We start from the raw sequence: 576,716 nt of genomic DNA on the forward strand, positions 1-576,716 counted from the left end.
ATTAAATCAAAGTCCCTATTTTTTCTCCAGATCGCATTGACTTATGACATGTAACATGGACAGACCCCGGTCATCGGTGGTGGGATAGAACTGGACCTCTGGAGTTAAATGCATGAGCCTCTATTGCATGAGCTAAAAGCCGCATGGCCCTTTGGTAAGGCTGTAGAGCAGACTCATTAATCTCTCTCTAAGTGGTCTCGTGCCACTAGATGGGACAGAGCACCACACCTGGGAGGTGTGTGGGTTACATGAACATAGCTAAAGACAGACTGATCACTCACCCAGAAAGATACCTCTACCCAAACTTCCACCATATTAAAAGCAGCTGCTTTTCCCTCCTCCCCACCTTCTCCTGAAGTCATCAAAGACACTCTGTCAATAATGCACTTCTAGGCTCTGGTGTATAGTTGCTTGGTTGGGGTATGGTCATTCTTTGCAGATGCATCCCATTGTAGAAACTACTCCTCTCCTGCTAGTGTTAATATTGACCCTATGAATGTGAACTTCAGGTGAAGAGGGCACTTGTGCAGCCACCCACACAACCTACCTTGTGCTGTTTGGAATGGAAGGATGACGTACAGACCCGAACACTTGGAGGAATGACTTCGAGGGTTGCCAATTCTAGATGCATGTAGGGATTCTGTTGGATGGAAATACAAGGCAAATTAAACAGTGTTTTGACCTGCTGCTTGAAGGGGCTTTGCAGACTGATGTTTTATTAAGAGCTTCTTGGAAGGTTATGTGGAGTTCTAATGTCCAGTACTCTCCCAAACATTAGAGCAGATGGGAAGGTGTTCCAGGAGAGTAAGGACTAGAAGAACCAGGTACCCAGGTACCAGGTCCTACAACATAGGATGTTCACATCACTTAGGGGCTTTTAGGTAAACAAGTTCCATAAACTTTCTATGGGATTTGTACTCTTAAGTCACTTAGCAATTTTGGAAAAATCCTACCCACTGCCAGTGTGGAAGAAATTAGGATCTATTCATTTTTCCCATAGTTTAGATACTGTTAACAATTGTCTAATTTTAATATATTTAATGTTGGTTTCATTTTTATCTGCATATATACATATGTGAGAAGGATGATTGTTTTGGAACTAAGGCATGAGTCTTGGAGCTGGGAGACTGATGTCTGGGCTACACTTCAAATTCAGCTTGCCCTGGCTATGTTGCTCAGAGGTCTGAAGGTGGCTAGGAGTCACAAAAGAATGCTTCTGTCAACCTTGCTAGCACTGCTCAGAGAGGTGGATTACCTACACTCGTGTGCTCAGCCTTATTACACAGGAGGCACAACCGTGGGTGGGCCAAACAGATTCTACATATTGTAATAAGATGTAAAGTCACCTGTATTGATTTATATTTTAAGGTCAGCTTGTTTTGTATATATTTAGATAGGTTGTTTGTATGTACGCTATTGTCTATTTACACACTTGTGTAAACTAAAATGATGTAAACATGATAAAATGCTAATGAATTGGCCATTAGTATATTTTGTTGAAGCAGGCCGCAGGCCTTCTGAAATGCTCTGGTGGACCAGGTACAGCCCTGTAGGTTGGGCACTCCTGACCTACAGTGACAGAAAAACTTCTTCCGTCACAGTAGAAAGCATCTATGCTACTCAGCATATCTACAGTGCTGTATTGTAGCCAAGCCCTAGGAGTTCTTTTCTGGATTCTGCCACATTCCTTTATTGACCTTAAGTCAAGTAACTTAATTTCCCTGTGCTTCAAATGCCTCGTCTGTAAATTGAGGGATGCTCTGTCTCACAGGGGCTATTTCGGTCTTAATTCACTAACATTTATAAAGCCCTTGGTGATCTTCAGATGAAAGATGAAATACACAGTGCAAAGTTATTATACATGATGCTCCTTGGTTTGTTCTGGAACGTAGAAGCTCCACTGTTTGTTTTCCATTGTTCTTAGGCTTTGGTGAGAGCAGATAGAAAACCTTTAATCTTTTTTCCTTCATCCTGTCATTGTGAATGGTTACAGTTAAGTGAAGGAAACAGAGGAGAAAGTGCTACCATAAGTTTGATCGGCCTTAAAACCATGGTAAATTTAAGAGGCCACAAGAATTTTCTACTTTGCTTTGAACTGCTGCAACCCAAAGACCAGTAATGCCAGTGCAAATCTTGAGCAGTGCCACTGACTTGAATGAAGTTGCTCTGTATTTCACTGGCCTGACTTAGATCAGTGGCAGTGTTACAATAACCCTCCATAAAAGCCACTTGTGACTTTCCTTCAGGGAGATGTTAGCGATTAGCAGTAGCATCTTTTCTTAACTGAAGAAGGTAAGTGTGGTGCCTACAGGACAGCTCCCCGTGCTGTTGGAACATCTTTTGTTGTGTTTAAGACTGGGAGCAAGTCTGTGGCTGTGATGATATGAGGGAGGTAATCCAGGGAGAATGCTTCTGAACAGTTTTATAGGTCCATTTGGAACTAGCATGCAAGGAATGGCCAAGGCACAGTGTCCTGCTCTTATTACAGTATGGGGGCAGTAAAATAGGAGGCACCACCAGAAGAAACTGTGTCTGGAAATATACTGGCATCTACCTTGGGAGTTTTGCTCAAGCAGACCTGCCAAGACATATTGGCAACAGAACTCAGAATTGCACCCTGGGCTGGAAGGTCCCTGGGAGTTGCTGTGCTGACCGAGCCAGAGGTATCTCACTGCCAGAAGCAGGCATACAGCAGGTATTGGCAAGCGCCAGTGGGCTAGTTTGCTGGATGCCTGGTAAGTACTGGCAGGATGATCACAGGAGTGTCAGGAAGTTGAAGTGACTGGGACAGGGGTGGCTTTTTATTGACACCTGTAACCCAAACACAGCAGAAGTCCACTGGCGACTTGAAGTAGCAGCAGCAGCTGCAAGAAAAAGCAGAAACCTTTATTCTAAGGTGCTGCTGCTCCCCTTCCAAACACAACCATGAGGAGCTCTGCCTACAAACAGTCCCGACTGAAGGAGAGGACTGATAAAAGGCCCACCTTGGCTGCCTTCAGTTGCTGGGCAGAGGCATAAGATGAGAGAAAATTGCTGATATTGTTTTAGCTTAGATCCAGCAGCACTGCCAGTAGCAAAAATCCACAACGGCTGGAGATGGGACACTAGATGGGAAGGCTCTGAGTTACTATGGAGAATGCTTGTCCAGGTATCTGCCTGGTGAGTCTTGCCACATAAAAATCCTAGCTCTGATCTGGCCACTTGGAAGCAGACTAAGGGGAGGAAATCTCAACAAAGTTCTGTGTGTGAAGTTTTCTACTTAGTTATCCCATCAGGGGCCGGTGTGGTCTCACACTGCAAAACAGGCAGCAGGGAAATTCCAAAGCCCCTGGGATCTGCATTGGCTCCAGATTGGAGAGTGTCCAGAGCCATCTGTGTGGATGTTTGATGTACTCATGGTAGCTATGCCCATAGCAGCTCCTTTTCCCACCTACCTCCACTCCCTGGCAGCGGGTGTTCAGTGTGGGTGTTGTCATGGGAATGAGAAATTTGTCCCTTTTGAGATCCTTGGATGAAACGTGCTTGATAAATATAATGTATCATTAACATCTGTCTGGGACCCAAGTGGTGGTCGATCTTCCATACTCTTGAGGCAGACTTGATAATTCTCCCATTAACTACTGCTCTCACGTCCTTACTGGCATTACCTTTGAGGCCTTCTGCTGCGGCAGTCAAGGAAAAAATGGATGGAATTGATGCCAGTCTGAAGAGAACTATACTGTGACTAGAAACCAAACCAGTCTTCCTCACTGCATTGCAGAGCACTGGTACCCAACTCTGACTATTCATTTGACCTCTCTGTTTTAATTAGGAACCGGAAAACTACCCTGGTCTGCACTATGCAAAACCTTCTCAGATCAAAGTGAACTCTAATTCACATTTATGCTTGTTATAGTCAAAGGATCCGGCAATTAAAATGAGCCTTATATTTGTTTGATATGGTAATGTATAAAAACCATCATGCTGAGGATATCCATGGTTCCTGGGCTAAACATTTACACTTCAAAGGACATAACAGAAAGGTGGTCTGGTTGTTGTCTTTGCAAATGTAAAACTTCAGGAATTGCAATTAGTTGATTGAAGTTCCATGTCTTTACAGAAAAAAATACATAAAAAGTAGTTCAAAACCAAAGAATGGCTAAAAATATGTCTAATAGAAAATGTTCTCTCTCTTATTAAATAATGAAAACACCTGAAAGTGTGCTTTGACCCCAAAATCAACATCAGATGTAAGATGGTTGATGCTGTGTTTATCATGAGTATGTGTTAACCTCATATGATTGATGTCAATATGAATATTCATGTCTTGGGAAAAAAGAGGCAATTTCTAAAATTGAGCCGCCAAAACTGATGATGCTCCACCTATTTCCAAACATCCTCCATCATCTATACTCCCAGTCCAGCTCATTGCTGTAGTGTGTTCGCTAGAGAACTAAAAATCTAAATAAGAAAATCCAAACAAAAACCCGGGAACCCAGGTGTGCACCAAATGATACTACTCGATCCTACTGCCTTGTGTGACATCCTGTCCCTATGCTAAACTGTTCAGATCAGTGACCTGTCTGTGAAGTGCACATTGACTTCATACAAATTAATGTCCTATTGATGCTAATAGTCACTAATCAGAATGGAAAGATGGACAGAGAGCGAGGACAAATGGAGCTAAGGCAGATACTGCAACCTAACATACACAAGTGGTGGGCAAGGGGCAGTCATGAGGTGAACCTGAGGGTAATTGAGTAAAACTGCAATTTATGAGACACGGGATCTTGTCAGTTTCTGCCTGCTCAATTTATACCAATATGGAGACAATCTTGTCTAGAAAGATTCACTGTTGGCGGACTCAGGTGATGCATGATGGTTTCCAAGGAGACCATTTTGAACTTTTCATTGACCAGTCACTGCTCAGATCCCTGAGATCCAGCATGAGCCTGATCGCACCTATGTTTTTGAATGTCCTGAAGTGTCTTGGATAAAAACCCTTCCCTCTTTCTCCCTAGTATAAAACTTTGCTGAAAGTGATTGGATTTCCTGCAGCAGCTCTTCCAAAACAGTCCAACAAGAGCATTCAAGTTTCTCTAAAAACCTGATTTTCTACTTCCGCAGACAATTCTTAGCGCCCAGGTATCCAAGATGACTGGGAGTGGGGGGCTTACCAGGTTTCTAGTCTGCTTCTGAGAGGCAGATTGTGGCAGGCTACTGAGAGTGGCAGGTTGGCTATATGCTTTGGAGCCCTTTGGATTTTGTTGGTTATGGAAATGAATCCTGGAGTATTTTGGCTGCTGCTGTTGGGGCTAAGCACAGCTGTGTAGGGATACAGAACTTCTGTTATGCCAGTTGACATGAAAGACTACTTTCTAAGTAGAACCCTTCCTGTCCTTTTCCTGCCTTGTCGGAGGGGCTCTTCGTGGGATTCTGTTGGAGAAGCAGGCCTCCATCTTTCACCTTCGTCAGTGAGGCCTCCAACTGCTTCCCAAAGTTATTCAGTGTAGACAAGGCCTTGAGGTTTCCTGGGAGCCTCTGGTGGAATCCAGAGGCCTGCAGCTAGGCAGATTTATAGTTGCCCACTCTCGACTCAGTAGCTTTTGATACATAAGATGGTATCAAAGGCCATCTGTGCATAATACCAAGCCAGGTCGACACTCTCACAGAAGCTTCCTAAGCTCTTGCTACTTGTGCTTGGGAAGAAACTGGGCTTGGGGAAAGGCCTTTGTTCAGAGCTCAATTTTATCTATGCATGTGAAAGTCAGAGTCAGCAACATGAAGGGTTTCATCTGTGGACTGGCAGAGACATCAGATGCTCCTTGTTGTGGGACACAGTACCATAATTTCAGACAGTCTTCACTCTGATCACTGCTGTCCAAACTCCTGTGCACAGCACATAAAGCCAGCAGCCTCGTTGGGGAGAGTGAGTTCTTGTTCACTTTCCTCTCACACCAAGCCCAATACACTCTCCTCCTCCTCCCCTGTTACTGAGACATTCAGCCTTCTCTCCTCCTCCAACCTCTCTCCCTGCCTCAGTGACCTCAATCCCTCACTTTCTAACATCCTCTCCTCTCTCTCCTCTTTTGCTTTTCTTCTCAACCTCTCACTCTCCTCAGGTTCTTTCCCATCCATTAACTCAACCTTGATACTCCCCATCCCCTTTGACCTACCATCCAATCTCTCTCCTTTTCATCTCCAAACTCACTAAACATTCCATCTACAACTGCTCTCTGGAGTTCCTTTCCTCCAGCGGCGATGCATGGGGGCTGGTGGGGGAACATACTGGGTCACATGCCCTCTCCAGATTTCTCAGGACACCTCTTGCCAGGATGCCCAACAGCAAGGAGGCAGTGGCTACCCTGGTGGTGGCACTTACGACGTGTCCATGCAATGTGGGGAGGGAGGAAGCAGCAGGGTGACCCTTCCCCCCATCTCCCGCTCCATGGCGCTATTTCTCCTTCCCTCCTGTTGGAGTCTCAGTGCTTCCCACTGCCTGCTTTGCAGACTGCTCACTTAGACGAAGGTTTCTGACCATTAGGGGAGTGAAGTTCTGGAATAGCCTTCCGAGGGAAGTAGTAGGGGCAAAAGACTTTCCTGGCTTTAAGACAAAGCTTGATAAGTATATGGAGGGGATGTTATGATAGGATCGTTAATTTGGGCAATTGATCTTGAATTACCACCAGACAGGTCTGCTCAATGGTCTGCGGGGAGATGTTGCATGCGATGGGTACTGAGTTGCTGCGGAGAATTCCTTCTTGGGTGCTAGCTGGTGACTCTTGCCCACATGCTCAGGGTTTAGCTGATCGCCATATTTGGGATCGGGAAGGAATTTTCCTCCAGGGCGGATTGGCAGCTGCCCTGGAGGTTTTTCGCCTTCCCCTGCAGCGTGGGGCACGGGTCGCTTGCTGGTGGTGTCTCTGCAGCTTGAGGTCTTCAAACCATTTTTGAGGATTTCAATAACTCGGTCCTGGGATAGGGGTTGTTATAAAATTGGATGGGTGGGGTTCTGTGGCCTGCCTTGTGCAGGAGGTCAGACTAGATGATCAGATTGGTCCCTTCTGACCTATGAGTCTATGAGTCTGTGAGTCTATGAGGTGAGTCAGGGGGTGGAGGCAGAGGCAATGCATGGGAAGGTCATGTGCCCCCCACTATCCAGTTACATGCTGCCTCTGCTTTCCTCCAATTCCATTCTTGACCCTCTCCAATCTGGCTTCTTCTGCCCTCTAATCTCCACAGAAACTGCTTGCACTGAAGTCTCTATTGGCCTTTTCCTGGCCAAATCTCAGGGCCTGTACTCCACCTTTATCCTCCTGGACCTATTGATGGCTTTTGACATTTATCAACTTCTCCCTACTTTTTGAAAATTTGGCTCCCGCTGCCTTTCATGGATCTATTCTCATAGCAGTGGCCTTTCTTCCTCTATTATTGCTCTAACCTTGTCTTGTTTCGTGGGGTCAACCACTTCCCCTTCTCTCACTCTGTGGGCATCTCTGCTGGCTCAGTCCTCAAGTCATATTCTCCTCTTCTTCTGTTGCTAATCTTTGCTCCATCAGGGTTTCCAGCCTTTACCATCCACCAGACAACTTCTCCCTTAAACAATCTATGCTTTCTGCCATGCTGCCCCTTATGAATGGGAGAGGCTCCCTGATAAAATTCAAACAGACACTGCCTTATCCTCCTCCAAATCTCTCCATAAGACTCACCTGTGCCATGCTGCCATGGGTAGATAGGTGGCAGGCTTACTCCTTCCTACAAAATTCCTACAATACATGTAACTAATAAACCTGTGCCAATCCTAACCTTATTTTCCTCTGCAGTGGCAATTTACCTGTCATCATAGGATTCCTCTCTCCTCTAAATCCAAGTAGTGACCATCACTCAGCCTGATCCTCAGCCTTCCCTGAAACAAGTGGGATGCTATAAAATCTGTGCAATGCAATGTTGTATAGTTAAGGAAGCAAAAATCAGGAAATGCAAAGGGAATGAACGGCTGCAACCTTAACTCTGCCACTTTTCATGTATTACGATACATTCTTTGAAGTCAGTGATATTGCCTTAGATATTGAAATGCGTCTGTGCTGAGTTAACGCTGTGTTTTCAGCCTTGTCTTGTGCATCGCCTCACTATAGCACTTAATGTAATGTTAAGGCTGAACAGTTAACAGCTTACTGCATTTATTATATGAAGCATCACTGAGTATATTCATACGCCACTTTTACACAAAATATTTTAAAATAAAAAATATTAGCAAAGTCCTGTCTTTTGGTTTATGTTGTAAAGTGATGCAGGTTAAATCTACAAAGCTTAGTCATACGAAGAATTCATTCACCACCACTGGATTTCCTTCAGGGTTTTTACTAACAAAAGTGAACAGAAAATTACAATTTTTTCAAGCAGCAAATATATTACTGTCAGGGAGGAAAACTTTAGGACTAAGAGTGCTTTCCCCCTCCACCCATCCTACAAGTACTTGACTCCAATAAATATAATAATTTAAGGTTTAAAATGTTTTATTTTTACCTTACATGACAGCCATTAAAAACAAGGATTATGAATGTAGGAAACAAGACGACATGGACTGAACTGGTATCTAGATATTAAGACACAGTACTCAGCTGTTTTAACTCAAATACAGAGACCTATCACCGTTTTCATTCCAACAAAGAAAATCAAAGCTAAGCTATTTGTAAAAGATTTTGAAAAGTCTGAGACTGGCACAATCACTCTAATAAATCCTGATAGTCTAGTACATCAGTTCTAAAATGTTACCCAAAACATCTAGCATTCAGACTTCAGGTCGTGTGTTTTAGAAATGCTAATGGAAAAACAGTCCTTCCAACATTCCTTCTACAATCCTGCCAGAATTCAGTAGATTTTTTTTTTATTTTTGAGCAATTTTAGTTTACCATTACAAGCATATAAGATATTGCAACAAACCTAGCTTGCAAAATTTTACTCACCCACTCAACTTGGGCCATGTATGTTGTTTCACAAGGGATCATAAGTAGCTGATGATCATCATTGTTATGGTAAAGGATGAACAGGTAGGTTTTGTGCATGGGCTGGTACATTTTCATGACAATGTAAATGTTAGTATATATAGCATTGTGAAATTAAACGAAAGGGTGCTGAAATGTGTTAAGACTGGGACAGAATTACTGTTATGACATAGGTTCTATTAAGTAGTTATTTTATTATGTGCGGCAAACGCTTCCTGCAAATAAACCAGATTTTTTAAAAAAATACATACATCTTTACTTCCCATTAACAGGCATCTGTCGCATTTCCATTATCTGCTCTTTTTAGTCGAATGCAAGTAAAGCTCATATTTTCCCTGAAAAGCTAGGAGACTCTGATCATAATTCAGCCATGGCTGCCCTGAACAGCCTATAAGCAACAGAAGTAGTAAAGGAATTAGCATGTCAAGATTTCACTTTAGATCACAAAGGTGAAGTGTCGTTTGTAAAAATATGCAGAGGGAGAAAAGTGGATTTTGAGACGATATATTAAGTACCATATTAAACTTCATGGAATTGTCTATAGTTACGACTGTCTGCTATATCAAGGGGAAAGCATTCTTTATTGATTAACAGGAACAACTGAATATGAAGAAACATGAATGAATGTGTCAAATAAAACTGTTTTGCTACGATGGTTGAACTTTAGGAGTTTGGTCCCTTTTGAAGGCCATTGGAATTGCAATTTAGTATTGATGCTTAAATCAAATAGATTTCATCTAAACTGATACTTGTTAAGTCTTTTTTGAAAAACTGATTTTAGTGTGTGTGTTTGTATTTTAACCTGTCTACTGTTTGGACTACCCTCTCAAAAGCTAACCATTGCATTCCTCCCTCTCATTGTCTTGTCATTTTCCCTTTGGCAAATATTAACTTCCACACACTGCTGTTTCTTAAGAAGAACAAGTCACGGACACCTGGCTTTATAAATTTCCTTTGTTCATGGTCTACATCAATGGAATTACAGCTCTGGAGTATGATTTATGGGCTAACCAGCGCTCTTTTGGTGGTAGGCTGGCTGTTTTTTATAGCAATAGCTGAGTAGAAATAGCCTAGTCTGAATAAAAAGTGACTATTGGTTATTTTTAAAATTTTCAGCAAAAACACATATTTGAAATTCAAGGGACATTTCTCACCAGACTGTAAGAGTTTTAAGATAAGGTAAAACTTTGGACCTAAACCATCCTTTCTAATTTTGGAGATATCATTAGTTTTATGAAGATATTTTCTACTGGAATGAGCTAAAGAAATTTTGAAAATGTTATTTTAAAGTATATTTATGTCATAGGTGTATTTTAAGTCTGTTTTCTATAGATATATTACTCATTGATTTAATTCAGTCAAGAATCTACCATATTGTCAATCAACTACAATGATCCAGAAACAATTTCTGGCTATGGAAAGGGCTTAAGTATTAAGCCACATCTTCCTACAAAGCTTCAGTATTTCTGATTGGTAAAAAGCATTTCTCATTGAAATAATACTGAAGTGGAGCACAAGTCCTCTTCCATCTATTTGACTGTTAAGTTAATTAACTCTTCAGGACAAAATGATCATATTTAATCACAAGAGAAAGTATCATTTTTCAAGACAGCTCAATTGGTAGCTCCGGTGGTACAGAAGTATATCTTGGGTCAAGCTTAGGTATGAAATTCTTGAAGTTCTTAGATGCTTCAGTACCAAATACATCTAATACTCGTCTATTCATGACAGCAAACCTGAAATAGAAAAGACTCATGATAAAATGAACACTTTTTCCATTTAATAATAAATAAAATTACTTTAAAGTTAGTCTATCTTGTAATGATGAAATATTGCTCATATCATTGAAATATGGGCTTGAATCTGCACTTCTTATGCCGGCAAAATACCTGTTCAAGTCAATAAGGGAATGTCTTCACTACTGGCCGGATCGGCAGCCAGAGATGGATCCAGCAGAGATCGATTTATCGTGTCTAGTCTAGACACGATAAATTGATCCCTGAGCGTTCTCCTGTTGACTCCTGTACTCCAGCTTGTTGAGAGGTGCTGGCAGAGTCGATGGGGGAGTGACAGCAGTTGACTCACCACAGTAAAGATACCATAGTAAGTCAATCTAAGTATTACATAAGTTAGATCGATTCCCCCCCCCGTCCCGTCCCCCCCAGTGTAGACCAGGCCAAAGAGTTTAGTCAAGCAGAGTAAGAGTTGTAGGATATGATCTTAAGTTTGCAATCAGATCTTTAAAAAAACTTTAACTGCATTTGGATTTCATTGATGAAATTTTTCAACAAGCTGGGTGCTAAAAGCTTTTACAAACAGAAAGTAAGTTTTAAAAATTGTACTGGATGCTAAGGGCAGACAAGCGAGAGAGGTAATCCTAAACAATATATAAAATGGGGACTCAATTAGCATCTTATGTCCTCAGAGAATTGCAAGTTTTTCATTTTGGACAACACGGGTGCCTTTTTATGTTTGAACAATACAAATGCTTATGAAGTGAATCACTTAGCATGTGATTTGTGTTTTATTTAATACATTTTATTACTTCTACCAGGAAAAAAAAAAAAAGCCATTTTCTTGTCCCCAGGATGAGCAAAAGCACACAGTTCTGTCTACGTGTCTCCTGAGTTCCCCTCACAAATTTTAATGCCTTCACAACATTTTCCTATTTTTTAAGATGTTTTCCCTCCCCTGTTGCTGTGAAAGACTCACACAAGCAATAGGAGAAAATGACTTGTCTACACAGCAGAAGAGTCAAAACGGATTCTACACAAAGTGGTATCAAAACACAAAAAGTGAAAAACATGCAGCTTTCTCCCTGTAATCTCTTTCAGTTACAGTAAGCTTAAGGCAAACTAATTCAGGAAGAAGTGTGATTTTCAAATTGACATATTGGCCTTTTGTGCATTTTGCACATTATCAAGTTATCCCTGTCCAGTTTGGTTCTGTTTAGAGAATTATGAGCTTCCATATTTCTTCCCATTTTGGTAAGTCTGCTTTTAGATTGCTTGTCAAGTGATTCATCTTGTGCTGCGTTCTGCTGCATTGTCAGTTTATATTTTTGATTTCCAGGGCAAATACAGAATAAAACAGGATTCAGCTGGACATATAATCATAAACTTTTTTAGATTCTAACTGGTCAAAAAATTTAATAAGAAACATACCTTCCAACAAAAAATATGGTCTTTTTTCAGAAAATAAGCTTTTTGTGAAAAATTGTCAAAATCTTAAAAGTTTTCAAGTTTTTGTGAGAATTCTTAATATGTCTATACATTTTTGTATTGATATGTTTACCAAAATTGTGTTTGAAATCACTGTAAAACATTAGTATGTTTGGAGATGATTTTAAACATGATTTTTGGAAATCTGCACTTTTGGTAAAAGACAATGTTTGACAACTTTGAGCATGATTTTGATTTAAAAAAGATGAAATTACAGGGATAATTTCCTGAAAAACAGATGATGGATCAATTTCAAACCCTGCAAAACAGAATCAGGTCTTAAATTCTGAAACTGCAAAGCTGTTTTTCAACCAAGATGCTCTCCAAAGATCCCAGTTAAACTGCCTCATGTTTAACTAGATACTCACTTTAAAATAACTTACAATTTCTGTAGAATATGAAACTAGGTTCTCTCACAAATTTTGGATCCAAAAGTTTTTGAAGTGTTGAATAAATAAGTCACATTCATATAATTTTGATATATATTCACTACCAATTTTACCTAATACCTCATATAACGCAGACTTCTCCAAGAAGTCTTTGACAGCAAGTTAATTAAAGAACACAGTGCCTGTCTAGCTAAAATGAAATTTGCTACTCAGCATTTCCAACCACCTCAGTTACTTACCTGCCTTTTGTCAGTCGTAATAGGAATTTCCAGTAAGAAGGTCTCAGGGTCTGAACTTCCATCACAGCCTACAATCAGAATATTGATCATAATTTCTCCCATTAAGTAATTAAAACACTCTCAGGCATAGATACTAAGAAAATGAAAGTGACCTACCTTACTCTCTAATGATATGTAGTCACAAGAGAGCCATACTCTTGGGTCTGTGCTAAGTGCAAATGGCTAGTGAGAGAATCATAGCTAAAGTCTCTGACCATCATATCACAGCAGGGTAGCATGTCTGTTCCCCTACATGAAGCCCCAGTCACCTGAGATGCCTCAATCCCCTGAGTTGTAAAGATAGAAAATACACCACTTTATGGGGATGCGAGTGACTAGAGTTGTTTTGGTTAAGCACCAGTGAATAAGAATTGAAGGTAAGTAACTTGATTTATTCTAAAGGAATTGTGTAGAAAATAGATTCTCACTCCTGGAGAATAAAAAGCTCCAGAAATGCATTCAGCCTGAGCAACAGAAGTAGGGTTGGCAGATTCTGACAGCAGCATTCAGATGCAGGATGCAGTAGCAGAAAGTGGCAGGTGACTTGGTCAACACGGCCAGGGCCTTTGCAGTAGACGTGGGAGGTAGATTCAACCAGCACAGCCAGGGCCGGACTGGAGAAGGCGAGGAAAGAGAGGTGGAGTAAACCATGAAGGAAGAGGTGGTTTTGAGGCACTATAGAAAGGCGGTGAAGGAGTAGGTGATTCAGGAGAGGAGAGAGAGGAGACGACTGCAGCTTGCTTCAAGTTGTAAAAATGGAGGTTTCTTTGTTAGTTTCTCTTGATTTTTCAAATCTGCAAAGCTGCAGTTAAAGTGGATTGAGTGTGAAATTTTCCAACTCAGCAGTACACTGTGGTTGAACATTAAGACTTACTGTCTGTCTCCTGGAGCAAAATACTAAGTGAGGTGAAGTCTCTGCCAATCAGTGCATTTTTAATCGTCTTTGGTTAATACATCTTGAGATTTTTTTCCATAGAAGTCAAAACCTGCTTATGATACTCGCATTACATTACAAATGGATAAACAGTTACGGACAGACTAAATTATCTTCCCACCATAACAATACAAAACCAGTGTGACAGACGCAGGAATAGGAGCTAGAGTGTGCTAACTCCTGCTTTATTATGGAATCTGCATTTCAACCCATTCTTTTAATCAAAATTTGAAATAAGTTAAAGGAATTTTGCTTTTTATTTGAAGGCAAAATACTTACCGCCTGAAAGCAGATTGCTGTGGAAATGGCATAGATGATGCTGTCTGCATGAGGAAAATAGGGAACTTTTCCTGCTTCAATGCCTTTGAAGTACATGGTCTAAAAGACAAACAAAACACATGCTGAGTAAATCATACCAAAGGTAAACAGTATGGACTTTGTCGTCAGTTATCGTCCCATTCCTGAAGTACCCTGCCAAATTTGTGACAGCTACTGAAATTCATGTGACTTTTTCTTATGTAAGAGCCGTAACCTGCAAGCTCATGGGCAGTCTGTAATTTACGTATGGACTTTTCACACTGGAGTGAAGTATACATTCAGCGCATGGCAAGACTTACTAAAGGGTTTCCCAACGTTGTTGGCTGCAGACTAGCTGCAAGAGGAAGGTAGAAAAGAGAAACAGTGGAGGTACGGAAAGCTCTGTGAACTCAGATCCATTGCACACTTTACATCTCTGGGCAAAGCAGTCTATTTTCCCTCCTTGCTTTTCCACTGATTCCTGATGCAGTCAGCCATGGGAACAACTCCCCTGTTCCTGTGGCATGCAGCTCACTTGTACTCAATAGAAACACCAGCAGATTTCCATTCCCCTGCACCCAACAAGCAGCATGTAGCCTTCCAGAGAATGGGGGAATGTAATGGGAGAGCCCAAAACAAGGGGAAAGAGAGCAAAAATAAATTAAAATAAAATAACTGGAAAGTTTTAAAAGAGAGAAAATAAAAATTTTGATGAGCAGGAAGAAAGAATAAAGACAAAAACAATAAAGGTAGACACTATAAAGAGCATGGAGAGAAATGCGTAGGGACACTGATCACTCTGTACCAGGGGCTGGTATGAGGGACTCCAATCACTCTGAAGGAGGCTGCAAACAAACCAAGATTGGGAACCAGGGACAATGTAAATAGATGTGTAGTTTTTTCCATCTTCAATGCTATTTGAACATTAACTAGCCTTCAAATACCTCTACAAGGCAAGTCAAGAAACACCACCATGACACTGTACCTCAAAATAGCACCCTGGAACCCCCATATTCACTGTTGTTATATAATTATGAGATGTTTTGTACAAAGTCTGCCTTTGAGGTATCATTTAAGAAGTCTTGATCTGTTGAACATTAATATCTTATTGAGGTGTATGTGCTGTCATTGTATGTGAAGTTATAAAGAATTGCTGTGTGTGTGTTACTGAAATATGTCTTGAACTGGGGAATACCCAGTTGGCATTTCATTAGCAACAAAGGAGCAACTATCATTGCCCAGACAGGCATTGATGGCCCATCAAGAAGAATCCAGTCTCCTAGAGGCTCCTTAGGGAGGGCACATATGCAGTTAGGACTGCCTGACCCCACATCACAGTAAGGATCTTTCTAGTAGCTGGAAGAAAGTATAAAAGAGGTACAATGACATCATCACTTGACCTCTCTCCTCCCCCATATAAACACCTGGAAGATCACCTGGAAGACACAGATTTTGAACTGGGAAGATTGGTCCCAGACTGAGAAGGGAATTTAACCTGTATATTGACAACTGTGAGCTGCCCACAACATCTGTTAGGGCAGGCCTGCACAACTCGTAAAGCGGCGAGGGCCATATTACTCCAAAGAAAACAGCTGAGGGCCAACCCCCCCCGTGCCATCGAAACAACCCCCCAGCGCTGCCCAGCCCCCCCAAAACACAACCCCCCCAGCACCACCCACCCTGCGAAAACAACCCCCCTCAAGCGCCGCCCACCCCGCAGAAACAAACCCTCCTTCCCCAGCACCGCCCCACCGAAACAGCGGTATTGAACCTTGGTAATATGTTATAGTGGGCCCCTAAAGTAGTATAATTAAGGTAAAAGAAAAATGTCTTTTTGCTAGAAATAGAATAAGATATTTCCCGCACTGTGTAATCAATTGCCCTGTTGAATGAACGAGGTGAGACTGAGGAAGGCATCGAAGGCAGACCTCCAGACAGCTGCAACCCTTGGAGAGGGGATGGGAGCCAGACCAGATCAGTAGAACAGGTCAGCCACTGACTCGTAGCTCGTCTCCTCAGCCCCCTATTCCCCGCTCTCATCCTCAGCCCCGCTTCCCCACTGCCAGCTCACCTGCCCCCCCGCTTGCTTCCTCAGCCCCGTCTCCCCTGCCGCCGCCTGCCCGCTTGCCTCCTCAGCCCCCCACCCCCAGCGGCTCACCTGCCCCCCAGCCACTGCCCGTCCGCTCGCCTCCTGAGCCCTCATCCTCCGCTGCCAGCTCACCTGCCCCCCCACCAATGCCCGCCTGCTCACCTCCTCAGCCCCCCACTCCCCCAGCTCACCTGTCCCCCCGCACACCTTCTCAGCCCCCCCTCCGCGGCTCGCATATTCACCCCCCACCACTGCCTGCTGGCTCACCTCCTCAGCCTCTCACCCCCCTGGCCAGTGATGATCTGCCAAAATCCCACTGTGACAGACCCAAACCAGTGGGGTACAGGAGTCTGATAGAGGGCAAATATACTGGTCACTGGATGAGTAGTTTTCTGTTCCCTGAGTGACCAGAGCAGGGGCTGCACTAGAGTAATCAGGAACCTGCTAGAACCAATTAAGGCAGACAGGCTGATTAGATCACCTGCAGCCAATCAAGGCAGGCTAATCAGGGCACCTAGGTTTAAAAAGTAGCTCACTCCAGTCAGGGAGGGGGGAGCCAGGGGAGAGGAAGTGCATGTGAGGAGCTGGGAGAAAGAGGCACAAGGAGCTGAAAGTGAGAGGCTGTGCTGCTGGAGGATTAAGGAGTACAAGCATTATCAGACACCAGGAGGAAGGTCCTGTGGTGAGGATAAAGAAGGTGTTTGGAGGAGGCCATGGGGAAGTAGCCCAGGGAGTTGTAGCTGTCATGTAGCTGTTACAGGAGGCACTATAGACAGCTGCAATCCACAGGGCCCTGGGCTGGAACCCGGAGTAGAGGGCGGGCCTGGGTTCCCCCCAAACCTCCCAACTCCTGATCAGACACAGAAGGAGCTGACCCAGACCTGGGAAGATCACGGAGTTGAGCAAATCTGCCAATAAGCGCAGGACCCACCAAGGTAGAGGAGGAACTCTGTCACACTCACTCGTGGGCTGTATGTTGTGCAGGCCTGTATTAGGGTGAAAGACTGCTTGATTCAAACCTTGCTTAGTCTGTAGAATTCAGATTGTGAGTTTATTCTTATTTCTTATGTAACCAAATTTGATCTTTATGCCTTCTACTTATAATCACTTAAAATCTACCTTTCTGGAGTCAATAAATCTGTTTTATATTTTACCTAAAATGGTGTGCTCTTGGTTGAAGTGCTTGGGGAATCTGAGCTCAGATTACAAAGACTGTTGTGTGTCCATTTCCTTGTGATGAAATGGCAAACTAATTAATGAGCTTGCGCTTTCTAGGGGAGTCTTGAGCAGTGTAAGATGGTATATTTCTGGGGTGCAAGGCTGGAAGCTGGGGTGATTGTGCCTCTCTCTGTATGATTCATGAGTGGCTCAGGGAGCATTCGTGCAGTTTAGTTGGGTGTGGGGCTCCACATGCAGATGGCTGAGTGATTACAGCACCTAGAGGGGTTTGCTGCTTGTTTCTAACACAGCACTGTGAGAGACAGCCCAGGCTGGAGAGTTAAAGGGGCACAGGAGTCCCACAGTTACAGGTTGTACCCTGGGAATCCTGTCACACCCACATTACAAATGTGACTATTGCGGCAGATGGCTGCAATGACTTGTCCAAGTCAACAAAAGAAGTGTAAATGCTGAGATTAGAATGCAGAGGCTCCTGGATTCCATTAAACTGCACTATGTTAATGAGCAGTAGGGAACTTTTAATGTGCACTAGGGCAAGGTTTATTTGGAGCAATTAGTGTGTAACACATTAGTGTGCTTTATTATTCTTTCTCCTCACCCCACAGTATGTATTACACCACCTGCAGATAAACCTTCTGGTTCCCGAGTGCCTAAGGCACTTTTGAAAATGGGATTCTGGCTCCTAAGTCACCTAGATGCTTTTAAATTTTTTTACCCCAAATGTCTATATGACATTGCACAGCATGGATTTGTTTATTTTAAAGGGGTATTTTAGATCTTGGAGAGTGCAGGAGGTAATATCTCTGATACCTGCTTCTTTTTAAAAACAACAAAGCAAACAAAGCAGTAACTAGTCAAATTAAATGGGTATTTTGCTACCCTTAAACAACTCGAAATCACATACTTTCTTTTTGAGAAAACACTGAAAGTTTATTTTCTTGAACACAGCTTAACCTTCCAAGCAGCACACGCCTCTTTGGTCAGTTACCCTTGGTTTGTATAATATGGTAAAAAAAGTAAAAACTGAAATAAACCCATGCAGTATTTTTCTTATTTCATTGCAGCCACAATGTCTCAGAGTGAAGGCCAGAGAAAACCATCAGCAATACAGCATAACATTTTATTTATTATAAATGGAGCCCTGAAGTAAATAGAACTAACACAACAGGGATAACTCTATGGGACTGAGTTGTGTTGACATAGCATTATGTAAATGACTTTTGGTATTTGAGTGTGGACTGTAAGGAACACATAGGACCATGTTACACGTTTCTTTTTGTTTCATATTTGATCTTATTCTTCACATTTTTCTCTCTTTTCTTTAAAGCAAATTCATAGCTTGCAAAGGAGCTGGATTAACAGTGTTAGAGAGAGGAGTCCTGGAGGTCAGTGGAAGGAAGTGGCAATGGTTCAAGGTCTAGGCATAATGGGCAGGCAATGTCAGTTTATCACAGTGGGCCTGCTAGGGGAAGAGCCATGAATAACTCAAGTATCAGATGGGTAGCCGTGTTAGTCTGGATCTGTAAAAGCAGCAAAGAATCCTGTGGCACCTTATAGACTAACAGACGTTTTGGAGCATGAGCTTTCGTGGGTGAATTCATGCTCCAAAACGTCTGTTAGTCTATAAGGTGTCACAGGATTCTTTGCTGCTCTTACATGAAAAACTCATGATTTCATAGAAAAATCACAGTGAAACTTAATAAGACTCCAAAGAGTGATCTCCCCTTTTCTATTCCAACTCAAACATTGTTAAACTGTGAATATAAATGTGGTTGTATGAACAATCCCTGAGTAGTTGTTTGCATAAGCAGTCACTCTTCATTTTTACTTTTTCCCAGCCTAACATAATTTTAATAGCTCATAGAAGTAAAACAGACTTTCAGACCTCAAAAAAAATGCAATGTCACTGGTGGTCACTTTCCAGGTTAGAATTTGATCAATGAAAGCGAACAGGAAAACAATTTCAGCTGCATGCTAAAACCAAAACTATTTTGAGTTACCATAATTCATAATTTAGACTAATGCCAGAATCAGGGAACAGAGGCGGGAAGTCAGCTGTAGATTTTGGCAATAAATCTGAAGGGAAGGACTAGTTCTGACTTATGTTTTTGGTGGAAATTGACAACATGCACATTCTTGGAACTTTCAGATTTGAAATTCTGCAAATGCGACACAGCAGGAGGCTACCAAAAAGGAAATGAGGGGGAAAATATGTGCAGATAAATGGACAAACTGTTAGACTTAGTTCTGGAAAGGAGGGATATGAAGGAAATGAGACCACAGGACTTAGCCATCACTTGGGCACATGTCTGGTATAATAGAGCATTGTTGTACAATCTAACATTACATTTGTACTTTTGGCCAATGCTTGTAACATTTGTTTTCTTCCTCCGCCCTGTTACAATGGCTAAGAAGAAACACACTGGAACTAGCAGGGTACCTTACCTCCACTAGTTTGGAAGACAGGTACATGGAGATAGTAGTGCTTTTGTAAAACATCATAGAAATTCCTGCCAGGGATCCTGCAACAGTTAGAAAACAAAATTATTGGTAAGAACCTCAACTGTTTCCTTGCTATTGCTCAACACCTTTCTGACATTACAAAAACCTGTGACTCTCTCTATTAGCATCTATTATAACCAATGTTCATTAATCTTTCTGTGCTGCATAGGAAAGGGTCTTTTATACTTTTCAGAAAGGACAGACCCCTGTAATTTTGACATTGAGAGCCAAATCTTTAGCCCTGTGACCAGCTCCCTAGCCCCAGACCCCCTACCCCCCACCCTGCCCCAATTGGTCTAGAGCAGAGGTCGGCAACCTTTCAGAAGTGGTGTGCTGAGTCTTCATTTATTCACTCTAATTTAAGGTTTTGCGTGCCAGTAATACATTTTAATGTTTTTAGAAGGTCTCTTTCTATAAGCCTATAATATATAACTAAATTATTGTTGTATGTAAAGTAAATAAGGTTTTTAAAAATGTTTAAGAAGCTTCATTTAAAATTAAATTAAAATGCAGAGGCCCCGGACTGGTGGCCAGGACTAGGGCAGTGAGAGTGCCACTGAAAATCAGCTCGTGTGCCATCTTCGGCACACATACCATAGGTTGCCTACCCCTGGTCTAGAGGATCCATACAGCGGTCGATGTTCTGGACCTGTCTCTACACACCCACGTGCCTGCTGTACAGCAAGTCCCTAGGGAGCAGCACTGTGCACCATGTAGACCGTGCACACTTCATACATACTCACTTCCCACCCCAACACTCCACATGGAACTGCATCAGTTCTATTGCCCAGGGACTTTCTTTGGCTCCAGCGAAAGGGCCAGGTTCTGTCCCTCTTTTTAAATGAACATGCTAACATATACAGAGCAACTTCTATTAGAAACCGGGAAAGATCAAAATAAAAGAGACAACCTTACTCTTATGCCAAATACAAGTATTGCCCTTGAGGCTAAACACAAACAATGCAAGGATAATTTATAAAAGGAAACCTCAGAACAAAAGTTTTGCATTTACATTAAACCACCTAAATGCTGATTTTCATTTCAACACAAACTTCACATTTACTTTCCTGTTCTTAAAGCACTTTGAAATTCCGGAACAGGAATTCGGGACAAACTTCCAAATACATGCTCTCTAGTAGTATTTCACAGTATATGGTGCCTTTCATCCCTAAGTATCCTAAGGCGCTTTACACATGATGGGGTAAATGCTGTTCTGTGTTGTGTGCATTCGCTCTGGGGAGATGAGCACGCACATGAAGTCTAAGTTGAAGTGTGGGAGTAAGGAAGGATACTGGTCTCTTGAGTGCTATGCTGGGAAACTGGTTAATGTGGCCATCAGCACACCATGGTTCCAAGGGTTAGCCTGCTGGGCTCATGTGCAGATGATGGAATGTACTGCACAATCAAAAGGAGTTATATGATATCTATGTGCTGTCCTATGAATGCTATAAAGATGGCCCAATGACCTCCTTTTCCTCCTGCAATGCAGCTCCTAAAGTGTAAAGGCAGAATTTTGCTCTCTATGGGTAGGTTTACATTGCAAGCAAAGGTGTGTTTGTAGCATGGGCAGGTATATCATGCTAGCTGTAATCTGCCTAGCATGGATAAAAACATTAGTACAAACGTGGTGGCATAGGCTTCAGCATGGACTAGCTGCTACCCTACAAACCCTGCAGGGGCCTTGGGTACGTGCTCGGATTGTTTGCCCACACTAAAGTGCAGGCTTCCTTCTCTAAACTACCATTGTTGTCCATTCTAGCTACATTAAAGCTAGCATAGGTATGCCTATCCATGCTACAGTCATGTCTTTTCTTGCTGTGTAGAAATACCCGATGTGGCACTTACACACATACTGGAGGAGAAGGCAGAAGTTATCCGGATAATCAGGCTTGCTGCCTTGGGGGCCAACTTCCAGGGGATGCCGTGCTGCTCAGCCTTTTTTCCTTTTTTGCACTCTACTGACTGACTCGCCGACCGCTTTTTGCACTACTGATTGCCCTGCTCTTTTTACCACCCCCGCCCCCAACCTCTTGGGCGGGGGTGTGGAAAAGGGTGCCAAAAACTAGCCTACCTGTCAAAATGCCTGTGGTCACTCTTGTGGACAATCTATGCACAGCACATTGTACAAGAGAAGGGGGGAATTTGGTTAAAGATACTGGGGGGCAAGTCCCTGTTCTTACAAAGTGTCATGCAATCTTTAATGGCCACACAGGGAACGGAGCACTTTGGGTTTTAAAGGCTTCCTTCATTAGATCTCCTGGGATTCAGGTTATGTCCTTTAGAAGGAAGAAAGTCTGTTTCATACACACACACAGCCACCCACCCCGCATCGGGATTTGAACCTCTAGTTCCAGTAAGTCTAGATGTTTTAGAGCTGCTGCTAGAGACTCAGCCATTCCCTCTGGCTAAGCAACAGTAGCATGTTTACATTTATGCATTTAATCCAACATTTTAAATCTAAAGACAATTTTACTGAGTTGGGCACTATCCACTTCTTCTCATGGACTTACCCGCTATAAGAGCATGAAGTTCATCATCCAGGTTTCGCACCCAGCGCAGGAAGCAACTAGTACCCTGCATTTGTGGGGGAAATACAATAGCCTCAGTTAGTGCTTTATTTAAAATGTTATTAGTTTGGTTACATTACAGTATAATCCAATAATAATTCATAAATATCTATATAAGATATTCATTAAGGATCAACAACTACCTCATTGACTATTGTCCCTACTGCTACTATACCCATTTATGAGACTCGCATCACGGGGGTTCCTGGGTGCACTTTATGTATTTTATATTAACAGCAAACAAAATTTTCTCAACATTTGGAAGCATATACTGTGTGATCAATGAAACTAACCTTAAATTTACTCTGAAGGGAGAGGGGAAAATCCACTTGCTGTCTGTCACTGTCCACATATTTGTAGCAGCTTAATTTGCTGATCAATCCCTCCCCTCCCCCACTCAGTTGTGAGGAGCAAGAGTAGCCAAAGAGGATGGGAAGGGTAGAGGAGGGTGACTTTGGTTGATCTCCACAATGGCCAGAACACCCCCCAATTCCTCATGTGTCCACCCAACAGATCCATGATGTTTTGATAAATCAGGGCTCCCAGTAACCTAAAGAGCAACTTTAAAATTTTGCAAATAGCTAAAAGTCCTAATGGAATTGCAGTGTTGTTGTTGCCATGTTGGTTCCAAAATAGTAGAGACAAGGTGGGTGGGAGCTGCGATTGTCTGAACCTGTGGACGTGGCAGGTAAACAAACCAGCCCGGCCCGCTAGGAGGCTTACCTCAGCAGTCTGTGTGCCAAAGGTTGCCGATCCTTGATCTAGCCTTACCTCTTATACAGCAAGGGCCATTAACTTTCACCTAGTTACCCTTGTATTGAGCCCCCAAATTTGTCTTTGACTGAAGCATAACTTGTGTTTGGCAAAAGTATATCTTCCAAAAAGCATCTGAAGATATCAAGATTTTTTAAGTAGTCCATGATGTGTCCCCACTGCATCTTGTATTCCATTTTTTTGGCTTGCAATAAATGAGTGATTAGAAGGTACTATATAAGACCTGCTTACTTTACATTATGCTTAGTAGGTGAGGTATAGATCTGGTTCTCTGTGACATATCTCAAACCAGAAATAAAAAACAATGTAACCCACATCCAACAAGCCGTCACCCTTAAAGACTAAAAACATCAGGCAGAATATTTCATCCTTTATAAACTCCAGTAAAAGATTTGAGTAGCTGCCATTTTCGTAAACTCTCAACAGCTCATTTGTGCAGTTCCAAAATTTTTAGTCCTGGTAATTAACAATTACTTGTGTCTAATCCTAGTCACTTTAAATGAAAAGTAAAATTCTGTTTTCTTGCTTTGCAGCTGGTAACAGTTGATTACAAAAGTAAGACAGTAATTTGTAGCTTTTGAATACTCACATACTTATGTCTGAATAAGCAACTGAAATATTGTTAATTTGGTTAAGGATAAGAAATTGCTATGGTTACATCAACATTTGAGTATTGCAGCATGCTCTGCATGTGGCTATAGGTTGGGCCCGATTCTCAGCTGGTGTAAGTCAATATAATTCAGTTGACTTCAAGGGATCTGCACTAATCTACATCAGCTGACAATCCAATATATCAGTTCAGAATCTGAAACTGGAGCAGAAGGTGGCTTCCCAAGTGGTGAGTGGAGTGTCCTAGGATTAGCACAAGACACCTTATCCTGCAATTTTTTGCTGGTAGCTTCAAGGTTGTTACAAGCAGGAAGGTGAAAAATTGTTCTCATTAAGTGCTGAGGATAGGATACGAAGCAACGGGCTTACACTGGAGCAAGGGCAGTTTAGGTTAGACATTAGGAAAACTTCCTGTCAGCGTCGTTAAGCACTCTAACAAACTGCCTAGAGAGGTTGTAGAATCTCCATTATTGTCTAACCTGTTCTTAAAACCTCCAAACACTGTCAGGACTGGTCTACTTATTATTTAGTCCTGCCTTGAGTGCAGGGCGTTGGACTAGCTGACCTACTGAGGTTCCTTCCAGTCCTACACTTCTACGATTCTAAGGTAGAATTGAAGATGTTGGGTTTGAGCTAAAAAACCCCAAGTGGCCTGGGAGATGCCTACTTGAAAAAGTGCCCCTTCTCACGGGCAATAGTCTCTGCTGCAGACAATAGAGGTGGCTGAGCTAGAGTCTCCTCCGTGTAACAGAAAGCGCTGCTGACACCATCCGTGATGGTCTTTTCACTTTAGAATTCCCTTCCCTCTAGGTCTGAAATTGCTCAAATCTGCTCACTTTCAGGACATACTGCAAACCTCATCTGTATTCTGAGCACTCGTGGGGAGAATGGCAGAGTAGATCCTGAGCCTGGGCATTGGCTTGACATTTATGATTTGATGACAGTGAGACTTTGTTATGGGCTGAGAGTCTGTACAATGTCAGAATGTTTAAGTAAAGATGGGCCCTTTTTTGTTATTTTTGAAATCAACATAAATAAATTATACTAAGTTTTCAATGTTTTTACACTTACTTTGTATATACTGACAAAAGATCCCAGAAAAGCGCCAAGCTGGAAGTTTTCCTTGTTATAGAATAGAGAAAGCAGCCGGGAAGGTTTTGTAAACAGATGCCTGAACGCTGATGGAATTCGAAGGCAACACTGGATCAGGTAACCAACACTAAACATTCTAATGAAGCCCTGGAGGAAAAGTTAAGAAACAGCAACTTAAAAAAAACAACAAAAACCATGAGCTACACGAGTGCACTAGTAGCTTATTTTTGAAATGCAGCATTTTAAAAGCCCTCTTTGTTGACATTATTTGAAATGTACCCTCCCTTCTTGGAACTTGAAACTAGCTTTTTGAACTAACTTCCCTGTGAAATAACTAAGGAAATAGAATCCTAGACTGCCTAGATTGACTGCCTTTCTTTTAATTTAAATGGAGACTTAAAAGGCCTTAAAGGACACACACTATCTCTACTCCAAAATTCTGTTCCTTGAAACAGTCCTGATGGCTTAATTTCCAGATTATTCTCTCCCCGCCTTCAACCACAGTTGGGTATGGAAAGGAAAGCAATGTGGTGAAGAAAAATACGCCACATACTCAAACATCTGGAAGAAGTGCTGAGGGAGGGAAAAAGTCCATAACAAAACAAAGTCCTTTCAGAAAACGTGTGAATTAGGCAGCGACACTGACTCCTTGGCACATGCCCATGTTCTCTCAACAAACCACCGACCTGGAGGCTTTGCAAAGGAAGTGCAAACCCAGAAGAGATCATGTGCAGAACTGTTAAAAAAGATAAACAGGCTCATATGAAATGTTTCCTACTGCTCCACCCTGAAAGGCTGATATGTCTCAGAGTTTGTTTTGTAAAATGCCAAAACTCAGATTGGGTTGGTTCTTTCATTCTAAATTCTTTTCTTTTTCCGTTTCTTGTAATTTTCTCAAAAGCTTTTTATGCTTATTCTTAGTCCACAGGTGACCATCTCTGAAAAGTCTAAAAAAATCTGTCCGCTCATTTAAAAAAAATCATCCGAGTGTGAGGAAAAAAAGCTTCACCCTTTAAGAAAATTATTTAGAGGCCTCTTTTTTCCTTTTCTTTTAACAGTTTGATAATTTAAGAACAGTTTATTTTAAAGCATAAATCAAGGTATTTATCTCTCTCTCTCTCTCCAAATAGCAGAAAACACTTTTTTGGTTCATTTGAAAGTATCTGAACACCATGGGCTGAACCCTGGTAGTACATTCTTACTGAATTAAGCAGGCCTCTGAGTGGGATGTTCCAATGTTCAAGGTTTCTGTTATTTGGTTGTAAAACCATTGGGCAGAGGATTGGAATTAGCAATCTGTCCAATTCAGAAATTAAAAATCTGTGCATCATACAGGACATTTTAATCCCTCATAAAGAGTCCCAAAGCTTTATTCTGGTTAAACATTGTTCAGCAACACCCATTTCTTGCAACAATAAGATTGCATAACTTGTTACTTGTGAAACTGTTTATGAAACAAAGTAAATGAGGGACAACAGTTAAATAACAATGTTTGGAAGAGGATGGACGGTATTAGTGCATTCTGGAATAAATGCATTGTGTGTTTTACAATGTTGTTAGTGAAGAGGCAGTAGCCAGATGCATGAAATAGCTGCTGTGTCTCCCTCACATTTGGCTTTAAAAGCTAAGTAAATTATGTTCTCTGAGGCTCTTTTATCTCATATTTTCTAAATAGTTTATATCACAGTGAGGTATGATCATATAACAAAAACCTCTATTTCAAAGTTTATGGGCAAGGCAGAATTAAATTTACTCCATGAAACTTAACTCTGAATTTTCTGACTTCTGTATAATTAAAATGTCAAATTTAAGATGAATTTAGATTTTGTAAAATTACAGGAAGTTTTACAACAGTCACAAGCATAGGACAGATGGACTAGACCATGACATTGTATTATGCTATTTCAATCTGCAAACTCTCTAGCACATGAGTAACTCATGATCAGTCCCACTGAAATGTGTGGGTTTGCAGGATGAGGTCCTTAGCTCTCATGTGTAACAAACAGTAGCAAGACCTATAAATACTGAATCTTTATCATTAGTTCAGTGAGCAATCAGGAGACAATTTTACAAATAGTTTATAGCTGATTTGCATTACCTGTAGTCACACAAAAAATTCCGTTTTGTAAATTACAAGCTCATCAGTTATAACTTTTATTCTCCACAGAAAGATATCAGAACACAGGCAAATGAGTGGGGGAAAAGAAAAATATAAACAATACACAAAAGAGGGAAATTAATACACACTGAAATCTCTATATTAACTCTTTCCTTAGGAACCATCTACACTGCAGAAATTTTATGATTTTGATACAAAGAGCCAGAAATAGCAGTGCAATTAAATTACACATCTGCAAAAATCATCTGAGTTCAATTTTTTAAAAAAGATTCTTTAAAAATATCTTGATAGTATTAAAACTCAATTCCAGAAATGTATATATTCAAAATAGAGTTCAGTAATATACCAGAAGTCAGATAAATTGTAGCAATGAATCCAAATAGTATTAAATCTCAATTCCAGAAATGTATATATTCAAAACAGAGTTCAGTAATATACCAGAAGTCAGATAAATTGTAGCAATGAATCCAAATAGTATTAAATCTATCCATTTTTTTATAAATTTGTTTTCAAATTAAATGTAGTATCATTTACAAATTGAACTGTTCAGTATAGTATCCCACATCTCTTGAAACAATAATGAAATAAAATAAAATAAATAATAATTAAACAGATTGTAACCACTGGAGTATTCTCCTAATTTCCTTCTAGTCACCACGATTACGAGGTAAACTGTATTGCTCATCTGCTGTTATCATCAGTATTGGCACACAGAAACTGAAGTTCATCATTTTAGATACACACTGCTGGCTAACATATATCTTCTTTTAAATTACCTGCTGGAATCAAGTGGATCAAAGGAGAAAGGGAAGGATCTTCAAATGCCTTTGTTGGGCTAGACAAACCTTCACAGAAGTCTACAGAGCCAAGACACCCAGATTATTTCAAATTCTAAGTGAAGTTTATGAAAATGACGTGATCCACTAGCCATCTATCAAAGATAAAGATAAAAGGCTACTGCAGGTTATATTAGCTCGCTAATATGTGTCTAAATATGGAGCAGGAAAGAGAAAAAGAGAATATGATGGTAATGTATGTATGACTATGATAATAGGAAGACAAGATGTTCAATGGTAAGGGAAAATATAATACAGAGGAAAACTTTTGGCTGTAAGTAGTTCACCAGAACAATCTCGTATTAAAAATCAATTCAAGAACAGAATTACAAAAACATGCTAGAATTCTGCCAGTAGAGACCTATTTCTGATCTTTTCCAGAGCTGACCTTTCGAGGAGCTCAAGACTAAAAATCAGAAAACTAGCCATACTTAAAAACCTACAGATCTTTAAAAATCCATATGAACCAAAATAGGATATGATTCCACAAACATATTTTTCACTAGTTTTATTAATAAAAACAAAAAATAATGAGATGACAAACCTATGAAAGCAAAGAAATTCAGAGGTCTCTGCCACTTAAACATTAATTCCTCCCATCTGGCTGGATGCATCAGATACTATATTGAGGCCTATGAAAAATGAAAATATGAATCCAAAGGCGTAATGGTGTTCTCTAACACTAGAATAACCTTTTCTTTGAGCTTTGCTTTTCTTCGTTTAAAGTCAGTCTGAATATTAGTTCAACTTAATTTCTGTAAGCAAGTTTTTAGTTTTGTCTGTCTGTTTGTTTTTGGGCAGGGAAGTGAGATGGGAGCTTGGGAAACAGCTAGGTGTATGAGATACTCCGCTATTTCCTTGTTGCTTTTCCCTCTCATCATGCTTTGCATTGGAGTGACCTCTTCTTTAACATCCATTAACACTGCTCCTGGGGTAGGACAAAGGGGGTGCTATGGAGTCACCAGCCCTTACTGGCCCAAGGAACTCGTAATCTGAACTCAGAATCAGTGCACTGAGTTACAGATATACAGTAGTGCTAACCCAATTTCCAGTTCATCCTTATATTTTAATACAAATCACATCCACCACTCAGACCAATGGGAACCTCAGTCACATTTGAAGTACTTTATTCTTTGACGGTGTCAACAAACATGGACAAGGATGATCCAGAGAATATAATGCACTTGGACTTTCAGAAAGGCTTTGACAAGGTCTCACAACAAAGGCTCTTAAGCAAAGGAAGCAGTTATGGAATAGGAGGAAGGTCCTCTCATGGATCAGTAACTAGTTAAAAGATAAGAAACAAAGGATCAGAATAAATAGTCAGTTTTCACAGTGGAGGCAAATAGCAGGGTCTCCCAAGGATCTGTAATGGGACCAGTGCTGTTTAACATAGGCATAAATGATCTGGAAAAAGGGACAAACAGTGAGGTGGAAAAATTTGTAGAGGATACAAAATTACAAAAGATAGTTAAGCTGAGTTACAAAGGGATCTCACAAAACTGGGTGACTGGGCAACACAATGGCAGATTAAATTCAGTGTTGGCAAGTGCAAAGTAATGCCCACTGGAAAACAATCTCAACTATACATACAAAATGATGGGGTCTAAATTAGCTATTACCACTCAAGAAAGAGATCTTGGCGTCATCACGGATAGTTCTCGGAAAATATCTGCTTAAACTAAAAGAATGTTAGGAACCACTAGGAAAGGAATAGATAATAAGACAGAAAATGTCATAATGCCACTATATAAATCCATGGTACACCCACACCTTAAACACTGCATACAGTTCTGGTTGCACCACCTCAAAAAGATATATTAGAATTGGAAATGGTAGCGAGAAGGGCAACAAAAATGATTAGCAGTATGGAACAGCTCCCATGAGGAGAGATTACAAAGACTGAGACTGTTCAGCTCGGAAAAGAGATAATTAAGGAAGGATATGATAAAGGTTTAAACGATAATGAATTGTGTGAGAAAGTGACTAGAGAAGTGTTATTTACCCCATCACATAACACAAGAACCAGGAGTCAACCAATGAAATTAAGAGGCAGCAAATTTAAAACAAACATAAGGAAGTACTTCACACAGTGCACAGTCAACCTGCGGAACTCGTTGCCAGGGAATGTTGTGAAGGCCAAAAGTATAACTGAGTTCAAAAAAGAATCAGATAAATTAATGTAGACTAGGTCCATCAATAGCTAATAGCCAAGATGCTTAGGGATGCAACCCCATGCTCTTGGTGCCCCCCAGTCTCTGACTGCTAGAAGCTGGGACTGAATGACAAGGGATGGATCACTTGAGAAATTGCCCTGTTCTGTTCACTCCCTCTGAAGCATCTGACATGGGCCACTGCTGGAAGCAGGACACTGGACTAAATGGACCATCGGTTTAACCGAGTATGGCTGTTCTTATGTTCGTTAAGCTAAATAAATTGAGCTCCTTGAGTCTATCACTGTAAGGCAGGTTTTCTAATCCTTTAATCATTCTCCTGAGTCTTCTCTGAACCCTCTATAATTTATCAACATCCTTCTTGAATTGTTGATGCTAGAACTGGGCACGGTATTCTAGCAGCAGTCACACCAGTGCCAAATACAGAGGTAAAATAACTTCTCTACTTCTACTCAAAATTCCTCTGTTTATGCATCCAAAGATCACATTAGCCCTTTTGGTCACAGCATTACATTGGGAACTCGTGTTCAGCTGATTCTTCACCCTGACTCCCAAAACTTTTTCAGAGTTACTGCTTCCCACATCCTGGAAGTATGGCCCTACATCCTTTGTTCCTAGATGTGTACATTTACATTTAACTATGAAGGGGTGCAATAGCTAATTATATGTTGTCTTAACTTAGGCCCTGATCATACGAACACTTATGCACATGCTAATGTTACTACTATGTTAAGTTCAACTGAAGACATGGAATTTTACAGAATTTATATATTAGGCACACAACTTTGAAAATTCTGACTAAAATAATAATAAAAAACCAGGTGCTGAGTGGTTCTCTTTTCTCATCCCAAGGTGTAGGGGGAGGTATTTTCTGTTAGTTATTCTAGTTGTGTTGTTTTTATGTCACTTTATCTTTAGTAAAAAAAAAAAAGTTACAATTATCCTGAATATTTTGTAAATATTTTATTACACATTTCCAGATCTATTCCGCAAAACCCTTCACGTCCCACTGACTTCAATGGAACTTCAGCACATACTTAAATACTTTGTTGAATCAGAGGCTACCACTGTCACTGAGTTTTCTGAAATATTGCATAGCTCAAAAAAGCGATAAAATAATATTGAATAAGACACTGAGCTGTATAAATATAAGAAAATAACTATTGTACTATACCTCCTCTAAACCTTTATCTTAATGTAGCGAGCCTTGCCACTAAAAAACCAAAAGAGATAAATTCTAACAGAATGGACTATTTTTAATGGTGGGGAAAAAAGCATCTTAAAGATAAAATATAGCAGAAGCATCCGGAAAAGCTAAACTGCCTAGAAATCAATTTTTGCTTCTCCATAAATAAAAAAATATAGATTATTAAAAAATCAAGATCTGCTGAAGTTTCACTCAAAACTAAGACCACGTAGCAGGTGGTCCCACCTGTGCCAATCTTCTCCACACAGTACTCCTCTGAAAAAATGCACTGTCCACATTATGGAGAGGCTAATTCATGCCACTGGACATAGACAGCTCTCTCTGTCTGCAGCAACTGTGGACAATCTCCCATTACTCCTTAAAATAAATTAATAGACAAGCGAGTCCAAAATCAAACACCACTGTGCCAGACATGCACAGCTGTAAGTGTGCCACTGCTGATCTGTCTGCCCAGCACAGCACATTCCAGGTGCTTTTTTTAGGATAGAGCTGCAAATGGGATCAGTTACGAAGGCCCATGTAATTAAACAAGTTTATTTTTTGCTGATCCATTTTTTTCCATTCACTTTAGGTTCTCAGACTATTGCAATTGTATTTCCAAGTGAAAGAAAGAAAGAATCTTGCTCAGAAGATGGTTTTCACAAACTTATAACTGATTCTTTTTACAATGAAAAAGCATGACCAACAACAGACTTCAGAGGCTAAGACATATGGAATCTGCATTTGCCCATTATAACTTACATATTCTTTTTCTGTATTAAACTTTATACATTTTCACCAGTCTCTGTGAGTGTTTACAAAAAAATGCCAGATTCATACTTACTTTAATGCAATATGAGATGCAATTGTCTTCATAATGTTTACAGCATCTATGTCTTGGACCATGTTTGCATCTGCAAAAGAAACAACAAAATCCATATTAACCAGCAGCTGGCTTTACTGTAATCTACTAGAGATTTTGCAAACTTTCTCTTGTTAAAAATGTATACAATAGTCTCTTGCTATTTCCCCATTATTTATTTTGCATGCCACCTTTTGACAAAGTCCTACATGACATTCTCATAAGCAAACTAGTGAAATGCAGTCTAGATTAAATTACTATCGAGGGGTGCACACCATGTTGAAAGTTTGTTCTCATAGAGTAGTTAGCAATAGTTCGCTGTCAAATTGGGAGGGCATATCTTCTGGGGTCCCATTGGGGTCAGTCTGGGTTTGGTACTAGTTAATATTTACATTAATGATTTGGATAATGGAGAGAAGAGTATGCTTATACATTTGAAGATGATGCAAGCTAGGGGAGACTGCAAGCATTTTGGAGGACAGGATTGGAATTCAAAACAACCTGACAATTTGGAAAATTGGTCTGAAATCAACAAGATGAAATTCAAATAAGACAAGTGCAAAGTACTACACTCAGGAAGGAAAAAATCAAGTGCAAAACTAAAATTGGTGTATAACTGACTAGGGTGATAGTAATGCTGAAAAGGATCTGGGAGTTATAATGTATCACAAACTGACTATAAATCTACAACGTGACACAGCTGTAAAAAGGGCTAATATCAGTCTGGAGTGTATTAATAGGACTACTGTATGTAAGACATGGGGGGTAATTGTCCCACTCTTCTCGGCATTGATAAGGCTTCAGCTAGAGTATTGTGTTCAGTTATGAGCACCACACCTTAGGAAATATGGGGACAAATTGGAGAAAGTCCAAAGAAGAGCAACAGAAATGATAAAAAGGTTTAGAAAACCTGACCTATGAGGAAAGGTTACAACACTGGGTACCTTTACTCTTGAGAACAGAAACCTGAGGGGGGACCTGATAACAGTCTTCACATATGTTAAGGACTGTTATAAAGAGGATGGGGATCAATTGTTCTTCACGTCCACAGAAGGTAACACAAGAAGTAATGGACTTAATCTGTAGCAAGGGAGGTTTAGGTTAGATATTAGATAAAATGTCCTAACTATAAGGGTAGTTAAGCACTGGAAGAGGATTCCAAGGGAGTTTGTGGAATCCCCATCACTGGAATAGGTTGGACAAACACATAGTCAGGGATGGTCTAGGTATAATTGGTCCTGCCTCTGCACAGGAAGTTGAATTACATAACCTCTTGAAGTCCTGTCCTACATTTCTATGATTCAACTGTAAGGCACTGTGTACTTTTATGAAGTCATCAAAGTACTGTACAAATAAAACAGTACTTTATTAGTATTTCAGAAGTACACGTATGTGAATTTTGATCCAATCCTCTTTTCCATGCTAAGCTTGGGTAAATGGGCTATGCCTGTAAATTCTCCACTTTTGCCAATGGGAAGGAATTATGAATCATCCCTCCAAGGCCATAGAGCTGTAGCAGGGCCATTCTGCAGCCTATGATCACTGACACGCTCCCACCCACCCACCCAAATTAGACTGATGCTGCTGTTTTGGCCAGGGATACACTGGCCATACTGCAATCCCTCCCTGAACCATCCTGGGGCCTACTGGAGGGGACTGCAGAGGCCTCTCTCAACCATGATCATTCCAGTGCAGTGTAGTCCAGGTGTTTATGGTACAGATTTTCTGCGGCCCTTACTTGGGATTAGGGTTTGGCTCAAAGCATAAAGTGGAGATGATTTTAGGGAAGATGGGATGTGTGGACTTTACAGTAATTAGACTTGTATGACACAGAATTAAAGGAAAGTCATTTCATACTAGCTCCAAAAATGATATTTTCTTGTAGTCAATTATTTGTGGTTTAATACAAAATAAATCACATAATTTATATACTGTGTCAAATATCCTGGAAGCTTTGAATCATATACTGTAAAGTATATTGGCCATAAATCATCCACAAGGTTAGTTTATGTAGCAAAAATTGTAACGAGAACGTGATCATGTTACAGACATTTAGAATCAATTATATCTGAAAGGAAACATATGGAAGAGAAACTTGAGAAAGTATTAGGATTAAAAATGCAATGGTTTTTGAATGTATGGGAAGAGGGAATCTGGAAATCACAAAGGAAGTATACTCCTCATTTGTTAATCATTTAGCCTTCTAATGTTTAATAAATACATTTTGGCTAGAGGGACACACTGATCATGCCTCACTGTTTTCAGTTAGTTCACATCAGGGGTATTTAAAACAGAATAGGTATGAAAAACAAGAAAGGGACGGGCCTTCTAGCTATCCCTTAGCTCAATGCTGGAGGTAAGTGTTTCTTTCTATCTGAAGGGCTTCCACTCTGAAATAAGAGCTCTTCACCACCCCTTTCACAACACGGAATACTTAGAACATCTGTTTCTCTACTGCCTGTCAGGAACATACCATAAGAAGGACCAAGTCCTAAAAAGGGGGCTGCACACCTTTCTCTCCCATATAAGTAAACAGGAGCTGAGAGTGCTCAACCCACCTACTCTTATTTGTGTGGGTTCACTATAAATGCCTGGAAGGAGGTTTCTGCTGTGCTTGATTTACCATCACCAGAAGTATTACAATGGAGATTTAGCTAGTGCTCCACCTGTAGACTTATACTGCAGTAATGCTGGATTTGGGACATGGAAGGTCAACTGTGTTACCAAATGAAGAAGGGACAGATAGGTGATGAAGCCTTGCTGCCCCACTTCAAAACCTTTATCTATGGGAGAAAACAAGGGGTTTAAGGCTCTCCCAATGTTTTTTGCTGCAGATGAGAGGATGAACTAGAAGCTGACCCAGAACTTCCCTGCCAAAGTGGGGATAGTTGAAGGCTGTTCCTGGACCACTTCACTTCCAATAGGATGAGGAAGCAGTAAGTGAAAACTCGTGAGGATTTTAAGAGCACCCCTGGAACGTTCCTCCAGCATGGGCAGAAGAGCCACAACACTGCCCAAAGTGCATTCCTTTGTGAATGGCAGAACTGTGCTTATCCAAGGCCACTTTGAAAGATCAGTGGTTCAAGTACAGCAATTTAGAAGGCGAAGAGAAACAAATGGAGACAGGCAAATGTTTTGTTTTGTTTTGTTTTAAAATCACCTGCCCATTTCTCTGGAATAATGGATGGCGAGTCATCGGTGCCTGCTTTCAAAAATTTAAAATGGCGTGTTCCTCATATGTCATTCAATATAGGCCTGGCACCACATGTAGCAATTAGTATTATGGTAATGATCAAAGCGACAAAGACGAAGGCCATATTTACAGGGTTGGAGACTCTATCCTGGGAATTCCAGCAGCAACTGCTGCTGGAATACTGCATCCAGTTCTGGTGCCCACAATTCAAGAGGGATGTTGATAAACTGGAGAGGGTTCAGAGAAGAGCCATGGGAATGATTAAAGGATTAGAAACATGTCTTACAGTGACAGACTCAAGGAGCTCAATCTATTTAGCTTCACAAAGAGAGGTGACTTGATTACAGTCTACAAATACAAAGATAGGGAACAAATATTTAACAATGGGCTCTTCAATCCAGCAGAGAAAGGTATAACATGATCCAATGGCTAGAAATTGAAGCTAGACAAATTCAGATTGGAAAAAAGGCGCACATTTTTAATGGTGAGAGTAATTAACCATTGGAACAATTTACCAAGGACGATAGTGAATTCTCCATCACTGATAATTTTTAAATCAGAACTGGATGTTCTTCTATAAGATACGCGCTAGGAATTATTTTGGAGAAGTTCTATGGCCTGTGCTATACTGGACGTCCGACTAAATGATCCCAATGGTCTCTTCTGAACTTAGAATTTATGAAGCAGTAGTCAGTCATTAAGCTCTTCTTAAAGGGAAGGGACAAAAAACCCACAGAGTACACCAAAGCACTCTGGTCAAGGGTCCAATAATTTAGAACTGATTTCGTTTTTATTCCAGTTATCATAATTAAATCTACAATTAAAGTTAAAGTCATTTAGGGTCAAATTTACAAAAGTGCCTGAGTGACTTACAAAATTTAGGCTCCTAAGTGACTTAGGTACTTTTGAAAATGTTACCCTAAGACTCATTTTCAAAAGTGGCTTAGGCACTTAGCAGTCTACATTCCACTGATTTTCAATGGGACTTATTCTCGTAAATGCCTAGGTTAGTTTTGAAAAATTGTTTTGAAATGTTACCCTCAGTAATTTGCATAGTCTAAAAAATTAAATGCATGTTGGAAAGATTGATCAGAAATCAACAAAACAGATTAACTAAATCTAATCTATTTAGAAGCAAAGTACAAAAAAGCTGCAATATTTATGAATAAACACTAAAAAATGGAGAGGGATTCTTCAAACAATTTTATCGAGCACATTGCGGGTGCTTAATAAATAACAAGAAAATCTGAGATTCTTCAAAGCAATCTAAGTGTATTAGGCGCCAGCTCCCACTGAATGTAGACTACAACCACAACATTAATAATAGCAGCAACATATAAATGTTTTGCTATGGCTTCATGACTCTAACAATACAACCTCAAACCCTGTGAAGTATTTGACATACTGTACCCAGGCACTATATGCCACTGAAGTGTTCAGTTAGGTACTAAATATCACCCTAACTGCTCCAAAATTAAAAGAAATATACTATTTGCTTTTATATTACCTAGTTAGTGAATAGTATATCTTAAGTAATAGAACTAATGCTAATAAATAGGTTTCTCTTTGTTTTACTTTGCTTTTAATATAGCTCACCATTTTGTTATTGCTATTACTCAATAAAAGAAATATAAATCTCTTGAACACAAATTAAAAATAGCATGAAACACTGTTGTTAAATATAAATATATGGAGATATACCCATTACATAGAACTGGAAGGGACCCTGAAGGGTCATTGAGTCCAGCTCCCTGCCTTCCCTAGCAGGATCAAGTACTGATTTTGCCCCAGATCCCTAAGTGGCCTCTTCAAGGATTGAACTCACAACCCTGGGTATTTTGTACTCACACTTGGTCCACAAGTTTCTTTGTTAGAGCAATTATGTTCATTCGCCGCGATACTTCTTCCCGGTGCTTTATCTTTCTGTCTATTTTTGAAAATGCCACTTCTGGTGAAAATGAATGTGTGGGAATTTCTTCTTTACCTACAATGAACCTGGAAGGAAAAGGAAAATACAAGGCAATTATATTTCTTACTTTACAAACAAATAAAAAAACAAAGTTTTCAAAAGTGAATTCCACAGAGTAGTGTTAATAATTTTCTGCACCTTTCAGCTCTTCTTTTGAGCACGGCCTGAGGTCCCAGATTTAGGAGGCAGGTAAGTGTCATTATCCTCCTTTTACCAAAAGCAACACAGGATCAGAGAAGTTGCACAAGGAAATGTCTGGCAGAGCTAGGAAGAAAACCCTAATATGACAGATACAAGACTTAACCATGCACTGCGTCGCGTATGGACCTGCTGTGTCTATATGCCTCCTATGGTGCCGGTAAAATGGAGCCACTCCTGTATTCCCACAGTGCTTTGTAAATATAAATATTAACAAACATACAGGACCCAGGACAAGACACAGTAGTAATGGATTTCTGCTTATTCCCAGTAGAATGCTGGGATTTAGGATTCCTGTCTCTGGAAAAGGAAATGTTGAATGCTCCTTTTCTCACACACATCGCCTACCCCCACGCATTAGCACTGTATTCATTTATTGTAATCCCTCTTTTGTAAAATAGTCACACATTTGAAAACTCTCCTTTCCTGCCAATTCTATATTATGGCCTCTCTGAAATATGCAATATGTCTCAAAATACAGGAAGGGTTTACAACAGTACGGTTTCTCTTAAGGAAATTCTGGCCTCCTACAAAGCAGCTTCCAGTATACACATTTCCCCAAAACGGACAATTTGAGCTAAAACTACTGGTTTGTTTTTTTTGAGATACTTACTTAAGTGCAGAGAATGTAAATCCTTTCAAGCCATCTTTGCACCTGAAACAAAAAAATTAGGCTTTTGGTTTTGTGTGACAATCTGCATGCAATGAAAATAAAATCTCAGAGATAAAATATTGATGTAAAGCTGCCCAAGAACAACAACAATTTGGGGATAATGATTTGATTGTTACAAAATCCAATAAAGGAAAATAAGTATGCAACTAATTTACAGCCAACGGGGACACCACAGTTTTTAGCATGAAGCACACCATGGCCTTTGGGAATTTCCTGGGAGACTGTGGACAGAGAACACCCAGAACCTCCTGCATCCAAACTTCTTTGATCAAAACTAATAGGGATATGCAGATCTTTAAAGAAGAGAGATCTAGGCTCTACCCCTGCTGTGACCGTGAGACAAATATTGGCCATGGTCTACAGAAGTAACAATGTGAATTCTTAGGTGGCCACGGATTTGTTAGTTTTACAAAAAATTGTATAACTATCTTGACAAAACATAAAACTACTGAAAGGGATGAGAAGTGTTCTGCACACTTTTTTTTTTAAAACACACTCTGAGTTTGAGAGCCAGTGTCTTCCTTCATATGAGAGCTGAATCCAGTACTCCTTGCTCTGGAAACAACTTCCACTGTAAAAGTCTCAGCATGCCAATTGTATGGCAGTTGCTCTGGTTCTGCAGCCCTTCCCTATGAGTGTATGGGACTACTTTTGTGAATAAGGGTAGCAAGAAAGGGCCTTAGATTTGTAAATGTTGATTGTGGTATAAATGTGTAAGATTTGCTCTAATACTCCAATGTTTTAATTGGCAACTGGAGTTTCAGGAGTTTGATGTTTTCTGAACTGGGTGTGTTGACTGCAATTGGAGCCTGCAGCTGCTACGGATTCTTCCTGGATGACTATCGGCGTACCAGTGTCCTGCTGCTAGGGAAGCAAAGAGCAGCACTTTTTACTCTAGATATTTGTTTTATTTATTTTTTTTTTTAGAGGGCTGTAAATCAGAGGGGAATAGATCATGATGAAAGTGCATCTAGACAGAACATGCAACACATAGAAAAGATGCAATTTTATTCCATCAGTTAAAAAATACATTTTATACTAACAAAAGATAAAATCCTGCCGTCATGATAAGCCAGTTGCCAAGGCTGGGAGAGTAGCAGTGGTTGAGCAGAAAGTCCTTGTGCCATGCTGCCCACGTAGGCCAAGATGCCTCAGGAAACCTTGGGGAACCACCATCTCTAGGACATGTAACTGCTACTCCAAGAAAGGAGCAGGTGTAGAGCATTTAGTGCCTGCTACTGATGGCAGTATGTATATGGGAAAGTGGGGGAATGGAACGGGAAAGTGGCTTGGATTGCTGACCAGGCTTGCCTGGGACTATGTACCACTGGATATATGTTATACAACCCTGCACAGACCATCATTCGGTTGCCCTCCTGCTCTTGGATGTGCTAATGAGGAGGAAAAGGCTTCTCGTGCTGTCTTTTCCCTTTATCCCAGCAAGCCTGAACACAAGATGACAGAATGTCAGCCAAAATGTTTAGATACATTTATCTGAAGAAAGAAATTCACAAATCAACAAAGTCTTTCTTTTTGCTGGCATCGGCATGTGCTCTTGGTGAGATGTCACAACACTAAGTTCCCTTGGGAAATGCTTCTGCTTCACATGAGAAAAGACTCACACACACATTTAAAGGGATTTATTCTCAAGTATGTGCAAAGCTCTCATGAACGGGCAAGCATAATTACACTCAGTATTAGGGAAGCAGAACCAAATATAGTTACTGTTGTAAAAGCTGCTGTGCCCCAAAACATCATATTTTATACACGACCACAGGAGTTCATGATACCTTACAGACAATTAAAAAACCCATTAATACTAACACCTTTAATGTACAGAGCCTTATAGTTGAAGATTTAAAAGTGTTTTATAAACTTAAAAACTCAGAACACACCTGTGGGGAAACAGCAGGTAAGAATAATCATACCATTTTTACAAAGAGAGAAACTGAGACACAAAGAGTTAGGTGCCTTGCATCCAAAATCACATGGCAAATCATTGGAACAGCTTGGAATGGAACCCAGGAGTCCTGACACCCAGCTCTAATAATAATAAATAAACAAATTAAAACCCTCCTGTATCAGGAGTTAGACCCCGATCCTGCAATTGACAGCATGTGGGTGCCTGTGTGAAACCCCACTGACTTCAGGGAGTTCCATACAATCTGCGTGCAGGCGATCAACTAAAATTGGGGCCTTAGTTTCCCATTTTATTTTTTCACGTGGCAGTCTTCTTTGCTCAGAATACAAACAAATAAAATGTGCAATTGAAGTTTAAATACACACACAGTCATTTGGAGAGTTTTATACAAACAGTAAAGCAATTAGAGTGCAACCCGGAAAAGTCATTTTGCCTCAATATTGCAGCTTCAGTTTGCAAATGCTGCAACAATTATTACATCATTACACCAGTAGATGTCCCTAATCAACTGTTACTCAAGCAGAGACAGATCTGGGAGAATTCTTGACCAACATCGTTTCACTAGTAATTTTCTTTTAAACTCGCATCAAAGACGACAATTAATAAATGCGGCACTGATCTTAAAACACTACCAGACATCTAAGTTACTCAAATGCCAAGCACTTACCCTAGGAAACATTAAAAACATTTCTGTACAACCTTTCATAATGCCTATCTTTATTAGCCATCTGTGATAATTAATTCCCACCTAGTTATTAGTTTGTGTGAGAGTCATTATCAGAGTTATGGTATCACTATTATTTACCATTGTATTCATGTGAAAATTTCCAGACAAAATGCACTACCAGTTACATATATGGCTTAATGCAGGGGTTCTCAACCTTTTTCTTTCTGAGGCCCCCCCAACATGCAATAAAAAAACTCTACGGCCCACCTGAGCCACAACAACTAGTTTTCTGCATATAAAAGCAAGGACCGGAATTAGGGGGTAGCAAGCAGTGCAATTGCCCGGGGCCCCCCGTGCCACAGAGGCCCCCAGGAAGCTAAGTTGCTCAGGCTTTGACTTCAGTCCCAGGTGGAAGGGTTCAGGGCCCTGGGCTTCAGCCCATGTGGTGGGACTTCAGCTTTCTGCCCTGGGCCACAGAGTCCCACACTGGCCCTGCTTGGCGAACCCTCTGAAACCTGCTCACGGCCTCCAGGGGGCCCCGGACCGCTGGTTGAGAACCACTGGCCTACCGTATAAGCAATATTACAGATATCATTCTTTTGGAGTTCTATTTACAGCTCAGATTTATTTAGTTTAACAAAATGAAGGTTAAGGGGTGACTTGATTACAGTATATTAGTACCTAGATAGGGAACAAATATTTGACAATGGGCTCTTCAATCTAGCTGTGAAAGGTATAACACGATCCAATGGTTGGGAGTTGAAGCTAGACAAATTCCGATTGGAAATTAGGCATATATTTTTAAGAGAGAGAGTAATTGCCATTGGAACAATTTACCAAAGGTTGTGGTGGACTCTCCATCACTGACAATTTTTAAATCAGGGTATTTTTTTAAAAGATATCTTATAGGAATTATCTTGGTAAAGTTCTATGACCCGTGTTATACAGGAGATCAGACTAGATGATCACAACGGTCCCTTCTGAGCTTGAAATCTGTGAATCATTTCCATGTTCTAAACTGCTAACATACATTCAGCATATGACATCTTTTCTCACAGCCCTGAAAGTCATTGGGCCAGATTCTCAACCCCCCAACTTTGTATAATTTGGGCATCCTGAGCAGCATGAAGGGCCCATACTCTGGCTGCAGCTGGCCAGTTGAGAATTTTCCCTCCAGAAGGGAATTACCCACTGATGCAAAGCCAGGTGAGCCAGCTCCTATGCCAACTGTCTCTTTCTAGTCCAGGGGTACGACAGAAGAAAGAGGGAATGGAGCAGAGCTCTAGGATACTCTAACTTAAGTCAGGACTACATTTGGGTGAGTGTGACAACCCCATAAACAGTCCAGGGATCCTCCAACTTCTTGTGCCCAACAGATCTTGGCACACGGGAGACTCTGGCCCATGTTATCCAAAATATCAGATGATGAAAAATATAACTTGAGGCCACACACACATATACACACACACACACACTCTTTCCCCTAAAGGGAGCTACTCTTGCCACAATCTAGCACAGCTCTCCTGTGCGGAAGCAAAATTCTGTCAGGCTTAACAGTCAAGTCTTGAATCAACTCAAATTTGGTTGAGAGAGTCACGCTTAATCTCCAACCAATGTGTGGGGAAGGGAAGAGGTCTCCTCACCAAGCTGTAGAGCTAAAAGCCAGCTATTATATTTTCAATTTCTTTTATTGACATTCCTTGCTAAGACCTTTCTAAAGGCTCACCCTCTGTGACTGACTGACATGCTCTGCTCAAGAAGTCAGCTGGGGAAAAGAGTTTAATTACTGTTGTTTCACCCACTGTACTTGTCAGGAGAATGTGACACATTTACTGAAAAATCACAATTACTTATGTTATCCTTCAAGGTAAAAGTAAATTAGAAAATTCAACTTTCCCTACACTGAACTTCATTATGGCTGTGTGCTTTGGGAATTAAGCTCACTCTTTTGCAGGAAGAAGTAGTGCCATGGCCTAACAATTTACTGGTTGTGAAAGAATATGCTTAAGAAGGATTAATGTATAAAGTAGGTGTCACCTACCAATTCAAAGACTAAGCCTAGTAGCAAGAGGAGAAAATGCCCAAGTTGTCACATCATGAAGCCATGCCCCACAAACCACAGCCCCTGCAATTTTAAGGAGTAAAAGTTGTCCACTCTTCATTGTGAACTGTACTTCTTGTAATGCATTGTCAACCAACTTCCTATTTTATACACTTTAAATGCAGGTTACACTCTCTCTTGCTTCTGTTGTAACATCTTGCCTTTCCTTGCTTCCTTCCACTGTGTCCTACTAGAACATACAATGTGTCATTTTCTGTGTCTGTCTCCTCTTTTCCTTCTCTCTCCTTCTACCCACTTGCAACTTCTTTTTCTCCTTTCCTTGATAGTATTATTCTAAGCGCTTCCTCTACAGTTTCTCTTTCCTTTCTCCTATTTCTCTCCTGTCATTCTCAATACAATTATTTTTTTTTACCTATCCTATCAATATCTCTTGCACCCACCAGCTCACAATAATTTTTTTTGCCTGTCAGAATCAAATGGATTGGGAAAGAAAGGGTGGATTTTTAATTAATAGCTCTGGAGAAAAATGGTTTCTATATGATCCATGAGACATTGAAGCTCAAGTGGACATAATGGATGTCTGGGCCACCTCCACGATGATTTTGACCCAACGACGTGGGCATGTAAACAGGTATTATTAGCCCAAGTTTAGTTCTGCTGCAAGCCATCTGAGAACTGCTTGTATATTTGATGGCTTTGAAATATGGAGGTGAGGTTCAGTAATGTTAAACTCTCCCATAAGACCTGAAAGAGATACATATTACTCAATGGGATCAAATGGCGTCTCAAATCTATTCATTCCAAGCCAATAATATCTTTACCATAAGCCTCCTTGTATAAAATGAAATATCAGAGATATATGGACAAAGGTACAGCCAACCTCTCTCTCTGGTGAGGCCAAAGCAGCTTTAATAGCTGAGGCCAAAGCAAACTTTAATAGCTCTTTCTGGTGTTCACACCGGGTGAGCAGGCCTTTTAGCTGTTAAGCCAGCATTTCTAACAACAAGCATTGGTAAGCTTTATTAAATCTGCACTGACTCTTCACTGCAACTGAGCTTTGCAACAAGAACCAGATTCATCTCAGATACACCAATGTAAACACAAAGTGACTCCAATAACTTCTATGGAGTTAGTTGCTCCAGATTTACACAGAATGGATCAGAGAATAATTTGCTACAGTGTCTTACCATTAGAGATGGAAACCAAACCTCAAATGTGAACTCACAACCCAAATTTTTGGGTTCTGATTTGAAACCTTGGATCAAAACCCACACATGTGGTTTTGATTCTGTGTGGGCTCTAGAACCATAACAAGCCTATTTTCCTGATCCATTTCCAAATGTAGTCCAAGAGGTTAAAATGTGTAAGTTTTGACATTTGGGGCTCAAATCTTTTGTGAACAGTTTACAACATTTCAGTGACACTTATTCTGAACATGAACTATATCTACTGTTCAGTCAGCAGGTAATATATGTCATCTGAAACCAGATCTGGATTCAAACACTATTTCTTTAGTCCATCTCTACTAATTAGGCAGCTTTAGCAAGAAAGTATTGGAATAATCTATTTTTTCTTTATCAGTTTGGCCTTGTTAATAACAACTACAATTCTCTAATTAAATCATATCATCTCAAAGGGAATATCGTCTCAAAGCTTACACACCCTGCAGAAAGGAATCTTTGATATACATAGGACCAATAGAAAGCATCTATGCTACCCAAAAAAGAACCAGGTAGAGCTGTTGTGATCCTAGCTGGGCAGTCACCATTTTATGAAAAATCAAATTGTAACATAAGTCTTACAGCCATTGAGTGGACATCATACCAAAGCCTCTGGGAGTGGAAGTAAGATTTTTCATTCACCAGCTGCTGTTCACATTAAAGAATTCTTCCCTAATATCAAACCTAAGCCTTTGCTTCCTTCAGACTCCTTCTCCGTGTCCTATCACCTACTACAACTGTGAAAAATTCCCGTCCTTCATTTTTCCATTGCTTCCTATAAAAATCATGACTGGTGTGGAGAAAGTAAATAAGAAAGTGTTATTTATACCTTCTCATAACACAAGAACGAGAGGTCACCAAATGAAATTAATAGGCAGCAGGTTTAATACAAACAAAGGGAAGTATTTCTTCACTAAACGCACAGTCAACCTGTGGAACTCTTTGCTAGAGGATGTTGTGAAGGCCAAGACTATAACAGGGTTAAAAAAAGAACTAGGTAAGTTCATGGAGGATAGGTCCCTCAATGGCTATTAGCCAGGATGGGCAGAGGCTAGGGACACAATCCCTCTTTGCCAGAATCTGGGAATGGGCAACAGGGGATGGATCACTTGATAATTATCTGTTTTGTTCATTCCCTCTGGGGCACCTGGCATTGGCTGCTGTTGGAAGACAGGATACTGGGCTAGATGGACCATTGGTCTGACCTAGTATGGCCATTCTTATGTACCTTCCAGGGAAGGCTGTTTACCAGGAGCTGAAGTGCTCTGGGTACATTGCCTCTGTAGAGGCGCACTGTGGCAGCATAGCCATGAAGAGCTGGTGTGGCGCACACCATTTGCCCACCAGCACTGTAGAGATTGGTTCGGCATAGGAATATAGCCTGAGCTTTATTAACCTTTCCTGCAGTCAGGCAGGTCTAGGTGCAGACATGGTGACAGGGAAAAGGTTGGGTTCCAGAGCTGGACAGTGTGGTGCATCACATCCCCAGAGCTGCTGCACAGGGCCTCTGTGCAGATCGACTATACCAGGATCTCTTGTGGATCCTGAAGGATATGTGAGGTTTGTTGGTGGGCCTTGCAACTCATTCCCCAACCCACCCCCGAATGATGTAGAAGAAACTCAGTAAGCAAATTCCTTCCCTTACCCCTTTTCACCTCCATTTATCATGGAAAGTGCCTAGGGTTGCCAATTTTGGTTGGACATATTCCTGGAGATTTCATCACATGACAATCTTTAAATAAAAACTAATCTTTAATTCCTGGGGACTCCAGGACAATCTTGGGGAGCTGGCAACCCTAAAGGCGATAATCCTTCCCAGTGTGATGGAGAATATTACAAGACTGTTCATACAGCCGTAAAGAATAACCATTCCCAGTTACAGGAGCTGAGCATTTTATAACCATATTCAGAATGAACTGCTTTAAAATGGTTTGGGATCCACGATCCTGGAAAGGAAATCTGCAGGGGCAATTTTATGACAGAGAAAGGCCTTATGAACTATAACCATTTTTCTCCCGCAAGTTTTCTCTGTTGTAAACTATGCATTTAGTTTTTCTTTGCCCAAAGGGCTTATCTACTCAGACCAGTCCTGGGAAAAAAATATGAAGGAAATTATTAAAGATAGTATCAACAAAAGAACCTTGTTTCCCAACTCACTCTTTTTAATGTAAATTATGTCATGTTAGCTGGCATCACCCTATGGGGAAAGGGAAAGTTTGGTGACTTAAAGGAAAATGTAAAAACACGGCAGTAATATAGTCTCAATTCAAAGAAATAAATAGAAAGTACATATATATATTCAAAAACTGAAGTCATGCTCTGAAACCATCTTTAAACACATCTTGAATATTGTTCCAGGTTTCCCCATAGCATGGACAAGGCGTAACTTTTCAAAAATATATTTCAAATTTCAGATTAAAAAACTAACTGCATTGATGTCAAAAGCAGATGATGTGAAACTGTCAAATTTACTTAAAACAGTCAATACTGCAGCATAGGTTGGGTACAAAAGAACAAACTAAGGAAATCATCAAAAAGAACAGGAGTACTCGTGGCACCTTAGAGACTAACAAATTTATTTGAGCAAATTTATTTCGTGGGCTAAAAACCACTTCGTCGGATGCATGCAGTGGAAAATACAGTAGGAAGATATATATATACAGAGAACATGAATAAATGGGTGTTGCCATACCAGCTATAACGAGAGTAATCAGTTAAGGTGGGATATTATCAGCAGGAGAAAAAACACTTTTGTAGTGAAATCTTATTTCATATTTCTTCTCTACATGAAAAGGATGTGGATGCAGGTAGTTAATTATGTAGCATGACTGCAATATAATTGTGTTCACATTTTGGCATATCCATAAGAAACATCTGAGTTCTAGTTACTGCTCCAAAGTTACGCAATTAGATTCCTTCTGAAATGTAGAAATGCTGAGCATGTTTTATCATTTAAATTAAAGCAAAATGTCTTTTAATTGTGCTTGAATTGCAAAATGACCTCCTCTATTGATACCTCAGTCTGGGACAATTCCTTAGGGCTTGTCTTCTCTTCTGCTTTGTCATTGACATAATTATTCCACCTCAATGGGAGGTGAAAGCTATGTTGACAGGAGAGTCAATGTAACTTATGGCGCTCAGGGAGGTGGCTTTTTCAGACCCCTGAGCGACCTACGTTACATCCACTTAAGCAGTAGTGTAGACAAGCCCTTAGATTTGTCACCTAAAAAGAATGGCTCAGGTATGGGAATCTCCCTCACATCCTCTACAGTGAAGAGTGATGGAAAGAATTCATTTAGCTTCTCTGAATGGCCTTGTTTATCTTGAGTGCTCTTTTAGCACCTTGATATTTCAGCGGCCCCACTGTTTGGCAGGCTTTGCTGCTTCTGGTGTACTTAAAAAATGTTTTGCTGTTAGTTTTTGAGTCTCTTGTTAGTTGCTCTTCAAATTCTTTTTTGGCCTGCCTAATTATACGTAACTCTTCTGGGATATAGAGAGCATGGCCCCTTTAAATCTTTGTCCGGAAGGGAGGAAGTGCCGATTGTCCCAGGAAATGCTGGGATTTTTGGGGGGGGAGGGGGGAAGAGGGAAAGGAGAGGGCACGTGTGTCTGGAGCTCCAGACAGAAGTGCTGCAGCAAGCAGGTCCTCATAGAGTGAAGCAGCCGAGAAGATGGATGAAGCCAGGGAGGTGCAGAGCGGCCGAGTGGGGACACCCCAGGACAGGAGCCAGAAGGAGCACCATGCCAGGGAGGAATTGTCAGAGAAGGACAGGCCAGAGCTGGACCCAGTATCACGGCTGCCCAGAGCTGCATGGGGCTGGGAGTACTGGGGCTTGTGACTCTGCATTGGTAATAAGGAGGGAGGCTATAGTTAACTAGGTGGGGAGGTTGTCACTCTGTGTGGGTTTGCAGAGAGCAGCAGAAGAGGGCACCGGAGGAGTTTGTTGGGGAAAGTTTACTGGCACCATGCCGAAGATGACCAGCAGCACCCAAGACTCACCACCAGATTGGAACTTTGCCCAGAACTTCCCAACTCTTAGTGCACACACATTGCTCAGTGTCTGCCCTTTCTTAGTGTGTCTGGGAAGAAAAACAGCCATCAAAGAAACACAAAGGTCTGTATGAGAACTTGAACTCTCAGTAGTTTACAACAGTGGTGGAGTGTGTATTGCATTTGTGACTTACAAGGTGTGACTTACTTTGCTTTTGCCATCTAACATGCTTTTTCAAGAGTTTATGTATTTGTCCAGGAGCACAGCATTCTGTACCAGTGACAAGTCATTTCTCTCCTAGCAAGACAATAGACACACCTCTGGAATTCACATTTTCACTGACCTCCAACTGACCCGTGATTACACAGGGAAAGACAGAAGTTATTTTACCTGGTTCTTTTGTACATAAAAAATGGCTCTGATAGACCTAAAGCACTAACAATTATGTCTGCTGCTCCTATGTTCGTAATTTTATTTCACAGCACAAGTTTCAATTCCATTCCAGAACATAAATACACACAGACCATACCACCTTTAGAGGAAACTGCAAGACATGCCTTCCTGCAAAAGCCTTCCTGCAATAACAGAAGAATGACTGATCTATCAGAGATAAATTCCACATATTCTAGCAATGCTTAAGAAAGAAAGGTGCAGAAGATGCCAATTCTGTGACTTAACCACGAATTTTACTTTAAATTTTTAGCACCAGAAACCAGAGTGATGGACATACTATAAATAGATATTATTACTATTTTATCAAAAGATTTCATTGCATATAGAGCTGATTATTTTTAGGTCTTGTATTGAATGAACACTAGTGGTTCTGAACTTTACACATATGCTTGTCATTCAGTTCCTGAGATTACACATAAGACCCAAGTTTAGGCATTCCTTTACACCAATATACAATGCTAATACAAAAAAGTTAAACTAATGGTCTTTTTACAATCAAATCCTAACCTTTTATCCCATCTCATCTCTACACTAACTTTAATTGCTGTTTGTTTCAACATTTTCATTTCATCACTATTATTTACCATGAAATAACAGCAGCATTCCTGGAGTAAGCTTTTTCAGTTCCAAACTTCCACCATACCAAGCAGCAATCAGATAGCTTAAGGTTAGCATGCAATTCACATTACTCTTGAGTATTTTTGAGTATTTCTTATCACCTTAAATTGGTATATACATTTACAGAGAGGAAATGTAGTTTACTTATTATGATATGATTGGGGGCCACATTTTCCAAAATACCTAAGACCCATTGACTTTAAAAGAATCATAGAATATCAGGGTTGGAAGGGACCTCAGGAGGTCATCTAGTCCAACCCTCTGCTCAAAGCAGGACCAATTCTCAACTAAGTCATCCCAGCCAGGGCTTTGTCAAGCCTGACTTTAAAAACCTCTAAGGAGGGAGATTCCACCACCTCTCTAGTAACCCATTCCAGCGCTTCAGCACCCTCCTAATGAAAAAGTTTTTTCTAATATCCAACCTAAACCTCCCCCACTGCAACTTGAGACCATTACTCCTTGTTCTGTCATCTGCTACCACTGAGAACAGTCTAGATACATCCTCTTTGGAACCCCCTTTCAGGTAGTTGAAAGCAGCTATCAAATCCCCCCTCATTCTTCTCTTCTACAGACTAAATAATCCCACTTCCCGCAGCCTCTCTTCATAAGTCATGTGCTCCAGCCTCCTAATCATTTGTGTTGCCCTCCGCTGGACTCTTCCCAATTTTTTCACATCCTTCTTGTAGTGTGGGGCCCAAAACTGGATACAGTACTCCAGATGAGGCCTCACCAATGCTGAATAGAGGGGAATGATCACGTCCTTCCATCTGCTGGCAATGCTCCTACTTATACAGCGCAAAATGCTGTTAGCCTTCTTGGGAACAAGGGCACACTGTTGGCTCATATACAGCTTCTGGTTCACTGTAACCCCTAGGTCCATTTCTGCAGAACTGCTGCGTAGCCACTGTGTCCCTAGTCTGGAGCAGTGCATAGGATTCTTCCATCCTAAGTGCAGAACTCTGCACTTGTCTTTGTTGAACCTCATCAGATTTCTTTTGGCCCAATTGTCTAATTTGTCTAGGTCTCTCTGTATTCTACCTCTACCCTCCAGCGTATCCACCTCTTCTCCTAGTTTAGTGTCATCTGCAAACTTGCTGAGGGTGCAATCCACACCATCCGCCAGATCATTAATGAAGATATTGAACTTATGTTCCTGAGTGCCTAAGTCATTTTTTAAAATGTTATTCCAGATCAAGTTCTTGAACTGCACTCCATGGACCACCAGTGAACAGGAGAATCTCTGAAGGATTGTGTTTGAGACACAAGAATGGAGGAGACTTGGATGTTAGGAAGGGAAGTTGTACATGAGTGGATCTCAATCTTAGGAAAGAGTCTGCTGAACTGAATGGTTGGAGAACCCTAGATTAGATTTTCCCACTCTCTGGTTTATTTTTATTTTTTAAACAGTTAAATTGGCTGTGGCACTGGTGGAAGGTGCCATAATGAAGATATGTACATTAATGCCTATGACTGCAAATTCTGAAAGATATTTTCGTGTCATCACAGTCTTGGAGCATAAGACTTTGAACAAAGGCACAGCTGGAACTAGTGGGTCCCCCTGGATGAACTTCTGTTCCTTTCAAGTCCAAAACATACATAAATGTGGTTTCTGAACCATAAAGATTGTAATTTCCCCAATTTTGATTTTTAATAATAAAAACATGGGGAAAAGTCAGACTCAGCACTTTAACAGGAACTAAACACTTATGGAATACAATCACAAATAGAAGCCATAGCAACAACCTAGACAAGTATAATAAAAGGAAACAATTTCCTGGGTATATAACATTAAACACTTTGTTATTAATTCATTTAAACTGAATAGCAGAACAAACTATTTATAATAATAATCCTCCAATTCAGAGTTACAGCTGGAAAATTAAACCTTGTGGATATCTGCTGTTCAATTCTGGGGGACCAATAAAACCTTTGTACTTATTTAAAACTTATTTATAATATACTGACACAATAGAAATCTTCTGTATTTACTACCACTACGTAGAAAAAGTAGCAATCAGTGTTGTCAACTCTCATGATTGTATTGTGAGTCTTGCCACAGTCTGTGTTTTCTTAAAGCCTCAGCTCCTGGATTCATAGGGTAACATGCAACTATAAGGTTTCATCAAAAAACAAAATGAACCAAGTTTCTAGCTCTCGTGATCGCAGCGAAAACCATGAAAATGTGAGTTGTGTGTATCCCAAAGGCTCAAAAGCCAGACAGCAGTAAAAAGAACCCCCCAGGTCTTTTTTTTTTAAGTTAGGCCTGGTCTACACTAAGCAACTTATGTTGGTATAACTATGTCACTCGGGTGTGTGGAAAATCCACATCCCTGAGCGATGCAGTTATACCAATCTACCTCCTGGTGTAGACAGCACTACCGCCTCTTGGGGAGGTAGAGTACCTGCACTGAAGGGGGAAGGTCTTCTGTTGACATAGGTAGCATCTTCATTGAAGCGCTACCATGGCATTGCTGTGCCACTGCAATGCTGTACGTGTAGACAAACCCTTAGTTTCATGATATTGGAGGCTTCACTTTTTATTTATGTATTATTTATTTTTTAACACATTTATGGGTTAGAAATACAGAGCCAAATATCTGCTGTATTTTATTTATTCATAGAGCTTTAAAGTAATCTGGAAAAACACTGACCGCTGTGCATGCACAGTTAGGAGCAAGAATAAAATCAGAGGTGAGAGTAATTCACAGATTGGAGGACAATCAGCCCCCTCTTTTCTATGCCTACCTATGAGGATCCTTCACTTCTAAAGAGTGTTATAATGAAAAACTGAAGGTATGATGGTTCTGTGTTGCTCTCCACTGGGGAACACTGAAGTTAAAATAAGCAACCGAGGAAATACATCAATTTCACACTAACATCAGAAAACACCCAATTCAGAGAAACAAACATTTTAAAATAAACTACTTTAAAAACCCGTTACTCTTCCAGCCAGGGCTAGTTATGTGGGAGGTATATGTTTTTGTGGCCCTTTAGAACAATGCCAGAAGGATGAGTCATGTATACACAATTATGTGGTTTTCCAGATCTGGCAGTGCTTCATCAAAATATAAAATCCGTATTCTAGTCAAGTGTCTTTCCTAAAACACATAGTTAATCCAGTATCTAAGTGTCTGACAGGCAAGCCTTGGCTCAAACAAGCCTCTCTTGGCCACTGGCATTTAAAATTGGGAGTGAAGGCTTTTGATTTCAAGCCATGCCTTGTTTTGCCTCTGTCCATTTTTCATTGAAATAAACAGTCACACAGGCTCCAAAGGCAATGTTCCAAGTGGTGTACAATAGAGAAAAAATGGATACACAAATCCATATAGATCCCTTCTGGCCTTAACATTTGTGAAATTATTGCAATACAGATAAGGATAATATATAATATATTAAATGTCCACTGTGCAGGTTAGGATTTTTTAAAAATGAAGCCTGCAGTTCTTCTAAGCTCATATTTAGGCTCCTAAATAAAAGGCCTGATTTTCAAGAGTGCTGAGCACTTGGCCCCAGGTTTCTAAAGATGTTTAGATATTATGACTCCTAAATGCCTAAATCCCTTTTGAGAATGAGATTTAGGCTCCTAAATCAGGTAGGCATTGCAATACTGAGTGCCACAATGCCTAAATACGTGTAAAAATATGGGTTTTAGTAACTCGCATTAATACTTATTTAGGCCTAAATATGGACTGAGAAGCAAAACTTTGCACACCCATTTAAAAAAAAAATCTTGATCCTAGTGTTCTAGGATTTTGAGACTACAGCCACAAATACGTCAGAGTACAAAGGATATTAAAATTATAGTATTTCCACCCCAAAAGGAAGTGATCTGGTAATACAATTTTAAAAGTGCACACATCAACAGGAATAAGATAATCTACCAGGGTGTAGGAATGCTGGGGAGACTTTATCTGGGTGTAGTGTAGCCAGGGAAGGATAAACTTAACACTCACACACTAGATAACAATAACTACTACTAATCCAACTACAAAATGTGCCCCTTTAAAACAACGTGGGTTCCCCTCACTATATTTTCACTATGTTTAACTGCTGTAACATGATACTTGCTGAGATGCAAAGCATATAATGTCAAATAACAGGACACATTGAGTGATCGATTTTGACATGTTAAGGTTAAACATGTAAACTTGCTTGGCAGGGCAAATAACTGGCCCTGACAAACAGGAAGCAATTTATCTGGAAATATTTGCTAACATTATCTGAATGCAGACAAACCACAGAACTGAAGGCTGAGCCAAACCAAGTGCTCTTTTCAGCTCTGCAAGCCAAACAAATAATCCAAGTTGCTGCAGTTGACAATGCATACGTATCACTGCTGTCACACAGAGATGATGCCAAAATATTCTCAGTGACTGCTCATCCTCTGTCAGACAGTTGGAAGCCTTCACTAGCTGGTCTATTTCTAATCACCATATCTTAGGGGAAAAAACAGCTATCACTGTGATATCTTAATACCATACAACAAATATAAGCATGCCCTCAATGGCAATGTCTTCAGTCTCCCTTGTTCCCACTGCACATATTTGGATGTGGGATTTTTCCCTCTCCTGCCTTTCCTCAGTCTCCAATGCTCCCAGCTATGGGCTAGTTTTTAGTAAATGTTGTTACTGTTGAAAGGCACTGTCAAAGGGGTGGTTCTTCCATTTAGACCTGCCCGTTGTCATTGTTTTCTGATACTGCTAAGGTATTGCATAGCCAGGTCCTGCTACTGATAATAATCTGCTCCAAAAAGTCTTCTCCTGGGACCATCTAATTGAAGCATTTCTTGTGCAGCGCAATTATCTTGGAGGACCCTGGTTAGATAGGTGACCTTTCAGGTAGTTGGTTCTAATCTAAGTGTGTGTTATATCAGGACTGGGACCTTAAATTCAATCTGAAAAGGGGGAAGAAAGCCAGCAGAGCTCACAGAATACTGGTGCGATGTGTACACACTTGCTTTGGCTTCAACTTCCTGGAGACAGTCAGATTCATCCCTAATAGAGTTAATGGAGGTGACTGAGATGAAAAACACATCTGAGAGGAAAAGGAATAATTTCCTAACCAGCAGAAGATGGCAAAATACGTTTCTTGCCACTGATGCAATCTCCAGGTCCAAGAACAATGAATATTCCAGGAAGAACCTAGGTCTTGAACTAACTTGGTTACCAGTGGTTGGATGCGTTTAATTTAGGGTATGCTGACTGTTCAGCAAGATCTTTGAATTTCCTGCCACTTCCTCGCTGCATCACCTCTGTCTTCCCTGGGTGAAGACTGAACTTTTCATCCAATAACCTATTTGTTCTAGGCACTGGGATATGTTGGTAATGGCATAAGCTACACCAGTGGAGACGGTCACAGAGCTGCTATCCATGTGTTCTTAACACTGAAGCCCATGGCATTTCATCTCTCTAAATTATCTCATTTTATATAGACACACAGCACAAGGATTCCAGTGTTAACGATAATTGATAGCAGTTCTGTCATCAATAGCAGGTCATTGTCAGCTGCTCTGACACCAGTATAGATATGTGTGTGTGTGTAGAGAGGAGGGGTAGGAGAAAGGCTACAACTAAACCTTTTAGAACCCCCACAGAGAAGCATGTGTCCATCACACTTCTAACCCATTTGATAAAAATAAGCAGAGTCAGCAGGAAATTATTCCATGAACCACTCGCCAGGTACTTTTTATGCAGGCCAGCTACACTTCTTGAACAATGGTGTCAAAGGTTGCTAAGAGGGCAAAAGATTATGAACATTGAACTGTGGTCCCCATCTATCTCCATCAGAGCTAGGAGGGTGATCTCTGTGCCATGATCCACTCTGAAGTATGCTTGTGAGCAGCCCAGGATATCAATGGAGGTCAGGTGGTATTGGAGCCTGATCGCTACCACCTCCTCTATGATTTTGATCAGGGAGTTAAGTTGGAAACAAGACAATAGTTTGCAGTTCGTGTGTGTCAGTGACAACTATTTAAGGATCACTGGAGTTTTGCATGATGCATGGAGGTTTACAGGGAGCCCTCCTCAATGGGGGGTGCCAATGATATTACCAGCGAGCCCAGTCAGGAGAGACACTGGTCTGATTCACGGGTGGTAGGTCAGACAAGTCTCTGGATTTCAGTGTGGTTCATAGGCCCAAAGTCTATCAGGACAGTTGGAACAGACCATGTTCTTGCTCCTAGTGTGGCTTTCACATTCACTGCAAGACCAGCTGTGATTTTGTCAATCCTCTGAAAAGTAAGGCGAGAGCTTCTTGCACCTGGTGTGGCTTGTGTCTGATGGTGGGCATGGGCTTTGCTGATCAATCAGACAGACAGCTCTTTGGTGTGGGACTTGGCAGGTATTACTGCAGGAGAAAACATGGAACTTTTAGCCTCTGTCGCAGCTGCAGCATGTAACTAACGAGGGTCTTGTGTCATTGTTGCCATTTAGATGGGCAGTCTTCATACCACTTCTGTTCTAATTCTGTGCTTCTGGCTATTACTGGGTGTAGTTCATCTGTGAATAATGGTGATCTGTGGGGATGTGGGCATTGTGGAGTTAGCCAACAGTTTAATATGGTACTTGGTTATAGTGTTTAACCAAAAAGTCTATGCCCTGACCTTGCTGTTGAGTGGATTATCCCTCTAGGGGCCTATGGAAGTTTACTGGATCAGGAGTTTTCAGGAACAAACTATTTTCATTGTTTCATAGGCAGCATGAAGGAATATTTCTGTTCTACATAGCAGTGATGGTGTTTATTGAGGCAAATTTGGGCACGGTACTTGCTAACACTATGTTTTAGAAAAGAAGGAAGAAAGCCAGTGGATAGAGGATTTTCCCAATAAAATATTTCTTCAGATCTGGTAGATCTCGCTAGTTGATGTGAGTTTAGTTTGCAGAATTGTACAGGAAAGCACAACAAGCTTGGATTTTTTCCTCTAATGGAGAATACCTCCTCCTTTCTGGCTCCCTAGAGTTCTAAACATATGCTCTACTCAACCGCACCTGATGCTGACTCAAAAGCTAGTCCAGATGCTGCCAAGTCATGCGACCACATGGATAGGATTGTTTAATTTTTAATTATCAGCAAGAGTTGGGCTAAAGTTCCAATCATAAATTCCTGCTCCCTTTTAACAACTTATCAATGGTATGTAAACAATTATGCAGTCCTTCGGCGGCAGACATGGATTCTTGGACCTGCACTATTTCACATGTTTACACTATGGTACAGTTCATTAAAGGAGTCAGTTGTGGAAGGAATTATTGTAGCTTCAGGATTTGGCCTGCAGTAATCTAAAAATAACCTGTGGAACATACGCACAAATTAATTTTAAGTAAACCATGCAGTAAAGTGCCAGCGGGGTGTGTCAGGAGGTGTCTTGTCAGTAAGCATATAGACAAACTACTCATACAGAACCATTTAAGAGAAAGGCATCTCTATTAATGTTTCAGACAAAAGATACTGACAGTTGAAGTATATTTACTGGTAAAACAGAGGAAATAAGGGTTTATGAAATGAGGATCTTTAAATTCAGGACATTTTCAGGTGAAGCATTGATGGCAGCAAGTCATGGATATATTTCTGCACAAGTTTTCTGTCAAAGAATTTTAAGAATAGTGGCTCTTTCACAAGATTTAGGAAATCCAGGGCAGTTGTAAGAACTGAGTGATAAAAACCCTCAAACAATGAAGAACTTAAGTTTTAAAAAATGTGAAGAAGCCGTGTTTTGAAATTTTGTGTCTCAGTCTCAGACACTGAGAATAAGGAAGGGATTCATGGCAAGGATTAGGATGTTACAAATCATATGGGACATATGAATAGGAGTCTGTTTCTATGTATCAATAGAGGTTTTAATTTCTGAATGAGAAGTTTTACTTAGGGCACATTCTTCAGTGAGATATTCTATGGCCTTTCCAGAATGCTCTGGGTTGACAACATACTATAGACTGACTTTACACACCAAATTTTTATCATCTGTTATAAATATTTCAACTTATGCCAGATTTGCACAAGATCTTTTAAGGACTATGCTTTATTATTTTATAAAAGCAGACATGGTGTTTTTTCAGTGGGGGGGGGAGAACAACATTGTTTTTTTTAAATTAAGAATTAAACTAGAAGTAGAGAAAAGTCTCAAACCTTGGTACTATTATGATAAGTTTAACAAGGAGAACATGTGACAATTTTTAGAACATATCAACGACTATTAAATAGTTTAAGGCTGTGAATAGGTATCTTAACCACAATGGTCCTGCCACTCTAGATGCTATCTGAAACCTAGACTTCCCTGCGAAAAAAGCCTCAAACAGCTGGACTTCAGCTTAGATACACAAAATAAATCACTTGTGAGTGAATTCCGCCTCAGCAGCTCTAATCAGGACTCCATGCAAGCAACAAAACAAACAGAACCCAGAAAGAACTTTAACATCCCTGGTAACCAGTGTTTACTAATTGTGCAGTATCAGGAAAATTTCAATAAAAAGCAGAGACTGAATGGGATCGTCTGATAAGTCCACTGCACTCACACACTCCACACAATATTCTTGACCCTTTAGGTCACAGCCTTTGCTCTCAAAGCACTCATGCAATGGAGATAGAGGGGTTTGCCTCATTCAGTTAAATCCTTGTAATTATTTGCTAGGGCACTCAGTAATATGGAATTATACGTATAATACTTTGATGAATTACTCATGCTGTTTCCAAATGAAAAATACAGTAGATACAAATGCTATGTTAAAAATAAAATGCCTAAACTACAAGGTAGCCTCAAAATTCCTATAGAAGACAAAAGGTACAATTTTGTTTCTTTGGGCTTTTATGCTCATTCATGCTCTGTGTAAACAAAGCAGATTAAATAAATGGCCTTTCACTTGCTCTCATACTAGGGAAGTGTTAATAATGTCACTGTCAAAGAACGTAAGAGCTTTACCTAAAGCTAAAGCCGATAACAAAGACAATGAAAACAGCATTGGCTGGTAACTGAACATGAAAGAGAGCATGTTAGCAGAGGATAATGTAGGCAAGAGCTAGCTTATGGACATTCAGATTTCCTTCTCAAATGCCACAGCCATAAGGAGAAAAATTAATTTTCGGCACAACTCAACTGACTTCACATCAGGGATGAATCTGGCCAATTGAGCTGTATACCAATGTTTACTTTGCCTTGTGAATCACAATTCATCCACTTATTTTTACGACTTACATAATAAAATACACAATGCAGCTATAAAAGTTTTCACTGAAGAGAAGAACTGTTTTATTTTTGGATGGTTGTTACCATCTGTATTCACTTTCTGATTTGTAGTTGTTAAATTGGCTATTTTGTATAGTTTTTTTATTTAGACAGCATAAGTTATTATTTTTTAAAAAATAATTTTATCTCTATCTGAAAAGAATTAAACATGGTAGTATGTGACTAATATTTTATGGGGCATTTGCAACAAACTAAAGATAGAGAAAATTAAACATTGATTCACTTAGACTCAAATCCCTTCACCTCTGTGAGTGCATAGGACTTGACACACAAAAAAACCATGATGGGTCCAATGACTGGAGAGTAGGACAATCTTGTGCAGTGGTCTTCTCTTTTTGGGCTCAATCTTTCATATTACTGATCACTGCCATGATCCACTTATGCACAAGCTCAACTTTAATTATTTGAGCATTTCTATTAAAGTAAAAAGGACTATTCATATTATTGAGGTTAAACTCATGTTTAGGTGCTTTGCTGAATCAGGTTCAAGTGCTCAGCACCACAGGACCAAGCCCCCTGTGCACTGTGAATTCTCTCTGTGCATAGTGATTCTTCAGGTGCATGCCAGTCACAAAAATCACTTCTTGAGATATATATGGGATTAGAAAATGTCAGCCAGTTCCTGAAGTAACTAACTAACAGGAAGGTCATTTGTTTATAAAACTATGTAAAAAATATCTACTTGTGATGTTCTCTGATAAAAATATGACCATAATGATCATTGTTGCAACCACTGTTATATATCTAGTCTGGTAAGACTAGGACTAGGACGCCCAAGGAAACTGGTTTTATGACTTCTTTTTAGCCAGTGAGGTGAAACAGAAGTTTAATTTTGTTGCTGGTTTGATATATCCTATCAGGGATTAGCCATCACTCTTGGGTTGTGTTTGCCCTGTTTCTCAGCAGTTTGTCCTTAGTTTGGCATTCTCAGTTGTGACCCACTGAGGCACGGTTACAACTAGTCACGGGACTTCTCATCATCATATTGTTAGCGTGTGCTATAACTTGAGTTTTGTCCCTAACCAGATTCCCATCCGCACACAGAAATCTCTAGATCAAGTTATGGTGCTCTCAGCTGAAGCAAGCTGACCCTTCTAGGGCATGCCTTGAAGTTTAACAGTTTCTAATGCTGAAGCTAGTACTGCAGTGTGGATGCAGCAGCTCACATTATCACAACTCATCAACTAGTAATCCTATCGCTTTTTGCTACTAATCCAATCACTCTGTGTAGCTCTAGTGTTGTTTAACAGTCAGGCCACTTCAACGTGAATTAGGTTAGCTCGAGTGGAGTAACTTGAGTGTGAATCCAGTCCAGTTTAATTCATAGAATGTAATGGGTTATGACTGGTACTGTAAAAGTAGGATTGGAAAAATATTCTCTCTATACGTGTCCCAAAAGTATTCTTTTGGGGATAAAATTTTCCAAGCTTGATCTCCATCTAAAATACTATTATTTATTAATTAATATTGTTGAACAAAATCTGGAGAGCTGATTTTGAATTCAGTGAGAATAATGGCAATGGCACCCCCTGTTAAACACACCCATACCATCTTCGCAATTTAAAGATAATTAAATTATATCCCATTTCACATCAAAAGCCCTGAAATTAGAAACAGTAGTTCCTAGCCTGCATCTCTGCCAGCATATGTTACACTAGCATAGAGACACTTAGGAGGAAAGATAGCTCAGTGGTTTGAGCATTGGCCTGCTAAACCCAGAGTTCTGAGTTCAATCCTTGAGAGAGCCATTTAGGGATCTGGGGCAAAAATCTGTCTAAGGATGGGTCCTGCTCTGATCAGGGGGTTGGACTAGATTAAACAACTGAGGTCACTTCCACCTGATATTCTATAAGTGTAAGGGCTCTCTCTGGGGCAGCTGCTTTCTCAGTAGCTTCTCACATAGATGCAGGATTTAAAAGATCCCAAGCCTCTGTGCCAGGCTAAATTTCAATCTAATGAAGAAACTTTGTATTTATGAATCAAAGTAAAATATTTATTTTTTCTTCTTCCTTTTTAAAAAAAATGTTTGAAGGAATGGCATGGGGCTTGAATATATATGGTATCATGTTTTGATTGTAAAATTCTATTTTTCAGTACAGCTTTTATCTATGAGAATTTGTATTCAAATACCATTTTGTTGCCATCTCCCTAACCAGGCAGCACTTTATGCAAATAGAATTAACTTGTCTCTGGACTCCCTCTTTTGCATTTTATGAAGGAGCTCTTGCACTATTTCTACATATAATGCAAACATGGTAAATGGCTACATTAGACATTCCCATAGCGGGCATGACATTTAAAAGTTGGTAAAACTGTCAAAACAATCCTAAAATGGCATTATATTGAGAAAGACAAAACAAATGTCAAACTATCTCTATTATCTGCAATCTCTTTTGCTATGTGTGGACACAGACAGAATGGGAAATGTCAGAGGGCTGGTTAAAACAGTTTGATTACAGAAACAGGTTTTATAATTAAAATTTATATTTTAAAATGAATGCTGGAAAGGAAAAAATGGCTGCATGTTTAAAATAAAAGATGAGTGCATAGTTCCATGCCTTGAGAATAAGAGGTGAATGCATGTCGTTACTACTTTTGACAGAAGTTACATCTGTTTAAGAACTATTTTAGAATAAAAGAAAAGTGAAAACTCTCTGGATTTTATAAAATCTGTATGTAGTCAGCTATCTTCTGCAAAGCTCCAGTTAACAGAGTGTTTCATAATATGATTTTGAGAATATGCATATAAACTGAAAGACTATGCAATATTTCAAACACTGAGATCCTATAGATGAATTTTCACCCATTTCTTCCCCATGCTTCCTCAGTTCTGTAGGCACAAAATAAATTTAGTTTAAAACCAATTGCAAAGTTTGAAAATAATACTCCCTAGCTGCCTTTTACAAACTATATTGAAAGATTGTCTCTCACCAACAGAAGTTGGTCCAATAAAAAATATATACCTCGCCCACCCTGGTTCTGAAAGATATTTTGAGTACAAAAGTTGACTGTTATAAATTAACACGACACACACTAAATGGATTTAAAATTGGCTTATGGATAGGTCTCAATATGTAATTGTACTAGGAATTGTCATTGAATGGATGTTTTTCCAGTGGCATCCTGCACACATTGGTTCTTAGTCCTACACCAGGGGTCGGAAACCTTTCAGAAGCGGTGTGCCGAGTCTTCATTTATTCACTCTAATTTAAGGTTTCCCATGCCGGTAATACATTTTTACATTTTTTAGAAGGTCTCTCTCTATAAGTCTATATATTATATAACTAAATTAGTGTTGTATTGTAAAATAAACAAGGTTTTCAAATCGTTTAAGAAGCTTCATTTAAAATAAAATTAAAATGTTGATCTTACGCCGCCGGCCCACTCAGCCTGCTGCTGCTCTAGGGTTCTGTTCACCTAGGCAGGCAGTGGGCTGAGCGAGGCCTGCAGCCGGGACCCCAGCTGGCAAGGGTCCATCAGCCAGAACCCCAGACCAGCAGCAAACTGTGCGGGGCCGGCAGCCAGGACCCAGAGGGCTGGGGACAGGCTGGAGTCAGGGCTGGGGACTGGAGATGTCAGGGCGGGGGGGGGGGGGGGGGGCTAAGTATGGGTGGGGTGCCAGAGTCAGGGCTAGGGTTGGGAAGGGGATGAAGGAGTCAAGAAGAGGGCTGGGTGTGTATGAGGGAGGTACAGGGCTCAGGGCACGGGCCTGGGGTTTGTGCTGGTCTCAGGGCAGAGGGCGTGGGGTGTGTGCGTGCGGGGGAGGGGCGGGGGTCAGGGCTCGGGGGAGAGGGTTGGGTGACTGCCCCCCTAAGAACTCCCAAACCCACTTCTCCTTGTCCCCTGACTACCCCCTCCTGGGACCCCTGCCCCCCAGGACCCTACCCCCTATCTAAGCCTCCCTGTTCCTTGTCCCCAGACTGGACCCTACCCCCTAACTGTCCCCTGACTCCCCCTTATCCACACCTCCATCCCCAAACAGATCCCCCAGGACTCCCATGCCGCATCCAACCACTCCCCGCCCCCTGACAGGACCCCCAGAACTCCTGACCCATCCAACCCCCCTCCCATTCCCTGCCTGCCTCAACCCCTCTCCACACCCCTGCCTCTTGACAGGACCCCCAGAACTCCCAACTCATACAACCCCCCCCAGCTCCTTGTCCCCTGACCACCCCCTCCAGAGACTCCCCATCCTAACTGCCCCCACCAGGACCCTCCTTGCTCCCGGTCCCCTGACTACCCTGACCCCTATCCACCTGCTGCCCCCTCACAAACCCCGGGACTCCCATGCCCCATCCAACCCCCCCTGCTCCCTAACTGCCCCCTCCAGAAACCACCGCCTTAGCCACTGCCCCAAGATCCCACCCCCCCAATCCAACCCACCCTGCTCCCTGTCCCCTGAATGCCCCCACCCCTTATCCAACACCCCCAGCCCTGGGCCCTCTACCTGGAGGCTCCACGCAGAGCCAGACACGCTGCCCCGAAGGAGAGCATAGCCCCGCCCCTCAGAGTGCTGCGCGTGGTGGCAGCATGGCTCCAGTTGAGCAGGGAGCGTGTCTGCCTCCCCGCGGAGCCAAATGCTGCCCCGTGGAAGCGCGCAGGGCGGTATGGCTCCAGGAGAGAGGGGAGCGTTTTTGCCTCCCCACGGAGCCAAACGCTGCCCTGCAGGAGCTCACAGCCCCAACCCCCAGAGTGCTGCGCGTGGCAGCAGGCTCCAGGGGAGGGGAGAAGGCGGGGGGAGAGGTCGGCAGCTTGCTGCACTCGGCCTGGCGCTCCGGCCTGGGAGCGCGGACCCCGCGGCTTGCCGTGCCGGGAGAGTGGGGCCATTTGCCCACCCCGTGCGCACGGCTAATGCTTCTGCTCCCTGACCCCGTGGTGGGAGCAGAGGGCAGAGGAGAGCGGGCCGGGCTGGGCAGGATTTTTAATGGCACGCTGGAGTCCTGGCAGGCTCCAGTGTGCCATTAAAAATTGGCTCACGTGCCACAGGTTGCCGACCCCTGTCCTACACTATTTAGCATTTTTATCTATGACCTGGAAGAAAATAAAATCACTGACAGAGTTTCCAGGTGTCACAAAAATTGGAGGAACGGTAAAAATGAAAAGACAGGTTGCTGATACAGAACAATCCGGATTGCTCAGTGAAGAGGGTGCAAGCAAACAATATGCACTTAATATGGCCTTAGAATCTACAAAAAACCTCTCAAACTGAACATGGAAAACGTTCAGCTTTCCTGTGTCATTGCACAAGGGGTTCATTAGTCTTTACTCAATTCTTCCACACCCACTGAACACAATCACAGTAATTTTTCAATCTACTATTTTTAATTTCCACCTCCCTACCCCCACCAAAGATCCTACTCATCATTAAGAATTATGTACAATGTCCCCGTTCTGGCAACTGTCTCTGCATGGATGGACCCCTGTGGAGCACCACTGGCTTCAAGACTAATGGCCCAATTCTTGTAAGTGGCGTGATCAATCTGTGGCCACTATTCCAGTATACAGGCTGGAGATACAGTTGCAAGGACACTGCACTGCAGCCTCATTCTCTGTTCATAGTTTGGAGGGTGCATCCCTAAGCAGAATTATTTCAGCAGCAAACAGTGTTATGCAGGGTTAAATATAATTCTCAGTACAGAACACTGATTCAGATACACGTATTTTTGACTATTTCACCATTCTATAAGCCCCTCAAGTTCTCTTCCTGAGAAATCTCTTTTTTAGAAAGAAAGAAAGAAAGAAAGAAAGAAAGAAAAAAGATATTTTCTCCCTTCACAGATCCACGTTTCGCTGGATAGAACAGACTGATCAAGCTCATCACAAACCTATTTAGATTTAAGAGATATAAAAGATGGTGGCCACCAGGCCCGGGTAGTCTGTACTATATTTAGGAATATATGAATTCACTTCCCCTCAAAGTAAATTGTTTCTTTTTTCAACACAAAAGAAATAACTATCTTTGCAAACAGAAAGGTACGTTAAGTATCTGACAATACTGTTCTTGTATATATCCTATATTCTGAGGTGTATTCCCAATATTAACATATCTCACAGAGATCTGAAATCTCTTTTCCAACTTTAAAGAGTGAATTAAAAACAAACTGCTTCAAGAGTAGCTTTGAGCAAAAGCCTCAGACATTTTAACGCACTCTCTCACCATGCTGGGCTGATGAAGTGCTAGCATGGAGGACCTAGTCATAAAATGATATATTCAGTTAACAATCCAGCCACCTAGATTTTAATCATGCTTTTTTTAAAAGGTCAGGTCTAAATCTATGGAATGAATAGTGAGAGCCATGCATTGTTTCTTTCTGTCAGCAGCGAGCAAGAATTCTGCTGAGAATGTGAGAAGGCTGACATCAGCAGGCCTGAAACTTGCCTCTACTGTCACCTGACGGAAAAGTCAATTGGAGATGAGCGTGCACAGACCTCACAACTTTGGGCCCTACGGTAGCACAACCACAACAATCATGATATTCAGGAACGAGAAAACCAAAGGAAGGACTGTGTGTTACAACAACTGTTGAAGTCAGTGTCCTAATTAGAGTTGTGTGAATAACTAATTTTTTGGTTCAGTTTCAAAAACTGAAAAAATCTCAAAATAATTGTTTCAGGTCAACCCGAAACAAATTTATTTCTGAAGTTTTGAAATGAAATGAAAATAAAAGTTTTAAAAAAAGGTTGTTTTAGATTGAATGAAATGTTTAGCTTGACCCACAATGAAACACTTACTTTCATTTTTAATATCTTATAAAAAATAAAATTGAAGTAAAATTTGAAATGGAATGTTTTGAATTGAAAAGTTTACTTTTTTGGATTTTTTTCTGCTGAAACAATTCAGTAAATTCATTAAATGTTTCAGCTGACCCAAATATGAATTTTTATGGTGAAAAAAAAAGTGTCACTCAGCTTCAGTGCTAATTCATTTTCCTCTGTAAAGCAGAGAACCTTGGGAGATAAAATCAAGTCTAATAAAAATCAAGCCTGTATAATCCTTTAACAATGTCAGTGTTTTAATCTTAATTAAGAGTCCAGAGGGTGTTAATAATACGCTGTAATTAACTCACATCCTCTTCAGCACAAAGTATACACCACTTGGGTACTTTAATTGGTCAAGTCACTATAAACTATACAACAACACTGCCTGTGGGTCTCATTATGTGTTGATTTGTTTTAATTAATTTCTTCTTTATCCTCTCTAATTTACAAATCCTGTACACTGGGACAGTTTAATTAGTGAATGTCTATCAAGTATTCATAGAATGCAAGTTCACAAAAAGTTACTCTGACTTATTCTCCTTTTTTGCTGAATGTTTCGTCTGACTGATTCATCTATTTTTTTCTTATTGAGTCACTTCCTTCACTGAACCAAATAACCTTTCAATTACTATTTTTGTTAATAGTATCCCTTTAGATCAATGAAAATATCATGCAGACTCAGAGAGAGTACAGTACAGTATTTGCATGTGAAGACACTCTAAAAGAATCATTCTGGCAGTCATAGTCACATACAGCTTGAGGGAATACATGACAGGGTTACTTATTAGAATCCATATTTCTTCTTGCAGTAGAACTGCTATGTTACAAAGTATTGTTTTTTAAATTATGAAAAACAATATTATGAAAAATTTAAATTGCTCATGACATATTTATTGTATGCTTGATGGAAATAATAAATAAATAGGAAAAAACCCTGTTTGGCTCACTATATCAAAATCCATTTTTTCCCCTACAGAAATCTGTTAAGTGTCCATACTTATGTATTAGTGATTTATGACTTGTGAGAATTATTGAAAATAAAAATATTTTTATCACTATACAGTGATAAAACAGTAATGCAAAAAGCAGAAAGTAGGGTGTATGCAAGCAGCCATTTCTTAAAGAAATTAATCCCATGAAAAATGTAAGACAGCACTAATATTTTGTCTCTGTGGGAAAAACACTAAAAAAAAAATGTATTAAAATGGGCATTTGAAAAATAAAAAGAACAAAGACAATATTTTGATATAACACTTTGTTATTTATTAAGAACAGTGGGGTGGCTGAAGGAGGAGGAATTCCCACTTGGCTAACAGGTTTGGGGGGAAGCAGTCCCTTTCTGACTGATGAAGACTGCAGTGCGTGACTTGGCTATCAGCACTGGTGTGAAAGAGCAGAGAGATTGCCAATGATTGATGAGCGTGACTTGGATATCGGGGGAGCACCAGAGTAAATTGGAGGATGAATACAGATGTGTCATAATGTGGACTACTGCTGCTGAAAAAAATGACAAGAACTGTGGCACTCCATGTCCTGGTTCTTACAGGGAAAGTGTATATTTTAGTGTAGAGTTTAAAGAGCTTGTCAAAGGGACCAGAGCTTGGGATGAACACACGTGATTGTAGATGTAGTATACATATAAATCAAATCAATCAATATCATGCAGTTGCTTTAGTACAACTAAGTACCCAAATCATTGAGTTCCTTTAAGTCACATTTCCAGCTACAATTGGTACAATATAATAAAGTGGTTTCCACACACTGCTTTAAAAACGATTAGCAGCATTTATAAACATGCATTGTAGAATTGTCTCTCAGATGCAGCATTTCAGTAGTCCCTGTATTGAGCTCTTTGTAGTGTGCAACCAGAGTCCTGCTTGGTACTATGTATATCCACTTTATCCACAGTGATTGCTCCTTCATATTCCCACGCAATCTCTCAGGCTACCAATGCTGAAAAATTTAAATCTCCACATAAAAGGCCCAGATCCTGCAAGTTAGTAACTTATTTTGTTTCCTAATAACTTGGCGCTATTATGGAGTTATTTGCCGACAGCAGTTTCTGGGCACTGGGTAAAATGCTTGATGTTTTTCGTTATGCCTTCTTCTATACTGATAATTTTATGCTCCATCTTAATTCATGTTTCAAATATCTGCACATTCTAACAACTGATCAGTTTTGGGGTCCTAAGGTTACAGATTAAGCTAGTGTGTGATCTGACTTTTAGTTTCTGTCCAAAACCTTTGTTTCTTCTTTTAGTAATTGTTCTCATGGATTCCAGGCGAGGTGAACAAGACCAATTTTTTTTGGCCAGCAGTGTCCGTTGGAGTCATACCTGTGCCCCAGAGGTCCTCTCCCCGCCACCCAATGGCGGAAAGGGCAGAGTTGGCCTGATTATCCCTCAGTTTCTTCTCACTGCCTGTGGCAATGAGGCAGAACACTTGCAACATCCTCCTGCTTCTCTCTGACTCTGCTGTAGTTAGTGTCAGTGATTAGTGTACTTGTGAAATAATTAGCTAATTTTTCCTTTTCCTCTTGGCTTAACAACAAATAATTTTTTTAATATTTTTTGCTAATTTTTATTTATAGACAGAAGAAACTCTTCAGCTGAAGTTCAGAACATTCTGCTCAAAAGCAGGAAAGCCTCAACTAGACTGACTTACAAAGCTAAGTTGAAAAGGTTCTCTGTTTGGTCATCTCGTTACCAACTGTTTCCCCTGACAACACCTATTTTCAGTTATCCTGGACTATTTACTGTTAGTTCTATAAGGGTTCACCTAACAGCAACATCTGCACATCACCTTTCTTTCCAGAACCTCATTGTATTTTCTCACCCTGCAGTGGCTAGAGTCCTTAAGGGCCTTACTCATGTTTCTCCCCCTGTATGTATGCCCCCTCTCTTCTGGTTCCTCAGTATAGTATTAATAGGGTTGATGGGTCCCCCCTACCTTTGAGACTTTAGCAATTTGTTCCATGTAGCATCTATCAATGAAGACTTTTGGAAGTCGTTGCATCAGCTCGTAGAGTATGGAAGATTTAAGCCCTGGGGGCACATACCCTTATAGATAAGGACAATGCCCTATAGCATAAGGACAGGGTCACTCTTGGGCCTCATTCCAAGCACTTACCCAAAGCTGTTTCATGTTCCATATGACCCAATATATTCATGTCTCAGTTTTCTTCCACAAGCTTCATTCAACACCAGGGAAAGCTAAACTTCATGTACTTGATGCACTAAGGGCATTATTGCATTACTTTAACAGACCAAAACAATTCAGCAGCATACCTAGACTGTTTGTGGCCTTAGTTGATTGGATTAAGCATCAGTAATATCCTCACAGAAATTATCAACATGGGTCTCCTACTGTATAATAACAAGTTACACGCTAATCAAGTTAGAGAAACCTAGCCCCATTAGAGCTCATTCCACTAGATGTCAAGCAGATTCTGCTACCTTTTCAAAGAAGAGAAAGTTACTCACCTTGCAGTAACTGAGGTTCTTCGAGATGTGTGTCCCTGTGGGTGCTCCACTCTAGGTGACGGTGCATCCCAGTGCTGTCGATCGGAGATTTTCGGTAGCAGTGCCTGGTTGGGGCACACGCATCCAGATGGTATCTCCCATCTAGTTGGAATCTTCCTGAGTGCGTGCTCCCCACACCCTCCTCAGTTCCTTCTCTACCGTGGAGCATCCGACTAGTACTCCAAAGTAGAGGGGAGGAGGGCGGGGAGTGGAGCACCCACAGGGACTCACATCTTGAAGAACCTCAGTTACTGCAAGGTGAGTAACTTTCTCTTCTTCTTCGAGTGCTGTCCCTGTGGGTGCTCCACTCTAGGTGAATGTGTAGCAGTACCCACTATGGTTGATGGGACTCTGGAGATGCGGCAGGGAGTACTGAAGATAGTACTGTATGGCCTACTATTGCGTCTGCCGAGGTGTCTTGTGTGAGAGCATAGTGTTTTGCAAACGTGTGTTCGGATGACCATGTAGCCGCCTTGCAGATATCAGGAATGGGAACGTTGTGTAAGAAGGCAATGAATGCCGACATGGCTGTAGTGGAATGAGTTCTAATGTTGTCGGGCGGTTGAAGATTCTTCGCCCGGTAACAGGATCTGATGCAGTCAGAGATCCACTTAGATAGACATTGTTTAGAGATAGCTGTGCCCTTTGATCTTTCGGCAATGGAAACGAAGAGTCGTAGAGACGTGCGAAATGGTTTAGTTCGTTCTAAATAAAAGGCAATTGCTCTCCTCACGTCGAAAGTACGCAGGGTTGCATCCTGCGGAGTTTTGTGAGGTTTGGGATAGAAAGTAGGTAAGTATATAGGTTGGTTGAGGTGGAAGGTCGACACCACCTTAGGAAGAAATTCAGGATGTAGTCTCAAAGTGACTTTATCTTTGGAGAAGATTGTGTAGGGAGGGTGGGCCATCAGGGCACTCATTTCACCAACTCTCCTCGCTGATGTTATGGCAACTAGGAAAGCCACCTTCATGGACATATGGAGGTGAGAGGAGGTAGCCAACGGCTCAAATGGAGGTTTCATGAGGGCATGAAGAACAAGGTTAAGATTCCATGTAGCCACTGTTGGGTGAATTTTGGGGTAAAGATTTTGCAGGCCAGAGAAAGCGTTTAATGGTGGGGTGTGTAAAGAGTGAGTACCAATCCAACAGGTCATGGAAGGTGGTAAGCACCGCCGGTGCACTTTGATGGAGTTGAACGAGAGTCCGTCCTGTTTAAGTTTCAGGAAGTAGTCTAGAATGTTAGGGAGGGTCACATTATTGGGTGCTAAATGTTTATGCGAGCACCAAAGAGCGAAACATCTCCACTTCTGAAGGTAGGTTTTATGAGTGGAGTCTCTCCGGCTGTGCAGGAGGACGTACTGGACCTGAACGGAACAGGCTAGTTCATGGGTTTGGAACCATGAAGGAACCAGGCTGTGAAGTGGAGCTTTTAGAGCTGGGGGTGAAGGACTCGTCCGTTGTCCTGGTAAAGGAGGTCTGGCCTGTTGGGGAGAGCCCATAGGTGATGGGAGGACATGCGGAGAAGGTAGGGGTACCACGTCTGTCTTGGCCAAGCCGAGGCAATAAGGATGACCTGGGCCTTGTCGCCCACGATCTTCCGAAGAATCCTGTGTAGTACAGGGATAGGTGGGAAGGCGTACAGGAGGTAGTTGTCCCATGGGATGAGGAATGCATCCCCTAAGGATGCATTCCTGAGTCCCACCCTGGAGCAAAACGGGGGGCATTTTCTGTTTCGAGTCGTGGCGAAGAGGTCTATTGACGGTGTGCCCCAGTGGGAGAAAAGCTGTTGGAGTACTGCGGGGTGCAGTTCCCATTCGTGTTCCGTCGAGAAGTGTCTGCTGAGTGCGTCGGCAGGAGTGTTGTGACAGCCTGGTAGGTAGGAAGCGATGATCTGTATTCGATGTCGTATGCACCAATTCCATAGTCAAATGGCTTCCATGCAGAGGGAATGTGATGGTGCTCCCCCTTGTCTGTTTATGTAATACATACATGCTACGTTGTCTGTTAAGACTCGCAGGTATTTGTTCTTCATGAGGGGAAGAAAGTGAAGGCATGCTCTCCTCACTGCTCTGAGCTCTAAGAGATTTATGTGTAGATGTGTCTCTGATGCAGACCACCGGCCTTGTGCCCTGTGTTCCCCTAGATGCGCTCCCCAGCCAATCAGGGAAGCGTCCGTGGTGAACATGAGCATTGGGGATCGTTGCTGGAAGGAAACCCCTATGCAGAGGTTTTCTGGACTTGTCCACCATTTTAGGGAAGTTACAACGTAAGGTGGAGGAGTTAGCAGCATCCCTAAGGGATGTCTGCTGGGTTTGAAACTGGAGTTGAGCCAACCTTGGAGGCATCTCATATATAGCCTGGCGTGTTGGACAACGAAGGTGGTAGCTGCTATGTGACCAAGGAGCTGTAGGCAGATTCTTGTTTGCATCCTGGAACGAATAGAGAGCGTACATATGAGCTGCGTGATAGCGAGGAATCTGTTGTATGGGAGCGAGGCCCTGCTCTGGGTTGAGTCGAGACGAGACGAGCTCCAGTGAATTCGATCTGTTGCGTGAGTATCAGGGTAGATTTTTGGATGTTTATTTGGAGGTCTAGGCTGTGGAGATGGCGAAGCACGTGGCTTGAAGTGTCTCGCCATAGGAGTCGCCCCTGATGAGGCAATCGTCCAGGTAGGGGAAAAATGTGACCCTGTGTTTGCGTAGGTGAGCCACAACCACGGCTAGGGTCTTGGAAAAAACTCTTGGAGCTGTGGAGAGTACGAAAGGGATAACTCTGTATTGGAAATGATCCTGACCGATTGTGAATCGTAGGAAGCATCTGTGAGCTGGACGTATTGATATATGGAAGTAAGCATCTTGTACGTCGAGGGCTGTGAACCAGTCCCCTTGATCCAATGCAGGTATTATTGCGCCCAATGTGACCATCTTGAATCGTTGTGTCCTCACAAATTTGTTCAGTCGGCATAGGTCTAGTATAGGCCTCCATCCCTGGTTTTCTTCTGCGTTAGAAGGTAATGGGAGTAGAACCCTCTCCCTCGGTGTTGCGTCAGCACAGGTTCCACTGCACCTAGTTGCAGAAGGTGTGCCACTTCTGTGCAAAGTAACTGCTTGTGAGAGGGGTCCCTGAAAAGGGACGGGGAAGGGGAAACGGTAGGAGGGTAGGATATGAACGGGATGGAGTAACCGGTCTGAACTATTTCGAGGACCCAGCGGTCCTGTGTAATCCGCTGCCAAGCATGTTGGAAATACTGGAGGCGGTGGCCAAATGGACAAGTAAGTGGTGGAATCAAGAGGTAGTCGTGCAGACCCTCAACCAAAGCTTCAAAACTGTTGTTTATTGCCTGGTGGCCGGAAGGTGGTGGCTTGATTTTGATTTTGTCTGCGTTTGGGAGGTCTAGAACGATTTCTAGTTATGTCGTACGGTCTGGATTGAGGGCAATAGGATTGATGTGTGCGTGGTCTTTGGTAGGGTTGGTATCGTTGTCTTCTGGGAAGTGATGGGTGAATGCCCAGGGTGCGGAGTGTCGCTCTTGAGTCTTTCATGGTGTGGAGGAGTTCATCACTTTTTTTTCGAGAAGAGTTTTTCCTTATCAAAGGGGAGATCCTCCACTTTGGTCTGGAGCTCTTTAGGAATGCCTGACGCAGAGAGCCAGGAGGATCTGCGCATAACCACAGCAGTTGCAGTGGTACGGGCTGCTGTGTCCGCCGTGTCTAAGGATGCCTGTAGGGCCGTTCTGGAGATCAGTTGTCCCTCAGACAGGATTGATTTGAAGTCTGCTCTTCTGTCCTCTGGGATGTATGAGGCAAATTCAAAAAGCTTATTGTAATAATCAAAATCATAGCTGGCGAGGAGAGCAGAATAGTTTGCAATCTAGAATTGTAGTGTAGAGGATGTATAAACCTTGCGGCCCAGGACATCAAGGCGTCTAAGGTCCTTGTCTTGCGGGGTGGGTCGATATTGTGACTGTTTGGTCCGCTGTGCAACTGCATCAATGCCAAGAGAGTTCGGTGATGGATGAGAAAAAAAGGAAGTCTGCGTCCTTTGCAGGAACATAGTATTTACGTTCAACCTTCTTACAAGTTGGTACTAGGGAAGCTGGGGTTTGCCAGAGAGTGTCAGCAGGCTCCATGAGTGCTTCGTTTATAGGGAGTGCGATTTTTGAGGGCGCAGACGGTTGAAGGATTTTGAGGAGTTTGTGCTGAGTCTCCTGAACCTCTTTCAAGGGGATATCCTGACTAAGTGCAACCCTCCTAAAGAGATCTTGAAATTGTTTGCAGTCGTCCACGGTCTGTGGAGGTGGAGGGAGGATGGCTTCATTTGAGGCTAATGGAGAGTTAGGGTTAGGTGAGTCAGGATATGGTGCGTAGCTCCCAGTCTCAGGAGGGGGCTCAGGCACCCTGGAAGTGGATGGAGCAGGAGATTGAGGCACCGATGGAAGATGATTGCTGGAGGATTCTGCCATGGGTACCACTGCAGCCAAGGCATGGGGTAGGAGAACCCAGGCATCGCTGACGGGGGGGCAACATAGGGAAACTGAGGCTGCTGAGCTTAAGCCATGACTGGAGGTGGTAAAGGTGCCTGTGGAGGAGAAGCAGGAGGGGAGAACTCCGCTTGCTGCTGTAGCTCAAGGTCACCGTCGGTGAAAGCCAGTTCAGGTGGAGAAAGTGGCAGGTCAAGAAAGGAGTCCTCTGTATCTAGGAGCGGAGAATGCGGCTCAGGTGGCACTAAAAGTTCACTTTGAGTGAGAAGCTGTTGCTCCTGCTCCCTTGGCTGAGCTAAGCCTGCTCTCTGCTCTAGCTCTTTAGTCGGCGAGAGTGAGAGAGAGTGTCCTGCTGTGTTTTGCCTAGAGGTGCCCTACAGGGGGTCTGCTGCTGGTGCGCGGGCAGAAGAGTGAATGGGTGCTGACCCTCTTCGCGGTGCCGAGGCTGATCGCGCTGTCGGCACCGCAGCTATTTTCGTTGTTGAGGCAGAGCGCACTGGCGGGACCGCGGCCACTTTTAACGTTGAAACTGACCAGGCTGTAAGTGCTGCGGCAGCACTGGGTGTCGGAGCCGAACGGGCTGCCGGCACTGCGGCCGTTGCCAGTGCCGAGGAGGAACATGGTGCCAGTGCTGTAACCTTCCTTAGTGCTGAAGAGGAGTGAGTTGTCCGCGCCGCAGTCGTTTGCGGAGCTCAGGGGACCGAGTCAGTAAGTGACTTCCCCGCGCGGGAGGTCTGGTCCCTGCCTCTAAGCTCTGTCAGAGCGGTTCCTGAGGCATTAGGAGAGGCTGAAACAGCTGTCTTTCAGGCTGTCAGCACAGGGGGCAGGGATCTCGCCGGAGACTCCCTACCCTTGTTAGAGTTTCGTCTGTGAGACTGTTGAGCTTCTTGCCTCCGCTCCAGGGAGGGTGAAGCAACGCTCCCCACCGGTTCCGATCTGGCTGGGGAGCATGTGGGAGCGGGTTCTACCTTTCCAGTCTCTGACAGTAGCAGGGATTTTTCCATCATGATGATCTTGAGGCACAGATCCCTGTCACGACAAGCTCTTGACTTGAGGCTCGCACAATGGAGGCACTTCGCGGGGATGTGGGTGTCCCCGAGGCACTTCACACAATGAGAGTGGCCATCTGAGCGTGGCATGGAGTCCTGACAGGAGATGCATCTTTTGAAACCTGAAGGTCCTGGCATTATGAGTTAGAGATGAGTGTCTCAATGGGAGACAAGGCTGAGGGTTTTTTGTTTTTTTTTTTTTAAACAAAGTAACTAACTATGTAACTATACTAAAGGAAGGGAAACAACTGGGAAGTAATTAATAATTATTTCTATGTTCTTTGTTACTGTTTCCTATAGATATCAGGAAAGAGAAAGTAGCACTGCCTCGAGTCCCGTCTTCAGCCGAGGACGATTGAGAAGGAACTGAGGAGGGTGTGGGGCACACGCACTCAGAAAGATTCCAACGAGACGGGAGATTCCATCTGGGTGAGTGCACCCCAACCAGGCATTGCTACCGAAAATCTCCGATCGACAGCGCCGGGACACACTGTCACCTAGAGTGGAGGACAGCACTCGAAGAAGAACCATCCCTATTTCTAAAATTTGTAGAGTAGGTCCTTGGAGCTCAGTCCACACATCTACAAGACACTATTCTTTGGTAGAGGCTTCTAGATCAGATGCCTGTTTTGGTAGGGTTGTCCTGTAGTCATTGATTGAGTATGTCTCCTAGTAGCTACTTCCAAGCAGATAGACAACTGCACGTTAGTCACCAAGAGTGGAATCCACGTGGACAATCACTCGAAGAAGGAAGTTCCCCATAGTAACTGAGGTTCTCTAAAATGTGTTGTCCACATAAATTCCGATTCTGTTTGGTTGAAGAAAGGGAGGGAAGGTTGGGTCTGCTCTGTCTTTTATGCCTTCTGGTGTAGGGGATGTGTGGATATCTGGGGTTCAGGCATGGCCCCAGTGGCCACTGCTGGCCAAAAGAATCTGATCATGCATGTCTGGAACATGTGCACCAAGAGTGAAATCCATGCAGCCAATATCGCTTGAAGAACCCCAGTTCATGTAACTCTTCTTCTTGACAACACTTTCCAGCCTAGCCATTTTGGAACACTCTGGAGTAACTAGACCTGGTTTTGGTGGAGTTTTACTCATCCATGATTCTTTCTCAGTTGCCATACCTCCAACTGGTTTAAGCATTGCATGACAAACTTGAAATCCTGGTCAGGTCCTTAATTTAAGTTTTTGGAATCCTTCAATAGTACTTTCTCAGCAGGAATAGATGAATCATTGAGTTGTTCAGTACAGTAATTTCTAAATAAGTTCCTAACCTTAGAAGAACCAATTCAAAATCTGAACAATAAATGAACAAAACCCTGTCTTGCTTATCTTGTAAATCTGCTCTACAATGGTCTTTTCAGTCAGTTTCTGCACAGGGTTTAGCCAGATAACTTCCAGTGACTTTATACTATTTAATCTCAGTTCATTAGTGTATAATTAGGATACTATACACAATTTTATTTTAATATAATCTTGAGATAACTATTACATTAACTCATACACTTATTTTTGTTAATGTGACGAATTGGGGAACCTGTCTGTACAATTCATGTATTCCGTCTGAGAGATTTTGAACTCTCGGTATGTAGCTTTACTAAGCTGCTAACTCCATTTTGCCTTCTTTTGTTGTCTGTCCATCTTCATGCTGGGCTGAAATACCAAAGGCTGGAAGCAAAAGAACAACAAGAGAAGATCGTTGACATTAAATGCTCTTCTATCAAAATGGAATAGCTCTACACTTGCTACCAAGCAGATGAACTGATTTTGCAAGGGAGAGGTTGCCTTTGCAATGAAGTCACCTGGCAGGGGTCTGTGAACACCTGAAGAAGCTAAGCAGGACATCACCTGATAAAAGGAACAAAAAGATGAGGGAGAAACAACCCAGTATGTAGCAGAGAACTCTGCCTATCTTCCTGAACACAGATGATCCCTCAAAGGAAGAATAAACTCGCGAAGAGCATTGTGTTTAGGATGTTCATTGTGTTCTGTATTCTCTTGTGCTATATCTGTTAAGTAAAAGAGCAAGGGGAGTTAGAGTCGTGTGTGAAGCGCCTGTGTGTATTCTAAGCTTCACAACTATAATGCAGCAAACTGAAAAACCACAAGGCTCACTCTGGAGGCAGTGTATGTTTAAGCGATGGGTGAGTCTGAAGGGTCAGCACTGAGCCTAGGGTCTTGGCAGAAGGTCTGCACTTTGGGAATGGGCCTAGGAACCCCAAGAATTGAGCATAGCTGGACTCCGTTCAAGGTGCTGGAGGCTTAAACACCTTGGGAAGTCCCTGAACAGCAGTCTGGGTGGGCCAGTAGTGGGAGCCCAGCAGATCTGTGACAGCCAATTTCACTTTTATAATCTAACTTTAGGAAAGATTGATTTAGAGAGTGGAAAAACCATAGGCAGTAAGAGAGTTCTCCAAAAGAATCATTCACTAGCATTCTGCCTGAACCAGCTTCAGCTGGGTCAGATACAAGCAAGAAAAGAATTAATGCACAAATGGAAATAACCACCATTGCCAACATTTAGAAAGCCCTAAAATAATCCGTTCTACCACTGTGCTGTCAGGGGTTCGCCGCCCTGGCTAAAAAAAAAAAAAGAAGAAAAAGAAGTCTGGGACTGAAATGAAGCCATTTCCTGTTGTTCAGCACAGCACACAGAAACAGTCCAGTGTTCTTCACATATGGAAGAGGTTCCTAGTCTCTGAGGGACTCAGGATTCACTCACTGGCTATCTCACTAATGAGTTTGCCAGACTTCTCTGAACCTGCAAATACAAGGCTGTCAGAGTGAATGGAGTCTGAAAGCATCACATCCAGATGAGTACCTATTGCTACTGAACAGAGATTTCAAGTGTGTTCCTATATGTTTACATACTGGATAATATCATAATGTTGCATGCATTTATATTTTGAATTTCCTGTATCCACGAGGCAGAGAAGTGTGAAACAGTTTCTATATTGCTCTAAGTTTAGGAATAGTTAAAAGAAAATATTTTAGCTGAATTAGCCATTTGCCAGGTGTAGATAAAAAAATTCAGATGTTTGATTTTTCAATTGATTATATTTCCAGAGTTGGTCCTCAAAAATCATGGGTCTCAAAAATGTTCAAAAATGCTCTCTATTTTTCAGTTCTATCTCCCTCCACCTCCAAACACAAACACGTTTGTGGGTGTGAGCACCAGCAGGAGGAAAAATGTCATTTTAGAAACAGGAAAACTTAACTGTAAAACCACAACAACTGACAGAGGAACTCAGATGTAGGACATGAAACTATGATTAACCCTTTTTACAAAACCCTGTAGATGTTAATAGATGATGTCCCTTTGGAGAACCTATAACTGAATTTAGTAAACCTTACTTTTGTACATTTATATATAGAACAGTGCTTGTCATGGATTGGGCCAAAAGAAATCTGGTGAGGTTCAACAAGGACAAGTGCAGTTCTGCACTTAGGATGGAAGAATCCCATGCACTGCTACAGACGAGGGACTGAGTGGCTAGGCAGCAGTTCTACAGAAAAGGACCTAGGAGTTATAGTGGATGAGAAGCTGGATATGAGTTAACAGTGTTCCCTTATTGCCAAGAAGGCTAATGGCATTTTGGGCTGTATAAGTAGGAGCATTGCCAGCAGATGGAGGGACATGATCATTCCCCTCTATTTAACATTGGTGAGGCCTCATCTGGAGTACTATGTCCAGTTCTGGGCCCCACACTACAAGAAGGATGTGGAAAAATTGGAAAGAGTCTAGAGGAGGGCAACAAAAATGATTAAGGGGCTGGAGCACATGACTTATGAAGAGAGGCTGCGGGAAGTGGGATTATTTAGTCTGCAGAAGAGAAGAATGAGGGAGGATTTGATAGCTGCTTTCAATTACCTGAAAGGGGGTTCCAAAGAGGATGTATCTAGACTGTTCTCAGTGGCAGCAGATGACAGAACAAGGAGTAATGGTCTCAAGTTGCAGTGGAGGAGGTTAAAGTTGAATTTTAGGAAAAACCTTTTCACTAGGAGGGTGGTGAAGCACTGGAATGGGTTACCTAGGGAGGTGGTGGAATCTCCTTCCTTAGAGGTTTTTAAGGTCAGGCTTGACAAAGTCCTGGCTGGGATGATTTAGTTGAGGATTGGTCCTGCTTTGAGCAGGGGGTTGGACTAGATGACCTCCTGAGGTCCCTTCCAACCCTGAGATTCAATGTTGCCATCCTAAGATAGTCTTAAATACAATTTAAAAAAATATATAGATATCTAAAAATTGCCATGTGAGTATATATTTCATAACCTCTTACTCAAAGTGTTCAGTAAATGTTAGAGAAAAAAATCTATGGTTTTAAAACAGATAAGAATTTTGTATCTTCTACCTGAGAGGGAAGAAACAAACAAAACAGACATGTAAACATTGAAGAAGGTGTGCAGAGCAGTATAGTCAGGGAGCTCAGCTCCTGGGACGAGTGACAACAACATCAAGTAATTCCCTTCAGTGAAGCGAAAAGGAAGAGGTATTATCATACAAGCGGAAACCAAAACAAATAATTCTTCACATGTGGCTCGGCCTGCGTGGTGGTTGGATATAAAATGCTTGCCTAAATGACACACTAAGGTTTACTATCGTTTACACTATATGACATAACAACTGAATAGGATTCAAGGAACAAGAAACCAAAATTACACTTCATGGCGTGTATTTCAAATAGCACTTCATTCAGTGTATTTTGATGGAATGTATACCAGCCATACTAAGTTCTTAATTCCCACTTTTGCAAGTGTCAACTAAAAAGATGGATATGCACAATAAAGGCTCACTCTGGAGATGATCCAAACTTTTTTATTTGTGAATAAATGGCTTCCAGAAATAAGCTCATAAGTGTTTGTGTATATTAGTATAACTTGGGAAGTAGATCGAAGATTTCAGCTTTTACAAACGGGTATAATGCATCCTTTTTTATGTACCTATTTTAATAAGTGAAAAAAGTTTTAACAGAGGTAGTTTAGAGTGATTATTACATTATCTTGTCAGCTCCGGATAGCTTAATTTAAATGACATTAGTGTTTTGGCAGAAAGATGGCTAAATAGCGGCTTATTTGACAAAATAATATTGATGTATGAACAAATATGGATATCCATGATAAGAATGAGTGTCAACAACTATATTACAACTGAAAGTTGGACGAGCAAGTGCCCTCATACCTTAATGCAGCATAAGAAACAGTCTGAAGAAGCAAAAGTCTGAAAACCAAGCACTACCGAAGTCACCAACCACACATTAGCTTATCTTCCACTGAACCCTCAAATAAAGAGGGTAGAATGGTCCATACCGGATTTTGGAAACTCAACTGCAAAAAAAATCCCTCTCCTCTTCCTCCCAGGTACAATAGGTGAAATCTTGGCTCCATCGATGACAATGGTAAAATATTCCTTGTCCTCAATGGGGCCAGGATTTGAGCCCCTATCCTAACCAACACCTTAAAAATCTCTCAAGACAACAAAAATATTTTGGCATCAAGGTTCTCATAGCATAAATAACCACAGATACAGTGCTTGAAACATGACTGCAGCACTTTTCATTAAATTGTTGGAATTTCTCAGTAAGATCCCCGGCTACATTTTTGGAACCGATTCTACAGTTCCAAGCTCCCCTTCTTTAACTTAACACAGATAGTCTCCTTTTGTTTCAGTGTTGATATTTAACCTCCAAACTTCCAACTACAATCAGCACTGGTTTGTCTGCATTTTGGGAGGTTGAGTTCACTTATATCTATGGAAAAAGTCCCCATTTCTTAATTTACTGTTGAATATCTTTGGGTGAACTGTAGGCTCTATTGTCAGCTACGCTAAGGCCCCTCTTCCAGGCTGCATGATGTAGTTCACAGATCAATAAATGGAGCACATGCAAAAAATCGGATAGTATTGGAATTTCTGATAGTGTTCATGTTTAGGCTTACTGCTATTTTAAATTTGGACTAGTGTTGCTAAAAAGAGTAATTTTAGCTGGCATTATGAGTAGCTCTGGGGATGAATATTAAATTTGGCTACCGCATAAGCAGTAGATAATTTTGAAAATGTCAAAAATGAAAGAGACAAAGTGGGTGAGTTAATATCTTTTTTTTGGAGCAGTTTCTGTTAGTGAAAGAGACAAGCTTTCAAAAGCTTGTCTTTTTCACCAACAGAAGTTGGTCCAATAAAATATATTACCTCACTCACCTTGTGTCTCTCATATCCTTGGATCAACTGGCTACACTCACACTGCAAATAAGAAAAAGAATGAAATATTACAGCTATTCTTGCTGGAAATCATTCTGCTCCCAATATCATTTGAGTTCAGTGTGTTCTATTATATTGTAATACAAAACCTTCGTTTCTATAGTACAGCAAAGAGAGAAGAGAAAAAAAACCCTGTAGATGAGATGGGGGGAGTATGTTGTTCATAAGTATTGCAATTCAGATGTAATGCAAGATGTTCTAAGACTCTAACAGAGGACTATGTACAATACCTAATGTACAAAGCGACAAGAGAAATCTAGGAAAAAAACAAGGCTAGAATTTACTTGATTTTGTGGATAATTCTGACACTGACACATTACACTAACATTCTCTCATAGCAAATACATCTCACAATATACTAAGTAATAAGGATTACTTATATAATTATATAGGTATATAAATAAGTAAAAGACATAGTTCTCGACCAGAGGAGCTTACAGTCTCAGCTAGATGTTAATTACAAGAAACAGTTTGAGCTTGAACCATTTTAGAAAGGGCAATTTGCATCAGACAAAACATTCCAAATTGGTGGTATCCATTCAATTATAGTATTTTGGGGGGAGGAGGGGAGGAAAGAAAACCAAACATTGTAAACACATAATAAAGAAAAAATACTTTGAAGGTACAACTCAAGGTTGTGTCCATTTATGTACAGATATTTTATTACATTTCTATCAGTACTATTAAGGCACATATGCTACAGTGGTTATTACTCCAAAAATTGGATAGATATGAAGCCATTAAATTGGCTGCACACTTTTTGCATTGTAAACATGTATTTGTTTTCTGGTGTTGAACTCCTCACTGGCAAATGTCTTTTCATATTCTTAAATATGAATGATTGTCCTGTGTGCCACAATTGTGTGATTTAGACTGTAAACTCTTTGGGGTAGTGTGACGTTGTGCAGTCTATATGGTTTTATAAAAAATTAATAAGTGAATATAATGTAGCACATATGCTTCATGCAAAAGGTCTCTTGTAAGGTATCATTACAAAGCTTATAATCTACTGAGGGTGCTCATCCTATTTGTATAAATGTGCACTCTTGTATCTGAAACTAGAAATATGAAATATAACTCTGAGGGCCTATGGTAATTATGTAAAGTGTGGACCATTAATGGTGGTTTGGAATCTTGATGACTCCCATTAACTAGGACCATTGTCTTCAAATGGCTTTGTTTTACCTGTAAGTCTTCCCCTATACCTGTGTGCTGGCAAAGGGTAAAGAAGTCTTGCAGTGACATGTGATCATGTCACCTGAACTGGAATCCATCTATAACCTGGTGTCTTTCCATTTAGAAGGAGGGGGTAGGAACTCAGAGAGAGACAAAAGGATTCTCTTTTATATGCAAAAGATATATAAAGGGGTGGAAGAAAACAAAGAGAGAGGAGCCATCATGAAGAATCCCCTAGCTATCACCTGAGCTGGAACAAGAGTTGTACCAGGGAAAGAATTGTGCCCAGGCCTGGAAGGTATCCAGTCTGAGGAAAAAAACTTTCTGAAGTATCTCTGAGGGTGAGATAATATGTATTCAGTTTGATTAGACATATATTTGTGCATTTTATATTATTTTGCTTGGTGGCTTACTTTGTTCTCTCTGTTACTACTGGAACGACTTAACTCCTACTTTCTGTATTTAATAAAATCACTTTTTACTTATTAATTAACTTAGAGTATGTGTTAATCGCTGGGGGAGAAAACAACTGTGCATATCCCTCTATCAGTGTTACAGAGAGAAACAATTTATGAGTTTAGCCTGCATAAGCTTTATTCAGGGTAAAATGGATTTATTTGCATTTAGACCCCATTGGGAGGTGGGTATCTGAGTGCTAAAGACAAGTACATTGCTGTGAGCTGTTTTCAGGTAAACCTGCAGTTTTGGGGCAGGTAATTCAGACCCTGGGTCTGTGCTGGAGCAGACGGGAGTGTCTTGCTCAGCAAGTCAGGGTGCTGGAGTCCTGAGCTGGCAGGGAAAACAAGAGCAAAGGTAGTCTTGGCACATCAGTTGGCAGCTCCAAAGGGGGTTTCTGTGATCCAACCTGTCACAGGCTGTATGCGGCTTTTGGATTGTGAAGTCATATTCAAATCTCTGTCATGCTGCGAAAATATTTTTTAAAATATCATCTTTTTGGTTGTTTTCATATTAATTTGATGTTTAAATTGTCCATCCAGATAAATTATTTTCTGCCAGGAAAACAAAATGTACTCAACTATGTTTGCTTCCTGGAGCTCTAAAAATACAATGTTTTGGAGTCAAGGTTGCCAAACTGCACTAAAAATGGCTTAAATGAACAACAATTACTTTTATGTAATAATTGTCACTTTAGGTGATAGCATGTTAGAATCTTATGAATAAAATATGTTTTCCTGTTGTTTTTAGCCTTTTTCACTTGGGAAACGTATTTTGTTGTGCATATACTGTAGTACAGAAAGTACTGTTCTGTTTACTGCATATCCCATTGTGTGCACATGCACAGCAGTAATAGCAATGCCTGGGAACACAGTATGGCAGCTCTTTGCAAAGCCACATGGCATGCATTTTATACTTTGATTAACTGCTGGTCTTTTGGTTGAAAACTTACCTTTTTTTAGTGAACACTAACACTAGCTATTCTTTGAGTCTAACATGTTTGAATTAGGTCAGTTATTTCTAGTTAACTAACTTTACAATAATAGCAGATCAAACCCTTTACTTACTTTAAAACATTTCTGAAATGGATAGGACAATAAAGTGTTAAAATAGGCTTATTCAAACCTTTGAAGTCCCAATAAACCTAATTGTTGATACAAATAAACTCCTCTTGCATCTTTAATTCAGAATTTTGCAAAATTTTGTTGGCATACCTATCAATGTTATTTTAACATATTTTATGGGGATTTATTATTCTTTCACGCTATAGCAGACGTGACAATGGAAGCTGTTACCAACATTTTATAAATTTTTCTACTCCATTGCTAAACTTATGGATAGATAACCTAGGCCATTTCTTTGAAGCACCAATGCAAAAGATTTTGGGGCACAGCTGAGATCCAAAAGCACGCTTCCCTGGGTACTTCTCTGTGTACTGCTAGCATGCACCCAATACCCACACTGAGTGTCCACCTCTTCTGTTTTTCATTCTGGTGCATTAGACAGCAACCGGTATTTCACTGCTTACCTCACTGTCATTTTTTGTTTTTCTTCCTAAAGAGTAGGAAATTCATGTCTGGGGGAAAGGGAGCATGGAAGGGACAGAAATCATTGCATTTCTTTGGCACCACACATTTACAGAAATCAGCCATGTGCTGTGAATCCCAATGACCCATCCCAAATGGGTGAGAAATGCCCCAGTGATCTTATTCAAAAAGAATAAAACACCTGGTCAAATTCCCTGAGAAGGGGATGAGTATTACTGCCTGTGGACACGTCTCCTTGCCCTTCCCATCCCACTGACAAGAGGGGGTGGCTGTGGAATATTGAGAGGGTGTAACAAACAGGGACGTCTCCTGTATGGAATTTGGCAGCTGAACACAGGCTGAATCAGGCTTACTCTTTCCCCTCCTACATGTTTTCCCTTGCCAGGAGTTTTTTCGGATGCTAGTGCAGGATCATCCAGCATGCTCCTTTTCTGCCCTGCCAGATAGTCCGACCCATGTTTGGCAACAGCACTGAAAGGGGCAGGGAAACAGAGTCACACTACAAGTGTATTTTCTTCTGTGAACTTTTGGATTAACACCGCAAGCCAGTCACCTCTCCACTGCTAAGGGACACAGCATTGTGTTTGTACAACTGCCACAGTGGATACTTCACCCACTTCTGCTTCTCCTGGTTTCTGCAGAGTGCCTCAGCACAGGGAGATCAGACACCAGGGACGGGGAACGGTAATAAACATTTGTAATGGTCACAGGGATAATGCATCACCATGACATTCCTTGCACAACCACATGGCTCCCTTTCTCCCCCAAAACCTCAGCGGGCCTGCACACTGTTAGAAGCGTTAGTGATAATATTCTAGTATTCAGGCCTGTATATTCACCTGAGATAGAATTTTGGGTCTTGTTTGTGCATTTGCCTTTTGATATTTTTACTAATATGTGTAAACAAAAAACGGAAACTGTGTGTGTTACATCTGCCCACAAGCCAAATGGGGTGATAAGAGATGGAGCTAAAATGTTCCTGGGCAGAGTGGGAGTGTAATATGTGAGCGTACACTTGAAGGACAGTACAGCCTCAACTCCTTTAGCGAGATACCATCAAACAAGCAGTTAGGAGGGATAAGGGGGATGGAGAGGGGGAAGGTACAAGAAACACTAAAAGCCAAAGAAATGCCTGTCCCTCACTGAAGCACAATCTCACTCCTTACCCCTCCCAGGGGATACAAAAAAAGGTGGTACCAAAGCCCCCAGACCGTCCAAAATGGAACATGACCATGAATTGCAAGGGGTAGGACTGGGGGGCGTGCACTACAGGTATAATTATGCCTGTTTAAGGAAACATTGCATTGTCTGCACTTTGGACTTCTAGTCTTCTGCTTTCTGTCTGCATAACAAGAACCATGAGGGGTGGGGGTGAATAGAATACTCCTAACACTTTCTTCCGCAAGGCTACTATTGATAAGGGGAAGGAAGATGGATAGGGAGGGGTGGTGTTGGGTTTTTGCACAAATGTCATAAAACTGGTTTTTCCCCACCTAAGCCCTTTCAGGGCCCACCACTCTCTCCCCTCATTTCTGCCCAATCTATGCAGCCCAGGGATCATTGTTGCCAGAATGATGGCTGAAAAATGCACAGACACAGGTGCACAGTGACAGCTCATTAGTAATCTGGTAAAGAGTCCACTATGCTTTACAGTAGTTCATAGGATTTCAATTTAATCATTCATTTTAGAGCTGTTTTTTCCTCAGGGAGCATGTTGGAGTGGGGTAGGCCAGCTTTAGGTATATATATTACTGGAACACGAGAGGATATTTCTGGGGAGTGTGAGGATGTATTGTAACTTACTGGCCTCGGGTTCTCGTTCCTGTAGCAGCTCAGGTCATCCTCAGGACCTCAATGGCAGGCTTCGTCAACTGGGTAGAGATTGGGTCTCCTGGGTGTTGCTCCAGGACTTCCCATGAGAGACCTTGATGCCTGCTCACCCTGCCCCTCATCTGTGTCTCATCACACAAAAGGGGGTTGTGAGATACTTCAGGCTCTGTACTGGTAGCCCTGGAGAACACCCTGTCCTGCTCATCACAGCATGGCACATGCTATGCCCGCTCCTGGAGTGATTGTTGGAGTTCTTCAGCTTCATTATAGGAACCTCGGGTGCTTCATGCATTCCTGGCACTGGGACAGAGTCTGGTGAATGCCCAAGCCTCAGAGAGGTTGATGTTTCTGCCAATCCAGGCAAAGTCATGGAGGACGATGTACTCTGACTACACTTTGATCAACACCCAGGTGTGCTCTAGGGAACAAGCGGCAGCTCTTGGAATATGGTCCATGATTACATGTGGTGATCAATACAGTTCATGGAAGAATTGATCTGAAATGCTTAGTGCAGGATACTACTACCACGAGGGGGGTCAGGGACCGTTAAACCTTTGAGTAAGGGTCAGGCAGCAAAGGGATCAATGCATTGTGGGAATGACACTGGTGGACTATCGATATCCATGACCTGGGTACACGCCCCTTGCCCCTGTTCACATTGCGCTGCAGAACAGGTACAGGGCCATGCCAGAGCATTGGTGTGTACATACCTACACCCCTCATGCACGCTAGCTTTTGTTCCATGCATTCTCCTTCAGGAATGTGAATCAGAGGCACAACAATACACATGTAACAGTGTACAGTTGCAAGTACATAGGCATAGTAAAGGATGAGTCAAGAGACTCAAATTTCAAACACACTGCTTTTTTAAAAAGTCGACGTGCATATAAATACAACAGTGTTTTATCAGTATATGTGAAATACAAGGAAAAACTGATAGCAACTCTTAGTTCCTGGTCGTTATAGCTGAAATACTGTATTTTAAAGGGACTCATTAAACTTACATCACATTTCTGCCTCAAATAGTTTTATCAATTGTTTCAGACACCACGGAAAATTACTATAGTTGAAAGATTTTCAAGAAAAAATATATTTCTCCATTTTTTTAGTGTGTATATTTGGTGGGCATGTGTCAGCATTTTGGTTTCAATATTTCCTTGAAATTGTGCAGTTAGCCCTGTTTGTGTACCTCTTTCATGAAGCGACACAAGAAAGGACAATTGTTTTTGACACAGGAAACTGCAAATGTAAAAGCACAAAAACTGGCAGGGGGAGTTGGGGCAGGTATAGCACCTGAAACTGCCTGCATTTCATTTTTTGTAACTGATTAGCTTTCAAAGTTGGTAATGATCCTTTAAAAAGCAGTATCTCTAGTCAGAAGCTATTGATGAAAGGAAGAGGGCTGCCATTTCTCTTTCTGCAGGAGAACTTGCACTCTTCAAATAAACACATACAAACATATACTAGACACACAGTGTGTGACCATTACCATCGATGTTTGTACTGCATTAAATCACAGCACTATTCCGACTACTCCTTAATGAGCCTCCTCCCTTGTACAATCAATCTTTGTTGCTCCAGTGAACTGCTATTTGTTTTGTTAGCAGCCCTTCCAAACCTCATAAACTTTAGGACTTGTACAGTTTACTATATTTTGGCATATAGTTGACATATCGGCAGAAAAATTATTGCGATTTCCAGCTTGGTTGCTCTTTAAAGGAGTGATGCTTCAGTCTTTACCCAAGAAACACTCCCATTGAAGGCAATGAGAATATTGCATACCTTAGGATCTCAAGTACTAACTTGTAAGCAAACGGAATGTGAAATTTGGACCCACACACCACGCCTTATTCTTGTAAATACTTACACATGTGAGTGGTCCTACTGAGTTCAGTGTCAATAACAGACTTGACAGTGTTCTTAGTTATCTTAGTTCAATTATTCACATACATGTTTGAATGATCAGGGACTAAATGCCTTGATAGGGTTTCACTGATATAATGTAAACTCATTTTTCATTTCAACTTGAACAGAAAAAAACTTTTCCTTAGAATGTTTTGACATGGTGTAGAATTATTCATTACAATTCCAATGTACCTTTTCTAACTATGGCTGCTATTTTAAATTTATTTAATAGATTTCATACACTTTAAGACCAGAAGGGATCAGTACATCACCTAGTCTGACCTCCTGTATATCACGGAGGCATCTCTATATTACCCAGGCATCTCTATATTAAAGTCAAGGACTTTTAGTTAAAACAAAGCATTTTAGTGCTCAGTAAACTACACTGTGTGCCATAGCGGAGAACAGGAGAGACCAAAGTGCTATAAATGTCTAAGGCCCCTGCAATGGCAGGAAATTCATCAGGCTCATTTAGTATTTGCAGTATTTATTTGATTTAGTGATTTAATAATTGATGCAATATTTCTTTAGTTTCTCATTGGGCATTTACATATCCCATCCTCTCCTTCAGATTAAGTGAAATTCTGGCTCCATTTATGTCAGTGGGAGTTTTGTCAGTGACTTTAACAGGGCCAAGATTTTACCCTATGGGTCCAATCCTACTCCTTCTAGAACCAGTAGAGGTAGTGTAATTGACTTCAGCAGGAAGAGGGCCAAGGCCTAAACCATTATTGTATATGAAACTGATCGCATTTTGTTGGTTTGAGACTACAGCTATCCGGACTAAAATTATTAAAAATCCCCAGAAACATTCTCCTAATGTATTTTCTAGTCAATATATCCAATATACAGCAGACAATAAAGTATGTCTAATTATACAGAGTATGAGAAAATATCCCTAAAACCTAAATTTCACAGAACTGGAAACAGCAATATAAAAGTTGCTTTATAAAGTACAGAACATATGCCAGTAGAAATAATCTATGACATGGTCAGCTGTTTGCACAGCATAATTTATATTCTTCTACCAAAATATTAATAAAGTGTAAGCAGAAGGTAGAATGGAGAAGAATGATGTAATTTAACGTTTATAAAATTCCAGCCATTTCAGCCATTTGGCAGGCTTGAAATTATGTGCAGGATACATTGTTTGATACCATGTTTTACACTGACATTTTATCTTAGGGCAAAAAGCCAAATGAAAGACCATAAACATCTACCCACAAAGTAGCTTTTATTTGACTATTCCAGTCAGTAATTAGCTCACAGGAACAGAATTCTAAGTATTTCCAACATCTATAGTTAAAAATATGCACATTACTAAAATGAAACATAAACATCACATGTTCCATGCTATAAAAACTCTCTGAAGACCTATGTTATGGAAACATTACATTAGGAGTATACAAAACCTATACAACTTTTGTACATAAAATATTATGCAGTTGTGTATTTTGGTGCAAAGTTCTGAATGTTTCATATGCACAGGGTTATTTGTTTTTATAGAAATACATTTTACATTTGTTTAAGTTGCCTTCTGCAAAACTGAGGCCCTTGATATCTCTTACTAACATACAGTCAATAGGATTACTTATGTGATTAAGGACTACCGTATGGGGCCTTATGTTTCACGGCTATGATGTCATCCTCAAGAACTACAACTTTTTCCACTGGGGAAAAATCCAGTCCGTTGAATTGTAACAGCCAATCCAACAGAGTCTTGCTGACAAAGCACAAGATTGGGAGTCAAGCATTCCTGAATTCTATTCCTACCACTGCCTGGTCACTTCCTGTGTGTATGTGCTCCCATCTGTTAGACTTGGATAATATGGTATTACAGAAATGTCAAGCATTCCTGAATTCTGTTCCTACCACTGCCTGGTTACTTCCTATGTGTTTGTGCTCCCATCTACTAGAATGGGATAATACGGTATTACAGAGATGTTAGAGACCAATTAGGTAAAGTTACTAAAGACTTTGAAGATACAACCCTTTGTAAATGTGAGGTTATTATTACCCGTTTCAAAACTTCTTAAGGCAACTTTTATTTTATTTTATGTTGAGAGATTTTGGTGCTTCTGATTTAAGTTTATTAAATAAGAAACCAGATATAAATTCTTCAGCTAGGACAAAATTAGGTATCTACTTTTAAAAACAGAACAACACAGCAGCAGCATAAGCAGAAAGGAAACTGTTGAGGAGAGGAATTTAGAGATGGGAAGAAAGGAAAGCAACAGGAATAAGGGTATGGCTACACTTGAAATTTCAAAGCACTGCCGCGGCAGCGCTTTGAAGTGTAAGTGTGGTCGGAGCACCAGCGCCGGGAGAGAGCTCTCCCAGTGCTGCACGTAAACCACATCCCTTACAGGTGTAGCTTGCAGCGCTGGGAGCCGCGCTCCCAGCGCTGCGGCACTGATTACACTGAGGCTTTACAGCGCTGTATCTTGCAGCGCTCAGGGGGGTGTTTTTTTCACATCCCTGAGCGCGAAAGTTGCAGCGCTGTAAAGTGCCAGTGTAGCCAAGCCCTTTGAGCAGCATTCAATCCGTTGCACCTAACACACAAAGTATATGCATAAGAAAGATAAACAACATGCAAAATGCCTTTGGAGGAAGATTAGGGGTGGGAATTAGAGCAGAGTAAAAAGCACCTTTCCCTTTCTTGCATGAATTGCTGGTTGTTCATCTCCTTTTTCTTTTCACAAATGGCTACAATGTGCCCACGCGATTTTATGGGAATAGGTCTTTTGTCCAGCTACCTGGAAGATAAAGTTTGATGCTCATTTATGGGTTCTCTGACAGCAGGTGCAAGAAGGGGGAAAACTTATAGGGGGATGGACAGTGGGGCCAGGTAAGGAAAAGGTCATTGCATAGCCCTTGCTGCGAAATGGAAGAATGTGTGCGTGGGGGTGGGTGGGGAGGGAGAGGTATTTATACCATATGCAGTCACAGAGAGGCCCTTTTTACCAGAACTGGGCTGGCAACACCCACCTATGAACTTTGCAAAAGAACAAGTTCCCTTTTGACCAACTGTCGGCATTATGGTAGTAGCTCCTTTTCCTCAGGGAGTTGGGAAGGAATTCTTCACTTACTGCCATATTGGCCAAGGATTTCACTACAGCTGGTCTGGTATTTATGGAGTCGAGTATAATGCCACAACTTAAACTGTAAACTTGTGGCAGATGTCCAGGGCAGGTATTACTCAATACAGAAAGGATACAGTTATCAGATACAACGGATTAGAAAAGGATTTGAAGGAAAATCTCTCTTATGGGAGTTGAATAAGGAGGCTTGAGGCTCCTAAGTCTCATTATTAGCGAGCTGACCCCCCCTTCCTTTTCCTGGCCCCCTTTAAGGGAGCTGAGGAAGGGAGTTTGAGGCTCCTCCATCTGGATCAGCAGGGAGCTGACCTCCTCCTGTGCACTATATGTTGCTGAGTACTTCCAGATATTATAAGTGAATAAAGCTGCTGCTTGATTAAACGACATCCATGGCTTCCTGTCTTTCTTCCAGCATGGACGGAAAGAGAGAAGATGTTTGAGAACACATCCTCAAGCTTGGACTCCCTTCCTTTCCTCTCTCCCATCCCTGATTCTACTCAAGATAGAATAGAAGGACACTTCAAACCTGGACTGCAATTTTCCTGGCTTAAAAATGAAGTGCCTTGTTATGTAGTATTATAACCAGTCTTATACCACTTCAGAGTCACTAAGCCTCAGGTAGCAATTCCATACCACATTCTAATTTCTAGTAGTAAATTACATACTGCAACAGGAATACAGAAAGGATGGTTTTCTAGTTAAGGCACAGGAGAGGCCCTCAGGAAATCTGGGTTCAATCTCATCTCTCCCAAAGATTTCCTATCTGAACATTAGCAAATCACCTAATCCCTCAGTGACTCAGTTTTCCATCTGTAAAATGAAAACAGTGCTTCAGAGATGTGTGAAAGTATAAATTAATGTTTATGAGATACCTACTATACAGAAAAACATGTAAATAAAAGCAAAAAAATAGTATATACAGAACTGGAAATTTAAAAGAAAATTATTTAGCATCCCTATAGATATAAACTATTGCAATCACTGATGACTACTTGAAGCAAAGCGCACCCAGAATTACTTTTAAAATCATGTAAAAATAAAATACGACTCTGAAACCCTATGAATGGATCTCTTTAGATTCAGGATTAAAGCAGCTGGAAGTCTCCTCTGCACTGTTTCCACTTTGAGACCTTGGTACTTTTACGCCAGGCTCAAAGAGAGAGAAATTTGATCCGTGAAGCTCAATTGCGTTCCCATTATCTGACTTGTAATATCAGCCTTGTTCTGAACAGTGCCTTAGGAGCACCAAACCATAAGGGCAATGTGCCACATTGTTGTTGATCAAATCACTGCAGAAAGCATTCCAGGGCAGCTGGGACACACAGGTCCTCAGCAGCCACAAGCAACTTATTCTCCAGGGCCTGAGAACCAGAAGCTATTTCCTCTCTTTTATTTTGCATGTTAGGATGACAGAAACATGATAAATAGCCAAAGCCCAGTCACATCAATGTACTAGAAAGACAAAAGGGCTTTGTGATTGACAGAGGGAACCTAGAAAAGGGGAGGAGACCCACTTTTTCTTTCTCCAGGGATGGCTCTAAACGGAGATGCCTGAAATTGTAGACATTAAAAGCTTCTCCCATTACTACCAGCTCACCTTGCAGGTAAATACTTTCCTGGTTCACTGAATCACAGTCACATATCTGAAACAGAATCCCCACTGAAAGCTGATAATGGTGGAAAAATGCTGTCTGTTGTACTGCTGTAATTTTTGCATTGCTTGTACATAGGCAGTGTACTTCCTCTCTTGTGTAGTCCCTGCAATTGGATCTAACCAGATGAAAAACAATCCACTAAAGAGAGGACAGAATTTATTGTTATAAGAGGGCAGGTTTCAATAAATTCCAAGTCTCTATCTACCATATGTCTGTAAATGACTGAACAAGGGGAAAAAAGAGTGAATCTAACCTTTAGTTTATAGTTAATGGTTAGTATTTTCTTCAAAAGTGTTAATCTGTGGTGTGGCAAATGCAACGAGCTATCGAGAACTGTTGTGTGATATAGATTTACATACTGGTAAATAAATGTGGCAACGGAATTACCTACTATATCTGTGCCAAGATTCTTCTGTTTGCCTTAATGATAAACACAGTGCACACTAGGACTAAACCTACATTTTAAAACTGCCTATTACTGCCTCAAAAAATAAATTCATGCTAAGCCTAAAAGTGGTTTTGTTGTTGCTATTGAAAGTCATAAACATTTCTCAATCTCGACTTATGGAAGAGTGAAGGGGGGGAAGACTTTTCTTTTACTGTCAGAATATTTTACTGACTTTTGGTGCTCTTGTAACTCAAAAATAGATGTGCCAGTTTAGTTCAAACACAAAATGGATCTTTGGGCTGAATATGAAAAGATTCCATCACAAAGACACTGTTTTGAGTTAGGAGTGATTGAAATTAGATGTTTACACTGGAACCCCTTCTCTCACAGAGGATCAAGAAAGCTTACTACAGCAGTCTTTCTACATATTGTAGGATCAGAAGCTGAACAACTAATTTAATTAGTGGAAATCACAAAACAGATTTACAAGTGGAACAAAGACTTCAGACTATAAAAAGTAGGTTTTTCATCTGGGTCTAATATAAAGGTAATGTATTCTTAGGGAAATGTGGAAGACACTAAATAATAGCTCAAAGATGAGAATACAATGCTATCAAGAAAGGATTCAACTTTCCATCTCAGTGCACAGAAAATCTCTTTTTCAGTGTGAAGGAAATAAAGTGAGAAGTACTTATGAGGATATGCAAAATCTCCTTTAAAAACAACAAAGGTTGTTCAAAGGCTTGGATGTCACTAATGTAGTGTCTTTCTTTTTAAAAGACGCTAAAGGGAGAGAGAGACACTTCAACTCTGGGTATATTGTTTGAGAGTATAATTAAGGCTTATGTTGTATAATACTTAGATAAGTGTAATTGGCAACGTTCAAACAACCACATCTCTGCAAGAGAAAATTGTGTCCCTAACTTGGCGGGGGGGGGGGGGGGGGGGGGGGGGGGAGCTAAAGATGACCTGATACACATAAATTAGATACCTGGATTGTCCAAAATTGCTTTCAAATAAGCTCTTTCAAGAAAGGATTTTATTAAAAACAAGATCACAAAACAGGCATTGTAGTAAATGATACAGTTTTCTCCCAGTTCTAGCCCTTTAACTGTATTTTCTTCCTCATTCTTGCAGGCCTTACTCTTGTTTGATCTTTATTTTTCTACTCTGGATACTATCCTGGTCCCCTTCTTATGCCTCTATCTTCTTTGGTAAAGCAGCATATCTGGTGTCTAAAGCAGATGAATGAGTCAGGAGATTTGGTTGCTGACTGCCAAAGACTCGCTGTATGACATTGGGGTATTTAATTAATCACTGGGACTCAGTTTCCTTATTTATCAAATTTGGATAATGCTTTGAGACAAGGTTCAGGGACACTATCTAGTCTCTGATGAACAAGGAATTAACTCCAGTTCAGCTCCCCTATCCTCTTGGACAAGTGCTCAAGAGAAAGTTTACATAAGTGGCTGCCGGGCAGACAGAAAGGAAAGAATGCCATTGAGAAGATGACTTCCATATCAGGAGAATGGGACTGGTTGAATGTACTCCAGCAGATGAATTTTTATTTTCCTGTTATAAAAACTGCCCTCTACCCTTCAAGAATAAATGTTAGAAAAAAGATCCTATGGACTTTTGCTGCTGAAAAATTACACCAGATTACAAATATTTACTTGTCTACTTAAAGTAGTAACGCTTGCAATATAGAGCATTTTTTCTGATTTTGTTCTCTATTTCACAAATATGTTTTCTAAAATTTCTTAGCAACAATATACTTGTATTTCTTTACATTATATTTGGTGCGGTATGATTGCCAAAAGTCAAAGGAGGTTTAAGAACTAAAACAAATACACAAAAAGAACTTCATTGAAGCTGGTATGCATTTTCTCTGAAGAAACTCTTAATATAATGGGCAATAGGCCATTAAGAATTATGGACAAAGTGACAAAAGTTTCCCTTGAGTTATAATCAAGAAAGTAACCTAAAAACACTTGATCTATTAAGAATAAAACAAGCTTTTAGTATTAGAGAATATTTTATGATTCTAAATGTCTGTATTTAGAAAGTACTCATGAATATACAAAATAATGTAATTTTTGAACCCTTAAACTTAGTATATTTTTGTTCTTCATAATTTATAATTTTTACTATCATACTAGATTCTCATGACAATTTGGAAGGGACCAGAAAAAGTCAAGCTTAAGTTAAATTAAGAGTCATTTGCCAAGAGTTTGATTTAAAAGCATATTTTAAAGTGTGAGAGAAGTGTAATGAGACAATATAGCTGAATGGCGTATATCCAACAGTACATATGCAAATAAGAAGCACACTAGTAGTAGTAAGGTCATATATTTTACACTTCCGATCAAAAATAATTACAGGGATCTTTTGTTCAGAGGGAGAAAAATAAAGTCAGCAAATTTCAACTTTCCTCTCAAATCAAAGGAGAGCTCTGAAACACTTTCCTGAATGAATAAAAAAATACAAACAAGGTATCCCTACCCCTTCACTAACTGGTCAGTATCTCAAAGAAAATTTGCAAAGTCATTGCTGAGTCCTGTACTTTAGAGCAATGAACAGATGAACTTTCAAAAAACAACATAATTTCTATCAAAAGTAAGTGAGAAATTATTCCACAACCTTTTGCACAATCTGTCAGTGTAGGGAACTGTTTCATTATATTAAGTCTAAATGTTCCCTGCCTTAATTTTATCACATTACTTTAGGTAATAACCCACTATATTAGTAAGTATATTTATATTACACCTCTCACTGTAATATCTCAACAGTTCCCTCAAAAGCTAAAAGTTACAAAACAATTTCTTGCTGTACACTGTATGAGCCAAGGCTTTTGTACGAAAAAAGGCATGTGCTCATAATAAGACTAGCAAAATTCACATATGCAGAAAAGGAACAAATTAAGGTTGCAAGGAAATACATATTTCTAACATTTTCTAAATTCCAAATGCTTTACTTTGCAAGTTTAACATTCTTTTAACTAGATTAACTACAGATTTCACTACCTGTACCAGCTATACCTGGGACAATAAAGAGCTAATTCTTGCTCTGAAGAAGTACAAAACTCTCTCTCTCCAGATTATAGACACTACTAGGGAGATCTCTGGGAAACCCAACACAGCTCTGTCAATAAGCCTTTCTACCTGATAATAAAGCTCAATCAACCATAGCTAGGACAGCTATCAAGTCTAGAGTGCTGGACTCAGCTGACAAGAGACAGCTTATCTAAAGAATTTGCAGTTCCCCTGATGATCTTTATATCCTTCTAGCTTACTTTATTATCCTATATCCCAATATATACTACTTTGGTACATGGGAAAGGAAGTGGCGCATACTGTTCAGTGAAACACACACACACACACAAAACAACAGTAAGTAGGTATATAAAACACCATTCCACATCAAACTCCCATTAGGGGGACAAAGAAATGACAAGAAACAGAAAATGTATCATACAATTTTATCCCTGTAAAGCTCCACACTACATGTGCACGGACAGTCCCTCCAATTATTGGAAGCAGTTGTAGTCGGACTGGCTTTTGTACTCATTTTGGTGGCCATGTCCAAAGATGTGGTATTTTGACAACAGGATAAATATACCAAACAATAAGATTACTCGACGCTGTTTTCCCCATTCTACTAAAAATTTTCCATTTAAACTGTGTTCACACTTAATGATGGAAAGAAATGTGATCATTGGAATTTGGGCATGAAATATACTACCTTCCCTTGCTAACTAACCACAAAGGGCAGGAGTGTTAATGCCTATGGAGAAGACACATAAGGATACTGAGAAAGAGCAGGGGCATTCACAGAGGGGACGGACAAGCAGGGGCATGGACCCCCGAATAATCAGTAGGGGCACAGAACTCCTCCATCTCTGGGGCCATAGCGAGAGTGGACAGCTCCTCTGCCCCTGGCTGGAGAGCAAGCTCCTCTGACCTCAGGGTTACAGTGGAGGCACAGAACATGCCCCTCCAAAAGCAGTCAAATTTAAATTCCTGTGCACACCCCTGAGAAAATGTTATAGTACTGTAAAGTTTAAATCTCTTTACAACTGTAAGCAGAGTCAGGATGAGCTCTACCCTGACATCTGGTGGTGAATTGTGGCGAATTATGAAAAAGAACTCCAGGGGCTAGTCTTGTTTGCTTAAGAACACCCACCCTGCCCAGCATGAGCCCACAGCCGCCCAAATGGTCACTTTGGCTGCTGTGTGATCCCCAGTTTCTCTGTTATTGGGGCAGGAACAATAAAGTGTTTTTACCCTGATTATGTGAATCAAGGCCAGTGGAACTGTTTTATGACAGAGGGACTCACCATCAATTAAGTAGCAGTCGCTAGACAAGGGACATGGGTTCCGAAACCCAGTGAATTGAGAGAGGCTAGGGACAGATATTTGTACTTGATGGTATGGCCCCTTTTGAGGGCCTGGAACACCAATTGCACTTCCTTCTCTCTCCACTGTTGAATAGCAGAGCTAATTTTGATTCCATTAAGAGTCTACTTACAGGCTGCTGTGCTGAATTTGCTTTGGGCTAATGGTGCACCAGCACTGGGGCTCCCTTACTATGAGCAGAAATAACTAAAGAGCTAAAAGTATCAGAGGGGTAGCTGTGTTAGTCTGGATCTGTAAAAGCAGCAAAGAGTCCTGTGGCACCTTATAGACTAACAAACGTGTTGGAGCATGAGCTTTTGTGGATGAATACGCACTTCATTGGATGCATATAAAGAGCTAAAATTATTAAGAACTGCGATCACTGAGTGCTGTGTTAACTAGTGGGGGAGCCTGAAGATATATTGCTAAGTGGCTGGCAGAGCGGGGAAGTTTGTGGAACGGTTGGAGCGGGACAGCAAGTGAAGTGGAGCGGAGCAGTTCATGAGATGGCTGGAGCAACTCACTGGATGGCTGGTAGAGTGGAGTGGCTCGTGGTGAAGGCTGCAGCAAAGCCCCATGGAGAGGCAGGGCAGTCGGCTTTGGACCATGTAAGGTGCCCCTTAAAAACCCGCGCGCCCCTCCCCCTCATCTCCACCTAGGCTCGGGGGTGGGGGGACTTTTGAACTCTGGGGCTGCACTGACCAGGGACAGAGACTTTTGGGGTGTTGGACTTTTGGGACTTTGGGGTGATCTTTTGGGTTGTTGGACTTAAAACCCTGAGGGGAAAAGGATACTGCCAAACTTACTTGCGGGTGGGTCTTTTGCTCATGGTTTGTGTTATGAATCCTGTTTGTAGTGTTTCCCCAACATAATGCTGCATTGTTTCCCTCCTTTATTAAAAGGATTTTGCTACACTCAGACTCTGTGCTTGCAAGAGGGGAAGTACTGCCTCTTAAGAGGTGCCCAGGGGGGTAGAATGTAATTGTCCCAGGTCACTGGGTGGGGACTCGAGCCGGTTTTGCATTGCATTATGGAAACGGAACCTCTAGATACTGAACCTGGCCCTTGTTGCTGCCAACTCAGACGGTCAGATGGGTTATACCTCTTTCTGAGAGTCTCCTGGAAGTTCATTGACCTCCTACCCACCTCTTTTCCCCAAACATTATCCTACGCATTATCAGCTGCACTAGAGGAGCATGGTACACAAAAGATACATATTTGTTCTTCTAGAACAAAGTGAGTTACTTACTATTCATTCTTCCTCATAAGATTTTATACTTATTTAATATTGCCTCTTCTGAAGATTTTTCTGAACTGGCTACATAGATAGTGCTTCACTTTTTCACTCAACATTGTCTGGTTTGGAAAGCAATAGGATAAGTGAAAGTAGGTGAGTCAAGTGGGGGTTAACGGCCAGTGGACTATTCTCTATTATTCTCTCAGAATGGGAATCTGGGTTCTACAAGGAGTTTAGTGCCTTGCTACACACTCAGCCAATACACTAGAGGAAAGAGAAAGAAAAAAGGTTTTTATTTTGATGCCAAACCTTATATACAAACAAAAATCAAACCTCAGCTCCATCTCTCAAGAAATACTGCATCTTGAAAATCAGGTTAAAAAAAAGTCAGTTTTCAGCTAAAATTTTCTAATGTTAATTTGCTGTAAATCTAGTTCTGTGAGGTTGCTGGCAGTAGAACTTGCTTCTTTGTGTAGGATTGAAAGTGAAAATGGGACATACAACTACTGTTCATTTGGAAAGTTGACAACAATTACAGGTCAATAAAAATTGAGTGAGAAATGAAACTTATTATTCAAATTTTAGGCATGCTGTGTGGTCCAGTAGGTCAGGCCCATGCAGACCTGGGTTCTATTCCCAGTTCTGCCAATGAAACACTATGATATTGGGTAAATGAGATAAACTGTGGACAATGTTTACCCAACTTCAATACCTAATGATAACTGTGCAAAAGCAATGTGGTCTAGTGGTTAGCATAAAGGATTGGTGTCAGGGAGTGTAGGGTGCAATCCAGACCAGAAAGGAGTTCTGTCACCACTTGTGCTGCAACCCTAGGTGCTTTGCAGCGTCTTGCTGCTGTAGCACCCTGCCTGGGATGCTCACAGCCAGCCTACAAGCATGCAGGTCATACCCTGAGAGTCTGTGTGATACACAACTGAATCACCTGATTGTATGCAGTATTACTGTATTATAAAAAAGTGTATAGGGTGAGCGCTTTTCTGAAAGCTCATGACACACTGGTAATTAACATCATTGTGAAATGTATGTATTACCACTATATGAGGAAATAAGAATGCTTAATGATATGTTTTGAAGTCTGTGGTAAAACAAGTTCCCTCCCAAAGAGGAGAGAAGGCAGCTATCTACCAGCCTCCAATGAAATTAAGCATGGTGTGACCAAAAACAACAGAAACCCCATTTATACCGGAATCAGCAGGCAGATTGGAAGACCATCATGAAGTCATCCTGCCTCTTGAAGCAAGGTCATTGAACATTGGAAGACATAAGCAAGGACAGAGGCCATATATGACATCCATCACTAAACAGACACAAGGGAAAAGAGCTCTTGCAAGCTGAGAAAGATGGGTCCTCCAACTGTGGGGGGCTGAAATTTCTGGGAACTGAATGTAGGTGAGAACCTGTTTAGGACCTTGGAAGACAAAGGAAGGCAGCATCTTGTACTTCTATGGAAGGCCCTGGGAAGAAGAATAACCGGTGAGAGAAACCATCTTGAATAAAGCCTGTACCTTGTTAGCTTAAGATTTAGACTTTTAATTTTTTATTTTTATTTTTTATTTTTATGTTTTCATTTTTATTTGCTTGTAACCCTTTCTAACTTTATTCCTTTTACTTGGCATCACTTCATCTATTTCCTATTGTTAATACATTTGTTTTATTTTTTTACTATAAACCAGCTCAGTGCAGTGTTTGAAGGAAAGGTTGTATTTACCCCAATTAAGTTAATAAACTGTGAATCAACATTATTGTTTCTCGGAGCTGTCCAGGACAGGGCTGGACATTGCAGAGCACATGATTTGGGGACTGTATGGAACAGGGTGTGCGTTGGGGTCATCCTGCTGATTCTAACCAAACCTGGTGAAAGCCAGAATGGGGCTGTGGGATGCAGACAGGCTGCTGGGGTCAGAGTTACTAAACCCGGGTACTCTAGCACACATGCTTAGGGTGTGGCCTGCATGCTTATAGGCTGGCTGTGAGCATCGCAGGCTAGGTGTTACAGCAGCAAAGCACTGTAAGGTACCCTCGATTGCAGGGCAAGTTGTGACACAACCCCTTACAGGTCTGGATTGCCCCCTAGCCCTATGACAACTCAGAGTTAGGAGTTCAAGGTTCTACCCCATTCTGATACAATTCGCTGTGCAATCTTGGGTAGGTATGGGAGGTACCTACAGTATAATGATTAAATTCATTATACAGCATTTTATTTGCAAATAGGATTGGTGGCGGGGAGGTTGTTTTGTTTTTGCTCCCCTCTGCAATTCCATTTTAAATATGATAGAATTAATCAGCTTGGCAAACAGAATACATTTACCACAATCTCTAGCTTTTAATTCTTACATTTAATTTCCTCAAATTCTTCTTTAACATTCTACACAGCAACTCTCATTAACTGCAAAACGAGCACTGCAAATTTCCATAAGGAACAATATTCTACGATTGAGTCAAGTCAAGCATACAAAGACATTAACATTCCTTCATTTCAACTTGATCTGCTTCTGTTTGAAATCTAAAATGCAGTAGTCATTGTTTTTTTTTTCAATTGCTAGTCAGACCAGTAGCACCTAAAAGTTTCCAGAAATCAGACTTCAGCAGAATATTTAAGATTTTATAATTAAAAGTGTAATTACTAAAGAAAAATTGCCTATTACTGATAAGATGATGGGACTTCAGTGACAGGTGATGCAGAATTCAAGCTATGATTTGAGAGGAAAAATAGAATAAGAGACAGAATCATTTGTGATGAATTCATATTAAAACCTCTAGTCCAATTATGATCCTGATTTCTGATGATAAAAAGTGAAATTGAAGACAGCCTAAAAAATAGCTAATTGATGCAATTATACATATACTGAATCTTGCTGTCGTGTTGAGATAATATGATGTCTTTTTACATGACCCTTTGTTCAGAACCAGAGTCGTAGAATACATTGGTGACAGTTGTCATCTCTGCAATTGAATATTAACCTGAATAAAGCAGTCATCACCAGCATCCAATAAAGTAGTTAAAAATCACACAAAACATTAAATACTGCTATGCATTCAGAAACAAACAACTTTTAACCTGGCTCTTAACTTAGTGGTTAAGACAAAATGATAATGTAGTCAAACTAGTTTCAACACTTGATAACTTAATTCCTATTATTCTATAGCAGGATTAGCTTCTTTTTGTCATTTACCACCTATTGTTCTCCTAATTAGCCAAAAACAAGTACTAAAAAAGAGTTTTCACCTTAGTAAGAAAGGTGAGGCACAAGCAATATAAAAATCTAAATAGGTGCAACTCCTCATAGTCCTAGCCTGGTCATATAATAGTAAAAGCAGAATACAATTAAAAGGCACCAAACAGCTCTTCACATGCAGTTGTCTAAATACAAAAGGGAGCTTAATTGATCAAATAAAAGGGACTGAAGATGTGGAGACACCTGACACTTATAAAACAATTAGGGGCACTCTGAAATACCATTTAAAAAATACAGGATATATGTTTCATTGCTAAAGAAAAGCAAATAGCCATAATTTGAGAGCACTGCAGTTACAATAATGAAATGGAATGAGAACTCTGCATGCAAAGGGAGCTTTCTGATTGGTTTTTAGTGAATTTATACAAGATTCAGTAATGCATCTTAACTGAACGGTAAGAGAGGGTAGCTTTACTTCTCAGGTGTCCGTATCTCATTTTAAATAACAATCATAAATATAATAGACAAATGTTTATATACATACTTATATACAGAGTGAGAGAGAGAGAGAGAGAGACTTAGTGCCTTTCATCCTGAGGATGAAAACCCAAATTAATGAAAAGTGCCGTGAGAGGGAACCTCTGTCAACAAGCTTTCATTGAAACAAATCAGCTGAAAGCATTTATATTACTATCTTTGAATCTCTTGAGACGACTGTTAATGGCTTCCCTAGTACAAATTACAGTATGTTATATTAAAATAAAGAATCATATCAGAAACATTGTGTAACTCAATAATCCTGCTTGCAAGAATTTTATGCTTTGTGATCAGGAAATCACAGAAATTTTCTTAAACAGAAAATACTGTTTACTCATACACTATCTGTTTCAAATAAATGTTTAATAAAATAATATGCTTCTTAAATTCTTCCGTACAGAAGACGGTGACTTTATTCTGAATTTTATGTTCAAATCCATTAATCAAATCATTCTACTTCCCTTAATAACTAGTTCCAGCTTGCAAATGCAGCTTTATACTTTACTTCCCAATATTTAGAGCAGATGAATTAAGATATGTCTATTGTGAATCAGTACTATGTAGTCTAAGGATTAATTACCATAGCAACCAGTCTAAGCCTTTGACAATATATCTTCAAACAAATTGCTGGATTTTCTAAAGGTATGTGGATAGGATTTATATTTAGGTGTTTGTTTACTGTGAACAGATTGAAAGTTTTTCATTATGTGGATTTTTTACAAAAGTATACAGTAGTCTAAACAGTTTTACTATTCTCAGCATACACAAAGTTGCAGCTAAATATGGAAAACAAAAATGATACAAAAAACCCCAAGGTATTTAAATTTTATACTCGACATATGTAATAGCAATCCTCCATCTTAATGGCCCCTCCCTCCCTTCCTCTCTCACTCTCTCTCAAAAAAGAGCATAAAGGCTCTGATAATAAAAAGGCCCAGTTTTAATCTATCCAGTTATTCTGGAAAGCTATCCCTCCCACTTCCCCCTTGTATTTTCAGGACTGATTTAAGGTAATGTGGACTCAAAGTTTCATCTAAATCTCTCCTTCAATATCTCTCCCTGTTCCAGACACACTGGAAGTGTTTTCAAACCAAGGACAGCAGAGGAAGAGAAGTGCAGGAAGAAATGGGCATAACATCATAAGAATGGCCATACTGGGTCAAACCTGTGCCTGGGGGCCTATCGTCCAGGTAGGGAAACACCTGAATTTCGTGCTTGTGAAGGAAGGCTGCTATGACTGCCATGCATTTTGTGAAGACCCTCGGGGCCACTGACAGGTTGGAAGGCAGGACTGCGAACTGGAGATGGATGTTGCCCAATACGAATCTGAGGTAACGTCTGTGTTGAGGGATTGTCGCGATATGGAAATATGTGTCCTTCAAGCCTAGGGCGGCATACCAGTCTCCTGGATCCGCAGAGGGAATGATGGAGGACAGGGAGACCATACGGAACTTGTGCTTCTTCACAAACTTGTTCAAAAGCCGGAAGTCCAGAATAGGTCTGAGGCCCCCTTTCGCCTTCAGTATCAGGAAATACTGAGAGTAGAACCTCCTGCCCCTGCGTTCTTGAGGAACTTCCTCCACTGCCCCTACAACAAGGAGGGACTGCACTTCTAATTCAGGAAGTTGCTCGTGAGAGGGGTCCCTGAAGAGGGACAGGGAGGGGGGCTGGTGGAGCGGGAGGGAGGAGAATTGGATAGAATATCCCCTCTCTACCGTGCAAAGCACCCAACTGTCCGATGTGATTCGGGATTAGGCACGATGGAAGGGGGACGAAAAGGTAGGATTGGTAGGATCCAAAGTCCTGACTGGTAGGTCGTCCTCAAATTTGGGGTCTAGGCCCCGACGGAGGCCGTGGCTGGCCAGACGACTGTCCGGAGGGCTGTTGTTGCTTCCTTCTCCTGCCACTTCTGCTCTGCCTACGCGAAGGTTCCGGGCGGTTCCGGGGCTGGTACGGTCGCAGGGCCGGCTGTGGCCTGAATTGCCTGCACTGGGTGGCTGGAGTGTACAGGCCAAGCGAGTGTAAGGTAGCCCTTGAGTCCTTTAGGCTATGGAGCCTCTTGTCCGTTCTCTCAGAAAACAGCGTGGGCCCTCAAAGGGGAGGTCCTGGATGGTCTGCTGGACTTCATGTGGAAGGCCCGAGACCTGAAGCCAGGACTCCCGCCGCATCACCAGCCCAGTGGCCAGCGTGCGGGAGGTTGCATCCATCGTATCCAGAGATGCGCGCAAAATCAGCTTGGAGGGATGCATGCAAAATCAGCTTCCTCTCCTCCACCAGAGCGGAGAATTCCATTTGTGATTCCTGGGAAGGAGTTCAGCAAAGTTGGACAAGGCCGAGCATGTGTTATGGACATACCAGCTCACTATAGCCTGTTGGTTGGCTATACGTAGTTGAAGACTCCCCTGTTGAGTACACCTTTCTACCAAAGAGGTCCAACTTCTTGGCTTCCCTGGTCTTTGGTGTAGACCCTTGAAACCCCTGACACTCCCTTTGATTGGTCGCATCCACAACCAGAGAGTCCAGAGGAGGGTGAGCGTATAGGTGCTCACGGTCCTTGGAGGGTACAAAGTAGCGCCTCTCTGTCCTTTTGGCCGAAGGGGCCAAAGAAGCTGATGTCTGCCAAAGGGTGCGGGATGTGTCAGCTATCATTTTGATCAATGGCAGGGCGACCCTAGATGGGCCCAAGGGAGCAAGGGTGTCCACTACTGAATCTACATCCACTTCGACCTTCTCCGCCTGGATCGCCAGGCTCTGTTCAGCATGTTTAAGTAGCTGCTGAAGCACCTGGTTATCCTCTAGAGCTGGTGCTGCTGAAGTTCCTGCGACCGCCTCATCCAGCGAGGAAGAGGAGGAGATCACTTGCAGGGGAACTTTCTCACTACTCTCAGCCTCTGCAGGGTCCTGTGGCACATGGTACTGTGGTTGCGTGGTGGGTGCGGATGCAGCACAGCGACTGGTACCGGGGTTGACGCTGAACAGCAAGGCGTGCTGTGTGGTGCCTGTGGCGTCGAAAACATGGCTCCCATCGGTGCTGGTGTCTGACTAGGCGATGCCAGATCCTGTTGTGGCACACTCTTGTCGGACGGCGGTGTCGGGGTGGAGGCATTTGCGCCGGAGCCACCAACGTCGAAGAGACCGACACAGACCTGGAGTGCGGACCGAGCAAATGTCCCAGGGTCTGATGGTAAACCCAGGGAGTCAGAATGGCCACTGGAAGGGCAGTTGCCACTGCTGCTGCCATGCTGCCGGGTAAGGTCATTGGCTTGCCTGTGAAGCCGACCTCCTGCTCTTTGATTTACTGGAGCGGAAGGATTCTGTCTCCGACTCCGAGGTTTCCGAATATGAAGACTGAGGAGGGGCAGTACACACTGCCGCCAGTAAGTGGTGCCGCGAGGCCAGGGAACGCTTTCTTTGCACCGTTACTGCCAGAGCGGTGGAGGGCGGGGACTGTGGCATCATCATGGTTGGCTTGCCCCTTGATTGGATCGGGGGTCGGGCCGTCCCTGGCGGCTCTTCCCTCCAGTGCAGGGAGGCCAGCACTGGGAGGCTTAATAAATCTGAGACCACCTCGAACATCTCTGGCATCGATGAGACGTGCACACCCTCACTGAGATCCGGGGACCTAGACCGGTCCAGACTCGACAGCACTCTCACAGGGACAGGAGTCAACAGGACCTTGGGAGGATGTGGCTGTAGCACGGCTTGTCCCACCACACTTTTGGCGCCGCTGGCCTTTGAAGGTCCTGGTGGGGTGATCGGCCCCTCACTGGCCTCTTCTTTTTCGCAGGCACTGGCGATGGTGATCAGTGCCGCATGGAGGCCGATTTTCTATGTTCCGATTCTTTCCAGTGCCGGGACTTAGAGTTCTTAGACTGGGCTTCCTCTCTTGCTAATGGTGCTGGAGCGCTGCACACTGAGGATGAGGTGCTCAGCGCCGGGTTGGCAGGCTCGGGGTTCGAGTGTGGCCGCAAGGCCGCCTCCATCAGGAGCACTCTAAGTCTCTGCTCTCTGTCCTTAAGAGTCCTGGGACGAAACCCCTTACGGATACTGCACTGGTCTCTTTAGTGGCTCTCCCCGAGGCACCTCGAGCAGGGAGAGTGCGGGTCACTCTTTGGCATAAACTTCCTGCAGTCCGCACAGATTTTAAACCCTGGAGACCTAGGCATGCCCCAGGATGGGGTGACAATTATGGTGGGGGGGGGGGAAACCCCCCAACAGCTATTAACTATCTTACAACTAACACTAACTCTAAACTATGAGAAAAAATGAACTATATACACTTAATAGAGACACTGCTAGGCTTGCTGCGAGAGCGAGCAAAGTTCCAGCTAGCTGTCACTGGCGGTAAGAAGAACTGAGGGGGTGGAAGGTCAGCGGATTCCTATATAGGCTGCCATGGAGGCACCACTCCAGGGGTGCACAGACTGACCCTACGGTGCTGCTAGGGGAAAATCTTCCGACTGGCATGCACGCAGCACGAACACACACCTGCTTGGAATGGACATGAACAATCACTCAAAGAAGAATAAATCCAAGTAGAGTTTGTTGGCATCTCAAAATGGGCAGGCAAAGTTTGGGTGTATTAGCATAATCGAAAAAGTGTGAGAGGTATGCTCTGAAGGCCCTGATCTCATGGTCACCTTTAAAGAAATGAGAGAAAAAATGTGGGAGACAACTGAAATAGAAGGAGGTATCAGCAAAAGACTGCATAAGAAATTTTAAAAGGAAGAACTGGGATAGTCAGTAAAATACGCCTTTTCTTTATAAATCTAAAACCTTTTATCCAACCTTGCCATACCATGTTACAGCTGACTTTTTCCCTGCATTTTTTTCTATTCTATACTCTGTTTCAATCTTCTTCTCTCTTCCCTTGTCTCAATTTCCTTTCTTCTTTCCCTCCCATTTCTACTCTCTTCCTCTTTCATTCTTGCTCTTCTTCCTGCCGTTACCCTTTTGTCCCCCTTCAACTTTCCCCAAATTCATGGATTATAAAGTGAAATGGGACCATTTAGTCTGACCTCATTACAGGCTATAGAACTTCCCTGAATTAATTCCTATTTGAACTAGAGTATATCCTGTAGAAAAAATATCCAATCTTAATTTTAAAATAGCTAGTGATGGAGAATCTATCATGATCTTTGGTAAATTGTTCCAATGATTAGTCACCCTCATTATTAAAAATTTGCCCTAATTCCCAGTCTGAATTTATCTAACTTCAACATTCAGTCATTAGATTTTGTTAGATTTTTACCTGCTAGATTGAAGAGCCCATTATTGAATTTCTGTTCCCAATGTAGGCACTTACAAACTAATCAAGTTACCCATTAACCTTCTCTTTTTTAATTTAAATAGATTGAGCTCCTGTAGTCTCACTATGAGGTATGGATTTCAATCCTTTATCATTCTCGTGATTCTTCTCTGAATCTTCTCTAACTTATCAGCATCCTCCTTAAACTGTGGACACCAGAACTGGACATAGAATTCCAGAAGTGTTCACAGTGTGCCAAGCACAGAGCTGTAATAACCTCCCTACTTCTGCTCAAGATTCCCCCATTTATACATCCAAAGCCCTTTTGGCCACAGCATCTCACTGGAAGCTCATGTTCAGCTGATTATGCGCCATGACCCCCTAAGTCTTATTCAGAGTCACTGCTTCCCAAGATAGAGACCCCATCCTATACATATGACTTATATTCTTTGTTCCTAGATGTACAATTTTATATTTGGCCATATTAAAATACATATTACCAAGCGTCCCAGACCCCTTTGTATCCATGATCTGTCCTCTTCATTATCTACCACAATCAACCGAAATCTTTTTTTTTTCCCTTTTCCCAGTTTAAGACTGTAACTCCACTCCCACAGTCCAAGCTACAGCACCCTCTCTGTCAGACTTCCTCTCTTTTCTTGTGGCTGGTGCGTCAGATAAAATGTTTGGACAGTTCAGCAGACTTTGCAGGAGATTGCTTAAAAAGCCTGTTGATGCATCTAACAGACCTAGAAGGCAGCTGAGAAGAGTTGAAAGAAGAGTTGTTGGAGGAAGGGAGGCATTATCGGAGATGCAGGATGGAGTTATGAGCACTGTGAGCTGTCAAGAATGAAGCTGGGGATAGCCACATCACAGACAGAGATGCAAAGATTCAGGGCTGGCACATTATTTGGAGAGGAAGATTTTATATGTAGATGTCCTTTAACAATGGCATATGTCATGGTGGTGTAATTGGGAAGTCAGGAAGATGGGCTAGCACTCCTGCCCCAATATCTGGGAGAAGTGAAAGCCAGACCCAACTATGTTACACACATGAGGAGTTGGGGGAGGGAAGATGGATGAGAACAGGATCTGGAAGAGGGGCTGGAGTAGCTTCCATTTCCACAGTGCATGAGATCAGGTAGGACTCCCTGGTCCACACTGGTCCTTCCCTTCAGCCACCACAGGTTCTGGAGGAGACATTCGGCCTGGGGAGGGGCAAGAACATGTGCACCAGCCAGCGAGGTGGGGGATGGGACAGCACACCAGCACAAGGGCAAGGGACAAGAATGTGTCTGTGCACAGGGCACCAGCCACCAGGAATGCAGTGGGCACCTGCCCTCTAGGGACTGACATAGGAGTGGCTGTAGGAACTAGCAGGATGCCCCTTCCCAGGCTGAGGCCAGCTGCCCTGGCCGCCCCTCACAAAGTTTCAGTAGATCCCCTTGCTTCCCCTCCTATCCTCATACTCCTGCATTCACAGGAAGCTTTCTTCCCCCTATACTATGGTTGCCAACTTGGTAATATTTAAAAACTGGACACTTCAGCAGGAGTGTCAGAACCTCTGTAGTTAAGGACATAGAGGTCAATGGTAATTGGGACGAATTGCAACATGGATTTACTAAAGGTAGATCGTGCCAAACCAATCTGATCTCCTTCTTTGAGAAGGTGACGGATTACTTAGATAAAGGAAATGCGGTAGATCTAATTTACCTCGATTTCAGTAAGGCGTTTGACACGGTTCCACATGGGGAACTGTTAGTTAAATTGGAAAAGATGGGGATGAATATGAAAGTTGTAAGGTGGATAAGGAACTGGTTAAAGGGGAGACTCCAGCGGGTCGTATTGAAGGATGAACTGTCAGGCTGGAAGGAGGTTACTAGTGGAGTCCCTCAAGGATCGGTTTTGGGACCGATCTTATTTAATCTTTTTATTACTGACCTTGGCACAAAGAGCGGGAATGTGCTAATAAAGTTTGCGGATGACACAAAGCTGGGGGGTATTGCTAACACGGAGAAGGACAGGGATACTATTCAGGAAGATCTGGACCACCTTGTAAACTGGAGTAACAGTAATAGGATGAAATACAATAGTGAAAAGTGCAACGTTATGCACTTAGGGATTAATAATAAGAATTTTAGTTATACGTTGGGGACGCATCAGTTGGAAGTGACAGAGGAGGAGAAGGACCTTGGGGTATTGGTTGATAGCAGGATGACTATGAGCCGCCAATCTGATACGGTTGTTAAAAAAGCAAATGCGATTTTAGGATGTATTAGGCGAGGTATTTCCAGCAAGGATAAGGACGTGTTAGTACCGTTATATAAGGCGCTGGTGAGACCCCATCTGGAATATTGTGTGCAGTTCTGGTGTCCCATGTTCAAGAAGGATGAATTCAAACTGGAACAGGTCCAGAGACGGGCTACTAGGATGATCCGAGGAATGGAAAACCTGCCTTATGAAAGGAGACTCAAAGAGCTTGGCTTGTTTAGCCTGGCCAAAAGAAGGCTGCGGGGGGATATGCTTGCTCTATATAAATATATCAGGGGGGTTAACGTTAGGGAGGGAGAGGAATTATTTAAGTTTAGTACTAATGTAGGCATGAGGACGAATGGGTACAAACTGGATATTAGGAAGTTTAGACTTGAAATTAGACAAAGGTTTCTAACCATTAGGGGAGTGAAGTTCTGGAACCGCCTTCCGAGGGAAGTAGTGGGGGCAAAAGACTTATCTGGCTTTAAGACTAAGCTTGATAAGTCTATGGAGGGGATGTTATGAGAGGATAGTTTATTTTGGGTAATTGATCTTGGATTATCACCAGATAAGTCTGCTCAATGGTCTGCGGGGGGATGTTGGATGGGATGGGAACTGAGTTACTGCAGAGAATTCCTTCTTGGGTGCTGGCTCGTGAGTCTTGCCCACATGCTCAGGGCTTAGCTGATCGCCATATTTGGGGTCGGGAAGGAATTTTCCTCCAGGGCGGATTGGCAGGGGCCCTGGAGGTTTTTTGCCTTCCTCTGCAGCGTGGGGCATGGGTCTCTTGCTGGTGGATTCTCTGCAGCTTGAGGTCTTCAAACCAGTTTTGAGGATTTCAATAACTCAGTCCTGGGTTAGGGGTTGTTATAAAAGTGGATGGGTAGGGTTCTGTGGCCTGCCTTGTGCAGGAGGTCAGACTAGATGATCATATTGGTCCCTTCTGACCTATGAGTCTATGCTCCGCCTATTCCCTCCAAATCCCTGCCCTACCTCTTCTCCCTGAGGTTCCACCCCCATCCATGTCTCTTCCCCCCTCTTCCCTGTTGCTCGCTGCTTTTCCCCTTTCACTCCCTCGCCTGGGTCAGGAGGGACTGGCCTGCGGAGCCAGGGCTGGGAGCTGCAGCCACCCGGCTCAGTAAGAAAGCAAGGAACAACATCACAACCTTTAAAAATCAAGTTTGTCCTGCAGCAGTTTTCAGATGATCTGCTCTGATATCCCCATACAGCTTCAGATCCTAAATCCAGGTCTCAGGAAGATATTAATGTACAATTTACTCCTATGTACTACAGCACTGATTGCTTTTCTCTTCATCTGGTGTCTTCAGCCTGCCCTTTTCCTCTCTCCTCTTTCTCAATCCCTGTAACTTGGGGTCAGCTGTACAATGGGAAAAACTGAGGACTTACTCAGGCCTTTTTAATAAGTTACTTTCAAGAGGCCAACATGAGAATTTTAATTAAACCTGTGCATTCAAACTACTTACACTGCATACTTAAATTGCCTTTGTATGTCAGACTTTGCCAAATGGTTTGTAGGAAATTTGTGTGGAACTGCAGCTATTCCCAGTAGATACCCAGTATGTAAAAATATCATAATGTATTCCTTTACAGAAGTGCACATCTTAAGTTATATTATACTGTGCCCAGGCTATTAGTAGAATGATCCAAACCAACTTCTGCTAAAGTCTTAGGAACATGATATATATATTCTCATTTACTTTAGAACAGGAGAGTTTTTCTTCTCCCCAGAAAATTAAAGGTGTGTTTGTCGTGACATCTACAGGTGGCAAATGAGACCTACCAATTCCTAGAGCCTTCAGAAAACCTTTGTTTTCACATTTACTTGTAAATAAACCATGCTAGTAATATTCAGGATTACAACAGTGAAAGGGCAATGACCAGTAATGAACGTGTTGCCCCAAACTCTGAAAAAGAGAAAATGAGTTTTAAGTCTAGCAGGCCAAAGTGAATCACTCTCGAGTGATTTCCTGTTTATACTTGCTTTGAAACAAACCATTTTCTAAACCTCCCCTGCAAACAGAATGATTAATAATGATTCCTGACAAGTTCCCCGAGCAAAATACTTTACTTGTAGCAAAAGAGCCCAGTTACAAAACAAAATGATCAGCCATATTTTAAAAAAATGGGATCCCTCTGAAAAGAGCCAACTTAGACAATTTCAGCCATACAAAAGATGTGATCACTACAAAAGGAGCCAAGGCAGGAAAGAGTTCAAGTAAAAGCATACAGAATTATAGCCACATTTCTCTGCACAGATCCCACATGTAGATTTAGAAGAAGATAACTATTACTCCGAATTGTATCTAGTTTAATTTGGCTGTTTGAATAGCTAACGCCTTACAAACTTGCTCATTTGTAACAAAGATGGTTTGAAATGTAAGTTGTTTCTTAAATTCAGAGCTCATTAAAGGTATTGGACTGATCTCCAGGGCACTGGCGTTTTCATGTTTAGCTACCTGTAAAAAAGGAAGGAATAATGTGAACTACTGACACACATTGCTGGCTTCTAAATTAGCTGTAACCAGCCAGGGGGAAAAAGCCAGGGGATATTTATGGACAGTTCTGTGAAAACATCTACTCAGTGCGCAGTGGTCGTCAAAAGAAAAAAACAGTTTGGCTACATAAAGACTAGTTTAGAAAATAATAATAGAAATATTGTAATGTCATTTTAGAGACAAGCGATATGCTGTCACCTTGAGCACCATGTTCAGGTTTGGTCACTCTTGTCTTGAAAGTGAAACAACAGAAACAGAAGTGGTCTGGAGATTAGCAGAGAAAATGAAGTGGATACATGAAAAGACTTCCATCTGAGCAGAGACTAAAAAGATTGGGATGGCATAGTTTATAGAGGAGCCAGATAAGAAGGGACATGAGAGAGGCATATAAAATGACTGATTACATGAAGATATATGACAGCAACTGATTTAATACACAATAAGGGATTTTCCAACAAATATAAAAGACAAAACTTCAAAAACTGAGAAAAGGAAATACCTTTTTACACAATGCATAATAGATAAGTTTGTGTGGACATACATGAAAATTTCCTTTCTCTGAGTAATAATATCCACAGATCCATTATGTAGGATCCTCAGCCTATTTGCTGCTTTGGAGGAAGACTCAGACATGCCAGACATTGACAGGAAGAGGTTTGGTCCTGCCAGTTTGAGATAAACTTCCACAGCAAATGGTAACTGCCTGATAAAATGGTCTATGTTGAATTCACTGCACAAGTAACTCAAGATAGATATTACATATACTGCAGAGCTTAACAGAAACGTATACATTTATCAGCCAGGTCATGTCAGATCTTTGTTTACAACAGAACAATCACTTTAGGTTGGGCTGGATCTTTGAAATTCATTGTGCTGAGAAAGGAAATTTTCAGGGAGACATGGAAAAAATGTTCTATTCTCATGTAATAGTGACCACATATTCATTACGATGAGATCATAGGGATGAGACCTTACAATGCCTCAAGGGAGAGAGATAACCTTATTAAGATTATATATAGATATTGACTTTTTCTCTTTTACTGGAGGACTACAGATCAGAGCACTTTTGTCCCAAAGGCAGCATCAGCCAAGCTCAACTTAGAGAACAAAGAGCATGTGTGAACTGAACCATGTAGCTGCTTGGAAGGTTCTCTCTTATAAGCATGTGATTTCCATCTTCCTCATCAGGCTGTTATTGCCACAGATAGACAGTTCTGATATTATCAATATAAATAGTTGTTTTTGTCTTGTAGACCCTGGAAAAGACAACCTTAACCAAATGGGATATTCTAGAACTGATGGACAAACCAAAGGCCAAAAACCTGCATTGGAAATGCTGTTGTCCCAAAATAAAGCATAGGTTTTTCCTGTGGGATCAATAAAGGGGGATAGAGAAGACTTTCCCCTATAGACAATGGGAAAATCCTTTATGTGATGAATGTCTGAGTAGATTTGAGTGTCCTCATCTTGGATTAGATATTTTCTGGGAATCTGTTGGAGATATTCCAAGTTGAGCTCCTTCTGGATTTGTCTGTCACCAGGAACAGGAGATTTGTTTGTGACCAGGAATAGCATGCAGTAAAAGTCCCTGGCATCTATTGCCCAACTCTGCACCAGATGACAGATAGTTTGATGACTATTCCCCATGTGATTTGTCTTTTCTTCTTCCTGTGACAGCCCTTGTAGCTCTCTACACAAAGCTGTCATAAACAGATAGTTAAGGGTTAATGTCTCTTTTACCTGTAAAGGGTTAACAAACAGGGAACCAAACACATGATCAGGGGACCAATCAGGAGACAAGATACTTTCAAATCTCGGTGGAGGGAAGCCTTTGTTTGTGTTTTTTTTGGGTTTTGCTTTGTTCTCTCTGGGTCCTGAAAGGGACTGGACGTGCAACCAGGTTTCTTGCCAATCCTCCACAGTCTCTTATATATTCAGAATAGTGAGTAATTTAGTAAGAAAGGCGGTTATAGTCTTTTGATTGTTTCTGTATTTGCAAATGTGTAGTTTGCTGGAAGTATTTTAAATTGTATTTTGCTGGGAGGGAGGCTTCTTTCTAGTTTCTATAAGCTGACAGACCTTGTAACCTTTTACCATCTAAACTGCAGAGATAAACTTTTACCTTTTTTCTTTCTTTTTATTAAAAGCTTTGCTTTAAGACCTGTCTGATTTTTTTTCTCCTAGTTAAGGCTCAAAGGAACTGAGTCTGTGTACACCAGGGAATTGGTGGGGAGAAGGGAAAGAGAGCAGGGGGGAAAAGGGAATTTCCTCTTTGTTTTAGATTCACGGAGTTTGAATCTGGATTGCCTCTGGGTGAAGGGAAAAGGGGAGGGAAGGTATCATTCCTCTCTGTGTGGTGATTCAAGAAGTTTGAATCACGGTGATCTCCTAGTGTACCCAGGGCGGGAAAGATCTGGGAGGAAGAAAGGAGAAGGGGGAATCCCTTTGTTTGGATTCACGGAGCTTGAATCTGTATATCTCTCCAGGAGCCCGGGGAGGGAACACCTGGAGGGGAGGAGGGGGAAGGGAAATGGTTTATTCCCCTTTGTTGTGAGACTCAAGGAATCTGGGTCTTGGGGGTCCCCAGGGAAGGTTTTGGGGGGACCAGAGTGTATCAGGCACTGGAATTCCTGATTGGTGGCAGCTTATCAGATCTAAGCTGGTAATTAAGCTTAGAGGAATTCATGCTGGTACCCCAACTTTTGGACTCTAAGGTTCAGATTGGGGAAATATACCATGACAAAAGCTCCCTCCAGAGGCTCCTGGGAAAAGGAGCTTGGGGGTTGAGAGATTTATCACCGATGGGCGACAGGACACGGTCCTGAGCGAAGGTCCTATTTGGGAGCAGAGGGATTCTGCTGCAGTTATTAGGCTAACAATTTTCTAACTTGCTGCAAACCTGACTCCAGGCCTGCAGATCCAGAGCGTACTCTGAAGTTGACTGCTGCATGGGATTTCCCATTTGGGCTAGGTTAATTGAGAAAAAAGACTGGGAGAGACCCTGGTTCAAGAGAAGAAAAAAAAGATGGGCTTGAGGGCCCATTACTGAATTCACTCTTATCCTCAGAAACAGAACTGAAGCCTACATCCTCCATCTGTAGCCTTATTTGTAGAGGATGGAAATATGGTGCAGCAGTACCCAGATCATGGCTGGAATCATAGCCAACATTTGGGCACCACCTTTCTCTTTTCTTTGAAGGTACTCTGTCTGACCCCTTATTGAATTGTCCTGGCTTCCTGTCTAGCTCCTCTGGGTTGCCCTTCCATTGCAGTCATTTTTGAGGAGGTAGGAAATCTGTTCTGCAGAAAGGGAAAGACATTGTGAACCACACCCCACAGGATTCTCCTCTGAGGGACCTGTGACTGCACAAGGCTCTAACATCTACATCCCTCACTATACATGGTGCAGTGAGGTCACAGCAGATCTTCTGGGTTTATCTTTCATGCCACACTGCAGAAAGGATAGCAGTACTTTCTTGGAAGAATCTTCTGGCCATGGTCTAAGATAGGTTATTGTACCAGTTGGATCACAGTATGGCAATTCATATGTTACTACCGCATGAATAGAGACAGTAAAATGTCCTGATGCTGCCTCATTAGTATGCTTCAATCCTGTCCTGATGCGACTGGGCTACTAGAAGAGAGAAGGTGGTTTTGGTATCCATCCAAGCGACTCTCAAGCGGTGGTATTACAGAATGACACATTCAGTGATGTCTCTAAGCAAGAATTTATTAGAGTATTTCACAGAGAACAAAGGGAATTTTTAAATGGCAACATACAATATATTGCTGTGCTAAATGCCCTACATAAGCTGGTTAATGTGCTATACTAAGTTTTCAATTTACCTTTTAATTTCCCCTTTGAATCACTGGTTCACCACCACAAAAACAAACAAATAATTAGCAACTTTTAAAATAACCAGCATTCAAAACTTTCACAAAATTACCCAGCATTTTAGTTTTTCTTATAAGAATTCCTCTAGACAGGTGTCTAGTATCAACATTACAAGTGAAATCCCCCAGGCTATTCATATGCTGCCATAGCACAACTCAGGAGAGCAGCACATAACAAAACAAAGAGGAGCCTGCCAATTTCAGAACCTTAATGGGTGGTGGATGAGGAAAGGAATGCTTTTTAGAAGCTTTTACAATGATGTTTCCCCCCTCCACAGTATATTCTCAGCCAATATTTGTAAGTGATTGAATGGCTATGTAATTATGAAAAATAAAACAAAACAAAAAACACAGTTGCGAAACTCCAGGACCTCTACCAGAAAATTCTAACACAAAGGTTGTAGTATATGTTATTTTAAGGAACAACTACCCAATTATAGGGATGGAATGACTTTAGGAAACTGATATTTAAAACTCAAGTACTGAAAAGTTACACGTTTTTAATATACATTTCTTACAAACTAAGAAAAAGAACATTTTAAAATGAGTTTCTAATCAAAACCACACACTGCATATTTTTTAAAAGAATACAAATTGATATATAATAATAAAATATGTAAAAACAAATTAAAAAGTAGCTACACTCCAATTAAAAACAGAAACACCAAATAGGGACACTTGCACTCTACAGATATTTTACAATCACTTCTTTTATTGCGATTTTACAGTTACTGAAATGATCAGTATACATGCTGTATATATTAGTTCATATGGTCCTAATATTTACTTATAAAGAATAACAACTATCTTCCTAGCAGTAAACCATTCAGAACAACTGGGATGGAATACAGAGGTTTCGTACCTACAATGGCTGCCTTAGCACAGTTTTCATTAGTTTAAATAAGTTCCACAGCTATTTGTGTGTGTGTGTGTGTGTGTGTGTGTGTGTGTGTGTGTATACACACACACACACACATACATTTTGCACATAGATACACACCTCATAAACTCACTTTTCTTCTAAACTCTTTGGATAATTTGTCTTCATGCACCATTAAGTTTTGGAACTAACAGCAGCAAGTGGCACTAGGACCTATCCAGTAGACTTGCTCCAGGAATATATTAGGTGGTGGTATCTTGAGCTCAGAATTAAATGAGTTAGTGGGCAATTTTCTGTTTCAAGTAATCCTTTAATATTAATAGAAATACTAGTAACATAACATACCTGAAAAAGAACATGAACAGAGCAGCTGTGATGCAGAACAAAAGGACCTATAAGAAGGAGAAAGAACATTATTACATAAGAAAGTTAGACTAACTCTATATCTAAATCTGTTTAGGATCAGGAGAGGCCTCACAGACATTAGAATGTGAAGTTTACCTTCATTTTCCATGTTGAATGGGCCTGATCCAAAGCCTATTGAAGTCAACAGAAATAATCATCTTTTCAGTAGGCTTTTAGTTCAGGCCCTGTATAAATGAATAAATAAAAATATAAAAGCTAGGTCAGGACGGTGCAATGACAAAAACAGCAAAGCAGGCAGAGTTTGAAATAAAGTGAGATTAATTTCCTTCTTGTAAAGTTTTACATAACCAACCATAGGATGAAATGTTCTACAATTCACTCAAATGGAAGGATACCAAGGTTGTATGGAACAGAGATTTAGCTCTGTGGGGGACAGCTGAGCAGAATTTTGTTTTTACTGGTCGGAGAACATCACCTTCAAGACCACCCTAGGAATAGGAATTTGGAACTTTTATCATTTCATTTTTAGTGTTTTCCATTTGGAAATAATACAGAGCACAGTATATACAGTGCAATTATTCAGACATATCTTACAAATACTTACAGGCAACTTTTCCCCTTTTTAAAGTACCCTAATGTAAATATACTGTAGAGCTAAAGGCTAGAAGACTCTATAAGGAAAGATTAAATGAAACTGAAATGGTAACATGAGGGGAGAAAGTGAATGCTTATCATTAAATTATTGTAGGCCTTTCACAAGTGACCTGATAAGTTTGTTTATCGCTCCTCTTAGTTTCTCCATCAGGGCCATTCTAGACGACTCTTTAAGATAGTCAGCACAGGAAGAAAAAATATCTAATTTTCATCTGAGTGTCCACAAAGACAGGAATGTTGACCTTTTAGGATAGCAAAATTCACAGTTATTTTTAGCATTTAATGAACTTTAGTGGGAACACTTGAGATCTGGCATTTAGAACTGTTACCAGTCTTTTCCACATGACAGAGATATGGCTTCCAAACTTTCTTTATGCTAATATAGTATTTTTTTATTTTTAAAGTGCTTTACAAACATTACTTTTACTATTATTCAGACAAATTGGGTTTACGGAGGAATTTATTAGCAAGTTTCCAAACATTTTTCTTTCGTTTCCTTTTAAAGATTGTCAGAAGCAGCACACAATAACCAGGATTGCCTTTTAGACGTTCAAAGCAAAATTCTTTGTCCCTGGAAGTCAATGGCAAAACTCCCATTGGCTGCAACTCGACTAAGATTTCACCACAGAAGAGGGATTTTCTCCCGACTGCTGTCACTGTGAAAGGGCCTGTTGAGTCCCATGTCCAGTCAGGGAAGAATTCCTCCTAGTGTAGGCTTTGGACAAAGCAGCTTACACTGTTCTATGAGGCTCCTGCCACAAGCCCCAGCATTGGGGGTATATCATGGGCACAGGCAGGGTTGCGGTATATGCTGAGGGCAGATCTGCATTACACAGTGCTGTGGGGAACCAGGGCAACATTATCAACCATAGGAAGCTGTAACTTAGGCAGGGCTGCCTACATACTCTGGAGCCCTCACAGGTCCCTGCAATTGCCCACAATTGGGAGGACATAAAAATGGCTTAGTTCCCTGTGCCTCCTAGGGATGCAAGTTTTGTTCTGTGCCTCTGCACCCCACGAACTTCTGGCCTCTTCTGGATTGCAAACTTCTTGTGAGGCACTCAAACACTGCCGATGGCTGCCGTTTAAAATCAAGTAAACTTAGAGAGAATATTATGTTGGGACACAATGTTATCCAAAAGGTACGGACAAATAGCAGGGATTTCAGAAGGAAGCTATGTAGGGTTACCATACGTCCTGTTTTGGCCGGAACAGTCCCTTTTTTAGACATTGTCCTGGCTTCCCCAACTTTTTTGACAAAATTGAGCATTTCTCCTGTTTTCTCTGCGGGATGCAGAGGAGCATGTAGGCGGTGGGGGAGGGGGCGAGTGACAATGCCAGCTTTGCGGTGGAGGGTGGGTGAGGGGGAGCATCTCAGGCTGACCTGCTCTGCATGCAGGGAGGAGGGGGGGCATTGAGAAGCCAAGTGCAAGGGCAGGCGGGTGCTGGTGGGGCTTGGACCATCAGCTCCGTGTGCAGGGGGAAGGGGTTTTTGGAGTGGGAGGGGGATCGCGGGTAGACAGCGGGCAGGTGGGGGGGGCAGCTCAGGCCAGCCCCGGGGTGTCCTATTTTTCCTTTGGGAAAATATGGTCACTCTAGAGCTATTAATATTTTCAAGAAGCAAGAGAAGAGGTTGAAAGAGCTAAATAAGAGGGAGAATAGTGAGTTAGGGTGCTGCATCGAGGTACAAAAGACCTTTTCCGTAATTGGTGTTCTTCAATATGTGTTGCTCATGTCTATTCTACAATAGGCGTGCATGCTTGCCACGTGCACCGGTGCCGGAAGTTTTTTCCCTAGCAGTACCCATAGAGGAGCACCCTGCAATCCCCAGAGTCGCACCGTTATGGTGCAGTATAAGGAGTGCTGCGCACTCCCCCCATCTTCAGTTCTTTCTTGCCAGACAACTCTGACGGAGGGGAAGGAGGGCGGGATGTGGAATAGACATGAGCAACACATCTCGAAGAATACCAGTTATGGAAAAGGTAACTGTCTTTTCTTCTTTGATTGATTGCTCACGTGTATTCCACAATAGGTGATTCCAAGCTATATCTGTAGGAGGTGGGAAGGAGTTCACAAATCCTTGGGACGGAGAATGGCCCTGCCGAGCCCAGTGGCCTCCCTGATCTGAGACACAACTGCATAATGTGAGGTGAATGTGTGAACTGAAGACCATGTGGCAGACCTACAAATGTCCTGAATGGGGACATGGGCCAAAAAGGCAGCCAAGAAGGCCTGCACCCTAGTCGAGTGCACCTTCACAATTGGTGGCGGAGGGATTCCCGCCAGGTGGTAACAGGTACGGATGCACAAGGTGATCCATTTGGAGAACCGATGAATGGAGATCAGCCAACCTTTCATGCACTCGGCCAAGGCGATGAACAGTTCCTAGGACTTTCTGAACAGCTTAATCTGCTCCAAGTAAAAAGCTGGAGCCGTCTCACATTCAGCGTGTGGAGGCGGCGCTCCTCACTGGATGCATGGGGCTTGGGGCAGAGGACCAGCAGAAAAATGTCCTGACCCATGTGATAGGCAGAGACCACCTTCAGGAGGAATGAAGGGTGTGGGCGGAGCTGGACCTTATCTTTGTGAAACACTGTGTATGGAGGCTTGGAGGTCAGGGCCCTGAGTTCTGAGATCTGCCTAGCCGACATAATCGCAACCAGGAAGACTACCTTCCACGAGGTGTGTGACCAGGAGCACAAAGTGGCACAAACAGGGGTCCCGTGAGATGGGCCAACACCAGGTTTAGGTCCCACTGTGGGACTGGGGGCCTAACATAAGGAAATAGACGATCCAAACTCTTAAGGAATTGGCCAGTCATAGCATGGGAAAATACCGTGTGGCCCTGCACCAGCGGCTGAAAGGCCGATATGGCCACCAGTGCACCTTGACCGCCCGGATAAACTCAATGCGTTGTACTGGGACTAACATGGACTTGATGTTGTTCACCAACAGGCCCAAAGTGGTGCACATGGACAGAAGGAGTGCCGCATGATCCAGCACCTGCGAACGGGAGCTGCCCTTGACCAACCAGTTGTCCAGATAGGGAAAGATCTAGACCTCCCCAGCACCTAAGGTAGGCTGCCGCCACCAACATAAACTTCGAGAATACCCTGGGAGCAGTGGACAGGCCAAACAGGAAGACTGTAAATTAGACACATAGACTCATAGACTTTAAGGTCAGAAGGGACCATTATGATCATCTAGTCTGACCTCCTGCACAACGCAGGCAACAGAATCTCATTCACCCACTCCTGTAAAAAAATCCCTAACCTAGGTCTGAGTTATTGAAGTCTTCAAATGGTGGTTTAAAGACCTCAAGGTGCAGAGCATCCTCCAGAAAGTGACCCATGCCCCACCCTGCAAAGGAAGGAGAAAAACCTCCAGGGCCTCTGCCAATCTGCCCTGGAGGAAAATTCCTTCCCAACCCCAAATATGGCAATCAGTTAAACCCTGAGCATGTGGGCAAGACTCACCAGCCAGCACCCAGGAAAGAATTCTCTGTAGTAAGTCAGATCCCACCTCATCTAACATCCCATCACAGATCATTGGCCATATTTACCTGCTAATAATCAAAGATCAATTAATTGCCAAAATTAGGCTAGCTCATCATACCATCCCCTCCATAAACTTATCAAGATTAGTCTTGAAGCCAGATATGTCTTTTGCCCCCACTACTCCCCTTGAAAGGCTGTTCCAGAACTTCAGTCCTCTAATGGTTAGAAACCTTCTTCTAATTTCAAGTCTAAACTTCCTAGTGTCCAGTTTATATCCATTCGTTCTTGTGTCCACATTGGTACTTAACTTAAATAATTCCTCCCCCTCCCTGATATTTATCCCTCTGATATATTTATAAAGAGCAATCATCTCCCCCCTCAGCCTTCTTTTTGTTAGGCTAAACAAGCCAAGCTCTTTCAGTGTCCTTTCATAAGACAGGTTCTCCATTCCTCGGATCATCCTAGTAGCCCTTCTCTATATCTGTTCCAGTTTAAATTCATCCTTCTTAAACACGGGAGACCAGAACTGCACACAGTGTTCCAGATGAGGTCTCACCAGTACCTTGTATAACACGATTAACACCTCCTTATCTTTACTGGAAATACCTAGCCTGATGCATCCCAAGACCACATTAGCTTTTTTAATGGTCATATCACATTGGCAGCTCATAGTCATCCTGTGATCAACCAATACTCCGAGGTCCTTCTCTGATGTGTCCCCAATTTATAACCAAAATTCTTGTTGTTAATCCCTAAATGCATGACCTTGCACTTTTCACTGTTACATTTCATCCTATTACTATTACTTCAGTTTACAAGGTCATCCAGATCTTCCTGTATGATATCCCGGTCCTTCTCTGTATTAGCAATACCTCCCAGCTTTGTGTCATCTGCAAACTTTATTAGCACATTCCCACTTTTTGTGCCAAGGTCAGTAATAAAAAGATTAAACAAGATTGGTCCCAAAACCGATCCCTGAGGAACTCCACTAGTAACCTCCTTCCAGCTTGACAGTTCACCTTTCAGTATGACCCGTTGTAGTCTCCCCTTTAACCAGTTCCTTATCCACCTTTCAATTTTCATATTGATTCCCATCTTTTCAAATTTAACTAATAATTCCACATGTGGAACCATATCAAATGCCTTACTGAAATCGAGGTAAATTGGATCCACTGCATTTCCTTTGTCCAAAAAATCTGTTACCTTCTCAAAGAAGGCGATCAGGTTGGTTTGGCATGATCTACCTTTTGTAAAACCATGTTGGATTTTGTCCCAATTACCACTGACCTCAATGTCCTTAACTACTTTCTCCTTCAAAATTTTTTCCACAACCTTGCATACTATAGATGTCAAACTAACAGGCCTACAGTTACTGGGATCACTCTTTTTTCTTTCTTAAAAAATAGTAACTATGTTAGCAATTCTCCAGTTGTACGGTACAACCCCTGAGTTTACTGGTTCATTAAAAATTCTTGCTAATGGACTTGCAATTTTATGTACCAGTTCCTTTAATATTCTTGGATGAAAATTATCTAGGCCCCCCGATTTAGTCCCATTAAGCTGTTCGAGTTTGGTAGTGTTCCTGTCCCACTGTGAAATGGAGGAAGTGTCTATGCTTCTCGAATATATGAATGTGGAAGTATGCGTCCTGCTGATCGAGGGCGATGTATCAGTCCCCGGGATCCAGGGAGAGGATGATGGAGGCCAGGGAGACCACGTGGAACTTGAGCTTCACCATGTACTGATTCAGGCCTTACAGGTCCAAGATGGGCCTGAGCCTCCCTTTGGCCTTCGGGATAAGGAATAGTGGGAGCAGTACCCCTTGTCTTTGAACTCACTGGGTACTGCTTCCACTGCTCCTAGGCCAAGGAGCCACCCCACCTCCTGCTCGAGCAGAGCCTTGTGTGAGGAGGGACAGGGGCCGGGGGGTGGTGGTGGTTGGGTTGGGAGGAAGTAAACTGGAGGGTGTAGCCCTGGGAGATGGTGTTGAGGACCCATTGGTCCAAGGTCAGCCGTGACCACTCCAGGAGGAAAGCACACAACCAATTGGAGAAGGGAAGCTTTATTGAGGGTGGATCCCAGTGAGAACTGGCAGGGTGCCCCCGAGAGTCCTGTCAAAACTGCCTTTTCCCTACTTGCTTGCCCTTGGAGGACCCAGGATTGGGGGGGGAGGCCGAGACTGCCTTTGTGGGCGCCTCTTATAATGCCACGACTTTGACAGGGTGGCCTGCGTGGGAGTCTACTGTGGCTTGAACTTAGGTTTTCCCAGAGCCGGAACATAGAGACCCAGAGTCTGGAGACTCATGCGGGAGTCTTTCAGGCCATACAGCTTTGTATCCATTTTTTCTGCAAACACAGCTTTGCAGTCGTAATGGGAGGTCCTCCAGGGAGGTCTGCGCCTTACTGGATAGCCCTGAGAGCAGGAGCCATGTCCGCTGCATCTGAAGCTGCCTGCAGGGTTGCCCTGGCAGCCGCTGTTCCCTCCTCCACCAGCACTTTGAATTCCTTCCTGTTGCACTCCTGGAGGGAGTCCTTGAACTTGGGCAGGAAGCCCCACAGATTGAACTCATACCGTCCCAGGAGAGCCTGGTAGTTCACCACCTGTAACTGGAAGCTCAAGGAACAATACATTTTTCTTCCAAATGAGTCCAGCCTCCTTGAATCTTTATTTTTCAGAGTAGGGGCTGGTTGGCCCTGCCGTTCCCTGTGGTTGACCGATTTGACCACCAGGGAGTTAGAAGCAAGGTGGGTGTATAAGTATCCATGGCCCTTGGTGGGTACAAAATACTTGTGTTCCGCTCTCTTAGAGGTGGGGGCCAAGGAGGCTGGGGTTTGGCACAGGGCATTTGAAATTTTCACCACCCGTTCGTGGAGAGGCAAGGCCACCCTGCCGAGGAAGACAATACATTAAAAACAAAGAGTTCAAGGGCTCTTCCATCTCCTCTGCTTGGAGGTGGAGGCTTGACGACAACCTTTTTAAGAGCTTTTGGTGGGCCTTAAAGTCCGCCTGCGGGACAGAGGGGAGAGGGGCCATAATCGCCTCCTCCAGGGAGGGTGAGGAAGCCGGCACAGTACTTTGTGTGTCCACTGGCACTGGAGGGCCCACCACCTGGTCTCTGGGCATGGAGCTGAGGATGTATGTCCCACAAACTCCTTCCTTGGAGGTCAGAAGAGGGAGGCCGATGGTCGTTCTGAGGCCTCTGAGCAAGCCCCCACTGGGGGCTGCGGCGGGGCACCGGTGCCCATTGGTACCACTGGGTCGTCCACAGGGCCACTGCCACTGCACCTGCTGTGGCTCTGGTGGAGCCGGCTGTTAGGCCTGGCTTTCCTGGCTCATGGATGGAAAATTACGAAGGGACGCTGAGCTGACATACAGCCTGCTACTGTCTCTGGACTGGGAGGAGCGGCAGCACCAGAAGCAATGCCGACCACGGGACCACGATCCCGTAAGAACATAAGAACGGCGATACCAAGTTAGACCAAAGGTCCATCCAGCCCTGTATCCTGTCTACCAACAGTGGCCAATGCCAGGTGGCCCAGAGGGAGTGAACCCAACAGGTAATGATCAAGTGATCTCTCTTCTGCCATCCATCTCCATCCTCTGACAAATAGAGGATAGGGACAACATTCCTTAGTCCACCTTGCCAATAGCCATTGATGGACTTAACCTCCATGAATGTATCTAGTTCTCTTTTAAACCCTGTTATAGTCCTAGCCTTCACAACCTCCTCAGGCAAGGAGTTCCACAGGTTGACTGTGCGCTGTGTGAAGAACTTCCTTTTATTTGTTTTAAATCTGTTGCCCATTAATTTCATTTGGTGGCCCCTAGTTCTTACATTATGGGAACAAGTAAATAACTTTTCCTTATTCACTTTCTCCACATCACTGATGATTATATACACCTCTATCATATCCCTCCTTAGTCTCTCCTTTTCCAAGCTGAAAAGTCCTAGTCTCTTTAATCTCTCCTCATATGGGACCCATTCCAAACCCCTAATCATTTTAGTTCCCCTTTTCTGAACTTTTTCTAATGCAAGTATATCTTTTTTGAGATGAGGAGACCACATCCGTATGCAGTATTCAAGATGTGGGCATATCATAGATTTATATAAGGGCAATAAGATATTCCCCGTCTTATTCTCTATCCCTTTTTGAATGATTCCTAACATCCTGTTTGCTTTTTTTGACTGCCGCTGCACACTGCATGGACGTCTTCAGAGAACTATCCACAATGACTCCAAGATCTCTTTCCTGACTAGCTGTAGCTCCCGACATGGACGACCGGTACCATCAGTAACAGCTGCTCTGCGATCAGCTCTGGTGGGCAGACCCACGACGGCGAAACACCAGCGACTGACACCTGGGGCTGCAGAGGTGGTGCCGTGGTGGGGTCCTGGAGCAGCACGACGAACAGGAATGACATTGACATTTGTGCCATGACTGGCTGCAATACCCCTCTGAGATGAGGACCTTTGGCATCATCCGCCTCGGTCCCATCGGTGTTCGCTCCTCAAGGCAGAGTGGTGCCAAGAGTCTCGGTCAGACGGAACCCAACCTGACAGCCTGGTGGGCATCAAGGGCCGCCTGCAGGGTCTTTGGTGTGGAGGGCATCCGGACATCCGGGAAGGCCTGCTCTGAATAGGCCGGGCTATTCTGCTCGACTTGAGTCGAGGTCGGTGGGGATCGAGGCGTGCCCAACATGAGTTTAGCCTCCGTCCTGGGTATACTCTGGTGCTGCGGTGAAGAAGGCCTCTTCCTAGCCTTCTTGGCATGCCCCGTGGACGGGGAGCAATGCCGACTAGTCGATGGCGCCGAAGGGTCACCGCGCATCAACACCGTGGTACTTGGTGCTGACTCGGAGTGGCGCACCAGAACGGGGGTCAGTGCCAACTCCATCAGAATAGCTCGGCGGCTGATGTCCCTTTCTCTCTTGGTCTGAGGCTTAAACGACTTGCAAATCTTGCAGCAATCACTGAGATGGGTTTCCCCCAAATAGCATAAATAGTCCACGTGTGGATCACTCACTGACATAGATCGCCTACAAGTGTCGCACGACTTAAAACCTGGGGCACAGAGCATGACCCGGCCCAGGTGCTCTAGCTAAACTAAACTAACTACAGGTATCATACACTGAACAAACAACCAGTTTTGGGGATGAGCTACAGCAAAGCTGGAGCACAGCAGTTCCGAAGCACCATCGCTGGCGGCATGAAGGAACCGAGTGGGGGGAGCATGCAGTGCCCCTTATACTCTGCCATGGAGGCGTCACTCCAGGGATCACTAGGGCACTCCTCTACTGGTACCGCTGGGTGAAAAACTTCTGGCACTGGTGCACGTGGCAAGCACACACACCTATTGTGGAACACACATGAGCAATCACTCGAAGAACTAGAAGAATGTGATAAAACTTTAAAAGGTGAAAATTAAGCTGAATATCAGGAAATACTGAAATCTACTAAGCTCTGGAAAAGGGAAGTCATGCAGTCCCCACCGCTTGGGACTTCTATCAATTAACCCGGCCAAGATACTGTAAAATGTAAAGTAGCGAGCTATCTTCTAACGAAGGCCTGCACAACTTGTAAAGCGGCGAGGGCTACATTACTCCAAAGAAAACAGCTGAGGGCCGAACTCCCCCGACCCCGCGGAAACACCCCCCACCAGCACCTCCCGGCCCCACGAAAACACCCTGCTCCAGCACTGCCAAGCCCTGCAGAAACAAACACTCCTTCCCCAGCGCCGCCCCACCAAAACAGCTGTGTGCCAAAAAGGAAAGTTGGGGGTGGGGAGGTGATACATGATTTTAAATCAACCAGGGGCTCCCAGCTGAAGAGGTGGCTGGGAGCCCTCAGGGGCAAATTAAAGGGCCGGGGCTGGGGCAGGGATTTAAAGGGCCCAGAGCTCCTGCCGCTGAGGGGAGCCCGAGCCTTTAAATCCCAGTCCCAGCCCATCCGCTGGAGCCGTGGCCGGGATTCAAAGGGCTCTGGGCTGCCCGCAGCGGCGGGGAGCCTTGAGCCCTTTAAATCTCAGCCGCGGCCGGGAATCTCTGTGGGCAGCCCAGAGCCCTTTGATTCCCAGCCGCGGCTGAGATTTAAAGGTCTCTGGGCTCTCCATGGCTGCAGGCAGCCCAGAGCCTTTGACTCCCAGCCGCGGCTGAGATTTAAAGGGCTCTGGGTTCCCTGCCGCTGCGGGCAGCCCAGAGCCCTTTGACTCCCAGCCGCAGCTGGGATTTAAAGGGCTCTGGGCTGCCCGCAGAGCGTCCTGTGCAGGGGATTTAGAATCCCCCCATGGGCCGCACAGTGAGGCCGTATATTGTGCAGGCCTGTTCTAACGTATTAGTCTTCTTCTCTAATTTGCATTATTACTCTGCTTGGGTTGTGTTCTTAAATAAAGAATTTGTACTACATCTCAAGTCACGCTGTCGGTAAAACAATGTGGTAAAATGAGGAGGATTTGTTTCAGTTTTGTAACTAGCCTGCTCAAACCAGAAGCATACTTACATTTATGACTAAAGTACTTCATTTCTGCAGTTAATGAAACTACTGTTGCCCATATAAACACTGCACTTCTGGTAAGTACCTGCTTCTTCCCTCAGCATATTTTCACTGCTACCTTTCGGCATAGTCCCATACAGAATTTCCATCCACATGTGCTGTCTCAGTTGTAGCTCAGCATGCTGGCAAAAGTTAATTTTTTGTTTTAGCAGCAGTGGTGATATTGGCAGCAGTTCAGTTTGTTACAAGGTCAGTTTGATCTCAAACAGCCAACCAGGGAGCATGTCATTAGATAAAGTCTGTTGTTCAGATGTATTGTCTAGAAGTACTCTGCTGATTTTGGATTAAAATATCATTGTTGTTTATCACCTACATTGTCTGAGAACATTTTTAGTCTATATGCACCATTTCACTGACGATTTATACTGAAATTCTGTGGTGAAATTACTTCAAATAAATGTATAGTCCCCTTTATGAAAATCTGCTTCCAGTTCACCTCCACGTCGTATTCTGCTCTAATCTAATCTTTACAATTTTGCTAGCTTCATAAAGTAAACTCTTCTCTCATTACCATACTCACCTTGGGAAATAAGCACAAAGTGACATAAAAGAGATTAAATTACAAAACACCTTAATATAAAGCAGTTGGGAGCCAAAATAAAACTCCTTAATTCACAAGAAATATTGTAATACTTAGGTAATTGAAATCAATATCCAATTTATTATGCAACCAAGCTATAACCTGATGGGTCAAATCTTTCCCCCATTCATTTGAAATATAATTACAAAGAGAAGCCTTCTTTCGAAGGCTAAACTTCTGTGCAAAGTAGTTTATGATGCAAATACCAGAACGGACATATGTAGACAGGGAAATGTACAGTAAGAACTTCCTCCAATTTTACAGAAATAGTTTGCATTAATCAGTTGGCAGCAGACTTACAGTAAGGAGGAAATCCTGGCCTTATTGAAATTGGTGGCAAAACTCCCACTGACTACAATAGGGACAGATTTCACACTAAATCTTAAATATGCTGTTAATTAGGAGGACATCATCAACTCAAAAATCACACTGTGTGAAAACATATCTACTACTGTTTTTAGTAACATGGGAAGATTACCACAAGGAATTGGAGGAAAAAAATGTCTGTTTGTTTACTTTGTGTTTAATTGATTTCACTGATCCTGATCCTAATGAAGTTATTCACACAAGTAAATATGATACAGCCTAAGGGTTATAAAGTCAGGCCCTTAGTTTCACTTGTTTGTGAGCACTGGGGGACAGAAAATTATTTTTTAAAACAGGAAACGTAAAAAAACCCTGAAATTGACAAGGGAACTATAGTAGGACAGGCATCCCCTGAAACTACTTTTAATTATTTCTTTTAAAAAAAAAGCTGACTAGATTTCAAGTTCATTGTGTCCTATTCATGTGTTTTATCTCTGCACATGCACTTAGAAATGTTTGATAAACACATTTTATAAATGTTAGATTACATTTTTTACATAAGCTAATTGTATTTTAAAGGTTTCCTTCATTTTGTGAACAAACAAAACAAGGAAACAGTTGTGAGACTGCAAAATGAGCTATGCCCACACACAAAGATGCCTGAAGTAACCTCTAAATCACAAGGGAAAAAAATTGGTTTTAGAATATTATTTAAAATAACAAACACCTCTCTGGATACTATTTTTAAGGGAAAGATGTGGGAATTAAATCAAAACACATGGCATCCCCAAATAAAATGGACAAAAAACCCTTCCAATTTACACAGTTTGGTTATGACCAGAGTCATAGATTGCCTAGGATTCAGCAGCAAGAGCAAATCCATGTTCATATATCTGCAGCTACCACCACATTAATAATTTCAACTGGAGTGATTCAGGGCTATAAACGTTAACCAATGTTTTATGCCTGAGCAATTGGAATGTTTACAGTAAGATGACAAAGTCTCACACATAAGGTAACCCCAAGGGAGACATTTTACAGAATGTATCCTTCATTTCCTATTACTGCCATACATTTTATTAATCCTCTTGTTATTCTGCAGCTTGTGTGTTTACACAGAAGTAGTTTTGCTTCCTGACAAAATTAATGTTTTTAAACATTAATACTTTCTCATAAGAGTCTAAAAAAATAAATAGCAAAAATTGTTCCCTTCATAATTTAAGCCTTTGTTAAATGAAAAAGGAAAAGGATAATGCAGTGCTCCAACAAAACAAAAGCCCTTTGTGGATTTAAAATTGAACATTCATACAATCTATGAAGTGAAAAGCATGAAATGTTTAATTACCTAAGAGGTAAAAATATGTATAATATTTTCTATATTAATATTCTCTCAAAAATGCAGACAAAGAATGAAGATATATAACCAAATAATCACATATATCAATCAAGTCCATTGGCTCCCAGGTTGAATTTGTAGGGCTAGTGATTAGAAAACTATAGTTTTTCTTGTAAACAGAGCACATAGGATGTGCAGTGAAGAAGGTAACTCCATGTCTTTTACGGGACTTTTTCCCCCAGTATAAAAACACATAATATATCCATTTAAGAAGTGAGTATTTTGACTCATAATTAATCTATTTTATCATTAAGATTTGTGACGACTAAGAGGAAATAGCAAAGTATTGCTTTACTCTTGATTGAAATTGTAAAAGGCTTTGCCTACCGAAACCATTCACTTTTCCTATTTACCATCTGTAGTCAATATAACTGACTTAAATAACTGGGCCTAAAATACTTAGGCAAATGGACAATGGGGAAGTAATCCAATGACAAAATAAAGATAATAAACCAGTCTGATGAAAATTTACTGGGCAATGAGATAAGGGTTCTCACGAGAGGGTGAAGTGAGAAAGAAAGTAGACAGAAAAATGTGAGGATAACCATTCAACAACCAAAAAAGTGTTGTCCCATAGTGAGATTTTCAGCAGGAAATATAAAATGATTTCCTGAAGCAAGACTCACGGAATTCACACAAGAATAATATTTCAAGCAAAACCTTACTAATCCTACAATAATTGTTGTAATTTCCACAAGGGTGTTATGAAATTGCAAATGGGAAAGGAAGTGGATCAATAAGACTGTCTCTATTAAGATGTGGTCAAAAATACAAAAAAAGGGAACCACTGGACTGGGGTAAAGAAAAGAGGATGGAACCATCACATAAATAACATTACAAAAGAGTCTTCTCAATATATTATTAATTTTGTGACAACAGCAATACAATTGGGTTTCTGTTCACTTTAAATTGTAAGACTGGCTCTGTAATTTGTAACGAGACACTTCACCTGCAGATAGCTATCATATTCCAGTTTATTTCTAAAAACAGAGAAAGTGAGGGACAACATAAGTGTCACACACACACATTACTAATTTTCTTTTAATTTTACTTTGTTGGCAGAGATCAAACACTAAACAGTAGTGTGTTACAATTGCAGTTACTGCAAGAACTCCACAAATTCCCATATAAAATAAGTGCCAGACTAATTTGTTTCTGGAAAGGAACTGGCATTTATCGTGGATCACAAATTGAATGAGAGTAAACAATAAGGTGCAGCTGCAAAAAAGGCTGATATTCTGGGATGTATTAAGAGGTGTGTCGTATGTATGATACAGGAGGTAAAACTGTCCCGCTCTCCTCAACACTGGTGAAGCCTCCGCTGGAGTACTGTGTCCAATACTGGGCATCATGCTTTAAGAAAGACGTGGACAAACTGTAGAAAGGGAACAGGAGAGCAACAAAAATGATTAAAAGTTTAGAAAACCTGACCTATGAGGAAAGATTAAAAAAAAACTGGGCATGTTTAGTCTTGAGAAAAGAAGACTGATGGTGACCTGATAACATTCAAATATGGCTTTTATAAAGAGAATGATGGACAGTTGTTTAGATAGATAGAACACATTGTAATGGGCTTAATCTGCAACACATGAGATGTAGGTTACTGTGACAGAACGGACTAGGTCTGGAGGCCTCACAGCTCCACCTCACTCCACTCCAGAAAAGAGCAGAAAAGCAGTCCTCCAGGCAGCCTAGTGTGACTGCAGAAGAAGCAGCCAATCATAGGGGCTTCTGGAGTTGCCAGGAGGGCCATATAAAAACAAATAGCAGAGACAGATCACTCAGTTGCTTCCTGGAGCTGGAAGAGCGAGACCCGGGTTCCTGGCTGGTTGGCAAAGCAGCAGGATGACAGACAGATCAGTGCAAGCAGATCTGAGCCCGGGAGGACTGCTGAAGACAGGGGGGAGCCAGGCAGCAGTTTCTGGCTGGCTGAGGAGACCAAGCAAGGACTGACCCCAGAACCTAGCCAGACCAAGTGAGGGTACCACAATAGGCTCTGTTAGTGTGTTTAAAGACTGAGCCCGGGAGAGAGACTGTCAAACAAGACATACCAATGGAGGGCTATACAATGGGCCCTGTGGGACTGTTATAGAGGATAGTGTCTCCAGGGAGGAAGCCTTGGTGGACTGGGGTTTGTTCTGTTCCATCCACAGACTCTTTGACTTGTCTGGAGAGCTGAGTCACTGAAGACCAGTGATCCCTCTAATTTTCCCCACACATTTGCGAAATGAATTTTGTTATGTGCACCAGTATGGAGATGACGCGTGACACATATCAAAATTCATATGGTGAGGGTGGGGGTGGGGCCGAGTGATTTGGAGTGTGGCAGGGGACTTAGGGCTTCGGCAGAGGGATGAGAGGGCTCCAGCTGGGGGTGCAGGCTCTGAGATGGGGCTTGGCATGAGAAGCTCAGGGTTGGGGCAGAGGGTTGGGTTACTAGGGGTGAGGGCTCTCATTGGTGGGGTGGGCTTTAGGGTGGAGCCGGGGATGGTTTGGGGTGCAGGCTACTCTGGGGCTACAGCAAAAAGAGAGGACTCCCTCCAGCAGCACCTGGGCTGGGGTGGAGGAGGGGAAAGGCACCTCTCCCCACCACAGTAGCTCAAGGGCTGGGGCCACAGAATAGGCACCCCTCCCTTGGATGCAGCAGGCCTGGGCCAGGGCTGGGTTTGGGCTGCCGCTGCCCCTTCCCCGGCTGCGGCAGGTCCGTGCCTGAGTTGGGGTCAGGGGAAAGGCGCCTCCCCTGGCCATGGCAGGTCCCGGCTGTGCGGATTCCCTGAGCGCCTGCGCGGCACTTAATGGGCTGCTGCGCGGCTGTGCAGCTTACAAGGAACTTAGCTGAAGACCTGCCGAAGAAACCATCAAACAGAGGGGGTTCTCACGAAAGGCAAGTGCCAATCCCTTTACAGCTAGATATTAAGAAAAACTTTAAGTAAAAGAATAGTTAAGCAGAGGAACAGGCTTCCAAGGAATGTTGGGGAATCCCCCTCATTGGAGGTTTTTAAGAAAAGGTTGGACAAACACCTGCTCAGGATGGTCTAGGTATATTTGATCTTGCCTCGGCACAGGAGGCTGGACTAGATGACCTCTCGATGTTCCTTTCAGCCCTACATTTATGTTAATTTTATAAATTAAAGACCACTCAGAGTCAGATGCAGGACCATAGTAGCACCACTAGAAGTAAAAGGAGGGGCAGCGGGTAGACACAAAAATTACTGTAACCCTCATTCAACAAATATGACCTTTCAAAATCTCCTGCCTTATTTTCAGACAATCTTCAGGACCAGAAAAACAGAAGATTACCTGAATTAATCAGAAGAAGCACATGCAATATGTACTTTGCAGCCAGCATTCTCAATAACTACAAAACAACAAATATATTAAAGCAAAATTCAAATTTCAAAATTAACAGCAATTGAAAAGAGAAAAATTCTAAATATATAAATAATATAATTCTGTATTTTGAGTGAATTAAAGATGAAAAATAGTATCCCGCGGGCCAGAAGTCTACTCCAGGTTTTTTCCTTGCATGGTCCATCCCCCACTTGATTTATGTTACAGGGTCAATAAGCTGAGCTTGGCAACATATAGACCTTGATGTTTTCCAGCTGTAGAAACAGATGAATCAAGAAGACAGTCTAAATGTTTGTAGAAAGAGTGATATACCCTGTGCCACTGCTTTTAAAACTAACATTTACACTATATTTTTATTTAAATGTCTTTAATGAGATGCAAGTAAACTACATAAAAAAGAACACTGTTACATCGTAGGTCAGTAAATTTGATGTGTAAATGTTTTATAGGTTTTGAAAGTCACTTACTCTATCACATTACATTTTATAAAAGGAATAAAGTTGCTGACAATGCATAGGGGGCAGATTTTCAGAAGTGCTCAGTGCTCACAATCGACATCAGACTTCAAAGGAGCTCAGCTCGCGTTTAAACACTGAAATGAAATAGCCAGATTTTCAAGTGTTCAGCATTCAGCAGCTCCCAACTGCAGTTATTGAGCACATTTGACATACAGCTGTGGAAAACCTGGCAGCTATGGTTGGGGTAGATAGGCGTTAGGTTGTGTAGGAGTGCTGGGCTGTCTGCAGGTCCTTGGGTCAGTAGATGCTAAGGTCTCTGAAGGGTGCTGCGGTTGCTGGGAAGAGTAGATGGGTGTTTTGGGGGTTTACTGGATGCTATTTGAGAAGAGTCAGAGTGGCTGGGTGCCACCTGCTTGTCTTGGGCACTTTTTCTTGTTTGGATCCAGCAGGATGAGTAACTACAGGGGAAACAGAAGGCCTGTCACATGTGATTCTTCGCATGAATGTATTATTTATAATAATGTAAGTAGTGTCTTTTATCCTGGAAGATCCCAGAATGCTTAAAAGAACTATGATCTTGATACAGAGCTGTAACAGCATCCTCTGCTAGCCCCTCTTCCTGAGGCCCTTTGCTGCCCCAATAAAGCACAGAGAGGCTTCTCTTGCTGCAACACTGGAGGCTTTATTTACACAAGTTCCCACCACCAGTGATACTATTTAGAAAGCTTGCAGGCCTGACAATCTCCTCTCCTACACAGAGTCTGCCCCCAGCCTGGAGACTGACCTTCCCCTGGCCATTCTCCCTTCTTCTGGCTGCCAGCCAGCCTTTATAGCTCTTGAAGCCTCAGGCCCATAGGTGCAGCCAGTTCTAAAGGCCAGGCACCAGACTTCTCCCCAGCTCCAATCTATTTTCCTTGATGGGGGCTGGCTGAGCAGAGACTAATTAGGTGCCTTTGCATCAGCACCCTGCTATAAGAGCCCACTGATGTCAGTGTGAGTCCCTCCTCTGACTTCAGTAAGCTTTGCATCAGGCCCTACATGTGCATACGCCAGTGAAAAGCAGCCAGCTGTGCAGTGAAAGACAGCCAATCATCACTCTGCAATAGTATGGAGAAAGAAATTTTTGGCCACTGACATAGGTTAAAAAAAGTACCGTGCAGCCTTCAACATTCGTGCATAGAAGACAATTCTCTGTTTTAAATCTTCATCTGAAAGATCCTCACACAGTGAAGTGCATGGTACACTATACATACTGAGTCAGCTGTGTTGCTGAGTATCCACTCAATAACCCCTCTCTGTCATTTCTGAGAGGGATTTATGTGTCAGCAGAGAAAAAAAAGGGAGGTTACGATACGAGCTAAGAAGCAGTAAATGTACATGAAAGCATGCGGGACAAGGCCTCTGGTTTACAGATACAGAAACTAGAATGAGCCACTGAATTAAACTTCAAACTTAGAAAAATACTTAACTATTTCTCTTCCACCCCCTTTCTCCATCCCTCCTTTTCACCACACACTTTTTGGTTTCTCCACTCTCCAATAGCAGATGCATAGTCTCTGCAGGTCACCTACCCTCTGCTGACCCAGGAAATGTATTACAGTAATTACAGGTCTGTCTTATCTTACGCTGGGGTTACGTTCCGCAGTCAGTGCATAAAGCGAAAATCACGCATAGTCAAAATTATATTGAGTATAATGGCAGGCAGAATCACCCGCACTACAGAAATAGTATTTAAATTGTTATTTTTCTCTTTTTTGTTCTTTTTTTCGCCAACCGCGTAAAGCTGAAATCGTGCATGTTAAATGCGCCTAAGATGCGACAGATCTGTAGCAAGGAAGTGATTTCCAGAATCCTGATCAAGTAGAGTCACCTTAAAAAAGGTATTAAAAAAAGCAAGATATTACAGCACACTTTCTTTTGATCATGTTGTGATTTTTGAAAAAGTTAAGAAGTCGTCTTGTTCACATATCTGTATTTGTACATCCAAGTATTTGTGGGCTTAGAAAAACAAAAAATACTGGAAAAGAGTAAGCTTACTGATTTCTAAACTCAGAGTTGATATAACCAATGGCCCCATAGTTCTGACCTATGAAAAAGCTCCTGTGGGGCAGGTAAAAAAAATATGAGGTTTTAAATTTTCTTCACATAGTCTGTTTGGGAGAAGTTCTCCCACCACTATCTACCTTCCTCATGTCATGAAACAGGACATGGAGCTGGCCCACATACTCTATAGTAGGGGTAGTCAATAGGCAGACCACAGGCCAAATCCAGCTCACCAGACGCTTTTGAAAGGTCAAAATCTTTTTATTTACTTACTATTTTTTTTTATTACCGTATATACTCATTCATAAGGCGAATATTTTTTGGTAAAAAAGTGACGCATCAAAGAGCGGGGGTCAGCTTCTAAATGGGTCTACACCAAAATTTGATGATTTTAAACTCTATGGAATCATTGAATTGAATATCTAATACACTGTCATATTGTTTACCTGGAGCGTCTGGAGGCCTGGAGCCCCTCAGCTCCCTATGGGCCACTTCCTGCAGCTCCCATTGTCTGGGAACGGCTAACAGCGGCAACAGGGAGTTGAAGGGCTCCATGCCTCCAGACGCGCCAAAACATCCCAATCTGCCAGTGGCTTACCCTGATAGGCTGGGAGCCAAACTCTTCCAACCCCTGAAATATAGGGTCAGCTTACGAAAGGGTCATACAGTTTTTGCTATTTTTACCTATCCATTTCAGGGGGTTGGCTTATAAACGAACAGGCTAATGAACGCATATATACAGTACTTTCTCTGGAGTCTGGACCTTGACTATGCCTTGACCAAGAAATCTGGACCTTGGCAAAAAATAATTGACTACCCCTTCCCTATAGATTTCAGCTCTGTGAAAACTATGCTCCCAATGTGCCATTCTGAAGATGTACTGACCAGGCTTCCCCCATGAGCAGCAATCCTAGCGATCCACACCTCAATGCAGGGAAATCAGAAAGTTAATGTAGCCTCAGGCTGCATTAAATCTTCTGTGGGGATCTCTTCAAGGTGCTCTCTGGGCCTGCTCCCAGCCTCCATATTCCAAATCTTACCCAGCTATTTTTGGGTCCTTTCTCATTCAGGGATCCCCAGAGAGATCTCGTGGGGAACAGGCTAAGAGAGGGACTCCCTGGAGGCTGCTGACTCCTCTGACACTTTCAGCATAGGAGTATGAATGGTCATGGGAGCAGGAACTGGGGGCTGGAGCAAAGCAGAATAAGTCTACTAACTAGAAAGGCAATACAGATAGTTATAATCTATACAGAAGAGAAAAAAACAGACAAATAGGTGATACTAAGGCCTTGTCTACAATACACAGTTTTGTCAACAAAAGTCAGTTCTCATTGACAAATCAGTGCAGGGCAGAGCACTATATTGCTCCTCCTGCTGATTTTACTCTCCTGCTATGCTGACATAATAAAACCACCTTGATGAGTGGCCAAGAGCTTTTTGTGACAAGTCAGGGAGTGCCAGTGCAGACACTGCACTTGCTTATGTCATCTTAAGTGGCCTCCAGGAGCTGTCACACGACGTCCATCAAGATAGTTGTGGTCAGCAGTTTCAGTTCCGCTGCCCTGCAACCAGGTACACAGTCCTGCCCGTCTCTCCCTTTAAGCCCTAGGAAATATTAAATTTCACTTTCTGTTTTCTCAGTGTGGAGAATTCACATAGCATCTCATAGATTCACAGATTCATAGATTTCTAGGGTCAGAAGGGACCAATGTGATCATCTAGTCCGATCCCCTGCACAAAGCAGGCCACAGAACCCTACTCATCCACTTCTATAACAAACCCCTAACCTATGCCTGAGTTACTGAAGTCTTCAAATTGTGGTTTGAAGACCTCAAGCTGCAGAGAATCCACCAGCAAGTGACCCATGCCCCACGCTGCAGGGGAAGGCGAAAAACCTCCAGGGCCTCTGCCAATCTGCCCTGGAGGAAAATTCCCTCCCGACCCCAAATATGGCGATCAGCTAAACCCTGAGCACGTGGGCAAGACTCACCAGCCACCACTCAGAAAAGAATTCTCTGCAGTAACTCAGATCCCATCCCATCCAACATCCCATCACCAACCACTGGGCATACTTATCTGGCGATAATCAAAGATCAATTGCCAAAATTAGGCTCGCTCATCATACTATCCCTTCCATAAACTTATCAAGCTTAATCTTAAAGCCAGATATGTCTTTTGCCCCCACTACTCCCCTTGGAAGGCTGTTCCAGAACTTCACTCCTCTTTTTAATGGTTAGAAACCTTCCTCTAATTTCAAGTCTAAACTTCCTAGTGTCCAGTTTATATCCATTCGTTCTTGTATCGGTACTAAGCTTAAATAATTCCTCTCCCTCCCTAATATTAATCCATCTGATATATTTATAAAGAGCAAGCATATCCTCCCTCAGCCTTCTTTTGGCTAGACTAAACAAGCCAAGCTCTTTGAGTCTCCTTTCATATGACAGGTTTTCCATTCCTTGGATCATCCTAGTAGCCCGTCTCTGAACCTGTTCCAGTTTGAATTCATCCTTCTTAAACATGGGAGACCAGAACTGCACACAGTATTCCAGGTGGGGTCTCACCAGCGCCTTATATAACGGTACTAATACCTCCTTATCTTTGCTGGAAATACCTCGCCTGATGCATCCTAAAACCGCATTAGCTTTTTTCACGGCCGTCTCCCCAGCTGACCATGCTGGCTTTCTGCAGCAAAGCAGGACCAATCCTCAACTAAATCATCCCAGCCAGGGCTTTGTCAAGTCTGATATCAAAAACCTCTAAGGAAGAAGATTCCACCACCTCCCTAGGTAACCCATTCTAGTGCTTCACCACCCTCCTAGTGAAAAAGTTTTTCCTAATATCCAACCTAAACCTCCCCCTCTGCAACTTGAAACCATTACTCTTTGTTTCGTCATCTGGTACCACTGAGAACAATCTAGATCCATCCTAGTTGAATGTAGCTATCAAATCCCTCCTCCACTGGACTCTTTCCAATTTTTTCACATCCTTCTTGTAGTGTGGGGCCCAAAACTGGACACACTACTCCAGATGAGGCCTCACCAATGTCGAATAGAGGGGAATGACCATGTCCCTCCATCTGCTGGCAATGCTCTTACTTATACAGCCCAAAAAGCCATTAGCCTTCTTGGCAACAAGGGCACACTGTCGACTCATATCCAGCTTCTCATCCACTGTAAACCCCACGTCCTTTTCTGCAGAACTGTTGCCTAGCCACTCAGTCCCTAGTCTGTAGCAGTGCATAGGATTCTCCCACCCTAGGTGATAGGGATAGCTACCCACAGTGCACTGCTCTCTGATGCACCAACTGTGGATGTGCTCTGCCACCACAAAGAGCCTTGTGTGAACATGCACAAGCGATGTAATTTATCAGTTTCTGATTGTCAACATAACTTAAGTCGACAACTCTGTAGTGTAGACATGGCCTAAATGACAAGTAATTACAGTGTCAGAGCTACGATTCAACACTGAAGAGCATGAAATACAGTGAACAGAAGTATCATCTTTGTTTCAACTGTTGGTGCATCATAACACCTCTTTTCAAGTGTGGGCCTGATATGTAAAACCACCATCTACTTAACCAACCTCTTGGTTCCTTGTGTAAGAGGTATAGCTATATATCTAGTAAAAAAAGCAAATTTTACTACTCAGCCACCCAACAGCAGCTTCATTAGCATAACGAAGGGTCCTAAGGCCACCACCAAATCTAGTCAGTTGACACTTGTTGATAAAATGTGCCATTGACTGACAGAAGCCATATTGACAAGGTGGGTCATCACACAGACCCCATGCCTACAGGTTGGCTGTGCATATTCCTTGGTCAGTTTGGAACCTCTTCAGCAGAGTCCAAAGGTGACGTGGCAGATCAAATCCAGGTCAGATCAGCAACAAGGAAACTATTCCAAATGTCTTTAGCTGACCAGTCACCATGAGTTGAGACTACAGTTGATACCTCGATGTAAGTCAGGGGTAGGCAACCTATGGCATGCATGCCAAAGGCAGCACACGAGCTGATTTTCAGTGGCACTCACACTGCCCAGGTCCTGGCCACTGGTCCAGGGGGCTCTGCATTTTAATTTAATTTTAAATGAAGCTTCTTAAACATTTTAAAAACTTTATTTACTTTTCATACAACAATAGTTTAGTTATATATTATAGACTTATAGAAAGAGACCTTCTAAAAACATTAAAATGTATTACTGGCACGCGAAAACTTAAAATTAATTAGAGTGAATAAATGAAGGCTCAGCACACCACTTTTGAAAGGTTGCTGACCCCTGATTTAAGTCATGCTCTGAGGTGACAGGAAATGTCTCTGTATAGTGGAAGATCTGGATTGGAACAGAGCTTTTCCACCAGTCTGGCTGTAGACTCTCTGCAGTGAATGTGTGGAGGGGCCATCTTGCTCAGAACTGGTAGCCATAGATAGGCTAGGAGTGGGGTACAGCTATGGGAACCATGGATTCCATTCTGCTGAAGCATCACCATGTTGTCAGCTACATTCTGACTGCAGACATTTTAATGCTGGAAACCTTGAGAGAGAAATAACACTGCTGACATCCAGATCTCAGTGATGTCCTATGCTGGCAGTTAAAATTATTAAAGTTTTTACAGTAACTAATATGACTAACATATTTTCAGTATATTGCTTAGTAACACACTAAATACCAATATGCTGTTTACTCTCCTAGTTGTTACTATTGTTCTATTATTTCATTTATTCTTATTTGTTGCAATGTTTCAGTGATTAATACCTTTCAAGTGTAATTTCAGAGATTTAGTGAAATGGTCACAAATATTTACTCTTGAAATACTGGATTTACACCAAAAAGCAAATTCATTTTTAAAAATGCTTAAAGTAATCCACCAGGTCATTGTAGCCATTGAGGAATAGAATTTTCTGCTATTTCCTCTGCTGATAATGATTATAATCACTCCTTTGTTGCTGTACACTATGACAGACCCAGACCAGTGGGGTGCAGAAGTCCGATCCTATTGGCATCCAGGAGGCAGACGGGCAAAGCCCGCCCACTCCTAAAGGACCTCCCCCCGGCCTAAGGGGAGGAACCACAGGTCCGTGACACCAAATGATTTCGTGGGACAACTAATGAAAAAACAGGATTGGGAGTGAGGTCATAGGGATAAACGAAGGGAACCTAATGGGGACACCGACTAGAGAACCCCAGACAACGCCCACTGCTCCTCGAAGGCGTCAAGGGAGCCAGTGGATGCCAGCCAGAGGAACTCTTCCCGGATGCGTGAACGGACGGAGGAATAAAAATAGGTCCCACAGTCGCAGGAAATCCAGTCGGCCAACCTACTCTCCTCTCCTCTGGTTTTATAGATGGCTAGTTTGGCCAGGGCCAAGAGGAGGTTGATAAGGAGATCCCGCGACTTTGTGGGGCCATGGATGGGGAGTGCATAGATAAAAAAGTGAGGGGGAAAGTGCAACCAAAAACACAGTAAGATATTCAAGAGGAGCCAGAAAAGGGCTGCAATCTGGAGCACTCTAAATAAATGTGCGCCAGGGTCTCTGTCATGCCGCAAAAGGGCATGTGTTGGGGACAGGGGTGAACCGCGCCAAGTACATGCCCGTGCTCACGGCCCCGTGAAGGAACCGCCAACTGACATTCCCGGCAGGCCTCGGGTCCAGGGTAGAGTATAAGCTGGCCCACCGAGGCTTCTCACCCTCGAGAGGTGGCAGGAGGTCCCGCTATTTGGTATCAGGGCGGGACGCAAGGATGAGGTAGTGAAGAGTGTGGAGCACAAGCGTGTACAGATGTTTCCTTGGCGCGGTCTGGAACAGAACCGGCTGCAGATCGTGCACTGAAAGGGCGAGGGGGCTAATTGGGTCCACGGGGTAGGGGCCTGATAAAAATGTCCACGGGGCCAGGGGTGGAGGGTGGGCGGGGAATGCTCGCACAGTGCTCAGGAGATACCCATGATCCACTCTGTCGAATGCCTTCTCCTGATCCAGGGACAAGAGAGTGAACGACAGATCATCCCTACACCCTAATTCCAGAAGGTCCCGGACCAGATACAAGTTATCAAAGATGGTGCGGCCCGGGACGGTGTAGGTCTGGTCTGGATGGACCACATCCGCCAGCATGGACCCTAGCCACATCGAGATGGCCTTCGCAACGATTTTGTAGTCCGTGCTGAGGAGCGAGAAGGGACGCCAATTCCGTAAGTCGCGGAGGTCCCTCCTCTTCGGCAATAAGGTGAACACGGCTCGCCTGCACGAGAGAGGGAGGACCCCGCTCTGCAAAGACTCGGCCCAGACGGTGACCAGGTCTGGGCCGAGGACGTTCCAGAACACACGGTAGAACTCCACGGTCAGCCCGTCCATGACCGGAGATGTATTGGTGGACATGCGATGGAGGGCTTCCGAGAACTCGGCCAGAGTGAGAGGCAGCTCTAGGCGGTCCCGGTCACCCATGCTGACCGTCGGGTCCATCCCAGAGCACTCTGCAAGCGTTAGGATCGGTCGGATCCGGGGAGAAAAGAGTCGTGTAGAAGGCCCTGGCCCTCTCGCACATCTCCGCCGGATCCGTGAGGGGGGTGCTGTCCTCCGCCAGAAAGAAGGTGACGTGCTTCTTGGCCCCCCTCCTTTTCTCCAGGGCGTAGAAGAAGCGGGAGCCGCGATCCATCTTCCGAAGGAGGTGGATGCGGGATCGAACAAAAGCACCCCAGGCCCGATGGTCTTCAAGGGCCCGGAGCTCCTCACGTTTCTCCCGGCACGCTCCACAGAGGGATGGATCCTCAGGGCTGGCAGCCAGATGCCTCTCCAGCTCCGAGACCTCCTGCTCCAACTGCCCTATCACCGCATCCCTCTGTCGGCTGGTGCCCCTGGTGTAGTCACGGCAGAAGAGCCGGGCATGCACCTTCCCCAGATCCCACCACCGCCGCGCCGAGGAAAAGGCGCGCCTCTGCCCTTGCCAGGCCAGCCAGAACTCCCGGAAGGATGCCAGAAGCCCGCATCCTCCAGCAAACTATTATTAAAGTGAAAATAGGCCGGCCCCAGCCTCTCCGTGCAAAGAGAGGCCGTCATGGTGGCGATCCGAAAAGGGGGCTGGCCGAACGCTGGAGGAGTGGGCTCGTGAAAGGTGGAAACGCGACAGGTAAATACAGTCCAGCTGGGAGTGGCGCGACCGATGGGCCTCCACCCGGACGAACGTGAACGTCGAGACGTCGTCTGGGTGGTGGGCGCGCCGGACGTTCACCAGGGAGTGGCGTTCGACGATCTCCCGGAGGACGTCTGCGGCGGCCGGGCACTGCTCGGTCCCCGAGCGGTCCCGTTCCTCGAGGGTGGTGTTAAAGTCCCCTCCCAGGACCAGGCACTCACGAGGATCCAGGGAGCGGAGGAAGGCAGACGCCTGCTGATAAAAATGCAACCTCTCCGGGCCAGATGTCGGGGTGTAAACGTTGACGAGATTAACCACAAGCCCCTCCATGCGGACCCGGAGGTGCAGCAGGCGACCCGGCACAGCCTCGGCGACCCCCAGCACCTCGGGCCGTAGATCGGGGGAGAATAGGGTCGCCATTCCAGCCACGCAAACCGAGAGGTGGCTAAAGTAGGCCCTGTCCCCGCACTCCAGCCGCCAGCTAGCTTCAGCGGCCGGATCCGTATGGGTCTCCTGCAGGAAAACCACAGAGTACCCCCCATCCAGGAGGTAGGAGAGCACCTGGCTCCTGCGGAGACCCATCCTACAGCCCCGGGTGTTTAAAGCGCCAGGAGGAGGGCTGGGGGGGATCCTCGCCGGCAGACACGCCCACGGCCTCCGGTAGGCCGTGCAGTAATCCGTGACCCACCCCGTAGGTGAGTAAAGAGTCACGGAAGAGGCGGACCCACCAGTAGGCCGCGGCGGCCTGCTTCCCGGTCCTCTTACCCTTCCCCATGAGGGCCCTTGCGGCCCGGAGGATCTGATGGAAATCCCACCACCACCGGAGCGCAAGCTGGACTTTGTTACGTGAGCCATGGACGTCCTCAAGGAACTCCCGCAGCTCCTCCCTCAGCGCATTTGGGGGTGGGGTCACTGATAGATGACTGTCTCCCAGTGGGGCCCCCATCACAGCCCCGTGGCCCACCAAGGCAGGCAGGCAGGGGGAAGACCCCTGACGTGGGGTCCGATGGGCTGACGCCACACGGCCTACCCCGCTCCCTGGTTCAACAGGGGGCGGCGTAAGGAAAACAGCAGCCCCCAATGGGTCGGGACAAGGAAAAACTCCTAATATTGCTCCCTGGGGAGTATCCCCAGGGGCAGCACTGGCAGCATGGGAGGTGGAGGGGACAAGGACAGGGCTGACATCAGGAATAGAGTAGGGGACAGGAGTAGGGCGGAGATCAGGAAGGGAACCGGGGACGGGGGCAGAAGTTGGATCCTGAGCCTCAATAGTCGGGCCACTGGGAGGTGGTCCCTCCTGGTTAGGATCAGAGATCTGGGGAGTGGGAAGGAGACCCCCAGCAATGCTGGGCTCAGCCACTATGGTTTGGACGGTAGCCCTGGCATCAGGAGATGGGTGGTCATCAAGGGCATCCCTGCCCAGGAAGGAGGCTGGGTGCTCCACACCCAAGAGGGACACCCCCTGGGAACCGGGTCTCGGCAGCGGGGCACTGGCTGTCCCCTCAATGGGCTCAGCGGCCATCAGCAAGATGCCACCTGCAGCTGGGCTGATGGAAGATTCCAGGGGACCCTCAGAGGCGGGAGCAGAAGCAGCGGTTATGCGAAGGGAACACTGGGACAAGGGGACCGGGGTGAGCTCGCCCAGATGAGGCCTGCCGGCAGAGGGTCATCCTCCCCCTGCGTGACCGGGGTCAGACCCAGGGCCTCAATTTCCTCGTAGATGGAAGGAAGATCACCGTCCACCACTCCAGGGTTCTCCCTGCCAGCACCCGAGGCGATGTCCACTTCGGTGCTCGCAGGGGCTTCAGATGGTAAGGGGGCGAGAGGGGCTCCCTCGGGTGCTTCCACAGGGAGGGACCCTGGAGGAGGGGCGGTGTCACTTTCCAGTGCTGCCACGGCATCCCCAGCCGGCACCACACAATGGGAGTCGTCAGGGGGCAAGGCGGAAGGCTCGGCATTGGCACCCCCCTTCCGAAGCTGAAGGATGTAACAAGGCTCAAGTCTTCCGCTTGCCCCGCTTCCCCTGCACTAAGGACCAGCCCTCCATGGCATCATCCGGGGGCTGGCTAACAGAGGTCGGGTCGGGGGGCAAGGGCAATGGCTCAGGGACTCGGGGAGGCAGTGGTGGGACAGCAGAAACCGGGGAGGATTCCCCCTGGGACAAGCCCTCTCTCACGCCCGGCGGTATCTCCGCCGCACCCTCCTCCACAGAGGTGGACCAAGGAGGAGGAGGAGCGGCAGCTTCCGGTGCCGGGCAGCCAGGGGGACCGGTGATGACAGGGCCGGCACCTTGCCGGGGCTCGGGGGTCCCGGACCCTTCTCTGTGCTGGGCCAAGGGGCAGTCCCTCTGGACGTGCCTCATCGCCCAGCAGAGGTAGCACCGGGCCTCCTCCATTGAATAATGCACCCGGTAGTGGGCTCCCTGGTAGGGGCCCAGAAAGGACCCCTCGAGCGCCTCCCCGCCATGCGCCGCCGGCGGCAGTTGAAGCTGCACTTGCCGGTGGAACAAGAGGACTTGATGGAGGGCGGGGTCCTTGCAGCCAAAGGGGAGAGGGCTTATGACAGAGATGGGGCACCCCAGGGCAGAAAGGGCGGGCAACAGGGCGGCATTGGGCAGAAAGGGAGGTACGGAGGTCAGGACCAAGCGGACCCCCAGGTCTTCCAACGGCTCCAGGGGGACAAACGCCCCTCACTGCCAGGCCTGTCTCTTCCACCTCCTGGGCGGCGGCCTCCAATGCCAGGAAGAAGACCACCCTCCTGTACATTTTGGAGGCCGCAGGTCCCACCACCCTCGCCAACGCCCACACGTAGGTCTCCACGTGGGGCGAGGTGGGCACCAGGAGGCAACGGATGCCGTGTTTCCTGGTCAAGGTGGGAAAGGGGCCCTGGCCGCTGTAGATGGTAGTGGAAGCGGCGGTCAGAGGAGCGGCGGCAGGCGGGGGGGCCGCTGCTACCTGGGCGTACGCCCTGGGGGCCAGGGGAGGGACACCCGCGGAGCTGGTGGAGGGAATAGCGGGGAGGGATGCCGCAGCCGTTAGTGGAGCCGCGGCAGTGGGGGCAGTCTCTGTCATGAAGGGCCTGGCCTTTCTAGCAGGGCCCTTACCCTTCTTCCTACCCCGACCTTTCCCACCGGCTGGGGGGGCTCCCTCCGAATTGGGAGGGACGAGGGATGTGGCAGCAGCGGAAGTCTCCGAGCTACTCGCCGCCGCCGGTGCCCCAGCAGGGGCGGTGGTAGGTGGATCGGCAGCGGCGGTCGAGGTAGAGGCTTGGGCAGTGGACACGGGGGCAGGTGGAGGAGGGGCGGTGGGAGTATCGCGAGGGGTCTCCCCCACCGCGTCCCCCGCCATGACGAGAGCGGGGAGGGGGACAAACTGCGAGGGGAGGGGAAGGATAGGAGGTAACCATCCCTCCCCACTAGGCTGCAGGCATGGGAGGAGGGTGCTAGAAAGAGAAGACTAAAGGGGCGTGGGGAGCAACCAAGGACCTAGGGGTGGGAGGGTGTCAGGTCACCGACTCAGAGGGTAATTCCGGCTCCTCTAGCTGCACTAGGGGATCAGGGGGATAACGGCATAGGGGGGTGCAGTGAACAAGGGCAAACTCAAACGGGGGAAGGGCACAAGCGCATGGGAGGGGGCGTGGGCGCATGAGGGGAGGGACCAATCAGTGCTGGGGGATCACAGGATGGGGAGTGGGAAAAGGGTGAGCTAGGAACGGGGTGGAGGGACCATGGGGACAGCTGCAGGGCTGGGGCAGGACAATGAGGGCTACAGAAGGAAACAGGTGGGGCAGACAAATATGGCATAGGAAAGGGGTCAGCCCAGGCGAGCAGCTCAGTCCCAGAGGCAGAAGGTCGAAGCAGAAGGAAAACAGCCTGTGGAGGGGATAACAATGGTGGTGGGGGCGAAGGGGGACACGGATGGACCGGGGGCAGGCTCCACGCCACACCCCCAGTGTCCCAACAGAGCACAGTTCGAAAAAGAGCACAGTTCGAAAAAGACTCAGTCCAGAAATGCCCCCTCCACAGTGGTCTTCATGCAGTCTCCCAGCAGCGGGCAGTCCTCTTCTCCTTCTCCTCTGTCTCCTCGGAGCACCAACAGCTCCCCAGTAACAGCCACAGTAGCCCCAGCAGCTCCAGGTGGTGGTGGTCTGGTGTCCAGGCAGGAGGGACCCCGCTCAGATGGTGTCCTCAGCAACAAGAGCTGGGATCCCTCATTCCTCTCCTCTCTGGGAAGCAGGCCGGGAGCTGCCCCCCCCCACCCCCGCAAGGGGCTGTAGGTGGAGTAACAGCAGCAACCGAGGGGGGAAGGGGATCTACCACCCAGCCATCAAGCAGATAGCAGAGAAAGATGGTGGGTAGTGGTGTCTAGCCCAGCGGGAGAGCAGCAACAGCAGCGAGGTCCCAGCACCCAGCAGGAACAGCAGCAGCAGCCCTCTCCCTCCTTCCTCTACAGTAGAGCAGTAGAAGAGAGACCTACTGGCCACAGGAGAAGCAAGTTTCTGTTCCCTGAGTGACCAGAGCAGGGGCTGCACTAGAGTAATCAGGAACCTGCTAGAACCAATTAAGGCAGATAGGCTGATTAGATCACCTGCAGCCAATCAAGGCAGGCTAATCAGGGCACCTGGGTTTAAAAAGGAGCTCACTCCAGTCAGGTGAGAAGGAGCCAGAGGAGAGGAAATGCATGTGAAGAGCTGGGAGAAAGAGGCACCAGGTATTGAGAGTGAGAGGGTGTGCTGCTGGAGGACTAAGGAGTACAAGCATTATCAGACACCAGGAGGAAGGTCTTGTGGTGAGGATAAAGAAGGTGTTTGGAGGAGGCCATGGGAAAGTAGCCCAGGGAGTTGTAGCTATCATGCAGCTGTTACAAGAGGCACTATAGACAGCTGCAATCCACAGGGCCCTGGGCTGGAACCTGGAGCAGAGGGCAGGCCCGAGTTCCCCTCAAACCTCCCAACTCCTGATCAGACACAGGAGAAGTTGATCCAGACTATGGGGAAGATCACTGAGGTGAGCAGATCTGCCAATAAGCGCATGACCCACCAAGGTAGAGGAGGAACTTTGTCACAACACCTACATTTTCGGAGCGCTTTCTAGAACTCTTGTTTAACTCTTACAAGTAATTTTAACATTTTACCTTAAAGAATGTTGTTGTTTTAATAACAATGATTCTTTCTTGCTACACGTAAAGTTTCCTAAACTCTCTCCCAGATGCATAAAAAGCACCAAAGCCATTTTCAAGAGGGGGTCTAGAAGATCCTTTTCCACTTGTATTGCTTGCCCTTCTTTCCCTTTCTTGGTGTGAAGAATTGGTCTCTTCTGGTATTAAATGCTAGCATAAATACCTTAGTTCTTAGCAATTGGATGATTAGACACACTGGCTCTGTAGTCACAAAAGAAGGCTCCTTTGGTTAAAAAAAACAACACATTCTGGTTTAGTCAGGAGGTGAAGGTAGGAATAAAGAATGAAAAAAAACCTCATACACAATGTATAACAAATGGAAGAATGGGGAAACTCTTAGCAATGAGTAAAAATTGGCAGTTAGGAAATGCAGATAATTGATAAGGGAAACTAAAAAGTATCAGTGAAAAACTCTATGGCCACTAGGGCTAGGGACAATAAGAAGGAATTTATTAAATATATCTGGAACAAACAAAAATCACAGCAATAGCATAGGTCTGATACTAGATAAGCATAGTAAAATTGTCAATCGGGATGAAGAAAAGGCCTACGTTTTCAACAAATATCTATTCTCTGGAAAGAAGCAAAATGATGTAGTCATGTCTTACAGTGATAATGAAATATTTTCTATCATTAACTATGCAGGATGTTAAACAGCAACTATGAAAGTTAAACATGTTTAAATCAATGGGACTAGATAACCTGCACCCAAGAGGAGCTCACTATATTATTAATGGTGATTTTTAACTAATCTCAGAACACCAGGGAAATTCCAGATGGTGAGAGAGAGCCAATGTTGTGCCAATATTTTAAAGGGATGAACAGAATGACCCAGGACACTATAGGCTGGTTAGCCTGACAACAATTCCTGGTAAAATTATGGCCAGTCTGTGGGTTTGTCTACACACAAAAATTATACTGTTTCAATGATATAGGATATGATAAAAGTGGTATACACCTTCCTCACCCCCCAGTGTGGATGTAGTTATTGATATAAAGATGCTTTATACTGGTACAGCTATTACCATATGGGAAGGGGAATAAGCTATACTAGTTTAAAGCACCTTTTTACCAGTGTCCACACTAGGGATCATACTGGTACAATTATTTCAGTTAATAAAACAACACATCCCTAACTGAAGTAGTTATACTAGTTGTGACATATGTGAGATATATCATCTCATTGAAAGATGACAGGGCCAGAAAGAGTTAAAGACTGAGCTGACCTATGGCCGAACTTTGGAAACTGGTTAGGAAGATATGTAAATGAATAGAGCTTAGTAAATGCAAGTCTACACAGTTAGAGGTAGAAAGGTAGGTGTTTGCTCAGGTCTTGTGATGTAAGCAAACAAGTCCTGTCTATTGCTGTAGCTTTGATTTAAAGATCAAAAAAGGAACATTAACATTTAGGAAGATACTTGAGTGAAATAGTATCATTGTCTATATGTCTCTTTGAAGGTTCTAGTAACCTGTATCTGAACTGTTTAATGGATAAATTACCCTGTGCTAATTGCCAGGATGTTTGGGAGAAGGAGAGTTAAGCCTATTGTTTTCTCAAGCCAAAAGGCTGCTGGAAATGTATAAGAACCCTGTGACACATCCTGCTTCATCTCAGATCTGCTTTGGGTTTCAAGAGGGGGAAACCTTAAGCCTTAAGGATTGAGTCCCCAGTCACTGACTGGAGTCCCCCTGAATATGGACATTGGACTATACCCTATGGACTATTTCTAGAAGGACTTTTGGCAACTACAAGCTCATCTCTACTATGTAACTGAACCTCAAGAATTGAATTCAAGTCTGTATGTATATTGATCTTTTAACCAACTCTCTCTCTGTCTCTCTTCTTTTTAAATAAATTTTAGCTTGGTTAATAAGAATTGACTAATAGTGCGTATTTTGGGTAAGATTTAAGTTATAATTGGACCTGGGTATGTGGCTGATCCTTTGGGACTGGAAGAACCTTTTCTTTTATATGATGAGATAAGATTTTCAGTAATCATCAGCATATCTGATGTGTGTGTCTGGACTGAGGCCTGAGGGTGGGCACTTTAAGAGAACTGTGGTGTTTGAACTTCCAAGTAATCAGTGAGTTACTATAGAAGCTGTTCTGTGCTGGCTTGGTAAATTTAAGTATTGGAATAAACACCAGTTTCTGGGGTTTGTCTGCCCCATTCTGTTTGCAGTTCACCCTAATTGAGCCAGTCACACTAGTACAGAAAACTGTGTGCAGACCAAGCCTGATATGGAACACAATCAGTAAATAATTAACTGATGGTAGCATAATTAATACCAATCAATATGGCTTTATGGAAAATAGGTCTCAAACAAACTTGGTATCATTTTTGGTGAGATCACCAGTTTGGTTGATAAAAATATATAATATAGTCTCTGGTATATAACACAGAATTCTGTATGATACTTTACATAGGACCACATGATATTCTGGTTTAAAAAAAACAGCACTGTAAAAAAAAATCAGTGTAACCTTTATGTAATAAATTACAATTGTTCAACTGACAGATCTCAAAAAAGGAACTTTAAGAGGGAATCATCATCCAAGGAAAGTATTTCTAGTGGGGTTCCCCCAGGACTCTTTTCTCGACCCAATACTATCTATCACTGCTGGTAAAATTTGCAGATGAGACAAAAATTGGTGGAGTAGTAAACAATGAGGGGGAACAAGCTTGTTATACAGATGGACCTGGATCACTTGGGAAGGTGAAATCGTTTGAACAACACATTTTTAACACAAAGTCTACATTTAGAAACAAAGAATATAGGTCACACTTCAAAGACAGGGGACTGTATCTGTATCTGAAAAAGAGTTTGGGGTAATGATGTATACCCAATTGAACATAAGCTTCCAATGTGATTCTGTAGGTCAACTGTGATCCTCGGATGTATAAGCAAGGAATATCTAGTAGGAGTAAGGAAGTGGTATTACCTCTGTATGCAGCATTAGGGAGACTAATGCTAGAATAATGCAGATAGTTCTGGTCTCCACACCTTAAGAAGGATGTTGATAAACTGGAAAGGGTTCAGGAAAGAGCCACAAGAATGATTCACACTCTGGAATCATTTTACGGTGAGGAAAGAAGTTCAGTCTATTTAGTTTATCGAAGAGAAGCTTAAGAGGTGAGTTGATCACATTTTACGAGTATGAAGTACTTACATGGGAAAGATCACTCTTTAACATTGAAGAAAATGGCATAACAATGGCTGGAAGCTGAAGCTATGCAAAGTGAGGCTAGAAATAAGGTGACATTTTTTCTAATAGTGAAAGTAATTAACCACTGGGCCTCATCACCAATTCATCTAGGGATGTGGTGCATTCTCCATCACTTTATGTAGTCAAGACTAGATGTCTTTCTAAAAGATATGCTATAGCTCAGCAGCAGTTATATGCTTAAAGCAGGATGAAGTTCTCTGGCCAGGGTTATGGAGGATGTCATATTAGATAATCCTAATGATTCCTTCTGGCCTTAAAATCTATAAGAATATGGCTACTGTCTTGCTCTTTAAAATGAAAGTATTAGAATTAAAAACAAACAAACAAAAAGATTTCCAAGGCTTTAAAGTTCTCTCATCGCGTCCTTTTAGAAAGCTGTCAAGATTTTAGTGTCCTAATATAACGACATATAATTCTCAGTAATTTCAATATGAGTTGTGTACGCACATCTAAGGACTAAATACAGCTCTAGTATTCCAGTTACTCAAAAGTCATGTGGTATCTTCTTTTATTAAATTTATTCTAAAAGTTCTGAACTAATTCTACGATAGTCATGTCTCATTTTACCAGTGACTATTGTTATGCCTTTTATTTTTCTCTGAACTTCACCTTTAATTCCTAAGAATTCTGTCTGCAGAGATAACGGCTATTTAGTTCTCAGATTTGCCAGTCTTTTACATAAACACATTCACACTCTTACACAGAAACTTTATCTTCGTTCTTTGTTTGCCTTAAATCTAAAATAAAAGTAATTTTAGACTGAAAGCAGGTGTTTGTTCTTCGTGTAAAGAAATATAACTATCCATTGATAAATCCATAGTTCACTTTCCTCAAACTCATATTTGTAGTAATCCCAAACTGTGTGCGCCAACAGACATACCTTTTATTGTAAGGTGGAAACATAATATTAAACTGTTGTGGTATTTCAAGTCACATAACACTTTTCCTTCTGTCTACAGTAAATCCTATTACAATGTAAGTCTACAAACACCTGGTTGTATTTTCATAATTGAAATCCATGGTGCTTTAGGATAGTTTTTGAACTATTAAAAGTTTTGTTATAAGCTCCTGTCATGATCTTAGAAAATCTGCATCTTTATCACTTTTTAGGTTAAAAATAAGTAAATTGTAAAGCAATGAGGCATTACTACTGCTTCTGAATTGACATGCTTTATGAGAATGAAGAAACCAATTTGTCAGATGCTGGTTGGGCGCTGGGCCAATTTAGTTACACCTACACCACTGCAGCTGTTGGAGACTCTTGAACTTTTTCTGCCAGTAAGCCCCAAGCAATCTGTAGACAGATAAGATCAAAAGGAATAGTAATATGTGATATTAAACAAGAGATTATGTAGATTCATGTTAAAGCAGTGTTGTTTGATCATAATGAAATGATCAAAACTCACAAATGTATAACAAAAATCAAGCCAAAATGGAGAGCATCTGTCAGCATTAGAAGAAAAAGAAAAACGAAATCCTCAGATTTTCCGGTTCACTAACTTCATATAAACATAGCACTGTAGTTAAGCACTTCCGTAATCATTCATTTGTATTCTCAAAAATACACTTACCAATTTTTAACTGGATTTTTTCTAATGCACATGAAAAGGTGCAGTAGAATTACCCCAAACCACTTCTTTCTAGTTTTACCATTTCACACAAGTTCCTTTATAGTCTTTTCTGAACAAAGCTTGAGAGAACACAGTACAAAATAGTGCTCAAGTGAAACACTAACTGCCACATTATCTTTATACTTCCTTTACATCATCATTCTGTTTATCTAAAAAACAGAGAGGGATCACTAGTGTATAATGCTCCATAATTACAAGATATACAGTCAGCTGAAAGTATCAGAGGGGTAGCCATGTTAGTCTGGATCTGTAAAAGCAGCAAAGAGTCCTGTGGCATCCGACGAAGTGGGTATTCACCCACGAAAGCTCATGCTCCAATATGTCTGTTAGTCTATAAGGTGCCACAGGACTCTTTGCTGCTTTTAGTCAGTTGAAAGTCCATCATATGATGGGTCATTTGTAGTAACTTGAAAGAGGAGTATTTGTGGCACCTTAGAGACTAAAATTTATTTAGGCATAAGCTTTCGTGGGCTAAAACCCTTCATCGGATGCAGGCAGTGCAAAATAGAGTAGGAAGATATATATACACACAGAGAACATGAAAAAACGGGTGTTGCCATACCAACTATAACAATACTAATCAATTAAGGTGGGCTATTATCAGCAGGAGAAAAAAAAACTTTTGTAGTGATAATCAGGATGGCCCATTTCCAACAGTTGACAAGAAGGTGTGAGTAACAGCAGGGGAAAAATTAGCATGGGGAAATAGTTTCTATTTTGTGTAATGAACCATCCACTCTGAGTCTTTATTCAAGCCTAAATTAATGGTATCCAGTTTGCAAATTAATTCCAATTCTGCAGTTTCTCGGAGTCTGTTTCTGAAGTGTTTTTGTTGGAGAATTGCAACTTCTCCACATATACATTTATATTTCAGCACTGAAACTGTTTGGAGCTGTCACATGTTTTTGTACCTTTCCAAATTAAAAACTACTGATTCTGGTTCATAGTAATTAAAGGAAGATACTTTCCATCCATTTTTGCTAAAAGGAGGAAAATGGCAAGAGGAATCAACAGAAAATACCATTTAATAAAACTTATTTGCTTCCTCCTGCATCTTTGCTAAGGAAACTCAATCAGGCTGAGCTGCTCAAGATAACAATTACTTTCCTTCAACAAAATTTTCAAAACCTCAGTCACTTCAGACCAGCTGGGAAAACCAAGGCCACTCATTTATCTTAGCTGTATAGCACATCAAAATAAGTCATCAGAAATCTGTGACAGATTTGATCTCACACAAAACTAGTGTAGAGAGTTGCATGTACATGTGCAAAGTAAAAGATTATAAGCAGGGCAGAGGGACGCTATCCATCATTAAGGAGAGTTCTGTTTCACTGTTAATGAGTTATTCCTGCAGAGTAGGACGACTAAGTCATAATGCCCCATTTCAGTACTCATTGAATTCAACGAGAATCTTTCCACTGACTTCAGTAGGGCTTTGGAGCAGACTCTAGGATGGGAGTGTATATCAAAGCACTACATTTGCATGCTGGGGATTACATTTATACTCACATCTTTGTAGACATGCATTTTCCCATATCATCCCTTTTTCATCCTGAAGTTTTAAGAGGAAGAGTGTAGAAGCACAATGGGATAGAGATTTAATTCTGTTCAAAGGGGAGGACAAAGCTTAGCTCTTGCTTACCCGTATTCGTACACAAGGATTTTTCTGCTTACTTTTGCAGTAGAGCACAAGCATGAAGGAACCAGCTAAATAAAGTTCTTAAATTATGCTAAAACTGTACTGTGATACATTGTCATAAATTCAAGTAACAAAACCCCTTTTTATAAATTACTATTTCTGTTGAAATAATAAACTCGGAATTATGATTTTTTAAAAGTCACTTGGAAAGAAAAACAGTGAAAAAATGAATAACCTTTTTAATGAGCACTTAAAATAAACTGCATGACAAGTGGACACTACCAGAAAATGTCTCTATATATCCACAGATATACATTAAATGTGACACTACCACATTTTCAGTTCATTTCCCATTTCCCTGAAAGAGCTCATCTTTAACCCCCACCCCCAACTATGACTATAATACTCTCTGGTTGGTCGGCTGTTTTTGTTTTTTAGGTGTGGAGTGGCTTGTTTAGTCTTCCCTAAGAGCAAACAGTATGGCTGCAGTGATGATGCCTTGTTAAAGACTTCCTGGACGGCGGTGAACTTCAGTGATTTTCTGAACCCTAGTTTGTCTGCACTATATTTTAAAAACAAGTCTATGAACACTCATTAAGAACATTAATAGACACATTAAAGTAATATAATTATAGTTTAATTCTACTTCTACGGAAAATGTGTAAAGTTATTCTTATGGTGAACATATTTTTCAATAACTATACAGAAAATGTAATTTTTTCAAGCAAAAGAAGTTTTCCCACAAGTTTTTGTAAGTCCAAAACTAATCATGCTACAGAAAAAACTCTACTACTTTGAAGGGTTTCTTGCAGTTCATGGACTGATATTTTTTCAAATAAAATTCTACAAAGCACAGACTATAGAAAATCCTCTCTAAGACATTTCCAAAACACTCTCATAAATCAATGTAAAAGTCAGCTTAGCTATGTCTAAATACCAGTGTTGTCTCTGCCCAAGAAACTGGAATGAGATGAACAAGCAGTATCTCAGCATGGCAGAACAACTCAATAACTTCATGCTGTGAAGATGATTAGGAGTGAAGTGGAGTCATATGGTCACATGTAATCCTTCACAATGCTCAGGCACTTGGAAACTGAAATGGTTCAACTTTATCTTTCAGATTTAAGTAGTCATGCACTCACAATAAACAGGGCTAATTGGGGTGGAGGTTGATGTACAAATGTGCTATATTTAACTAAGTTTCACAAGGGTCAAAGAATGGATAAAAACCCCTGTGTATTGAAAACAATAAAATGCAGCAAAAATGAGGGGAACATTAACTTGCCAAAAATGTCACGTGAAAACATTGGTTTAAACCTCCACAAAATTAATGCAGTTAATGTTTTAATAGAAAAAGCCCTTGAGGAGAACAGATGGTTCCTGATACATATTGTTTATGAATGCCATGAGACTTAAAACTGTTCTATACATACGTTCTTTCCTTCTAACCATGTTATGATTCATACTGTAGTGATATTGGTATAAACTATATTTCCTAAAGTAAGATCTGGGCTTTAACTGACAAAAAATGCATAGAGCCCCATTGTGTGAATACAATGAATTGAAATTAAGCATTCTGAACTTAAAACAAATATGAGTTTTTTACAGGTTCATTAAATAAACAAATCTGCATGCCAGGTGACTTCTCTGACCAACGATAAATTAGCACAAGGCAGGGAAGAAAGTGTAAGAGCATATGATGGTTAAGAATAAGGAAGTTCTCCTTTAAGTAATCTGAAGTAAAAACCACAGTCTTCTTTCATTGCAGTAATAAAGGGTTTAGCATAAGTGCCTTTAAATTAGATCAGCACAATAATAAATGAGGTTATAATTCCATTAAGTGGTCTATATGGCATCATTAACCACAAGAATGGGGCTCAAGTGATTTAGAATGTAAGGATTTACAATTATGAAAAGCACCTGATGTTGCAAACGTTTACATCCATGAATAGCTTTACTCATGGGATACTCCCATTGATGTCCACGTGACTAAAGTTACTCACATGCTTAAGTGTTCACAGTATCAGGCACGTACCATTCTGGTGTTATTCAAATGGCTTTCATATATTAGATAGACAGATAGATAAGATGGGCTCCATAGTTAAGGTTGAGTTTCTTTTGCATTTAAAGGAGGGATTCGACCCCATTGTTTTGCAGGGAAAATATAGTATATCTTCCCCAAATGTATAGTACTTTAATTTAATGAGCCTAGAATGAATTTTCTGAGAAATGAGTAATCATGAAGGGATAAAATCTGGTGTCTAAACATCAGTGTAATCTAATCTGGTACCACAATAACTAAAATCCCCTCTTCATTATTGTATCATTACTGCATGACAGAGTTATGATTATCTGGGTGCAACTGATCATTTAAAAATCATTAACAAGCTAAAATACTTAAATGAAAAATGCATGTTTTGTTTTGCAATAATTGCTAACAATAATGTTTCAGTATGTGTATATTTAAACATTTTAGAAAATATAAGAATTATACACTATAATGCACTATGCAATATTTCTGAAAAGAATGACAACCATGAACCCATGCACACACAAACTTTCAGTGGCAAAAGGTCATGCACATTTTGGCAGCAGGCACAACCATAGCCTCAGTTATATTCAAAACATTGCCTAGAACAGCTCTTAAAAATATACAGTGTAGGAGGAGAAAATCTTTCCACTTCTCTTTACATTCAGGATGTTATGAGGGAGCAAAAGATGTCTCAAATACTTGAAATGAAAGCCAGTTAAATAAGCAAATATTCTAATTACTGCTGTCTACCACTGCTATCTCTTGTCTTCTAAATATCTCTCTAAAATATGCATACAACACAAGAATATAAACAAGCTGTCAAAGTTCTGATATTTTAAAAACCCATCTAATATGTTAGATTTCATACATTCTAAGAAATCCAAAAGTGGCAAAACACTGAAACATTTAAACCTCTACAGACCATGCTCATGAAAATCACAGAGAGTTTTATGCCAGTTAAAGTATGCAGGATCAGACAGTCTCTGGAAAGAAAATCATAAAATATATACTGATCCAAACTTTACTCCTTCAAATACTGCTACACCTCACTTCTTTTTTTATGATAGTCACAAAAATTAGCTGATTGAATTTGCACAGCAAGTGAATCAAGCACTGTCAAGTTATATTGGTGCACACCCTTATCAGCGTAACAGAGCACACAAGAGCCCATGAGTGTTTACAACTCTGAGGAACAAATGAGGATTATGCGGTTGAGAATTATTCAAATTAAGATACTTTAAAGGTATAATTAATTAGTGATATATATTTAAACAATGTTACAAAAGTATGTTACAGCAATACTAGTAGACTTCTGAATATTAAATCCATATGTAATCCTGAAATTTAAATCTGGTTACTTCTCCTACAAATATTGCAAATGCAGTGAATACTAAACCAACAATAAATTCTCTTAGCATTCTTTGCGTGTCTCTCTTATTAGAATTATAATCATGCCTCCTTAGTTCATGCTATGGATTATCTTCCGGAATTTAATCTACACCATGGGATTTTTGTTTTCGCTATTTTGTTCAGGAGGTCATATTCACTGAACAATTACAAGGTCTGATATTACCCTGTTATGCAAAAAAAAGAAAAAAAAACCTGATACTTCTCCTTAAGGCACATGTACTAAACTAGTATATCCAGAATTAACACTATGTAAAGAGGTGTCAAGAAAGTAACTATCAAATTTCTGTATTGTATCCAGCAACAGAGCACTTATCCCAACAGGTACTGTGAAAATTATGAATAGTCATGGGGTGAGGTAAACTTCTATTATGTATTAGAAAACTAGTTAAGGAACAGAAAAAATAGTAGGAATTTTCAGCACTTAAGTATACTTTACAATATCACATAGTAGGCCCACTGTTATTTTAATCTATTTATTAATGATTTGAAAGAGCAGTGAGATGATGTTTGTGGGTGACAAAATGTTTTAGGGAAGTCAAGATTAGAGAGTATTAGGAAGAACTTCAGAAGAAACTAATAGAACTGGGTATCTGGACAGCAGATTAATTTAAATGCAGACAAATTCAAAATAACAGCATTATACATCTTCACCATGAATATAGTCATCCAAACTTAAAAAAAAAAAAAACCCTCAAAACAGCGGGACTAAAAAAGGGATTTGTAGATACTCAGTTTGATTTGATTTCTATAAACATTGATTTGACTGAGGTATACAAGAAAAAAAGCTACGTTTGAACGCATTAGCTAGAGTTTTCAAGGTGTAACTGGAAATTGGGTTACTGTTCTTCTGCAGACTCTAGCTCAACGCTTCCACAGGAGCCTACCCACTCCCTGCAGTTTCAACCTAGACTGTCCTCACTCAGTCCTTTTATGAGGCCCAGATGTCCTTTAAAACATCAGCTGATCCCTTTAGCATTGAGAATTTCTGTAACAATATCCAGCTTCCTCCTGAGGTTTGTAAATACTAAGATCTGTACATTTGCAGGAGGCTGCAGCTTCTTGCTCTGTACAACTTTCTCTCCTGTTTCCTGTTGCTCTCTCCCCCTTTATTAGGCCAGTTACCTTCCCTTCAGACCATCTGGGAAGCAAGTTATTAGTCCAGGTGCACTGGACTCTGCTCCTCCTTTAAAGGGCCAATCAACCTGTGACAGCTCTTTAAAAACACAAGAATGGCCGTACTGGGTCAGACCAATGGTCCATCTAGCCCAGTAACATGTCATATGACAGTGGACAGTGCCAGAAGCTTCAGAGCGAGTGATCAGAATAACACAATTATCATATAATCCATCCCGTCATTCAGTCCCAGATTCTGGCAGGCAGAGGCTTAGTGATACCAGGAGCATGGGGTTGCGTCCCTGACCATCTTCACTAATAGCTACTGATGAACATATTCTCCATTAACATTTTTAATTCTTTTTTTAACTCATTACTTTTGGAGGTTACTTAAACAGATTTCACTATATTTTTCATTCTCATTTTCCTAGTAAAAGGTAAGTATTAATCTAATAAAGGAGATTATTTACCTGTAATTATGTTTCTCTGAAGGTATTACATAGGATTACCATTCCTGGATCTCAAGTAACCAGCATAGGATGGGGTACCTTGTCTCACCCTGAGAATTCAAGGCCTAAAAGTGAGAATACCATAGGTATGGTATCTTTCTTTTAGTATACACCAGTGAACAACTCTTATAATTCACAAGGTAGCCCAATTAATGCTGTCAGAGCAGCCTTAACTTCTGAATGCCTGATTACTATGCTAAACACTACTACTATTACTATATAGACACTACTTTTTAAATTAAGTTTCCTATTTCTCTGTCTCTGTATATAATCAATTCCCTCCCCCAAAAATTAACCACGTAAAGATTGTTTGACCATATTTCCTTGTAACAAAACAATTTAAAACAAGGAAGCTATGGCAATATTCATAACTATGGAAAAATAGTATCTGATCATGTAATTAAACACTGCATCATATGACAAACACACAAGGAGCAGAATTAAGATTACTTTACATTTTGGCATTTCCTAGTTTGTTTTGCTTTGGAAATATAGAGCAAAATCCTAGTCCCACTGAAGTCAATTGGCGTTTTGTCAAAATGTCACCCATAATGTTTTTAATGTACTTTTTTTTTGTATTGAATATAAATTTTAATCCATGCTTCAGTTGTAAATGTCATCCCAATCTTAACTAGAGAGACTCTGATGCCCTTCCTTAATATTTATTAAAACTATGTATCATTTGAAGTTTTAAATCCACTTGTTACTTTAGTTAAATATACTTGCTAAAATGATCAAGAATTAAAGTACTCAATTTAAGTTATTTTTCGGTTTAAGAGATAACAATCACATTGAAATGAATTGGATAATTCACATCTGGCGGATATTTATTTAGACCATCTGCAGACTCAGGAAGGCAACATTTAATAAATGTATACTAATTTCTGGTTTTCAAGGTCTTCCTCCTCCACCCCCACCCCCCCCCAAAAAAAACAAAACACACACACAAACCCACCCAATAACCATGAAGGCTAGATATATAACTTTAGTTTAAATGAAAATTTAGATTTTGAAGCCTCTATTTGATGATAAATATACTCAACAACAATATATATGAACAAAAACATTCACGGACAATTATTTTGACTTGGACAAAAATGATAATCATGGTAAAATTAAAAATTAAGAAATTGATAAACTGATGCATGTATATTTTTATGGTTAAACTAACTTATGTCATATATTTTTACGATACAGAATTGAATTAATTTTCAAATCTCAGAGAAATCAGACGTATATCCTGCTTTCCGTACAAATCTTAATTCAACCTTAACTATGGTTAACAACCTTAAATATCTTCATCAACAATTTAGATGTTGGCATAGAAAGTACACTTATTAAGTTTGCGGATGATACCAAACTGGGAGGGATTGCAACTGCTTTGGAGGACAGGGTCAAAATTCAAAATGATCTGGACAAATTGGAGAAATGGTCTGAGGTAAACAGGATGAAGTTCAATAAAGATAAATGCAAAGTGCTCCACCTAGGAAGGAACAATCAGTTTCACACATACAGAATGGGAAGAGACTGTCTAGGAAGGAGCATGGCAGAAAGAGATCTAGGGGTCATAGTAGACCACAAGCTTAATATGAGTCAACAGTGTGATACTGTTGCAAAAAAAGCAAACATGATTCTGGGATGCATTTACAGGTATGTTGTAAACAAGACACGAGAAGTCATTCTTCCGCTTTACTCTGCGCTGGTTAGGCCTCAACTGGGTATTGTGTCCAGTTCTGGGCACCGCATTTCAAGAAAGATGTGGAGAAATTGGAGAGGGTCCAGAGAAGAGCAACAAGAATGATTAAAGGTCTTGAGAACATGACCTATGAAGGAAGGCTGAAGGAATTGGGTTTGTTTAGTTTGGAAAAGAGAAGACTGAGAGGGGACATGATAGCAGTTTTCAGGTATCTAAAAGGGTGTCATCAGGAGGAGGGAGAAAACTTGTTCACCTTAGCCTCCAATGATAGAACAAGAAGCAATGGGCTTAAACTGCAGCAAGGGAGATTTAGGTTGGACATTAGGAAAAAGTTCCTAACTGTCAGGGTAGTTAAACACTGGAATAGATTGCCTAGGGAAGTTGTGGAATCTCCATCTCTGGAGATATTTAAGAGTAGGTTAGATAAATGTCTATTAGGGATGGTCTAGACAGTATTTGGTCCTGCCATGAGGGCAGGGGACTGGACTCGATGACCTCTCGAGGTCCCTTCCAGTCCTAGAGTCTATGAGTCTATGGTGTCCCAATATACCGTAATCAGAGAGAGAGGGCTCGTCCAGACTGGGGCGGGGGGAAATCGATCTTAGATACGCAACTTCAGCTACGTGAATAACGTAGCTGAAGTCGAATATCTAAGATCGAATTACTCACCCGTCCAGACGGTGCGGGATCGATGTCCGCGGCTCTCCGTGTCGATTCCGGAACTCCGTTGGGGTTGGTGGAGTTCCAGAATCGATATAAGCGCGCTCAGGGATCGATATATCGCGTCTAGATTAGACGCGATATATCGATCCCTGCGCAATCAATTTTAACCAGCCGATACGGCGGGGTAGTCTGGACGTACGCAGAGAGAGAGAAAGAGAGCTACACATACAAAGTGGGAAATGTATCTACATCTTGGTTAGAAGGGATATTCACCCAGCTGCTTTCACCTCTTCATTGACTGCTGGAATTTGCATGTGTTCTAGTAGTAGATTTCAAAGAATATCTGTTCAGATAAATCAAGCATCAGATGGATGTTTAGCCACAGTGAAAGAGTTTTAATGGAATACCCAATGCATCAATCCACAGCTGGTTAACCGAAAATGCAGTAGACTAACAGTACAGCAGAGAGAGAGAATGTAATAAGCTAGCATGTAAATGATAGTTAACTTGAATCAGATCATTAATTCTGCAAAATATAGAGATGGTAAGAATATATGTTTATTTTGACCTGGATTGTTTACCTTTATTATCCAGTACATTTAAAATATACAAAATGACAGTTAGGGTTTCTTTATATTTTCAGATTTTTTTATATTTGCTCTATGTTTGGTACAGCACTGGAAAGAAATGTTTAAGCAGTTGAAAGTGGCAAGTCATAACATAAACACAATGAGTGTGACTGTCCATAAGAGCGTAGCATGTATTAATATGCAAAACCACCACAGAGGTTTCATGAAAAAGAAGTTAATTTGTCAGGCTGAAATTCTTCATTAATAAACAGAAGGTATATTTTTAATAGAGAGTTGAATGACGCAGAAATGTATTCACATTCAGAAATAAAGATAAGGCTCCCATCCTGCAAAGATTTATGCATGTGATTAACTTTCAGCATGTAAAAAGTCCCCAAAATCTTTGCAGGATCAGGGTCCAATCGTTTTACAGAAATGTTTTCAAAGTTAACAGTAAAAAAGAAGGGTGGGGGAGGGGAATGGAAATCACACTGATCAGAAGACTTGCAGATAATGTGTAATATGACCTCTCTTCAATCAAATCCAACTTCTTCCTTGGTGTCTTTAAGAAGAGAGGTAATATTTTAAAAAAGTTATTCCCACATCTGGATCTTCCAATGTGCCTATATTATCAGATTGTAAACTCTTCAGGACAGGGCTTGTCTTTATTGCTTGTGTATATACAGTGCCAACCGCATTACTGGTGCTAACCAAATAAGATAACTTATAAAATGCAACAGCTGCAGCTTCTAACCTTGTCTTGTAATTTGGTCTTTAAAAACACCATGATATTTTTATTTACTTAATTTTAAAACCATGTAACTTGATTTTATATCTATACAGTATCTCAGTAACGGAATTATACAATATTTCATATGTATGAGAGAAAAGAAAGTGATTTCTTTTTCTTCATCTGTCAATATGCTGACCAGTACTATACTTTAATTTTATGCAGGAATGCATATTGAATTTCTCTTAACAGCATGCATAAAAAGTAGTTTAATACTGGTTTAATGTGTTTCTTGTAAAAATATCTATGAGTAAGTCAGATTGTTCAATCATACCATGAACTACATGCTGTTGTTTTGGAGTGTTTGTTATGTTTTTTAAAGTAACAGATTCTTGAGAACATTTGAGGAATGGGGGGAGAAAGGCATGGTAAGCAAAAATCTAAAATGCCTCTCTCATTTCCCATGATGGGAGCCTCCATAATGTACAGCTGACATTAGCTGTCATCATATGATAAAATTAACCCCTCAGGATAATAAGGTCTATTAACAAATAACATTTTATACTCACTGACTACGGCAGAAGAGATACATAATCAAAAGAACTATTCAGAATAGGGTGAAAGCAAAGATCACATTATGTGTTGAATGAAAAATGTATGTATATACTATATATTCATTGGATTTGCTCACGAGCATGTAAAGTAAAACTTCCTTGTATGGTAAGGATACTTCCATGTACTATGAAAATAAGAAAGTAAAAACCACTCCCAAATAGTCAGAATTTCAAATCATATTGGAAAAAATATTTTAAAAAGCTTTAAGGTGTATTTTATAACTACGAAGTAAAAAAAAAAAAAAAAACCCACTCAAACCTCAAGAACTCATGTACAAACTGTGCCCTGGTCCAAACTGATGTGCCTAGATTTTACAAAGTGTCCCTGCCTGCAGGTATATGGGATCTTGGGGAGCAATTACCACACAGCTGAGGTTCCAATTAATTTCTTTATTAAAGGAAAAAAAAGGAAGTGGTGGGAATTTAATAATGAAATACGATGGGATGGGGTGTATAGGGTGTTTACAATAGACAACGATGGGGGGGTTCTTCTTATTGAACAGTGTAGGGAGTTCTAATAGTGGGCTACAGCAAGTGGGGTTCAGCACAATGGGATACAGTACAGTCAATAAGCAACTCTAGATACAGTGTGGAAATGCAAAGCGTACCCAAAAGAAATGCAAAATAAAATGGTAGCTTCTATATGAGTTAATAGCTAGATACACAATGTAACACAGTGGCATCAATGTAAATACAAAGTATATCAGAAAAGTGGAGGCAACCAATGGGGTGTTATAATTACAAGTAAAATGTGAGTTACAGTACAACAATACAATATCAATATAAAATCTGGGTCAAGAAACAGGAGGGGGGGGTGAGTGGTTAGTGGTATGCAGACAAGCGGCTGGAAGCAGCAAGAGACTCTGAAGCCCTGCAGGGTAGGGACAACGGAGCAGTGTGATGGTGATCTTCGGTAGGGGAGGGGCAGCGGAGAAGTGTAAAGAAGGGCTAGAGAGAGGTTTAAGCAACAAGCGGACACCAAAAACAAAGGTTAAAAAAACAGCAAAGGGTTTGGGAAGTTTCACCGGGGGAGAAGCAGCAAAGGGTTTGGGAAGTTTGGAGGGTGATGCAGACGCTGGGGGGGGGAAGCAGCAAGGAGTTGGGAAGTTCGGAGGGAGTGCAGATGCGGGGGAAAAAGCAGCAAAGGGTTAGGGAAGTTATACAGGGGGAGAAGCAGCAAGGGGTTTGGGAAGTTCGGAGGGAGTGCAGATGCGGAGAAAAAGCAGCAAAGGGTTATAACAGGGAGACACAGAGGAGCACACAGAAGGGGAGATTGGAGCGGGGGAAAAACAGACACGGGAAAGTTCAGGGAGAGATCGGGACAGCAGGAAAGCGAATTTAAGCAGCAAAAAACCTTATCTATCTTAACCAATGACTAGGCAAAACAACAAATATCACAATTCTAAGCAAAGCTATAACAAGCAACTATACGGAGCAACAAAACAGTAAACTATAACAAGGCAGTTGAAACTTACAACCTCTACAGTCTTAACAAACTATGACTTATTAAACTAAAAAAAAACAAGACCTATGGTGCACCTTATGCTATGGGGAGGTTACAGAGGGCAGAGTGGTATGTGTCCAGGACCCAGCTCCCAAGGAAGCCAAGGGATGGTGGCTACAGCGGTGGATACAGCTGAAAGCAGAGAGCCCCAAGGCAAAGCCCACAGGAGCAGAGCTTAGCAGCAGCACAAACTTATTTTTAGCGGCAAAGAGCCCTGGAGTTTAAGAGAGGTTTTAAGACACAGACCAAGGTTTAGCTTGAGTCTGTGTGCTGGGGAAACAGAGCCAGCAGCTAAAATAATAAAATAAAAGTATTGAAAGTTTTACAGAGGGATTCTTACCAGTCCCCAAGGCAGCAGCAAAGGCAGAAGCAGCAGCAACATCAGAAGAGGCAAGGAGGGTTCAGTATAGTCTCAATGATCAGGAGATCTCTCAGGTAGCAATTCGTTCTTCGTGGGTGGGGGCGTTCAAAAAACGGGGGTATGCTCAAAAATAAAACGAGAGCGGAGAAAGGACCCCCCAGAACCCCTGGCTGATCAGACCAGGCAGCAATGCAGGAACCTTTCTGAGGTGTGTTTCAAAAATGTCTGGTTTTAAAAGCCAAACTTGGGCAGTTTCCCGCCAGTAATCCTGATAGGCTCCCTCTGTCACAGGGGAGGGGGCACAGGGAAAAAACTGAAGGTAAGCCCAGAGACATGCCTGGACATAGTCCTGTGCAATAGGTGACTCAAGAGCACATGAGGCCTATGACTCATGCCCAGGATCTTAAAAACACATTAGGTCTTGCAGCTCTGGACATTGCCTACCCTACACCAAGCCCAGGCTCAACGAGGTGATAACAGGACTAACCCTTTGAACAGGGCAGTGCTCCCACTTAGCACGCAGCACAAGTGGCCATCCCTTTGAGAAGGGCAATGGCTCTTGTTAAACAACTTAAGGGGCCCTCCCTTTGAGAAGGGCAGTGGCCCTGGTAAACAACTTAACAGCCAGGGAAGGGCGGCCACAGGAGAAAAGAAAACAAAATGGAGTCTGGGGACAGCTGTAAGAAACAAAATGGAATAGGGGATAGCTGTAACAGACACAAAGGAAAATAATATAAATAAATATAGCACCTTTCATTGTAAATTATTCTTATGTGCTTTACAAAACATATATAGTCCAGTTGGGAGGGAAATGAATTCTGAAAGCAACCACTTGGGGGGTAAGAGGTCAGAAGAAAAGGGGAAATTTGGACTAAAATAGTACAACAAACTGCTGCTGTTACAGAAATCTTTCAGGTCCACACACAGAAAGCAGAATCTCTTTTGGTAAGGCTTCATTAAAAAGACAAACATAGTAAACTGTATTTAGCAATCACTATTTCAATGTAATTTGTATCTGTGATTTCTGAAGTATTTTTGTTAGTTTAAAACAAGACTTCTGAGAATATACAAAAAATCAGCAGGATTAATCAATCTTTATTGAAGTTTATCAATATGCAATATTTATGATATTGACAATTAACTATTACCAATCCACTATGTGACTTAGCAAAGTAATATAACCTATCAGAGCCTTAATTTCCCCGAACTATCAGACTTAAGGTTTACAAGAGTCTTTGAGATTCTTAGAGGAAGGGTAAATAATACTAAAAGTATAGTAGTACTTTCTGGTTTAACACTGATATTGAGAAGAGAGAGAAAAATGAAGCCTTCATCTATGTCTTATTGACTCAGTAACCGATATATTGGTCGTTTTAAATAATAAAACATAAGTTTAAGGGCAACTCACATTTTAAAGGGTAGGTATATACTTTCAGTGTAGAAAAAAAACAATTTACATATTTATTAGAACTTAATACCCATGTGTTCTCTACAGGTAGGAGAAAAATGAAAACTAGCCACCCTATTATACAACTGCTGTAGTAGTACCTAGTTCAATTCACTGAGTATAGTTACAAAACAGAGGCCTGATTCTGCACCCTTTGCTCCCATATGTGATGGATGCAGGATCAAAATCTTGCACTTCAGCAGAGGACACTGACAGTTACATAGAGAAGCTAGCCAATGTTTCATTCCTTTTGTTAGTACAATTCTCAGCACAGAGCAGTTAAAATATTATTACAACAAGAAAGTTAACCTGCAACCAGATTATGATATGACAAAATGCTATGTCTTTTTGTTGACTCCTCCTAAATGTTGGCCATAGAAGTATTTAGAGGTTGGCATAGAGATTTCTAGAACTGTTTATATAACAGAAAAAACAATTCTCAAAAAGTCACTTAGTATAAGGGTCACAATATTATCATAATCTTTACTGTATCTATATACATGGTTATCGATTTTTAAGTGATCGGTTTTCAGAGCTGATCTTTATCAGATATTTAGGAAAAAGCATCCGATGAAGTGGGTATTCACCCACGAAAGCTCATGCTCCAAAACGTCTGTTAGTCTATAAGGTGCCACAGGATTCTTTGCTGCTTTTACAGATCCAGACTAACACGGCTACCCCTCTGATACTTAGGAAAAATTAGCAATTATGGAGACCAAATTCCTGCCCAGTTTACAATCTAAACAGAGCTTTCAAGATTGAAAACCATTAAACAAAATAGAAATAAAAATCTAAACCTGCTGAAGTCCACTTTTCTACTTCATAAATGGGGATGGGAATTTTAGTATCATATGTTATGCAATTAAATTAATTACAAGTTGGTTGCCTAAGAAAAGCCAGGATAATCCATTGGTTTCACATGCAGATTACACCCATTTTTAAGAACATAATGATGCTCATACAAATCACCTAGTTAGGAATTTGAAAGAGTACCCTTGTAAATGTACAGAGCTATGTATGAAGGTCACAGCCTTCTGCATTTATGACTTATCACACTATTAATCATGCAGCTGCATTTGGTTAGCTCTTGACATGATTACATGTCTCACCAAAGTCAGTACAAGGTGGTTTCAAACCTCTTGATCTTCCTTAACACACCTATGCAGGCATATCATGCTGCTTGAACACTATCACATGTATAATACATAAACTATTATTTGTTAATAACAAATAATCAACACAAATAAGAATTTATTTGTAATAAAAATACAATACTGGTTGTCATCAGAGAAGGCTCCCAATTTAAAACAAAAAACTCCTCATCTGACTAGAGACAGTAGACATCCTGACAGGGCTATTTTAACAGATAGGAAATATGAACACTCATAGTGGGTGTCTATTTGGGTACTGCTGTAAGGGCAGAATGAGGCTCAAGGTCGAGCTCTATGATCTTGAGGGGCTAGAATAAGTATTGTTGCCCTGAGGAAGTATTCTCTCCTTGTCTTGAATACGCTGAACATATGATACTAAAGGGGACCTGATCTTTTTGCTTGGATACTTATACACCCACATTAAGGCCCTTCTGGAGGAACTCAAGGCTATGTTTCACTTGTTTAACATGATAGTTAAACTACGGACTTTGCACCAACCTCTTTGCTGTCTTCCTTTTATGGTCCATGACAGCAATAATCACTTCATCCAAGTATTAATTTTGAACCTTTCAAGTGTTGGATAGAGAACTGATTTTTGCAATAGTAGATCTGCTCTGAGACACAGACACTGGAAGATCCGATGAGAGGTTAATCAGGCCTGAGAGGCATAACCTCTTCATTCAAAAAGACAAACAGTGTAATGACTGCTCTCTCCTTCCCAAATTTTGTATGGTGCTGGGTGAGCAATGGAACTTGGAAAGTAAAGACACTGGTCAGCTCTGAGAGAGGTAGTTCACCACCTTCCATCCCAGATCTCAGCACACAGACAGCCTGCAGGACACTTTATTGCTGTTTTTAGATGCAAAGAGGTTTGTCACCAAGTCACTAAAACTGATTTACAATAAGTGAGATTACTTCTGGGTGCAGGTTCCACTCTGCTTAATCCAACTTCTGCCATCTAACTCTGTGTTCAGCTCCCCCTTTATGGGCAATGCAGCCAGAGAGGAAACTTTGCTCTCCCTAGGAAAGCAGAAATAGATTCTGTTATCCCTGGAAGGAACAGCGCTCCATGACCTCAACGAATCACTATGTTCCAGCTAGTGGATGCTGCGCTCTCTCTCTCTTTCTAATACCCATTCTCCATCACCTCCAGCTAGCACACGGTTCACTAACCACAGTATCACAGAAATGTAGTGCTGGGAGGAATCTTGAGAGTCACCTAATCTATCCCCCAGAACTGAGGCAGGACCTAGACCATCTCTCACAGGTATTTGTCTAACCCAGTCTTAAAAATCTCCTACGGAAACCTATTCCAGTGCTTAATTATCCTTATAGTTAGTTTTTTTCCTAATATCCAACCTAAATCTCCCTTGCTGCAGATTAAGCCTATTACTTCTTGTCATATCTTCGGTGGACATGGAGAACAACTGATCACCGTCCTCTTTATAACAGCCCTTAACATACTCTATCCTGGGGGCACAGATGAACTTTTGGAGGGGAACAGTGGGGTTCAGGCCAGCCGACATGGAGGGGGCATGGAGGGAGCATCTCCCTGCCCCTAGCTCTGCTCTGGTCTCGGTCCCACCTCCTGGCCCCATCCCCAGCCTTGGTGTGACTCTGCTCCCGGCCCTGTCCCTACCCCCAGCCTCGGCCACTGGCCGTGGCTCCATTTCTGGCCCCGCTACTGGCACCAGACCCACCCCCAGCTGCATTCCCAGCCCTCTTACCCCTGTCCATGTCACCCCCCCCCACCTCCTGGTCCTGGCTCCAGGGGGGCAGATGGGGTAAGGGGGGCACGACCCTCAAAAGTTTGGGGACCACTGTCTTAACATATTTGAAGACTGTCTTCAGGTCTCCCTTCAGCCTTCTTTTCTCAAGACTAAGCATGCTCAGGTGTTTTTTTTTGTTTTTTTTTTTTTACCTTTTCTCATAGGTCAGGTTTCCTAAACCTTTTATCATTTTTGTTGCTCTCATCTCTCTCCAATTTGTCCATATCTTTCCTACAGTGCGGTGCCCAGAATTGGACACAGTATTCCCGCTGAGGAGTGGTGCACAGAGAGGGACCAGTACCTCTAGATTTTTTGCAAATTGATCCCATTGTTGCCCATGTTCAATTTGTGATCGACTATAACCTCTGAAGTGTTTTCAGAAGTACTACCACGTAGTTAATTATTCCCCACTTTGTAGCTGTGCATTTGATTTTTCCTTCCTAACTGTAGTGCTTTGCATTTGTCTTTAATGAGGTTCATCTTGCTGAATTCAGATCAATTTTCCAATTTGTCTCAATCATTTTGAATTCTAATCCTGTACTCTAAAGTCCTTGTAATCCTTCGCAGCTCGGCGTCATCTGCAAATTTTATAAGTATACTCTCCACTCCATTATCCAAATCCTTGATGAAAATACTGAATAGTACTAGACCCAGGACAGACAGCGGCAGGACTTCACTAGATATGTTTCCCTCTCCCCAATTTGACAACAAACTATTGAAAAGTACTCTTTGAGTATGGTCTTTCAATCTGTTTTGCATGTACCTTTCAGTAAAATTCATCTAGCCCACATTTCCCTAGTGTGCTCATGATAATATCATAAAGGACCGTGTCAAAAGTCTTACTAAAATCAAGATACATCACATCTACAGCCCCTCCTTCTTTTGCCAACCCTCACCACTCACTAGGCCAGCATCCTGTCAAAGCATGATTTGATCCTGACAAATCCATGCTGGCTATTACTTATAACCCTATTATCCTCTTGGTGCTTACAAACAGATTGTTTAATAACTTGTTGCAGTTTCCAGGTCACTGTCCAAAAAAGTCTGATTCTTTTTATTCATCGGGGAGGGAAGGAAAATATACAATGGGAACTTGATCTCTGCCAACCTGTGTGATATGGTGGGATGTGGAAGAAGTAACAGGAATTAGTGGATAGGTGTCATAAAAACTCCGGTTCACTGGCACATGCCTGCGTATGGGCTCAACATTCCCAATAAGATACATTAAGAACTGTATATTTTTGTTTCTGTGATACCACTTGTTTTCTTTTACAGCCTCTTCATCTTCTGTTAACATTCTTCCGAGATGAAACCTTGTACCTGATAGTATTCATCCTCAGCCCATGTCTGTGTTAGACTTCCGCAGCACTATATGTTTGTTCATCACGCTCCAGAAGTTGTAGTACTGTTTTCCCTATACAGAATCTGATCAGAAAAATTGTACAGGAAAAGATGAGTGAATTTACATCTTTCGTAAAGTCAATATTAATACAGCATGGGAGCACCTGTCACATCAAATGGTAATGATCAAAGTTGGACCACAACCAGAAGAAACGTGGCTGGGCAGAAGGAGGAGGAGGAGTCTCAACCCCCTGAAAAAGAGGAGTCATCAAAAAGACAATGTTTCATATATTAATCTGGTTGAAACAAAGGCAAGGATTTGCATGCAGGTTTTGTAATCCTTCCACACAGGGCTGATGAAGGGGGGTGCGGCCAGTACAAATTACCAGGGCCTGGCGGTTCGGAAGGGGTCCAGGGCCCGGCTTCCCTGGCTTCGTCGGCCCTCTTTAGCCAGTCCGCCCTTGCTTGGGGGCCCGAAAAAAATTTTTCACCAGGGCCCGAACCCGCTCTCAATGGCCCTGTTTCCACAGATCTATTTATCTGTTGTGCTATCTGAGAGCAAAACGTGTCTGTTTAGAAATTCCTTTGCAGTCTGTGTGTGTTTCTTGATTATGATGTCACTAAGTTCCCAAATGGGGAAACATTAAACTAAAGGGTCCACATAGCGTCAGTAGAATTCTGAGTGCATGCAAAAACTACTGGGGAAGCTTGGAAGAGCCAGCACTAGCTTCTGGACCAAGCAGGGCAATTGGACTTCAGAGTCTTTACTGCCACAAGGTGTGTCAGACACAAGGTCTATACCCAGAGAGCATATCTAGAGGCCCAGAAACATTGCCTAAATTCTGCCCAGCCCCAGCAAGTTGAGAGCTTGAGACCCCCAGGGTTTGGGTCCAGTAGAGCAGCCCATAGAGTGTCTACCAAGAGGAGCTCATCACATGTCGCACACATTTTTGTACTTGGTATAGAGTAAGAAAATGTCAATCGTTGTTTTGTTTTGGATATATATTTTACTATTTGATTCTCTCAGTCTGATTCAGACAGCAGGCCTTCCTCTTCTGAGGAGAAAGAATTCCCTTTTGTGTTTGCATGCGCATGCACACATACAAATAAGAAATTTGAAATAAAGTTTGGAATTTTCCCTAGAAAAGGTCTGCAGCAGGCAGGCAGGCCTGGCTGAGCCTCTTGCTGCCAAGGAGGCACATACAAAGGGAGAACTCCTTTGTTGCCACACCTCCAAACTGCAAGCATTGTAATGGATCTGTGAATCTCAGCATGATGAAGAATCACATTTTTGTCACCATTCTGGGATAGGCTTTCATAGTGAAATAACGTACGTAAATTCAGTTACTAGCACACTTGATCTCACTAATATATGCTCTGATTTAAACCATACATGCATCAAGTATTGTGTTGTTCTTATGGCTCCTTTCTTTGGAAACTGATTGTTGGCAATGGCATTAGACTGCTGATTGTGTTTGGTTTTAGAAGTTAATGTATCACTTTTTAAAAACACTTCATCAAAGTGTTCAAACATTTGGAAATGTTAATTATTTGATTTTGATTCATAGGTAAAAATTTATAACTTCCTCATGTTTTCATCAAATATCGGTGTTCACAGACTCAACCTCTGTACAACAGAATACAAGGAAACTCAAGATGCACTATAGTTAAATAACAAAATCATCAATATATTAAAATAAAGAGAATCTTAAAGTCACATGTTTATGCACTCACAATTCTTATAATACTATAGTTAAATTTGAGTGCAAAACCTTAACTCTACTGCCTTGTGAATATGCATTACAGTATGGTCATTAATTACATGATCACATTATTTCTCAAAGAATCCAGTGTCAAACTTTTCTATAAGACACATGTTGCAAATTACAGTAATCTGTACTGCTCTGTGGATGCCATGAAAACTACATATACCAAAAGCACGCAGTACTCTGCACTAAAAACTTACAGATGAAGTATAACAAAAGAATAACGGTAAAAATATCCTGAGGATCATAATGAAAACAACACTACCTGTGGTGTTTCAGTAATAGGATTTATTTTAAATATATTGTTACTGTTTAATACAATTAAATATTTTGCACCTGGAACTATTTTGATGTTAGCTCATGGAAAAACACAGGTTTCAACTTGATTGCTTAATTTTACTTGTTATGTATTAATAAATTTCAGATCAAGGGTATAAATTATGTACTTTTTTTTCATTAAAGAAACAATTGAACTGCATTTTAAATAAGTACATCTTTCCTCTAAAGATATCATGTTGACTAAATTCCTAATCTTGGATTAATGCTTCCAATGTGAAGTAGATAGGAACACCTGAAGTACTTGAACATTTTTGTCTCTGTAAGACACTAGCAGGCACTCTTTCTGTTCCTAACATTGCATTAAAATAGTTCTGCACTTAATTAGCTACTAAATGTTGATAAAGTCTTCATGTCTCTCTCATTAGCCTGACTGGTGCTCTACCTCCTAAGAACAATTTACACATGAAAGACCTGATCCATTTGGTCTTCGATAAAGAACAAAATTTTTAGTCGAGTGTAATAACCTAATAAGAGGTCTACTGATAATGAGAATAATTGTAGGAAAAATAGCTTTAAGCTGAAACCTCTTAACACACTGAACTGTAAATAGAGGACCTTTTTTGTTAAAGAAGTTGATATAACAGTAAGATCTTCAAATACAACATCAAACAGCTCAAGCACTTTTCTTTCTGACTACATTTACTTTCCTTTTGAACTGTCTCATTAAGGATCACTGAGAGGTAAACACAGACTTGGAGCTTTATCTAGAGAAAGATTAAAGGACTCCACACAACATCATTCACTTTGAAAACCCAAATACCTCCTAAGATGATTCTCTGTCTTGTGGTGCAGCAGTACCTGTAGACTTAGATATTGCACATGTCCTATTTGCATAGTGACAAGTGCTGTAAAGTCCTATTTGATAAATGATACAAACCGTTAGAAGTAACTGAAGCACAGTGAACAGACAGACAAAATGGTGAGCAAGATGATTATAAAATGTTAGTTGCATGAAACTGGTTAATGTTTTCAGAATTACGGATCTTTTTGCAATTCAAATGCCATTGTTTAATTCAATATTTGCTGAAGTGTGGGGTACAAACAGGTCTTTTAATTGTTCCACAGAATCATAGCCTTCTTTTTTTTTTTTTTAATGAAGTCCCTAGCTGTTACAATTACAAAGAAAATCTTGCAAATGTGACCTAAGTGTGATTGGTTTTAACCTCTCCTCACAATCTTGTTTCCCTAGATATGGTGTTATCTTTTAGATTCAGAGGAGACAGCCACCCTGCATGGACTTGCAGGCCCTTATTAATGGATAAGTGAAACAGGACATCAACTAGTATTAGACTGAAAAAAAAAACACTATTTAAAATCTAATCCTACCAATAACATTACACACACAAACAGGAATATGAACCAAACCATGGAAATTTTATTCTATACAAATGGTGGAACCCTGCTGAAAATGGCCCTGCTCCTTTCAGTCAGCCTTCAGTGTCAGAATCCCTTTTCCTCTCCGAACTTAGTCTGTGGAAAAGTGTCTGAGGAAGAAACTCATGGCTTATCTACACAGCACTAGCAAAGCACACCATAGGGGAACGATTTGTAAAGCACTCTAACTACCCCATGTAGATCCTGCTGGCTCACTCAAACAGTACTGCAATGGCATGTTCTATGTATCCTTTGGAGCATATCAGCAGGGTCTGCAGGGGGCAGTTACAGCACAGCTTGTTAGTGTGTTTTACAAGCCATATCCCATTAGTGCACTGTGCCAAGCCATGTAGACAAGCCTTCAGTCTTTCAGGTGTCTTGTGGCCCTGGCCAAATCTATCTCAATCCCTTTCTATTATTCTGATGCCAATTACAAATCCAAAATGGCTACCCAGCCTTAAGTCTCTCTTCCAGACCATCCCCTTCCAGACTAAGAGTATATCTACACTATAGCAGCTGAACCAGCACAGCTACAGCTGTGCCATTTTAGCATCATACTGCAGATGCTTCGTATGCTGACAAAAGGTGTTTTTCCGTTAATGCAATTAATCCACCTCTCCAAGAAGTAGCAGCTAGGTTGACAGAGAAATTCTTAGGTGTGGCTACAGTGGCAGTTAGGTTGACCCAACTAAATCGAGCAGAGCCCTGAGCAATGTAGCTTGGTCAATTTTTCGGTGCAGACCAGGCTTAAGTCTTGGAAAAGCACTTCTCCAGAAAGTTCAAAGAAACCCCATTGATGGATCATCCTGAAAGAACAAACTCTGTTAACGGCTGATGGAATGATGTCTGCTCGAGTTTACAGAGCCTGAAACAATACCTATGAGATGTGAACTACCCTGTTTGTTTCAATGGGTGCTAACTCAGATACCAATTATAACAATTTCAATGTCAACATTGTTAACAACAGTATTTCATGGCTGACCAAAGCATGGCTATGTCTACACTACAGAGACTATGCCTGCATAGCCCCTAGTATACCAACAGTGTATGCCCAACAGGAGCATTTCTGCTGGTGTAGGAATACCACCTCCTGGAATGGCATTAGCGATGCCAACTGTGGGATCTGTTGGCTTAGCTATGTCACTAGGTTGTGTGGTTTTTTCACCCCTATTTACATAGCTATGGTGCTATACGTTTTTAAGTGCAGACGAAGCCTAAGAAAGTATACTATGAAAATTTACTTTAAGTGACTGCTTATTTTGGGTAACTATAAACATTCATCAGTGTATTATCTCAAGAAAATGCCTGTTATAAAAAGCATAAGAATACATACATTCTTTTCCACACCATGATTATTCAAAGCCTGACAATATATAGTATATTTTGCCGTTTGGGGCCTCCAGTGCTTTGAATTGGAATTTCCTGAATGTAACTGAAAGTGCATGATTCCTGGAGCGACAGCATTTGCTGTTAACATCAGGAAATTCTCAACAGCACCGTAAATATTTTAACTCTGATGCCGGAAGATGAGCTTTGTAGTAATCAAAAAATATTACAATTTAAAATCTCAAATTTTACAACAGCTCAGCACAAGGAGGGGGGGGCAAAGTAAAAGGGTCTGGGGGGGACCAATACCCATGACACCCTGCATCTCCCCACACACAAGGAGGGGTATGAGCATCTGGACAGTGAGGAAAAGCCAGCACCCATGGGTGAGTGGGGAGCCGAAGAGGTTATAGGTATAATTGTAAAATAATTAGGTCACAAACACTCTCATACCACAGATTCAACATATCAAGGCTGTTTTTTTATTGGAAATGAACATGCACACTGTTGATCTTTCATGACTAAATTTTACTAATATATCAGCAGTAAATGAAAACTGAATCATATATGAATACATCTTTTAGGCCAAAATAATAACAATGAAAATTCTCTTCACATTTCATGGAACAGTTCTGATTTTTTTGAAACTGAATAATGTAATAGCTATACTATACTATCAAATGTAATTGTTATAACTGGTTTTACTTTTCCTCCATTTTTTATTTTTAACTTGAAATTAAAAAAAATAATTCCTTTTATTAGAATTTAAAGGGAGTTTTTTCCTTCATATTACTCTGGATTTTAGAAGACATTACTGATTATCAAAACTCCAGACTCACTTCTGTAAAAGATATACCTGCAATGCAATAAAGCCAGAGACTTGGCTTTGCTAACAATAAGTTTTCACAGGTTGACTAACCTTTTTGTGCTGTACTTAGATAGAATGATGACAGAATTTTTGGCAAAGCTGAGATTTCACATTTTTTATACTGTTAAATATGAAAACAAGAAACTATACAAAATGCCATGGTTAATTAACCTATCATAATAGCTGGTTCACAAATTCAGGTCCAGAAAACTCAAGAACTAAAATAACGTTGATGAAAATTTCAGCACAGTAATTGAAGTTAAACTCTGTCTTTCATCAGTGAGCAGGAAGCTCTAAATAAATCAGCAGTTTTTGCACAATTATATTTCCTGTGAGCTCTCAAAAGGCTTTCCTGTAAAATTCAGCCCAAGTTCACATCCTCTTCTGCCAGGTTACATAAAATAACAGTATCAGGCGCATACATAAGAGTCTATTCTACAAGACCCTGGCATGCAAGAATGATTAGGTCAAATGAAAACAAACAATGGACTTCAGTGACTTCACTACTGAAACAAAATATTCTATTATTCCTTTAGCATGTAGCTCTAGCAAAGAAATCAAATCTAAAAAGTTAATTTGTGGGGAATTTAGACATACTTGATCTCACGCTAACTATGGGCCTGATTCTCTAAACCCATATTCAGACATGAAGCCCTCATTCTTTGAGGCCTCAGTTGCACCGGAAGACCCAAAGACTACATTGCAGTGGGATCGCAAAGAGCTACTGAATTAACACGAAGAATTATTAGCTATATTAGCCCCGCATTTCAGAGCATCCCAGCCAACACTACTATGGCCTTTATGCTTTGTTTCCAGGGGCTCCTCATCCGATTGTGCTTTTCCTTCCTCCCTCTCCACAACTTTTGCTCATAAGAGCAAAATAAAGCTTTTATGACTTGCAACAGGCTTATTCAAAGCTGGAGGTGGAGAAGATATGTTCCCACTCTGCTACTCTAAACATTTTTCTACCTTGTATATCTTTGGTATATCATTCTCTTCCAATATGAGATTGCTGAATTATCCTCTACTGCCTCCTGAAGGAGACAGAGTTCCCCCTCAGCACACACGCAGGCATAAACATGGTTTATTTGGGCAAATCTACACTTAAAATGCAGCATCGACGCAGCTGCACTGATACAGCTATAGCACTTAAGTGAAGACGCTCCTACACCAATGGGAGAGCTTAGTTGGCGTAGTTAATGCAGCTCCTCAAGAAGTAATAGCTATATCAATGGGAGAAGTGTCAGCACAGTGCTGTCTACACAGGAGGTTAGGCTGATATAACTGTGATGCTCTGGGGGGGGGGGTGTAGATTTCATCAGTTATACTGACACAGGTCTTTAGTGTAGACCTGGTCTTAGTTTTCCTAACGTTTCCACCTAGAAGCACTTTTTTTTGTTGAATCTACAAAATAAAATATTTTGTCTTCCTAACGTGGGCTCTCAGCAGCAATTAACTACCAATAAAAGTCCCAAGCTGTACCAATTTCCTCTTCACACTATCAAACTGAAGTGGTAGTTAAACAGAAACAGTTTTGTTAACCTAACTCCACTGGAAACACTGAAAGAAAACATCTGTCAAATGGAAAGGGACAAAGCCTGTAAGAAAACTCCCCATCAACACCACCACTCCTATCCCAGTTCTTTTCAGGAAGTATTTAAACAATGGCGAATAAGAAAAAAGAAAAATTACATGATAATTCTAATCTGAATTTAAGGACAAATTCTGAATTATGTCCATCCTTGCAGCTTGTGCTCCTAGAATCACTGACCTCCATACATAGAGGAAACAGGAAACATCATGTGGCCTTCTCAAATTTTTTATTATTTTCTTTAGCAAGGTATAACCTGACCTCATGTGGACCTTAATGTTTACGGGCCAAAGGGAATAATTACAAAAGGGGGGGGGAGGGGAGAGTGGAGGAGACAAAACCAGAACAGGATAGGCAAGGCAGCACGCTATCCCAATGCAGCTAAAAATCAGATTGCTAGATCAGATTACACATATTCAAGTTAACAAACGTCATCATTTTAAATCAGCGTAAAACACAGACCAATACTTTTAGCTATCACATTACAGGAAAAAAAACTGGTAGAAACACCACCCTTTTACACACCAAGTTATCTTTTTACCTGGACCATATGCTTATTTCATAACATTTGCAATATAATAGAATATTTGGCTTGGAACACAAAGTAAATTTAATAGGTTATTTTAATTTTGGTGCACTAATGGCTTTTACTTTGAACAACTGTATTCCTTTAAAGCTCCATTTAATGCACTCCTGATCATTCATATTTGGCTGTATGAACATATCTCCAAAGTGATCAATAAGAATGACACAATAAAAATAAGATTATTTTTCATTCCACTTGGAATCAGAGCTCAATTTCTAGGCACAATATTTAAAAAGAACAAAACTCAGAGGTATCAGAGAAAACCTTAAAATAAAGTACAAAATGAGGACAATGCAGGAATTTGGCATTTACACTTTGTAGAAAAGAAGAATTAAACATTCAGCCAATGCATAAAGGTCTGTTAGGAAGAGAGCGGGGATCAGCTAGGGCAGAACAAGAAAGAGTAAATTTCAGTACAGGGTCTGAAAATGCCAATTCTCACCCACTGTGGTAAGCAGTCAGCTTTCCTTGGTAAGCACCCCAAACTCCTGTAGAGTCCAAGCACTGATTTTTAAAATAGACATGTCTAGACTTTAGACTTGTGAAGATAACCTTCCAAATGATAACCAATGACAAACCAATGAAGTGCTGTCTTCTCGAGTCTGCAGACAGATTTAAGGTGCAGCAGAGCAAAACTTGAGTCTTGTAAATTCTCTAGGACTATGCTATTCTGAACCTGTGGAAACGGTGAAACTGACAATTAGGTCCATTTCACTCCCCTGCTTGAGAAAGTTGACAGCAGCAGCATTGCCAGAAACTGGGGCTGTTCACTGGGGAAGATGACTCAAAATGGATTGGATAGAGTAGCAGACATACACTCCTCAGGGGCAGCTCCAGGCCCCAGCACACCAAGCACGTGCTTGGGGCGGCAAGCCGCAGGGGGTGCTCTGCCAGCGCCGCGAGGGCGGCAGGCAGGCTGCCTTCGGCGGCTTGCCTGTGGAGGGTCTGCTAGTCCCATGGCTTCGGTGGACCTCCCACAGGCGTGCCTGCGGAGGGTCCGCTGGTCCCGCGGCTTCGGTGGACCTCCCACAGGCGTGCCTGTGGAGGGCCTGCTGGTCCCGCGGCTTAAGAGGACCTCCTGCAGGCACGCCTGCAAGAGGTCCTCCAAAGCCGCGGGACCAGCGGACCCTCCACAGGCAAACCGCCGGAGGCAGCCTGCCTGCCGTGCTTGGGGCGGCAAAATCCCTAGAGCCGCCCCTGACACTCCTCATAGCAAATATAAAGCAACGGGAGGATAGCCAGGAGGCTCTGGATTACACGGGTAACTGAGAGAAGACCCATCCTTCCAGCAGTCAGCGGAGGAATTTTTGTGGGGAAGGGGCTTCATATTCATTGGACACTTACTAGCCAGAGTGATAGAAAAGATGAAGCCCTGAAACAGAGTCAAGGGGCAGCTTCCTGGTATTAATCTCAGCACCCTCCACGATCCCAGCAGCTGAGAGTGAGTTGGTATCTCACCTAGGATTCACCCACAGTTTATTGATTTTGAACACACCATAATCAATCTACCTTAAGAGAGAAAAAGTATAGTGAAGCCAGGAAGGGAAAGAATGTGTAACAAAAGCAAGGGATGTAGTGAGTTTCATTTTTAAAAGAATATTTACACAAGAAGTTGGCTGCCAATGTTAGAATTAAATACTGCATTCAATTATTCAGTACATGATAGGACTACACTATGAGCTAGGGTTGTGATTCCTGGTTCAAGTAGACAGTCACACTAGCTGTTGTCGAGGTAGGGCACTAAAAATAGTGCTGTTGCGGTAGCACGGGTAGCAGCAAGTGGCAGGACAAGCTAGCTGTGACAAATACATATCCAAAAGGTTCATGTGGGTCAGTACTTGGCTGCTATGTTATTTTTACACGCTAGCTTGATGAGAGAAAGCGCAAGTATGACTACATGAGCTGAAATCACATGCCCAGCTCCGAGACATACCTTTGGTTTAATCTTCTAAACTGTAAGCAACATGGCCTTGGAGGATGGTGACAAAGGTCCATGAGGTTGAGTAAAACTTTTCAAGCCCTGCTTCAATGTAATCAAGTAAATTTAAGTTAATTAAAAGAGGAAAATTTACTACTATAAAAACAGTTAGACAATGGGAAATTGTGGAACTTTCATAGTTGGAGCTGCTGAATTCTGGCCTAGTCATCCCTTTACTAACAGTGATGTAGGAATAATTAAATCTGTCTTGCACAATGAAGGGGGATAAAGTAGTACACACATTAGAGACTCCTTTCAAACCTAATGGTAACAGAATGTTCTGGATTTTGTACAAAACAGCATTTTATTTTTTTTTTTAAGTCTCTTGGTAAAACCTACAAAACTAAGAAAACTGAGGTAAAGCTTCCACAGTATCCTAATGTTGGTCTCTGCATATAATTATTACAGCGTGCAAGATACGTTATCAGGTGGTACCTGAACATTTGGCAATGTTACACATCATTTGGAAAGTATCTATTTCACTAATAGTATGGTCAAACTTTTGGGAAACACTTTCCGCAGAAACTGCCCATGATTGTGGCATATTCCAAGAGAATAATGTCTAATGTCATCTTAAAGGGAACTAATACACATTTGTAAAAGAAAAAAAAGTTGAGAAGCCCACATGAATCTGGTTCTCAGAGTTTTACCATTAAGTTCAAGTAGGTCCAAACTATGCAACAGCAGAAATATTGAACATATGCAATATTATTAAAGGTGACTTGCAAAGGAAAAAAAAATTGGTTTTGTGTGTTCCCCCCATTAGGTACAGTAACTCCTCACTTAAAGTTGTCCTGGTTAATGTTGTTTCATTGTTAAGTTGCTGATCAATTAGAGAACATGCTTGTTTAAAGTTCTACAATGCTCCCTTATAACGCAGTTTGGCAGCCGCCTGCTTCGTCCACTGCTTGCAGGAAGAGCAGCCCGTTGCAGCTAGCTGGTGGGGGCTTGGAACCAGAGTGGACTGGCAGCCCCCCTATCAGCTCCCCATTCCTGGCAGCTGCCCAGCAGGCTATCAATTGCCAGCAGTTCAGATGTCCCTCCCTCCACTGCCATGTGCTCCTCCTGCCCTCTGCCTTGGAGCTGTAGCCCGGAGCCTCCTGCTTGTTGTGCCGGGGGGGGAGGGTTGAGTCAGGCAGAGGGGGGCTAATGCCAGGGTGTCTCCCTCCCTCCTGCACCCCGCTTACCCCGTCTTCCATAGAGCAGGGGGGGACACAACAGGGCCCAGGACAGAGGAACTTCCTGGCAGCAGCTGCCATCTCAACTTGCTGATCTACTTAAAAAGGCAGTGTACTTAGAGTGGGTTCAGCATACTTAAAGGAGCAACACGCATCTCTCTCTCTCACACACTCACACACACACACAGAGTTTGTGTCTCTGTCTGCCATGCTGTCTCCCCTCCCTCCATTCATGCTGCCTTGTAGAGTGTGAGGCTACATTAACAACAACGAGTTAACCCTTGAGGGCTCAGCCAATTGCTAGTTCATCATTCAGCAGTAAGGCATTCCCTGGGAAATATCCCACCCTCTGACTTCACACCTCAACCGAGCTTCACAATCATCATCGCTGTGCACCAGAATTAAATTGTTTGTTTAAAACTTATACTGTGTGTGTGTGTATGTGTGTGTGTGTGTACACACACACACACATACACACACACACACTATATAAAGTCTTTTGTCTGGTGAAAAAATTTCCCTGGAACCTAACCCCCCCACCCCCATTTACATTAATTCTTATGGGAAAATTGGATTCGCTTAACATCGTTTCGCTTAAAGTCACATTTTTCAGGAACACAACTACAAAGTTAAGCAAGGAGTTATTGTATTCTTTACCTTAGAAATGACAGGTATCATGTGTCACCAATCTGCTGAAATCATACTTCACAAATCTATTATGTTTGGGGAGAGTCAATATGGCTTTTGTAAACGGAAACCTGCCCCATTAATCCATTAGAATTCTTTCAGGGTGTCATCAAGTGTGTGGACAAGAGTGAATAAGTTGATATAGTTTATTTGAGAGAGACAAGGTAGGTGAGGTTTTATCTTTGACTGCACCAACTTCTTTTGGTGGAAGGTACAAGCTTTTGACCTATACAGAGTTCTTCTGTGTACTTAGACTTTCAGAAAGCCTTTGACAAAGTCCGTTACCAAAGGCTTTTAGAAAAATAAGCAGTCACATGTTAAGAGGGAAGGTCCTCTCACTGATCAGTAACTTGTTAAAAGACAGAAAACAAAGAGTTGGAACAAATGGCCAGTTTTCAGAATGGAGAGAGAGGTAAATAGCAGAATCCCTCAAGGATCTGTACTGTGACCTGTGCTGTTCAACACAGTCATACATTGTCTGGAAAAGGCAGTGAGCAGGGAAGTGTCAAAATTTGCAATGTTACTCAAGATATGAATTAAGATCAATGCTTACTGTGAAGAGTTACAAAGAGATCTCACAAAACTGTGTGACAAAATGGCAGATGAAATTCAATATTCATAAATGTAAAAAGTAAAGTAATGAACTTTGGAAAAATCTCAACCATTCATACAAAATGATGGGGTCTAAATTAACTTTTATCACTCAAGAGAGATCTTGGAGTCATTGTGGATAATTCTCTGAAAACATCCACTCAATGTGCAATGGCAGTCATAAGAACCTAACAATGTTAGGAACCATTAGAAAAGGGATCGGTAATACAATAGAAAATAAAATAATGCCACTAAATAAATCCATCGTACGCCCACACCCTGAATACTGGGTGCAGTTCTGGTTGTCCCATTTCAAAAACGGATATATCAGAATTGGAAAAGGTGCAGGGAAGAGCAATAAAAATGATTAGGGATATGGAACAATTTCCATATGAGGAGAGATTAAAAAGACTGGAACTGTTCATCTTAGAAAAGAGACATCTAAGAGGGCGTATGACAGAAGTCTATAAAATCATTAATTGTATGGAGAAAGCAAATACAGAATTTACTCCTTGCATAACACAAGAATAGGGGTCACCTAATGAAATTAATAGGCAGCAGATATAAAACAAACATAACCAAGTCCTTCTTCATACAACGCACAGTCAACCTATGAAACTTTTTTCCAGGGGATGTTGTGAAGGCCAAAAGCATAACTGGATTCTAAAAAGAATTAGATAAGTTCATGGAGAATACGTCCATCAATGGCTATTAGCAAAGAGGCTCAGGCACACAGGCCCATGCTCCAAGTGTCCTTAAACTTTTAACTGCCAGAAGCTGGGACTGGACGATAGGGGATGGATCACTCAAACTGCCCTGTTCTGTTCTGTTCACTCCCTCTGAAGCATCTGACACTGGCCAGTGTTGGAAAGCAGGAAAAAAGGCACATCATTGGTCTGACCTGGTATGGCCATTCTTCTTCCTCTTACTCCTTTTTTAAAAAAGGTCTTTCCATAGACAATTTACACTGAGAGACTTCTCACATCTCAACTGAATCTTTAGCCAGAAGAGTTGTTCTTCAACTTTTTTTAAAGGCATTTGTATTAAGTAAGTGTTAAACAGTTTTTAAAAGTTTAAAATAAATCTGAATAAAAATCGTGTCCCTCAATTAATCAGTTTCCTTGATATTCCAGGATGTTATAAACCTGCCAATTCTCTATTCACCCAAAAGATCTTCTGAAAAAAACAAGGAAGACCTAAATTTCTACTGAGAAGAATAAGCAGAATACGAAATAAACTTCAAAAAAACACTTCAAACTTTCTTTATATATCATAAATAAGCCCACAAAAAGGTGGCACAAACCATTTCTCTCTCCTTAGTAACAGCAGCTATTCCTGAAGTTTGGAAAGTAGCAAAAATTAAGTCTATTTTCTAAAAAGAAGCCAAGGAAATTTCATGCCATTGAGTTTCACACTGTTTCTGGAGATACTGATTAAGAGTACAATTAAGGAGCAAGTACTGTATAACTTTGATAGGTGCGATCTATAAGCATAGTCTTTGAAAGGCGAATTCATATTCCTCTAGTTCCTAAGAATCTTTTCAGAAATTTAATATAATGATAGACAAGCAAGTCTAGGCAGAGAATTTACTTGAATTTTCAAAAGGCCTTGGATAAAACTCCTTAAAAGAGGTTAAGGAAATTACTGTAAACACAATCTAAGGTATTGTCTGCAATTGGAAATTTACCAAAATAGGTATTCCAGAATAGTTATTTTCATACAAACCCGTATGTGGACACTTATTCTGGAATAAGAGTGCATTTTTCCAATTTAGCTTCTCTGGAATAGCTATTTCAGTAAATATGTAAGCATAGACAAGCTCTTAGACTTGGGGTTGGACTGGAGACCTTTGAATATCTAGCTGGTGAATAAATGATATGAGCACTTCTGCAGGAGGCAATCTTCCTTTAAATTCTGAACACCAGTCTGGCGTTAAGAGGTACTGTGCTGTTCTACTGCTGTCTTTTGGATGAGATGAAAAATAGAGGTCCTAGGCATCTGTAGTTATTAAAGAACCCCTGGTGTTCTCTGCAAAAAAGGGAAATAATTTGGTTCCTAGCCAAATTATAACCTGAATAATTACATTCCGCTGACCTAAAATTCCCCCGGAACTTTCAGTTGGATACTATTCTTCTTGTTTTAAATTTTTGTATAGTATTACTGAGAAAGGTTAAACAGATGCTACATTTCATTCCAGAGGTGCCTATACCAGTATGGATAAAATGACCGCAACTGACATTTTCCCATAGCGCACATACCTCTTGATAAATGATTCCAGTAAGTCACAAAGAATTCCCTTAGCACTATGCTAAATCATATACCTACTCTGGGCTTAAAATTGTCAGTCTCTTCCCACTGCGAAACAATGTAATAGTTGTGTTATAGTAAGATATAATATTAAAATGTTATTACATTAACACTTATCTCACCACATCTCCTAATACAGCATGAAAAATTATTAAAAACAAAATTATAATTACAAATACTTTAAAGTTCATTTTAGCTTAAGTTACCCTTTTAAAGGCGTATTCACTTACTGATTGGTTCACAAAATTGGTCATTAGTGATTTGTCTTGCAGTTGGTGCAAATTAGAAATATTTTACTGTATTGTAAAAGTTTTACGATCAGTTTGAAACCAAAATGAATATAGTAAGACTCCATTAGGCTAATGAGGGTTATTTATCATACTGGAATATTTTGTGTGCCTAATTCATCAGTTTTAATACTCATCATAAAATTGCCTGAATTACCTCCGCACATTAAAATAAAACTATGAAAACACTTTTAGCTGAAGCAGTAATATGCTTGGCTTTCCAATCTTCTATTTAAATATGTTAACCATTGTGAACCTCACTGCTCCAACAGTCCTAACAACTGTGGGTTCCCACACAAAGTAATTTTCATTGGTAGATTAATTTATTGCCATACAAAAGTAATAGAAAATTCTTAACACAGTAAGACAATTGCATAATGTGTAGTTAACTGTGGGAACCATATGCTGGCGGATTAGACTCATCTAACACCTTACATCCCAATGATTTATTGATAATCACATGCCTCACTGTACTGTATTCTTCATCAGCTGTCATTTTAAATGGTTTTCAGTGTTGTTGGTTGGTCCCAGGATATTAGAAAGACATGGTAGGTGAGGTTACAACTTTTACTGGACTAATTTGTGTTGGTGAGACAAGCTTACAGGCTTACACAGAGCTCTTCTTCAGGTCTGGGAAAGGTACTAAGAGTGCTACAGCTAACTACAAATGGAACGGATACGGAGTTAACACATGTTGCAAGAGACCATGCAAGGTAAAGTGGACCAACAATACTCTACAGTCATTGGACAAAGGAGGGTTAATAGGTTACAGATTGTTGTAATAAGCCATAAATCCAGTTTTTTCTTAAGTTCATGATTTTTGGTGTCTAGTAGAGTTATTAATTTAAGTTCCCAGGCATGTTTTTTGAAGATATGCAAGATATGATGTCTGAGAGGTTAGATTTGGCATGAAAAATGTTGGCCCATGGGTGATATGGTGGTTTTATCTTATCATTTTTCTGTGAGAGCTGTTTCTAAGGCACTTAGCACACCAGATGCAGTACACCACATGCTGTGATAGACATGTTTAGGGCCCATAGATTTTGAAAGGTATGTTGTGCAGGGAATTGATAATCGTAGCAGTGGAGATATGGCTTCAGGTTTTGCATCTGGTATGGCAGGGGCTGGTGCACTTTTGAATTGGTGTGTCCTGGTCTTTGAGGAGTTTGCTTCTAATGAGTTTGGAGGGTTGTTTAAAGGCCAGAAGAGGGGATTCAGGAAAAATTTATTGCACGATGTGGTCCCCATTGAATACAGGCTGTAATTGTTTAATGATACCTTGCATGGGTTCCAGTGTGAGGTGGTAGGTGACAACTAGGAGTGTGCAGTCAGAGAGTTCCCCCCACACCCTCGTATTGAAGCAGGCTCGCTTGAGATATTTAGGAGCCCCATTTTAAGATGTGATTTACTCCTCTGGTCGAGTGTGCTTGTTTGGTGAAGATAGTTTTAAGTTTCTTAGGGTGCGTATCCTGGACTTTCTCCTCAGAGCATATTCTGTGGCACCTGAGTGCCTGGCTGTATATAACAGATTTCTTGGTGTGTTTGGGTAGTTGCTGGATCTGTGGTCATACGTGGGTTTCTTGTATACTGTTGTCTGTAGGGTTTCATTGCTGAAGCTGATTGTGGTATCCAGAAAGTAGATGTTGATATGGGAGTATTCTAGAGAGAGTTTGATGGATGGGTTGGGGTTGAAGTTGTGATGGAAATATATGAGCATCTTTAGGTCATCTGTCCAGAGGATGAAAATATCAATATATCTCAGGCATATCATTGTTTTTATAGTGCTTTTGTCCAGAAACTCTTTCTCAAAGTGTCCTGTGAAGAGATTAGCATATTGGAGAGCCATCCTAGTACCTATGGCTGTTCCCACGGCTTGGACACAGTGTTTGTTACTGAATGTAAAATTGTTATGGGTGAGGATGAGATGGATGACCTTGGCAATGTGTTTGGGACGGATATCTGACTGTTGTCCCTTGTCTTGTAGATATTTGAGGCAGACAGCAATTCCGTCATTGCAAGGAATGTTGGTGTATAGGGAAAGGACATCACTGTTGGCAAGAATGGTGTTTTGAGGGAGGTTGTTAATATTGTGGACTTTCTGGATTCAGTTGGTTGTGTCCTGGATGAAACTGGCCACTTTGTGTGATGAGTGGTTCGAGGATAGTTTCTATGAGTTCTGATATTCCTTCGGCATGCTCAGATCTGATGGGTCTTCCAGGTTTCCCTAGTTTGTGTATATTGGGGAGCATGTAGAAGGTCCCTGAGGTATGTTCATATTAGATGATGATATAGAGTTTCTCTTGGAGTTGTTTAGGCATGGATTTGATGACACCTTTAAATTCCTAGGCGAATTATGACGTGGGGGTCTTCTTCTAGTTCTGTATAGTAGGTGGTGTCAGAGTGTTGTAGGTTGGCCTCCTTGATGTAATCATCACAGTTGAAGACTATGATGGCATCCCCTTGGTCTCCTGGTTTGCTCACTATCTGGTGGTTGGATTTCTGGGACAGTATAGCAGTCTTCTCAATAGTGGAGAGATTGTGGTGGATGTGATGTTTGTTAAGGATTTCAGAGTCTTTTTTTTTTCTGAAGCAATCAATATAATGATCAAGTGTATGGTTTCGTCCACTTTGGGGTGTCCAGTCAAGTGATTCTTTTTTCTTATGACTCTCAGTAGGGTTGTGGTAGTTGTGGGAGGTGGTATCTTTCTTGTGAAAGAATTCTTTGGGGCAAAGTCAGTAAAATAATTCTTCTTGTTGTCCACATGTTAATATGGTATCAGGTTCTGTGCTGGATCAGACATTCAGTCCCTTGGACTTTCAAGTTGCTGTTTTCAATTTGGAATGAAACAAAAGAACCAGCCTAAGACTCTGAGTTGATATGAAAAATGTAAGGAATTGATAATGATCAATCTTTTCCATTCACACTAATCATTCAACCTCTAGTTCCCCTGCATATGTCTGGAAAGAAAATGAGGATGCTCTTTTAGCTCTGATAAGAAATTCCTGTATTAGTCAGACTCAGGGCTTATCTAAACAGGGGGTTAACTCACAGCTTTTTGGTGCCCATCATGTAACATGCAGTACACAAGCTACAATGTGCACACGGAATAGTGTACCCATTGTCAAGGCACATCATTGTGTATACATGGCAGTGTTTTGCTACAAACTAAGGGAAAGGAGTTCTCAGAGGGTATCCCATGATCCTTTGCTTCACTGATGAGCAACATGCATAGCAGAATCGAGGCTAGCCCGATCTGTTTTTAAACTCCCATGATTAACCTGGTTCCATCCTGTATTTCCTTCATGGGAAGGCTATGCCATTTCTGAATAGCTATTGGCCGACATGGACCAAACAGTGCTCCACACTGCTATGCTGGCAACCTTGAATATGCAGTGGCTGCTTGAACTGTATTGCAGCACTCAAAGCCAGATGAAGTTGCCTGCCGCACTCCCAAGCATGGGGAGATTGACCTTTGGGGTCATTGTCATGCAGGTATGTGATGCCAAGAAAAAGATAATGTTGCACTGGATTATAAAACTTGATGATGCTCAGGAGGTTATCAATTGCTTTGCACACATTAAGTCCTGTGACAGGTTGTACCGGGCCCTTTGAGGCCCCCTGCCAGAAGCCTTGCGGTCCTATCACATCTGCCCCAGAAAATGAGCATGAAGGTGGGTCACCCAAGCCTGCCTAGAGAGGATGCAGGGAAGCAACCAATCAGAATGCAGCAGGCCCAGTTAAAAGCCACTGCAAAGCATGAGCAGATCAGTTGCTGGCTGGGACCAGAATGGTGAGGAAGGAGAGGAATTGAGATCTTCAGCCATGAGGTAAGGGTGAAGAGGAAGAGACCAAGTGGGAAGTGGCCCAGGGAATTGCAGCAGCAACTATTACAGGAAGTAGCACATGGCTGCTATTTATAGGATCCCTGGATCGGGATAGTTGCCAGGCCTAGGTCCCTCCACTGGCTACTGGTAGGGTGGCCAAAACCCAAGAAGAGGACAAGGCTTGTTTAGAGACCCAAGTGAGAGGAAGGACTTAAAGGGTCTGCAGGCAGAAAGTCCTGGGGCCACTGCTCTATACCAGGGCAGACACAGACTTAAAGCTACCCCAGAAGGGAGTGAGGACTGGGCCCAGAGACAGAGAGAAAGATGGTAACAAGAGCACAGGACAGATCCTGTTGGGCCGTTTTTCTGGGAAGGGGTTCCTTCATGTGTTGAGACTGTGTGTGACTTGGCCAAAGGGGTGAGCCACTGAATACCTGCCTGATGAAGGAGAAAGCCGACAGGGGGGCACTACGAGCACAGAGAGTGCGTGTTCACACCCAACTGATAGGAGGCATTCACGAGAGGTGAGTGCACCCTGTCACAAGTCCCCAAACTGTACTGAGGCAACTGATGGGACTCATGTGCCTATTACTGTCATTCCTCCACTTGATCAAAGTTTAGAATTCATAAACAGAAAAGGTGTTACAAGGGCTTGACCACCAGTGTGGCAGGATTAAGGACATAAATGCCCACTGGTCTGGAAGGGTCCACAATGCAAAGATCTTTCAGATATAAGGTCTCTTTAAATTAACAGAGGAAGGACAATGTGGCCCCAGGAACTGTATGAACATTAGTGGGGTGGACATTACTCTGGCTACCCTGAGAGACCTGGTTCAGCCTCTGCTTCCTCAGTTAATGAAGCTATTCACAGGCTGCTTGGATACTGTTTAACTACTGCCTTGTAGTTGCAGAGGGGTAGTGGAGACACCATTTGGCCGTTTGAAAGGGAGCTGTAGCTGTTTGTGGAATAAATTGGAAGCAGCAGGGGTGGGGAGGAATCAAAGATTATAGCAGAATGTTGTATTTTGTACAATACTTGTGAGAGTAAGGGAGAAAGTCTTAGCAAAGGGTTCAAGGCTGAAGTGCAGAGACTTCCTCAGGAGCATGAGTAGGTAGCAAGATGTCCAGTACAAAATGCAAACAGCTGGGACAACATTGTCAGTGATGTCTATTGCTCTTATTTGGAGTCTCTGGCTTGAAATTGTGCAGTTGTATATCTAGCTGCTAACCCAGGGAAGAGCAGTTGGAAGTGCTTTGTGCAGTTCAGTGTTATCTATAAACAGTAGAAGAGCAACACTGTGGCAATCCTTATTGTATCTTTTGTCTTTGCCTGCCTGTGTTTGTAAAACCTTATGAATTAGTAGAAACTATTATTTTATGTGTAAAAAGAATTGTCGACTCCTTATGAATAAAATTTTAAACGTTTTTACTGTTAAACAATCCATTATGTCCACAGAGACAAACCTTCAACTGAAATGAAAATGAAACTGCTTTTAATTATGAAATAATATATTAAAAACTGGCTAACCACAAAGAACAGCATGCATTGTCGTTATCTACCCCACAGAGTGAGAACACTAACAAAGCTTCTTTTCCTGTAACCACTGTTTCAATAAACTTTTGCATTTCACACAAAAGAATGTTTTCCTTATTCAACTCTCCCATAGTTGAGGTAGAGTAGAGGCCACAGCTGCTGGGGCAAACAGGATAGGAGGGGTTAGCACTCTCCATGTAGGCGAGCTGAGGAAAGGAGAAAGGAAGACAGGTACATAGGTATGTGTCTTATGTGGCATGGGCTTGAAAACAGTCTGTAATCAGGGCTTTAGTATGAGATGGAGTAGCCACCATTTTAGAAAAGTGTAGGGGGGAACAAATAGACAGCCTGGGCCGATGGAGGGAGCAGGAGATGGAGGTGGGGACCTCAGACACGGAATGGCTTTTAGCTCACATCTACCTACAATGGCTGTGACCACAGGGCAGCCAAAACAGAAGCTAGCATGGCAAAATAGTATAATAAATTAAAACTTAGATAGTAAGTTATTTTAAAAAATTACATGCCAAGGTTCCTGCCATAGTCCCTGTCTGAGTTGCTGCCTGGAACTGGGGTTGACTGCAACAGGGCAGGAACTGAACTTGCCGTCTACCTGTCCAGCATCAGGGTCTTGAGTCCTGAAGAGAGCCTGTCTTCTTGGAAAAATCTCTTTACTGGCTTCTTCATTCTCATCTTCCAAGGAGTCTTGCTCTTCTTGCTGGACATCCTTGAGGAAAGCATGCGGGTGTAGAGAAGGCAGCCAGCAGGCTCCACACGCTTCCTGAGTGGGTAGTCATGTGGTTATACAAAATCCTGTCCAACTCCTCAAAAAATTGATAGGTTACATGTCCGCTTTCAGATTTTTTTCCCTGTTGACCCTCATTTTAACGTAGGTGCTACTGAGCTGTTTGCGCTTTATGCAGCACTGTTCAGCATCCCGGTTGTGGCCCCTTGCAGATCTGCTTCACAATGTCCATAAAAAGGTTTTTATTCCGATAGCTGGCCACAAGAACTCCCTGCATCTACTCTTCTCCCCAGATGGCGATGAGATTCAGGATCTCAGTGCAGCTCCAAGTGGCTGCTCAAGGCATGTGGTAGGGCTTCTGGAATATTATTTCAGCTACTGTGATAAATTGGAATCCAGCAGTGAATGGACAAAATCTGACTGTGCACCTTGTAAAGAGAGGAGGGAAGACCTAGTCAACTTGACCGCAGAACAAGGGATGGCACTACAGGTCAGTAAGAGTCACCCACAAAGCAGTGTAGGATAGTCATTGGAAGACTGCCAAAGTAATTCACAGCAGCATTGCATGCACACGAACAATAGGTTGGACTAACTTGCTTAGTGGAAAACTTAGTTTAGCTTGAAAGATGACTCCAAGGTTGGCAATAAATGCAGAGTCAAGTGTTTTCAGACTAGATTAATTTGATTTAGTCTAGCTTAAACTCTCTGTGTAGACAAGCTCTCAGTTAGTGAAGGATTACATTAAGAATGCTCTCCGTTTTAGAGAGGAAAAAAAAGGAAGAGGTTTCTTAGCAGTAACTGTTGTTCTTCAAGGGATGAGTCTATTTTCACACTCTTGGGACTCAATGTACCTCTGACACAGCGTTCCAGTACCTTCTGGAAAGTAATTTTAGCCCACTGGGGCTAAAATGAACCCCACCTCACCTCACCACAAATATACTGAGTCCAAGGGCTACAAAAGGGTAATATGAGCCGTAATCTCTCCAGTTTCTTTCTCCTGAACTTCAGAGTCCAAGGAGACATAGACAACTCTGAAGGAAAGGAGAAAGATATAGGGAATATGCAGAGATATCCCTTGAAGAATTACAGATACTGGTAAATAACCTCTTCATGTGCCTGTGCTTATTGCCACTCAAGGGAGACCAGCAAATAATGCAGCTTTGATGGATGGTAGACAGAAGAATTCTCAATTGAACAATGATTATAGAACTGTCCTGTCAAACACTGCGTAAGAATGAGAAGTGCAGTCCAACATATATACAGTAGAACCCCATTTATCCAACCCTCCATTATCTGGCTCTTCGTATTAACTGAACCACCAGTGTACACAGGCTCAGAAGTGGGCGATCTCTCCTGTGGCTGCTAGACATGCTGCAGCCTCTCACTTACCCATTCTCTGGATAATCCAAATTTTTGATTAACCTACCTGGCCCCAGTACCATTTAGATCGGATAAATGAGGTTCTGCTGTATTGAACTCCCAAGTAGCTATCGTACAAATCTCTGCAATAGATATGTTTTTAAGCAGACCATGGAGGCAGCCTCAAACATAGTTAGGGCTGCAGATTTGTCATGGCACTTTGTAATAAAAAAAAAAATCATGGCATGGTCATGGTAAATTTAGTAAAAGTCACAGTTTTTGTGATTTTTGATAAACAATGTGGATGCAAAAGAGGAGAGACCTGAGAGAGGTAGGGTGGAGAGAACTTGCCCCATACTCACTCCTGCTCTGTGAGGCTGGGCACCCCACTCTTGGTGTTGCAACCTGGCACACAGGGTCACAGCTCCACTCAGTTTTGGCCTGCCCAGCCCTCCATCATGACCGGGGCAGAGGGTGGGGCAGCTGGGTCAAATCTGAGTGAGTGGAAATGCAACCTGGTATATAGGTCACAGCACCACTCCAACTGGGCCCTAAAGTGCTTTGCTGAATAAGGGTGAACTTAAGCATGTGCTCAAATGTTTTTTCTGAATTTGGGTCTTAGACCCCAAACCTGCAAACACATATATAAATGTTTAATTTTACTAATGTGAATATTCCCATTAACAGGTGTGTAGGTGTTAGCAGGATCGAGGTCTTATGACACCACTCTCTCAGTTCTGCTCAGCAGATCTCAACCGCAATATTGCCTTCTACCTGAAACTGGAAATTCCCATAGAGGTAAATGAGAGATGTGCACCTAGGGAGACCGTTGTAACAGAGTTAAGATCCAACAACAGGGAAATTGTAAGGGGAAATGCTCTGTAAGAAAAACAAAATGATCTCAGCAGGCAAAAATAAAAGTTAATTTCTCCCTCATTACTCTTCCTCTCATTTGCCATTCTTCAGCTTTGTACAACATCTTTTTTTAAAGCCCAGACAAAATGCCCTAATAGAAGATGAAGGGGTGTATAGAACATACATTTCTAATTCTGAATAATTAATGAAAAGCCATCCCCTATTACTACAATCAAAGCTTCCATATAGGAAAATGTAAACCGATTGATACCATATGTCTTCCTGAATTGTTATTCCAGATGTATTCCTTGGAGTCACAAAATACAAGTTCCTGTTTCCTTTAAACAACATATTCCTAAAAAAGGCAAATGAACTCATTTTTTTTTCTGCAGTAGAAACTAGCTTGTTAAAAGTGCTAAAAGAATTATTGAAAGTTTGTACATCAGAACTCTCATTAAATTTCTTCCTTAATAAAATCTGTGGAAGTTAACTATTGCAAATTTGCATTAATTAAATATTGACACACAAAATTGTGAAAAAGCTCAATGACACTAACTTTAGCATTATATGATTGATGTTTCTATGTCCACAAGTAGCAAACTCTCTCTTTATCATGCATTTGAAGAGTAATAAAAAAAGATTCATTCTTCATTAGCACAAAAGTAGAAGTAGTTTGATTTTATCAAGCAAATTGGATGGAATATTGAGTATGTCTGAAGATGTTTTTTTTTAAATTAAAAATAACATGCTTACTTGACTTCACTTTGACATTAAGTTCAAACTACGAAACAAAATGATGCATAAGTTCTTTTTGAGAGAATATTTGAGTTACTGAATGTTAACAGTGCTAACTGAAGTCCTCCAGTTAGCCACAATTCAGATATAGTGAAGGCAACTCAGTGGTAGCTTTCCCACATTGCCCTGCCAATGACCTCAACCTTGTTTGGCCATTTTCTCTGAGGGCGAGAAGTAATTAAGTTTCTTTGCTAATCAGTCTTGACCCTGTCCTGGGCATAGACATCAGTTAAGCTTAATTGTATGTGGTGTTGTGAACAGTAGCCCATTAGGCAGTCTGCTGAGACCAGTAAACTCATTTCTGTAACATCTTCAGGGGACCTGATTTAAGTTCCTATAACTGAAAGAGCATTATTTTATTAATTCAATCACCTCTGGAATACGTTTATTTTTCTTGTAGCAAATTGCACATAAAAAAACAGCTTTACTTGGGTGTATCTACATAATTACAAAAATCATTATTAAAAGAAAGTTACTTAGGATGCAAAGTAAAAGTACTTGAAAGTTAGGAAATACCAGAATTAATGCTGCCCAGGCATTTTTTTCTAGTATGCACATGCACACCCTCTGACATTAAGTGCAGACAGTTTATCAATATGGACTGCATATTTTGAACCTGTGTCCATCAACAAGGAATTAGTGTCCAGAAAACTATAACTGACAGGTACAGATTGGTTTCATGGTACACAGTAGGAAAACTGCACCAACACAGTTCGTTCATGCTGACATTCCTGCTGCTGGTAGATCAGTTCCTCAGCCATCATTACTATCTCATACTCCGACACAATAGTTGAAGAGGAACATTTTGTATCTTTACAAACCAAGAATGAGAGAAACCAATTTAATTCTGCACAAATGTAAGAATGTACTGGTGCAGACAGTGATACATAGCCAGATGTGTGCCCACAGAAACAGCAACTGTTTGCAGAACCTACAATTTATTACATAAGAAGACTGAGCCACAGCATTTAAGCTACCTTCCCACTAAAGCAGCTTGTTTTAAACTTATATAGGTGTTTAAATGTTTGAGGCCCAACTGTTCCTTGAAGCAAGATAAATCTTCACTGGGGGGCGAGGGCACACAACTTTACGTTTGGGCTCTCAGAGTTTCCCTGGAATTCTTCTGTCAAGCAACCAAGGTTTGCCTCGCTACAGAACTGACCAGAGGTTCCTATTCTCTAAACCTACAGAGCTCTTTTAATCCATAGGACACTGTTGACAAGCCTCTCTCAGCCCCCTACACAGCACTCATCGCTCTTTCTTAAATAAATAAATGAACAAATAACAACTTGTAGGAGGACATAGTGCAGTAGTTCTCAACCTATTTATCATTGTGGGCCACATCTGCAGCTCTCTTTGTGTTACATGGGCCACATCCACACACTATACATACACTGTATGGCCCTGAGGATGTCACATGGGCTGTAGCTGTGTGCTGATTGGGCTACAAGAGGTTGAACCTCTGATAAAATGAATAAAATGATATTCACAGTCTATTAACTTATCTGCAAAAGGTCTGGAATTTTGGAACTTTGATGCTACTTATCTGGCCACTCCTGGGACACCCATCTTCATCAGTAGGTCTTGCAATCACACAGTTGGGAAAAGGATGCAGCACCTTCCACAGACCCAGGATCCACTGGATCCCATACTTCTCCATTCACAGGAGGATACTGGAACCCTTGATACCTAATCAATATTAATATAAATAGCCTACCTTATTGTAACATACTCTGATTTTGGACTTTTTAAAAGTAACCTTTATATAAAGAATATTTAAATACTACCTTTTAGTAAAATATTACAACTTATCGAAGCATTCAGAATAACAACATTTACCATTACTTTAAAGTTGAAGTTTTGTAACTGGATGTACCTGGTATATAACTACAAAACATAAGACAGAGTTTGAAAGATGTCCGTTAGAGCTCCTTACACAGTCAATGCTGTAAAAATGTCTTTTCCTACCATCTATTCTATCTATAACTCTTGTTTAAATCTCTCCTGTTCCTGCTTTTCACCTGTTTAAATCATGTATCCACCTATCATCTAAAATTACTGGTTAATGAGGGAAGCCATCCTAAACATTAAGCATTAATTTGCATTATTATTTTGTATATTTAATCCCAAATTTTTAATTTCAAATGGGAAACTATATAGTGTATGCCCTCTAGTCATAGACAATAAAGGAGAGGATACATACATTTCAATGTTGCATTTAAAGTTATGAAACCTGTTTACATACAGTCACATTTTAAGTTTATGAAAATGACACTGAGAATTTTTGGACTATAAGTGGTTTATGATGATAAATCTACTGGAGGCCTGATGCAAGAACCAGAACCACAGATCAAACCTGACTTGGGACAAATGAGAGGGAAAGAAAATAAATATACTTAGGGTATGTCTATACTACAAAATTAGGTCGATTTGATAGAAGTCGATTTTTAGAAATCGATTTTATAAAGTCCATTGCATATGTCCACACTAAATGCATTAAGTCAGCAGAGTGCATCCTCACTACAGTGGCTAGCATCAACTTACGGAGCATTGCATTGTGGTAGCTATCCCACAGTTCCCGCAGTCTCCACCACCCACTGGAATTCTGGGTTAAGGTCCCACTGCCTGATGGTGCAAAAACATTGTCACAGATGGTTTTGGGTACATCATCAGTTGCCCCTCCCTCCGTGAAAGCAACGGCAGATAATCATTTCGCGCCTTTTTTCCTGGGTTACTTGTGCAGATGCCATACCACGGCAAGCATGGAGCCCGCTCAGCTCACTGTTACCGCTGCTGTTGTGTGCAAGTCTACTGTGGGGGCTGCTGTGATGCAAGTAGCCAATGCAATCATTGATGTTCTGTTATCAAGGGTAGTGACTCTGGGAAATGTGCGGGCCTTTTTAGATTTTAGGTGCATCATATTCCTGCCCTTTGTCGCTGGTAAAGAAGTCTTGCAGCCATGCAATCCAGCCCAGTCGGCATTATAACACCCCATAGAACTTCTGTGGTTGACACATGTAACAGCTCCAGGGCTCTTGCTCTTCTGTCTTAGCAACTTGCCCTACCCGGACTTCCAAGCATTCGACATAGAAGTTCCTGCAGCAACTGGCATTGCTACACAGCAGCAGCTCCTTGCCTTTGGAGCAGATGGTGCACTAGGACTGCTAACCATCCTCATCGGACATGTAGCTTGGCCAGGGGTTCTGGGAACATCTTCTCGGCCCAGCTCCTAGCAACCTCCAGGGCATGGTGTACGGCTCCACGCTTCCGCTGCAACTCTGCTCTCCTGTTTGGGGGATCCGTTCAAGAAGCCTGGGCAGTAGTAAGGAGCAGTTCAACTATAGGCTGAGCAAGTGCAGAATGGTGGTAGAATGTGCCTTTGAATGTTTAAAAGCTTGCTGGCACTGTTGGTCAGACCTCAGTGCAACCAACATTCCCATTGTTATTGCTGCTTGCTGTGTGCTCCATAATATCTGTGAGAGTAAGGGGGAGATGTTTATGGTGGGGTGGGAGGTTGAGGCAAATCACCTGGCGTCCGATTTTGAGCAGCCAGACACCAGGGCTATTAGAAGATCACAGCAAGGTGCACTGTGCATCAGAGAGGCTTTGAAAACCAGTTTCATGACTGGCCAGTCTTCGTGTGACAGTTGTGTGTGTTTCTCCTTGATGCAAACCTGCCCCCTTTGTTAATTTTAATTCCCTGTAAGCCACCCTCCCCCTTCAAAATAAAGTAACCATTGCTTTGAAACCATGCCTTCTTTTTTATTAATTTAAAAAAAATTAGATAATGGACAAGGTAGCCTGGGTGGGGTGGGGAGGAGGGAAAGACAAGGCCACACCGCTTATTGCAGCCACACTAAAAATCAAACTGTTTGAATGACAGTCTTCTGTTGCTTTGACCATCCTCTGGAGTGGAGTGGCTGGGTGCCCGGAGCCTCCCCCGCCGCATTCTTGGGCGTCTGGGTGAGACGGCTATGGAACATGGGGAGGAGGGTAGTCAGTTATACATGGATGCAGTGGAGAATCTGTGCTCTTGTTGGCTTTCCTGCAGCTCCAACAGACACTTCATCATGTCCATTTGCTCCCTCAACAGATGCTTCATCATGTCTGTTTGCTCCCCCATTAGCCTCAACATCGCATCCTGCCTCTGCTCTTCGTGCTCACTTAATTCTTTCCTGGCCTCTGCCACTGAATGCCTCCATGCATTAAGCTGTGCCCTATCAGTGTGGGAGGACTGCATGAGCTCGGAAAACAAGTCATGGTGAGTGTGTTTCTTTTACCTTCTAATCTGTGATAACCTCAGGGACGGAGATGATAGGGAGAGTGTAGAAACATTCTACACTCTACGATTCTGGGGGGACTGCATGGTCACCTGTACTGCCAAGTTCGTCATGCTGACCAAACAGGAAATGAAATTCAAAAGTTTCCAGGACTTTTCCTGTGTACCTGGCTAGCGCATCAGAGTTCAAAGTGCTGTCCAGAATGGTCACGATGGAGCACTCTGGGATAGCTCCCAGAGGCCAATACCGTCGATTTGCATCTGCACTACCCCAAATTCCACCCAGCAAAGTCGATTTTAGCGCTACTCCTCTCGTTGGGGAGGAGTACAGAAGTCAATTTTAAGAGCCCTTTAGGTCAACAGAATGGGGATGGTTGTGTGGACACAGTCATTTTTAAATCGACCTAACATGGCTAAATTTGACCTAACCCCATAGTGTAGACCAGACCTCAGATAGGTACAGGTACAGTGTTTTCCTCTTATTCCTCTGGTCTCTTGATACAGAGTAAAAAACTTTGATGACAAGTCCAAAACTGTTCTTGGCTCTTCAGGTACTTGAGACCATCTTAGAATCTCTGTTGTCAGACTTTGATTTGTCTCATCAATAGGACTTTGAAAAAAGCCAGTTCTAAATCTGCCATGAAAGTTGCAAGAACTTTCTTTACAAGCATCAACTGGAGTAGAACGTCTCAGGTTTTATGGACCAAAAAATAAGCTACCAGCAGACAGAGAAAATGCCCTTCACGCAAACACCTAAAACATCACGTATTTGTATGGGATAGGGGTTAATTACAAAGAAGGCCATTTTTTGAATGCCCTTCTTTGAACCTAGTCTTTTCTGGATTCAGAGTCCATTATGATCGCAGAAAACAAACTAATTCAGTTGAGGTAAGAGAGGCAGCTCCTGTGATATCAAGATCACATAAATCTCAAAAACTATTTTATGGAAAGAGAAGCCTTGACAGCACTATTCTAAGTATTAGTTGTAACAAACTAGCTCCTAACTAGGGAGGAAATGTCCCCAGGCAATAGTTGGCAAACAATGGAATCTGAGGGTATATGTACATTGCAATTAAAAACCTTCAGCTTGCTCATGCCAGCTGACTCGGGCTCACAGGGCTCAGCCTAAGGGGCTGGTTAATGGCAGGGTTGACATTCAGGCTCGAGCTGGAGTCTGGGCTCTAGAGCGCTACAAAATAGAGAACCTGGGCTTCAGCCCAAGCCCAAATGTCTATGCCACAATTAAACACCCCCATAAGCCTAAGGGTGTCCAGTTGCAATGTAGACATACTCTGAAGGACCACAGGGAGTTCCAACTTGTAGCTTCAGTGGGTAGAAGAAACTGAGGGTGTGCCTTCACTTCCTTTTATAAACTAGTCAGAGCATTCCATGGCTCATGACAAAGGCCATGCAGCCCGTAATAGTCAAAATATTCCACAGGGTTCTGTGCTTTGGTGCAAGGTGAAGTCACATTCCCAGGGGGACCTAATAACAATAGTTAAAGGAGCAAGTACAGAAACAAACTTAGAGGTACCAAAAATGACAAACCTAGACAATTATGTAGCTATTAATGAAACTGATTAAAAATCAATATTTTTTGTATTATACTTTAACACAGGCAAGTCAAACATTCAGCCCTCAAAATTAAATTGTGGCCCTCAATTGACATTATTGTGTTAGTTAATGTTCAAAACATGATACCTGATTAATTTATTTAACGTACATTGAACATAAGGAAAAAATTGAAGATACTGGAACAAATGCCAGATATGGGAGAGACTCACCTTACACTAGCCCAGTGGTGTCCAAACTTTTCCTGTCTCATCTCCCCTTATTAAAAATGAAATCTTCCCATGCCTCCCTCCGCCCCCATGCCCATTACTGCACAGCCAAGATTTCCTAAACAGCAGAGCTTGGGCTGAAGGTGGAGCTGGGGATAGAGGCAGAGCTGGCCTGGGGGCGGAGAGTGAATGAGGGCAGAGCTGCACTGGGAGCGGAGCAGGAGGCGGAGCAAAGCTGCAGCTGGGGGCAGAGCAGGGGATGGAATGGAGCTGCAGCTGGGAGTGAAGCTGCAGCTGGGGGCAGAGCTGAGCTGGGGCCAGAACAGGGGGTGGAATGGAGCTACAGCTGAAGACGGAGCTGATCTTGGGGAAGAGTGGCACTCATTCCCCATCTCCTGTGTGGGCTGGCCAGGCCCCACAGCATGCCTCCCCAAACATTCCTCAAAGCCCCCCAAGGCCCTATGGAATGTGTCCCAAGAATAACAGCTGCTTCTTCCATGGTAAGCTGGAAGCCTGAAGGCATCCAGTAAGCACAGTTTCAGTAAGTGAGACAGGTGAGAAACTATATGAAGCAGTCAGTCTTAGCGAGAATGTTGCATGGAAAGTAAGGGTAAGTGGGTTCCCTGACCCAAAATATGCCCATACATACAATGTTCAGTATCACATTGATTACTACATTAAGAATGTACGTGAAGTGTTATCTCAAAAGGTAAAACAACAGAAACACTGATTTTACTACTGCAAACAGTGATTGAGCTGGAGTTCATAAATTGCCTAGAAGAGGCTCAACTGGATTGGAAAGTGCTGGCTCAAGGATGTTGAACATGGGGTCCCTGGGTTCAATCACTATCTCTGCCTGCAACACCATGTTGCAGGCAATCCTGGTGGGCCCTGTGATCAACTGGAGGAGGGCCTGAAGTTGAAGCCCTTGCCACCGGCTCATCAGGGGATCAAGATGAGGAGGCCAGAGGCGGAATGGGGTCCTTCTGGCCCTCCAGTTCCCTGACCTCCACCTGATCAGAGTCTGGGGCCTCAGTGATGACCGTAGCTGTGTTGGCAGTAGCCTAGCCTTGCAATGGGTCTTGCCTCAGAGTCGTCTCAGTGGTGATGTGGGCTGGTGATGGGGCTTGTGCCAAAGTTGCCTAAGATTCCTAGGGCATAGACTGATTCTTGGCTGTCTGGGGTGATCGGAGGCCACTGAGCGAGAGCCCCTAGAGAAGGACCCCTAGGCCTGATGGTAAGCCCGGGGGTCCAAAAGAGCCATTGTACTGGAGGCTGCCACTGTCAGCTGTGACAGGAATAGAGTCACCATCTGAGTCTAACGAGACAGATCTCGACCATGACCACCATGGGGGAGCCAAAGGGTACTGTGCCGGGGACCGGTGCAGAGCTGATGATGCGGGGGACCAGTGTCGAGGCGCCCGTGCCAGGAATTCATCGTTGGGGACTGGTGCCGGGAATCTGGTACCAGGAACCAGTGCCGGTTCTCTCCAGGAGCCAGAGATGGTGCCGCAGCATGCTCAGTGCTGGAGAAGGGAAGTGATTTCTCGCTACTGTCGGGGAACCCCACATGGAATCTGGTGCTGGAGCACGGTGCCTTGGCAACAGCGATCTGGAGAGGTGCCTCGGTGAATGGTTCTAGGCAGGAAAGGGTGACTGCTGCATCAGGGCTGGCTTGCCTCTTGATGGCACTGGTTGCAGTGGTGCCGGAGGCTTTCCTCTGACCGTCCGGAACTGAGGAGCCGTCATAGCAATTAAATCTCTAGTGATTTCAAAAAGCGCCCGGGATGGGGGGTAGCTCTAACTCTTCCACCTGGCACTGACCCTCTGGGAAGCCGCTAGGCGCCGGACTCGATGGCCCCATCAAAGGAGCCAAAGTCAATGGCTCCAGGTGCTCCTTCAAGGAATGCACGGGTGCACCGCCTGCCGGTCCCACTGTTTTCAGCACCAGGGAGCATTCCCTGTCTGTTTTTCTATGCTGCTTGCATGGCACTGGGTGCAAGCGGTGCCAGCTTGTCTCCTCGGCATGCGGTGCCAGAAAGCACCGGTGCCTAGAGTCCTTCCTCAACACCTTGTCATGTACAGATACCAGAGCACCCCATATGGATGCGCTCATGGGTCTAGGGACAGAAGCGCATTCCATGAGCAACTGTTTAAGTTTGAAATCTCGCTCCTTTTTTGTTCTAGGGCAGAAAGCCCTCCAGATCTTGCACCCTTTTGTCTGGTGTGCCTCCCCCAGATACTTCAGACACGTGGGGGTTGCTCGTTGGCATCAGCTTACTGCAGGTTCTGCAGGGTACAAAGCCTTGGACACGTGGCATGTTCCAGGGAGGAGACTGGGGATTGGGGAAACCCTGTTCCCAAACCTCACTATATACACTGCTAAGAATAACAACTAAACTCAAATAAACTAACTACGCTAAAAAAAGAATGCTAAGGGAAGCACTTGCTAGGTAAGCCATCAATATTACAATGACCATCACTGGCCGTAAGAAAGATCTTAAAGGAATATTACCAGAAAGAAGACTCTACAATATTACACAAGTTCAATACAAACTAATTGACACCACGAAAGTCTCCGATATTACAATGAAGAAACTACTGTCTCAAACTTGCACAAAGGAGGAGTTAACCATGCACCTTGTAGGAAAATGCTCCAGAATGAGAAGAACTGTGTTATTGAGTAGTGTAATGGAGCTGCTGCCTTCACACTGTTCAGTGGAGTTTTTTTGTAGCTGCCAGGAGGAAGATGACATTAAGATTACTCTGGGTTTTTGTATAAGGCACATATGTTCTAGTGGTCTCTCGGAGACACTCCCCCAGACTTCTGCAAAATTCTGTTTTTGTGCCGGCTGCTGGAGAACAGAATTGCTGTATATCCCTAAGAGATGTGTTCCTACCACCTGGATCATTAAAAGCCAGTGAACTGTCAGTTGTCCACGCCCTTTCAGGATGTGACCTACTGGTAGTTTGGCTGGGAAGACCAAATTATCTTTTTGGAAGACACTTTCTTCACTCTGAAGATGCACAGAGACAGTCACTGATGAAGTTATAGATGCACTGGAGGTGTTCATATACTGAGTTTACCACTGGAAGACCAACATTACGATGCTTGCAGAGCTAAGATGGTGGATGTTTTCCAAGAAGCAGACATACTGAGAAAAATTGCCATCAACAAGGGGTGTATTTGTATTTGTTATCAAGAGGACAAATTACAAAGCAATAGAATGAATGGCTCTGGGATAACTGAGCATATTCAAAACTGCCCTCTCCTATAGGACATGGAGGGGTCTTTGATGATGGACTGATCATATCACTTATGTGTTACCACACACTCCTGAATCAATCCTTCAGCTAATCAAATGCTTGTGAGCAAAGACCAGATGCTTACCACCTTGCAAATATTTGGCCAGCAGCCTGCCTTGTCTAGAGATATGCAAGTGCAGCATAGATGAGGATCAAGTGTGACAATGCGTCTAGCAGCGGTGCCCTAGACAGAGATGACACTGATGACAAGTTTGATGAACAAATATTTTCAGTACTACATGTCAAGACTAACTTCTCCAGGACTACAGATGACTGTCTTTTTTATGTAAGCAATGCATCCTTGTGTGAAAGTATAATAAAATTATGCTTAAACATTTTCTTGAATATATAGCTACCTAATTGTTTTAGGTTTGTCATGTTTGGTACCATTGTGTTTGTGGCAGAAAGGGCTTTTGAATGATACCCAACTCGACCCACAATGAAACTGTATTATCAAAATTTCTACCAATCATAGAACCTGGAGCTGAGAGTCTGGGATGGGGGTCAGGGGAGCGAGACCTCACTGCAATGACGCAGAGGGCGACACCATTGAAATTATGATTCTGTAGATTCTTATGACTCAAATGTCAACTCCCTTACCCTTCTAGCATTAACTTGCCTATAGAATTACACATGCTCTCAGACTAAGTACTATTGGGTAACACCTTTCTGCCTAAAGCTATAGTCCTGCTAATGCAAACAAAATCTACTCTGAAGATTATCTTGTTTCTGGTAGAATGACAGACTTTGAGAGTTGCCAGACCCTACCCCTGGAGGTCTAACCTATCTCATCTAGCCCTAGCTGACCTATGACCTTCCTTCAAAAGGATGAAACAGGCAACAATGAAATAACAGTTAGCTTCAGCAAGAAAAAACTCAGTTCTTTATAAGCCTTCAGAGAATAAAAGGAGTTTATCCTTATAGTTTTTAGGTTTAAAACAAAAGGGCAGTAAATTCATCCCTTACTCTTGGTAAGAATTCCTTGTGTCACTGAACTCCAATTTACTAATCAAGATACCTCAGTGGCAACTAAGGGTGCTATTCTGCAGCAATTCCACACAGGAAGCCACTCTGGAATCAGATTCTCCTAATTGAGTTGTTTCAACGGAGAAATAAAAACCGTACAAAACTGCTTTTAAGGGCTAAAAATGGAAAAATTAAAAAGGTTATACACAAGATATTTAATTTTAGGGGAAATCAACTTGTGTCTAAGAGATCAGCCCCTGTACAGTCACAAATTACGAAGAGATTCTGCTTTCATCCTTATCCCCATGGAATGTTCATCCACATCACAAAATCACCACATGGCAGCATCAAATTCAAAATTGGCTTTCTCTGAAAGTACAGAATATGACACACTCCTATATTTACTTGAAGACAAAATTGAAGAGTGAAACCAACATTGCTCGCCATTTTTAACTACATTTTTCAGAGGAATGGACAATTAATATACGTTCGAAAGCTTGTTCGAAGCTGGTCTAATAAAAGATATTACTTTGTCCACTTGTCTCTTTAATAGAATATCTGTTTTGAGCTGTTGACTCTTAGTTGCTCCTTTTCTTCAATTTTAATTTTATTTCTATAGTTTTAAACTAAATTCTACCCTCAGACACACTTCACTAACAATTGTGTGCCTCTATCTGTGGCCACAATTTTGGTAGTTGTGCATCATGATATCATTTGTTTCAGAGCAGGTGTTTCTATATATTCAAGTGATAGTCATTTACTAAACGTGTTTTATTTTCAATGAGAATTCAAATAATTACAATTTTTCCTTATAAACTATTGCAACAAAGCAAAGTTAATTCACAAACTTATGCCCCAATTCTACATTCCTTACACACCCAAAATTTCCTTTGAAGTTGGCACAAACTATACTGGGAACTGAATAGATTTTCTGGTTTCCATTAGATTATTCTATACATTTATTGTTGTTTTATATTCTATTGTCACATATGGTTTTGGCTATGCCAAAGAATAATAAATTCTAGAACATACTAGCAAAGTGAAAATTTCAAGGAGGAGAAGATAATTTTTAAAAGTTCAGGTAAAAGTATTTCTCTGCTGACTTCTTCCCAGAATCTCTTCAGTAGAGGCAACTAGCAAATACACCTGAGTTTAACTCAATTTTTACTTAACCTTTGCATTTAATCTTTACAGATCAAGGGGCAGATACTAACACGCCATTTTGTAATAAAATTTAGAGAAAGGACTCTACCTAGTCACAACCTTGTATTCATGTAGATTCCTCCCTAAAACTCACTTCTGTAATGCCTGCAGTATATTCCCTCATTCTTTACCTACTTTTTTAACTTAAAAAAAAAAATAACAGAACCACAAAGAGGTGCATATGCATAAGAAGTCACCATTCTCCCCTACTGCTCATGGTCTCCAATTATATCAAGTCTACCAGTCAAATAATAAACAATTTGGAGTGAGCTAACTATTTTTATAGAAATCAGGAAATCTTTGGACACTATGAAATAAATAACTTCAGCTAAAATGTGTATTAACAAAACAGGCAGAAAAGTTCTCAACACTCAGCTGAGGCTTCAGAACCAATTCATTGTCCTCCTTCATGGCTGAAACTGACTATTCAACCATTTAAAATGGATGATCCAAGAGAGATTGAGACCAAAGATCCAATAGTAGTGGCAACTGACAGCTTTCTTGTATTTGACAACCAGTCTTCTTAGCTCAAAAGAGGCACTCAGTCATTTGTACACTGGAGTAGTGGAGCTTAGGAATTATTGTTAATGACAGAGGCATCAGAGGACACATACATTGAGCAGTAAAGATAGCTTTGGAAGATAAATGTTCTGCTCCCCTCCTCCCCAAGGAAAGCACACTTACATTTTTTAATAGGCAATTAAATAATTTGAGCACTTTATCCCCAGAAAACTATTATAATCTGCCTCTGCAATACAAGCTTTTAATTTTCAGTAACATACCATTTCCTGACAGGATTTATTCTGATCTTCCTGACAAAGTTGACAATGCATACAGAGCTTCTGTAAGTAAGTTACCTTTGCATTGTTATTCATTCTGATTTAGCAAAGAAATCTTCCAGCTACAAACCATATTTAGACATACCTCTGACGTATAACAATCCTAAAGCTTAAAGATGAACAGCAGAGTAGTTTTATTTTTATGTTTTTGTATTTCCCCTTTACGACGATGTATGAAGGACAGCCTCAATGTTTTTATTGTTTCCTGCCCTTCTCGTGCCCCAAAAAAGGCTCTTCTAAAAGCATTCCTTTGGGGGACTCTCCATCTGCATGTGTATGTGCAAGCTCCCAAGCTGGTATCAGAATTTACAAGAGTTTCAGAACACTAGTCTGAGATGCTTATACTGAAATAAAATCCTTTAAGAGCAAAATAAAAATGAAGGCACAGATCTGCAGCCTAGATCCATGCATGGAGGTGACCTTCCCTATAAGAAAGAGGGACTCCATTGTGTTTGTAGGCAAATATCTTTCTTTGTACTTCTGCACAGAAACTCCCTTGTTTGAGAGGGGGGAAAAGAAGGTGGATATGCACCCTGAAACACACAGATTAAGCATTTAGTTTATAAGATTTATGTAAATACAAGAAAACATCATCCCCATAAATTAACAGGACAGCAACAAAGCATTCAGACAAAAAGGACAGAAACCAGAGATGTCAGAGCAATCCGTGAGAGCAGAACTTTTGAACCCCTGATAATAATGACATCTTTGTGATATGAAAGCAAAGGGGTTAGGGGATCAGATGTCTGGTATCACATCACCATTTGCTCTATAATGTGCCTGTAAGTGATTAGGCCTGGCATGCCCTTGAGCTGAAATCATAGGAAACAAAATGTGCCCAAAACAACATTAATTAAATCAGAATCAGCTTTAGAAGACTCTCATTGATTTTTCAATCTAAAATGGTGCAGTTTATGAAGCCTTCTGGCACGTATTCATGCACCACAGACATCACATTTCAAGTTTAACAAAACATGAACAGAAGAATCATTATGCTACAAAAGTTAAATAAGATGGTACAATAATTCTATAGCATTTAGAATAAATTCCTCTGTACAGAAAAGATGCCTTACTATTGAAAGGAACTCTTCTAATACATTGTTCTTTTTATGGTACACAAGCTAAAAATATTTTATTAGTGATTTGTATTTAATGGTTTCTCTTATATGGGTTTCGAGGCAGGCAGTTAAACTGGAATGAAGATTTTACTAAAAGCTGTTAATGTAAACAGAAGGGAGTACTATTGTACCTTTAATTGAATTATATAGTTTAATTGATCTACGGTTCTATGTCCCATTCTGCTGAGAGACATGGAGGAAGGTGGGGGAAAAAACAGTGGAAAGGACCTTGAATCTGCAAAGCCACTCCAGCCTTGCCTTTTTCTTCTCTTTAATTAGCACCATGTGATTGGGGTTCCATCGTTCTACGGTGAGGTAGAGAAAAAAAGTATGCACAACGTTCTCTCCAGTTGGAAAACTTTAACCTAATAACCCTTCTGAGAGTTATAATAATCTGGAATCTAACCCCAATAGCATGGAATTTCTCAATATTAATGCATAGATGATTGTTAGCAAAGCGAGACTCACCAGTGCGGCACCTTCTGCTGGTTTCCTGGGAATTAGCTCTCCAGCATACAGAACGCCTCTTACTGACCGGTATCTCGCCTGACACTGGCCCCCATGTCCCTCCTGGACCCTGGTGCCCTTTACCTTCTGGTGCTGCCCCAGCAGTACCCCATCATGCTCTGAGGAACCCCCTAGAGCTTCCCACGCTTCCAGGGGAACCCCCAACCCTCTCACCCACTTTGCCTCAGTGGCTACTGCCAGTCGTCATCTAGTCCCCGCTCACTGGGGCAAACTGCAGTCTGTAAACTACTCATCACTGGCAAGGGGGTTTGGACCGGCTGCCTTTCCCTGCAGCCCAGTACCTCTCTTTAGGCCTTGCACAAGGCCTGCAGCCTGGGGAGTTACCAGGCTGGAGCTGCCCAGCTCCTCTTGCCTTTCTCCAGCACTTCTCTACCTCTGCTACCCTGCTCCCAGGCAGCCAGGTCCTTCTCTCTCCACAGCTAGAGAGGCTGACTTAGCTCCTGGCTCACAGCTCTTTTATAGGGCCATCTGTGACCTGACTGGGGCGTGGCCCCAGCTGTGGCTGCTTCCCCAATCAGCCTAGCCTTTCACAGGAGCAGGGTAACTGCCCTGTATACTAAAATTGGAACAATACAGAGAAGATTAGCATGGCCCCTGCGCAAGGATGACACGCAAATTCGTGAAGCGTTCCATACAATGATAAAAATGCGTAGAGTAGAAATTCAAAATGTATTAGACACTGGTGAACTTTTGGAGGAAGTAAGAGTCTTTATGAAGGAACTAGCTCCATCCAGACGGCTGGCACAGAAAATTAACAAAGTTTGGGGGAAGTTAGATAAAGCAGCGGAAGAGGGAAACCTGAAACTTCTATGGGGCCTTCTGGTAGGGCAAAGAGATCTGCTAGAAGTGTCTGCAATACTAAGGTATTTATCTAGTATAGGATAAAGATGCTATTTACGGATGTATTGGAGCAAGGACAGGTTGAAATCACAAAGGTAAATTAAGGAAAAGTAGCAAAATGTCAGAAAAGAAAGTTAATAAAATTGAGACCATAGCTAAGTTATGCATGTACATACACAAACACACACAAATATATGAAGTTTAAAAGTAAAAACATGTGAACTAAACTGTTTGACCATGGACGCGTAAGATAACGGGCATTACAGAAATATGATGGAAACACAAAAATAAACGAGATATTACAATAGATAGCTAGGCTACACTGAATGGATAGATTAACATTACAGATGTGGGAAAGCAGCTTTATATGAAAGAGATGTCATTTTATCTAATTAGTTACATTTTTTTCAGTAGAGAAGACCATACAGTGAAATCTGTATGAGTACAAATCCCTGTCATAAGCATACACAAATAGACTAGAAAATTGTACTACCGGCCTCCTGATCAGGACATGGATATTGAGCGCACTACAACAGCGAAATCAAAGAGGAAATTAAGCAATAATGGGTGACTTCAACTACACACATATACACTAGCCAAATGTCACAACGGGACAAGATGCAAAGAAATTTCTCAACAACTTTAACTATTGCTTTTTGGAACAACTAGTTTTAGAGCACACAATAGTGAGGAGGAGACATTATTTTTGACTTAGTCCCACTGTAAGTAACACATAAAAGTTGATTCAAGGGGTAATTATCGGTGAGACATGAAGTAAAAGTGACAAAATATAATTAAATTCAGTATCACAGGAGAAGCCATTGCACCTACAATTGGATTGGTAAAACTATCTTTGGGAATGCGAATTCTTATTTTAAAAAGGGGTTGGGGGAAAGTTAGTCAAAAAGACCCTAAAGGCAAAAGTAAGGTAACAAAAATCCTTGAATGTCGCTTGGAGGTTATTTACACATACCGTAGCTGAGTCACAGAGGACATGCATATCCCTAAATAAAAAAGAGGCATGAAAAAAGAAAATAAACAGTACAGTTAAAAGGGAAGGTACAAGAGTTGAGCCAACTGAAAGCCAGCCTTGGGGAAGCCAAATGAAAAGAGCATAAAACTATTGCAGGGAAAATGTAAAATGGAAACTAGCAGTGCTACGAGGGAAATCAAAAAACAAAACAGCCAGGCATCAAAATAATTTTTAAGGCATATACAAGCAAGAAATCCATAAGAATCTGAGGTCCACTGAAATATAGGGGTTAAATGAGCAAGTAAAGAAAGTAAAGATATTGCACAGAAACTGACTGATTTCTTTCAGCGGACTTCATTACAGAGTGTATTGGAAAAATACCTACCCTAGTTTTTCTCATTCAAAAGGTACAAAGGATGAATTACTGTTGAAGACTGAGGTGACAAGTGGAAGTGCTGGAAAAAAAATAATAAATTAAAGCGCAGGAAGTCCCCAAGACCAGATGGTATACAGTCTAGAACTAAGAAGGAGCTTACAAATTTAGTAGCTGAGCTACCAGTAAAAATACACAATCTCTTATTACAAACAGATACAATAGTGGAGGGTTGAAGGTTAGAAAATGTTATGCTGGTCTTTAAAAAGGTGCTGAGATGATTCTGGGAATTACAGATCAATAAACCTTATTTCAGTACCAGGTATTGTGCAGGTACAACTGTCCTCCTGTACACTATCAATTATGGGATTGGAGCCAAGGATTAGAAACTAGCTTCGAGACACATGCAATTGTTCTGGAAAATAAAGTTTTAGTGATTTATTAATGACCAACATTTACTTGCTGCTGTTGTATCCATTAATGTACCAAAACTGAGAAAAACATACTTCTTCGGCTCTTTACAGTAGACGATGTTATTGAAATATCCATCATCCATGACACTCTTCTATCAAATGCAACCTAGTATCTTTGAACACATGGAATCAATAGCAAATATGGTTTTGATTTTCAAGTAAAGGACACTCTACTGAACAACCAAGGCTGGACAATGATTAAGTCACAAAAATACAAGGTCTATCCATGTGGAAATAATTGCTTTCCTAGCTCTATTGCTCTCCAATTAGGATCATAGCAAATAGAAGTTATCTTAAGAAACTTTCCAATTTTTTGAAAAACAAAACCCAGATGTTCTGTGGCTATCCCAGTATTGTTTGTTTTGTTTCAGTACAAAATTATAGCACATTTATTTTTGTACTCAAATTAAAAGCAGAATTAGTATTACAAAGGAAATGGAGGCCATGCTGAAGATAGCCATCTGTGGATGAAATAGCAAATATGGAGCAGTTATAGACAAGGCCACCAATGCTTCAGTGATGTGTTCTGATGTTACATTCCTGTTGTTCGACAGAGAGATGCACTGGTCTCAATGAGATAAGCATCTCCTTGACTGGCGGTAGAAGAAAAATTATCAAAGGCATAGTAAAAAATCTTATTAAAAAAAGAGACAAACATTTTACTTCATGCTCATTTCAATTATTTAGTGAAGGCAAGTATCTGGGAGATTGTTAAAGATTAATATAGGTATTTCAAATGCTAAATTAGATCTCATCATTCTAACAGGATCCCGATAGCTTACTCCTTTTATTCAGTATTTCCCTAAGAAAACGACTTTGACAAGTGTCATACAAGTTTCCAAGTGAATTTTCCTTTTTTTTTTTTTTTAAATAAAATCAAGAAGTCAAATTTTCTCCCTCATGCATTGTTCCTCAAAATTCCTGAAGGAAGTCTGAAAATCCCTCTTTATTCTTCCCTCTGTACTCTCTCAGAGCCCCATGTCATGCACACCATCACTCCAAACAATCACAACTCAATATCAAAGTCTATCAAAGCTGTGATAAATGAAGGGGAGAGGAGAGGTGTCATAAACAGATAGCTAAGGGTTAATGTCTCTTTCACCTGAAGCACCTGACCAGAGGACCAATCAGGAAACCGGATTTTTTCAACTTTGGGTGGAGGGAATTGAGTGTCTAAGGTCTTTGTTTTCCGTCTGCCTGGCTGCCTGCTTTCTCTGAGCTTTGGAGAAGTAGTTCTACTTTCTAGTCTTCTGTTTCCAAGTGTAAGGACAAAGAGATCAGATAGTAAGTTATATGGTTTCTTTTCTTTGGTATTTGCATGAATATAAGTGCTGGAGTGCTTTGATTTGTATTCTTTTTGAATAAGGCTGTTTATTCAATATTCTTTTAAGCAATTGACCCTGTGTTGTATCATCTAATACAGAGAGAACATTTGTACTTATTTTTCTTTCTTTTTATATAAAGCTTTCTTTTAAGACCTGTTGGAGTTTTTCTTTACTTCAGGGAAATTGAGTCTGTACTCACCAGGGAATTGGTGGGAGGAAGGAATCGGGGAGATCTGTGTGTTGGATTGCTAGCCTGATGTTGCATTCCCTCTGGGGGAATAGGAAAGTACTTTTTGTTTCCAGGATTGGGAACAGAGAGGGAGATTCACTCTGTTTGGATTCACAGAGCTGGTGTCTGTGTATCTCTCCAGGAGCACCTGGAGGGGGGAAGGGAAAAAGGATTATTTCCCTTTGTTGTGAGACTCAAGGGATTTGGGTCTTGGGGTCCCCAGGGAAGGTTTTTCAGAGGGACCAGAGTGCCCCAAAACACTCTAATTTTTTGGGTGGTGGCAGCAGGTACCAGGTCCAAGCTGGTAACTAAGCTTGGAGGTCTTCATGCTAACCCCCAGATTTTGGACGCTAAGGTCCAAATCTGGGACTAAGGTTATTACATGAGTGGCAGCTGGTGGGAGATAGACAGAACCCAGAAGCCAGTAGAAATATTATATTTTTCTTTTCTCTGCTAAGGGCTTTTTAGCAGAGAGAAGCAGTTGGTTTTAAAAGGGAACCAGAGAGAATTTTTTTTTCTGCTCTCTCTCGCAGTTTGTGGCTTGCATGTTAAGCGAGAAGCCATTAAGAACCTGTTAAGGGTCTTTTGTCATGCAATAGCCCTCCCATTAGGAGGCAAGACCAGCACTTATAGGCATGCAAATAAAGTGGTTTTTCTGGTTTCCCTTCATTGAACATTAGCTAGAGAGAGAAAAGGACAAAAAACACTGTTGCTAGGCAGACTTCAGGAGGCAACAGAGAACCTGCAGTTCAGAAGATAAACACCGGAGGGCACCCCAACACAAGAAAACAGGAATCATGACTTCTAAGGCAAAAATTGAGGCCCAAGAGCAAGTCAGAGAAGCTGAACACAGGCGACAACTGGAAATAAAACAAACAGAGATGGAAATAAGAGAAAGAGAAAGAGAGGCGGCCCACCGCCGAGAAATGGAAAAACAACAAAAAGAAAATGAAGAGAAGGAAAAACAGAGAAAACATGAACTGGAGTTGGCAAAAGCTGGGCTGCATGTGCCAGCCAACCCTAACAACCCGGCGCCAAATATTGCTCCACAGCACAGGAAATTTCCCACCTACAAGGCAGGTGATGACACCGAGGCCTTCTTGGAAAATTTTGAAAGAGCCTGTCTTGGGTACAGCATTCCCGAAGACCAGTACATGGTAGAATTGAGGTCACAGCTCAGTGGACCTTTAGCAGAGGTGGCAGCTGAAATGCCTAAGCACCAAATGAATGACTATAAACTTTTTCAAACCAAGGCCAGATACAGGATGGGGATAACCCCAGATCATGCCCGTCGGCGTTTCAGAAACCAAAAGTGGAAACCAGAGGAGTCATTTCCCAAACACGCCTACTACATTGCAAAAAACTATGAGGCCTGGCTAACAGGAAACAACATTCAAACCTTGGAAGAACTGAACCTCCTCATACAAATGGAGCAGTTCTTGGATGGTGTTCCTGAAGACATCACACGGTACATACAAGATGGAAACCCCAAGAATATCGCTGAGGCGGGGGAGATTGGAGCCAAATGGATGGAACTGGCAGAAAGCAAGAAAGCTACTGTCAAGGGGAACGATTACCCCAGGGGGCACACAGACCATAAACCCTACAACCGAGGACAGCCAAAGACCCCACATACCACCCAAGTAAAGCCACAGATACCCTACCCTTCAACCTCACCAGTCTCCAGTAACTCACCTCGGCCCAGTGACCCATCAGATGGAAGATGCTTTAAGTGTAATGAACTGGGACATATCAAGGCCAACTGTCCCAAGAACACCATGCGAGTGCAATTCATTACTCCACCATCACACCAAAGATCCCCAGGCCCGGATGCCTCTCAAATACCCTTGGAGCGAAGGGAAAATTTGAGAGTGGGCAGAAAGAAGGTTACTGCGTGGAGAGACACGGGGGCACAAGTGTCAGCTATCCACCAATCCTTCGTTGACCCCAAATTCATCAACCCAAAGGCCAAAGTTACAATTTACCCCTTCATGTCACAAGCTGTAGACTTGCCTACAGCTCAACTGCCTGTCCAGTACAAAGGCTGGTCAGGAATGTGGACTTTTGCAGTCTATGACAATTATCCTATCCCCATGCTACTGGGGGAAGACTTGGCCAACCAGGTGAGGCGGGCCAAGAGAGTGGGAATGGTTACACGTAGCCAAACCAGGCAAGCTTCCAGACCCATTCCTGTTCCTGAACCGTCCACAGAGGCCCCGTCTGTGTTACCAGAGACCCAGACAGAGGTAGTGGACCAGGATTCCATGCCTACCACTGAAACAGCCACAGCATCTCCAGCCCCAGGCCCGGAACTGGAACAGCAACCAGCACCAACAAGTGCAACTACATCTTCAAACTCAACGCCAGAGGGCGCCAGCGAGCCAAAACTGGCAGAAGCCACAGACAGCCATACCCAAAAGGCTCAGCCAGAGCCTGAAATACCCTCAGGTGCACCAGCGGAGAGCGGTTCACCAGCAACGGAAACAACCCCATCACCTACATCGCTTCCAGAGGGACCAAGCCCAAGTCCACAGTCTGAGGAAGAACTGGTGACCCCAGACTCAAGGGAACAGTTCCAGACTGAGCAGGAAGCGGATGACAGCCTTCAGAAAGCTTGGGCGGCGGCACGGAGCACCCCACCGCCTCTCAGCTCTTCTAATCGATCCCGGTTTGTTATAGACCAAGGACTTTTATACAAGGAAATTCTTTCTGGTGGACACCGGGAAGAATGGCAGCCGCAAAAACAGTTGGTGGTTCCAACTAAGTACCGGGGGAAGCTCTTAAGCTTAGCCCATGATCATCCCAGTGGCCATGCTGGGGTGAACAGAACCAAGGACCGGTTGGGGAAGTCCTTCCACTGGGAGGGGATGGGCAAGGACGTTGCCAAGTATGTCCGGTCTTGTGAGGTATGCCAAAGAGTGGGAAAGCCTCAAGACCAGGTCAAGGCCCCTCTCCAGCCACTCCCCATAATTGAGGTCCCATTTCAGCGAGTAGCTGTGGATATTCTGGGCCCTTTCCCAAAAAAGACGCCCAGAGGAAAGCAGTACGTACTGACTTTAGTGGACTTTGCTACCCGATGGCCAGAAGCAGTAGCTCTAGGCAACACCAGGGCTAACACTGTGTGCCTGGCCCTAACAGACATCTTTGCCAGGGTAGGTTGGCCCTGCGACATCCTTACAGATTCAGGGTCTAATTTCCTGGCAGGGACCATGGAAAAACTGTGGAAAACTCATGGGGTGAATCACTTGGTTGCCACCCCATACCACCATCAAACCAATGGCCTGGTGGAAAGGTTCAATGGAACTTTGGGGGCCATGATACGAAAATTCATCAACGAATTCTCCAATAATTGGGACCTAGTGTTGCAGCAGTTGCTGTTTGCCTACAGGGCTGTACCACATCCCAGTTTAGGGTTTTCACCATTTGAACTTGTGTATGGTCACGAGGTTAAGGGACCATTACAGTTGGTGAAGCAGCAATGGGAGGGGTTTACGCCTTCTCCAGGAACTAACATTCTGGACTTTGTAAGCAACCTACAAAGCACCCTCCGACACTCTTTAGCCCTTGCTAGAGAGAACCTAAAGGATGCTCAAGAAGAGCAAAAGGCCTGGTATGACAGACATGCCAGAGATCGGTCCTTCAAGGTAGGAGACCAGGTTATGGTCTTGAAGGCGCAACAGGCCCATAAGATGGAAGCATCATGGGAAGGGCCATTCACGGTCCAAGAGCGCCTGGGAGCTGTAAACTACCTCATAGCCTTTCCCAATTCCTCACTAAAGCCTAAAGTGTACCATGTTAATTCTCTCAAGCCTTTCTATTCCAGAGATTTACAGGTTTGTCAGTTTACAGTCCAGGGAGATGATGCTGAGTGGCCTGACGGTGTCTACTACGACGGGAAAAAAGACGGTGGCGTGGAAGAGGTGAACCTCTCAACCACCCTGGAACGTCTGCAGCGGCAACAAATCAAGGAGCTGTGCACTAGCTTCGCCCCATTGTTCTCAGCCACCCCAGGACGGACTGAACGGGCATACCACTCCATTGATACAGGTAATGCTCACCCAATCAGAACCCCACCCTACCGAGTGTCTCCTCATGCCCAAGCCGCTATAGAACGGGAGATCCAGAACATGCTACAGATGGGTATAATCCGCTCATCTACCAGTGCATGGGCATCTCCAGTGGTTCTGGTACCCAAACCAGATGGGGAAATACGCTTTTGCGTGGACTACCGTAAGCTAAATGCTGTAACTCGTCCGGACAACTATCCAATGCCACGTACCGATGAGCTATTGGAAAAGTTGGGACGTGCCCAGTTCATCTCTACAATAGACTTAACCAAGGGGTACTGGCAAGTACCACTAGATGAACCTGCCAAGGAGAGGTCAGCATTCGTCACCCATGCGGGGGTGTATGAATTCAATGTCCTTCCTTTCGGCCTTCGAAATGCACCCGCCACCTTCCAGAGGCTGGTAGATGGTCTACTAGCTGGACTGGGAGAATTTGCAGTTGCCTACCTCGATGATGTGGCCATTTTTTCAGACTCCTGGCCCGAACACCTACTACACCTGGAAAAGGTCTTTGAGCGCATCAGGCAGGCCGGACTAACTGTTAAGGCCAAAAAGTGTCAAATAGGCCAAAACAGAGTGACTTACCTGGGGCACCAGGTGGGTCGAGGAACCATAAACCCCCTACAGGCCAAGGTGGATGCTATCCAAAAGTGGCCTGTCCCACGGTCCAAGAAGCAGGTCCAATCCTTCTTAGGCTTGGCCGGATACTACAGGCGATTTGTACCACACTACAGCCAAATCGCTGCCCCACTGACCGACCTGACCAAAAAGACCCAGCCAAATGCAGTTAAGTGGACTGATGAGTGTCAAAAGGCCTTTACCCAACTTAAGGCAACGCTCATGTCGGACCCTGTGCTCAGGGCCCCGGACTTTGACAAGCCATTCCTAGTAACCACGGATGCATCTGAGCGTGGTATAGGAGCAGTGCTCATGCAGGAAGCAACAGATCACAACTTCCATCCTGTCGTGTTTCTCAGCAAGAAACTGTCTGAGAGGGAAAGTCACTGGTCAGTCAGTGAAAAGGAATGCTATGCCATTGTGTACGCCCTGGAAAAGCTACGCCCATATGTTTGGGGACGGCGGTTCCAACTACAAACTGACCATGCTGCACTAAAGTGGCTTCATACTGCCAAGGGGAACAACAAAAAACTTCTTCGTTGGAGTTTAGCTCTCCAAGATTTTGATTTTGAAATTCAACACATCACAGGAGCTTCTAACAAAGTAGCTGATGCACTCTCCCGTGAGAGTTTCCCAGAATTCAGTAGTTAAAAAGTGTTCTTAAAATGTAGAAGTCTGTTAGTTATATACTTAGGAGTATATGTAAAGGTGTATGTGTTGTATTAATCTGTTTATTTTCAAGTTCTAGAAGGAAATCGCCGCCAGTGAGCTTCCCCACTGTCTGCAATTTGGGGGGCGTGTCATAAACAGATAGCTAAGGGTTAATGTCTCTTTCACCTGAAGCACCTGACCAGAGGACCAATCAGGAAACCGGATTTTTTCAACTTTGGGTGGAGGGAATTGAGTGTCTAAGGTCTTTGTTTTCCGTCTGCCTGGCTGCCTGCTTTCTCTGAGCTTTGGAGAAGTAGTTCTACTTTCTAGTCTTCTGTTTCCAAGTGTAAGGACAAAGAGATCAGATAGTAAGTTATATGGTTTCTTTTCTTTGGTATTTGCATGAATATAAGTGCTGGAGTGCTTTGATTTGTATTCTTTTTGAATAAGGCTGTTTATTCAATATTCTTTTAAGCAATTGACCCTGTGTTGTATCATCTAATACAGAGAGAACATTTGTACTTATTTTTCTTTCTTTTTATATAAAGCTTTCTTTTAAGACCTGTTGGAGTTTTTCTTTACTTCAGGGAAATTGAGTCTGTACTCACCAGGGAGTTGGTGGGAGGAAGGAATCGGGGAGATCTGTGTGTTGGATTGCTAGCCTGATGTTGCATTCCCTCTGGGGGAATAGGAAAGTACTTTTTGTTTCCAGGATTGGGAACAGAGAGGGAGATTCACTCTGTTTGGATTCACAGAGCTGGTGTCTGTGTATCTCTCCAGGAGCACCTGGAGGGGGGAAGGGAAAAAGGATTATTTCCCTTTGTTGTGAGACTCAAGGGATTTGGGTCTTGGGGTCCCCAGGGAAGGTTTTTCAGAGGGACCAGAGTGCCCCAAAACACTCTAATTTTTTGGGTGGTGGCAGCAGGTACCAGGTCCAAGCTGGTAACTAAGCTTGGAGGTCTTCATGCTAACCCCCAGATTTTGGACGCTAAGGTCCAAATCTGGGACTAAGGTTATTACAAGAGGTAGCTCCCTTTTTTGGATACCCAGCTAGCCAGTTAGCTATAAAATCCCGGTTAGTACTTGTTCTCTACTTGCTTTACCTGTAAAGGGTTAAAAAGTCCACATGTAAAAGGAAGGGAGTGGTCACTTGACCAAAAGAGCCAATGGAAAGGCTAGAACTTTTTAAAATTGAAACAATGACTCCCCTTTTCTCTGTCTGTCTGCTGTTCTCTCAGAAAGCAGTGACAGGGCTGGAACAATGCTGTAAAACCTTGCGCCAGATATAAAAAAAAATCCAATTGTAACTAAAAACTACTTATTTGAAACCCCAGATACGTAAGTAGATCAGGAAATGTTTAGGAAGACACGATTAGTTTTCTCTCTTTTATTTCTTTATGGCTTGTGGATTTCTCTGTGCTAACCCCAGGTGTTTTTGTTTTGCTTGTAACCTTTAAGCTGGACCTGAAGAGAGCGATCTTGATGCTTATTTTTTGTAATTTTTTTTTTAATCTAGCAAAAAGCCTAAGTTCCAAATGTATTTTCTTCCTTTTTGTTTGTAATAAAATTTACCCTTTTTTTTTTTTTTAAATAACCCCAGGCTTGGATTTTTGTGTCCTAAGAGGTTTGTGCATATTGTTTAATTAGCTGGTCGCAACAGCTAATTTCCTTTATTTTCTTTCTCAGCTTTTCCCTGGGAAGGAGGGGGTGAAAGTGTTTGAGGATACCCCACAGGAAGGAATTCCCAAGTGCACCTTCCTGGGTTCCAAAAGGGGAGGAGTGTGTACTTGTGTAGTGGAAGCATCTACCCATCCAAAGTCAGAGAGAAGCTGTAACCTTGAGAGTTTTGTGAGATCCTTTTGTAGCTCTTTGCAGTCTGCCTGGGACTTATCTATCTTGAGTAGTTTTGTATCATCCTCAAATTTTGCCACCTCACCATTTACCCCTTTTTCCAGATCATTTATGAATACGTTGAATAGGACTGGCTCCGGTACAGACTGCGAAATTAAATGCTACAGTGTTCGGCTGCTGTGGTGTTTTCCCCACCACAGGGATGTTAAATTTAATTATATTATGGTCACTATTACCAAGTAGTCCCGCTATATTCACCTCTTGGACCAGATCTGAGCACTATTTAGGACTAAATCAAGAACTGCCTCTCCTCTTGTGAGTTCCAGGACTACTGGCTCCAAGAAGCACTCATTTAAAGTATCAAGAAACTTTACCTCTGTACCCCGTCCTGAGGTGACATGTACCCAGTCAATATGGGGATAGTAGAAATCCCCCATTATTATTATTATTATTATAAACTCTCTAATCTCCCGGAGCATTTCACAGTCATTAACACCATCCTGGTCAGGTGGTCGGTAATATATCCCTACTGCTATATTCTTATTATTAAAGCATGGAATTACTATCCACAGAGATTCTGTGGTACAGTTTGGTTCATTTAAGATTTTTACTTAATTTGATTATATGCATTCTTTCACACATAGTACCATTCACCCACCAGCATGACCAGTTCTGTCCTTCAGTATATTTTGTATCCTGGTATTACTGTGTCCCATTGATTATCCTCATTCCACCAAGTTTCTGTGATGCCTGTTATAGCAATATCCTAATTTAATGAGGCACTCTAGTTCACCCATCTTATTATTTAGACTTCTAGCATTTGTAGTAAGTACTTAAAAAACTTGTCACTTTTCAGCTGTCTGCCATTACATAATGTAATTGAATGGGGCTTTTTCATTTCATTGTTTCTGATCTGACTCTGCCTGTATTTTATCATCTTCCATCCTCTGCTACTCACTAGAACATAGAGAATCTCCATTAACAGATCCTCCCCAAAGGATGTCTCTGTTCAAACCATGTGCTCCTCCACACCTGTCGGCTTTCCCCCAGCCCATAGATTAAAAACTGCTCTACGACCTTTTTAATTTTAAGTGCCAGCCATCTGGTTCCATTTTAGTTTAGGTGGAGCCCATCCTTCCTGTTTAGGCTCCCTCTTCCCCAAAAGTTTCCCCAATTCCTAACAAATCTGAACCACTCCTCTCTACACCATCATCTCATCCATGCATTGAGATCGTACAGTTCTGCCCGTATACCTGGCCCTGCACATGGAACTGGAAGCATTTCAGAGAATGCTACCATGGAGGTCCTGGACTTCAATCTCTTACCGAGCAGCCTAATTTTGGCCTCCACGACCTTCTTCCCTATGTCATTGGTACCTACATGTACCAAGACCACAGGATCCTCTCCAGCACTACACATAACCTATCTAGATGTCTCGAGAGAACTGAAACCTTCGCACCAGGCAGGCAAGTCACCATGTGGTTCTTCCGGTCATCACAAACCCAGCTATCTGTGTTTCTAATGATCAAATCACTTATAACTAGTATCTGTCTCTTCCAATAACTGGAGTTCCCTCCCTCTGGGAGAGGTATCCTTAGTGCGAGGGGATACCACGACATCATCTGGAAGGAGAGTCCCAACTATGGGATTATTTCTCTTTGCTCCAGTTGGATGTTCTCCTTCCCTGAGACTTTCATCATCCTCCACAGCACAGAGGCTGTCGGACTGGGGGTGGGACCATTCTACTGTGTTCCAGAAAGTCTCATCTATGTACCTCTCTGTCTCTCTTAGCTCCTCCGGTTCAGCCGCTCTGGTCTGCAAAGCGCATACACAGTCTCTGAGGGCCAGGATATCTTTGAACTGAATGCACTCATACGCCACCTGCCCATAGGGCAGGTAATCATACATGTTGCATTGGGTGCAATAAACTGGATAGCCCCCACTCTGTTGCTGGATTTCTGCCTGCGTTATCTTTGTCCTTCTGCAGCTCATTCCCTTGTTGTTGATTTGTTTTTATCAGGAGATGTTTTTGGCTTTAAGTTTAAAGAATGTTAAGTATATCTAGCACCCTCTCACACGACCCTGTAAACTCCCTCACAAAACTCCCCTGTTCACTGCTCCTGTTCACTAGCTCCTCTGGTCGCTTAGGAGCAGGCTTTTTAAAGTCCTGGTCTTCCTGACCCCTGGTTACGGGTTGATGGGTGCTAAAGGGCTTAGGAATCAAAGCCTCATTAAGAAGCTCTCAGCCTTACCTAGCAGGCCACTAGGCTCAGAACATGGTCCCCAAAACAAACAGATCACACAATATATTTCAGTCAAGCAGCAAGCACACCACAGACACAAACACACACACACTACAAACAACAAACTTACTCCATGGGTCGCTCCTCCTTCACCTTCTGAGGTATCATTTGAAAACTCATAACTTGCTGATCAGTAATATCATGGTAAAATGCACATAGCAACATTATGTGTACAGTTATGAACATAAGCTCAAATCGTGACTGAAGTGTGTTTTCCAAATAAGTCTGGAGAATGGCTAAACCAGTTTCTCAAAGACAAACGGCAAGCTAACACCCCAGCTAGCTGTCAACAAAGCTGATTGGCCATTTAATAGGTGATGGTCTTTTATTGGCAAGAAAGGGGAGTAGGGAAGAAAGAGATTTGCATCTCCACCAGATCCCCTCTTGGTTCTCAGCTAGAAATGCTTTTCAAAGAAGGACTGAAAGTATAAAAAGGAGGGGCAAACTCCCCAAAGGCCCCTCTTCCCCCTCTCATCTCATTCTCTGCACTTGAGAAGACAAAGGCAACAGCCGTTGGACTCTAAAGAGTTTGGTCAGTAATGCTGTTCAAAGCATGTGCTAAGAAACATTGCTTTAAATCTAATATAGTTTGTCAAGTTAGGCACTCAAAAGCATTTTAGCTTTATTTTTCTTGTAACCATTTCTGATTCTTATGCCTCATTACTTGTAGTCAGTCAAAAATCTATGTTTTTGCAGTTAATAAACTTGTTTTGTTCTTTTACCTAATCCAGTATATTTAAATTAAAGTGTCTGGGTAACACTATTTAAGGTACTGTATATTATTCCCTTAAAGGAATAACGGATTTAATAATCTGACCTGTCCAGGAGAGGGCTGGACAGTACAAGACATGCATTTTGGGGGGCGAATCTGTGACTGGGAGTGTGTGGGGATCACTCGGCAGAGGTAACCAACGCTGGTAAAAGCCAAAATGTAACCAACGGACCTTCAGAATGTGTCTGCCATGCTGGAAATAGCGACAAGTCCTGTGGCACCTTATAGACTAACAGACGTATTGGAGCATAAGCTTTCGTGGGCGAAGACCCACTTGCGTCTGATGAAATGGGTCTTCACCCCCGAAAGCTTATGCTCCAATACATCTGTTAGTCTATAAGGAGCCACAGGACTCTGTCGCTTTTTACAGATCCAGACTAACGTGACTATATCCCTGATACTTGACACCATGCTGGAAATAGTGGCCCTGGTGGGAGCTACTTCAGCAAGGCTTTGTAACCTAAGTTTGCGGGGCAGAGTGACACTGTCCTCCACTGCTATGGATTGCACCCCAGGATGTCACAGTATTTATTCCTCATTTTCATCTTTAGAGAAAAAAAGACAGTCTTTTGGTTAAGGCACTGTACTAGCTCTCAGAAGATAGGGGTTCACTTCCCAGTTCTAGCATAGACTTCTTGTAGAACTTTGGTCGTATCATTTAATCTCTTTGTGCCCCAAATGGGGATGACAATACTTATTTTCTCCCAGCCCGTATCTGTCTCACCTGTTTAGTCTGTAAGCTCTTTGGAGCTGGAAGCATCTCTTATTAGATTTGTACAGCACTTAGCACAATGGGCCCCAGACTGGACATATAACAATATATTTATAATGATAAATCTGTGAAAAATGCTGGCTCAGTTCTTTGTATAGAAAAGCCAGGCCCTGACTCTGCAAACCCTTAAGTATGTGCTTAACTTATGCCATCACTGCAGCAATGTAGCTACATAGGTCTATTATTATTGCAATGTTCTCCATTAAATTTCTTATAGCAATAAATTGTCAGGAAAGCATCTACCATGGAGTGAGCACATCAATTCAATAATGGAATAAAATAATTACTTTCCTTACATTTGTATATTTAATTACAATTTTAATAATGTAAATGCACCAAAGATAAAAATTATTGTATATTTGTATAACTGATAAAAATAAATTATTTAAATTTATAGTATATTGCATTTAGTTTGCTTTATTCACAAACAAAAGCTTTTGAAATTCTCTTGTTAAAATAGAGACAAGGTGGGTGAGAGAATATCTTCTATAGGACTAACTTTAACCAAAGTGGTAAAATATTTATTTACATTGTAAAACAGTTTCTTTCTGAATTCAAAGCTGTTTATAGTATGCAAAACATAAGAATTAATGGAATCGATCTTCAGTGAACAGATAAAAAGGATGAAATTTCCAAAAAGTATAAAGAGAGTTAAGCACCCAACTCTAACTGGCTTTCAGTGGGAATATAAATCTCTTATGCACTTTTTAAAACCCCATCCAAAATGTCTTATGTATGGATTTATAAAAAGACTTACGAATGAAAAATGGCTAAAATCCAAACCTATCATGCAGAAAGAGATAAGCAGCTAGTGAGGTCTGAATCAAAGAACATTTTAATAGACTCTTGAAATCTTCAAGAGACATTCAAAACCTGTATTTTTAAACACATGCTAATGTTTCAATGTTTTATCTTTCATCATTCAATATAATCTCATCTGAATTCAAACTGAAAAGTTTTACTTGGGTTTGCCACAGGAAAGTATTTGCAGTTTAACTTCCATGACCACATAATAAATATGCTTGCATAACAAAATATATATGTTTCATTAACAAACATGTGCTTCTATATGATTCAAACTGGTGGCAGTTCTAAGGGTTTTGCTTCACTTTCCACTTCCTATCTGAAAGGAACTGATGTTTTTTTCAACATACTTTGCGATTTACTATTGTTAAGCTTTTCTGTGTTTTTGTAATAGTCATTTATTTCTCATTATCTGCAAACTTTCTAAAAATATAAATAATACACAAACAATAATTAAAACAACAACCTACAACACAGAAGACAGACTGATTCATTTACCCAGGTCAAGGTGTGATGCAGTCACCTGGGCACTAGGTTAAGAACCACACACTCTTCCGTGCTAATCTTGGATTTGACCAAGACCTTTTGCAGTCTTGGGCAGGTCCCTTAACCTCTATCTGTTATGTCTGTTTCAATCTCTAAAATGGAGATAACAATACTTAGCTATGAATCTCGTAGCAATGTCCTGATGATTAACTGTTTGACATTGCACTTTGAAGATGAAAAGCATAATTTAAGTGGTAAGTATTATTTTAGCATTCAAGGAAGGAATATTTGCCTTTCAAGAAACAATAGATACATTTTATTTAGTAGACAGCTTTCTCCTAGGAAACTTTCCAAACTAGCACCTAAAATGTCCATCAATGTAGTCTATGACTCTATTGTAGTCTCATAATATATTAACACTTAACAATAAAAAGAAATAAAATTAAATTACAATAATGGCAAGAACTAATGCACAGCTGGGATACAATATAGCAAAGGTTTCAGAGTAGCAGCTGTGTTAGTCTGTATCCGCAAGAAGAACAAGAGTACTTGTGGCACCTTAGAGACTAAAATTTATTTCAGCATGAGCTTTCGTGAGCTACAGCTCACTTCTTCAGTGCATCTGAAGAAGTGAGCTGTAGCTCACGAAAGCTCATGCTGAAATAAATTTGCTAATATAGCAATGCATTCCAAGTGGAGTTACCATAATATCATCACTGCTCAATGACACATTATCTGTGATAATAATCTAACTCAAACCACTTTAGTATTAAGAAGGTTTTAATATAAAAGAGTTGACGTTTGCATTGTGATAAACAATACATGGACACTGGGTCTGCTTTCCATATAATACAATTTAAACTAGATAAAACATAGCCTCTGTACATTATGTGTATCAGGAGACTTGACAAGTTTCACAAAAGCATTGTAGGTGAATTCATATAGATGGGAAGGGTATTTCTGCATTTTAGAGCATTTGAACTTAAAATGTTTAGCTGAAATTAACAACCAGTGTAACAAGAACACATACGTCAAGATTCATTCTCATCAAATCCTTGTGCCTTCTGCCACCCAGCCCACTCTTAAAATAAATGAAATGTTGCCTCTCTCCTGGATAAGGGACACAGATGTTAACAAAAGCCATTACACTGATAATAGCTGGTGGACTTACCCTATCTTCCACCAGAGCTGTTTGGTCTAGCACACATTCCCATCTCTGCCTAGCACACATTCCCCAAAACAGACATTAACAGAAAATTCTATGACAAGAATAATATGCTGAATCGTGAAGTTAATTATATTTTCGGCTTTTGTTACCTCTCCTTGATACTATTAATATTTTTGGCATTAAGTCACAGTACAGTTCTTAACACTATCTACTTCATTTGGATAAATGACACTTGGCAGTATCATTTCCAACTTTCATGCCAAAACCTCAACAGGAATTTTGTAATCCATATATAAATAGCAAAATGATACAGCATTACAATATAAATTTCCGATTTCTTCAAAAGGTAATAAAGAAAAGGCTTAAAAGTTCTGCATCCATACAGAGGAGATGGCTGAGAAGATGAATTCCCTGATACAGAGAAAGGCTGCAAGCAGGAAGTGAGAGAGAAGGTTTCCCCCAAATATTCAACATTACAAATTTCAAATCTATCTGGTCTTGGAAACTGACCAGACTTGGACCAGTTAATGATTTCTTCTTTGGTTTGATATTTCTTCTTTGGTCTCAGTCTTGCCTTTCCAAGAAACAACTAGACCTTCCTGGATTTTTACTGCCAACTTAGCACTTCTCATACTGAACATGGTCAATTAGAGCTTGAGTTCAAGCTTTAATTTCCTCTGTTTTGGCTCACCATGAGCACTTTCTTTTGGGCACCATTCAAGTGTCCAGTTTTTTCTTGGAAGAAATAACTGTGTTTTTATAGGACTAGACAGTTTTGCTCCTTTTGGGAAATTCATTCTATTTTACTGATGTCACTTCTGATTTTCAGGCTCAGATAGCTGTAACTACACAATGGAAACTTGTATCCAAACATCTTGTTTGATTCACCAAACTTAAGTATTCAGATTTTAACATGATAATATATTCAAGGAAAAAAACCTCATGCACTCACCTTTCCTTCTTCCCCTGCATCCTTTCTACTTAATAATGCTGATCTAATTATGTCAGTGTCTACACTATAGCTTTGCTCCCACCAGTGTAAGTGCCCTACTACACAAACACACTAACTCCACCTCCACGAGAGGCGTAGGCTTATGTCTGTGTAGTCAGGGCAACTACAGGGGAGCACGGGGCAATTTACATCAGCTGTTGGCTGTCTTGTCCATTTCATGGACAAGAAAGCCAGGCAGCTGGAGCTCCTCTGGAGAGCTGGGCAGCTGGACCCTTCTCCCAGCTGAGAGAGAGGTGAGAATGAACCCTGGTCCTGACCAGGACCCGGGTGAGAAGCCCAGGTGGCTGGACCCAGCTCATAGTGAGGGGAGCTAAGGAAAGATGATTGGACAGCTAGACTCCGCTCCCAGCTGGGAATGTTGGCTGTCTTGTCAATTTCACCCTGAGAGCTGTGAAATTGACAAGGCATCCCAGCTCCTGGTGGGGAGCATGTGGGACAACGGGGAGAAGCCGGACAAGCTGCACCCCACTCCCCAGGAGTGAGAAGCAGGGAAGAGAGAAGCCCCGGATGGCTTCCCCCTACTCCTGGCAGGAACAGGAGGCAAGAAGCCCCCCGGTGGCTCTCTCTCCCCTTCTCCCCACACTCTTGGCTGGGAAGGAGGAGTGGAGGTGGGGGAGGGCAGGAGCCTGTGGTGCTGCTGGTCTCCTAGCAGGGAGCTTCCAACAGAGCTGAGAAAACAGGCTCTCAGCTCCCCTACACTGCCCCACTTGAGTCTGCAGAAGTGCTCCTGGTGAGGATGCGCACCACCAACCAAAGGAGAGTAGTATGGACATGCACCACCGCAATCACTGCAGTGGCTGTATTTACCTTTCTAGTATAGACATACCGAGTCTCCTAAGCAAATACTTTAATGTTACACCACTCAGTGCTGTAATTTAGGTAAGTAAAAGTTCTCCCATCTTTATGCTGTATTGAAGTGTTTCATTGTATTTTTATCTGGATTCACTACTACTTTTACTTATTATACTAGTTACTGGCGTAGTCCATAAATATCACATTCAGTATAATTAGTGCTCTGCATTTTCAGTTTTTACTGATTTTCACTAATTACTAATTAATTTTAAAAATTAGGGTTTTTTTAATTAAAGGAGTTCCATTTTTACTGATTTACACCCATTTATCAATACACTCAATACTTTTTCAGGTACTTATTTTTGTTAACGTTAACGCTTTACACAGTTATGTGCTGCAGCTCTGAGACTGAAGCAGTTCCACAGTGTAAAAAATACACTGTGGAGGTCAGAAAAATCAACCAATGTTGACTGAGCTATGATTGACTCACAACGGGAGGCTGCCCGCCTATTTCTTTGTGTCTGTTTAGTGGGGCGCTGAATTTAAACAATCAAGTATGGACAGATAAGATAAAAATTTAAACGTGGGGTGAAAACACAAATCTGTGTCTAAATACCAACAATAAAATCAGTGCTTAGAAATTATCAAGAAAAGGAAAGACAGGAGTGAAGAGAATCAATTGTGCTTCAAGTACTGCACCACTGAAGTCAGTGTTCGTGCTGACAGAACAAAGGAGCACGTAGAAAGCAAGCAACACAAGAAACTTGAAGAAAGTGAGCTTTTGGATAAACAGTCAATATCAGGAGCATTCACCAGGGCTTTAATGAAAGAGGACACAGCACAATTGTGTCAATGAATTTGTGTGTGCTCTTTGTTTTGCCAGACAACCACTGTTAATTGCAGAGGGGCCTATTGATGACTTTGTGCGACAATACCATCCCACAGCAAAAATGTTTACTAATGCAGAAAACCCCACTCATAAGTATCGGAAAGAAAATGATGCTTTAGTATCTAAACTGATGCAACTAATTGATGGAAATGTGTTGTCTCGTCTCTATTTTTGATGAGTCTCCTGATACTTTGGAGCATCCAATTCTTGGCCTTTTGTTTTTGTTTTTTTATTTCAAATCAAGTAAACTCGCATTATTTTGTGCTGATGTGACATTCATCCTCTCTACTGGCTGCCATTTTCTCAACACAGCAATAATTGACACGTTTGAGATGTACCAACTAACAAAATTCTGCTTTCTACTGGCTAAGTTCACATGGGAAATTAAAATCAATCACAAACCAGATCTGCTATGTATTACCTGTCCTGCTCATCTGATTAACACTGAGCTGTCAGCAGCTACTGTTACAGAAGAAATGAAAGACGTGAAATTCTGCATCACTGGATTCCAGGCCATTTTAAAGCATGTGAACACGTTCAAGGCTTTGATTTGCACAGTGAGAGATAATTGTAGAGCCAATACTGATTAGCTACCCCAGTTGTGGCACATCAGTGGAAGTAAACAAAGCATGGACTGTGCCAATGTGTCTCCTAGAGATCATCCTGAGTTTGTTGGTTCTAAAGCAGAAACTCAGAAGAGGCTGACAAATAACCAAAATGACTTCCAGATTCTGCACACTAAAGGTAATGTTCATTGTTAAAACTTAGAATCACTGTGTGACGCACAGAGTACATTGGCGTTTTCTTCGACTACTGCTAATACGTTGCTAATACAGACTTTACCTTATTCTAACAACCAAAATCTCAGCTAAATTGAGCAGAAAAGCTGCAGGACAAACATATGGTGAGAAAACCCAACTGTTTCTGAAAATCCAATAAACCAAGAAAGCATTCAAAAATCTTCAATACAATGCTCAGCGAAAAATTGAAAATGCCAGTGGCCCGTAATCTGAACCCTGAAGAGTTTGGTGCATATAGAAAATGCCTAAATGTAACTGGTCCCCTGGAACTGAATTTTCACTCAGTCAATTAATGCTCACCCTTAAAAATATTGGGTACATTCATACTTAAATTACACGTTCCCTGTCTCTGGTCTTTGACATGGTGGATTTATTCGTCCGTCAAATAAAGGAAGATCAAGCAAAGTCACATAGATAAGAGGAAGCACAGTGGTTATTCACATATATTTGCCTGCATTGATTAGGGCTGACATTTAATTTCCATCACAAACTCAGGCATATCAGAGGCTTTCTCCACCAAGGAAGAGACATAGGCAACTTGGAATCTAGGCAATTTCATAAACTGTGTTTAAAGCATTTTAAGGTACTATATCTGCCTCAACTCCCATTGCCAGGATTTGAGGGTTTAGAATCACATTCTTTTATTATTTACAAACATTTTTCTCTTTCCAGTTTTGTGAAAGATAGTCACAAAAAACAGAGGAAACAAGGAAAGTGGCTTTTCACAAAAAGGACTGTCAACAGCTCTAAATAAACTGGAAAAAATATTTTTCTTCTAATCTTAGTTATAGTCAATTTAGGTATTACAAGCGGCAATAATAGATCAAACCTTTTTAGTGTGATATATAAATTGACAGTATGTGTATTCAATTCACAGTCCCTGTCCTAGCATAAATGTCTATGAGACATCAACGCTTTGAAGGGTCTGACAATAGAAGAAGTTGTTGCTGGGAAGTTGGGAAGCAGGAACAATTTCAATTCAAACAGAAGGATACTAAAACCATATAGGAACAATAATCTTATTCATAAAGCACAGAATAAGCAGATAGTTCTAAAAAAACCAAACGTTCAGAACTGGAAGAGCAGCAAAAGCCAAATACCCATCAATACAGACTTCCTGGCTGCCCACTGTAATGTCTGTACTACTAGCTTTCCATAGGCCACGTCCAGACTAGGAATTAAAATCGATTTTAGATACGCAACTTCAGCTACGTGAATAACGTAGCTGAAGTCGAATTTCTAAAATCGAGGTACTCACCAGTCTGGACGGCGCGGCATCGATGTCCGCGGCTCTCCGTGTCGATTCCGGAACTCCGTTCGGATTGATGGAGTTCCGGAATCGATGTAAGCGCGCTCGGGGATCGATACACCGCGTCCAGACTAGACGCGATATATCGATCCCCGAGCAATCGATTTTAACCCGCCGATGCCGCGGGTTAGTCTGGACGAGGGCATAGAGTAATTGTAAGAAAAAGTAAATGGCTCAAAAGAGCTCCTGCTCCACATTGGTCTATGATCTGTGAATGTAACATTGCAATAGGACTTTTTTGTTTTAAATCAACAAGGTAAAAATAGCAAAGAATCCTGTGGCACCTTATAGACTAACAGAAGTTTTGGAACATGAGCTTTCATGGATGAATACCCACTTCGTCAGATGCATGTAGTGAAGGTAAAAATAGTAGTATCAGAGGAAGTGATTTAGGACTGACATTCATATTACCAACATAATGCTCATAAAAAGATAATTGTTTGCATTAGTCCACTTTTTAAAAGTGCAAGATTTAGTTAGTAACTCTTTAAAAAGCAAAATGAATTCTCCACAATCCACATGGATCATTTCAAGCAAACCACATTTCTACTATACTAGTATTAGTGCAACATTCATTCTAACACATATAACTAAGTACACCCAAAAGAACAGCCTAGTGTACTGTGCTCTGTGCTATCATAAGAAACACCCAGAGATTATGTCTCTCAAGACACCTTCTTCGAAGAGGTGGAGAGAAGCTGGAAGTGTTGCATATATTCCATACATAGCATCCTGCTGGAGAGTGCATCATATTTCCCACCCTGCACTTCAAGATGGAGGTGTAATTTCCAGATCAAGGAAGCATGCCCGCATTAGCTCTGATCAAGCTAGCGTGCTAAAAATAGAAGTGTAGCAGGGGTAGCATGAGAGTCTAGCTGCTAGAGAGATCACTTGATCATTGCCTGTTATGTTCACTCACTCTGGGGCACCTGGCATTGGCCACTGTCAGTAGACAGATACTGGGCTAGATGGACCTTTGGTCTGACCCTGTACGGCCGTTCTTATGCCCTGAGAACAATCCCATCTCAGATGCTAGGTATATACTCGGGTAGCGAGCCTCTCCTCTTGCACATGCTGCTACAGCTACACTTCTACTTCTAGCACATAAGCTTGACCAGAGGTAGCCCAGATATGTCCTTTGAGCTGGAAATTACACCTCTATCCCAAAGTGTAGACACACCCATAGTGACTAGTTGCGGAGAAGGTGAAGAGCAGTATAGAAAAAGCATAATGGACCCCATGTTCAGCACTGCTATAGCAAGATCAGATCTCAAGATAAAGAAACTGGGCCAGGGGAAAGCAGACACCTTTGTTCCGATGCACTGGTACTCCACTCCACTTAAATAGGGCGAAATTAAGGTAATTTCAATAGCACAGAAAGAGAATATATGCTATAATATGATTGACAATGTACAGCAAGTGCTGGGTCAACTAGACAAACATTTTGCATTTAAAATCAACACACAATATGATGAAATCAGGTAGCCATAACAATACACTTGAGTCTTCTAGAGTAATGACCCAAAAATACTACAACTCACAATAGTTTCAATATGTAGTTTGGACCATTACTGAAGAATACCAAAACTGAGTATAGTATTTTCCATGGAATTGAGAGCTACTTAATCAGCAGAATGCAAATAATAGTGTCTCCATGTATGTCAACCCAAAAGATAAACAAAAAAACCATCACATACAGACACAAGCAGATATGAACAATATAACTTTAATTAATGATTGTCAAGTACTTTGGACATGTAATTAACCTTGATAATATTCCTGTGAAGTAGTAAAGAAACAAAGACAAAAATATGAAGTGGCTTGCCTGCAAACACCCATCCGCAGAACCAGAAACTTCTAAAAGCCAACCCCATGTTAATTTCTCAAGACCCTGCTCCCTCCTCAGAACGTTCAGTAAAGAACCATCAGGGCTAAGTATCCTCCAGTGAGTCACCTAGATTACAGCGCTGCATCATGATTCAGTGTAAAATGAAATATAAAGAACATCTCTTTCCCCAATGCACAGGATCTGGGCTGTCTACTCATTTGCAACAAACTGTAAAGCAGACAGACACATTATCTACAAGACTATCAACTGTCCAGGTATCTGAATATACAGTCTAAGAATTTACAAAATATTAAATTAAAAATAAATAAAACTTTACACCATATATGCAAAAACCAGACACTCAATCTTACTTCTCCATGCCTTAAAGGTGTAATTGCTCCTCTTGCTACCCCCATTCGAAAAAGGGTTTCCGTGGCCTGCATATAAAAATAAAAAATTGTTATTCTGAAAACACAATATAGTAATGATGACTATTATTGTTCAGCTATTAAGCTTAACTTACATTTTAGTCATAAGTGTATTAACTGTTTTACTACTCAACCATTTAAATAAGAATATTCAGAAAAAAATCCTACATGGTAACCTTCTTTCAAGGGCTATCAAGCAAAAGAGACACTCCGGAACACATCTTTAGACTGAAATCCCTGCAAATGTGCCATTTTATTCACGTTGTCAGGGTTATCAAAGTTTCAGTTTTAGTAATATGAGTATAAAGTAATGAAGAAGCTTTGAAGGCCACACCATGGGATGAAACCAGTCCTTTATAGCATCTGAGCCCTTATTAGCTCCTTGGTAGTAGTGACATCACAAAATGGGGACTTATAGTAGAGAAGCCAAGGAGCACAATTTTGGGCTGAAGAAATGGTTACTCACCCTGTGCAGAAGCTGTGGTTCTTTGAGATGTGTTCCCATATGGGAGTTCCACTTGATATGCACTAGTGCTCACCTATGCCCTGGTCAGAGATTTCTCAAAGCAGTGTCCATTCATCCTGCACATGTGTGTTAATCCTGTGCCCTGTCCCATTGTCATATAGTGCTATGTGGTCAAACTGCCCCCAGTTCCTTCTCTACCATAAAGCCTCATGGCAGAAAACTCCGAAGCAGAAGGGGAAGAGGGCATGTAGTTGAGCACCCAAAAGGACACATCTCGAAGAACCATAGCTACTGCACAGAGTGAGTCACCATTTCTTCTTCCTCAAGTAGTTCCTTATAAGTGCTTCACGCTAGATGAGTACTGAGCAGTACCCGTTAAGGTAGAGGGAGCTTCAGACTTCAATCCAGTACAGCAGAAAGTATAGCTGAGCTGCACCCTGTATCAGAGGTGGAGTTGTGAGTTATTGCATAGTATTCAGAGAATGCATGTATAGAAGCCCATGCAGTGGCTTTATAGATTTGGATGATCAGTATGTTTTTGAGGAAGACCACGAAAGTGACAACAGACCTTACAGAATGGATACATATGAGTAAGGGCAGCTCAATGTTATGAGACAAGTAACAGGAGTTAATGCAGTCTGACAACTGTAAGTCTCTGGTTAGAGATTACCAACCCCTTTGAGCTGTCTGCTATCAAGACGAATAACTTGTCAACTTTTCTGAAGGGTTTCCTTCTATCTTGATAGAAGGCCAGAGCTCTCCCGACATTCAGGATATGCAGCAGCGCATCCTGGGGATTCAGATGTGGTTTTGGATAGGAGATAGGCAATGAATGGGCTGATTGAGATGGAATTCAGAAGAGATCTTAGGTAAGAACATGGGGTGGGGCCAGAGCATGACCTTGTATTTAAAAAAACACCGTGAAGGGGGGAGGAGGGTATGCCATCAGGGTCCCTATTTCACCAACCCCTTGCACCAACATGATGACTATCAGCAATACTGTCTTCATTGATAATGGAGCAATTAGCAAGTAGCCAGAGGTTCAATGGGTAGTCTTGTGAGGCATTTAAGGACCAGGTTGAGGTCTTATATTGGGGAAGGACGTTGGACCAGTATATAGAAGTTCCCCAGCCCTCGGAGGAATCTGGCTGGTGTCGGGTTGGGTAAAGATGGAATAACCCTCTATTGGGGGTTGAAAAGCCATGAGGACCGCCCGGTGGACGGCAGACTAGAGGTTTTCGGAGGCAAGGTAGTCTAGTATATCTGGAAGCGATGCGGTTATCGGTGAAAGTGGTCTGTTGTCACACCAACTGGCAAAACGCATCCATTTTGAGAATACGTGTAGCGAGTAGACTGTTTCCTGCTGTGTAATAGAACTCTTTTTATATCCTCTGAGCAGGTTATCTCCATTATCGGGAGCCATCGACTAACCATGGTTTGAGACAAAGCATTGCAAGATTGGGGTGAAAAATTCTTCCTGCCTTCTTGCAACAGGAGATAGGGAGCAGTGCAGAGAGTGATCTGTGGGTATACAGACAGATGTATCAGATAAGGATACTACATTTGCATGGACCAGGTCAGGCCTATTAAGATGACCCTGTCCTCCTCTATTTTGAGCATAACTTTGCCTATTGGGAGTGGGTGGGGGTGTCGGTTGAAAAGCATTAGGAGGGTTGACGACCACTGAAGGTGATAAGCATCCCCTAAGGATTGGTGACACAGAAGTGGGTACATTTCTTGTTTGGCTCCATGGCAAACAAATCTATCTGGGGGGTACCCCATTGGTGAAATATGTGATGTAATATGTTGGCATCTATTTCCCACTCAGGGTCTTGAAAGAAGTGTCTGCAGAGCACCTCCGTAATCACATTCTGAATGTCCGGGAGATAGGAAGCTGTGATAGTAAAGTGATTCTGTATACACCACTTCCAGAGTCTGACGCCTTAGTGCAAAGGGAATGGGATCTTGCTTCTCCCTAGTTGTTGAAGTAAAACATTAATGCTATATTGTCAGTCATTATATATATGTGTTCATCCTTGATTAGTCATAGGAATTGGAGACAGGTGTATCTGATACGCTGAGCTCCAGGAGATTGATATGCAGCATCATCTCTGGCAACATCACTTGCCTTGGACCGTACTAGTGTCTAGATGTGCGTCCCACTTTAGCAGAGAGGCATCCATCGTTGCAATGACCATTGTGGGAGGATATGTGAATGGAACTTCTGGAACTTCCACCAGCTGAGGGATTGTTTCATGAAGATGGGTATGGAATAAAGCATATCTAGACTGTGTCTAGCGGGTGAAAAATGGTTCTGAACCATCTTTGGAGGCAGCGCATTTGAAGTCTGGAATGTTCCGTCATGAAGGCGATGGCCGAAATGCGCCCTAGTAATTGAATGCAGTTCCCGACCATGGTTTGTGGGCTGAGCTGAACCATGTATGCTATGTAGAAATGAGCCACAAACCTGTGCCAAGGAAGGTAGGCTGTCTCTGTTATTGAACTAAGATGTGTCCCTATAAACTCCAGGGTCTGTACTAGGGCCAAGATGGATTTTTGTATGTTCAATAGCAGGCCCAACTGGCAGAAGAGGCCTGGGGACTTGGAAGTTGCCCGAGACATCAGCTCCAGGCAGCAGCCTGTTAGCAACCAATCCTCCAGGTAAGGCAATACTAAAATACCTTTTCTGCAGAGCTGTGCTGCTGCACCTAGGAGCAGAGAGATTCTTCTAAAAGAATCTCAGGGTGGATGATAGGCCAAAGGGGAGCACACAATATTGGAAGTGGTCCAGGCCAACAATCAAATGGGCGAATCATCTGTGGGATCAGTGGATAGTGATGTGGAAATACACATCTTCAGGGTCAAGGGCTGAAAACCAATTTCCTTGCTCTAGTGAGGGAATTAAAGCTGTGCATCACAATTTTGAATTTCTGCACATTCACATAGGCGTTGAGCAGTCTCAAGTCTAGGATAGTTCTCCAACCTCCACTCTTTTTAGTATCAGGAAATAACCTGAATAAAACCCCTTCTCTCTTTGCTGCATGGGGGTTGTTCTATAACTCCCAAATGCAAAAAAGCACCTATTTCTTGATGAAGCATGCTCTCGTGAGAGGGGTCCCTGAAGCGGGACAAGGAAAGGAGGTTCATTTGTGGAACTGAAGTAAAGTGGATTGTGTAACCTGTGGAGACTATCTCCAAGACCAACTTGTCTGTAGTGATCAACTCCCAGGCTCACTTGCAGTGTGAAGGCGGGTGCCGGTGGAAGGATGGCTGGTGAATTGGTGCAATGGAAGAGGATGAGGATTAACACATCAAAATTGCTGCTTGAAGGTAGATGGGTGAGAGGCAGGAGGCTGAGAAGTGGATGGTTTCCTTCTCTGAAACCTCTGTCTTCTTTGGTATGGTTCATATACCCTCTGGGAGGGAAGGAATTTGATGGGCCAAGACTCTGAGGTATCTGAGATTTGCTTAGCTTTCTCTTGAATGTAGGGGTGTAAATACCAAGAGAATGCAAAATCGCTCTAGAATCCTTCAGTGTTCATACAGACTCATGTGTAGTATCTGTGAACAACTTAGATCCATCAAAAGAAAGATCCTTAACCATGGTCTGAACCTCCTTTGGGAAACCGGAGAGCTGGAACAAGGAGGCTCTTCCTATTACCATTGCTATGGTGATCGAATGAGTGGTGGTGTCACCAGAGTTGAGGGAGGCTTGCAAGATTGTCCTGGCCAGCAGCTGGCCCTCCACGACAATTGCTTGAAACTTCTCCCTCTGTTCCATCAGTATGTAGTCGATGAAGGAGGTTAATTTGAAGTAGCTGACATGGTTATACCTTGCCATCAAAGTCTGATAAGTGATAGTGCTACTTTCTTCCTAGTAGATCAAAGCGCCTGTGGTCTTTATCATGTTAATTCACTGCATCCACTATCAAGGAATTAGGTGAGGGATGGGAAAATAAAAACTCTGAGTGCTTTGCTGGGACATAACACTCCTTGTCTGCTCTTATCCATGTCAGTGGAATAGAAGCTGGAGTGTGCCAAATGATCTTTGCTGGATCTAAAAGAGCCTCATTGACAAGTAAGGCTAAACGGGCTGATACAGGTGAGTGAAGGATATTGAGAAGCTTATAAAGGAGACTCTGTAAACTCCTTGAGTGGAATCTGCAAGGAGTCTGCTACTCTCTTGATTATTTAAAATCATCTGCCAGGGAAAGGGTAGCAGGCTTAACTACATCCAGAGATGAAGAGAAGATGTTGTCTGCAGACAAAACCTCTTAAGCAGCTCTAGACTTTTGCGCCTCAAAAGATTCCTCGAGGGTCAAATCTTCTGGGGGAGAGCAGGTGATGCTGGTTGTTCCTCTCTATAGGTGGTAGCACTGGATGCTTTGGAGATTTGTTGGCAATAAGTCACCCAAGGGTTCCAATACAGCAAAGGAGGAGGCACCAAAGGGTGCTCATACTGGCGAGGTATTGGTGGTAATTGTGGGCCATGAGCAGTGGTAACTTCACCAGAAGCCTCTGGGAAGGAACTTTTGAAGGAGTAGGGAGAGCAACCCTGAACTAAAACGTGTGAGACTGAGGCGCGGTCCTCAACAGAATCTTCTTCCTCAAGTTCATTGAAGAACGGTGCAGCGTCTCAGGAGATCTGAGATGCAATAATTGGTACCAGGCAAACCTCAGGAGATCAGGATGTCCTCGGTACCGAGAGCACATCGGAGCCTAGGAGCAGAGAGTCAGGAGTCTCAGATACAACCAGGTCCCAGAGAAAATGGAACTCTTGCTGTACCATGAGGGGCACTGGTACCAAGGCTGATGACTCAAATAAAAGCAATTACTGATCATAGAAAAAACTAACACTAACTTAGTGCTAACTATGAGTAAAGAGAATTAGAGTTGAGATCTCAAAAGAACAACTGCTAGAGCTCTGTCTCAGCCTGAGGCACTTGGGAAGGAACTAGGGGTGCTTCATCTGTGCAGTGTTATATGACAATGGGACAGGGCACAAGACTGATTAACATGCATGCACAGGTTGAAGGGACACTGCTATGAGAAATCCCTGATCACGGGCATAGGAGGCGCTAATGGACTTAGAGTGGAGCACCCGTAGGGATACTACTACTAGAAGAATTTTTTTTTTTTTAAGATTAGTTTTTGTTTGTGATGATTATCTCCTCCTTTGCTCGGTTAGTAGGGACAATTAACACATATATCTGAAATAACTGGAGCTTACCGACTTTTCAGAAAGTGAATGAACAGCATGGCGTTGCCTGTGTACCTTATTAGAAGAGGAAAATCATGCAAGTGAAACATCTTGGAAAAGCGTTTAGCACTAGTTAATATTTCTAGTCACGTGCCTGCAGGCTGGTGGCTTTTGTAGAAAGAAAAGAAACAGGAAGCACCTCACTCGTGTGCCACGTCCTTACACTTATATCTGGGATGTGATCAGATATGAGAATAAATTTACTCCTTGCAAATGTGGACTCACACTTGAACATCATCTTCTATAATTTATCTGTTCTGAAATGAAGTAGTATGCCTTTCATATAATTTAGGGTAGTGGGCTTTTATTTAAACTGTCTATAATGAATGTAGCCTTTTCAATAGAAAATGGATCTGTTCATGAACATAAAAAGTCTATGTTTAAGGGCAGACTATATATATACACACAGAGAGAGAAAGAGAGTTTAGCAAGCTACTGTTTAGAAGACAAAAACATGGATAAACTATAAAATATATTCAGAACATGAAAAGTAATTAAGCAAAAATAGTTAGTATCTCAGCTCTCTTTATTTCTAATTTGGTGACTTTACATAGTAATGCACAGCGATTGGTACTGTAAGTAGCTCGATGCTGAAACAACTACCAGATCTGCTGTTTTCTTACTGCTGTGTTTCAGGATATCCACTACATAAATTCAAGTAAAAGACAACAGTATCTCATAAGTTTGACGTACTTTTTTACATGGCATAAATTCAGAATAATCTACTATTCTTCTTACATATATATACATATACACACACAATAGCTTACTATATACATATTTATTTTCATTTTATTTAAAGAAGCAGAAGCAGATCTATGGAAGAGCTTTCATTTGTGTTGTACTGTCTTTTCTCCTTGTAAATGAATGCAACAGCTCCAGAACACTGGACTTCAGAATTTATTAGCTCATTTCCACCCACAACAATCCATAGCAAATCCAAAATCTGATCATTCTTCTTCATCCTCTCAGAGAATAAAGGAGTGAGAGAACCCCACACAACCTTTTGTATGCCGCAGAATTGGTTTCTTTCATCAGCTCTTGCCACCAACACTTTTAAGGATGTTTCAGTCAAATAGAGCATTCTGTCAATACAGCTAAGCTTCCTTTGTTTCTATTGAAAACCACTGGTGTGTGTGACTTCCCTTTCACCTCTGCTAGTATGAGCTCTCTTTTAATACACTTGTACTCGCACAGCTAAGACCAGATGTCAAAGCCATGCAGAAACAAGGAGCAAATTCACAGCATTTGCAAATCTGGCACCATAGATGTCTTGACAGGAGCACCACTCTTCATGTGCTGAGTGTCACTAAGAAGATTAACACTACTATCATAGTTTCCGACCCAGATAGCGGTGGGGGAAATGAGGCCACCTATAGCTATTCACTAATTGACAATGACATGGTCACTGGGATAATGATAGGGTTTTTTCCTATGTAAAACCCAAAGAAGGCAATAAGAAGCTGTGTATTTAATAGGGTAACAATTAGACAAAAGACAAAGGGTTGATAAATGTTTGAGGGTAAGGGGGTAGGCGTTCACATAATATACTGATTTTGCTAAATTAAAGTTAGTATCTCATCCATTCAGTCATAGCTATGCAACAATTGTGTTTGGAGATTACACAATAGTGGTCCCCAAAAGTTCTCTCTCACCACTCCTCCCCCCAGCTCCTGTCCCTCTTCTTCGCTACCACCTCTCCACAGAGCCAGGGGTGGGCCTGCAACTCTGGGAAGGGGGGACGTGGACAGGGATAACGAGTCAGAGGCTCGGGCCACAGCTGTGGGCAGGGCCAGGAGCCGAGCCTTGGCCAAGGGCCAGGACCGACAGCCGGGACCAGCAGATGGGGTCGGGGCCAGGAGCAGATGTGAGTGGCACTCCCTCCCCACCCCTGTAGGGGCAGGCTTGGTCCCAGCTATGTCCCTCCCCCGCCCTCAAAAAAAGCTTCTCCATGTCTTCCGGGGGGTGTGGGGCACGCCCCACAGTTTGGGGACCTCTGTGCTATAATAACTGGATGTCTTAAATGAAAGAAAACAAAAACAAACCTTTCACTTCTCATTAAGTGATTTCATAATTCTTTATAAATTTTAAATATCACCACACTGACTCTGCAAAGCAGAAGACAGAATTTATCAGGATACTAAAGTTACCACGCATCAACAAGTAAGAACATCTCATACATTTTAAATGAAAAGTTATGGCTAAAAAACACTGCGAATGAAATGAGACATCCAAATACTTCAAATCTTTAAAATGTATTTTCAAATATAGTATAGGTTGATAGAATCTTATTAAGGTTGCCCAACACTTCCATTATAAGACCTTGTTTTCAGTTGCCTATAACTTTGCCAAACTTTAAACATTTGAACTTACAGTTTCCATGCAATGTCTCCCCCTGAGGCTGCTTTTTTAAATAAATAAATACACACATAAATTTATTAAATATCAGTAACAACTGTCCAGCTGCTTCCAAGAACCATGTTAAGGAAAAAATATGCTTTTTCCATGTTAAACAAATTCTGGTAACTTTTTCTTTCAGAAACTCTAGCAACCCCATTCTTTGGAAGAGGGGCTTGAAATTTGGCAGGGGGTAGCCTTTTTAAAAAAAAAAAAATAAAAAATTTGACTTCTGCTATCCTCATGAAAAACCACACAAATATGGGTTTTGAATAACTTCAGTTCACATATGCTCAGTAGAGACTGCTAGAGCTTCGCTGCTTAAATTCCCAAATATTCCATCTGCACTGGGCATGCTCCAGGACAGCTCTGAGCAGAGCTTTCCCTTCCAATTGCAGTTCTTGGTTGCCCCAGGCTATGCCAGGACCAGACACCAGAACTCAGAGCAGGAAGCTTGTCTCTCCTGTGCTCTCAATGATTCCTTACTACTGATACCCAGGTGGGAAGCTGTCTGAATAGCCTGCAGAAGGGACAAAAGTCTGGAAGGGAGAAGAGACAGGGACAGAAGCAGTGGGGGAACTGGGATTGGGAGTTGCAGGGGAGACTAGGAAAAGCTAAGCAAGAAGCTGATAAGGGGAACTGAGATTGAGAGTTATAACGGAGATGCCAAGGCTAGCAGGCATGAGGACTAGGAATTGTAGTGGACACTGAGACTGGATGGCCAAGGAGACTGGGAATGCGCTACATGAGGAAAATTGGACTCAAATGAAGAGTCAATGGTGTGGAAGAGAGAGGACTGGTGAGAAGGGAAATGGCAGAAGGAATAAAGCCTCAGGAAAAAACAAGCAGAAGAGTGCACCCACTGAAGCATATTTCTTTCTAGAGCCTGTAGTGGAACGCAAGATTTCTGAGTCTCACCATTTTTCTGCTGTGAGCAAATTTCTGTGAAACCCACTGGCAAAGTGTCCCAACCACCTCTTGTGCTGGTCCACACACAAGATAACCTACTACTGCTATCTCTTACAAACTCAAGTGGCAAAGGTCAGTGCAGTATATTTAAAAGCACCAAACCTACTAATGAACCATGTAGTTGTCACTATGATGCAACATGATGTAATTTTTTTTAATTTTCAGTTGATTTTTTTAAAAAAAGACGGTTACTCACCTTTGTAACTGTTGTTCTTCGAGATGTGTTGCTCATATCCATTCCAGTTAGGTGTGTGCGCCGCGCGTGCACATTCGTCGGAAAACTTTTACCCTAGCAACTCAGTGGGCCGGCAGGTCGCCCCCTAGAGTGGCGCTGTCATGGTGCTCGATATATACCCCTGCCGGCCCACCCGCTCCTCAGTTCCTTCTTGCCGGCTACTCCGACAGTGGGGAAGGAGGGCGGGTGTGGAATGGATATGAGCAACACATCTCGAAGAACAACAGTTACAAAGGTGAGTAACCGTCTTTTCTTCTTCGAGTGATTGCTCATATCCATTCCAGTTAGGTGAATCTCAAGCCTTACGTAAGCGGTGGGGTCGGAGTGAAATGTGGCAGAATGAAAACTGCTGAGCCAGAGGCTACAGCATCTCTTGAATGTTGAACCAGGGCATACTGCAAAGCAAAGGTATGGACCGAGGACCAATGGAGCTGCGCGACAGATCTCGTGGGTAGGAACACGAGCCAGCAAGGCGGCAGATGAAGCCTGAGCCCTGGTAGAATGCACGGATGTGGCTTGGGGAAATATGAGCCAAATCATAACAAGTGCGGATGTACGCCATCACCCAAGATGAGATCCTCTGAGAGGAAAACAAGCAAGCCTTCCCTTTGGTCTGCTACCGTAACAGAGCTGGGGCACCTTACGAAACGGTTCTGTCAGCGCAATATAAATGCGAGCACTCTACAGATGTCCAGGGAGTGCAATTGTTGCGCCCATTGCGTTGAACTCTGGGTAACATGAAAGGCCGAAACCACCTTAGGGAGGAAAGCCGGGTGTGGTCATAACTGCACCTTGTCTTTGTGAAACCTAGTGTACGGCGGAACCACCGTAAGAGCTCTGAGCTCGGAGACTCGTCTGGCCGATGTAACAGCTACGAGGAAAGTTGTCGTCCAAGACAGGTATAGCAGAGGGCCGGTCGCGAACGGCTCGAATGGGGGAGACATAAGTCTGGTTAAAACTAGGTTGAGGTCCCAGGTTGGGGCTGGGCGGCGCACCCGAGGGTGCAAGCGCTCCAAGCCCTTGAGGGACCTCGAACCCATACAGTGTGACAACACGGAACGTCCACCTTAGCCTGGCTGGAAGGTAGAGATGGCTGCCAAGTGTACCCGCAGCGATGATACCGCCAGGTCCTGCCGCTGAAGGCCAGAGGCAGGCCAAATAGAGGGGATCGAGACCTCAGTAGGAGCAAGATCGAGCGTATTGCACCTGTAGAAGAAACGCGTCCACTCGGACAGGTACGTTGACCAGGTGGAAGGCTTCGTGACACCCCGGCTCAGTTACGCAGCAGCCACACCGTGAGGCGAAGAGGCTGCAGGTCCGGGTGACGAAGCCTGTCGTGGCCCTGAGTGATGAGGTCTGGGTGGGGTGGCAGGGTAATTGGGTTGGTTATTGACAGGCCGAGCAACGTGGTATATCAGTGCTGCCTGGACCACGCTGGAGTGATCATGATGATGCGCGCTCTGCCCCTGCGGAGTTTGAGTAGGATCTAATGAACCAGTGGGAACAGTGGGAAGGCATAAAGGAGTTGGCCTTTCCACGGCATCAGGAATGCGTCCAAGATTGATCCCAAGGAGAGACCTTGGAAGGAGCAGAACATCTGGCATTTTCTGCTCTCGCGGTGAGCGAACAGGTCTATGTGAGGAAAAATTTCCACTTAGAGGGCACCATACCGGGTCTTCTACCTCTGGGACCTCCTCCACCTCAGGTTGTCAGGGGGCGTATTAGAATCGTGGTCCTGAGCATAAGATCTGCGCATGTGGGATGACACGGATGCGTGTCTGGATGGCCATGGAGGTACTAAAAAAAGGCATGGGCAGAGTCTCTGACTCTATCTGACCTTGCCCAACTCGGCACCGGGGACCGGCACCGGTACCTGGAACGAGATCCAGACCTGCAACCAGAACGGTGCCGGGAGGTCGACCGAGATCTCGAGGCTCGGGGAGAGGCTACGGGAGTCACGGTACCTGTCTCGGTGCCAGGAGTCAGAATGGTGCCGATAGTAGCGGGTCGGCGAACGGGATACCGACCGGTGCGGCGAGTGCGACCAGTACCGATGAGGAAAACAGCACCGGGACTGCAAGTGGTGTCGGGCGTGCCGACAGGACCTGGAGCGTCTCCGGGACCGTGATCATGAACGGTGCCGCTCTGCTGTGCTGACAGAGGACGGTCATATGAAGAGACTGTATTACCCGCACCGGCGGTGCCGGGGTCAGGCAGCATCGACTCTGTCATGGCAATGAGATCCCTCGCCGTTGGTAATGTCTCCGGCGTGGAGGGAACAGCAGGCTCAACCACAGTGCATACTGGGGAGCTGTCAGGCACTGGATTCGACGGCCCTTGTGGGACCGAGATCGACGGTGCCGACGTTGTTGGTGCCTCAGCAGGTGTCGGTGCCAGGCGATCCGACTTAGACGAGCTCTCTGGCTGCGGTGCAGTTGGCACGGAAGCAGCAGGAGCAGTAAGCTCAACCACGGCGCGTGCCGGGGAGCCGTCAGGCACCGGATTCAATGACCCTGTGGGACTGGAATCGACGGTGCCGATGTCTTCGGTGCCTCTGCAGGTGTCGGTGCCGGGCGATCCGACTTAGATGAGCTCTCTGGCTGTGGTGCAGTTGGCACGGAAGCAGCAGGAGCAGTAAGCTCAACCACGGTGCGTGCCGGGCAGCTGTCAGGCACCGGATTCGACGGCCCTTGTGGGACCGGGATCGACGGTGCCGACATCGTCGGTGCCTCAGCAGGTGTCGGTGCCGGGCGATCCGACTTAGACGAGCTCTCTGGCTGCGGTGCCGTTGGCATGGAAGCAGCAGGAGCAGGGGGCTCAACCACGGCGTGTGCCGGGGAGCTGTCAGGCACCGGATTCGACGGCCCTTGTGGGACCGGGATCGACGGTGCCGATGTCATCGGTGCCTCTGCAGGTGTCGGTGCCGGGCGATCCGACTTAGACGAGCTCTCTGGCTGTGATGCGGGTGGCACGGAAGCAGCAGGAGCAGGGGGCTCAACCACGGTGCGTGCCGGGGAGCCGTCAGGCACCAGCGGGAATTGTAGGCTCTCTCGACCTCGGAGGAAGGGAGCGGTGCCGAGTCGACTTCGGTGCCGGCGACGGCTGGTGCCGAAAGGCCTTGGTAGTACCGGCGGGGTCCGGTGCCGAGGAGGCGCTTCTGCCAGCCGCTTGATCATCGCTCGGTGCCAAAGGTGGAGGGGTAAGTGAAAGTCCCGCTCCTTCTTGTTCTCGGCTTAAAAGCCTTGCAAATGGGGCACTAAGCTGTCAAGTGTGATTCCCTGAGGCACTTCAAACAGGAGTCATGTGGATCTCCCGTCGGCATCGGCTTCTGGCATGCCGAGCCCATTTTAAAACCTGGTGAGCCGTGCATGGGCTCTGGCACCGGGTGCAGGGAAGGGGCTACTTCCTGAACCCCGCTAACTATTACTAAACTAACTATGTTAGCAAAGAAAAAACGTATAACTATACAAATATATATATAAAAGGATTATAACGTAACTATATACGACAACTACGAGTAGCTAGGGAAGTGGAGGTCAGCTAAGCCACGCTCCACTGTTCCAACGACCGACACGGGCGGTAAGAAGGAACTGAGGAGCGGGTGGGCCGGCAGGGGTATATATCGAGCACCATGACGGCGCCACTCTAGGGGGCGACCTGCCGGCCCACTGAGTTGCTAGGGTAAAAGTTTTCCGACGAATGTGCACGCGCGGCGCACACACCTAACTGGAATGGATATGAGCAATCACTCGAAGAAGAACCTAATAAATTACATATCAAAATCTACATTAAAAGAACATTATTAAGGCTGCAAAGTCAAGTGCTCAAAAGTTAGGAAACCCCCCTTCTGCTTTTGCATTATGATACAGTCTTTAATTACAGGATCACAGTCACATTTCCACAGAACCCATGCATCATTCAGTACACAGGGTGGACCTGCTCTGGAGATGAATCAGGGTTGTGTATTGAACAAGACTTGTTTACAGAACCCTTGCCTCATTCGTTGCAGAAGTTGGAAGGTGTGTAGTGAATGAGGCAGGAGATGGCAGGAAGAGAAATTTTGGTCTCATGCTTAAACGAGGGGAATTGAATTTTATCCCTGCCCCTGCCACAGAATTCCTATATGATGCTAGGCAAGTCACTTAGACCCAGCTTTTCACAGATGGTCACAAATTCCGTGTTCCTCATTCTCTGGGTGCCTGACTGGACTCACTGTCAATGGGAGCTGTGCTTTGAACATATAATATGCTACATAATGCTATGTAGTCTGAAAAATCAGGAATTAGGTGTCTCAATTTGCGCATTCAAAATTATGAATATTTTTACCTTAATCTTTCTCAGCCTCAATCCCCATGTGTTCCCACTATCAACATACATCATGACCTCTTCCAAAATACAGGCCACAAAAATTCACCCAATAATTCCTACAGTGAAGGGAATTATTCCTCCATAGTATATAATGTTCACTGTTGGCATGAGTAATTTGCGGCTGAAATAGAGCACGTCTTTTAAAAAGGAATATATTTCAGAAAACTTCTCAATATAAATAAAATACTGATACCAAAAACACATTTAAATAGTTTCTGACAAAGTTGTCAGCAAAGCTGTCAGCAGGTGGACAACAGAAAACTCCTCATTCTTCAATCCCCTATCAATCTATGTTTTCTTTTCTATTAAGTTATAAATCAGCAAACAATTTTTAAGATCAGGAAAATAAATGCTTATAAATGTCAGGAGCTATAATTTCCTAAATCTTCTGTAATTTCCCCCAAAGAAAGAAATCTATTACTCCACATAATAGCTTGGAAAATCACAATATACCATAGTTCCATACATGTCCAAGTTGAGACAGGTAGATCTGAGTCGTCAGCACAGAGGTGGTAGTTGAATTTGTGTTTGCAGGTAAGATTGCCCAGACATAAGGTATAGAAGGGACAAGAGAAGAGGACCAAAGGCAGAGCTCTATGGAACCCCCACAAAATGTTGGAAAGAAGATAAGGAGGATCCTTTGCAGGACATATTGAAAGAGCAATTGGAAAGGAAGGAGAAGAACCAGGAAAGGAGAGTCACAGAAGCCAACACTAGAACAAGGTTTAGAGAAGAGAAGAGAAGAGAAGAGAAGAGAAGAGAACTGAACCACAGCCACCGCCATCACAGCAGAAGCGAGAAAGAGGAAGAATGGAAATCCCATTGTGCTTTCTGGTATATTCCAGGATGAAGGAGTAAACACAGAGGCCACATTCAGGTAATCATTTCTTTTATATGTGGGATCTGCCATACTGAAACAGATCAGAGATCTGTATATTACTGGCAATTATCTGCTTCAGAAAAAAATTATGTAACTATGCAATACGACATGATAGGTGAGGTTTCTTTGTGACCCATGCTGGTGATTAGTCTGCGGTGAGATTCATACTGACGGCCCTTGTAAATTTTTATCCTAGATTGTATATTTGCAAATGCTGCTCCTATTCACGTGAGTACTTAATTAATTTTTAATCTCTCCCCCCAAATAAGAAGAAAGAGAAAAGGATCAGTCATTATCCTCTAATATTTCAATAGGTTAAATTACCACAGTATGAAGTAATTTTTCCCTAGTTAAAAAAGCTTATTGGCTTGTCTGCCATATTAACTAGGAAAAAATGTATTATTGATCAATGATGTTTGAGGACAGATACTAGTGCAGGGATCCCCAACACGGTGCCCGTGAGTGCCATGGCACCCGCCGAGGCATCTATGTGCGCCCACGTACTGGCCGGCGGACAAGCATCCGCCGAAATGCCACCGATGAGCAGCATCATCAGGAGGCATTACCGCCAAAATGCTGCCGAAAAGTGACGTCACTAAGAGGCATCGCTGCTGAAATGCCGCTGATTTCTGGTGGCATTTCGGCGGCGACACCTCTTGACTTTGCCGCTTCTCAGGGCATTTCGGCAGATGCTTGTCTGCTGGCCACGGTCCTCAGTGGCTCATTGTTTGACGCCCGCCACTCCGAAAAGGTTGGGGACCACTGTACTAGTGTATTGTGACGGCAATGGTTGAGAACAGATGCATGCTATATTATATTATCATCATATCTTACTGCTAGTCAAAGGAAGCATTTTACTAAACATAAAAGACCAGTACAGTCTAATGGTTGAATTAAAATATTTTACTTAGATAGTATATTTTTGCTTAATTCTAAGTTGTTCATTTCACTACAATACCGAATATCAATATTCATGCCACAATGTGTTCTGCTACTATGCATTTCCATTAAAAAAAAGTATTCTTTCAAATGGCACGACCTAAACATAAGGGTGAAACTTGGCTAATCTTAAATCCTTTAAACACAAATAGAACAGAATCCTGGATATAGCAAACACTCCATTTTAACAGACGTTAAGAACACGATTTTTTTTTTAGCCAAAGAATTCATCAGATAAACAAGAAGTATGCAGAGTGCTGCTCCCCCATAAATGAATCTCTGTCGTTCAACCATGTACCACTTTATACAATCATTTCTAAAACTTCATTATTTCAGCATGAGATTTCTGGAGGAAACATTCTGCATGTTAGGCATTATGTCAAGATTTGTTTTTCCACATAAAACAGTTTTATAATGTCTACTAGTCTCTCTTGTACACACTTCAATATCCTCATATAAAAAAACAGTAGCTAATATATCATCATAAACAAATTAATATATATCCTTATTTTGAATTTTAAAAGAAAGACACCAACATTATAACTTTTTAATCCTGATTTGTAATATTCAACATATTTCTCAATAAAGACTTTTTTGAATGAGCACCAAATTAGATCATATTTTCCACACGGATAACAGAAATTGCCATATTGTTCTTTCCAATTAAACTGAAGTCTTTATTAAATTACCCTGCTTTTTACAGATGAAAAAAGATGCAAATCTATGCCAGGATGTGCAATTGTAACTACGATGTACAATTAATGGTGTTAAAAACATTTCAATCCAAGTGGTCTAAGGATAACCAATGAAAACAGGAAGTCTTGGAAATGATAAAACTATTGCTTACAAAACATTTTAAGAGAAATAATAAAGTGGAAATACAGATAAACCTTTAAAATGTCCCTAGTACTGTACTGCTAAAGTTTGGTGTTTAATTAGTTAGAGCATTTGGGGACTGTAGAAAGTTATGATCTGTTTTCATTCCGTTCATTGGAAGTATGCCTTAAGCTCCATACATTTCATTATTTAAGCAGTGGTTTTAGGAATACTGTAAATATACTTCTGTTCAGAGATATGGGTTAGTGAGATATCTAAGGATTTAAATTATCAGCAGATGGTTTGAATGGCTTCAATGTGACTTAAGCCAAATGAGCAGTTACTGAATCCAGAAGAAAAGTGTATATGTTTTTAGAAATGTATGTTCTGTCATGTTAAATCTGATGCAATATGAAAGTGCATGATACTATGTTTTGTTATACCTGTAACATCATGCCAATGAATATGAGAAATGCATGATTTTTCATATAATTTTTCTATCACATGCATCATGAATCAAACAAAAGATGAAAATGAAATTGATAGAAGATGAACTAAAAGTAGCATCCATCAACATGAAAATCTATGAAAATCTGCTTCTAGTTCTAGTCTTTAAAAAAGAAATATGTAAAAAATATGCGGATAAGGGAAGTTCATAAGGATTCAGGAATCTTCTGCGGTTTCAATCTACCTTTGAAGGCCTACCCTTGGAGACAGATTTATGAAAGTTATGCACAGTGATTTAGTGATTTTACTGAAATGTAAGAAAGTGAAATTTGTCACTGCCCGTGCAGATTACATCCATTTCATTCTTACACCACAAAATATTGTGTAATTCATCCTAAGCTTGAAGATCTTGGATTCTATAGACATGCCCTGGTCTGTAGAATGGGGAAAGCTTTCATCTTTCAAAAACCTCAAAGAACCCACAAAATTATACATTATGAAAATGTTTACATACAAATCTGTTTCAGTTTCCTTATGATATAAAATTTTAAATAGGACATATTTCAAAGCTAATTTCTATTCTTGTATGTCCTGGATATGCTACTCCTGAGAACATTCTCTGCCAAAAAATTAAAAATTCTGCACACAATATTTTAAAATTATGCACATTTTATTTATCAAATAAATGTGGGGGCTTCAGCATGGCAGTGGGGAGCACAAGCCACTAGCTGCACAGAGGTGGGAGATCACTGTGCAGCTCCCTCCCCTTCCCCCCACGAGACACAAACTCAGCAGTGAGGCTGCATCCAAACTTGACTCAGCACAAGGGCTGGGCCTGCCCCAGAAACACCCCAGGACCCTACCCCTGTGTGGGCAGGCTCAGCAAGGCAGGATCCAAGTGTGGAGAGGCTTAGTGTGTGGGGATCCAGGTGTGGGTTGAGAGGGTTCTGTGTGGGGCAATCTGGGTACGGGTAGCTCAGTGGGGGATCTGGGTGCAGGTGGAATCTGGATGCACAGGGGCTTGTTGGGAGGTTCTGGTGCAATGGTAATAGGACTCTGCAGGGGAGTCCAGGTGATGGTGGTTGGGGTTCAGAAGGGGGGGGTCTAAGTATGGAGGGGGATATAGCTCAGCGGATGGTCTGGGTGTGGAGGGCTTAGTGGGGGGTGCAGATGCTGGGCGAGTGGGTCTCAGTGGGGTGGGGATCCAGATGCAGCTCGTTGTGGCTCGGTGGAGTGGTGACCCAGATGCGGGTGACTCATTTGATTGGTCCAAGTGCAGGGGGAGTGGGGCTCTGAGTGCAGTGGGTGAGGCTCGGCAAGTTTGGGTATGAGGGGGTCTGGCTGCATGTTGAGCAGATGAGGGTGCAGCTCCCTGTACAGGGATCCCTCACCATAGAGCTGAGGAGCGATGGGTGCAGGAATTGGGGGGATGGGGAGTTTGCAGAGGTTCCTGCAGCCGGGACAGAAATCTGGGGGTGGGTGTAACCCAGCCCCAAATGTAATGCAGGGGAAGAGGAAGTCCTAACCTTCCCAGCCCATCCGGGACTAGCAGCTGAGCCCAACGCAGGGTAGAAAGCCATCAGCCAGGTATTCCCCGGTCCCGCCTCCTTCCCCACAGTGATTTATCTCTCTGCTGGTTGCCCTGAGCACCAAAAACATATTGCTGGGGAGGGTCACATGATCACTGTTGTGGCTTCCCTTTGCTTCCCCATCAGAAAGTCATTTTTCTGTGGGGAAGCAAAAAAAGCTGCGGAGGACAAAAATTCTGCACATGCACCGTGGCACAGAATTCCCCCAGAAGTAATAATATGCACATGACAGACATTTGAGCAGATATGGGCAGTCTAACTGACGCTATAAATAATATTTTACAATATGCCTTTGTTTATAAATACATTTTGTTTCTATCCATCCACATATGTCTTTTATAAGGTGCCGGCACTGTAGTATCTGACAGCCTCATAAATTCACTAAAGCAAATGCAAGGAGATCTCCACAGCTCTCTCCCCTTCCATCCTATAGACAGAGGAAAGTTGGTGTTTGGATATTTTTCTATAAATGTATTATCTTGTTGAAGTTTCCTCCTGAATAGTTTCTGAAAAAAATCCAGCAAATTTTATAATTATGTGATTTTTCCCCAAAATCCCAATTATAATGCAACCTTTTTCCATCTTCACCTTATTTTCAAGACAGATGACAGATCTGTACCTAATAAAAGCACATGTTATAATATACTCTAATGCAAAGTAGTTTCACTACTGTTGCTGATGCAATTATTGTTGCACTAAAAGTGGATTTATTTTATTTTTTTAGATTTGTATAATGAATCTTGATTATGACAATAACAATTTAAGATGAACTGATGCTTTATAAAGAATAAAACTTATTACTAAAAATTATTCCATAATAGAGGGAAAGGAAAGAGACATTCATAGATTTTTACAGCCAGATGGAACCATTATCTTCATCTAATTTAACTAGATGACAGGTCAGTTGCTTTTCCTCCAGTACTTCCTGCACTGAGTGCAATAACTTGTGGTAGAACAAGATCATATCTTTAGAAAGAAATGCAATCTTGATGTCAAGCAGAGTAAGATGGTCAGGTGATAGACAATCTACCACACTCTTTAGTTAGCTTTTCAACTGTTAGGTTACACTTATTGTTAAAAATTTGCACTATATTTACAGTTTGAATTTTTCTAGCTTCGACAATGGAATTAGTTATGCCTTTGTCTAATACATTAAAAAGCCTTCTGCTATTTAAGATACTCATCATATTTAGGCACCTAGGGCCAGACATTTAAATGTATTAAGACACCTGGTGGGGTTTTTAAAAGCATCTGAGCACCTAAGACCCACTGAAAGCATTGAGTTTTGAAACTTTTTTTTGAAAATCCCACTACATGCCTTAATATCTTTTAAAATCTGGTACTTACAAAATGATTAAGACACCCTTTACTATTGCCTTCTATAACCTAAATCAATTGACATTTTTAGTCTCATTGTAAAGCACATTTTACAGACCTCATATCATCAGTCTTGTAGCTCTTTTCTGAATATTACAATTTTTCAACACCTTTTGTAAAGTGTGGACACCAGATAGAAGGTACAGTGTTCTAATACAATGCACAGAAGTAACATCTTGCCTCTCCTTCCTCCAGTAACACAAACTGCATGGTACTGCATTGTTACATTTAATCCAATCTGTGTATCACAGTTGGCCAGAGATACCATATAGGGCTTCCTGTTGTCACCACGTAACACTGTACTCACAGCCCTAAAATTCCCACTGAATCTATTACGTGATTAAAAACAAAAGAATGGCATACTGGATGAGACCAATGGTATCCTGCCTTCCAGCAGAGGCTGATGCTAGATGCTTCTGAGGGAATGAACAGGCATGGCAATTATTGAGTGATCCACTGCTTGTTGTCCAGTCCCAGGATCTAGCAGTCAGAGGTTATGGGATACCCAGAGCACGGAGTTGCATCCTTGACAATCTTGGCTACCAGCCACTGATGAACCTATCATGCATGAACTTATCTTTTTTTTTTTTTAAACCCAGTTAAACTTTTGGTCTTCAAAACATCCCCTGGCAATGAGTTCCACATGTTGGTTGCATGAAGAAATATTTCCTTATATTTGCTTTAAACTTGCTGCCTATTAATTTCATCAGGTGACCTCCAGTTCCTGTTATGTGAAGGAGTAAATAACATTTCCTTATTCACTTTCTCCACATCATTCATGATTTTATAGACATCTAACACAGTAGTTCTCAACCAGGGGAGACCAGGGACTGGTTTCAGGGGGTCCACCAAACATTAGACTTGCTAGGGCCCAGGGCAGAAAGCCAAAGTCTCGCCACACGGGACTGCACTCCGGGACCCCAAGCCCCGTCACCCAGGGTTGAAGCCTGAGCAACTTAGCCTCACAATGCCCCCTGTGGCATGGGGCCCCAGACAATTGCCCTGTTTGCTACCCCTTAATGCTGGTCCTGGCTTTTATATGCAGAAACAGTTGTTGTGGCATAGCTGGGACATGGAATTTTTATGGCATGTTAAGGGGGCCTCAGAAAGCAAAAGGTTCAGAACCTCTGCTCTAACATATCCCCCCTTAGTCATCCTTTTTCCAACCTGAACAGTGTGAGTCTTTTTAATCTCTCCTCATATGAAAGCTATTCCAAACCCCTAATCATTTTTGTTGCCCTTCTCTGCATCCCTTCCAATTCTAATATGTCTATTAGACAAAAACTGAATAGACTATTCAAGGTGTGGGTGCATCATGGATTTATACATTAGCATTATGATATTTTATCTATCCTTTCTAACAGTTCCTAACACTGTTAGCTTTTTTTGACTGCTACGAGAAATTGATCAGATGTTTGCAGAGAACTATTCACAATGACTCCAAAATCTCTCTCTTGAATTGTAATAGCTAATTTAGACCCCATCATTTTGCATGTATACTTGGGATTATGTTTTCCAATGTGCATTACTTAGCTTTTATCAACACTGAACTTCATCTGCTATTTTGTTGCCCAGTCCCTCAGTTTTGTGAAACCCCTTTGCAACAATTTGTAGTTAGCTTTGCTCTTAACTATCTTGAGTAAGGCCTGGCCCAGACTACGCTGTTAAACCGATTTTAACAGCGTTAAATCGATTTAACACTGCACCTGTCCACACTACACTGCTCTTTATATCGATTTAAAGGGCTCTTTAAATCGATTTCTGTACGCCTACAAAACGAGAGGAGTAACGCTAAAATCGATATTACTATATCGATTTAGGGTTAGTGTGGACGCAAATCGATGTTATTGGCCTCATTCTTTTACAGTAGCTACCCACAGTGCACCACTCCAGAAATCGACGCTAGCCTCAGACCACGGACGCACACCACCGAATTAATGTGCCTAGTGTGGACACGCACAATCGACTTTATAATATCTGTTTTATAAAATCGGTTTAAGCTAATTCGAATTTATCCTGTAGTGCAGACGTACCCTAATACTGTATCATCTGCAAATTTTGCCAACTCCCTGTTTACCGTTTTTTCCAGATCATTTATGAATATGTTGAACAGCATAGCTGCCAGTGCAGATCCTTGAGAGATCCTGCTATATACCTCTCTCCACCAAGACAACTGACCAGATACTCCTACCCTTTGTTTCCTGTCTTGTTACTGATACATGAGAGGACTTTCCCTCTTATCCCATGACTGCTTACTTTACTTGAGTGCCTTTGGTGAGGTGCCCTCTTTCTATAAGTCCAAGTACACTATACCCACTATACCCCTTGTCCATATGTTTGATATTATCCCCAAATAATTGTAATAAATTGGTGAGGAATGATTTCCCTTTACAAAAGCAGTATTGACTCTACCCCAATATCCTGTGTTTATCTATAGGTCTGTCATAAACGGATAGTTGAGTTAATACAACAGAAGTACTTCATGTCTCTTTTGCCTGTAAAATCAGGAGACAGGATACTTTCAAATCTTGAGGGAGGGAAGTTTTTGTGTGTGCTGTTAGTTTTTGGTTGTTGTTCTCTCTGGGTTCTGAGAGTGACCAGACGTGCAACCAGGTTTCTCTCCAATCTCCCTGATACAGGTTCTTATAGATTCAAAATAGTAAGTACTAGGTGATAAGGCGAGTTAGGCTTATGTTTGTTTTCTTTATTTGCAAATGTGTATTTGGCTGGAAGGAGTTCAAATTTGTATTTTGCTGAAAGGATTTTAATTTGTACTTGTATACTTAGGCTGGGAGGGTCTATATTCCCAGTGTCTATAGCTGAAAGACCTTGTAACATATTCCATCTTAAATTTACAAAGATAATTTTTATGTTTTTTCTTTCTTTAATTAAAAGCTTTTCTTGTTTAAAAACCTGATTGTGTTTTTATTCTGGTGAGACCCCAGGGGACTGGGTCTGGATCCACCAGGGAATTGGTGGGGAGAAAGGAGGGAAGGGGAAGAGAGAGGTTAATTTCTCTCTGTGTTAGGATTACTTTCTCTCTCAGGGAGAGTCTGGGAGGGGGAGAGAGAAGGAGGGGGGGAAGGTGAATTTTCCTCTCTGTTTTAAGATTCAAGGAGTTTGAATCACAGTGATCTTCCAGGGTAACCCAGGGAGGGGAAGCCTGGGAGAGGCAATGGTGAGGGAACGGGTTTACTTCCCTTGTGTTAAGATCCAGAGGGACTGGGTCTTGGGGGTCCCTGGGCAAGGTTTGGGGGGACCAGAGTGTACCAGGCACTGGAATTCCTGGTTGGTGGCAGCGCTACAAGTACTAAGCTAGTAATTGAGCTTAGAGGAATTCATGCTGGTACCCCATCTTTTGGACGCTAAGGTTCAGAGTGGGGAATTTTACCATGACAATGTCTGATAACTTTGTTCGTTATTATGGGTTTAAGCAATTTGCTTGGTATTGAAATTAGACTTAATGGCCTGTAATTACCAGAAGTTTTTTTAAAAAATTGTCCTTACATTAACTATCCTCCAGTACAGAGGCTGATTTAAGCAATAGATACTTAGCAGAGTTAGCAGTTCTGCAATTTCATATCTGAGTCCCTTCAGAACTCTTGGGTGAATACCCTCTGGTCAGGGTGGCTTATTACTGTTTAATTTATCAATCACCTTCTATGACAAGATAACTGGCTCTGTGGATGAGGGGAAAGCAGTGGACATGTTATTCCTTGACTTTAGCAAAGCTTTTGATACAGTCTCCCACAGTATTCTTCACAGCAAGTTAAAGTAGTATGGGCTGGATGAATGGACTATAAGTGGACAGAAAGCTGGCTAGATCATTGGGATCAACGGGTAGTGATCAATGGCTCGATGTCTAGTTGGCAGCTGGTATCAAGTGGAGTGCCCCAAGGGTCGGTCCTGGGGCCAGTTTTGATCAATATCTTCGTTAATGATCTGGAGGATAGCACGGATTGCACCCTCAGCAAGTTTGGAGATGACACTAAACTGGGAGGAGTGATAGATACGCTGGAGGGTAAGGATAGGATACAGAGGGACATAGACAAATTAGAGGATTGAGCCAAAAGAAATCTGATGAGGTTCAACAAGGACAAGTGCAGAGTCCTGCACTTAGGACGGAAGAATCCCATCCACTGCTACAGATGAGGGACTGAGTGGCTAGGCAGCAGTTCTGCAGAAAATGACCTACGGGTTACAGTGGACGAGAAGCTGGATATGAGTCAACAGTGAGTCAACAGTGTTGCCAAGAAGGCTAATAGCATTTTGGGCTGTATAAGTAGGATCACTGCTAGCAGATGGAGGGATCATTCCCCTCTGTTCGACACTGGAGAGGCTTCATCTGGAGTACTGTGTCCAGTTTTGGGCCCCATACTACAAGAAGTACGTGGAAAAATTGGAAAGAGCCCAGCAGAGAGCAACAAAAATGATTAGGGGGCTGGAGCACATGATTTATGAGGAGAGGCTGAGGGAACTGGGATTATTTAGTCTGCAGAAGAGAAGAATGAGGAGGGATTTGATAGCTGCTTTCAAGTACCTGAAAGGGAGTTCCAAAGAGGATGTATTGAGACTGTTCTCAGTGCTACCAGATGACAGAACAAGGAGTAATGGTCTCAAGTTGCAGTGGGGGAGGTTTAGGTTGGATATTAGGGGGAAAAAAATTCACTAGAAGGGTGGTGAAGCACTGGAATGGATTACCTAGGGAGGTGGTGGAATCTTCTTCCTTAGAGGCTTTTACGGTCAGGCTTGACAAAGCCCTGGCTGGGATGATTTAGTTGGGGACTGGTCCTGCTTTAAGCAGGGGGTTGGACTAGATTACCTCCTGAAGTCCCTTCCAACCCTGATATTCTATGATTCTATGAATTTGTTTCAAAACCTCCTTTAACGATACCTCAATCTGAAACAGCTCCTCTGCTCTGTCACTCAAAGAATGGCTCAGATGTAAGAATCACCCTCACATCCTCTGCAGTGAAGACCTACACAAAAAATTCGTTTAGCTTTTCTTCAACGGCCTTGTCTTTCCTGAGTGCTTCTTTCATACTTCAATTGTCCAGTGGCTCCACTGATTGGCTGGAAGTCTTTGCAAATTTTTGAAAAGTACGTAAGAACTAGAGTTAGTTTCTGTGGCTTTTGCTAGTTGTGCTTCAAATTCTTTTTTGGCTTACCTAATTACACTTCTAACTTGATTTGCAAGAGCTTACATTCTTTTCTTGGTAGGATTTGACTTCCAATTTTTAAAGGATACTTTTTTTCCCCTTTAACCACCTATTACACTCTGTTAAGACATGGTGGAGTTTTTTGGTCTTTTTACTTTTATTTTTAAAATTTGGGGTATACGTTTAATTTGAGCCTCTACTTTGGTGGTTTTAAAAAGTTCCAATGCATCTTGTGGGCAGCTCACTCTTGTGACTGATCCCTTTAATTTCTGTTTAACAAGTTTCCTCATTTCTTGTAGTTCCCTTTTTGAAGTTACATGCCACTATGGTGGGCTTCTTTGGTATTTCCCCTCCCCCACCACACAAGAATGTTAAATGTAAGTACATTATTGTCACTATTACCAAGTGGTTCAGCTACATTCACATCTTGTATCTGATCCTCTGCATCACTTTGGACTAAATCAAGAATTGTCTTTCCCATTTTGAGTTCCAGGAGTAGCTGCTCCAAGATGTAATCATTAATGGTGTCTAGAAATTTTATCTTTGCATCCCATCCTGAGGTGACATGTTCCTGTCATTGTGGACATAGTTAACATTCCCCATTATTATTGGGTTTCCTGTTTTTGTTGCCTCTTTAATTTCCCTGAGCATTTCACAATCATAGTCACCATCCAGGTCACGGGGCAGTAATATATCCCTGCTGCTACATTCTAATTATTCCAAGCATAGGATTTTTAGCCATATTTTAAGGTACAGTTTTATTCATTTAAGATTCTTTCTGTATTTGACTCTATGCTTTCTTTCATCTGTAGCGCCACTCCCCCACCAACATGACCTACTCTGCCATTCCTATAGATTTTGTATCCTGGCATTACCATTTCCCATTGATTACCACCATTCCACCAAGTTTCTGTGATCCCTATTAATATCCTCATTTAATACCAGACACTCAAGTTCACCCATCTCAGTATTTAGACTTGTCAATATTTAGTTTTCTGCCTTCATGCAATGTAATTGAATGGAACTCTTTCATTGGACTATTTCTCTTCAGCTCCTACCTGCACTTTATCAACTTTTACCATCTCCTCTTTATTAGGCAATAGAGTATCCTTTCAAAATTATCCTCCGTAAAGGGATGTGCCTGTCCAAACCATGTGTGCCTCTGTACCTGTCAGCTTTCCCCTAAACCTTAGTTTAAAAACTAAGACAGCTATGGAGCTGGAAAGGACATTTTTCTGAAAACAATTCAAAATATTCAAATAATTCAAGGTAGGCAAGATAATATCCTGGGACCAACATGGCTACAACAACACTGCAAAATATTAACTAATTTTTGACAACCAAGCCATGAGGCTGAGATGTTGGGACTGAATGTGTTCCACCAGAGGACTTTGCTCTAGACCAGGGGTCGGCAAGCAATGGCATGAGAGCCAATTTTTAATGGCACGCTGGAGCCTGCCGGGACTCCAGCATGCCATTAAAAATTCTGTCCAGCCTGGTCCGCTGTCCTCTGCCGTCTGCTCCACCGAAGGAGCAGGGAGCAGAAGGATAGTCATGCGCACAGGGTGGGCAAATGCCCCCCCCCCAGCACTGCAAACCGTAGGGCTCGCTCCCAGGCCGAGTGCAGCAAGCTGCCGGCCCCTCCCCCGCCTTCTCCCCTCTCCTGGAGTCATGCCGCCGCGTGCAGCACTCTGTGGGTTGGGGCTGCGCACTCCTGCAGGGCAGCGTTTGGCTCCGCGGGGAGGCAGAAACACTCCCCGCCCAACCAGAACTCTGCCGCCACGGCACGCAATGCTCTGAGGGGCAGGGCTGTGTGCTCCCATGGAGCGGCGTATCTAGCTCTCTGTGGAGCTTCACGGCAAGGGGCCCAGGGCTGGGCGGCTTGGATAAGGGGTGGGGGCAGTCAGGGGACAGGGAGCAGGGTGGGTTGGATAGGGGGTGGGATCCCGGGGGATGATGGTTAGGGGTGGGGGTCTCTGCAGGGGGCAGTCAGGGAGCAGGAAGGGTTGGATGGGGCATGGGAGTCCCAGGGTTTTTGAGGGGGCAGGGGACAGGGAGCAAGAAGGGTACTGGGGGGGCAGTTAATGTGGGGGGGTCTCTGGAGGAGGTGGTCAGGGGACATGGAACTGGGGGGGTTGTATGAGTTGGGAGTTCTGGGGGCCCTGTCAGGAGACAGGGGTGTGGAGAGGGGTTGGGACAGTCTGGGAGCAGGGCGGGATTGGATAGGCATGGGAGTCCCGGGGGTCTGGCTGGGGACGGGGGTATGGATAAGGGTCAGAGTAATCAGGGGACAGGTAGCAGGTAGGGTCCAGTCCGGGGACAAAGAACAGGGAGGCTTAGATGGGGGTGGGGTCCTGGGGGGCAGTTGTCCCAGGAAGGGGTAGTTAGGGGACAAGGAGCAGGGGGGTTGGGAGTTCTTGGGGGGTAGTCACCCATCCCTCTCCCCTGAGCCCTGACCCCTCACACACCACACCCCCTGCCCTGAGCCCCCCACACACCTCAGCCCCTGCCCTGAGCCCTGTACCTCCCTCATACACACCCAGCCTTCTGCTTGACTCCATCTCGCCCCCCCACAACCCCAGCCCTGACTCCAGCCCTCTGCCCCAAGCTCTCTGGGTCCCGGCCGCCGGCCCCGCACAGCCTGCTGCTGGTCTGGGGTTCTGGCTGACGGACCCTTGCCAGCCAGGGTCCCAGCCACAGGCCTCACTCAGCCCACTGCCAGCCTAGGTGAACAGAACCCCAGACCAGCAGCAGGCTAGGCAGGCTGGCAGTGTAAGTTCAACATTTTAATTTCATTTTGAATGAAGCTTCTTAAACATTCTGAAAACTTGTTTATTTTACAATACAACACTAGTTTAGTTATGTAATATAGAGACTTATAGAGACAGACCTTCTAAAAAACATTAAAATGTATTACCGGCACATGAAACCTTAAATTAGAGTGAATAAACAAAGACTCAGAATACCGCTTCTGAAAGATTGCCGATCCCTACTCTAGACGTAGTTAACAGAATAAAGAAGTTCCACATATATTTGCCATGCAGTAGAAAATCAAGATAAACAAGTATATAACAATTAAAGTGAAAGCAAATTTTATCTTGAAATAACTTGCTTGGAGAAAAATTAAACTTTGATTTGACTCAGCCACCAAGATATGACCTAATCTACCTTCTCCAATCCTCAACAGCCACAGAAACCCACCAGCATCTCTCAGACTTGGGAACAACTATCTGCAGCAGCAAACTTTCACAGAGTTAGGAGCCTCCACCTATCGTGTCCTGCTAAGATGAATGAATGAAATGTAATGACTGTTGATAGGGAGGTGAGGAGAGGACACTTATAGATGGGATAGAGGTTCTCTCAATAAACCTTATGTAGGTTGCGTACCAGTGGATACTCCACTATAGGATGGGAATTATAATTCTTAAAGTGAGGTAGAGAGTAAGGAAAGAAAATGTATTGATGCATTTAAATCAAAGGATAGATGATTTGAAATGGTTAGAAAAATAGTATAGAAAAGGACAAAAAAAAGAGGTAAGATGTGTGCGGTTGTGACATCCTACTTCCTACAAGCCGCAAAATTTAGGGAAAAGGTGGTATGGCTGGAGCAGTCATAAACCCTAGCTATTACCAACAACCAGAACAACCCTGTTGGAGTCTTGGGCAACTGGGCATAAATTAAAGAAGACCCGAAACTGCTCTTACTTATGATAGACCAACCCAGTCCTTGCCCAGCCCCAAGATCACTACACAGAAAGAAAGAGTTTAGACCAGTGAGTAGACGCACACAGACAGACTAAGGTCAGAAGGGACCATCATGAACATCTAGTCTGACCTCTCCCACATTGAAGGCCACAGAACTTCACCCACTCACTCCTATAATAGACCCAAAACCTCTGACTGAGTTATTGGAGTCTTTAAATCATGATTTGAGGACTTTAAGTTACAGAGAATCCTCTATTTACACTAGTTTAAACCTGCAAGTGACCTGTGCCCTTGGGTGCAGAGGAAGGCAAAAAAAACCCAGGGTCTCTGCCAATCTGAGCCAGGGGAAAATTCCTTCCCAACCCCAAATATGGCAATCAGTGAGACCCAGCAAGACCCAATAGCCACACACCTGGGAAAGAATTCTCGGTAGTCAATAAGATCCCTGCCCATCTAGTGTCCCATCACTGCTGCTGGAGATATTTGCTACTAGCAGTCACAAATCAGCTACATCCCATTGTAGGCAGTCCTTCCTTGGAACATTCATGTTTAGCTGCGCAGCACAAACAGAATGGCTTTGCAGTCTACAACAGCTACATACACCCATTCAGTGCAATTTCTTCTGGTACCTACAACGTCTTTCAACTTGTCAAACAAAATGTGCTTTCTCAGGCTGTCTCCCATCATCTAATCCATTCTGCTTCTGCATAATAATTTACAGAGATTACTGCTCGATAACATACAGTAAGGCTACTCTAGATGAAGTGGTACAATATTTACAAATGTTCTCCTTGGAGTAATGAGTATCCCAAAGAAACACTGACTTAAATCTCTCATTAGAAACAATTGGCTCCTGACTTCCAAACACAATTAGGAAATCTAATCAAGCTAGTTTACACCTTTGCCAAGCATAACCTCTGGAAAGAAAAAGGACAGATAGCAAAGATGAAACCTGAATGATATATAAAATATGCTTTGCAGTCCAATACTGCTATTCAAGTAAGGCTCTCAAATCCCTGTATAAACTCCAAGCAAGTCCACAGTCCTGTGAATCCTGTAAGTTTACAGCTGCAGAATTTGCAGCAGAATTTACTCCTTACTACAAAATGTTGCTAAGGAATCTCAACTTTCATGTATTTGTTTTTTTATATTTCTGCAGCCTTTATGACTGCACAGATAAACTTAACGAGTGAATCAGTAGTAAAGTGATGTAGCGATGTCAGCCTGAGTTGCAGAGAGCATGAAACATTAGCATCGAGAGGTATGAACTCAGGAATTCTGCAGATGCAGTATCTGGTATTTTTCCAAGATGCCCCAGAATGTCACATTTTTATCACAGAACTCAATATTCGGGCATCACCACTGGCTGTGGCTAACATTTAATTTTGTCTCCTGACCCTGTGAGGACCTTCCTGTAGCTCAGTCTAGTTCTCCAGGTTTCTCCACAAGGAAGTTAATTGGATGACAGTGCATGTTTCCCATCATGGTCCCTGGAGCCAAGCAGCAGAGGGTCAGGAAGCAAGGGAGAGGGCCAAAAAGTAAGCTAGTGATCTGAGCTACCTGGAGAACAACACAACAGCCAAGGCCCAGAGAGCCAGAATAACAAGACATTCTAGCTGAGTACAAACTCCTGTTGCCTCCACATAAATAGGGAGGAGGGAAGTGCTTAGCATGGGCTACCTGGACACCACCACACAAGGGGTTGTGGACAGGAAAAAGACACTGAAGTCTGCTAAAAACAACCTCCCCTTCCCTGGAGCACACTAGGGAAAAAGAAGTTCAAAGCCAGCCCTCCTGGAGAACATCACCAAAAAACTGTCAGAAATAATTACTGATGAATGAGTTTATATGGCAGTGACAGAAAGGAGGGGGATGATAATGAAGGAGACTCACACAGGTACATTAAAGCTGCAGCAGAGTTTAACGGTCTTGCTGTGGAATTAGGTTCCCACTGTGTCATGGATTATGTGGGGCCCAGAACCCCTGTGATATAATATATTGTTGGGTTCACTTTATAGACAAGTAGACTGAGGCACACACAAAAATTAAGTGATTTGACCACAGTCTCTCAGTGAGAGAGTGGCACAGCTGAGAACAAAATCCAAGATTCCAACACTTAGTCTTCTGTTCTAATGCACGGAAAATGTCAAAGATTTGAAATTTTAATGACATGGGCAAATTATTCTAATAGTCTTGGACCATATAATATGGATATGTATAAGTTTCACCATCACCAAAAAAATTAATCAGAGCTGCAAATTTAGAAGTCTATATACCATACTGCTAAGCATGTATCTAGAATTTCTGAATAATTTAAAGGAACAGTAAATGATGGCATTAACATGCTTTCATTGACCAGAATTTTTTGCTATAGTGAATGTTAAGTGGATTCAATTCGACACATTTAGTATAATGCTTTACAAGATTTATGTTTAATGTGTTTCACAACTACGGTACCTTTTCTTGAGATGATTACCTCATCATTTACGTTTCCCAAAGGAAAAAGCAGTTTTAAATAGGAGACCTCAATATTTATAAATCAAATAAAAATCTCCCCTCTAAACTGGTTAGTTTCTATGTATTGTAATTTATTACACACATTTATAAATAAAACTAATACAAACCTAATTAAAATATTTTCAAACAAGTGATTTATCATCAGTGTTGTGAACAATAAGTATTACTGACTACATCTAGTTTGGGTCAGATATTCAATTCATTTACCAACTGTATTGTTTAAACTTGTGTATGCAATACAATTATTCTGCACTAATTAGAAACAGAATACATAGAACTAACCTACTTTGTGTTCAGTGCAGCTTATAAAATGCCTCCCTTCTGTCTAGACTAGTTTAACAGATGTCTGACTAGCGTTGTACGTTAAAGGATGAATTTATTTCTGAGGTAAACTGACAAAACTCATTGGTGTCATATTTAGATATGGGGTATCATATCCAATTATGCACTTGAAATCAAATGTTGGCATACAATTAAAGATCAAAATAGATAATCACTAACAAAGGTCACAAGATCTACTTTGTATGTATTACAGGGAGAGTGATAACTAACACTACTTTAACACTGCCTAACACTTCCCATTATTAAAAAACAAAATGGACAATTTTTGAAGAGCGCTAACACCTCCTTGGATTGGATCCATTCTTTGAGATATGGCAGGAGCACAACCCGAGGGTCTGGCCCTTTTGCTGGCCTCATGAAAATCATTTTTATTTCACCAAGTTATAAGCTGTGGAAAATACTCATAAGCAGTTTGTATATTCAGAAGAGGTTGCTAAGGGCTCACATACCAAGTCACTCCACCTTCCACTGGCAATGATCATTCTCTCCCACGCACCTTGCTTTTCAAGCAAGCCATACAGAACTGAATTTCTAGATGGGGCGGACACAAAGAATGATCCTCCTCTTCCTAATACTCTTTGGCTTACAAAAAGGTGAACTGAAAACAGTTACAATTGTATGGAGAATTCGGTTTTTTCTTCTCTTTTTCAAAAGCACATCAAATTACATACAAAACCTCTCTTAAAAGAATGTCATTAAAGGTTGAAAAGTCAAGCATTCAATCCCTTTGTGAACATGCATCATCATCAGGGCCACAGAGACACTGAGATTCTACAGCGCTGGAATTCACTCTTCGCAGTATAACTGTATTCCAGAACCTCAGCTTTTGTTTTGTGTGTGTGCGCGTACACACACACATTTTATATATACATATAGATTATATTTCTAGAATCATGGTTGCAGAGACAATCTTGAAAATATGGACTGAATTGAATGTGAACCAATGCAGTGCAGTGCAGTGAAGTATGCCTGAGTCACCAGGGAGCCTAAAACAATATCTTGGAGATGTGTAAACAGCACGTTTCATCTCCATCATGGCACAGAAAATTATGTGGCTGCAGAAAGTGGAATTTTTCTAAGATGCCACAATTCTCCATTTTGTAGTATATATGCTCTGCCATTTTGTTTTATACCTCCTTGGTGAAGCTGCCTGACCAGGCAAACAGGTGTTGGAGAACAAGACCTGATAACCAGTCTTCAGGCAAAGTGTGAGTGGCTTCAACAGTTTATGTGGTTGGAGGGGCTGCATGAAACCAGACCAGCAGCCAGAGCTTGGAAAGCTTAAAATAAAGCTGGCTACAAGCTCCTCCATTCCTGACATACATAGGCTAAAAGGAGGTTATGTGCCAGGCGAAATGGACAACATTGCAATAGCCAAGATCACTGGCATAAGCAGCCTGCAGAACATACTGGAAAAAAAAAAGTCACTGGAAGTAATCATTGCCTAATTTTATGAGTATTTTCAACTATAAACCATTGCTCTCTATGTGCTCTCTGCGCCTGCAGATGGGGCAGCACGCAGCACAGCCACAGGTCTGCGTAGGAGTCGGGGGGGGGGGGGGGGACACGTTGCTGCTTCCAGGAGTCACTTAAGGTAAGCCGGAGCCTGCACCCCTGAGCCACCCTCCCCTCCCAACCCCCACTTCCTAACCCTCTGCCCTAGTTCTGATCCCCATCTCGCCCTCCTATTTACTTCAGAGCATTTCTCCACAAGGTTTTTTAATTACAGTATCAATGACCCAGTATGGATTTCTACAGAGAGACGGGTGATCCAGTAGGGCTTTTGCTTATATTTCAGAAATATGACATTACAACAGCTCAATATTTTTGGCAGTTCCTCAAATGAGGCATCCAAAATTACTAGCCTTCTGCTATTTTCAAAATCATACAGCTTTTGAAGAACAGGACGAAGGCAAGATAAGTATATTGTACCAAAATGTAGAAACTGATATTGCTACTAGTTGGTAAAAATACATAATTTGTATACTTCCAACAAAGAAAGGAGTATTGAAGAGTATTATTCCACTATTAGTATATGTGGTTTGATATTGGCCTTCTCATTTCTGCCGTGTTTTAAGTAACTAAGAATTTTATTATTAAACATCATAACATGACAAGTACAGGAAACAGATAAAAGTAGAATGCAACCCACATTAAGACACTGCCAGATAGTATAGATCATTGTTTAAATCTTTCAAAAATAGTTACTCAGGCTTTTTTAAAAAAAATAAAAAAAGAATTATTTTATTAAATTATTTTGGATCAGATCTAAGCATTAGTCCTGCAAACATTTATGTACATGTTTAACTTTACTCCCATAAGTACATTAAGGACATGAGTGCATATTTGTGGGTTTGTGGTCTTAGTTTTATTTGTATTTAAATACAACCCAAACAATGAACTTGCTCCTCTAAGCAGTAGCAGTGGAACCTATGCTGACAAAGGGACTAATATCTGAAAGCTGTTTAGAAGTACTCTGAACCTTAGGATCTTTGGAACTTGTCAACCAGACTGTGATACTTGCCTTTTTTAAATAATTAAAATTAATCAAGAATGTTACTTTTATTTTTAAGGAAGTACTCATTAGCAAAATGTCAGAACATATAACCCAGAAATTCCACATCTGTGGAACAAGGTAGGTCACACTTACAAGATGAGGGACTATATACTAGAATGCAGTAACACTGAAAAAGGCTTTGGTATCATAATAGATAGCTCATTGAACATGAGCTCCCAGAGCTTTGCAGCAGCTAAGGGCAAACATGATCTTTGAAGTATAAAGAGTGAAATATCAAGTAGGAGTAGGAAGATGATATTTCCGAATGTGGATTTTATAGTGAGCATATTACTGGAATACCTTGTTAACACTTGAAAGAGAATGTTGAAAAAACTGAAAAGGGTTCAGAAAAGAGCTACAAGAATGATCTGAGGTCTTGAAAAATCTGCTGTATAGTGAGAGTATATCCAAGACAAGACTAACAGGTGACTTGACAAATCAATGCTGACTGTTACTTATCACCTTATTATCTTCTACGTGTTTGCAAACTGACTGCTTAATTATTTGCTCCATTATCTTCTGGAATACTGAAGTTAAGCTGTAATTACTTGGGTTGTCCTTACTCACCTTTTTATAGATTGGCACTATATTTGCCCTCTTCCAGTCCTCTGGAATCTCTCCCATCTTCCATGAGTTTTCGAAGAGAATCGCTAATGGCTCAGATACCGCCTCAGTCAACTACTTGAGTATTCTACGATGTATTTCCACAGGTTCTGCCAACTTGAAGATATCTAATTTGTCTAATTTTTAACTTGTTCTTTCCCTGTTTTAGCCTCAGATCCTACCTCATTTTCATGGGCATTCACTTTGTTAGACATCCAATCATTACTAGCCTTTTTGGTGAAAACAAACAAGAAAGTCATGTCGCACTTCCTCCATTTTCACATCTTCTGTTGTTGTCTTTTCCCCCTCTTTGAGTAATAGACCTACCCTGTATCCTTGGTCTTACTCTTGCTTCTAATGTACTTGTGGAATGTTTTCTTGTTACACTTTATGTCTTTAGCTAGTTTAATCTCATTTCATACCTTGGTCTATCTAATTTTATCCTTACATGATTGTGGGGGGTTTATATATTCATCCTTCGTAATCTGACCTAGTTTCTTTTTGTACAACTTTTCTTTGAGTTTCAGATCATTGAAGATCTCCTGGTTAAGCCAGCGTGGTCTCTTGCCAAACTTCGTATCTTTCCACTGCAATGGGATAGTTTGCTCTTGTGTCTTTAATAGTGTCACTTTAAAAAACTGCCAACTCTCCGTTTTTCCCCTTAGACTTGCTTCCCATGGAATCTTACCTACCAATCCTACCTACCAACTGCCTGAGAGTGAATTTCAAGAAGGTGGACTTTAGCACAATCTTTATTCTGCTGTTTTCTCTCCTACCAACCCTTAGAATCATGAACTACACCATTTCATGATCACTTTCATGGAAACTGCCTTCCACTTTCAAATTCTCAACCAATTCTTCTCTATTTGTCAAAATCAAATCTAGAACAGCCTCACCCCTAGTAGCTTTCTCCGCCTTCTGAGATAAAAAATTGTCTACAATTCATTTCAAGAACTTGTTGGATAATCTGGCCCTGCCATATTATTTTTCCAATAGATGTCTGGATAGTTGAAGTCCCTCATCATCACCAAGTCCTGTGCCTTGGATGATTTCATTAATAGTTTAAAAAAAAGTCTCATTCACCTCTTCTTCCTGGTTAGGTGGTCTAAATGATCTCTACTGACCTTAAAATCTTTGGACAAAAAAATGAACTCCCCTACCCAAACGTGCTGTACAAATACATTCTACTCCAGAATATTAGACACTTCTGCAAAAGCAGATTCCGTTATCCCAAAGAAGTAGTAGTGTTTTGAGCTTTATTTTTAATTATTTTGAACCCTACCATTGTAGAATTTTTCAGCTGTTCGTGTGCCCCAGGCTTTCACTCCATGAAATACCACACATGAGAGTCATTGCAGATGATGCTCATAAACAGGAAGGTCACATTATTGCTTCCAAAATGCCAGTGCCACAGAAAAATGGAGACATGAATCTTGATTAGACTCCAGAGGTTGTGGAGTCTGTATGGCTGGCACCCATGGAGGCAGTAACTGAATGAACTGGAACTCTTTGTGTTTTATAGCAACTGAGTAAAATTTCAGAAACTGGTACTCCTTCATTTGCACTAATTAAACACAATGCAAAACATTATCCTCAGATACCAAACTACAAGTTTTAACAACCTTATAAAAAGGGCAGCAATATAGAATTCTTTGTTTTATTAAAGGCAAAAGGAACCAGCCTACCTTGACACTAGACAAAAAAGCAGAACTGGAAAACTTCCAAAACTGCTCAATAAGTGTGATTTTACTGGCCTGAGACTTTTACTAAATATATTGTAAATGAACTTACACTTGCTAGGTGGATGCCAGAACACAACTGTATCACTGTCTTACGTTTATAATGTGTTTCAATTCTTCATTTTTTGTCTGAGTTTCAGAGTTTCCTGCACTAGTTTACTTCAGCCACTGACATTTATTTGCACCATAAATTACCCCAATGCAGTTTAGCACTTATACATAAATTTTACAAACACAACACATACAGTACACAGGCTTTAGTGATTAAAACCATGCTTCCACAAATGTAATATTTCCTTTACCTTTTTTCACTACCAATAATTCTGGAAAATGCAGAGACTGTCTCTTTTCACAAATATGAACATTAACTCTGCAACTCCTCTATTAAACCTATGCAGGGACTTTTGGAGGCAAGGGAAAGGAGAAGGGGCTCCTTTCAAAAACAAATGGCATGTTTAGTTATACACTCATGAATGTGGTCCTTTCATTTAGGAAAAATTTCAAAAGGGTGTTAAGAAATTACAGCAGCACCTCTCTAGTCTCTAGTGTTCAGGGTCTGACATTGTTTCTAATAAAAACTGTTTAGTTAGTTATAACTTTGCCATAAAAACTAATTTAGGAATGAAAAATTGACATAAGAGGTTTAAGTCCAGGAAACTTTTAAAATGGTGTTTAATTGTTTCTTATAGGAGTGCATAAAATTGAGTTATTTGTTTAAGGTTCTTTTTAAACTCTATGGTAACTTAACAGGTTTGTAGTTTGCATTGTGATTTTAATGTTTATCTTTAAGTTTGCTTCTTTGGTTTTTGTTTTGTTTTAAGAAAATGTATTTAAAGTTTTGGTAAATACAATCATGATAGTAAAAATGCATACAACAGAGTTATATGCAAAAAGATAAATCATAAAAGTATATTACTCAAGAATATTAAAGAGGATAAAGAGCTGGACATAAGTAGTACTATTAGCAATAAGCTATAGATACTTTACTTATGTAACATGTACAACTAGCAATCTAAACAAATTTCTCTAGGACATTTTTTATTTGTTTTAATATACAAACAGTATGCCATCCAAAAACATGTTTATAGTCTCTGCTTAAGAACTCTGTCAACACAGGACCTTATTTTCACAATGCAGTGACATGGCAAAGTCTACAAGAGTTTCTTGTATCCAAAGGAATGAAAACCGAGTTCTCAGCCCAAGTCTGAACATTTTGTCAGTCCAGTATAAGAATGTTGATTGGTTGTTTGCTATGCAAAAATAGGGAGTCGAGGTTTGTATTACAGAAAACTGGAAGTATCATAATTTTATTTTGAAAAAAAGTCCTGTCTTGATATTGTTTCTCATGGCAAATCACAAGGCAACATTTATAAAGCCATTTAACGTTTAACCAATTTAAAAAAACTCCTAATTCCCTGTACTGGTCATGTATAGCATCAGATTTGTTAAAATAAATAAAAAATCTTGTGACCAAAATTAGTAAAATACTGACTTTTCATGAAAGAAAGCTCAATGTATTGAATTTTATCATTCAACTCAATAAATCAGCACCCACCTTCTGAAAAATCTGAAGGAGCCCTAAGATGGGCATCAAAAAATTGAAGCAGCTAAAGTCACTAATCAATTCTGAAAATCACATTTGATAGACTCATTTAAAAGATCTGCAACTAGGGCTTTGTCTACCTTATTTATTTAAAAATTCCTTAATGTAAGAGTCTGTTAATACAATTAGACTTACGAGAAAATATTCTAATCAGTTATAGCAGGCTATGTTGCTTAAACAGCTATGTAATCTCATCATAGACATTGAATTTGTCATGGCATCTTTGTGACCAATTTAAACAACACAGCAGCACTTATACTGCCGTAAAATCTTATAGAATCGATAATTTACAAAAGCAGTGCAGTAACTACTAGTGTTTGTTTTCACAGTGGTTTCTGGTAAACCAATCACTAGGATTAAAACTACTACAACATACAGAGACTTTATATCAGTCTTACTGAGGAGGCTCAAGTTCAATAAGAACAGAAATAAATTTGTCATAATACAATTTCAATTTTCAAATATCTGGAGCCAATTAACTTTGGGAAGTTTTAAAAGGGCCACCCAGTAATAAAAACAAAATAATTTGTGTCTGCTGTCTTATTTGTGATAATTTTTTTATTGCTACCTCAGTTTCAGATGTCATTATAATGACTTCCACATTCTGATTAAAACGTGAATTGAAGCCATATGTAAAAGATGCTCATTCCCATTAAGATCAGCAGAAATGCTCTTATTTTCAACTTGTTATACAGTAAAGTTTATGAAGCCTAAGAGTAATGCAATTTCATTTCTGACGATTATTAGCAGGCAGAGTTTTTAATGCCACTGTTATCAAAATAATTTAACTCCAGTTTCACATGACCCATATGGGGAAACTGTCTGTGACCGTGTAATTAAATCAGCATCCTAATGCATACGCACAAGAGAATTGAGGTTGAATAGATAACTTAACTTTTGAATGCTTTCATTTTTAACAATAATATTCTTAACAGATTTTTCCATTAAATATGCATCTCTATAGGTAGATCTCACCTTAAATCACCACCATTCTCTCCCATCCCCTACTGAATGCTATCAGTGCCACTAGCCAGTCAAAAGCAGTGGAAGGCGAGGGGGGAGGGCAGGATTCAGAGGTACACCTGCTACTCCTGGGGGAATTCTGCACCAAAAAAATTTAAAATTCTCTAAAATTCTGCATGCTTTATTTGTCAAAATAACACAATATAATTAATCCACTTTCAATTATTTTGCTAATTTATTTCAAAATTCCTGTCAGCAAGTATGTCTGTAACAACACAGAAAACAAAAAAGATTCAGGAAATGTTTTTTTGACAAACAGATTAATTACTAGGCACATTAATACAGAACTTTTGAGTAACAATTCATTTAAACTACAATACAGAAACGAATTTCCTGCATCCGTCAGAAGTAGTGCTAAGGCTTTGGGGAGTTAGAGGTAACGGAGGAGCTGAGGAAGAGGGAAGTAATTGCTGGGCATGAATTCTGCCTGCGAGCAGAGCTTTGGGCCAGTGTACACACACACACTTTTCCTTATTTGACCCATCGTATACCTTCTTAAGATAGAAAATTATTGAGGGCCTGGACAACAAAGTGACAGAGCCTTTCATCTGTATGTAATCAGTTTGTATAAAGCCCAGATCATTAGGGACTGAAAGTTGTTCCTATCAAAAGGATGTTTTATGACATTTATAGGAGATGTTTACATCTGTACCAGCTCCCAGCTCTCAAACTCACCATAATACTTTATACTAACTCGCAGTCTCAGCAGGGAGGCAGAGGCATTGTCTAGAGACAATTACTTAATAACCCAGAGGTAGTCTTCCTCTGGATCAAGGCTGAAGCATACTGGCAGGGCCATGTGGGTAAAGAGTTTGCCCTGCTGCAGAAAAATTATTCACCAGGGCTTTCAAACTCACTCTTTAAATAAGCAACAAACCCTCAACAAAACAAATTTTAACCTTAAGGATAGGATTATATGCAAATTATAAACCACAATTTGCACAAAACGTCACATGGAGCTGCATAAACCATAGCAGTTATGGAAAACATGCTTTTGGATCTAAATCCCTCTGATGTAAGTTGATGTAAATAGTGCTGACGATAGCCAATGTAATAAAGAAAGTGTCAATATGAAGGTTCCAGACATAAAGCGTGGAGTGAAAGAAAGTGTCAGACAACTGAGGAAGAACTGAAGACAGGACAAGAGATGGCAGCCCCGATGGAAATGAGGGAGCTGGTGTGTGAAACTAATAAGAATCAGGAACATGAGAATGGCCATAGTGGATCAGACCAAAGGTCCATCAAGCCCAGTATCCTGTCCTCTGACAGTGGCCAATGGCAGGTGCCCCAAAGGGAATGAACAGATAGGTTATCATCAAGTGATCCATGCCCTGTCACCCAATCCCAGCTTCTGGCAAACAGAGGCCAGGGACATCATTCCTGCCCATCCTGGCTAATAGGTCCATCAATGGCTATCTTCCATGAATCTATTTAGTTCCCTTTTGAACCCAGTTATAGTATTAGCCTTCACAACACCCTCTGACAAGAAATTCCAGAGGTTGACAGTGCATTGCATGAAAAAAAATACTTTCTTGTGTTTGTTTTAAACTTGCTACCTATTAATTTCATTTGGTGGCCCCTTGTTCTTGTATTATGAGAAGGAGTAAATAACATTTACTTTCTCTATACCACTCATGATTTTACAGACCTCTATCATATCCCCCCTTAGTCGCCTCTTTTCCAAGATGAAAAGTCCCAGTCTTCTTAATCTCTCTGCATACAGAAGCCGTTCCATACCCCTAATAATTTTTGTTGCCCTTTTCCGAACCTTTTCCAATTCCAATATCTCTTTTTTTGAAATGGGGCGACCACATCTGCACGCAGTATTCAAGATGTGAGCATACCACGGATTTATATAGAGGCAATATGATATTTTCTGTCTTATTATCCATCCCTTTCTTGATGATTCCCAACATTCAGTTCACTTTTTTGACTGCCGCTGGACACTGAGTGGATGATTTCAGAGAACTATCCACAACCCCAAGATCTCTTTCTTGAGTGGTAACAGCTAATTTAGACTCCATCATTGCATATGTATAGTTAGGACTATGTTTTCCAATGTGCATTACTTTGCATTTATCAACATTAAATTTCATCTGCCATTTTGTTGCCCAGTCACTCAGTTTTGTGAGATCCTTTTGTAGCTTTTCACAGTCTGCCTGGGACTTAACTATCTTGAGTAGTTTAGTAGCATCTGCAAATTTGTCCACATCAGTGTTTACCCTTTTATCCAGATCATTTATGAATATGTTAAATAGGACTGGGCCCAGTACAGATCCCTGGAGGACACCACTATTTACTTCTCTCCATTCTGAAAACTGACAATTTATTCCTACCCTTTAACCAGCTACTAATCCATGAGTAAACCTTCTCTCTTATCTCATGACTGTTTATTCTGCCTAAGAGGCTTTGGTGAGGGACCTTGTCAAAGGCTTTCTGAAAATCTAAATACACTATATCCACTGGATCTCCTTTGTCCATATGCTCATTCACCCCCTCAAGGAATTCTAGTAGATTGGTGAGGCATGATTTCCCTTTATAAAAACCATGTTAACTATTTCCCAACACACTATGTTCATCTGTGTCTGACAATTTTGTTCTTTATGATAGTTTTAACCAATTTGCCCAGTACTGAAGTGAGACTTACTGGCCTGTAGTTGCCAGGGTCACCTCTGGAGCCCTTTTAAAAAATTGGTGTCACATTAGCTATCCTCCAGTCATTTGGTACAGAAGCTGATTTAAATGATAGGTTACAGATGACAGTTAGTAGTCCTGCAATTTCACATTTGAGTTCCTTCAGAACTCTTGGGTGAATACCATCAGGTCCTGGAGACTTATTACTGTTTAGTTTATCAATTTGTTCCAAAACCTCCTCTAATGACACCTCAATTTGGGACAGTTCCTCAGATCTGTCACTCAAAAAGAATGGTTCAGGTTTGGGAATCTCCCTCACATCCTCAACAGTGAAGACTAATGCAAAGAATTCAGTTAGTTTCTCCGCAATAGCCTTATCGTCTTTGAGTGCTCCTTTAGCATCTCGATTGTCTAGCAGCCCCACTGGTTATTTAGCAGGCTTTCTGCTTCTGATGTATTTAAAAAAAAATTGCTATTACTTTTGGAGTCTTGGCTAGCTGTTCTTCAAATTCTTTTTTTGATCTAATTATATTTTTACACTTCATTTGCCAGAGTTCATGCTCTTTTCTATTTTCCTCATTAGGATTTATCTTCCAATTTTAAAAGGATGCCTTTTTGCCTCTCACTGCTTCTTTTACTTTGCTGTTTAACCACAATGGCTCTTTTTTGGTTCTCTTACCATGTTTTTTAAATTGGAGTGAATAGGTAAGAGAGAGATTTGCGAAGAGCCAGTTAAGTTTGGGAGGTATACCAAAGAATCATCTAACTAACCTTCCTCAAAATCCTTAGGCCACCCCTGTGCATACTTGTATGATTACAGTGAATCACAGTGAGGAGGGGGGTAGCAATTCAAAGGATAAATATAATTTTGCAGTCATACCTAAAAATGCTAAGTGGGCTCTTGTATCAAGCTGTCAAGGAAATAAAGTCAGACAAAACAAATCACTCTGACTTGTTCAGTTAAAGAGGTACAGTACAGAGTCTTGATGAACCAATATAGACAACTTATTTATCACCACTAAAAAATAACTTAGTTTGAACCACAGACTGCATCAGATTTCCCCACACACTTAGGTTGTACATTGTATGTTTTCCTGCATTACTGTAGTGTCTGCCAAATATCCAACTATAACTTTTTGAAATTTCAGCTGATCAAGAACTAGTTCAGTAATGAGTTTCGACAGACTCAAGATTTGCAGTAGCAGTGGAACACAAATCATTAAAAAACCTTAGCATATCAGATGACTTCATACACAACAAAATCCCTCAAACTTTGATAAGCCAGAATGAGAGCTGCTGATAACGTTTACAATAATTTAGTAGTCTACGATGATATTGATATTTAAAAATAAGAACAATTCATAAGGAAATCAGATTTTCAAGGTGAAAAAAAATGAAGAAACTTGCCCCAGGGAAGGAGAAGTTCACAGGGTGAGTAGAGGTGTACACAGGAGAATCCAGCTACTGAGAAGGGGAAAGGAAAGACTGTACATTACTCCCTCACCTCACATTTTCTATGCTTTTTCTCTCTTTATTTTTTTTAAACTTTTCCTGTCTTTCCTTTCTACTTCTTTCTCCTTGTCTTTGCTTGAATCTTCTCCCTTCTTTTTAATTCCCTCCCTAGCTCTCACCCTCATATTTGCTCTCTGTGCCACACATTCTAGGTCCCTAATCAGGGACAGAGCACAGAGATCACAATCCTTTCTCTTCCCTTTCATTCTTTTGATTCCCTCTAACACAATCCCATGCTCACACGAGCTGCAGAAGAGGAAGCAAACACATGGATCCCAGCCCCAACCTGGATCAGTAATCACCGACATATAGCGGCCATGGCAGCTGCACTGTTTGTAGTCTAACCACCCATAGCAGTGCCCAGGGTCTCAGACTCCACATGCATCTAACTCTGTGGAAGAGGCCTGTCAGTCGGTGCTCCATGGGACACTTTATGGGGGACAGGGTGACACTGTATGACAGACTTGAGTTTTGTCAATTTCACCATCTTTGCTGGCTGAAAGTTTCATCAGAGGCACAGTCTGTTGGGATTTACAAAGCCACAGCAAAACAGATTTCTTCAAAATCAGGAGAAACAACATTTGTAAACAAAGAATGCTCCCAGGTCCCATAGACATACTGTTGCCCTATTTATTTGTAAAAACAAAGGCTATCATGTCTATTCATACGAATGGGTAATGTGATGAGATTATGGAGAACAAAATTAGGGTTGGTTTGGTTTGTTTTGAGGCCATGAAGAGGGAGAGAAGTGGGACAAAGTTAATAATATCTTGGAGGAGATGGCTTGGAGAAAAATGTTTCACAGGCCTAGCAAAAAAATGCTAAGGCTGGCCCCTTGCTGGTGAGATGGGAGCACAGAAAGGTGTTAGAAATCTAATACATGGACTTTATGTATAGCAGATTAAAAAAGTATCTGTTGCATGAAAAACAGTCTGAATGAATTTGCAGTAAGAATATATTGTCTGCAATGCAAGTAAGAGTTTCATTGAGTATTTTATTATTATGGTAGATACTACAGAAACTGAACATGTGTTTATGACTTCTCTAACTATAACAGCTTTTGATATTGGACTTTAAAATTTGTTCTCAACATTGCTGAAAATAGTAGTTCAAGGCCATGAGATGCTACAAAAATCAGCATTATGTCTAGTTTTATTTTATTAGCAAAAAGATCTTTGATGAGAATATTGTTATACTGTGGCATCTGAGATGAGTCTTAAATAATGAAACAAATCAAACAGAATCATGAACTATAATCAAATAAATAGCTTGCAAACAGGCAATTTTTCATGCAATTCAGCAAAGCAGATACCAAGGTAATGTGAATACAGATAAGGAAGTGAAAGCAGTGGTTATCAAACAGTGGTCCAAATAACATCACTGGTCTAAAAACTGAATTTTGAACTTAAAATAGTGCAGAATGGTTCATTAAATGTCTCTCACCTACAAATTGATACACAGAATGAAAGCATGGCAAACCACTGCTTTTAATTTATTATATTATAAATACTCTGACCCCTTGCATCGTTATTGCCTAAGATCATTTGGCTCAGGAAATGCAGTAAACCTTAGATAATTGATCTTCTGTACATTGTAAGTGTGATTATGGCCCTTCCCAGCCCTCCAGCAATGCCTATAGTTAATGCTGCCGAACATTTTTCATTATAAGCTAATTTTCAATTGGCTGTAATTTATCCAAATGTTAACTGTTCTGAGTTGAAGTTCTCCATGATAGGTCTGTGCCTCGGGCTGATTCACACACCCCACACATGGAAACACCTCTATGTGATATGATGCTAGCTGGCACAGAGACTGAGATTAATACAGTTCAGCCAAAAGATATTCTGGATTCAGGGTTTGTAATGAATTTATTTTCAGGAAAAAAAATTACTGAATAGCATAGCTAGTTCCATGTACATTCTTTGGTTCTATGTATCATACCTTCAGGATTTAATTTAATAAACTGGTTGGCTAAATTTGGGCCACTAATTTACCATACTTTGCATTATCAAACAATGCCCATATTCAAGTTTAGTATGTCTGTTTCAACAAATAATGCTTTATATTGTACATGAGAGTTGTGACTCAGAACTCAAGGAGCTAGTTTGTACAGATTAATGTGCTCAAGAACTGGTTCAGTTCCCTACAACTGTAATTAAGCTAAGAATCAGAGACATGGCAAACATCAAGTTTTCGAAGTAAAAGCAAGAGGATTATTCTTCTGGGCAAAAGTGCACTTCAGAGTGCATTTCCGCAGAACTTAGTCATTGAAGTGAGTTACGCATTTTTATAAAGGAGAAATGATCAATCTGTACAGCAACTTCAGGAGCATTAAAAACATCTTTAATGGTAGTAGGTCTTTATATAGAAAAAATATTTTAACTATTTATGGTAGAAAATATAAGGCCTTTAAAATATTCAGATCTAAAAAAATATACTTGTTATCTACAGCTTTTTATGAACAACAACATTTGGGGAAAGAAATACTCACACGTAAGATAGTGCATATTATAGTTTTATAAAATGGATAAGAGAAATATTATGCATATTCGTTGTCATCATCATCATATTCGTTGTCATCAGTCTCTCTACCCCATTAGGTAAGCCTGCATTGAAAATTTTCACCAAGCATGCACATTGAAAACTTTCCACATCAACACTTTGGTATGCAAAACCTTCAAAATGACAACGATAAAGGTATTACACAGCAGAGCTTTGACTCTGAAGATTTTATAAGGACACTTATAACAGGGTTCAATCATTAGTTATTTTATTTATTTAACCATCTTGTTCATGAGTTTCTCTACACTTATATAAACACATTTTAACCTTTTCATTTTGAAGTGAGGGGAGTCAAAAATTAGATTTTTTTTTCAAATTTTCAAAGGTAATAAGGGGATAATTTTTAAATAGCTGTAAATTCATAACCTTTTAATGCAATTTGAAGTTTACTGGAAGAAATCTACCACACTACTAACACTTCTTACTGAAACTGAGATACATATATTTATTTCTGTAACCTAAATCAGGGCTTGTCTACATAGGGAAATTAATTTGGATTAAGACAGGGTGTGAATTTAAAGGGGAATATCTATTCCTGATAAACTTCATGTGTAGACACTTAACTTAATCCTGGAATAAGAGTGTTATTCCAAATTAGTTTAATCCTGCAATAAAAGCATCTACACAAGAAGCTAATCAGGAATAATCTCCCAAACAAACCCCTTAAAGTTGGAATGGAAAAATTAAAAACTCTTTCCCTGTCAGCTCATTAATGCAGCAAACACTTTTTAGGTGGAAATCAACTTGTTAACACTGTACTTCAAAAAAACAAGCACAAAATAAAAACCCTCTAAATGAACAGCATTCTAAACCCACTGCTTGACCATTCTTTTTCCCTGGGAACAAGTCCAGGTTCCACATTCCCTTCTAGTTGCTAGCTTCTCAATTCTGTGTGATGTCTCTCAGATCCTCAAGAAAAGTGAAAGGAATTGCCTATGCAGTAGCCACTGAGCCACTCTACTGCTGACTGGCTGCTGAAAGATTCTTCAACTCTGGATAAACTCTGCACATAGTCACATTGATCAAATCATGCTCCATTTAAAATACTGGACGCAGAAGTTCCTGCTGTGGCCTCCGTGCACTGTGGAGCATAGAGGTGAGCAGAGCAGGGCCAGTGGATTCAAGATTACTTGGCTCCTCTGAACAAACCCCATGAAGCAGGGCATGGAGACCACTGCAGTACTGAGGCTTCACTAGTGTTTAAAAAGGGTCTGGAGCTCTTCATCCCACACCCATCAGATAGGGATGATTCCAATCCCATTCACCTCCACCCATATTTTCCCGTACAAAACCAGTGTACTCAGGCTGTCTTCTGGGACCAGGATTTGATAGTTAAGAGATGAAAGAACAGCACTTGTGAATTGTGAAATTATACTTGTGAATGGATTTCAAATAAAGTTGTACTGAGCAAGAAAAATAGTTAGTTTTACATAAGGAACAAAAACATTTTTATCTCGATCTTCAATCTTACCACCAGTTAGTAAAGGTGTTGAATATTTTAAGAGAATCATGATTAAAATATTTTTTTGTTGCAGCTAAAATGGTCAAATATGTCTTTTTCCAAATGTTTTCCCTGTAAGAGCTCAGCTTTAGAGTAAGGAGTTTACCTTTCACTTTTCCAACACCAATACTGCTTACAAATTGGACTGTCTCCCATCAAGACTGACATTTACAAGCTGCAATAGAGGTTGTCCTCCTCCACTTTTCTAACCTTACTAAAGGCATAAGGAGCATATCACAGAAACAAGATTCCACATGCTCCACCTTCTCCCCCGGAATGCCAAATCAATGACTGTTTACACAATTAAAACTTGGTCTCAGCACTGTTTATAGTCTACAGCTCTTGTAATAGCGTTGTGTAAAGAACTTTTAAAAACCCCAAATGCTAACATTTGCCAATTCACACAAACTGATGGCTACACACCAACACATCCATTATATATGATTATAAACATAAGGGAAATTACTTGGTTATTTACAGAATCAAAAATACCTCTGAAAACATTTTACACACCAGCCTATGGGCCCCATTATATAGAGCAGAAAATACATCTCCCTCCCAGTGCATACCCAAAAGTGTGCATACAGTTATAACAAAAGATGACCAGGTTATAGTTTTATGTACATGGACATTATGCACCACAAAGCATTAAAAGAAAGTCAGAAACAGAAAGGAGCTGGCTGTTTTGTGATATTTTTCCAAAGAAACTTCCTGCTTTTTACTTTAACTTCTAATCTAAACTTTTTCACAAAGAACGAATACCTAACACTACACAATTTTTAAACTAGCTTGCTATGTTTTCTTCCTGTAACATTAACAGTGGCGCTAATTATTATACATCAGATCTCCAGTTTGAAAACAATGATCAATACCCTATGACTGGCCTTAAGAAAAATATTTCAGAGCAGAATTAGCAGTATTATATATTCATATATGAAGGAGGTTAAATGTTTGAAGTGTTCTATTTCAACTAGTGCATTTTTAAATACAAAAGATAAAGTAATACTATATTTTTAAGTGTTCACTTATGATTCATATTCCTCCCATAAGACCGACCCACGGTAGTTACATTACTACATGATGTAACTTTAAACCCATTTGAAAACATTCAGAATAAATAAAGAACTTCAAACAGAGAACTACATTTTCTCCTTAGGATCTTCATTTTTAAAAAACAATATTGTATAAAATTTGTCCAGAATATATTCTGCATAGTGCTTAGCTGTATGTCCCAGATATCATAACAACAGGAAACACATAGGACTGATCCTATAAATTAAGTCAGTGTGAGCGCAGATGTAATACACAGCATACCTGGAGAGACTTCAACAGAACTGCCAAAACTGTAAAAGATAAAGCATAAATCCAAACCTCCACATGTTACTAGAAGCTTTTTTTATAATAGGAAGGCAGTGTAGATTAGTAGCTAAGTCAGATGTCAAAATCTCTGGTTTCTATTTCCAGTTCTGTCACTAACTCATTGCAAGACTTTAGCACAGGCCCAAATTTTCACATATCGCATCTAAATTTTGGATGCTTCTGTCCAAGATACAATAATTCAATTCAAACCTTTTCCTTATGTACTAAGGACTCTCTTTCTGGTGATTATTTCTTTAGAGAGGGCTCAGAAAATTCAAACAGTAATGTGCTCTATGCCTTATTCTATGATTTGTCAACAGTATAAGGTGGTGTTGAAATTAAATTCCAACCTTTCACTATTATTAATTTTGTGTACTACAGCAGTATCTACGAACTCCCATCAAGGTTCAGGGCCCTGTTGTGCTCAGCAGTTGTAGAAGCATGTAACAAAGAAGACCATCCCTGGCCCAGAGAGATCACAATCTACATGATAGCCAGGATACAATAAGTGGATGAAACAAACCAGAGAATGGAGGTAATAAAATCAATAAAGTTTAGCTCAAGTCATAGCTCACACCTTGCCTAACCAAGACCTGACTGGAGTGATTGGCAGGCATCACGGCAGAAGTAGATCTCGAGGTGGGTGTAAACAGAGGATGAGGTTGCATCTTCATAAATTTTGATGAGGAGATGGTCTCATCAACATGGAGTGTCATGGGGGAAAAGTGCAGAGTTGCTTGAGAGAGAAGCAGATAAGAAGGCAGTTAAGACTCCCAACACTGACAAAGTAAAGAGACAACCTATGTCCTGAAGGCTGGATTTCCAGCTAAGGAGTTCAAAAATCATAAGACCCTCAAATTCTTAAGACTTTTTAAAAAAAATCTTGAAATTGAGCCAAAGTAAAAATTGTTTTTTGGTGTGTCTTCTGATTTTTCAATCTTCCCTGCACAACTGCTAAGGCCAGTGTGTGCGAGAATTACATTGCTAACTCTTGCAAATTTATAGTAAGGTGACTTTGACCCCTCTGCAGGAGCTGCCACTAGAGCACTGGTTCTCAGCCAGAGGTATGCATACCCCTGAGGGTACACAGAGGTCTTCCAGAGAGGTGCATCAACTCATCTAATATACACCTCTACCGTGATATAATGCTGTCCTTGGGAGCCAAAAATCTTACCGCGTTATAGGTGAAACCGTGTTATATTGAACTTGCTTTGATCCACCTGAGTGAGCAGCACCGCCCCGCCAGAGCACTGCTTTACTGTGTTATATTCAAATTTGTGTTATATCAGGTGGCGTTATATCGAGGTATGGTGTATTTCCCTAGAACAGGCTACATAAGAAGCATTAGCAAAGTTGGTACAAACTAAAATTTCATGCAGACAATGACTTCTTTATACTGATTTATATACTATAACTGAAATGTAAGTACAATATTTATATTCAAATTGACTTATTTTATAATTATATGGTAAAAATGAGAAAGTAAGAAATTTTTCAGTAGCAGTGTGCTGTGAAAATGTTGTATGTTTAGGCCTGATTTTTGTAAGCAAGTAGTTTTTAAGTGAGGTGAAACTTGGGGATACGCAAGATAAATCAGACTCCTGAAAGGGGCGCAATAGTTTGAAAAGGTTGAGAGCCATTGCAATAGAGGATCCAATCAAAACTGGAGTCCCCATTGTGCTAGGCACTATATAAGTACATAGTAATAAACAGTCTTCACCTTGGAGAGCTTCCAATCTAGTGCAAAGCATGGTGGTGAGTGTGCGACATGGGAGCTGGACTCACAAGGGGCCACCAAATATCCATTAGATGGGAACAATTTTTAAACCCTGCTTAGCTAGGCAGAACTGAAACTAGTCATTTAAAGTCAAAAGGCTCTATAGCTCATAGGCAACACTCTGAGGCATCCACCTTTGAGACTTGCTATCTAAAAAAAGAAAAATACACTAACTCTTCAATTAACATTGTAGTTATATTCCTGAAAAATGGGACTTTAAGCGAAACAATGTTAAGCAAATTCAATTTCCCCATAAGAATTAATGTAAATGGGGTGGGGTAGGCGCCAGGGAAATTTTTTTCACCAGAGAAAAGACTCTACATATATTATATATACACACACACACACACACACACAATAAGTTTTAAACAAATAAATTAATACTGTATACAGCAATGATGACTGTGAAGCGTTGTTGAGGTGCTGGAGTCAGAGCGTGGAATATTTCCCAGGGAATGCCTTAGTGCTGAATGATGAACAAGCACTCAGCTGAGCCCTCAAAGGTTAACACATTGTTGTTAATGTAGGCTCCCACTCTACAAGGCAGCACAAACAGAGGGAGGGTAGACAGCATGGCAGACAGAGAGACACACCTTATGTATGAGAGAGAGATGTGCGTTCCCCCTTTCAGTACATTGAACCCACTAAGTACATTGCCTTTTTAAGTAGATCAGCAAGTTGAGACAGCAGCTGCTGCTAGCAAGCCTGTCGTGTCCCCCTCTCCCCCGCTCTATGGAAATTGGGTAAGTGGGGGGCAGAAGCAGGGGGACACCCTGACATTAGCACCCCTCTTTCCCTTCCCCCCTGCACAGTAAGCAGGAGGCTCCCAGAAGCAGCTCCAAGGCAGAGGGCAGGAGCAGCACATGACAGTGTGGGGAGGGACACCTGAACTGCCGGCAATTGATAGCCTGCTGGGTGGCTACCGCACAGGGAACTTAGGGGAGTGGGGAGCTAATAGGGGGGCTGCTGGTCCACCCTGGTTCCAAGTCCCTATGAGCCAGCTGCAATGGGCTGCTCTTTCTGCAAGTGGTGGACAAACCAGGCGGCTGCCAAACAACGTTATAAGGGAGCACTGCACAACTTTAAATGAGCATGTCCTCTAATTGATCAGGAAAGTAACAACAAAACAACGTTAACCAGGACGACTTTAAGTGAGGAGTTACTGTACAGTAAAACCTACTTTAGAGACCACCGCTGAAGAGAGACCACCTACTCACAAGTGACATGGGGAAAAGCAATGGACATGTTATTCCTTGACTTTAGAAAAGTTTTTGATACGGTCTCCCACATTATTCTTGAATAAAGAGTATGGGCTGGATGAATGGACTATAAGGTGGCTAGAAAGCTGGCTAGATCATCGGGTAGTGATCAACGGTTCCATGTCTAGTTGGCAGCCGGTATCAAGCAGAGTGCCCCCAGGATTGGTCCTGGGGCCGGTTTTGTTCAATATCTTCATTAATGATCTAGAGGATGGCGTGGATTGCACCCTCAGGAAGCTTGCAGATGATGCTAAACTGGGAGAAGTAGTAGATACACTGGAGAGTAGGGATAGGATACAGAAGGACCTAGACAAATTAGAGGATTGGGCCAAAAGAAATCTGATGAAGTTGAATAAGTGCAAAGTCCTGCACTTAGGACGGAAGAATCCCATGCACTGCTACAGGCTAAGGACCAAGGGGCTAGGCAGCATTTCTGCAGAAAAGGACCTAGGGATTAACAGTGAATGAGAAGCTGGATATGAGATCATTGTCACCAAGACGGTTAACAGCATTTTTGTATGTATAAGTAGGAGTATTGCCAGCAGATCGAGGGACATGATCATTCCCCTCTATTCAGCATTGGTGAGGCCTCATCTGGAGTACTGTGTCCAGTTTTGGGCCCCACATTACAAGAAGGCTGTGGAAAAATTGGAAAGAGTCCAGCGGAGGGCTACAAAAGTGATGAGGGGGCTGGAGCACGAATTATGAAGAGAGGCTGAGGGAATTGGAATTGTTTAGTCGGCAGAAGAGAAGAACGAAGAGGGATTTGATAGCTGCTTTCAACTACCTGAAATGGGGTTCTAAAAAGGATGGATCTAGAGTGTTCTCAGTGGTACCTGATGACATAACAAAGAGCAATGGTCTCAAGTTGCAGTCGGGGAGGTTTAGGCTGGATTTTAGGAAAAACTTTTTCACTCAGAGTGCTGAAGCGCTGGAATGGGTTACCTAGGGAGGTGGTGGAATCTCCTTCCTTAGAAGTTTTTAAGCTCAGGCATGACAAAGCCCTAGCTGGGATGATTTAGTTGGAGATTGGCCCAGCTTTGAGCAGGGGATGACCTCAGATGACCTCCTGAGGTCCCTTCCAACCCTGATAGTCTATGATTCTATGACTACTTGCAGAGGCCACAGGACAACACTATTGTCTGGTATGCAAACCTCTGAAGAGAGGCCAAGCGGTCACTTTTGGCAGGTTTTACTGCAGTTTGTTTTTAAAGGGACAGTTCCTCTTGACCAAATCAGGAGAGGAAGGCTAGTTAGGGTGTGCTAGCCGAGGACTTGGGTTCAAGTCCATTTTGCATCAGACTTTCTTTTAAAAAACGAAGCAGTTGTGTGACAATATGCTTACCTATCAAATAATTTACAAAGCCCAAACACTTAGCAGTTATGTCATCAATCTTACACTTACTATGTAATAAGCCTCCACACATTCTTATCATATTCAAAGAAAAATTTCAGAATACAATTATCTGAACTCTGATAATATATATACTATTCCTTATCAGCAGTCACAAGATAGAAGCACATTATAAAATGCTTCAAAAAAAAATCAGACATGTATACACCAAATGACACACACTGATCAGCCTCATATACAAGTCCACAGATATACAATTTTAACATTATTAAATTATATATATATATTGTTCTCAATACACAGCAATAATAAAGTAATTCCCTAGAAATACTCTACTGCCAGTAGAAAACATTAACTGATATTTCCCACTTATACTAGCTTAGATAGTGTAATAAAGCTAACAATACATTAAAACAAAAATAATCCATGGTTCACTTTTACAGCTATTGAACTTTGAGAGAAGAATTTCCACGTTCTTGATAAGACCAACATGTTTTGATTTATTAGGTAGCCAGTGTGATACTGATATTCTTCATTATTTGCTTCCTTACATTTAAGTGTTTGTGTTTTACACAAGTGATAGTTTCACTTATAAAACTGAACTACTTTTTGAAATAAAGGTGTTGGGGTTTTTTTGAGGTTGTCTCCACCCACTCTGACTCCCATTTTCTAAATAAGAAAAGCCTCAGTTTCAAGACTAAGGGGGAAATTTATCAGAACACTAGTATAGAGGCTGGTTTACCTCTATGCATGGCTTATAGGGCTGAGACCTCTGTCAGGGAGCACTTGCTTGAGGTAAGAAAACACGCATTTTATTTTCCCTACTCCACAGAAGTGAAAACAAATATCCTTAGATATATGTGTTGAACCATAACCCCCAAGTGGTCCTTCTCTGAAGCTCTACTTAGAAAAAACTTGGTTTTATTTATCACAAGGAACTTCACTACTGACTCAACAGCCAACACCGTTGCTGGTTACAATGATGCACGAATTAAACACTTATGGAAAACACCCTCATGCATGTTTTCTAAGAAGTGCTATTCCTTATTATGGTCTTTCAAGTAGACAGATAAGGAAGTCTTCTACCATTTTAAGAATCACTTCTGAGTCTGTCCTCATACGGCACTCAAACATGAAATTAAAAGTACAAAAAGGCTAATAGCACAATGGAGTTGTTAAATTGGAATGATGTAATAAATTCCTGCAACCATTAATTCTTTGAAATATCTACGTAAGAAGTCTGAAAGGTACCTTAGAAAAGTCAGCTCATAATATTCAACCTACAACTAACAAAAAGATTCCAATTACACAAAGGAAGGGAACTTGCAACACAAGAATACCTGTACAAAAGTGAGTGAAGAACTGAGAGAATCAGATTAGATAGCATATGCTAATAACGAACATCTCAAATGAATATCAGCACTCTGGTATAACCACCACAATAGGGACTCAATCCTGTGAAGACTTACACATCTGCTTAACATTTTGCACCATGAGTAAACCCACTAACGTCAATGGGACTACTCACAGTTCTTAAAATTAAGATAGCACATAAACCCTTGCAGGATGAGGGCCTAAATTTTCAGGATTACCTTGAGTTACGGACAAGGGGTTTTCCAAGATGTAGCTCAGTAGAAGCAGCCAAGACTTCTCATTGCACAGAAGGGTTTTATTGCATAACATTATGCAACTGAGTTAAATATACAGCTATATCTAACCGGAAGTTTTAGTAGCCTACCCAAAGAACTCACGAGACAACCGGTGCAAGATCATGATAAAACTCTAGAACTTCAAGAGTCCAGCCACCAGAGCCAAAAAATATGAAATATGCATGGACAACTGAATCATCTTCTGAACTCACACATTTTAAAAGACCAAAGCAACATTACAAAAAAGCAATTACAGATGCAATTAACACAGCTATCTAGGCTGATAATCAGATTTCTTTACCTACTATATTTAAATAAATTTTAGAATCAAAAGAACAAGAAAGAGGGGAAAAAACTAAGATTGTCAGCTAAGAGATCACATGAGAATAACCCTGAAAGTGCTTTTTGCTAAACCTCCATTTTGAATGGCAGTGTTTTGTAGGCATCGTAGCAAAGGTAAGTTAAGGAAGGATGTGAAGGCGACGTATTTAGATAACTAGAAAGAATTATTTATATCTAATAAATATGAATAGTGCTGAAAATCAGCAGATTCAGTAATGTTAAACTCCTAACAATGAGCTTTAGAGAGAATGGGTTCCACAACCTTAACTGGAAGTATCAATCACCATTATGCTTTCTGAAGGATGTGAAGAAAACTTCAGAATTAGAAGGGAGTCTATAATTTATAACTGAACTGTCTTCACAACATGTGCAAATACACAACATTCTTAGGTGTCTAAACAAGTGAGTCCAAACAGTCAGCTGGAGAAGCATCAATTTACATTTCCCCCACTGAAATGTCAGACATATGAAGTCACTGAACTAAAACAAAAAAGAGAAAATGTACATCTTAAAGAAAAATTTGGAATAAGCCAAAATAATAGACTAAATAGACTTAAGCTTGTTTTACAAAAATTGGTGGAAATGGTTGAGTTGCAGTCCAGGATTATTCCTACAGAAATAAACTTTCTAGGTGGGCAATAAAGATGCTACTTAGGGAGAGTAAAGGAGAGATTTCTGATTATAAGCTTTTGGGAAGATAAACACTGTAAATGGTGTTTTAATGAACCAATCAGGTAACAGCTGATAAATGCATTGGAAACACTCATTCTGGGGAGGGGTTTAGTGGACAGAAAGAATAGCAACTCATGAGTGAGCTAGGAAAGGTTTAGCTGTGGACATTTCACTTTGTATTTTTAATGTGTTTAAGAACAAAATTCCATGCATGTTTTGTTCCATTTAGGTTCTTCTATTGGGCTCACCAGATCTGAGCACCTAGAGCTTGGATACTTGCATTTTAAATGAAATACACGCTGAAAAATACGGCTACCCACCTTTTAGTAACTGTTGTTCTTCGAGCTGTGCTGTTCATGTCCATTCCAAGCAGCTGTGTGCGTGCGGCGTGCACGCCAGCCAGAAGATTTTCCCCTAGCAGCATCTGTAGGGTCGGCCCCGACACCCCCTGGAGTGGCGCCACTACGGTGCCCTATAAAGGGGCCCGTCGACCCTTTACCTCCTCAGTTCCTTTTTGCCGGCACTCCGACAGAGGGGCAGGAGGGTGGGTATTGGAATGGACATGAACAACACATCTCAAAGAACAACAGTTACTAAAAGGTGGGTAACCGTTTTTTCTTCTTCGAGTGGTTGTTCATGTCCATTCCAAGCAGGTGACTCACAAGCCTGAACCTAGGTGGTGGGGTCGGAGTTCACTGCTGACTGGAGTACTGCACGACCAAAGTGTGCATCATCCCTAGCCTGGTGCATGATGGCACAGTGCAACGTGAATGTGTGGATGGAGGACCACGTGGCCGCTCTACAGATCTCCTGAGTCGGGATCTGAGCCAGGTGTTGACCCATAGCTTTCATTTTATTTTCAGCTAGAGGAGGCCTGCGCCCTAGTGGATGAGCCGTGACCGGAGGGACAGGGGTCTTAGCTATGCGGTAGCAATCCCGGATACAGGTCGTGATCCATGAAGAGATCCACTGAGAGGAGACCGGGAGCCCTTTCATCCTATTCGCCACCGCGATGAAGAGCTGATTCGAGCATCTGAACGGCTTGGTACGATCGATGTAAAAGGCTACGGCCCTGCGGACATCCAGGGAATGTAACCTCTGCTCCTCACTGGAAGAGTGAGGTTTCGGATAAAAACACCAGGAAAAAGATATCCTGTCCCACGTGGAACTGTGAGACAACCTTGGGGAGGAAGGCCGGTGTTATACCAATTATATTAGACCAATAAAAACTAGCAGGATCTTATTAAAGAGGACAAAACAAAGATGCCACATTTATTATAACAATTTGATTTATGACTAATAACTAATATCTTAATTCTTATACACACACACTCACTATACCTAATACCTATACACACACACACACACTCACATTATACCTAATACCTACACATACACACACACACACACACACACACACAGTCAGGTGTCCTGCAGCTGCTGCATAGTTACCAGTCCTGAAGATACCTTAAGTTCATGGCTTGATTTTGCAGCTTGGGTTCGCAGCTTGTGGCGGCTAACTGGCCAGGAAAGCCCGGCACAAGGCCGAGCTGGATCTCTGTTGGGCAGGCACCGATGTTCTTCCATGTTGGCAGCAGAATGTTACCCAGAGTCTCTCATCTCACCCTTCTTTTTTATAGGCTTTTAGTTTGGATTCAAAGTCTATAGGTCTTGCTGTGTCATGCTGCCTCTGAGTTTAGATTGATCACCCATCAATTGCAGGCGTGACTTTCAGCCTTGAACCTGGCTTTGATCTTCCTTCTGTTGTCCTTTTCTTTTTAGGATGGATGCTTCTTACTTTGTTTAGGGCTGTTGTCTAGGTCTTCAGCCGTTGGTATTTGAACTTTATCTCATCAGGACAGGCTGGGGCTGGAGGTTGATTCCGTCATTCATACATACCTCATTCACACATCTAAACTAAACTAATAAGATTACAGCAGGGTTTGCAAAAATGAAGGTTGGAGGAAGCTTTTACAAAACGGAGTGAGTGTTTTAAAATGGGGTTTGAATTACAATATGGAACAGAAGTTACAGTGTAGGCAAGTGTAGTGAATGGTGAACAGAAGTTACATTAATAAAGTGAACAATTAAAAACAATTTCATTTATCAGTTCTACACCGGGTGAGGTCTAAGTTGGACCTTGTCCTTACAAAAAACAGTGTACGGGGGCTTGGATGTTAACACTCTGAGCTCCGACACCCTCCTGGCTGAGGTGATCGCCACCAGGAAAGCGGTCTTATATGACAAGTACAACAGGGAGCACGAAGCCAGGGGCTCAAAGGGAGGTCCCGAGAGGACGGAGAAGACCAGATTCAGGTCCCAGGCAGGAGCTGGCTGACGAACATGCGGAAATAGCCTGTCCATACCCTTGAGGAAATGCTCAACCAGCGGGTTCGCAAACACCGAGGTACTCCCCTCTCCTAGGTGGAAAGCCAAGATGGCCGCCAAGTGAACACAAATCGAGGCGAGTGAGAGGTCCAGTTGTCTGAGGTGGAGCAAATAGTCTAGGATAGTAGTGATAGGGACCCCCAGAGGATTGTGACCTCACTGACCTGACCATATGGAGAAGCGCTTCCATTTGGCCAGGTAGGTGGCCCTGGTTGAGGGTTTCCTACTACAGAGCAGCACTTGTCTGACCTGCTGGGAGCACTGCATCTCCACCGGGTTCAGCCATGGAGTATCCAGGTTGTGAGGTGGAGAGATTCCAGGTTCGGGTGGCGGAGGGAGCCCCGGTCCTGCGTGATCAGGTCCGGGAGCAGGGGCAGCATCAAGGGCGCCTGAACAGACATGTGCAGGAGTGACATGTACCAATGTTGGCGTGGCCACGCCGGAGCTATCAGGATTACCCGTGCGTGGTCCCTGCGAATCTTCTCCAATTCCCCTGATACACAGGATGATTTTGGAAAGGCGTAGAGCAGACCGACTCCCCAAGACTGGAGGAAGGCGTCCAACAGAAACCCCCGACTGCAGCCCAGGAGGAAGCAAAATCGTCAGCACTTTCTGTTTTCCCTTGAGGTGAACAAGTCTAACTGGGGAAAGCCCCAGAGCTGGAAGATTGAGCGTACCACGTCCCGTCGGAGGAACCACTCGTGACCCCAAAACGAGCGGCTGAGGGTGTCCACCAGGCCGTTCTGCTCCCCTAGAAGGTAGAATGCTGTCAGGTGGGTAGCATTGTGGACACAGAAATCCCACAATGCGAGGCTTCCCTGCACAGGGGAGAGGAGCATGCACCCCCGTTTGTTGATATAAAAGACTGTCGATGTATTGTCCGAGAGGACTGAAACACAAGTCCAGGATGGGTCTCAGGCCCCCTTTGGCCTTCAGTATTAAGAAATACTGGGAGTAGAAGCCTTTGCCCCTGAGCTCCCGAGGGACTTCCTCTACCGCCACTGCCTCCATGAGGGACTTCACTTCTTGAATTAGAAGTTGCTCGTGAGATGGGTCCCTGAAGAGGGACGGGGAGTGGGGCTGGTGGGCGGAAAACTGGATAGAATATCCCCTCTCTACCGTGCGGAGCACCCAGCTGTCCGACGTGATTCGGGACCAGGCACGGTAGAAGGGGGACAGACGTGACCCAAAGGTAGGGGTAGAAGAATCCAGAGTCTCGATAGGTAGGTGGCCCTCAACCGTACCATCAAATAAGGGGCCTAGGCCCTGATGGCAGTCTCGATTGACCGGACGCCTGGCCAGAGGGGTGGCGTTGGTGACGCCTCCTGCCATTTCTGCCCCGCCTGCGCCCCAGCTCCTGGCGAGTCTAAGGCTGGTAGGGGCGTGGGGCCGTCTGCGGCCTAAACTGCCTGCGCTGGGTCGCAGGGGTATGCAAGTCCAGCGAGCGAAGCATGGCCCTCGAGTCCTTTAGGCTATGCAGACGCTTGTCTGTCTTTTCTCGAAGGGGAAGTCTTGAATGGTGTGCTGGACCTCATAGGGAAGGCCCGAGACCTGGAGCCAGGCTCCCCGCCTCATGACCAGGCCCATGGCCAGGGTGCACGAGACTGAGACCGCCACCTCTAGGGCAGCCTGGAGAGAGGCTTGGGAGATCAGTTTCCCCTCCTCCACCAGGGCCGAAAACTCTGACCTCAAGTCCTGGGGAAGGAGCTCCGTAAACTTTGACATGGCTGAACATGTGTTATGACCATATCGGCTTACGATTGCCTGTTGGTTGGCAATACGGAGTTGTAGACCTGCCGTGGAGTACACTTTTCTACCAAAGAGGTCGAGTCTTTTAGCGTCCCTACTCTTTGGTGTTGATCCCTGAAACCCTTGACGCTGTCATTGGTTAGCTGCACCCACCACCAGGGGTGGAGTTCGGGGGGTGGGTGTACAAGTGTTCATGCCCTTTAGAGGGGATGAAGTACCGCCACTCCGTTCTCTTGGCAGTAGGGGCCAGTGAGGATGGCGTTTGCCATAGGGTGCGGGACGCATCTGCTATGGTTTTGAAAAATGGGAGAGCCACCCTGAATGGCCCTGAGGGAGCCAGGATGTCTAATACCGGATCCATATCCACCTCGATTTCCTCAGCCTGGATTGCAAGGCTCTGAGCTGCTCGTTGGAGTAGTTGTTGGAGGATCCAAGCATCCTCCAATGCTGCTACAGCAGCCATGCCCGAGACCGCTTCGTCTGGGGAGGAAGACGAGAAAATTACTTGGATCGGCCCTTCCTCAGGTGCATGCAACTCTTCGGGGTCTTGCGGCACACGGTACTGTGGTTGCGGGGCTAGTTCCAGTTCTAAATGCGGCACCACGACCAGTATCGGGGTCGCCAGTGAACGGCTTGGCGTATCTGGCGGTGCCTGTTGAGCCCGAACTGTAGCCGCGGCTGGTGCCACTGCCCGGCTAGAGGGTGCTGAATTTGAATATGGCACACCCCTGCCGGCGACGGTGCCAGTGAAGGAGGCGGCTGTGCCGGGGCCACCGACGCCAAGGAGATCGAGGCTGACCTTGATCGAGGACCGAACGCCTGGCCTACTGACTGGTGGTAGGCCCAGTGGGTCCAAAAAGGCCACTGCGAGGGCTGATGCCATTGCTGCTGCCACTGTGGGTAACAGTGGTGACTCACCCATGACACCGATCTCCTGCTCCGCGACCAGCTGGAGCGGTAGGAGTCTGCCTCTGAATCTGCAGTTTCAGAGTAACAGGACCTTGGGGGAGCAGCACCCAGTGCCGTTGGAGAGCGATGCTGAGGCGGTGGGGAGCCTCTTATATGGTCCAGTGCCGCCTTAGCGGCACGGGGCAGGGAGGGAGGCGACAGCATGGCCGGTTTGCCCCTCGATTGTACTGGGGGACGGGCCATGGTAGGAAACTCCCTACTACGGTGTGGGGAGGCCAGCGCCAGGAGTCCCATCAAGTCCGAGGTCGCCTCAAATGCCTCCAGTGTCGAAGGGAGGCGCAATTCTCCGCTGAGGTCTCGGATCTAGGCTGGTCCAGACTCAACAGCTCTCTTTGCAGTACGGGAGTCGACGGAACAGATGAGGGCTGTAGCCCAGCCTGTCCGCTTGCACTTGCAGACGGCGTCGGCCTCTGGGGGTCCTGGTGGGGTGACCGTTCCCTCACCGGCTTCCTCTTCTTAGCGGGCACCGGAGACAGTGAGCGGTGCCGCACTGAGGCCAACTTCCTATGACCCGACTCCATCCGGTGCCGGGTTTCAGATGACTTGGGCTGGGCCCTAAGTCCTGATGCTAGTGCCGGGGCGCTTCGCAGCGAGGAAGACGTGCTGGGCACCGCCTCGGCCAGTTCCAGGTCCGAGGGTGGCTGCAGGGCAGCCTCCATCAGGAGAAGTCTAAGTCTTTGAGCTCTGTCTTTGAGAGTTCTCGGGCGGAAGCCCCTGCAGATAGAGCACTGGTCCTTTTGGTGGCTCTCTCCGAGGCACCTCAAACAAGCAGAGTGCGGGTCACTCTTAGGCATGAATTTCCCACAGTCCTTGCAGAGTTTAAACCCGGAGGACCCTGGCATGCCCCAACGGGCGACAAAAACGTGGGGGGGAATCCCCTAACTACCAAGACTATATACAAATGACTAAGTAAACTAACTACATACACTACACGAGGATAGGACACTGCTAACTTACTATGCGCAAGAGAAGTTCCAGCTAGCCGTCACTGGCGGTAAGAGGGGGTGGAGGGTTGGTGGGCCCCTTTATAGGGCGCCGTAGTGGCGTCACTCCAGGGGGCGCCAGGACCGATTCTATGGACGCTGCTAGGGGAAAATCTTCCGGCTGGCGCACACGCGGGGCGCACACACCTGCTTGGAATGGACATGAACAACCACTCGAAGAAGAATAAATTAACATTACTAATTAAATAACATTACAACCAGAAATTTCACAGGAAGCCACCGCGTAAAGGTTCATGGCTGAAAAAGAGCCCCCACAAACCAAAGTGAAGAAAAATGCTGGAGGGAGAGATTTTGTTTTGGCTAAATAAGTACTTACCATAGTGCTTTTCATTTTCAAACAACATTAATAAATCCCCCTAACACCGCTTTGGGGACAAGTATTATGTTTTGTACCTTACACCGAGAGTAACAGGCAGAGAATTTAAATTACTTCAATCACAGCATATCAGCATCACTGTTTGTATTAGCATTTAGGACTCTGTGAATCCCAGCTCTGCACTCAGATGATTCTTGCTCTCAAATTAAAATATAGATTTCTAAATTATGGGACCACAATTGATTATCCTGATTTAGGATTTTAGTGATGATATTCTGAATTTTTCTTTAGGAAGAATATCAGAGCTCATGATTCAATAATATATCTTACCCTCCTTACACTTCTTACCAAGGAAAATGTTTGTCTCGCCTCCAGAAACCAACAAAATGAACGTCCTGTTATCTAATCTCTTCATTTACATCATTTTAGCCAAAAGTCACTAAATATGGACTCCTTACTTCAAGAAAGTCAATAATGAGAAAAAAATTCTATGCAATTGTTGAGTTCACCAAAATACACTAGTCAAATAATATGTTCTTGATGTTGAAGTCTCAGAGATATAAAACATTACTTTCTTGGTCTACAACCTTGCAATTTTACTGAACTTGAAGATTTTATAAGTCATATAAAATGTCAATATGTCTATTCTCTTAGATAGCAACGATAAAGTACATCACTGCAGTTCTGAGAGCTATGGCAATGGCTGTGGGCAAAGAAACACAGAGCAGGACTGAGGATGCTCAGGAAATTCAGCACTTCAGAAGTTGGTAATAACTGGGTTTTTTCGAAAGGAAAAATAATGCATCAAGTGCAAACCCACTGCACTGCGACCACATTGAAGCCTACTGGTGACTACTCTGGGAGCATAGACTCATTACCAGAACTCAGTATTGAAAGGGACACTGATTCCCTGTCAGTTATAATCATGCCTCGAGTAAGCATCCCAGACAGCAGATTCAACTGATCACTTTCAAACCGTCAGTATTCAGAGGAAGGTACAGAATATTCAAAGAAATCTAGTACACATACAGAATTGTTGAGACTGACAAGGGACAATCTTCAAATTCCAAAACTAGAGCTTCAACAGAACAAGAAAAATTGTGTGATCCAAAAGATACCAGCCAACCATCCGATCTTTAGAGACCCAAAACATTAACACCAATCTGACAAATGATTAAAACCCATGCCATGGGAACAGTAATGGTTATAAACTGCCATCAAATCAAAATGGTAGCATTTTACACCCACTTTTAGTAGTATAAGTAACTATATAAGGTGCTAGGCAACAGTGAATCAGCCCCATTATATTAAATCCAGAGAGGAAAAGGAGAACAGGGAAAAACGCTTTTTACTATTTCCTTTTCATTTAAGCCTTTAATATTATAGAAAACAGAGGTATTCTCTTCTTTTCAGCCAGACATCATTTGTGCATTACCAAAAAGCTCTTTCTTTTGACCCCACAATGTTTTAATGTATATATCTCAGAACACCATTGTCACGTAGTGATAATAGTACTATCACTATTTTATAGGTGGGAACTGAGGGTACGTCTACACTACAGGATTATTCCGATTTCACATAAATTGGTTTTGTAAAACAGATTGTATAAAGTCGAATGCACAAGGCCACACAAAGCACAATAATTCGGTGGTGTGCGTCCATGTACCGACGCTAGCATCGATTTCTGGAGCGTTGCATCTGGGTAGCTATCCCGTAGCTATCCCATAGTTCCTGCAGTTGCCCTTGCCCATTGGAATTCTGGGTTGAGATCCCAATGCATGATAGTGCAAAAACAGTGTCGCGGGTGATTCTGGGTAAATGTCATCACTCATTCCTTCCTCCGTGAAAGCAATGGCAGACAATCATTTCGCGCCCTTTTTCCCTGGATTGCCCTGGCAAACGCCATAGCATGGCAACCATGGAACCCATTTTGCCTTTTCTCACTGTCACCGTATGTGTACTGGATAACGCTGACAGAGGCAGTACTGCAGCACTACACAGCAGCCTTCATTTGCCTTTGCAAGGTAGCAGAGACGGTTACCAGTTGTTCTGTACCGTCTGCTGTGCCATTGTAAATTGGCGATGAGATGACGGTTATCAGTCGTTCTATACCGTCTGCTGCTGTCATGGGTGCTCCTGGCTGACCTTCGCTGAGGTCGGCCGGGGGCGCAAAGACAAAAATTGGAATGACCCCTCGGGTCATTCCATCCTTATATTGTATCTAAAAATAGAGACAGTCCTGCCTAGAATATGGGGCAAGTGTACTAGAGAACCAGTGTATCAGAGAACCAGAGAGCACAGCCGCTCCGTGTCAGATCCCACAGAAATGATGAGCTGCATGCCATTCTAGGGGGTGTCCCTGCAACAACCCCACCCGTTGCTTCCCTCCTCCCCCAACCCTTCTGGGCTACCATTGCAGGGTCCTCCCATTTGTGTGATGAAGTAATAAAGAATGCAGGAATAAGAAACATGGAGTTTTTAGTGAGATAAAATGAGGGGGAGGCAGCCTCCAGCTGCTATGATAGTCCAGGCAGGACATTAAACGGTGGAGGGGAGAGGAGCGCAGCATCCCGCTGCTATGATAGTCCAGGCAGTACAGAATCTTTTCTTTACACATGAAAGCGGGGGGTGGGGGTGGCTGATGGAGTTCAGCTCCCAGTTGCTATGATGAGGACGGTTACCAGCCATTCTGTACCATCTGCCGGGAATAACTGGGAGTCATTCCTATTTTTACCCAGGTGCCCCCAGCTGACCTCACCTGAGGACAGCCAGGAGCACTCACGGGCTGATGAAGAGGACGGCTACCAGTCCAACTGCACTGTACCGTCTGCCACCGGTGAAGGGAGGGAAAGGGAGAGGATGCTGCTGTTCATTGCCCGAGCACCGTGTCTACCAGCAGCATGCAGTAGACATACGGTGACATTGAAAAAAGTCAAGAAACGATTTTTTTCCCTTTTCTTTAACGGGGGGGGGGGAGGGGGAGTAAATTGACGAGATATACCCTGAACCACCCTGGACAATGTGTTTGACCCTACAGGCATTGGGAGCTCAGCCAAGAATGCAAATACTTTTCGGAGACTGCGGGGACTGTGGGATAGCTGGAGTCCTCAGTACCCCCTCCCTTCCTCCATGAGCGTCCATTTGATTTTCCGTTATGCTTTGGCTTTCCGTTACGCTTGTCACACAGCACTGTGCTGTGGACTCTGTATCATAGCCTGGAGATTTTTTTCAAATGCTTTGGCATTTCGTCTTCTGTAACGGAGCTCTGATAGAACGGATTTGTCTCCGCATACAGCAATCAGATCCAGTATCTCCCGTACGGTCCATGCTGGTGCTCTTTTTGGATTTGGGACTGCATCGCCACACGTGCTGATCAGAGCTCCACGCTGGGAAAACAGGAAATGAAATTCAAAAGTTTGCGGGGCTTTTCCTGTCTACCTGGACAGTGCATCCGAGTTCAGATTGCTTTCCAGAGCAGTCACAGTGGTGTACTGTGGGATACTGCCCGGAGGCCAATACTGTCGATCTGCGGCCACACTAACCCTAATCTAATCTGGTAATACCAATTTCAGCGCTACTCCTCTCATCGGGGAGGAGTACAGAAACCGGTTTAAAGAGCCCTTTATATCGATATAAAGGGCCTCAGTGTGTGGACGGGTGTAGCGTTAAATCGGTTTAACGCTGCTAAATTCGGTATAAACACGTAGTGTAGACCAGGCCTGAGGCACAAAGAGGCTAAGTGACTTGACCAAGATCACACAGGAAGACTGTGGTAGAGCAAAGACTTCAACTCAGGTCTCTCAAGTGCTAGGTTAGTAATCTAACAACTGCACTATCCTTCCTTTCTATATAACCAGAACTTTGCTTTACACAATCACTGTTCACAGTCACACTCTAATTAGAATTGTTGTCTACATTAGAGCTAGCCGCCGAAGATATTTTCACAATGTGAATAATAACTTTCCTTTTATCTGTGTTATTCACGGGATTCTCAATAGTTAGTTTCTAAAAAAAAAAAAAAAAAAAAGCACATAATTTTCCTTGGAAATTAATATTTTTCTAGTGTAAAACTAAGTATTCAATATCTGATTCATTACTAAGGAAAAGCTTTGTCTGGATAATCACTTTCAAGTATTAATTATAGTTCATATTGATATATTTGTTAGTTACCAAATGCCAAATCTTTCCTTATTTGCTCATTATGGGGAAAAATAAATGTAAATGGATTAAATAAATTTCAAACTAAAATACTGTAGTATCAAGCTTTTAAAGAGTTACACAGGAAAGTTCAAAATGGCAAAGCAGCCTTGCATAAAAGGCAAGAGACAATGTATTAAATGTTTTCCCTGGCTCCTGCCAAGCTTCCTGCGCTGAAGTGATAGATGAGGTTTCCTGGGGCTAACATGCCAAAAGCAATTAGCCATGTCAATCGGCAAGAATGCCAGCTGCCGGGATCTAACTTTATTACAGTATGATTTAAAAGTGAAGACATCAGCAATGCTTCAGTATCACATGGCTCCTAATTTTAAAACTTGCCTTTAAAAGATTTACTGTGGTGGTAATGACAATGACCTTAAGTTTCAGAATTCTATCAATTATCTCTAATACGATTATGTTAAGCATTCGGTTAATCAAATTAGTTCATATTATATCCCACTCAAAAGAAAATAAGATTTTAATCTATTTCTCCTTTAATATGAGTTTTATGTCATTTTTATACTTAAGAATAGCAGTTTATTTCAATGCCAGTTTTTTTGCTCAACACTCTATTCCACAAAACACGATATGCGTAAAGTACATAACTACCCCCATTTAGGGCACCTAATTTTGAATTCCAAAATATAATTTTTGGAAAGTGTCTTGAGTCTTTATCTACTAATGTAAAACATGCTTGGTCTCTCATTACTTTAAACCATCTGCATCTGATTTTTGAGCAAGGAGTTTGGAAATGTTGATCATACAATACGTTTTCTTGCAAAGTCACAACAGTAAACTTCAGCGACTCAGCCAAAAGGAATGGAGATACATTTTTCTCCGTTTACTTATCTGTGGTGCAGCTCTGTGAAACAAGTATTATTGTTGTACAGTAAGAGGCTCTGCTTCTTTTGACTTCCCAAATTATGAATAATTTCATCATCCCCTTGAGAAAAATTCTATTCTACTACCTTCCTTTTGCTAGGCACCCTACTAGTCTAATCCTACTTAAACAAACTGTCCTCTTACCAAAAACTTTTTTTTTTTTTTTTAAACACGCTTCTCTAGCAACCCTTCCATCTTCTCTACGGTCAGCAATAGTACTGTTCTTCTTGGACGTTTCTGTACTACTAAGCATTCTCAGAGCAGTTGATACAAGTACACTAGAATGGGGTAGGTCAAAAACACCTTCCTTCTTCCTGTAACCAAGTAACACTTTCCTACTTCTGATCCCTGCTCAAAACTCCCTTTTTGACCAACTTTTCATCATTAATCCTCTACTTGGTGCTTTCAACTTCTGCTCTGGCTCCTGACCAAAAAATACATTATATAAAATAGTTACAATAAAAACACACTACAACCACAAACATCCTCAACACCCACAAACACCCTTTCCACCACACACACAATAAAGAAGCACTGTAACAATTAAGAAATGTAATAAAGAGAAAGTTACTTACCTTATGTAACTGAAGGTTCTTCAAGATCTGTGGTCTCTATCTGTATTTCACTGTTGTAAGGATGTACACCATGCACCTAAAGCTGGAGAATTTTGAAAGAGGTATTCATTGGTGCACACACGGGCCCTGTCTCACTTTGTGCCTCCAACCAAGAAGATAAAGGGTGAGGAGGATCAATTGCTTCTCCAGTTCCTTCTCCACTGTGAATCTGAGAAGATCTGAAGCAGAGGGGAAGGAGGGCAGGAAATGTACTACAGATAGGACTACCCATATCCAAGAAACTCCAATTACTATAAGGCAAGTAACTTCCTCTTTTTTTTTGAGGGCTGGGCTCTATGTGTACTCCACTGTTGACAAGCAGTACTCAAAACAGGGAGAGCATGCAAGGGCTTTGATGGCAGAACTGAATGAAGGACTGCTGTTCCAAAGAGATGCATCAGAGGAGTCCTGTACCAAAGCAAAGAGTCTAGCAAACGTGTTAACTATGCTTCACATAGCTGCCTTACAAATATCAAGTAGAGGCACTTCTTCAACCTACGCAATAGGTGTCGCTTGTGCTCTTGTAAAATGAGCTCTCACCATATGAGGAGGGGGAAGATTAAACAGCTGATGGAGCAAATTACAGGCCAAGATCCATTTCAAGATTCTTTGAAAGGATATAGCCTGACCCTTTCTGATCTGGCAACAAATAGTCTAGGGGCTTTTCCTGACTGTTTTCATTCTCTGCAGGTAAAAGGCTAAGGCTCACCAAACATCAAGGGAAGAGAGCCTCCTTTCTCTGGAGGATGCATGCAGTTTTGGGAAGCACTCAGGTAACCCTTCCCTTACTAGTGAAGAGGAACCCACTCTATATATCCTTGCAATAAGAGAGATTCCACTTCCTGTAAGAATGACCCCCTGAGAAGGGGTGGGGAAAGGAATGCAAACTATATCATAGAGCCAGAATGGATGACTGAGCATCTATTTGCCCATTGTTACGGCACCTTGAGTATTGAAAAAGAGTGCTCGATGACACACACACACCCCAAAGGGTGTATGGGATTTGGAAGGTGTTGGACTCAGTGTTTTGCACCTCTCGGGCTCCCATCAAAAAAAGTATTTAATCACAGGATCAGAGTGGAATGAGGATCCACTGCAGAAGGTGTAGGGAAGTAAGTCTTCTGAGCTCTCTGCTTCTCATGGGATGGCTCAAAAGGTCTCTGGTGGAAGAAATATTGAGCCATCAGTCTAGGCTTATACTGTTGCCGATGGAATTTTCTCTTCAGGGCAAGTATATATATTCTCTTATGGAATTATGCACTAGAGCATAGTGTGTAGAAAAGGTGTGTAATGAACTTCTCCTGGCTACCTTGCATATGTCTGCATGGGGCATGTTGTGGAATGCGGCGGCAGCTGTTGCCTGGACTATCACAGAATGGGCCCATACCCCTTCAAGTAAGGATCATCCCAATAACTGATAGCAGCATGTAATGCACCCTGAGACGTACTTGGAGACTCTCTGAATGGCAATGGCTTGCCGTTTGACTCTCTCCACTATGGCTAGTATATTTCCACAATGACTTTGTCTGCTCAAGATAAAATGCCAACACCCTGCAAACATCTAATGAAAGAAGCCTTCTTTCCTCATTAGAATCTTGAGGGAAAAGGTAGGTAAATGTATGGGATAACTGAGGTAGAATTGGAAAACCATTTTAGGTAGGAATTTGAAGATTTATTTGAAGAGACTTTATGAGGAAATGGCTTGACCTTAGCACTTTCCTCCAAAGGCAACATACTGTCTGGGTGACCTACAGAACTGATTCCTCCTATTCAGGTAATAAGATAAAGCACTCAGAACATCCAGTGCACAGAGCTTTGAAGACTCGTGCAGAAACTGTCACTTGCAACTTCATACTGCACCTCCTTGGTTGATAGATTGACTTCAGCCACTCCTGAAAGGGTCTGAGGCAAAGTCTGGCATGTGATGGTATGAAAATGCATGAAGCCACATGACCGAGTAACCAGACACAGACTTTCACTGAGGTAACAGGATGAGCCTGAATATCTGAATAGTACAAAATCTGTTGAGGAATAAAGGCTCTTGCCATTCTTAAATTGAGGACTGTTCCAATTAACTCTGTCAGTTGGGTAGGAGTTGGAATTAATTTGCTGTGACAGACTCTCTTCCTCGCTTGGCCTCAAGATAAAAAAACTAAGTTCATTTCCTCTGATTTGAAGACCCTTTGGCAGTGGAGAAGCCAAACAGAGGCACTCTAAATTAACAATGTGCGCCTGCCACCAAAAAAAATGAGATGTAGCTAATAGGAAGTATCTGACACATGAAAATATGCAGTAAGTTGAAAGTTATCAACTAATTCATGGTATCTAGGGAAGGAATTTTGGAAATAAGAATTACCAACTGTAACTTGATGCAAAAAATAAATTTGTTGTGATGCCTGACACTAGGATAGTTCACCACCACTGCTTCTTTGGAATCAGGAAGTACAGGAAATAGAATTCTCTGCACTTGATCACTCATTCTGTTGCACTCAGGTGAATCAGAAGACTCTACCTCCTGTTGAAGTGGACATCTGTGAGAAGGGTTTCTTAAGAGGGACAGTGTTGAGGATAGGGAAGAAGCAGGGACTGAAACTAGAGGACAGCCTTTCTGAATGACGTCAAAGAGCACAGGATTTCTACTACACACATTTCCGGAAAAATGAAAGGCAGGTACCAAAAAGAGAGAAGATATCCTTACAGATTAGTCCAAAGCACTCAACTGCAGCATCAAATTTTCTGATTTTGGCTAAATGCAGGCTGAAATATCAATTGAAGAAGCAAAACTATTCCTTTGTGATAACATGGCCTCTTTCTGAAAAATTCTGTAAGTTTCTGATTATAGAAATAAGAACAGGAAGCTAGGCGACACTAAGGTTGCTCTGCCTGGCTGCCATGAGTAGTAGTCGGAATTGCCCAACCCTTTATGCTTGGGGGAAAGGGCACAAAGGCATGCAGGATGCATGTACAAACCCAGCACACACTTCTGGATAACAAATTACAACTCTGGTGCATGCACACAAGAAGTGGGATCCATGTGGATGGACCTTAAGTTATGCTCCATCGCAGATAAAACATTACATTCAATACATAAATAATCACACAGCAGAAATTGTCTATGGCAATGTTTCCTAATACATTTAAACCACAGGAGATTATTTTGGAAACATTACAACACTGTAAGAAAATGTTGGCCAGAACGCGAACAGTAATGAGAAATTATTTTTCCTCATAGTATTTATAAAATGTTACCATTATAAATAACGTGAGAAAAACATAGCCAAAAATTTAGTTATGTAAGAAAAAAACCACACATTTTCTCAGGGGGACTTTGGTACTGCTGAAAAAAGATGGTTACTCACCTTTGTAACTGTTGTTCTTCGAGATGTGCTGCTCATATCCATTCCAGTTAGGTGTGCGGGCGCCGCGTGCACGTTCGTCAGAGATTTTTACCCTAGCAACACTCGGTGGGCTGGCAGGGCGCCCCCTGGAGTGGCGCCACTATGGTGCTGGATATATACCGCTGCCGGCCCCTCCGCTCCTCAGTTCCTTCTTGCCGGCTACTCCGACAGTGGGGAAGGAGGGCAGGTGTGGAATGGATATGAGCAACACATCTCGAACAACAGTTACAAAGGTGAGTAACTGTCTTTTCTTCTTCGAGTGCTTGCTTATATCCATTCCAGTTAGGTGATTCCCAAGCCTTACCTAGGCGGTGGGGTCGGAGCGAGACGTTGCGGAACGTAAGACCGCTGAGCCAAAGGCAGCATCGTCTCTAGACTGCTCAACCAGTGCATAGTGGGATGCAAAAGTATGGACGGAAGACCAGGCAGCTGCGCGACATATTTCCTGGATGGGAACGTGGGCCAGGAAAGTGGCAGACGAGGCTTGAGCCCGAGTAGAGTGGGCGGTGAGATGGCCAGTCGGAACGCGGGCCAAGTTGTAGCATGTCCGGATACAGGACGTCACCCAGGATGAGAGCCTCTGGGAAGAGATAGGCATGCCTTTCATGCGCTCCACGACCACTACAAATAGCTGAGGCGAGTGTCTGAAAGGTTTGGTCCTCTGGATGTAAAAGGTGAGGGCCCGGCAGACATCCAGGGTATGTAGCTGTTGTTCCCGGCGCGATGCGTGCGGCTTCGGGAAGAAGACTGGTAGAAAAATGTCTTGATTAACGTGGAAGGCAGAGACCACCTTGGGAAGGAAAGCCGGGTGCGGTCGCAGCTGTACCTTGTCCTTGTGGAATATTGTATACGGGGGATCTACCATCAAAGCACGAAGCTCCGATACTCATCTGGCCGAGGTGATAGCGACAAGGAAGGCTGTCTTCCAAGATAGGTACAGCAGCGAGCATGTGGCTAACGGCTCAAAGGGAGGCCCGTGAGCTTAGCTAATACAAGGTTGAGATCCCAGGTAGGGGAAGGGCACTTAACCTGAGGGTAGAGCCGCTCCAAGCCCTTAAGGAATCTGGAAACTATAGGGTGAGAGAAGGTCGAACTGCTAGATTCCCCAGGATGGAAGGTGGAAATCGCGGCCTGATGCACCCTTATCGAAGAGAGCGCCAGGCCCTGCTCCTTGAGGTACCATAAGTAGTCCAAGATAATGGGGACTGATACCCCTTCGGGAATAAAGTTATGCTGGGCGCACCAATGGAAGAAGCGCTTCTACTTGGTGAGATACATTGCCCGTGTGGAAGGCTTTCTGCTTCCCAGTAGGACCTGTTGCACCGGGGTGGAACAGAGCAATTCGGATTGGTTTAACCAGACAGCAGCCATGCTGTCAGGTGGAGGGACTGCAGGTCTGGGTGGTGAAGTCTGCCGAAATCCTGTGTTATGAGGTCCGGGCAGAGTGGCAGAGGTATCAGGTCCGCTAGAGATAGGTAGAGCAGCATGGTGTACCAGTGCTGCCTCGGCCACGCCGGAGCGATCAGGATTAGCCGGGTCCTGTCCCTGTGGAGCTTGAGCAGGACTCTGTGGACTAGGGGAAAGGGCGGAAAGGCATAAAGTAGACGACCTTCCCAGGAAATTAGGAACACGTCCGAGAGGGAGCCTGGGGAGTGACACTGCAGGGAGCAGAACACCTGGCATTTCCTGTTCTCTCGGGAGGCAAAGAGGTCTATCTTGGGAAAGCCCCACTTCCGGAATACTGAAAGGAGGATGTCCGGACGGATGGACCACTCGTGGGACAGGAAGGACCTGCTCAGGTGACCTGCGAGAGAGTTCCAGACTCCTGGGAGAAAGAAGGCTACCAGGTCTATCGAGTGGGTTATGCAGAAGTCCCACAGTCGCATCGGCTCTTGACAAAGGGAGGAAGATCGCGTCCCTCCCTGCTTGTTTATGTAATACATGGCCGTTGTGTTGTCTGTGAATACAGCAACACAATGGCCCTGTAGGTGATGCTGGAAGGTCTGGCACACCAGTCGGACCACTCTCAGTTCGCGGACATTGATGTGAAGCGCCAGCTCCTGAAAGGACCAACGGCCTTGGGTGCGAAGGTGCCCTAAGTGAGCGCCCCAGCTGAGAGAGGAAGCGTCTGTTGTCAGGGACACAGAGGGCTGCGACGGATGGAACGGATGACTGGCACACACCAGGGAGGGCGTCAGCCACCAGTCGAGGGAGCCCAGAACACTTGGTGGAACCGTGATTATCATGTCTATGGCATCCCTGCGTGGACAATAGACTGAGGCGAGCCAAGTCTGAAGAGGACACATGCGCAGTCTCGCGTGCTTCGTAACGAAGGTGCACGCAGCCATGTGACTGAGGAGGCTGAGGCAGGTGCGGACAGAGGCTGTTGGGAAGCTTTGTAGTCGTTGTATAAGGGAGACTATAGCCTGAAATCGCGGTGGGGGCAAGCTGGCCGTTGCAAGATTGGAGTCTAGCATGGCCCCTATGAATTCTGTCCTCTGCGTAGGTAGCAGAATGGATTTGTCCAGATTGATTATCAGGCCTAGACGGGTGAATAGGGCCTTGATGACGTTTACATGAGCGGTGACCTGAGCCTCAGAGGTCCCTCGAATAAACCAGTCGTAGAGGTATGGGAAGACATATATTCGACGGCGGCGGAGGGAGGCAGCGACTACCACCATACACTTCATGAATACCTGAGGGGCCAAGGAGAGGCCAAAGAGAAGGACCGCAAATTGGTAATGTTGATGATTCACCACAAAGCGTAGGTACCGTCTGTGCAGAGGGTAAATCGCGATGTGGAAATATGCGCCCCTCATGTCGAGAGCAGTGTACCAATCTATGGGATCCAGGGAAGGGATGATGGTTCCCAGGGATACCATGCGGAACTTGAACTTTCTCATGAATTCGTTCAGTCCTCACAGGTCCAGGATAGGCCGGAGGCCCCCTTTTGCCTTGGGAATTAGGAAATATCTGGAATAGAGCCCCTTGCCCCTTAATTCCTCCGGAACCTCCTCTATAGCTCCCATCGCAAGGAGCCTCAAAACCTCCTGCAGAAGGAGTTGCTCGTGAGAGGGGTCCCTGAAGAGGGATGAGGAGGGAGGGTGGGAAAGTGGGGTTGAAACAAACTGAAGACAGCAGCCACACTCCACCGTGCGAGGACCCAACGGTCCGAAGTTAGCTGGGACCACACAGGGAGGAATGCGGCAAGGCGGTTGGCGAACTGAAAAGGATCCTGGGAGGTTATTGGTACAGTGCTCTCAGGTGCACCCTCAAAAGTTTGGCTTCGGTCCCACCGGTGGCTTGGTGGGACCGGAATTGTTACCCCCCTGAGGTCCAGACTGTCATCTGCGAGAGGTATGACCTCGCCTTCTGGTGAAGTCTTGCCTTGGCCAAGGCGGGGGGTAGGGGCGCTGAGGTTGCGACCGGAAAGATCGTCTTTGAGTCTGCGGCGTATGCATTCCCAGCGAACGCATAATTACGTGATTGTCCTTCAGATTCTGTAGCCGAGGGTCCGTCTTCTGGGAGAAGAGGCCCTTGCCATCAAAAGGTAGGTCCTGTATAGTGTACTGAAGTTCAGGTGGCAGGCCTGACACTTGCAGCCACGATATACGCCGCATGGCAATTCCAGAGGCGACGGTTCTAGCTGCTGAATCGGCGGCATCCAGCGAGGCCTGGAGGGAGGTCCACGCAACTTTCTTCCCTTCCTCCAGAAGAGCTGTGAATTCCTGGCGGGAGTCCTGCAGGACGAGCTCTGCAAACTTCCCTACTGCCTCCTAGGTGTTGTAGCTGTACCTACTCAGGAGGGCTTGCTGGTTCGCCACCCTGAGTTGGAGGCCTCCTGCGGAACAGATCTTTCTCCCCAACAAATCCATTCGCCTGGCCTCCCTTGATTTAGGAGCAGGGGCTTGCTGGCCATGGCGCTCCCGTTCATTAACGGACTGTACAACCAATGAACAAGGAGGAGGGTGTATATACAGGTACTCGTACCCTTTGGAGGGTACCATGTATTTACGTTCAACCCCTCTGCTGTGGGTGGTACGGATGCCGGGGATTGCCAGATGGTATCCGCTCTAGCCTGGATGAAGGGGAGGGCCACCCTGGTTGGAGCCTCCGCCAACAGTATACTGACAACCGGGTCGTCGACCTCAGGAACTTCCTCTACGGGCAGGCTGATATTGAGGGCGACGTGGCGCAGAAGGTCCTGGTGTGACCCGAGGTCGACTGGGGGCGGTCCAGATGTAGACGTCCCCGCCACCACTTCATCCGGGGAAGAAGAGGATGAAACCCCGGGGACAAGCGGGTCTTGGATCAACTCCTGGTCTTGGGGGATGTACTGAGGCGGTGGATCTTGTGGGTCTAGTAATGTGGGCTGGAGATTCCTCCGTACCCGCCGGGGGAGGTCTGCTCACTGTGGTCTCTGGCGCCCGATGTTCGGAAGGACCGGAGTGTGTGGTGCCGGGAGGTCGATCGGTGCTGGAATCGCCGTGCCGAGATCGGTTGCGAGAGGTATGGTGCCGCGAGTGGTGCCGAGATCTGGAGCGGTGCCGACAGTATCTGGACGGCGACCGGGACCTCGAACGGTGCCGCGAGTACGACCGGTACCTCGATGGGGAACGGTACCGGGACTGCGAGCGGCCGTGGGACCAGGATCGATGACGGGACCAGGAGTGCCTGTGGGACCTGGATGGGACCGGCGGCGTTCAGTGGTACCAGGCGAAGAAGGTCTCATGAGGGCCGGCTTGCCTATGGACTGAAGAACCCGCAATGGCGGAGCCAGGGGTTGAGGCAGCTCAGGCTCCGTCAAAGCAATCAAGTCCCATGCCGTGGAGAACATCTCCGGAGTGGAGGGCACAATAAGCTCAACCACGGCGTGTGCCGGGGAGCTGGTAAGCACCGGACTCGATGGCTCTTGCGAGGCCGGAATCAACGGTGCGGAGGACGTCGGTGCCGCGGCAGTTGATGGTGCCGGGCGGTCCGACTTGGTTAAGCGCTCAGACTGCGGTGTAGATATAGGAGCCGCAGGAGGCTTGTGCTTCTTGCTCCGTGGTGAGAGTGAATGGTGCTGGGTAGGAGCTTGGGCTGGTGATGGTTGATGTCGAGGAGCCTTCACTGGTGGCGTGCGCTCCGGTGCCGAAGAGGAACTTGTTCCCGGTGCCGCTGGCGGTGCCGAAGACTGGGGAGTTAACGCTGCCTCCATCAGAAGTTGTTTTAGGCGAATCTCCCGCACTTTTTTAGTCCGGGGCTTGAACGCCTTACAGATGCGGCACTTGTCCGTAAGATGGGATTCACCCAAGCACTTAAGACAGGAGTCGTGAGAGTCTCCTGTGGGCATCGGCCTAAGACAGACCGAGCACGGTTTGAAGCCCAGTGAACCGGGTATGGCCCCGGTACCGGGCGAGGGGAAGGGGCTAACCCCTGATCCCTCTTAACTAAACACTAACTATACTTGAAGAAATCGAACTACATACATGATTACAATAGAAACGAGCGAATCGCAAGGGAGGTGGAGATCAGCTAAGCTGCGCTCCACTGTTCCAATGAGCGACACGGGCGGTAAGAAGGAACTGAGGAGCAGAGGGGCCGGCAGGGGTATATATCCGGCACCACAGCAGCGCCACTCCAGGGGGCGCCCTGCCAGCCCACCGAGTGTTGCTAGGGTAAAAATCTCCAACGAACGTGCACGCAGCGCGCACACACCTAACTGGAATGGATATGAGCAAGCACTCGAAGAACTTCAATATATATTAGTAAACCTAAATAAATTTTTCTTTCTGTTGTTTTGACCTTGCACTGCCTTCACTCCTGGACTTCAATGGGAATACTGCCGAAGTAGAAGCAAAGGATCAGGTGCCATGTTTTCTAAATGCCAAATAAGTGTATTCAAGAGAAAAAGACCTCCTACCTTATTCATATATTCTCATTCTCTCTCTCTTTCATAGGATGCATGCCTTTCTACTAACATATGCTTTTACAACATTATACCAAATATGCAGCTTATCTTTGCTGCTTAAGTATACATACATCTTAAATTAGCCCAATTTTTTGTAAAATATTGGAAAATCTGAAGATTTAGGAATATTTCAATGTGCTGGGGCAGCGCTACTCAAAAATTTTAAGGACCTAGAAAGAAGTATGTAACTATATTAAAATTTACTTTTCTGGTACACCCTGAGGAACTTCTTGTTAATCCAGGCTTCAGGAGTCTGGCACACAGTTAGACCAAATATTTCATGTGTCAAAGTCTTAGGAATGCAACTGACTGTCCTTCTTTTTCACTGAGTGATTGAAATGGCCATAATTTCAAATGAACACACACTCGGTCCACTTAGGCAATCAAAGAACAATGCATTTGCTTGTACTTTCAGAGTATGTTAAACGGTAACCACTCACTGTCCCTTGTTTTTTATGACATATAGAAAGCTGTGGAACATTTATTAGAAGGTATCTGTTTAATCTCTTCTGTTTTATGTATTTCATTTTAATAAGATAAATATTTTAGAAGTAGCTTTAACTGTTGTTTAAGTGATTTGAATAAAAAGAGCTGTATAGACATAGATGGCTTGTTGTCTCAAGGGAATGGTTACAAGTTAAACAGCTGCTCATTGGTGAGCTGAATTCAGCCCAGTATCAACCGAGAATTCTCTCTGGGACATCTACTGGACGCCTGTTGTATTATGAAACATTTGAGCCCGAAGATGTGTGTCAAATATGTTAACTCTGTAACTGTCCAACATTAAACAGTTTTAAGCAAGGTTCAGGGTTTGGTATACAGAGACCTGAACCTGCTTAGTACCATGGCAAATACATCATTATTTTTGTTTAATCTTTTATTGAAGATATAGAAAAGAAGAGGGAAAAACAGTTAAAGTGCTTGAAGTATTAAATAAGGCTTACATTTCAACAATCCACTGCTCCCTTTCCCTTTAGCTGTTTTTCAAAGGACACTGCCTTTATCTGCTAGTCACTTAAATTATAATAGCTATCCTTTTTGGGGAAAAGAGTAGAAGCTAACTGAAAATGGGCTGGAGCTATTTTTGCTCAAGTCCAATCCTACTTCCTAGAAAACAAGACAAACAGATAAGTAGGAACAAAAAAGAAATTCAAAGATAGAAAATACAGTTTCTGTATCTAGTGTTGAATCTCACTTGCAACCTTGCTGCCAGAAAAGCACAGGCACAGCACATGGTCTTAAAGGCCACTTTGAAACCTGGCAAAACTTGCACCAGTGTCAGGTTGTTTAGGGAATGTCTTTTTGGTCACAGGTTTCCAAGTGATAGCCGTGTTAGTCTGTATCAGCAAGAACAACGAGGAGTCCTTGTGGCACCTTAAAGACTTGGTCACAGGCTCACCAGCAGTGTGGGCTAGCTAAGCCAGACATTTATTAGACAGAAGGAAAAGAGAACAAATAAGGTCGGGAAGAAAAAGAAAACACAGAGACGAAGACAGGACAAAGTCTCACATCTGAATTCAGCCAGAACCAGCAGAGGTGATGGTGTTATTTGTGTCCCTCTCTCTGGCCCCATCTGGTCAGGACATCTCTGAGAATCCAGGACAGCAAAGACCCAATGTCATGGTGGATCCCATGGTCCCAGGAGACAAAGGTGGCAACCATGAGTGTAATACTCCTGATAATGGTTGTTGGCAGACAGCTGCTTCTTAATTTCCCTCCTTCCCTCCCCCGAAAGTCTTCTCTTTTAAAAAGAAGTGATTGGTGGAACAACTCATCGCCTCATTTTGTCCTCCAATTACACCTCTTTCTGAAATGCCAATTCTGGTTCATTGTTTTCTGGTCACGCACTTCTCATCTATCAGGCTTAATATTAACACAGTCACTGAATTATAGCAATAGGCCTTTTTGTTTGGACTAATTTAGTCGGTCTCCCTTTTGCACCTTTTCGCATCAACATTTATTGTTATAGATACTGTGTATTTTTATGAACTTTCATTCACTTCCTACAAATGAGCTCACAATTTGGGTAAATTTGTAGATTCAGTTATCACAACATGCCCCACCATCAGCACTTCAGTTTGGAGAAAGAAAGCTCGAACTATTCATCTTTCCTCGTAACTATTCTCCAGTTTATTACTGACAACTCCACTATCCTTTCCATCACCCAGACTCTCAGCCTCAATTGCATTTTTGTCTACATTATCTTCCAGCATATGGTGTAATGCTAAATTACTTCTTCCACTTCAATTTCACCAAAATTCATCCTTTATCTCCAACACTTGTCCATGCCATGCTCCACCGGGATAGCAATAGACTCCTTTCTGACCCTCCATAGGTCTCACCTCTCTTCCATTGTTTGTCCAAAATGCCAATGCTAAATTAATTTTCCTCTTCTGTCATATCAACCCCCTTTACATAGCTTCCTGTCTCTTATCACATCAAATTCAAGTTTCACATCCTCATTCCCTTTTCTTCCTACTGCTCCAGTCATATCCTCTCATTCTCTAAATCATGACTTCCCTGACACTGCTACCTATTGACTGGAATAGTCTTCTGCTTGTCTAAGAGTCTCCTCTTTACTGTCAATGAAATTTCTTCCAGGTGTCTTATTTCCCTCATTTTCCACACATTGCACTGTGTTACATCTTCTTTGTCTGGTCGTATTAACTAATACTGAAACCTCATGGTATTTAACCTGTGGCCCTTTAGGGTGACTTAAGACATTTGATTTAATTATAAAATTCAAAATGTGTTCTCTGAGCCACCACTTCCGCAACTGACTCCAGAAGCTTCCCCTGTAATCCAGGGGGGCACCTCTGATGTTAGCCAGGAGTGCTCTAAGCAGCTGTTGTCTCTTCCCAGCTGCACCTGCTCAGAAGCTCCCTGTTGGCCTCTTCTTGCATCAAAGAGGAGCAAGGAAAGTAATACTGGTTGCCCCAATGCCTGACTTACAGGACTGCGCAAGGCCCCAGGAAAAACAGGAAGGAGCTTGATTGGCACTGCTTAAGCCCAGGAGAGAGCCTAGCAAGGGATGACTTCCCTCTAACAGCCATACCTCTCAACCCCCACACTCTGAAATGAGGGACAATGACTCTCAAAATGAGGAAAAATGAGGGATGGAACACTGAGGGACATTGCACTGCAGCATTACAAGCCTGGGCCCCAATCCTGCAATGCCGTGTGCCCATGCAGAATGTCCCTGTGGATCATCTGACAGGAATGAGATCTTAGCACTTCAGTGATCACTGCCCTTTCAGGGGTTCCAGTGTCCAGGTCTGTGTCACTGGAATCTTCCCCTGGGGTTTTACTGTTTCCTCCATTCCTACAATCTCTGCAGAGCAATGATACCCACAGCGCACTTAATAACTCTGTCCCTAGTCAGGGACAGGACACCTCCTCATTGCCTTGCAGACTCAGGGAAATATCTCATGTGGCTGAGCTGCACATGCACAGCCCTATCAGGCATGAGACTGCAGAATCATCCCATCACCCAAAAATCAGAGTCAGACCCAGGATATCCAGCACTATGTAGGACACTAGAGAGGTAGGCTCCCACCCAACCACCAAAGGCGACCCAGGAGAAGGAAAAAAGGATAGCTTGGGGGCTGCTCTAACTTGTGCGTTGGCAACAGCATCTCAGCAGCACACTCCAAACTCTCCCCCCGAAGGAAGGATTGCAGGGAGGGAGGCATAGGAGCCAGCACAGCGTTCTCTATTCCCCTCATGCTGGAGGAAGTCAGAGCTAGAACATGTAGATGTTCCTTCCCAGGCAACACAAAGGGAGTGCAACAGGGCTAAGAATCAGCTCTTAAATATTTATTGTTGCCCTTTGAAACTAACCACTGCAAGTAAGGTCAGGAGGAAACACTGTGAAACCCACTGCCCTAGTGAAATCCACCTCAGTCCACCTCTGCTCAACATTGTGGTTTTTTTGAATGACAATCATTTGCCCCATATTGATCTTTATTCATTAACATTCATATCGTGGTAATGCCTAGAGCCCCACCAGCTCAGGACCCCATTGTACTACATGCAGTACGATCAGAATATACTGAGACCTGGCTCATATAGCACATTTCCTCAGTAGATCTCAAGGCACTTCATAATCTCTCATATATTTATCTTCACAACATCTCCTGAGGTAGGGAAGAATTATTATCCCCCATTTTACTAATGTGGAACTAAGGTCACACAGGAAGTCTATGGCAGAGCACGCAATTGAACCCTGGTCCTCAAAGCCCTACGTGAGTGCCCTAACCACTGAATCAACCCTGCCCAAAACAGCCTACAGTCTTTTTCCTCTGATGGCTTTTCACCCTCGTGTTTGTTCATCACAATCCCTCAATTTTCTTTTAATTAATTTTAAAGAGGGTGTTTTAAATAGTGTTTTAATGTTGTTTCAGAAGTTACAAAAGGAAGTGTGTCAGAATCTGTTCCATAATAAAAACATTGTAACTCAGATAAGTTTCTACCCCATGCAAATAACGGTGTCAGAATTTGGCTGATCCAACTTTGTGGGCGGGGTTAGTGGACAGCTGCAAGAAGATCGCTTCAAAAATAAATGTATTAATTATTGCTTTCTTTGTCTACATTGTTTAGGGTAGAGAATGTGCCTTACTCTTTAAGGCATATGTTTTTGAAGCTAGGTAAATGATAAATGGGTAAGCAATGATTGAAGGGGGAAACGTTTACACAATATCATGGAGTCCTTAAGGGTTAGAGTCTGATGCTCTCCTATGTTCATACACTTCTGATCAGTCTTATTTTTAATCAGGAAGGCATAATCTAGTGGTCTGACAAACCCAGGAATCTTAAGATCTAATAATGGATCGGCAACTGACTCAAATCCATGATACTCTGATCTGTGTCCTATACAAATCTGTTTCTTAGCCTCCCCGTTTCTAAAATTGGGATAAACTTGTCTACATCACAGGCATCATCTGAGATTTAGTTAATTTTTGTAGAGCACTTTAAAAATAAAAGTTTATTAGGAGTACAGCACCATATAATAAGCGCACAGGATACTTCAAAAAAAAAATTAGAGGTTCCCAACTCAAGGCGTTTACAGACTAAATTTCAGATAAGATACACAGAGGTGATATATGGGATAAAGGAGGAAAGAAGGACAAAGTCAAAGTTGTTTAATTTATGTGCTTTTTATAGTTATATTGATTGAGCAGTGGGTGCTAGCTAACCCACTTCTTTTGGTTAGCTTTCCAATGTTAAGCATAGCTGTGTGTTTTATAGAAAGTGTGTATTTCCCCAATAGTCAATATATCAAGTTGGTCCTAAGCAAGAGTAGTCTTTTACTTATCTTGACATTCTATGCCTTTGTCTTTAATACAGAACATTCCTTCTACAAGTGCTAAGTTTGTTTTTCCTTCTCACCACCTTAAATTAATTTGAAGATACACGGTCTTCTACTTAACAGCAATTTCTACTAATGCTGAATGTTTTCCTAGTTCACAATACATTATGACATAACTTTTTGAAATCTAACAGCCATGTGTCTTATTTATTGGCCTCCCTTATCTATTAATATTTTCTACCTTTTCAGCCAAAAACAACTTTGGTGATTATGTTTCATTTTCCACCTCTTGTTGGAATCTTGGGGTTCCCTTTGATCTCAAATTATCCTTAGAGGATCAATTGCAATACTTCATTTACTATCTTAGAAATTTCTTGACTTCAACATGTGCAATCCAAAATAGAACTGGAAAGGCTTGTACATGTCTGGGTGGCCTCCAGGACCAACCACTTTGTAACACACTCTTCCTTGGTATTACAGAAATGTTGATTCATATATTGCAACTGGTTCAAGGTTCTGAATCCCACATTCTCAGCAACTTTAGATCTAACCATATTACTTGACTTGTAAAATCTTTGCACTGATTTACAATGAGATTGTTGATTTTAGATTCTGAAGATCAAAAATAAAATTCTACAGAATCTTGTCCTCTGCTTATTTCTAATTCTTAGTTACTTCCAAAAACCCAGTAACAAAAATACAGTTCCTATAGTTAGAAAACAGAGCTCATGATCTTGTCTGTTAAACTAGACTGGTAATTGCTGAAGTCAAGATGATTAAAGATTAAATAGTCGATTTTTTCCTCCCTTGAAATAACTTATTTTTCAAGCTGGCATTCTATGTTAGTATAAAGGTGCAGCTAGTTAGTTTAGCTCATCACTGAACTACTCCTAACTTGCCAGGATCCTTGACCAAATATTTCTAGCAATCACTAGGCTTACTAAATATGCCTCTTCTTACTAGAGTGAGCATGAGGCTAGGAAGCAGGAGTTCTGTTCCAACCTCTTTCATTGGCCTTAACAATTTGCTGCATTTCACTATCCTAATTGTTAAACATCACATCAATCACCCTAAGGAGGTAGATAAATATCATTACACTCATTTTGTAGATTAGGTTTGTTCTCTGAACACAGACAGCCCAGTTCTGCCAATGGGATTATATTCAGAGTTGCATCTGGATATCAATTATAGAAATGGTCTCAGAATTCAGGAGACTTAAAGTGGCTGTCAAAACACACTGCAGCAGTAGGTAAAGTAATTGTTATAGCACTACCTATCTCTTGTTTCTAAAACTGGGCAAATTTATCTATGTAGCAATGTACAAAAATCTCTATAAAGTAAAACAAAACTGACAGCTCAGACCTAAATACTGATTTTAGCAAGTCTGAAGCACAATTTATATAAATACTTCATCCATAAAACATCTGCATAGGATAAACATAACAGTCCTATGAGAAAAAATGATTATTGTTCCCATTGTATTAATCACATCAGAAAAATGTAATGAATTAACAAAATTTGCAATGTCTTTATTCATTTTTTTAATATTGCTCTGACCAAAGTGCAAGAAAGCTCAATATATAATTTCCCATTTTACTTCTGCTAAACAAATTGTACTGCTTAGTAATTCACTTAAGATACATCATGTTTAACTTCTCAAACCTAAGTGTTGTCATTAAATATTAAACTTTACACGTATTCTGAATAGGATATTCTTTCAATCCTAAAGATAAATGTATTAAGACTGTAAACTAATGAAGATTCAAATCACCAGACATGTAGAGGTGTTTGTAGAATAGCAAAGCAACTCAACCAAGAAAACACTAATCATATTATATGTACATATACATACATACCTACACATTATACATATACATCACAGTTAAACAGAGTTGATCAAGCAGGGCCCCTGTTATTCTGATTTTACTATTGTTCAAAGTACATCCAGTTTTGTGATTAGAATTCTCAATTCCAAACCATCACATTCTAGAGAAGGCTCAGGATTCCAAATAGTCTCCATTAAATGTTGTTGCGCTAATTGACTTCTCTGTGGTATCCTTCTCAGATATCTTTGTGGTATAGAGCTGAAAAACTAATGTGACACAGACCAAATGCTACATTTTATTTAAAGGAATGTTTGACCAATAATTCAAAAAAATCATTAGGTTATTCCTATGATTTTTTTAAACAAGTCTTTTGAACTCCTGTACTGAAAAGTGCTTTCCAAATGGATAACATCTCCAATTAATTATTACCAATCTTATAATCTACACTTCCTCTGCAAGATGCTTGAGAAAATTGCTTTTACTCAATTAGGGAAGAAAAATGTTAAATCTTGCAAGATTAGATTACTTTTATTCGGAAGCCAAAGCTCTGTTAGCTTATGTAGTTAAAGGTCTGTGACAATTCTATTAAAAATCCCAGGTAAAACAAGGTTAATGTTCACTTTTCAAATTCCAGAGGAAACTTGGCAGGCAACCTATCCTATTTTCTTTAATGTAGGATGGGAACATTCCTAGTGGATCACATATTTTAAAGCATATATATTGTATTACACAAAAGGGAAAGTTATTTCTGTAACTGGAGCTTCTTCAAGATGTGTTGTCTCTATCTTTATTTCACACGTGGGTGTGCATGCATACCATGCGCCTGAATCTGGAAGTTTTTTCCAAGCAATGTCCATTGATCAGCACATGTGCGGAACATCTTCTCATGCTCCTTACCAAGGCTACAAGGAGCAGTACGGGTCGACCCCACTCCAGTTCCTCCTCTTGCCACACTGAGGTCAAGTCCGAACCAGAGGGGAAGGATGACGGATAGTGGAATACAGATAGGGACCACACATCTCGAAGAAACTTCAGTTACAGTAAGTAACCTCCTCATGTTCAGCAGATTATTCTCCACCACCCCAAAAAAAAATTCAGTCACTGCCTCCAAGGATAAAAGTTCCCCGTTACATAAGGAGGGCATACATTGTTTGTTCCTAGATATATACTTTTATATTTAATCATATTAAAACGCATACTGTTTGCTTGCGCCCAGTTAACCAAGTGATCTAGATCGCTGTAAATCAGTGACTTGTCCTTTTCATTATTTACCAATTCCCCAATTTTTGTGTCGTCTTCAGTCTTTAGAGATGATTTATTGTTCTCTTCCAGGTCATGGATAAAAATATTAAATAGCATAGGGCCAAAAACCAATCCAGGTGGGATCACACTGAAACACACTGACTTGATGATTCCCTATTTACATTTAATCTACTTATTGTCTTCCATGTCAATTTTATATAGTTTTAGTTTTTTATCAAAATGTCATCTGGTACCAAGTCAAACGCATTAAAGAATTATAAGTATATTACATCAGCAACATTACCTTTATCATCCAAATTTATAAACTCATCAAAAAATACACCAAATACACCAAATATACAGGACCTATTTTCCATATACCCATGATGATTTGCACTAATTACAATACACTCATTTAATTCTTTATTAGTTGAATCCCACATCAGTCACCTCATTTTCTGGCAGGGACTGATGTCAGGCTGACAGGCCTATAATGACCCACGTCATCCCTTTTATCCTTTTTAAAAACTGGCACGTTAGCTTCCTTCCAGTCCTCGAACTTTCCTTGTGGTCCAAAATTTAGCTCCTCAGCTAGTGCTTTTAAAACTCTAGGATGCACATGATCTGGACCAGCTGATTTTAAAATGTCTAATTTTAGTAGCTTCTTTTTATCATCCTTCAGGAGATACTAGGGGAATGAAAGGTGTAATTACCATATGATGAGACTGCATCATCTGTGTTCCTCCAAATACAGAACAGAAATATTTATTGAACACTTCTGCCTTTTCAGCATTATTATTCATAATTCTACCATTTCAATCTAGTAATGGACCAATACCATCATCAGGATTTATTTTGTTCCTACCACATTTAAAAAACTCCTTTTACTTTCTTGTCAATTTTCTACATTTCCTGTATTCTGACTAATATCCATTTCTATCAGCTTCCCTTTTCTTATGCAGACATATACACTAATCACAGTTGCCTTCACTTCCCCTTTAAAACAAGTCAGTTTTCTAACCAACACGGCCTTAATGAACCAGAAACTGATGCCACACTTTGTTCCACTTATAGACCAACTTCACTTGCTAACAATGATATCAAAATATTGGCATATTGGCAAAAGTTTTGGCAAGAAGACTAGAGAAATTATGAGGCCTATCATACACCCAAAAGAAGCTGGGTTTGTCAGAGGCCATTATGGCTCTGATAAGCTTTCACTGCCATATTTGGGGGACTTCAACTATCCAGATATATGTTGGGAAAATAACACCGCGGGGCACAGACTATCCAATAAGTTCCTGGACTGCATTGCAGACAACTTTTTATTACAGAAAGTTGAAAAAGCTACTAGGGGGGAAGCTGTTCTAGACTTGATTTTAACAAATAGGGAGGAACTTGTTGAGAATTTGAAAGTAGAAGGAAGCTTGGGTGAAAGTGATCATGAAATCATAGAATTTGCAATTCTAAGGAAGGGTAGAAGGGAGTACAGCAGAATAGAGACAATGGATTTCAGGAAGGCGGATTTTGGTAAGCTCAGAGAGCTGATAGGCAAGGTCCCATGGGAATTAAGACTGAGGGGAAAAACAACTGAGGAAAGTTGGCAGTTTTTCAAAGGGACGCTATTAAGGGCCCAAAAGCAAGTTATTCCGATGGTTAGGAAAGATAGAAAATGTGGCAAAAGACCACCTTGGCTTACCCTTGAGATCTTGCATGACTTACAAAATAAAAAGGCGTCATATAAAAAATGGAAACTAGGTCAGATCACGAAGGATGAATATAGGCAAATAACACAGGAATGCAGAGGCAAGATTAGAAAAGCAAAGGCACAAAATGAACTCAATCTAGCTATGGGAATAAAGGGAAACAAGACGACTTTTTAGCAATACATTAGAAGCAAGAGGAAGACTAAGGACAGGGTAGGCCCACTGCTCAATGAGGAAGGGCAAACAGTAACAGGAGACTTGGAAATGGCAGAGATGCTTAATGACTTCTTTGTTTCGGTCTTCACTGAGAAGTCTGAAGGAATGTCTAGTATAGTGAATGCTTACGGGAAGAGGGTAGGTTTAGAAGAGAAAATAAAAAAAGAGCAAGTAAAAAATCACTTAGAAAAGTTAGATGCCTGCAAGTCACCAGGGCCTGATGAAATGCATCCTAGAATACTCAAGGAGTTAATAGAAGAGGTATCTGAGCCTCTAGCTATTATCTTTGGGAAATCATGGGAGACGGGGGAGATTCCAGAAGACTGGAAGGGGGCGAATATAGTGCCCATCTATAAAAAGGGAAATAAAAACAACCCAGGAAACTACAGACCAGTTAGTTTAACTTCTGTGCCAGGGAAGATAATGGAGCAGGTAATTAAAGAAATCATCTGCAAACACTTGGAAGGTGGTAAGGTGATAGGGAATAGCCAGCATGGATTTGTAAAGAACAAATCGTGTCAAACTAATCTGATAGCGTTCTTTGATAGGATAACGAGCCTTGTGGATAAGGGAGAAGCGGTGGATGTGATATACCTAGACTTTAGTAAGGCATTTGATACGGTCTCGCATGATATTCTTATAGATAAACTAGGAAAGTACAATTTAGATGGGGCTACTATAAGGTGGGTGCATAACTGGCTGGATAACCGTACTCAGAGAGTACTTGTTAATGGCTCCCAATCCTGCTGGAAAGGTATAACAAGTGGGGTTCCGCAGGGGTCTGTTTTGGGACCGGTTCTGTTCAATATCTTCATCAACGATTTAGATGTTGGCATAGAAAGTACGCTTATTAAGTTTGCGGACGATACCAAACTGGGAGGGATTGCAACTGCTTTGGAGGACATGGTCAAAATTCAAAATGATCTGGACAAATTGGAGAAATGGTCTGAGGTAAACAGGATGAAGTTCAATAAAGATAAATGCAAAGTGCTCCACTTAGGAAGGAACAATCAGTTTCACACATACAGAATGGGAAGAGACTGTCTAGGAAGGAGTATGGCAGAAAGAGATCTAGGGGTCATAGTGGACCACAAGCTTAATGTGAGTCAACAGTGTGATACTGTTGCAAAAAAAGCAAACATGATTCTGGGATGCATTAACAGGTGTGTTGTAAACAAGACACGAGAAGTCATTCTTCCGCTTTACTCTGTGCTGGTTAGGCCTCAACTGGAGTATTGTGTCCAGTTCTGGGCACCGCATTTCAAGAAAGATGTGGAGAAATTGGAGAGGGTCCAGAGAAGAGCAACAAGAATGATTAAAGGTCTTGAGAACTTGACCTATGAAGGAAGGCTGAAGGAATTGGGTTTGTTTAGTTTGGAAAAGAGAAGACTGAGAGGGGACATGATAGCAGTTTTCAGGTATCTAAAAGGGTGTCATCAGGAGGAGGGAGAGAACTTGTTCACCTTAGCCTCCAATGATAGAACAAGAAGCAATGGGCTTCAACTGCAGCAAGGGAGATTTAGGTTGGACATTAGGAAAAAGTTCCTAACTGTCAGGGTAGTTAAACACTGGAATAGATTGCCTAGGGAAGTTGTGGAATCTCCATCTCTGGAGATATTTAAGAGTAGGTTAGATAAATGTCTATTAGGGATGGTCTAGACAGTATTTGGTCCTGCCATGAGGGCAGGGGACTGGACTCGATGACCTCTCGAGGTCCCTTCCAGCCCTAGAGTCTATGAGTCTATATTAACAGTTTGTCAAATATGATGAACCCCAGTCATTCTAGCCTTAGACAAAGAAAAGGATTTTGAAAGGTGGGCTGGAGATTGGTTCAAATCCAAACATTGTGCTATATAAATCCTATGTTTAGTTTCTGGATCCAACTGCTATATTCTAGCCCAGCCTCTCACATCATGGCCAACAATGTGGTCTCGGATAACCAGGTCTTCAGGGACACAGTTGTCGATGCATGAAAGACTGGGCTATCCTAGCTACAAGTTACCAGTTACATCCTCAGTTTTGTGGACAATTGCCTATATGGGGCAACCCAGATTTACAAATTAGGAACAAACCTATTATTTGGAAGGAATGATGGAGGAGAGGCATCATACAGACTTTCCAATTAATCAACAGTGAGGGCTTTGTCCCTTTTCTAATGCCAGAGCAGTACTATGAACTGCCACCCTCAGCTGAGTGGCAGCACTTACAACGAAGACATTTACTACTACATCAATTTGACATGGACACCAGGACTGCCAGAGGCCCCAGAACTACCGAGGAACTTTAGAAATATTTCATAAACTCTTCAGGCCCCGACTCTACATGTATGATTTACTAATGAAGAGGAACTCCACTAGTCTAGAGTTCTTTGTGAAAGCACTAGAAGAGGATTTACCACCACTCTTAAAAGCATCTCAATGGTAAAACATACTATGTTATGTTTAAAATGCCTCTTTGAATCAGACTATGCTTGATAAAACAAAAGATTTTATTTAAAGTGGACTGGACACTACAGATGCTGCACAAGATAAAAGTTTTATCTTCTGATGTTTGTTAGTGCTGTAATAAAATAAAGCTAAACTATGGGCCTGTCCAACAGTCAGGCAGCTTTGGAAAAAGGTGACAAGCGTTAAAATGGTGCTTGACTTCAGCAGCCAGGTATATGCTGCAAATTATATTTTAGGGTATTTACCCACTAAGCTGGGTTTAACTCCACCACAGAGACTTTGGTTCTTGAGGGAGGCAATGATCATCAAGTGATTTTACAAAGATGTAAGAACACAGTGGTTTTCAGACCTGTCTGAATGAGCTGCCAAAGAAAGAATAATTTACCGCAGCTGAGATCAATTATATGAATTCAAAGATATATGGCCCCCATTTCTAGATACATTTGGATGAAAAAGAATCAACATTCAGGCTGCTTGAAGAATGTCAGACGTTAATTCTTTTTTTCTTTCTATTCATAAATGTCTTCTATTTTATTACTGCAAGTCTCCACCACCACGTTATGTCTACATAGCTTTGTCTCGTATTTGTACACTTTTGAGAAGTTTGTAAAACAAATTTTATTGGAGAGCCTGCAAGTTTACAGTATTCAGGAACATATACAAACTGTAAATCATTATAATCTTAACACTTTTTTGTTATTTTTCCTTCACAAAAATCAATTTAAAAAAATCACACACAAAAGAAAAACCAAGGCTGAATATTGCTTGTGGAATAACCACATCATTCTGAATAATATGAACATGAGACATTTAAAAGTAAAATTACTATAACATTTACTTTTCAATGCACCACTTACATAAACTGAACACACATATCATTGTTTTTTTACAGAGGGTATGGATTATACAGCAATTTTAATATCAAGATTACCATGTGGTAAAATATGTGTATTCAGGCATAACACATAATATAAATCAATTAACTAAAAATACAATTTAAATGCAAGGGAATTTGAGGGACTAGACTCTAATCAAACACGAAGTTCTTTACATGTCTTTACAATTAAATTGCTGCTGATATGGTACATAGGATGAGAAACTGTCTTAGGGCCAAGGTAGAAGAGAATCTAAGCACCATATAGTGAAATACGTTTCAATCTTCACTCTGAAATTATTTGCTTTTGTCAAACTTTTGGCATTAAGATAATTTTAGTTATCTGAAAATTAAAAAATTTCAAGGTTTAAAAAGACAATTAACAAATTATTAAAATTAATTTACAATGTGCACTTCCAATACCATATATATTTTTATTCTTGGAAGAAAGGATTACTTACCAAATTAGCCATGTAGATTGTAAGCAGACCTCTCCTATAAACAGAAATGATCAGATTAGTGAGTAAGACACACCAATGTTAAATCACCCCTCATGTTGAAACAAATTACAATTTAATATCACAACGTAAGAAAAACAGAAAGTTTTCCTACAGTCTCTAGAAGATAGCTTAAGTTTACTTATGTAGGTTTCAAGCATTATCCATGGCAGAAAAAATACAAGAAGAATCTCCACAGAAACCATGGGAGAAACCATGCCAGTAACACTGTGCTCAAAAACATTGCTCCAAAGCAGTTCAGTGACAATTGCTTCTAATTCTTAGTGATTACTCAATGATCAAATAAAATTTTAACAAAATCTACAACTGATTTCTTGGCCTAATTCAGTGGTTCCCAACCTTTTCTGGTTGAGGATCAAACACATCCCAGCAATGTCTCCTCAGACCAGGCCCTTGTATAGTTGCTACCATTTTCTCTTCTGCCATTTTCTGCCTGTTTTCAGTGTTTTGTCCTTTTAAAAACTTTTTTTCCACTTGAATTTTAAGAGTGTTTGCTCCTGCTTTATAGCTCACTGTTCTCCATGCTGCAGATGGTTACAAGCCATTTGAGATAGGGACATATGCTGGCAAGTCCATAGGTCTGAACATATATGCTCATTGCTCTTCAGTTGAATGCCACTGCAGCAGAGGACAGAAGCTTGTGTTTCTGGGCTGTTACCCATATCTGCAGCCTTGTACATGTGAGCTAATCCTATGACACGTTGCATCAGAGATCACTGTGGGAGCAAGAACAGAAGTTTCCTTTTAAGGAGCCACCCCATTAGCCTACCAGTCACAAAAGCACATTTGCACTGTGAAAGGGCAGATACAGAGTTATCTAATTTTCACTAACCCCACTGTTCATATGTTCCTATGCCTTGGCGAATGCTAGTTTTTAATCAGTGTTGCCAACTCTTGTGATTTTATCACAAGTCTTGCAATATTTTCTGTTTTCAGTGACGCTCCTGCTGTTAGAATCTAAATATTGCATTAGAATCTCAGTCTCTGAAAGAAAAGAAAAAGATCAGTATACATGCACAGTAGAGTCTTCATAGATTCTGGCAGCTAAATTTGCCAAATATTTGCACTAAGCTTTCTCCAGCTCAGGACTGCAGTTCCCGGCCAATGGGAGCTGCAAAGCCAGCGCTTGGGGCGGGGGAAGCATGCGGGGCCTCCTGGCCGCCCCTACACATAGGAGCCGGGGAGGGGAGGGAACATGCCGCTGCTTCCAGGAGCTGCAGGGAGCTTGCCTTAACCCCGGCTGTGCAGCCAATTGGACTTTTAACAACTCAGTCAGCGGTGCTGACTAGAGCCACCAGGATCCGTTTTTGACGGGGCAATCCAGTCAAAAACCAGACACCTGGAAACCCTAGCCTCAACAGGGACAGGGCTACGAGCCCTGCACCAAAGACTATCAGCAGCTAGAATAGGTGGATGGAAGATATGTTTTGACATTTATGTTAATAAACCAGACTCCAAAAATGCGAGTGTTTATTGAGAAAACACTGAATGTAAAGTCTGATTAACTAGGACAGAATTGGATATTGAGGCTGTGGCAAAGCCAAAGCCAGACTGGGTAAACTCTGCTACAAGCATCCTTATGCATATTCATAAGAATACAGTCCTTCTGTAAACTGATTACATATTTTTTTTCCTTCCACAAGATGCTTGCCTCATACTGTACATAGAATGATGATACTCTGTAAATAAACCATTAGTGAATTTGGCTGTTGTCTGTATCATCATCAACTACACAGCATCCAGGTCAAATAAGTACCTGGAAAAAGTGGAAGAAACCCATGAGTAAACCCCTGAGAACACTCGAAAGTGTTTCTGATAACATATGGAATCCCTCTCATTAAGATGTAATAGCTAAAAAGAACTCATTGATACACTCAAGCACTTCACTGTCTAAGGGAAAAGAAGTGGACCCCCTTACTCCTGGAAATATTGACGCACCTTCTTTTCAGAGCCTGAGGATACCTTGGGGAAAGCTTCTCTCTATTTTGCTTTAGCTTGGCAGACTGGATTTATATTCCATAGCATCAAAGACCATGCTACAAACACCAACTTATCCCACTACTACTTTGGGGAACATCTCTACCACAGAAGATAAGCTTCTCTCTCCTTTGGACAATTTAAATGACTAGTTTTGTTACAGCTCCAGAAATTGCTTCAGAGTTGTCTCATTTCATTGAAGTGTTGAAGATTCCTCTGTGACGGTACTGAAAATGCTGAAGGCATCCACTAGAAAACAGTACTGTAAGAGGCACAGTTGAGGTGTTCCCACCTCCTGCTTTCAGCCTTCACTGTGTTGAGACACACATGGTAGCCAGATACTGTTACAGAGGTTGCCCTAAATCTTGCCGTAAGGCACAAATCAAATGGAAAAGGCAGGAGAAGCAGCACTCAACAGCAGAAAAATCCTGGCTGGCAATTGGTCATTATCCTGCCTGGCAGAGCAAATGAGGAGGAACCCAGACCTTGCAAAATTGCAAACTGAGCCACATATTATTTTGTTAAGAGAATAAACTATAGAAATTGTATTCTGCTCTTCCCTCTGCTGGATCCCAAATGACAAAATAAATACTTTTTGAACATTATGCTGGTGTGGTTTTGTATTTAAGACAAGCATAAAAGAACCTATCAAAACAACTTTATATATCTCATTTTTATAAACAGATTATATATATGGTTACATACATACACATATTGAGGATGACTGTGTGCAGACATACCTTACGTGGTGACATCCATGTAATAATCAAAGAGCTGTGTGATCATTCTCACAATTATATGACAGAGTTTATTAATACACCAACTTTTTAAAAAATCATTTCTGATGTGCACAAATTTAGATTGTTCATGTCTTACGCTATATATAACTCTTCTAGGAAAGTGTGCCTCAACCACTTCATAAATGCAATGGCAACTGAAAACTATTAAACAATAGAAAGCTTATCTCTCAATGAGTACTCAAGAACATATTTGATTTAATATATTGCATTCACCACAATGAATCCGTATCATTTAGGCACCCTATTTGACATATTCAAAACAAGCATTCTTTCTGCAAAATACCCATTTATTTTTTTAAATATGTAATCTTGGTAATTTGTTATTAACAGAGATCCCCAATTTGGATAGCTGCTACCATAATTTTCTCAAAAACAAAGTATGATTATCCAGATCAAAGTCCTTCTGAGAAATAAAAGATTTACTGCCACTTAATTTCCTGTGAATCCTGCTGATTTTAGAAGTTCCTCTTTCTTCACTGAATAATATAGAAATAAAACAAGCTCAGGAAAAACAAGGTTAACTTCATGGTATGTAGCACCTGAGTAAATAAGGTTTTCTATCTCGTAGAACAGGTTTTTAATACCCTTTAAACAATTCTGTACCTGAAACCATTTATACTCACATTTGTAAAGTTATTATTGCAAAATGACAGTTGTCTATCCAACATCAACAATAGCAATGACTCCCATCCTCAAAACAAACTACTGACACCAATCTTGTAGTTACAGCACTGGACGGGGAGCCAGAAGAAACTCTTCCATTGACTGGACAAAAAAAAAAAAATGGGCAAGCCACTTAGCCTCTTTCTGTCTTCATGTGGATGTGGAAAAATTGGAAAGAGTCCAGCGGAGGGCAACAAAAATGATTAGAGGCTGGAGCATATGACTTATGAGGAGAAGCTGAGGGAACTGGGATTGTTTAGTCTGCAGAAGAGAAGAATGAGGGGGGGATTTGATAGCTGCTTTCAACTACCTGAAAGCGGGTTTCCAAAGAGGATGGATCTAGACTGTTCTCAGTGGTACCTGATGACAGAACAAGGAGTAATGGTCTCAAGTTGCAGTAGGGGAGGTTTAGGTTGGATATTAGGAAAAACTTTTTCACTCAGAGAGTGGTGAAGCACTGGAATGGGTTATCTAGGGAGGTGGTGGAATCTCCTTCCTCCTTAGAGGTTTTTAAGGTCAGGCTTGATAAAGCCCTGGCTGGGATGATTTAGTTGGGAACTGGTCCTGCTTTGAGCAGGGGGTTGGACTAGATGACCTCCTGAGGTCCCTTCCAACCCTGATATTCTATGATTCCATGATTCCAAGACCAGAAAGCGCCATTGTGATCATCTAGTCTGACATCTGTGTAACACAGGCCACAGAACTTCCCCAAAATAATTCTTAGGGAATTTCTTTTACCAATCCAATCCTGATATTAAAATTATCAGCCATGGAGAATAGACCACAATCCTCGGTAAAACTGTTCAAATAATTAATTACTGTCACCACTATAAATTTATGCCTTATTTCCAACCTGAATTTGTGTAGCTTCAAATTCCATCCATTGATCATGTTATTCTTTTTCTGCTAGACTGAAGAACTCATTATTGAATATTCGTTCCCCATGTAGATACTCAGACTGTAATCAAGTCACCCCTTAACATTCTCTTAAATAAACTAAACAGATTGAGCTCCATGAGTCTATCATGTTTTCTAACCCTTTAGTCATTCTCGTGGCTCTTCTCAGAACCCTCTCCAATTTATCAATATCTTTCTTGAATTGTAGGCATCACAACTGGACGCAGTATTCCAGCAGCAATCGCATCAGTGCCAAATAAAAAGGTAATATAACCTCTCTATCCCTACTTGAGATTCTCCTGTTCATGCATCCAAGGATTGCATTGGCTCTTTTTGGTCATAGCATCATACCGGGAGCTCATATTCAGCGGATTTTCAACCATCACCCTCAAATCTTTTTCAAAGTCACTACAATACAGTCCTCCATTCTGTAAGTATTGCCTACATTCTTTGTTTCTAGATATATACTTTCACATTTAATCATATTAAAAAAGAGTTTGCTTGTGTCCAATTTATCAAGTGATTCAGATTCCTCTTCAATATTTACTATTCTTGCAACTTTTCCATCATCTGCAATTATCAGTAAAACTTCTACATTTTCTTCCAGGTGATTGATAACAAGGTGAACAGTGTAGGGCCAAGACTCAACCTCTACAGGGCCCCACTGGAAACAAACCTAATCCAATGATGAATCTCCATTTACAATTACATTTTGAGACCTATCAGTTAGCCAATTTTTAATCCATTTGTGTGCCATGCTAATTTTATGTCATTCTACTTTTAATCATAATATTATGCAGTACCAAGTGAAACACCTTACAGAATTCTAAATGTATGTCAACACTATTACCTTTACCAACCAAACTTGTAATAATTATATTACCCTCCTTTAATTCTTTATTAATCTAATCTTATGTTAGACGCTCCATTATTTTACCAGACTGATCAGCCTATAGCTATTGAGGTTATCCCATTATCCTTTTTAAAAACTGGCACTTTTTCTAGTCTTCTGGAACCTTCCCAATATTCCAAGATTTACTGAAAATAAACATTAACGCTCAGCAACCTCCTCTTTTAAAATTCTTGGATGCAAGTTATCTGGACCTGCTGATTTTAAAATGTCTAATTTTAGTAGCTTTTTAACATTCTCCAGATACCAGGGAAATGGAAAGAGTCATCACTATGTGATGACATTCTAAAATCTGTTTTTCCCTGACTACTAAACAAAAATACTTAAACACTTCTATCTCTTCTGCATTCTTATTGATAAGTCTATCATTTGCATCTAGTAATGGGCCAATACCATCATCAGGATTATTTTTGTTCCTAATATATTTTTGAAACATCTTATTGTACTTAAGTCTGTTGGCCATACATTTCTCATTGTGTCCCTTTGCTAGGGATCTCAGAGACTTGGTAGGATAATATGCATGACTGGAATATTGGTATAGAAGGGTACAGCTTTCTCAGAAAGGAAAGGCAGGGGGGAAAGGGAGGAGATGTTGCCTCATATATTAAAAATGTATACACTTGATTGAAGTTGGGAAGAAAATGGGAGACAGACTTATAGAAAGTTTCTGGGAAAGGATAAAAAGGGTTAAAAAACAAGGGTTATGGCATGGGAGGGGTCTACTAGAGACCACCTAACCAGGAAGAAGAGATAGATGAGGCTTTTTTTAAACAACTAACAAAATCACCCAAAGCAAGGATTTGGTGGGGTGATGGGGGACTTCAACTACCCACACATATGTTGAGAAAATAATACAGCAGGGCACAGACTATCCAACAAGTTCTTGGAATGTATTGGAGACAATTTTTAGTTCAGAAAGTGGAGAAAGCTAGTACGAGAGAGGCTGTTCTAGATTTGATTTTGACAAATAGGGAGGAACTGGTTGAGAATTTGAAAGTGGAAGGCAGCTTAGTTGAAAATGATGATGAAATGGTAGATTCTAAGGTACGGTATGAGGGAAAACAGCACAATAAAGATAATGGATTTCAAGAAGGCAGACCTTAGCAAACTCTGGGAGTTGCTAGTGTGACAAAGTTCCTCCTCTACCTTGGTGGGTCCTGTGCTTATTGGCAGATATGCTCACCTCCGCGATCTTCCCCACAGTCTGGATCAACTCCTCCTGTGTCTGATCAGGAGTTGGGAGGTTTGGGGGGAACCTGGGCCCGCCCTCTACTCCAATGTCTAGCCCAGGGCCCTGTGGATTGCAGCTGTCTATAGTGCCTCTTGTAACAGCTGCATGACAGCTACAACTTCCTGGGCTACTTCCCCATGGCCTCCTCCAAACACCTTCTTTATCCTCACCACAGGACCTTCCTCCTGGTATCTGATAACGCTTGTACTTCTTAGTCCTCCAGCAGCACATCCTCTCACTCTCAGCTCCTTGTGCCTCTGGCTCCCAGCTCCTCACACGCACTTCCTCTCCTCTGGCTCCTCCTCTCCCTGACTGGAGTGAACTCCTTTTTAAACCCAGGTGCCCTGATTAGCCTGCCTTGATTGGCTGCAGGTGTTCTAATCAGCTTGTCTGCCTTAATTGATTCTAGCAGGCTCCTGATTTCTCTAGTGCAGCCCCTGCTCTTGTCACTCAGGGAACAGAAAACTACTCACCCAGTGACCAGTATATTTGCCATCTACCAGACTCCTGTACCCCACTGGCCTGGGTCTGTCACAGTAGGTAAGATCACATAGGAAGCAAGTCTTAGGGGAAAAACAGCTCAAGAGAGCTGGCAATTTTTCAAAGAGACATTACTAAAGGCACAAGAGCAAACTATCCCACTTTGCAGGAAAGAGAGGAAGGAAGGAGACAACCCTGGTTTAACCATGAGATCTTCAAAGAGTCATAAAAGAGTGATACAAGAAGTGGAAACTAGGTCAAATTACAGAGGATGAATATAAACAAATAAAACAAGTATTTAGGGACAAAATTAGGAAGGCCAAGGCACAAAATGAGATTAAGCTAGCTAGAGACAAAGGGTAACAAGAAAAACATTCTACAAATACATTAGGAACAAGAGGAAGATCAAGGACAGGGTAGGTCCGTTACTCAATGGGGAGCAGGGGAGAACAGAAAATGTGGAAATAGCAGAAACGCTAAATGACTTTTTTGTTTCAATTTTCTCCAAAAAGGATAGTAGCGATTGGATGTCTAACAGTGAATGCCAGTGAAAATGAGATAGGATCAGAAGCTAAAATAGGAAAAGAACAAATTAAAAATTACCTAGACAAGTCAGATATTTTCAAGTCACCAGAGCCTGATGAAATACATCTTAGAATACTCAAGGAGCTGACTGAGGAGATATCTAAGTCATTGGTGATTATCTTCGAAAAGTCATGGAAGAAAGGTGAGATTCCAAAGGACTGAAAAAGGGCAAATATAGTGCCATCTATACAGAGGGAAACAAGGAAAACCTGGGAAATTACAGACCAGTCAGCTTAATTTCATTAGCCAGAAAGATAATTGCACAAATAATTAAAGCAATTAATTTGCGAACTCCTAGAGCAAACTTTTTGGCCCAAGGGCCACATCTGGGTATAGAAATTGTATGGTGGGCCATGAATGCTCATGAAATTGGGGTTGGAAGTGTGGGAGGGGGTGAGAGCTCTGGTTGGGGGTGCGGGCCCTGGGGTGGAGCTGGAAATGAGAGGTTTGAGGTGTAGGAGTTTGCTCCAGGCTGGGACCGATGGGTTCGGAGGGCGGGAAGAGAATCAGGGCTGGGGCAGGGTTCCTGGCCAATGGGAGCTGCAAGGTTGGCGCTTGGGGTGGGGGCAGCATGTGGAGCCCCCTGGCTGCCCCTTAACGTAGGAGTCGAAGGGAGGACATGCCGCTGCTTCTGGGAGCCGTGCGGAGCAGCCCCCAATTCTGTTCCCTGGCTAGAGCACTGGAGCAGGGCAAGTGCCAGACTCTGCTCCCCAGCTGGAGCTCGAGGGCCAGATTAAAACGCCTGGTGGGCCACATCTCGGTGGGCCATAGTTTGCCCACCCCTGACCTAGAGGATAGTAAGGTGATACGTAACAGTCTGCACGGATTTGTCGAGAACAAATCATGTCAAATCAACCTAATAGCTTTCTTTGAGAGGTAACAAGCCTTGTGGGTGGGGGGAAAAGCAGAAGATGTAGTATACCTTGAGTTTATGTTATTGATACTGTCTCGCATGGCCTTCTCATAAACAAACTAGGGCAATACAATGGAACTACTAAAAGATGGGTGCATAACTGGTTGGAAAACCGTTCCGAGAGAGTAGTTATCAGTGATTCACAGTCAATCTGGAAGGGCATGTCGACTGGGATCATTCAGAGATTGGTTCTGGGTCCAGTTCTTCATCAGTGACTTAGATAATGGCATAGAGACTAGACTTATAAAGTCTGTGGATGATACCAAGCTGGGAGGGGTTGCAAGTGCTTCGGAGGATAGGATTAAAATTCGAAATAATCTGGACAAACTGGAGAAATGGTCTGAAGTAAATAGGATGAAATTCAATAAGGACAAATGCGAAGTACTCCGCTTAGGAAGGAACAATCAGTTGCACACTTACAAAATGGGAAATAAGTGCCTAGGATGGAGTACTGCAGAAAGGGATCTGGAGGTTACAGCAGATCGCAAGCTAAAGGTGAGTCAATAGTGTAACACTCTTGCAAAAAAAAACAAAAAAAGCAAACATCATTCTGGGATGCATTAGCAGGAGTGCTGTAAGCAAGATATGAGAAGTAATTCTTCCACTCTACTCCATGCTGATTAGGCCTCAACTGGAGTAATGTGTCCAGTTCTGGGTGCTAATTTCAGGAAAGATGTGGACAAATTGGGCAAAGTCCAGAGAAGAGCAGCAAAAATGATTAAAGGTCTAGAAAACATGACTTATGAGGGAAGATTGAAAAAAGTAGGTTTGTTTAGTCTGGAGAAGAGAAGACTGAAAGGGGACATGATAACAGTTTTCAAGTACATACAAGTTGTTATAAGCAGGAGGAAGAAAAATTGTTCTCCTTAGCCTTTGCGGATAGGACAAGAAGCAAAGGGGATTACATTACAGCAAGGGTGATTTAGGTTGGACATTAGGAAAAATTTCCTGTCAGGGTGGTAAAGCACTGGAATAAATTGCCAAGGGAGGATGTGGAATCTCCATCGTTGGCGATTTTTAAGAGTATGTTAGACAAACACCTGTTAGGGATGGTCTAGATATTACTTAGTCCTGCCATGAGTACAGGGGACTGGACTAGATGACTACTCAAGGTCCACTGCAGTTCTATGATTCCCTTATGAATTTTTGACAATTTCTAACTTCTGATTTATATTCATTACTATAACCTTTCCCATTCTTCCATTTATTTATATATGTATTTTATAGCTGTCTTCACTTCTCCTCTAAACCAGATCTGTTTTACAAATTTAATTAATGCATTATTTTTTTTAACAAGTATCATCAGCATTAAAGCATGTCCTCTGGAATGGTGGCCGAAGCATGAAGGGGCATACAAATGTTTAGCACATCTGGCATGTAAATACCTTGCAACGCAGGCTACAAAAGTCCCATGCAAACACCTGTTCTCACTTTCTGGTGACACTGTAAATAAGAAGTGGGCAGGCATTATCTCTTGTAAATGTACACAAACTTGTTTGTCTTAGCAACTGGTTGAACGAGAAGTAGGACTGAGTGCGGGGAGGGATAGCTCAGTGGTTTGAGCACTGGCCTGCTAAACCCAGTGTTGTGAATTTAATCTTGAGGGGGCCATTTAGGGATGTGAGGCAAAAATCTGTCTGGGGATTGGTCCTGCTTTCAGCAGGGGGTTGAACTAGATGATCTCCTGAGGTCCCTTCCAACCTTGACATTCTATGATTTGACTTGTAGGCTCCAGAGTTTTGCATTGTTTTCATTTTGAATGCAGTTATGTAACAAACAAACAAAAAAAAATCTACACTGGTAAATTGCACTTTCACGATAAAGAGATTGCACTACAGTACTTGTATGAGGTTAATTGAAAAATACTGTTTCTTTCGTTTACATATATTTGCACTATTAAAATGACAATCAAAAATAATATAAAGCAAGCAGTGTACACTTTGTATTCTGTGTTGTAATTAAAACCAATATAGTTGAAAATGTAGAAAAACACACAAAAATATTTAATACGTTTCAATTGGTATTCTATTGTTTAACAATGTGATTAAAACTGCTATTAATCACAATAAATCTTTTTAATCACAATTAATTTTTTTTTAGTTTATAGCGAGTTAACTGTGATTAATCGACAGCCCTAGTTATAATAATGAATTTTAACATTCCAACAGCGCAAATCATTCCACCTTGTTTCAGTAGTACCAACTAGATCAAATTTTTGCTCATAAATGAGCAATTACAATTCCTTTTGTTCGTCATCCAGGCTCCTGGGATTGGCATAGAGGCCTCAGATTCATCACCTGCGAAATGGAACTGTAGGTACCTTATTTCACAAGACCACTGTGAGGCTCCATTAACTAATAAATGCAAAGTGCATCGATATGGAAGATACAGCGCATAAGTACGAAACTATTTTTATTTACATTAACATCAAGTTAAAAATTGCCCTTTTTGTTTTTAAATCAGTGTATGAATCTGCTCCAAGATACTTCAGAGACTGTGTCTCTCTGTAATCATCTCTCTCCTTCCACTGGTCAACTGACAGATTTAGAGACTCATGGCCATAATATTGAAGCACATCTTACACCTATTAAATAATTTACAGGCATATTGTAAAGTTCTCTCTCCATTTCAAGATGGGGAATTAAAACAGAAAAGTATCAACCTTCAATCTCCAGAGTACTAGTCTGCACCTTCAACGGAAAACCTCACTTACCATAGGCTTCCTCTTTCACCCTCCACACAATCTCACTGTTGGTGTAAGTCATTTCTTCTGCAGCACCTGCCATCTAGAACAGTCTTCTGTCTGTCTGTCTGCTCAACTCTCCATTTTCAACTCTAATCTAAAAACATCTCCTCTTTAGCCCAAGTCTTTTTATTTGTCCTGCTCTGTTTTTAGGGTTTTTTAACTTTTTATTTCTAATTTCAAAACTGTTTTGAGATACAGATTTTATAAAAGTGACTATATAAAACAAGATTATCGTGCATCAAAGGATTTCCAACAACTGAATCTCAATCAACTCCTCTGATAATGTTACACCTATGTTCATTGAGAAAACATGCAAAAAGCTGCTCTGAAAAAACTAAACTCTAGTATCTGCCTTATGAGACTTGCAAGAGACTATTTTTAATATGGTGATTTAGATGTAGGGGCAGGGAAAGGTACCACCTACCCTCTCCACACCTAACCAAAACATTGTCTCAATGATTAAGTGCTCAGACTTCCCAGCGAGAAGTCTACATCAAAATGGTTCCATTTCTCTTTCCAGCTATACTTGATCAAATCACAACTTCTCTGTGTCTCAGTTTTCTCATCCGTAAAATACAGATAATACTTATCTCGCCCAACTTTAAAAAAGATTTCATTAGATGACTGAGATCCCTTGGTGGGAAATGCTATAGAGATGCTCTGCATTGCACATTCACTACTAAAAACAACAACATATCATTTATCTCTGTCCACACCTTCAAAGTCTCTGGTTTGGCTTCCCACATCACTATGAACTTAATTGATACAACAGTTCCCAAACTGTGGTTCATGGACCACAAGTGGTCTTCAGAAAGCTGCCTTGTCATACAATACTGCCTCGCTCCTCATTACCTGCTGATACATCACACTGAAGACAGCTAAAATACATTAAAAAACTTTCATTCAATTATTTTTTACATATACCAGTATATTATGTTATTGTGAATGGGAGGGACGGTTATCCGTAAGATCTATTAGAATGTGGTTTGACAATGTCTGCACTGACAAAAAGGCACACAATGACTTATAAAGAGACATGATAATACTATATATGTTTTCTGGGGTCAAGAAATGACTAGATGATAAAGTTTTATTCAAGTTTCAACTAAAAATTCCCTTAAGGACTACTATGCACTTTTAATTAATTTGTGCTATTTCCCAGAAAGAATTTTAAATTATAGCAGCACTGTCCTGATTCCCAGGAATTTTAACCTAAGCATGCAAATATTGTGAGATTCTACAAAACAGAATCTACCTATTAGATTTTTGTTGTAATTTTTGCATAGGATATGTTACTATTGCAACAATAATTAAGACAGAATGTTCAGGTAGCCAACATGTCCAGTTACTTGATTTAATCAATTAATTAATTAATACTTGAACAAAATGAACTAATATTATAGAGAAAAACAAAATTCATTATAAGAATGTTTGCATTTTTAGTTCTTTAACACATAGTAAAATAAAAAAAAATACTCAAACACTGAAATTTTAGCTGAAGAAAAATATAAGAAATAATATGCAAAAGTAAACTATTAAACTTACAAAATCGACAGACGTAATATTATAAATATATCTTTAAAAACATTTTAAATAAAAGTAATTTACATTAGATTGTAGCCTTCTACAAGATAGCAGATCATTGTTTTAGCAAGTTATTAAAAAAGGATTTTGCTTTTAAAAAGGTTTTAAAGCACCTGAAGAGATTTTAAAAGAATTTATATTTACAGAAAGATCACAAGAAGAGGAAAGTGTGTGACTGTATGTTCCAAATTTCCAATTTGTTTTAAAACTTTCAGCTCTTCCACCTGGACTCTGATCACTGAGCTATGCACTCATGCTACTGTTTATATCAAGCTAAAAATAGACAAAAATCCAAGGACATAAAATTAATATTAATGAATATTAAAATTATTCAACTCAACGATGCTGTACGTGTCTGTCCACAAAAATCCATCCATAAAAGTGCTCTGAAAGTGATTATACATGTAACAGAATAAAGAGACACTAATTTTTAACAGTCCTCCTAAGGATGAATTGCAAATTATAAAGATCTCCAGCTAAACCGCTGTGATCACAGCTCATCACAATATGCATTTTTTTTTAATCACCCTTGGAAACATCAGGACCTTGATGGTATCCAGCATGGTATGATTAATGCACAGGAAGACGCTGCCATCATGCACTATGCCTAGAGGCCATGATAGACAAACGCAACTATTCTAAAAGAGTGATGTCTGTGTATATTTACAGTTGCACACAAATACATTATACTGTACCTTGTGTATATATAAACATAGCAATGTTTATATATAAACAACATGGGCCTGACCATGCAAGACATGGAATAGCCTGATCTCCGACTAAAGTCAATGGATCAAGCCTCTTATTTAAGTTTAGAATGCTTATAACATTATAAAAATTAAAGTTTCACCAAAAATGACCACATATAAGGCTGATAAGGATAAAATGAGACTACTAGCAGTGTTTTGGGAAGGGTTATTAGGAGGGGATTAGCCAAAGACAAAGGAAGGGAAGGGAGAAAAGGGAGGGACAGAGGGAGTGGAGCAGAGCATGAAGGATAGGTGGTCTGAAGTTGAGAAGAGATTGTGAGTGGAGGGGGGGGGGGGGAGGGATTGGTGCAAAACTGCCAGTATGCACTGGGGAAAACTGTAGAAAGCAACCTGATGTCATCAATATTAGCACCTGCTGCAACTGCTTCTGCTTCTCCACCAAAGAGAGTTTCCCTTCCCCACACCCTTGCAGCAGATATGGGATTAAGGGGGCTTTCAGCCAGGAGGTGGGGCAGGGGCTATTCCCCACACAGTGATAATTGGAGTCTAGCAAGCTTATCCCAATTGTGAGCTCAACTGTTGGAAAGTGAGTGAAAGTTTATACAAGTTACAATAACCTATAACAACGAATATTGAGGAAAAGGTACAAAACGGAGATGGACTGGATTAGTCTAAACAAAAAGGGCTACTGATACAATCCAAGGACTGTGTTAAAGACTGATGAAGAAGAATAATTTGAAATTAATGAATCAAAATTGGTGTGTGGACAAATTTAGGCCTAATTGATGAACAAAATAATAAGGGAATGACCTATTCTACCAATCCTCTCCATCCTTCCTTTGGGCTTCTCGGAAAGTGATTTCGGGGATCTAAAGGGTAGACCAGACCCCTGAGGGACTCCTTGGCGAAAGATGACAGGGCTCTGCTTCATCCAAGGGAGACTGTCCTTTCTTAGTGAGTTTCGATCATTGGGATGTCTAGACCAACACACTGTTGAGGATGCCTGACTATCATCGCTGGACAAGCGAAGACCTCAGGCTCATACAAGAGATCCTCTCTGTCTTCCCTTTCCTCTTGCACTCCTTTCCATCCCCCATTATTTTCTTCCTATTCTGCATTGCACCACCCCACCCTGTTCTGTTCAAGCGTATTGAAAGAAAAACTTCAAAGAAAAACAAGCCACCGACACAAAAAAGAAACCATCTAAACCCTTCCCACCTCAGAATCTTTGTCCTGAAAACCAGAAGATCAGCCTGGTTCCATAGGTCCCCATGCCATCCACCATTCACAAATCCTGTGAACTAGCATTTCAGATGTGTCATCCTGTGCCTCAATATAGGGCAAACAGCTCTGCCATAGGTAGTATAAACCCATGTGTTAACAACTGCCAGAGTCTCAGAGAAAACACACAGCAAATGTCTGTCCTTTCTTATGGAGACAGATACTGAGTCATCTGGTGTCTGAAAAAGTCCATAAGTCAGGCTGCGCACACGCAGGCTCCTGTTTTGAAGCTAACAAATCCCAAAATGTATACATTAAAAGAGCATAATAATATAAAGTACTCCATTTGTCTCCTCTGACCCAGAGCAGGCCGCCCAGGGAAAACTTTCAGATACTATGTACTTCCCTCATAGGTTACCTGTAACATACAATTACAATGAAATACCTGCCACCATACACCCCTCTACTTGAAGGGAACTCTTATTTTGAAGGTGCAACAATGCCCCTCTGACACAAACTTCTGGACAATTCAGTATTGCTAAATGACATTCTGAAAAATATTCCTTAAGCACCTAATAGATTCAGAGATTCTAAGGCCAGAAGGAAATATAGTAATCCTCTAAGCATCTAGTCTGATCTCCTGTAGAACAGGCCACAGACGTACTTCCCCAAAGCAATTCTTAGATCGTACCTTATGGGAAAATGTCCAACCTTGATTTAAAAATTGCCATGGATAAAGAATCTACTGTAACTCTTGGTAAACTGTTTCCTCACTGTCACAAATGTATGCCTGATTTCCGACTAGCTTAAACTTCCAGCCACTGAATTCTGTTATACCTTTCTCTGCTAGATTGAAGACCCCATTATTACATATTTGTTTACTCACGTAGATACTTACAGACTGTCACCAAGTTACCCCTTAGCCTCCTCTTTGTTAAAATAGTCAGATTGAGCTCCTTGAGTCTATCACTCTAAAGTATGTTTTCTAATCTTTTAATCATTCTCTTAGCTCTTCTCTGAACTATCCAATTTATCAACATCCTTCTTGGATTCCAGGCACCAGAACTGGACACAGTATTCCAGTAGCCATCTCATCAGTGACAAATAGAGGTAAAATATCTTCTCTGCTCCTACTCCCCCTGTTTATACATCCAAGGATCGCAAGAGATCTTTTGCCCACAGCATCACACTGCAAGCTCATGTTCTGCTGATTATCCACCTCAATTCCCTTCTGGTATAACACTCCCAAACTTTAAGCCAATACACTGCAATGCTGTTGCCCGAATTTGCCAATTGGAAAAGCATCTTAAAGCAAGTTATATGCTAGAAGGAGCCTACTGAGCTTTTGCAGGAAAAGAACAGCTTTTTCAGAGGCTGTACCCCCTTTTTCCCCACCAGTTACTCCATTTCTGCCTTGTGACATTTCCCAGTAATACTGGAAAATGAGTGGCCATCCTCTGCCTCCAAGCATGTGAACTTTATAGCTCCCCTCCAGGTACCATCTGCCTGGAAGCACAAACCCCAGTTACCATATGAACAAGGCTCATAATGTCTGCTAATAGCGCCACAAGCTACTCCAGTCTGTGCACAGTAACTTTTGCATAAATCTCCGGATTCATCCACCACCAAAGCCAAACAACTTACTGGAGGAATGAAGTTTCCTGAGCCTGATGCCATCTTGGCAGAAAAAGGAAATGAGATTTCGCTTTCCCGCTCTCTCTCTGACATAATTCCGAGACCATTGCACTACGTGGCATTAGCACAATGATGTGAAATGGACCATCCAGCTCCACCAAGCCTGAGACGGACCAGTGAAAGAGAAATCCAACTATACAAGCCAAGTGACAACCCGGGCCAGGGAAGCAAGTCAGAACAACAGCTGTTGTGGCCAGCCTGCCAGCCCAGAGCATATACCACCTATGACTGGCACTATGATATTTACAGTTTGATTATCTATCCTTTTCCTAACACTGCCTAACATTCTGTTAGCTTTTTTGTCTGCTACTGCACAATGAGCAGATGTTTTCAGATCTCTTTCTTGAGTGGTAATAGCGAATTCAGACTCCATCATTTTGTAGGTACAACAAGGATTATGTTTTCCAATGGGCATTTACTTTGCACTTAACACTGAATTTCATCTGCCATTAGTCACTCAGTCTTGTGAGTTCCCTTTGTAACTCTTTGAAGTCAGCTTTGGACTAAGTAATTTTGTATCACCTGCAGTTTTTGCTACTTCACCGTTTACCCCTTTTTCCAGATCATTTATGAATATGTTGAAGAGCACATGTTCCTGTACAGATCCTTGGGCAATTCAGTTATTCCCTCTTTCGATTGTGAAAACAGACCATTTATTCCTACCCTTTGTTTCCTGTCTTTTAACTGTACTGACCTATGAGAAGACCTTCCCTTTTATCCTGTGACTGCTTACTTTGCTTAAGACCCTTTGGTGTGGGACCTTGTCAAAGGCTTTCTGAAAGTCCAGATGCACTAGATCCACTGGATTATCCTTGTCCACATACTTGATCTCATCTTGAAAGAATTCTAATAAGATTGGTGAGGCACGATTTCCCACTATAAAAGTCGTGCTGACACTTCACCAACATATTGTGTTCATCTGTGTGTCTGATAATTGTGTTCTTTCCTATAGCTTCAACCAATTTGCCTGGTATTGAAGTTAGGCTTACTAGCCTGAAATCGCCAGGATCACCTCTGGAGCTTTTTTTAAAAAATCTGTGCTACATTAGCTATCCTCCAGTCTGATTAAAGCAATGGTTACTTACCACAGTTAGCAGTGCTACATGTTTCAAACCTACTTATCTTTCACAATCTTCCTGTTTATTCATGAACACCCAATTGTTTTACAGAAAGTATATACCTGATGAAATATTAAATCAAAAAAGTAAGCTTTAAAGTTTAAAAATATCACTTGATTAAACTTCTTTATGTCTGAGATAACTTATTTCACTTCAGTTTATCAACTGTGTGATGCTGGCAGACCAAATACCAGCTCATGCCAAGGCCCCAGACCTCACAGAACACTTACAAATGCATAGCTGGAAACCAGCCTTCTTTTCCTGTGTGTTAGCATTACCAAAATAAATATTAGATGTTAAGTAGATAAGAATGCATTTATTATTTTATAAAATACTTGTAGGATGCTGCATATATTGTTTTCATTTAAACTATACTGCATGTTGTAAAGTGATAGCAAGTATTTGCACTGTAAAGCTTTGTCACTATGTAACTCAAACAGGGAAAAAGCATTGTGTAATGCAAATGATGGTCTCTAACAACATGATGTTAAATCCTGTTCATTAAACGTAAATGAGCCATTGTGCAAGATCAAATATCGAAGATTACTACGGGAATTCCCTCCCCATCCCCCCGCCCAATGAAGAAGAGACCTATGTGGGAACTGTTAATGTGAGCTCGGTTTCTGAGAGAAGCTATAAATATAGACACAAGGAAAAATTCTTCATCTCTTCTCTGTTTAGATTCTTACAAGGCAGAAAACTGAACAAGAAGGTGAAGCTTTCCAGAGTTATTCTGAGTAGCCCTAAAGGACTTTTTTGGGAAACTGGAAGAACAGTACATCTCTGCTACCATTTTATACTCCTCTTTACATACATTTGTACCAGCTTTAACCTCTCAATAACTCATTTCTTTTTCTCAGCTAATAAACTAGTCAGCTAGTTTTGGCTACCAGGGTTGTCTTTGGTGTGAGGATCTGGGATCCAAATTGAGCTGAGTGAGAGACTGGTCTCTTGCAACTGGGTGTACTGAATACTTTGTGATTTTTGGTACAAGTGACCATTTATCACAAAGGCTAGCTTGCCTTGGTGGCAAAATAGACTGGAGTGTCTAAGGGGACTGTCTGTAACTCCGTTATAAGACTACTGTAGTACTTTGGGAGTTCACATTTGGTACTGGGTTGGTGAAATCTAATTACAGAACATACTATCAGTTGGGGTGTCTGCCCAGAGGATGGCACTCTCAGTCGTCAGCCACTCTAGGCGGTGTGACAAATTCTATTTAAATTTCCAACGAATGGGAGCACCTCAATGTATTTAATCTGACTTACAAAAACCAACAGCAAATGCTCATCTCAGGCTTTGATTACCCTTCCTTGGTACCAGGAAACTTTTGATACAAAGATAATAGTAATGGAAAACTTACTCAATCTATGCCAAGTCCTGCTTTGACAGTGGTTAAAATGACATTGCCTTCAATGACAGTACAATCAGACCTTCAATGTCTACATGTTAATACACTGTTTTTGTAACAATTTGTTAGAGAATATTCTGTTGTCTAACTTGAGACCCTCTGAAAATTCAAAGCACAGCCTTACTCTTACAAGAAGTATTTTTTGTACCAGCTGAATAAGCTTCAGGCATGAGATTGATGGAATATTATCTTCTGCAGTATTCTTGTAGCCATGTTGGTCTCAGGATAGGAGAGAGACAAGATGGGTGAGATAATATCTTTTTTTGGACCATCTTCAGTTGGTGGAAGACAGAGACTATTATCTAACAAAATATCACTGTTACTCCCTTGAAGCCGAAACTGAAATCTGTTTTCATATCAATTGTCCTTGTCCTTTATCTTGTTTGATACCGGTTTGATAATTCTGATTTTTCATTAATTCTACACTGTTGGATTGTATTTTTAAAAAACAGCTTTAAAATACTTATTTTAAAAGCGCATATAAATAATCATATGGACTTCACAATATAAGAACAAGAACAGGTGAAGAACTGTATCAACTTGGTAACAGGAGAACATACCTTTCCCCCTGCACGTGGGATAGGCTGATAAGATGTGCTTATAATGAAGACAAGTTTATCTTAATTAATTATATCTGTTTAATTCATCCTGAAGCATCTTAGGGTATTTAAATCTATATAAACAACCAAAATGTGGCAGGTATTTTAACAGTGCAGAGCAGCAGCACCACAAAACAATTTTAGAACAGAAAGTAAAAAAGTATCCTATTCAACTGAATAACTTTCTTTCCCTGGATGGCTGCAGAATAGCTGTTGAGCTGTTACATTTTCCTAAACCCATTGCCACTCATGGTGCTCCTTCACCTTTCCTGTAATAGCTCTTTTTATCTCCCAATCTTGCTCTCATCTTGGGGCCTTATTTTATATCATTCCTATGGCTGGAACAGCCTCTCACACTGTGCATCCAGCACTCTTCTCTCCTTTAAATGCATTTCTTTCATGAAACTTCTGTTGTTCTCACCAATGATATTTCCACATTCTCCTAAGTTTGCAACATTGTCTTCTACATTGCTTGATTACAAACCAGATTACACACCCTTCAGGCCAGAGAATCTGTCTTAAAGAAACACTAAACTTAAAATCTAATCAATTGGAAAAAATAGTTAGCTAGAATTATTTTATTTTACCTATCTTGCATTCTTCTATCATATTTTCATTTTTTAAAGTTGCTCTTGAAAGATGCGTACAGACAGTAGAAACAGGCTACACAAAACGAAACAGTGAGGTACATACAAGTGTACACAAACTGAATAAACATCTCTTCCAGTTAGAATAATTCTTGCTATTAATTGTAACAATAATTGATCAAACATTTTCAAAATGAAGCGTGATTTAAGGTAACTGTGACCCTGTATATGTTTTGTAAAATATACACACATACACACACACAAAACACTCTTAAGGCTAATTATCATCACGTATGAAATAAAGGAAACCTACTCTCAGAGCACAGTTTCTCTTTGGTGGATTCTGTTTCTCCACATACAGCTTCCACAAAAGTGAAGCAACCAAAGGAGAAGCTATCAACCAATTCCAAGATTTCAGAAAAAAAATCATCTTTTTTAAGAGTGATACTCAGGTTTTTTTTTAATCTGTAGTTGAATTTAGTACTGATCAAGACACAAGAATTTATAGCACTGTTAAACAAAACCTATTTGCTATATATCTCTGTAATTACACCTCAGTCTTAAACTGCAAAATTCTTATTATTCTAGTCTTGGATTTCTCCTGAGCAAAAACTGCCAATCACGTCAGACTGAGTAGTGGTTCTGAGACGTGCACAAATGAGTACTAAAATTAGACAACCCAACTTATTTTCTCTTATGACCTATGTCAGGATTTGAACTACATATGGCTTTAATATACTGTAGTTTACCATCCTGGAGAATATATATTCGGCAATTTTCCCATGAACTCAGGCTTGTATTCTACAGGGACAAATAGAAGTATTTATTAGCTGAAACACTGTTGGATATTGTAACACAACTACCACCTTGGTTTAATTAGTTAAGCATTGTGTGGATTCTTTATAAATATGAAACCTACAAATAAAAGTCCAATCAAGAAATTCAAAATTACAACAAAAATAGGGGGAAGAAGAGAACTTAATTTTGTTCCTGCTTCATTTTGGTTCATTGAAAACAAATGGTATGCAGCTTGAGGAAAAAAAAGAGCAAAAGAAAAAGAAAGGAGAAGTTCACTTTGGCTTTAGTATCTGAACACAAGCTAAGAACCTAATATAATAGCCTATAATAGCTCCCCAGACAGGATTTATGGTCTCCAAAAAGAGGAAGAGCTTCTCCCCCACTGTAAAACAGCCCACTTAATAATCTGTAAAACTAAATCAAAGATTGCTCAAAACATAATCAAATCAAGAGATAATGATTTTTTTCTTCCCTGCAGCAGACTGACAACACAAACAGAGAAACTTACATTCTAGATACAAAACTGTGTTTTGTTCTCCAAAATACAAGAAACACTAAAGTTGATGTTTAGGTTATAGTTAATCCCACACCCAACAATTTCCTAACAGTGGAATCCAACAGTGAAACACTAGTACAAAATTTCATCGAAAACCAGCAACAGATAAGTTTTCAAAATACTACAGAGAATATAAAACACAGACATAAGCAGTGAGTTTTAAACCTACAAGAAACCAAACAAATTTGCTACTTTTTCAACTTTTAAACACCTAACAACAGCAAGCTTTTCATGTGCAAAAAAAATATTACTAATCAAATATCATCTTGTCATCATATACATTATAGGGATCCATCACCAACTTTTTTTTTTTTTAATTGTCATTTTCAATGTCAAAAGTTTGGATTGTAAGCTAAGGTAACAGAAAAACAGACAACACTCCATAGGCCTTGTCCACACTACTGGGGCTTAGGTTGACTTACCAGTGTCTTCACTGCGCTGCATTGACAGGAGACACTCTCCAGTCGACTTACCTTACTCTTCTTGGGGAGCTAGAGTACCAGAGTCAACCAGAGAGCGCTCTGCTGTCAATTTAACAGGTCTTCACCAGTGCTCCCTCTAATTTTTCCCACCCATATGGAGAATGAATTTTGTTATGTGCACCAATATGGAGATGATATGAGACATGGGTTTGGGCCAGGGTAGAGGGGCCCTGGCAGAGTTGGGGGAGAGGCACCACGGCTGCAGCAGGCTGGGGCTTGGGAAAGGGTGCCCCTCCCCTGGCAGGTCCCCAGGCGGATTCCCTGAGCACCTGCGCAGAGCTAAATAGGCAGCTGCATGGCCACACAGTTTACAGAGAATTTAGGTCTTCACTAGACCCGTCAAATCAACACCCACTGCATCGATTGCAGCAGCGTCAATCTCCTGGTAGTGAAGACAAGCCCATAGTGTAGGACAACAGGAAATGGATCTAAAAATCAAAGCAAATACATTTCCTCATTCTGTTAAGGTTAAATGTCAATCAAAATGATTACTTTTTTCTTTTTGAGCTATTCAGAATTTGTTGCTCTGTAAAGAAAGAGAAGTGAACTTGGATATGATGTTTCATTATTTTGGCTATATGTCTGAGAAAAATGTACAAGAGAGAACCAGATGGATAGAGGCCACACAGAAAAAGATATTTACAGTAATTCACTCCAGTTAAATTAGCATCAATAATTCTTGCTGATTTTTCAACCGGTGCACTACTAGCTAAGATCTACAGTTCAGAAATTTAACTGTTTCATAGTCTTACATAAGTTTCCCTTCATCATTTTTCCCTAATGTCCAGTGAGCCAAAACAGAGTCAAAAGACTGGCCTAAAAAAGGGAAACTAAAACATCTAAAACTGAGTATCTGGTGACGTCACAAGATTCAGAACCTCATTGGCAGGTTTTTATAAAATGAATGACTAGTAATTTCCAAAAGATTAGCACATTAATCAAGTTTCAGTAATAGAAATTAAATGAAAGACATGTAGTAATTTTAAATGAGGTGTCTTAACATTATATTCTATAGAATACCTTCAGTATGCCTACCTTCTTTAACAGTCAGATAGTCAGCACAGTTACTATGCTTTTTTTTTTAAAATACTAGCACCCTAATATACAGGGGAGGGTTAATTATTCTTAAAATCTTTAAGGTTGGTACTGTTTCATTATCTTCTGTTTGTATATGTTTGGAGTTAATTTTTTTATAATAGGTATCTACAGGGTGTATAGTTATATTTGTTTTACTGACTGTATGAATTTGTTTCCTTTATAAGAAAATAGTTTAAACAAAACACTATTGTGTTTAACACATTAAGGCCAAAAATGTAATAAAAAATTGCTTCTCTTTTTTTCAATAAAAAGAGGAAAGGGACATTAGCATGACTATTCAATACTTATTTTTAATATCATTTGATAATTATCTTCAATGGAATGTAACTCCATGAACGCATTTTTAATTTAAAAAAGGGAGATGAACTTATTCTTTTAGTATGAAAAGATGGGGTGCTCCCTTGTGTACTGTTTATTTCTAATACATAAAAATGGCAACACTAGGGCAGAACAATAGTCCATCTAACTGAGTGTCCAGCAGTGACCAATGCCAGGTGCTTCAGAGAGAATGAAAAGAACAGGCAATCACTGAGTAATCCATCCCTAGTCATCCACTCCCAGTTTCTGGCAATCAGGGGCTAGGGACACCAAGAGCATGAGGTTGCATCCCTGACCATCTTGGCTAATAGCCATTGATGGACCTATCTTCCATTAACTTATCCAATTCTTTTTTTAAACCATTTATACTTTTGGCCTTCACAACATTCCCTGGTAATGAGTTCCACAGATTGACTGTGCACTGTGTGAAGAAGTACTTCCTTACTTTTGTTTTAAACTTGCTGCCTATCAATTTCATTGGGTGACCACTGGTTCTTGTGTTATGTGAAGGAGTGAATAACGCTTCCCTAGTCACCTCCACAACAGTCAAGGTTTCATAAATCTCTATCATATTCCCTCTGTTGTCTCTTTTCCAATCTTTTTAATCTTTCCTTATATGGAAGCTGTTCCATACCCTTAACCAGTTTCGTGGCCCTTCTCTGCAGCTTTTCCAATTCTAATATCTCTTTTTTGAGATGAGTAGTATTCAAGGTCTGGGTGTACCATGGATTTATATAGTGGCATTATGATATTTTCAATCTTATTATTTCTCTCTTTCCTAATGGTTTCTAACATTGTTAGCTTTTTTGACTGCCACTGCACATTTGGCAAATGTTTTCAGAGAATAATCCACAATGTCTCCAAGATCTCTTTCTTGAGTGGTAACAACTAACTTAGATCCCATCATTTTGTAGGTACAATTGGGATTATGTTTTCCAATGGGCATTACTTTGCACTTATCAACACTGAATTTCACCATTACTTACCCAGTCACCCTGCTTTGTGCAGGAGGTCAGACTAGATGATCATATTGGTCCCTTCTGACCCTAAACTCTATGAGTCTATGAGTTTTGTGAGTTCCCTTTGTAACTCTTTGCAGTCAGCTTTGGACTTAACTATCCTGAGTAATTTGGTATCACCTGCAAATACAAACAAATTTTGAAAGAGATATTAAACATCATGCTTCAAGGTTTAAACTAATCTCTGTTAGGGACTGTAAAGAAATCTAATGTCGGGAAACATTATTACACATCTGCCTAATGTTAGGTTTCTTCACTTTTCCTCTGAAACAGTTCATACTGACCACTATAGGAGACAGAAAGCTGGACTAGGTAGACCATGTGTGAACCAATACATCAATTCCTGTGTTCCTATATTGAGAATATCTTGGCCGCTATTCCTTACCACCTTAGTTACCAGTGTCAAACAGGGGTTTGTAGGCTTTTTCACATGGTGCTATTCACTTTGGGATGTCCTTGTGCTCCAAAAGACTGGCTAATCCAATACCAGAAACCTGGTTAGGTAGTCTCATCTACAAAGACCTACTGCTTTGTTACAACCCAATTACAGCCTGCTAATCAAAATTGTTACATAAAGATGGTCAAAATCCAGTTAGGAAACAATATTAGTCATTTTGAATATGGAGTAAACCAAGTTACTATTTGCACAATCAGCATACACTTTACAAAACATATCCCAATCAAGTTTTACTAGCGCACTCAGTGGCAACTTCTCAGTTTGAAAATCAACTTCACACTTTATTTGCAGTCATTTCAACTGTAAAGCCCATTTAAAAAAAAATGTAGCAATATTTTTACAAAGCAAAAAGTATAGCTTTTCTCCACTACTCTCATGTTTAGATGGCTAAATCATTTTTACATTTTTGTCTACAAAGTTAGTTTCCAAACACTGTGACTGAAAAAAAGGGTATTAGAATGGAAACATTATGCAACCTTAACTATAATGGCAGTAACTGCATCTGCTCCATCACCACATGCAAGGTTTTGGGGACTGAACAGTTGGACCTAAATTTTGCAGCGCTCTGATGTCAGACACTGGAAATTCTAGAAACCTGGATGCTCAACACCTGGGACACTTACTTAGGAGCCTAAATATGGGGTCTAAGTGTAGGCAACCAGGTTTGGCCTTAGCGTCTCACCCTTTCCCGAGGTATAACCTCAAAAGTCTTACTGCGAGAGCGGGTTTCAAGATGCATCCCAAGGTTCACTGGAATCATAGGGAGTGGCAGGAGGAAGAGGCTCTGTGGAGGGTAGGGTAAAGCATATAGTGCGGTAAGGAAGCTCTTCCTTTCCTCTAAGATCTGTTGACACTCAAGGCCTCCTGCCAGCCACACTTCCCGCTACTTCTTGTAGAAGTTACAAGACAGACAGTTCCACTCCTTCAGACAGTAAGAAGTTTACAGGATGTGAAGCAAACTCCTACACACTAGTCTTTGCAGAAGAGGAATTCTGATCCGAAGGACTGATGGAAAGTCACAGTAGTAGCATTGGTCACCAGTGGAGCAAGGGTTTATTCCACCTAATCTCCTAAATACTACTTAATTAGGAGCTCCTTCTTGTGGGCTTCCTCAGAGTTGCAACAGGACTCCCAGTAGGACCATTATTTTAAAAACCAAATGAAATTCACAACAAATAACTTTGTTTCAAGCTATTTTCAGACTTACATAGATAACATGGCTCACTATACATGCAACAGTATATAAGAATGCATGTTGTACTTGTTGAAAATTGAGAAACCTAAATCATTGTTGTTTTTGTTTTTTTTTTTAAAGGAGCTGTTTCTTTTTCTGTTGCGATTCCACTTGGAATTTAATGTAAAATATTCTGTTAACTTTTCATTGAAAATGCCTTCCTATTACACCTGATGTATTTGTTAATTTAGAAATACAACAGCTAACAAAAATGTGAAATGATAATACCGAAGGTTACAAACTATATGCAGCTATGCATTAAAACAGTGTAGTGTAAGTCTGCATCCTCCTAGATTACACAATCCAATTGTGTTATTCAGATCATATTCAGATGTCTTTGTGTGATGGGGTACCCAAACCCCACACTGAGCAATAAACTATTCTGGGCTCAGTCAGTTCTGCCCCATCACACCTGTGAGAGAGGACAGATTTGGAGGAGCTTAAAAGGGGAGAACACAATACCGTGGGTGGCAGACCAGAATGGACGGCAAACCTCCATTCTCAGCTCCTGAGAAAGGGGGCTGGCTGAAGGCAAGAGCTTCTCATATGACCAGTGCCTGATGGCCACTCCCAAGCAAGAAGGGAGGGCCCAATACTGATCCACTTTTATGGTACATTCATACTTAAACCACTACAACAGCACAGCTGGTGGCATAGTTGGATTTCTCACACCCCAGAGACACAGCTATGCCAATGCAAGTTCCCAGCGTAGACCAGCCCTAAGTGGCTATTCTTTTGCATTAGCCTGTGAGTCTAGCCCCACAGCCAACCAGAAGCCCTCTGAAAAACAGAGCCTTACCACACCCAAGGGACAAATCATTCGTATTCATTTCTTTTTGCGGAAAATGCAGAGACTGTCCTGATGTGATGGAACACCTGAATGCCATAGGCCAGAGGTCAAGTGAGTGCGAAGGCCCTTGTGACACTTATGTAGAATAAAAAAAGAAATAAAGTGTTAGATTTGGATGACAGACTGTCTGCAAGGAATTCATATCACTCAGTTAGAACAGAAAAAACAAACAAGCATTTCATTAGGACAGATTCTGGCAAAGAGAGAGTAACATGATTAACATGTACGCTTTGCAAGCTATCTGAGAAAGTTAAAGTAATTCTTCATATACACCTCCTACCACTAAAATACCGAATTTGCCTCTAGAATTAATTGAAAAAAGACTGTTACTCACCTTTGTAACTGTCATTCTTCGAGATGTGTTGCTCATATCCATTCCAATTAGGTGTGTGTGCGCGCCGCGTGCATGTCTGTCGGAAGATTTTTACCCTAGCAACACTTGGTGGGTCGGCTGGGCGCCCCCTGGCGTGGCGCCGCTATAACACAGAATATATAGCCCTGCCGACTGTCCGCTCCTCAGTTCCTTCTTGCCGGCTACTCCGACAGTAGAGAAGGAGGGCAGGTTTTGGAATGGATATGAGCAACACATCTCGAAGAACAACAGTTACAAAGGTGAGTAACCGTCTTTTCTTCTTCGAGTGCTTGCTCATATCCATTCCAATTAGGTGAATCCCAAGCCTTACCTAGGCGGTGGGGTCGGAGTGAGATACTGCAGCATGCAGAACAGCAGAGCCGAAGGCTGCGTCCTCTCTGGATTGTTGCACCAGGGCATAATGAGAAGTGAAGGTATGTACTGAAGACCACGTAGCTGCTCAACATACCTCCTGGATGGGTACTCGAGCTAGAAAGGCGGCCGATGAGGCCTGAGCCCTGGTAGAATGAGCGGTAATATGTCCCGGAGAGACAAGAGCTAGATCATAGCAAGTACGGATGCATGCCGTTACCCATGACGAAATTCTCTGAGAAGAGACGGGTAGGCTTTTCATCCGATCTGCCACTGCCACAAAAAGTTGGGGCGTTTTGTGGAAGGGTCTCGTTCGGTCAATGTAGAAGGCGAGCGGCCTACGGACGTCGAGGGAATGCAACTGCTGTTCTCTACAAGATGTATGCGGTTTGGGAAAGAAGACTGGGAGGAATATGTCCTGGTTGAGATGGAAGGCCGAGACTACTTTAGAGAGGAACGCCAGATGTGGATGTAACTGCACCTTGTCTTTGTGGAATACCGTGTATGGTGGGTCCATCATCAGAGCCCGAAGCTCAGAGACTCTCCTAGCTGATGTGATGGCCACAAGGAAGGCTGTTTTCCATGACAAATACACGAGCGAGCAGGTTGCCAATGGCTCGAATGGAGGAGTCGTAAGTCTCGTCAGGACCAAGTTGAGGTCCCAGGAAGGGGCGGGGCATCGCACTAGGGGGTATAGATGCTCCAAACCTTTGAGGAACCTCGAGACTATAGGGTGGGAGAAGACGGAGTAAGTACTTTCTCCTGGGTGGAAAGTAGAAATAGCTGCCAAGTGCATTCGCAATGATGAGATAGTGAGGCCTTGCTGTTTAAGATATCAGAGGTAGTCCAAAATAGTGGGAATAGGCGTGGGTGTTACATTTAGTGTTTGACACCAGCAAGAAAATCACTTCCACTTGGCCAAGTACGTAGACCGGGTGGAATGTTTCCTGCTACCCAGGAGTACTTCTTGCACTGGGGCAGAGCAACGTAACTCCGACTGGGTTAACCATGCAGGAGCCACGCTGTGAGATGGAGGGATTGCAGGTCCGGGTGGTGAAGCCTGCCGTGGTCTTGTGTTATAAGATCCTGATGCGGGGGCAGAGGGATCGGGTTGGCTATCGAGTGGTCCAGCAACGTGGTGTACCAGTGCTGTCGGGGCCACGCAGGGGTGATCAGGATCAGGTGAGCCCTGTCCCTGTGGAGCTTGAAGAGAACTCTGTGCACCAGTGGGAAGGGTGGGAAGGCATCCAGCAGCTGGTTCTTCCATGAGATTAGGAAGGCGTCCGATATCGAGCCCAGGGTGAGACTTTGGAAGGAGCAGAACTTCTGGCACTTCCTGTTGTTGCGGGAAGCGAAGAGGTCTATGTGGGGAAAGCCTCACTTCTGGAAGATGGAATGCAGAATGTCTGGGCGAAGCGACCACTCGTGAGACCGAAAAGATCTGCTGAGATAGTCTGCCAGGGTGTTCCGGACTCCTGGGAGGAACGATGCTACAAGGTCTATTGAGTGGGCTATGCAAAATTCCCACAATTGGATCGCCTCCTGACAAAGGGGGGAGGATCGAGTCCCTCTCTGCTTGTTTACGTAGTGCATGGCCGTTGTGTTGTCGGTAAGCACTGAAACACAACGACCTTGCAGATGTTGTAGGAAAGTCTGGCACGCCAGGCGGACTGCTCTCAGCTCCCGGACATTTATGTGCAACGCTAGCTCTTGAGATGACCAGAGGCCTTGCGTGCGACGATGGTCTAGATAAGCCCCCCAGCCGAGAGACGACGCGTCCATCGTTAGGGACACCGAGGACTGCCTCGGATGGAACGGCAGTCCTGCACAAACCAGGGAGGGTGTTAGCCACCAGTTGAGGGAGTCTAAGATGCTCTGAGGAATGGTGACCACCATGTCTATGGTATCTCTGCCTGGACGGTACACTGAGGCGAGCCAGGTTTGAAGGGGACGCATGCGTAGTTTTGCGTGCTTGGTTACAAAGGTACATGCGGCCATGTGACCGAGGAGGCTCAGACAGGTGCGAGCCGAGGTTGTCAGAAAGGTTTGGAGGCTTTTTATAACAAAGACTAGTGCCTGAAACCGGGGCGGAGGCAGGCAGGCTTTTGCAAGTTTGGAGTCTAGAATGGTCCCAATGAATTCTATTCTTTGAGTGGGCACGAGAGTAGACTTCTCTGATTGATCATCAGGCCCAGTCTCTCGAATAGGTCCATGATGATGGCTACGTGCCAGGTGACCTGGGCCTCGGAGGTCCCTCGAATAAACCAGTCGTCTAGGTAAGGAAACACATGTATTCGCCGATGATGGAGGAAGGTGGCCAGTACTGCTATGCACTTTGTACAGAGAATAAACTATATACACAATAAGTACTAGAACGAGCGAAAATCTAGGGAGGTGGAGATCAGCTAAGCTGCGCTCCACTGTTCCAACGACCGACACGGGCGGTAAGAAGGAACTGAGGAGCGGATAGGTTGGCAGGAGTATATATTCGGTGCCATAGTGGCACCATGGCAGGGGGCGCCCAGTCGACCCACCGAGTGTTGCTAGGGTAAAAATCTTCCAACGGACATGCACGCGCCGCGCACACACCTAATTGGAATGGATATGAGCAAGCACTCGAAGAAGAATGTACAAATAATGTCTTTACATGCTACGAATGAGATTAAAATTTTACTTTTAAGATTCTTACTGAAAATTATATACATTTGTTGTTATTAAGTATAATGTTTAAGTGCAAGCCAATTTAAAGTAACAACTTAAACTACATACCAAATCTGAAATCCTCATGATCCCATGTTATATAAAATAAATGTAATTACACAAATCTGACTTAGTTTTGCAACTATTCCCAAGGCAATTTTTGTCTATTGTCAACTGAACCTTAGATCAACAGAATAAAGTGTGTCACACAGCCATAGTGATAAGCTAGAAATACAGTAGTTTACAGATAAAACAGCCTGTACTACTTACACTGATCAATACGTAAACAGAAGCACAAGCCTTTCATTAAAGTTAGTGGCTTAGTATAAAGATTACTGAAAGAGGGTATATACTTTGAAAGGTAAGAGTAACAGAGGCTTATAAACATAGGACACACTACTCATGAATTTCTATACTCCTATTGTCAAGTAAGAGGATCTTATCTAATGAACCGACATTGCACATGGGAGAAGAATAAAACAAAAATACAGAAGCTACCAATTATCAAATACAGAAAGTATGAGTCAATTATATTTAGTCACAGACAATACATCTCCCTCTAAAACAACATAAAGGTTCACATATTTTAGACATATATGTTAATACGTCGAAAGACTCCTCTCTCTGGTATTTGAGCGTTAATCTACATATTCAAGACCTTTATAAAAAGTGCCTCTGATCAAAAGCTACATGAACTAACATACACATAAATGTATAAAGCACAAAAAGGCTTCTGTAGTTCTTCATTCTGAGCACATTTTGACTGTCAGCTACTTTTACAAATGCAGTATTTGGTTTACATCTTGCTAGTATCACAGTATCTCTTTATGACCTCCAAATCACATCCCTTTCCTTTGACGCTGGGCTGTTTCATAATCCCAGTATAACTTTAATGACAGCTGCAGTCCATAAGGCATTTTGAACACTAATCATGATACTTTGCTGTCACTTATAAGATGCATTAACCAATGTGTTTGTTTGCATCCATACTATCTTCTACATTATTTACTGTAAACTTTTCCATAGTGACCTGTCATTCTGTAAATCAGATATGGAAGCTATAAGAAAACCAAGCTAAAGCAGCTGTATTAAACCTGAAGTAAAAAGAGTCAAAGAAGCTGACTGTTGACACTTCTTAGCTGATCTTCATAAAGCAACATTGCTTCTCTGCTTACTCATTCCTTCCTTCATTCTAATTACATAGCTTGCATAATCTCCAGTCATATCACTCCCCATTCGCCCATTCTATGTCTCAAGAAATCTTGACCCCATATGGAAACATTTTTCCCCACTGAAATTAATGGAGATGACTTCATTAATTTTACTTCTAAGAACACTGGAAACATATGAAGGCAATTTGACCAAACTTTTATTTCAGGGAATTACATGGAGCAAAAACACATGCAACCTTTACATCACTGCCCCAGAAAATTGTAAATGTGAACAAATTTGGATGGGAATTTACTAGGATATTGAAGTAATATATCCTCTTGGGGGGGGGGAGGGGTAGAGAAGAGCTAGCTCGGTGGTTTGAGCATTAGTCTACTAAACCTAGCATTGTGAGTTCAATCCTTGAGGGGGCCACTTAAGGATCTGGGGCAAAATCAGTACTTGGCCCTGCTAGTGAAGGCAGGGGGCTGGACTCAATGACCTTTCAGGGTCCCTTCCAGCTCTATGAGATAGGTATATCTCCATATTTTAAAAGTGCAGTATTATCACAAATGCACAGAATTCAAGAGTTCAACTTACTATATTCTCCATTAATTTATTTTAAAATGTTCATGTTAGAAAGAAATCAGAATTCTTTCCCTTCAAATAATGTGTGTGGTAGCTTCCTTACTCGTTTCTAAATTATGCATGAAGATAGAGTATCTGTAGATTAAAAAAAAGTTAGGACAAGTAAACCTCTTTTGGGGGTTGGTTTGTACAGAGCCGAGCTCCAAAGGGCTACTCATTTGAATCAGATATGTGAAGCTCTCCTCAGTAAGTTTTAGGAACAGAAAATGCTAAAGGACTGAATGCAACTATATTTTTTGTTTAACAATTTTTTTTTTAAAACTCCCAGACTAAAACTGCTATTCAGCCTTGGAAATCTGACTTCCCATCCTCTTATGTCTGGCTATGCAGTACACGCACTAATTTGAATTCAATATATGAGAAAAGCAAACCCCAGAGTGAAGAACTTTAGAGTTCCAAATATCAGAAGGGTAGAGAACAAGTCTTCAATTTTATGTTTGTTTCACAATGTGCAATACCAATACCGGATATCATGGTACAGGATATTTTGTTTATTTTTATTGTTTTGCTTCATTTGGTATTGAGATGTGTTTTAATTCAAGCTCCATTTGGCAAATACAGAGCAGGGATGTTGCAGCAAGGGAAAAATTAGAAGTACATAATTCCTGTACAAGATTATATTTTGGAAATGTGTATTAATTTGTAAGAGAGGCATGATTCTGACTTAAATAAAAAGCTAAATATAAAAGATGAAGCAGTAGGCTCCCGAGAGAGTGGGTACTGTATACAGGATTGTAAAGTACATGGTTAAACAAAACAAAGACAAATATAGATAATGGCCAGGACCAAATTAAGGCAATCTAAGGCCCTAGGCTCAACACATAATGGGGCTTCAGGGAGTACAATTATGTACACTTTGAAAATGAAGTTGAAACGCTTGCATCTGAAGTACTAAAAGAGAAGAAGTCAGAGAGGCACATCAAGAGTGGTATGGTCAAAGAGGCAGAACGGGTTTAAGTATCACTACAGTTGAAACGGATAGGAATTGAGGTATAAAGAAATTAAGGAGACTAGTTTTTAGCTCCAGAGTAAAGTTTTTGAAAACACATGAAACTCATTGGAACACGGGGACTTTTCAAAGTCCAACCTAAGTGTCATGGCCAGAATCATATAGGAAACCTATGATAAAGCCAAGAACTAGACCAGGATCCCCTGAGTCCCTGTCCAGAGCTTTAACCTAAAGGCCATGCTTCCTCTTGATCATGAGCCTTAAACAAGCAAGGAAGCGTTAAATCCTTTTACAAGTCTAATCGTAAGTCATAATGTAACCTGCCTCAATTCTGATGCATTACCTTTTTTTAATAAGTCATCCTCTACCACAATGTCAATAAAGTAACTTGCTTGGCTTAAGAACAGAGGTGGTAAAAAAAATTCTGACAGAATAGTTTTCCCTGTCAGACAATGCTTATAAGAACTGTTCTGTAGGAATAAGTCTATTCTGTAAAATTTTCCAGTGGAAGCCAGGCAGGCAGGCCATCCACCTGACCAGAGCCTCAGTACCTACCTGGTGGGCTGCCTGACTTCCTGGAATCCCCAACTCCCAAGTTCCTAGGGCTGCCTGCCTCCATGCAATTCCTGGTTCACCTACAACCCACACGGCAGGCTGACAGAACTACCCAGGATTCTCAGGCTACCCAGGGACCATTTTCACAAGTATTTTCTGCTACGTGATAAACTGGTCATCAAATATACTTGCAGAAATAAAGCATGGATAACAAAGACCAAAAGAATAACTCAAATAATGAAACTGTTCTCTTTCCATTCTAGAGTAACAATCAAATATACAGACCAAAATTTGAATGAGGAATTGCTTTATTAAGTAGTATTTTTTTAGACTAGTGATGTATAAGCTTAATTACACCCTAGTATCATTTAAAATGGTTAACGCATAAAACCCCTGGAGAAAAGGAAGTATTTTATGGAATTACGATTTCAAGTACAAGTACACTGTATTGCCACGAATATGAAGCTGTAATAAAATGAAACCCACATAAAGCTACATTTATATTAAATCCAGAAAAGCCACCGAAATATTACATTACTTATGTGCATACATAAGCACATATTACAGTACCTCTTGCCATTAATTATGCTACTGAATTTAAATTGATATCTGCTGTATGCTCCAAGAGACTAATGTGTTTACTACCTTAGTCACTAATCTCTATTCCATAAATGTCTGTTTTCTTCTTATATGGCTGATATTTTCAGAAAAACATATACAAAAATGGACCCAGTTACTGCAATTCCACATGCAATTGTGACAAATGTGCATGCAAATGAACAATTAATGTCCTAATTGTCAACTGAATGGAAATTAGTTAATTTGTACATCCACACGGCTACACTCAGCTCTAAAAATGTAATAATATTCTGCATTCAGAGAGTCTACAGAATTCTAATAGAAAAAATTATCCATATTTAGTAGTCACTTTTCTAAATAATATAATACTTTTACTTATTCTAAAGTATTTTCAAGAATTTTAAATCTATAAACGCACTACTACATATACTACGCATGTAATACACAATTATATGTTTTTACAATATACCAACAGTGCATCTCTCATAACAATTTTAAAATGTAGATGTTTTCATAGATTCCAAGGCCAAAATGTATCATTGTGATAATCTAGTCATGGGGTTCTCAAACTGGGGGTCAGGACCCCTCAGGGGGTCACAAGCTTATTACATGGGGGGGTCGCAAGCTGTCAGCCTCCTCAGCCTCCTCCCCTCAAACCCTGCTTTTCCTCCAGCATTTATAATGGTGTTAAATATAAAATAATCTGTTTTTCATTGGGGGGGGTCACACTCAGAGGCTTGCTATGTGAAAGGGTCAGAGGGGTAGCCGTGTTAGTCTGGATCTGTAAAAGCAGCAAAGAATCGGTGGTTCTCAAATTTTTGTACTGGTGACCCCTTTCACATAAAAGCAGCAAAGAAACCTGTGGCACCTTATAGACTAACAGACGTTTTGGAGTATGAGCTTTCGTAGGAGAATACCCACTTTTTCAGATGCATGTAGTGGAAATTTCAAGGGGCAGGTATATATATGCAAGCAAGCTAGATTTAACGAGGTTAGTTCAATCAGGGAGGATGAGGCCCTGTTCTAGCAGTTGAGGTGTGAAAACCAAGGGAGGAGAAACTGGTTTTGTAGTTGGCAAGCCATTCACAGTCTTTGTTAAATCCTGAGCTGATGGTGTCAAATTTGCAGATGAACTGACACAAATCAGATATTAGGAATGGCAATATACAAAAACCTGTAGGAGAACACTTCAGCCTCCCTGGCCACACTATAGCAGACCTTAAGGTGGCCATCCTGCAGCAAAAAAACTTCAGGACCAGACTTCAAAGAGAAACTGCTGAGCTTCAGTTCATTTGCAAATTTGACACCATCAGCTCAGGATTAAACAAAGACTGTGAATGCCTTGCCAACTACAAAAACAGTTTCTCCTCCCTTGGTTTTCACACCTCAGCTGTTAGAATAGGTCCTCATCCTCTCTGATTGAACTAACCTCGTTATCTCTAGCTTGCTTGCATATACATACCTGCCCCTGGAAATTTCCACTACATGCATCTGATGAAGTGGGTATTCAACCACGAAAGTTCATGCTCCAAAACGTCTGTTAGTCTATAAGGTGCCACAGGATTCTTTGCTGCTTTTATGTGAAAGGGGTCACCAGTACAAAAATCTGAGAACCACCGATCTAGACTGACCTTTAGTATAACACAAATTACAGAACTTCAACATAATTTCTATAGCACACACTTTAGAAAAACATGAAATTTTGCTTTCAAAATTGTCAGTGATAGAGCATCCACTATGACCCTCGGCAAACTGTTCCAATGGTTAATCACTCTCACTGTCAAAATATTATGCCTGATTTCCAGTCTGAATTGGTCTAACTTCAATTTACAGACCTTGGACCATGTTATACCTGTCGTTACTAGATGAAGAGCCCATTATTAAATATTTGTTCCCTGTGTAGGTATTTGCAGACTGTAATCAAGTCACCGTTTACCCTTCTCTTTAATAAGCTAAACTGAGCTTCTTGAGATGGTCTATCACTAGAAGGCAGGTTTTCCAATCCTTTAATCATTCTCGTGGCTCTTCTCTGAACCCTCCCCAAGTTTTCAATATCCTTCTTCACTTGTGGGCACCAGAACTGGACACAGTATTCCATCAGTAGTTGCATAATTGCCAAATACAGAGGTAATATAATCACTAGGGCAGCATCATAATGGGAGCTCATGTTCAGCTGATTATCCAAATCTTTTTTCAGAGTCACTGGTTCTCAGGACAGAGCCCGCCATCCTGTTAAGTATGGCCTACATTCTTTGTTCCTCGATGTACACATTTACACGTAGTCATATCAAAACTCATACTGTTTGCTTGAATATAGTTTAACAAGCAATCCAGAGCGCTGTGAATCAGCGACCTGTCCTCTTCATTATTTACAACTCCCCCAATTTTTGTGTGATGTGCAAACTTTAATCTGTGATGATTTTTCTTTCCCTTCCATGTCACTGATAAAAACGCATACAGCCAAAAACAGAACTCTGTGGGACCCCACTAGATAGAGGCACCCCAACTTGATGCTTCCTCATTTACAATCACATTTTGAGACCTATCAATAGCCACCTTTTAATCAGTTTAATGTGCCATATTAATTTTATACTATTCTAGTTTTTAATCAGAATGTCATGTAGTGTCAAGTCACATGCCTTACAGAAGTCTAAATATATTATGTCAACAATATTACCGTTATCAACCTAACTTGTAATCCTGTCAAAAAAAGTTAAGTTAGTTTCACAGGAGCTATTTTCCATAAACTCATGGTGATTTGCATTAATTATATTACTGTATTTTAATTTTTTATTAACCAAGTTCCGTATCAGCCATTCCATAATCTTTCCCAGAATCCATGTCAGACTAGCAGGCCTATAATTATCCATGTAATTCCGTTTACCCTTTTTTAAATATTAGCACAATCTTAGCTTTCTTCAGTCTTCTGGAACTTCCACAATGTTCCATGAAAATTAGTATTAACAATCTAGTCAGCTCCTCAGCCAGCTCTTTGAAAACTCTTGGATGCAAGTTATCCAGGCCTGCTGATTTTAAAAGGTCTAACTTTAGAAGTTGCTGCTTAACATCCTCTTCAGATACTAGTACAGGGGTAGGCAACCTATGGCATGTGTGCCAAAGGCGGCATGCGAGTTGATTTTCAGTGGCACTCACACTGCCCGGATCCTGGCCACTGGTCCAAGGGCTCTGCATTTTAATTTAATTTTAAATGAAGCTTCTTAAACATTTTAAAAATCTTATTTACTTTACATACAACAGTTTAGTTATATATTATAGACTTATAGAAAGAGACCTTCTAAAAACGCTAAAATGTATTACTGGCAAGGGAAACGTTGCTGACCCCTGTACTAGTAGAATGGAAAGAGTGTTAACATATGATGAGACTACATCTACCAGTCTCCCCTCAGGTATGTGCATATCTCTCATTGATGTTAATGGGACTCAAAGTAGACTACAGCCTTGAATTACTTGGAAAAGTTAAGGGAGTTGGCCAAATTTTTGTTTCTTGTGTCTTTACAGATGGGCATAGCTTTTACTAAAAACACTTAACAGTGTGCACATACCGACACTATGTGCATGCTGGAGATATCACTTTCCTGCTTCTGAATTTAAAGGGTAATATTAAATATATGAATTCATAAAATCATTAACAATAAAATATGCACGTCTGACATAATACAGAAAAAAATCTTGTTTTGTAACACCCTTGCTAAAATCTACATATCATCTCCCCCTCAATTATCAAATAGTAAAAGACTGTTACCCCCCTTTTGTAACCGTGGTTCTTTCGAGATGTGTTGCTCATGTAGATTCCATGTTAGGTATGTGCAAGGCGGCCGGAGATTTTTCCCTTAGTGGTATCCATAGGGCCAGCTCTGGCACCCCCTTAAGCCCCACGCTCGTGCGCAGGTATATGAGGCACTGCCGGCCTTGCACCACCTTAGTTCCTTCTTGTCATCAACTCCAACAGTGGGGAAAAAAGGGGGGTCATGGAATGGACATGAGCAACATATATTGAAGAACAACAGTTATGAAATATAGGTAACTTTCTTTTTCAAGTGCTTGCTCATGTCGATTCCACGTTAGATGACACACAAGCAGTATCCCTGGAAGTGGGCGCAGAGTTCACGGTCATGCTTCTTGCAACACTGCTCTACTGAAGGTGGCATCATCCCAGGCCTGCTGGGTGATGCTGTAATGAGATGGTGTAATGAGCTGAAGACCATGTGGCGGCTCTACAGATATCCTGGATCGGTACCTACATGAGGAAGGCCACTGACGAAGCTTGTACTGTGGTGGAATGGGCAGTTACGATGGCCAGTGGCAACACCTGTGCTTGTTCACAGCAGAACTTTACACAGGTGATTATCCACAAGTAGATTCTATGAGAGGACACTGGCAAACCAACAGGATCTGCTGAACTTGCTCCGAGCAGGCTTGCTCCTCCATGTTCAGAGAATAGAAGCCATGACATCAGATGCAGTGATGCTAGGTTCAGATGGAGCGGATGGCCCTGGTTCTGTAAGAGCAAGTGTGGTCAGAAAGGGAGCTCTAGAGGGACTGTCACCAAGAGGTCCAAAAGTGTGCTGTGCTGGTGTGGCCACGCCAAAGCTATCAGGATTACCTTTGCTTTGGCCTTCTTGACCTTCAGTAGGACCTTGTGAACCAGGGATATCGGCGGGAAGGCATAGAGCAGTGCTCCCATCCAAGGGAGCAGGAAAGTGTTGGACAAAGAGCCTCTGGCAAGCCTGCAAAACTACTGACATTAACTGTTCTGACTGGACATGAATAGGTCCACCTGGGGAGTCCCCCACTTTCGGAAGATCACATTGACGACTTCTGAGTGGAGTCAGGGCCGGTGCAAGGATATTTTGCGCCCTAGGCGTAACTTCCACCTTGCGCCCTCTGCCCCCACCCCTCCCCCCAGAGCATTGCTTATTATAAACTTTCAAAAATGAATACTGCATAATGTGGCATTGTTCATTAGAATTAATACATATTCGGCTTGAAAAATTATTAATTTCATTATTTAGCCTACATATTTAATGAAAATAATTGAATAACCTGACAGGGCGTGGGGCTGGCTGGCTCTGGGCAGGGCAGGGGATGCGAAGCTGGTTGGCGATGGGGTGTGGGATTGGCTGGAGACAGGGGGTGCGGGACTGGCTGCGTGCAGGGCAGGGGGTGTGGGGCTGGCTGCAGGCAGGGCAGGGGGTGCAGCAGGGGCTGGATGGAGACAGGTGGTGTGGGGCTGGCTATGGACAGGGCAAGGAGTGCAGCAGGGGCTGGCTGCATGCAGGGCAGGGAGTGAGGGGCTGGCTGTGGGCAGGGCAGGGGGTGTGGGGTGGCTGGAGACAGGAGGTGTGGGGCTGGCTGTGGGCAGGGCAGGAGGTGTGGGGCTGGCTGCAGGCAGGGCTAGGGGGTGCAGCAGGGGCTGGCTGCGGGCAGGGCAGGGAGTGCGGGGCTGGTTGAGGCAGGGAAGGGGGTGCGGGGCTGGCTGGATACAGGGGTGTGGGGCTGGCTGGATACAGGGCAGGGGGTGTGAGGCTGGCTGTGGGCAGGGCAGGGGGTGCAGCAGGGGTGGCTGCGAGTAGGGCAGGGGATGAGGGGTTGGCTGCAGTCAGGACAGGGGGTTCAGCTGCCATGGATGGAGCTGGAGCACAAAGAGCAGCTGCAGAAGGAAGAGCTATTGGACAGAAGCTTCTGTGAGGAACCAGCTCTGTCCCATGGAGAAGTACCACTGCGAGATCTGCATTTTAAATAGCAGTGGGGACGCCCCTGCAGCCCCTTGCCCTCTCAGCCTCCTGGGCACTGGTTCTCTGAGGCTCACTCCCTAGGGGCTCAGCCCTGCTCCTCTTGCCCTCAGTCCCTCATTAGGCCTGGGTGCCTGTAAAGCATGCAGCATATCTTTGTACTGTGTTAATGACTCCTGAACTGGTGGGGGCTATGCCTAATTGCTGCCACTATCTCTTTCTTTGCTGGGCAATTAGATGACAATTAACTTGGAATAGCCCAGAGGGGTCAGAGTAGAGAAGGAGGGAGGAGAGACTTTTAGGTTTCAGTTCTGTGCAAAGCCGGTTAACTTTTCTTTTCAGCTGCCTATAAACAAACCTAGTAGAGAAAAGAGTTTCTTCCCCATATCCCCTCCCCCAAAAAATCGGTTATATTTTAATGAATCCAGAAGCAAAATAATTCTGTAATCAAAAAGACAAGTTTCCTGCTTTCCCTTCCACAAAGATCTATTTCCAACCCAGATAACTTATTATTTATTATCTGTAGTAACTATGTTCTCACGTTTGAATGACACACTGTAGTGGTGCCGGAGTTCTTTGGAAATCCCTCAGCTCTTTTGCGGTGTTGGGAGTGAATGCTAGACCCTTAGTTAATTACTTTTACCTTACTTCACGTGCCCATCTTTTGGTCATTAATTTTTTAAGTTAAATTAGATTTTCAAAACCCAGCTTCAAAATGATGTTCATGCCGACAATTGCAATTTAATTGTCCAAACGGGAAAATCGATGCCTTGAAATTATGGGATCTAATTTTAAAATTGTATTAAAAATGTGGCATTATTAAGGGGAAATATTTTAAAAGGTTTTACCAGCATCCCCATTACTGTTGCCCAGGATTCTGCTTCAAGCAGTAACACAGTAGGGAGAAGGCAATGGACAGATTAGCGTTCAGTGGTACTTCAAACAAAAAGACATTTAGTCTTAAATTATCTCGTTGACGCCTAATTGACTATCTAATAGCATGCATCAAGTACATCAAAACTTCGCTGAATAAGCTTGTTAGCATTTCTAAGGGGGACACTGAATATTCCAAACAGTGATAAGTGGTGCCTGCAGGCGGTCCACCGGAGCCGCCCGAGCAGCCGACCGTCCGCAGGCGACTGCGGCAGCTCAGACTCCCTCTCTGTCCCAGCAGCAGCAGCTGCTCAACCATTTAAAAAAAAATTTGAGGGCGCTTTTTGGCGCCCTCAAATCTCAGCGCCCTAGGCAACCGCCTAGTCTGCCTAAATGGTTGCACCGGCCCTGAGTGGAGTGGCAAGAAGAGAAGGACTTGTCGAGAAGATCCGCCAGTGCACTTCGGGTGCCCGGGAGGTGCGAGGCCTTGAGATGAATGGCATCTCGAGCAGTCGTGAGCAGGTGGGCTTGGACATGTGCGATGAGGTCCAACATAGCTCAGAATTAGGACTCTGGCAGGTAGGCTCTGGCCCGGGTGGAGTCGAGTACTGCTCCTATAAACTCTATCCTTTGAACAGGGATCAGAGTTGATTTTTGTTTGTTGATAAGCAGGCCCAGTTCCTGACAGGTAGCGTTCATCAAAGAAAAGCCATGCTGAACTTGGGCTCGTGACCTGCCTCTGACAAGCCAGTCATGGAGGCATGGATAGATTTTAATGATTCGACACTTCAGGTAAGCGGCCAACATGGCCATGCACTTCATGAAGACCCTTGGAGCAGATGATAGGCCAAAGGACAGTGCTCTGAATTGGTAGTGGCGCTGCCCCACCACAAAACAGAGGAATCTCCTGTGGCCATGGAAGATAGAAATATGGAAGTAGACATCTTTTAAGTCAGAAGTGGGAAAACTGCAGGGACCCTCCTGCATGGCCCTTGAGCGGCCCTGTCCCCCACTCTCTTTCAGCCTCAGCTCGCCGTGCTGCCCATGCTCTGGCAGCAGGGCTGCAAGCTCTGTCAGGCAGCATGGCTGCGAGAGATGGTGGCCTGCCCCGGTGCTCTAGACTGTGCAGTGGTGTGGCTGGCTCCAGCTGGGTGGCACAACTACCGGTCCTGGTGCTTTTAGCAGCATGGTAAGGGGTAGGGGAGTTAGATAGTGGATGGGGTCCCAAGAATGGGCGGTCAGGGACAAGGAATGGGGGGGGGAGTGAGTCGGGAGTTCTGAGGGGGATGGTCATGAGGTGGGAAGTGGGAGAGGTTGGATGGGGGCAGGGGCCAGGTTGTTTCGGGAGGCACAGCCTTCTCTAGCCGGCCCTCCACACAGTTTCGGAACCCCGATGAGGGCAAAATGTTTGCCCACCCCTGCTTTAAGTCCATGGCAGCGTACCAGTCTCCTGGATCTAGACAGGAAATGATGGAGGCCAGGGAGACCATGCCGAACTTCAACTTCTTGGGGTATCTGTGGAGGTGATGCAGGTCTAGAATATGTCTGAGGCCCCCTTTGGCCTTCAGAACTATGAAGTGACAGGAATACAATCTTTTCCCCCTCACATCTTGAGGAACCTCCTCTATGGCCCCAGACATAGGAGAGATTCCACTTCCTGGACAAGGAGATGCTCATAAGGGTCCCTGAAGAGGGATGCAGAAGGGGCATGGGAGGGAGCAATGGAGGAAAACTGCAGAGTGTAGTCAACTGCTATGGTGTTGAGCACTCAATGATCTGAGGTGACCCTGGCCCATGCAGCGAGGAAGGGAAATAGATGGTTCAGAAACAAACAGGAGGATGGATCCTGGGACAAGACTGGAACTCCATGCTCAGGCACACCCTCAAATTGCCTGCCGAGGGCCACCTGGGTAGCATACAGGACCCAACTGGGCAGCTGAGGGGGACAAAGTGGGTCAGCGGCATTTAAAGCCTCTGTCTTTTTTCTTGTAGAAGCTCTGCCGCTGTGGACCTGAGAATATAGATGATGGAGGCATCCGAAAGTGCTTCCAAGAGGCCTGTGGTGTGTACAGGGCCAAGGAGCTACCCCCTGACCCCCTCCCCTGCTGTCCCCTCTCCCCCGCAGCCTCAGCTTGCTCGCTCCGCCACCGGTGCAATGCTCTGGGTGGCAGGGCTGTGAGCTCCTGGGGCAGTGCAGCTGCAGAGCCTGGCCTGACTCGATGTGCTGTGCTCCATGGTGGTGGCAGCGGTGTGTCCTGGCTCCAGGCTAGCGCCGCCAGCCACCGGTGCTCCAGGCAGTGCAGTGAGGGGGCAGGGAGCACGGGTGGTTGGATAGAGGGCATGGGAGTTCGGGGTGGTGATGTGGATATGGGGAGGGGTGGTTGAGGGGGAACAGAGGGTTGAATCAGGGCAGGGGTCCCGGGTGGGGCAGTCAGGAGGGGGGGGGCAGCAGGGGGCAGCTGGGGACAGGAAGGAGGAGTGGTTGGATGGGGCAGGGGTCCCGGGGGGCTGTCAGGAATGAGAGGAGGGGTTGGATGGGGCAGCAGAGGTCCAGAGGCAGTCAGGGGACAGGGAGCGGGAGATATGGATGAGGCAGGGGTCCCAGAGGGGCCATCAGGGAACGGGAGGGGTGGATGGGGCAGATAGGAGGTGGGGGCCAGGCCACGACCTCCCCCCCAACTGGCCATCCATACAATTTACGAAACCTGATTCAGCCCTCGAGCCAAAAAGTTTGCCCACCCCTGATCTAAGTAACTGTCCATTAAATGACTGAATGCTAGTAATGAGATTGTCACTAACTCCTGGCATAAATGTAGAATTATTTCTATATGTTGATTTTCTGGAGGAAGAGCACATGTGCATTTAATTTACATTTCAGATTTTTAAATTTTAACACTGTCCACAAGTTCTGCTATATGCTTATAGCCGTGCCGATCCCGAGGTATTAGAGAGACCAGGTGGGTGAGCGGACCAATAAAAGATATTACCTCACCCACCTGGTCTCTCTAGGTTCTGCTATGCAGTATAGCTGTACTTGTCAGTTCCGGGATATTACAGAGACAAGATGGGTGAGGTAATATCTTTTATTGGGCCAACTTTTGTTGGTGAGAAAGATAAGCTTTCAAGCTTCACAGAGCTCTTCTTCAGGTCAGAAGAGCTCTGCGTGGCTTGAAAGCTTGTCTCTCTCACCAACAGACGTTGGCCCAATAAAAGACCTTATCTCTCTAGGTTCCGATATGACAGTTTTCACAGGTGAGATAACTGTACTAATATATTACAAGATATTAAGATATATACAGATACATCATTATATGGATCTTGATCTACAGAAAAATAGTAGAATATTGCACATCAATTGGAGCTTGTTTGCAAGTATTAATTAGCTCAAAAGCTGTATCTGATTGCTTTAATTACTACATAGCTGTTTATCATGTCAACTACCATGCCAATTTCTCGTTACCCTACAAACCTACAGCCAAAGCAAGCTTGTGATAGTAGTTTTATATGGACCAGCAAGATACTTCATACTCAATTAAATTAAACATTTTTTTAAACTTTCTCTTTTCCTGCCTTTTCCTAAGGTTTCTATGGTACAAGAGTCTCTCCTAGCATACAAAAACATCACCACTCAACATCAGCAGTCTGATTTACAAGCATTTTGTTCCTGAATTCAGAGCCTGACAGGGATGCTGTGCAAGCAAATGCCTGTGAGTAACCTAAAATAGGGTATCCACTTGGGAAGAGATTAAGTTTTGTGCTCCTGCCAGCTGCTAACTAAAATTTAAAGGGCCAGCAACATGTTTGTAAACTAAACACAAAACAAGTAGTTTCTATGTTTCCCTGTTTTCTTCAATAGACTTTCTTTTTTAAATCTAAAAAGGAGATACTTTCTGGCAGCTACAACTGTCACCAAAAGTTTGATTTTCCAGACGTTTATAAAAGTTAAATGTAAAATATATGGCTTTTTACCTGCGAAAAAGAGTGTACAAATAAATACATCTACAATTAGATAGACGTATTTCAGTGCATTACTTTAATTACAATTTGTCAGAAGTATGAGCTTCTAACAAAAATATTTGGCATTAAAATAGCAACTGTTTTCATAAATTATGAACTCCAACTACCTTTCTGATACTGTTTATCAACTTTTATTTTTTTTAATTAACACTACTATTTCACACTGTTCTGAGGTGTCCATCACAAGAGTGGGTACTTTTACACAAATTTATATAAAACAAAGACAGCCGGCAGCACCTCACTATGCTTCTCCTGCATAGCATATTTTATTTACTTGTTTTAGCATTATCATAAAGTATGTGAATATTTTGTCTTTCCAGTGCTAGTTTTATGCTAATCCTTTGCTAAGAGATGTTAACTATTTCCTATATATCAATGCAGTGGTGACAAATTCCCTTTAAGAAAACAGTATTTTTCATTTTTCTGATGCTCCTGGACAGAAACTTATACGACCCACGTAACTGTAGTATGAGTTCCTCTCTCAGAAGCTCAGTTCCCAAAATTAGACTGTCTTATACACTCTATATGTTTCATTTAACAAAAACCCAATGTCAAAAGTCATTCTACAGCTAACTGGCCATGGTCAAGGGGTTTGGGTTCTGCTCTCTACGAACATAACCTTCCAGGAATTCTTATTCCATTACAAAACTACACAGCTATGCTATAAGTACTTTTGTCACCTTTCATGTACATCTTTAAAACACAGTCAGGCTCACAGCAATTCATATTGTTTTCTCCTTTCATTTTTCTCTCTCTCGTTCCCCCTCTCCCTCAAACCTTGGGTGCAAATGGCATGAAGAAAACAACTGATAATAAAAACTAATGCTTTTTTGCATTAGTACGAAGTGTGAGACAATCCTAATTTGCAGTCACTGAGTTTTACTGAGTCATTTGCCTCATTTTACTAATTTGTTTATTTTTAATTTGCAAGTTTTTCCAACTTCTTCCACTGTTGCACTAAATCCTAAATTATTTGAGAGTGTGATCGATTTCTGTCCTTTGTTCATATATATTTGGAGAGCTAGAAGCAATTCATAAACATACTACTATCCTGATTTTGACACTTAATGTTTTAAGTACTTTTCTGAGTTTGACCTTACACTAAAAAAAATAAATAAATACATTGCCAAGCATGTAGTAAAAAAATCAAGTTGGCATTTGTCCCTGGCAGGACTGCAGAAAATCTACTTGCTTATATCATGGAATGAAACACTGAAGCCAACAGGAGTGCTGGAATCTAAGCAGCTAGCTTAAGCAAAACCTTGCCAAAGTGAACCCACCCTCTGGGAAGTAACTCCAGAAGGGGAAATATCAGGCAGTCAGATTCCAAGACTTACCACAGAAGTAACTCACTCACTTATGAAACAAAAGTAAAATACAATCAGATAGTAATGTTACTGTTTAATATTGTTTCCCCTCCATGTTAAATGCCACTCTTAAAAATGTACTCTTCTTTCTAAAACCTTTTGATTACATTCAAGAACCATTTTCAGATACAGAAACACATCTTGACTACACTACATTAGAATGAATGCTAAACACCTGAGACACTGATCAAACAGAGCTTGATCCAATTTTTCAACAGAATAACCATAAGAGGCATGTCAAATAGAATTTTTGAAATTAGCTCATTTCAAGAAATTCAAATATTTTAACAGTCCAGCCTTTAAATAGCATGGAGATTTAAAAAAAAAATTAAAGTTTTATATAGGTAGTTTTGCTCATATTTATACAGAAGCTTTTAGCAAGGTTGTAGGCGGCCCTATAGCAAAGGAAACCAAAAAAATAATACATTTTCAAGCCTGCACCACTTCCCTTCAACTCTCTGTATGTGCTTTCTGCTAAGCTTTTTCTTTTATTTGTGTACTTCTGCCCAAGCCACTACAACTGTTGCAACTGTCATTTCTCATTCCCCTCTCCCACTGCACCATACCTTTATGGATGCTGGGGGAGCATCTTAAAATGAAGACCACCCATCTGGCTGCTCCTCACTACCCTGCTCTAGCTACTCCTTAAGTACCAGGGAGCAGTTTCAGCTAAGTAGGAAATGGAGGCAGCCAGAGGAAAGGACTTCACCCCCCAGGACATCTGCATGAGTCCCAGGAGCAACAGGAGCTAGTTGATGAGGACGGACAATATGGTGAGGAGATCAAGCTAGGAAACAGAGCCAATAATGGGGGTGAAATGTGGGTCAGACAGCCTGAGGATGAAATAGTGGATGCGCGTTTTGCAACTAATCTCAGGTGAAAGGACCTCTTGGACTTACTGCATGCAGTTCTTCCATATATGCATGATAGCTGAAAGTGCTCTTCCTCCTCCCATCCTTGTCTTTTGAATGTATGGTAATCTATGCTTTGGACATCCAGTGCTGAAAGAGGTGCAGCATGCTTTACTAGGGCATGAGCCTGAAAGCCAACCAGAAACTACCACTGGTTTATGCAGTGGTCTGCCTTCTCAGTAGAGCAAACCATTCAAAGTTAGTCGGGCCAATACTTGGTGTAAGCTATCTATCAATATGAGGGACATTTCAAGGTCCTAGTCTTTACCCTTAAGGCCCCAGATGGCGCAGAGTCTGAATGACCACCTTTTACTATGCAGCCAGGCAGATAAAAGAGAAACTCAGATTTAAAAAAACTTACTGAGGCAGGATGTACTCACAGGATGGCCCTGGGTTGTGGAATTTGCTGCTGCCACAGTGAGACTGATAGAGCCTTGCCACTTTTGAAACACACAGCAAGATATCCCTTTCTGTAAGTTTTTCCATCAAGACAGAGAAACAGAACCAACTGTGGTTTCAAGGAAATGTACTCTAGTTCTGAATCCTCTCAGCATAAAATGTAAAGGGTTTCTGTTCCTCACCTGAGTGATTTACTGTCACCTTAAAATTTTACATAACTAACATCCGGATACTACAGTGATTAGTGCCTCTGAAGTAATAATAATAATAATAATATCATTAGCAATAAAAGCTAACTATAGAATTATTAGTAAAAGCATACAAGATTTCCATGCATCTTAAAGCAGAATTTTAGTGGGGTATATTAATCTCAAGATGCAGATTACTCTATTGACATGAAGACATACTCTTTTTAGTTTGTAACTGACTAAATGTCAGCATTATTCATAAAGAAACAAAATCAAACAGCTATCTTGATTCACTTACTGTATCTATAAGCAATAGCTGTGTCCAGTTTCACTATCAGTCCACGAACTAAACCAAAAAAATTGCACTATATATTTTTACAAAGTCTATACTTTCCTTCCTGTTGTTTCTTAATCTGCTGTGTGGGGTTAATAAATATATACTATTTCAATTGAACTACTTTTTTTTCAGCTTGGATCCAAAGGACTTTTACAAATGGCAGCGATTTGAACTTCCTCATATTAGTTAAACCACAGGAATAGGTATAAAAATAAAAATGTATAACATGAAATGTACCTGCTTTTCCTTTCGATGAGAATGGCCACATAGGAAGCTGGTAAAGCAGCTCCGAAGCCCGGAGTCCAAAAGTAGAATTTTCCAAGTATCCTCCTGAAAACGTAATTTTATATCTATTATATTACATGCTAAAGCATCAAGAAAGATAATGTATGTTGCATGAGTTATGCTCAACATAAGACTGTATTATGTCCATTTGCCACCAACAGATACACACTGCACTCTTTAAATTAGTCCATATTGCAGACACCAATAGTAATACTTTTACACTTACACAATTCTTTTCAATGAAAATCTCCAGACACTTCATAAACATTAAGTCCCAAAATATCACTTAGGTACATCAGTACTGCACCCATTTCATTCAAAGGGCTTTTATTGAAGCAGACAGTACCTTAGCTACCAAGTGATATTTATGAAAAGTTAAAGAATTATGTAGAACTACACAAAAATTTTGACTACTGCTGTCTCTTCTGAAGGCAGGATAGCCTCCTCAGAAAGATTCAGAGGTGTAGGAAATGGATGCAAGGCTATAAAATGAACCAGAAGACGGTTCAAATAAGTACACTTCACAACATGTCCTGAAGACAGATAGGGAAACTGATGCTGAGAAGTTAAGCAACTTCTCTAAGGTCACCTGATAAGTCAATGTAAGAGCTAAAAATAGAATCCAGATTTTATTAAACTCAAGAATTGCAAACCTCCCATTGACTTCTATGGGACCAGGATCTCACCCCAGGAGTCCACAACTTCAGGAATAATACAAATAAAAAAAAATCTTATAAATTCAGGGCACATTAATAAAACAAAATCATCCTGAAAATAGATTTATTACACAAAATAATGACTAGCTGGAAGGAATTAATTTTTTGGACAAAGATTAAATTTGTTACTGTGGGAAAAAAGGAAGAAGAACATACACATTTGCTAAGGATTTGGCTACACTTGCAGCTGTACAGCGCTGGGAGTTAAAGCTGTCTTCGTACAGCTGTGTAGCGAAAGCGCTGCAGTGTGGCCACACTGACAGCTACCAGCCCTGCAGTGTGGCCACATTTGCAGCAGTGTTGGGAGTGGTGCATTATGGGCAGCTATCCCAGCATTCAAGTGGCTGCAATGTGCTTTTTAAAAGAGGGGGGAGGAGTGGAGTGTGACAGGGAGCGTGGGGGAGACAGAGAGAGTGGATTTTTGGAGCTGACACTGTGTCAGCTCCCTGTCTTGCAAGTTCTAAGGACCTGAAGATACACAGCCCCAACTTTCAATCATTCGACCCCTTCCCCCACCCCTCTCTCATTCACTAAATGCAAATAGCCTTCTGACCAGATAAGCAGCTGCTCCAAAACGGAACCACCCCCCCTCCAGTCTGCTTCTCTCCTCAAGCAAACACTAGCTGTGGACATTCATCCGCCTCTGCTCGAGCAAACAGTAGCTGTGTTTGTTTTTTAGATAAGCAGCTCCGGGAGCCCCGATTTCACAACAAAACAAAGAGAGGCATCACAACAAAACAAAGAGTGTTATCTTCACTTAAAAAGCATTACGGGAAGGTTCCGGAGGTCAGCTGCAGCGTAGTAAGATTAATCACTGTTTACACTGGCACCCCAGCACGGCAAGAGCAGCGCTATAGTCGTTATTCCCCAGGCTGAGGTGGAGTACAACCAGCGCTGTAGCCAGGGAGATACAGCGCTGTATGTGCCTTGCCAGTGTGGATGGGGAGTAAGTTATAGCGCTGTAAAGCTACCACCAGCACTGTAACTCTCAAGTGTAGCCAAGCCCTAAATGAAAATTACAGTAGCAGCCCAATTGTCTAGTCAGTTATTAAAAACTTGATTCTGAACTCTTGCATATCCAGCCTACTTAGAACGGACTGTGGAGGCAATAAACCATCTCCAAGGAATGGGGGTACTTGTGAAGTGGAAAGATTGCGCAGAGTGCTTTAACAAGCAATAGCAGCTGATTCATCAGCACAATCTCATTTGAGATTCTATCCTCATAAAACAGGGCAAGTAACATGATAAATTCATATGGGGCAATGAAAAGAGATGAAATTACATATGAGAAATGGCAACACATAATAAAGAACTAGTGAAATTAGAAACACCATTTGGACCAGCTCAATTTTATCCTTGTCTTAGGAAGGGCAAAGGACTTGCCTCATTCAGTCTTTGCCCTCAATATGCCATGAAAACGATACAAACAATTACAACCAGTTTATGTTCAAAAGTGAGAAGAGTCAGTGAATCAGCAACGAATCATGTAACGGTAATTATACACACTAGACATTCCCACGGCTGCAGAAAGATAATTTCACTGGACAATGCCAAATGCTGCACCAGCTAAAAGTTCATTATTACAGGAATCTGTTGTTTTGGCACAGTTTTGAATCATTCTACTACTACTTACATTTTCAATTTGATAATAAGATTTAAAAGACAGCAATATACATTTTACATAGCGCAACTGTCTGCAAATTCAAACGCCAAAAGCACTTCTCACCAGGAAGAATCTAAAAATATAGACAGAAATAATGTTTTGGATTACAAGGTTACTGTTGTGTCGTCTAGTAGTTAGAACAGGGAATTGGGAGTTAGAAATCTAGGTTCTCTTTTCCCTCCTGTCATTGATTCATTATGCGACCTTTCCCAAAGTTTAAGGCTTGTCTACACACAAACATGCAATAATTTAGTTAACTGAGAAAAATCCGTATGTAGACACACTTCTATTGGTCTAAACTAGTTTAACTTGCTCCTGTAAACAAAACCAATACAAGCCAAGTTTAAACCATTATAAAAGCGTCTACATGGGGCTGGCACTGGCACAACTAAATCTGTTTACAATCACACCTTTAGGTAACGAATCCAAGTGTGTAAACCACAAGTAATATTTTCTAATGCACTCAAGTGACTTAAGAGCCTGAAACTGCTAAGCGCCCACATTACTTTTGAAAATTGGACTTAGGTGCTTTTCAAAAATTTACCCAAACTGTGTCCCCCAGTTATCTCATACTTAGAATACTTACACACTTTTTAAACCACTTTAACATCGTTGGATAAAGGGTGCCATATAGGTACAAAGTATTAACAATTATAATGGCAAGGTATTTATTTGAAATTTTGCTTCCCTGAAGATATCTTCTTCCAAGGGTCTCAGTTCTGGTTCTTCCACTCCCTAGTATGAGGAAGGTAGAATTCTCAAGGGCAGCAGAAAGATGTCTGAGCACAAGCTAGACACCTTACTGACTGTTACCCAGGATGCACTGTGCTTAACTCAATCCTTGGAACCTTCCACTCAATTCCAATAGAGCAGAAAGTGAAATAGCCCCAGAAAAAGTCAGTCATTAAAACTAACAATGACTGGGGGGGGGGGAGGGCGGGGAGGACTAGCAGCTCAAAAAAAAATTAAAAACAGATGTAAAATACAATGCCAGCTCAAACAGATTCTGTTCCAACCTCAAAGAGAGATAAATGGATGATTTATAATCCTGAAAGGTGAAAACTTCAGAGAAGCAAAATTACAAGGGAAGCGTTGGTTCATATCAATTCCTATCAGGTGATTACCAAGCGCAAATTTTGGAGGCGGGGTTGGAGCTTAGATATTCACTGACTGTAGCACTGCTCTACCAAAGGCTGTGTTGTCTCTTCCCTGCTGGGTGATAGCATAATGTGATGTAAAATTATGTACAGAGGACCACATCACCATTCTGCATAACTGCGCCAGAAACGCTGCAGAAGAATTCTGTGCACTGTGAATGGTGGGCCAGGCACCTCTGCCAGGTTATAACATTCTCAGATGCAGAACGCGATCCATGACAAAATTCGTTGAGAGGAGACTGGAAGCCCTTTCATCCTATCTGCCATGGCCATGAACAGTTGGATTGACAGTTTTGTTATCCTGATGTAAAAGGCTAGCACTCTGCGAACGTCCAATGAGTGAAGCCTCTCTCCCTGCCACCTGAGTGCAGCTTAGGATAGAACACAGCAAGGAAAATGACCTGGTTGATGTGGAACTGGTAGCCAACACTCAGGAGGAAAGCTGGATGTGGCCTGAGCTGAATTTTGTCCTTACAGAACACCATGTATGGGGATTCTGACATTAAGGCCTTGAGCTCAGACACCCTCCGGCTGAAGTTATCACTACCAGAAATGCCACCTAATACAAGAGGTAGAGCACAGAGCAAGAAGCCAGTGGTTCGAAGGGCAGCCCAGTCAGTTTGGAAATAACAGACTAACATCCCAGGCTGGGAACAATTGTCAGACATGTGGACATAGTCTGTTGAGACTTTTCAGGAAACGGCTGATCATGGGGTTGGCAAAGATCAACCGACCCTCTCCACCTGGATGGAAGGCAGAAATAGCAGTCAAGTGAACCCTTATTGACAACATGGACAGCCTCTGCTGCTTAAGATGGAGAAGTTAGTCCAGTATAAGTGATACAGACGTGAGCATTGGAGACGGCCGGTGCTGCGCCAACCAGATCTAAAATCTCTTCCTTTGGCCAGGTAGGTAGCCCTGGTGGAGGATTTCCTACAGCCAAGAAGGACTTGTCTTACTGGGTCCGAGCAAGAGAGCTCCATCAGTTTTAGTCATGGAGCTTCCATGCCGTGAGGTGCAACAACTTGAGGCTCAGGTGCTGGAGATGGCCATGATCCTGAGTTAAGTCTGGGAAAAGTGACAAACTGACCAGGGCTTCCATGGATATTTGCAGGAGAGATGTGTGCCAGTGCTGGCAGAGCCAGGCTGGAGCTATCAGTACCACAGAAGCTTCTTCCCTCCGTATCTTGAGGAGCACCTTGTGAACAAGAGGAATGGGTGGGAATGCTTATAGGAGATGGCTTCCCCAGGGGAGGAAGAACATATGCGTGATGGAGCCTAGGCTGTGATTAAGGAAGGATCAAAACTGCTGGCACTTCCTGTTGTGATGTGTGGTGAACAGGTCTATCTGGGGAAAGATGCAGTTCTCGATATCTGGGTGTAGTGACCACTCATGGCTGTGGAATGACCTGCTGAGATAGTCTGCCAATTCGTTTTGTACTCCCGGAAGATACGATGCTTGTAGGTGTATCGAATGCTCTACACAAAAGTCCCACAGCCTAAGTTCCCTGTAAGCTGTGCAGCTGCCCAGCAGGCTATCGAGTGCCGTGTAATTCAGGTGTCCCTCCCCACACTGCCATGTGCTGCTCCTGCCTTCTGCCTTGGAGCTGTTTCCGGGACCCTCCCACTTGCTGTGCAGAGTGTGTGTGTGGGGGGTGCTAATGTCAGAGTCACACCCCATCTGCACAGGGAGGGAGGGGGACACATGACAGGGCTCAAGATGGAGGGAGCTTGCTGGCAGCTGCTGCTGTGCCTGAATTTGCTAAGCTACTTAAAAGGGGAGCTTACTTAAAGTGGGGTCAGTACTTAAAGGGGCAACATGCCTCTGTCTCTCTTTCTCACACACACACTCTTTCATACTCACCTCCCAACACATACTTGTGTTGTTGTTGTTGCTGTTAGTTCTTGATACTTCTTTCAAAGTGTGTTATTTAAGTTTTTTTGACTGGTCTATTCATTTCATAATTTTTATTTCTATCTTATGCTTAAATTTAATTCTTTGAGTAGTGAGTTCTAAAATGCCTAACCTGTCTTGGCTGTAGTAATTATCCCTATGGTAACTTTTAAAAAATGTATATTATATCTAGGTTTCTGGTTTCTACTGGTGGTGCACATCGGCACATTACCTCTATATGGTGCACATAAAATTCATTCCGCACGTGGATGGAAAAAAAGACGGTTACTCACCTTTGTAACTGCTGTTCTTCGAGATGTGTTGCTCATATCCATTCCAATTAGGTGTGCGCGCGACGCGTGCACATTCGTCGGAAGGTTTTTACCCTAGCAACACTCAGTGGGTCAGCTGGATCGCCCCCTAGAGTGGCGCCGCCATGGCACCGGATACATACCCTTGCCGACTCAATGGCCCTTCAGTTCCTTCTTGCCGGCTACTCCGACAGAGGGGAAGGAGGGCAGGTTTGGAATGGATATGAGCAACACATCTCGAAAAACAACAGTTACAAAGATGAGTAACCGTCTTTTCTTCTTCAAGTGCTTGCTCACATCGATTCCAATTAGTTGATTCCCAAGCCTTACCTAGGCGGTGAGGTTGGAGTGAAATGTTGCAGAATGCAGAACTGCTGAGCCAAAGGCTGCATCATCTCTGGACTGTTGAACCAGAGCGTAATGTGCAGCAAAGGTGTGGACGGAGGACCAGATAGCTGTGCGACATATCTCCTGGCTGGGTACATGAGCCAGGAAGGCGGCAGATGAAGCCTGAGACCTGGTAGAATGTGCGGTGAGGTGGCTCAAGGGGACATGAGCCAAGTCATAACAAATACGGATGCACACCGCCACCCAAGATGAGATCCTCTGGGAGGAGACAAGTAGGTCCTTCATTCGGTCTGCCACGGCGATGAAGAGTTGGGGCGTTTTGGGGTTTTGTCCACTCGATATAAAATGCAAGTGCTCTACGGACGTCTAGGGAGTGCAATTGTTGTTCCCATCGTGATGAGTGTGACTTCAAGAAGAAGACCGGAAGGAAGATATCCTGGTTGATATGAAAGGCCAATACCACTTTACGGAGGAAAGCCGGGTGTGGTCGCAACTGCACCTTGTCCTTGTGAAACACAGTATACGGTGGGTCCACCGTGAGAGTCCTAAGCTCAGAGACTCGTCTGGCAGATGTAATGGCTACGAGGAAAACTGTCTTCCAGGACAAGTATAGTAGCAAGCAGGTTCGAAAGGGACAGACATAAGTCTGGTTAGAACCAGGTTGGGGTCCCAGATTGGGGCGGGACGGCGTACTTGGGGGTATGGGCGGTCCAAGCCCTTGAGGAACCTAGAAACCATAGGGTGTGAGAACACAGAGCGGCCACTTTCCCCTGGGTGGAAGGTAGAGATGGCCGCCAAGTGCACCCTCAGTGATGATACCGCTAGGCCCTATTGTTTGAGAGACCAGAGGTAGTCCAAGATGGTGGGGATCGAGACCTCGGTGGGAGTAACATTATGCGTTTCGCACCAGCAGAAGAAATGCTTCCACTTGGCCAGATACGTTGACCAAGTGGAAGGTTTCCTGCTACCCTGGAGTACTTGTTGTACTGAGCCAGAGCAACGTAACTCGGACTGGCTTAACCACGCAGCAGCCATGCTGTGAGGTGAAGGGACTGTAGGTCTGGGTGGTGAAGTCTGCCGTGGTCCTGAGTTATGAGGTCTGAGCGAAGAGGCAGGGTAATTGGATTGGCTATCGACAGGTTGAGCAGCATGGCGTACCAGTGCTGCCTGGGCCACGCTGGAGCAATCATGATCAAGCGAGCTCTGTCCCTGCGGAGCTTTATCAGGACCCAGTGAACTAGCTGGAACGGTGGAAAGGTGTAAAGCAGTTGGCTCGATCACGGCATCAGGAAAGCATCCGAGATTGAGACTGGGGAGAGGCCTTGGAAGGAGCAGAACATCTGGCATTTCCTGTTCTCATGGGAAGTGAAGAGGTCTATACAGGGAAAGCTCCACTTCCGGAAAACAGAATGAATAATGTCTGCACGAATCGACCACTCGTGAGACAGGAAGGATCTGCTGAATCGATCCACCAGAGTGTTCCAAACCCCTGGGAGAAAAAAGACGCTACTAGGTCTATCGAGTGGGCTATACAGAAGTCCCAAAGCTGGACGGCTCCCTGACAAAGGGGGGAGGACCGTGTCCCTCCCTGCTTGTTTATGTAATACATGGCCGTTGTGCTGTCTGTGAACACTGAAATACAATGGCCTTGCAAATGCTGTTGAAACGCCTGGCATGCAAGGTGGACTGCTCTCAGCTCTTGGACGTTGATGTGCAAGGCCAGCTCCTGAGATGACCAAAGGCCTTGAATGCGAAGATGGCCGAGGTGAGCACCCCAGCTGAGAGATGACGCATCCGTCGTCAGGGACATAGAAGGCTGAAGTGGATGGAACGGCATCCCTGCACACACCAGGGAAGACGTCAACCACCAGTCGAGGGAGCCTAGGATGCTCGGGGGAATCGTGACTATCATGTCAATGGTGTCTCTGCCCAGGTGGTATACCGAGGTGAGCCAAGATTGGAGGGGACGGAGGCATAGCCTGGCGTGTTTGGTCACGAACGTGCAGGCAGCCATATGACCCAGGAGACTGAGACAAGTGCGAGCCGAAGTTGTCGGGAAGTTCTGTAGGCCCCAGATAATTGTTACCATCTCCTGAAACCAAGGCTGTGGTAAGCAGGCTCTGGTGAGATTGGAGTCCAGGATGGCCCCAATGAAGTCTATCCTTTGTGTGGGAACCAGAGTGGATTTCTCTGTATTGATCATCAGGCCTAGACTCATGAATAGGTCCTCGACAATGTCCACACAATGGGTGACTTGTGCCTCGGAGGTCCCTCGAATGAGCCAATCGTCAAGATACAGAAAAACGTGTATCCAACGGCAGCGGAGGGAGGCGGCGACTACAGCCATGTACTTTGAGAATACTCTTGGGGCTCTAGAGAGGCTGAACGGAAGGACCATAAACTGGAAATGTTGACGGTTGGCTACAAACCGGAGGTGGTATCTGTGTGGAGGATAGATGGCGATGTGAAAATACGCGTCCTTCATATTGAGGGCGGCATACCAGTCTCCAGGATCCAAGGATGGGATGATGGTCTCCAGGGATACCATACGAAACTTCAACTTTATCATGAACTTGTTGAGTTCTCGCAGGTCCAGGATAGGTCTGAGACCTCCCTTCATCTTGGGGATTAGGAAATAGCGCGAGTAGAACCCCTTGCCCCTTTCGTCCTTTGGTACCTCCTATATAGCTCCCACGGCAAGGAGCGTCCGCACCTCTTGTAAGAGGAGTTGCTCGAGAGGGGTCTCTGAAGAGGGACGAGGATGGAGGGTGGGAAGGGGGGCGCGAAATAAACTGGAGGTGGTACCCAAGTTCCACCGTGCGTAGGACCCAACGATCCGAAGTTAGCTGGGACCACACAGGAAGGAAAAAGGAGAGGTGGTTGTAAAAGGGAGGGAAAGGATCCTGGAAAGTCACTGGTATGCCATCCTCGGGCGTAACTTCAAAAGTTTGGTTTTGGCCCCGTAGGTGGCTTGGAGGGGCCCTGATTTTGGCCCCCTTGAGTTCCTGACTGCCATCTACGACCGGCTCAACCACGCCTTCTGCCAAAGTCCTGCCTGTGTCTAGGCGGAGGGTAAGGGCGGTGAGGCTGGGGGCGGAAAGGCCAGCGTTGAGTCACCGGTGTGTGCATGCTGACAGAGCACATAATGACCCTGTTGTCCTTCAGGCTTTGCAGCCCAGGGTCAGTCTTTTCAGAAAAGAGGCCTCGACTGTCAAAGAGCAAGTCCTGTATGGTATGCTGTAGTTCCGGCGGGAGGCCTGACACCTGAAGTCATGAAATGCGTCTCATGGCAACTCCCGAGGCCAGAGTCCTGGCTGCAGAGTCTGCTGCATCCAATGAGGCCTGGAGGGAAGTCCTCACCACTTTCTTTCTCTCCTCCAAGAGGGCAGCAAACTCTTGACAGGAGTCTTGAGGGACTAACTCCGTGAACCTGTCCACCGTCGCCCAGGTGCTGTAGTTGTAGCGGCTAAGTAGGGCTTGCTGGTTTGCCCCGGAGTTGGAGGGCCCCTGCAGAGTATACCTTACGGCCAAGTAAGTCCATGCACCTAGCCTCCTTCAATTTTGGAGCCGGAGCTTGCTGGCCATAGCGTTCCCTCTCATTGACAGACTGTACGACAAGGGAGCAAGGAGGAGGATGGACGTACAGGTACTGGTACCCCTTAGAGGGCACCATGTACTTGCGCTCAACTCCCCTGGCAGTGGGTGGAATAGAGGCTGGAGACTGCCAGATGGTATCAGCATTGACCTGGATCGTCTGGATGAATGGTAAGGCCACTCTTGTGGGGGCGTCAGCCGACAGAATATTCACTACCGGGTCCTCTATCTCCGGCACCTCCTCTACCTGGAGATTCATATTGAGTGCCACACGTCTCAGGAGGTCCTGATGGGCCCTCAGGTCAATTGGAGGAGGGTCCGTGGAGGATGTCCCCACCACCGCCTCATCAGGAGAGGAGGAAGAGGAAAGGCCAAGGACAAGCGGGTCCTGTGTGGACTCTTGCTCTTGGACGACCTCTGGCTCCAGTGGAATCTGAGAGTCTGGTGCCCGAACAGGCGCTTCCTCCATACCAGTATGAGGAGGGCGGCTGATAGTTGCCTCCGGCACCCGGTACTCCAATGGAGCAGAGCAAGATGAGACTGGAGGTACACTGATGGAGGCCTTGATCTTGGGCCTGGGTCTCCTCGAAGATTCTGGCGGGCACATCGGAGTCACCATCCTATGCATAGGAACTGTCCGCATGAGAGGACACCGATGCGTGTCGGGATGGCCAAGGAGGAGCTGAAAACCCCTGGGAAGAGTCTCCCTCTATGATTGATCTCGCTCTGTGCGGCACTGGGGATCAGTACCAGGAGCCATATCGGTACCAGGAACAAGATCAGGACCTACAACTGGAGCAGTGCCAGGAGGTCAACCAGGATCTCGAAGCTCGGCGTCTGGAGTGGCTACAAGAGTCACGGTGCCTGGGGCAGTGCCGGGATCTGGATCTGTGCCGAGAGTACCGGGCCGGCGAACGGGACGCTGATCGGTGCCGTGAGTGTGACCTGTGAGGAGAAGGGGATTGGCGTTGAGACCGGGATCAGCGATGCGACCGAGAACGCTGGCGGGATCGCGATCGTAAGCGGTGCCGCTCTGCGGTGCCAACAGAGGGTGGTCTCATCAAGGCCGGCTTGCCTACCGATTGTATGACCCGCACTGGCGGTGCTGGGGGTTGAGGCAGGGCAGACTCTGTCATCGCGATCAGCTCCCTCGCCATGGAAAATGTCTCCGGCATGGAGGGAATAGTGAGCTCAACCACAGCTCTCGCCAGGGAGCTTTCAGGTACCGGACTCAATGGCCCTTTCGGGACCAGAATCGACGGTGCCAATGTTGTCGGTGCCGCGGCAGGTGTAGGTGTCGGGTGGTCCGATCTAGCCGGGTGCTCTGGCTGCGGTGTAGGTGGCATGGAAGCAGCGTGAGTCTATCTCTTCACCCGCGGGGAGAGAGAACGGTGCCAAGCAGACATCGGTGCCGGTGATGGTCGGTGCCAAGAGGCCTTAGCAGTACCGGTGCGATCTGGTGCCGAAGAAGCGCTTCTGCCCGAGAATTGACCAGCGCTCAGTGCTGAGGATGGAGGAGTAAGAGCTGCCTCCATCAGGAGCTGTTTGAGATGAAAGTCCCGCTCCTTTTTCATCCTCAACTTGAAGGCCTTGCAAATCTGGCACTTATCAGCGAGGTGGGATTCCCCGAGGCACTTAAGGGAGGAGTTCGGGGAATCTCCTGTTGGCATCAGCTTGTGACAGGCCGAGCACGGTTTAAAACCCGGTGAACCAGGCATGGGCCCCGGCACAGGATGCGGGGAAGGGGCTAATCCCCGAACCCTTCTTAACTATATACAGTAACAATGTTATAAAAACGAATAAGAATTAACTGCAACTATAGAAATTTCAACTATATACACAAGAATAACGAGAGAACTATGAGTAGCTAGGGAAGTGGAGATCAGCTAAGCCGTACTCCACTGTTCCAACAATCAACATGGGCGGTAAGAAGGAACTGAAGGGCCGTTGGGTCGGCAGGGGTATATATACAGCGCTATGGCGGCGCCACTCTAGGGTGTGACCCAGCCGATCCACCGAGTGTTGCTAGGGTAAAAATCTTCCGACGAATGTGCACGCAGCGCGGGCACACCTAATTGGAATCGATATGAGCAAGCACTCGAAAAAGAATTAGAGGGAACACTGCCCCAGGATGAGGGCTTCCTGGCACAGGGGAGAGGAACGTGCATCCCCGTTTGTTGATATAAAATATTGCCGCGGTGCTGTCCGTCAGAACTGATACATATCCTCCTGTCAAGTGGGCTCGGAAAGTCTGGCATGCTAGGCCAATCGCCTTAAGTCCTGAGGTCTCCCAGATGTGCTCCCCAGCTCAAGACTGATGCATCCCTCACCAGTGAGAGGGCTGGCTGAGGACTGGTGAAGGGGATCCCCCGCGCACACTACCTGCGGGTTGAGCCACCACAGGAGGGAATCAGTGACCAGGTGAGGCAGAGTCATGACCCTGTCCAAACTGTCCTGAACTGGCCGATACACCGAAGCTAGCCATGACTGGAAAGGACAGAGTCTGAGCCTGGCGTGTTGCACCACATAAGTACAAGCAGCCATGTGTGCCAGGAGCTTCAGGCAATTTCTTGCTGTGGTGATGGGGAACTGTCTGAGACTTCGAATGATATCACCCAGGGCCCAGAACCTCACTTCCGGGAGATATGCCCTGGCCTGGGTCGAGCCCAGTACCCCCCCTATAAATTCTATCCACTGAACCAGATCCAACAGCGATCCTTTTGATGTCTCTCCCCTAGACACTTCAGACACAAAGTGTGCGTATTGCTTCTGGGCATACACTTGCGGCAGGTTTTGAAACCCAGAGAACGTGGCATGCCCCGGTGCTGAGAGAGCGCAGGAGGGGAAACCTCCCCTCCCTGCAAAGGAAACTTAACTAATCTTAACTAATTTGAACTAACACTAAACTAACAGTAACTACTAATGAAATAACTTTATACACTGCCAATGCGCTTGCCAAGACAAGAGCAAGACAGTTCCAGCTAACAGACAGAAAACAAGATGGGAAAACCTTTCATTTGGTCATTTTCTTATTCTAATAAAAGTGTGGCTGCTTTTCAAAGAAGTCACAATAGGAAGCATATCGGAATAATTCTACAAATAAAAAGGAAAAAATGAAGATACTATATAGCAAGTCATTCTCAAATATTTAGCATAGTGTATACCAACCTTAAAATGCAAAAACAAGCAATATACAAGCTCCCATTCGCAGTCAGAAAGGAAGTTGACTGCAAAATCTCAGGTAGCAGTTTATGCAGATAATAGTCAAGCTTTCGTTTCCTGAGAACTGCTGCAATCTGGAGGAGAAAAAAAAAGAGGCACACTTTAATTTAACTAACTTTTTTACATTGAAAAGAAAAAGAGGACTACTGTGCAGGGAGATGTTCATGTAAACAATAAATCAAAGCCTCTTAATTTACTGACATACTGTACTTCTATGAAGCAACAAAGAGTACTGTGGCACTGTAAAGACTAACAGATGTATTGGAGCATAAACTTTTGTGGGTGAATGCCCAGTTCATCAGGGAGGAGAAACTGATTTTAGAGTTGGCTAGCCATTCACAGTCTTTGTTTAATCCTGATCTGATGGTGTCAAATTTGCAAATGAACTGAAGCTCAGCAGTTTCTCTTTGAAGTCTGGTCTTGAAGTTTTTTTGCTGTAAGACGGCTACCTTTGCATCTGCTATTGTGTGGCCAGGGAGGTTGAAGTGTTCTCCTACAGGTTTTTGTATATTGCCATTCCTAATATCTGACTTGTGTCCATTTATCCTTTTACATAGAGACTGTCCAGTCTGGCTGACATACATAGCAGGGGGGCATTGCTGGCACATGATGGCGTATATAACATTGGTGGACGTGCAGATGAATGAAGCAGTAATGTTGTAGCTGATCTGGTTTCCTGAGAAAACTACAATGCATTGGTGATCTCCCAGAAAACACTATCCTAGCCACCATGGATGCGGACGCTCTCTACACAAACATCCCACACACAGATGGAATACAAGCTGTCAGGAACAGTATCCCCGACGATGACACAGCACAACTTGTTGCTGAGCTCTGTGACTTTATCTTCACGCACAATTATTTCAAATTTGGTGACAATATATACCTCCAGACCAGTGGCACCGCCATGGGCACCTGCATGGCCCCATAATATGCCAACATTTTTATGGCTGACCTGGAACAACGCTTCCTCAGCTCTTGTCCACTCACGCCCTTTCTCTACCTACGCTACATTGACGACATCTTCATCATCTGGACCCTTGGGAAGGAGACTTTGGAAGAACTCTACCACGATTTCAACAGCTTCCACCTCACCATCAACCTCAGCCTGGACCAATCTACACGGGAGGTCCACTTCCTAGACATCACAGTACAAATAAGTGATGGTCATGTTAATACCACCCTATACCGAAAACCCACCGACTACTATGCCTACCTTCATGCCTCCAGCTTACACCCCAGACACACCACACAATCCACTGTCTACAGCCAAGCGCTGAGGTATAACCGCATTTGGTCCAACTCCTCAGACAGAGACCAACACCAAGAAGATCTTCACCAAGCATTCTCAAAACTACGATACCCGCACGAGGAAATAAGGAAACAAATCAACAGAGCCAGATGTGTACCCAGAAGCCTCCTGTTACAAGATAAGCCCAAAGAAAAAAACCAACAGAACACCACTGGCCATCACCTTCAGTCCTCAATTTAAACCTCTCCAATGCATCATCAGTGATCTATAACCCACCCTGGACAATAATCCTTCACTTTCACAGACCTTGGGAGGCAGGCCAGTCCTTGCCCACAGACAACCCACCAGCCTTAAGCATATTCTCACCAGCAACCACACACCACACCATAACAACTCTTACTCAGGAACCAATATATGCAACAAATCTCGATATCAACTCTGCCCACATATCTACACCAGCGACACCATCACAGGACCTAACCAGATCAGCCACAACATAACTGGTTCATTCACCTGCACGTCCACCAATGTTATATACGCCATCGTGTGCCAGCAATGTCCCTCTGCTACATACGTCAGACAACTGGACAGTCCCTACGTAAAAGAATAAATGGACACAAGTTAGATATTAGGAATGGCAATATACAAAAACTTGTAGGAGAACACTTCAACCTCCCTGGCCACACTATAGCAGACCTTAAGGTGGCCATCCTGCAGCAGGCCATCCTGCAGCAAAAAAAACTTCAGAACCAGACTTCAAAGAGAAACTGCTGAGCTTCAGTTCTTTTGCAAATTTGACACCATCAGATCAGGATTAAACAAAAAGACTGTGAATGGCTAGCCAACTACAAAATCAGTTTCTCCTCCCTTAATTATCACACTTCAACTGCTAGAAAAGGGCTTCATCTTCTCTGATTGAACTAACCTCATTATCTCCAGACTGATTCTTGCCTGCATATTTATATCTGCCTCTGGAAATTTCTATTACATATGTCTGACGAAGTGGGCATTCACCCACGAAAGCTTATGCTCCAATACATCTGTTAGTCTTTAAGGTGCCACAGGACTCTTTGTTGCTTTTTACAGATCCAGACTAACCTGGCTACCCCTCTGATACTTTTACGAAGAATACCATGCAGATTTCCTCTGAACTTGGGCAGCTCTGAGGATACCAGGAAACGCAGAGACAATCCCAAATTATGACCATAAGAAGAATTTTATTACCTTGCTGACCACAAGAGTGGGAGAAAGCTAGCTGTTTTAAGCTGATGTTCCAAGATATGGAAATGAATACAGGTTAAAACATCCCTAAGAAGTCCAAGCATAAGCCTTATGCAGAACCCCCATAAAATAATGAAATATTTCTGTAAATTTTAACTTCAAAGACCCTACTTTTTTTTTTTTTTTTTTACCTTAAAGGACAAGTCTTCCTAAAAAATATTCCCTATGAGGTCAGAGATCAGAAAGAGCAAGCTTAGAATAACCATATCATTTATACAAAGCATCTCTTATTAGTAAGTCCTCTCTTGCAAAAAAAAAAAAAAAAATCACACAATAAGTGTCAGCCAACAGATAGACTAGAGATAGACAACAAATATGCCTAGAGGTCAATTTAATTTCTGCTTGTATGTTTTATAAGAAGGGTGAGATTACTTGCGAGAAAAGCATATAGCTTTTCAGATTCAGTCTGTCAACTAGGACTTACAGGTAGGAAAAAGCTCAAATAATTGTTCTCAATTTCCATGAAGTTAGTATAGTGGTGAAGGACAAAGATATATTCACTTAGCATTTCCTATTCAGATTTCCACTACTGCCTTTCATTCTTTCCTCCACTTCTCTTCCTCTCATCTGAGTGGACTAGGGACCAATCCTAGTTCAAATCAGCAAGTGACCCATGCCCAACACTACAGAAGGCAAAAAAAACCAGGGTCTCTACCAATCTGACCAGGTGAAAATTCCCTCCCAACCCCAAATATGACAATCAGTGAGATGCTGACACACTCAGCATCTCACTAAGACCCACCAGCCAGAAACTTGAGAAAGAATTCACTGTAGTCACTCAGAGCCCTCCCCCATCTAGAGTTCCATCTCAGACAACTGAAGATGCAGTAGAACTTCAGAGTTACGAACACCAGAGTTACAAACTGACCAGTCAACCACACACCTCATTTGGATCCCTAAGTATGCACTCAGGCAGCAGCAGAGACAACAAAAGCAAATGCAGTACAGTACTGTGTTAAATATAAACTACTAAAAAAAAATAAAGGGGAAGTTTAAAAAAGATTTGACAAGGTAAGGAAACTTTCATTTAAATTAAGGTGGCTAAAAGCAGCATTTTTCTTCTGCATAGTAAAATTTCAAAGTTGTATTAAGTTAATGTTCAGTTGTAAGTTTTTGAAAGAACAGTAAGGCATTTGACACAGTCTCGCATGATATCCTTATCGATAAACTAGGCAAATACAATTTAGATGGGGCTACTATAAGGTGGGTGCATAACTGGCTGGATAACCGTACTCAGAGAGTAGTTATTAATGGCTCCCAATCCTGCTGGAAAGGTATAACAAGTGGGGTTCCGCAGGGGTCTGTTTTGGGACCGGCTCTGTTCAATATCTTCATCAACGACTTAAGTGTACTTTCCATGCCAACATGTATTAAGTTTGCAGACGATACCAAACTGGGAGGGATTGCAACTGCTTTGGAGGACAGGGTCAAAATTCAAAATGATCTGGACAAATTGGAGAAATGGTCTGAGGTAAATAGGATGAAGTTCAATAAAGATAAATGCAAAATGCTCCACTTAGGAAGGAACAATCAGTTTCACACATACAGAATGGGAAGAGACTGTGTAGGAAGGAGTATGGCAGAAAGAGATTCAGGGGTCATAGTGGACCACAAGCTAAATATGAGTCAACAGTGTGATATTGTTGCAAAATAAGCAAACGTGATTCTGGGATGCATTAACACGTGTGTTGTAAACAAGACATGAGAAGTCATTCTTCCGCTCTACTCTGCACTGGTCAGGCCTCAACTGGAGTATTGTGTCCAGTTCTGGGCATTTCAAGAAAGATGTGGAGAAACTGGAGAGGGTCCAGAGAAGAGCAACAAGAATGATTAAAGGTCTTGAGAACATGACCTATGAAGGAAGGCTGAAAGAAATGGGTTTAGTTAGTTTGGAAAAGAGAAGACTGAGAGGGGACATGACAGCAGATTTCAGGTATCTAAAAGGGTGTCATCAGGAGGAGGGAGAGAACTTGTTCACCTTAGCCTCTAATGACAGAACAAGCAGCAATGGGCTTAAACTGCAGCAAGGGAGATTTAGGTTGGACATTAGGAAAAAGTTCCTAACTGTCAGGGTAGTTAAACACTGGAATAAATTGCCTAGGGAGGTTGTGGAATCGCCATCTCTGGAGATATTTAAAAGTAGGTTAGATAAATGTCTATCAGGGATGGTCTAGACAGTATTTGGTCCTGCCAGGAGGGCAGGGGACTGGACTCTATAACCTCTCGAGGTCCCTTCCAGTCCTAGAGTCTATGAATCTATGAATCTATGAACAGTATCGACATTCTATCAATGTTTTGTCAAGAGTTACAAACAACCTCCATTCCCAAGGTGTTCATAACTCTGAGGTGCTACTGTATTTACTACTAGCAGTTGGAGAGGGACCACATACCATTGTAGGCAACCTCATCGTACCATCCCCTCCATAAACCTATCAAGCTCAGCCCTGAACCCAGTTGGATTTTTTGTCCACACTACTCCCCTTGGGAGGCCATTCCAGAACTTCATTCCTCTGATGGTTAGAAAACTTCACCTAATTTCAAATCTAGGCTTTTGATGGCCAATTTATATCGATTTGCTCTTGTGTCAATATTGGCCCTCAACTTAAATAATACCTTTCCTTCCCTGCCATGTATTCCTCTGAGGTATTTATAGGGAGTAATCATATCTCCTCTCAGCCTCTGTTTGGTTAACCAAGGCTAAGCAAGCCAAGTTCCTTAAGTCTACTGTCTTTAAGTAAGTTCTCCATCCCTCTGAGCATACTAGTAGTCCTTGTCTCCACCTGTTGCTGTTTGAATTCATCTTTCTTCAACATGAGAGACCAGAACTGTATATAGTATTCTAGATGAGTGCACCAGTGCATAGTACAAGGGTAATGATACTTCCTTATCTCTACAGGAAATACCTTGCCTGATGCATCCTAAGATTGCATTAACCTTTTTCAGGGCCATCTCATTGATGGTTCACAGACATCCTGTAATTGACCAGTACACCTACGTCTTTTTCCTTCTCTGTCACTTGTAACTGATGTGTCTCCAGTTCATAGCAAAAAATTTATCGTTAGTCCCAAAAGGCATGACCTTGCAATTTGCACTACTAAATTTCATCCCTCTTCTGAGGAAGTGGGTATTCACCCACGAAAGCTCATGCTCCAAAACGTCTGTTAGTCTATAAGGTGCCACAGGATTCTTTGCTGCTTTTACAGATCCAGACTAACACGGCTACCCCTCTGATACTTGATCCCTCTTCTATTACTCCATTTGTCATAGTCATTCAAAACTTCTTTATGATAGTTAAGTCCTCCTTCGCACTGGTTACATCTCCCAACTTTGTGTCATCTACAAATTTTATTAGCATACTCCCCCTTTCTGTGACAAGGTCATTAATGAAAAATGTTAAATCGGTGTGCACCATTCTTCTTTCCCTGTTCCTGAAGAACCTGTCAATGGGGGCTCCTCTGGATTACAGGAGATTAGGCAAGTGAGCCAGCTGGATTCCACTTTATTCTCCCTCTCCATCCCCCAAATTCTGCAGGGGAAAGCATCACTAAAATCGATACTGCCAGAAGAGAAGGAAGAAAACCCCTTTCAGGGCACTCTGGAGGCAGCTGCACGTAAGGGCAGCTCCTGACACACAGCTATTGCAGGAACTATGTTGTCCAAAGGGCAGCAGGAGATAATAGAATCAAGCTTCAAGATAGATCTAGCATTAAAAGCTGAAACCTCAAGCAGGGAGTTTGTTTTAGCAAACCAGCTTGTAAGCAAAGTATGGGTAGAAAACGCTAAACTGAAAATTATTGTGTTTTCCCCCGTTACAGATTATTTCTGAGTAAGATGATAGCAAGTATTATCCCCACTTTACATATGCAGGAACTGAGGCAGAGATATGTGACTTGCTCATAGCCATAATTACAGTCTCTGAAGTCACTGACTCCCAAGCCCATGTGTAGGCTACAGTTTGAGCATGAAAAATCTATTCCCCACTGGGAAGTTGGAAGTTTCCTCCAGCAAGCGAGATGGAGGGAAGAGGAGCTCTGACCAATTTATTCCAAAGATAACATAAATTTTGAAAGTTTTTAGTACTTATGTTTATAAAGATACGTTTCTAAAAGCAAATCAATATAGTGCTGTCTTCCCGAGTATGGAGAAAGAACATTCCAACACTACTGATGCTGTCCTCCCAAACACCAATAGAGTAAAACTTACTGGACTGAACAATTATACTGCTGCAATGCAAAACATGTGGTCACACTGGCATTCCTCCAGAAAGTTATGAGCAGAGGTGGCACTGGAGCTTATTCAAGGAGGAAAACAGCCAAAAAAATCACAGACTAGTGGGGGAGTAGCAAAATCTCCACTGCCTCAAGATTAACAGTCAAGAGCTCAGAAGATTTGGGGAAAGGAGGATGAGAAAAATCTCATTTCCATCAACCAGATAGCGCACTTGGACTTAAAATGTAATCAGACACGTCCTAGTTTATACTGGAGCAAGGCCTTAGCAGGCTCCTAGTAGGAATCCCAGTATCTTCTCCATTCTCAGCAGCAAGGTTGGGAAAGGATGGCTCATGTCCTGGCCCTTCTACTGATTAGTGTCAAAACTCGTGCTCTGTGGAAAAAGAAATGCACTCTGGGGCACAACTTTCTTTCCCACTTCACATCCACCTGGCACTGGTCCTTTATTTCCCAGTTGGCTGTACCTTGTTTTTCTGCTCATCATTCCTAATTACCATGTTTCTTTTTCGAGTGCTTGCTCACATCCATTCTATTGTAGGTGTATGTGCTTGCCACGTGCATCAGGACTGGAAGCATTTCCCTCAGTGGTATATGTAGGGGACCATGTCTGGTGCCCTCTGGAGTAGCATGCATATGCACCGGTATAAAGGGCACTGGCTCCCACCTCCCTCGGTTCCTTCTTATTGCTAGTGACAATGCTGGAATGTCTCCTTGCCTCAGCAGCCTCCATGTGCTATGTCAACAGGCAAGGAGCAGCTCATTCATCGGCTCTGTGCCAGGAGGCCCTCCGTCTGTGGGACTTCTGCATTCAGCATGCAATCCACCTAGCAGCCTTTCACCTTCCCAGCATTCAGAACATGCTGGTGGATCATCTCAGCAGGTCCTCCTTCTCTCATCACAAGTGGTCCCTTCCCTCAGAGGCTGTCAGAATGCTCTTCCAGAAGTGGGGAGCTCCCAAGGTAGACCTGTTCGCCACCAGATGGAACAGAAAATGTCATCAGTTCTACTCTCTGCAAGGCCTTGGCAGAAGCTTACTTTCCAATGCCTGCCATGCTCAGGAGACCTGATGTATGCCTTTCCACCAATTCCACTCATCAGCGAAGTCCTCTTAAAAATCAAGAGGTAAAAGGCATGGTTCACTCCGATCACCCCAGCATGACTTTGCCAGCATTGGTTCGGCATGCTCCTGGACCTGGCCATAGCAGCCCCATGGCTACTTCCCAGCCGCCCAGAGCTACTCTCGAAGGATCACAGTCAGCTTCTGCATCTGAACCTTGCCTCTCTCCACCTCACAGCTTGGATACTGTACGGCTGAATCCAAAGGAACAAGCCTACTCTACTCAGGTACAGCAGATTCTCTTGAAGAACAGAAAGCCCTCCACCAAATAAATGTATCTGGCAAAGTGGAAGCATTTCTCCTGTTGGGTGTCAGAGCAGAGTATCTCCCCCACCCAGTCATCTCTGCAGTCCATTCTGGATTACCTGCTTCACTTAAAGCACCAAAGCCTTCTCTTCTCTTCAATCAGTGTGCACCTGGCAGCCATATCAGCCTTCCATCCTCGCATCCACGGAAGATGGGTATTCTCGCATGAGATGACGATCAGGTTCCTGAAAGGCCTTGAAAGACTCTTTCCGCCAATCCAGGACCCAGTTCCCCAATGGGACCTCAACCTGGTCCTCTCCAGGCTCATGAGTCCACCCTTTGAGCCTATGGCTTCTTGTTCCCTTTCCCAGGTGTCATGGAAGGTCGCATTCCTTGTAGCTATTACCCTGGCGAGATGAGTCTCCGAGATTAAAACCCTCACTTTGGAGCCCCAGTACACAGTATTCTACAAGGACTAGATCCAGCTGCAGCCCCATCCGGACTTCCTGCCAAAAGTGGTGTCGCACTTCCATGTCAACCAGGATATCTTCCTCCCAGTGTTCTGTCCAAAGCCTCACACAACCAATGAGGAGAGGCATCTGCACACTCTAGGTGTGAGGCATGCCCTGGCTTTCTACCTAGAACACACCTATCCCTTCCGCAGATAGACTCAGCTCTTTATTGCGACGGCTGACAGGATGAAGGGCCATCCAGTGTCCTCTCAGAGGATTTAGAATTGTATCACCACCTGCATCCGTACTCATTACAAGCTGGCACAGGCTGTGCCTCCACCGATAGCGAAGGTTCACTCTACCAGGGCTCAGGTGTCTTCAGCTGCCTTCCCTGCACATGTCCCTATCCTGGGCATCTGCAGGGCCACAACGTGGTCTTCGATACATACGTTCACAGTGTATTATGCCACCACTCAGTAAGCCAGAGATGACACTGGATTTGGCAAAGCAGTGTTGCAATCGACACGTCCATGAATTCCTACCTGCCTCCAGAAGTACTTCTTGGGAGTCACCTACAATGGAATGGACATGAGCAAGCACATAAAGAAGAAAAGATGGTTACTAGCCTTTTGTAACTGTTGTTCTTTGAGATATGTTGCTCCTGCCCATTCCATGATCCACCCTCCTTCCCCTCTGTCAGAGTTCTGGCAAGAACTAACTGAGGGAGAGGGGAGCTAGTGGCACCTCTTATACCAGGCATACATGCGCCACTCCAGAGGGCGCCAGAGCCTACGGATACCACTGAAGAAAAAACTTACAGCACAAGTATATGTGGTGAGCACACACACCTACAATGGAATGGACAGGAGCCACACATCTCAAAGAGCAACAGTTACAAAAGGTTAGTAATTGTCTTTTCTCCTTTCTATCCTTTAGACCACTCGTACGGCCCCCATGTCTGATCTTACCCTGATCTTTTCAAATCTACCATCCTGAGGTATGCAGGTGCTCCACCTTTCTGATAAGCATGCATGTACAGGTGCATCCCATTGCTTTCACACACAAGTATTTCCAGTGTTCAGCTGTAATGTTCAGGAAGAAATTATTGCCTCTCTCTCCTACACACAGCAGGAGTGGTAGAGGAAATGCTGAAAGATCGGTACTTCTTTTCTTCTGTACACCTTGTTGGACTCAGGACGATCAATTAGGAGCTTGTAGCTGTGGGTAGAATGGAGATGGGGTGCACAAGAGGCTGAATGGTGGCCTAATTGATAGGGCAGTGGGCTGGTACTCAGCAGACTTGTATTCAATTCCCAACTCAGACCTGCCATGTCACCCTCAGCGATTTGCTTGAATTACCCTGCGCCTCTGTTCCCCAACTGTAAAATGGTGAGAGAACTTCCCTATCTCACAAGAGTGTTGTGAGGATAAAATCCATTAATAATTCTGAGCTCCTTAGATATTAAGGTGATAAGGGAAATATACATATTAGATAGGAGAGGTTGAAGAATCAACATAGATAAGGAGTCTTGCTTGCTGGAGGGAGAAGAGTGTTCAGTATATTGTGAGCAGCATTGAGAAGAGCTGCAGAGCATGTGAGAGCTGAGCTTCTTAGCAGTCAGATAGTTTGTTAACATAATTGTAGGTAGAGAAAGAGGTTATTGACATTTGCTGACCTTGTTATTTGAATCTTAAATCCTCGGCAGTGCACAAAGCTCCACAGAGCAGGAAAATTTAAACTGTGAGGGCAGCAGAATCCAAGGCTTCTCTCTCTCTCTTCTGAGGTCTGTGTTTTCTTCATCAGTTTCCAGGAAAGCCTCCTAGATATCTTGGAACTCTGTCAGATTAAGTAATAAATGCTATCTTTTTCTCTGTGCATAGATACTAATCCTTAATTTTGGGCACAAGTGGATTTTGTCAACAGTGATTAAATAAATCCTTAATACGTAACTGTAAACATATCCAGCCTGGATATCCTTTCCCCATAGGAAACAGATCTGTTGCCTGAAGGTGTCATTTCTTATTTTTTTTGCGGGGGGGGGGGGGGGGGGGGGTAAATGTACTTTAATTTCGGCATTGCACATAAATGGATATTTAAATTGGGTGTTGAATGGTTTGTTTGCCAAAGTGAATAATTAATGCTTTCTGATCAAGCAGATCTAACTTGAAGAGGCTGGAAACTCTCTGCATATTTGTAGACTCAACCTAAACAATTCTCTTCTATAGGGCTCTGCTAGGAAATACTGTCTGAGTATGAAAGAGTATTCTTTATATCCAGCTTCTGAAAATTCTGTTCTATGTAGCTTCTTATACAGCCCTCATCAACAGTCTCTGAGTGAGTCCCTGTCATGCATTAGGTGGTGATAACACAATTTCTACATCTAGTGTGTTAGGTCTCTTCTCACACCCCTGAAATATAGGGGTAGAAGGTCTAAGTTTCCAGCAGCTTTCTGTACTGTATAACATTTTCAAAATTCTTATTTAATAAGAAAACATTTAAACTATTAACTTTGATTATTCATTAAAAAAAATTTGCTAATTAGGTATTGCTCCTTAAAGAACTACTAGCATACTAAGTCTGAAGTTTTAAACAAGTCAGAGATACCAAGTGAAAACAAGAGATTATTAATGGAAACTACTTTGCAATCTTAATTATAGATTTCATAGTATTATATTTTGACCCTCAAACCTGAAAAATTAAACATGGCACTACAGTCCATTATATCGGAACACCAACACTTTGTAGAAAAGTATTTCTGCCACTTTTCTTTCAAAAATGCTCACAGATTTAATCTTCTTAAAAATATCTCTAGTCTTGCAAAGTTGTCATAAAAATGTACTACTCCAGGACGTAAATATCTATTCATTCACCCTCTATTATGGGGAACAAGAGTAATTCAAACACTAACAGTATTTTATTCACTCTTCAAAATAGAACTATTTGCTCTGCGCAAGCAGATTTTTGCAAGATAGACTAGCTCAATCAATACACTTCGATAGGAAATAAACACAATAATTAGAAAATGTTTTCAACACAATAACTATGCATTCTTATGAAATAGCATTTAAAGACATGGGGTCAAAATTATAAAGGTAGTTAGTGACCTAAAGATGTAGACAAATGCTTAGTGGGGTTTCCAAAAGTGCCTGAGCTAGGCACCTTTGTAAATCTGGCCAATTGTCACTACATTCAGTTATTGTTTCAACAGAAACTGTTGTTCATCCCTTCCCTTTGCACACCTGCAGTATATAGACTATTACATTTATTTCTATATAGGTAGAAAATGTAGCCAAATTATTGTTCCCAAGCCAAACCACAACTTTGAATTTCCTAGAAGTTTAGCATTTACATTTGCAATTAAAACTTACAAAGTTTAACTGAATTTTCCTGCAATTTAAAACTGTGTTCTAAATTCAGCATATTATTGAACATTCATACTATGGCAGCATCCATAGGCATCATGGCATCCATAGGCATCAGGTCAGGGCCCCATTGTGCGAGATACTAGACAAAGATCTAGCACATTATATGAGAGATTCATATGATGCAACGTTTTAGATATGTGCATGCTACTAGATGCAATATTCTTTTTAACTGACTAATCACAATTTGTCTCACTATAGAATAAATGCCCTCATTAGTATGTTTTGTAAAGTTTTATTTCAGTGTATCGATATTCAGATATATGCATGGCTGCACATAAGCGGGGCCAGCCCACAACATTCTGGAACCTGAGGTGGGGAGCTCAAGTGTCACCCCCATTCCCCCTCACTTGGGCCAAAACTTTGAAAGGTCCCAATTCTACCTTCTTCCTGTTCTACTCCTCTCATCGTACTGCTCTGCTTTTGCCTTGTTCAAAAATTTTAAGTAACACTTACATTTGCTCTTCAGGCGTTTGAAAGTTAACTTTTCTTGTATGCATTGTAAACGCTGGCATTTTTATCTCTTTGAATAATCAAAGTGGTGCTTTCTGTGCCTTCTTGGTTGCAAAGATTTGAACGGCTTCCTGCTGAAGGTCCACAGTCTGGCCAGCTCATGCTCTGTTGAAATGGTTGCAAGGCCGACCAACCTCTGCTGTGTCCTTGTGGAGCGTAGATGTGTTTTTATTAACTTCAGCTTAGAGAAGCTGCATTCTTCACTGGCAACTGTTATAGGAAGTGTTAAGAAGTATGCGCAGAGCAACAAAAGCTCTGGAAAGAGGGTGGTCATCTTATTTGCACACATATATTCCAGAACAGCCTTTGAAGTTGATCCTGCTGAAATGCATCTTGAAAGGGTTTTCAGTTCATTACCTAAATCACTTGCATCAATACCACGCATGTCAACACTGTCTCTAGTGCCCTGCATTGCTCGTGCAAGTCTTCTTCAGGGATAGTGAGGAGTTTTGGAATATCATACAACATCCCAAATATACTGCTGTGTTCCTTGAGCTGCGTGAAACATTCTTCAGCTAACTGTACTGCACAATCTAGCACTTGGTTAAAGAATTCAACTTTGAATTGTTGTTTGGGGTCTCTTATGGGATTATCCCATGCCCTGTAATCAAAATGTCTTCTTCTTTGGTGACTCTTGTATTCTTGAATGGGTGGGAAAATAGCTTCAGTGCAAAGTTCCTCTGTCAACTTCTGTGCACTCTTCAGAATGTTTTGAAATCCCTCATCTGACCAGTAAGACAGTAGGTATGTCTTTGCTTTGTCCAGTTGTTCCATTGCTCCAGATATATCAAGGTCAACACCTTGGAGTCTCTTGCTAACAACATTTACTTCAAAGAGTATGTCATGCCACAACACTAAGCCACACAGAAATTTGAAGTTATGTATGTTTCTGGTGATTCCATTTCCCTCTGCCACTGTTCTCCCATGAACAGTTGCTGTCATAGCATTATCCTCCATAACGGCAACTATGGCATCATCTATCTTCCCAATTTGGTGTCTGATAGGCTTTATCACCTCCACTCGACTTTCCCATTGTGTGACACTCAGTGGTTTCAGTATCAGAGAGAATGTTCCCAGATGTTGCTTCAAAATTTGCCATCGATGAATTGATGCAGATAAAAATACATAGATGCTTTCAATTGCATTAAAAAATTCAGCAGCCTCACTAGAAGCTGATGCTGCATCACTGACCACCAAGTTCAATGAATGAGAACTGCCTGGGACAAAAAAAGCTCGAGGGTTTAAACTCTCGGATCCGTATCTGCACTCCTCTGTTCTTTCCTCTCATGTTGGCACCATTATCGTAGCCCTGACCTCTCATGTCAGCTATCGCAATTCCCGTATCTTCCAGCTTTTTAAGAAGCACATTTGTCATACCAGTTCCTGTAGTATCATCAATGTCAATACATTCTAGAAAATGCTCTCTGACAGTCACCATTGCAGGGACATTTTCACTAGGTTCTGCTGTTGTTACAAAATGCACCAATCAAGTCATTTCTTCCATATGGCTGATGTCAGGTGTGCGGTCCAGAATAACAGAGTAATATCTTGCTGACTTCAGATCTGCCACAATCTTCTGTTTGAGTTTTGTTACCAGTAACTGTATGATCTCATTTTGAATTGTAGTGGTGTGTTTACATTTCTTGGGTGGTGACTCTTCTTAGATGCTCCTGGAGTATAGCATCAAACTCAGCCATTGGCTACAAAATATTAAGGAAGTTTCCATTGTTTGGCACATAAAGCTGATCTGAAGTGCCACACAGTGCTAGGTTTTGGGTAGCAAGCATTCTCACAATGGCAATGAGTCTTTTCAGAACATTTTGCCAGTAAAGAGATTCTGAGGCAATCTTCTCTTGATGCTGATCATCTATGGTGGCCTTTAACCTTAGTCTCATCTGGAAGAGTTTGCAACAAAAATAGCATGCAGCACTCTGGGTTTTTGAGCACATAAGCCATGGCCTCTCCACTCTGTCACCATTGCGGATTTCAAACCAGTAATGTGTTGGATGGAAACTTCTATTTTCATTGTCTTTGGGGAACATGAAGTTTTTCACTTGCTGTGGCCCATGCAGTACAAAGAAGTCCCTCAGGCTACTGCTCAAGTGGGTCCACAGTCCTAGATCATCTAGACTTAAGGAACGAAACTCAGCAGCAGCTGTTTCTTGCGCCTCCACCACACTTTTCTCTGATCTACACTTTTCTTCAGGAATGTGCATGGTTATATCCATTTGAGATGGAGATACGGACACTGCAGTAGCTGCCAGGTCACCTGCATTCTAACTGGAAGATCAGACATCTCCTCACCACTCATCCTCACTGGGGCCAGAAGGCTCACCATGAACATTTGTGTCTGTGTATCTCAGGAGAGCTCCTTCCGGCTTACATAGAAAAGCTTCCTTTGCTTGCTTTCTTTTTCTGAACGTTGCCCCAGAGGAGTGTTTTCTTCTTTCACTCATGACTGCTGTTCTGTGCCAGTTATAGTGGCTCTCAACACTCAGCTGAAGGGGACAAATAAGCAGGCTGGTAGCAGGGCCTAAGTGAGGGAAGATATTGCGTCTTAAGAGCCTAACTGCCTCCTAATACTTCAGTTGACTGCCTGTTCTCCTCAAGTGGGTTCAGGGAAGCAGCAGGAAACAGGAAGCTCCCTAAGAAGCTGGTGTGAATCAGTCCAGGCTCCTGGGGGTGCCAGACAAGTACATAAGAGGCTCCTCCTCTTCTCTGTCCCTGCAGCTCCTGCTTTCTCTTATTACCTTTCACATTTTCTCCTGCCTGCCTGTTATGTCTCTTGTGCCCTCCTTCCTCCAACACAGCACTCTACCATCTCTGTGCATCTAGAGCAGAGAGAATATATATGCACCAGCAGCAGACCCGATTTCCTACACTCTGGTGGCACCCCCGCACAGTCTGGAACCTGAGGTGGCCGCCTCAGTTCGCCTCACAGTAAAGCCAGCCATGCTATAATCTATTTTGCAACCAGTTGTTTCTCAAACCTTAGCAAGTCATAGGTCTTACAGAGAACTATGAGTTAACATAAGTACAAAGATTTCAAATGAATAAATTGATATTTTAGTTATCCAAGAGAAAATTACTCTAAAAAAAGGTGAAGAAAACAAAACACAGATTTTTATCATCTATGGCCATGTAACTCATAAAAAAGACATAATGAAATGTATTAAACATTTATTAAAAATAATTTGTGCTGAAAGGGCTTTGAATAGAAGTGGCTGCTCAATAGCCACAGCAGCACTATGATTAGTAACTATCCAAAAAATGAACCATCAATTCAATCTAAAATTTAGAAACTTACAGCAATGCAAAGTTCACTTCTTTCCTCAAGTGCAAATGCACAGAGATGACTGTCTCTCCTGAAGGTTTCTTAAAAATCATAAGTTATGATCATAAGCAATGGGTTTTACCAGCCAGGACAGACAAACATGTTAAGCCCTGTCACCATTAAGAAACTGACATTTTAACCTCTTCACAAGGCAGCATGGTTCCAATGTGCAGCTTTGGGGACTAAAAAGTTAACTCAACAAAAATGGAAAAACCAATCCCCACCAAATATTGATGCCTGGCTCAGTGACATAGCTGACCTCACAGCTAACAACTGGCATTCCACACAAGAGGAACGCCTGAAAAATTCAAAGCAATCTGAGATGACTTTCTAGAGGTCTATGATTAATGTAGACGCTAAAGGTATATGTCTCCTCCTCTCCTCTCCCTTTAACCTAACCTTGTTTATTTACTTTGTGTCTTATGATGAATCTGATATTTTTATATATCTGTTGTTTTGGAAAATTCAACAAAAAATTATAAATATAAAAAAAGGAAACAGATATTTTAACTTCAGGTGTCAAGCATGGCTCTTTCTATGAGCAAAGATGAAAATGCATCTGCCAATCACAGACGGGGTCAACTGAGTTCAGCATCCATTTAAGAAAGTATAGTCCTACCACAGTTCTAAACACTGGCTAACCACGCTTTCTTACAACAGTTGCTGAACATAAGTTGCTCTATCTACGCCAACAGGACCACAGCATTAAACACTGAGGGGAAGAAAACTGTATTTGCATCACTAGAAACAGCTGATTTTTAAAGGTAAAATTAGCCTTAAATACTTAGCTATGTGTATCATAAGCATTAAGAATATAAGGATGGCCATACTGGGTCAGACCAAAGGTCTATCTATCCCAGTACCCTGTCTTCCTGTCACAGTGGCCAATGCCAAGTGCCCCAGAGGGAATGAACAGAACAGTTAATCATCAAATGATCCATCCCCTGTGGCCTTTCCCAGATTCTGGCAAACAGATGCTAGGGACACCATCCCTTCCCATCCTGGCTAATACCCATTGATGGACCTACCTTCCATTTATTTATCTAGTTTTTTTAACCATGTTATAGTCTTGGCCTTCACAACATCCCCTGGCAAGGAGTTTCACAGATTGACAGTGCATTGTGTGAAAAAAATACTTCCTTTTGTTTTAAACCTGCTGCCTAATAATTTCATTTGGTGACCCATAGTTCTTGTGTTATGAGGAGTAAATAACACTTCCTTATTTCCTTTCTTCACACCTGTCATAATTTTATTAACCTCAATCATATACCCCCATTAGTCATCTCTTTTCCAAGCTGAAAAGTCCCAGTCTTATTAATCTCTGCTCATACGGCAGCTATTCCATACCCCTAGTCATTTTTGTTGCCCTTTTCTAAACCTTTTCCAAGTCCAATATATCTTTTTTGAGATGGTGCGACCACATCTGCACTCAATATTCAAGATGTGGACATACCATGGATTTATATAGAGGCAACATGATATTTTCTGTCTTCTTATCCCTTTCTTAACGATTCCCGACATTCTATTCACTTTTTTGACTGATGCTGCACATTGAGTGGACGTTTTCAGAGAACTATCCACAGTGACTCCAAGATCTCTTTCTTGAGTGGTAACAGGTAATTTAGTCCCCATCATTTGATATGTATAGTTGGGATTATGCTTTCCAATGTGCATTACTTTGCATTTATCAACACTGAATTTCATCTGCCATTTTGTTGCTCAGTCACTCAGTTTTGAGAGACCCTTTTGTAGCTCTTTGCAGTCTGCCTGGGACTTAACTATCTTGAGTAGTTTTGTATTACTGCATTATGCAAATCCTGCTAATTTCTGATGCATCTGACACTTGTTCAGTTTTAGAAAAATTCAACCCATGGCCAACTGGAGCATAATAGACGAAGAGGTAAAGAACCTCAGACATTTCCTGTCCTTTATTTGATCCTTCAACTGAGAATGTTCCTTCATCCCTCTCCTTTCAAATTTCTTTACAAAACTTTGCAAAAACTGAAAAATTTTTGTGAAGCAGGCCAGACTGACCTGAATGTTTTTATGTTACTGATGCATGTAAGTATGTCAGTACCACTCAGACAAGACTTAACACTGACTTCACTGAAGGCCTCATGCTGTGCAGGAATTTGTATCAACAATTCATATATCCTCAGCATGTGCAAACTATTTGCACAAAAATAAGTAATTCAGAGGTCATGATGGCTTGATGATAATGTTAGAGGCCTTTTCAGCAACCTATGATCTATATTCCTGCTTGTCTCAAATCATGGGAAGACCACCACATGGTATTATGGATTTCGATAGAGAAGAACAAGAGACTTACAAAACAATTGGCAAGAATCAAGTGACACAGTAATTCCTTAGAGAGCCTCACTGACTTTCAGTGGATGCAACTTCCATCTCAGAGTCTAAACTCAGCTCCTGGGAGGACTCTTGAATAGAGTGTCCTTCAGCTCAGTGAGATTTCTTGGCTCATTCATCTGTGAAATAGTCACAGATGATTTCCTCATTAAAATCACATCTTCTGGGTTATAAATTACCCGTAACGATGTTTTCACCTTCTCCCACCCCTCCCCTCCTATACAGGTCAACAAATCTTCATGCTGATGAATTTTGTAAGCGTATATGCTGCTTCCTTTTAAATTAGCGAATGAAGAGCTTTTCCATTATTGGCTAAAAGGCTACATTAAAAGACTGTCCAACTGAAAGTTAGTCAATTTCAAATTATGATTTAGAAGCTTCAGGTATTACAGCTACCCCAAACCCTCTTGCCAATTATTACAAGAATACTGACATTTTCCGTTTGTTTTTTTTTGTTTGTTTTTTTTAAAGTGCCACCCTTTGTTAATGCATGAAAGGCCCATACAAATGAGAATAAATTAACTGAACTATACAAGGAACAGTAAAACTGAGTACTATTAAAAACAACAAAAGAAAGTGAAAAGACGAGGAAATTTTCTTCCTCTAGTTAAAAGTGTCTCTTGTAACACTTATAGGTAACATTTTCAGACTGAATTGTGATTTTCAAGTTGTTGAGGCCCATTTAGAAAACTGACTGCGGATATGTAAGATGAATAAAAGTAATCCCATTAGACAATTTAATAACCCATGAAAAGAAAAAATTATAACAATTATGAATAAGTTATCATGCTAACAAACAGCTTATAACCACTGAACTGTGAAAGCCAAAAAAAAAAAAAAAAGGTGTCTTTTGAATAATCTAACAGTTACACCACCACTCACTTGGTATCGAAAAAACATGTTTATTTCTTGCAATGGCTGACAATGTTTATAAAAAGTCTTATATCAATCACTGTTAACATTCGACACAGTGATAAAAACATGTGCATGCACGTGCACACAGACCTCTTTTCCTGGCCACAGTACAACCAGCAACCATGACTACAAATGTATTTATTATAATAATAATAATAGTAATAATGACAGTTTTTCCTGCCCAGACACTAGCACAATATCTGATTACTGAGGACATGGAATGTTTTCATTATTACATTAATGTCATGGGTAGAGACAACACAGTTTGAACAAATATAAATCAGAGAAATTCTGCTAGAACAAATGTGTTTAACATATACTTTTAGCTACCATGGTTCTGATCCCAGTGCAGACAGGGACAAGCATTTGGTTATACCAGAGGTTCTCAAACTGGGAGTTGGGACCCCTCAGGGGGTCGCAAGGTTATTACATGGGGGGTCACAAGCTGTCAGCCTCCACCCCAAACCCAACTTTGCCTCCAGCATTTATAATGGTGTTAAATATATAAAAAAGTGTTTTTAATGTATAAGGGAGGTCACACTCAGAGGCTTGCTGTGTGAAAGGGGTCACCAAAACAAAAGTCAGAGAACCCCTGGGCTAAACTGTCAAAGGTTTTTTCACTCTGTCCTCAAAGTAAAAGTTCCCAACTGACTAAATGTTACTGGAAGTCAATGGGTGTTGAACATATAAATAAAGGATAAAACTCAGCACCGTGAAGGTTCCTCTGGTTGCATTTTGAAGAGAAGGAACAGACAAATGTATCACGTTGAAAATTTTTGAATGAATCATACATTTTAGAATTGTACTTCAACAAAAGCAAGTAAATGTAAATAGTCTCTAGTAATGCCTTAATTGACATTAAAGCAGGCTGCATAAAAATATACAGCTACAGCTAAACCCTCATCTCCCATGCACAGCACATGCGACATCCTACGAAAATGTGCTACTGGGCATGCATCTGCAAGTTAATTTTTCAAGATACGACATTCAGGTTGAAATGGGGCTTAAATTAGAGTGGACATGCCTCTTATAGTGTAATTAGGGTTCAAAGGTTAATATTTATTAGGAGTAAAAATTGTATTTAAATTGTTGTTTAAAAATTTTTGCCTTGATTTTCATTAAGAATTTCACTACAACCTTCTGAAACACCACCAGCAAGTAAGGAAGACCTTTAGGGCCTGCAGGATCCCTACCGAACGTCTACAAATTTTGCCACCATCAGTGTACAATTAATACATTTTTTCACATTTTATCAGATTAAACCTAAAAATAGCAACAGAATAATTATTTTCATGTTTCAAAGGTGAACAAAAACAAACCACCTTGTAATTTGGCAACAAGCCACTAAATGAAATGTTCAAGCAGTATCATCTCCAGGATTATAGACAGAACAGATTATCACACATGGACAGGATTTACTATAGACTATACAACATGCACAGCCTTTACCAACACATAGGTGTACAGGATCCTTGCCCTGGGGTCCTTAGAACAGAAATCACACAAGCAATTAAGGAGCAAACAGTGCCAAAAAAGAGATCAGCACTGGAATATTAAATAGAAATAGTGAACTCTAAAGAAGGATTTGAAAGGGAAGGTTCTGACTGCATCAGATGAAGTGGGCTGTCACAAGCACAGGGTATAGTAGGAAATGACATGAAGTCAAGAACAGAAGAGAAAGACAAAAGGAGCACTAATGTCAGGGAATAATGCATAAAAGAGAAAATTGAAAAGAATCGGACTGGGACTCAGAAGCCTGGGTTCAAATCCTGGCTCTGTTACAGACTCGCAGCGTATCCTCGACAACTTTCAATCTCTGAGCCTCAACTCCCTATATGTTGGGCCTACCAACTTCAAGGCCATGAAAAATGTGTCATGGACCATAAAATATGTCCTTCCTCATGAAATCCAGTCTCCTTCATGATGCTGGGAGCGCCCCAGCTGGGCTGGAGAGGGACAGGACTTGTTCTTCCCCTGCAAGGCCAGTCTCGGTATGGAGATCAGACCCACCTTCGGAGGCAGTGCAGAAGCAAAGGTGGTACACCCAGGGCTTCTACACTGCAGCAGCCCTAGAGCTTCCTGCAGCTGGGGAAAGTACCTGGAGGGGATCTGATCTCCTCACTGAGAACAGCTGTGCTGGGGAAGAGCAAGTCCTGACCCTCCCCAGCCTGGCCAGGACTGGGCTCGAGGCTTCCATGCCATGGCTTCTGCCGGGGCTTCCACCCTGCGGCTCCTGCTAGGACTCTCACCTCCACGGCCCCTGCCAGGTCTCGAGGCACTCGGGCTCGGGGCTTCTGCTCCCGTGGCTCCTGCTGGGGCTCAGGGCTTCTGTCCCCTGGCTCCTGCCGGGTCTTGGGATGCCTGGTCTCAGGGCTTCTGCCCCGCGGCTCCTGCTGAGGTTCAGGGCACCCGTCCCCCCCGCCCCCCAGCTCCTGCCGGGGCTCAGAACATCCAGGTTCAAGGCTTCCATGTTCGTGGAGTCTGCGGGGGCTCAGGGCACCCATTTTTCAAGACCCTGTGGGCCTATGTGTTAATCCACCACTGGCTGGTGCTCCCAGCAGCACGGGGGAAATCGGACCCACTTCCACCTCTGGAAGCCTCCTCCGGCTGCAGGAAGCTCCGCGGTGAAGTGAAGGTGGCAATCCCGTGACCCCCCCGACAACCGTTTTGCAGTCCTCCCACAGCCCCCTTTTTGGGTCAGGACCCATGATTACAACACAACAAAATTTCAGATGTAAACACCTGAAAATGTGAAATTGACTAGTTTTCAAATCCCATGGCCATTAAATTAACCAAATTGGACCATGAATTGGAAAGGGCTCTACCTATATGTAAAATGGAGGTAATACTACTCCCTTCCATTGTCAGTATTATCTAAGGGCTAGTCTACATCTGAAAGTTTTACCAATATAACTGTTTCAGTTGGACACAATATTTTTTAACAGAAATAGTTATACTGGTAAAAGCCCTCATATAGACACAGTTTACACTGGAAGAAATACTACACCAAAAATCTGCATACAGTATTTTATATTTTGTCAATAAATACATGTGGAGGCTCCAGCAAGGCAGTGGGGAGCACAAGCCATTAGCTGCACAGAGGTGGGAGATCACTCTGCAGCCCCTCCACCCCATCCCCACCCCAGGACATGGACTCAGCAGTGAGGCTGCACCCATCCATGACACAGCACAAGGGCCAGGCCTGCTCAAGAAATACCCTGGGGCCCCACCCCTCCAAGATAGGTGCAACAATATAGCAAGCGAGAGGGAGTCTCTTACACACACCCAGACCTTGCCCCCGATCCAGGTGTGAGGCAGGCAGGTTCAGCATGACAGGATCCAAGTGTGGAGGGGCCTATTGTGCGGGGGATTCAGGTGTGAGGTGAGAGAGTTCTATGTGGGACAATCTGGGGGCAGGCGGCTCAGTGTGGGATTTGCATGCATGGGAAATGGGACTCTGAGATGGGGGGGGAAGGCCAGGCAAAGGTGGCTGGGGCTGAGAGAGGAAGGGGCTGGATGTGGGGGACTCAGCAGGGAGTCTGGCTGCTGGGAGAGTGGGGCCCAGTGCGGGTCTGAGTGCCAGTAGTAGGAGCTCAGTGGGGTGGGAGTCTGGATGTGGGGAACTCGTCGTTGTTATCCAGGTGGAGGGAGATGGGGATCATTGGGGTGGGAGCTGAGTGCAGGAGGCTCAGAGGGGGTGGTCCAGGTGGAAGTCTGGATGCAAGGGGGGTCTGGGTGCGGGGAGGACAAGGCTCAGCAGGGTAGGAGTCCAGGGGGCTCGGCAGCAGTTATCTGTATGAGGGGGGTCAGGCAGATGGGGGAACAGCTCCTCATACAGGGACCCCTCCCCACACAGCAGAGGAGCAATGGGGGCAGGAAGCAGAGGGGGGCCCCACATGGATGCAACACTTTCTGCAGCCAGGGGAGGCTTCTGAGGATAGATCTGACTGGCCCACAACTCCTCCTTGCAGGGGAAGAAGAAATCCCATCCTCCCCTGTCCCCAGCCCAGCCAGGGCTAGCAGCTGAGTCTGATGCAGGCTAGGAGTCACCAGCCAGGGCACACCCAGCCCCTCTCCCCCACTACACACACTGTAATTTACCTCTCCACCAGCTGCTCCAGGCCCATGCTACTAGAGAGGGGCGTGTGACTGCTCTTGCAGCTTCCCTTTGCTTCAGGAAAGCATTTTTCTGCCAGAATGCAAAGAAATCTGTGGGGGACATGAATTTTGCATGCACACAGTGGTGCAGCATTCCCCCAGCATAACAGTTATACAGATACTAGTGACTTACCAGTAAAGTTTATTCCCCTTTCCTTACATCAATAGCTATACTGGTATAAAGTATAACTGTGTTCACATCAGGAAGATTGTACCATTCTAACTATACTCCATATAGTTAAAATAGTACAATTTTCTAGTGTAGGCAAGGCTTAATTAGATTGTAAGTTTGGGAATGTGATAATCAATTATTTGTTAATTTTTGAAAACTAGCAAATTACAATATGATCACCTGATAATAAGACTAAAAATCAGAATAAAATATTTTATATTACTGTAAAATTATCTTCAGATGGAAAATTATAGCACTTATAAACGGCTAAGAGCTTGAGTTCAAGGCAATTTTTTTAAACATTTTTCAGAAAAGCAGTGACCCACCAAAGATTTTCTGCACATAGTGAGCACAGTTAAAAATAGTATTTGTGGCAGTTTCAGAACCCAGTGTCAGAGACTGTAAGCTAGTTGCCAAATTACATAATACTGCTTTAAGAATGAGAGAGACAAAGAGTAACATATACACAACCATTGTTTCAATATAAAATTTATTTTTGAATCAGAATGGTCTAGTGTTCACATGAGGGGATTAGAAGAAGAGGTTACTCACCCTGTGCAGTAATAGTGGTTCTTCAAGATCTGTCCCCCTATGGATGATCCACTTCAGTTCCTTCCTACGGTGCTCCACTTCAGGGGAGTATGCACCCCATGCACCTTTGATCAGAGATTTTATGTAGCAGTCCCTGTTCGGCCCACACATGCACACTATCCAGCCTTGTGCTCTGCACTGTGGCTATATAGAACTGTACAGACAAACTGCCCTCAACTCCTTCTCTACCGCAAAGCTCCATAACAGAGAACTCCAAAGCTGAGGGGATGAAAGACAGGTGGTGGAGCACAATGGGGGGGGTGGGGGGTGGTCACATCTCGAAGAACCACAGCTACTGCACAGAGCGAGTAATTTCTTTTTCAACTAGTGTCCCTATGAGTGCTTCACTTCAGTACCAAGCTGTACCCTCTAAGGAGCGGAGGGCTTCGGAGTAGAGTCCAAAATTGAAGACAGCACAGTAGAGCCTAGCATAGCATCAAAAGCTGAGTCATGAGTTACTGCATAATGTTCAGAAAAGGGATGGATGGAGGTCCAAGTTGTGGCTCTACATCAGGGGTCGGCAACCTTTCAGCAGTGGTGTGCCGAGTCTTCATTTATTCACTATAATTTAAGGTTTCCCGTGCCAGTAATATCATTTTAACGTTTTTAGAAGGTCTCTTTCTATAAATCCATAATATATAACTAAGCTATTGTTGTATGTAAAGTAAATAGGGTTTTTAAAATGTTTAAGAAGCTTCATTTAAAATTAAATTAAAATGCAGAGCCCCTGGACCGGTGGCCAGGACCTAGACAGTGTGAGTGACGCTGAAAATCAGCTCGCATGCCACCTTTGGCACTCATGCCATAGGTTGCCTACCCCTGCTCTACATATTTCAGTAATGGGAACATTTTTAGGAATGGTTATCAAAGTAAAGAAAGGGTTACTACTCTGGAAGGAGGTTGAAGATCATGAGACTGACAGATAATGAAGTCAGATATCTATCTAGAAAGTCTTTGCTTGGAAACTGGAGATCCCTTAGATCTGTCTGCAATAGACATAAAACAATCCGGGAAATTTTCTAAATGGCTTGGCTTAGTCCTGCCCAGGTAAAAGGCTTAAGCCCTTCTGACACTGAGTGTGTGCAATATTAAATCTTCCTTATTCAGATGTTGTTTAGGGAAGAAAAGTGGAAGATGAATAAGCAGGTTAATGTGAAAATCAGAGGACACTTTTAGTAAGAATTTGGGGTGTAGTCATAATGTGACCTTGTCTCTGAAAAATACCATAAAAGAAAGACATGCGATCAGAGCCCTAATCTCCTCAACTCTTCCAGCAGAAGTAATGGCTACCAGAAGGCCAACAATAAGTCAAGGAGGGAGCAGGTTGCCACAGGTTCAACGGGGGCTCTTGTAAGGCATCTAAGCACCAAATTGAGGTCCCAAATCAGGGAAGGATGTTTGACTTGTGCAAAATGATTCCTCACTGTGACACTTTGTATCTTGGGGGAACACTCTGCATCCCCATGTTCATCCTTATAATATGATTGTGTGGTATTCAACGTAAAATTTGTCATGTTGGGTGTCTTCTGAAAGCTCATTATGCACTGAGCATTGTTGTTATAGTAATGTTATAGTTACGTTATAGGTTGTAATTTCATGTATATGGTTATGAGGCTGAAAATGTATCCTCATGGCTTAAAACAAGCTCAGGGCAAAACTCTCCAGGAACAGAGGGGCAATTCACTTCTCACCAGGGCACGTACGGGACAAACCCAGCCCAGTCTCACAGGAACAAAGGACGCTGGCCTAGGCAGCAACAAAAAATCTGTTAGACTCTCAAGGAAGTCACTCCCCTTCCCTTGGTCCGCTTGGGACTATTTTGAAGAAATGCTCACCTGACTCTGAAAGGGGGGAAGAGGGGGTGAGCAAAGCCAAGAGGGAAAAAAGAACATGACAAAGGGGAGAGATATTTGCCATGCTCTTCCTCTCTCTCTCACCTCCATTTAGAGACACCACTACCAAACAACTGAAGCACTGATCAAAGGGGAGAGCCTGGCTCAAGGGCAACCAGCCAGCCTGTGGTGAGAAGCATCTAAATTTGTAAGGGCATGGAAAGTGTTACGGTCAGCTTAGAATGTGTTTTGCTTTTATTTCATTTAACCAAATCTGACTTCTTGTGCTTTGACTTATAATCACTTAAAATCTATCTATTGTAGTTAATTTGTTTGTTTATTCTACCTGAAGCAGTGTGTTTGGTTTGAAGTGTATTGAAGACTCCCCTTGGGATAACAAGCCTGGTACATATCAATTTCTTTGTTAAATTGACGAACTCATATAAGCTTGCAGCGTCCAGCGGGCATAAATGGACACTGAAAGATGGAGGTTCCTAGGGTTGTGTCTGGGACTGGAGATATTGACTAGTGTCATTCAGTTGCACAATCCAAGCAGCGGCTGGCCAAAAGTGTTCACTGGGAGCAGTTTACATGCCAGAGACTGTGCATGAAGAGTCCGAGTGGGGGTTCTCACAGCAGAGCAGGGTAAGGCTGGCTCCCAGAGTCGAAGATTGGAGCAACCTAGCAGATCACTAGTCCAGATAACACCAGGGGAACGTCACACGCACCCCTTGAGAAACCTTTTCACTGGATGGCCGAATATCCAAAAACCTTCCACCAGAGAATGGAACATCATAACTTCTGTCAAAAGTACCCTAATCGAATTCAGAAACAACCCTGTCTTCTTTCAATTCCAGGATGTAGTCTAGTATATATGACAGCGAAGATGACCCTGGTGGAAACTGTCACATCAGTAGCTGAATCTCATCCACTTTTGTAGGTAAGTATTATGAGTAAACTGCTTCCTATTATGCAACAATACTCTGGTTACCTCCTCAGAACAGACTGAGTCTAATCCCGTGAGCCATTGATCAGCCATGTTTGAGGCGAAGAACTTCCAGGTTGGACTGAAGAATTTGACAGGCATCCTGAGAGAGAAGATGAGGAACATCTGCAGGGTGATCGGTTGACAAACAGCCAACTAGATGAGAAAAGTAAACCATGTCTGTCTTGGCCACATTAGGACCACCAGAATAACCCTGGCCTTATCTTTCCTTACCTTGATCAGCACTTTGGATATTAGAAGAATTGGAGGAAAATGCATACAGCAAACCCAACGTCTAATGAAAGAGACAGACATCTCCCAAGGAGTGGCAACTCAGTCCATCTCTCAAGAACTGGAAGCATTTCTCGTTTCTGGCCATGGCGAACAGGTTTACCTGCAGGATGCCCTACCACCATAATATGTGGTGGAGCATGATGGGATCTATTTCCCATTAGTGGTCCTGAGCAAAAGTGTCTGTGAGGGTATCCATGATGTTTGGAATGCCCAGAAGGGAAACTGCTGTGATTTCATATGCACCAATTCCAGAGTCTCATCACTTCAGCATAGAGGAAGGGTGATCTTGCTCCATTAATGATTTATATAAAACATACATGACATGTTATCTGTCATGATCTTCATGTATTTGCCCCTGATCAACAGCATAAAATGAAAACAGGCATTCCTGAATGCCCAGAGTTCCAGCAAGATGATGTGTAGAGTGGGCTCAGAAGAAGATCACCTATCTTGAGCAGTAAGTGTGTCTAGATGAGCTCCTCATCCGAACAGGGATGCATTTGTTATTACTATCGTCAGAGATGGTTGAGCAAACGAGACTCCTGTGCAAACACTGTGAGGGGACTTTTTCACAACCATGGGCATCAAGAGTAGTTTGTACAAGCTGTGTTTGCTTGGTGAATAAACAGTTATGAGTCACTTGTGTGAGGTAGCACATAAGCAGCTACCCCTTTCCCCCGTCCCCATGTGTCCCTGTATCTCTACTTCCATTCAGCCCTTGCCCCAGTCTGTGACACCCCTCCTAGCAGTCTCATGTGCCCCACGCTGTACATCCCCCCCATATCCTGTGCCTCCTGACCTGGCACAACAGGCAGGGTGCTGTGAAAAAGGCAGCCTCCTCTCTTCCCTATCCACAGCTGGGATTGCCCGGGAGCCAGTGCTCTCTGTTCTGGCACCACAGCAGCCTCTGGCGAAAGGCGTAAGTGCAGCACCTTTCCGGCAGAATGTATTTTCTGCAGGGGAAAAATTCTATATGTCACATGAATTCTGTGTGTGCACAGTGGTGCAGAATTCCCCCAGGAGAAAGGGTTCTTAAAACTGAACTTCTCAAAATTACAGTAGGCACCGTGCATAAGTTGTTCTATGATGCACCACATGCAAAGTGATATCCAATGCATTGAAGGCACCAGAATGTGAACAGACGGCAACTACAATAGAATCTCAGAGCTACAGACACCTCAGAAATGGAGGTTGTTTGTAACCCTGAAATGTTCGTAACTCTAATCAAGATGTTGCGGGATGCTCCTCAGGGTGGACTGCTCAGAGAGAGGGCCCACCTCTATGCCTGCGAACTTCAGTGTCTTCATCTCCTACCTGTAAGTGGCTGCCCAGTGAGTGGGATGTTCACAGGCAGCTGGTTCTAACCCCCTGGCTGCAAGGGTGATGAGTGAGGCACTGTGGTGTCAGTGGGTACGCAGTGCAGGCTGTGGCCTTTAAAACTGAGCTGTTCCTCCAGAGCGCAACATCCAGGCAGGAGCTTGGGCTCCCGCTCCAGCAGCAACACTTGAGGCCAGGTTCCTGCAGGAACTCAGGAAGTTTCTTTTCTGGAGGGGGCGAGGGACTGCACCCGTGGCTTACAGAAAAGCTGCAGACCCCAACACTGTTCCTACTCTGCCTGCTCAGGGGCCCACAGCTGTGCCTGTGAAACTCAGTGTCTTCACCTCCAACCTGTAAGTGACTGCCCCCCATGTGGCAAGTAGGGGGTGGGTTAGGGACAGGCATCCCAGATGTGCCTACCTTTAAGATGCAATACAGGCACGGTAAAGTATTTGCTACTTTGGGGTGGAGGTGGGGGGGGAAGAGAGGTGGTGTCTGCTACTGTCTGATTGCTTACTTATGGTTCCACATGGTGTCCAGTTGACCAGTCAGTCCGTAACTCTGGTAGCTTGTATCTTTGAGGTTCTACTGTACTTCTTCACATAGTTTCATAATATGATTGTTTTCCCTCCAATCAGAAAAAAATGGTTCATAAAAATTATCACTGATAATACTGGTATTCAAAAAAGTCTAGATTCTACTGTACTGTCACATGGAACAGAAGGCAAAGTTACAAAGCAGTTAATGCCTGTTTGTAACCTTCCTCATCCTCTGGCCTCAAACTACCTCCAGATGTCACATCTCCTTGCCCATGAACTCTTTCTTCCTCCCTGCTTTAGTCCTTAATAGGATCATTCTGAAAAAAAGGTTTCAGCTTTGCCCATTGGAGCCCTGTCTACACTAGAAAGTTTTGCTGCCAACAACATAGCTCAGCAATCGGTGCACCAGAGCTAGCACTGAAAATGATACAAAGTTGCCCAAACCTCAAAGACTGTTTATGAAATCACAGTAAAGATCGTTTGTTCTTGTCTACACTTGTAGTAATGCTATACATGGTTTGGTCCTGTCTACACTTCTGCACTGGTTCAGCAGCACCCTCCTGCAGATATTCACTACAAGTAACAAGAAAATTTCTGCCTGTTGAAGAGTTTAGGTCATTAAAAACTTGACAACAATTAGGCAACTGGTGTGCGGAGACCACAGCCTATCACACTGAGCAAAACTGTCTCATTGTTTCCTTGTATTCCCCTGCCAGTATGTCTGCTCTTGTCTTACACTTAGATTGTAAGCTCATTGGGGCACGATCTGTCTTTTTGTTCTGTCTGTACAGAGTCTAGCACTATGGCATCCTAGTTGTGACTGGGGCTCCTAGGCACTACAATGATACAAATAATAAGTTATCCATCATTAGTGCTTTCTCCTTCTCCTCTAACACAAGACTATTTTGTAATTATACTTTTTATTCAGACATTTTGCAAAGTGCTTTCTAAATGTATATTTATCTACATACACCATGAAAAACAATTATTTCTACCCCCACAGTAATTCAGCCACCTCTGGGATGAAACACAGAAGGTGTTTACCAACAGTTTAGAAGAGGAAGTGAAGAATACTTTAGCTAAATGAAATTGCAAGATTAAATTCTGTCTACCATAATCAATTATGTAAATGAAATTTTAATCATGACACTAGCTAACACTACTGCTTTTGAAGAAATGCACCACAAAAATTTCAAATGTTCACACAGAGCAATCAGAATTTTTTTTTTTTAAGTCTGTCATTCAGGAGACCTATATACAGCAAAAACAGCAAAGAATCCTGCGGCACCTTATAGACTAACAGACGTTTTGGAGCATGAGCTTTCGTGGGTGAATACCCACTTCGTCGGATGCATGGCCACCCACGAAAGCTCATGCTCCAAAACGTCTGTTAGTCTATAAGGTGCCACAGGATTCTTTGCTGGTTTTACAGATCCAGACTAACACGGCTACCCCTCTGATACTACATACCGCAAGTGGACAAAAGTTCATGATATCCACACTAAAAAACTGAAGGGTTAAAATAGACCTTCCTATAATCTGAACCTATAGCTCCAGAGGCCTACATGTTTCAAACCTGATACTTCAACTACCTAAGGTCCTCCTTTCCAGCTTTACATTTTTTAAGTGAAGGAGTCTAAAAAAATCATTTTCTCCTCAGTCTGTTTGCATTCTTAGGAAGTAGGCCAACTATTAACGACTCAAAATACAAAAATACACTTTCATATTCTGTTCTCGCTTTCCATTTTTAATTACTAAATCTTATTTATTTACTGGGCCTCATTTACACTGGACTTTTGTGAGTCATGTTATTTGGTCATATTTTCTTGGGCACTCAGGAGGCCTTTAGTCATGAGCATCTTTAAATTAAAACATTATAATAAAACTTATTCCAGCCTTTTTAGCACTACTGTCAACTAACCATTTTGCACTTTTTCCTATAACACCTTCCTTCTGAAGATAGCAAAGTGAATGACAAGTATTAAAGAACAAAGCCTTACAATGACGCTGGTAACAGAGGTATAATAGAATACTGGGAGTCAAAGACACCAGCCATCTACTGTTGCCTCTTCCATTATATCACATTCTGTTTCCAGTATTCAAACAAGAGTTCTGTATTCAACAGACACGCTCCTGACCATCAGCAATACCTTACAAGCAAATACTAAATACTCTTAAATGTTACAGTTCAGATGCTTTATAGGAACAGCTAAATTAGAATTACATTTTTAAAAGATAACATGTCTACATAGCACTGGCAGCACTTGTACATATGGCTAGCACCATTTCAAACACTAACAGAGTTAGGGTGACCAGATGTCCCGATTTTACAGGGACAGTCCTGATTTTGGGGGCTTTTTCTTATATAGGCACCTATTACCCCCCACCCCATCCCGATTTTTTACACTTGCTATCTGGTCACTCTAAACAGAGTACGAAGAGTAGGACCAGCACAGACAGGTCTGTGATGTTTCAACAAACTGGAGCATGGTTTTAATAGCATTAGCAGTAATGGATCGATATCTAGTCTCCTGAAAGCATTATTTTTGGGCTGCTCTTTCATAGCTATCCCTGGCTTTTGAGATAGTCATTGCCCACAAGAAAAATCAAAATGTGCCCACTCAGGATTATTATTGGGAAATCGGGAAAGGATCGCAGATCCAGCAGTCAATGAGTTCACCAGCATTCAACAGTGTCTGTCTGCTCAGAGATTCCTTAGCTGCTCAAGTCAGTGGAAAAATAGAGCATCTAAAAAATGCCCACTATTTTGGGGACAGTTCGGTACCTCCTTTAAGTTGTCTCTGGTTAGCCAATCTGTCAACAGAAAGTCAGTTGCTGTAGCTGTTTCTACTCTAAGATTGTTGCCTTGTTTATACTTGACACTCTTTGGAGCTCTGAGGTTTGGTATCATTACATCTGCTGCAAAAAAAAAAAACTCTAGACTTTTCTAAGTAATAATTTAAACTTTTACAGAATTTTTTTAGTATCTCAAAGTGTTTTACAAGTATTAATTATCATGCCTCATGCCACTAATTCCACAAGTTTGGTCTCATGTGGATTAGTATACCCATATTATATATGGGAAAATTGAGGCACACAAAGGTGAAATGATTTACTCAAGGTCACAGTGGCAGGCTGAATAGAAGACTCAAAAAACCTGATTCCACAGATCACTGTTGACCAATAGACACACTATTATATTCTCTTACATCCACTCACGTTTTTCTTAAGCCCAACTGAAATCAAGACAGGATATCCAAACACACTTAGAAAACAACAGTTTAGGACAAATACTGAACTAAGTTTTTAAAATGACTACTTCTTTCCACAGAAAAGGATATACTATTGAGTAAATTTAATATTCAAATTATAAATGACAAATTCACATAATTCAGTTTACTTATTCACAAATTCAATCTACTCCACTTTCTGATGTATAATATGCTTCTGCTATAAAAACGTGAGGCAAATTAAAATACCTTTATTTTATCCTGGTTTCATTAAATGAAAGAATATCTCTAGTTGGGGGAGAAACCTCTATAGCGCCAGTAAACTTGGCAGGTCAAGGATTTAATGAAAACTGTGCGGCAAGAAAGGAGACTACACCACTACCTCAATATAACACCACCCGATAAAACACAAATTTGGATATCACGTGGTAAAGCAGTGTTCCCGGGGGGAGGAGGGGCACTCCAGTGGATCAAAGCAAGCTCAATATAACACGGTTTCACCTATAATGCGGTAAGATTTTTTAGCTCCCAAGGACAGCGTTATATCAAGGTAGAGGTGTATTTAGCTTTAAACATCACCTTTCATGTTCAAGTTATCTAGAAACAGTTTACAAAGTAGCAAGTTAAATACATGTGATCCACTAAGGTGTAAGCAAACTGAGCCGCTATTCAGCACTCAGCAGTTCACAGTTTTGGATATTTGGATCCATTGCTGTGACAAAGAGAAAGGATTTAGAATCTTACTCAGTATAACAGCATTTATTCATTACTCTTCAAAAAAAGGTTCCGTGAGATCTTTAGCTTGCAGTTATGTAACGTTTGATCCAAGAGGTGCATGCTTCTTAATATTATACTTCTGATTAGGGCTTGTCTACGCTACAGATTTTTTTCTACTGATGCAGTTGGCCCAAAAATACCAAATGTAAACAAGCCCTGTGTTTTATAGGTTTCCTTGAAAAGGGTAAAAGGTGATATTCTGATTTTGCAACTGGCCTTGTATTTGAAGAAAAACATAACTTTTCATATTTAATTTTTTTTTCTTAGCTAAAAATTTTAAACCACATCACTAAAATTAGCAAAGAGTCCTGTGGCACCTTATAGACTAACAGACGTTTTGGAGCATGAGCTTTCGTTGGTGAATACTCACTTCATCGGATACATATCCGACGAAGTGGGTATTCACCCACGAAAGCTCATGCTCCAAAACGTCTGTTAGGCCACGTCCAGACTAGGGTATTAAAATCGATTTTAGATACGCAACTTCAGCTACGTGAATAACGTAGCTGAAGTCGAATTTCTAAAATCGAGGTACTCACCCGTCGAGACGGCACGGCATCGATGTCCGCGGCTCTCCGTGTCAATTCCGGAACTCCGTTCGGGTTGATGGAGTTCCGAAATCGATGTAAGCGCGCTTGGGGATCGATACATCGCGTCCAGACTAGACGCGATATATCGGTCCCCGAGCAATCGATTTTAACCCGCCGATGTCGTGGGTTAGTCTGGACGTGGGCTTAGTCTGGATCTGTAAAAGCAGCAAAGAGTCCTGTGGCACCTTATAGACTAACACGGCTACCCCTCTGATACTCATCACTAAAATTATTATTTATGTAGCTTTCAAATTGTAGATATAATTGAAGAGAAAAATTCTGCCTCACTCAAACTGAGTGGAAGTAAGCAAAAAATACCAGTGAATGTAGAGCTCCTCTTGGCTTGTAGGTTTAGTCACACTCTGACTACCAAAGGTCTGACCTTGAAAGGAGCTGATTCAGAATTCCTATTGACTTCACTGAAAACTGTGATGCATTAGACACATCAAATTCACGCACGACTAGCATGTGTATTGGTAAATGGTTTCCTTTGGGTACTCTGCAGACGGTTTGAGCAGCCAGCTTTAGAGGGGGGTTGCAGTGCAGGACGGGTTATGGGGTGCTGGCTCTGAGAAGGGGCTCAGGGCTGAGGGTTTAGGAGGGGGGTCAGGGTGCAGGCACAGGGCTCGTGGTTGGAGTGCAGCCTTGCACCAGGCAGCACTTATCTCCAGCGGCTCCTGGTTGCTAGTGTAGTGTGGCTGCCACTAAGGCAGGCTCCCTGCCAACTCTAGCCCCACGCCGCTCTAAGAAGAGGCCAATGTGCCCCTGCGGCCCCTGGAGGGGGGGTGCAGCATATGGCTCTGCACGCTGTCCCTCTCTGCAAGCACTGCCCCCGCAGCTCCCATTGGCCACAGCTACCCGTTCCCGGCCAATGGGACCTGCGGGGGCAGTACTTGCAGGCAGCAGCAGCACATGGCAGGAGATCCCTGGCCCCCCACCCTGAGGGCCACCATCTTAGCGGCAGCTCCACTGTGCAGCCAGATTGCGATCGACCAGTTGGTGACCACTGATCTAGGGCTTCAAGTGGTAGTTGGGCCCGCCAAAAGTTGTATGAGTTGCCATTTTGCTATGCACAAGTTGCACTGGAGCCCATGTTTGGTGGAATTTTCGAAGACAATCATTCAAATTTAACAGGTGCTCAAAGCTGAGCAAAAGCACCCTGTAGATGTAAATTGTTCTTTTTATTTATGATGGAGGTCTGGACATGCAGTATAAAAGCAGTCTATTTTCAAATCCCTTTGTAGAGTGGCCAGATCCACAGGACTGGGAACAAGGAGAAGTTTTGGGGAAGATGGCACAGGGAATGAGGGGGACAAGAGGAAGACAACTATTCCGATCCAAAAACAAACACCATAATTACAGAAATGAGGTCCCTCAATGATGAGTTACTAAACAAACATTTAAAAACCCTTCCTACCAATACAGAGAAGACACTTTGTATTCTGGATGTAAATTGGGTAAATAACGCAGGGAGCAATGGCAGGCCATAGGAATCATAGCAAGGATTGGATAAGCATCTCAGAAGCTATTTGTGCCTACATGAGCTTCTAAATGTATGTGTCAGGAAGACCCACTGAGAATTACCAAGTAAACAGACAACAAAGTAAGGACATTACAATTAAAAGTACTATTTATTTTGAAAAACTGCAGTTTAGGGGCAGTTACTTTTAATACTTAATGTTTATCCAGCATCTTTTTGTTCTGTGTTTGTCCAAGGCCTCATGCAACAGGGTGCTGCTCCACGATTAGAGCTCCTAGACACTACAATAATGCAAATAACAGACACCAACAAGGCTCATCATAACAACAGAGTTATATGAATATTGATAGCTTTACTTATATAGCTGATTTTAGGTATACTGACTGTCAAATATACTCCTTAAATGATGCTGTCAATTTACTGTAGGTCAATGGCAAAGGTTTTCCAAAATTAACTGAAGCAAAGCTAAAGACAGTTGGAACACTAAGCTTGCAGGCTTATTTTTACCTGAAGTACATTTAAGCATTTTACATGGGTGTGTAAAAAAATATCAGGACTGCTTAACAATATAAAAAGACTGTTTTGGGCCAACATTTCACTTACAAATAATTTAAATCAAATGCTGGCTACATTTAATTGGCTCAGTCAGTCTCCATAATTGACAGAGAGGTGGGCAAAGATTTCAGAAGTGTAAGCTGTAGATGTTACAAATTGGGACTATGGCTCACAACGGTCCTCAAATGTGTTCATTTCCGTACCACTGGCCTCTGGCCAGTCACTCTCTCCTTGTCTGTTCACTCTAATTTACTCCCACACAACTTTTGGAAGATTAAATGTTAAGTTAGGTAAGCGGAGATAACTAATTAACTTGTGGCACCAGAGAAGCAGACAAACAGAGACAATTACATGCTTGGCAGAGAACAAGGCCAGGCATGTAAATTTCTACTGCTGTGAAGAGGACGTGGCCTAAAGCAGCACTGGAAACAGCACTTTACCCACTGATGAAATTAAGAATATGAAACAGAAGCTGTAAACACATAGAACAGGAGGAACTTAAAGTTAGAATACATAAAATGTAGAATTTGATTTTTCTTCACAGAATTTGGATTTTTTATACTCATTGCTGTGAGTTGTTCAAACAAAGATCCAGGTCCTGCAAACACCTCACACATGCGCTTCACTTTACTCACAAGTGGTACACCCCACTGAAGCTAATGAGATCATTCACATGGGTAAAGTTAAGCATGGTAAACAAAAATAACAAGGTTGTGTAAAGACTGGTGTGCGAATTTCTCTCTATGGAACAACAAACTTTAACTCAGAAGCAAGCCTGTTACCATTTTCATTCAATGAGTGCTGTTACAATTCAGGGTTCAGATGTGCCATAAGTCTTACTCATTTTGTATTCTCCTTAAGATCTTCAAGATTCCCTCTCTTGTAAGAAAGGATTAAAATACTTTGTGCAATCCTATCTTTAAGCTGGTATTTTCAAAGGAACCTAAGTGGGTTAGGTGCCCAACATCCATTAAATGGGTGCCTAATCTATTTGCTCTCCTTTGACAATCCATGCTTAACACATTGTCAGCCTGACTATCCTCTTAATTTTAAAAATGCAGTTTCCACTGATTCCAGTGGGAGCTGCACAGATGCTATTGACAGAATGATCAACACCCTAAATTTTCTCTTTTAACCTGTCACCACTTGAAACAGCATACAAATCTTGTAAATTTCAATCTCTCTCCTGCCAAATGAAATATCACTATTCACCTAGTCAAATTAGGAAAATATCTCATCAGGCCTCACAAGCTACTGCTGGGAAGGTGAAGATACATCTTGCGTAACATATTTTATACACACACACACACACACACACACACACTCTTCTGCACATGTTCCCCAGGATCAGGGTCGGCTCTACAGTTTTCGCCACCCCAAGCAGTGCACCAAATTCCCTGTGCCTTTAGGGCGGCAGGCGCATTTCCGCGGCAGCGGCAATTCGGCTGCAGCTTCTATGTTTAGCTGAAGCCGGCCCTGACAGCTAAACATAGAAGCTGCTCCTGAATTGCCACCACCACGGAAATGCGCCTGCCGCCCTAAGAGTACATGGACTGCCCCCGCCGTCTGCGGCGGCAATTCGGCGGGCTGCTTGGGGACAAAACAACAGGGACTGCCGCCCCTTACGGAATGCCGCCCCAAGCACCAGCTTGGAATGCTGGTGCCTGGAGCTAACCCTGCCCAGGATACAGAGGCCTGTAAATTACATAGTTCAAGGTAGGATATGTATACTTAAAATGAGGAATACAAACTTTTGATGGAAGCAAAGGAGAGGTAAGCAAGAGGCAAGCATGTAACTTCCTGAGGAAAAAAAATGTACTTAGAAAGAAACAGCTAATACCTCCCAAAGTGGAGGAAAGGTGGGAGAGAATATCTCCAGTCAAGCAGGGAGGACATATCCCAGATACCCCAAAGACGTACAGGGTGCAGAGAAAGGGAGGCAGGATGCTCATCCCAGATGCATTCCAAAATAAGGAGTAACATACCTTAATCTTACAAGAGAATTCATCCCAGAAGCCTCCCTATCTAACAAGACCCCTACACATATAGTTTCCTCTTTGGGGAAGGAGTATCTCAAGCACTGGGAATGGTGCCCAATTTCCCCAAAGTCACCCCATGCCCAACACCCTTACCTCACCCAGATAGGTATCCCCTCACAAGACAGAGATACCACCATTGTTCTCTACCTACTCCCTATAGGATCTCCTGATCCTCTCTCCTAGTAAAGGATGCTGTAATCCCCAGTGCCCTGCATCCATGTTCCCCTCACTGTCCCTGAAAGTCAAGGCCTTTCTTCCTCCCTCCTCCTCCTCCTCCAACAGAACTCACCCTGGTGACCTCCTCCTGTCCCAGTGGCCCTCCCATCTCCCCTGTCCCATTCAGGGCTCACCAGACACAGGATGCTTTGTCCCCTTCTGCCTCCACCCCTTGTCCTGATCCTCTCCACCCTACTCAATGTCATCCCCCTAATTCCTGCCATGGGCCTGCCCAACCTCCCCCCACAGCCCCTGCCCATCTCCTCCCCTACCCCCCACATTCTCCACACACACACAGACCCTGCCCACCCCCCACATTCTCCCCCCCACAGCCCCTGCCCACCCCCCATATTCTCCATACACACACACAGCCCCTGCCCATCCCCCACATTCTCCATACATACACACAGCCCCTGCCCCCCCGCATTCTCCCCCCACAGTCCCTGCCCATCCCCATTTTCTACACACACACACAGCTGCTGCCCATCACCCACATTCTCCCCCCTCAGCCCCTGCCCATCCCCATATTCTCCATACACACACACAGCCCCTGCCCATCCCCCACATTCTCCATACATACACACAGCCCCTGCCCATCCCCCACATTCTCCCCCCCCACAGCCCCTGCCCATCCCCATTTTCTACACACACACACAGCCCCTGCCCATCCCCCACATTCTCCATACATACACACAGCCCCTGCCCATCCCCCACATTCTCCCCCCCACAGCCCCTGCCCATCCCCATATTCTCCATACATACACACAGCCCCTGCCCATCCCCCACATTCTCCATACATACACACAGCCCCTGCCCCCCCGCATTCTCCCCCCCACAGCCCCTGCCCATCCCCATTTTCTCCACACACACACACACAGCCCCTGCCCATCCCCCACATTCTCCCCCCCACAGCCCCTGCCCATCCCCCGGTCCCGGCCCTCCCCCGGGGCCGGGCTCACCAGGTAGAGGGTGCCGTAGATGCGCAGGGACTCGGCCAGCGCCCCGTGGGTGATGTGCAGGAAGGCCCGGCCGCAGTGCGGGTGCCAGGTGTGCCCGATCTCATAGCAGTTGTGGGGGATGGACTTGCTCAGCGCCGCCATCTTGCCGCTCTCCTGCGACCGCCGGGGAGGGGGCGCCGCGGCACCACGAACGCGGGGGAAAGGTCGCGCGGGCAGCTCGCGCGTCCGGGGTTACTCGCGGCCAAACCCGCCCCCAGCGCGGCTCGCGTGAGGGCTGCGGCCAATCAGCGCGTCCCGCGCCCGGGCCGGATGAGCAGAACGCGACTCAGCCCTTGTGTTCCCCGGGGCTGGCAGCCACCCGGCCTGCCCCGGCGGGAGGTGGAGCCAGGGGGGCAGCGAGCCCCGCATGGGTGCGTGCTCTGTGAATGCGGGCCGGATGGGGAGCTCCGTGCACGGGCGGGGTGGAGCGGGCCGGATGGGGAGCTCCGTGCATGGCAGGGGTGGAGCGGGCCGGATGGGGAGCTCCGTGCATGGCAGGGGTGGAGCGGGCTGGATGGGGAGCTCCGTGCATGGCAGGGGTGGAGCGGGCTGGATGGGGAGCTCCGTGCATGGGAGGGTGGAGCGGTCTGGATGGGGAGCTCCGTGCATGGCAGGGGTGGAGTGGGCTGGATGGGGAGCTCCGTGCATGGGAGGGTGGAGCGGTCTGGATGGGGAGCTCCGTGCATGGCAGGGGTGGAGCGGGCCGGATGGGGAGCTCCGTGCATGGCAGGGGTGGAGCGGTCTGGATGGGGAGCTCCGTGCATGGGAGGGTGGAGCGGTCTGGATGGGGAGATCCGTGCATGGGAGGGGTGGAGTGGACAGGGCTGGATGGGGAACTCCGTGCATGGCAGGGGTGGAGTGAACAGGGCCGGATGGGGAGCTCTGGGCCTGGGGCGGGGGGTGGGGGAGGTGGAGCGGGCTGGATGGGGAACTCCGTGCATGGCAGGGGTGGAGTGAACAGGGCTGGATGGGGAGCTCCGTGCATGGGAGGGGTGGAGTGAACAGGGCTGGATGGGGAGCTCTGGGCCTGGGGCAGGGGGGTGGGGGAGGTGGAGCGGGCTGGATGGGGAACTCCGTGCATGGCAGGGGTGGAGTGAACAGGGCCGGATGGGGAGCTCTGGGCCTGGGGCGGGGGGTGGGGGAGGTGGAGCGGGCTGGATGGGGAACTCCGTGCATGGCAGGGGTGGAGTGAACAGGGCCGGATGGGGAGCTCTGGGCCTGGGGCGGGGGGTGGGGGAGGTGGAGCGGGCTGGATGGGGAACTCCGTGCATGGGAGGGGTGGAGTGAACAGGGCTGGATGGGGAGCTCTGGGCCTGGGGCAGGGGGGTGGAGCGGGCTGGATGGGGAGCTCGGGGCCAGGGGCGGAGGAGGTGGAGCAGGCTGGATGAGGAGGTGGAGCTAGTATAACTTGTGTCACTCAGAACTGTGGAAGAAAACCCATCCTCTAAGTGACTTATGTTACACCAAGAAAAGCATCAACATGGACCGTGCTATACTGCCGCTTGTAAGCTCGCTAGTGGAGACATGCTTCATACCGAATTAACCCCGAGTACCGACTGTTATGTTGGTGGGTCTACTTCTTCTGTCAACATAGCTGCCATAAGGAAAGTGTGGGTTTGGGTGGTATCCACAAAGGGATCTCCCCTTTAAGAAATGCTACACTGTATGTAAAGTGATGGAAGCTCTCTGCTGAGGTCAGAGAAGCCAATTTTCAAGACTACAGGCTCCATGGTATTCCTGCCCAAATCTGTCATGTGGAGCAGTGTCCCTCTAGAAAGCAAAGTTGCTGGCGATGCCCCATTGACCTATATTTCTCACTTTAAACATAGCATTTTGCTATACCCCACTACTTGCTTAAGTCCTGGAGACAGTCTTCTGCTGCCATTTTATGGTCTCTGTCACTTCCTCTCCATTATTAATGATGAAGAGTACTCCAGCTTTTCCACCTTGATGTACTGGTTCCAGTTCTGTACTCAATATTTAATTGTTTTCTGATCCTAACCAATTATTCTGCTTTGTTTAGTTGCTTGTTTTGGGATTCCCTCCCACCCCACCCTGTAAGAAGACTGAGAGCTATCTTCTGTCCTGCAGCAGGTGTGGTCACATGAGTCTCCCTCAGCCTTCTCCTGAATCTGTAACAGGACTGTTTGTGGTCAGTGGGAGTCTCTCTCTCTGGTCCTTGCCACCAGCAATATCCTGCCATTGTCAATGTTTTTTTACTAATAAAGTGGGAGATCAAGTCTCAAAAACACTTATCACTAACAAGGCTGCAGATTACCAAAGTGCTGTGCAAACATCAGCTAATTAGGCTCTCCACCTTTGGAGATCAAAGTTTTCTCTGAGGTGTCAGCCGAAGGACATTCTATTTAACAATAATTTTGCTTATGCTGCTATGTTTTATATTTTCCATATACCTCGCCCTTTTTTTACAAAAAAAAAAAAAAGATAATATCAGTAGTGATAAAAGCAGTACCTTTCAAGTTTAGGGTTTTATCTGCCAAATCCTGAATTTGGAGTAATTAAGAATCCAGAGGCAAGTTAGAGAATAGTTCAGTGTAATAAGAACCTAACAAGCCAGAGAACTGCCTACCTCCGGAGGCTCACCAGCAAGGTATCAAATGTCAACACTCAGCCAATGAAACATTAAGAAGCATTACATCATCGGAACAAACTCTTTGGCTGATCCCAACCTTGGCTTCAGCAGCTCTTTCAGACTTCTGTGGACTGGACCTAAGTTTCCTCTGCATACAAGGCTCATAGCTCACATTCATTATATTAATGACTCCTGTCCACCTCTCTGAACTAAGTTTAAACATGGTAGCATTTGAAGGATATAAATGCTTCTCTTGGACAAGAGGCGTATTCTTAAAGAGCTCCATCCCCAGTATCTCTCTTTAAATCAGATATCCTGATTTCCTCAGCTCATCCATGATCCTGAACTCTGTCCTTCATATCTTCCCTCTCTGCAAATCAGCCTGTCACCACTTATGCAATTTTCCCCATGTCCTATCCAACTGTGATTTCATTCACATCCCTATCCAAGCCTTCATCTTCTTCTCCAGTAACTATTGCAGCTCCTTTATATCTGGCCTTCAAATCCCGCCTGTGCAGTGGTGTGGGGAACACATTCTTCACTTTGCCCCCTACCCCGTGCAAAAATCAAATCAGAAGAAGGCCACAGCAGGAGCTGGACAGAAAACAGGCCCCAGGGTGAGATAGGAAGAAAACCTCCCTTTCCATAAAATAACCCAAGGGATCAGTAAAATTTCAATACCCCCATCAAAGTATAGAGTTGGGACAGTTCCAGAGAGAGAAAATAACTCCTTTATCCCATAGTCAACTTCCAGGCCCTTCTTAGGGAGACGTGGAATCTCATTTAGCAGGTTGCGAGCAGTTTTTACAGTCCCAAATAATTCCTGCAAATTATCCATTTATCTGGCACCAACCTCCCACCATCTCTTCCAGCACGTTTCCTATTGCAAGAGCTGTTGACTTGGTAGCACCTACCATCAAGAAAAAACATCTTCCTTTCTGCCTATTTTTTTAATATTCAGAGAGCACCAACAGAGTGCATGTAATCACACCTGGGAGAGTAGTTGCACCACACCATCATGAATGGGAAGGGAAGTGGTCTGCAAGGCAGCTGTGGGCCATGCCAGAAAAGTTTGAGAATTACAGTACCCTATTTAATTTAATACTAATGGTTTGTTTTACCCTTCCCCATGATTTTTCATTGTCAATGAACTGTAGGATGTTGTACTGAAAACACAGAACCACGTTATAGATGGCCGGATATTTTGGCCCATGGATAGGGAAGGGCCAAGACTTTTGGTATCAGGAAGGTGTAGGAGGCATTTTGGGTTTGTGGAATAAGCTGGATGTTAAAGTGCTCAGCAGTGAAATACTATACAATGTTGATACTGAAATTTGCATATTCTGCTTTCAAAGTTAATAGAGGCGACTGGGTCAGTTCATGCTACTCAGAGCTATTGACAATGGCTGTTTTCAGATTCAAGGGCTTGTCTACATGGGAAGCTTACACCGGTATAAGCTAAGGCCAGGTCTACACTCATAGTGTTTAGCCAATATAATTGTGGTTGGAAGTGTGAAAAACATCACATACACCCAAACCAGCATAGCTCAGCCAGCAAACCCCTCTATGTAAAGGCAACTTATACCAGCAAAAGAGTTCTTTTGTCAGTATAATTTGTGTCATTTGGGGATGTGGCTTAACTAGACCAGCAGATATAAGCTGTTTCTCCATTAGAAAAGCCATTGTAATGTAGACTACCCAGACACTACAGATTTCTGCCGGCAAAGCTGTGTCAGTTAGGGGAGTGAAGAGGTGTGATCTGTGACTGACACAGCAGTGCCAGAAGTAGTCCCTAGTGTGGATGCAATTATACCAGCAAAGCAGCATTTTTACTAGTTGTGTTGCTGTATGATTGAAATATGACCATTTATATCGTTGGATTTGCCACTGTTAGACTGTTGCAATGTATTTCGTACAAAGTGTGTCATGTAAGGTATCAATGGAAAAGTTATGTTTGGCTAAATAAGATTATCCTGTTTTAAATCCATGTACCCTCACTGTATCTGAAGTTATTTACATCTGGTCTAGCCAGCCCATTCAAGCTGGATGTCCCATTAAGGACACTTCACTCTAACAATGGGCCATGGAAAAAATTCATTCCACCCAGATAGCTCTTCCTATGGACGCCTCTGCGTGGATATGGGTAATGGCTGCCCCCCTGTGAGTCATCAAGCCATGGCGGACATGTGATATGCTTGTGTGACCCCATACCCCATCTTGTACCAGTAACTTTCCACAAATTAGGCTGTGAGCTTTGTTTGAAACTGTAAATTTCCAGGCACATGGCTCCATCTTGCCTCTCTACTGCCCTAATTTTCTGGACTGTGGATTTACAGCTAAAAGGAGCATATTGAACTATGGACTGAGGACCTTCCAGTCTTTCGGAAGTTACCAGAGAGACTTTACAAGCCAGTAGTCTATAACATCACTGCTACAAACGTGATATAAGGACATTGCAATTATTGTATGTATATGAACTATTAACTCTCTTCTTTCTTTTCTTTTCTTTTATTAATAAATCTTCAGATTTTAATTACTAAAGGATTGGCATCAGTGTGATTATTGGGTAAGATCTGAGTTAGATATTGGTCCGGCCCAGTGGCTGATCTCTTGAGATTGGAAGGATCCTATATGTGATGAAATTGGTTTTCAGTAACCACTCATCATAGAGTCTAGTGTCTGGGTGGGAAGACAAAGGCTGGAATGCCTAAGGAGACTGCATTTTTTTACTTCTTGTTAATCAGTGTGGTGAGACAGAAGTTTATTTTTGCTACTGGCTTGGTATAATCTAATGATAGACTAACCACATGACTGGGATGAATCTGCCCTATTTTTCAGCAGTTTGTCCTGAATCTGGCATTCTCAGCTGTGACCCACTGAGGCATGGTGACACTGATACAGCTTGTTTCGCTCGTGGGGGTCGATTCACTATACTAGTACAAACCACAGCTTTGCAGGCGTGTTTGCATCCAAACTCGGAGCACTTTGCCAGTATAGTACACTGGTATTCCTAAAAGGTATAGTAGTGTAGATATGGCCTAAGGTGTCCATTTTAACCAGTATAGGGATATAACCTCCTATCATAACCTAGTCCCAGATTTGGACCTTAGCGTCCAAAATGTGGGGGTTAGCATGAAAACCTCCAAGCTTAGTTACCAGCTTGGACCTGGTAAAGCTGCCACCACCCAAAAAATTAGAGTGTTTTGGGGCACTCTGGTCCCCCCAAAACCTTCCCTGGGGACCCCAAGACCCAAATCCCTTGAGTCTCACAACAAAGGGAAATAAACCTTTTCCCTTCCCCCCTCCAGGTGTTCCTGGAGAGAGACACAGAAGTAAACTCCGTGGATCTAAACAGAGGGATTCCACCCTCTTTATTTCCAGTCCTGGAAACACAAGCACTTCCCTCTTCACCCAGAGGGAATGCAAAGTCAGGCTAGTAAATCTAATGCACACAGATTTCCCCCGACTTCTTCCTCCCACCAATTCCCTGGTGAGCTGCAGACTCAATTCCCTGGAGTTCCCCACTAAAGAAAAACTCCAACAGGTCTTAAAAGAAAGCTTTATATAAAAAGAAAGAAAAATACATAAAAAATGGTCTCTCTGTATCAAGGTGACAAATACAGGGTCATTTGCTTAAAAGAATATTGAATAAACAGCCTTATTCAAAAAGAATACAATTCAAAGCACTCCAGCAACTATATCCATGTAAATACAAAAGAAAACAATAGAAACCTTACTATATGGTACTTACAACTTGGAAATAGAAGATTAGAAAGCAGGAAACAGAAATCACTTCTCATAGCTGAGAGAGTACAGGCAGAAAACCCAAGAACAAAGGACCCACACACAAACTTCCCTCCACCCAGATCCGAAAAAGTCCTGTTTCCTGATTGGTCCTCTGGTCAGGTGTTTCAGATCACTTCTTTCCAGGTGAAAGAGACGTTAACCCTTAGCTATCTGTTTATGACACCTCCTTTATGGACACTCTCATTCAAGTATAAGAGGACCTTTTTCAGTTTATCTTATGTCATTTGAGGGAGAGAGGGGAGTTAAGCTAAATTGAAAAAAATAAGACTGGAATAAGACTGTTTGTACAATGGTCTATACTGGTTTAAATATAATGATATAAGTGGTAAAATTTTCCTGTATAGACAAGCCCCCAGGAACACAGCACTGCATTGATCTGTACTCTTCACATTCACAAACAAAAGAGCTAGGAACTTCAGATTTGGGTGGTTTTGTTAGTGAAATGGTTGAGCACAGTTCTGAGACTAAGGGTGGGTTCTGTGGCAAATTGATCAGCTACAGAATTGTGGCGTACATTGGGTCCTGTTTATATCATATTCTTAATAGGACAAAGACTAAACAAACTGTAGTTGTGTTGCACAGCTCTCTTCCAGCTGGGCTGGCAATTTGAAGAGACTCTCTAGTAGTTTTCTTTCCCTGACAGGGCAGGTGGCTGTGTGGGGGAAGTTAAGACTCTCTCTTGAGCCTGTAACAGTTGGGCTGGTAGTGTGAAGGATTCTGCATGCCTCTTCAGTGTCTGGAGCTGAGGCTGTGAAGTTTTCTGGCTAGGAGCTCTGGAGGCAATAGTACTCTAGCTAATTGAATCAAAATTAGATGAGGAAAGAGAGGAATGAGATAATCCAAAAGAAGAACTGAATTTAGCATGAGGTTTTGAATTCCAAATGTATGGGGGCCTGGGAGTCCTTCCATGGAAACATTTTTAAATGTTGAATCAATCTGGAAGTATTTTAAGTAAGAAGAAATATGACACCCTTGCCTCTTTTCTCTTGCAATGCTTTCAAACTTGGGGTCTTTTCTGTTTTGTATTTGTTTTTCTACCTTGGATTAGGTGATTTAGGTCTTCCCAATTATACATGCTCAGTTCAGAGCCTGAATTGGCTCTTCTGGGGGTAGCTCCTCTTGCCTTTAACTGATGAGAGATGCTGGTTTTAGCAGAATGGTTTCTCAATCTTATCTTCCCTTTCTGTCTGTTTCCTCTTCTCCAGTTCTTCTGTTATCATCTCTGTTTGTTTCTCCTTTTATGATGTTCTCTCCCCAACTCCAGTGTCTTTCCACTTACCCTTTAAAATGCTTGGAGATCCTGACATGAAAGATTGTATGAGTGCTATGCGTATGGTTTGGGGCCAAATTCATCCCTGATGTTACTCCACTGAAGTAATTTGATATATGCATGTGTGTGTGTGTATACACATGTGTAAAATAGGGCAGACTCACCCTAATCTTGTGGTTAGTCTATCATTAGATTATACCAGGCCAGTAGCAAAAATAAACTTCTGTCTCACCACATTGGTTAACAAGAAGTAAAAAAATGCAGTCTCCTTAGGCATTCCAGCCTTTGTCTCCCCACCCAGACACTGGACACTATGATGAGTGGTTATTGAAAACCAATTTCATCACATATAGGATCCTTCCAATCTCAAGAGATCAGTCACTTAGCCAGGTCAATATATAACTCAGCACTTACTTATAATCACACTGCTGCTAATCTTCAGTAAGCAACAAACTAATAAAAAAAGAAAAGATGTCTTAGTCTTGTCCTGAAAGATGGTAAAGACATAATCTGTAGAATGAGGGGAGAGCATTCCAGAGGAGAGCTGCAGGCCCTCAAAAGAGAAGGCCTGGAATTCCATCCTATCTATGTACATACCTAGGGACAGTCAACTTCACCTACCTGTTTCTTGTCAGGACCACAGTACATTATTGTGACAGCTATGTAGGAAACAAATAGCAAGCTGATAATAAAGGAAACCATTTCTGTTTGCACCTATCCTGATAGTCTCTAATGCTTGGGAAGTCAGTGGAAGTTAACTGAACTGTGTTTTTACAGATTTTTCTCCAGGGAAATAGGGACTCCTTAAGATAGAAATTTCAGCCTTCACCCTGAAATCCCTCTAGTCTAGATTATGTGTGTAAACCTGTTCACATTATTTGAGCATCTTTTCTTGGTTGCTTGCAATTGTGCATGTTACTCGTTCATTTTTTAGTAGGGAATGATCTCAAAATACCCTTGTGTCTGCTTATATTTAAAAGGTAAGGGAATTAACTGGAACGTTTCCCGTTTTCCAGATGTAATATTTTCCATAAATACGGGGTGAACTGTGGGATAATATCATGTGAACATTTTGAGTCACACAGTAATATCCTGCAGTTTGTAGAAACCTGGATTTTTTCCAAAAATAAATTTGTAGTCTTTCTTACAGGGATACTGTATTTAATAACAAGAAAACAGAGTCATAGCGCTAGCCACACTTACCAAGACATGATATTGGGTCAGTTTTATACCTGCTGTAATTCTATTGGCTTCAATAAAGTTGCACACAACTGAATCTGACCTATTAAGATTATGTGCTATTGGTCCAGTAGCTAGTATCTTTCTCTTAATCACTTGGCTAGATTGAACCATAAAGTCGTTAATTAACAATGAAGTTCAACCTTGGATAAATAGTAAAGGACAGTGTGATGTATGCCATCACAAGAGAAGCCTGGGGCAGGAATTGTGACCTAGAGTGTCACAACTTCTCCTTTGACCCTTTCTTCCGCCAAAGGAAGTAGTTTACTGCAGCCATGAAAAGGATGCAGGTTACTTCCTCCCTTGTACTAGCTAAGCTCTGCTGGATACTCTACTCGACCCACCTGCTTGGTGGGGCAGTGTCCTTGCCATATTTGATACTCCCTCCCTCTGGCCAATACTCTGTCTTTGCTTTATTCAGATACCTCCTAAAAACCCACTTCTACAGCATCACCTACTAAAGATGAACTTGTTCTATGATGGAAAGAAGTGTACCACCAAGATGCATGTCCAATCTGCCAAATCTGAATAACCTCATAATCGTATCTGTGGTGCCATGTCCTTCTTCCATACTCGCCTTTCCTCTATTTGTTTTATGAAGTTAATCATTTAGAGCCAGATGGTGACCTGCCATGCACGTCCCCAACACTCTTTGATTCCCGTGCACTGGCGGGTAGTAGCTCAGGTGGCGACAGTAGTCATCATGCGGCCACAACATTCATCCTCTCACCATCCATAATGTGAGTGGGAAGGACAGAGCTTCAGCTCCATCCACAACCTGCTGATCAGCACAGCTGCATAGTCATGCCAGGGGACATAGGCTGTGCCAGGTGTACTCCCCAAAGCAGGGGAGAGAGAACCAGCAGAGGGAATCTTTGAGTCACAATTTGTTTCCCAGTCTGCTTTTGCGGCAGTGCTACAACTTCTTTCTTTGATTCCTGACCACCAGCTCAGCAGCGACAGTGGGGCCAAGTGAAGTCTTTGGACCACTTTCTGTCTTGTACCAGCTTCACAAGCATTGTTCATCTTTAAACCTTTTTGTTCTATGTCCTCCTTCACCATGTCTACTCAGTGCCTCCTCAGTATACTTTTCGGGTCCATTTTTTACACAGATCCACAACACAGCAGTCTTTTAATCTTCTGCAACAGCACAATTTCTTGCCCAAGATGTTTTCTTTAATTTTTAATTTTTTTCTGCAATCTTGATGCTCTCAATATTCCCCTCAGCTAGTTCATTTCTGTACTTCATTGGCTTTCCTCATACTCCAACACTCCAACCCATACAGTAGTATCAGCACAGCAGTTGTCTCAAATGTCTTTAGCTTTCCAGATATTGCAGGGTTTTCCAAATGCAGTAGCAGCTAACAGGATTCTTCTTATGTCATATCTTCGCAGTTCACATTCTTTGACACTAGTCTTCCAATGTACATGCAGTTTTCCACTTGTTCTAGTTCTTTGTCACTAACTTTGATCTTTACCTCTTCCTCTTGTCTTCCAGTTGCCATAATTTATGTCCTGTCCCTACTGATCTTCAGTCCAAATTTTTTGTTTTCCCAGACTCTCTTCCTTGTCAGTTGTTCTCTGTACATGCTCCTTGGGCAATGCTATAAGGTCAATATCATCTGTGTCTGAGGGTACGTCTACTCTACAAAATTAGGTTGATTTTATAGAAGTCAGTCTTTAGAAATAGATTTTATACAGTTGACTGTGTACGTCCCCACTAAGCATATTAAGTCAGCAGCGTGCGTCCTCAGTACCGTGGCTGGCATCAACTCACAGAGCGGTGCACTGTGGGTAGCTATCTCACATTTCCCACAGTCTCCGCTGCCTATTAGAATTCTGGGTTAAGCTCCCAATGCCTGATGGGGCAAAAATATTGTCGCGGATGGTTTGGGGTACATGTTGTCAGTCTCCTCTCCCTCCTTCCCTCAGTGAAAGCAACGGCAGACAATCTTTTCATGCCTTTTTTCCTGGGTTACCCGTGCAGATGCCATAGCATGGCAAGGATGGAGCCCTGTAGTGTAGTTGGAATCCCACCTTGTGGGGGGTATTGAGTCCAGGGTGATGAAAAAGTCCTGGCTGCCAGGGAGAACAGATTCACCGCTTGCCTGCTGTGCATTCTCCTCCTCCTCCTCCTCTTCCTCATCCACAAAATCCTCCCTGTTACGTGAGACTCCTCCCTTGCAGGTGTTCACAGACAGTGGTGTGGTAGTGATAAGGTCACCCTCTAGAATGCCATGCAGCTAATCATAGAAGCGGCATGTATGGGACTCTGACCCAGAGCGACCATTCTCCTCCTTTGTCTCGGTAGGCTTTCCTGAGCTCCTAAACTTTCACGTGGCACTGCTGTGTGTGTCCCTGTTGTAGCCCCTGTCCACCATGCCTTGTGCGATTTTGACATATATATTAGCATTTCTTCTTTTTGATCGAAGTTTGGCTTGCACAGATTCTTCTCCGATCCAGTGTGTCCCTTTCGGTCCATGCTGGAGCTCATTTGTGGTTCTGGAGGGACTGCGGGGTCACCTATGCTGCTGAGCTTGCCACGCTGACCAAACAGGAAATTCTGGCTAGTGCATCGGAGTTCAAAGTGCTGTCCAGAGCAGTCACACTGGAGCACTCTAGAATAGCTCCCGGAGTCCAATATGGTCGAATTTCATCTTCACGTCCCCAAATTTGACCCAGCAAGGTTGATTTTAGCACTACTCCCCTCGCCGGGGAGGAGTACAGAAGTCGGTTTTAAGAGCCCTTTAGGTCGACAGAACAGGGTTGGTTATGTAGATGCATTCATTTTAAAATCAACCTAACGCAACTATATTCGACCTAACCCTGTAGTGTAGACCAGGGCTAAAGTTATTCTCTGTCCTCCCATACAACATCACTCATCTCATTTCACCTCTTGATGCTACCGTCAGTACTGCTACCAGTACCAAATTGAACAAATCTGGTGATATCATGCATCCTTGTCTCAATTCTGTGGTTGTCCATCGGCTTCTTGTCTGCTCTCACCAACTTGCGGTAGCCATTCTCTATCAGCTTAATCAGTTGGTTGGGGATGCCAGATATTTTCAAGACATTCCACAACCCTTTTGCCAAATGCTATCACAAACCAGGTTGATGTCTACAAAGTTATTGTAACAGGTTTGGTAGTGTTCTATGTACTTCTCTAATATGTCTTATCACAAATAACTGATCTATTGTACTTCCATCCTGTTCCTCTGCAAGCACCACTTCCATGTACCTCTTCATTTTCCTAGCACAACATGTTGCCCCAAACATAGGGCTCATAGCAAAGCTGTGATTGAGCCCTTAAACTGTAACCTCATAGCACCTAGACTCTTCTGTATCTGTTACCTGTTAAGTGCCTAGCCCACTTGTAGCAGCTGTAAAATAATAATAACTTTCAGAATGCAAGATCTAGGCCTAATGCTGGACCAGAAGAAGGCCAGCTGAGGGACAAAGACAAGCAGTCATGAAAAAGAGGTAAAGTATTTACACCACGGGAAATAAAAGCTAAGATTTTTTTTTTCATGGGTGCCTAAAGTTAGTCTCTTAAATCTGTATTCAGGTACTTTAAAGTGCTGAGCACCCATTTGAAGTTCATTTCAGCTGGTGGGTGTTCAGCACCTTAGAAAAATAAGGCTGCTGATTTAGGGTTAAATTGTCAAAAGGACCTAGTGATTCAGTGCCTTAACTTTAGCACGTCCAATTAGACATTACAATGACTTTGTACTCAACTCGCACACAGTCCGTAAAGAGGCCTGATCTTAAGAAAGTACCAAGCATGTATCCTTTGAGTGTAAATGAAGCAAAAATCAAGGAAAGAAGTGGAAACAGCCTGGCAAAAACTCTCACTAGAACTGCTTCTAACTGTATCCACCTTCAATGAATAAAAATTCCTTTTTCAACGCCCATGGCTCCTCCGCGTGGAACATTTCTTCACTGTGTGCTTAGCATTGATGCAGCATTTTAAATTTCAAATGACTTTCAGCAGTCAGCCAGGTTCTGATCTTATTTACACAAGTAAATATGGACTTCAGCAGTCACAACTGGTGTAACTGACATCAGAAGGGTTTTGAAGCCTTAAGAGAGTTAAGTGCCCAAATCCCATTCAATGTGAGTTGGGCACCTTAATTCTCTTGTTTGAATCCCATCCTTGAAGTATTAGGTTACCTTGTCAATTCCCTTTGCTGAAACAGGATTGTCCCCTGTAGTATATTTTCTAGTGCTTTGCCTATTTTTAAATATAACTGAAATGCATCATGGACTGGGACTGTAAGCATGAAGCATGAGCTCCTGGGTTCTAATTCTTGGTTTGCCATAAACTTGGTTAGTGGACTTAGCCAAGCCCCTTAGCCCAATTGTGCCTGTATAAAACAGGAATAACAATGCTTATCTCACAGGCATGTCCCATAGATTAGTTAGTTAAATGTTTGTCCAGCTCTTTGTATATGTTAAGTGCTATGAATTATTGTTATTAAACAACTTAGGTGACTGGGCTTCCATCACTCTCTGAGAGAGGGTATTTCATAGTCTAACAGATCTCACTGTCAGGTGGGTTTTCCTGATATTTGATGTAAATTTTCCTGACATTTTTATAGCATTTTTCAGCCAAAGAACCCAAAGCATTCTGTAAACTTCACAAACTAGGGAATGAAATGAACAGAAAACATGCTGCTTTGGCCATCATTCCAGGGTGTATGGAAGGGGTATGGAGGGGACATGGTATCACTTTTCCACCACCATCCTCTGCCACCTCCTTCCATGGAAGCCCCTCCATGCATATTCAGTGTATTTGGCACTCTCTTTTATTTGATAAGGGAGAGGAGCAGTGGGATTGTTTTATGTATATTCTTGCTCTGCTTTATCGAAATCCCATGAAGGAGACTTTTGATCCAGGAATCAGTGCTATCTGTAGAACAAAGTCCTGATATCTGTGGGTCTGTGGTTCATGGGTCTTGTACAGTGAAGCCGCATTCCCCCAGTGAGATGATTCAATGGAAGTTCAAGGATATCGATTCAGTTCTGAGTCAGAAAGTGACTTCTCGGAGGCAGGACTGTCTTTTACTGAATCACCAATACCACTTCCAGCAGTCCCTCCTGCAAACCTCTTCTCATATACTTTACTTGACGTGACAGAGGAGTACTCGCTGGACTCATGATTTTGAATCCTGGCAAGCCTGGCTCATTCTTTCCTAATTCTGAGGTAGATACAGTGAGTTCGATGCTGCATGTGAGCCTTTCAGAAAAGACCTTAAAACTGAAGTCCTGTCAGATTTGCAAGGAAGGAGTTCTTAAGTGGAGGGGGTTGCCCTGTTTTTATGGTCAAAATCTCCCTTAGTCCCCACTTCTGTGCTGCACTTAGAGATTAGCTGCATTTTAGTGGCACAGGGAATGATTCCAGTATGTATTTCAAGACTAATTCTCCCTTGCTTTGCCCTGTCAGCTTCAAAAGAAGAGAGACCTTTGTACCCTGGCATATTCCATAGGTGATTGCTCCATATGTGGAATTATTGCATGTTCCCCCTCTGTTCAACTGTGCAGTGATTTCATCCTCTCATACAGTATCATTGCCCGTTGTAGCCTGCAAATTCCATCTTTGGCTAATAAGAGGCTTTGTCGCTTGATCTGTACGTTTTGGTTGAAACCCAGATTTCTTTGTTTTTGTATTCACATTTTTCACAAGCTTAAAAAAAATGTGGGGTCAAAATAATCACCTGAACATCTCGCATTATTTCGACCACCCAGGAACTGAAGTACCATGGTAATACCAGTTCTCATGTTATTTTGGCCCCATGAAAGACTCCCCAAGGAATTAAAAATGCCTCTGAACAATACAAAGGTAAATACTAGAATTCACATACACATTTACTATTTTCTAACCTCCTGTATAGGTCTAACGGTTATTAGAGGAATTGTCAGGCTACAACTATAAATGATACTGTTTCAAAATGAGAGATGATTCTACACTCAATTGTGTCTGATGCAGCAATAATATTATCTTACAATTGTGCATTTCCTGACAAAATGCTTTACGTTACGAGGACGCCAGAGTGATGAGCACTAGATCAAAAGCTAAAATACAGACAGATGGCAGATTATAGGCCTGATTCTTTACAGAATTGCACCTCGTGTAATTAGCTGTTTGTGCTAGGTGAGCACAAAGTCATCATAAAATAACTCCCCAAGGTACCCACCCTATCAAGCATCAGACCCTCTCTGCTAGATTGTTTTTAAAAGGGGGAAGGGGTAATAGAAAATGTTTATTGGTTTTATATATTTTTTTAATTGGGGGGGGGAGAGGGGGTTTATTAATTTTTTGTGCTCTGCTTTAAGCCCCAGGCTGGTGGTGGGCAGAGCAAAGACCAGTCAGTTACCTCTTTGTCTGCTCTTGTACCTGTCCTGAATGGGCAATTAGGGTACCAGACAAAGATGAAAGCAGCTGAATACCTCCTCACCTGCTCTGGAACCTGTCTTGAATGGGAGTGGAGGCACTAAGCAAAGTTGCTCTTGGCAGCAAGTTGAGGCCAATACTCTGAACTGTCAGAGGTAGACAGGCATGTCTGAATGGCTGACAGAATTAGCACAGCTGCAGCTCCTGTACTTCCTTTCTGTCCTAGCACCAATAACTGTTCAAAACAAACTGTTTTAGCCAGATTCTTTTACCAGACTTGTCTGGAGCTAGGGCAGTTACAAGGCATGTGGAATGCTTGTGACACATTCAGAGCACTTTTGTGAACACAGAGGGATACACATGGGACTACAAAGTGTTACCACCAACATTTCAAGTGCTTGAACGAGTTTTGCAAAGGCCAAAAGTCTCTAGCACAGAAAGGCCTTCAGTGGGTGTAACAGTGACCTTAAGATTAATTTACCAATTTCAATGCAAATTATATGTTGCCCCAAAACTGGTCAAACCAGTCCTATGCAGAACCTAGCATCAAGTCTAAGGTTTTGTCTTCACACAAAAATTCTGCCATTTTTATATTTTATATTATACCAGAAAATTTAAGTTGCTCAGCCCCCTAGCATGGACTGAGTGATATTGGTATAAGGCACTGTTGTGGAAAATCGACCACACTGTTGAATTTAGATCAGACAGCCCAAGGTTCTTTTATTTCATACAAGCATATATGCAGGGAGAGACAGCATAGACTCCACGCAAGAGGCTGGCTGCTCTACATATTACAAATTTTACCAAGCTTATAAAGGTTAAAAACGCAAAACGTAGCACGCTGGTTATACATGTTATTTGCCTTATTTGGAATATAATGTTGATGATAAGCAAGCTGACCAATTAATTCTCCATCTATGGCTTTTCCTGTTATTGTCTTTGCCAGTCAAGTCTGCGATTTGACCGTTCTAGCACCTTTTCTGTAGTCCTGACAGCAAGCTCAGCTGTTGTAACTTAACAGATATTCTGGTTCCCCTTTATCCAATTCTAGTTCCTCTTTTTGGGGCCCTGACCACATCTTTCTGCCTCAGCATGCCCTTTGTACAGAAAAACACGTTTAGCAAAAGTTAAAACTCTTGCTCTTAGCTAAAGGCTTTTGGGCCTACTCTTACTCTATTCTCAGCAAAAAGCCTGGGGCCTTGGGTAAGGTAGGGTCAAGGAGGGGGGAGTGTTTCCCTATCAGCACCTTATACCACCACAGCTTTTTCTATAGGAGAAGGGGAGTAATCTATATGGAAATAAGGCATCTTTGTACCGGTAGAACTGCATCCACACATGGGGCCGTGCCAGTATAACTATATTAGTAAAAGACCACACCCCTAACTGAAATGGTTGTACCAGTTCCCAAAGATCAGGCCTTAAAATGTCAGACAATGGCCATCCAGGGACACATGGGGTCATTAAAGAAAATGATAAAGAATCCAGACCAGAGGGGAAGAATACAGTTTGGCCACGTCTGACATTGAAAGACTGTGTTTGAAATGGCCCATAGGTGAATGAACTGTATCTGTGAAAATTGGACCATCCTACTGCCTATGTAATTGCCTAATTCTCATTTACATCACTCTAGAACTTTAAAGGGGCTTTAATAATTTATACTTGCTTTAGGACTACCTTGTACTGTCATAGATCATCAAGCTCATAGAATGTCAGGGTTGGAAGGGACCTCAGGAGGCCATCTAGTCCAACTCACTGCTCAAAGCAGGACCAATCCCCAGACACATTTTTACCCCAGTTCCTTAGATGGCCCCCTCAAGGATTGAGCTCACAACCCTGGGTTTAGGAGGCCAATGCTCAAACCACTGAGCTATCCCTCCCTCCAGATGTTGTCAGGCCACTGTAAATAGGCTTTTATGTAAATGAGAATCAGGCCTCTAGTTTCCATCAGCAAGGGATACAGTTTAACACTACATCAAGTTGCCTTTTTGCGTATTCACAAAATCTACAAAGGGAGTGTGGGTATAGCTCACCCAAGCTCTGGGCAAAGGCAGGACATTCTTTCCAGGAGAGTGAAAGTCACCTGTCTGTGATATTAAAAAACGAGGTTACTTTCTGCCATGGTTGGCATGTTGTTATAGACTGTAATGTAACTAAGCAGAACATGCTAGTTCACATGCTTTTTTTGTGGGGAGAAAATAGTCTATTTAAAGATTCACTGACATGTTCTGACTGTTTTGTGCTGCTCCAGTGACACAAAGCAACCATAAACCTTGAGTAACTGGCCAGTTAAACCAGTTTACATCTGCTTTGCGTCAATGGAGCAGTGCAAAGCAACTGGGATCGGTGAATCTGGCCTCTAATCTATCATTTATGGCAGGGTTTATCTGTAGCCCAACTTGATCGTCAAAGGCCGTGTCTACGCTAGGAGTGCTTTGCTGTATAACTATACTGGCATTCTGTACCAGCAACATGCTCCTAGTGAGAATGCAGCTTATACAGGAAAATCTCCTGGTATAGCTTATTCCACCACCAACCACCCCATCTCATCCCCCAGACAAAACAAGCTATACCAGTAAAAGCAGAGCTTTGCCAATGTAACTGACTACACGAGGGGCTTCTGCTGGCACAGTTAGAGATTACAGCTCCTCACACCCCTGACTGACAGAGCTATGCCAGCAGATGTCTGTAAAATAGACATGCCAAAGTCTAATAATTTGTTTAAAAGATGATAAGTGATTTCCATAAGTAATGGATTTAGAGGGAAAGCAGTGTCTAATGCTTTCAAAGAAAGTATGACTTCTCTCTTTGTGCCATAGGTGAGCTGAGTGACAGCTGAATTTCTGGTCATGAGTTAAAAGAAGGCTACGCTGAAATGCCACAGAGGGACTTGCAAGTACAACGTGTGCAAAGAGGGACAAATGCACAGGAAGTAAGCAGTGAAACTCTTATGTAATCAAAGAAAAAGGGGAAACAGGAAGATCCAGTTGGAAAAGGAACTTTGGAAAAAGGAAATCTGTGCAAATTTGCAAAATGACATGTGACCTGTAAGAGAAATGTATCTCAATTTCTCTTTCCAATGTCAAAGTTAAATAACATCCTGAGCATGCTCTATTATTTCCAAACTTCCAGACCAATTTGTGATTGCAAAACAAAAGTTTTTCAATCCAGGCAAAATGTACATTCCTCCAAGACTGCACACTGTACATACCAAATTTGAAGTTATAAAACCAAGCTGGTTTTGAGTTATCAGAATGTAATAAAGCCCCTGAACAATTTTCTTAGGTGAAAAATATTTATTGTTTCCAAAAAAATAATAATTTTCTGAGCTAAAATCAAGCCTGGGAAATTTCAACCCAAAAGGTTCATCCTTGAAAAAGTTATAAGCAAATGAAAATATCAGTTTAGAATGAAAGTGATATTATGTAGATCAGTATTTCTCCATAGTTCAGGCTGAAATTTGCTCCCCATTAAGTCAGGTTTTTAAATCGTAATCCACTAATTTTCCCAAACAGGAACAGATCTTCTTTAAATTTGACATATTGCATCTCCTTACAGCGTAGAGGTTTCCTGGCAAATATGATAAAAATCAGACAGCAAGTTTTAGAATTCTAATGTTTTCCCAATGAATTTTTTTTAAGATGTCCTAATGCTTTTTGGCTAATCAGATCTCAATAGTGGCTTGGCCTAGACAGCCCATATTTGTTTTTCTGGTCTTGCTGAGGATATGGACTTTTTCATATCTTGAGGTGGGAGACTGGGCAGCAATTGAAAGGAGATAAAAGTTGTTTTTAAGTGTACAAGAGCAAATATAAACTGACCTCACTCCAGCTACCAAGCTGAGTCAGAGGTGAACAGCAGACCATGGTAATGTGATGAGGCAGGAACTGGGGTTAGGAGACTACTGGGGGACCACAGAACCATGAATGGTAGTATGGGGCACATTATGGGGTAGGACAGTGTTGGAGCATGAAGACAGAGAAAACACATAGAATGAGGGAAAGAAGAAGTGGGTTCAGGTAACCAGGAGAAGTACATAGGATGTATCTACAGAGGACCTGGGCAGATAGCCTAATTTTTGGTAATTAATTTGGCAAGTGATCTATGATTATCAGCAGGTAAGTATGCCCAGTGGTCTGTGATGGGATATTAGATGGGGTGGGATCTGAGTTACTACAGAGAATTCTTTCCTGGGTGCTGGCTGGTGAGTCTTGCCCACATGCTCAGGGTTTAACTGATCGCCATATTTGGAGTCAGGAAGGAATTTTTCTCCAGGGAAGATTGGCACAGGCCCTGGAGGTTTTTTGCCTTCCTCTGCAGCATGGGGCACGGGTCACTTGCTGAAGGATTCTCTGCAGCTTGAGGTCTTCAAACCACAATTTGAGGACTTCAATAACTCAGACGTAGGTAAGGGGTTTGTTACAGGAGTGGATGGGTAAGATTCTGTGGCCTGCATTGTGCAGGAGGTCAGACTAGATGATCATAATGGTCCCTTCTGACCTTAAAGTCTGTGAGTCTAGGAGATAGAGATGGGGACGAGGTAAGGGGGAGTGGGTATAGTTTCCAATGTAGATAAAAGCTCCCAGTTTTCTACTCCACCCACCATTCACTACTCCTATATCCCAGACAGGAAAAAAATCCCACCGTCACGCGCACATACACGGACTTGCTACCTGGGGGAGAGGCACCTTTCTCTGGTAAGGCTTATAAGATGTGTCTCAGCAGGTTTCCACTCCTGCAGATCTGAGATGCTGAAGCCAGTTTCAACTTCTGTAGCTCATTTTAAAAAATACCCATGGAAATTTGTTTTAAAATGTTAATTAAGATAAAAGTTAATGTCTAAAGTCTAGTTGAGTCCAGCTAATGAACAGTTAAGGGATCCAGCAAATTTACCATGATTTTATAACCTTCCATCATTCATTGCTACCCGCAGAGTTTACACTATCCATCCGAACTCGGCTGAATTATTTAACATTTATATTGCAGTGGCACCCAGAGGCCCCAGTCAGAATTGGGGCACTACTGAATGAGACAGTGTACAAGCATATAATCAAAGACTCTCCCTGCCACAAGGAATTTATAGTGTAAGAAGACAAGTGACGTGCAGAAGGATGAGGGGAGAGTGAAGAAGTCAAACTTAGCATTGCCTCATAATATTTTTAAAAGTACACCCAAAGATCAAATCACTGGGGGCTACATTCTCTTAGCCTTGGTCACACTGAGCAGCACCATTCTTCGTGAGCATTCCCATGGATTTCAGCGGGAGCCCTCCTGGGAAAATGTACTGTTTGACATGAGTAAAGGGAGCTGGCCCTAGGAGATTATTGGAAATTATTCCCTTGATTGAGAAATGGGATTTTATAATCTCCTAGCATGAAATTCACTTCTGTGTAGAGGGCCTGGACAAGGCCTGTGCACCACTTATATCTCACAAATAGACACTCATCCCTGGGGGAAATAAAACATACCAAGGAATATGCACAGCCCTGACCTCTCTTCTGTGGGAGTGTGGGACAGTAATTGCATTCAGCAGAGAAGCAGATTATTTCCGCTTGTAACGCTCCAATTTGGAGTCCTGCAGGAAATGCAGTAACTCACCTGCATTTCCATCACACATTCTTCAGGTCTGCCAAAAAGTATCTATCATATGGAAAGGCACTGAATCACTCTCTCCATCAAAGTTTGCCTACTGGACTTCCATGCAGAAAGCACCATACCAACCTATCCTAGAAAAATGTATTCTCAGAGCTTACCTTAGCCAAAAAAATCCTGCTGAGACAGTGTAAAAATGTAAACAGGTTTCAGAGTGGTAGCTGTGTTAGTCTGTATCAGCAAAAACAATGAGGAGTCCTTGTGGCGCCTTAGAGACTAACAAATGTATTTGGGCATAAGCTTTTGTGGGCTAAAACCCACTTCAGATGTATGGAGTGAAAAATATAGTAAGCAATATATATATTACAGCACGTGAAAAGATGGGAGTTGCCTTACCAAGTGGGGATCAGTGCTAATAAGGTCAATTTAATTAATTAGCACCGATGCCCCATTTGGTAAGGCAACTCCCATCTTTTCACGTGCTGTAATATATGAGTCTATGAGATTCCTAGGTACCATAGGTTCAAATCCTATAAGAACCTAAGCAACCTATCTTCCTTCTGAGACAGATAAAGTGAGTGTAATACAGTAAGTCTTCTGGAACAGAACTAAAAACCAGAGGCTCTTTGTTACCATCAAAGTTCCCGTGACAGTTTCTGTAAGATAAAAGTTTGTCCATATAAAAATGTCCCTTTCTCCTCCTCCTTCTTCTATGCAGTATACAGTGCACCAGTTGGTTGCCGCCATCTTGCCCATAGTAGCTGCATCACAGTAATATTGTACATAATAAATAAAAGGCACAATCCTCCTCCCACTGAAGTCAATGTCAAAACTCCCATTGATTTTAATTTAAGAACATAAGAATGGCCATATTGGGTCAGACCAATGGTCCATCTAGCCCATTATCCTGTCTTCCGACAGTCGCCAGATGCTTCAGAGGGAATGAACAAAACGGGGCAATTATCGAGTGATCCATCATCCCCTGTTGTCCAGTCCCAATTTGAATTGGGCACCTTGCTCTCATTTCTGCCTTTGAAAATCTCCCCCAACATTCTTTGGAGTGGAATCTCATACTATGTGTATTACACCACAACACTTACCTCAGTGGGGCCTGAATCTCAGTTTATTATTAATCATTATTATTAGCAAAGGAAAATGCAAAGTGACCGATGGCTAAGTGCAACTGACATTCAAGTTATCTACAAAATGATTATGAGTTTGCCTATCAAAAAGATGCACAGAATGGAATATCCACATTAGCGATAGGGCCCCGTCCTGTAGTTCTTATGGAGACCAAACTGCTTTTGACTTCTAGGTGTCACTGAAGCTGCAGATTGCTGCAGTCCCATGTCAGTACACAGGGAATTGCATATGTAAATCCCAACACACAAGGGCTAGTTTGCCACTTCGTTGCATCTGTTGTACGCTGGTGCGACTTCAGTGAAATCACTGGAGTATGCTCAGGGTCAGATGAGTGTGAGTGGAAGCCCACAGAGTTCAGAATACACACTTAAGTAACTATTAATTTTTAAAAAATATATATTTTTCTCCTGACTAAATAATAATGCCCATCACTGACCTATCATGTAGCAATTACCTGATATAATAATGTTGATATGTACAGTGCCTTTCATTCAGAAAGATTCCAAAATGATTTTAAAATTTTATCAAACAAAATCAATATTTTCATTTTGGAACAAACTTGTGGCCACTTGGGACATAACAGGTGTCATTTTTCTGCACACCATGACCATTCAGAATTTCATAGGGAGAGAATTCAAATGGTTTGCTCCAGGGGCCCACTCCAACCTTTACAGAAGCCAATGGAAAATTCAGTAGGGTTTGGATCAGTCCCAGGATTACAGGGCTCTTCCCACTTGAGCGATTCAAACAGTTCGATATATCAATATCACTGATCTTCCTGAGTAGAAGCCCAAGTTTGTTAGATGTGCCACAGACAGGTAAGCACATAACATTCCTTGTGATTAATACTTGGCAGCTCAAGTCAACCATCCTTGCCTTTTCCTACTTTGATCTATTTAAAGAAGCTATTATGAATGTGCTTTTCATAGTGTTATTTTAGCATTTAACATATGCATGAGGTTCAGAGTAGGATAATTACCATCTTTTCCAACTGAGATCACTAGTATGATCTGCCTTTGCCTTTCCCATTGCTTTTGTTTTGAAAACTAACTCCCATCATCTAAGACTTTCTAGGACCAATCCTATTCAAATTATTCATAAATGATCTGGAGAAAGGGGTAAACAGTGAGGTGGCAAAGTTTACAGATGATACTAAACTGCTCAAGATAGTTAAGACCAAAGCAGACTGTGAAGAACTTCAAAAAGAGCTCACAAAACTAAGTGATTGGGCAACAAAATGGCAAATGAAATTTAATGTGGATAAATTTAAAGTAATGCACATTGGAAAAAGTAACCCCAACTATACATACAATATGATAGGGGCTAATTTAGCTACAACAAGTCAGGAAAAAGATCCTGGAGTCATCATGGATAGTTCTCCGAAGATGTCCACGCAGTGTGCAGAGGCAATCAAAAAAGCAAACAGGATGTTAGGAATCATTAAAAAGGGGATAGAGAATAAGAATGAGAATATGTTATTGCCGTTATATAAATCCATGGTACGCCCACACCTTGAATACTGCGTACAGATGTGGTCTCCTCATCTCAAAAAAGATATTCTAGCACTAGAAAAGGTTCAGAAAAGGGCAACTAAAATGATTAGGGGTTTGGAGAGGGTCCCATATGAGGAAAGATTAAAAAGGCTAGGACTCTTCAACTTGCAAAAGAGGAGACTAAGGGGGGATATGATAGAGGTATATAAAATCATGAGTGATGTGGAGAAAGTGGATAAGGAAAAGTTATTTACTTATTCCCATAATACAAGAACTAGGGGTTACCAAATGAAATTAATAGGTAGCAGGTATAAAACAAATAAAAGGAAGTTCTTCACGCAGCGCACAGTCAACTTGTGGAACTCCTTACCTGAGGAGGTTGTGAAGGCTAGGACTATAACAGCATTTAAAGAGAACTGGATAAATTCATGGTGGTTAAGTCCATAAATGGCTATTAGCCAGGATGGGTAAGGAATGGTGTCCCTAACTTCTGTTTGTCAGAGTATGGAGTTGGATGGCAGGAGAGAGATCACTTGATCAATGCCTGTTAGCTTCACTCCCTCTGGGGCACCTGGCATTGGCCGCTGTCGGTAGACAGGATACTGGGCTAGATGGACCTTTGATCTGACCCGGTACGGCCGTTCTTATGTTCTTAAGCAAACACAGCAATGCAGCAATGTCTAACATTTATTTTATGTTATAAAGGTAAAAAAAAATAACAATGGTAATCCCTTTTCTGAAAATATATTCTTGTTCATTGTGACTTTAAACATTCTGCTTCTTCCCTAAGTCAATTAACCAGTTCCATGATGGGCAGTAAGTTTTGCTGTGAAACCCACTGAAGATATAATAGCTGAATTATTTCAGAGGCATTAGGCAAGTGGCCTTCTATGGAGGCAGCAGGTGCTGCTTCAGCACCTAACTGTGGCAGAAGACTGCACATTACAAAGGATTTGCTGTACTGGGGCTAAGATTCATAGATTTTAAGGACAGAAAAGAGAACCATGATCCTCCAGTTTGATTTCCTGCATAAGACCAGCCAAAATACCTGACTCCATGTGACAATATTTTGCCTATGACTGCTATGCCTATGACTGCTTCATTTCATGGAGTTTTAGTGTACATGTCCAGTTTCTTGTGTCTGATTTAGATCGCAAGCACTTTGGATCATGGACTGTATCTTCTCTATGTTTGTAAAGCACCCTGGGCATTCATAGTATTATAAAAATAATTAAGAAAAATAGTAAAATTTAGTTACAGCAGACAACACTGGTGGTTAAAAATGGGACCTAGAAAAGCTGAGTTCAATTCCTAGCTTTGGCTTGGTCACCCTGCACCACAGCTCCCCATCTCTATAAAGGATATGATAATAATACTACTGCTTCCTCCCAGGGATGTTGTGAGGCTACATTTCTTGATATTTGTAGCTAGGGCTGAGCTATTATGGTGATGGGGGCCAAGTCCCTAGATTGATAAAAGTCTAGTTAAGATGCTACTTATCTTGTTAGATGCGAACATTTTAATGACCACTCATACTCAAACATTCTCACTAGCAGTCATGTTTATTGGACTTTGGATGGAGACCAGGAAGGCAGCAGTAATAACATCCTGAATCCAACCAAGCTGCTGCAGGAAACCTGGCAGTGGCCATACCTGGACCTTTGTTGTGATTGACATTCTCATCCATCATCCACAACCCTGCAGAGGAGGAAAAGAGGCAACTAACATCTGCTTCAGTAGATTAACTGGTCTCCACTGACTAGTGTGACTGGGAGACTTAAGAGAGAGTGGAGCATCTTTGGGAGCAAGGTATATATTTAGAAACTTATACATATGTTCACATCAAAATACTGTATATACACACACAGTAATAGGGCTCTTAAATCCAGATTTACAAACAGTTCCAAAGAGTTGTACAAACTTCAGTTAATTGATGACACATTTTTTAAAAGAGAAAACCAGAACTCAGGAGAGATGCAAAGCAGTGCTTGGAGGTCTCAAATCTGAGCCCATTTCTCTATTCATGCCTTAATTTTTGACACGATGCTTTATACACAATCACAGAAGTCAGAGATAGAAAAGACCTACTAGATCATCCAGTCCATCCCACTCAAAAGTGGGGATTATATTTAATTTATTTATTTATCTTATTTAGGTTTATACAGATGCCAACAAGGGCACCTACCCATATATTCTAGGTGCCCTTGACATAACAGTACAACAAAATTAATACCCAAACATAACTAAATGCAGCCATACAATTTAGCTCACTGCCAGCAACCCAAGATAATGGAAAAGCCCCAAACCCCTGACCACCCCCCAACACAGATACTTTTCATAGACACAGGGAAAGAAGATGAGCAGTGCTGTGTGTTCTGAAGGTCATCAAACTGAACCTATTTTTTTGGATCAAGGAGAAAGTGAATTCTTAAGCTATGGGGCCCTCCCATAGGCACTATGCCAGCAACTTGCTCTTATCAATACCAGCGGGGATTTAACTTGAGCACCTCTGTGGTGGTTGGGCAAAGGGAGAAATGTGAGCTTTTACAGGTCAAATTAAACACCTTAAGTGTCAACTACAAACCAAGAAGGAACCAGTGCAAATCACAGAACTTGTTGAATATACTCGTTGAAGACCCTCCATTAACAAATGAGCTGTCACATTCTGCATATGAAGCCTTGTTCTTTATTACTGTGTATACTGATGAAGAGATGGCTAAAGATTTTCAGCATCCAAAATGAGTCTATTTTTAACTTTTTTATGTTATGGTACTGGTGGTGGTGGGATTCCCCTCCCCCCAGTCCATTTTTCAGTAAACAAATTTCAATAACCATTTGGAAAATGTTTTTAAAGTTTTTGATAAAAAATCAGAAAAAATATCCAAAAACCCACCACATTTTTCACATACACAAACTTGTCTGGCAACGTTGACAATTTTTTGCAAACAAAAAACTGTGTTAGAAAAAAAGGCATTTTTCAATAATAGCAACAAACCTGTAGTTTGACAAATATTAACCAGATCTGCTCAAAATGTAGGATTAGGGCACTGACGGCAAGAAGTGCTCAACAAATTGCATTATAGTGAGGGATGATTATAATTTTTTCTTGTGAATAATGCCTCGGCTTGAAATTATTATTAATTATTATTACCAGTATTGCCATAGTGCCAAGGAGCCCTGGTTATGGACCAGGACCCCATTGTGCTTGGCACTGTACAAACACAAAGACTGTCCTCCCTCAAAGAGTTTATAATTTGGGGGCTGCACTGCAGTACACTACAAAGTTAGTCCAGCTTCATTATATCACTCAGGGCTGTGAAAAATTTCACACCCCGTGCGACATAATTAAAACAACCAAAGCCTCCCTGCAGACACTGCTAGGTCATTGGGAGAATTCTTCTTTCAAACTTAACTAGCGTACTGCCCCTCGGAGAGGTGGATTTATTACAGCAACAGAAGACCCCTTCCATCTCCGTAGTAAGCTTCTGCACTTCAGCAGCAGAGCTGCAGCTGTGCCACTGTAGCATTTCTAGTGTAGACATCACCTGACTAAGCTCCTTCCTTCCATCTTTAACACAAATCCTGCTGTTACTGAATATGCCCAACCACCAGGCTAATGTGCACCTTCACTTTCATATGTAGGCTCTACTTGCAGCATCCCACTGATTTGGGCGAGAGAAGAAGAAAGCAGTTTCTTGGACAGGTTGCTGGTATCATTCTGATGTTACCATCTTGGAGAGGGAGAGAAACAAAAAGCTCAAGTCACATGGCTATTTCCTACTGGATTGACTTTGACATTTGAGTGCATATGACCACTTTGTGCTGCCCTATATCTTATCAGGCACTTATGCCACTGTGATTAGCAGGAGCCACTTGCTACCCAGGTGGTAGACTGTCTTATCTTGGAAGTGGTAGTGTGTAGAGCCTGGGTAGGATGGGACCCCTGGGGAATGGAAAAGTGTGAATGAGGGTTCCCCAGCAGCCAACCAGTGAGCCGTTTCCCAGTATGTCTGGGTGGGGGCTAAGAGTCAGAAGGGGTGCAGGAAGGTGCTTCTTAGGAAGGGAGTTTGGGGCATTGCACAGGGGGTGCTCAAGGGTTCCCAATGGGGGGTTGCTCGCTGACTCAAGGGTGGAGAGGAGGGAAATTTTTTCCTAGGAGTTCTGGGGATAAGTTGGGGCAGGAAGGTTCCCAACGGGGCAATGCTGGATGAGTCAGAGGAGAGGATGCAAGACAGAGGGGCATTTTCCAGAGGTGCTGGGGGGTAGGATGGTTCCCATTGTGGTGGGAGGTGGGGCATTGCCCAGGGGTGCTGGGGGGAGGTGGGTGATTTTCTAGGAGTGATAGGGGAGTTAGGAGGATACCCACTGTGGGGGAAGTAGATCATTGCCCCAGAGTCTGGGGAAAGGGTTCCAAGGAGGGTCTGAGAGGGGACATTGGGCATTCCCCCCGGGGTGTGGGGGAAGGGCTCCTGGAGGGGGTTGGGGGTGAAATTGCCTCGCAGTGAGGCGGGATGTTTCCTGGAGAGAAATTGCGCTGGGGTGCGGCGGGAGGGTTTGGGGTGGGGTGGGTAGAGGGGCATTGCTCGAGGGTGCGGCTGGAGAGCTGGGGGGGACTGGGGGAGCATTACCCGGGGGTGCGGGGGGGAGGGCTCCCCCGAGGGATATTGCCCCGGGGCGGGGCAGGGCCCATTGTCGAGGGGGCGGGGGGAAGGTTGGGGGGTCAGGGACATTGCCGCAGGGTGCGGGGGAGGACTCCCCGGAGAGACATTGCCCTGGGAGGGTTCCCTCCCTGGGAGTCGGGGCGGGGGGTATTATTCCAGGATGTGGCAGGAGGATTCTGGGGCGGGGAGGCGGAGTTCCCGGGAAGGATCGGGAGGCATTGCCGGGAGTGCAGTGGGAGGGCTCCCCAGAGGGACATTGCCCCAGGGTGCAGGGGGAATGTTCCCGGGAGGGATCGGGGGGGCATTGCCTGGGGGTGCGGCGGGAAGTTTCCCCGGAGGGACAGTGCCCGGGGTGCTGGGGGAATGTTCCCAGGAGATGTGTGGCGGGTGTTGCCCAGGGGTGCGGCGGGGGTTCCCAAGGGGTATCGGGGGTCATTGCCCGGGGGTGCGGCGCGGGTTCCCGGGGGGCATTGCCCCGGGCTGCAGGGGGAATGTTCCCGGGAGGGATCGGGGGTCATTGCCCGGGGGTGCGGCGGTGGTTCCCGAGGGGGATCGGAGGCACTGACCGGACGTGCGGCGGGGGGTCCCGGGAGGGATCTGGGGGCATTGCCCGGGGAGTCTCGGGGGGGAATCGGGGGCACTGCCCGGGGGTGTGGCGGGTATCCCCGGGAGGCATTGCCCCGGGGTACGAGGCGGGTTCCCAGGGGGGATCGGGGATATTGCCCGTGGATGCGGCGGGAAGGCCCCCCCGGAGGGACACAGCCCGGGCCGAGGGCTCCCCGGACTCTGGGAGGGCAGTCGGGGCTGCTGCTCCGCCCGCCGTCCGTGGGTCGCTCCGTGGGCGGGGCGGTCCCTCCCCTGGGCAGTGTCTCCGCCGGCCCTTTAACCGCCGGGCGCCCCGCCCCGCCCCCGCGCTGTCCGGCCGGGCCGTGTCCGCAGAGCGGCCGCGCCGAGCCCGTCTGGCCGGGGGCAGCGCCCGGGCGGTGCAGGGGGGGCGGGCGGGCAGCGTGGGGCTGGGCCCGGGCCATGGGGCTGCGGGGCCGGGGCCGCCGCCTGCTGCTGCTGCTGCTGCTGCTGGGGCTGCTGCCCGGCGCGGCGCGCGGCTTCGGGGAGGACGAGGAGCGGCGCTGCGATGCCATCCGCATCGCCATGTGCCAGAACCTGGGCTACAACGTCACCAAGATGCCCAACCTGGTGGGGCACGAGCTGCAGGCGGACGCGGAGCTGCAGCTCACCACCTTCACCCCGCTCATCCAGTACGGCTGCTCCAGCCAGCTGCAGGTGGGTGCCCGGGCCCCCTCCCCGAGCGAGTCCGGCTGGGCGGGGGGCTCGGGGGGTGCCAGCCGCCGCCGAGCGCGGGTGTCTCTGCCCCGGTCCCCGCCTTGGCAAGCCCGGCACGAGTGACATTCAGCAGCGGCGCTCGCGCCGAGGATCTCATCTCTGCAGCGGCCAGAAGATCCCTCCGGTGGAGCAAACCCGGCCGGAAAGGGGAGATTGCAGGGAAAGTGCTACAGTTATGCTGCCAGCTGCACCCCCGAAATGTTGTAAATTCCCCCCAATGACACCCCCACCCCAATTTATTTCCCAACCTCATCTGGTCCTCAGGTGCTAAAAACTAATGGTTTCTAGCGTGGAAAGAGGCAGTTTCGCTTCCAGCAGTAGGGACTATCCCGAATCCCTCCCGTTTTACTTCTTGCATTTGTTCTGCGAACTTCCCACTGACTCCAAGTTTCAATCTGTTGCATTTCTTGCCTTTGTTTTGTAAATCTACTTCAACCTAGTTTCTCTGTTGCCTGCTGCCGATTTGGGAGCAGTCGTAGGCGGGTTTCAGGTTATTTCTCAACCCAAGTTTCTAGGATAGAATAGCGTGAAAATATCTGCTGGTGTAAACAAAAGTTTTAAAATAAACTATTAAAAGAGTTAAACAAGGATACATCTGGGAAACTTCCAGCTGCAAAGTGGCTCAAGATTAGCTGTCTCCTCTGGGTGTGAATCTACAGAAAAAAAGATACAATAAGGTTACAATAGCATTTAATCTCTCAGGGTTTACAGTTGCTGAGAAACTGAAGTAAAATACACAAGGAGCCGTTCCCAGTCCTCTTTCTGGAGTAACCTACACACAAAGTCAGAAGCCAGGAGAAGAAGCCAAACTTTTCCTTCGATTGGCATGCTGTACTTGTCTGTATTCCCTTTGGTAGCCCAGGAATTTGGACTAACGTTAAGACCAAAGAGAACGCCCTAAATCAGGGTTAATAAATTGGCTGATCTCTCTGTATGGATTTGAAAATGTCATTTAGCCTAATATTAAAAAAATGACTTTCACAGATCAAGGCGTGTGAACTGACTTCTTAAAAAAAAATATTTATCCTTGAACACCATGAAAGTACAGAGTATACTAAACAGATAGACAGCTTCAAGGACATGACTTTCCAGTTCAGATGCTTGCACATAAAGCCCTTCACTTACAACCATAGATGACACTGTTATGTGTAAGGAGCTGGTGAACCAATGTGCATCCAGAAGTAATGGACAGAGGTGTGTGTGTATGTGTGTGAGAGAGAGAGAGAGAGAGCGATTGAGAGAGAGAGAGAGACTTGTCATTGTAAAAAAAAACTAAGGGACATAGCATAAAATTGTTGTAAGAGAACCCCCTCCAGTAACTTCACTGTAGGAGTTGCTCTCCCATATTAATGGCAAGATCCCTGTCCTAACCCATGACTTAGATGTTGTTGAATAACCAACTTAGGGTACTTCTTCAGATTGTTATATCCAAACTAATAATTGCTTAGCATTTTTTTTTAAATGCTAAGTTTTTACACACAGGTCTGTTTGCTTTGTATGTACCAGAATTATAAGAGTCAAGTACTGAGAAAATTACAGTATCCTAACTTCAGTATAAGAAAAAATATGATTTACACAAAGACCATATTCAACCGTGAATGTTGTTAATTAAAAGAGCTATTAATATTGTAACTGTTTTGTTTCAAGTTTTAAATATCTCTATGCAGTCTTGAAAACTAAGGTCTATATATTTGTGTTTAAGTTTAAATTACTTATTCAGTTTGTGTTTTGCCCCCTTAAATTTGAGGCTTAGATCATGGGCTAAGGTCTGTTTGCCTTGTGTGAATTTGGCCCATTGACTTCAACAAGGCTAAGTCTAGTGAGTAAAGTGATCAGGATTTGGCCTCAAAACACTTTTTGAACTGAGAACAAGGGCTGGGGTGTTTACAATTTTTTCCCCTTGGTTTCTTTACTGCATGCTGCTCCTTGCTTCCTTAGGCAAAGTACTGAACAGTACTGTTAAAGAGAATAGTGAGGGAACTTGCTATATAGTCTACCATTTTTATCTTCTTTTAAGCACAAATTTGACTATTGTTTTTCTCTTCCAGTTCTTCCTTTGTTCAGTCTATGTTCCAATGTGCACAGAGAAGATTAACATCCCAATAGGTCCCTGCGGTGGCATGTGCCTTTCCGTCAAAAGAAGATGTGAACCTGTTCTGAAAGAATTTGGATTTGCCTGGCCAGACAGTCTAAACTGCAGTAAATTTCCACCCCAGAATGACCACAACCACATGTGTATGGAGGGTCCAGGGGATGAAGAGGTTCCCCTTCACAGCAAGACATCCTTGCAGCCAGGAGAAGAGTGTCACACAATGGGATCTAATTCAGAGCAGTATATCTGGGTAAAAAGAAGCCTGAGCTGTGTCCTTAAGTGTGGCTATGATGCTGGTCTCTATAGCAGATCAGCTAAGGAATTCACTGATATCTGGATGGCCGTGTGGGCTAGTCTGTGCTTCATATCAACAGCCTTCACAGTCCTGACCTTCCTGATTGATTCATCCAGATTTTCCTACCCAGAGCGCCCCATCATATTTCTGAGCATGTGCTACAATATTTATAGCATTGCTTATATCGTGAGGCTGACTGTAGGCCGGGAAAGGATATCCTGTGATTTTGAAGAGGCAGCAGAACCTGTTCTTATCCAAGAAGGTCTTAAGAACACAGGATGTGCTATAATTTTCTTACTGATGTATTTTTTTGGGATGGCTAGCTCCATCTGGTGGGTGATTCTGACATTAACATGGTTTCTAGCAGCAGGACTCAAATGGGGCCATGAGGCTATAGAAATGCACAGCTCCTATTTTCATATTGCAGCCTGGGCTATCCCTGCAGTGAAGACCATCGTCATCTTGATTATGAGACTAGTAGATGCAGATGAGCTCACTGGTCTGTGTTATGTTGGCAACCAGAACCTAGATGCACTCACTGGCTTTGTTGTTGCTCCGCTTTTCACCTACTTGGTTATTGGAACTTTATTCATAGCAGCAGGCTTAGTGGCCTTATTTAAAATCAGGTCTAATCTTCAAAAAGATGGGACTAAAACTGACAAGCTGGAAAGACTGATGGTCAAAATTGGTGTCTTTTCAGTGCTATACACTGTCCCAGCTACATGTGTAATTGCATGTTACTTCTATGAAATCTCCAACTGGGCTATCTTCCGCTATTCAGCTGATGATTCCAATATGGCAGTGGAGATGCTCAAAAATTTCATGTCTCTGCTGGTGGGTATTACATCTGGCATGTGGATTTGGTCAGCCAAGACTCTGCACACGTGGCAGAAGTGCTCTAACAGACTAGTGAACTCAGGGAAAGTGAAACGAGAGAAGAGAGTGGACGGTTGGGTGAAGCCTGGGAAAGGGAATGAGACTGTGGTGTAAACTAAACCTCTGTGCTGACTTCTCTCCCAAGAAGGACTTGTGTATAAACACTTGCAGTCGAAATGTTGCTGGGAAGGTGTGGGGAGGTAAAGTACAAAATCTGTCTCTGAAAAGAAGCCTTAAAGAATAAGCAATAATTTCAAAAACAAAATAACCATAAACCGCCCTGCCTAAAATACAAAAGCCCAGGGAGGCTGGAACACTGTGAAAAATCTGAACATTTTGTCACATTTTTGTAAAGCAGGTTGCAATGTATTAATGTCATTAGAAGCCACAGGGTCTTGCATCTAGTTACTTGCATTGCCGATTTTCCTGAATCATGTTAAAGTGCATAGAGGATGAGGGTCAAGTTCTGGGCTGATTTAGGGTCCAATCCTGTGAGGGGCGGGTGCTCTCAGCTTTAATTGACAGCATCACTCCCTCTGAACTCAGTGAACTTAAGGCAGGGGTCCCCAATGGGGTGCCCGTGGGTGCCACGACGTCTTAAGTGTGCCTGCATACTGGCCGGCGGACAAGCATCCGCCAAAATGCCGCTATCAAGCTGTGTCATCCAGAGGCATTGCTGCCATAATGCCACCGATTTTCGACAGTACTTCATCGGTGATGCCTCTGGATGACGCTACTTGTCGGCAGCATTTCAGTGGCGACGCCTATTGACGTTGCCACTTGGTGGAATTTCAGCTGATGCTCGTCTGCCGCCACGGTCCTCTGTGGCTTGTCGTCTGACGCCCACCAGACGAAAAAGGTTGGGGACCACTGTCTTAAGGGATGTGGTCAGCGCCTTTTAGGATTGGACTCATAGCTGGTACAGCCTGTTGCCTTCATCGGTGTTGCATGGTGCATAATTCAGCCAAGGATTAGGTCCTCATGTAAATGCCAGCTAAGTTTTCCAGGTATCAAAACAACTCAAACAGTGAATTTGTAGGATTCAGTTAGGTGTTAGGATGGATTGCTGTATACCTCAGCTGACAACCTGATACTAATCTCTATATCGGCACACTCTTTGCTGTCTAAAACATCAGTACTTTGTTTGAGGTGTTTAGAAGCTTCACTCAGTACCTTTATCAGAAGTAGATTAACTTGGAGACTGAAGCATAACAGCATATATAGTTTCCATTTATCTCCCCCCCACACTTTTCCCTGCCCCCTTTTGTCCTTTTTTGATAACCTAGCTATTTCCAGACTCTGACTGCCTTATTCCTCTGCGTTAATAACAGGTTTTTTCTTTTAATAGCTCTCCTTCTTACTGCAATATACAGCTGAGGGAAAGTGAATGAAGGCTCACTTTGGACAAACTCTTTATTCAGCAGAACATGTAGTTTTTCTCTAAGTAAACTTATCTGGCTCTCCCCAGAGACCTATTGCATTAAGCAATTAAGACTTAATATATTTCACTCTCTGTGATTACATCTATGCAGACGCCAGTCTGGGAGAAGTGAAATGTTAAGTTCCTTGGCAACTTCATGTTCACACAGATCAGTTGTATAATTGTGTGTGTCAATTAAAAATAAAAGTACATTCTCCAACCATGACATAGCAGTACAGCTGACTGGCTCAAACTGATGGTCACTGAGAGTGACTTAAAGAAAAATATGTAAGAATGTTATCAGACTTCAGCAACAATGGAGACATTTTCCTTTTTGAAAAGGGCTCGATGGAGAAGAAATCCAACTTCTTCTTGGTGAGTAATTACGTTTTGTAGTTAGTGGCAAGTTTCCTTGCCCTTGGCCTGTCGCGTTCATAGGGAGCACAAGACTATGAATGCCACAGTCCTGCTTGATTAACAGGAAGTATAATGTAAACATAAATAAAGAGCAGCATTTAAATGCTGCCCTTGAAGGGCCCACCAGTATCTTCACCGATATGCCCTAAAATCTTGCTTCATCTTCAGTATATGCGGGCCTGATCTAGTGAGGTGCTGAGTGCCTTCAATTCCTGTGGACTTAAGTGGCAGCTGAGGGTATTGTGGTCTTTTGTAGGATGAGGCAGACCTGAAAGGGGTCCCCCCTCTATCTCTCAAACTGTGCATGCATTGTGTCTGTGCTGAAATATGTGCTTAAAAACAAAACAACCTCATATCTGTCTGCACAGTGGGGATCAGTCACTAGCAGAGCAAGTGACAACTTGACTCATTCTACCCACAGCACACCATTATGTACTAGCTGAGTGTTCCAAATCCAATCCTCTCTCAAGTCTCTTCTGTTGGACAGTAATGCCTGTTGGATCTATGTATTCTGGTCTGGAAACAGAATTCTGCAAGAATGAAAGATGTGTATGCTGGGCTTCACCAAAATGCTCGATCTATTTACGATTGGATTAAGGATGCCAGATCAGATGCTGGTTTCAAATTCTGAAGGATGAAGGAGAGAAAGTGAGTGGGCCAAATTCATCCAGGCGTCCCTCCAGTGAAGTCACGGGTTAACGACCCTAGGTGATTCATACAACTGAACTTCATGCTATTTGATGTGATTGACCTATGCATTTTTATCCTTGTCATCCCAGAATGTATGGTTAAGGGGGTGACCGTTCCTGTTGTAATTGAATTTCAGAGCATGATTAAGTGAATCTCTTACTAGAATGGTAGCACTGGTGATTAGTGACATCTGAAAGTGAGTCAGGTGAGGATGGTGTTTCCTTACAGTGCAGGATGAAGGGAAGATAAATCCATGAAAATTGTGAGGCACTCCAATACTATGGAGATAGCAGTCACATAGCGGTCAGTTGTCCCTTGGAGGCATTGTGCCTGCCTGAATTCTCTTGCAGTTATGTCCCAGAGCTCAATGAATTTATTCCTGATTCACCTCAAGGTAATGAGGCAGAGCATCTGCCCCAGGACCGCAGACACCCCTCTGAAAAGGCACAACTTAACTATGTGCCTTTACCTTGCTGTTGTTCTTGTTCAGGCATTTGTGATTGGAAAAGCCACTCTACATCAGTGGTTCCCAAACTGGGGTTCGCAAAATGTTACAGGGGGATTTTGGGGGAAAAAAATTCCGTAATGGTGGATAGAGCTGTCTCTGGACTTCCAAGAGCTAAGCAGATCAAAGCAAGTGTATCTATCAGACCAAGGAGATTTAAACTTCAAGACTCCTTATAAGAAATGGAAAAGGAGGTGGATTTTTTTTTTTTTTTGCTATTTTTAAAATTAAATAGGCAGCTTGTACTGGTTTTTTAAATTATTATGAAGAACAAGTTTAAGCTTTGTTGTGACGTGCATTTTTTGCCTGGACTGCTCAAGACCTGAATGCTTGTGTAGGAGGAACTCTTTGAGTTGGCTTCTTAAATACCTTCATGCTGTTTCACATCTGATACTCCGTGATGAAACATAGGAGCCTTGTCTTATAACAGGCTTATTCAAAGTGATACAAGCTATGAAAGTGAGATCTTGGAAGAGTGTTCCCATTTTCATAATGTAATAAAAATACTGTAATGATAAATAATAAATAAGAAATAGTGTGTAATAAGCTTGTCATAAAACACATTTTATAGTTCCAAGATCACTGCTTTTTTAATTTATACTCAGATACAAGAGAAAATCCCTGGAAATATTCATTTTTAGTAGGGGGGTCACTAAAATGTCAAGTCTCGTGAAAGGGGTTCACAGGTTGTTAAAGTTTGGGAACCACTAGATCAAGTCTGAAGCACAGCAGTTATGAAGACTGAATATCTGCAACTCAGTTTCTCTCATTTCAACATAGTTATGAATTTAAAGCCAAAAAATGTGTGACTAATCCTGCCTTGAAAATGCAGTTGCTGTGGCTATAGAGCTCAAAACTTTACAACAGTTAGTTTTCTGCACAAACCCTTCTCTTCCTTTCTCTCTCAAGCCAGTGCCACCTGCAGTTGGTGTTTTGGGCTGACATACAGGCTTCTGAAATGTTTGACAGACAGGTACCAGCTAAACTACTTATGATAGAGCTTCAGAAAGAGAAACTAACTTGTCAAAGGCAAGGGACACTGATAATTTTTTAGATGTACAGAAAGTATATCTGCATTGATGTATGTACTGTAAATTTCTAATTTATCACTGTACAAAAAACTTTGCTATTTAATTTTTGTATCAAAATAAAATTTTGTTAACCTCTGTGAATAAATAATGGATTCTTACTGTGTCTTGATTTTTTTTTTTTTTTTTTTTTTTTGGTAAGTTTCCTTTCAGAATCCTCCTGTTGTAAACACAAAGTATTGTGGGTTTTTTGCGGGCCCTCTCCTCCCACTCCTTCCTTTCTAAGTGAAGTGTCACACCAAGCTCAGGGCAGATTGTCAAGAAGCAGGGCAGGGACCTGAAATTGGTGGTGTGTTCTATCATTCGATTTCACCAACCCAGTAACAAGTGTGAACTCTTGAAGCACTATAACAGTGTTACCTTGGAGTCTCAGACAGTCCCCTTGGGCACTACAGTTTATCTTGCCACCCAGACAAGCTGGACTTAGTGATAGCTGGTTGCTATACACCAAAGATCACAAAAGATGTAGGTTGCTTCTGGTCCCAAGAGACCAGTCACTTAACCTATGTCAATTTGTATCTCAGATCTCACCCCAAAGACAATGGTTGTAGCCAATCCTGTAGCAAACTGACTAAGGATTCATTAACTAAGAAAAGAAATGAGTTATTACAAGATTAAAGCAAGCAAACATATACACTGATTTTACAGTCTATGGTTTTAAAAGGTGACTACTGTAGTAATCTCTCAGCACTGTATGCCTTTTAGGGATCACCCAGGTTGGCCCCGAGGTTTCCTGCTTCTGTTTCATAGCTCCAACCCTGTGAGAATCCAAACAGCTAGAAAGATGAAAATTCTCTTGTTCCCTATCTTTATTTCCTTCTTGCAGAGTTCAAGCTGATGGAAAGAGCCCTCTTGCATGTAACCTCTTTGTGAGCGTGAAGGGGCAATTGACAAAGCATTTGCATTGTGATGTCTCATAATGGCCCATTTAGTTTTAATAGCCTTCTTGATGAGCAGGAGACAATCCCTTCCGACAGGCTGACAGTTTCAGGGCAAACTTTTTTTTTTTTTTTGGTTATAAAGTAAAAACTTAAATATTGCCTTACAGTATGTGATAAAGATATGTGAGATTATTTTATGCAGTAATTTACAAGCATTTCACATTGTTATGAGATCAATATCCATTTTAAGCATACTAACATGCAAGTGAAACAGACTGGCTTCCAGCACCTGGTTTGCCAGTGTTCCACAGAAGACTGAAATGCTTAGCTTAAACGAGTGAGAACTTTGGCCTCAGACCTACATTTGGGCCCAAGCTGCAACCTTTGATGGAAAGAGTGCTCCCAGCTGTCATTAGTGGACAACAGATAAAACTCAAGACATGTTTCAGCTTCTTGGGCAGCCTTATTCCAGGAAGCCCTAAGTCTGAGTGAGAGAGAACGTTTCCAAAGGGGGTGCTTGGATTCCACAGCCCAACGCACTGGTGAGGCAGTAGGACTGAGCTGTAGCTTTTCTGCAGAGCATCCAGGCTTGCCTGAATGGATAGAGACAAATATCTTCACATGCCGAGATGTATGGCACAGCTCTAAAATGATCATGGAGCAACCTACTGCAGGTCTATTTACTACTGCTCTGTTAGTGACTTTAGGAGAAAAAACAAGCAATGCAAGGCCTGATCCTGCTATTTTTGCTCGAGTAAGGCTCCCCTCTGCTTCAAGTATGGAAGGATTGGTTTTAAAATGTGGAATGCATTCAGAACTTAGAATTAAGGTAGATAATTTCAGCAAAATCATTTTATCTGCTAAGGTCCATAGGTGGCGAGTTATATGGGCCCATGGTGCCTGTGCTCCACCAATGTTTAGGAATCTGGGCCTGGCTCTACCAATGTTTGGCTTACTGTGCTTTGGGGGTCCCTGTGCTTGTAGGGGCACAGGGTCCAGGGGAGCCTGGGGAGCTAGCAGTGAGCAACCCAGCCCCAGCCCACCTCTGCTCTGCCCCCTCCCTGCCCCCATTCCACCCCTTCCTCAAAGTCCCCACCCTGCCTCTTTCCAGCTTCCACCCCCTCCCCTGAGCAATGCCAGCGGCTGGCGGGGTGGGCTGGGGCTGGGTCACTCGCTGCTGGCACCAGGCCCCTTGCTAATCCTCCAGGCTGCCCTGGACTCCATGTCCCCCTAAAGCACAGGGCTCCTCAAAGCACGGAGCCTGGGGCAATTGCAGGGCTCTGCTTGGACCCATTCTGGGCACCACCAAAAATTATACAAACCTGGCACCCATGCTAACGGCAGGTCACTCAGTATTGCTGGTGGCTTTTGTGAGGGCCAAATTCTGTTCTTAGTAATCCCTCTGTAAATATATTGGCTAGTATAAAATTATTCCAGTGCAATTGAAAGTCCTTTTTTTTTTTTTTTTTACTCCATATATGTTCATCAGTTAAGAATTGTAGTTTTCTGTTACCCAACTTGTCTGTTAGTCTTTTCACCAGCCAGTTTGACATCAAAATTACAGCTTATGGTATAATTATTTTACAACTGACAAATTGTTTACATTCGTAGGAGTGCACAGGCTTACTTAGATTAGCATAATCTTACTTACATACTTAACTAAATCACAAGATAGAGCTGATAGTAATCAGCTCTTATAAAGGAGACAATAGGAGCTGTGTACTACTCTTTAGAGATTTATGATGGATCAAATACCCTTATACAAGGCACTGGTGAGACCTCATCTGGAATACTGTGTGCAGTTCTGGTCTCCCATGTTTAAGAAGGATGAATTCAAGCTGGAACAGGTACAGAGAAGGGCTACTAGGATGATCCGAGGAATGGAAAACCTGTCTTATGAAAGGAAACTCAAAGAGCTCGACTTGGTTAGCCTAAGCAAAAGAAGGCTGAGGGGAGATATGATTGCTCTTTATAAATATATCAGAGGGACAAATACCAGGGAGCGAGAGGAATTATTTAAGCTCAGTACCAATGTGGACACAAGAGCAAATGGATATAAACTGGACACTAGGAAGTTTAGACTTGAAATTAGAGGAAGGTTTCTAACCATCAGAGGAGTGAAGTTCTGGAACAGCCTTCCAACAGAAGCAGTGGGGGCAAAAGACATATCTGGCTTCAAGACTGAAAGCTTGATAAGATTATGGAGGGGGTGGTATAATGAGATTGGTCTTTGACTATTAGCAGTAAATATGCCCAATGGCCTGTGATGGGATGTTAGATGGGATGGGATCTGAGTTACTATAGAGAATTCTTTCCTGGGTGTCTGGCTGGTGAGTCTTGCCCACATGCTCAGGGTTTAGCTGATCGCCATATTTGGGGTCGGGAAGGAATTTTCCTCCAGGGCACATTGGCAGATACCCTGGGGGGTTTTCTCCTTCCTTTGCAGGGTGGGGCACGGGTCACTTGCTGGAAGATTCTCTGCACCTTGAAGTCTTTAAATCATGATTTGAGGACTTCAATGGCTCAGACACAAGTTTGATACAGGAGTGGGTGGGTGAGATTCTGTGGCCTGCGTTGTGCGGGAGGTCAGACTAGATGATCACAATGGTCCCTTCTGACCTTAAAGTCTATGAGTCTAAGTTTTCAAAAACAGCATTGGAATCTAGGTACCCAAAACAGGATTTACTCACACATTGGGGAGCGCTGCATCCAAGTCAACCAATGCTTAATTGCTTAATGTAGGTGCTTTTGAATGCTATTGTGGACTCAAAGTTGAATACCAGAAGTAGGAAGGTCCAGATCCTCCAAAGTATTTAGGCTCCTAACTTGCACTGGAATTAATGAAAGTTCGGAGCTTTAAATGCCTATGTGAATAGATGCTGGAACTAGAGGTGCTGGGGGTGCTGCCACACCCCCTGGTTTGAAGTGGTTTCCATTATATACAGGATTTACAGTTTGGATCAATGGCTCTCAGCACCCCTACTATAAAAATTGTTCCAGTACCTCTGCCTATGTGCCCAAAAGTAGGGGCCACTTTCAAGAGCTGACCCGATATGACAAATCAGTCTCGCTTTTTCTAAAGATGGGTCATAATTTGATATGAGGCCACTTACCTCATACAGAACCTAAAGTGAACTTTCCACTGGTCCTTGTCAGATTTTTTAACTGAGAAATTAACAGCACAGTTGCCTAAAGTTCTCTGGCCACAGAACAGAGCCAGCACTGGTAGGGACAATGTGAGTTAATTCAAACTAGCATGCCTCAATCCTGACCGGGGGGGGGGATACAAGAGTGCGGGAGAGACTAGCTCAGTCTGCATTAACCTATAATCCATGTCCTCTGCTGAGCCAGCAAGCTCATAGTAACTATGGGGATAGATGTTGTGAGGTGGACACTCTTACTAGTAAGAACAAAACTATGTTCACGCAGCTTTCAGCGACTTTTAGCTGCAACATAGGCTAGCTTTGAACTGGTGACCTAGAAATGAAAGCCACAGACGTTGCCCCTCTAGAGCATTCCAGTATTCCCTGCTTGTCAGTGCTCTAGTCAACAAATCTACACAAAGGGGTTTATACAAGACATCAAAATAACATGCCTAGAGCTCGTAGCACTGGATTTAATCTAGGAGAGTTCAGTTACACGTTGTCAAAGTTTAGGGAGTTAGAGCACTGTAGTACAGAACATCTCATCCTTGCAAAACTCCACTCAAACTCTGTCATAGGTGCAGTGGGTGGTCCTGATTTGCAGCTACGTAAGACCACTTTGTACTTCTCCACCAAAAGAAGTGTAAGAGATCATTCCCGTGCAGAGGGCTCTTCTGGTCGTGTAAAACTGGTACACTAGATCCTACACCACTACTGCTTCCTCCAGCTGCCAGAGGGAGCGTGGCTAGGGGTTCCTCTGCACCCCAGCAAACTCCAGCTGCTGTAACAGCCTTTGGTGGTTAACAGCCAGCTATTTTGGTTTAAGCTTGGGGTTGGGACCAGCCCAGTGCATAGTCAACCTAGGAGTGAGGGAGTGAAAAGGTGGCTTAAAGGGTAAACACAGTTAAAGAGATCTAATCTGGCAAGGTAACTTAAGGAATCACTGCTCTTCCATCTTCCTAGGTTATTTATAGTTTGTCCGTCACCCTGGAATCTGGGTGTCTGTTCTTACGGGTTTACGTTAACAGAACAAACATACAAATTAAATTCCAGACTAAACTCTTGTTATAGTGCAAGGTTTATCTTTGTTTATAACTTCAGATTTGTTTCTTGGCCTATTTGCCTGACAGCAGTCTAGCAGTAAAAAAGCCAACTTATACAGCTACATTTCAGAGGCGGTGTCTGTCTTCATTTTTCATTTTCTAAATCAGTAGGTTAGAACATCCAAACACCAGTAAATGAACTCACTGTTCGCAGATATGCCAGTAAACGGGCCTTCCTTTTGTATTAACATCAGTATTTAGCTAATGTCCTGACTGCTTCTCCTATTTCCTGAGCTTACTCTGAAGAAAGAAAAACATCCGGCTGGAAAAGTAAATGCAAATAATTGGAAAATCTGCCTCTCTAAAGTACTAGTAAGGAGTGATAAATACTCGTAAGATGCTTATTGCAGGCTACATGCAGACGCGGTCAATATTAAATATTGTAGACTGATCAGGTAACTGTAAATGTTCTAAAGCATATTCTGAAGTGATCTAGGTAACAGGCATGCCGTCAGTGCTATTTTTACTCAAGAGCTTAAAAATTATTACAAATAAAGATCCACTCAAAAGTAGAATTTTTTACAGCCAACGTAACTTTCTGCTTGAAAACAAGGGATGAATGCCATCTAGTGGTAGCATTGGGATAGGGGTTCTCACAACAAAGTTTTTGGTGGCCTCAGCGTGCGGCCACCAACTCTTGCTGGTGGCCACTCTGACAATTTTTCCTAAAATACTTAATCAACTTTAGGAAAAACAAATAAATACGCACATATACAGGTTCAAATCATTGTCATTTATTTTTATTGGTGGTTTTTTTGTAGCCTCAATAATAAAAATAATGTACGGCTGTCTCTATTCTTTTCTGGACCTAAGCAAAATAGAAACAAACAATGTGCTTTGCATGTTCTTTTCTTTCATTGTTGTTATTGTTCCTTTTGCTTTTTGTTTGCTTTTTTTTTTTTTAGACTTGCTAGTTAGTAAGTCTGCTGCTGTGAAAAGTGGTATCTGCATGTGTTCTATCACTTTGCACAGCAGCAGATTTGCTAGTTAGCAGGGAGGCTGCAAAAAGTGAAACTAAAAAACATACAAATATCGCTTTTCACAACAGACCTACTGAGCCCTGGCAAGCTGAGGGACAAATTAAGCACTGGATGGGGAGGTGGGGAGGCAGTGGGGCCCAGATGCAATGGGGTGAGTGGGGATGGGTGAGGGAAGAGGTCCAGGGAGGCAGTGGGGACTGAGGGCGATGGGGTGTTGGTGAACCTGGGGCCAGAGCCCAGGGACTGGAGCTCTGCAGCCACATGGCTAAAGCCTGGGGCCGGAGGATGCAGTGAGGACCAGGAGCAATGGGAGGTGGAGAGCCTGGGGCCAGCACCTGCTGCCACATGACTGGGGGCCAGGGCCAGAGCCCATGGCCCCGGGGCCAGATCCCGAAACCCTGTGGGCGGGAAATGGAGCCCACTGCCTGCCACTTCAAGGCTGAAGCCAGAAGCCCAAACCCCAGCACTCCCGGGAAGGTGGGGAACTCACAACAGCTGCCTGCTTCTCTGGTGTTTGTGGCTCCAGAGGGGGCAGAACCCAACCCCTGCTGCTGGCCCTGGGGAGGGGCCACTGCTTTGTGCCTCCCCTACATTCACTCCCCAGGAGGCTGTCGCTGCACGAAAAGCTCCTGGTGGCTGTATGCAGCCACGCTGGCCGCTTTTGAGAAACACTGCATTGGGCAGATTATCTTTCATTCCACGCTACCGGCAATCCACCTACGTGACCCCCATTCATGCTGGAAGTGTACACAAATTTCAAGGACAGTATGTAGGACATCCTTTGGGAAAATGTGGCAAAAGACCACCTTGGCTTAACCACGAGATCTTGCGTGACCTACAAAATAAAAAGGCGTCATATAAAAAATGGAAACTAGGTCAGATTACAAAGGATGAATATAGGCAAATAACACAGGAATGCAGAGGCAAGATTAGAAAGGCAAAGGCACAAAATGAACTCAAACTAGCTATGGGAATAAAGGGAAACAAGAAGACTTTTTATCAATACATTAGAAGCAAGAGGAAGACCAAGGACAGGGTAGGCCCACTGCTCAGTGAGGAGGGGGAAACAGTAACGGGAGACTTGGAAATGGCAGAGATGCTTAATGACTTCTTTGTTTCGGTCTTCACTGAGAAGTCTGAAGGAATGTCTAATATAGTGAATGCTTACGGGAAGAGGGTAAGTTTAGAAGAGAAAATAAAAAAAGAGCAAGTAAAAAATCACTTAGAAAAGTTAGATGCCTGCAAGTCACCAGGGCCTGATGAAATGCATCCTAGAATACTCAAGGAGTTAATAGAAGAGGTATCTGAGCCTCTAGCTATTATCTTTGGGAAATCATGGGAGACGGGGGAGATTCCAGAAGACTGGAAGGGGGCGAATATAGTGCCCATCTATAAAAAGGGAAATAAAAACAACCCAGGAAACTACAGACCAGTTAGTTTAACTTCTGTGCCAGGGAAGATAATGGAGCAGGTAATTAAAGAAATCATCTGCAAACACTTGGAAGGTGGTAAGGTGATAGAGAATAGCCAGCATGGATTTCTAAAGAACAAATCGTGTCAAACTAATCTGATAGCGTTCTTTGATAGGATAATGAGCCTTGTGGATAAGGGAGAAGCAGTGGATGTGATATACCTAGACTTTAGTAAGGCATTTGATATGCTCTCGCATGATATTCTTACAGATAAACTAGGAAAGTACAATTTAGATGGGGCTACTATAAGGTGGGTGCATAACTGGCTGGATAACCGTACTCAGAGAGTAGTTGTTAATGGCTCCCAATCCTGCTGGAAAGGTATAACAAGTGGGGTTCCGCAGGGGTCTGTTTTGGGACCGGTTCTGTTCAACATCTTCATCAACGATTTAGATGTTGGCATAGAAAGTACGCTTCTTAAGTTTGCGGACGATACCAAACTGGGAGGGATTGCAACTGCTTTGGAGGACAAGGTCAAAATTCAAAATGATCTGGACAAATTGGAGAAGTGGTCTGAGGTAAACAGGATGAAGTTTAATAAAGACAAATGCAAAGTGCTCCACTTAGGAAGGAACAATCAGTTTCACACATACAGAATGGGAAGAGACTGTCTAGGAAGGAGTATGGCAGAAAGAGATCTAGGGGTCATAGTGGACCACAAGCTTAATATGAGTCAACAGTGTGATACTGTTGCAAAAAAAGCAAACATGATTCTGGGATGCATTAACAGGTGTGTTGTAAACAAGACACGAGAAGTCATTCTTCCACTTTACTCTGTGCTGGTCAGGCTTCAGCTGGAGTATTGTGTCCAGTTCTGGGCACCGCATTTCAAGAAAGATGTGGAGAAATTGGAGAGGGTCCAGAGAAGAGCAACAAGAATGATTAAAGGTCTTGAGAACATGACCTATGAAGGAAGGCTGAAGGAATTGGGTTTGTTTAGTTTGGAAAAGAGAAGACTGAGAGGGGACATGATAGCAGTTTTCAGGTATCTAAAAGGGTGTCATCAGGAGGAGGGAGAAAACTTGTTCACCTTAGCCTCCAATGATAGAACAAGAAGCAATGGGCTTAAACTGCAGCAAGGGCGATTTAGGTTGGACATTAGGAAAAAGTTCCTAACTGTCAGGGTAGTTAAACACTGGAATAGATTGCCTAGGGAAGTTGTGGAATCTCCATCTCTGGAGATATTTAAGAGTAGGTTAGATAAATGTCTATTAGGGATGGTCTAAACAGTATTTGGTCCTGCCATCAGGGCAGGGGACTGGACTCGATGACCTCTCGAGGTCCCTTCCAGTCCTAGAGTCTATGAGTCTATGAATGGGAAAAGTTGGTTATTCTTGTCACTATTACAGTGGGTATGGCACCAGGCTGGTAATTAAAACCCAAGGTCCTTCCCTAGCCATTCACACAAGTGAAACAGGATGCTTTTTTGAGGATACGTGTTAGGAAGGACACCTACCATCTCTTTGTTCAAGTAGTGACAACAGGAGGCACTCCTACCTGCTGCCTCCTCCAGGGAGGTCCAAAGCCTAGGTGTTCGAGTGCCTGGACTAAAGCCTAATAGTTACCCAGGAATATCCCTAACCTAGCTATTGGTGACAGGAAATCAGTGCAGCTGCACAGGTGCTTACCCCTTGCCAAAGAGTACATAAATCGAAAGGGGTACTTCTCAATGTTATTGCAAGTGCTGGTGGATCAGAGAGGCTGTTTCACCAACATCAACGTGGGATGTTCGGGAAAAGTGCGTGATGCGTGCATCTTTAGGAACTCTGGTCTGTTCAGAAAGCTGTAAGCAGGAAGTTTCTTTCCAGACTGCAAAATAACGATTGGTGATGTTGAAATGCCAATCGTGATCCTGGGAGACCCAGCCTATACCTTGCTCCCACGGCTCATGAAGCCGTACACCGGCAGCCCGGACAATACTAAGGAGCAGTTCAACCACAGGTTGAGTACGTGCAGAATGGTGGGGTGGAATGTGCCTTTGGATATTTAAAAGCCCACTGGCGTAGTTTGCTTACTAGGTTAGACCTCAGTGAAAGCAATACCCCCATTGTTGTTGCTGTGTGCTCCATAATATCTGTGAAACAAAGGAAGAAAAGTTTCCGGCAGGGTGGGAGGAGGAGGCAGATCACCTGGCAGCCAATTTTGAACAGCCAGACACCAGGACAATAAGAGCACATCGAGGCATGCTGTGTCTCCACGAGGCTTTGAAAACTAGTTTAATCAATGACCCACAGTAATGTGACACTTATGTGGTGGCCAAAATAAGGCAGCCCTTCCCTGAAACTTTCTGCAAAGGATTGCAGAGTACCTCCATGAAAAGTTCCTAGAGATCTCAAGGGAGGATTCCCAGGCCATCCCCAGGCACATAACAGTCTTTTTCAGAGAGCATCCTCTGAGTAGCTGGAGTGGCAACCGATAATTTCTATCCCAATTTTTTTATTCAGATCCAACATTAAAAATAATAGCATGTAACCCCTACAGTCTGATTGAAAATGTGCACTCACCAGAGGTGCCTTCCCCAGCATAGACTCATAGACTTTAAGGTCAGAAGGGACCATTATGATCATCTAGTCTAAATGCATTTTAGTAGCAGTGACTGAGCAGCATGACCTCGCACTTTTCATTATTCAATTTCATCCTATTACTATTACTCCAATTTACAAGGTCATCCAGATCTTCCTGTATGATATCCCAGTCCTTGTCTGTGTTAGCAATACCTCCTAGTTTTGTGTCATCTGCAAACTTTATTAGAACATTCCTGCTTTTTGTGCCAAGGTCAGTAATAAAAAGGTTAAATAAGATTGGCCCCAAAACTGATCCCTGAGGAACTCCACTAGTAACCTCCTTCCAGCCTGACAGTTCACCTTTCAGTACGACCCGTTGTAGTCTCCCCTTTAACCAGTTCCTTATCCACCTTTCAATTTTCATATTGACCCCCATCTTTTCCAATTTAACTAATAATTCCCCATGTGGAACCGTGTCAAATGCCTTACTGAAATCAAGGTAAATTAGATCCACTGCATTTCCTCTGTCTAGAAAATCTGTTATCTTCTCAAAGGAGGAGATCAGGTTGGTTTGGCACGATCTACCTTTTGTTGGCACGATCTATCTTTTGCATCACGCTCCGCTGACAATTGGTCCTGTAAGGGGATGGGCTCCAGGGTTAAAAAAAGTTCTTGGCTGTCAGGGAGAATGGATCCTCCGCTTGCCTACCTCATATTCTCCTCCTCAACAATGTCCTCTTCGTTGTTGCCTGAGGTCACCCAGGGTTTCTGGGAGGTATCAACGGACTGTTTTGAGGTAGTGCAGGGGGTCGCCGCCTAGAATCGCATGCAGCTCGTCAAAGAAGCGGCATGTCTGTGGCTCAGAACCAGAACAACTGTTCGCCTCCCTTGTCTTCTGATACGCTTGGCAAAGCTCCTTTATTTTCATGTGGCACTGCTGCATGTCCCTGGTGTAGCCCTTCTCCCCCATTCCCCGCACGATCTTGGCATAGATGTCAGCGTTTCTTCTGCTGGATTGGAGCTCTGCCTGCACAGAGTCTTTTCCCTAGACATCAGTAAGATCCACCACCTCCTGGGCGCTCCATGCTGGAGTGCGTTTGCAGCCTTGAGTATCCATTGTCAGCTGTGCTATCGAACGCTCCACGCCAATCAAACAGGAAATGGAAATTCAAAAGTTCCCAGGGCTTTAACGGGGGTTGGGGGAGCTGTTTCCTGTGTACCTGGCTGAAGTGAAGTGGAAAGTGCTCTCCAGAGTGGTCACAGCGGAGCACTATGGGATACCTTCTGGAGGCCAATTCATTCAAATTACACAGCACAGTGTCTGCATTATCCCCATGTCGACATGTGGATGTCGACTGAAGCATTACGCCTCTTGCGGAGGTCGAGTACAGAAGTTGACTTTACAAGCCCTTTAGGCTGGCGGAAGGGACTTGGTTGTGTAGAGAAACACATTATTAACTAGACCTAACGCGGCTTACGTTGACCTAACTTTGTAGTGTAGACCAAGCCTTCAAACAAGAAGCTGATTTTTTTAAACCACCAACATAAAATCTTGGGTTAGAATCAGACAGTCAAGCTGCATCTTCTAGGCTCACATGTTTCATCAGCTGCAGAACAGATGTGCACAGTCATATCTGTGTAACCATCCTGCCTTTAGCAGGTGTAGTGGAGGGCAGAATCTGGAGACAAGGGAATTGCTCTTGGTGAAGAATGAGCCATAAAATCATCCAGTACAGCTCTGGTGGTCCCGCAGGGTTGACAAGAGAGGACAGTGATATAGACACCCTTTTGCCAGTGAAGTGTGTAGCTATAATGCTAAATCCTCACAGGGAGTGGATCCATTCAATCAGAAGGGCCCATTTTCACAGTTTACTCATTAAGTGGCAGTTGGAGAGGGCACTGCACTGGGAGTCAAGAGACCTGGATTGTATTTGTGGCTTTACTGCTGGCCTCGTATATGACCTTGGGCAAGTCACTTCCTCTTTCTGTGCCTGTTTCCCTTCCCACCCTTTGTCTGTCTTGTCTGAATAGATCGGAAGCTCTTCATGCAGGGACTAACTCTCTTACTATGTGAACAGTGGCTAGCCCAGGGGAGCTCTGTCACTCAGCAATCTACCGCCTGTGAACTGTGAATCACAGACTGACACCATGAAGGGGAAAGCAGAAGAGACAGACTCTGGAACACTGAAAATATACAAGAAAAATATGCTGTTAATTTTAGGTCCCATAGGAACTGAAATAAAGTACAAAGATTTCCACAGTAATGTCAAACCAATATAGCTTCCAGCTCGAGTAATGTTTCTGGCCTGGCTGGGTCTGAGTGTGTTTCTTGGCACTCCCTCTGACAGCCCCTTGAGGGGACGGCTCCTCCCAGATGGTGTCAGGACTGACTTGGAGAGGGAGTTCAGGGATGGGAGTGTGCGCTTCCTGCCTCAGGAGCAAGCAGAACTGGTGGTGTCAGCAGCACAAGGGGACCCTCTCTTCCAATAATAAACGTGTGTGGTCCTGTCGTTCGCTGAACTCGTGCAGGTGTCTTCACCCCGGGGACTCCGACTGCTGGGCTAACCCACCCATATGTAGAGCATGAGGTCCTCGGCAGTAAAACTTCCCAGAGTCAGAACAAGCTTTTGTCTAAACTACACCAAACTCTGTCCAGGGGGGCTGGCTTGTGCTGGCTGTCCCAGGCTAAATTCAGTCTTTCAAAACTGGACTTGACCTCAGTCTAAGCTGGGGGAAGCTTATAGTCTCTTAGCTCCCATGCCCATCACGAACTAAACTCCAATCAATCAGTGTTCAGTCTCAGTGACAGGCCAATCAGCTGGAGCCTCGGGAGGTACTGCAATATTGTAATTAATACAATGCCTCTCTTTACTGATGGTCACTATAATCCTTCTGCCAGGTGCCAATGGCAGAAGTAAGGGCTGGGTTCAATCTGTTTTGGGATTCTTTTCTGAAAAATAAAACAACCCTGGGTCTGGGAAATTAACATAAGTTCTCATCTCTGCAGGTGGTTCTTCCCCATTCAAAAGCACTCAGAGCCCTCTGGGAATGCAGAACCACAACTAGCATTTTATTGGCGGGAAAGGGAAAAACAGTTAAAAGCAACATGAAATTCCTCTGTGTGTGTATACCCAAGAAATGGAACCACTCAAATCAGTGCCCCAGGAACTTAGTGAACTCTACAGCCCCAAATAATAATGGTCTGACATACTGAGGCCAAAACTCTTAGCCCAACCCCACTCATCCACCTAAACTCGGTGGCAATCAAGGGGTGGCTCTCCTCTTCCAGCCCACCACAGTCCAGAGAGAGCCACTCCAATGTACAGCTAGTCCAGTTCTGTGATACCAGCTCTACTTCTGTTGGCCTGGCAGGCCAGAGCACTGACAGGTCAGCTCTGCACCGCTACTACCAATTCAGTCAGGCCTCAAGACAAAGGCTTCTCACATGGACCATTCTCGCAGATTCACTCTAGGAATAGAATCTATGTATGAGTTTTGTTACCAACCAAAAATCTGCTACCTGTAAATGTAACCCACACACCTCCTGGGTGTGGTGTTCTTTCTGATCTAGTGGCACCAAGACCACTTAGAGAGAGATTAATGAGCCTCTGCAGCCTTAGCTAACAGCCAGTCATCTTTTAGCTCATGTGGTAGAGGCTTATGCACTAAGCTCCAGAGGTCCCAGGTTCCATCCCACCCACCAATGACCCTGGTTGGTCAGCATTACATAAACTCATTGTGACCCTCAGTCACTCCAGGGCATATCCCACACAATTCCTCTCCCTTTCATGAATACATTAATAGCAAAATCACTTACACAATCAACACAAACAAACTCCAGCCACAGAAACAAAAATGCTTAGTAGATGGAATTATGGGTAAGCAACAATATAATTCATATAAATGAAGCTGGCCAGAACTGGCTTTTCATCTTCTCTCCTACAGAGAAAACAGAGAATTCCATCTCTTTAAGTCTTCTAGCCCTGGGACTTGTATTATCATGGTAGGTCCTCAACTTAAAGGGCTGTAGGTAGGTGGGAGAAGACAGAAAATCAGAGTGAGTTTGAGAAGCAATTGAAAAGGGAAAAGCAGGCAGGGAAGAGAAGCCCCAGACTAAGGCCTGGGTCCTTTAGCTGGTGATATAGGAGCAGGAAGGAAATAGGCTAAAATATTCAGACCCAGATTTTTAGCTAAGGTTCAACTCAGCCTCTCTTTTTGGGGTACGAAGTTGTGCCTGCAAAAGGGAAGCCACTTCTCTGAAAAGCAAGCCCTTCCTCCACTTGCCTTTTTGTTCCCTCTCACCCCCTGCTTTGTTTTACTCAGCTGCATTTACCATTTTTGTCTTTCATCTACAGAAAGCTTTTGAAATTACATATGTAATTTAGATGCACTGAAAGTCAAAAGGAGAATCTACATCAAAATATTTTTAAAGTGCTGTCTGAGGTCTTAAAAGGGATCCCAAAACTCTCAGGAGTAGAGGAATCTTTTATACTCTTAGACAGGTAAAGAAATTAAACTACAAAGAGAATAGATACCACACATCTATCCTGGATTCTTAAATAGAGGCAACATTTTTTAGTGGTTTAAGCCTAGGACTTGCCTGGAACTCAATAGTCTCAGCTCTGACACTGACTCACCCTGTGATCTTGAGCAAGTCACTTTGGCTCTGATTCAGAAAAGCATTTAAGCACTGCTTAATTTTCAGCCTAGTTAAGACTTCAGTGGGATTTAAACATATGTGTACTTTGCCGATTAGGGCCTTAACTTCTCAGTTTTCCTATCTGGAAAATAAAGATAATGACATATACTTATCTACCATTCTGTTACATCAACATAAATCCAGAGTAACTATTGGCTCACATTTAGTCGGATTACTAGGGGTAGCTTTGATAAGCAATCTGCCATATCAACAATGTTGCATGTTTTAGTGTATCCCCAAACATTTCTACCTCCAAATCTTTTTGAAAAATGGCTTTTTTTATTCAGCAGTATAACTTATACATCTGAAATATTTCTTCAGCCGAGGAACAGTTCCCATCTCTTGTCACATGAAGGCAGTTACAGACAGCCGCTTGTAGTTTTGTAAAGAAGTTTGTTTTGCTGTTATGTTGAGTTCATACTTTCCTTTGCCATAGTTTTCATAACACCTGCTTTTGATTCAGACAAGTTCTTTTTCATTCTTATTTTCTTGCTGCTCTTTGCAGGATTTAAAAAAAAAAAACTGTTGGCCTACATTTTTAGAAGTGACTAGTAATTTCAGGTACCCAACCTATGATGCTTTAAAGGGACTTGATTTTCAGAAATTGCTGATCACTCACACTCTGAAAATCAGGCCCCTTTAAAACGTCTCAAGTTGGGTCTCCAAAATCACTAGTCACTTTGAAATTGGAGGCCTATGGCTTTAATTTTTTCTTTGACATTTGGGAGCTGTCTCAGTTGGGGATTACTCAGTCTCTGACCATCTCATGACTTCCGAATCATACACTCCACATATTTCCCTCACTCATTCCTACACCTACTCAGACCTTGTAAATGTTTCACTACTTTAACTTAGAGTCTACCACATATTCACCAAGGTTTGTGACCTATTAATTGTAGTCAGTCATCTCTCCATGCATAATTTGACTCCCCACCCCTTCATCACATACCCACAGCCTGTAAATGATTTATCCAATTCTTCAGAACACTGACTGTATCTGCCCAGTCAGTATCTAACACACTAACAATGTTGCTCCTTTTTAGTATTTCCAGATTTTCTAACAAATTTTGTTCAGATCTCTCTTGCTCTCAGGAACATTTTCATTTAATTTTCTGAACATCCTGAACACTGCAGATTATTGACCATATTTGGAAAGCTCTAGGCATGTAACCATGTTAAGTGCAAGTGCCCTTATTAGCTCTACAGATGTGCAGTTACTTCACAAGTGCACAGGCAAAATAATCCCATCCATAAATTAGGCATTCAGCTGCATTTTGCACATGCAGTTGCATGTCTATAGTTTTGGAAAACGTGGCCCTATATCTTTGCCTTTGAAACCTCTGAAAAGACGTAACTACTCAGCCCTCATCACTGCAGTATTTTAGTAGCAGTGGCTGAGCAGCATCTCCTACATCACTCTGCCAGTGCGCCTCAGTCTTGACCTGCAGGGGGCACCCTTTGGAGCCAGAGAGCTCAAACTCTGTGCCACTACCACTTTTGAATTATTGGGCGAAGTTGCCAGAAAGGATGCCAATGAGTGCCACTCGTGATACCACTTTCTGATACAAACACCCATCTCTTAGGAACTGGACGGAGACCGCCCACTCATTTTCATGGAACATTTAACCGCTTTCCAATGATACAGATTACATCTGACTGTCGGCAAATTACTGCAACATTAGGAATGAGTCACTTGAAGGTTAACAGTCGACCAGAAATTTAAACTCTGATAAACAAGCTGCTCCAGACCTGTTTGTAAAAGCTCCTGGATTTATTGACAGTTTCCCCTTGGGCCTGGAATAAACAGCAACTCTGAAATACTGCCACTGTTATTATGGCATTACAAAGCTTCTGGTAGACTTGGAAGAAGCACAGGAGATAAGGAAATAACTGAACTTCACAGCTATACCCTTAGCAAATGTTTAGAAAAAGATCATTGGCATAATCTGATTCTAAACACTAGTTTCCTGACTCATCGTGTGCGTGTGAGAGAGACAGGCAGGTATTTATTTGCACATACATAGATAGATACTTTCTTCAGACACAACATTTCAAAACCAAATCTCACAAACAAAGTTGCCAACTTTCTACTTGCACAAAACCAAACACCCTTGCCCTGCCCCTCCCCTTCTCTGAGGCCCTGCCCTGAGCACTCCATCCTCCCCATCCCTCTGTCGCTCACTCTCTCCACCCTTACTCACTTGCTCATTTTCACTGGGCTGGCTCAGGGGACTGGGGTATGGGAGCGGATGAGGGCTCCGGCTGGGGGTGCAGGCTCTGGGGTGGGGCCATAAATGAGGAGTTCAGCATGCAGGAGGGGGCTCCAGGCTGGGGCAGTGGGTTGGGATGAGAGAGGGGGTCAGATATCTGGCTGGGGGTGCAATCTCTGGGGTGGGGCCAGGGATGAGGGGTTTGGCATGCAGGAGGGTGATCCAGTCTGGAGGGGTGGAGTTGAGGGGTTTGGAATATGGGAGAAAGCTCTGGGCTGAGGCAGGGGGTTGAGGTGTGGGAGGAGGTACAGGGCCTGGGGCTGGGGGTGTGGGTTCCATGGTAGGTCCAGAAATGAGGGACTCAGGTGTAGGAGGGGGCTCCAGGCTGGGGCGGGGGGGGTAAGGGCTTCGGCTGGGGGTGAGGGCTCTGGAGTGGGGATGAGGGGTTTGGGTTGCAGGAGGGTGCTTGGGGCTGGGACTGAGGGGTTCAGAAGTGGGAGGGGGATCTATGGGGGGAATGAGGGCTCTGGGATGGGGCTAGGGATGAGGAGTTTGGGGTGCAGGAGGGTGCTCTGGGCTGGGATTGAGAGGTTCAGAGCATGGGAGGGGGATCAGCAATGGGGCAGGGGCATGAGGGAGGCTTAGGGGTGCAGGGTCTGCATGGCGCAGAGCTTAGCAGGGATCCTGCCAGCTCTGCTGCATGGTGCTGTCAACTGAACAGTCAACAGCCCGGTTGAAAACCAGACACCTGGTCACTCTAGGTCTGCAATTCCCCACAGCTGTCTGGGCTACCTGGGCCGCTCTTATCTGGGACAGGCTCCAGCTTCTGGCCTGGCTGGTGGGTGGGGTCTCAAGGGAAGAGGAGGGGTAGGGGGCCGGGCCCATGGTAAAAAGTGGATGGGTCAGGCTCATCCACATTCAAAAGTGGGAGGGTCACGGCCCCTTGGCCCCCTCTTGCCCCCATTCTGGTGCCCCTAACTGAAGAGCCTAATTCCCACTGATTTAAAAGTGAGTTATATGCCTAAAGTCCCTTTGTGGATCTGAGTCTTAGTCTCTCTGTGCCTTGGTTCCTCAACTCTAAAATGGGACTAGCAGCACTTCCTTAACTCACACAGTTGTTGTGAGGATAAATATAGTAAAATATTGTGAGATGCTCAGATAGTACAGACGTGGGGGCCATCTTAGTCACAGATTGTTCATCAAACAAAAGGGTGCCTGGAACTTTAACGTCTTTAAAGGTCATTTGGTGGAAATACAGCGTGAATCTAGACAACATGAACTTTTCTTTTAGATTTAGTGGAGGCCAAGAGCAAATGGGAGAGATTCCTTGAGACTGTATGCTTGAGCTACTTAAAGTGGACTCGGATACTGTGAACCTATGCCCCCTGCCATGGCTGTAGTAAACGCAAACATAGCAAAACACCGTTAAAATAAAGTGGAATTAAAGTCCCAAATTACTTCAGGGAAATAATACATTTAGCCTCTAGATGTCACTGTTGTTCCACAAAGGTAAGGGAGCCATAGCCAATAGGAAGGAGAAATGGCCAGGGGAGTACTTGACAAAGAACTAAGTCAGATCAGGCCTGCTAGATCTGTAGATGGAAGGCAAAACCTGTGTGTGGCTTTGACTTTTCCTGTATGAAAAGAGGAGGGGAGATTAGTCATCTCCACAGCACTGTTCCTAGACCCTGCTGACTACAGGGAAAGGGTGGAAGAGACTGGGTTGCTGGTACTAAGGGCACGTGTATCATGCCCCTGCAATTCCACATGGAATGGGCCAAAGAGTTAACAGAGTCTGAATATTCCCCAGAGCCTTGTTCTTCCATACTGAGGGACCCTTTTTAGGGCGCTCCTAGGGACAGCAACAAGCAGGTGAGTCCCTGGCAATGTGGAATCTGAACCTGCAGAATCATCTCCTTATGTAGGTACCTTGCAAACTCTCTGGGACAGGGATTGACAGTTCATGTTTGTTGGTACAGAACCTAGCAGAAGGGGGCCCCACCCCAATCCTGATTGAGGTCTTTAGATGCTACCATAAAGCAACAACAAGTAGGCCTTCTTAGCTCTGCTTATACATGAAAGCAAAACCAGCAGCTATTTTGCTTTTCCCTTATTTGCAGCTGGATTAAAAGGTAGGTGTTTCAAAGAATCTGGGTTGCTTTCACTCCCATCCTACCCTACCCTACCCTGAGCTATAGCCTGATCTCTGCCTCATTCATCACCATGTATTCACACAGGTGTGTGGCTGGAGATTTTATACACTAACATTATGCGTGTGAGAGAGGGGTCCCTTTAATTGTTTACTCTTTCTCTCAGGAACCTGCCTCCCCTACTAACAGGCATCCTTGTAGTTCTTATAGCTTGCTTTAGCAGGGGTGTGTGTCCGTCCGTCCATGCAGCCTTCTCTGTTCACATCAGAGATCAGTTCTATCTCATTCAGGCAGATTTCTTGAGTTGACTGCAATGCTGATGTATCGACATGTGGGTTTATGTTCACTCCTATAGGAATGAGAAGGGGGGAGTCATGTTGGGTCATGCTGTTCCCATTGTGGCCTATGTAAAATTGAGAAAGTTTCTTAGGGTATATTTTCAAGACTGCATGTCAGAAGTGCGTAACGACTCCTCTTAGCATTAACTAATGTTCATAGGGGCTGCGTGGCTCATTGCTTTGAAAGAGTGCTCCCACAGCACATGGCAGCACAGTGGTTAAAGCATGTCAGTCTCAATACAGGAGGACAAAGCCATCCTTGGCCTAGCTCCATTAACTCTGATGAGTTACGTTGTGCGGGAATTCAGCCTATATTGTCTAACAAACAAATTTTGTCACTGAAAATAATAATTATCACAGTGGCAGATAGCCTGGTGGAAGCTTGTTATCCCTGATATGCCTGGAGAATCACCCACTCCCATTTGTTTTATAATATTAGAGTTCTAAGTACACTCATTTATCACACATATACTCAGCCCATTGCTGTCAGCAGAGGGGACTGGCAATAGGAGGCTGGGGGGAAGGACGACTCGCTTTATAAGCTCTAAGGAGTGGTTGGTATGTGAGCACATGGGCATTTTAATGGTTTTCATTTTTCTAATTACATTCTAAGGATGGCAGCTTTGTGATGGGAAAGATCAGTTTTATTTCATGCCGACTAATTGAATTGGCTATTATGGCCTATGGGTACACAGCAATAGGCTTTCAGCGTACTGGGGATAGGAGCCCCTGAACAACAAAGGGAAGCCAAAGCTTCTATAAGACAAGCACAGGCTGTGCTCAGACTCACTAGTGGTTCATGCAGTCATTGATCTTAAGTATCAGAGGGTAGCCGTGTTAGTCTGGATCTGTAAAAGCAGCAAAGAATCCTGTGGCACCTTATAGACTAACAGACGTTTTGGAGCATGAGCTTTCGTGGGTGAATACCCACTTCCTCAGATGCATGTAATGGAAATATCCAGGGGCAGGTATATATATGTGTGCTAGCAAGCAAGCTAGAGATAACGAGGTCAGTTCAATCAGGGAGGATGAGGCCCTGTTCTAGCAGTTGAGGTGTGAAAACCAAGAGAGGAGAAACTGGTTCTGTAATTGGCAAGCCATTCACAGTCTTTGTTCAATCCTGAGCTGATGGTGTCAAATTTGCAGATGAACTGAAGCTCAGCAGTTTCTCTTTGAAGTCTGGTCCTGAAGTTTTTTTGCTGCAGGATGGCCACCTTAAGGTCTGCTATAGTGTGGCCAGGGAGGTTGAAGTGCTCTCCTACAGGTTTTTGTATATTGCCATTCCTAATGTCTGATTTGTGTCCATTTATCCTTTTCCGTAGAGACTGTCCAGTTTGGCCGATGTACATAGCAGAGGGGCATTGCTGGCATATGATGGCGTATATTACATTGGTGGATGTGCAGGTGAATGAACCAGTGATGGTGTGGCTGATCTGGTTAGGTCCTGTGATGGTGTCGCTGGTGTAGATATGTGGGCAGAGTTGGCATCGAGGTTTGTTGCATGGACTGGTTCCTGAGCTAGAGTTATTGTGGTGTGGTGTGCAGTTACTGGTGAGAATATGTTTCAGGTTGGCAGGTTGTCTGTGGGCAAGGATTGGCCTGCCACCCAAGGCCTGTGAAAGTGTGGGATCATTGTCCAGGATGGGTTGTAGATCCTTGATGATGCGTTGGAGGGGTTTTAGCTGGGGGCTGTATGTGATGGCCAGTGGAGTCCTGTTGGTTTCTCTCTTGGGTTTGTCTTGCAGTAGGAGGCTTCTGGGTACACGTCTGGCTCTGTTGATCTGTTTCCTTATTTCCTCGTGTGGGTATTGTAGTTTTGAGAATGCTTGGTGGAGATTTTGTAGGTGTTGGTCTCTGTCTGAGGGGTCAGAGCAGATGCGGTTGTACCTCAGTGCTTGGCTGTAGACAATGGATCGTGTGATGTGCCCGGGATGGAAGCTGGAGGCATGAAGGTAGGCATAGCGGTTGGTGGGTTTTCGATATAGGGTGGTGTTAATGTGACCATCACTTATTTGCACCGTGGTGTCAAGAAAGTGGACCTCCCGTGTAGATTGGTCCAGGCTGAGGTTGATGGTGGGGTGGAAGCTGTTGAAATCATGGTGGAATTTTTCCAGAGTCTCCTTCCCATGGGTCCAGATGATGAAGATGTCATCAATGTAGCGTAGATAGAGAAGGGGTGTGAGTGGACGAGAGCTGAGGAAGCGTTGTTCCAGGTCGGCCATGAAGATATTGGCATATTGTGGGGCCATGCGGGTGCCCATAGCAGTGCCACTGATCTGGAGATATATATTGTCATCAAATTTGAAATAGTTGTGTGTGAGGATAAAGGCACAGAGCTCAGCAGCCAGTTGTGCTGTGGCATCATCAGGGATAGTGTTCCTGACAGCTTGTATTCCATCTGTGTGTGGGATGTTTGTGTAGAGAGCCTCTACATCCATGGTGGCTAGGATGGTGTTTTCTGGGAGGTCACCAATGCACTGTAGTTTCCTCAGGAAATCAGTGGTGTCACGGAGATAGCTGGGAGTGCTGGTGGCATAGGGTCTGAGTAGAGAGTCCATATATCCAGACAGTCCTTCAGTGAGAGTGCCAATGCCCGAGATGATGGGGCGTCCAGGATTTCCGGGTTTGTGGATCTTGGGTAGTAGATAGAATAACCCTGGTCGGGGCTCTAGGGGTATGTTGATTTCTTCTGGTGTTAGTGTAGGGAGTGTCCTGAGTAGATGCTGTAGTTTCTTAGTGTATTCCTCAGTGGGATCTGAGGGAAGTGGCCTGTAGAATTTGGTATTGGAGAGTTGTCTGGCTGCCTCCTTTTGATAGTCAGACCTGTTCATGATGACAACGGCACCTCCTTTATCAGCCTCTTTGATGATAATGTCAGGGTGGTTTCTGAGGCTGTGGATGGCATTGCGTTCTGCACGACTTAGGTTGTGAGGCAAGCGATGTTGTTGTTCCACGATTTCTGCCTGTGCACGCCGGCGGAAGCATTCAATGTATAGGTCCAGGCTGTCATTTCGACCCTCAGGAGGAGTCCATGTGGAGTTCTTTTTCTTGTGCTGTTGGTGGGAGGGCACTCGTGTATCAGTGCACTGTTCAGTGTTGTCCTGGAAGTATTCTTTGAGTCGGAGACGGCGAAAGTAGGCTTCCAGATCGCCACAGAACTGTATCATGTTGGTGGGGGTGGCAGGGCAGAAAGAGAATCCCCGAGATAGGACAGACTTTTCTTCTGGGCTGAGTGTGTAGTTGGATAGATTGACGATATTGCTGGGTGGGTTAGGGGTACCACTGTTGTGGCCCCATGTGGCAGGTAGGAGTTTAGACAGCTTACAGTCCTTTTTCCTTTGAAGAGAGGTGAAGTGAGTAATGTAGATCTCCTGTCTTATTCTAGTGAAGTCCGTTTGTATAGAAGTTTGGTTATTAATGAGAGTCTCCAGGTTGGAGAGCTCTTTTTTGATGTTTTCCTGTTTGCTTTTGCTGAAGGTGCCACAGGATTCTTTGCTGCTTTCATTGATCTTAGACTGTTAAAAGGCACCTGGGTTGGTGGGGCGGGACCAGGACCGGCTCTAGGCACAATTCCAGGACCGGCTCTAGGCACAATTCCAGGGGCAGCATTCCAGCCATTCCTTTTTTTTTTTTGCTTGGGCAGTTGCGCTTTCGGCGCTTGGGGTGGCAAAACTAGAGCTGGCCCTGGAAGGGACGAGAGGTTGATACTGTGGTAAAGGCACTGGACTGAGATCTAGGAAAATGGTTCTGGATTCAATTCTGTCACAGGGTCCACTCACCATTAGGGACGCCTCACTCTGGTCCCTGTAGGGTTAGAACCTTCCAGGTGCTGCACCTTCCTCTGGCAATCTCCCCATCTGCCTTCTTCTCTCAGCCTGCAGCCCCTCTCGCCAGGGCTGCCCAGAGGATTGGGGGGGGCCTGGGACAAAGCAATTTCAGGGGCCCCTTCCATAAAAAAAAGTTGCAATACTATAGAATACTATGTTCTTGTGGGGGCCCCTGTGGGGCCAGGGACAAATTGCCCCACTTGCCCCCCCCGGGCGGCCCTGCCTCTTGCTCCAGGAACTAGAGCTTCCTCTTCACAACTTGGCCCTCCGGCCGGGTCACTATGTTCCTCCCCTTCCAGGGTATCGAAGTCTCTCGGGGCAATCTGTTCCCAGCAGTCCGCTCTCCACTCTCTGGTCTGTGACACTTCTCCAGTGGCTGCCTTCTACTTCAGGTTTCAGCTCAGAGGCCCTCTCTTCAGCAGCCAAGGTCTGCCCTATCTCATACCTTGCTGCTTTTCCCAGGAGCCTTTCCGGCTCTCTCTGCACTCTGATTTTGCCAGGTGCACAACTCCCTCCTCCCGGTGTAACTGAAGGCTACTTGCCTCTATATCCCCAAACACACCTCCCTTCCCCCAGGGAGGGACTATGGCCTATATCCTTATGGCCACATTCTGCTCTCAGCTCCTGGGCTTTATACAGGCCCCATCTGTTCCTGTCCAGCTGAGCCTCATCTAAATATCCCTGCTCCTTGGCTCCTCCTCCAGGTGCACTCTGGGCCGTTATTTGGCACACCTGGCCACCTTAACCCCTTCAGGCCTTGTGTGGGTGGACACCTCATCACAAATTCCCACTTGTGCCACAGACTTCCTGAGCAGCCTTGGTCCAGTCACTTAAGCTCAGATCTTTAGTGGGAGTTAGGCACTGAAATAGCTTTCAGGCTGGGTCTCTGTACCTCAATTTCCCCATCAGTAAAACTGGTATAGCACTTCCTTTCTCCCTCCCTTTGTCTATTTATGGTAAGCTCATGGAGGGACAGTCTCTTACTTTGTGTCTATATGGTGCCTAGCACAATGGGGCTCCAATCTCAATTAGGGCCTCTAAGCACTACCACAATATAATAATGGGGGGGGAGGGGGTTACCGTACATATGGGTTTTCCTGGACACTGCCTCTTTTTTGATCCTCCATCCTCTGTCCGGGTGGATTTTTCAAATAAGGGGCAATGTTCTGTATTTTTGCGGAGCAGATGTTGCAGCTCCAAAAGAGCCCTGACTGGTCTGCTTCCTGATTGGTCCCTCCCCTGTATCTGCATCTGATTGGTCCCTCACAGCTGCTGGATCCTGCCTATCCAGGCCCCGCCTCCCAGCTTGGGGAGAGGGAGAGCCCATTGAGCATCTCAGGGAGACACTAATTGACAGCTGTGTCCCATGGCTGTGACAACCATCCTGCCACTGTGACGGAGGCAACACTGCTCTCCCACCTCAAGAGTGAGGCCCCAGGTACCCCCTCCAACAGCTCCCAGCATACACACACACACTTCCAGCACCCCCTAAATACCTCTTCCCAGTACACAACCCCTCCAGCAACCCCATATATCCCCCAGTACACACACACCCTCCAACACCCTAAACTGTACCTTCCCTCCCGTTCCCCTCCTCTTCTGCCCCTCCAGCTGTGTCCTCCTTTTGGGAACCTGAAACATGGTAACCCTAATAATAGTGGAGCGGTATGATGAGCTCCAATGACTTCTCTAGGAGCTGAGAATCCTTGGTGCTTGGGTGGCAATCTTTCAGGGCTCTTCAGCAGAACTAAGAGATTTTGCAAATATCAGGTAAGCACTGGCAGGAAGGTGCATTGGTTCTGCCAGTTAAAGTGATGCGAGAGGTGAGCAGAGCACCAGCAGAGCGAGGTACACCCTGATTGTCCCTTGGTTTACCAGAAGCCTGCTATGAAATCATGCAGAGAGGATGCATTCTGGAATCAGACTGTTTAGACAAGGCATGCTTTACAGCAAATGGTGAGCCTGAATTGTGCTATATAAACACACTTGTCTTCAGTTGGTTTTACTTGCAGTTTATCCTTGTCTTACTGCATTTGTTTTACTTGTTCATGTAAAACTAATTTTTTCAAAAAGTTTGTAAATAAAGCTGTGCAATCTGGTGGCGTGTCTCATACACCTGGCTCTAGGATAACCTACTGGGATTTTCTGGATGCATGATCTCAGTAGGAGGACTTGGTAAACTCTGACAAGTTTGTTCATTTTCTGATCATGGAATTTAAACAGCACATCCATACAGCAAGGAAGATTAATTTTTGAAGTTCAGAAGGCAGCTGGTCGTAATGCTAAGCAAACACAGATTGAAGTTCAGCATACAAGAGATGTTCTAGCTCTCAGTATGGCATTGCGCTTTGAGGTGGGCAACTAGTTTTCTGGTGCATTTTTATCATGAGCAGTCTGGAGCTTCTGTAGTGTACACACAACCTGTCAAATCTGTATGATAAAGATCAGCACACAGGATTATTAAAGACAAACAACAGTTGTTAGAGGGCTTTCGCTCAGCCCTCCCACTTCCCTGGTTCTTGTCATGCAGACAGCAAGCAGCAAAAGACCAGAAGTCTGAAGCGCAGACAATGCGATGTTTATTGAGGTTAGTTTCCAAGCAAGCATATTCTGAAATCCTTCACACCAGTCGGGCTTATCTCTATACACCAAGAGAGCCTGTTCCCCAGTGTCCCTCTTCCCAGCTCTGACGCCACAGAGCTTTTACCCTCTGTCCCTCCTCCCAGCTCTGATACCACAGAGCCTTGCCTGTGTCCCTATTGCCAGTTCCCTGTTCCCTGTCCCCCCTTTAGCAAGTATGATTCCAATTTCCCTTCCACTTCCTGTTTGACCCCAGTTTATATAGTAATATTCTCAGCTATACTTTAACCAATCATTTTACTGAAATGTAACTAACCAATCCTAACATATTGTAACACAATTCTCTAACCAATTATATCCCACTGCCCTAATTAACTTACACTTAGCAAAATTAATTATACAGCAGACAGAAACAATTAGAGAACCAGACAGATTAACAATAGAAAAGTGGGGCCATGGAGATAAAGATAAAACAAAACAGAAATGAGGGTTTCACAACCACAACTATTGATAAGTGATTTCTTGCCAGACAGGATGCTATCAAACTACATTTTCTTTAACCATCTTAAGATCCATATCTTTATCTGGTGGTGATGGGCACTATCAGGACTAGTATCAGAGGGGTAGCCGTGTTAGTCTGGATCTGTAAAAGCAGCAAAGAATCCTGTGGCACCTTATAGACTAACAGACGTTTTGGAGCATGAGCTTTCGTGGGTGAATACCCACTTCCTCAGATGCATGTACAGGCCATTATACATCCATGCATCTGAGGAAGTGGGCATTCACCCACGAAAGCTCATGCTCCAAAACGTCTGTTAGTCTATAAGGTGCCACAGGATTCTTTGCTACTATCAGGACTGGATCATTTCCTAACAGCCAGTAGCACCTTATTTCAATGTGACTGGTTAGGAATGTGAGGATGTGACTACGCTTCCCAGCTTTAAGCCGATTCCCCCGATTCCCCGGAATCTGGCCCAGTGCCTAAGGCGTCTTTTTAATTTTTAATTTTTTTTTTTTACTCACCCAGTGGTGGGGGAGGTCTGCTCCGGGTCTTTGGTGGCATTTTGGTGGTGGGCGGTCCGCTCTGGGGCTTCTGCGGCATTTCGACGGTGAGGGGGGTTCCGCTCCGGGGCTTTGACGGCATTTTAGTGGTGATGGTGGTAGGCAGTCCGCTCTGGGGCTTCGGCGGCATTTCGGTGGTGAGGGGTGTGTGTGTTCCGCTCTGGGGCTTCGGTGGCATTTTGGCAGCGGGGGGTCCTTTGGTGCGGCAGAAGACCCATAGCAGACCCCCCACCATTGTAGTGCCGCCGAAGCCCTGGACCGCCGCTGGGTATTCAGATCGGGCCCTGGCCTTCATAAAAGCCAGCCCTGCTTCCCAGCTTATGACTGCCCCTGCTGCTTTGCCAAAGGCCTTAGCCTAAGAACAAGGCCCTCATACTGTCCTAGTGAGAGACAGCCCATACACAGGCGGACTGTGATTTTGATTCTTTTTTTTATACCCCTGTACCTAGCTAAGTGATAAAAATACACCGAAGTTCTAAAACTATAGGCCTTTACAGGCAGGCCTGAATATCTATATTCTAACAAACGCCATTTGCTCAAAGGCTCAAGAACCTTCACCTTCAAATCCACAGCAGGGAACACAAATGGAGATGTATAATGGCCTGTTCTTGATTCCAGTGCTTTAAAGATTTCAGCTGTACATTTCTGTTAACACCACTGAGCAGATTTAGCAGATCATGGTTCAGGATGAACTGTACCTTGTGCCTGTTCTCCTCCCCACAGTGCACCTCATGCTTAGACTGGGTCCTCAGGTCACAGCACCCTATTAACCATCCATGTGCCCTCTGCAGATCCAGCTGGGTCTTGGCTTACCTTTGGGAACCAGTGACAGATAAAAAGGTGCAGTGACATAGAACAGCCTCTTCAAAGCAAAGTTTTATTTGTCTGTCCACATGAACGTGGCAAATGGAGAGGGGAAGGACTAAAACAATCAGAGGCCTAGCTACATTATTTTACCGAACACAATCTGGCTGGTCCTGCAGTATTTCATGAGCTGCGAATCTGGACAAGAATCTGTGCTGCCTTCCCTGCTGTGTGCCATGGAAAGAAGCAATCCATGATTCACGTTGGCATTCACGGAGCAGCTGCACACAATGGACCATTGCTATTGGGCTCAAGAAACACGTACCAAGTGGTGGGATCGGATTTTGATGCAGGTATGGGATGACAAGCAGTGTCTGCAGAATTTTCGGATGCACAAAACCACCTTCCGGGAACTCTGTGCAGAGCTTGCCCCAGCCTTGCGGTGCAAGAACATCAAAACAGGTGCCCTCGTGGTAGAAAAGTGAGTGGCGATTGCTGTGTGGAAGCTGGGAACTCTAGACTGCTACAGGTCAGTCGCGAATCAGTTTGGAGTTGCGAAGTACACCCTGGGGGTTGCGGTGATGCAAGTGTGCAGGACCATTAGTCACCTCCTGCTGACTCTGGGCAATGTGTGGGAAATAGTGAATGGCTTTGCGGCAATGGAATTCACTAACGGCATATCCCAATTTTGGCCCCAGACCATCTTATGACAGAGTACATCAATAGAAAGGGCTACTTCTTTATGGCATTGCAGGCACTGGTGGATCACCAGGGTTGTTTCACTGACATCAACGTAGGGTGGTCAGGGAAGGTGCATGATACACGCATCTTCAGGAACACTGGCCTGTATAGAAAGCTACATGCAGGGACTTTCTTTCCAGACCAGAAGATTCCAATAGGGGATGTTGAAATGCCTCTAGTGATCTTGGGAGACCCAGCCTTCCCCTTACTCCTGTGGCTCATGAAGCCTTACACCAGAAACCTTGACAGCAGCAAGGAGCATTTCAACAACAAGCTCAGCAGGTGAAGAATGACCATAGAATGTGCATTTGGCAGATTAAAAGGTCATGGTGCTGCCTTTTTGGCAGGTTAGACCTCAGTGAGGAAAATATTCCCATGGTCATAGCAGCCCACTCAGTGCCGGATTTACAATGCTGCACTTGTACTGCGTCCCGAGACCTGTCAGCCCACTGGCTTCCCACTGCCCATCACTTGCTCATCAAGCCGAGGGCTCCTCTCCACCCCCTGCTCCCACCCCCTGCTCCTCTCTGCTCTCTGACTGGACCCCAATGCACCTCTGGCTCCAGGCAGTCTCTGTTTCCCACCAACTGTGGGACCTTGACTGTCTCCCCAGAGCTGAGCTGCCTTGGACTGGTGCAGAAGCCTGTCCAGTCCCAGCCAGGTGGAGGGGGATTACAATGTGGGAGCTTGGCTGGGCCCCTCCAGTCAAGGAGGACCTGAGGGAGGGGCAGGCCTTAGCCTGGCTGATTGCACCACTCCCGAGGGACTGGAGTGATTCTCTGCCCTGGGACCATCTCTGGTTGCGCTGCTGGCTCACCCTGGCAGACAGTCACCTCCCAGCAGGGCCAGTGTGGCCGGGCGGCAGGGAGCGGGGAGTGGGTCTCTGGGGGGTGCTGTGCTGTGAGGTGGCAGGGAAGATCCGTGTGTGTTGGGGCACTAGAGAATGGAGGTTCTGTGGGGGGTGCTGAGCAATTGTGGTGGGCAGGGCCATCTTTAGGCATATGCAGCATACGCAGCTACATCCCACCACCAGGAGAGTAAATAAGAGCGGGTTGGCTCCCGCACACCCAGCGCATGTTGCAGTCTCCTTAGGCGGGGCCAGCGGGGCACATTCTGCATGAGGGAGAGGGTACAGGGGTCTCTGCGGGGAACTGTGACTCTCCACTGCTGTGAGGCAGGCTGGGCGGCTCAGTATCCTTTGGTGCCTCATCCCTCCCCCCCACCCCGTGATGTGAGCCCAGGCTGCCGCAGTGTCTGCTGTGAAGCTCAGTGTATGTCAGCATTGGGTGGGGGTTCTTCTGGGGGTCCGTGGGTAGGGGTGGTGACTGCGCCCCAAGTTGGGCATAGGGGCACCAGTTTAATAATACTGCATAAGGCCCCAGAAATCCTAAGGATGGCCCTGGTGGTCGGGCTGTGGGCAGGGAGGTGCTGGGCAAGGGTGGTGTTATGCAAGGTGTTGGGCATTTGTGGGGGGGCGTTTGGGGAGGTGCGGGGCATAGCAGGTACAGGGGGACTCTGGCCACAGGGAATCGGGGCAGGGAGGGTGTTCCAGTGTTGGCCAGGGGTGCTGTGTGGCACAGCATGGGCCTGCCCCCGAGGGGAAGGGACATGCTGGCAGCACAGAGCCAGGCGGGCCACTGTGCATCTGTCAACTGCCGGCTTGTAAATAGTGCCCTTGCCATGCCATGCCCATTGCCTCTGGCTGGCCCCTAGCTCTGGTGACTGACCTCCCCACGCCATGCTCCATTGCTTCCATGGGGGCCACAAATATGTTAGGCGCGGCGCCCACAAAAGGTTAATCCAGCCCTGATTAGCATTTGTGAAGCCAAGGGAGAAAAGTTTCTACAGGTGTGGAGCAATGCGGTGGATCGCCTCGCGGCTGATTTTGAGCAGCCAGACACCAGGGCTATTAGAGGGGCTCATCAGGAGGGTGGGGAGACTATTCGAATCAGGGAGGCTTTGAAGCAGCATTTTGACAATAAGCCCCAGTAATGTGTCTTTCTGTAATGAAGTGAGCCAGACATTGTTTACTTGCCAGATTGAATGACCCCTCTAATGATTCCTGCCTGAGAGTTAACTGTACTCTGCAAATGCACCAATTATCTCTGTGTATTAATTTCTGTTGCAAACACCTTGTGTAGGACACAAATAATGAATCACTGTATTTGTACTACTACATTTCTTTTACACAGCAATACACAGATTAACATTTCTTGCAAGAGACATGACAGTGAGCAGAACTCGCTGAAGTGAGGATCTCACAGCTGAGCTGTGTGTAAGTCCAGCTGACATTATGGAAAATGCCCCTAGAGGTGGAGTGCAAGAGGTACTGCGATGGGCCAGGAACGTGAGAGGAATGTGTTTGGGGACTTTGGGGAAGGCAAGGGAGGCAATTCTGCATGGGCTGCAGGGGGAGTCGAGTACGTAAAGTTGCTCACACCCCCTCCCCAATTTCACCCCTTCCCCAAATCCCTGGCCCGCCTCCTCCCATAGGTGCGCTGCGCTTCCCTCCTTCCACCTCCCTCTGCGCGAAGGCACTGGGAGGGAGGGAGAAGCAAGTAGCGGAGCACTTGGAGGAGGCAGAGCAGAGGTAGCTGGGGCCCGCGGGCACGGGGAGTAACCCAAGGGGGCTGGGAACTGCTCCCTGCTCCAGCTCACCTCCGCTCCACCGCTGCCATCCCCCGAGAATGCTGCAACTCCTCTTCTCCCGGCTCCGTCCCAGGCTTGCCGCGCGAAAGCGCTGGGAAGGAGGGAGGGAGAAGCGAGTAGCGGTGTGCTCAGGGGATAGTGGAGGTGACCTGGGGCCATTGGGTGTGGGGTGTAACTCTTCGGGGGGGGCAGGGAACCGCTCCCTGCCCCAGCTCACCATCACTCCACCCCCGCCATCCCCCGAGCGCGCCAAATCTCCTCCCTCCCTCCCAGGCTTGCTGCAGGGGAGTAGAGGTGAGCTGGTATGGGGAGGGGACGGGGGTGGCAATTTTTTGAGGGCCTAGGGGTGGCAAATTTGTTAATCTTCCACTGGGTCTGGATGCTTTCAAAATTGGATCACTACAAGCACCTATGGACACTATTCTGAATACAGGCACCATTTTCTGCAGGTGGGGGTGATCGATGCTGAAATCACACTACTGATGGTTACTGAAGAGGCCAGGGTGCATCTTCTGCATGCATGCGGCTTCAGACTAGGTCCTTATGCTGCTCACCTGTGTGCTGCTTTGGTTCCTCCAGAAGTAATTGCCGATTGGCACAGCAATATTTCCTACAGCAGGGGAAGAAACAAAACAGCTCTGCCCAGGAACCTTCGGCAGGGGATTGCAGAGTGTCTGCAGGAAAGTTTTCTAGAGATCTCTATGGAGGATTCCCAGGAGATCTCGGTGTGCATTAACAAACTTTTCCACAGGGCCCCCACTGCATAGCAGCACAGGGAAAGAGACGCAGATGCAAACAGTACCTAGTGGTGTTAATTTCACACCCTTTTCCCCCATGCACCATGTAACAAAATAAAGGACCCCTCTGCCGCATGTAAATGTGCACTATCAAAGCAAAATGAGTACTTACCAGAACTCGCCTCTCCTGCTTCATGCACGCCAGAGCCAGACTTATGAGACTGGCTAGATCCCTCTGGAATCAAAAAGAGGTCCTGGCTTGCCTCACTACCAGACGAGCCTGTCATCTGTCCCACATCCTCCTCCAACTTTACCTCCTCATCCACCACTTTGTCCTCAGGGTTGGCTCTGCTGGCCACTGCATTAAGTCCTTTTAAAGTATCCATCGGACTCTTGGCGGTGGAGGTGGGTTTGCCACTGAGGATGGTGTTCAGCTCCTTGTAGAAGTGGTATGTTTTCGGCGCCGCACCAGAGCGACGGTTGGTCTCCCTTAGCTTTTAGTACACCTGTCTCAGCTCTTTGATCTGAGCACGGCACTGCTGAGTGTCCCTTTCGTGCCCCTTCTCATCCATGCCACAAGCATTCTGCTCGTATGTGTCAAAGTTCCAGTGCCTGGTTCGGAGCTGTGATTGCACAGCCTCCTCCCCTACAGACTCAACAGATCCATCAACTACAGTGTACTCCATGTGGGTGCACGTTTGCTGCAGAAAGCCGGCATGGTCAGCTGGGAACAATGTGAGCTGTCCACGCCGAATAAAGAGGAAGTGGAATTTCAAAAATTCCCCAGGGCTTTAAAGGGGGAGGGAGACATGCCTGTGTATCTGGCTACAGGGCAGCAGAGTAGAAACTGCTGACCAGAGTGTTCAGGATGGACATTGTCGGACACCTCCTGGAGGCCACTTAGGGTGACATAAGGAAGCACAGTGTCTGCTCTAACTTTGTCGCAAAGAGCTCTATGCTGCTTGTTGAGGTGGTTTTGTTATGTCGGCGTAGCAGGAGGGTTAAGTCGGCGGGAGGAGCATTGTTGTGTGTACAGCTCCACTGGTTTCTCAATGAAACCTGACTTTTGTTGACAAAACCGTGTAGTGTAGACAAGGCCTATGTTTTAGCTTTCTGAAATAAACAGCCAGTCTCTTTTGGGAGTGAGGCCTTCCTTCTCTCTTTCTAAAAAGGGTCTTTTGTTGACAGAAAGGACTTTGCAACTCATTTAAGCCACTGATGGCCATTTGTGTGATGTATTCAATGACTAATCTTACCAATATAATACAGGCTGATTTAGCCTTTGTAGCTTAAAATATACTTAATTACTGTGATTTAAAAAATAGATTCTGTATATTTGAGCTACTCTTAACCTTTAAAAAAAAAATGGAAGTGGTTCCCAACTGACTGAATCCATAATTGCCCTCCACCTCATAATGAAGACTGTCAGAGTAAGGTGGTAGCTTTCTGTAATTAACTTTCTTCACATGTCCAGTTGGAGGAATTTGCAGCTACAGCTGGCAAGGAAGCTAACTAACAAAACTAACTTCATGCCTTGTCCCATGTGTCATGAGTTCAAAAGAGGAAAAAAAGGACACAGACGTGACTACAGACTTCTTACGTGCCAAGCATTGCACAGAAATGTAATTAGTGCTCACACAATGGAGTGTTACCTCAAGGGGAATAAGGCAATGCTTCAAAGGAAAACTTTAGAAATGGTAGGGGAGAAATAGGAAAGGAAAGCCCATTTTCTCAGAAGATACAAACTCGACTCCCTCCTGTATCTATCACCAGTGGATTTAGCCTCCTTCCTTGTGAGGTGTAAATAAAATAAAGAAGAGACAAGGTGATTTGGCACAAACAAAGGTAAGTGTATTCAAGGTAAAGGTACAGAAAACTGGGAGGAATAGGGGAAAATGCAAACTTAATTAATACAATGAAACAGTGACTGGCTTTGGGAGCTTAAAGCTCAGGCCCATAAACCCTCCCTTGAAAACTGGAAAACAATAAATGATGCCCCAATACAGAAACCTTTTCCTGCTGTTCAGGTGCAGTGGATACCACGTATAGGTGAGATGCCCAGGATCTTCCACTCTCTGTCTGATTTAGAGCCTTTGAGGAGGAGCACTGAGGAGTCCAGACGACTGTTGGATTTCGTTGCTGGCAAGGAGGCCCTCTGGGATGATGGACACCAGGAATGCAGGATGGCAGGAATGGTGGTGACAGGCCTCCTTTTCCTCAGTCTCAGTGCGGGACTGATGGTATTCTTCACTCTTCAGCTCTGGAGCACTGTGAAGACCCGACTGTGTACGTACTGTCGCTGGGGTGCACAGCCCTGCACAGGCACTGAACAAGTCCTTATATCACTTTTGTGGCGGGAAAAGTTCTGAGGAGATGGAATGCTGAGGGCTGGTTTTGGCGGGAAAAACTGGTTTTGACTGGTTTGAGCCTGTGTCTTGATGGTAAACAAGTCCACTCTCAGAGATGGAGTCCAAGGGTCAATAGTTCATATACTCCATATTGGATCTTATTTTAAAGCCAGTGATTTACTTAACATTACTTCATAAACACCTTATTAAACAACTAATTGAACATATGAAACAGTTTATACTTCTTACACCTAAAGGAGGCTGCTCTGTTCTTCAGCGTTTAGGAGAAGAGGGCATGTTTTGGAAAAGTGCAGTTAACACAGAGGGACATAGAGCTACGTTCATCCCTGGAGGAATTCCAGTGGAGTCACACCAGGGATTGGTCTGGCTATATCAGGGGTCGGCAACTTTTCAGAAGTGGTGTGCCGAATCTTCATTTATTCACTCTAATTTAAGGTTTCACGTGCCAGTAATACATTTTAACGTTTTTAGAAGATCTCTTTCTACAAGTCTATAATATATACCTAAACTATTATTGTATGTAAAGTAAATAAGGCTTTTAAAATGTTTGAGAAGATTCATTTAAAATTAAATTAAAATGCAGAGCCCCTTGGACTGGTGGCCAGGACCTGGGAAGTATGAGTGCCACTGAAAATCAGCTCGCATGCCATCTTTGGCACCCATGCCATAGGTTGCCTACCCGTGGGCTATATACTCTACTCTAGTAGGATGAGGGGTGGGAGAAAAGCTCCTGAAGTGTGTTCATAACCAAAAGATGGTAGATACTGTCAAAAGGGTAAGTGGTTCAGATACCGCCATTGCCTGCTGACCTAGCCTTGAACTATGTCCAACAGAAAAGAACAAGAGTATATATAAAACCCCTCAGCAAACAAATGATTATTTTTCAGCACTAGAGGGTGACTTACTCCACTCTCTACAGCTCTGAAAATAGCATCTCAATGCCATTGTCTCCTCTTCCCCCGCAGCTTCCAGCTCTTCAGACACAGTTCCCGAGTCACCTTGCCGTAGCATTAACGCTGAATGATGTCTCCATTGTCCCCTTTCTTCTACCGTAGGGAAGAAAAAGTCTCAGAGTCCCTGTGATGTCCTATCGCTTTAAATGTTCAGAGGGCTCTGTGCTCTCTCCCCCATCCCCAGTATAAAGCCTTACTTCCTGTTAGTTTCAGTTTTGCAGTCAGAACAATAAAGCTACCACAGCAGATAGCTGTGTGTCCATCAGCTCCCTCTGCGTCTGTCTGTCTGTCTCCTTCTCTGCTGGCTCCAGAAATACAACATTAGCAATGAGTAGGTCTGCATGTCTGTCATGGAGGTCACAGATGTCATGGATTCCATGACTTTCAGAGACCTCTGTGACTTTTGCAGCGGCTGGTGCTGGCTCAGCAGTTTGGTATTTGGGAGGGGCCTCAGGGCTAGAGGCAGGGGGTTGTGGAGTACGGAGGGGGGCGCATACCTTGGGTGGGGGACTCACTGGCTCCCACTGGCATGGTCTCCAGCAGCTCCTAGGTGGCAGAGAAGCCAGGGGACGAAGAGGGGGCACCATGCTACACACTGCCCATGTCCACAGGCCCCATTCCCACAGCTCCCATTGGCTGGTTCCTGGCCAATGGAAGCTGCAGCAGCTGGCACTTGTGGCGGGAGCAGCGGAGCCCCTGCCCTGGCCCCTGTCTCCGCCACCTAGGAGCTGCAGGGATGCGGAACTGGTCAGAAGCCTCTGCCATCCCCACCCTCTCCAGTACCAGCGGGGGTCCTGGCCCACATCCCCCAGCACCCATGCACCCCCTGACCGCTCCCTCCCCAGAGGGAGTTTTAGTCAGGGTGGATATTTTTAGTAAAAGTCATGGTCAGGTCACAGGCTCGTGAATTTTTGTTTACAGACCGTGACCCGTCCATGACTTTTACTAAAAATAGCCTTAGCAATGAGGATTTCTAGTCCATGCATGTCCAGTGCTCCCATTGCAGGAAGAAACAGTAAGCAAATAATACTGTTAAATTCACCTAGAGGCACAGAGTGACAGACAGTGGGTTTTACTTCTGGGATAGCGTATGCCAGCCAGTTGGAGAGGGGGAAGTAGGCAAATAAAAATAGAACACAGGATAAAAGTACTGCAGTTACTGCTGGAACTGTCCAAACAGAGCAGTGAAGTGGAAACAAGCAGCCATCTTGACAGACCTCGTCCAAGCAGGCAGGCAGAGGAATGGCTTAGCCTGCACTGAGTCTCTGTTGCCAGCAGAGGAGGATGAAGTACGGCCAAAGGAGTATGTAAGCACACAGCTGTCAGAGGCTGAGGAAGCGCAGATAATGCAGTAAAACAGAAGGCGTCCAGGAGGTGTGAAGTCCGACAGAAGAACAGAGAAATGGCACCTTTTGTGGGCAATGTTGGTGAGTTTGATGACAACCGTGAAGCATGGGTGGTGTACCGCCAATGTTTTGAGCAATGTGTAATCGGCATCACCATTCCAGATGGGTGAGTTTCTGACAGCAATGGTTCTGAAAGTATATGGACTGCTGCATGACCTGTTGTCTCCAGCTGTGCCTGGAGCTCCCATGTGTGCCACAATTACTGCAGCAGCGCAGGAACATTTTTCTCCTATCCCATCTATGATAGCAGAACGATATTGGTTCCATCAGCGATACCAGGGAAATGGAGAGTCAGTAGCACAGCTTGTTGCTGCTTTAAGGAAGTTGTCAGAGCACTGCCAGTTCAGACAAACGTTACATGATGCCCTCCATGACCAGTGAGTCCCTGGATTATGCAATGACCTGTTGAAGTAACATTTACAATGGAAACTGCAGAGAAGGATTCTCCAGAATTTAGTGTGAACTGGGAAGTTCACCTCCTGAACTGGCAAGATACAAAACCACAGGAACGAGAGGAATTTCTGTGTGGCCACTGTGTGCAAACTGTACATTCTGAGAAGTATTGCTGGGCATGTCAGGTTATTTGCAGAAAGTGCTAGAAGAAAGGACTCATTGCCATGACATGTTGTACAGTTCAGTGACCAACAACACAGAGTGACCTTACATCCCAGAGCATACCTATGGAGACTGAACCTAAGAAAGGATCAAAGTCAGCAATTCATAATGTGGAAAAAGACAACAGCACTAGTGACTAAGACCTAGCACGACATGTGTTATTGGAAGTTGGAGTCAGAGATGTCAGCTGGGTTACACCCTTTAATAAAGGAGTTCCTACAAGAATGGAGCTTGATCACTGGAGCTGCTGTTTCACTGATTTCTGTATCTAACTATCACCAGACTTTGTCACAAGTTCCCCTTGAAGAAACCTGCATGATTTTAAAGACTTATACTACGTAAAAATTGATCTCAAAAGGGATGCTCCAGGTGAAAGTTCAACAGTCATTTTACCTTTGTATGTGATTGAAGGAAAGTGAACTTGAGTGACATGAAGACAATCACAAAAGCACTTGAAATTTTCAAGAAATACTGGACAGACGTTGCAGAGTCTTTGAAAAAGAACTTGGATGGATGAGCAATGTATCAGTGAAGTTCACTGTTAAGTCTGACAGATGCCAAAATATTGCAAGCCCAAAGTTATGCCTTATGCTTTGAAACCTCTGGTGGTATTCTCATTTAGACCATCTGGTGAACATTGAAGTCTTGTCACTGATTTCACATGGTGCGTGTGTAACATTCCCCTCTGGTGTTATTCGGACCGGTGATCTGCTAGTCCACTCCAATCCTTGACTCTGGGAGCCAGCCTTACCCTGCTCTGCTGTGAGAACCCCCACTCCTGGGCTGTTCATGCACAGCCTCTAGCATATAAGCTGCTACTTGCAAGTGAATGATACTAGCCAATATCTCTGGTCCCAGACACAACCCTAGGAATCTCCATCTTTCAATGTCCAGTTATGCTCGCTGGACACTGCATGCTTATATGAGTTCATCAATTTAACAACAAAATTGATATGTACCAGGCTTGTTATCCCAAAAGGAGTCTCTGGAACACTTCAAACCAAGCACACTGCTTCAGGTAGAATAAACAAACAAATTTATTAACTGTAAAGGTAGATCTTAAGTGATTATAAGTCAAAGCGTAACAAGTCAGATTTGGTCAAATGAAATAAAAGCAAAACACATTCTAAGCTGATCTTAACACTTTCAATGTCCTTAAAACTTAGATGCTTCTCACCACAGACTGGCTGGTTACTTTTCAGTCAGGCTCTCCCCTTTGATCAGAGTTTCAGTTGCGTGGTGGTGGTGTCTGTAGATGTAGGTGGAAGAGAGAGAGCACGGCAGAATGTCTCTCCCTTTTATCATGTCCTTTCTTTCTCTTGGCTTTGCTGCCCCCCCTGCAGAGTCAGGTGAGCATTACCTCATCGCAGTCTCGAACTGACCAAAGGAAGAGGGTGACTCCATCAAGGGTCTAACAGATTCTTTTGTTGCTGCCTTTGAGCCAGTGGCCATTGTTCCTGTGAGGCTGGGCTGAGTTTGTCCCATCCATGCCCTGACGAGGTGTGAACTGTCTCTCTGTTCTTGGAGAGTTTTTGCATGGGCTTGCTTTAAGCCATGAGGATACATTTTCAGCCTGATAACTTTATACATGAAATTATAACTTATAACTTTACTATAACATTACTGTTAAAAGTACTATAACATCACTATAACAACCATTATCAGTGCATTATGAGCCTTCTGAAGACAACCAATATGTCAAACTTTGCATTGGATACCCACAATCATTTTATAAAGATGAACATGGGGGTGTAGGTTGTTACCTCACATACAGAGTGTCACAGTGTGGGCTACACCCATCATAACAGTGGTCAAGAAGGATGGGCATGTCTACTTTCAAAAAGTGGCCCCATGGCATCCTTGGTTTTGGCGCCACTGGCCCAGGGCCCTAGCCACAGGGGAAAGGGAAGAGCCGCAGCAGAGCGTGGTGGGAAGCAGGAGGGAACCTGGGGGTGGAGTGTTGGCAGGGCCACACAAGCAGTTTGGGTAGGCTTAGCCTTCCTCTGACTTTGATACCTGCTGCCCGTGATTGTAAAGATGAAGACCATAGCTCATCAGCAGAAACTGGACAATTTCTTGCTTGTCTACAGGAATATACTGCATGCTGCTACCCAAGAGTCACCTGCAACTCTTTTCTCAAAGCAATCTTCGCATACTTGTTGTGACCCTGCTATGTGCTGATATTGCCTCACATGTATCCAAATCTCAAGCAATGCAAATTGAGCGATGACGTGAGAGTCATCATCCTTCTTTCAAGTCGGAGACTTAGTATGGCCTCACAACTGAGGTTCTGGACTGAAATGGGTACCTGGAGAACTTGTAAAATGCACAGAGCCTGTTTCATTCATGGTAAAACTATCCAGTGGTATCTTACGGAAATGACACGTGGATCAGTTATAGTCTTGACTAATGCTGGAGTCCAGAAATATTCCAGTAGGACATTCTGTTCCTCCAATCAAACCTCCTTCTATTACGACTCCTAATTTTTCTGAGTTGATGGAAGAAACTTTGGTACCTCATGCAGTTGATTCCTTTCCACCGACTGTTCCTTTTGTTTGGGATGGTGCCGCATCATCATTACCACGTTATTCCAAAAAAGTGTGAAAACCAGTTGTGCACCTGAATTTAGAAGTTGTTAATGAGCTGCTATTCCATGGCAGAATAATCCCTTGCAATTTAAGAGTCTGTGGTAGTCCACCTGCAATTTTGAATTGGGTTATATAATGTTTCATATTAGCCGTATAAACGACAATACATATGTGTTTGGAAAGTGTTTTTAAAGTAGGGTGGAGGAATGTGATGTCCTGTCCCTTTAAATATCCATCTGTTCTCTCCCCAGTGCAAAGCCCCACTTTTGTGTTAGTTTCAGTTTTGCAGACAGAACAATAAAGCTACCACAGCAGACAGCTGTGTGTCCATCAGTTCCCTCTGCATCTGTGTGTCTATCTCCTTCTCTGCTGACTCCAGAAATGTAGCAGTTCCTTCCCTAAAATAAAAATAATGCATAGCAGTTTGAGACAGCTCACCTCCTGTACATCCTTCCTGCTCCCACCATATCCAGCCAGCCAGTCTCTCTCACTTCATATTTATCACGGTAGTGCCTAAGGACTGGCCAGGAATGAGACCTCATTTTGCTAGGCACTGTACCGACAGTAGTAGATGGTCCCTGCCTTGGAGTGCTTACAATCTAAACAGACAGACACAGGATGGGAATGGGTAGCAGACACAAGCAGAGCAAACAATGCAATAACACCCAATATGTTAGTTCCATGATTTTTTCAGGGGGATGAGAGAGGGCAGGGATGAAGGGTTTAGTTCAAAAGGGATCCACTAAATGGAAAGAAAAGGGAAGAGAAGGGAGGTGAGGGGGACCAGGCCTGGGAGAAGAGGGTAAGGTGGGATTCACATATGGAGTGAAGCTGTGGTGAAGAGTCAGAGACCATGAGGGAGGGGTAAGAAGAGGGGTGGAGCAAACAGCCAGTCAGCACCAGGCAGAGGAAATCCAGCCAGCTGTGGAGACAGCATGGCCGTCCTTAGGATTTGTGGTGCCCTAGGCAGGATTATTAAACTGGTGCCCCTGTGCCTGACTTGCTCTGAGCAACACAAACATAAGCTTACAGTATTGGAAAACTTTCCACATGCGTGTTATTAAAACCAGTTTAACTTAATGAAGCACACTGTAATGCTGATGGACTAGCACTAAAGAAGTATCACTATAGAAAAAATTCTGATTCGACAGAATGATGCAAATAATATAATTTTTTTAATTTGTCAACATTTTATTGGAAATTTATATGAAGAGGTATTGAAACAAGGATTAGCTTTTAATTAAAAGCAATCATTCTGGCTTTTTTGGCTGCAAAATCAGGAATAATGTCATCGTATGACAAAGACAAAGTGATGTCTTGTTCAATTGCAAGAATAGCAAGAGCCGTCAAGCATTCCTGACTCTGTGTAGAGCGGAGGTAGTTTTTAATGAGCTTTAGTTTTGAGAAACTCCGTTCTCCTGATGCTACTGTTACAGAAATTGTCAGCAGAATACGAGTGGCAATGTACACATTAGGATATATATATATCAACAAGTTTGCTGGTATGAGTAAACTGTACAATGTCCATCATTGATTTTGCATGTGGCAACATTGATGACAGTGTACTCAATTCTTCGTACAGTTCAAGTCCATTTAAATCAAAACTGTCACCGCGTTTCAGGAGGCTCTCTAGGTTCGTGCACTTTGTCATTGGTTGCTCTTGTTTTCCTATTTCGTTGAATTTAGTCCCGCTCAGCCTGCTGCCAGCTGAGTGAATGGAACCCCAGGCCGACAGTGGGTTGAGTGGCTCAGCCGGGGTCTCAGCCGCCGGCCTGCTTAGCCTGCTGCTAGCCTGGGGTTCCTTGGGGGTCCCCAGGCCAGCAGCGGGTGCTGAGTGGGGCCGGTGGCCGGGACCCTGGCTGGCAATGGGGCAGCAGCCTGAACCCCAGAAAATCAAAAATCAGCTGGCATGCCACCTTTGGCACGTGTGCCATAGGTTGCCAACCCCTGCTCTATACCAGTCTTTCCCAAACTGGGGTTTGTGAACCCCTGGGGGTTTGCAGAACTTTACTGGGGGTTCACCAGAAAAATTTCACTAATGGCAGCCAGAGGACCCTGGGCATTGGAAACAGCAGGTGGGACCCGGTTGCAGGGCAGACACGCTGAGCCCCAGGGAGAGCCGGGCCGGGCAGTTTGGGCTGGTAGACTGAGTTCCAGCGGTCAGCGAGGGAGCCGGCAGCCCAAACCCCAGTGCTCCGCATGGGGCTGGTAGCCCAAGCCCCAGGGAGAGTGGTGCCAGCAGCCCGAATCCCAGCGGTCAGCAAGGGAGCCGGCAGCCTGAACCCCAGTGCTCTGTGCGGGGCTGGCAGCCTGAGTAACAGGAAGAGTGGGGCTGGGCAGTTGGGGCTGGCAGCGGGGAAGCCAGCAGCCCGAACCCCAGCCTGAGCCCCAGGAAGAGCGGGGCGGGCAGTTGGGGCATCCATCACATTGAGGAAATTTAAATTTAAATCCCTGAAAATATTCATTTTTAGGAGGAGGTTCATGACATTTCGCAATTCAGTGAAAGGGGTTCGCGGGCTGTTAAAGTTTGGGAACCACTGCTCTATACACTAGTAAGGAGATGAGCATATTACAGTTGTTGGAGGGCTCTATTTAGCACAGGGGTAGGCAACCTATGGCATGCGTGCCAAAGGCGGCATGCAAGCTGATTTTCAGTGGCACTCACGCTGCCCAGGTCCTGGCCACCGGTCCAGGGGGCTCTGCATTTTAATTTAATTTTAAATGAAGCTTCTTAAACATTTTAAAAAACCTTATTTACTTTACATACAACAATAGTTTAGTTCTATATTATAGACTTATAGAAAGAGACCTTCGAAAAACGTTGCAATATATTACTGGCACATGAACTTTACATTACAGTGAATAAATGAAGACTTGGCACACCACTTCTGAAAGGTTGCCAACCCCTGATTTAGCAGTAACAGGGCTATAGAAAAGTCAGTCAACATTTTTTGTTTCTCTGATGAGAACTGGCCCACTCCCTTCCCCATACCAAACTTGTCACAAATAATTGCCAATGACTTAATTTTCTGTTTTTGGCTCAGATATTGATTTTTTTATATGAAATTGAATCCAGGATTGTTAGCAAGCATTTTTGGCAAACAAATTTTTTAAATGACAATCTAAATGGCAACACAGTACTGCTTTCAAGCTTGGCTCACCCCCCAGCCTGCTGATCCAACAGCTGCAGTAGAGGAGGAGATAGGTGGAAAACTGTAGGACCCCAAAATCCACCTCTTGGGGTGCAGAGTGGCAACAGCAGCAGCAGCAAATCCTCAGGTCCGATCACACGCCAATGGGCACCACTGCCAGCCCAACAGACCATGGTGAAGTTAGCATAGCATCTGGTCTCAGGGACGGGGCACCTATGAAGCAACACCAGTTCATCCTGCCCTGTGCAGCTCTACCCGGACGTGCTCCCCAGCTACGGTGACCAGATCCAGATGTCCTGATTTTATAGTGCCAGTCCCCATATTTGGGGCTTTGTCTTATATAGGCACCAGGAGCCTATATAAGAAAAAGACTCCCAAATTGGGACTGTCTTTATAAAAGTGGGACATCTGCTCACCCTAACTCAACCCCCTGTCCTGATTTTTTGCACACGCTATCTGGCTATCCCCAGCCCAGTCCTGTGCGATCATTCCAATCCTGCCTGCCTGCCAAGGAAGTGAGTTACTTTCACTTTCATTCCTCAGTAGGCAGCCAGGGAGCGGGGAGAAGGGGTGCTCCGTTGGGGGAGGGGAAAAGGTAGGGTGCTCCGTGGGGCAGGGGGGAGAAGAATGGATGTTATGGGGGACAACAAAGGATACTTCCAGAGACGCCGAGCCTGCCTCACCTCACGCTGAGGGAAAGAGTCACACTCACAGGTGAGTTCCTTCCCCCACCCCTTCCCAGAGACCCCAGCAGCCAATCCTCTCCCTCAGACTGTGCTGCATTCAGCTCTCTCTAGGACCCAGCCGCCCTGCTCTTACATGCTCCACTGCTTTCAGTCTGTTCGGGCTCCGGGCAGAGCAATGCCCCCAGACCTAGTGGTGCCCTAGGTAGCTGCCTGTTCTGCCTATGGCTAAGGACGGCCCTGGGAGACAGTGCTCTGAACGTCCAGGGGTCCCTGCTTTGGTTGCTTCTTCCCTGACTGGCTGGACACTTGGCTGGCTTCTCAATGCAGTTCTCCCCTAAGGCCACACAGTGAGGGAGACAGGCCCAGTAACCCCCCAAGTGTGTGCATAGGTCTCCCCTGAACAGTTCTGGGTCCAAGCACTGCTGCGGAGAGGGGCATATTTTAGCCTCTTCCCCCAGTGCAGCTGTCCTTGTTTTGGCTGCTTCCATTTCTACCAGCTGGAGTCTCTGGTTGGCTCCTACCTGCAGTTCTCTCTGATTATGATCCAACGGTGGACCGCTCTGTGTGGGTTCTTCTCACCTGCAGTGAGGGCAAACTTCCCTTTTTTCCTTTGGTAGGCTCCACACTGGTTTCCTGGGAAGCTAAAGTGCTCTAGCTCATTCTGGTCTCCATCAGTTAACTAGTACAGAGACATAGCCCAGATCCTTCAGGCTTCCTGATTCAGCCTCTTTTCTGACTGTTCCCCATCATGCAAGTACATATACAGGGTTCTATATCTACATGATACATAATTGGTTAAACAACCACAAACAAAGAGTAACTATTAATGGAATTATGTCAGATTGGAGTGAGGTCTCGTGGGGTTCCACAGGGATCTGTTGTGGATCCTGTCTTGTTCAACATCTTTATTAATGCAACCATCTATTATTGGTTGCATCTGAAGAAGTGGGTTTTTTACCCATGAAATCTTATGCCCAAATAAATCTGTTAATCTTTAAGGTGCCACCGGACTCCTTGTTATTTTTATGGATACAGACTAACACGGCTACCCCCGATCTTTATTAATGACCTGGATGTAGGAATAGAGAGCATACTGATCAAATTTGTAGATGACACATGGCTGGGTGGGGAGAAGGAATTGCAAACACTTTGGAGGATGGAGCTAAAATTCAGAGGGATCTTGATTAATTGGAGAACTTGGATATTGACAACAAAATGAAATTCAACAAAGACAAATGTAAGATGCTATGCTTCAGGAATTAAAACCAAAGTCACAATACAGAATGGGGGATAACTGACTTGGCAGCAGCACTGCTGAGAAGTGTCTGGGAGTTGTGGTGGATCACAACCTAAACATGAGTCAGCAATGCAATGCTGTTGCAAGAAAAGCAAATGCAAGTTTAGGTTGCATTAAGAGAATCATAGCATGCAAGTCACGGGAGGTGATAGTACTGCTTTACTTGTTGCTGATTAGGCCTCAGCTGGAGTGCTGTACAGTTCTGGCCATCAAAGTATAGAAAGGATGTAGAGAAACTGGAAAGGATCCAGAAGTGAGCAACAAAGATGATCAAAAGGATGGAATGCAAGCCACATGAGCAAAGGCTGAGGGAACTGGGTATGTTTAGTTTGGAAAAGAGGAGATTGAGGGGAGACATGAAAGTGGTCTTAAAATACTTGAAAGGCTGCCATAAAAAATGGAGAAAAATTGTTCCCTCTTGCCACAGATGGCCGGACAAGAGGCAATGGGTTCAAACTACAGCATAGCAGAGTTAGATTAAATCTCAGGAAAAATTTCCTAGCTTTATGACCAATAGGACAATGGAACAAACTGCCTAGGGAAGTCATAGGAATTTCTTCAGTGCAGGTTTTCAAGGAGAGGCTGGATGGCCACCTAGTGTTTCTCAAATGTGGCCACCAGGGTCTTTTCTGCAACCACTGCCTCCTGGGTGGTGATGGGGGTAGGGGGAGGAGGGGGAGAAGCAGCAGCCCCTTCTCCGGGGCTCCCAGCTGAGGTTGTGCCCTGTCCCCCTCTGGAACCACAAATGCTTTAGGAGAAGGCGGCCGGTCTGAATTCCCCACCTTCCCATAGGTGGTGGGGCTTGGGTTTACGGCTTCAGCCCGGGGGTGGCAGGCAACAGGCTCCATCCCCTGGCTGTGAAGCTTCAGGTTTCAGCCCTGGCCCTGGACTCACCCCCTGCCCCCCGTCACTCCTGGCCCCCACTGTCTTCTCTGGTTCCAGCTCTCAGTTGCATGACAGTGGGTCTCCCATCTCTTATGAGAGTGCTGTAATCACTGAGCTCTGGGCTATTCTGATGCAGAGCACCCTCAGTCTCTCCTGTCTCTCCTTATGTTCTTACTGATTGGCACAGGGGGACTGGACCCAGGGTCTCCCATGTGGGTGCCCCAATCACTGGACCGCAGAGTCATGCTCTCTCTCTCTCTCTCATCCAATGACTATTTAAGTATTTATCCACAAAGGAATGGTCATTAGACAAGAGAGAGAGTGCGCAGGTGCCCAGATTTAGGAGAAATGCAGGTTCTAATCTGAGTCTGAATTTTATGGCTCAGGCTTGTCTCTTCTTTCTATTAAAATTTCCTCTTTTCTCTGTCCTCTACTTGGCACTTAGAAATACCATGATGGATGGATAGATAAATAAATGATACCTTTTTTTCTATTAGAGAAGCAAAAATTATTTCCAGCCCAAGTTACCCATCTGCAGTTCTTTTTGTTTAAACTGGCAAATCCATTTTCAGGTCAGACAAACAACTCTAACAAATACAGACTTTCCCATCCGATATTTGTAGATTAGTCACTGTGCATTTTCTCCATTCTGTAAGGTGCAGCGGAACAGAGAATTCAAGAGAATATTGTGTGTGGCTTTAATGACTGCACAAAATTCTGGCAGAGGAACCACAGGAAAAGTGAGTCATGCACTGGAACAGTCCAAAACCTCAGTCACATCACTATCAGTCTGCAAACAGATGGTGGCTGTCTCCCAGGAGACTATTCTACCATCAATGAGAAGTGCGTGTGAGAGAATTCATGAGTCCATACTGCACATACACATCTTTGCATTGGTTCTCCTCACAGACTCAGGGCCTGATCCTTTACCATGCAGAGCACCATCAACACCATTGACTTGAGCATTGCTCTGACTTCAGCAGAAGGGGATTGTGCTCAGCAACTTGCAGGACAAAGCCCTAACTCTGGCAAGGTGTGTCAGGAACTGGGGTCTGAGTGGGGCCTTGCCGGGAGAGAAGTATCAGAAGGGAATAAACATCTCCAGATAAAAGGTACATGTTGGGATCACCCACTTGAGGAAAGATATTGAAATATAAAAAGGGCCACAGGAGGCTAGAGTGTTGGCCTAAAAGACAATGTCCAGAGCTATTCTAAATGTATTTAACTCAGTAATTTATTAAGAGCCCATCACCAAAGAGGCACCTGGTTGTGTATAACAGCAACACATAGTTAGAAATAATAAACTGGGCCCAGTGGGTCCCAGTACCCAATCCTGCTCACCCAGGGTAAGTTAAATGATCATAGACAAAATGACCCAAACAGGAAAGCTATACAGGCAAGTATTGGAACTAGGCACAGAAGGATTCTACCCGACACTTTGGAGATGGAGCTCCACTGAAATAACCTGCAGCTTTCCCTGGCCGTGGTGGCACTGGGGAGTGAAAAGGAGTTATGCCAGTATCTCATTCCTAGCTGACTGAAGAAGCAATGTGGTTGAGTGAACCAGGCATGGGCCTAGAATTCACAAACTCCTGAGGTCTAGTTCTGATGCTGCCACTGAGTGGCTTGGGATGATGGGCAGGTCATATAGCATCATTCCCCCACCCCCCATTGTCTTCTACTCAAGAGTTTTGTAAAGGGTAGTGAATATTTGTGCAACTCCAGGAGCCAAATTCAGAGTTTCTGAGCAAGTGATTTTACAGTTAAGATGCTGGACTGGTACTCAGCTGATCTGGGTTCATTTCTCAGCTTTACCACAGACTGGGTAAGTCATTTAATCTCTCTGGGACTCAGTTTCTTGCCTGTAAGAGATGAATAATAAATATATCCTTACATTAAAGGGGGGTTGTGAAGATACATTTCTTAATGTTTCTGAATTGCTCAGATATTATGATGAAGGCTATATAAATATCAAGTAAGCAGATAACTAGAACTCCCATTGACTTCAACTTCTAAACATTATTAATTAATTATTAGTAGTATGTATTATTAAGTGGCCAAAGTTTGCTATCATTACTTAGGCAAAACTTTCACATCACTTTGTTTGAGCCATAACCTTAATGGTAGTTTTGCCTACATAAGCAATAAGGAATATTATAATTTTTATTATAATGCAGAATATTGTAATATATTATTATTAAATCATTTGCCTGTCTAGCAATCTGTTGAAGGCATGTCTCATCACTGTGGGAAGTGAGGACCTAGAATACTGGAGGATATTTATCAGGTGTTTCTTCAAAAGTAAGCTTGTCCTCTTTGAAATTGAACCAGGTGAGATTTCACTTTAAGTTCACAAATCTCTACACAGTGTCTTCGTGTTGTAGCTCCAACCCAGATGTTTTGCCTTTTTCTTGCCTGAGTCATGAGCAGAATGCCTGGTTATTGACCCAAGTTGGGGGCAAAACATCAAGAAATCTTTTGTGGCAAACAGTTTCCTGTCAGCTGGAAAAATGTTGGAAACCCTTTCTCATGAACTTATGTCCTACAGCAGCAGAATTTCCTGTGGAAGCCTTTTCAAAACTGCTTGGCACAGTGACAGTTTTATTTTATTTTATTTTATTTTATTTTTGTCTGTCTAATATATAAACAATGATTAGAGGAAAAGAGAATGTAAGTGACAACTTGGGAAAACTATGCAATAACTATGTTTTCTTAAGTCAGTTTGGTTCTTGGAGCAAAAGATACTTATGGCCAGAAGAATATAGCAACTGTATTACGCATGTTATTCAATTTAGCTTTTAATGATTAGATATTAGTATTCATTATTTCATATATACATACATAGAACCAAAACGATGTTTGGCATTTTATGTATGTCAGTAATTTAATCTCTGCAGTGGTGGAAGCAGACTGGTTTTTTTTAATTGCTTTTTTTTTTTTTTAAAGAAAAATGTGTTTAGAGCCTGAGTCGATTCCCATTGAAATGAACACAAAGTGTGAAATTGATTTCACCAGGAGTTGGACCAGGCCTATAAGGCAAATCCATACCACTGTGCTTTCAGTTCTTAGGTGATAAGGGACAAGAGAAATGAATTTGAAAGCCTATGGTTGTAACAGGCTGGCAACCCATCAGCACTTGTAGATCCTAATGGGAAAGAAGTGAGTGAGTTCTGCACACTCACTGAGATCGATATCTTGTTACCACATCTCAATAAAAGGGAGGTGAGAGTGGCTCTCTGAGGAAAGATCCAGGGTGCAGGCTGAGCAGTTATTAGGAAGAAACTCTAGGAGAAGCCAAACCTGGAATAAAGACCTGAGTTCAATGTTGTTATGGTATCTTATTGTTTGGTTTTTTTGTCAATCAAGCAGGAAGGGGGTAAGGTTTTATGTAGTGTGTGCACTGTGTTTGCACAGCATATTGGGAAATGCACCTACTTACGGTAGTCATCTATGATCCTAGATTTACATGACAAATATAGGGCATTCAGATTCCATGCTGATGGGTGCTATTGTAAGGTGCTAGACTGATAGCTCCTGCAGTTGTTCCTCAGAAAAACCTCCCATCTAGCTCCCTGACTAAGAACAGCAAGATCAAGCTCCAGGATACAAAATGTATTTCACATTATTTTCTCCTCGGCAACACTGAATGTAATCTCATGAGCCGCACTGTCCCTCAAGTGCAAACACATGGGACACCCACTGAAATCACGGGATGCTGGTACACATTCTGTACTGTCTTTATACTGTACTATCCATTAATAACATGCTCCAGACCATATAACAGAGTTTGGCTGGGTGAGTAATGTACATCTGTGTACCTAAATGATCCTGTGAAGGGAGACACTCACGCCAACCCAGGAACCAAACCCTGGAAAACACCCCAGTGCCAACTCTGTCCACATATCTATCCAAGGGACACCATCATAGGACCTAACCACATCAGCCACACCATCAGGGGCTCATTCACCTGCACATCAACCAATGTGATATATGCCACCATGTGCCAGCAATGCCACTCTGCCATATACATTGGCCAAGCCGGACAGTTTCTATGCAAAAGAATAAATGGACACAAATCTGACATCAGGAATAATAACATTAAAAAAACAGTAGGAGAACACTTAAATCTCTCTAGTCACTTAGTAACAGACCTAAAAGTGGCAATTCTTCCACAAAAGAAACTTCAAAAATAGACTCCAACGTGAAACTGCAGAACTAGAATTAATTTGCAAACTGGACATCATCAGATTAGGCCTAAATAAAGACTCTGAGTGGTTGGGTCATTGCAAAGCCTAAATCTAATTTCCCCAATACTAATTTCCCCCTACTGTTACTCACACCTTCTTGTCTACTGTCTGAAATGGACCACTCTCATTACCACTTCAAAAGTGGTATCACTTGGTATCCTGCTGTTAATTGAATTGTCTCGTTAGACTGACCTCACACTTGGTAAGGCAACTCCCAGCCTTTCATGTATTTATACCTGCTCCTGTATTTTCCACTCCATGCATCTGATGAAGCGGGTTCTAGCCCACGAAAGCTTATGCCCAAATAAATTTATTAGTCTCTAAGGTGCCACAAGGACGCCTCATTGTTTTTACGCACCACCAGGGCCACCTAGTGGTCAGGTGGGGTGTGGCAGGTTGTCTTCTTCCCAGGCACCTTCCTTTTTTACTGCGCTCCACCTTGCAGTGGTCTGTCCTTCCAGTGACTCTGCTCTTTGGCCAGATCACATATTCCTGTCTGTCCCTTTCAGTGTATGCCTAAAATCCCACAATGGGGGAGGCTTCAGGATTAAGCAGGAGGCTATCCCTCTTTGCTTCCTTCCCCCTTAAAGGAAGAGGAGGGATGAGGGGAATAAAGGATCTTCTCAGTTATATCGATGCTTCTTCATTTGCTCCTAAATGGGATCTCTGCAAAAAGAAGATTTATTCTGTATCACGTGTAGGAATAAAAAAGAAGTCAGTGACTGGTCACTAAATGGCAGCTGTTCAGGGACCATACAGTTCTCTTTGGCTCATTGTGCGGTAGTTGACTAAAAGTGACTAAGCAAACTTCTTTAGCCAACTAAGACCAGGGAAGCAAAGTGGATACCATCATCCTGTGCCAGAGTTTGTTGTGTGTCTTTAACCCAGATGTCCTTGCAGACGCTTCTTGTCTTTTGTATACCATTCTTCAGGCTGTGAAAATTCTGGCAGACTGAATTGTTGATTTTATTAGTTGCTAATGGAAGTGCAAGTTTCAAAGTGGGAAATGGCAACATCTAACAACACAGACTGTGTTTTAAAGGGTAACCCTTTGCATGGGGAACAGTACAATAAATGAGATGACTGAAATCAAGTTACAGCCAAACCAGTCACACCCTGGAAGGATCTGTGCTCAACCCTTACTTACTTGGACGACTATCTGCATGAGTACTCCCAATAGGCCTGATTCTCTTCCCAGTCCAATGTTAATCATGATTAACGCAAGTGTAAACTAGTGTAACTGAGCGGAGAATCAGCACCATTGATTTCCATGAGGTTCCTGGGCATGGGGGCTCACCCCCCTTGAAGATTGCAATGGAGCGGGAAGTGGGACAGGAAGAAATACAAAAAAATAATGGAAAATGCCACACAGGGACTTTGTTGGCATGCAGTGTACAGTGTTAAGTACACTGTCAGTGCTAAAATAAAATAATACTAACAAGTCCGTCATATTCCACCAGCAATATGGCATGAGGTGGCCGTGAAGATTAAAAAGTTCTGGGCCTGATTCTGCATTCTCTTTCCTCGTGCATCTTCATTTGCACCTCTGCATAGTGATTGCAAAGTGGAAATAAAACGCTACCATTCTGATTCACACCGATTGTTCTGTCTCATCTGATCATCACTGTTAACTTGTGCTCCACCTGTCTGTGTGTTGTATCCACCTGTTTTCTCTCACCGGAGATTGTCAGCTATTTGGGACAGAAACTGTCTTTTTGTTAAGTGTTTATATAACATCTAGCACAATGGGCCTGGAACTTTTAGGCACAACTTATAATAAATATTCAAGTATAAATCAATACACAAGGTTGTAAGGCAGTGGAGAATAATGCCTACCAATTTTCAAAACACTTCTTGTTAAAGAGAACTAAAAAAAGTATATATGTGGGCAAAGATTTTATAGAACAAAATTTCATCAGGAGAAAATTGGCACTTCTTACCAAATTGAAAAGAACAGCAGTGATTCATAATTAATTCCGCATTGCAGACTCTTTCCTCACAAATCTGCCAAATATAATGGATTCGCAATCCAATTTTCTTTCACCATCTATGCGGGAATAAATTCAAACCTCAAATGATCTTGCAAAAGATTTTTCCTTTGTAAATAAACTTTTCCTTTCTCCCACCTGAAATGACTGAATTGTTAAAAAATGATGATTTTTGTTCCCTAATGCTGGCAACCCTCTTCTGCACCCCCTCCAAAAAACAACAACCCAACAAAAACAGATCTTTAAAAAAAAAGCAGGCAATTAACACTAGAAGTAGTACAGAGTTGCAAAAGCATTCGTTCCCTGTAATACACAGTCTACCCCATAACATAAAATGAATAAGCCTAAAGAGAAACAAAGCTTTAGAGAAAATGGGTCTGTTTTTCTCCTGGTATTATTGAAGTTTTCAATGAACAACCTTGAACAACTAAATTATCTATACAAGATTCAGCTGCTGCTTTGTTTTTATTTGCTAAAGAGTCTATTTCTCTTAGTGCCATCTTTTTCTGTGTAAATACAAACACTGTTCTTTTCTCTTCCCACATATATTGTGTTCAGCTCTCACTGATGTGAAGTGTTTAAAAGTTTATATCTTTGCCCCCATCAGCCTATATACTACATTGGTTATTATTATAAAAACAAGAACACCTACATAGATATTATTTGACATTATTATAGAAGGGTATCTGGTCTTGTAACAGGGTGTGCTGTCTCTTTAAGACTGAACAAAGCCTGCTGGGAAGGGGGAAGCAAGCTGTAAAAGGGAGGTCTTAGTCTTCAGTCTAGAGACCTGATGGGGAGCAGTAGCTTACTTGGGAAGGCTCTTGGTGACTGAAATCTGGTTCACGCATTGGTGGAGCAGAGTCAAGTCTCTGTCCACTCATTCCCCATCCACCTACACAGCAAGGGGAATGGTGGCCCTGCAGAAGCTGCTTTTCTGCATGTGTAGTCCCTGGGGGGTGGAGTGGGTAAGACAACTTACATCCCTAACTCCTCTGAACAGATGCATAGGGCAAACCACAGTCTTCCCCTTTATAAGAACATTTTTCGACAGGGCAAAAACTGATCAGTCTGGCAATAGTGGTCCTTGCAAGGCAGAGGCAAGGGGATGCATTTAAGTTGCAATGTTTGTACGGGTAAGATCAGATTGGGCAACAGAGAATATCTAATGGTGTTTAGTTGTAGCTAATAGAATCAAATAGGCTTCCCAGTGCCAGGCATTATCCATTTGGCCCTGGGATAGGCCCTTTCAGGATTGTTGAGCTCAGGTACTATGATGATGGGTGTGTTATAAATACCTAGGGAGAGACAGAATGGATGCTTTGTTAAAAGATATGCTCTAGTTCAAAAGGAATTTGTCTGAGGAAGTTCTTTGGCCTGAGTTATGCAGGAGGTCAGGCTGGGTGATCACAATGGGCTCTTCTGGCCTTAGAATCTCTGCATACAAAATATATTTACTCCTGTTGTTTGCAAATGTACTGGCCATGTGACTATGAGTTGTACAAGAATGACCTATTCATGACAGCGGTCCCCATGCACAGAAATATTTACATACAGGTATTTTTTGTGGAGGGGAATAAATCTATTGCACATTTGTTTTTTAACACTGTGCCGGTCTTCCCTCAGAGTTCAACCTGGAACTGAGGTACCACTGAGCCCCCCTACCCACCAGCCTGGGCTCCCTTTACACTGTATTGCTGTGACTAGCCTGCCCTTTAACCAGCACACATATAGGTAAGGGACACATCCAGCTGCAGTTACATGCACACAGGTTCTTTAATCAGCCCCTGCATGGGGAGGCACAGCTAGGGCACCTCCCAGTTCCTTAGGCACGCACCTCCCTCTGGAGTGTAAACTCAAAATTATACCGTCTTGTGCTGCACAGGGAACTGTACAGCGTAAGCTCATGAAATTCATCCCCTCCCTCAGTGTGGAGAAGAAATATACAACAGCTTTCTGCCCCAAGTTATGACTTCCGTACACACTGGTTTTAGACAAAGCAAAAACAAATTTATTAACTACAAAAGATAGATTTTAAGTGATAAGGGATAGCAATCAGATCAAAGCAGATTACCTAGCAAATAAACAAAACATGTAAACTAAGCTTAATATACTACACAGATCAGATATGAATAGTAAATTCTCCCCCTGAATGATGATGCAAGCAGGCTGAAGACTCTTAAGGGGCAATCTGCACTAACTTATAGCTTGGAATCCCCAGGTGTTTCATTCACAGGCTAAAAATCCCTTTAGCCTGAGTCCAGCACTTCCCCCCCAATTCTGTCTTTGTTCCTCAGGTGTTTCCAGGAGTCTCTTTGGCTGAGGAGTCAGATGATGTCACTCCTCTGCCTTATATAGTTTTGGCATATGTGGGAGCCCTTTGTCGCAAAGTTTGGTTCCCACGCCAGTCAGTCAAAAAACACTGGTATCCCAAGATAGAGTCCAGCACCAGGTGACCTGATGACATGTCCCTCTAGTGTCATGGCCGCCATGAGTCAGAGGCTCTTTGTAGCATCCTTAGGAAGCCCCTATGGGAGATAAACTTCTTCTAAGGCCTATTGTTTTCTCTAATGGCCCTTTAATCTGATTGGGCCCTTCCCTGCCAGCCATCTAGACTGAGTGCATTCTGCCCAGTGAGCGTTCCCCATGTGTAAACACATTTGTAATACATACATAGACAATATTCCTAACGTCAGATACAAAAATGATACATGCATACACATAGGATAATCATATTCAGTAAATTATAACCTTTCCAATTATATCTCACATGACCCGTCTTGCATTGAATACATCAGAATTATGCCATAATCATAACATAATAATATCTTTATGAAGACTATGGGGTGCAGTGTCACAAACACAATAATATTTTTTTCTACCAGCTACTTGCTATGTTTGTTCGGATCTATGGAACAATGTGTCCCGCTCTGGTCCATTTACCAGAGTATATGAGTGAGGCGCAAAGAAAAGCCTGAATCGAGATCAAATAACTGCCAGCAGCTCACAAGACAGTGACGTACCTTGGAAATGGATGCTCATGGTCACATTCTTTGCATAGTCACGCTCTTGGCAGTAGCAGGATCCCTCTGCTCTTGTTGCTTCCCTCTATCCCATCTAGTGCTGGGTATTTACTTAAATTCCACAGGGAGAGATTTTCAGCTGTGAGCATCTCTTTGCCAAGTACAGTTTTCTAGCTGGAGTAAAATGATGAGTTTTTTGTTCTGTTTTATTTAAGTTTTATGTTGTTGAAAAGTGAGGCACTGATTTGGAAAGCGAAAGCTCCCTTTAGCCACGAACAAACATATTACTGGGAAGAGTCGCTCACATTGGTCTTGATCCTGCAAGAAGCCCAGTGCTCTGGTCCCAGTCTAGCAACACACTTAAGTATGTGCTTAAAGTTAAGTGAAAACTTAAGTGCTTTGCTGGCTTCAGCCCCTTGCAAGTCCTTTAAGCATCTGTACAATAAACTGAAGCAGCATTGAACAGTCTAACATTTTAGATGCTCAGATTCTGCTCTGAACACTTGCTTGTTTACTTTTTCCTGGAAATCTAATTTGGTGGTTGCTGGGCAGAAGAACTAAACCCCAGTGCATATATGTAGAATCTATGAATCTATACTGTAAATGTGATGTGTGAGAGATGTGTTGCTAGGTAAACTCACCGTGTGAAAATAGATTCATAGCTTCTACGTTCAGAAAGGACAATTATGACTAACGCTAATATTTTGTCATGGTTATTTTTATATTTTCAGGTCAAGGGCAGTAAACAAAAATTCACAGGAGCTGTGGCCTGTCCAAGACTTTTGCTAAAAATAACAGGAGGAGAGAGAGCTTATGGGGTGGGGGAAGAATGACGGTTGGAGTCCCATGGGGGGAATGACAGCCCAGCCTCACAGGGGGGCACAGCTGCGGCACTGCACCGACCCAAACCACGGGGAGGGGGAGGGGAAGGAGAGGGGAACACAGCCCAGTCTCCAACCACAGTTGTGAGCTATGGGGAGGTGTGCGTGCACAGCCCCAACTCTGGCATCGGCTGAAGCCATTGGGCGCATAGTCCTGGCTCCAGCCCTGGCCGCAGCTGCAAGGGGGTGCATAGCCCAGGCTCCTGCCACAGCTGTGAAGGGGGCGCACAGCCCGGGCTCCTGCACTGGTCGAAGCTGCGTGGGTGTGTGAGGTGTGTGTGTGTGTGGGTGTACAGCCCAGGCTCCAGCTGCAGCCAAGGTGGGTGGAGCATACAGCCCTGGCTCTAGCTGAAGCCGCAGGTCAGGGACACACAGCCCCATCTCCGCTCCTGCTGCTGACAGCTGAAGTGAAGTCACGGTGGTCTGGTAAAGTCACAGAATTCCTGATTTCTCTGACCTCTGTGACTAAATTGTATCCTTAATTATGACCATCTAGTGAAGTCTGACCTCCCGTATAACACAGGCCATAGAACTCCTCTCCAATGATTCCTAGAGCAGATCTTTTAGAAAACATCCAGTCTTGTTTAAAAATTGGCAGTGATGGAGAATTCACCATAAACCTTGGTAAATTGTTCCAATTACTCACGCCATTAAAAATGTAAATGTTATATCCATGTCTGTATTTCTTACAGAGCTTCCTGCTTGATGGCTTAGTATAGTAGAACCGTCTTAACTGGCCTACTCCCGAAGACCCAGAAATCTGTCAATTAGGTGAGTTTCACAGGATTACATTGTGTTAGGGGACTTTCACATTCACGTGTAAAAGAAAATATCAACCCTCTTATTCATAAGGGCCAAATACTGTGGACCTAACATACAGGAATAATGAAATTTGACCCATTCAGGTTCTACTGGGTCTCCCTTTTAAGGAATCCAATTGAGTGAACTGGCAAATCTCCATACATGCAGCATAAGTGTTTGCTGTTATTATTACTTGGTATTTATTTAATGTTACTTAGTAGCACTCGGGTCCCCCAGTAAAGATCAAAACCAGGATGCTGTTGTGCCAGGTGCTGTACATGGAGGTAGACAAGGTCTGTGCCCTAAAGAACTCACGGGGATTCTCTCTTGCTGACAGGTAAAATGGCTAGGATAAATCTTTCACAAGATCCACTTACCTGCTGTATGGATATTGATCTCAAAGCCTAAAGTTATACAGCATTAATACACTCTTTCACTGTCCAATATGACCCAGTGATAGATAGGTTCAGGGTTACCTTTCTACAGATGCCCTAGTTCTTCTCATTTATTTGGGTGATGCCCAAAAGCATTCATTCAAATTCAAGTTTATTGATAAAACACAAGAAAGAACAAAAAATTATATTGCTGCTATGGTTGGGTGATTATGCAAAACAAACTTTGTCTGACCTTGTCAAAGTCTTTCTTCTTTTGGAGTCAAAATATTAGAGTCTCTTATTTTCAGAACAATCTTTCTTTGATGAAAATGAAAGGTTAATTTCACTTTCAGTCCTGATGTAAAGAGCATTCACTTATTCTGTTCTTAACAAACAGACAGACACAAGGTGGAGTAGAGCTAGGATAGAAAAAATGGATGAAATATGGATTTTGCTGATGTTTTTGACCACTGGTGTGTTATGAGTGGATGCTTTAGCTGGCAAGTGACCCAGGACATTTGCTGCTTGGACCCTGGTTAGTTGCAATCTGGTCAGGACCATCATCTGGTTGGATCCTTTTATCATAAACAAGGCAGGTTTGGATGAATGCAGTATTTTGACTTCAGGATTCAATGGAAAGCCAAGAGAGGGAGCTAGGACAGGAGGGGAGAAAGAGTGAGGCAGAAAATAACACAGCAAGAGAAGAGAATAAAGTACAGTAACTCCTCACTTAAAGTCATCCCGGTTAATGTTGTTTCATTGTTACGTTGCTGATCAATTAGAGGACATGCTCATTTAAAGTAGTGCAATGCTCCCTTATAACGTTGTTTGGCAGCCGCCTGCTTTGTCCACCGCTTGCAGGAAGAGCAGCCCGTTGGAGCTAGCTAGTCGGGGCATGGAACCAGGGTGGACCAGCAACCCCCTAAGTTCCCTGTGCCACAGCCAGCAAGCAGGCTATCAATTGCTGGGCAGCTCAGATGTCCTTTCCCCCACTGTCATGAGCTGCTCCTGTCCTCCGCCTTGGAGCTGCTCCCGGGAGCCTCCTGCTTGCTGTGCAGAGGTGGGGGGAAGATGGGTGCTAATGTCAGGGTGTCCTCCTCCCTCTCCTCCTGCCTTCCTCTCCAGCTTCCACAGAGCGGGGCGGGGGGACACGACAGGGCTCAGGACAGAGGGAGCTTGCTGGCAGCTGCTGTCTTAATTTGTTAATCTACTTAAAAAGGCAATGTACTTAGAGTGGAGCCAGCGTACTTAAAGGGGCAATGCACAACTCTCTCTCACACATATGGTGTGTGTCTCTGTCTCTCTCTGCCATGCTGTCTCCCCTCCCTCCATTCATGCTGCCTTGTAGAGGGTTAGGCTACATTAACAACAATGTGTTAACCCTTGAGGGCTCAGCCGAGTGCTAGTTCATCATTTAGCAGTAAGGGATTCCCTGGGAAATATGCCACCCTCTTTCACTCTCTGACTTCACCATCTCAACCAAGCTTCACAATCATCACTGCTGTGTACAGTATTAAAGTGTTTATTTAAAACTTATACTGTGTATATGTGTGTGCATGTGTGTGTGTGTGTGTGTGTAGTCTTTTGTCTGGTGAAAAATATTTCTCTGGAACCTACCCCCCGCTATTTACATTAATTCTTATCGAGAAATTGGATTCGCTTAATATTGTTTCACTTAAAGTAACATTTTTCAGGAACATAAGTACAACGTTAGGTGAGGAGTTACTGTACAGGATCTTATAGAATCATAGGAGCAGAAGGGACCTCATGAGGTCATCTAGTTCAGTGCCCTGCACTCCTGGCAGGACTAAGTATTATCTAAACCATCCCTGACAAGTGTTTGTCTAACCTGCTCTTAAAAATTTCCAGTGATGGAGATTCCACAACCTCTCTAGGAAATTTATTCCAGTGCTTAATCACCCTGACAGGAAATTTTTCCTAATGTCCAACCTAAACCTCCCTGGATGCAATTTAAGCCAATTGCTTCTTGTCCTATCCTCAGAGGTTAAGGAGAACAATTTTTCTCCTTTCTTTCTTGTAACAACCTTTTATATACTTGAAAACTGTTATCATATCCCCTTTCAGTCTTCTCTTCTCCAGACTAAACACACCCAATTTTTTCAGTCTTCCCTTATAGATCATGTTTTCTAGACTTTTAATCATTTTTGTTTCTCTTCTCTGGGCTTTCTCCAATTTGTCCACATCTTTCCTGAAATGTGGCACCCAGAACCAGAACAATACTCTAGTTGAGGCCATATCAGCCTGGAGTAGAGCGGAAGAATTACGTCTCGTGTCTTGCTTACAACTCTTGCTAATACATCCCAGAATTATGTTTGCTTTATTTGCCACAGTGTTACACTGTTGACTCATATTTAGCTTGTGATCCACTATGACCCCCTAATCTCTTTCTGCAGTTCTCCTTCCTAGGCAGTCATTTCTCATTTTGTATGTGTGCAACTAATTGTTCCTTCCTAAATTTAATTTGTTCTTATTGAATTTCATCTTATTTACTTCAGACCATTTTCCCAGTTTGTCCAGATCATTTTGAATTTTAATCCTATCCTCCAAAGCCACTTGCAACTCCTCCTAGCTTGGTATCATCTGCAAACTTTATAAGTGTAGTCTCTATGCCATTATCTAAATCACTAGTGAAGATTTTGAACAGAAGCAGACCCAGAACTGATCCCACTTGATATGCCCTTCCACTACTGATTACTGTCTGGGAACGGTTTTCCAGTCAGTTATGCACCCACCCATAGGTAATGTGTAGCGGGGGCATGCAGGGTAAAGTGCCCCCTGATTTCAGCGGGTGCCAAGCTGCCCTTGCAGGGCTTGCTCTGTTCAACCTGCCATTGGGGGAGGGTGGCTTTGTCCTTGTCCTTGCACCTCTCTCTTGGCACTTCCAGCTCGCTTGGCCCCTCCCCCAGAAGCTGGGCCCATGTGGGGAGCTGAGACGGTGGAATGAAGCTGCTTCTCACACCAGCTGACTCTGCTTAGGGTCACTGATAATTATACGAGGAAGGGCTGAGTGAGCCGGAAATATGCCTGGGGTGGGGGCTCTGGCTCGCTTGGCTCCCTGTATGACAGCCAGGGCCGGCCGGGCTGGGAGCGGAGGGGCTGCCTCCCCAGCTGGGGTCTCACAAACAAGCGCCGTGCTGCACAGAAGCAGAGACCCTGAGCAGAGTCAGCTGGCATAAGAAGCATCTCTGCTCTGCCCGGGCCTGGCTGCCAGGGAGCGGGCCAAGTGAGCTGGAAGTGCTGGGTAACGGAGGCATAGCAAGACAGGGAAAGAGCCTTCCTCTGCATAGGTAACTCTGGTGGGGCAGAGAGAGCGTGGTGGCCCTGGGGCAGGCGCAGGGTAGGGGGTTACTGGGGAAGGTGCTGGGAGCTGGGTCCCTCTGCTCAGCTGCATGTAGGGGCATTTCCCGCTCTCTTCTCCCTGCTGAGGTGTCTGTGAGGGCACAGGAGCTCCGGGGAGTCACTGATGCTTTGAGTTGGGCCAAGGCCCTCTGGCCCAGCCCAGAGGCATGTGCTTCCCACTTTGGTGGTCCCAGTCTCCCACGAGCCAGCATGATTGGCTGCCCTGGTCCAGGGAGGTGGGACTAGAAGGTTCCTCCCAGAGGTGACATGTGGGTTGGTCACATGGCTGCCTCTTTACATTTTCTCCCTCTCCCCCTCAGTATCATCAGGCATGAGTCATCTATATATCCACCTTATAGTAGCTCCATATTTCCCTAGTTTGTTTACGAGGCCACGTGAGACGGTATCAAAAGCCTTACTAAAGTCAAGATATACCATGTCTACTGCTTCCCGGCCCTCATCCACAAGGCTTGTTACCCTGTCAAAGAAAGCTATTAGATTGGTTTGACACGATTTGTTCTTGACAAATCTATGCTGACTGTTACTTATCACCTTATTATCCTAAGTATCTTTGCATACCCCCTTGGGTAACCCCACCAACCAGGAGGGCTGATGGCATGATAATGTGATTGGGTGGGTGAAAGAATATCTTTTATTGGAGTAACTTCTGTTGGTTGAGAGAGACAAGCTTTGAGCTTACATAGAGATCTTCTTCAGGTCTGGGAAATGTACTCAGGCTGTCACAGCTAAATACTAGGTGGAACAGGTTGTTTAGCATAAGTTGTTAATACATATGTAAGAGACTGGTCAAGGTGAAGTGAAGCTGGCCTTCCTCTCAGGAAGAAAGTCCTTTAGATGAGACAAGATGACTTGCAGTGCTGGCAGATTGAGGGATGAGCTAGGGTAAGAGGATTCTATGCCACTCCCGCCCCCAAAGACTATTGTTAAGAATGTCAATAAGGTATAAAAGTGGGTGGCAAATTTTATCCTCATTCTTTTGTCCACCAATTAAATCCATTTCCATAAGGCCAAACTAGGCATAGGTAACTTTGTTTCCACATTTTCTTGTAAACCAAGTATGATCTCACCACTGTTCTTGACTTATATCAATAGGCCATTTTGTTTGGACTAATACAGTTTCTCTATCTGATTTGCTTGCACCTTTTTGTTGTAAACAACTCAACCTATTTTTCATGGTTATTGTAACATTTTATCAGCTTTCACATACTACTTACAACTGAGCTTAGGATAACTTTGTAGGTTCAATAATTACAACAAACCACAGGTCCACTTACAAAACCTTCTCCAACAACATAAGTGCTATTTAGCTGTATTAAGGGAAAATTCATTCTCAATGTCTATGTATGTCTTACTATAAAATATTTGTATGTATGAGCACTTCCTTCACTTCAAAATGGTATATGTCTTTTCAATATCTTTTATTGTTTATCTGCAGAAGAAAAACAGTAGAAAGGGACTGATTCTGGTTTTTGTTACACCATTGTACAATACAATAAAAAAATATATGGAGATCTCATGGAGCTGGGTTCAGCCCCCCACTTTCACAACCAAGTACTAATTTTGCACCAGATCCCTAAGTGGCCTCCTCAAGACTTGAACTTACAACCCTGGGTTTAGTAGGCCAATGCTCAGGCCACTAAGCTAGCTCTTGAAGTCAGTGGTGTTTATTAGGGGGGGCACAACAAGTAGAGACAGATGAATGAGCTTTTAAGTGGTTTGGACAATGTAAGTGCATCTTGGTGCTTAGATAAAGCACCTGCTCTGCTGCAACTCAAGCATCTGCTACTGCAATAGACTCAACTCTATCCCACAGATATTCCGTGTTCTCCAGAGGTAGCATTTCCCCCCTTACATGGCCACAGGAATAGTTATTTTTCTTCCATGCTGCTAAGTGGCCAAGTCACTTCCTGTCTTTCCATGCGGTTTCTCTAAAGCTGTGGACTTGGTCAGTGTTGGATGGCAATGAGCATGATTGTCATGTGCACTGTCCAGGGCCGTCCCTAGCTATTCTGGGGCCCTACACAGTCCTCCCCTGCCCCATGGGTGTGGGGGAGGGCAGGCCTCTGCGTGGGGGAGGGCTGGCTTGGGGGACAGGGGGAGCCATTCCCCAACACTCACTGGTGGCATGGCTGGGGTCAGGTCACTGCTCTTCCTACCACTGGTGAGTGCCGGCCCGGCCCTGCTGCACTCCTCAGGGGCGGGAAGAGGCAAGGCGGGGCAGAGAAGGGCAGGGGCTTTGGGGAAGGGGTGGGGCTCAGGCGGAGCACGGGGAAGAGGCAGGGCAGAAGAGAGTGGGGGCTTTGGGGAAGGGGTGGAGTGGGGGCAGGGCTGGGGCAGAGCAGTGGCAGAGGCCACAGGGAAGGGGCAGGACAGGGGCAGAAGCAGCACACAGCTGTGCAGGGCAACAGGGAATTTGGTGCCCTATGCAGCTGCGTACTTTGCGTATGGGTAAGGATGGCACTGACAGTAGGAATACAAAAATGAATTTCTCTTGGTGCACAATGATTTTCCTTAGCTGAAGCTGCTTTGTTGTAATTGGAGATGACTGGTGACTTTTCATTATGCCTTTCCTTGTTCTTGTAATTAGTTCTATTTTCTTATCTTCAAAGTAAATGGTGCATGTAGTGCTTTTCACCCATAAATCTCAGACAATAGGAGAAAGACAGAAAAGCTCTAATCAGAGGGGATGTAATCACTGTCTACAATAGTCACTAAATGCAACAGGAATAGGCAAGAACAGAGTAAAATAATAGACAATAATTCAAAGATTCTTGCATGTTAGAGAGCAAAACCCATTCACTGAGAGGGTTTCTGCCTGATGCCTGCCTCCTAGGGCTTTGCTTTGCATGTGTAGAAAGAGCTTTTGCCTCACTCAAAGATATCAAGTAATAGGTTGGGAAGCGGCAGCCAGCACATCCCCTGCCACTTTTCTCAGCCCCTATTGGCCTGGAGAAGTGAATCACAGCCAGTGAGAGCCGCGATCAGCCGAACCTGCGAATGTGGCAGGTAAACAAACTGGCCCGGCCCCTGAGGGCGCTTACCCTGGCGAGCCGTGTGCCAAAGGTTGCTGATCCCTGATCTATAGCAATGATCTGAAAGAAAATATAAAATGATTGCTGGTAAAATTGGCAGATGGCACAAAAACCGGTGGAGTGATAAATAATTGCTTGGTGAACTGGGCCCATTCAACCAAGGTCCTACCTCTAGAAATAAAGAATGAAGAATGGGGGACTGTGGCAGGGAAAGCAGTGACACTGAAAAGGATTTGGGGGTCATAGTGGACAAGAAACTCCTCCTGAGCTCCCAGTGTGATGCTGTGCCACAAACGGCTAAAGCGATCCTTGGATGTATAAACAGGAAAATAGTAAGTAGGTTTAAGGGGTGATTTTACCTCCATACACAACATTGGTGAGAACAAACAATACTGCATACAGTTCTGATGTCCATACTTCAAAAAGGAAGCTTCCAAATTGGAAAGGTTCAGAAAAGAGCTACATGAATGATTAGAGGCCTGGAAAACATGCCTTATAATGAGAGACTAGAAAAGAGAAGGGTAATGGTCTAAAAGAACCCATGTGGGGAAGAGATTTCTGATATTAGACACCTCTGTAATCCAAAAGAAAAAGGCATAAGGAAATCTACAGAAATTGAAGCTAAACAAATTCAGATTAGATATAAGGTTTCTTTTTGTTTTTGTTTTTAACAGTGAGGGTAAGAAGTCATTGGAACAATTTACTCATAGGTGTGGTGGAATCTCCATCCTTTGTAGACTGGATATCCTTTTACAAGATATGCTGTAGCTCAAACAGACGTTGTGGGTATTATGAAACTTTTACTCCGTGAGGTTCTGGCCTTGGTTATGCAGCAAGGCTAGGGGATCACAGAGGTGCGCTCTGGCCTTAAAATCTATTAATCGATTAGAAGACACTGTTCCTGCTCCTTTCATATTAGGTCAGCACTCCCAAAACTAGGGTCTGTAGCAGAAAAGGGAGGGGTAGAAGGTGGGAATTATTATTCAGTAAAAATGCACCCCTAAAAGTTTGTATTTTTTCTTGGCTAAAGGCACTTTCACGCTGGGTAATCCAGAGACTTCTAGGGCACTTAGCTCTGAATGATCTCTGTGTTCTCTTCCCCACCTTGGTAACAGCGATCCTAGATGCAGGGCAGTGAAGGAATTAATGCTGAATATAGTGAAGACTATGACGTTGATGTCAAGTGCTGGCATGTCGCCAGCCCACAAAGGACCCACTGCCACACCCAGAGGCTCTTACTAGGCACAGCTTTATTTTCCAAAAAGGCAAAACCACAAAATACTTAGCCCAGCCTCCCAAGCGATTTTCCCCTTTGCCTTTCACAGTCCTTCCTGCCACAGTGCCCATTACAGAATTCTTCTTGCCTCTTTCACTGGGAACCGCGCTCCAGGGCTTTCTCTCTGGGGGGTCTTTTTTCCCCAGCAAGCAGGGGCGGCTCTAGACATTTCGCCGCTCCAAGCACAGCGTCATGCTGCGGGGGGTGCTCTGCCGCTCGCCGGTCCCACGGCTCTGGGGGACCTCCCATAGGCGTGCCTGCAGAGGGTCCGCTGGTCCCGTGGCTTCGGTGGAGGCATGCCTGCGGGAGGTCCACCAAAGCTGCGGGACCAGCGGACCCTCCGCAGGCATGCTGCCGAAGGCACCCTGCCTGCCGCCCTAGCGGTGACCAGCAGAGCGCCCCCCATGGCATGCCGCCCCAAGCATGTGCTTGGCATGCTGGGGCCTGGAGCTGTCCCTGCCAGCAAGTGCCCATTGCTTCCTCTCTCAAGGAATGTGCTGCCACCACCCCTTCCTTGCTGGCAGCCTGTGACATTATATGGTTCAAATATGACCATGTAGATCGGGGGGTCTCAAACGGGGGGTTGGGACCTCTCAGGGGGTCACGAGGTTACTACGTGGGGGATCACGAGCTGTCAACCTCCACCCCAAACCTTGCTTTTCCTCCAGTATTTATAATGGTGTTAAATATACAAAAATGTGTTTTTAATTTTTCAGGAGGGTCGCACTCAGAGGCTTGCTATTTGAAAGGGGTCACCAGTACAAAAGTTTGAGAACCACTGATGTAGATCATTGTTGCTACCATTGTTATAAAAATGCAACAAATCTTGTGCAAAGTATGTCATATGAGGGGTCAATGGAAAAGTTATGATTTGCTGACTGTGATTGTCCTGTTTGTGTGTGTATATCATTTGTATATCTGAAGTTATGAATATTGACTATGTACCAGCACATTGTGAATGAACTATTCAAGTTGACGGCCCATTAATGAACACAATGCACCATGGAAGAAGATTATGCTCACCTGATGTACTTTCTTGTGGATGTTTTAGCCAAAATATGGATAATGATGGCTTCTGTGACTCATCGAAGCATGCAAGCATGTGACCAGCTCATGTGACACTGGACTCTGTCTTGTGCCTGTACTTTTCCATTATCTGTACTAAAATCAGACCCTCCACATGGCAGAAACTATAAAAAGCCAAGGAAGCATCTCCATTTTGCCTCTTTCCTGCTCTGATCTCTGGACTTTGGACTTGTACTAATGAGAGCATTCTAACTAAGGGACTGACGCCCTTCCAAGGCTGGTCCTTTGAGACCAGAATAACCCTTTGGTTGATGAAATTGGTTTTAAATGACCACTCATCGTTAAGTCTAGTGTGTGTGTGTGGGGTGAAAGACTGGAATACCTAAGGAGGCTGCATTTCTAACTTCTTGTTAGTGAGTGGCAGAATAATCACCAGTTTTGGTGTGTGTCTGCTCTATTTCTCAGCAGTTTGTCCTGAATCTGGTATTCTCATTTGTGACCCACTGAGGCCTGGTGACACAGCCTGACTTTTATAGCCCCAGGTAATGACCTGCCTCTTAATTGGCCAATCTGAGAGCACCTGTTCTAGCACAGGGGCACTGGACAAGTCATCCCGGGACAGTCTTTTACAAACAAAGGGCCTTGCTCTCCACTGTCTTACTCTGTTCTAGGTCAGTGTAATGCCACTGAAATCAATGGAGATTCACTGGAGTAATATAGTAGTGAGTGTAACCAATGCCTAGGATGGGCCACACTGTGGATGCCACACTCAGGGCAGAATGCAAGAAATAGGGCAGACAATCCCCAAAGCTGGTGGTTTACTCGATAATTAGATTCGCCAAACCCAGTAACAAAAGAGCTTCTGCAGTACCACACTGGTTAACCAGAAGCCTAATTCAGTCCCCTTTAGGCATCCCAACCCTTGGCTCCCATCCAGGCAACCCATCTAATGTAGTGAGAGGTTATTGCAAACCCACTTCACCATATGTGAGATTCTTTCTAATCCCAAAGGAGCAGACACACATCCCCAGGTCAGTATAAATCTCAGATCTTACCCAAACATCACAGTCCTTAGTAAACTAACTAAAGAATTACTAGTAAAATAAAAGAGAGTTATAAATGGTTAATCGATCATATACATACACGATTGCAAAGTCCTCACTTCAGGTTTGTAGCTCTGATGGAATAGACAGCTAGCTTGTAGAATCTTCCAAAAGACTGAGAGTTCCTCAGTTCAAGAGGCTCCTTTTAGTTGTAAATGCACAGTCCAGAAAATTATAGCAGGAAAGAAGCAACATGGAGGGATCTCAAAGTTCTTTTATATCTTTTGCCTTGGGCATGAAAAGTTACTGTCCCAGACAAAGCCCTCAGCCCCTGTTTGTGGAAAGTTACTGCCCCAAGATGGAGTCCAGGGTCATATGAGTATATGACATGTTCTAACATGTTTTGCTGAATCACTGGAAGTGGCCATCGGCTCCTGGCTGTCTGAAGCATCCTTAGGAAGAGCTATCTGGACACCATGAGTTTCTTCAATGGCCCATTGTGAGAGTGGAGGGTCCTTGATAGGCCACCAACACATAGCTGTCTAGCTCTAATGTAAATTCTATCTTGGGGGTGTCACCCAGGAATACAACACAGGTTTAAGCTACAAGTGCATAGCCAATATTCATAACTGCAGATACAAACATGATACATGCATATAAACAGGATATTCATACTTAGCAAATCATAATTTTTCCATTGATTTTTCCTGAGATACTGGTGCAAGCCCCACCCTGAAGGCTCTGCAATATTGCCATCATCTCCTTAGCTTAGCAAGATTATCTTTGGATCCCATCAACTGTGCTGCTGATCAGGCCGGAGGGATTACTAGGGGGTACAGAGTGATGTGAGACATTTACCCCAGAGCTTTCTCTCCTTTCCATCTCCAGAAAAAGAATATAACTAAATGATATACATTAAAATGAAAGTTTAATGGGGGCTGCAGGGGCTGGCTGTCACAAGATGGGCCAGGTTCCTTCTCCAAATGTTTCTTAAAGTAAGAGAGAAAAGTAAATTACCACATTTCCCAACATAACTCTGATGTAGTAACAGTCTGTGTGTACAGTGCAGACAGCATGAGAGCCCTGCTCTGCCTGACAGATCTCCCTGAGTCATTCTTACACCTAGGTCAAGAGGAGAATACACCCGAGTCTAGACATTCAAACATAAGCTTCAGCACCCTGGTCAGCACTCACTCCATTACAGTCCCATATTCTTACACTATGTGACATGCACACTTGGGCTCTCACTGAGGTGATCATACAGAAATAAGGCAAGAAACTAGCACTTCACTATCAAATGGTTCCATACATATTTCTGGAGGGTAGCTGGGCTTAGGTAAGGGTCTGACTGTAATTACAGTCAGACCCTTACCTAAGCCCAGCTACCCTCCAGGGGCTGGGTGTATGTCCTCTGTATAGGAATTTGAGACATTAGTAGAGGAAAAGGAATTCATGGTCTACAATGTAATACAAATATTCCTGGCAATATTTTTGTAACACAGTCAAAACCTTGGCTTTTAGCAAAGGGTGATAAGTGATTTAGGAGGTCCATCTTCAGGCCTGGTCTACAGCCTGTATGCTGGGGAGGATTTCTTCCCATTACTCTGATCCTCTGATGACAAAGCCAGAGGGTAGAGTGCTTCTACCATGGCCAGTAGCTGGCTCAGATAAAGTAGTTCTGGGGTTCCCTTTGTAAGGGAGTCTTAACCTTTTTCTTGCTGGGACTGCATTCAACATGCCATAAAAATGCCAGAGCCCATCAGGGTTGAGGGGATGGGACTCAGGGCTCTGGGCCAGGGTAGGGAGGTATAGGGTAACTAAAATGATTAGGGGTTTGGAATGGGTCCCATATGAGGAGAGATTAAAGAGGCTAGGATTTTTCGGCTTGGAAAACGGGAGACTAAGGGGGGGTATGATAGAGGTATGTAAAATCATGAGTTATGTGGAGAAAGTGAATAAGGAAATGTTATTTACTTGTTCCCATAATATAAGAACTAGGGGTCACCAAATGAAATTAATGGGCAGCAGGTTTAAAACAAATAAAAGGAAGTTCTTCTTCACGCAGTGCACGATCAACTTGTGGAACTCCTTGCCTGAGGAGGTTGTGAAGGCTAGGACTTTAACAGGGTTTGAAGGAGAACTGGACAAATTCATGATGGTTAAGTCCATTAATGGCTATTAGCCAGGTTGGGTAAGGAATGGTGTCCCTAGCCACTGTTTGTCAGAGGGTGGTGATGGACGGCAGGAGAGAAATCACTTGATCATTACCTGTTAGGTTCACTCCCTCTGGGACACCTGACATTGGTCACTGTCAGTAGACAGGATATTGGGCTGGATGGACCTTTGGTCTGACACAGTACAGCTGTTCTTATGGTCTTATGACCCTTGGGCATAAGCATAGTTTTACTTCTATTTCGGGGGGCGAGGTGGACAGCTGGCAGGGCTTGAGCGAGTTTTGCACAGCGAGGTCCAGGGAGGCAGCACCACCTCTGCCCTCTGACTCACTCAGGAGGCCACTCAGCCTGTCTGGGCTGTGGGGAGATGCTACCAAAACATATAACTCAAAGGGGGGGGGATTCAGTTCAAAAAGTTTGAAAGCAGCATAGGGTGCAGGGAGGAGGTAGCTCAGGGTGCAGGGAGGGGGTAGCTGGGGCTGTGTGTGGGCAGGGGGTAGCTCAGTGTGCAGGGAGGGGGTAGCTGGGGCTGTGTACGGGTGAGGGGGGGCTTGCAGTGTGACTCCCAGCTTGGGGGGGGGGGGGGCGCTGAGGCTCCTGGCTTGGTGGGGAGAAGGTTTGTCGGCATCAGCCCAGTGCCACTCCCGGCTTCGGGGCGGTGTGTGTTGGGGGGGGGGGGGGGCTGCCAGCTTTAGTCCCATGCTGCTCCCGGCTTTGTAGGGGGGACAATAGCTTCATCCCCACGCCACTCCTGGCTGTGTGTGTGGGGATGAGGGGGAAAGTGCCGACTTTAGACCCGCGCCGCTTCGGCTTTTGGGGGTCAGGGGATGCCAGCTTCAGTCCCGCACCACTCCTGGCTTCAGTGGGAGTGGGGGTGCTGGCTTCAGCCCTGCCCTGCTCCCGGCATCAGCGCTGGGGCTCGGGGACTGGGACTTTGTGCCCCCCCCCAAGGGCTCCCGGCCTTGCAGCCCCTAGTTGAGAACCGGCTGCCCCATGTGACTCTGGCAAACCAGCTGCCAGCTCATGGCCTGGTCTCAGCTGGATGCTGGCAAAGAGGGAGTGGGAACTAGTCTGGCTCACCTGTGTGTTAGTGTTGCTAAAATAGAGATCAGAGTGACACAAATGTGCTTAGGCTGTTTTGATGCTTTCCCACCCCCACTCCTCTGGAGATAATCTCACCCCCAGCAGGGGGGCAGCAGGGGCAGGCTCCGATCTCAGGGCCCCTACCTGAGCTCTCCCCCACCTCCCTCGGCCCGTCCCCCCGTCCCTCGGGCTGGCCCTGGGGAAGGAGAAGAGAGGCACCGGTGGGGAGGGTCTGGAGCACTCCCCTCCCCTCCCCGGCTGTGGGGGCACCTCTGACTGCACCCAAGGCGCCAGCAGGGGCCAGGGCCATCGCGGCCCCTCCCCCAGCCCAGTCCCTCCCAGGGCAGGGATGGGCAGCGCAGCCTCCCGCTCCCCCCAGCGGGCTCAGCCCCCTCCCCAGCTGCGCGCCGCGGGCACCAGGCTCGCTCCGGCTCTGCGCTCCCGTCCCCGCCGGGACTGGAGCCAGCGGAGATGCCGCCGGTGCGGGGGGGCGCGGCGGTGCCCTGGCTGCTGCTGCTGCTCTCTGGCTCCGGCGTGACGGGTGAGTGGGGCGCCGCCGCGGGGCTGGCTTGGCCGGCGGGTGCGGGGAAGGAGCCCGCCCAGGGGCGCTCCCGGCTCGCAGGGACACGGAGCTCCAGCCCCAGCGGCGAGTCTTGGCCGGGGGCATCAGCCCGCCTGGGCAGGGCGGTCCCCGGGGCGCAGGGCAGCGCTTCCCCAGGCGGCAGCAGCAGCGCCTCGCGGGCAGGCTGGAGCCGCCGGGTCCCTGCGCAGGAGCTGGCTCGGCTGCCCGGGGCGCCCCAGGGGAGGCGCAAGGCAGGTTCCGCTCCGCTCCCCAGACTGAAAGTGGCAGCGGTGGCCGGGGGTTGCAGGGGGACTACAGAGCTGGAGGGGGCACGGCTGAGCCCGAGCTCCCCAGGCCGGCCCTGGGTGGCCCGTTGCAGTCAGTCCTAGCAGGCAGGTGTCTGAACATCTCCTCTCCTGGGGGGCAGATCACAGGCTCTGGCCAGGCGATACTCAGCCAGAGGTGCAGGCGCTGCAAGTGGCTCTTTCTTGTATCTCCTGGCGCTGGAGCTCTTTGCGGCGCATGATGTGAAACCACAGAGTGATTTAATTATTAGCCAGGCTAAGTGATTAACCAATCAGAATGCTTTTGCTATGTTATTAACTAATTGTAGTTGATAAAATAATAATACTCGGTGAGTCATTTTGCTCTTAGAATAATCTATATAAAATATTAAATGAAACAATGAATTCACACTACTTTGGCCCTTTTGGGTAAGGCTGATTGCTAATTTGGTTCCTGAAGGACAGGTCTGAGTATCACTGCTCTATCCCCATGCTGGAGAAGGAATCTAAGCTGCACTTCCTCCTTTTGAATGCAACTTCAAAGTTGCACAGTTAAAATTAACACAGGGGAGGGTTAAATTGGTTGTTCAGATTTTTTTTAAATGTGTGCATGCGTGTTTGTGATGGGTGGGGTGTGGGGGGCGGGTTGTGTGAAATAAAATAATTTGCTTGCGTTTAATAATCCTACTTCAGTAGTTCCAGTCAGAGGCATGATCATGTTCCAAACTGAAGTTCAGTGGTAAATCTCCCCATGACGTCCAGGGGAGCAAGACTGCCCCCAGTTTTTAAATTAATACATAGCTGAGATGAGTGGGGAAGAGAGATATGGTGCCCTGCTTTGGCTGGAGGCAGCTTCCTATTGGTTTACTAGAGCTGGTCGAAAGTCTGTTCCGTCAGAAAATGCAGTTTTGTCAAAATTGAAATGTTTCATGAGAACTCATCAATTTCTTCAGAATTTTCAATAGGAAAAAGTCAGAACAAATAGTTCTGACTTTCTTGTTCCATTTTGAAAAGGTAACCTGTTTTATTGCAATGATCATTTTTATTCATTTTATTTTGACTTTTATATTAAAAGATTATATTTTATAATCTAATGTTTTTATCTTAAAACAATTGGACATTATTGAAACAAAACATTTTGGCAGTTGTAAGTCAAATTATTTCAGAACTTTTGTTCTGCAGGAAGTTTCAGCTATCCTCTCCAATTCAGAAAGAAAATAAATTTCAACAGATCAGAATTTCCTATGGAACAGCAATTCCATCCCTGACCAGCTCTACTGTTCACAGAGTGAGAGCTGCATGTAGCAGAAAAAGACAGAGTGCACATGTTTCAAAAAAGGTTCCTAAATCACTTAGTCATGAATCCATTGACTTTAGGCATTTTTGAAAATTTGACCCTAATTTTATTTTTCTCTGTTCAAGGTTTAGATTTCAACTGCTAGGAATTAGTCTGATTCTGATCTCAGATCAGTGTAAATCAAGAGTAGCTTAATTGAAGTCAGTGTTAGCAGACCTTGGAGAGGCACAGATTATTTCCCCCTCTGCATCAGATTAGCTGCACTGGGTAGTGTGTTCCCCACCCTTCTGTCCATTCCCTGCCCACCCTGGAGGGATGGGGGAGTTAGTGCATCTCAATTGTCCTGATCTTGCTATCACCCCAGTACACAGAATGGCTGAATGGGTAGAATGGGCAAGAGAGTGTGTGTGGGAGGCCTATGCCCCCTTGCTCCTCTGAGCAATGTCATTATGGAAGCATGTATGCAATGGTGTTGCAGCCATGTCAGTCCCAGGATATTAGAAAGAAAAGTAGAGTGAGGTAATATCTTTTAGTAAACTGTGCTGACTACATGGATGTGGTCAACCAACAACTTTCTGACACCATTTACTCTAAAGAACTCAAAGAAGTCCCCACACCACTGTTTACCCAGGAATTTAAGGATATCTTCAAATCGTTCCTCGCACAACTCCAGGAGAAACTCACAAACTCATCCCCCATGAACTGACCCCAGGGACCTTTTACATTCTCCCCATGATGCACAAACAAGGGAACCCAGGTAGACCCATCATATCTGACCCTGGCACTCTTACTGAAGGAATATCAGGACTCTTAAAACCATCCTCAAGCCACTCACCACCCAAAGGGTCAGCTCCCTCCAGGACACAACAAAGTTCCTCCACAAACTCTGCAACATTAACAATCTCACTCCAACCATCCTTGCCACCTTGGATGTCGCTTCCCTATACACCAACATCCCTCACAGTGATGGCATAGCTCTCTGCCTCAAATATTTACAAGATAATGGGCAACCCTCAGATATCCACCTCAAACTCATCACCAAACTCATTCATTTCATCCTCACCCATAACAATTATACATTCAACAACAAACAGTTTGACCAAACCATGGCAACAGCCATGAGTACTAGGATGGCTCCACAACATGCCAACCTCTTCATGGGCCACCTTGAAGAAGAATTTCTGAACAATTGAACCACAAAACCAATGATGTGCATAACTAAACTGGATTTATGGCTTATTACAACAATCTGTAATCTACTAGCCCCCCCGTTTTTGTCCTATGACTACAGGGGTGTTAATGGGTCACTTCATCTTGAATGGTCCCTTAGATTACAGATGCCCCCCGGGTTATGCAAACCTGATTTACACAAATCAGCACTTATGGAAAATGTTCCGTAAGCTAGAAATAGTGTCTTGTTTTTGGTTTTTTGCGTAATGGTCGAGTATACGTTACAACTGATGCAAAATCCGAGTTACACAAGGCATTCCGGAATGGAATGCTTGCGTAAGTCAGGGAGCGTCTGCATGTTCTAACTACTTATACTAAATTATTTGTTCAATCTTGTATTTAGCTGTGACACTCTTGAGTACCTTTCCCTGACCTGAAGAAGAGCTCTATGTAGCTCAAAAGCTTGTCTCTCTCACCAACAGAAGGTGGTCCAATGAAACATATTACCTGAGGAACATTTTTGAAAATGAATATATGATATAAACTTCAATAGCAATTATTAACCCATCAAAATTTTAAAAGTAGACAATGTGCTTGTTTTTCTTCTCACTTACACAGTTGTCATACAAGTGTATCTTCTTTGCCTTCAATGCTGTTACTCCTGTTTTACACTGGTGAACCTGGGAACAATGAACCAGTAGACCACATTTATGTCTCGCTATAGCGTAAATCAGAAGTATTCTACTGAAGTCAAAGGAATTCCAGCAGTGTAAAAGCAAAGCTGGTGACTTCAGTCAAGTATCAATATGGAATAAAATATATGCATTTGGGTGTGATGTCCACCTGGAAAACTACTAAGTTAACTAAAAGCGAAAGGGGGTAAGCCAAGGAGTTTTATTGCTTCCTAGATCATTTTAAAGTGCATTTCCTTGTGTGATGAACTAGCATAAAATACATATGAACTAGTGCTGACTGGGAATTTTACACTGAAATAGTGGAGTCTCCCAGGGATCTGTACTGTGACCTGTGCTGTTTAACATATTCATAAATGATCTGGAAAAAGGGGGTGAACAATAAGGTGGCAAAATTTGCAGCCCACACAAAATTACACAAGATAGTTAAGTCCAAAGCTGACTGCGAAGAGTTACAAAAGGTTTTCACGAAATTAGGTGATTGGGCAACAAAATGGCAGATGAAATTCAATATTGATAAGTGCAATGAAATGCACATTGGAAAAGATAATCCCAAATGTATATGCAAAATGATGGGGTCTAAATTAGTTGTTACCACTCAAGAAAGAGTCATTAGAGTCATTGTGGATCATTTTCTCAAAACATCTGCTCAGCAAGCAGTGGAAGTCAATAAAAAGCTAACAGAATGTTAGGATAGGAACCATTAAGAAAGGGATAGATAATAAGACAGAAAATGTCATAATGCCACTATCAGGGCCGGTGCAACCATTTAAGCAACATAGGCAGTCGCCTAGGGCACTAGGATTTGGGGGGCGCCATTTTCTTCGGCAGCGACCGTGGTGGCCGGATCTTCGGCTGCCCCAGTTGCCTCCGGCATTTAGGCGGAGGGAGCTGGGGCAGGGGAGTGCAGGGAGGGCCACATGCAGCAAGTAAGGGAGAGGGGGCGGCACACAGGGGAACTCCTCACCCCAGCTCATCCCTGCCCCACCTCCACCCTGAGCGCGCCATCGCTGCTTCACTTCTCCTGCCTCCCAGGCTTGCGGCGCCTAAGCTGATTGGCACCGCAAGCCTGGGAAGCGGGAGAAGTGAAGCAGCGATGGCGCGCTCAGGGTGGAGGCGGGGCAGGGGTGAGCTGGGGCAGGGGGGGTGCCTCAGGGTGGATGGTGGGGGGTGGGGAGCTGCCACAAGGGGGGCACCTCAGGGCACGGGTTCGGGGGGGGGTGCAAGTTGGAAGTTTTGCCTAGGGCGCGAACCATCCTTGCACCAGCTCTGGCCACTGTATAAATCCATGGTACACCCACACCTTGAATATGGCATACAGTCCTGGTTGCACCACCTCAAAAAAAGATATATTAGAATTGGAAACGGTAGAGAGGAGAGCAACAAAAATGATTAGCGGGATGGAACAGCTTCCATGAGGAGAAATTAAAAAAATTGGGACTGTTCATCTTAGATAAAACACAACTCATGGTATATGATAGAAGCCTATAAAATCATGAATGGTGTGGAGAAGGTGACTAGGAAAGTGTTATTTATGCCTTTACATAACACAAGAACCAGGAGTCACCCAATGAAACTAGTAGGCAGCAGCTTAATACAAAGGTAAGGAAGTACTTCTTCACACAATACACAGTCAACCTGTGCAACTCATTGCCAGGGGATGTTGTGAAGGCCAAATGTATAACAGGATTCAAAAAATAATTATATAAGTTCATAGAGGATATAAGTTCATCTATGGCTACTAGGCAAGATGGTTAAGGCTGCAAATCCAGGCTCTGGGTGTCCATAAACCTCTGACTGCCAGAATCTGGGACTGAATGACAGGGTACGGTTCATTTTATAATTGCCCTGTTCTGTTCATTCCCTCTGAAGCATCTGGCACTGGCCACAGTTGAAAGACAGGATATTGGGCTAGACAGACCATTGGTCTGGCCCAGTATGACCATTCTTATGTTCTTATGATTTTTTGACAGAAAATGCGGTTTCAAAAAAATTGAAGTTTTAAATTTTTTTTTGATTTACTGTTGGGAAAATGGAACATTTCCATTTAGGATTTGTTTGATGCAAACTGAAATATTTCAGTTTGTTGAACTGACCCAATAAGTTTTGATTTGAGTCAGTTCAACATTAAACTACGTTTCCTTGTTGTGTCACATTGCCTCATGGGAGTTGCAGTTTGGGGCCTCATTCTCCCCTATGAGATGGGGCAGATTGTGTCTCCTATGATGCAGCTGAGTCTCTTCAGGCTCTGATCAAGCTGCATGGAGTATCATAGGAGTCATTTACTTGCTGATGACTCATGGGAGATGTAGTCATGCCCTGGAGCCTGGTTTGTATGGGAGAATGCAGGCTTGAGGCACCACAGCTATAACTCCCATGAGGCAAAGCAGCATAATAGGGACTGAAATGATTTGAATTAAAATGTTGCCGATTTCCAAATCAAAATATTTTGGGAATTGCTGTTCCACAAAATATTTCAATATTTTAACTTTTAAGTCCCAATTTGGGACAAAACCAAATAATTTAATATTGGAATTTCCCATGGGATGGAAATTCAGTATTTTGCTCAGCTCTAAGCTGAGGCGCTAAGAAGCATGAAGCTGATACAACTCCATGCCAGAGCAGCAGGTGGCACTCAAAATGCTTCAGGTCCTCTCTCTGTCATTCAGTTCCAATCAAAAGCAAAATTTTGAATGGTGTTTAGGTCTATCAGTCTCTTGTATTTGGCACATTCCAGTGAATGCTGTGTGTGAAATTAAACAGATTTCAGCCACAGGCACTGACTTTCCAATGTGTGGGGGTGGGGCGGGAGAGCGGGGAGCTGATCAGCGGGGCCTGCTGGCGGGAGGGAGGGGAGCTGATAGAGGGGCTTCCATTTTTTCCCCATGGGTGCTCCAGCCCTGGAGCATCCATGGAGTTGGTGCCTATGGTTCTAGACGTCTTCTCTTATTCACGTACGGGAAAGGGAACTCTGTGAAATTCATCTCATGGAGTTTTCCATACTTTTTCCCATTGGTGGATGGTGTTTGTTCTCTGAAACCAGCGGATTGAGCCCCAAGATCCGTGTAAATCCACTGGCATCCGTAGAGGCGTGGGATATTTGTGCAGAGGTCCTGTATCTTTGCATAGGCTACCACTGCCTCTCTGTTCTCTTCAGGAACTCACAGGGACTTCCTTACTAGTTGTTTCACCTGGGTGCTGTGCAAATGGGGTAAGGGGATCCCAAGCACAGAACGAAAACATGGGTAAGGAAGGTAATGCCTACAGGTTCAGCATTATCTTACCCACAAGATTTACATGGGATTGATGGGGGGAACAAAAGCACCTCCATGGCTCTGGGCTGGTCCTGCCTCTTCCTGCCTCTGATCTCCCTCCTCCTCATGCATGAATCCCAAACTCCAAAGCTCCCCACAGAAGAGCATCTACAAAATAAGGGTAAGCAGGAGGGGAATGATGTTTTTCCACTAGTTTGAGATCCTATCCTCTCCCTCCACCTTCCCAGAACTCATGGAAGCAGAAGGTACAATATGGCCTTGGCTGAGAAAAAAGCAGCTGGACCGTCTCAATGCTTCCCCCATCCCCCCCGAGCCAAGGGACATATTGGAAGGAAATAGCTTGATGATTATCAGATATAACTCTGACTGTCTGAGGTACATGCATCCAACAAAGTAGGTATTCACCCACGAAAGCTCATGCTCCGAAATGTCTGTTAGTCTATAAGGTGTCACAGGATTCTTTGCTGCTGTCTGAGGTACTATCATTCATATTCTAGGAAATGTATGATAATGCAGCCAGGTGGCTAACTCCAGGCGTAATAAGAGAAATTATTTAGAGTCTAGAAACCTGAAAAGTGAAACTTTTTCTGACTCCACTTAGCTGGGAACTCTCATTATAAGTCATTACAGAAGTTCAGCCATGCTAGCTGGAAAATAATGTAAAAATATACACAGCAATTTGAAATAATGATACATTATAAACTATTACACTGAGACCTGCTGCAGAGATAGATGCTGATGGAATAAACAGGCCCATTGAAACACACACTGGGGCTAGATCCACCAGGTACCTAAGTCCGACATTGAAGCACCACTTGTATGCCCAAAACCCATGCTCAGCTGCTACCTAATCCTAGAGGCACCTAAATTCCGTAGACACCCAGGTTTCTGCCAATGGGCAGGCACAAAGCCACCCAAGTCCTGATGATGCTGAGCTGCCAAAAGCCCTGGGGTGGATTCACACACTAGACATTCCTCCACATATCTTACGTGCAGTGCCCAATCCCATAGGCATGCTCTATGCACACCAATGGAGTGATGGTGGTGTGCCCTGCCCCTTTATACTAAAAAACCCAATGGCTAGCACACACACCTGGGTTGTGGGAGACTCAGGTTTGAATCCCCACTCTGCCTGATTTGGAGCAGGGACTTCAACACAGGTCTTGCATCCACAGCCCAAGGTTAGGGCTCCTTTATTACTAAGGCACATCAAACCAGCCAGACAGAGAGGACTTTGGTTTTACCGCACTGGCCAGCCAGAAGTCATACAAGCAATTCCCTCAGAAAACTCCAGTTTACCACCAGCACCACTCCTTATGGGCATGAATGATTATGAAACCAATACCCCAGTAAAAGAAAAAAAGTTCTCCCGATCCCAAAGGACCAAGCCCCAGATTCAGGTCAATATACAAGTCAGATCTTACCCACAAATCCTACTGTTACCAATCCTTTAGCATGTAACATCTAAAGGTTTATTCATAAAAAGAAAGAAATATAGATGAGAGTTAAAATCAGTCAAAGCAATCAAACACATACAGCAATGGCAAAGTTCTTGGTTCAGGCTTGTAGCAGTGATAGAATAAACTGCAGGCTCAAATCAAGTCTCTGGAGTACATCCACAGATTTGGATGGGTCATTTAGTCCTTTATTCAGAGCTTCAGTATAGCAAAGTTCCTCCAGAGAAGCAGGATTGAAGACAAAATGGAGAAGATGTAGCTGCCTTTTATAGTTTCTTGCCATATGGCCTGTGCTTTCTTTGTTCCAAACACAAGCTGCCCAGCACATGGCTTGAAAGCCTTAGAGTTCTCTCCGTAGGCATGCCCCTGCATGCCTTCCTGAGTCGTAAGGTGTATCTGCCTTCTCTCACTGGGTCAGTTGTATTACTGATGGTCCTCAATGGGCCATCAAGCAGGCTAGGCAGTGCTGATGCCAAACTGTCTGGGGTGTCACCCAGAAGCATAGCACAAGTTTGAAATACAGACAGTATAGAGCCAATACTTATAACTTTAAATACAAAAATGATACATGCATGCAGGTAGCATAATCGTAACCTGCAAATCATAACCTTTTCATAGACACCTCACTTGACCTCCTTTGAACAAGATTTGGTGCCACTATTGGACCTTGGTTGCAACAATGATCGATACAGTCACAGTTCATATTAATAATGTCACATAAGGGTATGTCTACACTGCCATTTAAAAAACCTGAGGCTGGCCTGTGCCAGCTAACTTGAGATTTCAGGTCTTGGGCTCAGGCTGTTTAACTGCGGTGTGGATGTTAGGGCTGTCTCTAGCTATTCTGGGGCCCAACAACCCCCGTGGGGGTGGGGGGACCCTAGGTCTCCGTGGGCAGGGGGGCTGGCTTGGGGAACAGGGAGAACTGCCCCCCAGCACTCACCCACAGCATGGAGTGGGCTGGGGCCAGGTCACTGAACTTCCAGCTGCCAGTGAGTGCAGGTCCTGCCCTGTTGCAGTCCTCAGGGGAGTGGGAGCGGGGCTGGAGTGGAGCAGGGACGGAGCTGGGGTGGAGCAAGGCAGGGGCTTTGGGGAAGGGGTGGAGTGGGGTCAGGGCTGAGGCAGAGCAGGGGCAGGGGACATGGGGAAAAGGCAGGGCAGGGGCAGGGGCAGGAGCAGCACACAGCTGTGAGGGCACCAGGGAATTTGGTGCCTCAAGTTTCCTGGTGCCCTACACAGCTGTGTACTTTGCCTATGGGTAGGGATGGCCCTGGTAGGACCCTGAGAGGTGGGATGGTCCCAGCACTTGGGCTGCGGCCAAAGCTTGAAGGTCTACACTGCAATTAAACAGCCCCTTAGCCCAGCCCCACAAGCCTGAATCAGGTGCCATAGGCCAGCCTGGGTGTCTGATTGAAGTGTAGACATACCCAGAGTCCCTATTCCTAATTCCTCGGTCTGTGTCTGATTGCCTTTAAACTTTGAATCAGTAGCAGCTCTATTGAAGTCTTCGGGGTTACCAGCCAACTAAAGTACCATGATAGAAATCACAGTTGCCAACTTTCACACAATAAATAAGCACCCCGACTTTCACAATAAGCCAAAAATCAAGCTAATCCCGTTTCAAAACAAGGCCAAAACAAGCCAGTCCCTAAGAGCCCCAACACTCTATGTGACTAGATCCCCCTGCGTGCAGTCTGGGACTGTGGTGTGCCCACTGTGCACCCATGACTCTCTCCCCCCCACCCCTGCTTGTCCAGGGCCGGCTCTAGCAATTTTGCCGCCCCAAGCACGGTGGCACACCGCGGGGGGCGCTCTGCCGCTCGCCGATCCCACGGCTCCGGTGGACCTCCCGCAGGCGTTTCTGCGGACGGTCAGCTGGTCCCGCGGCTCTGGTGGACCTCCCGCAGGCGTTTCTGCGGACGGTCAGCTGGTCCCGCGGCTCCGGTGGACCTCCCGCAGGCGTTTCTGCGGACGGTCAGCTGGTCCCGCGGCTCCGGTGGACCTCCAACAGGCATTTCTGCAGACGGTCAGCTGGTCCTGTGGCTCCGGTGGAGCTGCCGCAGGTGTGTCTGCGGGAGGTCCACCGGACCCTTGGGACCAGCGGACCGTCCGCAGCCACGCCTGTGGCAGCTCCACCGGAGCCGCCTGCCGCCCTCCCAGCAACCGGCAGAGCGCCCCCCGCGATGTGCCGGCCCAAGCACGCGCTTGGCATGCTGTGGCCTGGAACCGGCCCTGTGCTTGTCCCTTACCCCTGTCATAAACAGATAGCTAAGGGTTAACGTCTCTTTCACCTGGAAAGAAGTAATCTGAAACACCTGACCAGAGGACCAATCAGGAAACAAGACTTTTCAGGTTTGGGTGGAGGGAAGGCTGTGTCTGAGTTCTTTGTCTTGTGCCTATTTCCCTCTCGGCTATGGGAAGGATTTCTCTATTTCCTGCTTTCTAATCTTCTGTTTCCAAGTTGTGAGTACAGAGATCATAATACAATAGGGGTTATTGTTTTTTTCTTTTGTATTTACATGGTATAGTTGCTGGAATGCTTTGAATTGTATTCTTTTTGAATAAGGCTGTTTATTCATATTTCTTTTAAGCAATCGACCCTGTATTTGTCACCTTGATACAGAGAGACCATTTTTATGTATTTTTCTTTCTTTTTACATAAAGCTTTCTTTTTAAGACCTGTTGGAGTTTTTCTTTAGTGGGGAACTCCAGGGAATTAAGTCTGTGCTCACCAGGGAATTGGTGGGAGGAAGAAGTCAGGGGGAAATCTGTGTGTGTTAGATTTACTAGCCTGACTTTGCATTCCCTCTGGGTGAGGGGGGAAGAGAGATTAGCTCTCGGTACTTCTGTTTTCCAAGGCTGGAAATGGGGAGGGTGGAATCCCTCTGTTTAGATTCACGGAGCTTGTTTCTGTGTATCTCTCCAGGAACACCTGGAGGGGGGAAGGGAAAAGGTTTATTTCCCTTTGTGGTGAGACTCAAGGGATTTGGGCCCTGGGGTCCCCAGGGAAGGTTTGGGGGGACCAGAGTGCCCCAAAACACTCTAATTTTTTGGGTGGTGGCAGCTTTACCAGGTCCAAGCTGGTAACTAAGCTTGGAGGTTTTCATGCTAACCCCCATATTTTGGACGCTAAGGTCCAAATCTGGGACTAGGTTATGATAACCCCCACTTACCCCCCCTTGCCCCTGCTTCCTGGGAGCCAATCAAAAAAAAAAAAAGAAGCAACAAGTTGCAAGCCAAAAACTAGCCAACAAGCAACTCACAGGCCAATTAAGCCAAAAACACGCCCAATTTATGCTTTTTTTTCTGTGTGGGTTTGGCATGTCTAATAGAAATCTGTTAGGACATACCACAACCGTGTCTAAAGATATGTTAAAACTAAACTGAAAAATAAAGCACATGAACCACATTTCCATGGAGACCTCTCATATTAAAGAAATAATCCAGTGGTATTTTTTACACTGATCACACTTTATGTCTGTTAGTCTATAAGGTGCCACAGGACTCTCTGCTGCTTTTACTTTATATTAAGGTTCTTTTTGTAAATAACTTATAAAGGGGTAAGAAATCATTAATAGATGTTATAAGGATGTTACAGACATGACAAGAATGTCATATATAAGCACATCAGTAGAAGGTGTTTGAGATGGTTATAAGCCGTCGGTATGAACTACCTGTTGGAATCTATAACAAATCAATGGAGTTGAAATGAAAACCTGGTGTAACAGAGTGGAGAACTAGGCCCAACCTTTTCACCATGGGAACAGAGGCTGCTAATGACAATCTGCTGCCCGAGGCAGAACTGTATTGTGGGGCGGAGAACGTGGCAGCCTTAGCACTTACCCACCGACTTGGGTTGGGGGTTCCGGTTTGGGAGGCAAAGGAGCCAGGGGACAGGTGGGGGCTCGGGCTCCTCCTGCCGGGGGATGGAGTGGAGGAGGAGGAATAGGAGACCATAGGGGGGCTCTTGTCCAACTGCAGCTTAGGCTGTTCTAGGGCTATGGGCATCTTGTCCCCCGCCACAGGAGAGGGATAGTCCATCTGGCTAATCTGGCCAGACTGGGGAGAGCTGGAGGTTAGGGCATGTCTGGGAGGATGCAGGTGGTCTGTGGGCAGTGAATGCCTGTGGCAGGCAAGGGAGTTTGTGTGGGAAGCAGGTGAGAAATGGGTGATGGGTGTTTAGAGGGGCAGGGGTGAACTGGCTGACTGTGGAAGGCTGGGGAATTGGGCAGGTGTGGAGGATGCTAGATGCCTGTAAGAGGCAGGGATTCTCCTGGTTCACTCTCCCCCCACCCCCACCAATGCACACATCTATCGGAAACAGGTACAAGGTGCCCCTGCCTAACCCTGCGAGAGGGGAGGCTCCCCTCTGCTGTTCCTTCCTGCCCTCAGATGTGGTGCCCCTGCACTGCGCATGTGAAGGTGCTCTGTGGCCTGCCCAGAGGTGAAAGTGCTGACCATACCAGCAGGACCGTTGGGTGGGGGTGGGCGCAAAAGGAGCAGCTGTCCCAGGGCCTGGCATTTTAAAAGGGCTCTTGGTCTCTGCCACTTCTACCCCAGGACATCAGCAGTGATTTAAAGGGCCAGGGGCTTCCGGATGCTGCTGCCATCACCACACAAGTGGCCGGAGGCCCGGGCCCTTTAAACGACCACTGAGGCCCCAGGCAATGGGAACCGGGCAGCACTGAAGGTCTGGCTAGGGGATTTTGGCCCCAGTCCCACCCCTTCTGTGCAAGGCCCTGCCCCTTCTGGGGGCCCAGAGCTGCCCTCCAACTTTGCCGAGGATCCTGGCTGTCTGAACAAATAACATCAACGTAGTTCACACCAGCAGGGTCTACACGGCGCAGCGAGAGCACTACCTGTTACAGCAGTCTGCAGTTCCCACGCCTGGTCTGTGGCACCATGTGAAATCACTTCTCCCAGAAATCTGCCACCCATGGCAGCTGCCAAGTTTGCCTTTAACTAGAGCAGCCTTTGCATGAGAATTCTCTGTGTCACCTGTCATCATAGGATCATAGATATGTAGGGCTGGAAGGGTCCTCGAGAAGACACTAAGTCCAGCCCCCTGCACTGGGACAGGACCCAGTGGCAGATTAATGATTTTACCACCCCTAGGCCCTGAAATAATTGCCACCCGCCCTACCCCTGGCCCAGCTCTGACTCCACCCATTCCCTGCCCCCATTCCAACCCCTTCCTCAAAGTCCTTGCCCCAGCTCTGCCCTCTCCCTGCCCATATTGGATCCCTTCCCCAAATCCCCACCTCAGTCCCGCCTCTTCCCCCAGCGCGTTGCGTTCCCCCTCCTCCCCCCTCCCTCCCTGCCCCGCGAAACAGCTGTTTTGTGGCTCAAGTGCTGGGAGGGAAGAGGGAGAAGCAGGATGTGGCAGTGCACTTGTGGAGGAGGCAGAGGTGGAGGTGAGCTGCTACTACGCGAGGAGGGCAGGGTCGACCTAAGATACTCAACTTCAGCTACGCGTTAGCTGGAGTTCCGGAGTCGATGGGGAGCATGTTTGGGGATCAATTTATTGTGTCTAGACGAGACGTAGTGAAGACCTGCCCATAAATTTGCCGCTCCTGCAAATTTGCTGCCCTAGGCCTAGGCCTTGTCGGCCTAGGTGATAATACGCCGCTGACAGGACCAAGTAAACCTAGACAATCCCTGACGTGTTTGTCCAATCTGTTCTTAAAATCCTCCAATGAAGCCTGCGCCAGAGTTTTGTACTCTAGTTACTGTAACTTTGTCTGACAGTATGTTAAAGGCTTATAAAGCTATAAAAATTCCTGCATATATTTGCACAGGTGTTCTGTCACATTTCTCTGTGTCTGCCTCACTAAGTTCTTGTGCTCTGTAACGGTTGGAGGGTCCTGTGTGTTGGTGTGTTAACTTTTTAGTTAGAAGCAGAGAAAACGGGGCTGAAAAAAAAGCTGGCTCTCATTGAAGTCTATGGAAAAATTCCCCTTGTTTTCTGTGTGGCTAGGATTTCATCTGTGAGGCATTAACTGAATGAGCCCTTGCAGATTGTCACGTATAGCTGCAGGAAAAGGAAATACAAGGGATACAGAGATTTATGGTACTTAAAATTATAGTTATACTCTTTCAGACAAAAGCTTCATATTCACAACACTGACTGGTAGGAATTAGTTTATGATTTTTGGAAAGTGCTATCTGGTTATGTTATGATAAGCAAAATGTATTTTAAAATGGTAAGTCTTTTTGTATTCCGTGGCTGACCACTGATAACTTAACATCAGGGTTAATAACAGAATTTCTGACTTCCAATGGCCTGTCCAGACACAAATGTAATCCTCACAGCAGATTTAATTGTACTCTGAGGCACACTGCATTATACCAGGCATACAGTGCTTTGGGCCACCTCTTCAGCTGGTGTATTGCCAATGAATCACAGAATCACAGAAATGTGGGGCTGGAAGGGACTCCAAGAAGTCATCAGTCCAGCCCCCTGCACTGAAACAGGACCAAGTAAACCTAGACCAGGGATCGGCAACCTTTGGCACGTGGCCCATCAGGGAAATCTTCTGGCAGGCCAGGACAGTTTGTTTACCTGCAGCATCCTCAGGTTTGGCCGATCGTAACTCCCACTGGCTGCAGTTCACCGTTCCAGGCCAATGGGGGCTGCGGGAAGCGGCAGCCAGCACATCCCTCAGCTCACACTATTTCCCGCAGCCCCCATTGGCCCGGAATGGTGAACCACTGCCAGTGGGAGCTCCGATTGGCTGAACTTGCAGATGCTGCAGGTAAACAAACCATCCCAGCCCGCCAGCAGATTTCTCTGACAGGCCATGTGCCAAAGGTTGCCAATCCCTGCTGTAGGAGATGGGAGTCTGCTCTTCTCCCCTTCCCCACCCTCACATGGGGAATATGGGTGGAGTCATAGCCAGGAAACCTTGGGGAATGGGAGGGGATCAGTGGAAGAAATCCACTATTTTGCCTCATAGGCTTGGAAGCCCAGTTCTGTAAGTGCCTGGGGGTGAGTTCTACCCCCTCAAGGCCTGCATAGTTCTTGTGGGAAAAACCCTCTTACTCTGGCTTTACTACTGGGATCAGATTTGGGGCCTGAGTTATCTAATTACTTCTAGTTTCCACATTTTAGATGCCGTTTCCCAGTTTTTTTAAACCCCTTGCTACTGAATATTTAATACATGTAACTATCAATGCCTGAGCATTGTGAGACTCTTAGTTTAAGCCATAATATCTTGTTTCCAGTGACAAAAAGTCCTTAACAACTCCCATAGCCTGCCTTTCTAACACAGATTCTTGTGATCTGCTGACATCTCTATTGCCTACAACTGTGCCCTCTTTGAAGACAATACGTTCATTTTTAAATAGCAAAAGAGTCTTTGCAATTCGGACTCGCTTGATACAGAAATGGCTCGTTCATGTCTATTAGTATGCAGACCCTTCCCCTCTAAAGATTCTTCTTTGCTTTTCAAGACTGACTTATGCACTGCAATTTCTATGAGAATTAAAATAGCTGTAGCTGCACCACCTCAGATCATTGTATGGCTGTAGGTTCAGAAACAAATTATACTTTTTGGAAACATAAAAGCATAGATGAAAGTTTTCATAAGGGCATTGAAGAATTAAATTTTCATAGTTATATAGTTTATTCATTATATTCTTTATGAGAAAGCCATTAAAACTCAGCATAAAAATGCACTCTTTGTCCTGGGTATGTTCACTGGGAAGCAAAGAAAAGTATGTGTGTGTGGTGTGCAGAGCCCCTATGGCCACCCCTATGCCTAGGTCCCCCCAACTCCTAGGCATAGGGGTGGCTGTAGGGGCTCTGCACACTGCCTGTGCCCACAAGCACCGCCACTACAGGCACCACCCCCGCAGGTGCTGCCCCCACACCTTCCATTAGCCACAGTTCCCGGCCAATAGGAGCTGCAGAGCCGATGCTTGGAGCAGTGCAGCATGCAGAGCCCCTGTGGCCACCCCTGCACCTAGGAGCCAGATATGCCAGCAGCTTCTGGGAGCCATGCAGAACCAGGGCAGGCAGGGAGCCGGCCTTAGCCCCACTGCACTGTTGAGGACTTTTAGCAGGCGGGTCAGGAGAGCTGACTCGAGCCTCCAGGGTCCCTTTTTGACCGGGCATTCCAGTAGAAAACTGGATACCTGGCAAAACCCTGGGGTCAGATGTCAGACAAGATGGATCTTTGGTCTCATCCCATATTGCATATTTTATGTTTGTAGCTGAGGTTAGGTGGGAACAGAACACTTTGGCGGACGCATGTGGAAGGAAACGGAAACGAAGCTTGTTTGGAAAATGTATCTTTATTCAGAGTGAGCTAAAGATGGGTGACAGATGTTAAGGATGACAGATTGCACCAGACATTTTATGCTTATCAGGAAAAGGAAGCACTAGGGTTGTCGCGCACAGAATCTATTTGTGAACCTTTACAGCAGATGTTTGAAAGGAGGGCTTATAAAGGGAAAAATAGTTTCCATCAATCTTTGAGAATATGAGAAAAACCAATCAGCCTATAAAATTAGAGCCATATCCACAGTTGGTATCAGTGGGGGTAGTTCCACCAAAGTCAATGAAGCTATGCTGATTTTACACCAGTTGTGGGACTTGCTCCTTAATCTCTCTTTATGCCTTTTCTTCAGTTAGAGTTGAGATGTTTATCCAAAAAAAATCTAAGAACTCACTTTGTGTGAGTAGTGTCCTCCACTGCCATAAGAGCAGAGTTAATTCCATTACGTTACTCATTAATAGACATAAATGCACAATGAGATCCAGTTTTTAATTGTATAGTGAACTTAAAACAGTGAAGGCTTTTCTTGACAAACTCAGCCTGTGGTTTTTACTCTCAGTCCTCTGGGACTAATTTAAGCTTTTAATGGTCTGAAAGGTTCCGAATACACAAGTAGGCAGAAAAAACGGATTGAATTCATAAAAAATTGAGAGGAGCAGCCTTAAAATATTTTCCCCAATTCATTAAAAAGTAAACTGAGCTGTGGGGATTGACATATAAATGATAGAAAGTCTTTAAACTGAGTTGCCTCACTTTGAAATGTGCTGATGGGCTCTTGTGAGCTTGTGAATTGATATGATTTACAAACTCTGTTAAGAAGACTGTAAAATGATAGATGAGTTGATATTTTCAAAGCTGTCTAGTGTGATTTAGAGACAGTAAAATTTTCAAAAGCGCCTAAGTGATTTAGATTTCTTAAAAAGTGACTTAGACACATAGGACTTTCACTGACTTCCTATGAGACTTAGGCTCCAAGTGTTTAAAAACCAGATTTTGAAAGGTATTTAGGTGCCTAAAGATCCAAATGTCATCAAAATGTATAAGCCCTGTTCCTAGTGTGCCCTCGGATGTGCCCTGCCCCAAAACAGAAGGTATCTGGAGTGAAGAAGCTGACCTAGGAACAGTGCTAGGGGACTGAAAAGGATTTGAGGCAAAGGGACAGCAGCAAAAATGCAAATTACCAACGGGCTGAAAAAAAGAGGCTATTTTAAACCTCTCTGCTGCTGGGAAGCAGCTGCTGGTCCAAAGGCAGGTGGGCTTTGCAGAAAGGAGTTTACGTCTGTGGGAAAAGGAGCCATTGTGCCTTTTGGCAAACACAGAAATGAGTTCTCTGGGGCAGAGGGAGGGAAGCTGCACAGAGAGAGGGAGGATCACAACAGGGCTCTGACACTGTTAGGGAGCACTGGAGCTTTTGAGGCTAAGGTGGGTCTGCTCCTGCTTCTGTAGCTTCCCCTTTTCTTATTAGTAGAAGGGAAAACAGCAGGGTCTCTATTCAGCATGGAAACACCGTGAATCGCATTCCATACTCCAGACAGTGTGCATGAGTATAGCTCAGGGAAGGATTTTCCTCACTGTAATCTTGGGAGGCGAGAGGGGAGGTGTTGAAAGTAGATTTTTTCTTTCTTTTTCCTAATCACGTTGAATACAAAGGTTAGTATAATTTTTAGAAGGATCCTACCACAACAAAACATCCAGCTTTTCTGTCACACAACTACTTCTATCTTCCTATTCATTTAAAAACACAACCACCTCCGCCCATAGAAGCCGTGAAAACAGACCTTGCAAGACACACCTAGTCCAGTAGGAAATACTTCCTGAATAAAAATCTGTGATCTTTTAATCGATATTACCTGCTTCAGAAAGTGGGAGGTCGTCTTTTCCGTTTGAAGCAACCTGTTTACTTCAGATTCTTGCTAGACTATGTAGCCTGTCAGAAGCTCCAAAGTTACATCTGCAGTTTAGTATTTCTGTTCTGTCCAACAGAACATCTGTTTTATACACTTCAACTAGAAAGAATGTTTCTTCTATATATACACATATCAGAGCAATAAAGTTGTTTTCTTCATTCTATACCTCCAAAGTCTTTACACTGTGGGGCAGATTTTCAAAGGCATTTATACACCTAAAGATGTAATGGGATTTTCAAAAGCTCCTAAGACCCAGATCCATGAAAGGACTTAGGCACCTAACACCCACTTTGGCATCTAAGTCCAGAATATAGGCACCATTGAGATCTTCAAACATCCTACTCAGCTGCCTTCTAACTCTGCAGGTGCCTAAAATTCTTTGGCACCTAAATTTTCACTGTAAAAGTACCCTTGGAGCCCTTTGGGCATGTGCACTGCTGCCTCAAGCAGCCCCCTGGGAGCCGGTCTCATGCCTAAGCCCCAACACAAGGCGAGGACAGACCTATCTCGTCTGATCAGGAAAGGCCCTGTGTAGTTCTGGGCCTAGGCACTTAACTCCCATTGAAATCCCAAGAAAGGGACATAATTGATTCTAACGGTAGCGAGGCTCTAGCTGCCTATCAGCATCTTTAGGTGCTTAAATATCTTTGAAAATCTGGCCCTCTACATGGCTTTTTGCTGTAGGATTTGCCATGAGAGTGACAGTCATGCAAGACAGAGCTGGGTCATTCACTGTATCCCATACAGATCAATGCAGAATTGTTCCTAACAATCTACTGACCAGAGCTATGTATAGCTTGGTTTCAAGTGACAAAAATGTTGGGATTTCCACTGCTTCCCTTGGGAGGCCATCACACAGTCTTGACCAGCTCATCATTAGTAATTTTTTCCTGTAATTCAGCCTAACTGTTCCTGTGCTTAATTTCATCCTGTTACTCACCGTCATATCTCTCATGGGCCATCTTGAACAATTCCTCTCCCTTCTTGGTATTTAAATCCTTTGTGTATTTGCATGGTAGCTGAATTTAATATTTGGACCAAGCTATACACGTTTAGTGTTTTAAATACATCTTTCTACATAAATCACTGTCTCTACCCCTTTATTAACTGTTGTTTTTCTCTGAATTCCTGTCAATTCATTATGTTTTTCTGGCGCTGAGGTGCCCATGACCTGAGAGCTGTATGTAACTAGATTGTACACTAGATCAGTGTAACAATCACCAAGGTCAAAGCTTCACATGCCATTACAGGAAAACTAATAACCATTTCATTTCTCATTCGGCCTGACATGATCTTAGCTTTGTAGAAAATAGTGCAGTTGCTGGGCTGTGCACAGAGTCAAATCAATACCATAAAAATCCTCAAAGCAACATGCCAACACTGGACAAACCCACTCACGCTCTGCTGCAGATTCATTTTCCCGTTCTCCTTCCAGCTGGCCATTACGTTCACCCTTGCACATGTATTTCCCCCATGTACATTATATTCTTTCTTTCTTTCTTTTCCTTAACAAGAAATAAAAGAAAAGTCTCCATGAGAGAGAGCATACAGTAACTCAGTTAACATTCTGCACTGGAAGTGAAAAACAACAATGGCAATGGCCTCCCAGCTCTCCCTGACACAGGCAGGGAGACCCTCTTGGGGATGGCTGGAGGGTTTGGTGTTTATGCCACGCTTATTGATGTTACTCTGGGCTCTGTCGCCCAGTGGCGAGAGTCCACAGCCATGTCACCTAGCAGCAAGAGTCAGTGGCCGTGTCACCCAGTGGCAAGAGTCAATAACTGTGTTAACTAGTGGCTGGAGTCTGTGGTGCTATCGCTCAGTGGTGAGAGTCTATGGGCGTGTTGGCTAGCAGCAGGAGTCAGTGTCTGTATTACCCAGTAGTGAGGGTCAATGCCTGAGAGTAGGGGAACCTGGGCCCTCCCTGCTTCACGAAGTTCCAACCCAGAGCCCAATGAAACAAGAATTCAAAATATATGGCTGAAGGGGCAGGCACCACTATGCCTGCTCCCTGGGCCATTTCCTACCCTACCTTCAGTTCCTCTGTTGGTGCCACTGGTTCTATTCTGAATTCCCCCTGGAGTCCTCTCTGGTTGCGGTCTGGCAGGTCTTCCTCTTTCAGTCAAGGCTCGTCATTGCTGTCCTCTGTGGCTGAAGGGCCTGTATTGGCTTGGTGGTGGGGCCCATTCTCAGCCACCTGGGGCCCCAGTGGCTTCTCATCAGAAATCAGCACCACACAGCTGCTCTCCTGCTCAGTTGGCTTAGACTGAGCTGAGCTGCTCCATTTTGAGCTCAACTTCCAATGTGAGCTTGCTCAACAGGAGCGGCTGGGTGTGGCTTTCTGGACCCAGAGTTGCTCCTTAACCCTTCGCTCATCAGTGTGGGGGCTGTACACCCCATCACACACCCTCTCTCTCAGGCTAGAACCCAATGGTGGTCTTCTTCCTGCTCTTACCTCCCCCACTTCCCAGGAAAAAAAAGTCAGCATTTGAATGTGCTTTTCTTTGGCGGTGGAGCACCTGGAAGTCGTAGGGTTGTAGGGAGAGGTACCACCTCATAATTCTGGTTTTAGTATCTTTCATAGAGTTCAGCCAGCAGTGATGAGTAGGAAGGAGTTGACTAACAAGTAATAATGTAAGGCCTCTTTGGCCAACTTCATAGCCAGGAGGAGCAACAATAACCTATCACCTGGTTCAAAAGTTTGCAGCCGGGCCCTCTAGATGTAGGCACCTTACTGTGTTTGCTGGGCTTTTAACAGGTTTTCCTTGGCTAAGCCCCCTACTGTCTTCAGTCTCTCACGGAGTTGGCTTCCCAGAGGAGGTCCAAAATCCCCCTGGCTGCCTCCCATAGAAGCTCAAAGGGCAAGAATCTGGAGGAGGCTTGGGGGACTTTCCATATGGCAAACAGTAATGATGGTGGTAACTGGTCCCAGTGTCAGGGGTCTGAGTTCACGAACTTTATCAGCAGGGCCTTTAGAGTCCCACTGAATCACTCCACCAGCCCATCAGTCTATGAGCAGTAGCTGGAGGTTTTGAGAGTCTTGATCTTTAGCAATTTACTCAGCTCCTACATTAGTTTAGATGACATGTTAGATCAGGGGTTGGCAACTTTTCAGAAGTGGTGTGCCAAGTCTTCATTTATTCACTCTGATTTAAGGTTTCATGTGCTAGTAATGCATTTTAACATTTTTAGAAGGTCTCTTTCTATAAGTCTATAATATATAACAAAACTATTGTTATATGTAAAGTAAATAAGGTTTTTAAAATGTTTAAGAAGCTTAATTTAAAATTAAATAAAAATGCAGAGCCCCCCGGACTGGCGGTCAGGACCTGGGCGTGTGAGTGCCACTGAAAATCAGCTCGCGTGCTGCCTTTGGCACGGTTGCCATAGGTTGTCTACCCCGTGTTAGATCCTGGTCCGTCAATTTTTCTTTTGGTATTCTGATTCTCGTGAAGACCTCATGAGATTGTTCACTATGGCAGACACGGAGCTCAATCAATTTGCCTAGTACTGAAGTCAGGTTTAGAAGCCTGTAATTATCAGGATCACCTCAGGAGCCTTTTTTAAAAAGCAGTGTTACATTAGCTACTCTCCAGTCATCTGATATAGGAGCTGATTTAAGTGATAGGTTACATACCACAGCTAGTAGTTTTGCAGTTTCATATTTGCGTTCCTTCAGAAGTCTTGTATGAATACCATCTGGTCCCAATAACTTTTTACTGTTTAATGTATCAATTTATTGTAAAACCTCCTCTTTTAACACCTCAATCTGGGAAAATTCCTCAAATTTGTCTCCTCAAAAGAATGACTCACGTGTAGAAATGTCCCTCACAACCTCTGCAGTGAAGACTGATGCAAAGAATTCTTGCCATTTCTTTGTAACACCTTCGTGAACACACTTTTAAATTCTTGTCTATTTAAGTGTGTCTTAATATCCACCTCTGCATTTTTTGGAGCTTGTTTTGCTGCTTTGTCAGCCATGTCATTTCCAGATATTGCAATATGCACTGGAATCCTTGCTATTGTTATTCAGATATCTGCTTATCTTATTTCTGTAGTTGGGAATGTTATTTTACTTATTACAGAGACAAAATGTTTGAGGTAATATCTTTTACTGGACCAGACTCTGTTGGTGAAGGAGACAAGCTTTTGAGCTTACACAGAGCTCTTCTTCAGGTCACTGAACAACACTGCACACATTTTTACTTATTATGCCATTATGACATTTGTGCTTTCTGAAGCCCCTGTTCTGACTGTCATAATGCCTGACACGGACTCAAATAAAATTATAGATGCAGCTGGTCACACATCTCTTTCCCAGGTTAGTTCCAACATTATTCCCATTAGTTCAGCCATCAGAAGGATCACATCATTCAATAGCTTTTTCAATTTCTGGATTTCACTAGCACTACAGTGGTATTATAAGTTCTTGAGATGCAATAACCATATGCCAAAATCCAAGGCCACCCTTGTCAGATTATGAAGATCAAACTATGATCATACTGGAGTCCTCAGACTTGGCTTCTCTTTCATGAGCTTCAGATGCCCTCCTGCCCCCTGCTGGGTTTGACTCCCCTTGGTAGGGCATGGATACCTCCTGGGACTTGGTTGTGTCTTGAAGAGGCACAGGGTACAATCTGGGCTTTTCTGGGCTCCCAGCGTTTGACTTTTCAGTGGACTCAGATGCCTTATTGGCCCCGTTTGTGGAGCTAAGATTCCCATCTGGGCTACACCTCTCCCCTCTCAGCTTGTTCTGCACACAATCCAGGCTCCAGCCACCCATGACACAGCGGGTCATCTAGATCTTCATAACTGTGATTGTCCCTCTTCTTCCTTCAGTATTCTGATTAGCCGTGAACTAGTAAGCAACGGTTACTTGTTTAAGCACAGGGACTACAATTGTGACAGGCCTTTGAACAGGACACATCTTGGTTCATTATGCCTTCCTCCTTGTCCCCCATTCCCCCAACCGAATGCACCCATGTAAAGGTCTCCTAGTCTAGACTATACTGACAAATGATTGGGCTGTATTGCTCAACCTATGCAAGAAGCTGCTGTAATATCAGGAGAATGTGTGTGCATGTGGGAAGGAAGATTTAAATATAAAGCCATTAAAACATCCAGTTAGATAGACACTGAAATAAATGAATGTGAAACATGTCCTGTCTAGAAAAGCTGATGTTTGTGACACTACACATGCCCTCAAGTTCCTGCTGTGCAGAGAATTCATTTAGCCAGCATGACACAGTGAGTTTTGATTACATTTCCGTTTTTATTAACTGAACACAATGTGTGGTAGTTGCCAGGCATTTAATAACACAAAGATCCAGGAGCTAAGAAGTGGGTCTGCAGTAACATCAGGAAGCAAAATCACAACTGGATAGAATATGGGACTTGTAGGACACTCTGTTCATTCAGAGGGAAGCCATATCAGACAAAGACAGTTCAAGTATGTCAGAGGCTGTAACCGGTTTCAGCGTGGGCCAGCCGTCCTAGAACAAGCCTCCTGGAGACTTACAGCCTTGAGTTGCTGGCCTGCACCAGGTTCTATGCCACTGCATCTTCACTGCTTACCCAGAGAAAGTAGACTAAAGCTAACATGTGTAGAGATATCCACACAACAGTTAAACCTTAATTTGCACTGTAGACATACCCGAAGGATCTGAGAGACTAGGCACATCACTCAGGGCCACTCATGAAAGGGATGGAGAGAAAGATGTTCTCTTGAATGGTTTGACACAGCTGGGTCTATCCTCTGACATAATTGCTGTTCAGTGGTGGGTGATAAGTGCTCCATGTTAAACTATGGGCCTGAGAAAATTGTGCAGTGGCATGTCTGTGTAGCAAAAAAAAAATTTAAAACATGCACTGACTTTTACAAGTGTTTCTGTGCAACTGGAACATTAAATATCCTCTTGAAGTTTCTAATGGCACTGACTGTAGCCAGCCCTTCATTATCTATTAAACATTGTAGATAGACTTCCTGATGAAATTTCATTCACTGGCTGTACTAAGGAGAGCACTGAGTGCTGAATAGTGTTAATGCAGAAACATAGATCAAGTTGCAGTGATCAAGATGAAGGAAAGATGTGCCAGGTGTCCCCACTAGGCTCCAGGAGCACCTTCTATGGGCTACTAAAAGTATTTTCTTGTTTGTAAGAGGAAGTGTGCTCTGGGCAGAGGCAAAGAAGGAAAAAGAGCTAGGCAGTATTTCTGGGTCCCTGTATAGATACTATTGCATTGAGCACTACGTCTTTCAAGCCTCTCTTTCCTGCCGAGGAATTCTCTTTAGAACCGATTTCTGATCATGTCTCATCTGAGCTATGACCTAGGTTTCCTGGTCCAGTGATGAGTTTGCTGCACCGTGACAGCTGAGACTGCAAATTTAATTTCTCCTCCAGCATTTGTATGGAGCCTCAGGGGTATTTCACAAACCATTGTGTTGTTTGCCCATGCTTCTTCTATGAGCAGAAAAATAAGCTTTATACCTTGGATTGTCTAACCAAACTACTATCTGTGACAATTCATTAACCTCCTTCTTTAAACCATTGTTTTTATCTTAAGTCTCTTTTCTTTTAAATTGGGGTTCATTGAAGTGTGAATTTCACAGTGAGATGCCTTTTCAGAATTCCAGCATTTTGGTTTTTTTCTTCACTTAGTTCATTCTATTAGAGATGGGTCTGGACTGGAACCTCAGATCTAAGCACTCCCTAACCCATATTTTAAGGGTGCTAGAGATTCAGACCTCTAGAAACTGGATCTGCCCCAACAGATTTGGAGGTAGACTGGAATCAAAACCATAAGAGGCCTGCTCTTTGGTTGTGTGTCCTTTGCAGTGCAAAATAGTGGAAATTTTAAGAGAACCACTGATCTTGAGAAACCTGTGCCATTCAAGATGGTAGACATCTCTCAGTCAGCTGTTTTTATGTTTGAAATGCATAAAGTAGACATGCAAAAAAGGCGGTCTTAACCTCACCTGGTGAAAATCATAGAATCGTAGGACTGGAGGGGACCTTGAGAGGACATTTAGTCCAGTCCCCTTCACTCCTGGAAGGACTAAGTATTATCTAAACCATCCCTGACAAGTGTTTGTCCAACCTGCTCTTAAAAATCTCCAATGATGGAGATTCCACAAACTCGCTATGCAATTTATTCCTGTGCTTAACTACCCTGATAGTTAGGAAATTATTCCTAATATCCAACTTAAACCACCCTTGCTGCAATTTAAGCCCATTGCTTTTTATCCTATCCTCAGAGGTTAAAGAGAACATTTTTTCTCTCTCCTCCTTGTAACAACCTTTTATGTACTTGAAAACTGTTATCATGTCCCCCCTCAGTCTTCTCTTCTTCAGACTAAACAAAGCCATTTCTTTCAATCTTTCCTCATAGGTCATATTTTCTAGACTTTTAATCATTTTTGTTGCTCTCCTTTGGACTTTCTCCAGTTTGTCCATATCTTTTCTGAAATGTGGCCGTGTCAGCGTAGAGTAGAGCAGAAGAATTACTTCTCATGTCTTGTTTACAACACTCCTGCTAATACATCCCAGAATGATGTTTGCTTTTTTTGCAAGTGTTACATTGCTGACTTATATTTAGCTTGTGATCCACTATGACCCCCCCCACACACACACCCCCTCGATCCCTTTCCACAGGACTCCTTCCTGGGCAGTCATTTCCCATTTTGTATGTGTGCGACTGATTGTTTCTTCCTAAATGGAGTACTTTGCATTTGTCCTTATTGAATTTTATCCTATTTACTTCAGACCATTTCTCCAGTTTGTCCAGATCATTTTGAAATTTAATCCTATCCTCCAAAGCAGTTACAATCCCTCCCAGCTAGGTATCGTCCACAAACTTTATAAGTATAGTCTCTATGCCATTATCTAAATCACTGATGAAGACACTGAACAGAACTAGACCCAGGACCGATTCCTGTGGGACAGGGACACACTCAAGCTTGACTGCAGACCACTGATAGTTACTCTACTCTCTGAGAAAGTTTTCCAACCAGTTATGCACCCACCTTATCGTAGATCTACCTAGGTTGCATTTCCCTAGTTTGTTTATGGCAGGATCATGAAAGACAATATCAAAAGCCTTACTAAAGTTGAGATAAACCACATTTATCTCTTCTCCCCTATCCTCAAGGCTTGTTACCCTGTCAAAGAAAACTATTAGGTTGGTTTGACATGATTTGTTCTTACAAATCTATACTGACTACAAGTTATCAGGAACAGTATCCCCGATAATGTCATGGCAAACCTGGTGGCTGAACTTTGTGACTTTGTCCTTACCCACAACTATTTCACATTTGGAGTCAATATATACCTTCAAGTCAGCAGCACTGCTATGGGTACCCACATGGCCCCACAGTATGCCAACATTTTTATGGCTGACTTAGAACAACGCTTCCTCAGCTCTTGTTCCCTAATGCCCCTACTCTACTTGCACTACACTGATGACATCTTCATCACCTGGACTCATGGAAAAGAAGCCCTTAAGGAATTCCACCATGATTTCAACAATTTCCATCCCACCATCAACCTCAGCTTAGACCAATCCACACCAGCAGTCCATTTCCTGGACACTACTGTGCTCAGAAGCGATGGTCACGTAAACACCACCCTATACCGGAAACCTGCTGACTGCTACACTTACCTACATGCCTCCAGATTCCATTCAGAACACACCACACAATCCATTGTCTACAGCCAAGCTCTAAGATACAACCGCATTTGCTCCAATCCCTCAGACAGAGACAAACATCTACAAGATCTCTGTTAAGCATTCTTAAAACTACCATACCCACCTGCTGAAGTGAAAAAAACAGATTGACAGAGCCAGAAGAGTACCCAGAAGTCACCTACTACAGGACAGGCCCAACAAAGAAAATAGCAGAAACCACTACCCGTCACCGTCAGCCCCCAACTAAAACCTCTCCAGCACATCATCAAAGATCTACAACCTATCCTGAAAGATGATCCCTCACTCTCACAGATCTTGGGAGACAGACCAGTCCTTACTTACAGACAGTCTCCCAACCTGAAGCAAATACTCACCAGCAACCACACACCACACAACAAAAACACTAACCCATGAACCTATGCTTGCAACAAAGTCCAATGCCAACTCTGTCCACATATCTATTCAAGTGACGCCATCATAGGACCTAATCACATCAGCCACACCATCAGAGGCTCGTTCACCTGCACATCTACCAATGTGATATATGCCATCATGTGGCAGCAATGCCCCTCTGCCATGTACATTGGCCAAACCAGACAGTCTCTACGCAAAAGAATAAATGGACACAAATCTGACATGAGGAATCATAATATTCAAAAACCAGTAGAACACTTCAACCTCTCTGGTCACTCAGTAACAACTTAAAGGTCACAATTTTGCAACAGAAAAGCTTCAAAAACAGACTCCAACGAGAAACTGCTGAACTTCAATTAATATGCAAACTAGATACCATTAATTTAGGCTTGAATAGAGACTGGGAATGGCTGAGTCATTACACAGATTTAATCTATTTCCCTATGTTAAGTATCCTCACACCTCTTGTCAACTGTCTGAAATGGGCCATCTTGATTATCACTACAAAAGTTTTTTTTCTCCTGCTGATAATAGCTCATCTTAATTAATTAGCCTCTTAGAGTTGATATGGCTACTTCCACCTTTTCATGTTCTGTATCTATATATATCTCCTTACTGTATGTTGTATTTTATGCATCTGAAGAAGTAGGCTGTAGCCCACGAAAGCTTATGCTCAAATAAATTTGTTAATCTCAAAGGTGCCACGAGTACTCCTGTTCTTTTTGCGGATACAAACTAACAGGGCTGCTACTCTGAAACCTTCACTATGCTGACTGTTACTTATCACTCTTATTATCTGCTAGGTGTTTGTAAATTGATGGCTTAATTATTTGCTCCATTTTCTTTCTGAGTACTGAAGTTAAGGTGACTGGTCTGTAATTCCCTGGGTTGACTTATTCCCCTTTCTATAGATGGGCACTATATTTGCCCTTTTCCAGTCCTCTGGAATTTCTCCCATCTTCCATGACTTTTCAAAGAGTACTCAAAAATCCAGTCCTTTCAATTTCTTTTGTCAGCCAAGTTATTGGTAACATAGATAAGAAGTTTTATTTGAAAATTACCAGTCTTATCTTGAGGGTGTCCCTGGTGAATGTCTGTTCTCTGAGGTTTTCTGCTGTGTTTCTGATTAGAAAGCTTGCTTGGCCTCTTGCGCAGAAAGTTTTAGATAAGAAATGCATGTAAGAGAACTACTTCTGACCTCAAATAGGTGTGATAACGTCAGTTGTCTTATCATCCCTGAAGTTATCGTTCCTTGTAAAATGCAGTAACAAAAATCACTCCTCCAAGTGATTGCTAAAAATTCACTTTGAATCCTGGAACATTCAACATTCAAAGGACTTCAAATTCAGTTCATACATCAGAAACCCTAATGCCATCACCAATAACAGTGTGTCTCTCTCTCTCTGTGCCCCAAGATGTAACTCTGCCAGAACTTGTTTGGACAATTATTAGGCTATTGCACAAGTAGCCAGTGCCAACATTGTAATAATCCCCAAAGATCACAACACAGAAACTCTTACTCTCATTAGCAAAGCTAAATTGCTCAGGGCTATGGGCAAACGGAATAGTATGGTATAAAGTTCTCTTCTATCTGTCTCTCAGGAACTGTGTACATATACACATTAAGAGAGAGAGAGGGATGGAAGAAGGATGGATTTTTATACATTGCCGAGATTTCTTCCTAGCAGTCTTCCCTCTGCACTGCAAATCTTGCTGTCAAGGAGGCATCTATTAATTTAAAATTTAAAATTTCAACCTTCCTTCTGATGGCAAGGAAGTTTATGGTAATACATAGTCGTGCTTAGTCAAGTGTGAAATGCAAAAGCTCTTTTGTACCTTTTGTTTCTCTGAAATCACATAATAACATCCAGCTTACTAAGCTTTCCAGTAGGTCACTGGTTCTCAACTGGAGGGCCACAAGCATGTTTTAGGGGTACCACCAAGGACCAGACTTCAGCCCCAGGTGGCAGGGCTTGGGTTCAGGCTTCAGTCCTGCGCAGTGGGGTTTGGGCTTTAGCCCCGGGTGTCACCTCTGGTTGGGGATCCACAGGTTTGTCTATTTAATTTTAGGGGTCCCTAGGTAAAAAAATGGTTGAGAACCACTGCAATAGGTGACTAAGCTATTTGGGGTGGAGGCCATGGATGGAATCCTAGCCCCATCAAAGACAATGAGAGTTGTGTCATTAACTTCACTAGGGACAGGATTTTACCCTGTGTCTGTACAATACCTAATACAATGGGGCCACAATCCTGACTGGGGTTTCTGGTGAGGGAAGGGTTAAGGAGCAGCTCTGGGCCAAGAAAGCCACGCCCAGCCGCTCCTGCTGGCCCTGCTCACAATGGAGGCTAAAGCCAAATGGGAGCAGATCAGCTCAGTCTAGGTGGCAGAGCAGGAAAGCAGTTGTGTGGTGCTGGCTCCTGCCGATCTGGCTGGGACCAGGCCCCACCATCAAGCCAACGCAGGCCCTTCAGCTGAGGAGGACGGCAGCGAAGAGCCCCGACCAAGAGAGGAAGACCCTCCAGACCATAGCCGGACAGGACTCCAGGAGGAACTTGGAAGCAAACCAGAGGCACCAGCAGAGGAATGGAAGCCAGGGTAGGAAGAGGCCCAGGGAGCAGGTGTAGAGGTGCCTGCCTCGTAGGCCACATATTTTGAATTATTGTGTCACTGGGCCCTGGGCTGGTGGAACCCACTGGAGCAGGGAGGGCGCTGGCTGAGCACCATCTACTGGCATCTTGTCTATTAACTAATTATTTACATATATACAGACCGAGAGTGCTCCAGTTACAGGAGACAAAGGGGAAGGCACTTGCCTAAGCCCATGGAGGGAGTCATGGCAAAACCGAGATGAGTATTAAGAGCATCCAGATTTCCAACTTTGCATTCATCAAACTGACTTACATTTTGTGCTTCTTGGGGGAGGGACTGTGCTTCCCTTTAAGTTTGCATAGCACTTAGTGCACTGTAGAAACATCGGCTGAATAAAAATACTGAAGAGAATATACAACCCCCTCCCAGACAAGCTTGATTGATTAAGCAGTGGTTGGCCAGACTATGGCATTATGACCTGTCACTGGCCAGTGCACTCCTGCTCACACATCACTGCACCCTGACATTATTTTTAAAAAGAGGAGATGGAAAGGGGGAAACAGTGACTCACCGAGTAGGGTTATTTAAGCAGGACATGCACCAGTTTCATGCTGCGATATTAAATGTGGAGAAGAGGTGGCCCAAGTTGGCTGTAGAGAGGTGTAGAGCAGTCAAATGAAGCAAATTACTCTTAATTACAGAGCTCTTTTAGGCCAACTAATGCATCAATTTCTAGCCCTCTCCTCACCAGGGGAGTTACGCTACTTTGGCAGATAGCTTTGGGATTGCACATCACATTTAGAAGAAAGAACAGCTTCCACATATGGGCCAAGAATACCTAAGGGTCAGATCCTCCACGCACAAGGAGCTGGGTACAGTTGCTGTCTCTCTGCACTGGGGAGGTGGGGGCACAAGGGACTAATATGCTGCATGCATCCCCATGGGTGCCATCCTTTGGGGCTAGGAAGGAGACTGATACGTCACCCTGTCCCTCTCCACATCTGCCCATGGGTCTTGCCAGGGGTGGAGAGGGTAGCAGACCATATCGCCACATGTGACAGGGAACTTCAGAAGGGCTTGAGCCTGTTGAAGCACAATTCCTCCCACAGCTGTTTCTGGGACAGGTGGCCCCACATTGCCCCCAATGCAAGGCAGTGGCAAAAGACCACAATCTGGCCCTTCGTGTCAGCCATTTTATTTATATTGAAGAAATTAAATAGATAGCTTCAAAGTATGTTGGGTAGTGTGGAAGCCAGACCTTCCTTTAGGGAGATTCGGTTCTGGTCTCATTCCACTGATGAGGGAGACCTGGTAGTCCACCCCCTCTCCATGGCAAGGTGTCTAATACACTGCCTTCTGGCATCCCCTTCCTCCCAATTTATGAGTTCACAGAGCAGCACAGTGGTCCATTGTCTACTCATTAGGTTAAGAAGATACATAATGGTGTGGTTAGGTAGTGGTGACAGGGCATGATAAAGCAGTCTGAAGAAAGTTGCCATAACATAGGCTGGACCTGGAGATTGATTGTACTCAGTAAACTACTCAGGGTAAGGACCACCCTTCTGCGAGGTGTCTGTACGGTGCCTTGTGCAGTGGGGTTCTGATTCATGACTTGGGCTCCTATATGGTACTGCGACACTACTAGCAATGAACACAGCTGGAAGGGTCCACCAAAAACCTTTCCACAGAAACTGATATGCCCAGTGATTGCAATAGAGGATTCATGTTCAGTAATCTAGGCTAGGATTATTATTATTTGTATTACACTTGTTTATAGCGGCATCAGCCAAGTCACTGCCCCATTGTATAGATACTGCATAGACACAGAATAAGAGACATCTCTACCCCAAAGAGCTTAACACTTAATTAGACAAGACCAAATGTAACAGGTTTGGAGGGAGGATGGCATTGGGAGGGAGGATGGAGTAACAATAACAACAGTAGCAATAATCACAGTAACTGCAACTCATATTTGCCTAGTCTTTATGATGATTTGGGGAGGGGGCTGTACCTTATTTAGTTCACCCTATCAGACCTTGGAGAAATGCAAAGCAAAACATTCCTATATCTTAAGCAATCTGGCCTGAGATACACTGGGTCATTCTTAAATGTTGTCAGACTCTGCTGCTCTGCGAGGTTTACCAATAAAACTACAGGCATTAAAAATGGAGAAAAAACATGTTAAGTCATTGACTCCATGGGCAGAATTGTTCTGCGGGTTTTTGTTCAGTCTAGTTGTCAGTGACTCAAACAATGGGTTTTCCACCACTTCCCTTGGGACACTATTCCACAGTCTGAGGCCTCACTGCTGGGAAACTTCCAGCTACTCTACTCAGCCTAAATTTTCCTTTACAAAGTTTCCTCTTCTTACTCTTAGTTCTATCCCCTGGGGTCTACCCTGAGCAATCCTTCTTTGGTGCCTACACCACTCAGTTACCGTCCTTGTAGATGTCTCATATTTCTCCCTCTCATTGATCCAATATTCATATTGGTTTGGTTTTCCTTCAGAAATCCATCGCTTCAGCTCCCACCCCATCTCTGAATTCTCCAGTTTACTGATATCCTCCTGTCTGGTAACCCTTCTGCCCCTCTGAGTTGGCAGCAACAAGGGCCAGGTTCAGTATCCAGGGGTTCCATTTCAATAACACAATGCAAAACTGGCTCTAGCCCCCACCCAATGACCTGGGACAATTACATACCACCCTCCCAGGCGCCTCTAGGTGGCAATACTTTCCCACTCGTAAGCACGGAGTCCGAGTGTAGCAAAATCCTTTTAATAAAGGAGGGAAACAATGCAGCATCATGTTGGAGAAACACCACCAACAGGATTATAACACAAACCATAAGCAAAAACCCACCTCCAAGTACATTTGGCAATGTCCTTTCCCCCTTAAGGTCTTAAGTCCAATCACCCCAAAGTCCAACAACCCAAAAGTCTCTGTCTCTGGTCAGTGCCACCTCAGAGTTCAAAATCTGCAGAGTTTTACCCCCCAGCCTGGGTAGAAATGGGGGGGACACACACAGGGTGGTAAGGGGCACCTTACATGGGCTGGGCCAACTGCTCCGTCTCTCTGTGGAGTTCTGTTGCAGCCTTCACCACAACCAACTCCGCTCCACCAGCTGTGCCACTCCTCCAGCCGACCTGTGAGCCACTCCAGTTGTCCTCACAAACCACTCCACTCCACTCACTGTTCCATGGGCTGCTCCAACGTGCTGCAAACTGCTCCGCTCTGCCAGCCATTTAGCGATAGATCTTCAGGCTCCCCAACTAGTTAACACAGCACTCAGTGATCTCAGCTCAGTAAGCTTAGCTCTTTTAGTGATTTCCGCTTGTAGTAGGGGAGCCCCAGTGCTGGTGCACCATTAGCCCAACGTGAATTCAGCTCAGCAGCCTCTAGATAGACTCCTAATAGAATCAAAATTAGCTCTGCTCTTCAGCAGAGGAGAGAGGCAGATGTGCAATTGGTGTTCCAGACCCTCAGACACAACCCACACACACCAGTCCAAAACCTCTCCCAATTCACTGGGCCCTGGCACCCATGTCCCTTGTCCAGTGAGTGCCACCCAATTGATGGTGAGACATCTCTGTCACAAAGCAGTCTCATAGTTCCTCATTCACACAATCAGGGTGACAATACTTTATTCCTCCTGCCCCAATAACAAAGAAATTGGGAATCCCAGAGCTGTCAAAATAACCATCCTAGGCTGCCGTGGGGTATGCTAGGTGGGGTGGTGTGCCAATGCAAATACCTGAAATTCCTTTCCCCCACTCTCCATAGTTCACCACCAGATGTCAGGGTAGAGCTCATCCTGACTCTGCTTACACTGATATCCTCCTGTCTGGTATTAATGTGCCTGTGACTGGATCCAGTGCCCACTGAAGTTAATGGAAAGACTCCCACTGACTTCATTAGGCTTTGGATCAGGCTCCTAGAGCTAAAAACAGCCATAGGAAGAGGAGGTCTCATTTCCCAGCCCCACAATGTGAGGCATTTGCATCTTCGGTTTAAAATCACGTTGGTTTTAGTCCACAGTTATACAGGATCTGAACTAGTCATTCATGTGGGTTCAGCATCCTGACATCCTCATTCACAACAAGAAATCCGTCCCTGTGAGAAGGGATGTGTCGGTGAGTAAGTGCAAATGGGGGGGAAAAAAGAAGTAAAATGCCATCTACCAAGAAAAACTGCCCAGGTTTGTCTTAATGAAATGAGATTTGAGGCAAATTCCTCTAAGGCAGGAGATAAGAATATTGTTGTGCTGCAAGATGCTAATAGCTGCCATGAAGCAGGTGTTTGATTTATAGACAATTGCAGATTTTGTTAAAGCTAATGGGTGTGCTAAGCACCTTTCATTCAGGCTGAATGGAAGGAGCAATTAAATGCCTTTCATATAGCAAGAACTGGAAAGAATAGGAAGCCAGCACACAGGGGATTGCATGGCAAAACTTGAGCAGAGTGAAGCTGTGCAGTCTGAGGGGTTTCCCTGGAACTATTTGTAAACTCAGGGGCTAAGGGATTTTTTGTCAAGCTGTGTGAGAAGGGTGAAAGCAAACACAAAGCAGCACTGCATGAGAGAAGCAGTGATGAGTATGGCCCTGGGAGAAAATGAGAGACAGTGATTCTTACAGGCATAGTATTAGCTGGAAAAGCAGACTTGGATTTCTGAACAAGGAAACGGTCTGCTGTTTGTTCCCACTGTGTTCAGACAATGTGCAGTTTTTCACTCTTCCACAAAGTCTGGAGTCAAGAAATAGCCATGTGTGGTAGCATGATGCCAATGGGTCTGAAGATCCTGTGTCACTCAGCACCGAGGGCTAGACTGGCACTTTGAAGCCATCAGAATAGGGTGCAGGAGTTTCCAAGCAGAATTCCTCCTTGGAGCTCTCAGGCAGTTTGGATGCTCCCAGGGCCGGTGCTACCATTAAGGCGAACTAGATGGTTGCCTAGGGCGACAATATTTGGGGGTACCAAAAAGCAGTGCCCCCAATTATTTTTTTTACAGCGGTTCCTCCCTGAGCGCGCGGTCGCTGCTCCACATCTCCTGCCTCCCAGGTTTGCAGTGCCAATCAGCTGTTTGGCTTCGCAAGCCTGGGAGGAGAATTAGAGTGGGGACGGCGTGCTCAGAGAGGACGCGGAGCAGAGGTGAGCTGGGGTGGGGAGGTGCTGCACAGCTCCCCAGGGGGGAACTGCCGTGGGGGGGGGCGCCTCAGGGCGGAGGGGGGGGAGCTGCTGGAGGAGGAGGGGCACAAGGTGGAAGTTTCACCTAGGAAGCTTCCTTGCACCGCCCTGGCTGCTCCACTGTGTTGAACCTTATGTGGTCATTTACACCTGTGCAGAGAGAGTGTAAAATGCCACCATTCTGGCAGTGGAGAATCAGGCCCTATAGCTTTATCACAAGCCAAGGGTACAGTTTTTCTCATGTAGAGAATCCTCTTCATTACTATTATTAAAACGCTGGATCCAGGATGTTCAAGAAATCTTCTCCCAGCAGGAAGAGGCATCTTATGAAATAAGAGGACAATCTACAAACTTCAGTCAGAGTCAGACTCCAGTACCCAGACTTGGAAATGACATTTTGACCCAGCATACTATACTGAGTACCCAGGCTGGAGCAAGATCCAGCTAAAGTTGCCCTCAAAGTGCTGATCTTCCCACCATCCCCTCTCACTCCATTCACTGCAGGTATCAGACATCAACCCCTTCTCTTCTTGCCAAAGCCTGTGCTGTGAAAAATTAGAATATATAATAGTTATATAAAAATCTGAGACAGAATAAGAAAAGTAAATATTACAGAGAAACAGCAAACTTGAACAATCATCTGTGATCTCTCTTTACTGTGGGAATGGCCTTGTATACTTTTCACATCTGTTTAATAAGGATAGCAGTCTGTTCGCATATCATTTATGCCAATGAAAGAAGGGTCTTGTGCACCAGCAACTTATCAAAATGACATGGATTCTAGGATTATTGCGTTCACAATCCCCAGGGCGATACTATGCATATGTTACTATGGTCTACAAGGAGTGTAAGCAAACAGATGGGTTAGGTGAAAAATGACCCAATAATTGTAGCTTCTGGAAAGTTGTATTTAAAAAAAAAAAGACCTCTAAATGAATCTTGATAAGAGCAGAATTAGCTTCTGTAGGAGCTTCTTAATTGCTGCTGCATTTGGACAATATTTCTTGCAAACTTTGTTTTCCTCAGTACAACTGAATGGCCAGATTCTGCTACTCCGTGCTCACACTTAGTATTATTACTTATTTGTATTGAAGTAGAATCTGGAGACCCTGTCATAACTCATAGGTTTTTAACCCAGACCCTCCATCTGGCAGCCTGCTGACAATATCTTATCTGGGATCCATGAAGCCCAGCCTACTGTTAGGCCCTGCCCTGAGACCTGATTGATGGAGTCTCTGAGCTGCTGGTTGGCCTGCTGGCCCTACTTAAGCAGAAGCAGGAACAGGAAGCTCTCTAAACAACTGGGCCCCTGTCCGTGTCATCTGATTGTTGGCCTCCAGTCTGTCTCCTGCCTCTGATCCCTTAGTATCCTGACCCAGTCTGACTCTGGTTCCTGACTTGCAGTTCTGATCTCCAGTTTGACTCCAAGCTCTGATGCCTCTGGTGCCCTGACTCTTGACTCCTTTCTCGTGACTGCAGACTCTGGTTCTTCTTCGAGTGATTGCTCACATCCATTCCAGTTAGGTGTGCGCGCCGTGCGTGCACGCTCGTCGGAAACTTTTTACCCTAGCAACTCCAGTGGGCCGGCAGGTCGCCCCCTAGAGTGGCGCCGCCATGGCGCTCGATATATACCCCTGCCGGCCCACCCGCTCCTCAGTTCCTTCTTACCGCCGTGTCGGTCGTTGGAACTGTGGAGCGCGGCATTGCTGTCCTCCACGTCCCTAGATCTCCTTGTTACTACCGTTGTTACTACCGTTGTTAGTTAGTGGTTAAGTATAGTTAGTTAATTAGTTTGTAGTGTAAATAATTTTGTACATAGTTGTTAGCCGGTCTGGGCTGTAGCCCTTCCCGGCACCCGGCACCGGGCTCATGCCTGGTTCGCCGGGCTTTAAGCAATGTGCGGCCTGTAAAAAGCCTATGCCAACCAGCGACCCTCACGACGCGTGTCTAAAGTGCCTGGGGGAATCGCACAGGTCGGACAAGTGCCGCATTTGCAAGGCTTTTAAGCCCAGAACAAAGAAGGAGAGAGACCAGAGACTCAGGACTCTCCTAATGGAAGCGGCACTTGACCCAGCAGCTTTGCAGGCCGTGATCTCTACGCCGGCACCGGATCGCACCGGCACCGGAAAGACTCCCCGGCACCGACCTTCCCCGGCACCGGGTGCAGAAACAAGACCATCAAAGTCTGCAACTCCAGCCAGGCAGACTCGAATGGAGCGCCCGGCATCGACATCTGCCGCGGCGCTACCGGCACCGTCGACTCCGGGCCCGGTGGGTCCGTCGAGTCCGGTACCGCCGAGCTCCCCCATAAGATCTGGGGTTGAGCTATTGGTCCCATCCACTCCAGAGACCTTCGCCTCAGCACGGGACCTCATTGCCCTGACTGAGTCAACTCAGCCGCCACCCCCGGTACCTCCGGTGCGGGTAGCATCTAGGGGCAAGCCCATGATGACGGCGCCGTCTCGGGACTCACGCTCGCGATCGAGGTCCCGACGCTACGGTCGCTCGAGATCCCGCCGCCGCTCGCAGTCCCGGCACCGCTCCCCTCGGCGGTACCGGTCGCACTCGCGGCACCGATCGACCTCCAGACGGTCATGGTCTGACTCCAGCCGCCGATACCGGCACTGTGACTCTAGGAGCCAGTCTCGCCGTCATTCAGCACACCGGTCGACCTCCCGGCACCGAGCTGGTGGCAGGTCCCGGTCCCGGTCAACCTCCCGGCACCGCGTCGGTGGTAGGTCCCGGTCCCGATCCCGGCACCGAAGCAGCAGCCGGTACCGGTCCAGATCCCGGCACCGAGACAGAAGTCGGTCCCGGTCCCGATCCCGGCGCCGGTATGACTCCCGGTACCGATCCCCGGCACCGAGAAGATCTTCGGTGCCGGACCACGGAGACTCTTATCAGCCGCGGTCGGCCCCGCCATGGCCTTCCAGACAGCCGTCGGTGTCATCACAAGCGGACAGCGTATATGCGCTGGGCACCGACAGCCAAGCGGCTTTATTCCAGGACCCTCCGCAACAGGACCAGGGTCCGCAGCAGTGGGGGTTTTGGACACCCTGGGCGTACCATCAAGCCCAGGGCCCCCAACAGCTTCCTGCTAGGCCTGCAACGGCGGAGCACAGGGTGCCAGAGGCGTCGTTGTCTCGCCCCCCTCCCTCCCCTGATGGAGAGGAAGGATCGAAGCAGCAAGACCCTGGTCTTGCTCCTGAGCCAGAGGCGAGGGCTGAGGTGGACCCCCCACTGGACACTTTCTTGCCAGGGGTCTCTTCATCCTCCTCTCCCGACGAAGCGGTGGCTGGCACTTCCTCCAATAGCCCTCCTCCGCTAGATCTCAGGGCACACCAAGACCTCCTTAGGCGAGTAGCACAGAATCTGAGCCTGCAAGCCGAGGAGGTCTCTGAGATCGAGGACCCCGTCGTCAGCATCCTCTCATCCGATGCTCCCACCAGGGTCGCCCTACCCTTCATTAGGACGATCCAGGCCAACGCCAATACAATCTGGCAGTCACCGGCCTCCATCCCCCCTACGGCGAGGGGCATCGAAAGGAAGTACATGGCCCCCTCCAAGGGCTATGAGTACCTCCACGTTCACCCGACACCGTGTTCCCTGGTGGTGCAGTCGGTGAACGAGAGGGAGCGCCACGGACAGGAAGCCCCAGCCCCCAAATCCAAGGAGGCCAGGCGTATGGACCTCCTCGGCCGCAAGGTCTATTCGGCTGGGGCCCTTCAGCTCAGGGTTTCAAATCAGCAAGCCCTTCTTAGCCGCTATGCTTTTAACTCATGGGTGGCAGCGGACAAGTTCAAAGAGCTGCTGCCACAAGAGGCTCGTCAAGAATTCGCGGCGATTCTTGACGAGGGCAAGAAGGTTGCACGAACCTCGTTACAGGCCTCTTTGGACGCTGCAGACTCGGCTGCCCGTACCCTCGCCTCGGGGGTAACAATGCGCCGCATCTCCTGGCTTCAGGTTTCTGGCCTTCCACCGGAGCTCCAATACACCGTCCAGGACCTCCCGTTCGAAGGCCAGGGCCTGTTCTCAGAAAAGACAGACCCCAGACTGAAAAGTCTTAAAGACAATCGGGTCATTATGCGCTCCCTCAGGATGCACACGCCGGGAACGCAGCGCAGACCCTTCCGGCCGCAGCAGCAACAGCAGCGTAGGCCATACCCCCAGTTCCGCCAGCGGCAGGACCTTAATAGGCGCCGCGGCAGGAATGGAAGGCGTAGACAGTCGGGGAACCAAGGGGGGCAGAATCAAAGCTCCTCCAAGCCCCCACCTGGGCCCAAGCCTTCGTTTTGAAGGTGCGCCCGAGGGCGCAATAACAGTTTCCCCCACGGATCCTTCGCCCCCGTTTTCCAACCGCCTTTCGTTTTTCCTCCCGGCGTGGACCCAAATAACATCGGATGGCTGGGTCTGACGCACGGTGCAGACGGGATACCGCCTGCAGTTTGTATCATTTCCTCCCTCCCGCCCCCCTTCCTCGTCCCTCTTCAGGGACCCCTCTCACGAGCAATTCCTTCGGCAGGAGGTACAGACGCTCCTCAACAAAGGAGCTATAGAGGCGGTTCCGGAAAACAAGAAAGGCAAGGGGTTTTATTCCCACTACTTTCTGATCCCCAAGGCCAAGGGAGGCCTCAGGCCTATCCTTAACCTGCGAGAGCTCAACAAGTACCTAGTGAAGTTGAAGTTCCGCATGGTATCCCTGGGGACCATTATCCTATCCCTGGATCCGGGAGACTGGTATGCCGCCCTCGACATGCAGGACGCTTATTTTCACATTGCCATATGGCCACGCCACAGACGTTTCCTTCGATTCGTGGTGGGCCGCCTTCACTACCAATTTGCAGTCCTCCCATTTGGCCTTTCTACGGCTCCGAGGGTATTCACAAAATGCATGGCCGTCGTTGTGGCACATCTCCGGCGCAGTCGTATCCCCGTGTTCCCTTACCTAGACGATTGGTTAATTCGGGGCACGTCGGAGCTACAGGTTTGCAGCCACGTCCGCAGGATCACCGGCCTGTTTGCTACCTTGGGCCTCATGATCAACGTGGACAAGTCCACCCTGCTCCCCGCGCAGAGGGTGGAGTTCATTGGGGCCGTCCTGGACTCCAACGTGGCCAGGGCCCTTCTGCCGTTGCCAAGGTTCCAGGCGTTGTCGGCGATCGTTCAGCGATTGCGGGCAGCCCCCTTAACATCAATACGGACATGTCTAACCCTGTTAGGCCACATGGCAGCATGCACATTTGTGACCGGTTACGCTCGGCTCCGCATGAGGCCCCTCCAGTTGTGGCTCATCGTACATTACCGGCCGGCAAGGCAACCCCTAGACATGCTGATCACAATCCCCCAGGGGGTGTTGGATTCTCTCAGCTGGTGGCTAGACCAGTCCGTAGTGTGTGCGGGGCTCCCATTCCACCCACCCCAGCCCTCGGTGTCCCTAACGACGGATGCATCAGATCTCGGCTGGGGGGCCCACCTGGGATCCCTGAGAACACAGGGCCTGTGGTCCCCGCAGGAGGTGAAGCTGCACATCAACATGCGGGAGTTGAGAGCGGTCCGCCTTGCTTGTCAAACGTTCTGTCACCAGCTTCGGGGTCGTTGTGTCGCGGTGTTTACCAACAACACGACGACCATGTACTATATCAACAAGCAGGGCGGCACCAGATCCTCTCCCCTATGTCACGAGGCGATGCGACTCTGGGACTTTTGTGTAGCCCACTCCATTCACCTCACGGCTTCCTTCCTCCCCGGAGTACGGAACACGCTGGCGGACCGCCTGAGCAGATCCTTCCTCTCACACGAGTGGTCCCTTCGCCCGGACGTCGCCCTCTCGATCTTCCAGAGGTGGGGTTGTCCCCGTGTGGACCTCTTCGCGTCCGGGTGGAACAGGAAATGCCAGGCGTTCTGCTCTTTTCAGGGCCGGGAACCCGGGTCTATAACGGATGCCTTCCTTATTCCATGGACGACCCGCTTGTTCTACGCGTTCCCCCCGTTCCCGCTGGTCCACAGGGTCCTTCTGAAGGTGCGCAGGGACAGGGCCCGCGTGATCATGGTAGCCCCGGCGTGGCCCAGACAGCATTGGTACCCCATGTTGCTGGACCTGGCCATAGCCGACCCAGTTCCCCTGCCCCTTCACCCGGACCTGATCACCCAGGAACACGGAACTCTCTGTCACCCGGACCTCCAGTCGCTGCACCTAGCGGCGTGGTTCCTGTGTGGCTGACCAGTTCTGAGTTGCGCTGCTCCACCCCGGTACGGGAGGTACTCTTGGGCAGCAGGAAGCCTTCCACTAGAGCGACATACTCGGCCAAGTGGAAGCGTTTCTCCTGTTGGTGCGTGGAGAAAGGTCTCCACCCGTTGGAAGTTTCGGTGGCCAATATTTTAGACTATATTTGGTCCCTCAAACAACAGGGCCTGGCGATATCATCCCTGCGGGTCCACCTGGCGGCTATCTCCACCTTTCACCCGGGTGGGGATGGCCGCTCCATTTTTTCTCACCCGACGGTGACTAGATTCCTGAAGGGGCTGGAACGTCTGTACCCTAACGTCCGACTCCCTGCCCCGACCTTGGATCTTAACCTGGTGTTGTCGCGGCTCATGGGGCCCCCCTTTGAGCCGTTAGCTACTTGCTCCCTACTCTATCTCTCTTGGAAGACTGCCTTTCTAGTAGCTATCACCTCAGCTAGACGGGTATCGGAACTCCGGGCTCTCACGGTAGACCCCCCGTATACAGTCTTCCATAAAGATAAGGTGCAGCTGAGGCCACACCCTGCCTTTCTCCCCAAGGTGGTCTCAGCCTTCCACGTCAACCAAGAGATATTCCTCCTGGTTTTTTTCCCGAAACCTCACTCTTCAGGCAGAGAGCAACAGCTCCACTCGCTTGATGTCCGTAGGGCTCTCGCGTTCTATGTGGAGAGGACCAAACCGTTCCGCAAATCCCCCCAGCTTTTCGTGGCAGTAGCGGACCGCATGAAGGGGCTTCCCATTTCTTCGCAGAGGTTATCCTCATGAGTAACTTCCTGTATCAGGACCTGCTATGAGCTGGCCCATGTTCCTACGGACCGTGTGACTGCGCATTCTACCACGGCGCAGGCGTCGTCGCTGGCTTTCCTCGCCCGTGTGCCCATCCAGGAAATCTGTCGGGCAGCGACCTGGTCATCGGTCCACACCTTTGCTTCCCACTACGCCCTGGTCCAGCAGTCAAGAGAGGACGCGGCCTTCGGATCTGCAGTGCTCCATGCCGCGACTTCTCACTCCGACCCCACCGCCTAGGTATGGCTTGGGATTCACCTAACTGGAATGGATGTGAGCAATCACTCGAAGAAGAAAAGACGGTTACTCACCTTTGTAACTGTTGTTCTTCGAGATGTGTTGCTCACATCCATTCCACACCCGCCCTCCTTCCCCACTGTCGGAGTAGCCGGCAAGAAGGAACTGAGGAGCGGGTGGGCCGGCAGGGGTATATATCGAGCGCCATGGCGGCGCCACTCTAGGGGGCGACCTGCCGGCCCACTGGAGTTGCTAGGGTAAAAAGTTTCCGACGAGCGTGCACGCGCAGCGCGCACACCTAACTGGAATGGATGTGAGCAACACATCTCGAAGAACAACAGTTACAAAGGTGAGTAACCGTCTTTTCTGGTTGCCCATGACCCAGCCATGACAGGTCCCAAATAGGAAAATCTACTGTATACATTTATCATTGAGATAATCCCTGCCCCAAGGAGCTTACAATCTAACCATATGAGGAGAGACAAAAGGTGGAGACAAACAAACAGAGGGGAGACAAGGTAACTGTGAACTAATCATAGATTTTAAAGTCAGAAGGGACCATTAAGATAAAGTGTTACTTAATATGGTCAGATTAGATTAATATTAAGAACATATTAAGAGACACTCTGATTTCCTTCCCTAGACTTGAGTAGTCTGAAAGCTTGTCCCTTCCGCCAGTTGGTCCAATAAAAGATATTACCTCATCTCTCTTGTCTCTCTCATATCCTGGGAGCAACATGGCTACAACAACACTGCAAACACGATATTCAGTATGGTAAGCAGCAGTCATGGTGTGCCTGATCCCTAACCACTGGGGACTGTCTTGTACTCATCACAGCAGATATCAGTGTTAAATAGTGGGACCTTGAAATAATGGGGTTGCTTACACAGTAAGGTGCAGTGGGTGCACTTAAAGAGTCTTCCAGTTAGAAATATTCTACCTG

General features: G+C 43.4%; 3 protein-coding genes and 1 non-coding gene across 6 annotated transcripts; 2 read left to right on the top strand and 2 right to left on the bottom strand.

The window, feature by feature from the left end:
• Positions 1-8,477: 8,477 nt before the first annotated feature.
• On the bottom strand, positions 8,478-425,864 carry TMEM135 (transmembrane protein 135). 3 transcript variants are annotated; one of them, XM_050941833.1, is made up of 16 exons: positions 425,606-425,864; positions 386,688-386,815; positions 373,789-373,881; positions 325,407-325,440; positions 239,941-239,985; positions 234,188-234,253; positions 116,911-116,957; positions 38,066-38,107; positions 37,134-37,280; positions 32,075-32,144; positions 24,895-25,062; positions 22,384-22,447; positions 19,817-19,893; positions 14,086-14,184; positions 12,834-12,901; positions 8,478-10,720 (listed from the first exon to the last, which is right to left on the bottom strand). In XM_050941833.1, exons 1-16 carry the CDS (start codon positions 425,744-425,746, stop codon positions 10,588-10,590), a joined length of 1,422 nt encoding a protein of 473 aa, XP_050797790.1. In that variant the 5' UTR covers positions 425,747-425,864; the 3' UTR covers positions 8,478-10,587. The 3 variants fall into 3 exon arrangements, with proteins under 3 accessions (XP_050797790.1, XP_050797798.1, XP_050797807.1); XM_050941841.1 differs by lacking the exon at positions 239,941-239,985 and having other exon boundaries at positions 425,606-425,863; XM_050941850.1 differs by lacking the exons at positions 234,188-234,253; positions 239,941-239,985 and having other exon boundaries at positions 425,606-425,863.
• Positions 210,019-210,120, top strand: LOC127043418 (U6 spliceosomal RNA). Its single transcript, XR_007772263.1, has one exon. It is a non-coding gene; the product is annotated as a U6 spliceosomal RNA (small nuclear RNA).
• LOC127045523 (uncharacterized) lies at positions 417,032-484,822 on the bottom strand. The gene is made up of 2 exons (XM_050941665.1): positions 482,913-484,822; positions 417,032-417,047 (listed from the first exon to the last, which is right to left on the bottom strand). Exon 1 carries the CDS (start codon positions 484,590-484,592, stop codon positions 483,054-483,056), a length of 1,539 nt encoding a protein of 512 aa, XP_050797622.1. The 5' UTR covers positions 484,593-484,822; the 3' UTR covers positions 417,032-417,047; positions 482,913-483,053.
• FZD4 (frizzled class receptor 4) lies at positions 454,857-462,634 on the top strand. The gene is made up of 2 exons (XM_050941598.1): positions 454,857-455,111; positions 457,220-462,634. The coding sequence occupies exons 1-2, from the start codon at positions 454,857-454,859 to the stop codon at positions 458,546-458,548; spliced, it is 1,584 nt and encodes a 527-aa protein (XP_050797555.1). The 3' UTR covers positions 458,549-462,634.
• Positions 484,823-576,716: the final 91,894 nt, after the last annotated feature.

This window comes from Gopherus flavomarginatus, chromosome 1 (assembly GCF_025201925.1).
Source record: "Gopherus flavomarginatus isolate rGopFla2 chromosome 1, rGopFla2.mat.asm, whole genome shotgun sequence".
Classification (NCBI taxonomy): Eukaryota; Metazoa; Chordata; order Testudines; family Testudinidae; genus Gopherus; species Gopherus flavomarginatus.

Coding starts and splice junctions, on each gene's coding strand:
- TMEM135 (XM_050941833.1), bottom strand. CDS start 425,746: ATGGCGGCGCTGAGCAAGTCCATCCCCCACAACTGCTATGAGATCGGG. Junction 19,894..22,383: donor ACTTCATGCTCTTATAGCGG/GTAAGTCCATGA, acceptor TAACTGTTGCAG/GATCCCTGGCAGGAATTTCT. Junction 14,185..19,816: donor TGTCTTCCAAACTAGTGGAG/GTAAGGTACCCT, acceptor TTTGTCTTTTAG/ACCATGTACTTCAAAGGCAT.
- FZD4 (XM_050941598.1), top strand. CDS start 454,857: ATGGGGCTGCGGGGCCGGGGCCGCCGCCTGCTGCTGCTGCTGCTGCTG. Junction 455,112..457,219: donor GCTGCTCCAGCCAGCTGCAG/GTGGGTGCCCGG, acceptor TTTCTCTTCCAG/TTCTTCCTTTGTTCAGTCTA.
- LOC127045523 (XM_050941665.1), bottom strand. CDS start 484,592: ATGGACTCTCTACTCAGACCCTATGCCACCAGCACTCCCAGCTATCTC.